Below are 575,584 nucleotides of genomic sequence, written 5' to 3' on the forward strand. Positions count from 1 at the left end.
CAGAGAAATATTTCCCCTCCCTGTTTCTTCCAGAGATGATTCGTTTTTCTTTAACTTTTCTGCCAGTAGTTTCTTTTGCTTTGTCATTTTAGCATTCCTTTTGTTCTCAAAAACAGAAGAAAGGACAGAAAGCATGAATATCCACACGAATAGAAAATCAAAAGTAATGTTCATATCTCAAACGCCGTCTTTTCTTTCCTTGACAGGCTAATAAGCTTTTTTTTAATTTTTTTTAATTTTTTTTTCCTTAATGTGGATGCAGATTAACCAAGTCTATTCTAACAGATGTCTTGAAAAAGCATATGAAAAGCATCTCCTTCATCTTAGTTGACCTTAACTCTTGTCTATTCTCTTGATTAATGTCTGGCATACATGCAGCTCTGCTGACATAGTGTTAGCCAGTGTTATGTGGGAAAGTACAATAATTATGCTGGCAAAATGTCTGTCATGAGTGCTCTATACCCACTAGGAGGAGACATTCAACAACGGGCAGCAAAGGCACTGTGTTGAAGATGGGTTCCCATCAGGAGGTACACCTTGAGATGGTTGGGAGGAACTGTACAGGCACACATCTCCAACTGCAGCCATGCCAGGTGCCCTGGAATATACCCTGCCCTGAACATTGCTAATGGATGAGGGCAGAAAGGATAAAATTAAAGACCTGCTTGAATTCTCTCTGGTCCACATCCTACTCTACTTTCAGCCCTGATAATGGTTTTCAAAGACAACTCTTCCCTGCAACCACATGAAGCATCTACATTTATAGCAGAGTTATCTTATCTTACATTAGATGAGTAAATAGGTCAGACAAATGATTCCCCTGCCCACTGACTATTGAGACCTAGCTCTAAATCATAGCTATCTAATTCTGGGGAAGATAAACCCCACCCCAGCCACATTACAAAGTGCAATGTCAGCCACTGGTAAAAAGGCAATGCTTGACAGGGAATACAAAGACTGCTTATTTCTGATTCCCATGGGGAGAAAGATATAAAAGCATGGAGTCTCCAGAGGAATTCAGACCAGGGGATTGATCTTGCTCGAGCAGCTCCCTGCTAGCAGCCCCTCTGCGGTGCTGGTAGCTGGGACACACTCATGGACACAGTGACTGCCTCGTGTACTAAATGTAACACCTGGGACTGCTCTCCAGCACTGAGCCCATTAGGCTTTGCCTCCTGACTGAGCTGCTTGCACACCCTAACTGGGTCACTACGCTAATGGGACAGTCCAACCTTACGCAGCATGGTACTACCTCAAAGCATTAGGGGGACGTTCGCTGGGCTTGAAGGCATGGCCGTGTGTGACAAGACCTTTGCTGATTCACCTCTTACACCTTGTAACTAAGCCACTGTCATTTGTCTTGTGAGTTCACATTTAGCCAATAATATTAATGAAATCATATATAGCATTCTCTGATGTTTTCATCAGTGTAGGAAGTTTTTGCCATAAAAGCTGAGGCGTATGCTTCTTTCAGACCTCCTCAATGACAGCACTCTGAAGCAATTAATTACAGACCTTAATTTAACTGTACTCTGGCAGAACACTCTAATGTGTAACAGACTCTCTGTGGATTGACCTGTAGCTCAAAGAGCTGTTGAAAAGCAGCACACTCACCACAAAGCTCCTCTCTGCCTGCCCTGCCAGAACACCACACTACCACTGCAGGCCTCCAAGATGTGTGCTAAGGCCAAGATGATGTCTATTCTGGCGCCAAACTCCAAGGCACGTCAGCCAAATTCAGTCTGGTTTGATTTCCAGTGAAGAGTAGGTGAAGGAATGATGCAAAAGGTTATATTTGTAAATGTGAGCCTTGTACAGGTGCATAAACTCATGCACTGGGATTGTAACAGGATCTGACAAATGTGTGCAAAAACACACACACAAACAAACAAACAAAAAAACCCTGCAGCTTTTGTGGCAGATTTTATATGTACAGCTTAAACTTTGTGGTGGCAGAGCCAAGAAAAAGCATGCAAAATTATTCCAATCAGTTCTGCTCAGCAGTTATCTATCATCAACTTACAACACTGACTTTTCTGTGGTGTTGCGGATGTGATGACTTAGAGAGTGGAAGAGGAGAAAAGAGGGGACAATGGGAAGAATCAATAATTCAACCTCTTAAGACTGAGCCAAACATGTGCTAATACAAATGACCTAGAAAACTGCATAGATACTCTCTTTCAGTAACTGTGTTAGCATACAGCACAATAACACTCTCCTTTGGGGGTTACTAATTCCAGGATGTAGAAAAACAGGATTTATTTATAGAAAGAGCATAATTGCTGACTTGGTCTTTTTTTTAGTCAGTAAACTGAGCAAGCTACATGCCTTCTCTGTGATAGGAACATGGGGTCACAAAGGGCATGAACTCAGTTAACACAGTTTATTTCCCTACCTCAGTTGTTCCGGAATATCCTTGCTGGGCTGTGATAACCTCATGGCTCCTGACCAGTGTTCTCTCCTGCACTCACTCCTCAGGCAAAGGCAAACTAAAAAGGGTATTTCCAAGATCAAAAATACTGGGTCTCCTTCCCTTCGTTTCTTTGTCTTTCTTTCTTAGTCTGTCTTCCTTTTTCTCTTTGTTTTTCTCTTCTTCCTCTCTTCCATTTCTCAAAAACAGAACTAGGAAATTTAAGAGTGGTAGTATAAAGTTTTCAGCAAAAAATGCCATCCCCGGTCAAACTATGAAGTGAAACAAAGTCATTTACTAGCTGTGTATTCAAGAGATTTTGCAAAGCACTCAATTTCCCAGAAAGTTCTGACACAAGAATGAGGTAAAAACAGTGTAACTTTTATTTCTGTCAAGCACTACATAGGCTTCTTCCAAGAGCTTTGAATCAGATTTGGAGGATCAAGGATATATTCCAGTGCTTTAAAAAGACTTGGCATCAGAATCATGCCTGTCTTAAAAGATTTGAAACAATGTGCTTTGAAAGTTAAGTAAAAATTTATGTGTTTTGCATTAAGTGGTGACTAACACACAATTTCTCATCAAATTTCATGGTGTAACTGATATATTGCAGGATGCCAGCATTTATTCTGACATACAGCATAGCAAAACAGGGGGAAAATATATAAATCTGGCTTCACATCGGATGACAGGCTATTTCATTCACGAAGGATTTGCTCACCACAGCCAACTTTACTCCTGCCCATCTCAATACCTCCATTACCAATACCATGGGAAACAAGCCAGGCACCCTTCAAAGAGCTGTTCAGCCTTCAAACAGTCTGATCGTGTCCTGCTGATCCCTGTTGCTCTCCCCTGAGAGTGAAGTTCACCTAGCAGAGCTGTATTCCTTTGTGAACCTAGGTAGGATCCATCTGGGCCACTGCTGACCAGATGAGGTCTCCCTAGAGAAGACCATCGCCATCTTCATTGGGAGTGGAGTTATTCTGACATTTACGGAATCCCTCCTTCAGAAGTCTTCATTTCCAACTGTGCAATGACTAGAAAATTGGGTATTTTACAAGGTAACTCCATATTATATGAGTTGCTGATAAAGGTTTTCAAAAAATGAGAAAACTGAACTGGAGATAATGATCACACATATCCCTGTAGGAAAGAATTTCTTTTCCTGTCAGAGCATCTACTCAGAAACTAACTTTAGTGAGCATGTAAGTATTTCATCTGGCAACAGTCACTACTGGGTGCCTGTGCTTGTTACTTGTCATTACACAGTTATCAGGGCTATGCTCTTTCAAACTGAATTAGATGTGAGGATGTGGGTTGGGTGATTCCTACAAATCATGGCCCCATTGAGTGTCTCTACCTCCAGCGAGTACAAAGGGCAGCTGAGGGAGAGCAGCAGCTTAAGAAAGGTGGCCAACATACAGTCTTCTGTGTGAGATTCTGAAATGCTGAAAAACTTAGATTAAACACCAGTAAAATCCTGGGGGATGTCTGCTCAAGAGAAATTGAGTTTGAATCACCCTCACCCAGATGAAACTCAGGGCAACAAAAGTGAAGGAGTTAGTACTGTGAAATATGCCACTGGAGAAATAACAGAGAAGTAGAAAGATTATTTCTAATGATATCATTAAAATCAAAGTGTTGTTGACAGTATTAGCTTCTCAGAAATTAATGAACTAGAACCTACCGTGAGAATAATTGCATATAAAGTACAATAATATTGATGTTATGCCAGAAGCTGTGATGTCTACAGAGAATTCATTTACAAAATCAAAACTCGAAGGAAGTCAACTCCATTTATGACCTCTAAAAAATGCAAGTAAATACAGGATGCAAAAATCTCATGACAAAGTACACTTGTAAAGCTACATGTACAACCTTGAGTCTAGAAGATCTTTTCCTAAAATTACAAATACATGATCAGTACTGAAATCATTTCCTCCTCATGTTTATTTCTGAAAGGTGCTGATAAGGTTTCTGATTTCCATATTCCTGGTCTACTAACTATTAATTTTTCATCAGTCTAGGGTTCTCTGATGATTTCTTGGGATAAATATGAAAAAGAAGTTATCTCTGTGTGTAGCTCTTCCCATGATAGGATTCTCCATGAATACATCAACAAAGGACCAGGAATACATACAAGGACCAGGGCAGCCCCAGCAAGGCTGCAGCAGGGCTGTGCCCCAGCTCCCCACAGCCCTTCTCTGCCCTGCCCACCCATGGGCCCACAAACCAGCCTGGCCACAGCCTGGCTCCATCCCCAGGGAGTTACCCGATGGCCTGCCTGGGGCTGCCCCACTGCTCCCCACTGCCATGCTCCCTGCCTGCCTGGGAAATAGCAGTACTCTGCCTTGTATAACAGTGACACAGCACGGGGGGGTGGAGAAGAGCTCCATAAAAATGAGATCTGTCTGACTGCCTAATGAGTGTGGGTTTTTTTTTTTGTTTTTTTGTTTTTTTTTAATTGTGGATGGATTTAATTGAGCAGGAGACTTTGGAAGAATGACAGGTGGGAAAGAAGAGCGTATCTCAAGATAGCCATCTCTCAGCAAACTCTGTAGACTTGTTCAGAAACGTGCTACTTCTATTTCCTTTGAAGATTTCACCTCTTTTCTTGAGCCAATCTCTACAGGGAAGGATCAAAGGAGAAAATACGGAGTGAGACATTCCCAGTCCAGAAAGGACTTTTCTTTGCAGTGGGCCATAGCTGGTCGGGAAGGGATCCAGGGATCTGCTGAGGCTGTCAAACCAGGCGGTGCACAGTACCCCTGCCCTAGGGCTTGGGGCGAGAGCAGGCAGACAGCCTTGCCATACTAAGCCTTGATAACTGTATGGCTGCTCTTGTGATCATGGGCAAGGAAGAAAGATCTCCAGTACATCATGCCTACTACGTGTTTTCTGCTGGTGATGCTGTGAACAATGTGAGAAAGCAGTAAGTACTTCTGAAAGATTTTATCCCCTTCTGCATCAAAACTAGTGCTATGTATTAAGCTTGCAGAGCTGCAAAAAGTCAGTGGAGAGCAGGCCCTAGCCTAGAATAAGTGGATACAGTGAGAGAGTGTGCCCAGGCTTCATTAATTCACTTGTGAGCTGCAAGCATAGAAGAGGTCACAGAGCAGAGGACTTCAAATGACCAAACCTAAACTATTCATAGGTCTTGGATACAATTGGTAAGTATTAAGATAAATGAAGGTCACAATGCATCTTTCCCAAACAGGGCTGCTGGGTTCAGATCTGTTGATGCAGCCAACGCTGGGCAGCTGGGCAGTCCCTTCAGCTGGCCTGTGTTCAGTGCAATTAGCCATGTATCATAGGGGGTGGGTGGGTGGTAATTATAATTAAGGGGCTATATTAAGCAGATATTTCTGTTGAGCAATAGGTGAATTGCTGGCAGCTGGCACTCTGACCCTCTTCCCCAATATCTAGTTACTTGCATCTAGCTCCTAGTCTCCTATAAGATGTGCTAACAGGATCTGTAAGTTTTATGTAGCAATAAAAGCCATGAAGCAGTCCAAGAATGTCAGCTGAAGAGATCATGACTTTCTGCAGGGAGCGAGCTCAGTTAAGGGGACTCTGCTCCCAGGTGTGTTGCAGAGACCTATAGACCTTGCTCTTCCATGAGCTGTTCATACATGCCCTTCTTAGGATTGCCAACTTTATCGATTGTGTCAAGTTTCAGATCATGAGCCTAAAATGGCTTGTTTGTGTCTGTGTATCCCAAGTCATTGTTTTTAAAAATGCATTTTGTGGGAGCAATTATGAAGAGGTTTAAACAAACAGTAATATTTATGGTCTCAGCTATGGTCTCCTCTTGCTTCTGGTTTTGTAACAGAGAAGGGAATCGTGCTGTCAACGCACATTCTAGGACAACTTCCTGCTGGGTTCATGTCATCATAACGTGGTGGTTTCTAGCAAAAATCATCCAGGCTTTACTTAGTTCTTCATTCAAATACAAAATTATAATATTATCTTCTTTAAGAAAAATGTGATTAGTGTATTGTTGTTGTTATTCAGCTTGGAAACACATTTCTTTATCACAGGCTGAGTTTTATCTATCATTCTTTTCATCAAAATTTTACTCATTGGGTTATTCATTTATTATCTCATTCAATTTCAAACTTACCTGCTCAGGTTCATCAGCATAATATGATGCAGTGGGTGTCTTTTCTCTTAGTGCTTCATAATGCTTCTCTACATTTTCCGTGTGGTGTCCACTTCATCCTTCATCACTTGAAAAAACGAGAATGTATTAGTGGCATTTTTATCACGTTCTAAATATGCCTATTGCTGTTTTGCCATCTTTGTGATTTTGGTTGGTTTGCTTCAATGATTATGTATGTAGTCCATTATCTCCAGGCTACTAGTGTCTCCTTTTGGTCACAGACTTAGAAATGATCTCCTTCAGAGTCTTTAGGCATTTTGAAGATGCGACTGTCCTGTAGCAAACTGCCAAATACATATATATATCTTTGCATCAGAGCAGTTGATGCTATTTCTACCGGTTTTATTAACTACAAAGTGAATTCTTCTGTAGTCTAGAAATGGCGGTTGTCCTTCACTTTATGTACAGTTCAAAAATTAAGAGTTTCTGTGTGTTCAATTTGCTTAAAGAGCTGTGTAAAGGGCTTAAATGGTAGTTATTCCAAGTATTCAATTATTCAGCTTCTCTATGGTATAACTGCAAGCAAAATCTAGATAATGCAAATGTACACATGATTAAGGGCACATGAAAAAAGCATTATGTGGATTTGTGAAGATACCCATTAAAGTATCCATCTGTTAGGTTTTTTGACTTCCTTTGGCTCATAATAGGAAGCCCCCATTAATTTCCTTTATAAAGTGTGTGCTCAACAAGAAATTAAAAATAATTCATGTAAAAAAAACAAAACAAAAAATGCATAAAAAAAAAGTAATATATACAGAATGAAGGTGTTTGAAAAAAAAAAAACAGCCTTCAATTATGGTGCTAATGTTTCAGTCCATTAAGCATCAAAAATTAATTTTCTGGAATGGATGTATTAAAATTACCTCTCATTAGAAGATGATGATTGCCAGATGTTAATAAACTATTCCTAAATGATTATCATTAGGTATAATAATGACTAAGCTCACGAAGTGTTTTGCATGTGCCCGTAAACCACAGCATGGAAAGCAATGTCTGTACCTCCTTTTTTAAATGATAATGCATGATGTAAAAAAAAAGGTTGCTCTCTACTAGTTAGTAAAAGGAAAAAAAAACCACTCACTTCAGTCCAGAATAGTCCAAGAGCTATAATGCTCTTTTTGCTGTGCTTTGTGGTCAGTGTTTCTCCTACAGATAGATTCATTTCATGGCTAAACCTATAGCCACTATTTACTTAATCGATGCCTGTATCCTTGATCAACTGACAAAAAGATGAACCTTTGTGTTCATTTGGCTGAACAACACACGTTTTTTATATTTTTAAATTATATTATCTATGTTAAAAATTCCCCAAGACAACACAAAATCTGATCTTGCCTAAAGGTATTTATTACAGGTGCTGACTATAATGACTAATAATATTACAGACTCAAGCTGAGAAGATTGTTTCTGGAGAATGCCTACCACAGAGGTATTAAAGAATTACTTTCTTCTCTAAAATATTTGTTTTCTAAATGTTGTGATATTTTTGTATATCTCCTGCCTTCTGTTCCTCGTTACAGTAATGTCTCAATTTGTGCATTCAAAGCACTTGCTGGGTAACTTTAAAAGCCACAAAAGAGTTCCTAGGTTTTCATTTATTTTGTAGTAAGTGCTGTACTCCTCAGTAATATGGAAGAGTAGGATACCCTGAACTAGCTTCCCCTCCAGTAATGTGTGTTAGGGGAGCTCATTTGTCAAATCCTTGTCTATCTGAAATTTCATCGAACTCTATAGAGCAGGCCTTCATTCCAGGTGGATTAAATCTAGCCAAGACCCAAGGGAATTGTGATCCCAGTCAAAATCTCACGGAGTCTTCACGGAGAAATCTGCAGGGCTGGGGAAAGCCTTTGCCCTGCCAGGCAGTGCTGAGATTTGCTGTGTAATTCTTCTGCGCCTCCCTGGCTACAATTTAGTAGAAAGCGAAAGGCTAGGACCGCACATCAGGGATTGAGGTAAGAGTGAAAAGTCAAGTTGCTACTGCTAGTGGGGGAGAATAGGGTTGGTTTGTCATCTGTTTGTACAGATAGGGACAAGCACAGCTCTCCTGGTAAAGGTCCATGTCCAATCCTCTTGGGAACTCTTCCTCAAAGGCAGCAGCAGCAACCAGGCTCACTCCATGGGGTTGTGTAGGCAAAGGAGCCTATAAAGTAAGGAATTCTGTATTTTCACAGGAGGAGAGATGAGTTCTAGGTCCTGATTTCACCTCACTGTGGCTACTGTCCCCCAGACACATGCACCAGAGACAGCTCCGCACATCCGCAAGGACACTGACCTCAGGGAATGACTTTCACCAGCTCAAAACCTCCTTATCTTGGCAGTTCAGTGCCTTTGAGTTGTGCTCAGAGATCTTCACTTCTCTTATGCATGATTCATGGGATTTAGCAGCTATACATTGTTATGGTAAGCATTAAAGCATGTATGGAAAAAATAATTTTCTCTACCACTTAGGTTGGTTTGCAGTGTTTTAAATCAGCTAACAGTAAGTATTTAGCTGGACGAACTTCTTAAACCACTAAATTAATTTCAATGCTATATTTTCTGTTTACTTCTCTCTTGCCATGTAAAATTTCTTCCCTTATTCTTTCTTTGGATGAAGTACAACTGGCTGAGCTTAGCACATATGCTAAACACCTGAGCAACTCGACCAACTTGTTTAAATCCAGTCCTCAGAGTCTAAAACTCCGAACAGTCTAAAAGCATCATGCTTCCTCCAGAGAAATCTGGGACAGTAACAGCAAGATGTGGAGGTAGTTCCCTATGCTTGTCCCCTTGGAGGTGGCTTTTCCCCTCCAAGGAGGCTTAGAGGGCGTCCTGCCCTGGTACTGGCTAAAAGAGCTACTTTTCCTGCATGATTCTTTCCCTCCTCTTTGTCCTTTCTCTAAATATTCCCTTCTACTGTAATTCCCTGCTACCTAATTGAATGTACGGGATTGAATTAGTGGTCCAGACAACTGACGAATGGGAAGAAAACTTCCCAGCTGAGAAAGGAGTTGCCAGGAGCCAAAGTTCTTGTGAAAAGACAGTGCTTTCCTCATCCAAAAGTGCTCACTTCCATCTAGCTAGGCAGACAGGTCCTCTGCACCTCAGGGTCCCATTAGCTAAAAGCCAGCTTTCCCTGACGTGACATTTTGGGGACCCAGGAGTTTGAACAAGACCTCCAAGTGGCTCATTAGCTCAAGGGATGATGTCAGCAGCCTTCTTTTCATGCCTACTGACAAAAACTAGACACCTCCTGACTGAAGTAACAGCTGAGCAATGTTTTTTTGAAGGTATCAGTGGCGCCTAACTGGTGGGATCAGGCACCTACATACCTTTGAGGTACATGGCCAAGGAGATTAAGCGACTTGCCCACGGTCACACAGGAAATCTATGGCAGAGCCAGGAACTGAAACCACCTCTCAAATGACTTAACCACAAGATTATCATTCTTCCATGTATAAAATTATTAATTCTGATGCTTGTCAGGAAGCCTGGGGCACAGGATGGGTACTTATTAATTGGAGCCAGACACATAAACATTCACATTGATTTATGTATTCATATATTTAAAACTGGATGAAAGAACTATCTGGTATCTCATTTTGGATCTCACTTTAGTCACTCTCCTCCTGGTTTACATAGAGTTGAGGGTGCGCTGGAAAGTGACCAGATTTCCCCCGTATATGGAACACTTGCCTATGGGTCTATACATGCAGTAGGACTCATTACGAGTTGGGAAGGTTGGTTTCACTATGTATCATCCCAGTCCATCTTTCAGATATAGACATTGTTGTCACACATTCCTGGCCAGGGCTTGTTTCTTCATTAAGCCAATGTGCCAAAAGTGTATTTTTGCTAGTCTGAGTTTAGCTCAATTGCTCGTAATACCTGTGGTTCCTTCATTATTCTTTGTTCCCTTGAGAAATAAAAAAAGAAAATACTCAGGGAAGATGGAGAACACTGACACTGCCAAGGTTTAGATACTGGACTGGGATGCCTATGTTAGGAAATGAGTCTCCCTATCCTCCTTTCAGAGTCGGTGGAAGAGGGTAACTTCTCTGGGGGTGACTCAGAGAGGAGCCTAGTTTATGGGCTCTGACTTGCCCGCTGGGGGAGACGCTCTGTCTGCACTGACTATCAGGAGAGTCCAGGAAGGCTGGCAAATGTAGATGTTTAGGCATTTAAATTCATGTGCTTTGAATACATTCCTCACACCCTGCACACCTCCTACTTATGCCTGAGGTGCAGTGGGGAGGACCACGGAAACTGGATGTTGTACTCTGAGCTGATAAGTTGCCAGAGGAGGGATAAGCGAGCATGATTAAACTCACCTGTAATGATGCTAATGTGAATAACTAAAGGTATATTCTAGTTCTGGTGTCAAGAACAGAAAGATGGCCAAGGCCCTTGTGGCATCTAAGCAGAGTTTTCCCGATCGAGTCCCAGCAAGCAAACCAGATGGGCCCACCGACACACTGGTGAGGGGAAGGTGGTGGTGGTGGTAGGGGCATTGCTGAGTCAGAAAGCTTTGAGGAAAGCAAACTCCAGGAGTGGTGGGACCAGAGCTGAATTTACAGCTTAGGCTACAGGGACTGTAAACCTCTGTCAGCAGCATTTCAGTGTGTTACGTACACCCTCTATACAACTGCTCTGTAGTTGTGCCTAACCACATGGAGAACATCTGACCAGCCACCAGGAGTTTTAAGTGGTCTATATGTAACATCTGTCACTAAAATATCCTGGGGCAAAATATTTTGGTGTTGGGTTATATTCTGGTCAGATTATAATAATCAGGTAAGTAGTCCTTGTAAACCAGGTTGGTGTCTTAACTCATGTAACTTGATAACCAGCTACATATCTGGGTGTTTCTTTTTAGTGTTTTACAGTAGTATGTGGGCACTTCCCCATGTGCAGTGTATTTCACCCTGCAACAATTCAGTGGTGTATGGAAATAGTATTATTACCGTAATATGAGCCTGGAAGACTTAAGCACTGGAAGGCACTGGAACAGGTTTCCCAGAGAAACTGTGGATGCCCTATCCCTGGAAGTGTTCAAGACCAGGCTGGATGGGGCTTTGAGCCATGGTCTGGTGAGAGGTGTCCCTGCCCATGGAGGGGGGGTTGGAACTGGGTGGTTTAAGGTCCCTTCCAACCCAAACCATTCTACGATTCTACAACTTAGATGCAACAAAACAAAAGCATGCAAGATTATTTATTGTTCTTCTTCACTACACAGAAGGCTAAGCTGTGAAAAAATGTCCCCTATATATGTACTGTACCATGCATATAGTACCTCATCTATCTGCAGGTTGCCAAAAAAAATGCAACTGGTTCGTGGTTCAGCATTTGTATTATTTGAATAACACTGTGTGTTTTAGCATGGCAAACACAAGCATGATATGCTGAAGGACTGAATAGTGGGTAGACATGTAACATAAAATAGCAACCAAGGAAAATATATTTAATCAGCTTTTCCAGTCGGAGATAGTGTAATCTTGCTTTGTCTATATTTTTCACTCTTTCTGGAGTTTACATTATATATAGTCACAGTCACATAACAGTGCTGTGGGTCTCACTGGAAATTACTGTCCTTTCTGAAATTTAGGCTACTTACATAACATCCTAGCTTTTGATTTCTGTTATAAACATATTTTCATCTACATGTTTTGTGATACTGCCTGCAAACACCTATATTTTCAGATGACGAAAGTACATCTAGATACCCAATCTTACTTACTGAAACAGATTTTGGTGCTAGCAGTGCAGGTGTCTTAAAAACATTGTTTTTTTTCCCCAGAAACTTTTCCCCATTTCTCAAATAGAGTAAGTCCCACACTTAGGTGGTATGCCCAGATTAGCTGATAATTGGCAGTGTGCACTCTGTGGGGCCTTGTGCTCTGAGGCAGTATCTCTACAACCCTCACTTTTGGAGAAGTTTCTAAATGAGCTGCTCGGAAGGGTGGGGAGGGTAAGGATTTGAATTAGGAAACTATTTCTGAAGTTGAAGAGCCCAGTTGTTAATGGTGAACTCGGAGTCCAGCTTCGGGAATAAGAAGTCCATGAGAGATGGGATGGAGAGAAGCATTAAGTTGTCGTTTAGGGGTTTAGCAGCAACACCATGGGACAGGAAGAAGCTGAAGTACTGGAGAAGTGGACAGTGGCCATTGGGGAAGGGCACAGGCAAAGGTGTCCCGTTCTATTCAGAATAACTTTAACCTTGTTCAGGACATTGAATGTCTAAACACACCTTCTCTCAATCTGATATTGAAATCATTTTATTCTAGGTCTCCTTCTTTAACCAATCTATCCAGCTTGGTGACTGCACACTTTTTTTGAAATACCCTCCTCATTTCCTGATCTATTTGCAAAGTCCTTTGGTTTTTCTCTGTGTGTTTGTGCATGTCCCTTCCCTTCCCTTCCCTTCCCTTCCCTTCCCTTCCCTTCCCTTCCCTTCCCTTCCCTTCCCTTCCCTTCCCTTCCCTTCCCTTCCCTTCCCTTCCCTTCCCTTCCCTTCCCTTCCCTTCCCTTCCCTTCCCTTCCCTTCCCTTCCCTTCCCTTCCCTTCCCTTCCCTTCCCTTCCCTTCCCTTCCCTTCCCTTCCCTTCCCTTCCCTTCCCTTCCCTTCCCTTCCCTCCTCCATTTCTTGTATTTCCCTTATAAGCATCAACACTCTGTGCCTATCCTTGCTTGGCTGCTGCCCAAGATGCTGCCGTCAGAATACATCTGTAGAATAAGTGGTGAGTTTTTTCTTAAAGGAATGTAAACAGCCAATAAGTTGTTATGGGTTTTGCCCACAGAATCCAAACAGCTTATTGTTCATGCTTGTTTTATTTTATTTAATTTGTTGTTGGAAATGTTTTGGGTTTGTTTGTTTTTGCAGATAACTACTGTGAGCCCCAGAGAATGAGTATGACAATGTGAGAAGCAGTTTTGGGTTACTTCAGGCAAAACTCCAGGGCTGCTGAGGAAGTCCTGAAGATGGCAAACAAGTCAAGGCAGGCTGACCACTTCAGTGTAGCTGCCCACAAAGGTGTCACAATAGCCTCAGGCATGTGGATAGACTAAGAAGTCTGGTGTATTCCACAGAGATTTCCATGAACTTGAGTCAGTCTACTACCATGGACTGTATTAATGATGGAAAGAATGGCTTGCCTACCCAAAAGGTGCCAGATAAGGAAAAAGAAAAATCCTTAAACTCTGCTATTAGTGTCTACTACAAAAGGGTGATTGCAGGTTCCCTGTGAGGAGAGGAGCAGAAGGTAGGGAGGGAAGCAGAGGGCACTGTAGGGGCTTTGGCCGCAACCTTATTCTTAATCCAGAGGAATCATTTGTGCAGCTGTTGGTGCTACAGGTTCATTCAGCTTCCAGAAACACAACAAAACAAGTGTGTGATCTCTAGCTGTGATTTTTGAGCTGTAAGGATGGTTCAAGGGCTGTACATCATGGCATGGCAACATGACTGAACCTTTGCATTGTGCCACAGGCTGTCCACACTAAATTATATGATCATTTAGAGCTGCAGCTGTAAATGATATGATCACCTGGCCTGGAGTGTCAAAGAGAAGCAGCTGAAGGCCAGCCATGTCATCCACAGTGTGCCAGTGGCTTCAGAAAATGCCTGGTTAATGACAGTGGTCTGAAGGCTGGACTGGGCTTCGACACTGATACCACAATTGACAGCACACTACTGAGTCCATGCTGAGTCCCCTGCATGCATGCAGAGTAATCCTCCCACCACCTACAGCTGTGAGCCTTCAAGTATTCTCTACAGAATATACTTTCTTGGCTAATTGAAAATACTTTTGCATGAGAACCAAACAAGAAGCACTTCTGTGGGAAACTGCTCTCTTCTGTCTTAACAATGCTGTTTGTAGGGCTTGGATAATTGATAATTATGGAGAGTGGGGTGGTGTTATGTCTTTTGTCAGAGACACTTAGGGTAGGACGGGGAATAAATGCCCACAGAGAACACTCGATTAGAAAACTATGAGAAGAATTTTGCTCTACTCTAGCTATAGCCATACCCTTCTAGGAGAAGAGCCAATTTCTTAAATTTCTGTTGACAAGTTGGGGAAATATAGATGTGTAATTTAGTGCTTTGGGTAATACACTGAAATGCAGGAGACGTGGGGAAGAGAACCCTCCAAAACATGCATGAAGGTCAAACTTGCTACAGGTCTTTCTTCTTCCCTGTTTGTTTCCAACTTGTTGTCGACATAGAACTTGATTATTTTACTTTTGCTGGTGTCTTAGGGCAAGTCAAAGATTGCAACACATCATGTAGACAGCAAAAACAGGCAGTGACTAAACAAGGAGGTATCTAGACCTCTAGACTAAAGAAAGAGGAAAACCTAGACCACCTCAGGAAGACACTTACATTTCCTACTCAAAGAAGGATTTCTGCCTTCAAACATTTATGCTTTATGTCTCAAGTTTTACATTTCAAGTAGGGATTGGGAGGGAGCAAACCTTTAGTACATGGTAGGCATAGAGGTGCACCTGAATCTCTGCCACCTTTTGGCCCTGGAGGGCCTGCTCAGGGCTGCCTTCAACTCCTCTGTCCACCGCGCAGGAAGATTTTCAAGGTCACAACAGGGGCAATGGTCTGCTACAGGGCCAAAAGTGCTGAGGCTGTCTCCATGCTGGTGGTACCAGCTTGTTCCTCAGACGGGATAAAGAGTTGCAGCCTCCCTTAGAAGGTGTGTCTGGGTAATCCTTGTCTCCCAAGGGAACAGTCTAACCACCAGCCAGTAACATATCCCCAACAGGAGGTCAGGGAAGAAGACATGTCTCAGTCCTCCTGTCAAACCCCAGCCCTGTCTGACAGGAACTCAGGAGCTGTAGGGCAGGAAAAGCAAGTGAAATTGTGCCCGGTCCTGTAGCTAGAGACCCTGGTCGAGGGCAGCCCTCCAGCCAGGGTTCAGGCAGTTGTACTCCTCTCACAGGGATCTCCTTCCACTGCAGAGGAGCGGGCAGGCACCCAGCTGGCAGTGGACTCGGTTTTATAGCTCCTTTCTGCAGGAGCTGTACATGAGAGAAACTGGCAGCAAGAGCCCACTTCTCCTGGCCCACAGCACAAAACGGTAATTACAGAGTGGAAGGAGCTGCTCTTCACACGTGGCCAGTGCCAAACCTATTTCCTACTACATCAGGGAGCTCCCCAAGAGAGACCTGTGCTCTCCTCCACACCCAGCCAAGCCCAGATCATTGAGAAATTTTCCATGCAACCAGAGAGCACCTGCAGAGCTGCACGATTCCTCCCGGGAAGGGGATTTGCCTGGATTGGGTCCGATAGCGGGGCCAGGCCAGGCCATCGCACAGGTGAGTAACTCTGTGACAAAGAGAGGGGTCAGAAGGGGTGGCCCCAAGTGCTCTGTCATTTCTGTCCCTAAGGAGCTGTGCTGTCCTGGGATGACCTCTGAACAGTTTCTGATCTCTGCTCGCAGACAGGTTATCAGACATCTTTTTTGGGGGGTGACATAGCTCCTGTGGGATTTGTGGAGTCATGGGCCATCCTGCTTTTCTGCTAGCTGGGGCAGGAGGGGGAGGCAGGTGTGGAGTAGGGGGGCTGGGTGCCCAAGGACATGTTTTTGCAGCTGAGCAGGCAGAAGCTGCAGGTCTGCAATGCTTCCTGAGCAATGAAATGGTGTAATGGTGTCCTCATATGCTTGAGCATCGTGGCGGTATTTGGGCTGCCCTGTGTCTCCTTGGTGCTGTCACAAGCTCTGCTGTCTCTAGGTGGACCTGGGCTGCCCAGCAAGCTTTTATTGGTTAATATCCAGGCACTGGGCCAGCCTGAGCCTCAGTGGGGTGGGCTCATAAGAAGCTAATGGGGACTCAGCAGCACCGCTCTTGTGCTGCTGTCTCTGTGGATACAATCTGAAAGGCAATATTTCATCTTGTAGGATGCAGTTTATCAGAACTACATTTTCCCTGTCCAACATTTGAGTATTCGGAGTTTCAGATTGATGGCTCTCTCAGCTGGATGGTGTGCACGACTGATTGCCTAGGCAGGAAGGAAGGGAGAGCTTAAAAAAGGAGGAAAAGATAAAGATATCAGTGGATTGTATTTAATGCTCTACATTATTTACTAGTGAAAGATGACTGTCTGCATGGAAGGATGTCAGACATTGTACAGGACTTGTAAAGAGATCTGCTTCCCCTGACAGTGCATCGAGTGGTTAAAATCAAAAAATGAAATGCAGTGGATGTGGTACTGAGTTCAAACAGTAGCAGCAACCTAACAACTTCCCCTCCTGGGGTCTAACCTGCCTGGAAATAGAAATAATCTAAAATAATTACTGGTTAATTTAATCTGCACCTGGGTGGTAGGTGCCTCAGCTTCAGATTTGCCTCTGATGCCTTTTGAACTTGCAGGTCACTATTTTTCTCCTTAAACACTTGAGTCCTACCAAAATTTATACTAAAACCTCTACAGAGTTTTTTTTTTTTTTTTTTTTTTTTTAAATTCAGTTCAGGAATATTGTTGTCTTACTTGTCTTGGTAGGGTTGGGCCCACAGGCATTACAGAAATGTAGTTTACTCAGGTAAATGGACTCCTTCAGACGTATTTATGAAGACCATCCATCTTGAAAGAATTTTAAAGTATTTTCAGCACTACGTTTAGTTTCCAGTTGGCAATATGAAAAATGTGATATCCCATAATTTTTCTAAGCCATTCTTCATTTTCATTCTTGTGGTTTCAGGATCTGTGTATAATATGACACTTGTTACTGTGATTTATGGCTTTAGGTGAACAATATGCTGTATGTGGTGTTAATTGCACTGGATGCAATCCAGAGACATTAAAATGCTCATCTTCCCTCCTTTGTGCTAATAAGCTTTGATTTCTAACCTGTCAGCAGGGATTATTTATTAGGGAATGGTGTTTGTGATTCTACACAGTAGCTCAAGTGTCAACACTGTCATCCTAGCACCCTTTATTCCCTCCTCCCCAACAGTTTTGACACAAAAGAAAAGTTGCTGTGTGCTGACTTGGCTTAGGCACCATCTGAATGCATGCTTTGGGCAGTAAGGGTATAATGGAAATAAATGCAAGAGTTTAGGAACAGATATTAAAAAATAAATAAATAAAATAAAATAAAATAAAAACAACTGGTCAACTTTCGGAAATGCATAATAATACTCTTGGTCATGGAGTGAGATATTAAGTATTTTATTTGGAGTAGATGGAGTCGTTTTGACTAAAGGTTTGAGCAGACGTAAGAAATCCAGAGCCCCTGATATCTGATATTAGCTCTAAAAGAGTTTCCTTGTTTTTGCAGTAGCCAATTAATCTCAAAGGTTTCCCATTTCCTAAGTAGGGCTAAATGCTTCTTATTTGGCTCCGATAAGAATTGGCTAATTGGTTAACATCCACACAAGAAAAGTACTATATAAAGCTAAGTACTGCCTTTCATGAGAATTTTGTTGTTGATTATTTATAAAAATAAATAGCTTTGACTTTTTCTGATCAATTTGGCCATTACCTTACAAAACTCTCATGTTTATGAGTACAAAATTCTATCAAATAGCGAAACAAGAAAATACACTCTCTGAGAAGAAACTAAAACTTTATATTAATATGTTAATGTGGTAACATTTAAAAAAACAAGATGATAAGCAGACAGGACATGTAGGAAATGTAACAAATGTAAATTCAGCTGTGAAGTGCTTCATATGACAGGCATTTGGTATCACCAAATGCAGTTATGTTCTACTACAGATTTAACTGGAACAACAAGAATAAAAGTATGAATAATCAGGGCAGCTGCATCAGTGTTACATCTGGATCCTTATATTTTAGCTGGTATATTTTTTTATTTATTTTTAATTATCCAGTTAATCTGGTAAGTCTTCCCATTTTTGGAAACCCTTAATGTTTATGTTTCCTATATGTTTTCATTTTTTTAAACTATGTAGTTATAATGTTGTATTGATACTTTTTTTTTTAATTTAATTGCCATGTTTGTTTTGAATTAAAACTAACCTGTCTGCACTTAATAACACAAACAATTAAATATTCTCAGTAAGATTCTCACTACGCCAGCTGAGCATCCTCAGAAGATTTTTTTTTAATTACTTTATATGTTGCTTTTAATTACATTCCTTTCCCAAGCGATTATAACCTCATATAGGCCCCATTCCTGCAAGCTATCCTGGCACAGAAGCAGAGGGAGAAAAGTGCTGGGAAGGACTGCCGGGAAAAAAAGGCATAGCCTTTCAGTCAAAACAGAGGGATGCCAGGAAAGCTGTAGGTCTTGTAAAGGGTTCTCTTTGGTGAAAAAAACAGAGAAAAAGTCAAATAGTTTTGGAGACATGAGGAAGCAGTAGTCTGTAGCTACAGACCTGGAGAATGCTGGGAGTTGGCAAGAGAATCTCCTGAAGCACCAGAACGAGGTATAAAGTACAGAAATTGTCTTCCTTTTGGAAGAAAAAACATAGTGTGCCTTGGGGCTAGGCCACCTGAATTCCTCTTTTAGCACCAGAGGGTTTGAGCTTGAGTGTTTCTTGAGGAGAGAAGTACAAAGGCTGCATGGTGCCCCCAGGGGAGACTTATCAAAGAGAGGAGCTGTAATCCTCAGGAAGCACTGGTGCACTACGCCAGATGCAAGGCCATGGTCTGGGGAGGAAGAGAAGTTGGTAGGGAAAAGTCCAACACTAGTCACCCAGAAAGAGGTTTCCGTCTTTTAGGAAGGAAGAAGACTGCTGAAGGAATACATTTCCCATCCACAAAGTAAAATGCCTGTTATAGTGGGAAGGGGAGTTTGCACCAAATTTCAGCAACTAAAGAAGCAAGTTGTGAAGAAACCGAGTCCCATTCCATGCCAGGACTACAAGTGCTATGAAACTTTGAAGACTTGGTTTAGCAGAAAGAAGACAGAATTTTGGAGTTCTGGCCTCCAAAGTGCTTATTTTTAATTATCTCCCTCATGCAGGCCTCAAGCACAGTACAGCTGTAGTGTCTTAGTGTGCAACAAAACCTTTTAGGTTACAAGAGTTTGGAGACAACTGTAACTATAGCCAATATCTGCAAATGTTGATTGATTACCAACCAACACAGATGATGAACGTATGTTGTCCTGCTGACTGTAGCTAATAAACTAAACATAGACAGCTTTAAAACTGTAGATTTTCTTTACCAAGTGATAAAATGGCCTCAAGTTGCACCAGGGGTGGTTTAGGTTGGATGTTAGGAGAACTTTCTTTACTGAAAGAGTTGTGTGGCATTGGAGTAGGCTGCCCAGGGAAGCGGTTGAGTTACCATCCCTGGAGGTCTTCAAGAAACATGTAAACTTAGAATTTAGTAGCATGGTTTAGTGATGGACTTTAGTATTAGGTTAAAGGTTGGACTAGATGATCTTAGAGGTCTTTTCCAACCTGAATGATTCTATGATTTCAGAGTTAGGTGGGACTGTCCCAACTTACTGGCTGCCTACATACATACACCATACTACTTCAGCATGCCTTTCCTGCACTTGTCTTCATTTCTCCAGCTAGGACTGAAGATTGAAACACCTTCAGTGGCAAAACTGCGCATCGTACTTCATATCTGAGTGTCTTAATTTTAGTTACTCAATCTTGTTATATATCTACCATCTAAAATGCAAATGCTTCTGTTATCTTTTTTGGTGTATAAGCAGAAATAATGGGTCCAAGCATGAGATTTAATTAAAAATACTTATTTGGATGTCCTTGAATGGACAGTGTTCATGTTTTTTAGGTTTTGTTTGTTTGTTTGTTTTTTGGTTGTTGTTTTATTTTTTCACTAGCAATCAGAACTAGACAGCAATACCTGGTAGAGAGTTGTTTCATTTTAAGGAAAGTTGCATTTCTGACAAGATTGCATGATTCTGTGATGCCAAGCCTTATCAAAATGAATTGTGCAACAAAATCATAAATATAAATGAAATGATACTTGACTATAATTATTGTTTGAAACAATATATTATTTTTAATAATTCCAGTTGGGATTTCTACTAATTTCAGTTAAACATTGGCAACTTAAAGAGTTAATTTCACATTCAGCACAAACACAGTGGTGGAATCAGGATCAGCCTCACATTAGGAATGCATGATTAGTAAGTAATATGGTAATACGACCCTTAAATCCTTGACTTGGTTATTGATTTTCAAAATACAGTCACCCCTTCTATAACAGTAATCTAAATTTTTTATGCCAAGGTTAATGACATTACATTAGCTATACACAAACACATATTGTTCAAATGAACGCAGCTATCATGCAATCCAGATTGCTCCGAAGTGTCACCTCCTTTTTTAACAGTAACAGTCATAACTGATTACTTTTGTAATATTTTTGAAGCAAAGATACCTCACAAGGACTAATGAGCTTAGCTGAATGTATATAGAAAAGAACGTAAAGGAGGAAATTATACATATTTCAATTCTGTGTTTCTTTAATTCTCCCTTTGACTTTTAACCGATGAAAAATTGCTTTTACAAGGTGAGATGGTGTTGCCTTTATGGAAATAAGTCTTGGAGGACCTCTTTGGAGTAATTTGGCCATATTTAATCAAGTTTTTCAAGGTGTGCTGCCAGCATTGTGATCTCCACCTCAGGTCTAGAGTCTAGAAGGTAAAAAGAAACAGAAATGAGCTGTGTTTTCTCCTTCTGCAGCGGCTTTCCCTCTCCAAAGTGTCTCCCACTGCTGTCACTTCAATGAAGAGGCTGATGTTTGGCAGCTTTTGATTTCTTCATGGACTCGGTGCATCTCCTAAAGGAAAGATTAACAAAAGTAAGTGCAGAGCTGCTGTACAATATTAGAAATGGGGAAACTATTTTTATTTCTTATAATTGCTTGCCATGAGAAACAACAGTAGCACATGAACCTAGCTGTGTTCATAGGGCCCTCTATGCAATCTAGCTCTGAAAGTTAAGGCAATTACACCTGATTCCATATCCAAAGGAGAGGGATTGCTTAGGATCCCATCATGGGAGCAGGATGTGAGGGCCAAGGGTCTTGTAGTAAAGATGGGTTGTTTTTCTGGATGAGTGGACACCAATAGACTGAGGAGATAGAGGAGAATTGTCCTTATCACAAGATGTTTCATAGAATGAATATTGAAATCTGTCTTCTCCTTAAGTGTTGCTGTAACATTGATACAAGAATGCACTACTAGTTCTTTCGTATAATATACTAATACATCTTAAAACCAAACTGCTTGAGTGGGCATAGATGAAAAGTGTAGGTATGAACAAAGGTATCTGTATTATGCAATAGCAGCATATGTATATCTACAGAGAAACTCTTTATCTGTTCTCCCCATTCATTTTGCCCTTCACCATTGCTACTAGATATGTGTGCTCTACACAGCAATATGAGGAGGAAAGGTGCTGAGTCATTGCACCCTGCAGGTTTGTGCTGCTGCAAGCTCAAAAATGAAGATAATAAAAGTGCAGTAATATTGCATACAAGCAGCAGAAGCATGAAAGCCAGTATGTGCCAAAAATATGACAGTAGTAACTAATTCAGAGAGCAAGTTAAGCTTCTGTGTCAAATCACGTATTTAGCATATATTAATGCGAAGAGAGCCAAAGCAAAGAAAAGCAAGTCCACCTGCATCCACTTGTGTATGAGTTATTTTTGTGATCTTCTGAATACAAATGTCCTTTACCCACATAAAAAAAAATAAGGATGGGAGATCTTATGTTTATAGCATTTGCTCTGTGCAGTAGTTTAGATTTTTAATTTTCCTCATTTGACTACGATTCCCAGACTGAAAAATTTTCCCCTTGTAAATAATTTACATTCTCTTCCTGTGACTGCAAAACAAGCCTGCTTTTCCACCTGCCAGCACTGATGTGTAAAGCACAGTATGTAAAATAGTGCCCAAATGAAAAGATTTATTAAAATTATTGCTATGAGAAACCTGAAATGCTGTGGGTACCATTTATTTGTTGTAAATGGCCTTCCACAACTTCATTTTGAAGACACTTTTCTTCCAATACAAGTTGTCCTCAAGTTCATTAAAAGAGCACAGAACACATGAAGAATGTGAATAATTTTGACCAGTAATTTAAACTCAATGGGAATGGAGTATTTGCACAAGTTTACGTATTTTTTTTAGATCATTTCTGAGGCCAGTTCTATCCATACCCATGTCGAATGTACTTTGCCCCAGAATACTTTGCCCCAGAATATCATATCTGCCTCTGCCTTGCACAATGCAGAGTGCCCATGGGAACACTGCTACACAGCCCAACGGCACCACGCTCCCAGCCAAGCCCCACTAGTGTCCATCTGTCACACACATCCCATAAGCTACCATGCAGCCTACACAAGAGTTACTCCCTGATGCTCTCTTTCTAGTCATCTAGCATTATTCAGAGAGGAGATCAACAGACTCCAATGGTGGGGGACCCCCAAAAAGGGCACTTGGCAGTGGAGGTGCAGGGAGTGGTGTGTTGCTTTGTGAAGCGGGGCCATTCCCAGCCAGCCCTAGAGAGTCCCATGAAGGCATCTCAGGTTGTGTGTTCACGGCTGCCCTGGCCACCAGCCCTGCTCCAGCTCTTGCTCTCATATGGGGACTGAGGGGATGGAAGATGCTGCAGAGGGGACCTGATGGATGTTATAGATGCAACCTCTGAATCAACATGCAAAAGCATTTGAAATTTCACACTAGAAGTGATCAAAGTCACTTGTAGGAACTCCTTCTGAGGACTTACCAGAGAGAAAGGGGAGATGACTGGACAGATCAAGCCTTGAGTGTGTGTCTTTTTACTGTGTAAAACAAAAAGCAAAACCAATCAAACAAAACAAAACAAACAAACAAAAAACCCACAACGTTTTCACTAAATATTCAGGAAACTAGTGCATTGGTTGGTGTCTGATAACCTGTAAACAAGAGAAATGTCTCCAAGTCTACAAAACACCACATGGTAGTAAAAAAGGGCATCTCCAATGCCAAATTTTAGCACCTTCACCTTGAGGAAGGAGCAAGTCCTACAGCAGGTCAGCAGGCAGAAGTGCTGCAGAGGTGCTGTGAAGGTCGCAGGTTGGTGAGCAAAAGGTTATTGCAGTGGGGATGTAGCAGCAGCAAGCTTTGGAGAAGCAGCGGCAGTAGCACTGCAGGGATGGATGGTAGGTGATGAAGCAGCAACAGAGCATTGGTTTGGTGGTGGCAAAAGGCTAGGTTGAGCTAAAGCCATGGAGAGCAAATTTAGAGCCAGCCTACAGCGTAGGCCCCGTACCAAAGAAACAGAGCTGTAATGGCTTTAGCTGAAATAGATACCATGCGGTTGACACGTTGGAGGGAAGGGATGTCATCCAGAGACACCTGGGCAGGCTTGAGAGGTGAGCCTGTGTGAAAAGCTCACAGTTAAACAAGGCCAAGTGCAAGGTCCTGCACAACATAATCCCAAACATGAATACAGGCTGGATGACTAATGGATTGAGAGCAGCCTTGTGGAAAAGGGCTTGGGGATATTGGTGGATGAAAAACTGTCAATGTGTGCTCATAGCCCAGAAATCCAACTATATCCTGGTCTGCATCGAAAGAAACATGACCAGCAAGTCAAGGGAGGTGATTCTTCCCCTCTTCTCTGCTCTCATGAGACCCCACCTGCAGTACTGTGTTCAGCTCTGGAACCCCCAATATAAGAAGGACATGGACCTGGTGGAGTAAGTCCAAGGAGGGCCATAAGGATGATTGGAGGGCTGGAGCACCTTTCCTATGAAGAAAGGCTGAGAAAGCTGGGGTTATTTAACCTGGAGTAGAGAAGGCTGTAGGGTGACCATACAGTGGTCTTCCAGCAACTAAAGGGGGCCTACAGGAAAACTGGGGAGGGACTCTTTGTCAGGGACTGGAGTGATAGGACAAGGAGTAATGCCTTTAAACTAAAAGAGGGTAGATTTAGATTAGATGTAACAAAGAAATTATTCACTATGAGGGTGGTGAGGTACTGGCACAGGTTGCCCAGAGAAGCTGTGGATGCCCCATCCCTGGAGGTGTTCAAGGCCAGGCTGGATGGGGCTTTGGGCAACTCGGTCTGGTGGGAGGTGTCCCTGCCTATGGCAGGGGGTTGGAACTGGGTGGTCTTACAGTCCCTTCCAATCCAAACCATTCTATGATTCTAAGTGACAGACCTCACATTTTTCATATCCTTAGAAAAAGAGATCTAATTGCTAATCCTCCAGGCCCAGGCAGTTTGCTCTGAGTGGTGTACAGGCAGATAAGATAGCTACCTCCTCAGTCAGCTGGAAGAAGCATTTCAGGACTTTTGCCAACTCATCTTGGGACAGCAGTAGTTTCATCTGGTGCAAATTGTTCACATTTTCTAAGCTGATTTTTAAATTATTATTCTTCCTCAACTCCCGTGGGAAAAAAAAAAAAGGAAGAAAAAAAAGAAAAGACTGCTTAAACATTTCTTTCCAAATCCATTATTTTCCACCCAGAAAATATAGCTTGCTCTTGAGCCCCCTAATTTGATTTGTTTCCTACATTTGAGCAGAGAGAGGAAGCACTTCAGTGTTTTCAATGAGTCTCTAGAAAAATGAACCAGGCACATTTGCTGCCTGCCACTGCCTGCCATATTTTCAGCAGCAAGGATATGAAAGCTTTTATCCTAGTGCTTGCAAAAGTAGACCCCAGCCATACATTTAACTCTGAGTAGACAGGGATTTGCCCACATGCAGTTATTGGGAAAAACTGGGGCATACATTATAACAGATCTCTGACAAGACCTCCAATGCTGATGTTAATTGAATGTTTTTTTTAGGGTATATTTTCAATCTTGTTTCTCTCCACTTGTCCAACTTTCAATACTCCTGAGAACAGGGAGATGACAAGAATTAATGCCTGTTTGCATTAACCCTAACTTCATTGTCACTTAATTAACTATGATTAATGTCAGGAGGCAAAGGAGAAACGTCAAGCTATTTTCAACAGCTCTGTACTGATGAGTTCAGAAAAACAAGTAGTGGCATTACAGTGCTGATTATAATAAAATCCAGCCAAGAGATGCATTGTTTTGATTGCAAGGTTTATTCTTCAGCCACTGACAGCATCCTGGTAAACTGCCAGTGACTGTAACCCCTAGAAACCTCACTTAAGAAGCATGAACCAAAAATACAAATGCTACCCCTGAAAGTTAAAAACAAAGGATAAAATACTATTCTGAATTACTCAATAGTTGTGAATCTGTGTAAACTGTGTTTGGGTAGTATATTCTCAGCTATTTTAGGGAAACAGAACTGCCCAGTTTTATATTTTCACTATTCTTTATTAATCTCCCAAACTGAATACACAGTTCTGATCCACTGCCAAAAGTAAATCCATAGGCTGGTTAGGATTCCTGCTAGGTCTAGCAAAGCAGACCCAACATCAGTAGGCTAGTGGGAAGAGCAATAGATGTGGCAGGCCTGGCATTTTAACTAAGTTACTAGACACAGCTAAGCTCTCTAAGACCTCTTTTTCAGATCATTACAAGGGGAAAAAGTGAAAGAAATGAAAAACAAATTAAGATTGGTATTGTAACTTTCCTGACTTCTTCACTGGGAAATGTAGGATTTGAGACAGCAGTGTGAGTTCGTGGTGGCTGTATGTGCCAGGTGATGATCTAACCCAAAGAATTAGGGTAAGGGAGTGATTTGAAAATAGGCAGAAAAATGATGAATTATTTTCTCCAATGGATGTGACTGTATAATCTTTCTAAAGGTTGAAGTTAAAGCATATACATTTGCTCATTTTTTGCTAGAAGGGAAAGTTTGTTTTATTTTCTTGTTGTCCCTGTGATCTGGGAGCTCCATGAAGCGTCTCTTACTCCCTTCTCCTCACATACCATCGGGGGGGGGGAAAAAAGTAAGAATTTCTAAGAAGTGAGCACATGCAAGTAGCACGAGGCAATGGTTGGGTGGGATTCCTCCCACTTTCCCCTCCTTCCTAAAAGAGACTTTGCCTTTGTATGTGCTCCTCCCTTCCATGGCAGGGAGGAGACCTTAGCTCATAGCTCCTGACTAGCAAAGGAGGAATGGAAAATATGACACAAAATGGAGGAGCTGCCAATGAAAAAGAGGAGGGAAAGTGAGCTAGGGAGAAGAAGAAATTGGCATATTGAAGACTGGAGCAAGGACAGATGGGTACTGGTATAGGGAAAGGCAAAATAATTACAGGGAAAAGCAAATGAAACCATTAAAACCAAGAAATAAGGACAGCAAAATAGAAAAGAAATTGGAAAAGTTTGAGTGAGTAAAGGAAAATAGATTTGTAGGTCTCATTTCTGGATCTGTGCTTCATTTTTGTACTTTGAAAATATATCCTCTTTTTTCTTTTTCTTTTTTTTTTTTCACCTTGCTTTTTGAGGACTCTCTAGGTGCTTGCAGTGTATTGAGAATTGACTTTTTGGAAACAATTTTTGTTTACGGAGAAGACATTTTTACACACACATAGTACAGCTGAATTTTCATTTTATAGATAGTCAAGGCAGCAAAAACAGACAAAATAATCAGGAAGGCTGATCTGGTCTAGCCAGAAAAACCAGCAGTTTGTGCTCTTCTTTTGTTCTTATTTGGTCAAATTATTTCATATACAAAGGGATACTGTCCTGCTGAAGACCTACACTGAGAACAGTATTCCTGCCATGAATATGTCCTTCGAGGAATTTTCTTGTTTACTCAAGAGCTCTAGCTTTCGAAAAGCTTTCCGCTGCCCATTTATTTCAATTGGAGTTTCATGTAAGGAAATAAAACCTTTTATGCCACAGTGGAAGTGATAGGAAACAGCTGAGGAAAGAAAACTGTCATGGGTGACCATTAACTGACGTCACTATCCTGAAGCATTCAGCAGAGCAATCATTTTAGGGAGCAACAATTTGCAAGCAGCATCATGTTTTCACTGGACTCCAACCTTGCCATTTGTAATATCTAGCTATGGTCTTTGGTTGTGAAGTCTAGTGCCCTTGGTGGGTTTCAGTGGAGTCCATTAGGCTAGTTACGTAGGCTTTAAGAGCATTTCAATCTCAGCCACATAATTATAATGTGCTTTGTCATCTGGCCAGCCTGGGTAGACGATTTAGTGTGAGTCATGTGAATTAGAACTTGATATTTCATACTATCATTGGTGGTTTTCAAACAAATTTCTCTCTCTCCCTCTTTCTCTCTTTCTCTTCAAGTACACTGTCAACTGTTTTCTGTTTTTCCGAAGTGAAGGAGATAAAGCAGTCTGTCATCCCCCTCTCAGTCCCCATTCTGGATGTAGAAATAATTGCACAACATGGCAGAGGAGTGAAAAGGTGTCATTGAAGTATGTGATGTGTCTGTGTGCAATGGTTAAATGCAAAAGAATGATATTTTATTGCTTACTTAGCATTTTTAAAACTATTTCTAAAGCTATATCCTGCGTAAAATGATTCCTGATTTAATAACAGGAATGGTATAAAATTTTAAACATAAATTTTAAACAATTATGTTGCTGTAGAAATGTCCTTTCTTTCTTCAGTACGTGACATAAATGAAATATTGTGCATTCAAGAGTCTGAAATAACAAAATGAGATCTAAAATCTAAAATTTAGCTTTAGATAAGAAGTGAAATTATTTCTGTTAGTAATTTTATTCTGCAGAGCAAGTCTCCCTAAGATATTCACAGCCTCATCCTCATCTTTCTTTCCAAAATAAATCAAACCCTGTTCTCAAGAACCCTAGAGCCATATGGTCAGTCACACCACTGACCAACAAAGACAGCAGGCTGGATTTCATTGAGGGGTAATAAACATAGTGGAAGATAAAGTGTAATGCTAGCTCTTCATCATAACAGGTCTGCATCTAAACCCACCCAAAATGTGACATAGTGAAATGGAGAAAAACACTTAAGATTTTCTGTTTCACCTTCCAAACTTACTTCCATATGTGAACCATATTGAAAAAAGTACAGTGCTTCCTCTGGGATCTCTGAATATTTATTTTAGTCTACTGCCAAAGCAGGGCCTGTCATGAGGGTTCTCCAAGTGATTATTATGAGGGGCAGAAACAACAGTTGTGAACAGGCACAGCGTTGACCACTGGTTGAAGACACATAAATACCTAAATATGGAAGATGGGACTACATACCAGTGACTGGGCAAAGCAATCCTTTGATCCAGTGTACTTAATTTTCATTCTGTGGCAATTAAATTTAGATTTTTGTAGCAGTTCAGTGTCCTAGAAGCATGTTAGGCAGATGACCAGGTGTACCAGGAAAGGAGAGAGAAGTTATAAACTGCTGAGGGTTTGCATTTATTGAAATATAAACCGAATTGAAATATAAAGTGTTGGTCAAATGCCAAGCATAATAGATATACTATTGCCTGCAGGGCTCATCTCAGATGTATAACCCTGATCCTGAAGATTTTCTTTTAATTTCTGATTCCTACTTTTTTTTTTTTTTTCCTATCTCAAGCGTCCTTAAATGGAAATCAGTGAACTGGATTTAACGTGAATGAATACAATTACTATACTTGTTCCTTTGTATGAATACTATTTATTTCTGCTTCATGGTCCACTCTACATAGCTCCCCACAAGTTCTTTGTTCCTGATTCAGACTGTGCCTTTATCAAAACTGGCTGCCATATAAAAATGTGGCTTTTTACTGGGCCTCATCCAAAGGCCACTGAAGTCAAAGGGTTCATGAAAGGTTCAGAGCCAATTATCCTTACTGCTATGGCCAGCCATGTTCTTTTCTACACTTATAGTGTACACTTATAGCCGTGTTCTACACTTATAGTGCTGTTTTCTTTTGCCAATATTAAAACAAAAGCTCCATCACAGTGCAGTGAAATATGTTTAATATTCAGACTTTGATTTTCCTTTTTATAAATAACAGTTTTTTAATGGCATTCTTTATCTTGCTGGGATGGTATGTGAATCCAATGAGTCTAATGATAAATTGTGGAGCGTAAATGGAACATTAGTTCTCTATGTCAATGAGCAATGTTTTGCTGCTTAAATAAATATTAGTGAAATGTATCCTTGATTTACTGAGTCTATACTTAAATAGATGACTAGTGTTGTTCTGACAGTGTAAAAAATGGCCAAAGCATTCTCTTGTGTGGCATGTAGGAAACTGGCAGAGAGTGGCATTTAGGGCAAATAGTTAAACATGTTTGGTTCATCCTCACCATTAGATTTCATTTTTTGAAACAGAATTCTAAAAACATTGATTTAAACTTCTTTGAATCAGTAAAGTGAGATCTCCCATGCAAGATTGTTTTTCTTCTCTTTATGCTTTGCATTTAAGCCTAAAAACACAATCTGCTGAATTTTGGGTTGCTGTTGAAGCTCCCTATTCATCTTTGCACTCTTCAGCTCCCATATGTTACAAGCCATCGTTAAAAAAAAAAAAACATATGTCCTTAATAAATTAAATAAACGGACCGTACTTCCCACTGCTGCATTTGAAGGAAGCCCTTCAAACTTCTCCAAATCACTCATATTCCATGCTGGCTTAAAAGTTTATTGGAAATAGCAGGACTAAGAAATAGTAGCTCCAAATGTCACCGCACATATCCAGGGGATACCAGTTCTGCAGCACAGTACCACCAGCTGCTGTGAGCTTGCCAGAAACAGCAAGCAGAGGACATCCCAAAGTCTGATATACCCAGGGACCAGAGATCTCCACATGCTGAACCTGGGTTTGCCTGTATATCCTTGGGCTCCCACTAAACTCTTCCCCTTTTAAACAAACAGAAATACCACCAGTTCAAAGCTTTGACATTTTAAAAACATTTTCATCCTTTTTCTGTAGAATTCTATAAACCCCAAAACAGTTTAATCTGCTTACTAGCCTTTAATTATACTAACTGCCAATATATTCTATTACTAGTCCAAAGAAAATAGTGGCTGTTGTGTATTTTTTAACTGTGATTGATGAAGCATATTTGTGTAACATTAGGTCATATTTGTCAGAGTCTAACTTTTTAGTTGGCAACTACACCATTAATTAGCAATATTGCTGATAACCTCTATTTTGTATAACCAGCAAGTTGTTTTTCCATACAAGCTGGCAGTGGAAAATAAGAAAAGGATATTTCCATGGTGCCACAAGTCTGGAGTCAGAATAATCACAGAAATACACACTACAGCATTCTCTGTGATTGCTATCTGTAAACCAGGCTTTATTTCTTGATAGGCATTATTTTCTTAGGTGTTCTTATTGTGCCTTCCTTCCTCTTCAGTCTTACAGTAATCTACTTTAAATGTTACATCTCTGTTTTGGATGCTGCCCGAGTCCATAGTCAGGCCAGCAGCATATTCCTGAGCTTGCACATTTCCTACTATTTACTGTAATACCCTGTTTTCAGCTTCTTACAAGTCTTCCAAACTTTCTCCATTTGCAATGAAATTCCATTTAATTACTATTTTGCTAAAGATTATTTCAGCTAAAGCTCTACTGCTGTCTTTGAGCATGAGGTATGGGATAAGGAATGTTTTTTACCCCCCTCAAAACTGCATAGCACCTTTTATTTTAAATACTGTAGTGTTTTAACTTCTGGAGCTGGGACATGAAGTTTCACAAAAGTTTCACAAAATCTTCTATCAGGAACATCTCATTTACAGTCACTATGAAAATTCACATTTGGCCATATGACATCCCTTTGAAAAACTGTAGTTCAAAAACTCTTAGTAGAAACTGGTTTGCGTTCACCAATTAAAGTTTCCAGAGATGAGACTTCTTGCCCAAGCTCCCTGAGCACACCCAAGGATCTTGCAGCTCTAAGGGTGCATATACTGTTTGACTTGACATTAGTCATTCTGCGCTGCATTTCCAAACCTGAAATATGGGAAAAATACAAAGTCCATGTCTCAGAGGAGCTGTGCGAAACTAGGTCACGAATACCTGTGAAGCATGTACGTGCTGCAGTGATAGTCACTGAAATACAGCTCTTGAGAATGTGGATAATCCAACCTTTACAATACAGCTTCATCTGTGGAGAAGAAAGACAGCTTGGGCTGTAAAAAGAAAAATGAAGAAAATAAAATAGTGTGTTGTTACTCATTAATTGAGTACAGTCAGTTTTTTACACTGAGAAAGGACCTGTGAGAAGCAATAGAGGACATAAGCATGTAATGAAAGATGGCATCCTTGGGCACATGCACTGCCTTGTTGCCCAAAAGTTGTGTGGACATTAAGTCACACATTTTCTAACTCCTGTGCTGTTAATAATGGCGTTTAACCTAATCTTTGTTGTGTATCCTGCAACTGATAGGTGGGGAAGGATGTCTTTGTAGTTGAGTGCTGACCTGGGACTTGGGGACATCAGACTCATTTCCAGATTCCACCACATATTTTCTGTAGAAACCAAATTGGTAAAATGAGCATAATAAAAAAAAATCAGTTATTTGCCCATTATCTATCACATCTATTTGACATTTTTCTTTTCAAAACATTTGGGGAAGTTTTTGTCTCTTACTCAGTACTTACCAGTCTCAGTTGAGGCCTCTAATGACTCTAACTGTCATTTTAATGACTTGGTAAGAGCTGTACAGAGCTTGCTGAAACTAAACAAATCTTTTCCAGTGGCATTTGTAGCGGCTGTGGGAGTTTCTCTCTGAACAAACTCCTAAGAACCGCTTAGAACTGCTAAAAAACACGTGAATGGGAAAGGCTGGTCTTTTTATCTCAAGATGTATTTAACAGGTTTGAAGTAAATGAGACATGCAGTCATCAGTGGCTTGATAGAATCTTCTGAGAGGCAAAATATGCTCAGGACATTTGCAAGGGGCCGCAAGGTTTGGCTGCAAACCCTTGGGATCCTGCCTTCCCTTCAGTGAGAGACAGGTGAGGTACCAGGTGGGATGTGGTAGGATATGCAAGTGGGTTTAGGCAGCTGAACTGGGCTCTGTGTTTCTAAGATAGGACCAATAGCATTTAATACAGATTTAATATGCAATAGCATTTAATATGGATTGTTTTGTGCATTTCCATTGTGATATTTACCAATGCAGTACTCTAATTGCATTTTACCTACAAATGCAATAAAATGATAAGAAATCATGAAATGAAAGGCAATGTTCAATACTTCTTTTCATTTATTAGGTTTCTTATGTAATATGATGGTAGAAACTAATGGAACTGTCAGTAATTGTCATTGACAGGCAGTTCTTATTAGCTGTAAATGTATCTTTGTATTTTATTCAAGGATTATAGATCATTTTAGTAGCAGAATGGTACATTCAGTTTCTGCATATATTCTTCTCAATGCGAGGTACATTTAAGTGGATTAAAAATATCTAGTCCTTCTAAGCGGTGAGTGAGCTCTGAGTGAGCGCTGCAAACTAATGGACATATTGCTCCAGGTTTAAGGAATTAACACAGTATCATACTAATGTACAATCTGCTGTGGCTTTGCAATATAATAGTAAGCGTAGACTTATATCAGTGGAAATCCTGCAGAAAACTACTGCAGTCCTGGAGAAAAATGGTTTATTAAACCTCTCAGATTTAAAGTTGGAGACCTGGATGAAGCAGAAGTTTCTTCTGGGTTACTAAGTATTTTTCTAATGTTTACCAAAATCCCAACTTCACCATTTCTAGTTGTAAAAGTTAGAGCAGATGGACAACAGAACAAGAGCAGTGTGAACAAGGCAAAAACTGTTATGCAGAGATCCATATTACTCTGTGTGACTTTCAGCAAAATTCCCCAGTAATTTCATCTTGTGCTTGGAAATCAGACTTCTGACAGACACATCAGAAAGGCTTTCTTGTAATTTGCAGCACAACGGTTACTTTGTAGGATACTTTTTTACCTAAAAGCAATTGTATTTGATCACTGAACAAAGAGAGGGAGATACGTTTTGATTAGGTACACAGCATTCCTCTGGCAGATTTCAGGACCTGTAGTCTAACAGATGACACTGTAATGAACACAGTCGTCTTCCTCTTAGGCTGCCTGAGGAACTCTGCATCCTTGTTTTTGGCCACACGACATTTTCATGAACCACTATTTGTTTTCTTTGTCTTAGGGATTTTTTTGCTTAACTCTTCTTACAAGTGTTTCTTTATTTTTCCTCAGGTATGTGGCCAGGAAACCACCATCAGCTCTCCTGGCCAGGCAGAGAGAGAGAAGGTGGTGGCCGGGGTGGCAGGCAGGAGGCTCCGCAGAGGCACTGCCAAGGTGGGTGGCATTGCTCCATCCCAGTTGGAGCTCCTCCAGCCCCAGAGCTCATGCTGGCTCTGCACTGCGGTGCACGACTCCTCGTGGGCATTTCAGTGCGTTCTGGTAGCAGCACCTGCGTGCTTAGCATGGTGGGGAAAATGCCTATAGATGGCTGATTTGTTGGTTTTCTCTGCTTTTTGTCAAATGATCTTTGAACTTTGAGACAAAACTTATTTTAGGCTAATGCAGAGGAGAATACCATCTACATCTCACACTATTTTTATTTTTATTTTTTTACCAAATAAGAAACATATTTAAGATGCAGTTCATGCTCAGAAGGCCTTTGATCAATTCTTATAAATGGTAGATTTAACTGATGTGAGCTCTTTTTAAAAACAGTAGATCCTTTTCAAAATGTTGAGCAGAAGAAAGTGCAGAGGTGTGCCTATAACAAGAAAAGCTAATACACGCAAATTCTCTCTGTGACCTAGAATATAAGCAAAAAGGGAAGTTTAGCCTGAGGTTCTAGTATGGAGGTAGATTCCTTGGAAGTAAATAACATCATACTTTCTACTGCAGAAGTGTGTTTTTTGTTTGTTGGTTGGGGTTTTTTTTATGATTTTATTGTAAACGTTTATTTCAAAAAAAAAATAAATACACTTGAAACAGGACATCCTTTTCAGGAGATAAATAGTACAGTAAAGAGAGTGATCCATAGGAATTGAGAAACAGATAAACTGCTAGTTGTGATGTATCTGTTACATGCACCCCTTGCATGGAAGTCACAGCAATACTTTGGACTACAGGATGAAAAAGTATTAGGCCATATCTTATCCTTGATTTTTAGTATACTGTTCAGCACTGGTGACAGGAGTTCTCTTTCTTTTAACAAAAATATGTGTTCTTTGTTATTCTTAGACTGAATTACAGCAGCAATGCAATGTAACGCATTGATGACAAAACGTCTCTGATGAGAGGGAGGCTATGTGTACAGGCTGGGGGATAAGAGGCTGGAGAGCAGCCCTGCAGAAAGGGATCTGGGGGTTTTGGTCAACAGCAAGCTGAACATGAGCCAGCAGTGTGCCCTGGAAGCCAAAATGGCCAAATGTACCCTTGGGTGCATCAAGCATGGCACAGCTAGCTGGTTGAGGGAGGTGTTTGTCCCACTCTGCGGTGGTGCGGCCTCACCATGAGTAAGTACTGTGTGCAGTTCTGGGCACCACAGTATAAAAAGGACATAAAACTACCAGAGAGTGTCCAAAGGAGGCCTACAAAGATGGTGCAGGGTCTGGAGGGGAAGACCTATGAGGAGTGGCTGAGGCCCCTTGGTTTGTTCAGCCCAGAGCAGAGCAGGCTGAGGGGAGGCCTCATGGCAGCCTGCAGCTCCCTCACGAGGGGAGCGGAGGGGCAGGCGCTGAGCTCTGCTCTCTGGGCACAGCGACAGGACCCGAGGGAACGGCATGGAGCTGGGACAGGGGAGGGTCAGGCTGGGTGTTAGGGAAAGGTTCTGCACCCAGAGGGTGGTCGGGCACTGGGACAGGCTGCCCAGGGGACTGGTCACAGCACTGAGCCTGCTGGAGTTCAAGAAGTGTTTGGACAGTGCTCTCAGACACATGGTCTGATTTTTGGGTGGTCCTGTGTGGAGCCAGGAGTTGGACTCAATGATCCTTCTGGGTCCCTTTGAACTTGGGATATTCTTTGATTCTATGAGAAAAATTCCTCTGGTGCTCCACTTGGGATTGCTCTGGATGCATGGAGTCCTGTTGACTTCAGCAATGAGCAATCTCATACCTCCACATCGGGTGGTTTTCTGCTGGGACTTGGCTGTGCTGAGACACCTCCCGTAAGCCCTTCTGAGGGTTTCTCACGCTGTAAACCTCCAGACATACCTCCTCCTTCTGCATTCACTTTCTGCTTTATGTAAGCTGCTTTTGTAGGAGAAAAAGGGGCAGAAAGGAGGAGTTTTGCCAGCACAAACAGCAGCCCGTCTTTCATCTTTCAGGGCACAGCCCTTGGGGGGAGCAGCGGGGCGGTGTGCCATGCCAACAGAGCCCCAGGAGGGATTACGTTTTGGGGAGAAAGCATGCCTCCATTATTCCCCAGTGCAAAGGAGGGGCACACAGGTTCCCTCTCCCTTGATCTTGGGGACAGCCTGGGCCTGCCTGCTTCCTGCCATAGCTGATTTTCCACTCGCACTGCTCAGCCTGGAGCCACAGGTTCCCCTTTAAAGCCTTCTGCCCCCAGGGCATGCTGAGGAAGCCCTCCCTGATACCTGCAAGTCTGCAAGGGCTCCTGAGCACGGACAGATACGTGTGGGGAGGACACAAAGGGCTCTTTTTCCATCCACCTCCACCCAAAGGGCAGGAGCACGTCAGGCTGACGTTCCTAAATACCTCCTTGAAATTCTACATTAAATCTTCTAGAAACTAAGAAGCCCAGACTTGCTCCCGACAAAATCAAGGGTAAGTCCCTACAGACGATAAAAGGAAAAACAGCAATCCCTAAACAGGTGTCCATTTTGATTTCCCAAATGAATCTAAAGGTGCAAACTACATTTGACAGTTTTTCAACTGAAACTAATATTCACTTCAGCTTATGTCTGAATTATTTAAAATGCAATAACATTCCTTTGCTGCTCTATTGTATTCAGACATTCAAAATCCCTGCAAAATATTTATTTTGGATAGTTCCTATATCCAATTCCTCTTTTTATCAATAGAACAATATTTATGGAGGTCAGGCTGCCAACTTTGCCAGACAGACGCCCTTTGCATTCAAAAGAAAACATGATTCATCAGAGGATCAGGATTTCAGCTGCAAATTAAACTTTTCTTTGATAGGCCGAGAGATACAAGTCAATAAAGGAAAACTTTTGATAGCTGGAAAGGAATGTATACTTTGAGGCTGCCAATGTTCAGTTCTGATCACTAATACCTTACCTGATGGAAGAAATTTTTTCTTTTTCCTTGCTTTATCTAATTATATCCCAGGGGCAATATTTACAAAGAAATGGAAAGAGAATTATAACCAGTTGTGCTGTGTAAAGGTGTCAGCTTATTTTTGTTCTCTTTTTGAGATCACGAACATCTTTTAAAGTACTTGTGCAGCACACAGGACAAAAGTGCTGTGATCAAAAATTAGCATTCTCTAGATAACGCATACAATTAGTATTTAGCATATTAAGAACAATAATAACGATGATGACAAAAGCAGTGATAAACTTATTGTGGCTTGTTAGCTTTCAATGCACAAGCCTATCACATATGAGAAAAGACTCGCTCTAACAGCTGCGGTACCCAGCACAGTAGGAAAAAGGAAGTTCTATGCTGGGAGAAGAAACCGTAAGATCCAATGATCCTTATTTTTCAGAGCTGTTGCCCTTAGTATTTGCTGCAGATATCCCACAAAGTTATTTCTTGTCTCTAAGTAGTACCATTGAAAGTACGTAATGTATTTTTCATCACGTACCCTTTTAGTGGTAATTAAATATCACAACCCTACCTTGCAACTAATTGCAATGGCCTTGTTATTTTTGGTTTTGCCTGACTATGATTTCAAACCAATGATCATTAGTAACAATAATAGTCCTCTACCCTTTTATCATGCCTTACATCTGTGGGACTCCATGTTAAGCATTACTGTGTGCATTACACCAGTGCTTACACTGAGTCACAGAGGTTAATTAACTAATTAAAGTTCTCAAGGCACGTCAGTGGCAGAATCAGGAGTAACGACTGACAGTCCTGAGTGCTGCTTTCCCTGGACTGGATATTCAGACAGTTTTTGCTAAAGGGTTAGCCAGACTTTAAAATGGCATTAATCATTAAAAGCTGGACTTCTTTATCAGAGGATTGTTTGTGTGGGAAGGGAAGGAGGGACTCATTTCATTGCTAAAATGAAGCTGAATGTGAGGCTAATGGAAAGAAAAGCTCCTACTTGTCTGAATCACACTGCTTGAAGGCAGTGGGTGTTGCAGAGGGCTGATAGTATTCGTTAAGGAATCTCAGAATGTTTTGTTTGCAAAACCAGCCTGGACAGTTATGTCCTGAAATTCAAAGTTCCCAAACACTACAAAATCAGGCCCAATGACATTTAACTAATCTCTCGGATGTCCTCTGAAAAGAACTTGGGAATAGAGCAGCTCTTAATAAGCAAGTTGCAAAAAGATCATGTTCATCTAACTTTTGCCTCAGACGAGATTCCACCTTTGGACCTTGCTGTAGTCAGCAGTGAACGGCTGCTTGCTCAAATACACAGCCATGTGAGTTCTGGTGTTGTACAGATCAAGAAAACTTGGAAGTTTTAAAGTACGATTACCACAGAAAAAAGGTATCTTCTGTGTCTCTACTCTTCCCTGCCACCATGCCATTTTATTTTAACATAAGAGCCTTTGACAGGAGCTGTTTATGCTGCTTCGTATTCTCATGGGATGGAGACCAGCATCAGTGAATTTAAATGGGCATTTTATGCTGATGGTATATTAATATGTATGATCTAGCAGGGACTTCAGTTTTTATTACAGCTTGAATCATTATTAATTTTGGTAAATTTTCTGGCTTTAAAATGAACTGTAATAAATTTGAAGCCATGCCTCTGCATAGACCAGATAACACTTGCCATATAGATTTTCCCATTTAAGCTGATAGGCTAAGTTCTCCCAAACCTCAGCATATGTATCCCCTGTTTGTATTTAAAAAGAAAACCCTGATAGTAAAATATCAGATTAATATATAACATTTTGCTGTGTCTTGATCCATTTTAATACATAATCAAGGGCCAAATCCAGTTTATCTCACTTTGGTGGGGAGCCCCTTAGCAGTTAATAACAGACTCGTATACTAAATTATATGTTATTGATCTGATTCTTCTGTGACACAAGCAGAACCTGATGCAGCTATAATGCAACTAGAGGGTGAAGGGAGGTACCATAAGTACATCTGAGTGTGATGAATGGGACTATACCAACAGGCATGAAGAAAGAACATGTTCATCCTTTCTAAAAGCACAGCTGATTCTGAGGACTTTTTTCTGATGTCACTGAAGCATCTGGCTGCTCAGCAGTTCTAAAACTCAGGCTTCTTTCTTGAAAAACAGTGTAGATAAAAAAAGGTAATGATGAGGCAGTACGGCAGGTAGGAGCTATATTAACATTTTGACAAAACACCCTGTAACAAGACTATCAGGCTGTACATGTCAATCCTCAGTGCAGGAGTAGGTAGTCATTAGAAAGTTGGGTTAGTACAGCAGAATTAATGTTCATGAATCCATGATGATAGGCAGCTTAGGAACATGTAGATTTGACTTGTCCAAATAGGCTTTAATGGTGTCATCTCTGATCTTTCAGGTCTGAGTCTCTCACAAAACTAATGAGTAGAAAATGTTGGTCAAATTCAAAATATAACAAAAGTTTCCCAGCATCAGAAAGTTATTCTCTTTTTCTTTCCCATTGTGGCCTCATTAGGACTGGAACTATTAAACCATGAAGTAGCAATCTGCTAATTCAGCACTTTTGGCTCTTCCAGGAACAGAAGAAATCGACATCTCTGAACAGTGTCCCATGAGATGTTAGGCTGGACTGCACTCCCTCAAGTGCTAGGATAAATAGACAAAGGAGCTTCACTGTGCCTTTATCTGTACAGTTTTATCAGGGGTATTAAATCTATCTCTCAGTTTGGTCTTCTGAGGAAAGGAGATGTGGCATCAGTGAATCGCATACACCTACAAGTTGAAAAATCACAAACTGGAGCAGGTTCTGTCTGGTTTTAGTGGGGCTGGTGAATGAGAGGAGCTGACAAAAAGAATAATATACTAAATATGTTTTTAGAATGCCTAGTCAAAGTGGTCCTTCACATTAGACAAGTATAATAAATTTTAATTATAAATAAAATAAAATACAAGCCGTTCAGATGGTTTAAGTTTACTTCTGGAATAAGGAATTGTATTTAGTTTAATTCAGGCCTATTAGTAAGTAATTTGTGAAAGTGTAGCTTTAGGAACATAGGACTGAGGAAAAATAAGGCAAAACAAATCCCAAACTGGAAAAATTACAAAATCCAACAGCATGCTTTCTCACTACTCATAATATTTGCTACTATATTATGTTGGTATTTTTAAAGATTTACTACTGTGAATCGTTATTCCATCTTATTTGTACTGTCAAATACAAACATGAGACATTAATGTTGTAAGTCTCTAATGGAGGAAGTGAAGTATATCTAGGAATTGCATTTGCTAGAGCAGTAAAATATTTTCATTATATGAGGAAATATTATATGAGGAAATATTTCTATTTTAGCAGTTAATTCTTTGTGTTAACATAAATTGAGTCTCAGAGGGACTGGCCTTGAGGTGAATTAAATATTTGGAGTGAGTATCTCAAATTTCGTATGCGAGGAACACTGATAAAGTAAAGAGTTCCTTGGCCATTGTTTAACCTGTTTTGTACATGGGGACAACAGGCAAGGGGGTTGAAGAGGACACTCCAAGCCTGCATTTTCCAAGTACATCAAGGACAGTAAGTGTAACAAAGAAATCGATGAGATGAAAGAAGCATAAGCATACTCTTTTCTTATAAGCTCCTATAAAGCTCCATATGAACACTGAGGTATTAATTGTTCATTTCCCTTCTGTTTCTATTGCTTCCATATTTCCGATCTGCTTTTTGTACTGCATCTGATAGGAAGCTAGTAACACTAAAACAGTGCATGGATTCCTGTCTTCCCATGCACTGATTGTAATTATATTTTAGCTACCATTTAAAATGGTCTCTTTCATTACTTTCTTGTTTTTTTTGAATTACTAATAGCTTTTTCCAGTCTATGTCTTGTTAAAATGCATAAAGTATCGTGAATTCTCTGCACACATTTCTCAGGCTGCTCACCTGGCTTAGACTAAGGCCAGCCACATTCTGGTGGCTATGGTATTTAAATTTAATTTCAAAGGCTTAAATTCATGGATTTACATAAGAGTTCTGAAAATCCTCCCCCAAAAAATCCTACATTTTTTCTCTTCGGATGGTCATATTTCACTCTGAGCTTTTCATATATGCTTTTGAAAATGGTTTACTTTCCTCCTTTACCAGTATAAGTGCAAGCTAATACGACAAAATGTATAGGTAAAAGAAGTTTTCTGTGCAATGTAACACTGACAGAGGACATGCAGATGTCAGAAGGGTGCCAGTACCCTGAGGCATTTCTACTAATTTGAACAGCTATCAAAGCTTTCACTGAAGCTGAGGTTAGGAACTGAGGTTCTGCTTCTTTCTCAGTTTACAACATACCTGATTTTACTGACATTGGGCAAGGTGACTGTTTTTCCATCTTTGATTTGTAAGCTGTTTTCCTGCTTGCAAAGGAAGCCCTAAGGACAGCTATCGTGTGTTTGATTGTTGACCAAGCACTGCTTGTGTGAGGGCAGGAGGACTTAACCCTGCTGTGGAGGTACCAGCACTGAGAAGGCGATTCCCTTCCGAATCAGTTTGCGCTCTGTTGTCTCATCTAAGTTTGACAACCACAACTGAGTGGTTCTGCCTAGTGCCGGTAGCTGCTGCAGTTTTGTAATGTGAAAAGTCATCCAGTTAGATTTTTTTCTTGAGCTAATGGATGCTAAAATAGACGGAAAGTATCTGGTGTCTGCATACCCTTAGGGAGTATCTCTGTGCTGAGAGGAGGTGTCTGCAGCAGGTGAGTGGATTGTGGATTGGCTCTGCAGGGACAAATTTAGAAACTGGGACATTATGGGCTTGCAGCAGTTGGGCTGGTATAGGGAGATTAGGTAGAAATGCCTAAGGCAAGACTCCCATGTTCCTTTACATTTATCCCCACTGATTCCTCCTCCTGCTTAGGCTTCACCCAGGGCTCCTGCTGTGGTTTGAAGGACAGCACGTGCAACACAGAGCCTGGGCTGGGCAGCAAGCAGTCTGCATTAAGCTTTTTACCAGACAGCCGAGCGACAACCCAGCTGGGTGCAGAAATGCATTACAGGACTGACAAATGTGAGGTTAAAACACTGGCAGACCTGTTTTCTCTCAGTCTGGGTCTCACCTCTTCTTGCTCCTTCTTTTCTTCTTTCTTGCCTTATTAAAAAAAATTAAAAAAAAAATGTTTTCCTTTAATACTGAAGAAGGGGTAAAAAGAGAGAGAGAGAGAGTACTAAGGAAAAGCACTGTGACAACCCTAGAGCAAGCATATTGGTCTATTTTGTCCTATAGGTTAAGTGTGGGGTCTTGTCCTGCCTTTGCTAGTGGAGTTTGCAGTTCAAGATTTAAAGAAATACGTATCCCCATGTACTCCAGCAATCTGGACCCTTGATTCCCACTGCCCAACCACCGTGGGGGCAGAATGCTGCTCTCTGCTTCCCCTTTGCTCCCCCAGTTGGAGCAGCTGCCTGCTCTCACTGCTGGATTTCTCTTTAGGAGAAGGCCTTGCCTTGTCAATAGTCTCCTGAAGAGAAGGAGACCCCAATTCCCTGCTCTGACACTTCCTGTTCATGTAAGCCATTTTGACCCAGAACCTAAAGAATTTTAGTTATCTACCTCTTTGTCTGTAAAACAGAGGTAACAACACTTACCTCTCTCACAGAGGCTTAGTGTTTAACTGTCCTGTTAAGAACATGTGGAAAAGCCACATTTCAGTGCCCAAGTAGTCTTTGTAATGCTGGACTCTGAACAAAAATCTGCTCAGAAACAACTGTTCACCTATCGGGGATGTTCCTCCTCCTTAACTCCCTATGGTTAAGTTCTCAAACTGCTTAACGGGCATGGTCAGGAATATTTGGGTTTTATAGCAGTGGGCAGCTTGACTCTCATCACACACAGTCTCACCGCTGCCCGTCTCCCACCCTCTGCAAGGCTCAGTCCTCAGGGGGCGACCTCAGAGCAAATCCGTGGAGTGAAGGATTTCCTTCCAGGCCTTGTGTTGGAAGGTGCAGACTATGCTTTTGCCTACCCTAAGGAGTGGAGCCTTAATACAGTGGCTTTGCTAGAGAACTGCATTATATAGGGGCTTTAATCGAATGCTGTGAATTCTGTGGGGCAGCATCAGCAGCAAGTGAAGTGAAAAGTGAACAGTAGTTACCTGGATTGCTTCAGGCCAGGCAGTGGATAAAAGAGGCACGGCCAACATCCAGACCTCCCACTTCATGCTTTTTAAGTCCTGCTTTCATTTTTCTAGTGGTCGAAGTTGATTGGTGACACATTTGATGTCAAACACAATTAAACATAGACTGTATAGTCTTTCTGCCAATGAACAATTATAGATCACATGTTTTCTGTGTAAAAGCTTCCTTACTGGATGTCTGTAGGGTTGTTTCTTTTTTTTGGAAGTTTCTCTCCTTGGGTGATGAATAACAGGCTTCAGGGAAAAAAATAAATTAAAAAAAAATGTGGGCTTTCAGACTCAATTTTGCCCTTTCATTTTAAGGACACTTCCTCAAACTCTCTTATAATGTGCTGCAGTGATAGACTGTGGTGCAGAAAGATTGCTTGCTAACCTGAAAATAAAGAAAAGCATTACCTTCCAAGATGTTTCTCTGTAATCAAACATGAATATATGAACTAACTAACTATATGCTTATAATCTTTTCTCTAAAGTGCAATGACATTCATTCTTTCCAGACTCCAGATGATAACAGGTTTTAATAGCAAATGGTCAGGTCTAAATCCTGCCCTCAGAGTGATGTTGCTGAGTCCTCCTGGCAATTAATATAGGTACAGGGTGTTTTTTTAGCGTGAATGGGAAAAGAATCTTCCTTTGAAATCCTACAGATGAATAATAGGGCAAAATGATTATGAAAATGATGGGGGGAAAAAAAAGCAAAAACGTATGCCTTATTCCCACATACGTGACTTGAAAGTTTTTCCCCATTGAGTTCAACAGTCAGGAGTCTTCCAGCCTACCTTCAGGATTTCAGAGCAATAATTCTTATCTCGGGATTCTTTCATCAGAAGATTTGGAAGCAGCTGTACACTTTAAACTGCAGATCCTCTTAGGATGAGGCAAGAGCTATGGGCTGAAACAACCCTTGATTTTATACTTGAAATAGCTGTTCCTCCTCTCTCTCTGACGCCCAGGAGCAGCAGGCAATCCGTGCTGATAAAGGGCTCCCTCAGCAGCACTTACCCCCACCAAATCCTTCCTCAAAATGTGCGTGTGTGTGTGCGTGTGCTTGTGTCCAACTATATGCGACAAGGAGAGCAAGTGATTTCATATTTCAGATGGCTTTTGCTGCTTTGCCTGATAGAGCAGAGGGGTGGAAGCTGTTGGAGGAGCATGGAGTTAAAAGAAGCTGAAAGGCTGGTGTATCTGTTATTATTTGTGCATCTTGAAAGCAAACTGTGACTGCCCTGGAGACAAGCCACTGCAGAAGGCTTATTTTATCCAAGCCTGGGTGCAGTCCCAGGGTGAACAGCGGAGCTGTGCAGAGCTGTCGCAGCTGTGGGCAACATCTCTGAAGCATCACTGTTCCCATGGTCCTCGGCCTCCCCCCATCTCAGGAAATCTGCATTTCCCTCTTGGATGGTCACGGCCCAGGCAGGACTGGAACAGCTGTATGAAACCTGGAGTGTTGGGTGCTGAGACCTCGGATGAGCAGACAAGGTTATAATTAAGTGTTCTATTTGAGCGCAGTTTAGGAAAGTATGGGGTTTTGTTTTCATTTCCTGATTAAAGGGGAACTAATAGGACTAATCGTAGCAACAATCCGATGTAAGCGCATCAGTAATGTTTGTACGTATTCACCCGTGTGTACCCATTTCCGTGGAGGTCTGGTATGCAGGCAGCTGTAACCTTTAGATGGGTTTTGTACATTTGTCTGTATTACAGGTTGCTGCAGTGGAAAATTACTTTTGGTATAAACCCAGTCGCCTGTGCTGTCATCTGTGCTGACATCTTGGCAAAGAAAGATAGTTTCTTACTCCAGCACGAACAGAGAAAGGTCATAACCGCTTGGAACTGTTTTACCAGCAGGCTGACATTTCGCCAGTGCCCAATGTGAGCTAGTAAGGATGGGATATTTTAAAAAGCATGGGCTTCCTAAATCTTCATTTATTTAATCACCTAAGTAAAAAGAAATCTCAAGGCTGGGAGGCTCAAACCTGGCTCTGCAGCTTTGGCTGCTTTCGTAATGGTGAAAAAAATGGGCCAGGGACGTGGGAAGGGCTCATGTGCTCACTCCTGAGCTCTCAGCCCCGAAGCAGGGTGGTCACCCCGTAACTATCTGCTGGGCTCAGCCCCCACAATGTCTGAGCCATGTGTGCTTGAGCGCTGAGCATACGTGCTGCTGCCTCTGTACAGACCTGAGCCTCTGGGCCACATGAATGGAAATGAAGAAAATATATTGGGACATTTGGAAAGAAGGGCTGGTATAAACAAATACTGAGTGTAAATATTCAATTGTAAAGACAGATGAAGAAAGGACTATTTTCCAGTCATTTTCTCCAACATTCATAATGAGACTGATTCTGACCCTGTGAGAAATGCAATTAAAATCAATGGAAATACTAGATCATCAAAAGCCAGTATGAATAGCTTAATTAGTTACTCAGAGTGTCTGATTTCCTTCTTTGCGTGAGAGAGGCAATTCTGATCTGCAATGAAATGCTGTATAATGTGTATAAATGTTGTATAATGTGTTAGAGTGCATTTTCCCTGAGCTGAGACTATTTGGTGGTGCAGTTTATTTATTTGACAGCCATGGTAAAAATGCAGTTGGAACTGTGAGTTTGTGTGTGGCAGGTCAGAAACAGTAGGTTGCTGCTCAGAAATGTTTGGGTCTGAAGATGTTCTCTGAGGTATTGCCAGTTGTTGCTGTTTGAAATTGCTGAGAAACTTTTGTTAAGCAAATTACGGGTAAGTATAGCTGAGATCCGTGGTCCCAGGTAGGGTGCTAGGGGCAGGGATGTGCAGGGATTTTCTTCCTTCTTGGGGACAAAGGATGAGTGCTTGCCTCTTGCCTTGCTCCCGTGTTGTCCTCTCAGTCATGGAACAGAGCCATTCATGACTGGTCTGCAGAGCCCCCCAGCTTTGCTGGAGGGATGCTCCCAGGAGCCAGAGCTGGAGGCAGGCATCTCAGAGCTGGTGAGGGCACACCCCGGCTCTGCCTCAGTAGTCCTCAGGTCCAGAAAATACCTGATGGTCTGGGCCTGTGCAGGTGTCTGCAGGCCGAGCCTGCTGTCCTCTCCAAAAGGGACAGTGCCTGACCTGCACGTTAAGGATCCCAGTGAAGAAGCACCCTGAAGACCCCGTCCTGCTCTCTGCTGGGAGGTTTGCCACGGGGCTGGGGGGCAGCAACCCGGCCCTGTGTTTTCAATAGTGGAGTTATGTGGGGAATGCGTTAGGGGTTTCATGTTTCAGTGTATGTTGTGGGCTGTGCGGCAATGAAGGGGTAGGATCCAGCCTGGCTATTGATCCTGACTATGCGTTTCCAGATTTTGCTGTGTTTTAGCTTTTCTTAGGATGAAAGTGTTGTTTACACATATGTTGTTGTTTAAGGGAGCTCCACGAGCAATTTTCTTATCCCGACCATATTTTTTTTTTCGGTGCGGTAACAAAGAGAGCATTCGTACGGGGGGGACTTGTGCTTCCTGTGCCCTCCTGCGTATCCCAAACCAGGAGCACAGCAGAGAAGCGAGCGGGAGCAATGCGGTAGAGACCCGTCCGCACGTACAACGGTAAAAGAGCCGGAGCTCCTCGAGGCTTTGCCAGCCCCCTTCCCGACCCAACCTACAGCGACCCGCGGGGGGATGCGGGTGGGGAGCCGGGTGCGGGTCCGGGTGCGGGTCCCTGCATCCCCTCCCGTGCCCCGCCGGCCGGGATGCCCGGAGGTGGCGGGGCGGCAGCTGCGGGGAGCGGGAGCCGAGGCGGGGGGACGCGGGGGGAGCCTCGGGCGAGGCTCGCTGGGCGCCGCCGCCCGCCGCCCGCCTCCCCCGGCACGGCCCCGCTCCTCCGCCCGCCCCTCGCCGCCGCCGCCCGCCCGCCCGCCGGGAGCGGCTCCAGCGCCGCCGGGGCCGCCCCGGCGAAAGTTGGCGGCGGCCGGGACGCGCCATGGGCTTCGACCCGGAGCGCTTCGCGGCGCCGGTGGCGGCGGAGCTGCAGTGCAAGCTGTGCGGCAGGGTGCTGGAGGAGCCGCTGGCCACGCCGTGCGGCCACGTCTTCTGCGCCGGCTGCCTGCTGCCCTGGGCGGCGCGGCGGGGGCGCTGCCCGCTGCGCTGCCGGCCGCTGGCGCCCGCCGACCTGCGCCCGGTGCTGCCGCTCCGCAGCCTGGTGCAGAAGCTGGAGGTCAAGTGCGACTACAGCCCGCGGGGCTGCCGCCGCGTCCTGCGGCTGCGGGAGCTGCCCGCACACCTCGCGGCGTGCCGCTACGGGCCCCCGGCTGCGCGGCCGCCCGGCCCGGAGGAGGGCGGCTCCCCCGAGAGCCCCCGGCCGGGCGAGGGGCACCGGCGCCCGCGGGCGCTGCGGGGAGGCGGCCCGGAGCCGGGGCCGGGGCAGGAGCCGAGGAGGGAGGCCGTGAGCTGGAGCAGGAGGGAGAAGGCGCTGCTGGCGCAGCTGTGGGCGCTGCAGAGCGAGGTGCGGCTCACGGCGCTGCGCTACCAGGCGAAGTTCGGCCAGTACATGAGCCACATCAGCAGCATCACCCGCGACCTGACGGGCGGCCGGCGCGGCGGGGTGAGTGCCGACCAGACCCTCCCGGACCCCCTCCGGCAGCCGGGCTCGCCCCGTGCTCGGTTTCGCCCAGCCCGACCCCCCCGAGGGGGATGCGGGCGGCCGGGTGCCAGGACGAGCCCTGGGTGTCCCTTGCTGCCCGCGGGGACGGAGCCCCCAGCCCCGAGCCGGCCACGCTTCTGCCCGGTCCCAGCGGGGGCAGCGGCGGGAGCAGCCCCGGAGCGGTGCCGGGCAGCGGCGGCTGTCGCCTGGGGGAAACGGGAGGGAGAGGAGCAGGAGGGGGGTTGGCTCCTCGGCTGGCAGCTCGCAGGCACGGCTCCGGGCTTCACCTGCACTCGCATCGGGCCACGACCCCCCCGCCTCGGGGGATCCGGTGGCCGCTCAGCTGGCTTCGGCTGGGGCGCGGAGCCGGCTTGGGACTTCTGCTGGAGCAGCCGAGAAGTCGCCTAAAGAACTGGAGGATAAATTCCTTGTAAACTTGGGAAAAGACAGGGAAAAGACAGCAAAGCGTGTTTCGCGTGGGGAGAAGCGGATTGCGGGGAAGAGCTCAGTGCCTGGCGCTTTCCATCACTCCGGTGGCTAAAGGTGGGGAGGGGGTGTTTGCGCGACACCTGCGGGCCTAGAAACACGGCTCCTCGTGGCATCGAGACACCTTGTGTCTGAAGACCTCAGCACTTAAATCTTTTTTTTTTCCCTAATTTCCCCGGGGTACAATATCGCAGGTGTGCTTCGTCTCCGGGAGGATGCGCTAAGGTCACACGAAGGGGGCAGCAGGGGCCGCTAAGGAGTGTGCGGAAAAACAGCGAGTGCAGAAAGGCGAGGGGGGGTCATTGGGGTGTCCAGAGGGGGGCTGCCAGGGGGCTGCTCTCTCCGGGTCGCCGCCGAGCATCTGCCATCGCTGGGCACCGCCGGCAGGGGCCGCTGCCCGCACTGCGGCTCGGAGCCCGGCCGGGGGCGAGGGCAGGGGGCGTCGGGGGGGCTGGCAGCGGGGTCCCGGTGTGGGACAGATGCACCCTGCTGCCACAAAACGCCTCGCCGTTAATAAAACTCGGCCTTCAGCGTCAGGTGTTGTGTTGTGATGTTTGGATGGGTATCATCGTTTAGGTGTCACAGCTGTGTCATTTAGGGACCGGCAAACCTGACAGTGCTGGGTGAATATGCCCTCTTCATGGGGAATACGGCTCCTAAAACATAACTATTATCATATATGAACTACATAAAATAAGCTAACTTGCTATGCTGAACCCCCCCCCCCCTTTTTTTTTTTTTGGTTACTCTTTTTAGAAAATAATTTACCCGTTCCACTGAGGGAAAGGGCTTCTTTCTCCTTTTCATTTTGAACTTTGACTCCATCACTTGTTTTGATCACTTTATATTTTACAACTTGTTTACCAAAACAAAACAAAACCCTTTTTTTACAGAAATGTTTCTTGGATTCTTCCTTTTGGGGAGGAAAGTGAGAAGCTAATATAAAAAGTTGGGCTTCGTTTTCTGTGTATATTTTTCCTGAAAGCTGCGACAAAACTGTACTGATATAGCTGGCTTTTGGGTCTGAAAATTGTCATGTTGAGTATTTTAATCTATATGTTATATAAATGCCTATAGGGATTTTGTAGAGATTGCAGGCATTTGGAGCACTGACTTTTTTTCAGTGGTGCAGAGCATTCCTCCCATCCAAAGCCTGCACTTTTTTCTGTTCAGCACTTAAAATAGTCAGGTGCTTTGGCTACCTGTTACACTTCAGTGGTGCATGTCTTCCCTTTGCTTTTTTCCAGTGTCTTTTGTTCTCATTTCAGCCAAATTTGCTTTTGAGACCCGTCTTACATGTTCTCCAACTAAAAATCATTGTACGTTAATGCTTTCATTTTTTTTTGTTTTTTGTTTGTTTTGTTTTGTTTGTTTGTTTGTTTTTTCAAGACAATATGCTTTAACAGTTTTTCACCTTTTTCTTTGTAGGCAGGAGAACCCACACCATTAACAATCATGCTACACAGAGAAAATGATACTTTGGGATTCAATATTATAGGAGGACGACCCAATCAGGTAATGAGAAAAGTAACTGTAGGTTACTTTTTGACCACATTTTCTGTTGTTATGTACACTGTTAGTCATAAAAAAGTCACTTTCAATGACGGTGTGGAATCAGCTCCATAGATATAAGTACTTTGTGTTATCAGGTATAATTAGATTCTTGTGAGAATTGGATTATTCTCACTTTCAGGAAAGGTGTTCCCTTTGTTCTTGTCTTCAAACTTTAGGCTGATCTACACTAAGTTCCCATGTGAGTAATATGTATTCATGGAAACTGTTGAATGGAAATCTCTGGGACTACTTACAAGAGTAATTGTTGCAGGATTAAGCCATTGGAATTTTTGGAAACTGCTAGCTTTTTTTCATTTAAAGGAGAGATGAAGATTTGATTCTGTAGCTCAGATAGTTTAAGCACATGTCCTGCTCTCACATGCCTGCTTTCAATTTTTTTTTTTCTTTGTGAACTGAAATACAGTTTTCATCGATCTCATATCATAAATGAATCTGGTCTCACAAATCATCAGTCTAGTTTTAGAAGGTTCATTAAAAACTGTAAAATATGAACAAGGATCACTACCCCTCCCTTCCCCCCTCCCTCCACGAATATGCATAAGAATATGCAGGGATTTTTTTAACTTCATCCTTCCAAAAGCATTAATCAGGACTGTCATTACATGTGAATGGTATAGAAACCTGTTAAACTGGAAAATTAATAGTTGATTAAAAGGGTTAGGTAATAATTATGCACTGATCAGGTTCTTGTTAAGTGGGAGAACTATAACCTGCTGCTGTTATTGGGGAGGGGAATGGGACCCTGTATATTAGTTTGGCAATCTTTTGCTCTCAGACTATATTTAGTGGTGCCGAAGAGTCTGCTCCCATTAGCTTAAGAAGTTCAGTCTGCACTGCAGAAATGCTGTTCCTTGTGGGTAAATGCACTTATCAAATGTGTGTTACAAAGAAATCCAATGCAAGAGTTTCTTAGATTTTCTAATGGAAGGATGAGACAACAGGCGCTGAAAGATAAAATACACACACTTAGATTATATTCATACTTTCAATATACCAGTAATAAAGTCCATACAATCTTTGTTTGGATAGTTTTGGATTGACTTCTGTTATCTACAGCAGTGGGAAAACTGCAGGGAAAAGGGAGCATGGTGTTCAGCTTTCTTGGGATATCAGCTGAGTTTCTCTGAAGTACTCACGTGCAAACAATGCACACTGGAAATGTTCTTGATATTACAAACTGTTAGGCTTTATGAATGAGTATTATGAATATTCTGAAAGTTTAAGGAGTAAATGATAACTGTATGAGTGTTTCTAGCACTGTTCTGGAGAGTATGGCTGACTGTAGAGAAGAAAGTGGTCATGTTCTACCATTAACTAACACCGATAGTTGAAGACAGAGAAGGTGGTGGAGCTGTGAGGCAGAGCTGGGTATCAGGGTTTGCTGGGTCATCTGATGTTGAATTCAGAAGTTCTGATTTGTTCTCATTGTGGTAAGCGTGAATACTACACACGGTAGATTGGTAGATATCAGTATAAGCTCTGATTCTTCATGGCTGGAGCCAAAGGAAATAACAGGAAGAAAGGGTCGAGTAGGCTCAAATAATGAAAATAAAAAACTCTGCTCAAAACAAACAAACAAACAAACAAACAAAAACCCAAAACCAACCAACCAACCAAAAACCAAACCAAACAAAAAACCCACCTGGATCAGGAACTGTTTAGTAACAAGACAACAAGAGTTTATGAAGGCAATATGTATATTCAATTGTTCAGGGAAAAAGTGCCCGTTGGTGAAACATTGGCTTGTGTAGGGGAAGAGCAGAACACTGGTGTTGTTGCATTAGTCCTGTAGGTGGGAGTTTTCACTACACGTTATTGGTGTTTTATATATACAACGCAGATTTTTCTGTCTGGAAACAGGTGACTCTTGGTGACTTGGTACATACATGCTTATATTTGATGTGTTTAATTTAAAGTCCATTGTAGGTTTCCCCACTGTTCACCTTCTGCCTGAAGGGCAAGAGGAGAGGAAAGGAAAAACTCACCACAAGCTTGTCTTATTTTGTCAGGAAAGGTCTTATTTCACACGTGTATGTGTTTCTGGAAGGTGGTTCATTATTCTGATGGAACAAGGCTACTTTGAAGCCCGCTTTTGTCTTGGGCCTCGCTCTGGCTTGCAGAGGCTGGCCTTCTGAGGACACCTCGACAAAGTCACGCAGGCATGACTGTGGGCTCCTCCAGTAGCCCAGGGACTCAGCTAAAGGGCAAATAAACCGTTAGCCTCCGTATCTTCCCCCAGCCCCTGCCTTGCAGCCTGTGAGCTGTGTGAGGAGGTGCCGAAGTGCTATATGCTTTGTGGTGTATTTTCTCGGTAGGACTTGTAGATAGTAGTGCGTACTACCAATGGGGACCACAAGTAAGACTGAAATATCCTTTTTCTTACCGGGTCATACGCTGATCTCTAAAAGGGCAGTGAAATTTCTTATGAAAAACACACACACACGCAATTTTGTGTGGGTGAAGGTAGTGTAATATGGCCTTCCGTTTTCTTAAGAAAGAAACAGACCCTACCTTTTGTGCGTTTTGACTAATGGCTATTATGCTTCTTTTGTCTCATTGCTTACTTGGGAACTCAGTGGAGGTCTGTTGCTCCACCGTTCCAAAATATTTCTGGAACTGTTAAAAAATTTCCCTTTTGCATCTTACCTAACACCTATGAGTCTCAGTGACCAAGGAAAATAATTAGGAGTTTATGAAATCATAGCCTGACCAGCATCATGTTGAACAAATATCTGTTAACCTGAAATCTACTTGGATTGAGTCTCCACGGGACAGCTGCCATATACTGTAAAGCATATTTTACAGTGGCTCCATATTTTGTAATGGATTTACCAGTTTTCTTAATGGAAAAAATAATTTTTTTCCCCACAAGTGTATAGGACCTAGTCCTAGAAACTTGTACACATATGAGTCATACTGGTGGTCAGGGATTCACTGGTAACAGAAGGAAAATAAGCATCATATCAACTGCTGTCCAAAGCATAAATGATTTGAAAGAAGATTCCTTTATTGCTGACTAGGTTATTATTTGTATGAATACTTTAAAATACTTATAGTAGGTAGCGTCTGCTTTGAATTATTCTTTTATTAATATTGACTTAATACTTTAAAAAATGTTTTAATCTCTCATGTGATGAAATGAAGTAATTTTAGCCTGTGCAACAATATCAGGTATATTTCAGCTGTAGTAAATAATTTGTCTGCTTCAAATTTGACCTTCATGTCAGTTGTACTTAGAAATGTGTAGAGATCAACTGGAAGTGGGTTCTCTTTTTGTCCACAGCTGATCTGTATAGATTTCACAGCTGAGCAAGTTCTCAGTCTCCCATGTGAATAGGATTTATGAGGTTAACCAGTTCCAACCAAATCCTATCACTGTTACATGCCAGCTAACTAATGTCACTTTGTTCCTTGGGGCTTATTTCCAAATGCAGGAAAACATTTACAGGCGGCAGTACTGCAGGATCACTTTCCTTCCTGACAGAAACACTTGGGCATCCTTTTTAATGAATATCTTCCTCTGTGCATTTACATAGTAGTCTCTGTCTGCTGTGAAGTGAAAGGTCTGCTTTAAATATTTTAGCTAGGATCTGATTACTCTTGCACCCTGTGTCTCATTTAGACTAAAATAACCAGAAGTGAATGGATAATCTTATAAAAAATGCTGGAATACTTCATTAATTCTGTCCTTTTGATTAATGACTATTTCTTGTTAAGCAAGTTTAAAAAAAAAATCCCAAGGAGCTTAATTCTCAGCTAGAAAAGCAAGTCGCATATTTCAGGTGGATTTGCATTGTTCATTGCTGCTGGTTGTAGTACATTTCATTTCTTGTACTAATGTGGTCCTTTTTGCAACTTCCGTCTCTCCTGGCACAGAACAATCAGGAGGAATCTGCTGAGGGAATTTATGTGTCAAAAATTTTGGAAAATGGACCTGCAGACAAAGCAGAAGGCCTGCAAATTCACGACAAGATTATCGAGGTAAGAAAAAAAAACCCTGGTGGATTAGTCTGTTATATTATCAGATTAATCAAGGATTTGATGTTTTTTTACACTAAGTATGCTGTAAGTTTGCTCTTTTGCCATGTCTAAATGTGATTCTTATACACTGAACTGCTCAAACGTTTGCCAGAAGTGAAGACTCGTGGGTTATTCTAACAACTAATACACGTATTGGTCTCAAGATTAAGCCGATATAAGCAAGGCAGAGGTGTAGACACTGAAATAGCAAGCAGGAGAGGCAATTTGCATTTATTTTAGGTAACTTGAGAAAAAAGGCTAAATGACGCTGTGTAAATTCACAGTTTTAGTGAAATAGATTTTGCTTTTTTTGGGGGGGGTTTCTGTTGTGATTATGCAACTCGTCACAGAAGCTGCACTGATGAGCAGCATTGTGAAACTTCTTGAGCAATTAGAGAAAGTTCTTCCTGCTATATGATCATAAGTAGATCATCTGTGGTTCTCACACGGACCAATATAGCTGTTTCCCAGCATGTAATATGCCGGCATGGAAATTTGAAAGTCTATTCTTGTGTTGTATGCAGCTTTTCTCATAAAAGAGAAATAATTATCATTTAAAAAAAAAAGAAGAAAAAATTCAGTCTGAAGAAAAGGCTTCTGCCTAGCCTACATCTGTAACCATAATTAGCCTTGTAAAAGGCGTTAAAAGAGCAGTTTGAAGTAGTGACCAAAATAGATTCCTTATAGTGCTGTCAAACCGGCATTTCACATCTCAGCTCTAATACAACTCTCTTAATGACAGCATGTAACAGTAGCTGCTAGGTTTGTTTAGGATACACCACTTTAGCCTTGGGTTTAGAGGAGGCTTAGAAGTGTTGTGTGAATTTGCCAGTTGGACGGGGTTCCAAACAAAGGTACGTGAAACAAGTGGATTGGGAGACAAATGGGGAGTGCTGCTGCTGGCATCTGGCATTATTTCATTATTAAGGCCTAGAAACAGAAGCCAAGATTGTTTGAATGCTCACTGTGCTCTTAATTTTGGGAGCCCAGAGCAGTGTGTGAAACCAAATTATTCCATTTTCTTGGAAAAAGAAAGCTCATGCTCTTCACTGGCAGATACATGCATCTCTAGTAGAAACCAAATTGGCTGAGCATAACTGAACTTGCAACCTAATTCCTTTCTCCCCTAGATACACAAAAAGCTTAGCATAGATGTTTTTGTAACAACAGCCCTATGCTGAAAAAATCTTTCTTCTGACACTACTGTTTCACTTAACCACACTGTAAGATCCAGAAACCAACGTAATACAGCGTTTTATGCATTTCCTCATCATTTCCTGCCTTCATTTATTATTTCTTCGTAGTTCCTTGATTTTTAAAACAAAATTGAGTGGTTTTGGAGGAAGGAAAAATAAATTTACTATTTATTGTTTATTAAACTTAAGGTCATTTCTCAAAATGCCACTACATGCTTGATTTTTATATGTTTGATTTTTGGTTGCATAAAATCATGCTGGTATTTAGATTGCTACTGAGAGCATATTCACACTTCCATGTGAACCTACAGACCCAATGTAACATTTGTATTCATACAATACTGAACTGGTCATAATTTTCACCATATTAATATACAGCATGTTTGTATATACTTTTTTTTTGTATTTAGACAAGCATTTAAAAGTATCCAGGGTTAGGTCAAACATTTTAATAAATGTTTTATTGCTTCAAAATTTGCTAAACTAAAATAAAAAAAAAGGGGGGGGGGGAAGGGCAACATTAAGACTTTATAAATGAAACACAAACAAATAACTATTCCTCCATGCTAGATCTAGGCCAGTGGAAGCAGCTGGAGTCAAAAGGTTGAATTTTACCTGGTCCATACGTAGCTGTTGATGCCTTCTTGCCCCAGGATGCCCTGCCAGCCCTGCTGCGGTTTGTTGGGAAGAATCAATATGAATGCTACTGCTTTGAGGAAATAAGTCAGACAGATGGTGTAACTGTTTCAAAAATGTTGGCAGACACACATAATATGAGTTTTGGTGAGACAAAACGTGTGTCAGCTTGGGTGAAAAGTTGATAGGAAGTGGGACTTATTATTGCTTTCACTTCACTCATTTGGTGATCTGATCTAATGGGTGATATTTCGTGAGACTGTTTCTTGGTAATCAAGAGCAGAAGGAACCGACATTGTTGGAAGAGCCTTTGATAGCTGCAGTCAGCAGTGTGATGCCACGGGTGTTTCTAGTAATGCGTAACTAATGGGATAATGGACAGAACTATCCCATTAGATCGGGAGAAAATCTGTTCTCAAGGCATGTTGCTAAATAAAGAAGATAATTTGTTTCAGTGCTTTATCAGATGTTGAACAAATGTTAACTGCACGTGGTTGACAAGAGCGAGTTGTGTGCATTTAAAATGACCATCTCGTGTGTAACCTACTGCAGCAAATGACTCTGGCAGCTGGATTTGTGAGCGAAGTCTGGCAGATACAAGCATTGTGGTCTTTTACTTCATATATGTCATCACCTACTCTGGCAGCTTTGCCAAATAATTATGATATGCCAAATAATTGTTATTTGAAGGGGTGCCAAGGACAGAAATCAGATTTCTTCTTTAAGGTTGTAAGTGTAAAAATGCATGACCCGAGTCTGTGGAGATTTTTGAGGCCATTGTGCCCAGAATATGGGCAGTACAGTCTCTTTGATGCATTCATTGGAAAAATGTTGGTGTTTGTGTGGGCTTTACTTTCAGGTGAACATATTTTGTGCTTGAGGACCTGAAAACTGGACCAGATGCTTGTGGGACGGCATGTTGGTGGTGGATGAGGGTGACAGAGGTAAAGGGTGACAGCCTTAGCTACCCTGTGTTAAGGGGCTGCAGCTCTTCCCAGGGTACTGTCACAGGACCCTCACTGATCATTTTCACTGTTCTGCTGAGGAACAGAGGATTTCAGGCCTCAGCACAGCTTTTTCCTTTTTGCTCAAGGCTAACTTCTGTGAGAAGAGACTTGTTTACGCTCAGTAAAGTTGGCCTGGGACAGTGACATGAACCAGCAGCACTTGGGAGATGTGTTCTTTCAGGAACCTGCTTACATGTCAAAAATGATCATTATGTGTTCATTGAGGACAAACTTTTCTCACTAATTATTTTCATATAGCACGTTCCTCCAGATGTTAGGGTATTCTGCTGCTTTCATAAGTTTTTATCCAAAAGCTAGCTCCCTAAATTAACAAGGTGCAGCATGTGTTCCAGGACTAAATCCTGATCACACGCTATAAAAAGAATCTCATAAAACACGATGCAGCATTGATATCTGTGACTCCCAACATGAAAGCCTCAATTATGAGCAGTGGTATAATGCCAGCAGACCTCTGTCTTTTAGACCCCTTTGTCTTCTTCCATTCCACCCTGCCTATGAACGCCAAGAGGAGGGGAGAAGCAGCGAGCCATGCACGAGACTGTCTATTAGTCTGTGCTGGTTCAAAGAGTTCTGGTTGCCGCTGGGAGAAAATAAAAAAGCACCCTTCTCTCTCCTGGAATTTTAGGATGGATCACAGTTATACAGCTGTGCATCATTTCATCTCCCCCTCACTTCTTGCAAAGCTTTCCCACTGAATAGGTTCACTGCTCATCTTTGCTAATGCTAGTAGCCACCTCAAGGCAATACAAATATGATCCTTTGCAAAGTTGCTGATACACAGAAGTGTTTTACCTGACGCTTTTATTATATATATTTATAGTTCTGAGCAGTAACGCTGGAACTGGCTCTTTCTGCATGGAGGAAAATTTTGCTCTCTCACTTTGCTTCACGTAAGTTCAGCTTCACATAAGAATGGCACCATTTGGCCAGAGCTCCAAGTACACTGATGTCCTGTGGGTAGTCAGTAGTTAATGCCTTTGGAAGAGCATCAGAAAAGTGCAGGCACTGAGTGATTATTTCCCTGGGGAGCTTACAGTCATGTGAAAGCTTCTATTCAGAACTAGTTCTTTACACTTGGTGTTGCCTTTTTTTTTTAAACTATATATATAATATTACATCTTATAGAAACTGATATGTAGTCTCTGGTTTTGAGCCCAGCTTTAGAAAAAAACAGTGACTGATTTTCTCAAATCCTCTTTCGCTGTGCAAGTCACAGTGTCTTGCAAAATACCATTGTATTACTAAAGTGAGGCATGCTGATATTTTATCTTTTCACATCAGTGTTGCCCAAAAAAATACATGACCAAGACAGAATTTGCAACCCAGATGGAATTCCTGAATTTGCAAATAAAAAAACAACAGGATTTCATGAATCTGGGGGAAAAGAGTGACTCTTAATTCACACTGTGTAGGAGACAAAGCCCTATAGTCATGGCTGAACTTTCTGTTGTAAGTTTGCCAAATAACAAAACAGCAGTGAAAAACCTGTGTGCATGTAAGAGGGGCTTAGGCTGAAGACCAAACTATTTATATGAGGAACTATAAGCACATCATCATCTGGAACACTCAGGATTTTTATTTTTTTGTTCTGTTCCTTGCACTGTAAGGCAAAGGCTTCTGTTATTATACTCTCAAATGAAATGAGAGCATTGGCCCCTTTGCATTTTAGTCAGTTGATTCTTATTAATTCCTTGACTGAGAAACAGGCATGATGGAAAAGAGAGGGAAAAAAAAAAAAAAAGAAACATTTTTAGTCTGGGATTTTTAAGTCTTTTTGAAAAGTGAGATGGATGCATATGTATTATGACTATATTTTGTTTATGCAGCCTGAGCTCCATAAGTGTATAATAAATTAAGCTTCATCTCTTATTCCATGTTTGCCTTTGTTCTTTAACTTTTTTGGAGAGTACACACACAATGGCTTTCAAGCGCATGTCAGCAAAGCCAGTTTCAATAAAGACGAAGTCTTGAGGCTTATCCTGGCAGAAGCAGCTTACATCTGCAAAGCGCCTACACAGAAACTTTTTAACTATTGCCAGACTGCTGACTGTGCTGTGTGTCAGCTGTGTGATGTTTTATCTTCTGCATGTTTCTGTCATTACACTCACTATGTTGCTCAAGCAAAATCTTTGATACCAGCCATGTTTATTTAGCTAGGAATCTCCACTGTCAGATTATGTCTGTAGAAGTAGTGAGTTTAGAAACTGTCTTGCTGGGATCAGAGCTAGTAGATTGGGGATGGCGTTGAACCAAAGATGCACATAATGTGACCAGGAAGATCTGGGTGGTAGCTGAGGAACATTTCACACAGATAATTTTAGCAGAGTGGATTTCAGCATATCTAAATATGCCAACGTGGCCTTAGGTATGTTAAGTTCTCTTAAATCCTTAACAAATTCATGATGTCTGGCACCTACATTCATTAGATGCCTACTAATTAGTCTGAAAGATCCTTGGCATAATAAATCAGTGTATCAAGGCATAGAAATGCCTGTAGCTTCTTTTCACCTCTCCCTCACCTGTTGAAATACAGGTTTTTGGACACCTGAATTCATTCAGCTGTGAGCACTTCTCCAAGAAATGGGAGATCTGGGTTGTGGGCTCTGCCCTGCTTGCAAAGGACTGAACTTCCATACCCAGGTAATTACTCTCATTAATAGGGCAGAGGCTACCCTGTGCAAGGCCAGCCCCCCCCACCCCCCCCCCCACCCCCTTCAAACTGAGCTAGGTGCTGACGGGCATTTGTGAGTTAGGGTTATCCAGTGATAATCTAGTAAGAAATGGCTGCTTGTTTCAGAGAGTTCTATCTGGAATTCCGGCTCTTCCTCTCTCTAGGGGAGTGCTGGTAAATGAGAGTTTGCCTCCGTCTTGTGTGATGCCAGGTTTGTGGCTTATGTGGCATATTCTTGAATGATACTTGCATTTCTGACCTCACAGTGTCTTCTCTTTGAGAAGAGAAAGTAGCAAATGATGTTAACCAGGGTGTTCTTCAAATATTACACTTTCCTAGACATGGAAGATTTGGGTTCCATGACTGAATGAATACCAGACTTTGGGTCTTTGATGCAACCAGTCTCTTTTCAGTTGTGCCCAGTGACAGGATGAGAGGCAACAGGCACAAACTGAAGCACAGGAAGTTCCAGCTGAATATGAGAGGGCACTTCTTTACTATAAGGGTGACAGAGCACTGCAACAGGTTGCCCAGAGAGACTGTGGAGTCTCCTTCTCTGGAAATATTCAAAATCCGCCTGAATGTGATCCCGTGCAACATGCTCTAGGTAACCCTGCTTGACAAGGGGCTGGACTGGATGATCTTCAGAGGTTCTGTCCAGCCTCAACCATTCTGTGATTCTGTTTTGTGTTCAGATATGCATGTTCTCATACATGTTCTCATAGTGCTTTTATCTAAAAAAGAAAAAGTGAAAGTGCCAAACATGGTTGGAATGTGACAACTGTACAAACTCTCCAGAAAGTTATTAGCAGAATTGGTGTATCCAATGTGCCATATCATCATTTTCAGGAAGTCTCTTCAGCCAATGGTTTGTTAGTCATAGCTACTTTGAGATGCAGGTAGCTGGTGTGCTGCACCTTTGTATGTGCTTGGATGCTTCTCTGCAAGGGGCTCCCAGTAAACGAAGAAAAGGAGATACTGGGGTGGCTGGAACATGGCAAGGGGCAGAACAACATGGAGTATTTCTGCAATGTGACTTGGTATGAAAGGGGACGAGAGCAAGCTAAGGGGAAGCTGTGAACATCATGATTTACTTTTTTTTTTTTTGCTACTTCTACCATGTTGGGCCTTGGTCTAGGTGTGATTAAACATGATAGAAAGGCTTTGGGAGTTTGCGTGCACATGAGCATGCCTAACTCGCTGTCTCCAACAAGATATTTCTGTCTTGGGCTGATTGTGGTGGGTCTCTCCAGCAGCTGGACGACCACATGAACAGAAGAAGAAGAATGAAGAAGAGTACACAAGGAAGAAGAAGAACAGCAAAAAGTGAGCATTACAATTAGAGAGGACAAAGCAGCAAACTTACGTTTCCACAGGAGTACTTTTGAGTGCCTCCCATAAATAGGCAGTGTGCAAGAAGTGAAGGGGATATAGAAAAAGTGGTTAACCAAACTGTGGAGTAGGACCATGTATATGTGCACCCACAGTCTGACAGGGAAATAAGGTGGAACAATGCTGGAGCAAAACTGCTAACTGTACTGTGTCTGCAGAGTGAGGCAGTAGCCAAATTGGCAAGTCAGCTGTGCTGTTTAGGTAGGAAGGATTCTGGTTAACCTGTGGAAGAGCTGACTAATATAACACCATCTATGGGATCCTGCTGCCATGCACCATAGATCCCTAGGCATTGTGTGAAAGCCTGTTCACACCCATCTTCTTCATAAAGTGTCTAATCTCACCCCGAGGGATAATGTGTCAGAAACTTGGCAAGTTGAAACTCAGCATTTTCCTAGATGTCCTGTTTGAGCTTGTCTTTGCTACACGTCATCTTTCTCTTCCTTCCCATTGATTTTTTTTAAGCTTTAAGGTAAACGTTCCAAAACAATTGATATGTAACACACTACCTCACCCAGCAGCAGCAGGAATGTAGTTTTATAGTCAGATGGGACAGTAGGTTTAGAGTAAATTTTTGTGTATATGAGGTCTTAGAGGTGTTCATGAACACTTTCAGGAATGCATTAAACAACGTAACTAACACCTGTCACGTGCTGCTGCTTTCATCCTCTTCCCAGGAAGAGAAGGGAATGTGCAGAGGAGTGTTTTGTTTAGAATTTTTTCAAATGATTGCATATACACACATGTTGGTGTCTATTTATGTTAGGGAAGACAAGGTCATAGAAATGTAACTTTACGTTTGTTCCTGAAGGTGGCAAGGTTTTCTGATGAAGACTAGTGCTTTTTTCTCTTTGCTCTGGGCATAATCTCGGACAAGAACTGAAGAAAGTGCTTTCCCTTCCATTGGCAAGCTGTATCTCTGTAACAGGCAGTTCAGCTGGGCTTTAGGTGTGATTGTGTATTGTTGTATTGGTCTTGGACCTTTAGTATGTCTTGTAGATATGGTGTACTTGACTCTTGATGTGGAGCTGAAATGTCATAACCTGATGAACTCCATCCAGAAGGCTTCAGAGAGTGACGGGCATTTTCTGGTAACTTTCTTTGACTGTGTTAATTGTGTGATGAAAACAAAAAGTCAGAAGTTTCAGAGCACTTCAGGATGGATCAGAGGTGGCTAGCCCTTTGACACTTGTATGATGAGGACTAGTTGGAATAACTGATGGTAAGCCAAGCTATGAAAAGCTCTAAAGTTTGGGACCATGCTGAGTTTCTTGCTTAGAACTGAAGGAAGTGTAAGGAAGCTGTGTCTCCCACAGCACATGCTGCTGGCACCCCAGAAGCCCTTGATATTTTTCAGAAAGTGAAAAGAGCTTTCTTTAGCCTTTCATAAAGGTTGTTCTTTATTGTGGTTGAGACAACAGTTAGAGGGGATGACAGCTTACATATGTCATATGAATGCAGTGTTCTATCCTCTTAAGTCACTGAACTGATAGTTGAAATCCAAAGGCTATATGCTCCAAGAGCTTTGATCTCATCTGCCCTTTTTCTTAATCAGCTAATTATATTTGTAGGGAGTTGCTAATCACTGTTCTCTGTAATTGGAGGCTGAGTGAGAAACGCCATTAGTATCTGCTAGCGAAGAAATGTTCAAAATGAAGTCATTATTCATGGCTTCACTTAAAATTAATAACCTAATTTTTAAGGAGCTGTGAAATGGAAGCATGCTGCTCCTTAGAACTTGTGAAAAGGAGTAGTTGGAGGTGTGTACAGCATTGTGCTTTCCAAATGCTTTGAAAATTGGAGTGACAATGTGAAGAAGGCTGTTGTTTGGAAGCTGCTTCTCTCCAAAATGCAAAATTCTGTAGCATTTAAGACAGAAATGGAAAAACTAATTTTCAAGTTGGCAAGAGCAGATGTGGTCTCTTCACCATCAAAGACAATGCTAAGTAAAATCATATATACTAAGCTAAGTACATTTGTTACTAATACACAGACATTTTACTAAATGTTTGTCTTGTCTGGAATTGCAAATCTAATGTAATTTTATGACTTTACATGTAGACCCAACTTGATTGAATCACTGCTGCAGGAAAGGAGCACAGAATGACTCAACACTGCTTCTTCATTCCAAATAATATTGGAAGGCATTTTCTTTATAAAATGTTGTTGACAAAATAAGTCGTGGCTGCTGTGTTTATTTACATAGCAAGTCTACATGTTATTTACAGAATGATATGATTTACGTAATGTCTTCTTTAAGTAATGTTTTTTCCCAATCTTGTTACTTGAAAAGACAAACAGTAGGATGAAGGGGGAAATTGTGGAAAATTTAAAAACAAGAAGAAAATAGCAGGATGTCAAAAGTTAAGAACTAGAGCATGAAAACCAAATTTGAAAATTGCTGTATTCTGCACCTATCAAATAGTTCAGCTTCTCTACAATATGAATTTCTGTCTACACATGGTTATCTAATGTAGGAGAAGATCCAAAATAGGTTGATGCAGAACGTGAGTTTTTCCCCTTATCTATTGCTTTCTGACTATTTGGAGCATCCACAATTTGAGGGATGTGGTAGCTCAGAGCTTGCCCATCTGTTTCTGAGTACAGTCTTTCAATCTTGCATTAGTTTCTTTAAGCATGCTGATCAAGTGGGTTAGTATCTGAAGTCCTTCCAGCAGCTTGCAGGAAGAAGGCATGCTATTTTAAATGGAAGGGATTTGCTGTCTTGCATGAATTAAAACATCTGGATCCCTACATTTCTCTGTTACAGTTAGATTGTGTTGGGCTAGTCTTTGGCACATGGCAAGTATGGAGCCATATGGTCTTCGTGCTGTCAGCAAGCCTTTTCAGCACATACCTTAGCTTACCCCCCAGCCTTCTCTGAATGGTAGCTGCTACTGCAGCTGGAAAGATAAATGTTCTAAGAGCTTTCAGACTGTTGTGCCACTCTTCCTGGAGTGGATTATTTACATTTTTGAGTGGTATAATGTGCAAGTCTAGAGCAGAAAGCTGGCTCCTTCATTTCCCATGCAGTGGTCAGAGCCCTAATCCAAACTGGACACCTAGTGTTACTGCCAGATGTGTAGCAGCCCCTTCTGACTTACACTTTTTGTCCCTTGCATCTTGTTTTCTTGTCTCTGTGAAATCTCTGAGTGTTTGGCACAACTTTTAAATATGCTCTAGATGTGTGCTTAAATGGAAAGCTGTCTGTTTTGAGAATTGTCTTAACTGGAATTTACTTTCTGGTGACCAACAGAATGATGTTACAATCATAATAAACTTGATAGTGGATTTATTTTTTTTAGAGTGTTAAGCAGGAACCTTTTCTTATGAGAGTATGTATGATTTATTCTAAAAATACAAGGATTTTTCCTGTCTACTTCTATTATCAAGTATTTCAAAATACTTAAGGAGTTATGTTTTTTAATGTTTAATATTTTTAATGATTTCTCTCTATTGGTTTCATAAAAGAGTAAGAAGAGCATGAGGGACTCAGAACATCTCTATTTTGGGGTCATAAAAAGAACATTTTAAAAACAAAAATGGTTCATATTATTTATTTATTTTAGAAGAAAGAACTCATTATTGCTGAAGTTTCTCATTGAATGTATTTTGACAATTTTTTTCAGCCTACTTTTCTGAGTGACAATTACTGTATCCTTTTATTAAAAGTGTGGGTGTTTGTTGTTGCTTTTTTTTTTCCCTTCTCACTGTTTTTTTTTCCCTTCTCACTGCTATGAAGTAATGGAAATCTAAAGAATTAGTATTCACCACTTAATGTACAGGTTTTATCTTTTAATTATCACAGACCATGGACAATATGAGAAAGGTTAAAGAAAACATTGACATTTCAAAACAATTCAGAAAATGAAGTATTCAGAAAATGCTATTGGTAACTTAGCAGAGCAAGTTAAGAACAAAGTTTAAATGTGATTGCCTACACTCACTCCTGTCTTACACCTGTTGGAGTCCTGGTGTATGTTCATGGCATCAGCAGAGTGGCAGTAATAAACACTTTAGGGAGTTTCAGTACAAAATGAAGAACTGTATACCTTAAAGTGACTCTTTTCTATTTTTTTTCCCAATCTGCATTTGTCTTTCACCTTTCTGTTGTGCTCGTTGTGATTTTTTTTATATTTTTTTTTAAGTTTTGTAGTTCAAGCATCTACCTCAGTGTATGCTTAGAAGAGCATGTCATATAGGAAACAGTTTATACTAGCCATTGAAGTTATTAATGTGAAAACCATCGAGTTATTACTTGTTAGAATTGTTAGTGTGTATGCTTTGCTTTGAATTCTGAGATTTGGTTGGCTCTAGTGATAGGTTTCCTTCTTAAATGAAAGATTTGGGAAAAACTGTTTGGGCTTAGTCCAGATGACCTCACGTCTACCTGGAGTCCTTGTGCCACTATTTCCTACTGGCTGGCTTTGTGGTGGACTTGTAATCTTTCCTAATGAACTTGTTGAAATAGAAACTTTTAGCCTTTCTTGCAATTGTGATTTGTAGTTACCTTTACAGTATAAGAATTGGGGGTGGGAAGGAATCAGATTGTCAATGTTAGTATTTTCAATTAGATAAATGCCGATGAAACATAAACCATTAGGTTAATAGGAAATTTGTGTGTCTTAACGTAGATCTTTTATCAGAAGAAAAAAATAGTTCAATCCTTTTTCCAGAGGTGTTTGTTTTTCGCAAACAAAAATGTTATGTCTATTCTTCAGATGGTTATCCTAGTCTCTTAATCAATGGGGCAGAGGCACAGGCAGAGGACAATTTGAGTGATTTTTAGCTGCTGTGTACAAGATGCTTTCCTTTCCTCTTCACTTATATACTTCAGAAAAAAAACTATCTCCTTCTGCTTTCTTACCGGAGTTGCTACTCTATGTGCATGCTCCAGCACCTTGCTTCTCTGTCATCTCAAGGTACCTGTTGCCTGGCTGTGCTACATCAAGCTATTATGTATCTGCTCTGAAAGGAGAAACCTAAATTCCATACCCAGCTGCTAAGCTGTTGCTTTGTTTCAGCCACTTAACCTCTAACAGCTCATTTTATCTCTAATGGAGTGGATAGTGAAAATGTGTGCTAGACTCTTACAAAATAGTGGGCTCTAATTATAAATTACATGTACTATCATTGATTTTTTTTTCCTGATTTTAAGTGAGCTGAGTATTCCCCAAGTTCATGTATTATACATTTTTATCGGCAAATGGCCGTCTAAGCCAAACATAGTGCTCAATGTTCTTTTGAGACAGTGTCTTCACAGTATTACACTGCTGCTACAGAGGTTTCTGGTCAGAGCACCCAATGTTGCATAATGATGAATTCATGTTATTAAGTAGGAGAACAACAAAAAGTGATGTAAACATGCCTGTACCAAGCCAGCTGTCTGATATTTACATTTTTTTTTTTTTAAATACTGATCAAGTGTTCAGCAGCATACAGAGCCCAGAAAAAAAAGAAATGCCAATCTGCTATCAGAGGATCTAGAGCCCATGGGAGCATTTAAGATGAGATTCATCTTGCCTAATGCTAAATCTCTAAAAGCTTTCTCATTCTGTAAGTATTAAAGATGAGTTAGCCACATATTTTTAGCAAAGGTGATTAGTTCAGTCTGAGATACTTTACATATAGATAGCTGAGTTAGGATGAAGTTCATCTGACTCTTCAAAGAAGAAAGTGGTAGTGGCACATCTTAATATCTTCAGCAGTTTCCTATGAATCAACTTTTTCCATTTTTGAGTTTGGATCATTGGGATAAAAGGCCACTTTGTGCAGAGTTCTTCACTGTAATGCCAGAACAAAGCTTATTGAATCTTGTGTTATTCAAGAATGAATAGAATTTAAGAAGAAATAAGGTAATATGTCTCATTCACCTTCTTACATTACATTTCACATAGGTCCAATATTCTGTTCTTCTGGAATTACGTATTCCACTAATTCAAGTGGGAGCTGGAATGTACAAGAAATTGGCTTCCATATTCATAATATGTGAAATACCAGCTTAAGTAAAAAAACAGAAAGTTAAGTACAAAACTGTGCTTGGAATCTGTCAGTTGTGCTGTGATACTCCTAGTTGATATGGCCTACTCCAATTCCGTAGTCTTAGTGACTCTCTAGAAGTTGTATTTTTCATCAAAAGAACAAAACAAAATACGCATACAACAACAAGCCTTATTCCGTGTTCCAGGTATTTTGAATGTTCTTCCTTTATCTGCCAGGGATTAGCATGAGAAAAGATTCAACTTGAAATGCCCCAGTAAGCCCTGGCTATATAGAGACTAGCTTTGAAATCATTTAACATATGGTTTCATGTTATGCCCAGTCTCGTTAATCTCTGTATCTTTTGGGTTGGAGTAAAGTAAACTCAAGTGTTAAAAGGCAATCTGTATCCCCAAAGACAGTGGACAGTGTATCACTGGTTTAGTGGAAGAAATAATGCAAACAGCTGTGTCAGCTGAGAGACTTGCCTAGATCTCAATTTCTTTTTAGAGTTCAGTGAACCATGATTTTGGCAGTTTCTGGAGGAATATGAGTAGCTGTTCTTGGAACCTGGGTGATGAGTTTTAGCAAGTGAAGATACAGATGTGTGTTTGAGATGGTGCAGCCATCCATCCATCCAAGCAGTGGAGCACTGCTCCGGTTTTCTTCAGTTTTCAGAGATGTGGAGTGTGTTCAGAGAAACAGACCATACAAAGAGTGAGAAACTGGTGAAACTCTTCTGCCAGGAGAACAACATGAATTATCTCATTGCTCAAAGAAAGAAATTTTAATCTGCACTTCTGTTGCTTCTGGGTGTAGCGTTCTGTGTGGGAAACTATGGTACGTAAGGGAAGGCAGGCAGTATCTTTTATCAGACAAACTAAGATGGTTGTGAAAAATGGGCAAGCTTTTGGGCAAAATGTGCTGTAAATAAATCTGGCATAAGGGGGTTGGAAATAAAAGTTTGTGGGCTGGGTGTTTGTTTGTTTTGTTGATTGTTTATTTGTTAATTTACCACGTCTGTTTCAAAATAAAGAGATGGAGAGATTGTTTCCTGTGAAATGTTCTTTTCCTGTTCTTGGTCATCTTTATTGATATCTGTATGAGTTTATTCTGATTCTTCACGGTTGGGTGTTTCCACTCACAATTTCAACAAGGACATTTGTGCATTGGATGAGCATATCGGGTTTTAGGATGCACACATGTGAGATGCATTGATTCTAAGGCTGCCTCTGTGGGGAGGCATTAAAAGCTGCAGTTGGAAGGATATGTTGGCTGTAGAAATACCTTGAAAGCTTTTACTTTTGAATCTGAGGTGTTTTTAAGTCTCCATTTGGTATTTATTGGTCTATGGCAGGCTTATGTCTGGTTCTGAATTTGGTGGAGTCTGGGAGATGGAGTGCTGTTTAAATGCTAGCAGGGGGATTTTTTTCTAAGATATATATAAAATAGGTGGTTAGCTCTTAGAAAGCTATTGTACTTTTGCCTACATCAAGTGTAGAAAAGTGCTTCTGGAAAAAAACAAAAAAAAAAACCAAAAAACCTTATCCCTATCAAATTATTCTCTTGCATGTATTTATAAAATAAAATAAAAAAAAAAAAGTTCTGTATGGGTGCTATTTAGGACTGTAGTGTACCCATTTCTCTTGCTAGTAGTAATGAACTAGTGCTGAGAGGCTACAATGGAGATAGGGAGCATCATTGCAGCAGATGTACAAATACCAGTTTAAAGCATAATCCTTACTTTGTGAATTAACAATCTAAATAAATGAGTCAGATTAAAGGAAAGTGACAAAAATCTAGTGTTCAAAATGGTGATTTTCAAATGCCATTTGAAATCCTGAATTTCTTACAAAACTTTCCACCAATGAATATTTTATTATTTTATTTGATACAGTGAAAATAATAATACACTAGCAGGTCAGGCACAAAGGAATAGTGTAAAAGAACATCTGAAGTTTTATCTATTCCACAGACTTTTCCAGTCTTTTTTTTTTTTTTTTTTTCTCCCAGGGTTTTTTGAATTATGCATTCTGGATATCACTTACCTTTCCCTTGCAGCCTTTTTCCAACTTCGGATATTATATGACCATAAAGCTGTGCTTTTGGGATGAGATTTTATGTTTTTCTTATAATTTGTGAGCTGTGTCTTCCTGTGTTCAGAAAGCAGTTAGCATAGTTTGAGAAACTATTGCTTTACATTTGAGGATTTGGAACTGATTAAGCAATAAAAGCTGCTGTGAGGAACAAACTAGTCTCTTTTCTCATGGTCTAAAACTGTGATCACTTAGAGGAAATTTTTTCAAATGCAGATTGTTTCTATGACTACTACAACACATCTTTCCATCTCCAGCTAAGGCACTGTAAATTATCCTTGCATTAAAATCATTCATCAAGGTGAAGAAAGTGAAGGATGACTGCTTTTTTCCTCCGTTGCTCTGAACTGCAAGACACAGGATATTGTTAAGGCATGGTAGGAAAAAAAAGCAAAGGCAGGCTTCTGTTTGCATACTCACTCCTTTCTGCAGCAGTGCTTCAAGCAGTTGTGAGCTTTTTAAATTGACTTGTAGGAGTCTGGTAAATCAAAGTTTGAGACCTTATTGCTCAAAACTGAGTGTGATGGTTGATTTAGTATGTGGGGTTTTTTTGTTTGTTTGCTTGTTTTTTTGGCTAATAACTAAGGGACTGATGCTGAAGAGTAGTCATTGTCCACACAAATAGTGAACACTTAGATTTTTATTTTTTTTCATGGAGCTGACTCAACTCACTTGTAAAAGAATAGTAAGCAGTAGGAATCAGTGGTATTAGATTTGAGACACAATTGCAACATTAGATCTCTATCTAGGTTCTGAGGCTGTCCACTGCTTTTGCTTTGGGTGTGGTGGGGCAGATAAGGCTTGGTGTGGCAGGGTGAATACAGCCATGTTGCTGTGGCTGTTGTGTGAGCTCCCAGAAGCTCTTCCAGGAGGGAATGGTGTTTCCTCTCTGTCCTGGTTCCATGTGCTCCCTTCTGCTGTTTGTCCTGCCAAGGAAATGGTAGTGCCTGTGCTGTGACTGCCACATGTCAACAGTGCCTTGATATGTGCTGGGATGCGTGAAGAGGCAAGGTGCAGTGGAGGTTTATGTCCATGATGAACCAAGAACAACTCTGGTCTTCAGAAGCTGTTGACTGACCAGACAAACTTGATATTAAATATGAATACCGTGCTTGTCAGAATACAGGTGGTGTGTAGATCTGTGTGCATGTGTTCTGTGATTGTAAATGGCTTCTTTGAAGAAGCTGCTCTTAATTAGGTTCAGTAATAGTATAGACATCCCTTAAATGTATGCTTGAATGATCTAAACCAAAGCTGTTCTCAATAATGGCTTGTTGAAAGAAAGGGGGAATCCCTGAAGACCTGTCCCAGACTACTTAGCTGGGAACTGCACACAAAAAGCCCAACTGATTTCAGTGCTGTGCGCACCCCACGTACAGAGAGTGCACGCAGTTTCCTAAGGCTACAGGTCAGTACTGATCTTTGGAAAGTTTTGCTAGAGTATCTCTGTAAGTTTTGGTGTTTGGGACTCAGACAGCAAAGCAAACTACAGTAATGTCAGTAGCAAATATGTATCTCGAAGTAAATCATACATATTTTAACTTTTTAAATAATTCATGTATATTCCTTTAATGATCTCTGAATATATGGTAAATAGCTGCTTGTATAGCTTTCCAAAATCACTTCTGAACTGATGAAGTTCAGTCGGGTGTAAATCTTCATATGTAGTTCTAAAGCTTATGAAGAAAAAGCTTCTGAGTCAGATTTGCATAATAGGTCAGTTTAAAAAAAAAAAGTTAGTGCATTATCTCAAGTAATATTATTCAGTTAAACACAGATGTTCAATACTCATTGAATGCCTTGAGCAAATGCAAAGAATGGACTTGTACTGTATACTTGTGTCCTGATTCAGCCATCACTAACTGCATGCACTTTAGTCACAGTTGGGAGACTTATTTTACAACAACTGAAAATACAAGAAAGAAAACAAAAAAAGAAATACTTTCCTACTGGTTTCAACTGTATCCAAGAAACTGAGTTTAGAGTGAGGTTTTCCAGGTTTACTCATCTTTTCAAACAGTTAGGTGTCAAAAGTATATTGGCCCCCCAACAGGTGTATAATCATTGCTCTACACACTGACAGTAGCACTGGTAAATGAGATAAGAATCATGCGGTTCATCTGCATCTGTACTGTGCCAAATGTAGCTCAAGATTATCATTTTGTTTTGTGTGTGGGGAGGCGTTAACAGCTCTTATTCTGTCCTTAGAATTGCATTTTTTTTAGAGGTTATGCTTGTCTCTTCTCTGACAGAGCAGGACCGAGGGTAAGTTCTGGACAGAGGAAACACTCCATGAGCCTCAGCAGCTAATGGAAAGTTGGTGGAAGGACTTGTGGCTTGGGAGAGGATGGGAGGTGAGGTGGGAGCAGGCTGATCTTAAGGAGCTGAAATACTGCAGTAGGTATGGAGTCTTTGCTATGTGGGACCTGCAAGAGAGGAGAAATGATTGGGATAAAAAAGGGGGTTTCAAATGGGAGAACCTGTGGTTTTTGGGAGGGGATGCGTTTTAGGGTTAACAAGACTTGAGTAGAAAAACTGGGGTAGAAGAACTTGGGGCAATGGAGTTTCTTCTGACAACAATTTTGTAATTTTTTTGCATTAAGCATTGTTGAAGTTCAATTTCAGACATGTTTTGATTTCTTCTTCTACACTAGTGAATTTCTGTCTTTCCTAGCTATAAGTTAGTTAATACCTGAGCTAAAGGCATGTCTTCTAGCATTTTGAAGTTGTAGATTTTTATTGAATAAACATGTTACGCTTTTGTAAAAGTAAGTACTTTTAGGCAATAGAACTATTGACTATCACTTTATAGGGTAACATTTGGCTGTCTTCATGGCAAGCAGGCTACATATTTTTGTCCCTTTTCACATACTCACAATTTGCAGGAGAAAACAAAACTTGGGCTTTCCTGTCTCCCTAACAAGGAAAGTATTGCTAAGGAGATAAGACTTTTGGAAGATCTTTCAACTACTGCAATATAAAAGGAAGGCAAAAAAGTGTGCATGTTTTTTTTTCTTCCTTGCCTGTCTGTATTTTAACCCAGGACAGCTAAGCAAGTACACTTTTGCTAATTCAGTATCAAGGGTGCCAGTGATCTCATACATGAGAAAAACCCACGAGTTGTTTCATGGAAGTGACTCAAAGAATTGTAAAGGCTCTGAAGTGTGATATATGGCATAAGGAGTAATTTCAATGGAACGTAACTTTTAAACGAATGTGTCAGGAACTCAGTTCATTGACTACAGTTGTACTGAGAAGGCACAACCGACTGTATTCACTTTGGTTCTGCAGCTCTTCTCAAAATCTGGGTATGTTGGAACAATGGTTGGCAAAACAAATATAAACTGATTAAGTCAGTGAACACTGAATTGAATAAGCTAAATCTCTGGATAGAAAATTTTTCCATCATACCTCACACTTTTATCTCAAATCTTACTCCAGGAAATACTTACTTGATTTTTGAGGATACAGAAAACACTTTCATTATTTCCTTGTAAGATCATGCTGCAAGTATTTAGAGAACTCGATGTTCTTTTTACACATCTGTAATCACTTGCGTTTTTTTCATACAATTCTCAGATCACTGCCTACTAATGGCAGTTAGTTGAACTAAAGAAATAGTGACACTTTAATTGTATCTGCTTTCATCTCCTGGAAGTTAACTGTTCACCACCCTGCTCATGCATCTTGCATCTCTTCTCATGTTCTTGATGCAGAAGCCTTCTACTCTGCACAGCTGTCTGGGGTTGTCTGAAAGCAATCAGTCTTTTCTTTTGATGTTGGGAGTTTTGTGGTTTTTATTTTTTATTATTATTATTATTTTCTACTGCTTGATAATGCTGTTCAAGGAGATACTAAACATTAAAGGAAGAATAAACACAGAAGAACGTCTTCACACATCTTGTGTGAAGACTGGAAAAGGAGAAGGTAGCAGGGACTGTGCTGGGCCTGCAGTAGAGCGAAGGACGCCTGTGGACTGGAGCAGTTGGGCATTCTGCACTTCTGTTATCTGCAGCTTTTATGCAGTGAACTGATGAGTTTAATTCTTGTCATCTGCTTATCTTATGTGAGCTTAATTGCTTGGCAAAGGCTTTTGTTTTACTCCATATTAACTGCTGTCGGGGTTTTGCTTTGCAAACATGACATTCATTAATGTTTTACATTATTAATTTGTTTTGTCCCCAGTCTCATAAGCTACGTTGAAGCATAAGAAGCAAAAAGGGCTTTACAACACTGCCAGGTTGAGGTGTCTTAGTTACTGATAACATTTGAGTATTACTCTTAGCATAAAGGCAAATTGGAGGAAAACATTATAGCCTGTTTCCTGTAAACTAATTTACAGATTATTCCTCTGAAGAAAACCTGACTGAAACAGTTCAATTCCCACACAATTGGAGCTGATAAGTGGTGGTTTTGCTGTTTTTTATACTTTGTGACAGAAACGTCCAGATTATCCAGGAAAATAAATCTAAAATATTTATTAGCATTGCAAACATTTGTCTTCAAAATGACAATCTGTAAGATTTCGCTAATTAGAAGCATAATTTAAAATGTATGAAAAAGACCAGCGTACTATGGTTTAAGCTGTTTTCTTCTTTCTGTAAATTCCCATGCAAAACAATTAAGACAGAATCATGGCCAAGGGCACTTACAAGTGCCTTCATGTCATAATGTCCCTTGGAAATGCAAGAGTTGATGTCTCCCAGTTTATACAGCTGGGAAGTACAATTGAAATACAATAAGCTAGAGCTGAGAAAAGCTATCCAACATGTGAAAGATGGGGAATGTAAAACTGATGTCTGCTGTCTTGTAAGTGGGACTGAACAGCATGTCATCCTTGAAGCCTCGGGGATGTCAGGCCCTCATGGTAGAGGTTTTCATACAGACTCTCCACTGTTAGGAGGTCTGTTAGTTTAATACTGTCGTGTACTTCACAAAGGTGAAAGAATGGGCTTGCTACTGGCCTGTTATGCCCTGGCATGGAGTACAATTCACTTGGTAAACCTACACATGGAAATGCCAAAATGGCATGGGAGGCAACAATGTAACTTAAACTGTCCTGAGACTCTGCTGCTGATTAAGTATTGTTAATGATCATGTCAGATCAGGGCTTTCACTCCATGCATTTTGTCCTTGAAGAACATAGACAGTTTTCTGCAGCAAGATATACACGTTATGATGCACCGCTCTAATTCATCACGATCATGACTTTCCCATAATGCAGACAAGGCCCCTTACCTCCTTTTTTTTTTTTTTTTTTTGGTTTTGTTTGTTCAATAATGCTAGCTGTTGGTGATGTTTAATGATGTTTAATTACTGTTTGTTGATCCTGTCAGGAAGTTTCCTTGGGCTAGTGCAGACATTTCTTATCCAACTATTTAATACTGGCTCATGGCAGCTTAGAATTTTGAAAATACTGGAAGACTGTGGAGAATCCAAGTAATAATACATAATAGTTATAATGCTTAGTCAAGCTGTGCATTTTAACTTACATATGTTACCTGAAAACAAAAGTACGCTGACACTGACTGGCAATGACAAAAATTGGGTTCAGTTCCTAGAGGTCCTTTGAAAATTATTGAACAACCAACTTCTCTGTGTGGGGACATCTGAAATTCTGTGAGGCAAAGCTATGCTATTTAGGTGCTCAGTGAATCATATTTAACCACTGATTAAAAACGTGTTTTAACAAAATAGTTTTTGGAGAGCAGAGCAGGAGAGCTAATGCTGGTGAGGCAAAAGCAATTCCCAGGTGACCTCATCTGCCTCCCCTCCCACTCCTCTGCTGTGTCAGTATTGGGTCTCTTGGGGCAGTACCTCCAGCATCCTATATGGCTTGCCTGAAATTACTTCTCATTCCCAGGCTGTTGTGGAGCACAGGAGTCCCACTGGTTGGCAGGTTGATCTGTTGCCCCTGAAAAGGTCTGTCAGTTCTGGGGACAATGCAGTTTATCCCACCTTTAAAGAGCTGCTCTCAGTCTGCAGAGGAGGCTGGGCAGTTAGCTGTTGCCTGCTGCCGCTTAGTCTTGCCTGTGGTTGAGGCATATACTGCTTTTGGACTTGCGCAAATGCTGTAGCAATTCCCAGGATCCTTACCCACAAACAGAAAATGTCTTGAATGATTCTTTTTAAATTTTATTTAATTATTTTGTGGAAAAACAAACAAACAAACAAAAAACTTGGAGTCAATCTATTTTTGCTACCAGAGTGCTGTAAAATAGCATAAGAATGCTATACGGTACATCCAGGTTGACTTGCTTATCTTAGCCATGATGCTAACAGGTGCATTGCCCACACATTTTACAGTGTAATCAAAACATTTATGTTTATACCAACCTTTAAACTTAGATAACCTTAACAGATATGCTTCCCGAATTTCACAGCTCATTCATGTCAAGAAAACCTGTTTAGGCCTGAGTAATTAATTGTTGCTGTCCAGTTAACTCTTATTCATCTGCAATTACTGACAAAATGACTGTTCCCCTTTGAACTAATTGCTTGGCATTATATTATCAAGGTGAAACAGCTCTGCCTTTGGCTGCAAACAATATATAACTTTTAAAACTTTTTTTTTTACTTTCTTTTTCAGAGAAATTACAAGAACTTTATGGTGTTTTGTAGTTTTGTAGGAAAATATACATTCATATATGAAGTATTACAGACTTATACCCCTCCTCCATGCCCCGTGTTACGTACATATGCATACACATTTTATAGTATATATTCGCATGGATATCTCGTGTAAAATGACTGTGAAAGCTATGCAAGATAAATCATATCACTGTTCATTGCTTATGTTCTGGCCTGATAATGGGGATGAGTTTTAACACTGACTGTGGCTGCTGTGAGGCTTCACGGTGTGTGCTTAGCATCACATTTGGTGGCACACCTCTAATCTTATACACATGTAACTCTTAAAGCCAAGTAAGTGTAGTTACGGTCTTAGGATACGAACAATCTCAGTGTTAAGTACTTCTATGCAGTCATTGGTTTATTTTTTTTTTATCTTCCTTACAAAATTGGAGTCCCAAGTATCAGGAATACAAATGTAATGATGTATTATCTTAAAAATGGAAGAACGAAGGTTAAGAAGAATGAAAGAAAGAAAAAAGTAATAAATCTATGAAAACCAACAAGGACCAAAGTAAAAGCTTTCATTCGAAATCAAATATGAATATCCGTTCTTTCCATTTAGAAACAGAAGCATCTAGTTCTTTCTCCTGTGTATTGGAAAACTGGAAGTGTTATAGACTTCCCTCAATTTTCACTTGAAGTATATGTTTTTATAACCTGTACTACTTCTTGGTCAGTTTATCAAGACTTTGAGTCAAGTAGATATTCATTAAAAATATTTCTGGAAATAAATAATAAAAAACATCCTCTTCAGCAATTAAATCTGAATACGTTATAGTTTCATAGTTGATTGCAAAAGACATTGAGCAAAACCAGCCAGAAAAGGGCTGGTATATTTAAGGTATATAAGAAAATAGCAAACAGAAAAATCTCATCATATAAATCTTCTTTATAGATGAGAAAGAGAGAATAGTAGATCCAACTCTTTAGTTGCGATGCAGTTTTACAAATTTAAGTGATTAAGCTTCTAGCTACTGTGATTAAGCCTTACCTCTCTATATTAATCATTATAACGAGAGAAATGATTTTAATAAAAATCTTTTAAATAGAAATTAGTATCAGTCTTTTGTGGGGGTATCATAACATATTTATTGACTTTCATAATTATAACTTATTTAAATGATTTATAATGTTGTGAATGATTCAGAAGGCTATTAATGGTGCTTTTGTCTTGTAAAATGAGCCAAAAATCATGCATCTGAAATGTGTTTTTTTTTCCCTTTAAAATCTCATGAGAATAGACAGTAGGCTGGACTGAAGCAAAAATACAGCCTGGAGCTAGACAGACGGAATCCTGTGTTTAAGGATAAAACTAAAGGTTATTATCCACCTTATCCTTGCTCTTCCTGTACCAGAGAGCACAGATAAGACATTTTGAAGCCCTCTTCAATCTATCGAATGGTGGCAGCCATTCATCAGGATCTTACCTTTTACTTGTCACAATAATGATCTTGCAATACAGTAAGGAAATTCATAGGTTGATGCTTGTGCTTTTGGGTTGATTTTAATTAACTGTGCCAGATTGCTGGGTCAAAAGTTAGACTGCCTGCATACTTTTCTGTAAACCTAAGATAATGTCATTCTGATCTTTCTTTTTGTGTTATCTGAATAGCGTGATTAATTTTCTGATAATGCAACAAAGGGAAAATGCTGGAATCTTTTACACGAAATGACATCTTGTAGCTGCCTGCAAGTAAGAATGTGGTTTGAGTTAAGTTCCTAATTAACACACAAAAAATCTGTTTTTCTCCTGGAATATCTCTTCTTTCATCTAAATATGTGTGGAGGCTGCCTTTATCTGTTACAAGAAAGTTTCCGTTTCATGACTTATTTGTGAAGATAAGGCCCTTGTTGTCAGCAGGGAAGCCTAAAACTTTGCTTTTATTAAAGCGTTTCTCAAACTCGAGTCCTTCCAAGAAAATATTGTTTCACTGTGCAGCTAATGAACCTCCGGAGTAGTCAGCAACATATTTCAGACTGAAATAATAGCTACTAGAGTTAATATCTCAGAATTTTCTCTGTTTTGGAATCAAAACAGAGACAAAGCATCTACAGACACACTAAAATGTTACTTAAATTTATTTGCTTGAAAAAAAAACACTCAACTTCTAGACAGTTATATTTAAGCTGACGGATACGATTGTAACCCAGCTGAAAGGAGTTGTGAGCTACTCCTGTTTGTCAGTGGTGGTTGAATTAATGTTTTGAAATGCAAAATTTGGTCTGTGGTCCACACCTGTATGTTGAGGACAAATGTCTCCTTGTAGTAAACAATATAAAATACTTCCCAATAATCCCGCAGTTGAGTGAAGCAGGGTGACTGGGTTTTAGTAAGGAAAGTCTGTGGAGATTTTGGATTTTGCAAATTCGAGTCTCTGATTCTTTCCTTATCATTGTCTCATTGCTATCTTTCTCTTGCTGTATTTCTGGAGAAAGGCTATGAACACTTCTGCCTGTCCCCAGACAACTTTGTAATGAATGGACAGAGTGTTTGAAAATCTGCTGTCTAAAAGTCAAATGAGTTATCTCTCTGCCAGAGTTTGCTTGTGTTTGAGATGTATATTCTTGATGGCAGAAGGATTTCCGCTGTTCCTTGATACTGTCTAACTTTGCCTTTTGTCTTTGATCAGTGGTTTTAGGGGAGGTGTCTTTTTTTTTTTTCCAGCCTGGAAAGATAATTTTTCTTCAAGCTCACTATTAATCTGGTGCTTTCAGGGTGGAGGAAGCATAGTCTTTGAAATCACCCTTCATAAATGAAACCTTAATAGCTCATAAATACAAGCATTAGTCACAATTGGATCCAAATTCTAGTTTGGACAGATTATTTTTTATCTGTGTTATTTTTCCCTTGGTGCAGAGTTCTTCCCTGTTTCCCCACACTGCATTGTTTTGTGGAGCCACTTAATCTGTTGAGTGATGAAAATTTTGAATTTCTACACCAAACTATAAAATTTTGTTAGCGTATCACCTAATATAAAAGATTGTTTATACTTTGTCTCCCTCAGTTCTTGACTACTGAAGTGGATTTGTTTAGACGTTTAAATTTCTTACACACATAGCTCTACTCATCCTGTTCCAAATATCTTCCTCAAAGTAACACTTTCTTTTTCAGAACATAAAGGAAAACTGTTTTATTCTCATTTCCTTCATTAAAATACTTCTTACATATTGCAAAGGAAGGTGTGAATTTCAGCTGAAATGAAAATAGTTTATTACTTTTTCTTTAATCTGTAGCACCTTGTTTTGCAAATGGTGACTAATTATATTCACCTCTTTAACACACTTCCCTAATAAGATAGAAAAAGGAGGAAAATAAATCAATTCGTTGACTTGCTTCTCATTTAGTGGCACATTGATCTAAACATATGATTAGTAAAGATTAGTTTTGAGTGAGGATAAAGGAAATTCTCAAGTTAACATGGAACTGAGAGCTCCTTCAAGAAAAGGATTGTTTCATCATGTAATTCCCTGCCCCTTTTTCCCTCCCCTTAATATTCTTGGTAAGTGTTAAGAAACATTCAAACCCTTATTTTCTTGGTAGGCATGCCTGACACTCCTTTCTGAAGAGCACTGTTCAATTATCTTGTTTTATTGTCAGAATTCCGAAGAGCTCGTTTGTGTTTTGGGTTTTAGTTCCTACATAGGTAATGGGGTGTGCTTTTGGGTGGGGGTGTCACTTGACTGTCAAAACAGTGAAGGACTACTATGGACAGGTTACTTTTTTATTTTATTTTATTTGCCATAAACTAGCAAAGACCACATAGGGTTCAATCCTGATTTTTACTGATGCTAATGCCAAAGGCTTTGACTACAATATGACCAAAGTTACATTCCAGCACTGTGTGTAACCATAATCGTGAAAAGACTTGGTATGTTTAATTTTACTTGACGCAAATTAAAAACAACAGATTAATGGATTTAAATTCCTTCAAAGACTGTAAATTCCATGGTGAATCTCTCCCCAGTAGAAGCTGTGAGGGTGTATTGGGGAAAGTAAGTCTTTGCTCTTCTCCTGCCTTCTTCCTTCAGCTCTGGGTACTGATCAGTTGCAACAAGGACGTTGAGCTTGATGGACCTTTGGCTTCTGTCAGCATATTTTTTGTGGGACCATTTTGTGTTTGGTGGGGTCTTGGGCAAATCACAATCTTTAGCAGTCAACCTCCCACTGATGACTAGGGTGTATCTGTGCCTGATATCCAACTGCAGCAGCCTGACTTCCTGCTCCAGCTTTTCCTCAACTGTGTTGGCATATTTAAACCCAAAAATCTGTTTTCATTCTGTAACCCTATGATAACCTTGAAACAAATGGCTTTTCTGTAAGCCACTGTTTCCAGTGCCAAAGGATTAAATTTTCCGTATTAACCTCACAGGATGTCTAGGTGGGTGTGGTTTTTTTCTGTTTTGTTTTCAGTTGGGCTTAAAAAAAATCAATTTTATTTCTTGGGAAAATACTCAAAAGTATTAAAAGTTTTTGTTCTCTTCCTTGCTACCATGTTTGATGTAGACTGCTTTTTAAGGTTCAATAGTGAAGATAACCTATTCTAAGGGTTATTTTTTTCTGGATGAGATTCCTGTTTTGCATAGTGTGTGTTTTGTGTTTGAATAGTGTCTAAAGCCTATTTCAGATAAGATCAGGTACGGTGACTTCCTTTGGTTGGGAAGGCTACGAGCAAATTATCCGTTATGTTCAGCTAAGCCCAATGTGCCTGTACAAAGAGTTTTGAAATGTAAGTGCTCTTACATCTCTACAACTCATCTCTAAAACTTTGACTGCAGCTATTGGTACTGAAGTGTACTGTTTAGTCAACACAAAGGAATTTTGCCTGGCAATAACTGGAGAACGATAAACAGCAACAAAGATTTTATTATATATTAGATTTGTTGTTTAGAAGCCAACTTTGAAAGAATCCTAGTGGATTTTGTTCAGTGTTTGCTAACTTCAGTACTTTCATTAAGGCTGATGTTTCACTGATGTCACTCCCCAAAATTACAGTGGACAAAGATAAGCCAAAGGGACTGTCATCGTACAGCACTAACCATTATGGAAGATGCACCAGAAAAGCTTTTCAATGCCGAGCATCTGTATAAGTAGTGCATTTTACTAGCATAGCTGGCTTCTTGTTAATTCTCTTACAGAGAACGATAGCAAAAAATAATGGCACCGATTAGAGATGAAGCTGATATTACTTAGTGTCTTGTCAATTTATCTTAAAAAAAAAAAAAAAAGTCCTCCAAAGTTGTTTATAAACCATGCTTTTTTATTCATTGAAAACATTCTCTTTGTCCATTCCAAAAAACATGAATGCCTGTTATAGTATTCTCCCGGTTCACATGCTAGGTTAATTCCCATATACAGTACAGTGAAATGTTAATATCAAGATCTAGATGGATGATGGGATGTATGTATTACAGAAGCAGGAGTATTGTTTGTCTGTATTGGGATATCTGAGCTGTCATGTCCTGTTAATTGATGTATGAAAGATGGTCTGATGGGCAAGTACCTAGAGCAGAAACAGTAAAACATAATTAAGAGAGAAGTGGATAGTTTTAGGGGTGTATATCGGAGTTCACTAGACTGTTACTGTGAACAGCTGTTAGAGATTTCAACATTGCCTTCTGTAGGCTTTCAGAATGGCTCAGTAGCCAAATATGTTACCAGATTTATAATATTTTCTGAAGTTTGAAAACAGTATATTGACATATCCTAGGCAATAATGAATAACAGCCTACATAAGCTGAAGGTTCCTCCAGCTTTCTTTTCTTAAAATAACTTGTTGTGCTTAGTTCTCTCTTTTTTTCCTTTTTTTTTTTTTTAAAAAAAAAGATAACACTTACTATATGAAGAGATAGTGAAGATATGGTCTATTTCCATCAAATCTCAGGCTAAACTCTATTTGCCTTCAATTGGAAAAGGGACCAGTTTTTCTTTGGGGGCCTGGGAGAAACCTCTTGAAAATCTTCATTGGTTTAGGGCTGTATTGTTTAGGGCTGTATTTTGCAGTTCATAGAACCTACTGAAATCAGAGATGGTTACTTTAACCCTATGACAGATGGAGCCAGGATGTCTGTGCCATCAAAGAGAGCAAAAATGAAATGTGAGTGAGCACAGAAGTCAGTAAATATGAGAGTAATTGGAATGGGCATGCTGAGAGGGTAAGGAAGGATACATTGCCGTCACTTTTTTCAGCCGTCAGCTTTGAAGCCAGCTACTGGTCTGTGTAAGTGACCTCTCCAGCCTAAGCTGGAAAAGGTTAGAGGGTTATATAAATGCACTGCTCTATATAAACCCTTCAGGGACACCTATCCAGAGTGTTTTTCATGATGACAGGACAGATATGCTCCTTGCAGAGGATGGTCTAGATGATCTGAATTGATCTTTACTTCTGAAGATATTTTTACAGCTTGACCCTGGTTATGAGATGGAGTTTTCAATGTACTTTGAGTGTTTCCTCTCTCTTCTGCTATTAAGTACAGTCAACTGGGTAAAAAAAAAAAAAAAAAAAAAGGCTTGATAAAATACATCATTAAATTCCGCATCTTTGAAAGGCTGAATATTACTCATTGTTAGAAAGATGAGGCAGTTAAGATGGTGATGGACGGGACTAAGGCTGTCAGGTTATAAGATCCTTCTCCAATAGCTAAAAGGATATTAAAACTAATTACCTAGTCTGTGATACTCCCATTACAAAGCTGTTACAGAGATAGTCTTCTGGTTTCCCAGTTAAATTACTTTATAGCCTTTCTGTCAGCATTATCCTTTGGCTTAAATAACTTGTCTTTCTAGGGTTTATTTAAGCTGCAAAGTGTTTTTTTAACCCCCAGAGCTTTTGTTATGTTCAGCACCTCAAACAAGGCAAGTTCTCTCGTGTTGTTTTTTTTCTTGCAAAACTGAGAACTTGGGCCGGGTCTCTCTAGGCAAGGAAATTGGACTAAGATAAAGTAGTGATGGATTAGAAAAATCAGAAACTAGAACAAGCTGAACGAGGTGTACTGGAGACTGTCTTGTAGGTAGCAAGTAAAGGCTGCCATATAATCTACTCCACCTTTCTGCTTTCTGGTGTTTGGAAGAGACAGAATGTTGTGAGTCTTTTCACGGATATTTACTGACATCCATGTAATGTAACCTCCCAGCAGAGTGTGCTTCTTTCCCTCCTGCTGATTCTGTGGAGATCAATAACCTCCAGCTGTCCTCAGCTAGTGCAGAAGATTAGTGAAATGATTGTCATGAATCTAAGAATTGCAATTGTTGATGGTCCCTATGAATTTGTAATACCAGGCGGTAGAACTTGGGGTTGTGTGAGCTAAAGTTTCTTTTCCAAATTTTTATTTTAGATTTTTTTTCTCCTTATTTATGATAATAGAAGAAAGGTTGAAAATTCAAGTGACCAGGGGTTAAGGAAATGTCAGAATTAAGTTTTGTGCATGAACAAGCGGTATAATTTGGCATTCAGTTATAGGAATGGAGCTGTGGGATTTGGGAGGTTGTGTCTCTTTTCTTCCCCCCTCAAACAGTAGTGTTTTTCAGAGTTGGACAGAACGTGCTAGATTTCACTCTCCTTTGAAGAAACAATGATATTGGAGGACTACTGCATGGGAGCTTTTCTTTTTCTTTTTTTTTGAGCAGTTGTTGGTCTGTGTTTGTATCTTTGAGTATTTGCTTGGTAAATTCATACCACAACTCAATATGACATAAAATAGGTTTTGAGAGGCATAAGAGGGTGGTTATTCAAACTACTAAAGCTGGTATTTCATGAATTGTATCTTAACTTGACTGTCCATTTTCTCAGTTTGTCTGCTTCCAGGCACCATCTTCAGTTCACTTGGTGGGGAATTGGTTGCTTGGGGATCTGTGGAGCTTCTTGAGGGGATACTGCATGGCAGTGTAGCACTGAAGGTGGGGTGTATGACAGCCACCATCAACAGGTGTCAGTGCACTGGATCTATGCTTTAGAGTCAGCTGTTCCTTTCCAGTTGCAGCAAATAAGCTGGCTCACCTTCCTGTGTGTTCAGGAGCTGCATGAATATATGGCTATGTTTGTAGAGAATGAAAAGGCAACTTGCTTAGAGAGATCTGGTAAAGGAGGAGGAACGTAACTCTGGCAGCAATCAAGAGGTTAGGCTACCTAGAAGTACTGTCTAAGGAAAATTTTTCTTCCTCCCTGACATCAGATATTAAAGATATGCAGTGAACATATGCTTGTCCCGGTCCACATTCTCTGTCCTTCCCAGCATAAGCATGTGCTTAGCAATATAGGTCGCCTCCCAGGCCTCTCCTCTCCTGCTCTGAGGACTAGAAGTACTAACAGGTCTCATCAGGCAGGCTCTCCATGATGCAGCTGGATTTCAGCTGTCCACTTGCACTTGTTTGGCTGTTGCCAGCAATATCTTGATTAACATACAAGCGCTGGCTAAAATTACAGCTTCCACATTTAATTAAAATTGATTACTGCTTCGAGAGCTAGTTAATAAGAGAAGGAAAGAAAAAATGAGCTAGAAGATTTGGCTAAACTACATGGCTTTCATATAGACAGCCTTGCTCATGATGAGCAGAGACACTGTTCCCTGTAAAGCTGGAGCTTGAGGGTTTTATTTTTCTTTTCAGCCTATCAGTTTTGAACCTTTAAAGTTAGAATGAATGAATGTTGTTTTTTTTTCTTGTGGAACTTCACATCTCTTGTATTAAACAAACATATTAAACTTGAGGCTATTACACATGGTGAACTTCTTGAATTATCAGCAGAGCAGTATGAAAGATCTCCACTCCTGTCCTGATAACAGTGATAGATGTGAGACCCTAATGAAATGCCTATTATCTATCTTCCTCATTTTGTCAAGGAAACAGAGTGCCCCAGGTCAATTCTGAAAGTTAAGAACAAAGCAAAAAGTAATTAACTATTCATTACTTGCGCTTGAAAAAATAATTTGTGATATTTTTTGACAGAAGAAAAATGTATTTAAAAACAATGCTCAGGATACAAGACCAGTTGCCATATATTATATTAATTGTTTTGGGTGAGGAAACTGAAGGGGAATATAAACTTGTTTTTTGTGTGTGTCTGTATGAGTACGATTATTTTACGGAAAGATATATTGCCATGTAATCTTCCATGAATCATCATAGGTTTATAAAAAAAAATAGAAAGTTTGGTTGCCAGAAGAGCAGTGAAGTGAGGAACTGACTACTAAATTCATTTAAGTTTGTACTAGAAGACTTGTTAAGAAACAGCTAGTGTATCTCTTGGTTTTATACCCACAGTAACAGCATGTTGAAAACAGCTAAAAATCCAGTCAAGTAATGCTTAAGGTAACAAAATGTGTTCATGCATAATGACAATAGCACTACCGAACTCTGAGTTTTCCTCTATCCTTTTCATGCCATAATTTGCCTGTTGTTTTTCGGTGGAACTATGAAATTTATTCCGCAAATCCATTTTGTTTCAGTTCCGAATAAGAGATTTTGAAAACTGAAGGATAAGCAGTATCATCTTTCAACCTCCTTCATTAAATAGTTTTCATTTTGTGGATCTCTCAAAGGACCAAATTGACGTGAGAATAAATATATTAAGAGGGACCTATTTAAATAATACATAGCTGTGCTGAACTCTTAAAAAGCTAGAGGTGCTTGTGAAAGAAATGTTCCCCCGAAGTGATTTGCTACGTATACTGTCTGGTGTATGTTTATCTATTTTCCCCTATCAAGATCATTTCTTCATCTCTGAATCCATTTTATCACAGCTAACCATTACAAAACTGGAGTTTTTATGAAAATGTGGTATGATAATCTGGTTCACAAGAAGCAGGTGAGACCACACCTTCTGAATGTAAAGAACTAATAACTTGTGTAGGGATACACTGATAAAAGACAAACATGCCTTTACGTGTTTAGATTTAAGGGTATGGATGGTATTTGAACTCTGAACATTTCCCACCACCTGAGTGGGATGCTACATCTCCTCAGCTGAAATGTGGAAAAGTAAGAGTAAAGATGGCTTGAATTATCTAATTCTACTTCGTGTTGTAACCCAGCAGGCAACTCTTGTGTTTCATCTCTGTGTTAAGCTGTTCTGCAGCAACAGCCAGACTGTACCAGAGTAAGGGCATGAATTTGTCCTATGTAAGCAGTGAGTGATTTTTAGAGGCCTTTAGTTTGCTGTGGACAATAGAAGCTTCAACAGTTACAGGCTTTGTTGTCTATTGTAACGATTTTCCTTACATGTGCTCCCTAAATCATCTTATGCCTGATTGTGAAGACAACTTCAGTTGTCAAACTGGGGAGCTCCAATGGAGCAACTCTGAGACACAGATAAAAACAGCACTGGTATTCCAGTCTTACTGGACTGCGTTTGAGCTTTTCCTTCCAGTGTTGGAAGAAATCTCCTTCGAGAGTCTGATGTGGATTAGTTTTGTGGATGTGCTCCGAAAGAGGAGAGAGGCTTTGTGTCTTGCAGTGTCTGAGGGTGCTTTGCCAAACATTCAGACGGTGTCACTTTGCAGTCTATTATTGTGTTACTTCACATTTGATAACTGTGAGGGCAAAGGGGGAAGAGTCCTGGACTCATAAAGCTTCAATAGCTTTAGCAGCATGAATAAGTCGGAATTTAAATTTTTGAGACACTTCTAACTCTTCTGAAGCTCTGCCCCTGTAATAAAGATCACTCTGTTGGAGAATTCTGCGTATTGCATTCACACATCTTTAAGTCAGTTCGGCAGTGCTGCAGCTGTGTCTGAGGAACTCTCTCTAAAGGTGAAATTAAGTCCTTTTCTGTCTGAAACCTTAGGCGTGTCAGGGATCCGTCATTCTTATTTCCCAGAGATGCAAGAACAACTTTCCCTGGTGACAAAATTCTGACATCCTAGAGCTTTTTTTTTTTTTTTTTGGTGGGATGGTATTTAAAGTAAAACTTTGTGCCTGTGGTACAGTAGTAGTTGTGCTAAAGAGAGGGTTCCCAGGAAGGGAACATAACTTCACTAGGTATGAAGTGCTGTGAAGGACACTTTCACAAAACTTCTCCTGATCAGGGTAGCACACAAACTGTAATTACAACCAACAGATGAATCCCTTGGATACTGTTGTGGCATGTAAAACATTACATAAATACACCACCTAATAAATTGGGTGTGGGAGTAAGATCTGGGGAGAAAAAAAAATCTGAATTCACAGGGGGAGGGGATGTGGAGATATGGGTTATTTGACATACAAGCAATGTGCTAATGAGGAGCTCAAATCTCCATAGGTTCTGCCCCTTCTTTCTACTAGTGAATTCATGCCTGTGGCAATAATTTGAGAGATCCTGGGATGTTAGCCTGAGAGAGAGATGCCTTTTCCTGTTCTCTCATTACTGACTCTATTTGTGTGCCCTTTGCCATACGGGGGGCGAGGTGCCCTGCTGTATCTTGGATCTTTTCACAGATTGGTTTTGTATGTGGATGTTGTCAAAGTGTTCTGCTACTTTGGCAACATCCTTGTAACTCAGTAGCCAATTCTTCAGCTCTGATTGTATGGGTAATCAGTTTATTGGTACACCTATATAAAAGTTTGAATTTATATCTTTTGGAGTTGATCACTGACCACTTTTTTCCTTAGGACTAATCCAGTTCTTTAATCACTTGCCAGAGGATGTTTTAGGCACTCGTCATGCCAATTTTTAATAACACCCTTATTCTTTACTTGCGACAGCAAGTATGTCTATATTAGTCATGAAAAAGTTAGGAACATCCTAGCAATTAATTCTTACTAATATGCATCCTCTCTGAGTGTACATACTCAGCCTAAATACTAAACAAGATGCAAAAAGACATCAGGAAATTGATAATACAGTAGCACAGAGTTGTAACCAAAGCCTATCTAGAAATAAGTGGGTTTGTTGCTTGTTTTTGTAGCACTGCCAGCATAACAGAATCCTGTACCACCACTATCTTTAGTGTTATTTACATCCAGCACAGTCGCCTATGCTGTTGTTCCAATTTAGCATGGACATTCTTCCATGAACAAGATGAGGAGCAAACAAAAGATTTTGTACCAAGAAAACAAACATGTACATCCATATCTTTGCTCAAACTACATGAAGGCTTGGATAAATTCCCTCTCACTATTACAAAATCATGACTCTATCAATTTATTTTCAACTCTTGAAGTAATGAGTTGAAAAATGTCTTTGCTGTTCTTAAATCACTTTTTGTGTGTGTGTGTGCAAACAATTTCTTGTGTTACTTATCAAAAAAAAAGCGGGGGGGGGGGGGGGAGGATGGGAGAATCTAGGTTCATGAAGTGTAGCAGTCAGAAGTGCAGAGTCTCTGCACTATGGCCAAAGAAACTTAAAGCTCGGCTTTTAGGTACCACTGCACAGAGGAGCGATGGTTTGAATACAAAAGGAATTCATAATAAAAGTACTAAAGAGTGTAAAGGAGCACACATAGTCAGCAGTGACATAGCATATTCCTCATACTGAGCCTGTCCTAAAATCAGGAAGTACATTGTTTCTTGTTTACTCTGTACCTTTTGCAGAAATTCCCAATCAAATATTAAATATATATATATGTATTTAACTTCTGCTAGTGGCATTAGCTAAATCTGAAGTGCAACTAGTTCATCTTCCATCATTGCTTTGAATCTTTCTGTGCAAAAAAACTTCCAGGTAAAGACAGTGACATGTTATTCCTCTGTTTTAGCCACAAAAAGTGCTTTCCAACTTGGAATGATGAAAAATGATGTCTATGACTTGCTGTTATTGTTCAAAAATTAGGAGATATCAGCAGGTGCTTGAAGTCTGCTGCGGTTTGTTGGTTTTCTCATTTTCCTAAGCCTAGGAGCTTTAGCAGAGTGTTTGTCCGCCAGGACTTTGACCCTGCCTTGCACCATCCTCCCTCCTGTTGCTTCATTTAATACCTGTTACCTCACTCTCTTCAATAACACCAGTACCATAATGTTATTTTCTGTAGTATTTTCTGACCTCATACTGGAAAAAGTCTATTAATCTCTTAGTTATTATGTCGTACCAGCTGCTAAGTCACTGCAATTTAGGATCTTGCTAAGCCCTGACGCTTTACACTCCCTCTAGACTCTATTGTCTCATTGACCTCTTCTGAAGGTGCTGGCTTCTTTCCCACTCCTCCCTCTTTAAATGGCCCGTCATCAATCCTCCTTGTTCTTCTTACTGCTAGTAACATAGATACATTTTGACATTATTTTCAAAAAGCAATTGCTACATCTACATCAGAAATCTGAAGATCTGCAGAGTGTGATAGCCTGCGTGCTGCATTTGTGCTGATTTTGTTTGGTTTCCACTGTGATATTAGCAGCACCTCCCATGTGATAGGTATCCCACAGCTAGGTGCATGAAGCAGTGTTTCTGCCTGTTCATGAGCAAGGAGTCTTTTTTCCTTTTGTATTTTTTCAAGATGTTCCCGGTAGTTTTTCAACACCCACTAATTAAACAGCCTAGCTTTTACTGACCATTGTAGGGGAGTGATGAAAGAGTACCCCAAGATTTGAGCAAAGAAATAGGAACTCCTGGAGCTGTGGGAACAATTGCATGGTTTTGTCCACTTTAAGGCCTGCAGTCTGACTGTATGTGCTTGTGGGACATAGCGGTAATGCAAGTGATCCTAACTGGAATGTGTCAGCTCATGGTGCCCTCCTTCTGGCATGGAAATGGATGAGATTTTCCATCTCTGGTCTGTTGTTGGGAGCCATTAGTTGCTGCTTCCCCCAGACTGGTGAGTAGGGGGAAAGTTGTACAGTCAGTCCCTGGGCTTAGTTGGGAAAAATGACAGCTGTCAGCTGGCAGACAACTGAAGCCACCTCCTAGATGCAGTTGTGGTCCATACCTGCATATCATTGCTAGAAGAATGTGTTCTTCTCTTATGTGACAGACCTCAAAGTGAGACAGGAACAAGATGAAAAGAGTCCATCCATGAAGCGAAGTTATTTTTAATCTCATCAGTTCATGGTTTGGCTGTGGTGAAAAGAAAATATGTATATATTTGCACAGTAAGGGATTGCCAGAGATGGAACTAGGATGTGCTGAAGACCCATGGTGGTGGTGGGTATTTAAAACAAACAAGACCCCAACCTTTTCATGTACTTGAGTATGGGTAGGCATTGTGTCAGTAGTGTGATAGCCATTCACAGCGATGCTGCTCTTTCCTGTGAGGCCAAGGCTGAGGTGACCATCAGGCAGGCATCACACCAAGGTGGGCACTGTCACTTCTGTGACTGCAGCTGAGAGAGCTGTTCCCCTGGGTGAGTGGGATGGGACGGGCGGGAGCCAGGCTCCTCGCAATGGGTGGTTTGAGAGGAGCCTGGGGGTAGCAGCAGGAAGCGTTGTTGAGGGCAAGGCAGCTCACGTTGCAGAGAATATATGTGTGGCTGCATCTGTCCATATAGCACAGAATTCAGAATATTTTTAGAAGTAACTTTTGTTTGTGGAATTATTCATATGGCCACAAGAACATGACATACTCTCTTTCTCCTGTCCTCTCCACGTGCAACTGGTCCCTGGCCACGACCGCAGTGGTGAGTGTTCCAGGTACTGATGGCTGTTGGATGAGAGAATGGGACATGGCAGGAGTGCGGGGTCAGATCTGACCCCCTCTCCTCACTGGATGACATCTGTATGTGAAAGTGTTCGCTTCCAGTACGTAACCACATGCAGTAGTCTAAATGCTCTTTAGCATTAGAGCCTCTTCTGCTGCTGCTTCCTGCCTGTTCCCCGTTCTGTTTTTCAGACCAGTCCTTTGGAGTAGTACCACTTGGATACTGTAGAAGGAAATACTAAATGGACACAAGAGCTGATGAGAAAGATCAGAGATTTCCGTAGCATTTGTGACCTTTCAGGTTATTCTACCTTGAACCTACCTACCTCTGTCTTCTGAGGGCTTACTTACCCACACCCATTATTGCCCATAGCTCAGTGTTAATCCAACTTCCTATCATTCTTCTCACCCTTTCACAAAAAAGCTTAGTGAATTTTAGGAAACACAAACTATTTTTTTTTCATTCATTTTCTGTCTTAGGACTTTTTATTCTTTTCCCTTTAAAGCCTTTTGAAATTGATAGAGGTGATCACACAAAGAAACACTTTCTACTTGCAGTGACCTGCTTTTTCCCCAAATCTTACTGAACTGCTTAAATGTTATTCCCCAGAACAATATAGCAATAAATCTTCCACTTCTTCAGTATATACCAGGCAAAATTCTGATTGTGCTTGAATGAAATAACAAAAGGTCCCTGCACAACTAGTCAGTATTTTTTCTTCTGGCACGGTTTGGAGACAGAAAACAGGATGCAGGGGGCTTGCTTTCTTCAACAAATGTGCAAAACGAAGCTGCTAGGCTGTTCGTGAGAGTAAAGCCCTTCTCACAAGTTTTACTTCCCAGACAGCCTTCTGAGGGAGGATTGTGGGGTTTAGTCTGGGGACAGCAGGGCCACAGCTCCAGGCTGTGGTTGAGAGGCCTCTCTGTTGAGTCGTGGGCCTCCAACCTAAAATTGCCTTTTCTCTGTGCTGTCTGGCCTGTGAAGGGCTGCTGGTTGGCCAACATGGGAGGTCAGGGCTAGGGGAGGGAGGCAAAATGGTATGCTGTATGCCAGAAAGCCCATGCTTTTAGGGGCCAGACAGGCAAGAGCTGCTCTGCTCAAGCTGCCTTTACTTGGAATGAATGTGGGTGCACGTTAGGCCTTGTGTAACCTAGGTCACGTCATTTGGCAATGAAATAGCTGAGCATTCACGTTTTCTGCAACGCTGTCCTGTGCTTTAATCGTTTTTCATCATCCTTCCTTTCATTACTGGCCAAATCTGGAGCTTAGTTCCCTCTTGCAGTATTTCTAGTTCACTTTTAATAACTTTTTTTTTTTTCCCCTCTGTGTGTGAATCAATGGCCTCGTAGAGGCTTTAAGGCTCTTGCTGCAGTCATCTTAAAGCTTAAATGATTATCCCTGCTACTACATCTATGTATGTTTTTAGTCATACGTTGTGCAATGTTCCCAAGTCCTTCACATACGTGCTAAGTCCTGTATGTGGTATAATGCTCCCCTTATTGACTCCGGAACAGCAGTGGTCTGGGCCCTGGTGAAAGCCTCTGTCAAGCATCAGGTTCAGTAATATGTCTTCATCTTCTCCTCTCCCATACTTGGCTTGCTGGCAGTGCTGTAACTTCTGCCTGGGTTATCTTTTGAACTATTCAAATTTGGTTGCCTTGTGAAAATCTGTTTCTTACTCTTATCACCATGATACTTCACAGAGGTGGATATACAAAAACCACCCAATTAAGAATAAAATAAATGTTTATAAATGCTCTTTCTAATAGAAGTCTTTAAGGATCAATGTCTTTTTTTATTTTTTTTTAAGAAAACAGTATATAATGAGAGTTTTGAAATGGTATTTTTTTAACATAATTAACTTGGAGGCTTGTCTTACTGTAATTATTATTTTTTTAAATCCCAAATCGTTTTGCGGTTAATAGTATTGACTTCTACATACTCATAGGTTGAAAGAAGGGAAGAAGTGCCATAACCTGTATAAATAAATTGAAAAGAAACATGGGCCATTTAGAGGGAGAAATGGTAAATCCTGTGCTCGCAGAAGCTCACCCAGGAACTCCTTGGTTTGAAGCCCACGGAGGAGCACAGGCTGCGGCTCACAAGGCTGCGAGCTCAGGCAGTCTCTGGATATGTCAGCTGCATGAGAAGCTGGCGCTGGTCCATTTGCTGAAAGATTTTACAGATGTGAGCGGCGCAGGACTGTTGTTTTAGGCAGCCAGCGTGAAACAGGAAATGACCTGTGTGGAGCAGGCAGTTAATGAAGAAAGATGCGAGTGAGCTGCGCCTCTCCGGGAGAGCTGAGGGGATGTCCTTCTGAAAGCTGACCTTGTATTGTTCTGTTCTGCCAGATCGTCACATCTGGCGTTTATATACGATACAACTGAATTCTCGCTAAAAGCCTTTGAACATTGTCGTTAAGTGTGACTTCTGGCTGGCTGGGGAAGGCCAGATGATGTCATAGCATTTTGATAAGGGATACAGGAATCTTTCTGCAGACTGCGATGTGATATGTCTGCACGTATTGTGGTTTACTTCTGGTGTAGTGAAAGTTGGACTGTGATACTACTAGCCTTGACTGACTAGTATTGGTACAGCTTTTACAAACTCTGAAAATATTGTTGAGTGTGTATTTAAATCTTCAGGTTGGAACAGAGAAAACTATGTATGTGTAGCAAATGATATAATGTAGATTAAAATTAAATGTAACGACTAATTTAAGATTGGATCTACCACTTTAGACATTGTTATTTGCTATTTTATACTGTCAAGTACATAGGGGTGAGTAAGGTAATTTGTGTTAATGAGTGCAATGTGCCCATTTTTGATGACTGAAGTGGGTTATAACACATTTGATAAGCAATAATTAGCTAAACATGTCAACATATGTATGCTGACAGAAAGCCATGGCATAAACAAAGCAAAGACCACCGTGTTATTGTAGGATAGATGTATATCTCTGCTCAGGGTAAAAGAATTTGGGGAAATTTAGCATAAGTGATTAATATGTCATAAAATGATCTTCTGTAAGGTGATTCATATCGCAGAAGTAACCCTAACCTGGACTTCATACTAACATTCATCGGGAAATGGGCAGGAAGTGTTTATATGTCACAGTTTAAATACAAAACATGTGAGTTTACTTAAGCTCTTTCTATGAATATTTTGAAACATTTGTTTGAAGTTGTATTGAAGTAAAAATGGAGTTTTGCTATAGGCTTTTCCAGTGATCCACATTTTCATCTTGGATGGCAAATCTTCATTTTACTGATTTGACACCAGTAAAAGTGATCTGCTCCAGAAGACCCGATGAGATGAGATTCCATCTTTGTAGCATTTGGAATGCAATGCAGCTAGTTGTTACCTTTGTTCAGCACATTGCATTAATCACTTTTCTCATTAGCATCAAGGCCACAAAAATGATGTCACATGGAGTGTATAAAGCGATGTCAGTTGCTTTAACCTGCAAATTTGCGTTTGCAGGTCTACCAGTCTCTGTTGCCATCCTTTTGATTCTCTTATGTTGCAGTACTTAAGCTGATCTGGTTCTATGATTTGTATATCCATTTTATTGCTTGTCTCCTTTTTGCCTTTTTTTTTTTTTTACAGGAAAAAGGAGTTATCTAAATTAAAAGTTATCTATAATTAAAAGTTATCTAAATTAAAACTTAAAATTCCCATTTAAAATATATTCAGAATAGAAATTCAAAATATTAATTTGCAAAGTATGAAGACTAACTAGATATTTTTCTGTCAACCAGGTAGCAAGTTTTATGCCTTTTTATTCAGGAATGCAAAGTAAACAACGTATGTGCTACTCCACCTGCATAAATTAAATTAAGTTAGCAAATCAAGAGTGATCCACACTCCCCATACCAGCTCTAGGGATGCTTTCAGACTTCACTAACTGCTTTTCTAGAAAACCTCACGTGCTGCTTGCTGCTGCTGCAAGGCTTCACTTGGCTGAAGTGTGTCTACCTCATCATTATCTGTATGCCCCAGTCAGTTTTTTGTTGTTGGGCCTTCATTCCTGAATTAAATTGCTTCCCTAGATACAGGGCTGCACAAGGTCGGGATTTGCACAACATGATGGCAGCTGCCAGCGTTTGGCTTATTATTAGTCCTCTTCCCCATGTTGTGTTTTCAGACTAATGGCAGTCGATTAGTTAAAGTATGCTTGTTAAGTAGCTTGAGGAAATGTATACTGTGTGGCTTTAACTCAGAAGCCATAGTGATAATTCTTCTGGTTTTATGAGGACTGCTATAGAAGTGTACTAGGAAGACAGCAATAAATTAAACACGGTTACCTTACAACTTACATTTTGGTCATTCACTTTTATTAACTTATTTTATGCATTTACTCTAGAAAAAAAAATGTTGTGATCCAAATGTGTTATGAGCAGTTTAAACGGTGTTATTTGTCCAGAATTGTTAAGCAGTCTGAATTCACCAAGGTCCTTAATCCTTTCTTGGCTGGAGTTTTTGATGTGGTATCTCTTTTCACACTTTCTCAGTTGAGAACTGCTCTTAATTATTAAAAGCAATTGGAGTTGCAAATTGGAGTTGTAGCAAACTTCTTCCAACTGTATGAAAGAAATAACGCACTTGAGTCTTGCAGGATCCTATCCACATCAAGGGGCTCTGTTTGTCACCGGAGTTTCGTATCTCTGGTATTCAAAAGAAAATGCAGTTCATCAAATGCTAGATCCCTGACTTAGATCTGCTGTGTTTGATTTCCATCAGTATTCATGGTTATATCATTCCAATGGCACAGTTTCCTACAGCTATTGCATATTTTCCGAATATTCAGTAATCACAATGCCAGTGGAGGTCTGCTGATGAGCTTTTACTTCTGTTCCTTAAGGTTGGGAAACAAATAAGGGAAAGCATTTTTTTTTTCCACTGGAATTAGAACTGCAAGAGTTGAATAAAATTGAGATAATTGCTTTAACTTTTGCAAGAATGCATTAAATGAGTTATGCATAATTTTATAAGCTTAATTATGGGATTTGTCTATTTTTGTATTTTTTTTGAGATATTCATGGCTATGATTTTATAGATCTAGGCAAAATAGTTTAAGAGGGTAGAAGTCAGGGCCTTCTTGGGTAGTCAGCTTTATGGCCCCATGGTTGGGATGCAAGAGCTGGACTTAGCTGCTAGGCTGTATTTAAGTGCTAGGTTCCTGCATATTATTAATTTTTTCCTTAGTATTATACAAGGCTCTCACCATTACAGAGTGGTGCAAAATCCAACATGATTCTTTTTAAAGCGTTGCTGAGGTTCAAATATATAACATTCAAATTACAATACTGAAATGCAGAATGCAAAGAAGCATATTTTTTGATTTTAAAATCTGTTCCATTTGCAATATTATGTACTGCATACACACTCACTGTTTTTTCTCATACTTTTCTTCTCTGAAACCTCTGAAACCAATGGTTTTGTGCTCAGAAGCTTCTTATTGTGTCGTGTGTGTCCCCCCCCCACCCCCTTTCCTTCTGAATTTAATTCTAACATGTCCTTCCACATATGCATCACAGCATGTCTGAAATTCCTGGAGCGATTGGAGGGTTAAGGCATGGTCAACGTAAACAAACTTGCTGTTCAGTCTCACGGCTATAACTCATTTTGCCAGTTTTCTTATCTGCTATCTGAACTCACTCACGCTTTTTTGCATAAGTTGTCAGAGCAAGGGCTCATATTCATGGCCAGGAATTGAAACTGACACAGTTAGTAAAGAAGCAGCAATACAAACCAGGATAAGACTCTGTAATTTGCTGTGTTTGTCAATACTGTATTTGAATGAAATATTTTGCAGCATGATGATATGGATGATAAATGACTTTGTTGCATTGTACTGCATGATCTTGATGAACTGACGCATTACTGGGAATTTGTAGCCTCGAGGCAAGCTGCTAAGGAAAACAAAGCTGTTGAATGAATGTGCTCTAGACAGTCAAGACAGTCAAGTCTTTTCATATGTAATTTGAAGGTGTACTAAAAGTGCTGACAAAAACGTGATAAAGCGACTGCTGTGTCTCAGTATTTGTGTTAAATGGGTGTGTCTAGAAAGAGTTATTTCCAAGAGCGTCTGAAGGTGGGACTAATTACTGGTGTTATGCTAGCTGATTTCATCATGGAAAAGCTAATGATATGAATTCACGGCCAAGTCATCTGAAGTCATTACTGCCAACAGGAGATAACCTATATTAAGAAGCTGCAATGAGTAATGTACAGTCAGAATCCAGCAACAGGGCACCTGATTGTTTGGCAGTGAGACCAGCTTGGTGTAAGTTGGAAGTGACTCTTCAGCAGTGAGACCTTACTTGGTGTAAGGTCACTTTTATTAGAATCTATTAGCAGGCAACTTTTCAGTGCATCATGTCTGTGCGTTAATATTTTTATTAATAATTACAATAATTCTGGTATAGTCAGGGACACCATCATACAAAAAGTGTCTGGGTGAACTTAATCAGCATATGCTAATTGATACTTTTCTACTTTGGGGAAAAAACAGCTTGGTTTATCGAGTGAATCCCTCAATGTTAAACAGAATGGATTTTCTTGAGTTACTGCCATTGGCTTTCAAGATCAGAGGTCCACAGCAACTTCAAATACTGAGAAAATGTTAGTAGACAAATCTTTTGGAGGAGGGTAGGACACGGTCCTCAGGGTATCAGAGGGGAGTAGATCTCTGGCAGTGGCTAAGGTTAAACTGGTAAAGGTAGTTGCTCATATTCAAGTTTGTGTTGTCTGTATGATGCTTTGTTGAGCAAAGAAGTCTTTTCTCTATTGCAAAGAATACTTTCTAAATACATATATATTTTTCTTGGTCAATTCCTTTTATCACAGGGAAGCATTTTTCTGATTTAGTAAAGTTGTGAGAATTTTGACTAGAGTTTTTACAGGTTCTCCCCAAATCTCTAGCTGATCAGCGCTTTGATTCACAGGGTCAAAACCGGCTGGCAGCTTCCTTCTCGCACCCCCCCCTTTGCAATGCCTCCAGCAACACTTCTGAACGTACAGCTCACATCAAAAAACAATCATCTCATTGCTCGTGGCTGGTCAAGTAATCATCAAACCTGTGCTTCTTTGTCTCATGAGAATTCTGAGCACCTTCTCTTCTCAAAAAAATAGGCAGACCCTAAATCTATCATGTCAACTTTAACTATTACCAGAAGAAAACATTAATAGAAAGCTGATGGTTTTTACTGTAGGAAATACTGGAGCATACACACCTTGAATAATGTTGGCACTTTCAGGGGTAATAAATATATTAACACTTCTTCATTGTCGATAACAAAACATACCTGCTCAGGCACATCACAGCTTGTGAGCCCTAAAGCGCCTTTCCTGGGAGGATGAAGTATATTGAGTGTGGAGAGACTTACATTGGTAGCCATGATTTTTCCATCAAATGTGTCTGCTTTCTCTTTGCTTCCTTCATATTTAATTGGGGTAAAGACAAAAAAAAAAAAAAAAAAAAAGTAAGTGAAATATTCAAGAAGCTTTAAGGCTACAAAACCACCACCACCACCAAAACTCACTTGTCATTATTCAGAATGTGGATTTTAAAAGCCTCATCACTGTTGTCATGCCTACCCACTTCATGGGACTGAATCTATTGAAACAAGATTTCCCATGTAGGAAATCTGTGCCTGTCTGGCTTAATTACTGAAATACTTGAACTGTTTGAATGCAAATTTATTGTTGTTTTTTGTTTTTGTTTTTGTTTTTTATAATAGAGTTTAACTTGGTAGAAGTGAATTTACATCTTTCTTTGTATGTTTTTCTCTATACAGCAGTTGTTGAATTTCAGAAAACATGTCACCTACTTGGAAATACAGCAGGCAGGGAAATGAGACTGATGCCATGGCTAGTTATAAACATCTTGTTTGATGCAAAACAAGTCTTTGCAAAAAGATAGATCAGAAAGCTAAAGGAACAAGCTTGAAAGTTGTGTTCAGCCACATTCTGTGTGGATGTGAATGGGGAGATGTTGCAATTACTGCTGTGTCTCTGTTTTTCCTCCTGTCCCCTTTGACAAGCACACTGGGTGTGCTAGCACACTGGCAGAAAGAGGATAGTGTTACGCTGGAGTTTTCATGCAAAATGCATCTGTGAGACTGCAATATCCTTTGCATTTACATTTATATAGTGAAAATTTGGGGGGTGAATGGGCATGGAAGAGAGAAAGGGAGATAGAGGAATGGGAATGGAGAACATGATGGTAAAAAGAGAATAAGATAGGTAAGACGTTTTTTTACCAGAATTAAAAAAAAAAAAAAGAGAATAAGATAGGTAAGACGTTTTTTTACCAGAATTAAAAAAAAAAAAAATTACATGGGAGAAGTAAAGAAAGAGGCAAGGCTCTTAGTGTGCATGTGCTATATATGGAAGGGGCAGAAAACAGGTGGGAGAGTGAGTGCCTTGAGTTCTGGATGAAGAAAGGCAGTGAGGACAGAGTTCCCGTAATTAGAAGAGCAGAGCGCACACTCATTTTGATGTATGCTTGTTGGTGCTTCTAGAGTTCAAAGAGCTTATGCTTTTGCAATCTGGTTTAAAAATAAATAAATAAAAATAAAAAACACTTTTTCACTATACTTCTAAATATTGAAGTCCAGAAGCTGTAATAAGTCTTATGAATAAGTACATATATATTTGATTACCTGGCAACTCTTTACAGGTATATAACTTCTCTTGGCTCTCTTTTCTTTTCCTCTCATTTATCTTTCATCACTCAATGAGGTAGCTTTGCATCTTTGACTGAGACTTGCAAGAATCATTGCCAGAACCAACAGTTGTTCCTTCCTGTTCTGATCCATTTAAACAATTTCCCTTTAGCTCTTTGGAATCACATGACTGAAATATAACTTCCCATGTCTGACATTTACCTGTCCTGTAAAGATTCTCCAACCTTCTCAGCTGATTGACTAGGTATTCCTTTCTCTTCACCCGTCAGAAGACAGTGGCTGAGATTAAAGTCGATTAGAGGCTTGCTCCTAAACAAAGCACCCTAATGACCATATGTCATCGCCAGGTTTACATACAGGGATGCTGAAGCAATCTATGATGTCAGGCTGGTGTTTGTTTTTTTTTTTTTCTTAGTAGGACGATTAGATATGATCTAGAAATGAGGTAAAAGAAGTAGAGGAATGCATTTCTAACAGGAGAAAATGAATGCAACTCGAATGAAGTCTTGGAGATGGTATCTCCCACCTACATGTGATACAATTAGTAGTCTATTTGAACACCTAGTTACTCTGCAGAGTATTTGGTTTTTCTGGTAGAGGTTGGTGAGGAGTGCATATTGCTACTCATGCGATCAGCCTGCGGGTTTTTTTTTTTTTTTTTTTTTTTCTGAGTTACAGTTTACGTCCTTAAGGCATTAGACTACTTGTGATTAAAACATCCAGTCCTTCCATGTCTTGTTAATACTTGGGAATTCCGTTTGCCTTGCTTTAAAGAGGAAATCAACTATATAATTAATTTATATTTTTGTTACTAGTGTCAGCAAGCACTAAACATGCAATAACTTTAGATAAGTATCTGTTGTGCAACAAAATCTTTCAATGGCCTTAATGCTTTTAGATAAACTAGGGGCATTCACAGGTGGCTTGTATGGGCTGTAGCATTGTTGTGGTTTAACCCGGCCGGCAGCTAAACACCACACAGCCGTTCGCTCACCCTCCCCCCTCCCTCTCTGGGATGGGGGAGAGAAATGGGAAAGTGAAGCCGGTGAGTTGAGATAAAGACAGTTTATTAAGACAGGAATATAATAATAACAATAATAATAATAGTGATAATGATAATAGTATTAATAATAATATTAATGTGTAAGAAACAAGTGATGCACAATGCAATTGCTCACCACCCGCTGACCGATGCCCAGCCTATCCCCGAGCAGCCGGCCCCCCACCCCGGCCAGCCACCCCTATATATTGTTTAGCATGACGTCAGATGGTATGGAATACCCCTTTGGCCAGTTTGGGTCAGCTGTCCTGGGTCTGTCCCCTCCCAGCTCCTGCTGCACCCCCAGCCTGCCCGCTGGCAGGACAGAGCGAGAAGCCGAAAAGTCCTTGGCCTGGTGTAAACACTGCTCTGCAACAATTAAAACATCAGCATGTTATCAGCGCTCTTCTCATCCTAATCCAAAACATAGCACCCTACCAGCTACTATGAGGGAAAATTAACTCTGTCCTAACTGGAACCAGGACAAGCATATAGATGTGGTGTCTATAAAACATGTATATGATGATGTAGCAGGGTCTCACCGAAGGTGGCAGATGCTGTTTTAAGGGTACAGGTCATTCAGTTGTGTTGGTTGACTTCATGGAAAAGAGAAAGTCAAGTAGTTCTACTCTTCATCTTTGGTGAGAATTAATGACCCTTTGGGAGTTTCTGGTTCTTCTAGAGCCAGATGTTCAGGTGAACTGTCCCACACACAGGCCTGGGGTCCCTGCTATTATCAGTAAGGGTTGCAGCATGGAGCTTTGTTCCAGTTTTTTCTCAGAATGAGCATGATATGGAATTGACTGGAATTCATTCAGAGATGCTAATGGCTTACATTTTGTATTTCATTGAGCCCTAGCTGTTTATTTGTGTGGAGAAAAATTGTCTGAGGCTTAATTCAACATTTACATAGATAAAATGGATATATGTTTTTTTTTGTCATCTCAAACATGAACCACAATCCACAGTAGTTCATAATGATTTCAAAAGTTCTCTTATTGATTTAAAAGAAACTTAAAGTATTATCAGGAGTAGAATATTCTGTTTGTTAGAAATAAGACAAAAGATGCTATAAACATAAGAGCATAGAGGGGAAAAAAAACTCTCCCTCAATCTGTTTACATTGTTTGCAAGTACTTCTCATGTCATCTGTTTCACGATTTCCCCTGGAGTCAGTTTTCTCTACTGTTTGCAGAATAAACATTTCTGCTTCCTATTGATCTGTTAAAGACCTATGTAATCAAATCTTTTTTTTTTTTTCTAATAACAAGAAGGCTCAGGCAGAAGCATCATGTGAAGCCACTCTTGAAACCAAAGCCCCTGAAGAATCCTTCTTGACTACTAAACCTTTAAAACAAAGACAACATGTCTGAATCTCGTGTCACAGATCAGAACTATATATTTTCCTTCATTGTCTTGAAACTTTATTTTGTCTTATAGTGACTCTTGTCCCAGAGGCCTTTCTACAATCTTTGTAGCAGATCATCTAACCTTCCCTGCTTTGTGGGCTTCTGAGACAAAGCCACAGGATTGTCACATTGGTTACTATTGTAATGCTTCTGCATACTTTTATTGTACTTCCCAACCCTAAATGGTGTTTGTACCAAATAATATTTTTGATATTATTATCACTGTCCTTATACTTCCAGTTGATAGTGAGCAGTCTATTTGGAGGCTGAAGCAGGATATTAAAAGCTGCTAGTGTCTTGCTTCTGTGTGTTCTAGAGTTCCCTCCTTCATACGGAGTTTGCTGTTCTCATTCTCAAATCTTCTTTGAAGATAACTGTATGGAACCGAAAGTCAGCATTTATGATCTTTCCTTTACACAAATTGTTCTTCCGTGCTTGACAACATTTTCTTTCATCCTTTGAATTTCTTTGAAGAGTTTCAGGGAGGAAAAGAAAGTTTTGTTGATTCATTAATTCATTTTCAATTCTTTTCCTTGTTTCTTACAGAGAATAGTATTTTTTTTAGCTCCATTTTCTTTATCAGTGTGAGATTTTCTTATTTTTTTAAATACTTTTTACAATAACCTACTTTGTATTAGTTAGCTGGCTTGTTTAGTTATACCTTAGTCATTTAGAAACTGTTCCATTACTTTTAGTCTAAATTATAACTTCAAGAGAAGGACAAAGGAAGAAATAGCTTTCCTGAAATGTACTTTTGGGGCAGTAATTTGGTTTCACTCTGGTAATTCCACTTTAATGTGGAATTATATATCATCTTTGGTAGTCTTTGTTTCTGTCTTAATCAGACAGCGAGATTCTGGGTGGTCTGGGTGTAAAAACCTCTCCTGAGCACAAGTGCCAAAAGTCATTATATACAGGAGTACAGGCTAGATTTAGTTTTATGGCTGAAAATGTAGCCAGCTTACTGGATTTCTCTTTCATTTTAGTTTGTTTTAAATATAATAGCTCAAATCTCAGTTCAACTGCTAACAGGACAAGAATTGCTACTTGAAACTACATAACTTTTCTGGAAATGTTTTAACCTCTATAAGCTTTAGAGAACAACTCCCGAAGCGAGTCGTTATGGCTTTAGCTAGAAAACTGTTTCATGGTATGCTGGCTGGATGTTATCAGAAAGGATTATTTGTTTTGTTTGTTTGTACATATGAGTTTTCAGACCTAATTAGCTTGCATCTCATTACATGAAGAAAAGAACAAAATGTAATTTTCTTCGATATCATCAAAAGCAAATGACTCTTGCAGCAAATGAAACATGATTACTCAAACATCTTTAATCCGTAGTTTTTGCTACAACTTGTTTTAGCTTCATGATGTAAATCCAAGCTCGTTTCTTGTTCTTCCCCTGCTGGATGATGATACTTGTCTGTATTTTGCTAATACTTAATGAATTTAGCAATCCAGAAATTCCTGTTGTCTTTTTTTCCTTGAAACACCTTCCTTGTCTTCCTCCCAGGAAGAACTTTGATTGTATAGTAATGTATGTTTTCAGAGGTTCAAATCTCCATTTTGTTCATATTCACAGATCTTATTCCTCATACTTTGTAAATAAAACACATTTTATCTTTAAGTGTTGATCATGGTGGTTTTCAGGATAAAGCTACAGGATGATTAATGCAATAATCAAACTTGTGCTCTCTTGCTCTTTTAATATGTTAAATACTGTATTAAGTGGAAATTTGTTCACTGTTTACTGTTTTTAATGAAATATACACACCGGGTGTTTAGCATGTTGAGATCTAAGATAATTTAAAACTGGAGTAGTGTTAAAATGCATTTTAAAACTGCCTTTTTCTTATAGCTGTATACATATATGTTAGAGCTGAGAGGTCTCAGAGCATCTGTGCATTTTTTTTGTTAAAGTAAAGCATGTTGTAGGTGTTGGCAGAGAAGTCCTAGCAGCGTGTGCCAAGAATGGTCAGTGTGGATGCCTCTTTAGAGGCCACACAGCAGTGGCCACAGAGGGCTTACCCTTTACAGACATGGGCTGTATCTCTAACGGTGCCCAAGCAGTGCCCTGGCACACATGTGGACCTACTGAGCTCTAGGGTGGGATGATCTTCACTTGCATGGGCTGCTGGAGGCACTCTACCAACTCCTCTGTGTGCGGGACTGCTGCTCTATCCACATTCACCATCAGGTCTGTGCATAATATAGAGTGAGGAAACTGTATAGTGAAGGGAGAAATTGATTTATTTGTATAATACAAGCTCTTTGTACTCTGTCGGGTGGGATACCTCTGAGGTGGTCAGTTCCTCCTTGCTTCTTACTTAGAAGCTACACAGGAGTGTAGGGGAGTGTACGTTTTCATTAAAATGTTTGAAAAAAAAACTTTTTTTGAGCCACACTAATATTTTAGTTTGTGTATTTTGGCTGGAAGTAGTGAAATCTTCAGTTCAATCACTTTTTAAACCTTAAGAAGAGAATATCTTCAAATAGTTGTGTAGATTGGCAATCCTTTATCCACATATCCTTTGTGTTTACCTAGGATGTCAAATTTATTTTATTCTTTTTTGAAAAACGTAGTTGTTTCCCACTTGGAAAAGAGCACTTCTGCTACAGGGGAGAAAAAAGAAAAGGGGAGAAAGGAAAGTGGATATGCTGGCTGTCATCTTGCTGACAAGAAGGAACAGTGGTGAAGTTGGCAGGTTTAGCTTCCAGTTCTGAGTAGGTGACTGAATGCAAAAGTTGAGTTGGAGTCTCTTGATTTGAGAGAAATCCTTTGCTGGCTCGGCTTCTACTTCAGTATTTTATAAGCAGCTTTCTGACTATTTATAGATTTCAAATTTGGTTTGCGGTCTGAGATGATTTAAAAACTGGAATGTGCAGCATGTTGTCACAGAATACAGTGCAATGAATCACTTGACCTCCATTTAAATCTAGAAAGATGCTTAATGAATAGAAACAAAATAACACTATTTTTTCCATTTTTAGTGCAACCTTGCTTACTTCTTAAACAGGGCTTTTAACAGCAAACATTTTATTGTGCAATTGTCCAGGTAATCCATTAGAGGGCAATATAATATTGCTCTGTACTTCGAAAAGAAGTCATCCATGAGGGAAAAGGAGACAGAGCAATGTATAGACAATAAGTACAACAATTTTGATAATAAGGTTCAATTTGTTCTTCCATTTCTAAGTTAGCTCTTTGAATTCCAGAGTGTATGTTATATCAGTAGTAGAACAAAGAATCATAGAATCAAAGGAAAAAATAACTTTTGTATATAACAGAATTGTTTGTCCTTATTTTTTTTTCTAGTTTAGAGAAATGACAGTGGGATTTGGAAAAGCAAATTCCATCTTCCCCTTCTGGAGTTTATTAACCGTCTAGCTGTGGCCAGGTTTCTTGGGCAAATGTTTTGTAATCTTTTTGAGGAAAAGCTAAGCATGTGAATTCTCTTTAAATAACTAGATTAGTGCAAAAATTACACTGAAATCAAATCACTTATATGCATTTTTAAGAACTCAGACTCTTAGTATCTTTATTCTCTCAGGCTTTAGAAAGGTAGTAAATCATAAAAACCTCAGAATGATGTTTCCAATTTTAACATTTGAACAAAACATTATTTCATAAGGATACTGCTATAAATATAGTGTCACTGTCTAAACTGTAGAAGGAAATGTTTGCTAAACTTCATACATTTTGATCATTCTATGATCTCCTGATAACTGCTGTAAGTGTGAGAAGGTATGCCAGCAAAAACATTACTTTATATTTTCTCCATTTCTTAGGCATGTGTCTTAGCAAATACTGCTGAAAAGAGAATGCTGACTTGGACCTACTTTTGGTCTGACATGATATTGGTGACTCTTTCACAGAGACAGGCAAACAAAATTTGTTTCATATTTTATTAGGAACCTATATTTTTGTTCCTTGACAGAAAGGAAAGGAATTTACTTTGATTAAAGTCAGTGTATTGGGAAGGTTCCTATAAAGGGTTCAGAAGTGCAGATGTGATTACCAGACTTCAAAGACACAGTTCTGGAGAAGTTTTAGGTTGATAAATTTCCTAAGTGTGAATGTGAACATTAAAAGTGATTTGCAAAGCAGCTACTTTGAAGAAGCATGCCATGGAGAAAGTATGGCACTCAGTGGGGTACCAGTCAATGACAATCATATCACTTAACATTTCTTTTTTCTTATTATAAGTTAAGAAGGTTAGCCAATTTATTTGTTATTGCTTAAATGCATCATTTCTAGTTTGGAAACTGAGTAAAAAAATATCTAACTATGCCTGCAAACTTAAGTTTGATAATAAAGAGCCAAGATTCACAATTGTTAATATGAAACAAGCTGGTAGGACTGGTTAGTAGTACTGTAAGATGAAATGCACTATAATATGTCCATTTCTGCAGCAAACAGTGCTTATTCCCCATGGAGTGAGGCTGCGGAGATGCTTTATTTTGCTCTGAAGTACTGAAGTGGAGCTAGGGCATCTATCCAAAACCCATGCTCTAATTATCCAGTCTTTTATTAATTGTATGCAGATGAGGAACTCTGGCTTTGCTTTTTTATTATTATTTATTTTTGTTTTATTTTAGAGCTGCACAAAACCAGCATATATAAATATTCCTAAAGCTATTCACTTTCTCATCAGTGCTATTTTTATCAGTGGACTCTAGTTAGTGCTGGTTCCATTATGAAAATGTTTACATGTGTTTCCCAGAGGGCCTGTACGCTCTGAAAAGGAACATGTGGCTCTAGTGTAGTGCTTCAGAAATATGGCTAAAGATCACAACTAAAAGTACAAGACATTTATTTGCCATCTACCTGAGAACTTCATGCTAGTGATCTTCATTTTTTGGAATATGCTCAACAAATGCTGGCAACATTGTTTATCTAGATGATCTAGTGCTATACAAAATTTGGTTGATAGAAAAGCTGCTGAAGAAAAAAACCTTGCATTGATTTTCTGCTTTGTGAGAGTTCTGAGTTCTGAGCACTTCAGTATGGAAGTGCTCTCTTTTCTTTTTTTTTTTTCCTCCTGTGCTCCAAGCATTTAAAAAAATGCTGAAAAAAAAATAGTTGAACAACAAAAAAAGTGTTGTGTGTATTCATTGACTGTTCAAATAAAGATCCATGTGATACAAAATGTTGCCTTTGATTTTCATGAGTAGTAAGATGATTTTCAACAACAGTGAGTCCAGAGCATTTATTTCCTGACTAGGTTGGTACTTTTTTACATTCTCAGTTTTCATCGTTTATGGACAGCAACATTTTTGCATGGAGTTGATGTTCTACCACACACAATTTCCTTCCGTGATGGTTTCATTTTTTTTCATGCTTCCTGGTCTCCTTCAGGGATGTGATAATGCAGCTGAGCTTCCACCCCAGTACATAGAATCTACCATCAAACCTGTGGTAATTAATTTCATTCATGGGCAAATGTGCTAAAGTGTGTTCTCCCAACTGTGAAAAAGGTCTCCAATTGGAGGCTGGGGATAAGCACTTCAAAAATCAGGAGAGCTTTGAAATCTGTAATTGCTGTATAATTTTCTAATGATGACAGTAGAGCTAAAAACTTTTCACCTTGCTGCAGTTAAATATTACATATGCTGAAATGAAGACATGGTAACAGTTACAGTTAATCATGCCTCAGAAAAAGCACTTGCGTGATTCTTTTCTTCAACAAGAAAAAATTGGTTAAAGTAATGCAACTCCCTTAAGATTGTGTTGGGGGAGGAGGCGAAGACCTCATGGTGACACCTAGAGACTTTTTACAGTGAGTGACGAGAGTGATTTATTTTTTTTTTAATGCAGTACATAGAATCTCTGATTAAAATGTAGCATTAATAAGCTGTTCAGCTTTCACAGAGGCAGATGCTGTTGGTCAGCAGTCAGGGGTTTATAGTGTGATTGATGAGCCATGTTTAAGTAATCAAAAGTAAAAATCTACTTTGTAAAAAATGTCAGTCACTTTTCTACCACCCTTTTTCATTTTCATGGACCTGGTAATGCTGACTTGTATTTAAAAGCTGCTATGAATATTGAGCTTGGAGGACCACCAGGCTGATGCCACCACTCAAGCCTAACTTGCCCAAGGCTCTAGCACTCTTCTGCAACACGAACTGGAGAAGCACATGTAGCGTGAGTAACTCAGAAACTAGACTCAGCTCAGTTGTTTCACAGTAATTCAGCACTTAATGATTACTCTGAGGGTGATGATATCATAAGATATCAAGAAGGAACTATATATTAATTTTGTATCAAGTTACCTGTGCCATGTGTTCTGGTCTGAGATAGTTCAGAGTGGGTGGCCTCCTTGGCGTGCTCCTAGGGCCACCCCTGTGAATGGTTTCCTGAAAAAGTGACTTTCCCAGATGATGAGGGCTGGGGGTGGGTAGGGTGGGAAGGGGAAATCTGTGGGTGAATGACTGGCTGGGGCTCTGATTGGGTTGATTGTACTGGTATAGATGTTTATCATGTTTAATCACTTTAGATAGCTGTGCTGGCAATCCTTGCTTACAAATCTTGGGGAGGAGGAGGGAATTAAATCAAAGGTACATCATACAGGAAACAGAGTTCTCCCAGGGGAACACCCTCAGCTTATTATTTAAAGTAAGAAAAATGTATATTACAGCAGACATTTTTTTCTTTTCAATTATCCTCTTCTTCCCCACCCTTTTTCCTCGAAACAACTAAGGGTGGGGGGAAAAAAAAATATGGGATATGCTCATGCTTGCTAAGTTTAGCATGTCTGACTTTCCCCCCTCTCCTGGGAACTAAGGAGTGGGAAAATGTGAATTTGATAATTGAGTAGCTCCCATAAAGAGCTCCGTGTTTACACCATCACTTTGCTTGGAGGTCTGCACTGAAATCAAAATTGGAAAACACAGAGGGAAAGGGACAGTTTTTCAAATTTCTATGTCCTTGGTCTGCAGTAAGAAAAAACGTGTGCAACAAATGGTTACAATACAACTAAAAGATTAGTCACTACCTATGATGGTCCACTGTCAAGATTTTACATATATTGTAGGAAGCAGAAGAAACTATGGTTCTCTAAATACGGAGACACCGATTTCATATATACACATTTATATTTTATTACTGCTTTTTGATTGAAGGTCATTAAAATGACTTAGGATAATGTTTTCAGCTACTACCTGGTTAATGACTAGATTCCCCTGGATACTGTGTGCAAGTTTACCTCTCTCATCACGTTGGAAATGTGAGTACTTAATCCAAACTTGTGAATGGCTACAACCAATTCACTAACATTTGAAGCTGAGCTACTACATGCTCATTACCTACAACAGTGAAAAGGATGATATTGCTACCAAGTCTTTTTTGCTACACATGCTGCCTTCAGCAAGATGGGCTGCAGCTGCAAGAGCAAGGTTTCCATCTCTTAGAAATAATCTGAAAATTGTATAATTGAAGCCCAAGAGAAGTTAATAATGTTCATGTTGTCCACAGTAGCCATGTGGTCTCCCTTTCAAGTAAGTTTCATTAGTATTTCCTATGTGATTCAAAAACGAACAAAACAAGTCCTTGTTTCTTTTGTGAATGTCTTCATGGAGGGAAGTTCTACCTAATGGGCTCTTTTTTGCAGGACAGCAGAGACTCTGGGTAGGTGGTATTTTACAGTTTGGAGGCACTTGGGCTAAATTGGTTGTCTGGACCATGCTCCCTTTGCTGCGTGTCTTGTTGGATGGGTGTTCATGATACTCTGCGTACCCCCTTGGAAGTCTGGGCTGTGTTGTGTACACCTCCTCCTTCCATGAACCCTCAGAGCTGTGTGAAGCACGTCATAAAACCTTTGGTTAGAAAATGATCTGTACCTTTGCCAACTGAAAGGAGAAAGGGAATTACTTGGATGTTGCCTTGTTTTGAAACTTACTCGATTCAGGCTTTCTGTTGTTTTTATGGGTCTGCCTTGGACCTACTTTCCTGTATATGGGCACATATGTGAATGGAATGAATGCAGCTCATTAGCATTTGGCTTAAACACATCTCTTACGATCACCAAACAACTGGCTTTGTAATGTACTACAGGTGAACAGTAATCAGGACAGAGAAACACATAAAAAGGTATAAATATCTGAACGAGAACTGAATATCAAGGTTCTTCCCTAGATTTTTGTTCTCCATTGAATGGCTTAAGATGCTTCCATTTGTTTTACTGTTTAGAGCTTTTTCTATTTAATTTTTTTTTCAGATATTCATTATTAAAAGCAGAATTAATATAAAAAGAAAGTAAGAATGCCAGACTTTGCATAGCAGGAATGTGTCAAGTCTGCTTGTTAAGATGTAATGGCATAAAAAGACTTAGCTAAACCTGACTTTTTGCTGTTTCTCAAGTCAATATAATTTAGTCATTAGCTTATCTTATAAATAATTCATTCATGTTAACATTCAGCTGTATACAGCAATATGTTAATTTCTATATCATTTGCATTCACATATCCAAGGGATGGCAAGATACAGATTAAAGTGAAGGATTCCAAACATATTACAGTCTGTGTTGACACATGTTATTAACTGCATTATTAAAGGGCAATGCGACAGTGCTGATGGAGGTTACCTAATATTTACTTTCCCATTTCCAGTGAAATTCTAGATAGGTCACTCTATCCTCTAGATGCTGCAGAAAAGTGTACAATATTTAGACAGGTCGAGGCAATAAAACGTAGAGTATGTGGAAAAGAGGGTAAAATATAACTGGTCTGCACTCAGTGATGGTAGGAAAATTGCCAAGCTTCTAGGCAGCTTACACTGTGGCTTGTGTTTTAGTTTTATCTGTTGAATAAATTCATGAGTGCTCAGCATTTTTCTCAAATGTACTTCTATCATCCTGTTTGATCATGTATTTGAAATCTTACAGCAGCAAAAGAATGTTTTTGATGTCTAAGTCTGTAGAAGTTGATAATTACCATTAATGAATAGCCTTAAAGACCTTTTTTTTGAAATATGTTGAATGTCATTCTCCCCTGCTTCCATGGTAACAAACAGTAACTGCACTGAACCTTCTAAGCCTTTACTTCAGCCCGTGGTTACAATTCAATAATAATTCAAATCAAAAAATGAAAACTTTGGCAACCTTTCAGTAGCATTTACTTAATTGGTTCTTGGGTACAGGCAGCAGTAAAATAGCTGGAGTACTGTAAATGACTTTACAGTGTTTTTATATAATTGGTTTATCTTTTCTCAAAACTTAAAGGCTTTCCAACCTGTGTTTTTTGTGTTGTTTTTGTATTTACACTGTGCCAATTAGAGCCCTACCCCTGTGGCCCTATGCTCCTTCTTCTCATTCCAAACCAACATCTGTTTTTCCACATTCCCATATAGTTTGACTCGGAATGCCAATCAGCTATGATTGATCACATTTACAGACTACAGCCTGGAACCCAAATCTGTGCTCACATGCATTTGCTGCTGTGATTAATGAACTCAAATCAGGGGTGACAGCTGACAATTGCAGCTGGAATGCAGATCGTTACTGAAAATGCAGAAGGGTAGGGAAGGTTGGGCTCCACCATCTCCTTTACACTGGAAACAAATGTTCCCGTACTCCAGTGAAACTTTGGGTTATCATTTTGAAAGTATCTAAAATATGGGAGTAAAACACATTACACTCCACCCACTTTTGCAACATAATATGTAAGATGATGTAGTTATGCAAAGTGCTAACTTTCATCAGATGGTATTGCTAAGAAATATAATATTTCAAAGTTTATTTTAAGAACTTGGCTGTTTTTCTGTGTTTACTGGGGACTGTGGAAGGTTGAGGGTGAAATGACTCCCTATCACTGTTCAGATGTTAGTACATAATAGTGGGACAAACCCATGGGATATGGGATATAATCTGATTTCTTTCTAAGGCAGGCTTCACTGGGTTTACTTTTCCTCTCGTGACAAATATTAACATGCATTGATGGAATATCTAAGGCAACGTTGTTCCAGGATTTTGTGGGCTGAAGGTCATCTTAGAATAAAGACTGCATGCTTTACCATTTTTATAGCTGAGCTTTGTCTGTATGGCTCTTAGCTAAGAATTTAAGCTCATTATTTTTGCAGTAGGATTGTTTGCTTCCTGACACTATAACCTGATTTACAATGAATGCTATTAGTAGTCTGCTCTTTCCTAATGAATATAATCAGGCCAAAGATGCATGAAACACAATTGATAAATGCCGTGTATTGATTTTAAGCCTGACCTGATTGACGTACTAGAAGAATAACCAACTTGCCAATAATAGGCTATTTGTCTAGCAAAATAGGTGTTAAATCTCTGCAACTATTTTAAATTGCTTTAAGGGGTCACTGCTCTAAGTGCCTCTTAATGTGGATTACTTACAAAAATCTATGCATCCCCGTACTGCTGATACACACATCTGTAAACATGGAACTGTTACAATACACAGAATGAAAGCAGGTGTAGAAAAAAGTGTGTCCATTTTAAACGGGGAATTATCCTTGAGTTCTGGCACCATTCTCTTGGAATAACTCACTTCAGCACTGCCACTATTCAAAATTAATTTGGTACAAAAACAAAGTGTTGTCCTCATGTTATTTTTTGATGAAGTCTTTCTATAAATTGTCTTGCTTTTAGTGTACTGAAATAATATTTATACAGGAAATTAACCTTATATATTCTTCTTGTTGTTTTTGACCTGTTTTAAGTAGCTATCAGTAATTACATCTAAATATGGAAGTCTGTTGAGAGAGTGGAGGCCCTACTGCAGCTCCTACCTGTAGTGTCGCCTCTCATAAGTTGACTTTTTTTTTTTCCGGTTATTGTTGTGATGATTGTCTGTGCCTTGCTCACTCAAAACACCTGCACTGAGAGGGTTAATTAATTTGGGGTGTTATAAACAGCTGGGGTCAGAGGGTGCTGCCCATAGGGCAGGCTGGAGCTGAGGGCTCAAGGGGCTGAAATGGGGCCCTAGGTCATGGCCAGTAGCTCCGGAAGGCAGCTGCTCTTCCCACGTTTTGTCCCTGTGGACAGGCATTGGGCACTGGAGCTTTCACTGTGTATTAAGAAGTCTCCGTGGGAAGAGTTGTGCACAGTGGTTCTTGTTTTGATTACTTCTGACTTCTTGTATAAGGTCTTGCTTGCAGTTCAAAGGGCAGGAAACTCAATAATTTAACATCAATCATGTAGTGGAAGTGTGATGATCTTTTTAGTTTCAAGAATGAATGGGATCAGTTTATCTTGAGTGGCAGGAAGAAGTCTGGGCCACCCAAGTGAGTAAAGTTAGTTATTTCCTTGGCTTTTGGTCTGTTTTTATACAGAATTTGTTTTCAGACTGCATTTCTTGGTTGCTTTGAGCTTTTTCTGTAAAGTGTTGTTTTTTCCCTGTGATGTGTTTTTGTGCAGGTGCCTTTCTTGTAAGATGTTGTTGCCTACTTGCTGGCGGAGCTTTGAAGTGCAGTTTGAATTAATGCTGACACAAATGCATGAGCTTTGACTTGCACAACTTCGGCATCTTCCTTTTGAAACATCTATGCGGAAATACATCTAAGCTGCTGTCTTGCACTTAGTGTTTTCTGTGATATTTAAGCTTTGCATTTAAGCAATCTGTTTCCTTTCTGCCAACAAGTGAGAGGGAAGCACTTGAGGGTTAACTATGTTGCTTCTCAGATTAAATGTAAAACTATTTGGGATTGCGGTGGTGCTGAGATCAGCAGCGTTCCCTGGACCAGAGGTGTCATCCCCTGTGTTCTGGACAGATTCCAGCTCGAGCAATTTCACTTAGCTCAGCCACTTCCAGGGGCTCCAGTATTTGAGTCTACTTTGCTTTTCAAACTCTCGCGTTTAAACCCCACTGCAATTAACCATTTTTCCCCCCTTTAGTTGGCTGCCTTTATATGTGGATATGAAGTAATCATTATGAATAAATCTGTTTATAGCAGACTTGTTAAGTGACTGGGGTTCTTCAGTGTAAGGCTGTTTATAACATATTACATGTATTTATTCATATTGTTTCCTCCTGTAGGATTGCATAAGAGCACGTATTTACAAGAAGGGCCCATAATATTTAATGGTCTTTTTTTTTTTTTTTAATTGACTCTAGTGTTTTATGAAGTATTAGAAGTAACGGGACTATTTTGACATCATGCCTTTACTGACATAGGCAGAAAGATTAGTGTGCCTTTTGGGAGCTTGTATTAATTTATAAAATACCTAATTATGCTCAACTAGTCAACTCAGGACTCCGGTGTCACCTTGCTCTTTAAATGCCATGTTGCATTCTCCATAGGTAATAAATTGTTGCTGTTGCAATGGGGAAAAGTGTGGTGCTTTTTTATTTTTACACTATTTTTGGTAACAGAGAAAAGTGCAAAGTCAACATTTCTTAAACAGATCAGTGTGCACAGCTAGTGCTTTTTCCACATACTGCAGTTTCAGAAAGACTTTGCCAAACAAAACTGCTTACCTTCCCTTTTCAGTCATGCCTGTCTCACCCAGCCAACTTTGATTGCAAAAGTAGGCCTGGATGAGTGTTTTGTGCACTGCTGTGCCCCCAAGGGACATTTTAGGGCTGGACGGGAGGCCTGCCTGTGGAGAGGTTATCCTGCTAATAAAGGTGATCCACGTTTACACATCTAGACTCAAAGACACAAGGTATTCCCTGATCTTGTTTTCAAGCTATTTTTTTCCTCTTCCCTTTCTCTTCTGTAAACATTTCTCAAACTTGGTTATACAAAATTTCTTCAAAAAGAGTGAAGGCTCAGATTCTTGTGATATCTCCTGAATCCAGCAGATGGGGTTTTAATTGAAACAAAAAACAACCCTCTCCCTCCCCTTTAAATAGTGAATTACCAAAATACGTGGAGTAAGATTACAAAAACAAGGTACCTGTTGAAAGCCATGAAGTGACAGTATATCACCAGATCTTTCCAGATGACCCAATACTGAAATGTTTCTTTATTTGAATTACAAACAAATCCAGTCATGCAAGAATTAATAGGACTGATAGATTCACAGTACTGATATTATTAGAAGAAATTGTTATGGTATTATCTAAAATGGTGCATACACGAGAGGATATACTGGCAAATAAGCCTTCAATGCGTATACAGTAATGTATATTTCAAAAGTGACCTGTGCTATAAATGAAAATATTTGCATGTTTTTTCACAACCTGTATTTGGTGGCCATGAATTTTAAAAATATGTAGTTGTTTTTGTGGTTATAAATAGGTCCCAAAGATTCTTTTTTGGGGTAAAATGTTTTTGACCGTGACCCTTGTGACTGTCCAGGCCCTGCCCCACAGGAGTGTAGGCTCTCCATGCCCTGGCAGCAGCCCCAGCCCTGGGACATCTCCTAGGGAAATTAATTTCTCCCCTTCCAGTTGCATTTCCAGCAGCCCACGTTCTCCCAGCAGATGGCAGGAGACCCTCGTCTATCCGGCCAAGCTGCCTGCTAGGTGCAGCCCTGGCTGCTGTGTGCGTTTTGATGCAATATCTGATTCATGCAGTGCGCTTCCAGGGTGTGCGCGCCCCTTTGGGGCTATGGATTCCTCCTGTATGTTGCAGTTACGAAACTCCTATGCAGATTGACCTTACTTTGGAATATTCAAAAACAGAATATTCAAGAATATTCAAAGTCAGTAGCCTTTGATAAGGGCCCCGTGGGATGTTTGGGAACAGATGGTGACCATGTCCTTTCGGTGGAGGGAGGGTGCTCCACGCAGGCAGGTGGCAATGGGCTTGCCAGGTCGGTCTCTGCTGCGCCAAATTGCAAGGATGGTTTTGGGATGGAAGAGGTCCTGTTGCTAGGGACACTGCTGAGACCCTTGTGGAGGCTGAGGTCATCTTGCAGCTCTGGTCATGGTTCTGGAGGTCACCTGGAAGGGCTGCATCCAGCTCTGCACTGGGCAGGCCAGCTCATTAATGCAAATCAATTTCACCTTTAATGATTTAAACAACTCATTGAGTGCTAGGTCCAAACTCCTCTTCCTGTAGGGAGAGATCACATTATTTTTAGAAAGACCATTGGCTAAAAGGCAGATATTAGTTAGATATTTTAGTCTGCTGCTAGGATTTTAAGGCAAACAACCTTTCATCTGCTCCAGAGCCAATTATGTTAATGGTCTCAGATCTGAAAGCTGTGGCTGCGTGTCAGACACAGGCCTTTCACACAGAATATCTGTGTGCAGATGAAAGGGCTCACCTTACATACGCCGTGTGGGTGCTGCAGATGAAAGTAGAGCATTTTCTGTTGGCCTTGTGCTGCGATCTTTCAGTAAATATTAGTAACACATATACTTTAATGAATAGAAATTAAGTAGCAGGGAACCAAGTTGCACTTCATATTGATAGTAGTTGATTCAAATTAAAAACAAAACAGGACAGTATACAGTGTGGCAAATAGGAAGGTTTTTAAGCCTTCTAAAAGGTGGTGTAGGAGTAGCAGAGTTTCAGGTTTGTGAGTGCTGGTATTTTTTATGGTAATATTTCAGATGATTATGCTCATCTGTTTTGTGTTATAGTGTAAAACAATAGTAATAGAAAGACACTACAACTGTTATGATACTATAGTATGGATAGAGCTTTTCTTGGTACATTATCTGCTGTGGAAGGCACCGAAAGTGCTAACATCAGGTCAAGGCTCATGTAAAAATATTTAATAATACAGATGTAGTCAAGTAGCTAGTTCAGCTCATATTTGTCTATCGATATAGAAGATGCTTATGCGAATAATTGAGCAGGCTTAAAGGAAGGGTGCTGTGTTTTCAGGTTCTGTAATATTTTTAGCAACGTGGTTTTAATCAGGACTGATGAGCTGGGGAGGGGGGGCCCTCTGTAGTACATGCTCATGTTATCTCCAGCTGAAAAAGGAAGAAATAGAGCACTGCCAGATAAAGAAGCTGAATTAACTCTTCTTGTTTCCTTTCAGCCTAGCCTGCATTTGTAGCTGTGTTATTCAGCAGCACCTACATCGGCTCCTTTAGAAATTAATTTCACATTCGTCTAGGAAAAAAAATTAATCTGAGCTAGCCACTCTGTAGCAGACATCTACCTGTGCCTTTGAAGAGAATACTGTGAATGCCTCTTTCCACTTCTGTTTATTTTATTTTTTAATCCTTTGTAATGTTTCATCACTCAGCACTCCCTGATTCTGGTAGCACTGACATTTCTCCATAGCCTTCTCCAACTACCAAACCCAGAAGAATTAAGCGATTAAATTGGAGTGATAGCTGTGAGTGAGAACGATCTCTGCAGCCCTTTTTGCTTTCTCTCTGTATAGGTGAACATGTCAACAGCTGTCAGCAGTAATGCTTGTTCCTCCTGCAGCAACATGATGGATTAATATGTATACCAAAATATGTTAGAAATTGAAATAAAATATGCATTTTTTCATAATTTATCAGCATTATGATGGCACAAAAAAGCCAGTCTTATGAATAATACAGAGCTCTGCAGTGGGCATTATGTACTGTGGGTAATAAATGCAATGTCTCTCCTAGACTACCAGGAGAGTAGTAAAGCAGAATGCATTAGTTCTGCTTTGTGATAATAAATCATTTTAGTTTGTCAGAAGGCTCTGGCTAACTTTTACTCCTGAGGTATGAAAGAATGCCATGCCATACGGCTCTGGATGGCTTCTGAAGTGTTTAGGTTGGCTCTGAATCTCCTGGGTAATATTTTGAGTGAGCGATATGGTTAGATAACAAGTGGCAGTATTTCTCAGGTATCGAAGTTGTGATGCCTCCTGTTGTTTTATTGCCTAGAGTGGCTGACTTCGTCCTAATTGGAACTGCAGCTCCTCTGTGATGCTTTGTGTCTCTATTTGCAATATGGCTCCGTGTCTCTCTGAAGAGCTGAGTGGGAAAGCTGAGAGCGGCAGCCTGTTCTGCTGTTCAGGCCTCCTTTAGAGGGGGCAAAGAAATCAATTATACTTTTTTTTTTTTCATTTTACACACATAAGTGCTGTTTTAGGCAGTCTTTATGAAAGCTATCTCTCCCTAAGCTTCCTTACATATCAGCCCATCACTGCTGCAGACAGTCCAGACGATGGCAACACAGTGTAGGTAGAAGCAGGCCCGGGCTGATTATGCAAGACAAGAGGAAAAACTACTTGTGTAAACTTCACTAAAATATGCAACTTATCGCAAGTTCATTAATTTCAGTTTAATTTTCAGTGTTGTGGTGTTCTCAGGAAATACAGGGGAGTTTTTCTAACCCATACTTTCCTAATTTGCACAGTTCATTATTTAGATTAAAAAAGATGGATTCTTCCCACTTCCTAGCCAAGATTCAAAAACAGAAGGCATGGTGATTAACTCATTAAGTTTTCATCATAGGTGCAAAATATTCTACAATTTATATACAGGATGTTAAGAGGTATCACAAGTTAAACCACATCTATCTAAATAACTGAGTAATATCATGTGGAGTGTTACTGCAGCCTCACTTCTATTTTGTACACTTTCTACTTGAAGAAACATTAATTATTGACCTTTTTTGTATTTATGAAATTTTAATGGACTTTATTATCCCAAGTGATAAGAAGGCCAGTTCTGTATTTCTATTTATTGTAGGGGTTGATGGGAGGAACCTGAGACATCCCAAATGAAGTTCATGTTGTATAGGAGCAGACCACCAGATGGTTTAGATGCTCATTTCTCTTATGGGTACTCTCTGACCACAAGCTTCTTTCCCTTTTGACATCTTAGATGAGATGGAGCCAGCTCTTTCATCTCCAAACTTTACTGTGTTTTGGCAGTGCAGGGCTGGGTTTCCAGAACTGCCTGTTCTGTTTTGCCTTGTCCTTGGATGTGTCCTTTCACAGAATATGATTTTCTATTGCATAGTTTGCAGGGGAGACATTGGTACCAAGCCTACAGAATGGTTTTCTGACATCAGTAACAGTAATCACAGAAAATACAAGGCAGACATTCAGGACTAGTACATTAGCGAATTCCAGCGTTAAGCACCCTCTTTACCCCACTTGCATATTGTTAAGCACCTTTATGGTCAACTTGTGTCGTTTCTCAGGGGTGTTGACAAGTCACTTAGCCAGAGCTTTCAGAGACCTGTTTTTGTCTTGTACAGACGTGCCAGTGAAGCACGCAGCCAAAAAATTCTGTGCTGGCTGAAATGCCCGTTAGCTTCGGTCAGATGGATCTTCAAATTTGGCTGTAGCAATGAAGTGGGAAGTGTGATTTGTATGCAGTATTTCAAAGATATGATACAGGCTGCTGATGTGGTGCAATGCGCTGCCCATCGCACTGACTGGTATTGTCTTGTTTCTGGTACCAACTGTCGCCTCATTCCTTTAGGGTCTAAATCCTGTTTTTCGGGTCAGTGCTCATTTTCTGCCCACTCAAGTCCTGTTTGTGACTGAGGCTTCCAGATGCAATAAATAAAAATATTTTTGAAGAACTGTATAGCATGGCCATAGTTAATTTGGGGCATTTCTCCATAATGCTGCCTTGTAGCCATTTCCTTGCTAACCTGCAAATGCTGGAGGTGACTGCTCAAGTCCCATATCATTGATTTTGTGATCCCTTCCTATCACACCCACATCACTCCATGCCCCTTGTTCAGCAGCCTTGTGCATTGCTCTTTTACAGAGCTATTGGTTACCCTCTCCCTCCACTTTCTATTTTAAAGCCCTGCTTATAAGGTCAGACATCCTGCTGGCAAAAATGTTTGCCCTGCTTAGAGGTGGATCCTGTCTCTCCCAAGCAGATGCTGATCCTCAAACGGTTGTAGAACCCAAAACCCTGTGGCCAACAGCAGTTCTACAGCCAAATAATTATTGATCTGTCCTATCAGTGCCTGCCTTCTCACATCCTTCCTCCTCATCAGCAGGATTGAGTAGAACACCACCTGGACTCCCATGCCGTTGACTACTGCCCTCAGAGCTCTGTAGTCCCTTTTGATACTGTCCTGCTTTCCCCTGGCAGTATCATTTGAACCCACATGCAGTAAGAGCGGGGGTCAATAGTCAGAAAGCTGGACCAGCTTCGTCAGTGCTTCTGCAACAACCCCAATCCTCACCCCTTCAGAATTGCCTGAAGTTTCCCAGTGCTATCCCTATCCAAGCCCAATCTTTGATTCTCTGTCTTTGGATTCAGTGAAGATTAAGGAAGAACAGAGTGCCGTGGTGGCAGTGGCACCTGGTACCTGCATGGTAGTCATTATCATCTCAGGGGGACCCATTTAATTGTTCAGCCTTGTGTCTGGTGCCATACGGGCATCATCACTGATCAGTTGTCAATGGAGATAACAGAGAGCTTCTGTAGAAATGCAGGAATGGAGGGGAGCTCCCTGTGCCTACATGGAGACTCCATGACTCATTTTGCCTTGCTGACAGTACCCAAGATGCTTCCCTCATCTGGGATGCATCTGTGTACTTGGCATGCTCCTCAATGCATGACCTGCATGACCAAGTGTGTAGGTGTAGCCTGGCTCTGTACTACATGAAGAAGAGCATCTTCCTATATTTTTTATTTTTATTTTTTCCTGTGGGTTGGTACAATTGAATGCACTGCTCTGTAAGCTGAAGTTTTCCCCCAGAAGACTTCGTGGCTCTTGAGTTAATCGTTTAGAACAATGGCTCTGCTTTGGAGAGCTCTGGATAATGTTATGAGTCTCATTTTTATGTAAGCTGATCTTTAAACCTTCTAGCTTCAAATAATTCACTGTATTTTACTCTGAAATTGGTAATAGAAAATACTGTGTACTTTAAAGAACAGCAATATTTTTTTAAAAAGATTCTTTTGCAAATTGAAGTCTTAATGTCATTACTTTACATTGTGACTAATGGTCTTTTTCTTGTTTAGAAGTTAAATAATAATAAGCAGTTCCATTAGTGCATTTAACAAACAGCAGTATACTTTGTCTTATAGACAAGCAAACGATTTATTTATTTGTAAAAGCAGTGGTGTGCTGTAACCATTACTTTGCCTTTTGCCCTTTTCAATTTTGGCAGTGTCTTACTCATGCATTTTCCCAATTTACAACATAGTTACTGTCTCTTCACCAGAGTCTTATATTGCAATTTTATTTATTTTTTTTTAGGAGCTATGTACCTAAAATCAAGTTCTTAGTCTTAAATGTTCAGTATGATTTCCAGAGGAATAACTGATGAAGTTAATGAAATGTCCGTCTTACCTGTTAAAGGGAAACGAGCAATGTGCAGAACCAGCTTTCTTAGTTCTTGGTGTGTGGACCTTCCTCTGAAAGTAAAGGGAAGCTGGTGAACAGAAAAATTAAGAAGCATAGCAAAAATTAGTGATTATAATAGATTACCCTCTACTTGGGGAAAATATCCATGAAACCTCAAGGCCCTGAGCTATCTTATATTTTGATTTATCCTCAGTTCAAGAATGAATGTGCCAATTTCCTCACTTCTGGAAATTTTATTTTGTTAAAAAACAAACAAAAAGCTGGTTGTAAGAGGTGCCGGGGCCAAGCCTCTCTCACTGCCGTGAAACAGCCTGGTGTGCTCAGTCCAGTGTGCGAAGGCGCTTGGTGGCAGAGGCAGGACATCTGATGGCAATGTTGAGGTTGTACGTACACCTGCTGGTCCACTGCACAATCGTAACATCACTGGGGTGGCTTTGAAGAGTTAATTTCCTTCCTTAAAAACTTATGCCACAACATTTTGCTTGAAAGTTTCTGACTTTCCTTTTAGGAATAGCTCTTAATGTTTTCTGGATAGTTAACACATCTTAAAGTCTTTGGTTATGGTTGTGGACTTATGGTGAAACAAGAATTGATCTTTTAAATCAGTCTGACTTTATCATAACACATCACAAACTGTAAGAAATGCTTCATCCCTGCTAGAAAGTTGCTTTGGGAGTTAACAGGAGAATGTGACACAGAATATTTGATCTAATAGCAGAATGTGCTTTCAACAAAATGTGATGTAGATTGTGTTCTTTGATCTCATTTGTCCTCTTCTTAAAACTAATTTCTAGAGTGTTTCAGCCTGCCTGTTCATTTTGTGAGTCATACAGAGTAATGCAGCCAGTAAAACAAGTTTTAATGCTGAAAATTGAAACTGCAGAGCATTATCGCATACAAACAGCTTTATCACAGACAAAGCTATTCTTGTAGGTGTTCTGTAAAGCTGTTTTATGTAGAATAAAACACCTGGAATTTTCAGATCAGAGTTTGAAGAATTTGGCAGGCAGACACATTTGGTTTTTCCCTACATCTTTATGCCATTTCAGCTTGCCTTTGTCAGACCATAAATACCCCACTTGCTGGGTTTAGTCTTCACAATAAAATGCAATGCAAGAGGAAAGAATAAGCGCAAATGAAAACAGGGTCTTTCTGTGTCTCTCTGGGACATCAAATACATTTGCTGTCACTGATGAGATTTTTGATTCCAGGAACTGTATTGATGCATTAACCTGAAGAAGAAATGACACTTCCTCCTATTTAAGAATATCATAATCTCAGAATAAGTGCTGCCTGGTGGAAAGTTGAGGAGGGATTCAAAGCCAGCCATCCAGCCAAATACGTTAGGCTTTCATGAATATATGCTCTGATGTAAATTAAAGGAATACCTAAAAATGGTAGACACTGAAGGTTTCTGTTTATGCTTTTCATATCTTAAAGGAAGAGTTCTCAGGCAAAGGGGACTGGAGACAAGGAGCTAGGCTAGACTGAGAAGTGAAAGAGAAGAGCTGGTTTAAGATGAGGAAGAAATAAGAACAGGTGCAGATATACAAAGGCAATAAGTAGTGAGAAATAAGATGAACTGAGCAGGACACAAAGCATACGGGACGAGAGACCTGGGCTGAGCTCTGTTACCTGTGGAGCAGGTGCCTGCTCCTGCTTGGTGTTGCACAAAAGATGTTGACAGGTTCATGCACACTGGTTTAGGTGCAGGATCCATAGTCCATGAGACACCAACTCTTCACAGTAAATATTGCTTTAGGGGAAAGTAAAACAGAAGAAGAGAAAAGGGAAGGTGGCCAACTGGACAGAAAAGTAACAGGTTCCCTAAATACGCATCTTCTTCTTTCTCCACTGACATCAATGAAGGTGGAGATCATAACTTCAGTGTGAAAAAAAAAAAAAAAAGGATGCTTTTACCCTACTACTTAATATTTTTCACCAGGACGTGCCTAAACTTCCTATTAGTTGTTTCTGTTTGACTTTATTAGTATGGGTTGGAGTGCACTTATCAAGAGCAGGTGTTTTACAGTGGCTAATTGCTAAGCTACTGTGCACATATATTACAGAATAATATTTATTGAATGTTTAAATGACTGCTAGCTACGTGTAATGCACTACCTTTTTGATTTTTCTCTAATATAAACGAAATCTATAAAAACAGGAGGTAAGGAAGGGGTGGTGGAGATGGAATGCAAAGGTGATTCTTCTGGCTGGCAGTCACTGCCCTTGAGAACCTGCTGTAACAGCAGTACTGGGGGCTGCAAGTGCCAGGCCATGACAGTAACAGTCTGAGTGCAACACCATAACAAAACCAAGGGAAAAAAGGCCCTTAACAGTACGCTGTTCAATAACAGTGGATAATTTTGACTTTTTCAGAGGTTAACAGCAATTCAAAACAGCCTAAACTTTTTGACTCTAATCAGAAGATTTCTATTAGGAGCTCTATACCTGCTCATCACAGCTGGATTTGGGTTCTCCATTTGCCCTTGGCCTCTATGGCTTGACGCCGCAAGCAGAGCTGTATCCCCCATGATGCAGGGTGGTCTGACATCTTGCCCTAACACTGCCCTATCTGGATTTTTTGAGATAAAAATGCTTCCTATCTTCCTCACTGTGATGTGGCGGCACTGTCAGGGCACCCTCCCTTGCAGGGGTTATAGAAGAATTTTTTCTCCACACGTCTGGAATGTGCTCAGAGAAGAGCAATGAAGCTGGTGAAGGGACTAGAAAATGAGACTTTTGAAGAGTGACAGAGGGAATTAGGGTTGTTTAGCCTGGAGCAGAGGAGGCTGAGGAGAGACCTCACCTCTCCCTACAACTACCTGAGAGAAGTTTGCAGCACAGAGGCTGTCAGCCTCTTTTCTCAGGTGACAAGTGACGGAATGCAAGAAAATGGTCTCAAGTTGCACCAGGGCAGGTTTAGATCAGATACTAGGAAGAATTTCTTCATGGAGAAGGGTGGCCATGTATTGGAACAGGGAAGTGGTAGAGTCACTGTCCCCAGAGGCATGTAGAAGATGTGCGGATGTGGTTCCTAGGGACATGGTTTAATGATAGAGTTGATAGTGTTAGGTTGATGATTGGACTTAATGATCTTGAAGTTTTTTTTCCAGCCTGTATGATTCTATGGCTATAATGTAGTAAATACTATTTAAATTGATTTCAGAGTAACGTTGTGAAAATGAGTCTATTTATACATACATTATTTTAATGGTTTCAGAGTTGTTTTAGAGCGTAACAACAATGGTGAATATAGAACTTGAATGCTACAAAATCTGCCACGCAACTTACCTTTTTTTTTCCTCGGCTTAAATATAAACATGGGCTCTGACAATGACAAAGCTCTGCTTCTGACTTGTTGTTGTTTATTTTCCTTTAGTCAAAACTGTTTGTTTTATGACTTTTTCTTCCAAATTTTTTGCTTAAGATTTCCATGTAAATTACTTGTTGTATTTGCATAAAGAAAAGTATCTACACCTGTAGAACACAAATGTAGAAGCATGCAGCGTAATGTGTCACATCAGTGTTTTTTCATAAACACTTGCTTTGCACTGGAGTAAACAGTGAAAGGAATTACATGAGTAAAAGAAATATTTCCTAATCCCTCTAAATTTCTTAATCTTCAACAGGAGTTTGGGAAAGATTCTGTATAGCAACATAAAATCAGAGATAAACTTTTTAAACTGTTAAGTATTCCATGGACTCTCTAATTACTCATGTGGTTGCAAGACTGCATTTGGGGCTATTCTTTCAATGGCAATTGCAAATAACTATTTAGAGGTTTAACCTCTTTCATGTGCAAATATACCAATATACTAATACTTAAACACTTAGTCTCTTTCATGTGCAAGCTAATTAATAGCAACCGATGAGTGGTGATGGTGATGCAGAAAAATGGCTCTACCAGATCCAAGGTAATTCTTGAAATTCTTGATTTTTATGATATTTTGATCTTTGATTTTTATGGTGTTTTGGATCCAAACTCTGAATATGAACAACAGACAAAAGTCTTTGAAAATGTCTTATTCACTATGCTGTTAGTTTACCACCACCTTCTTTTCTCACTACTGTACCCAGAATATTTATGATGGTGAGTGAATTAAATCATTATATAACTGGAGTATGTATTTTTGGATTTTGGTCTTAAGTGTCTTGCAGTACCTTTCTGACTGATAGTTGAAAAAGATGGCTCTACAAGGAAAATAATATTATAGTCAGTTTTGACTTTGAGTTTTCTTGATTTTCTGGGAAAAAAAACCAGCATCCTTATATTCTCTCTGCTGTAATTGTTTCTTAGCATGTTGGTTAATGGTTTGTGTAAAGAGTCATTAATTGTCCCCAGTCCTCATTCCAAATACAGGAGTTAAAAACCTCTGTTCTTCCGTCTCTTTTGGTAAAGCTATTTTTAAATTTTTAAGAATTATTTCAAGATGTGTATATGTATCATATCACAAAAAGAGCTTACACTGCAGCTTTGTAATTTCTGCAGCCAGTTATGTTGTTCTTTTTTTCTTCTTGTTTCTGACTTCCCTATGTTATCCTACTCTGAATTCTCCAAACATCTACAGCACTAACACAAAAATAACAGCTAGTATTGCCTATATGCTGGGTGTCACAGGAGTTTTTCATGGAGCTGAACATTATATGAGACCATTAATGATGGAGCACTATTGCCTAAGAATGTTTTGGTTTGATAATAGAACTGTCTCTGGCTTTTTTAAAAAAAAAAAAGTGTTCTGAGCTTTTAAATTTATGTACAAAAATACATAAGCAACTCTGTGTCCAAGGTTTCATTCCATGTAGTTGACACAGCATAGAGATTTGGAAATGAAAGACCGTGACATATCACTTAACTATTGCTTATATTAGAGAAATGCACTACTCTATAAAATGCCTTTTCACTTAGGGACTTTAATGCATTTTATATTCTTGTGTGACAGCAGATTTCATACCATGGTGCTTACTGTAGCTGTAGGAACCATTCATTCTAAATCATCTAAATCTCCAACATTGTTGTAGGCTGCTAAAAGGCTTCAGCTGGCTCTTCTGTTTAAACTTCTCTGTCATATTATCCAACCCATTCTTCCGTTAGGATCTCATTTGTGCCCTCATGGTTTTGCAGTATCTGCCAGGTACGCAGATGTTGAAGCTGGACTCAAAATAGCAGGAATTCAAGTTTGGAGAAGTAATTCTATAATGAAAATCTCTTCTAACAGTGCTCAGCATGGATAGAAAGCCTTCATTCAGTGGATTTATTAATAATGTCCACGTGACCAACATGGATGTGTTTGTGCTTAGCTTGGTCCAGCCTAGCAATTCAAATGGGTCAGTTTTGCAAGGTAACCAGAGTCTTAACTGCACACCTCCTCTGTGAAGGCATGGGGCATGTTCTTTGTCTTGATAGGTCTTAGAAGAAGCTCTGCACACCCAGCTTCCAGCTCCAGAGGGCTAAACCAGGTAACTACGTAGATGATTTCTGGGAATGTAACAAATAAAAAAAAAAAAGTGCGTAATTTTGAAGGCCATGGTCTCCTGCCTTTTTTTTCTTTTTTCTTTTTTTTTTTTTAAACTATGCTTATTAGCAAAATTTATCTAATTATATGTTGTGTTGGATTTGAAACTCAGCCATGCATAAGGTCAGCAGTTTATTGTTTAAGACCATTTAGGAGCTCTTATTTATTGATATCTTGCATAATTTATATTTTCCATCTCTAGATAATAATAATACAATGTAATAATACTGGTTTCTGGATGGGGAAGCTGCACAGAACAATGGGTTGATATTATGTTAGTAAGTGTATTGAAAGGATGTGTATCTTCCTTTAATCGTTGAGCTCTTTGTTGTGACCCATAGCTGACCTCTTTAAGAACAATTTCCTTTTCATATACATACAGTTAGCTGGTCTAATACCTTTCTTCGGTAATTATGCTGCATGTAGGCAGTGTCCATGCCAGGAAGATCAATGAACCATGACATGACCTGTTTCACTGTTTTCCAGAAACAGCAATTATTTTCTAGTGATGTTTTACAATTGATATGGTTTTGTAACTGGAATAGGGGCTCTTTAAAAACAAAACAACAAAAAACAACCCAGAAAAAACAAACAAAACCAATCCAACAACAACAACAAAAAACACTATTATATACATGATTACATGCAACATTTGCCCTGGGGAAAATGCTAGTAAGTTTCTAGTTTTTATGGTGATTATTATGATTTCTTTGAAAAGATTCCACAGAAAGATTGCTTTAGCTAGGTGCCGTAGTAAGAATGTGGAGGGGAAAAAGAAAGAAAAAAGTATTCACATGGGCCAATGCTTAACCTGAGAAGATATCTTCTGAAATATCTGTGATTTCCTAGCTAGTGAACATTAAAATGGCTAGACTGAATTATTTTACATCTCAGATATTTTGCCGTATCTTGTCATCCATATTAGTAGTCCCATTGATTTGATTTTGTGGCAATTGATGCCATTTTGAAGTGTTGTTTCTTGCTAAACTTCCGTGACCATTTCTAGAAAGCTTCAAAGACTGTTTTGTCTGGAGAAGATGTTTTCATTAAAAATGGTGAGAGCTGAGTGGTATAGATTGCCAGGCACAGTCCACCTTTCTTTGTTCTGAAGAAACAAAAGCGTGGCTGAAACTTTTAGTATGTTGAAGTTCATGAAAGATTACATTTTATTAGGAATATGCCATTAAGTGTTGGTTTCCTACTTACCCATGAAGTAGGTAAATCTTGAAAACATTTCTTCCCCTCCTATCTCTGATGGAAAGAGGAAATTCAAAAGAAAGTGGCAGTTGTGACATTTCCTCTTCTGAAGCCTCCTGTCAAAGCTGGGAGAGAAAAGCACTCTCATCTGCATTAGCATCCCACTTGAACAAAGATTTGTCTTGCTCATTCATGTCTGCTACTTCAGCATTAGTATTTCTGTAGATCAGGCAAACAGTGATGACAAAGCCACAAAAGGAAGAAGGAAAAAAAGAAAACAAAAAAAACCACTGCAACCACCAGCAAAAGCCACCAGTGCCATAGCTCAGATTGTTACTATTCGCATTTCTTTGTGGGCATTGCAGCATGAACAGGGTACTACATACCTGAACACCTCCCATTTGTTGACATGTTTGTAATTTGTCCTCTCATTGTTTTTTGTTTTCCACGTGTTCATTTGTGTTCAGTGTATAGTCACAATTTGTGATAAAGTATGAGGAATGCCATTTTTTTATACTCTCCCTGGTCTTCCACAGCCAGATGATGTGACCAGTTTTTGTGTTCATGTGGTTCCTGACCATTATCAGGAAACATGAACTCAGTGTGCAGAATGGTGAAAACTGCTCAACTCATTGTCAAAACAGCCAACCAAATTTCCTCCTTTCTCCCCATGGTCCAAGAGGCAATCCATTAATGGTATTAAAATGCAGGCACTTGAGGGTGCTGAACATGGGTGTACAGTGGTGGATCAGGACTAATTTATTTAAATAGGTAAAAAATTGTATGGAGACGAAGCCTTCCTTAAAATGGAACACTTCACTTCATATTTGGAGAAGTTTGTTTTTCTGTCTACTCCAGTTTACTCTGAAAATTGGTCCCTGGATGTACTGAGAAATCATTAAGCTGAAGGCACATAATTATGTACGCTTTCAGTTTTACTGATATTGACATTAGACAGATAAAACTGACACTTTTCTTTTTCCCTTTGCGTGCTGCTGGTTGCGGAGAAGTACATTTTCACTTTTGTGTATAATGCAAATTGTTGGACCTGGAATTCACAACTAACCTAAAGGAAGTTGCTCATTTCTCCTGACAAGTGGGATCTATTTGCAGCTCAGTTGTCCTGTGGGGCCAAACTTATTTTCATAAAGTGAAAAATAGTGCAGCTTCTGTTCTTGCATTCTTCTGTTCTTTATACTCTTATTTCAATTTATTTCTTAGTGTAAAGGAGTTCCTTATTAGTGGTTTTAATAATAATGCAGTTTTAATACTATACTATTAAAATATTATGTATCATCCCAGATCAAACCAAAATATGAACATCTTCCAAATTTTGTCCTTGTTTTTTTTAACTGAACTTAAAACTGCACAATCAAGTCATAGCTTTTGGTTGAATCATTGTAACTTTACATATGGAACAATGTTATTACTCTGTTACAATCTCTTTACAAAATATTAAAATAATCAGTGTAATAAGTGAAAGTGAAAAGAGTGTAGTAGAAAAGGGCAATTATTCTCTTCTGTGAATTTTTTCACAATGTGTATCTGACCTTGTGGATTAACCTATGTCTTCACTTTGTAAATTCTGTTTGATACCCTAGAACAAAGAATGCCAATGAGTATTGGTTGCTTGAAGGAAAATGTCTCAGGATCACAACAGCATTCTGAAGATAGAGTGAAAGGCTTGTCACCTAAACATCAGCTTGATTGACACTGTTTTGTGTGTCACTTTACTTGCATATGCCGCCTGCATTTCTCCAGTTGTGATCACAGTTCAATCTGAAATTTAGAAGTTACTCAAGTCCATGGAAAGGTTGGATACCCTTTCTCTGGAATGAAACTCTAGTTTGTTGTAAACTCAGATTTGTTGAAAATATGCTCTTTTAAGGCTAGGATTAATATTTAAACGTTCTGCTTTGTACATCTGGGATGTACATGTGGGATATTCAAATATTATAAAGCCACTGCATTGCAGAGAATGATTAAATTTACCTGTATAATTATTCCTTCATATCTTAGTTAATGAATTACCTGTATCACTCCTGCCAGTACACTTACAGGAAAACCTTAATTTCTTACTCGGGGCTTGTTTTCTATGTCATTGATGCTGTTTGCCTATTTTTTTTTTCTTATTACTGTCTTTTAGTATTCTCTGCTAAGACAACAGATAGCTGATTGCTGTTTTTGTCAAGTCTCAAGTTCTGATCTCCTCTTGCTGTGGAATGAAAGCTTTCAAACGCTGTATTGATTAAAGCAACTGAAGCTTGAATTGAGTCCAACTTTTGCTAATATCCTGCCAAGTACTTAACCAAGTCAATCTAGAGATTGCTTGATAAGTCAAATTGTATTCTTGAGAATGTGTGGGACTGAAAGTTCATTTCTTTTTGGCTATTATGGTACACAAAGCAAAATCAAAAATCTTTACTATATCCAGATTATCTTTTGGGGGGATTACCAAGTATACTCTTATGCTGGATCAGGTGAAGTCATATTTTGGGTTTAATAAGAAAAAAAAAAAAAGTGAAAATGTCATTTGCACTGTAAGTTCACTTAAGTATATATGTGAGTATGGCAGAGAACTCAAACACCTGGACTTTAAGCTCATGAACTGTCCATCTGTTGAATTATATGCTCATTTTTAAGCTTTATATTTAACTCTTTATGAAGATAATGTTGCTTGATATTGACCTTGGAATGTAATTTTGTAATATTATGGGGCATATTTAAAATAAAAATCTAAAATCTACAAATCTAAAATTTACCTATCCACTTATATTACTAATGCGATTTATGGGACAGTAGAACTGCATAGGTTCACTTTGAGTAATCATATTTAAAATGTCCTGAATAATTCTAGCACATGAAATTGTATGACAAAACCTCTTCAAAACATTGAAAGGGAATGAGCTGCACACATAAACTATAGTATATTTTTCCTTCTTTAGGAAGGGACGTCAGGGGTTTTTGGTATGACCTCTGTTTCAGAATACAAAGTGCTTGGTCTAGCTGATAGAAGCATGTGGATGCTGGGGTCTGCTTGCTTTAAGAAAAAAAAAAAAGTGAAGGCAGGGCCCAGCTGAGAGGCTTGTGATGAACAGCCATTGCTTTCTGTACTGTAATCTCTCCTGTGAAAGTCAGCATGACTTCAAATCTGAAAAGCTAGCCCCAAAATAATAATGATATGGCTTGAAAAGAGAGGCAGCTGAAGACAGGAAGAGAGGCAGGCTGTGTGGATGAAAACTTTCCCAATCTTACGTACAGGTTTGACACGTTTTTCATGGGGAAAAGAAAATAAACCTCAAATGCAAAAGCTCCAGAGAATTACCCCTAAAAATCACCTTTTAAATTACGCTTCATCGTATGCCACTGAAGGTAACAATCAGCTAGAGGTTTATTGATTTATTGTCCAATTTCAACTAAGTCACAAAATAGGGGGATATTGTGGCAGCTGTCATAAATGCATGAAGTCCTTTCCTTCAGTTCTTTGTTCTTCAGTATGTACCAATATTCCATTTTAAAATCATCATGATGGGGAAAATCCCTCTCCCCCTTCCCTGTAAAAGATGTTCCTCTGGCAGGTAAGCTCTCTTCTTGTGTGACTAGTGCCAGGTCCGTCTTCTGAGCTGTTTGTTCAAGTACATTTTTATTCATCATAGAATAGATTAACACCTTAATGTTTGATTATCAACATATTTATTGTTTTAAAACAAGACTTTAACATAGACACTTTCATCTGAGGAAAATAAGCAATGTAATGCACTAACATTTTGCAATAAGCCTTCATGTACATTTTAGAGAAGAGTTCTTTCTAGAAGTTTCAATCTGATATCCATGAAATGAAGGGTTTTTGCTCAAGTGTAAGGTGAATAGGGAAATGCTGCAAGTTTCATTTAATTTCCTTGCCAACTTTATATTTACTTGCTGTTGAAGGATTTTTGTATATTTTCTTTGATTCTGCAGTCAAATCTATTCATTAATTCTTAATGCAGACCAAACCCACAATTTACTATCTTCCAGCTAGATTTAAAAAGTTGCCACTGCCTTCTGGTATGCTCCTGCGCCTGAGCTGTGACCCTTTGCAGCTAAAATGGAATACTGAATTGGTGGTAATTCAAAGATGGATGTACAAATGTGACCTCTATTATCTAGCTTGTTTGAAGTTTTTACTGTCTTTCAGGGGAATTTAAAAAAAAAAGAAAAAAGAGGTATTGTGGGCTTGGGATTAAGGTGAAGGTAACACATATACAAATGAAAGCTCAGTCTGAGAGGAGGCGTAGATAGATGACACTATTCCTACTTTTGTGAGATACTAGAACAAGGAAGTCCAGAAGAAGCCTCAAGAGTTTCCCTTGTTTAGGCCTCTGCTCTGAGACAAGGTAGAGTATATCACTATCTTTGAGAGATAAAAACCAATCTGGAAAAATGTCAGAAATGAGATTTTCCCAATGTTACTGGAGACAAAACTATTGTAAAGACTTTTTACTTTGCTGTGGTGTGGGTTTTTTTGTTTGTTTGTTTTTCCACCCCTCCGGCCCTCTCACAGATTGCAGATTAAGCAGATTGTAATTTGTCCTATGGTCAGAGAACAGAAAACTATCGTCACCTGTCTAACAATTTCACTATTTCAGCTATTATTGTCTCTCTTTTTTTCCTGGTAAAATGCTATCACCTCAGGCTTTTTGCACTTTTTTTTTTTTTGGTGCTAGCCTGTTGTTCCTCATATATCTCTGTGAATGGTTTGTCCAGTTTATCAAGGTAGTTCTGATTTTTAATGCTACCATTAAAATTGCATTGAATAGTCAATATACTGACATCTGTTCTATTTGTACACACATACAAAATGTGTATTGTATACACATACAATCTAATCCATCATCCAAAACATTACTGAAAACAGCAGATTTTTGGGGACTTTAAACAAATCCTTCCAGACCTCCTTGATATCTCTTCTCAGCTTAATGGAGAACAACTGGTAACTATCCTTTAAATTGTGCAAGCAACTTATACTAATTCAATCTTAACTATATTTTGCTGTTCTGCTTCTGAGAATATCATGTGTGACAGCATCAAGAGCTTTAGAGGTAATATAGCCTGACTTCACTACTGCCTGTCCCTTATCCACTAGACCAGTTGGTCTGTCAGAGAAGGAAATTAGATTGGTCTGACTGATTTCTTCTTGGAAAATCCATGCTGTCTGTTCCTTATCACATTATTATCCTTAAGGTCTTTAAAAATTGATTGTTTAATAATTTGTTTCAGTATCTTTCCAGTTATTGAAAGTAGACTGACTGCTTTTCACTCCTTTCCGATTGCTTTTTCCAGCTGCAAGGATGGGTGCTGTTTGCCCTCCTGTCTCACATTTTGTCATTCTCCATAAATTCCATGAATTTCAGTTACTACTTTAAATGCTGTACAGTGACCTTCACCAGGCCTGGCCAACCTAGAACAGCTAACATACTAACATTCTTTAACTTAAACAAAACAAAAACAAACAAACAAAAACCACAAAAACATTCTATTATGGTCTTAAAAATGTTATATTGAAGATGCTTTATTTGGATGCACTGAGAAATGCTAGTGAGATAAAATTGAATTTGAATCAAACTTGCAAACAAGTTTAAGTTCTGTTGAGCCAGGGTACCTTTTGCATAGCTTCATGAACTGAATGAAGGCATTTTTGTTTTGAACTATGTTTAAAATAAGATTCCTTTAGAGTCTCTAAAGCAACCAGCATCTAGGCTAGAGCACTCGAGGTAAACACAGACTAATCTCCAGAGATGCCAATTTATCTCTAGTCTAGTTGTGAAGCCTTAGATGAGTATGTTGCTTACCTAGGCACGTAAATGATAAAGGTTAGACTGGAGGAATGAAATAAGCACAGTGAATGAAGCCACTGTTTTGGGGATGAAGACAATCCAGTTGTTTGGATCTTGGCTGAGCCATGCCCCTTGCACTCAGGACCAGAAATGGCTCTGGTTTTGTTTCTCTGGTCCGGATATAGCCAGTGAAATTGAGGCCTACATCCCTCTTGGTTTTAAGCATCCCTCTGTTGATGCACTTATGTAAATGCTACCCATTGTCACAACTTTTACATCTAGATAAGTACATTTTGTAATATAAATTGTACTGTCATTGTACAACTTGGCTGGTCTGCTGTGTAAAGTAACTCTGTATAAAAATCTTAAGTTCTATAATGTGCTAATAGAATGGAGTGTGGTCATTTACTAATCACTAGCTGTATTGTTATTGTAAAGTAATATGAAGAAGGGTAGTACACTGAAGAATGTTTATTACATTGGGTTTCTCCATGGAAAATCAGTTTACAATTTAATGTTCAATGAGAAGAAAGAAAATGGCAGCGGTGGAAAAAGTGGCATTGGCAATATTTAATGTAGCACAAAAAGATTAGTGGTCAGTGAAACATCTTTGTAACTCCTTTTAAGGGTATATGTTCAGTCTTTACTAGGCCTTCTAGACTTACAGCAAAGCGTTGAGCTGGAAGGAACTGTTGCTCCATTCGAAACAGCTATCTGCAGTGTGTAAGTACATTATAACTGCATTGATAGTTCCATTATCACAGTGTGACTCTATCAGGCTCAGTAAGGTTGCTAAGTAATCAGTCAATTGCTGATCTTTCTTAAGAAGCAGAGTTCTGAGAATAAAAGGAATGCTGTGTGGCAGAGTATTGCTTTTGGTGTTTATTTCCAGTGGTGGAACTTATTTTAGTAAAATACTGGCATGTTTTATTCAGAGATAGAAGTGCATGGTGAATCCACACGTATAATACTGATGTTTTAGTGTGAAGCTCTGCCATACTGAATACTGCTAATGTACAAGGTCACTTTGACTTGCAAAAGAAAAATGGATAAGAAGAAAATAGAGATGCAAATCTGATGGGCATGAGAAAAAGATACGTATCACATTTGAAACAGGTCATCTGGAGCAATAAACTGCTATTTTCAAAACTGATACCCTTACAGATATAATGATGGTTCAGAAAATAGCTGCCATATCAGACGAGTCGGATTGCCTATTACAGCAACAGCTAGATCACCTTTACAATTGCCTGTTGCAAAGTGTCATTAAAAAGATTAGCTGAATCACTGGACAATCTGAACACTGATACCAACATGTGAAAAATACAGTCTAGATACATTTTACTTCCCCTGCTACTACCTTCATGCATACTTCTGGCATTTATGTTTTCTGACATTTGCTGTTTGGAAGCTTGCCTTTCAGATCTGTCTGGTAGATCTTAATTTCAGAAATTTTTAATAGAAATTCTAAAGCTTTGTTTTGTGAAGAACTTCATCATTTAATCTTAAAGCAGCAGAAATACATGCTAAATCTACTAGGCCTACTCCTGCTACCTTACTTCTAGTTTAAATATCTGCACAAGCACAGTGTAGCCTGAAAAACCTTGCCAAGTATCAGAGAAAAGGATTAGAAAATGAAAATGAAATAATTGACAAAGAAAAATCTTAGAGGGATATTAATTAGAATATTGGATATTCTGACTGAGAGAACATCTTTAAAATAATAACTTATCATTTGGTTAGATACAGTCTCCTGGGAAATCTGAAGCTGTTTGCTAGCAGACTACTTATGGAACAAGAGAATGCAGGGGATGAAGATTTCAGTGGGTTTGCCCTGCTCTGGAGCCAACTCATTCCAATGTCTGTCTAGGCTGTAGTAACACCTGTTCATATTTAGAAGATATTTGCATCGAGTATTCACCAAGTGGCATTTGATCATCCTTGTTTCTCTCTACAGTGAGTAAGCAGAGAGGGACTCCCTTAGGAAATTTGTCAGAGCAGAAAAATTTAGCTCCTTCCCATTTACTTTTTTGGGAGTATCAGGAGGCTCATCCTCTAAAAGCAAAATTGTTGAGACGTGTTCCTTCCCCATTAGAGCAGTGAGTGCTTGGTGTCATTTAGGTCTGAGTGAAAGTGAAGCTGTATTCTTTGTTATTTCAGAAGGAATGGTTCTTCCTTGAGTGGGTTATGAAAGTAGTTTTTTTTGGGGGGGGATGGACCCGTTTTTCTGTGTTTCTGTGACATTTGAGTATGGGCTCTAGGGACAGAACTGTTCAAATCCAAATTCAGATTTTGGATTCAGAACTGTAATATTGTCACAACTGGTAACACAGTTGTGAGAGGTTTTGGTGCATCTTCATAAAGACACAGATGTGTGAACAACTTTGCCTTTCCTTTTCTGACTACCCATAGCCTTTTCATAACCCTGTTCCTATATCTTCATGAGGAAAATCGCAGAAGGTATGGTTGTGGGATACTGAGAAGTTTAAGGTATGGTGTAACCTGATGTACACAATGTGTACAAAGAAGTTCCTGGGGAATCCAAGGTACATCTGAGTCTTGAGTGGCTTCCCAAGAAAATGAATATGTGTAGTAAATATACTCATTGGAGTGGATGACATCTGCATCTGTGCATTTAGTAACTCTAACTGTGCATACTATACCATATGCATGAATTTAGATGGAGAACACTGAAGTAATAAAAGCCAATTGTATGATTCCTTCAATTGTGTCTGCAAGGGTATATACAGGGCCTCATATTTTTAGACAAACACCAAATTAATTATAGTTCTAAAGTAAAAGCAAAGCGTGTAGAAAATTTACTATATTTTTGTCCTTTTTAAAAAAAAAAAACATTGGTATGCAGCATTGACAGTATTAGCTTTTGTTTACACTTGAGGACTAAGTTGATTGCATGTATCTACTTTTAATATAGCTGCACAGTAGTGTTAACTCCTTTTTTTTTTTTTAAAAAAAATGAAATTAGAAATTGTTGCTGAAATCTGTAAAGATAAATGCTGCAATATGGTATAATTTCAGGGGAGGTGGGCATAATGATCAACCTTTAAATGTCATTAAGAGTTGGGCAGAAATATGCATATCAGACAACATTGTTATTGCTATATAAAATATGGCTGAGATACTGAATTGTATTTCATGTGTACAAACGGTTAAATACCATGCAGTTAAGGTCATTTGACTGTTGTATACGAAGTGCCTGTAAACTAAGGAAGAGTGCAGATCATTTGCATCCTCTATTTTATTTGTGTCTCTGGTTAGAATCAAGTTGTGCATGTGTGAAAAAATGGCTTGGGGGGGGAGGGTTAGTGTCACTTTAAATTCATTAATAAATAATGATGCAGTGATATTTTATAAATAATCATTCCTAGTAAATTTTCAGTACAGTATAGGGGAAATGCATAATCAAGAGTATTATTTTTTAAGCAAGAGGTTGAGCAGTCCCACTTATAACGTCTTAAAGATTTGTTGTTCTAAGATTTTCTGTAGCAGATGCTGTAAGTTCTAATAGTTTACAGCCATATGGTAAAGAAGTGAACAAAATGTACTACAACTTTATTTTCACGTTCAGCAGCTGTCTCATGGTGTTTTAATATCAAATATGCCTCAAACCTAGAAGAGGTGTTTTCCCTCATTATTGCTCATAGTAAAAATATCCACTGAATGTCAATACTCACCCCTTTTGGACTCTAATATTCTATATGTAAATGTGTATATATTTCCCCACAGAGTGACAATTTGAACTCTCTCTATCCTTGTTCTCACAAATGTTTATTTCATCACAGTGAGAGAATATTCTGCTAGACAACTTAAAATGAATAAATAAAGTTTAAAAAAGTGTTTTTTGTTTGTTTGTTTTTTAAATCTAATTCCATGGCAATAGCAGCAAACTAAGCAAACTGACATTTGCATTTCTAATTTGCGGCATTATAAAGATTTGATCCATCCCAAAGGCATCTGCCCTTTCAGTTGGGCTAAAGACATTTCAAGAATCTGTCATAACAAATAAACTCTTACAATGAAATAGAGGTTTCATTCTTTGTCTGCATGACAAGGGATTTTGCAATTTGTCTTTTTTTCCAACTGTATTGAAAATGCAATTATATGCAATAATATGTAACATTAAAATATAATGCTTATTGCAAAGTCAAATCTTAAAAAATACACGATTCACCTTCATCCATGGCAAAAAGGTGTCTATGCTTGCATTGCCAGTACTGGGTGAGCATTTTGAGGAGTTTTGTGGGAGTAAAAACCCAAGCAAATGAACAAAGTAATGAATGAGTTGGAGAAGATAGGCCATGGAATTGTGGTTTTCCTGTTACACAGTAGAAAAACAAAGAACATCAGGAGGCAGGAAGTTTGAGATGAAGATAGGAAGCCCTTTCAAGCAACATGTACTTTAGTTCTAGAACCTGGAGTCTTCAATGGGAGTTCCAGTTCTTAAAAAGATTTTCTTACCAACTCTGTAGCAAAAATGACCTAGTTATATTCTTTTTTTTTTTTTTAATCATAATAGGAATTGAAATTCTACTGGGGGGTTGGTGGGGGGGATAAAAGGTGTGGTCAGATTTGTAGCTGGAAGGCATTTTTGACACTGCATGGGTTCATTTCCTTTAGTGTTGCTGGCTTGCAGGTATTTAGCATTTACAGACATCATACCCTTGTAATTGAACTTGCATGAATCATTTATTTACTAGGCTGCACTTACGGGTAATATATGTCAAGGGAATTCATTTTTTATTACAGCTGATGTAGCCATTATGATGTCATAATATACACAGGGACAGAGCTGGAGCTTGAACAGAACTCATCTCTTAAATCTGTGAAACCCAGTGCTGCCTATGTTTCTGTTGTGGAAGCAGAAGTGCAAGACATTTTGGTGTAACATTCTGCCAGCCTTTGACGATAGCTTCCTGATCAAGACAAAGAAATACCTGATCCTAAGTACCGCAGTGATAATATCTGCATTTGGTTCTGTATTGAAAAAAAAAGTAAAAGTAAAAAGACAATATGGAAACTTGCAAAGCAATAATAATGTACACTATTTTCCCAAGTTAAAATGACAGCGTGCATTTTGTAAGGTTCAATTCTAAGAATAAAATGTTGGAGTAACTTATCTGAACTTTCTTATCTCAAATCTAATAGTTTTCATGGGGAATATCACAAAATATTTTCTGTGGTTGCTTCCAAGCTTACTTCTTTGCCAGGTTTTGGATAGAGTAAGCAAACTGGTACAGAGTGCCTACTGAAGGCTTCCCCTTTCTCCTCCCTCTGAGAGATTCCTAATTCATGGGGACTTCATGTCTTTGAAAGCCCAGTGTCTGAGTGAAGCTGGTCACTAGTCCACTTGCTTTGTGCTCACAGCAAACCAGTCGCACTTGCTGGTTTACTAAACCATGAAAATGTAAGTAATCGGCAAGATGCCTTATATAGGGCATTCTGACTCCAGAGAATTCCAGCTGAAGCAGAGACATCCCTCTGTTCACTATGGAAATGCTCTGGAATAGGTGAGCTGTAACTATTTAACAGCCTGTGATATCACAACTGTAGCAGGATTGTTTATATAAGGTTTATAATACGAGAACAATGTACTGCAGACCTCCAAGCCCCCTTGATAGCATGGGTGGAAGAAAGTGAGTTCCTCTGCACTGTGATGTGAATGGCAGGTTGTTTGCTGTAGACAAAAACCAGATTGTTGGTCAAGTTTAATGAAGCAGAACATGTTCAGTAGATCACCTCTGTGTTTTCATCTCTTATACTACTATCAGGCAAATAATATGATATGTAATTAGAAAATAGAGAGTGGACACATCAGAAAAGAGTTGTGTCAGCCTCACTACAGCTGGAACAATTGAAACATCATTTTGTAGACATAAAATGTATAGCCATGTATTTCAAACCAAAACGGAGACAGGAGCAACTTGATTTTGGAAGGCAACATACAATGGTTTTTCAGAGATGAAAACTGTCTTTTGAATAGATAGTGACCTCCGATGCTTTTTACAGTCCAAGAGGGATGGGCTCATGCAGGAGGAATGAAAGAGTTGGTTTATAAGAGGAATACATTTGAAGTTAGACAAATCTCCAATGAAGCATTTCTTTAAATACCGAGCATAAATCTCTAAGAATGTCTGCTTTTGAGAAGCTTATTTTTGAGTTGTAATATCTCTGGTCAGAGATGCCCTTTTTCTGAGTAGTCCAATGCTATTTTAATTCTTTGGTCAGATGCATCCCTTCAGCATTCAGAATAAACTGGGAGGAAAAAAAGCTGATTTCCCTTAGTCTTTGTATTGTGGAGAATTGGATTTTCCAGGTTAGGGTTTGCTGACTCACATATGAAAACATTTTTCTAGACAGGCATACAAGAAAATATAAATAGGAACTGTCATAAGTAAAATAATTTGAATAATCCTGGCTTAGAACTGCATCCCTTTTTAAGGAGAAAGCTTGCACTCTGTTTAGTTGTTTATGTGGTAGTCTGTATCTAAGTAAAGCTTAGGAGTCATTCAGAGCAACCCTTCAACTTAAAACAAAGAGAATAGGTCTGTACCTTCTTACTGATCCTCAGTGCTTTTTTTTTTTTTTTTTTAAAGCACTGTCTGGCTCAGTTTCTGTTTCAAAAATTGCTCCTGTTTTTACTAAGTATCTGGAGACAGTGTTATAAGTGTCAGACAACCTTAAAATGGGAAGAAAATCCTAGCCCTTTCATGTATTTATAATCCATTTTGCCAATCCTTAACCCCAATAATTACTTTGAAATTGAAGAAAGATTTGTAGTGCTGTTTTTGAGTGAAAAATCTGAAGAATTTTTCAGCTATGTTTTTTTTTCAATTTGTCAGCTAACCTACTAAGCACAATAGTAATTTATGAGATAGGGATTAATACATCATCTGAGAATCTGAGGTTGAGTTTGATTTCTGTAGAAATCAAGTCAGGTACATGAAAAGATAATTTATAACCATTATTTAGTTCCCAATTCAGTTTTGATGATTTTTTCCTTCTATTTTATGACAGTTAAGAAAACTATGCTGAAGAGGAATTCAGTGTTTCTAGACTGGGGGGGGTGGGGGGGAGTGGAGGAGAAAAACACCAATAAAAAGCAGTTTTTCTCCAGAGGAAGGCTAAATGCCATCTAAAATTGAAAACAGATCAATCAGGTGGTTCGTCAGTAAATATATACCATCTTCTGCAGTGCTACATGTGACCTGAGGTTTTGGGAAGCATGAGCTCACTCTGAGGTAGACAGACAAAGCACAGTTGAGTTATATCCTCTTTTAAAAGCAAGGATTGCCTGCTAATTTATTGAGACAAGAGATAATTAATTCTGAGATTCAGAACTTGGAGCCAAAGAATTAGATTCCATATATCCATCCCAAAAATAAGGCACAAAACTAAAAGTTCAGAAAGCAAGAAAGCGTATAACAAAATTAAACTGAATTCTGGGGATCATCTGACTTGCACTCAAGAGTTCATGGAGAAATCTGTCTGTACATGGGCTCTAACTCTCATGCTACCAAATGAGTGAGAAAAAAAACCAAACTGTTATTCCAATTTTATTCCACACTCTAAGGGAAAATCAGGAACATATTTTTTTTTCTTTTTTTTTTTCTTTCTTCCTTTCACTCTTATTATGGAGAACTGTGATCTTTTAGTTAACATTGCCAAACTGTTTTCCAACATAGCTGAAAATCTTGATTGCAGAACAGTGCAGCTCTTATGGCTGTAAATCTCTCAGTTCTCTTTTCATCATCTTATCTCTTTAAGTGCATCAATGCCATTGCATGCCAGGTTTACGTGATGGTATGCCTTATCACTTTAATGGGATAGATTACAGTGCGGGCCCTCTAAATCTCCAGCCTAAAGGTAATTCTCTTCCTCCTGCTGTCATTCTTTTCTGTAGGTAAGAATATAGAGAGGTTCTCTCTCATTTGTTAGAACTAAGAAGCAGAGGGACAATTGGCAAATCTGTGCTAAACTTGGAGTTCTCTTTTCACTTCTGGATGCTTGAAAAAGGTATACTGTATTATACTAATTCTTTCAGAGCCTTTGGTTGCCAAAAGTGTCCCTGACTAGATTTTCTTTACACAACACTGGCTGCATGTTTTCTCTGTTTTCCATATTTCATTTTGATTCTCCTCTAGCCAAGACTTCAATGCCTGCCTGTATTTTCTTGGGCCTCCAGAGTAGTTATGTAAAATATCTGCGGCTCTAGATGGTATCGGAACTGTGCGTGGGGAGCTCCTGGAAGCAGTGAAGCTAACTGCTGCCATGTACAGCTCACGCCTGCAATTTAACACATTCAGGAAATTGGAGGTGCAGCTGATAAATCTTTCAAAAAGAGGCATTTATCAGTAGCAACTTTGTGAGGGACAAAATAGGACTCAGACTGGATGGGAGAGGCAAGGACTGTAATGTGGGGAAGTCACTTGCAGCACTGCTAGAAAACCCTAGAACAGCAAATTGTCTTCTATGTATGGATCCAGATTAGTTTCCCTTTGTTTCACTGAGGGCACATTCTATCCTTTTTTGGCTGACTTCCTGTTGATGTAAAAGTGTGGGAATAGCAGTGTGCCCACAAGTTGCTCTCTCTCCTAGTGGGCAACTGTCTGGTTGGCAGACAGTTCTGAAGAACCTTGTGCCAAATTTAATCATTTCACTCTAATCTGAAAGGTATCCTCAAATAATAAGCATAGCCCGGATAGCACAATATGATTCTGAATTGAGCTTCCTATGTAGGAATTGAAGTTCCATCAGACATGTGTATGTTCAGTGCATGCAGATTCCCCTCCCTCTCCCCTGTTTTTAATTAAACATCCAATCCTGTTTTCAGCAGTCAATTCTCTGTGTAGTTTATGGTAGTAAATTATATCAGTAGTCATTGTTTTGTTGTGCAATAAGCTATTGCTAATTGGCATTTCCTCTTTAATAGACTCTGTTAAGAATTATGTTAAAATAATTGCTGCCAGAAAGCACAGTACAGAACTCTTAATTACTGGCTAACAGTTCTGTCCTTCAGATCCTTCCTCCAAGCTATGCTTTCATAGAGCATGTGCATTTAATTTGAATTCAGCTCCGTAAAACTCTGGAGAATCTATTGTCTATCAAAGTCAAACTCATAATAACAAAGGATTTGTCACAGCAGATCAGACCTCAGGTCCCTATGGTCTAGTGCCATGCCTCTGGCAGTGGCTATTTCTTGATATTTTAAAAGAAGGTAAATCTCTTCCCAAATTGCTAATGTATATCTTACCCATTTGTGTGACAGTGCACATTTCTTTCTAAACCCTGCAGTTCATTGTCTTACACCCCGAAGCATGAGATTTGATTACCCTTATTATCCTAGCTTGCATAGCTACAAATGTTATTAGCAGTCATAAAATTTTTCAATTCTTTTTAAAATGTAGTTACGGTTTTTATCTCAATGACCTGATCTTTTAGCCAATTCCATTGACAATGTAAAAGAAGTATTTCTTTATAATGTTTCTGCATTTATCGTTCTTTAATTTAAAACTCCCTTTATTTTATGCGATTTGGGGGGGGTGGGAGGGGGGAGGGGGAAGGAACCTGGTCAGATTTTAATATATACTACCTAATTATGGCTATCTCTGTGAAATTCTCTTTAAGCTGTATATCACTTTGGGTGCTATACAGTTTTGAACTTTGCTGGGTTTAATTCCCTTTTTTTACTGGTTCGGCCTTAGAACCAATTACATATATATTTTTTTTGTTATATATATGTAACTGGACACACTAATGAACATTAAAAATAAAACATTATATACTTGTATAATGATAAGGCATGTATTTCTTATTTTGTATCCTTCTACTGGTTTTCAGAGCCAAACTTCTTTTGCCATTTTTCCTCATGGTGCAAAGAAATGTAGTAAGAGAAATGAAATCTTCAGAAGACAGACTATATGTTCTAAGTTAATGACTGTAAAATAATTGCAAATTTGAAGCAACTGAAAATGATGGTCTTCAGTCTTCAGCTGATCTTGTGAGTCCAGCTATCACTATGTGATGTACATAAATCCCACACTATAATGTTTGTGGACTTTTTTTTCCCCTAATTTGGAACAACATGTGTCTGTTTAAGCTAAATTTAATCAGTCATCATGACAAATGCTTTCTCTTACCAGAAAATGAAAAAGGCTAGTTGATATACCTGGTATAGTCAGAGACAAATGGAAGTACTATTCATTATAGCATACCTGCAAATAACTTGCCTCATCTTGGCTTGGTGATGCCATTTTCATTTTCCCCTTTGAAAAAACTATTTTGTGATCTCTTTCCTCGTATTTAACCTAATATTTCCTAATCAAGTTTCATTTTACTACTTGCAGTATTATCATAGATCTTCACTTTTTTTTTCTCTCTTTAAGATAGTTGTTATAAAAGTACCCAGAAGTTACTTACAAAAAACAATAAACTAGTATCACCACAGTTCCTAACTTGCTGTGCAGTTTCATTTCCCAGTCATTAATAAATAGTGTTCATCTCAATAGCAGCCCTGGGAGCATTCACTGTTGCATTTTCTTCATTCTGAGGAGCAGCCATTTGCCATTACTCATTGTTTCCTATCACTTAACAATTTTTGAATCAATTCCAGGACTCTGTCCCTTGCCCCATAGTTATTTATTTTCCTTAATAGTCTCTGATGGAGGGAACTTATCGAAAGCTCATTGAAAAGTCACGTGAATTAATTACGCTGGGTCATTTAAGCTACTATTTCACCAACTCTTTCAGAAAGAGGTTCAGCAAGGCTGTCCTCTTTTTGCTGAAGAAAATAACTCGGGTTATGCTGCACGCTGAAAACCTGACCCTTGGCTCTCCTGGCGCTGTCCACAGTGCTGAATGGTTTTCTTTCAAGTGATGTGCAAATTGGGGTCTTGTTAATTAATCTTGGTTGAGATCCCACAGTCCTGAGAAGTGTTCCCTGCCACCTCACTGAAGTGAGAACGCTTAACATTTGGACGTGCAGAAAGTTACGCTGGTGGGACAGTGCTATGTGAAGTTTGGCAAATGTGCCCGTCAGCAGCGATGAAGTTACAGACAAGGGAGATAGGAGAGGTGAGATTAAGAGGAGGGATGTTAGTCACTCGTGGGAATCTGAATACTGAGTGCAGAATAATTCTGCCTTGAATCAGACTCTGACTCTTAAGAAACTGTGTGTATTTAAGTTCTTCAGTTTAAAAATATGGCGATGGATCTCTTTAAAATAAAAATCAATTTCGTGGGTGTCTTTCTAAATGCAGAAGAGCTGATTATTTGCTGAGATATTTCTTTGTAAAACTCCAGCATCATTGCTGTCTTATCTTTGAATCAGTCTTACTGCTGAAATTGATGGCTGGAACAATAGAGATCACTCTGGAGCAGGAGCTTCTCTCAGAGTCCAGGTCTTATCATGGCTTTAACTGGCAACGACTGCCATTCATGCTGTCACTCAACAATGCTACATAATGGATGGTGTCTGCCTTGCACACCATAGATAACTCGCCGGAGTGGAAGTTGGTTTTAATTCCACGCACTCAGCTGACCCCCAAACCATACTACCTCCCCAAAACAAAACAAAAATCCAACAACAGAAGATAAGCCACAGATAATAGGATGTCTGAATGCATGTGGAAGACTCCTTCCTTCACATCAGTTGTCACTGGGAATTTTAGTGTTCCCACTTTTGATTGTTATGGCTGTCAAATACTGTTTTCCAACAAAAATCATGATAATGTAATCTTAACTATGATTTTCCCATAAGCAAGCAGTGTACAAAACCAATCTGTGTGCACTTTAAATGATTATTTTATTAACATGAAATAATTATTTCTGATTTTATTCCATTTATATGTGTGAAACATATCATAAATTAGCAAAATATATGCATGTATTCACTGCCAGTAGTTGATGTTATTTAATAGTTCGTGATTTTTCATGACTAGTCTTACAGAAATAGTCTGAAGGTGGTGTCAACAGTACTGATGTCAACATACAAACATGCTTTATAAAATACTGAGAAGGAAAATTATACTTACAATAATAGCTGCCATTTAATTGCCATCATAATTTTTGAGTTGTTGTTGCTTAACTGATGAAAGATACACTTAAAATGATGAACAGGCACTTTTTCTTGTTTATACCTTTAAATGATAAATCATATTCCCTTTGAAAATTGTTTATTATCCATAAAAGGATTGAAACTATTGTAGGTCATGTAAGGAGAGTAAGTCTCAATGTGTGATTCAAAGCTTCTCCTCTGAGTCATTCATGTTCATTGAAATAGTTTTTTTCAAGGACCAAATTGCAAAAGAGCTCCAGGGATGCCATTTTGTAAGACCAGGGAAACAGAATCTTTCCAGTCCCTTTTCTTGTCACAAGAATTGAAGTGTGGGTTCAGAGACTCTTGTGTAATTCTCCTTCCAGCTGGGCAGAAGAAGAGGAGCTGTTGTGATATGTGCCTTTATTTCCTGCACCTGCCTCAGTCTACCAGTTAGTAGAAGAAAAGAGAAGTGCATTGCAGTCTCTATTCAGTTGCAGTAAATTACTTCCCTCCTCCGTCACAATAATGGAAAAAAATTCTGTATTTGAATCACAGTTCCTTCCTAGGACTTGTCCTAGATTTGATGCTATGGACTGCTTATTGAGTATCTTGAGGAAAAAGGCTTATGTTCTCCATTGAATTCAGTTTGAGCTATTGGACCTATATCCTCCAGCAGTAAAAACAGTGTATATGTACACTATTTAACTAAAGGCTCAATACTTATACATATATAAAGCAGCCAGAAACGTTTTTGTGTGACCTGAAAATGGCAAAGGGACATTTCAGGTATGTGTCTAATAGTTGCATTCTGATCTTCTCAAGTAAGTAATTATTCCACAGCTAAATAACAGAAATATATATTTTTGATGTGGTCAGTTTAACCAGTATGGTGACGTCCTGCTTGGTCAGAGCATTGTGTGGACATTTCTATTCGTGTGTATATATATATATATATATATATATATATATATATTTCTCATAAACACACATTTTATCTACCAAAATTTAAGTGAAATGACACTAACACTTAGTTCCAGAATCTCTCACTAATGGAAGCACAAAACTGAGCCTTTCGCATGGGTTAAACTGAAGCCTTTTGGAGGAGAATGGCTGCAATTCGTCCCTTTTAAGCAAAGAAAGAAGAACAATACAGGACTGTCTTCTTTGTATGCTGTTTTGGGCAGCTGTGGCTCTCCCTCATCTCCTCTGCTACTTTGGAAAAGGCAGATGGAATTCTGTTTGCTGTTTCTGGCCCCTCTATGTATCATCTCCCAGTAATATATTATAGTAGATTCTCTCCAGATTATTACATCATAATGCTTCCAAAAAGCTCCTGCTCAGATACACCATGCTGTGGTCCACTCTCTTCCATTGTTTCCTGTGGGTTATTAGTTCACTGGCAGGATGGTTGTAATGCAGGGCTTGTCCCTCCAAGAGGATAGCATCGTCTTCAATTTGAACTGAATATACAATTTTTTAATTTATCATCGAATGAATTGGATTGAAAGGGGCCTTAAAAATCATCTAATTCCAAACCCTCTGCCATGGGCAGGGACACCTCCCACCAGACCAGGCTGCTCAAAGCCCTATCCAGCCTGTCCTCGAACACTTCCAAGAAAGGGGTATCCACAGCTTCTGTGGGCAAACTGTTCTAGTGCCTCACCACCCTCTGAGTAAATAATTTTTCTTATACCTAATCTAAATCTCTACCCTCTTTTAGTTTAAAGGTATTATCCCTTGTCCTGTCACTACACCGTTTGACAAAGAGTCCCTCCCCAGCTTTTCTGTAGGCCTCCTTTAGATACAGGAAGGTTGTTAATAATGTCTCCTCGGAGCCTTCTTTTCTCCAGGCTAAACAACCCCAACTCCTTCAGCCTTTTTTCATAGGAGGGGTGCTCCATCTCCTTGATCATCTTCATGGCCCTCCTCAGAGCTCATTCTAATAGGTCCATGTTCTTCCTCTGCTGAACACAGCGCTACAGGTGGGGCTTCACAAGAGCAGAGGGGGAGAATCACCTCCCTCGACCTGCCTCGAGCACACTTCTTTTGATGCAGCCCAGCATAGAGTTGGCTTTCTGGGCTGCAGGTGCACATTGCTGGATCATGCTGTGCTTCTCATCAACCAGCACCCCCAAGTCCTTCTCCTCAGGGCTGCTCCACCCAGCCTGTATTTGTGCTTGGAACTGCTATGACCCAGGTGCGGGACCATGCACTTGGCCTTGTTGAACTTCATGAGTTTCGGATAGGCCCACCTCTCAAGCCTGTCCAGGTCTCTCTGGATGGCATCCCTTCCCTCCAGCGTGTGAAAAAACTTTGTGTGTGTGTGTTATTTGAGACCACTTTCTAACGTGCATTACAGAATGGGTGAAATCCCAAGCCATTCAAACTGAATGCAGCATACCCTTCGCTGTTCAAAGCCTATGATTTGACCTAGGCGGCATCCTAGCAGACCAATATTAGATATCTCTAGTTTAAGGCTATCATAATGCTGCTGAAAGCAGCAAGGGGATTAATAAAGTAATAATGTAAATTGGTTGAGGTGGTGAGAGTGCTTTGGTAATCACCTGCAATTTCTTCTCATTCTTTGTCATGTCTGACTTGAGAAGAGCTGCATATCTCCTCATTATAAATACTGGCTATAACATCCTCATTGCTTCGCTGTGGCTTCCCCATGTTGAGAGCGCTGAAGGAGTAGGCTGGGCGTGTTGTGCTGGAGAATGCAAGTAGTATGCAGCTTTCAGGGAACCATTTTATTTTAAAGGGTATACTCACTTTCATCTTCATAATAAAGGTCTGTCTTCTTCATTTTTTGCATTTTCAGGTTCTTCTTTGGGCTTCTTTAGTACTCCTAGCTTTCACTGAAAAATCTTTCTATACAGAGAACTCCATATTTCTAGTAGTGGTAATGCAGTGAGCCTATTGCACCCATTAATTGTTCCATGTGACCCCAGCCTAGATGCATTTTTGATTGGTAATAACACTTTTTATTTCTTTGATGTCAAAAAAAAAAATCTGTTTTGAAAGCAATGGGAGGTTGTTGCTATACAAGTAGTAAATGTCTTTGTTAAAGAAATGCAAGTGGATGTGTTTTTCAAATTGTGGTTGCATATAAAGGTATAAAATTATAAAACATACATTTTTGTATCTGCCCTTAATGGGATCAGTAAATGAAGTGGAGAAAACACTCTTCTGGATATTAAGCTAGTTTCAAGCATTCTTTATTTTTATACAAACTAAAATTGCAATAAGATGGGCTGACTACATCATTAAAAACATCTACTAGAGAGATTGTAAAACAACTCAGAGTGAATTCAAAGAAAAGGACTGTTCAACCAGGAACCTTATAATCAACTGAACAATTTCCTAAGTATTCAGCACTACTTTTTTTGAAATAAACACTGTATTATTTTAAGTTCTTCTTAAAAGCTCGTGTGTATATATGCACATATATACACCAAAGGTAGTCTCCCTAGGTGTTTTTTTTTTTCTTTGAAGACGGGACTTGCATTAAAATAAAATTCCATTTGGGTTATTATCTTCCCAGCTGTCTGTGCAGACCATAGGATTGGTCTAAGAATATTCTCATTACATGTACTGAAACAGTTAGTCAGTGATTGATGCTATATTAATTCACAGTGCAGACGCTTTGCCTTTGTTACTGAACATTAGACAAATTAGTTCTTACAAATTCATGTCCTACCCCCACTGCATCTCAGCTAGCCACTCTGGCTGGTTAGTATTGCTAATAACCTTCATTCAGGATGAACTGAAGCATTAGGAAGGAGGAGTTTGCTAAAGGAAGGGGCAGAAAGCAGGCAGCAGCCGGTGTTTTTTTAGCAATACATTGCAGGGTTCTACTCATTTGCTGGCACAGCTCAGCACAGTAATGACAAATGATCTTTTCATTCCCAGACCCCCAAATTAATTTTCCCTCCCACTTTTCATGAGGCCACATTCATCACATAGATTGCATTAAATGTACTTTTGACAGGGCAGAAAAAGATGAGTAGTAAAATAATTTGGTTCTAGTAGCTCCTTATCTGCGGAAGTAAACCTGTAAAGGTAAATATTTCTGTGAATGTCCCTGAAATACATCTGCATTAAGATTTTTCACAGCATCTGGGCATAGGGTGAAGCATGAATAAATGAGTGAGAAAGAAGCTGAAGGAAGGCAGGGGAACATCTTTGGTTGTTCCTACTGACCTGGGAGTAGAGCCCTGCTTTATAGAAAGGGCATGGCAGCTGAAATGGAGTGTGTACAATTTATGTTTGCAATATTATATAGAGAATAAAATTGCAATAGTTCGATTATGTGCTTTGAAGTTAATTATTCAGAGATAGTTTTCAAGAATGCTTTTATAACTCCTTATTAAGTTTTTGCTGTGCGTTGTCTCTTTTTGGCTGTTTGGAAATATGTGGAAAATTATGTTGTATGGAAGATAACCAAAAGATTTGTCAAGGTCAGGAGAACCACTAGAGCACAAGGAGGCTGGGAAATCCCAGTACAATCTAGTTGTCTGAAATATTCTGCTTATGGCTGGATTAAGTCACATTAATTGAGCATAAAAGCAGAGTGTTTAGTGCTTGGAGTGCAATTTGAGTTGACACAAGGATTCTTATGCAGCAAAATGCAGTAAGTGTCCTTAATGCAAAATTGTCTCTAACATTTTCAGTGTGATTCGTCCTCTGTTTTACTTATGCCTGTTTAAAATAGCCTTAATGAACTCAAATGAAAACTACAGCTGTCTGGCCACAGATGATGTTCAGCACAGGATGCCTTACTGTGAGCCTAGGTTCTGCACAGCTCCAAGACTCTTTGGGCTCTGTTCCCACCAGCTCTGGCCTTTGCTAAAAACATCCTAAACACCTGCGATATTGCATTAGCACTTCCTTGATTCATGTGGTCAAAACAGTTCTGAATATTTTCACTTTTTTTCAGTTGGCTTCCTCCTGACGTGCTCTGTAATGGAGCTACTTGTTGTGTTCCTAGAATCCCGCTGCTCATTTTCCCTAAGATCTGATGCCAATGGCACATGAGCCACGCAGAAGTTCAGGTGTGTCACAAATGTGAATTAAATATGCAGACGGGTTTTTTTCCAGGGAAGTATCATTCATGGGTTGCACTGTTTCACTCATCTCTCACTGCTTCTGCCCTAATGCCTGAATATATCACTTTGGAATTATTTGTCGTTCAGTATAATGTGTTGGAGATGACATACCTTAGTGAGTGCAATATATATAAATGTTGGCATAATTCATGCTTTACCAATTAACTTTACACTGAATATTATTGATACCTGCAAGCAGGGTTTATATCTCTGATGAATCTTCTGTGCTTCTTTTCAATAATGGCAGTTGTGTTGCAAGGGAGGTAGGAAAAGGTACAGTTACGAAGTTCCCATGATCTGCACAGGTTATCTGTTAATCAATGGAGTGCTTAGAAAAGAAAATCTTTGAATTTTTTTATGTTATAGAAATAATTCCTGTTTTTTGTTCAGGTACATTTAGAAGGTTTATATTTGTTATGAAGACCACTGTATTTAATAACTCATTTAACTGTTTTTGATCTCTGTTGTAAATATGCATTTTAATATGCATACTTTTTTGTTCTCATTTTTTATTTTCAAAGTTACAGGAGGGAAAAAATGTAATATTGTCTTAGACCAACAAGTATTTCAGTATTACTTCTGCACTGCCATTATTCTTTTGCTGGTGACAACTAGATAATGCAGCATGAATGAATGCAAAACATATGTTTACCTTTATGCATAGCCACTATATTAAACAATGAGGCTGCAGAGCCAAGGAAATGGAAATGAAAATAGCTTCCAGGCAATATTAATAAAAGCGTGGCAAAGCAGAGTGAGTTGCTCACTTGCTTTAAAGGTCATTGCCCATCTTCTGGCCAGAAAAGATATAGGGCAGAAGTGATTCCTGAGAAACTTGTCTGTTTTACTTTTCTTTTACTATGTTGTTATTTATTTTTTTATTATTTATGAGGGGGGGAGGAAGCATTCTAGTGCCTTTCTTGGAGTTCTCCTGTTTACCTTTTTATGTAATTAGGCAGACCAGATTGGTATTTAGTCTTGTTCTGACAACAGTAAATTAGGCTTAACTCTTTAATTACAATGAGAAGGAAATCACCTTTCTGATATCCTTCAATTAGCTCAAACAGCTGTTAAGTTATAATTAAAATTTCACATGGATCATTTGAGTTTTTGGAATGTTTCCATTTAGTAAGAAAAACATTTGCATATATGCATTTGCTTTTCAACAACCTTTTCTAATCTGTCAGTGCTATACCAAGAATACTGATACTATATTAAGCAATATCTTTCTGCCTTTATGAATAGGCAGCTGTGTCTAGGAAAATGAAAAATGGAAATAGAAGGTGAACAGAAAATATCAAAGCTCCAAGGTGCACTGAAGCTAGCTCAAAAATAAACTTTTCTTTTTTTTTTCTTTTTTTTTTTTTTTCCATATCTTCTTTGTCTTTTCCCTATGCTCTCTGAGATTTGGATATGATCTTTAAGACAAGGAGCAGTACTGCTTGGAGATCGGCATTAACCTAAGCATGTAAACCCATTCTTCTATCACAGTCTCTTGCACCTTTTAAGGACTTGGTCCTGTAGATACCTTGATTTAAATATTGGAAGAAATATTTCACATCCCAAAGACAATTCTGCTCTGTTCTTAAGCAACAAAACCACTTAAAATGCCACATTTTACTCAATGGAAAGAAGCTTGCTTTTGCTCATGCTGTTGTCCACGTCTAGGTGCTCAGACAGCTACATACAGCTACAGGGTGCAAAAGCAGATTATAAAAACAGGGGCAAGCACTGTTAAAACCTTGAAACAAAACATTTTGGATGTTTGAAAGTGAGTTATCCAGTAAGTGAATTGGACTGCTCAGAATGCTGAGATAAGAAGCCATCTCATACAATTTGTTCCTTCTAAATCACGGGCACAGAGCATCGTAGGTGAAGAGATCTGCTGAGTACGAGAAAAAAAAACAGAAAGAACATTGTATGTGATGGATTTATTTATTTTTTGTGATTCATCTTTTTCCTCCTCTTCAACCTCAGTACTTCACTACTGGTCTTTTTTATCAATTATTTGAAGATACTTTACCATGTTTTGAATTTGGGCTCTATGAGGCGCTCATGGAGTCAGTAATCTCCTCTAGCTTTCTGAAGGGTTGGCTTTGTACTCTTTCATATCTGGTATTGGTTTGTCTGTGTGTCTTTATACATTTTCTGCTGTTTTTTACCAAATATTTCAAGAATTAAGGCTAGGCTTTTTTCTCTTATATATATGAGGGGAGGGGTGGAAGAGTTTAACAAAGTTCTCAAGTTCTTCTGAGTTCTTCAAAGTACTTTTTTTTTCTTTTTTTTTTTCTGGAGAGCAGCAGATTTCATTTTTTTCTCTCATCTTGAGCCTGATCACTTTAAACAGTGGAAGTTCAGGGGTCTGGCAATTTAATGTATGGTAGCTTACAGAATTCACAGTTTTGTTGTGCACATGGTAAAGCTGAAAGCACACACAAGTCTTAAAGGATGGGATTACCATAACGTTTCTTATTTCAGACAATTGCATCTCCTTTTTTCTTCATCTCTTTCTTTTTTTTTTTTTTCCTGTAGATAATGCTGAGATGAGTTCTATCTTAGTTTTTGTTGAAATATTATTGTGCTGTTGAGTGTAATTAAATACTATACACAAAAGGAGGAGTTGGTTGCTGAGGCCAGTGAGGACATCCAGTTTACAAGAGACTAGGCAGTTTTTGGCCTGATTTCTAGAAATTGCTAGGTGTGATTTCAGAATAACATCTTATATCTTATTAGTTTTATTAAGTAGTTGATTCATTATGTCAATGTTTTTTTTAACTGATCTTCAGATTTTTAATTTGGAAGGATTTGGGTCTGTCTTTCTGTGTTGTGTTGCATTTATGTTTGCATTATAACTTTGATGTTTTCTTTAAAGAGCCACATTTAGCCAACATGATTCTCTAGTGCTATTAGAAAGCTCACAGATTTTGTTTTCTAGCTATTTTATTGGGAGGTGTGTCTTAAAAATACAATATCCAACTACTTATTTTTCAAAGTTGTGTATCAAGATTTTAGATTAGTGTATTTGTAAGATATTCTTAAACTCCTGGATTTACGGAACCTCCACAGAGGTAAATGCATAGGTGTGTAACTCTCTCAAGCTGAGCTGAGGTAGCACTAATACTATTTCGGACTGTAGAAGTGTGTGATTACTTTCCAGTGGCATTTTCACCTGACAGAGTGAGGTGGGAGTTTTTGAAATTTGGAGTATATCTGTACAGGTGTCACCTTTAATGATATTATGAATTCTTTTTTTATGTTTTTGTTTGTTTGTTTGCTTGTTTGTTTCCTTTTCTGCAGTTTGACATACTTCAGAGCTATTGAAAGATGTGTGGAAAATGACAACTTGTCTTTTGGAGTGGCTGCTTTTATGAGCTTTTGCAATTCATACTCAAACTTGGACATGGACTAGTCTGTGTCTATCTACTTTGGTAAAAGAGTGAGGCTGAGCTTGAAAATAATTGGAGGTGTCTTATCTTCAAATGTGGGGTTTCTTTGGTATGGAGTTCTGAAGAACATATACTTGAATTATAAATGGGTGCATTGTTATGCTGTTACCAGTAGCTATTATTTTGGCCAAGGCGGGGGAATACAGGAGCAAAGGCTGAGCGAGCAAACACTCATTCAATGAGGCATGAAGCCTTGGCACCCAGTTTTTTGTTTAATTTATCTGTAGCTCAGTGAGTTTAGATATGAGCAGGCGCATAACAGGTGCAGTAAAAAATTTGCTAGAATTTCCTTCTTTCTTTTTTACCCCAGGAGCCATTGTAATGACATTTTATATGAATTGCAAGGATTGCATTGTTGAATTCAGGGAGACATCAATTTTCTGAAGTATTTCTTAGAAACTCTGCATTGATTTAGTTCTTAAATTTAACTTTTGAGGATTGTAATTCTTTAGAATTTTTGCCATATTAAACAGTTGATTTTTTTTATTATTTATTTATGTCACCTGGATGTTTCTGCAAACCTTGTACCATCTAGGCTTTTATGGAAGAGGATGTTGCTGTCATTTTGTCGAAATCAAATTGAACAACATTGCTCAAGATATGCAGGCTGGCTTGTAGGCAAAGCCTTCTGTTATTATTGACTACTTAATAGAAAGCAACAAGGTGCTAATCTTCATAAGGAGAGAGGCTCAGTGTTATGTTCCTGAGTTACATTCTGGTGTTGGTGCATAACATAATACTTCAACGCTTGTATATCATCAATTTTATCATGGTGTAACACCATTATGATAAATGACATTAAGCTAGAGTAACACACTGGAAAGTCAAATGTAATGTGTTTTGTCTGATTTAGTACAAAACATGAGCATTTAAAAATACATTTATCAGCGTAATTAAGGGGCATGCACTGGGGCTTTGACTTCAGTCCTGACCAGAAGGTAGTTGAAAATAGTCTGCACATATATTGTGTGATTAAGGATTTTTAAATAGACTTTGATTACATCTCAAACCCAGTAAAGATCACGAGTGAGTGTAAACCTGCGTATCTTCATTTTCCAGTGCCTACATTGCATTGATTAGCAATACCACTTGCAATGTGCCACACAAACTGATTCAGATAATTGACAGAAAGGAGAAAACAGCATTAGCTAGTGTCTTGCCATGTTCCGCCAGACAAGCTTTTACATTTCTGACATCCAAAGGCTTACAATATTTTAATAGAGCCCTGGCTTGCAATAAAATTTGAGAGCCGGGCATAAGTAATTATGGCTTATATTTATGTTAAGTCATTGAAAATGCTAATAAAACATATTTGTGGGTTTTCCCTTTAATGAATGTAACAATAAAACAAAATCATTGCACAAGTCCCCCACTAGTTTTAAAAGCCTAAAAGAGGATGTTCATTGGTAACTTGATATCAGGCTTGTTTGTTGTGAATTATGGACATTTTTGCGATAAAATTCGGGTTCGTGGAGAAGAAATGGATGTGCAAGCCTGGTTTTATTAGTGTGACTAAATATTGTGGAACTAAAACAAGGAAATTCTTGCATACTGTCACAATTTGGGGCCATATGGATCATAAACTCCTCTATGCATATTTCACTTGCAGACTTCAAATGGCATTATCTCATCACAGAGAGGGGAGCAAGGAATACACTTAACTTAAATTTAGAAATTGTTCTTGTTACTGAATGTCAGATAAAGGTGAAGCTTTTAAATAGGAGTCTCCCTGATTTACTACCTTTAATGTTCACAGGAAGGGATGTGCAAAGCACATCGTTAGTGTGACAGGGTGAAAGGGGCAACATGTTTCTTCTGTTACAATGGGAAGAGGATGAATCTGGCACAGCTCTGATGTCAGAACCTCCATCACCTTTCTCACAGATGATGTAGATTTTAATTGTACTCTGGGCTGATTCTCATCGCACCAGCTCCTACGTGACATTGAGATAGATGAAGCCATTTGTTGGCATTATCAGAGCCAGCTGTGTGCTTGGCTGCAGCTACAGTAGGCATTATATCTCATGCATAATCCTCTCATTGAGAGAGGATCACAAGCATCTGAACCATATGGCAAATAATTTTATTATGATCAAAAAAAGGACTCTTGAAGCTAGTTAAACAGAAGAGTCCTTGAAATTCAATCAGAAGAGGTTTTTATTTTCATGTAGCATTATCATCTTAAATTAATTTTTAGCTCTGCCATCATCTGTGAAATACAGGAATTTTATTTTTCCCCAAAAGTAAGAAATTAATGTTTTAATTACAAGAAACAGCATGCAGAATTGCTTAGCTTGATTTTTTTTGATGGCTGAAGAGTGCCTTGTAGGTGTTAACGTCTTTTTTGCTAATTACGCACTCGTCTCACTCAGAAGCCCGAATAGGAAGTAGGAAGTGCCTGAAATTAAAAAAGCTGAGAAAGGGGAGAGAATCACTCACATTAAGCTGTGGGAGTGCTGTGCTGATGTCTTAATGCCTTGCTTCCTGAGGGCTGGCAACTTGAGGGCTGCTACCATTTCCCAGGGATGAAAACATGTGGCCGTAGTAACAGCTCATGAGCTGTTGTTCTTTATACTGAAAGAAAAAAAAAAAAAAAAAGTGTTTAATTAAGACAATCTACACGGATGGGGCAGAAGAAGAGAGGCTTCAGCTCTGTGCAGAATTACAGCTACTGGGCAGCTGGGAAGGGATGTGAGCTCAGAGATAGCAGCAGGTAACATTTTTAGCCTAAGAATGTGGGATAGCCACTCTCATCTGGATGAAGGTACTGCTCCAAGGCCTGCTCCTGGTTCCTTTTGAGTACACAAGGAGAAGTCTCATGGATAGCACTTGGATGTGTCAGCCATCACGCTGCGAGGCAGGCAGCAGCTCAGGACAGGGTTCCGTGACTGCTAGAGCTTGCTTTGCTAACTGGGAGGCAGCGGCTGCTGTTCCAGAGCTACAAAGGCAGAAAGCGATAACACAACATTGCATGGCAAGTGAATGGGCCGCCTGCCTGCAGGGAAAGATGTGTCTGCTGCAGGCCTGGCCCAGGGGACAGCAGCGGGCCCGTGGGACACCTGCTGATAACACACATGGCCTATCAGCAACTTTCATGCCCCAAACTTATGGAACATAAATAAAGGCTCACCAGAGCCAAATGGCAACAGCTGCCTTATCTGGAGAATACCTTTTTTATTCGGTATTTTATTGACAAATAATAAAGCCTGTAATTGGGCTGTGGGAGGAATATAGCCATGTAATTTACAGGTCCTTTAATTTTCTAGTGCTGCATGCCTGAAGCAGCTTCGGGTTGTTATTGCAGTCTCGATAACAGAGTTAAGCCAGGTCCTGGCTGAACTGCTAAAGTACTGTGAAATGTGCATCTTTATTCTTGCATTTAAAAAGTGGTTGTGTGCATCTTGAGGGAAGAAGAGGAGCAAGGGGAGGAATGCCTGTTTCTTCCGCAACAGCGTGGTGATTAGGAAATTGTGACTTCAGGTCTTAAAATGAAAGTCACAACACCTCCCCTCCCCGGCACAGCATCCACTCTGGAGGCTTCCCCTGCCATCCGCCCATCACTCTCAGCAGGATGCGAAGCAGAGCTGTGCTCGCTGAGCGGGCTAACAGGAAAGGATTGCCTTTGCTGCAGCAGCTGCTGAACTGAGACTTTCTGGATCATGAATGTATGTAAATATGTCCAACTGTTTGCCCTTCACACATCTTTGGCAAGTTTGGAGTAAAAAATATTGCACTGCTCCATTAGTTTGCTTGCCTATTACTGCAGCAGATGCTGTTAAAAGCACTGAGATGTGTTTCTAGGCGAGCCTTCCTGTCTAAAATAGGATAAAGGAATAAAGGCTAGAGCAGCCCCAGATAGCATCTTGAAATGAATATAAAGCAAGCTTTGGCAGCAGGGTACACCATAGTGTCCATTGCAATTGTCAAAGGCACGGGGGTGGGTAGCTCTCCAGTCCATTAAGCAAAGCAGAGAGTGGTTGTGGCCTTTCCCAGCTTCTGCATATTTGTTCCGTCCTGAGCTCTCCCTCCAGCAGAGTAACAGCTATTTTGGAGAGTTTGTATGGGTTTGATTCCTGACTGTATCTGCTGAGTGGCTAAAACGGCTGCATTTGGATGCCATGCTATACTTCACAGGGATTTCACTGGCAATGAAGGTTGCGTATAAATAATGGATGAAGAAGGGTGACAGGACCTGAACACTTGGGGCTTGACAGATTATCTTGTGATGTATTACAATTAGATATGCTTCAGTGTCACTTCATTTATTCAACTAGTAAGGCTGCATAACTCTTAGATCCATTTGGAGGTGGATTTATGAAGAGCCTTAGTCGTGTCCTCTCAAAGTTTGGAAATGATTTTTGAACATCCTTAGCAGCTTTCTAAATCACTTTGCTCTTAACATGTATGTGATATCTTTTTTCTTTTTTAAGCAGTTGGGATTTTATTTACAGACATAATAGATGAGTTTATTTTTTTTTTCAATCTGTGGTTTGCTTACTCTGCTCAAAGCAGATAGTTGCTAGATGAGAGACCACTTTGTCACATAGCTGATCAACAGATCAAACTGGCTGTAGGGAAGGCTTTTTCCAGGTTTGTTTTGCAAGAAGCTGGTAGCTAATAAGCCCCAGCCACCGCATACTAAATGGTATTACCTAGAATCTGGACATCTAACAAAAAGAAAATAAGATTAACAACAATTTTGTATGCCTTCTTGCTTTTTAAGTAGTTATAATGAAAAAGTCTGGCGTGGAAAGAGGCAGAATAAAATGTCATAGGAAATGTGAGAGCTTAGATCTAACTTTCTTACAAATGAAACCTCTCAGACTGTCAGGTTAAAAAAGAAAAGTGATTGTTAGGATCTCTGTAGCTGTGTAGCCTACTTGAGTGCTTTAACACTGTTTTTCTTTCAGATGTGTTTTTTCTGCCATAAATGCAGGTGTAGAACACCTTGCCTCGAATACTTAGGTGTGTCCAGCCATTCCAGGCTGCCTTAGGCAGAACCTTTTCTTCTTTGAAGTCATAATTTACAAAGCAAACTATATTTGTCTGCTTTGAGTATTTCCTGGCAAAGGGAGCATGTGGGACAGCAGGTGGCCGCAGAACCCAGCAGAAGCTGCAGTCCTCCAGATAATCAGCAAAGTCTCCCCGCCACTGCCTCCCACCCCAGCACATGCCAGCCAGCAATCATATTACTCCATAGCAACCTCCTCGATCTTCAGATGGGAACTTAACATGATTTGGGGATAAATTACGCTCATAGCAAAGCTGATCGGAGCCAACAAGGTTTCGGAGAATTTGCTCATTCTTGTAAAAGCTGATGATAATTGATGGACGAGCAGCTTGCAGGACCCTGACAGGCTGGTTGCCTGCCCTTTGCACTCTGCCAGTTCAAGCCTTACAAGTGTGAAATAGCCAATTACTGGAATACCTATTGAAAGTAATAGGCCAATGAGCAAATTGCTACTGTGGGACGCTGTGGCGGTGTAGGTGGACTGAAGCCAAGATAAAGTTCTGCTCTGAGCAGCTGCTCCCTCCACAGCTTGATAATGCTATTGGATGACCAAGTGATGAGAGGAAGGTATTTCCCCATTCGAACTGCAAGTGTCCTGCCTTGTATTGACTTAAAGTTTATGATGCATGATACCGTCTTGTTACCCAGGTCCTAATTTGCAGAAATAAATCCTCCTTTTAAAAGGTAGTTAAATAGGTAATAGGGATAGTCACAGCCATAGATTTTGTGCAAAAGCATTAAATACAATTTTTGCTTGGAATGAAAAGTCATATAGTGTGCAGAGTGTTAATACTTGCCAGCCATTTGCTATTGACAGAACAATTTATCTTGATAAAGGACAGTGAAAAATTCCAATCTATTCACTGACATCACATTATCAGCAGTAATATATGACTGCATCTAAATATAAGGTTCAGATCTGACACAGCTGAGGGGTTTCTGGTAATTTTCCTGTAAATATATTGTGTACTGGACAATGAAAAAATGTCGCTTTTACCATGTAATTGGATGACCTATTTTTATGTGAGATTTCAAGTTTTACTGTGTTTAATGGGATACACCATAATGTTTCCTTTTTGGGTAACCTGTTTCTTTTTACAAGACTTTAGCAATAAAATGGGTATTACCAGGTTTGACAGAGCAGAAATAGCAGACAAAGAAAGAAGCTTAAATATTAGTCTGATGAAAGAAAGATTCTGTGACCACAGAAACTTGCCACAGGGAAAAAAATCTATCTGAAAATATTGTCATGAAAATGTCTGCTGTCGGTAGTTAGTTTAATTTAGGTAGTATGTCTCCTTTTTGCCAAGATAGGAATGTTCATTGGTAACTTTTAGGGATTTGCTTCCTAGCTTTCTTAGCAAAAAGATATGATTCATAATTTAGAAGTTGTAGTAAAAACTTGGGTTATTTAATTCAAAATGTATTAGAAAGAAAGGTGAGAAGTGGCAAGTAGCTTTGGAGGAAGAATTTCAAAAATGGTTAGCAAATTATTTTATATAGTCCATGATTCTGTAATAGGGAAACAACCATTGTGTAAAGGCCAGAAGTGTAAATGAAATAAGTGCCAGTGTCAGTATAATTCATTTTTTTCAGTTGCCAGTCGCTTGTTTGGTGCTGAAAAGAGAAATGACAGATGAGATCGTGCTGTTTGCTTTGAATGTCATATTAACAGTTACCAAGTCCATTTTAGATGGAAAGAATAGAAGGCTGTTTCATATGACATTAAGCGTGAATCAGTCTCAAAAAAAAAAAAAAGTATCACTTCAGTTGTGGCAGAGTATAACAAAAATGTATGGGCTAAAAATACAGACCTTATGATCATGATTGTTTTATTACCTTTAAGTACTTTTTTATTCTTGTTGTTTTTGTTTTTACTTCACACTTAAAACTTCAAGGGAAAACTATTATCCAGTTGTATTTTTCACATTGTGTTTTCTTCTGGACATATCTGATTGCAAAACCGCTTAGTATGGCACTCTCCATGAGGAAGAGAGTCTCTCCGTTTATCTCCTGTAAAGACAGTATATATACCTCCATGAAGATTCCCACCAGATTCGTTTTTACTGTCCCAAGGTTTGAAAAAATTAGCAGGCTTTTGCTAGGCAGAGAAAGTTGTAAGTGACTGAAGCAGTAGAAAGACTTGCTAAGGAAGACAACATCTGAATAGTTCATTTCATTTTCAAGGAATAAGAAGGGTGCAGGGGGTTCTATTAAGTTTTCATTTGAGGGCTTCTCCGTGTAGCTCATGATTTTGTGTAGTTCAGCAGCCTTCTGACAGTTAACCCCACTCTGGTTCCTGAGAAATAGGGAAAATGTTATTTGCTCCATCTTCTTTTCAAGACTTTATTTTGCTTCCCAAATACTTGGCTGCTCTGGGAGGAGAAACAATCTGATACTAAACTGCAAATCATTCGTCCTTCCCCGGTAACTGTGCCTGCTGAATGCTGTTTTATTGAGCAACACTGATATCCCCAAATTAGAGTGATTCTTCTATCATTCCCTGGTTTGTTAACTTCTCTCTGTTGCTTCTCTGAGAAGTTATGAGCAGGAGCAGAGGCATCACGCTTGCCTGACTGCAGATCCAGTTGTGAATAGGGGCTCATACTTGGAAGGTTATCTACCCAAGCATGAGAGTAGGACTTGCTTTCATTGAGGACATATATTCTTCAGAAATTGATGGCGGAGCTCTCAGCAGGAAGAGCTTCCTATTCTCTTCTGTTAAATGGATAGTTTGAGTACTCTGGGGATTTAAGAGGCTTTGCTATATATCCTCCTGCTTCTCCATTTGTTAAAACTGTGTGGCAGTTCAGTGTCAATGACATGACATTCAAGAAAGGAAATAAAGGGTGATCCATGTTAGTAGCCTTGTTCAGTATTAGGGACAGAAAGAAAGGATCTCAGGAATTGTTCCACCTGCTTGAGATCTTTTCTTTTTCCGTTTTCTTTTTCTTTATCTTTTTTTTTTTTGAGGACCATGTAATTTTTTTTTTTATTTATTTTTTTTAGCTTCTTGACACAGGCCAGAAAAATGGGCTGCGTACCCCTTAAACGAATGTCTAGGTATGATAAAGCTGAGGCAGTTACTTTTTTTTCTGGTAAAACTCCATGTCATCTTCAATGAAATGACTTGTATGTCTGTCAGGGCACAAATTCGGCTATAAATCTGTTTGAAGAAATCATGAAGAACAGGCAACATCCTGCAAACAATCCTGCAGGAAAAAAAGTGAGGAATTCCCTGGGCATTTTTGACCTGAGGAGGACAATGAATCCTAAAACTAGTAGACGTGAATAAATGTGGAATGTCCTGAATTGTGCATTTATGTAGTTATAAGAGCTTGGCCTTTAAAGACTTAATCCTGAAGTAGTACTGGTAGTCCACTGCTGGCTTCCCCCGCCATATTATATTATTTTCTCCTTTCCCTTTCCTGGACTTTTATACATTTCATTCCATTGCAAGTTCATTGCATCTATTCAAAAATCACAGGCAAATTTTCAGTGTATGAAACAAGAGGATATTGGATTGGTTTATTAAAAGGAAGTGAAACTTGCTATGACATGAATGTGCACCTATCATCTGCTAATGGTGTCTAACATGATTTTTTTCAGTCATATCATGTTAGAAATATACACAATTTCCTGTTCTAACTCACCATCGCTTCACTTGCAAGGTTCATTTTTAATTGTAAGAAGTCTCACGCATTTCTGTTCATTTGGTTCTTTCAAACACAGTACTTTGAATGTAGCTGCATTTTCTCTCAGTCTTTATTTTACTCATATTTTTAATTTCACTCATTTCTTTTGCATGTTTGTTTGTTTGTTTGCTTTCCTTCATGGTGTTTGGAGCTTTCCCTGGTATAGTACTGCCTGCTTATATACGTCATTAACAGGGAGCTTCATTCCTCTTCTTGATACAAGTAAAAATGTCACTTAAAATAATTATAATAGTATATAATAATATAAAGTCCTATTATATCTACTATAAACATATTTTACTGCTTGTTTTGTTGTATCTTTTTGCCTTTGTGCAGCTCTTTCATTGCTAAGATTTGGTCACATTCAGGCCAGTTTCAAGATACTTTTCAGAGTTGTTTCATACCATTGTCAGAAGTGGAGAAGGTTCCAGCTCCTCCTGCCTCAACACAAGTGGGCTAGGCAGATAATTTCCTCTTATTCCTCCCAGCCTTTATGTCTGCACTTCTCGAATCCTGTGATGAGGCTCCTGTAGATAAGCAAGAATGACAAAATGATTAGGCTTTATGCTGTATATAGAATTAGAGCAGGTGCTCGTCAGCTGTGCCATTGCTGACAGACGGCTATATCTTTGAATAGAAAGTCTGTCTCCACTAACAAATATTTGTTGGTTTTTAATGAAATTAATTGTAAACAGTCACTTGATACAGGATGATATAGCTTCATACTTGTTTGTGTATACATTCAGATATATATCACTCTCTATGTCAGTACTTGGCACCTACCATTGTTTAAGAAGATTGCTCTACTAAGAGGTTTTTTCAATGAAAAAGTAAAACTGATGGAAATTATTTTATTTAATTTTTTTGCTTCAGTTTCACTGTCCCAGTTAAGTAAAGTAGCATTTTCACAAGACTATCTAAATGTGGCAATTAGCTTGGGAAATCTTCTTGCACACACCAAAAGTTTTAATTTGTTAAACATTTCTGGATGAAATAAAGCTGAAGTCTACATTCCATAGCCTGAACCTAAAAGTGGCCTTTTGGAAAAGATAATGCCAACAGCAGCTGACTGTGCCATTAATGGGGTTGACTTGACTGCCTTTAGGACTGAAGTGACCTTTTCAGAAACTTCTAAGCAAGTATGTAAGTGCCTCCTCCAACTCCAACAGTGTGTGCATATATGTTACAGGTACCTTTACCTTTAAAACTTGCTGGAAACTAGCGATCTTGCATATCTTGCCTGAGCAAAAGAAGGAAGTTCAAGAGCTAATATACATATCAGAGGTTTGATTCCTCCTGTAATCAAAGGGAGAAGAGAGGTTCACAGTAAGATTTACACAAGGAGAAGAATTAATCTGTTGAGTGGGTAACCAGACCTTTTCTTTTAACAAAGTCCTTTATTTGGAAGAGCTGGGTGTTATAGATCATTAAAGTACAACAGAAGGTACCAAGTAATAAAGAATTTTAAAAGATTAAAGAAATCCAGTAATTCAGCAGTTTGCACATCAGTTACGAAATAGGGGCAGTAAATGTTGAATAGATAAGTGACATTAAAAGCCCTTTTTATGGTCCAAAGTTAATTTGAATAACATTAATTTGCAGTTGACAAATTGTGTCTTTTTAGCGTTGGTAATCCAACCATTTATTAAACTGTAAAAGCAATGGTAATTAAGTATTACTGCCCAGTGGTGCTACTATAGTTAGTTACAGCAGGGATGAAGTGTGGGACAACTGTCCTTAAAACATCAGAATTCAAATGCTTGCTCTTTTAGGGAGGAAGCCTGGAGATGTATGATGGTGTTCCATGTTTGGTTCCTTTTCTTTTACCTGCTGGATCAGTTTGTGAGGGAGGAAGAGAGGGGCAGGGGCAGATACTCTTGTCTTTTGTCTGCTGCCAAATGGAGCATAACAAAACTGCCATCGCCTGCTGCTTTCCTTCTGCAGACAAAGGGCAAGGGAAGCAGAGAGGCCTCCCTGGTCATCCTACCGTGGGTCTTCGTTCAGCCGTCACTCACAGCAGTGATGCGAAACAAACCCCCAAGGGCCACTCATCACTGCCCCTCTGTGTGCTACAGCCCCAGTTGCGCCCATGGTAGACCCAGCCATGGAGGCGCGGTCTCGCCAAGGCCTCCTGTGCTGCGTTTCATATGCAGGTGGTGATGCGAACTCCTACCTGCACTGCCTTTCATGTGTGCCTCCCTTGCTTTCCATTCGTCCCATGCTGCATTTTCTGCAAATTCAATCAGCCTTGTGAAAATGAAGTATTTCAGGCACAGTCCATGCTTTTAGAGCTGCTGGGGCTGAAGGGAGGAGGAGGTGAAGGGAAGGATGCGCAGACACACGTGAGCCACTGCACCGCATAGCAGCACATGTTGTCTGAGCTGGCAACAGTGCTAATGTGTCTTTTTCTCACCAAAATGTCTGGCTTTCCTATTGTGCTTCTTCACAGTCACAGAAGCACAGAATGGCTGAGGCTGGAAGGGCCCTCTGGAGGCTACCTGGTCCAACTCCCTGCTCAAGCCGGGCCACCTAGGGCAGGTTGCCTAGGGCCATGTGATGAGCGATGAGCATCTTGCTGGGTGTCAGCATTCCAAAGGACCTTCAGATCTTGGTGTGGCTGAACACACAGGGAGTCCTATGCCCCTGCATTTCCCTCTGTACCCCCTGCGTGCGCTGCGTCCGCTGCTTTGGCTAGGGGGAACAAATATTTGTTTCATGGTAAACAAGCATACCAGTGGGAACAACCACCTCCTGTTTATTTACGAGGCGTCTTTGTCACTGAGCTGCTTCATTTGACCCCAAGTGTGATTCCTAGATAGAAATAAGAAGTCTGATGTCAACCTGGGTAGTAAAGTAACTTTCACAACCCGGCATTTATGTCTTCTCCTAATAATTACCCATGGGCTTCATGTGCAGTTTAAAGTGTCAGGGATCAGTATTGTAATTTCCATCCCTTTCATGCTAGTACAGAAGCCCCTGTCTCTCATTAAAATTCACTGCTTGTCTGCTACATATTTCTTGCACCTCCACCTGTTATGTCACCCAGACTTCTGATAGAAACTTATTTGGATAATGTCTGCAAGCAAAGAATTTTCCCCGAAAAGGTTGAAGATGGAGACACTCTGTCAGGACCTGACAGGTGTAAATTTCTTAATGTATGGGGAGTATATGAAAATACAAATCATCACTGAGAGCCAGCCTGAAGCAGACTGAAAAGCTGTCATAAGCAGTTTTCAAAAAGTATGAGTTATTTGGTTCTCTTCCAGGAGGAACAACTCCACAGGCATAAATTTGTGAATGGTACTTGACAATCTTAACAAGTCTTTCTCTCCCAGAGCTGTGCGTGTGACAGACGTGATAGGGACGGCGTGCTCTGCTCTGTTCTCCAGCAGTGAAGGAGCTGACATGATAATCAGGGGGATGGATCCTGCCTTAGCGAACTTGAGGCATGCCTCCACTGAAACAAATTTCAAGGAACTGATTAATCTGACAGAGCGGCCACGTTGGAGCTGATTATTTGCCAAAAGACGTTTTATAGATCCACTTCATTTCCATTTACTGAGAGCAATGATAGGAAAGGAAATAGCAGATTCTTTGTGGCAGGCACCTTGGCTATTTTGTATGCTCCTAGGTTTGTGCGTCTTTACTTTGGGCATGCTGAAAGATCATTGCTAACTGGATGGGCCTATTCACTGGTGTATGGAAATGGACTTTAAGAAGGGTTGTGCTTGATTGGCAAATCAGTCCTAATTGAATAAATGTCAAGGTCAAAACAAACAAGTGATGAAGATGAGAAAGCCCTGGAGTGGTATCTGCTTCAAATCATATTAAAGGCTCTTCAGTAGCAAAGTGCTTCAGGGGGACTATGCAAAATTAAAGAGCAATGGAGTTGCTGCACAGTTTAAAACCAGAAATATCTGTGTCTGTTCCCGCAACTGAAACTGAGCGCTGGTGCTTAGGAAATGTTCTGACTGAGATGGCAAAATTCTTTTCTCTTTGTATGTGAGTGGGCTATAGCACATGAGGTGGCAGGTTTTTGATAGGTATGAGGACAAATGGCACACCTTTGCTCTGGGGACCACAGTGGAGTGCCACAGTGGCACTCTCAAATCTCAGGGAGATGGGTATGATTGAATGCTGAGCATCCTACTGTGGTAGTTTGGGGCATATATTCAATAAGGGAAGCTTGTTACAGCATTTTACATAAACATGATCCTGAATCCTAGAAGGATCCTTTATAACAACCTGTGTTGTTTCTTTTCTTTTCTTTTTTTTTTTTTTTCCCATCAGCATGAAACTTGCACGTTAATAGACTACAAATCTAAACATTTTTCTGATTCTCTTACCTCTTCATTAATTTGCACTGGTGATCGTGGCTCCCATGTAAACTAGAACCATGGTGAATATAAAAATGTATGATGCGGAGGCCAGCAAACTCCCTTTGTCAATACAACTTGCTTTAAATTAGGTATCATGAGCCACAGTCTGTCAATAAGTGCATTGTGTGTATTTTTCAATGTCAAGTCTAAATATTATAAAATATCAATACAGCAGCTGCCTTAAATCATTGCAGAGAGGGGACGAGCAAACACTGTTTATTTTAGGTAGAATATAAATTTGTGGTTTAAAGTAGTATTGAAATATTGTCTACTGATTTACTACTGTATTTCTTTAAGCAACTAATTATTATGGTCTGGCTTCAAAGACATTTATGCACTTAGAGTTATGTTTAAAGTCGAGGAGGAACTGGTCAAGAACTTATGAAAGTTAGGGTATGTTTCTGAACCTTTACCTAAAATTCTTGCAAAAAATAGCTTTCTGGTATACAAAGGGAGATTTTTTTATCATGCTGCTATTCTCCAAGTTTCCATGTTTTGTTGTCGTTGTTAGATTATTAATTTAAAAAAATTATTCTGGAGGAGATCGTCTACTTAAATTCATGATGCCAATATCAAACTGTGTAAGAATGAGATGTCCACTAAGAGATGTCTCATTAGCAGCTCATGTTAATAACAATAATAAGTCTTGGGGACTTTTGTGTAATTTTGTTGCAGTACTGGCAAATATGTGAAGGGGTGCATGTGCTTCATGTGAATGAAGTCAGTCATAAATCTAGGTTCTTGAGATGATGTGATGATCAATTCAACCTTGACTTCTTTGGGTTTTATTTATTTTTGTTTTTTAAAGCTGGTTAATCATTTGGGTACCTTTGTTCATATGAGAAAATGAGATGAGTTTTCAGGTATCCAATGGTCTAGCTTTAGGTTTCTATTTGATATTATTTTTATCTTTACACAAAATGTTGAAAATGAAATGTTATCTTTCAATTTCTGTATTACTGTTAAGACTAGGTAAGGTGCCACAGAAACAGAAGTCAGTTATTAGAAAAATACTCCACATCTTCTGATGTTAAAGCATTGAATACTTCTAAATTATTGCTGATTATTACTGAGCAATGCAAACACCTACACATTTGTATGATTACCTAGAATGTACAAAAAAAACTTACGTAGCTGACATATTTTAAGGTATTTTTGCCATGTGCACTGCACTGTTCTGGTGTACTAAATGCAAACTGCATTGGGGTGCCTCCTGAACCACCTGGGTGGCTCCTTACTGCTTGCATGGGAGTGGTAGAATTTGGTGGTGTTGTGCTGCATTTGCCATTGCATGTGGTAACGAGTTGAGGTTCAAAAACATGCCTGATGACAGGTATAAATTTCATTTTGAAAATCTGCATGGCAGCACTTTTGTGCAACACTGCAGCATGGTGAAAGTTATGGTGTGTTATGCACATTGCTCATGTGCATAACAGTTTTTGTGAGAAACATTTGTCATTGCTTGGTCAGAGTCTACTTCTTGCAAACATGATGTGGAGAGAAGGTGGCCAAGTCTTAATAGTTTAGGTATTATTATTATTTAGAGGAGGTTCTATTTTCCAAGCTACCTGTAAGGTGTTCCTATTTTGTTCCTGTTTTCAGATATTTTCACGCCTAATTTGGTCGCAAAGGCAAATTCTGTTTGTTTATCAAATGTGTGAAAATGACTGCTGATCCTACTGTATCTTTTGAAGGTAATTTCTACCACTGTAACAAGCCAGAATCAAAGTGACTAATCAGTTGTAAGCCAGTACTCATTAACTTGCACTAAATTATTTTCATTTGGCATATAAAATAGCCACTTTTCCACCCTTAATTAGAATTTGGTCTAATAGGATTGACAAGTCAAGCTAGGGGGAAAATGCCCTACTTAATTGCTTTTAGAACAGAGTAATTTTTTGTTAACAGCAGATTGAATTTGCTATTTGTGTTATAAGAAAAATCTGCCTGGTGAGCAAATGTATTCTTTTTGTTTTCCAAGCTTACCGAGATTGCCCATAGCAAAATAAGTTTGACTAGTGTTATCAAGTGTGTTTATACAGTATTGTACTGTACTACGACTCTATTTTCTATTTACTATTTTTCTATTTTCTATTATTTTCTTTGACGTTCTTCAAACTGTTACTCCTAAAAAGTTCATCAAGCAGGGCTAGTTAGTGTGTCTCTGCAAGCCAGCTCCAGTGATGTATTAACTCCAGAACTCTGGTTCATGCTTGCTTTGGCCCGTGAATGGCTGGACCCAGAAGTGCTCATCAAGACATGAACAGCATAATCCCTGCTACATGAACCCAAAGGGCAAATATCACAGAGTTTATAAATATTTGGAAGGGTTTTTTTGTTGTCAGTCAATACCCTGCTGAGCAGCTTGTTGCAGTTCTGTTTATTCTTAGCTAAAAATACTGGAGTTGATCCCCTGCTCTCTAGGACAATGACTGTGATGTGCCAACAGTGACTGTGGTTAGGGCTAGTAGTTAGGTTGTTTCATTTTATTAACTTTTTGTTGTATTATCTTAGACAATTTTTATAGCAATAAAAGTAGTCAATAAAGTAATGTCTGTTTCCCTGGAGATACCACAAATATGAAATTTGTTTATATTCAGTCTTCACAGATTTTGCTCTTCTTTTCCAAACATTTTCTATCTTCTTTATCCACAGTTTGAGTGGTTTCTTTTAAGTAACAGTGTATAAGGACAGTATGAAGAAACAAAACAAAGCTCCCCCCACCAAATTTTGGTCTTGTCAACTCTGTGGAGCCTTGCTTCCACCTTGAAGTCTTTCATATTTTTTTTTGTCACAATATGAGAATTCATATGAAATAAGAAGTTCTTAAAAAAAAAAAAAAGATTTAAGGAATAGTTGGTGGAAGTGTTTATGGTAATGTGGAGAGGTCTTATTTTGTCTCTAGAGCATGTTCAGTAAAGCCAGTGATAGCTTGTGTTTCCCGCTGCTACTCATCACTCTACATCAGTCCTAAAGCAGGCAAAGATCTTTTGATTCTCAGTCAGGAGAAAGAAACCAGACCGTGTGTCTGCTTTGTCCTTGGCCTCTTTGCTGATACTGCCAGCAAGATTACTGAGGTGGTGTGATTTTAATGATGCAAACACCTGCCCAGTAGGAACCAGACTGAGACTACCAGCTTGTTTCACATAGGCCATTGAACAGCTGTCTCATCATAATAGGGTTTGGTCATGACCAACTGGGGTTGAATTCAAACCTGTGACCTACAGGTGAAGGGCTTTGTAGCCATTACCTGTCTCTTCAACCATCAAGCCATTTAAATACCTTCAGAAGGTACATGTCTTGAAAATTTGGTTTGGAAGAGAGAGAAATGGGGAAGATTTTGCCCCTACAAAAATCGTCACCTTTCCTCTCAATTAAAAAAATCCATAGATTTGATACTGGATTTGTACTTGCATGAGAAATTTGAGAAAAGGTAGGTGATATCAATGATGTCTGTGGGCCAGACAGGTACTCACAGTTCTGTTGCAGTAGTACTTGGAGGTTATGTGATATTATACCATTAGATACATCCTTTTCAGCTTGATCTTCACATATTTGAATTTGTCTCAGTGTAAAAAGAAGAGTGTATTGACACAGTGTCTTTGTTTCACATATATCCTGAATCTGCAGTTTTGTAGCAGCTTTCCAGTCCCTATTGTGCATTTAACTTAGATTTGACAGAAACCATAGAATGGTTTTGTAATGGATATTATCTGTGCTCTTGGTCCCTGAAAAGCCTTTTGGATGGGCTAATATCAGCAAAATTTTAGTGGGTAGTCAGGGAATTATATAGAAAACATGTAATTGGACTTCATGAGAAACTGTTGACTAATACCCTTCTGACGATACCTTGGTATCGTCTATGGCTGAGTAATCTGTGTAAAGTGATTTGCATCACAGCCGAGTTAGCGTCAAGGGTATACTTTGGACAGAAGGCACACTTTAGAAATTAGGATCTCCATTTTTTTTTTCCATGTGAAAATACACTACATATGCTCCCTGTTTTTCTCAGGGACTATCACACAGCCCTAAAACATTTACAGCTTTTGCTTATGCTAGAAGGAGGGGATGAGAGAAGAGGAAATATGACAGTGGGGGCTGGTGGCAGCACGAAGCTGCAGCTCTCCATGTGCTTTCAGTGCCTGGTTTGTTGCTTCATGTGGTACAGCCTAGATGAGGCTCATTGAGAGCTAGCTGTAATTGAAGCTGTCCAATAAAAGTGCTGTTAGGAGCAGATGTGGCTGTACCAGGAATATATTTTTTAATGAACTTAAAAATATGTTAAGACCTAAAATATTTCTGGCCAGAAACAAGATTCTTGGCACAGACTGAGCATTTAAGCTTCATCCCAGAAATTTATCTCAGTTTTCTCACTCCATTCTTAGTCCTCAATCTCTCCTGAGGATCTGGTCATTACTTGCCCTCATTAGTACCACTTGTTTTAAAAAGCTTTATTTGATGTCCTTTTCCATCTCAAAATAAAACCTGTATTTAAGGATAGATTTTTATTGGAGAGTGGAGGAAAAAAAGTCTCACTTGTTAAAGAATATCAGGGAATATTTGGCATGCTTTTAAACTTCTATTTTAATAATGGGGCCTTCTTTAGCTTTCCTAGGTATAGTTTTCTGCTTTCAGTTGTGATAACTGGATGCCTGTCAAAAACACAGTTACATTTCAGTAACCTTCTTCCCACCCACGTATTTGTGTGAGAGGCGGCGCGGGTGTGTGGTGCAGAGCAGTTACCAGCCTGGGCACCAAAACCCAGGTGAAATAGCTACAGCTTTGTGGTAGCTCACTGCAGAGCTTCTCAGTCTGTTCTTCCTAGTAAATGCTTCTCTTGTAATTAAGTTTCTGAAAACCTGACCAGTGAATTAAACCATGGGTGAGTTGGTTAAAGTGAAAGAACCTCTCATTACCCCTGGATTCACTTATAATTCTATTTCTGATAGAAGCAGCTTTCCTTGGCAGTCAGAAACTCAAAAAAGAGATGTTTTCTAGAATGATCAGAGCAGTTGGACAAACGTGACAGTGCTTGGAAAAGGTCAGTAGGGGAATTTTATTGTAGGCTATTCAAGCTGTGTCCTTCCAGCAGAAAGAGGGCTTACAAAAAGCAAAAATCATGACTTGAAGGTGAAGAACTGTAAATGAAAGAAAGCTTAAGCAGGTATGCCAGAGGTGTAACTCTTTCCTGTGCTTTGCTTTTTGTTTGATCTGAGCCTTAGCAACATCCCTGCCATGTGGTTTTGATGTGGAGTTGCAGTTCTGCACCCAGGGAGCATTGCTCACGGATTGTCCCCCAGGCATGGGGGATGCTGTGGGGCAGGGGCAGGGGGGATGCTGTGGGGTAAGAGGGAGGGAGGCGTAGCCATGCCTTGGACTATGAAGCTGGCCCTGAATGAAGATAGAAAAAAAAAAGCATTTGATAGAAAAACCTAATTTGTTGTGTTAAAAAAAAAAAAAGAGAGAGAGATGAGAAGTTCGCCATGTCCCTACAACAGAAGTGGCACGTGAGCAAGAAGTGACCCAACCTTTAGCAGTGCAAAGCGATGGCTGATTTGGGAGAGGGGTTCCTCCTCAGCTTAATCAGCGGTGCGTCCTGATGCAGACCTTGAGTTACCCGAGGATTCACACTGCCAGACCTATAGATTTATCTTATGGGGATCAACACGATCTGGGGCAGGGCACTGTCCTGCAGAGCTGCTGGCACCTGCTCTGGAGCGCCCAGCCCTTCGCCTTGCAGCTTCCTCCGCTTTCCACAGGCATGTGGTAGGAAGCGAGGAGCGATTTTGTAGCTGAATTCCGAGCAAAGGCTTCTTTGTCATAAGCGCTGTCAAACAGCCTCGTTGCCACGGCAACCCCGGCTAGATAACCCATTTGGGAAAATACTTGTAGGACCTAACACTCTATCATCTGTCATTCAATAATTTCATGTTCATAATAACTAGGAAATCAATGGCCATCCTCCGAGACAGTTTGTTGAGGGGGTACGCGTGCCACTGGCAGCGCAGCCCACGGTCGCCTCGGCTTGCGGGGATGCTTGTGGCTGTCACGAGCGCGGGGCGCTGCTGGCTTCTTCCGATGGTTGGCTCAAAAGTTGAGGAGAGGCTGAGGTTTGCCATCTAATTAACCTGTGCAGTGGACACACGTGAGAGAGAAAAGCTTATAAAGCAGTTATTACAATATGAGGAAACAAAGGTTTAGGTAGAATTAGCATTTCACATCTTAAAATACCGAGAGAAACTACGTGCTCAAGTTATCGCATGGCCAGCATGAGCAAATTCAGTAACTTAAAGGCATTTTTTTCTTATCTTGGCTTTCTAATTAAACCGCTTATCATCATAAAGGCTGTGTTACCTGCATGTTATGTATTGAATATAAAGCAATCGTGGAACAGTAATTAAAATTCTTAAACATGCACCCGTTGACTTTACATACAATTAGTTTACTGCAGTGTGTCACTTATTAATAGTGCAAGTTTTCAAAATTGAGCCCCCATTTGGCTACGCACGGAGAGCTGTATTTAGTAATTACTTAGGCAATGTTTATCTGTTTTGAAAACAAAATGCATGAATATAATATCTCTAGAAAATAATACTAAAAATAAAAAACATGTTAAATTGAGGCTTCAGGAGAGGGAGGGAGTCCTTGCTGGTCGGGGTATCACAGAAATGAAGAAAAGGTAATTCTTATCACTCTACAAACAGTATTTGAAAGATGCTTATCCTCATAATTTGCTACAGGAGTTTACTTTTTCTTTTAAAAATGATTTTGAAGCACAAAGATAAGGTGGCTGTTTTCCAGCTGGCTCTTTCAACACATTTTGGGTTCAATTAGCACATGGTGCAGGGCGGACACACACAGTGCCATGGGCTGAAGCTTTGAATACAGACTTCTGGTTTGTTCTGGGGATGTGTTGAATAAGTTTTTACGTTTTTCTGTGAAGAGTACATGCATCATGAAAGGAAATATGTGTCCCACTCTGCAAACGTAGTAGTCAGGTGAGGTGATATCTTATGTATTAGCATAGGAAATGGAAAGGCAATGTGATCATTCTTCTTTCATACCAAGAGGTCAAACTGAGAGTTTTCAGGGTGGTGACCTCAAGATCTTCATCATATAATGCTCTGCTGTGGTTTCCTGAGGTAAGCATTTGCTTTAACAGTTTTAAAAACTGTTAAAAAAAGCACATCTGATTACACTCAGTCATAGAATCACAGAATCATTAAGGTTGGAAAAGCCCTCCAAGATCATGTTTTCCAACCATCCCCCTACCACCGTCACCCACTAAACCATGTCCCGAAAAGCCAGGTCCAACCTTTCCTTAAACAACCCCAGGGACATTCTGTGATTTCTGCATTATGGGTTTTCAGTTGTTCAAATCAGCAGAAACACAAGTCCTAATTCCTGTGTCAGAGTTGTGTTAGTGTTGTCTCTGAAACAGGGTGTATTTCATTCATCCATTTGCACTGCAAGTTTTGGATTCATATATCAGGTGTGCAAAAATCAGTTCCAGGGATAGTTTTGTCTGAAAGTGGGTGAAGAAACCTTTTCTTTTTGGTGTTTTTCAACATAGCGTGTTCAGAAGAAGATAACAGAGGTTGCATCTTCATCTGAAGATGTCACAGCCCAGCTATGGAGAAATCCAGAACTCAGCTGAGGCAGAGGAGGAGTAGAGATTTCATTGTGAGAGATCTGATATAGAAGTCCCTGAAAGAAATGGACATTAAAGATATGTATGAATGAGTTACCAGAGGAAGTTTGGTATAGAGGAAATAGAACAATTATCCTAAAATTATAGAGCTTCATCAATAGCAGCAAAGAGGTGCAAGTGGAAGAATTAAGTTGGACATGTAAAGAAAGGGCTGTGGGAGCAGAAGCAATGATAGGAGAGAGTGGCAGATGAGGTTTGAATGTTAGAGTCTCTAGTGGTGAAGATGCCCACCTTGAATGGTAATGGTGTTTTTTTGTTTGTTTGTTTGTTTTTTAAAAAGTGATCTCAGCAAAACTACTCAAAAGGTCAGTATTCAGTCAATAGCAGACAGGACTGATGACAGTCAAGCTGTGATGTGGCTCAACCTTTCAGGGGGATTTTTTGGTTCCATATAGAAAAACAATCTGTATGATGTGGAGAAGGCACCAAAGGAATTAGCAGTGGACCCACCATTGAAGAGAAGTGTGAAACTGTCCTTGGGAAAAGTACATCATGGTAAAAAGCTAAGAGGAAGGAATAGGAGCCGATGGCTGGAGAGGAAACAAGTAGGTGCTTGAAGTGGCACAAGTAACTTTTCATACCACGTCCATGTAGCGATCCTTGAGTTTTGTATAGGAAGTAATCTTCTCTGGTGTGACCAAACAACAAAGACAGCCTTTCTTCTTTCTGTGCAGGGCTGTTAGGGACCTCCTGCAAGGGAAACACTCCCCACAGCTTCTCCATTTACCTCCCGTAGCACTGGGGTGCTTGGCAAGGGAAAGGCTGCCTTGTGTGTGCAAATGAATATATTCTGCTGTGTTCTAAGTTCATAGATTTGTAAAGAAATTAAATGCAGGGAAGAAGTAAAAGTCACTTATTCACCTTTATGAATGGAATTGGCAGCTTCCATTACTTCCTATGGGGATTCTCATATTTACTTTGTGTGGACTTGAAGGAAGGCATTCTAGAGATATGGATGCATTTATTATTTATTGGTTAGGTCTTGTGCTTTCCCCCAGCATTTGTCAGTAACTGCTATTTTCTGTCACCCACTGAAAGATGGAAAGGATGGGAATTTGCAAGAGCGCTGAGGGAGCACGAACTGTGACTGCCTCTTCCATACTTAATGCGGGTGGATAAATACACAACATCAGTTTCCAGTGCTGGCGCTCATTTCAGCCCTATGAGTCCTCCTTTTCTCTCCTCCTTCCCCCCCTTCTCTTAATAGGAGAGCAAAGCAAAGAGGAAGTTGTAACGTGACATTCCCTGTGTGTTGCAGGGGATAAATATTGCCTCCCCTGGTGCTGCTTTGATGAATCTATTTTTAGTCAGGGGTTAGACCAGTAAAGCTTGCGCTGGAGAGTGTGAAATAGCATTGATCAGGCTGACTTCTGAAGCGGGGTGAAAGACAAAAATAAAATAAAATAAAATAAAATAAAAATGATTTAAACCTGCAACCCAGGCATCCTGGTTTGGTTTGCTGTGTGCAGGAGAGTGGGTGTGCAGCTGTTGCTTGCATTAGATCCTGAGCTGGGACTGTCCCAAGGAGCGCTCTTAGCATGTCTCCTCTGTGGCCTCCTGCCCAGCAAGGGGATTTATTTTATAGTTCACCTCCTTGGAGGATGTGTAAGATGGAAAATTTTGAAACTAATGAAGGGAAATCAGGCAGAGAAGACCTGGGAAGGAGCAAGACAAAAGGGCATGGTGAATGGACGAAATTCATGTAGTGAATGTACGAAAGGGGAAACAAATGCAAAGTTACGAAGGGGCACAGAATTTAAGCTGGATAGGATACAAGATAATAAGGAGCAGCATATGCAAAAGTGAAATTTCACTATACAGTAAGGGAAGGAGAGGAGAAAACGAGATAAAACTGCATAGGTTTATGTTGCTAGCAGGAAGTTACTGCCATTTTTGTGTGTATTCCGTGTGGATTATTATAAGAACCACCTGCAAAGATTTTGTTTGTTTGTTCAAAATAGTGTTTAATGTCATACTGTTTTTATTTCTTTGCAAGGCATACAAAGAGATCTTGAAATTGTTTTGTCATCCCAAACAGTTGCTGAAATTCCCTACGTTCCATCCTCCCCTGTGCTATGGCTACACTGTCACCCTGCTTGGTGCTGGGTAGCCCCCCTCACATTAATCTTCTTGGTGCTTTGTACAGTTGTACTAAATTTTGACAATTATTTGTAGTATTTTAATATTACACACTGCTAGATTTCTGCATTATTCACACATCTGTAAAATGATGATAAAATTACCTGGCTTTGTAAAGTACTTTGATACCGTTGTATGAAAAATGTTGTATGAAACTTGAGTTTTGTTGTGATGTAAATAGTTTACTGAAAAGTACATAGAATATTTTTTATAGAAGCTAAGATTTAATAGTTAAAAGAAATTTGTTTTGCTTGCTCAGAACTGTTTGCTGTTCTGCTTGTGCCTAAAGTAATAAAAATATTTTCAAATAGAAATAGACCTTTATATAAATTTTCTCTAACATTAGTGCAGACAGAGCTTAGACAAAGTTGCTGATGATGACAGTTTTTCAAGATCTTTTCTTCCTGTCTTTATTTTATCACTTAACTTGGCATTAGGGTAGCATGTGTTCAGAAAAGCACCTAAATGATTAATTTTATCAGTTGGATTGTGACCTTTTGTGAAGTGTTTATATGATGAACTACATTAGGAAGCAGAAAGATGGCAAAAGCATCCTTCTGCATTCCTAACTAGACGTACAGATACCTGATCATTTCTCACGGTGGGTATGAGGTGGTCATAGCTGTGCCTGCACCCTGCTGTCTTGTGATCAATATGCATGTCTTTCATAACGTAAAAGGAAGAAGACACCCTGTAATCAGAGAAATTAACAGCTAAATGAGAGTTTGTGGTTAGCTGGTATCCCCTTTTCCTTTGAGTTCAACTAGAACACAGGCATGTTTATGAATTTTGCTAAGACAGCCGAGAGAGGCTAATTTAATTTGAATTTCTGACAGGTTTCCAGGAGAAGTAATCAGCAAAGTTGTCAGGATTACCGTATGAGACTTGTGTAATTTCTTACAGCAAATGTGAGCCCATCCTGATTTAGGTTCTGAATGCCTTACATCAGGAATGTACTGACACCTTATAGTCTCTCTTGGTGCTTTAGTCTTGTGCAGGAGAGCTCTTGAGTGCTTGCTTATGACTTGTTGAGAAAAATAGCTCTTAAGGATGCTTTACTAAATTTTCTTTCAGGTTTTCTTCATTTCTTTGAATGTATCACTTAAGTTTCCTGAATTAACTGTTCCAAACGCCATCCTAGATGCAAAGTATGCTGAAATTGACTTTTTCATAATTTTTTTTTTCAAACAGAAAGTAGGAATTTGAATTCCCACTTTAAAAACAACTTTTTGTTGTTGTTTCTTTAAAAACAACAACAAAAACAGCAAGGACAACAACAACAAAAACCCACCTTTTTTCTTACAAGATAACCTAGATCTGAGGAATGAGTAACATCCAAACTTTTGGGTAATATACCTGAATTTGTAGTTCACATTTCTATCTTAAGATAGAAAGACTCTCTCTTGGTTTCCCTGAGATGACACTGTTGTTGCTCAGTGCATGATAAATTATGTTTCCTAATTTATTTGACCATCACTATTTGAATCCCTAAAACATTACCATAAATCCCTAAAAGCTTCTACCGAAGGGAAAGAAAACAACTTTACAGCTTCTGGCTAGTCACTCCAGTGACACAGTGAGGTCACCGTTGAGGCATTAACTTTTGAAGAAGACTACAGAAATATGACTGCTATATGCAGGTAGTGTTTAACCACAGTAAATTTGTTGTCATGTACTAAAATTCAATCACTCTTTCAGAAACTTGTGGTTCAGTAGCTGGTGGAGAAAAAGCATTGTTTGCCATAGCAACCTGAACATCCAGATACAGTGTGTCTGTCAGTTTTGCGAGGGCTAATTTATCATGTAAAGTATATGCTGTATATGTCACATTTTACTGTCTGTTCATTTGTTTTGATAATCAAGATCTTGACAGATTTGTCCCACATGGAAGGATTTATAGTAAGGATTTTCTTATCACCAAATTAGGTTAATACATATAATCCTAGTGTCCTGCACAAGAACTTGATAGAAATGAAAGAGATTCAGCTTAGATGTGAAGGTCTTGCAGAAAAAGAAAAGAAAAAAAACAATCCTCCTCCCTAGTCCATTTTCCTGCTTGATTTTTTGGGGGAGGGGTATTTATTTATTTATTTATTGCTGTGATTTGTTTAATATCTCTGCAGGAACAATCACAGAAAGAGGATAAGCAATGGCTTTGAGAAGGTTAAATATTTCCCCTCCTATTCGAAGATCCTTCTGTTGTGGTTTTGTTTTTGTTGTTGTCATTTTGTTTTGTTTTTAAGGTATAAAGCGAAATTCTGTAGAAATGAAGCATAAGTGAGTTTTGGAAATGAGCAGCTTATCCCTCTCGTGGACATGCTCACATACATGCCTCTTGTAGTTTGAAGCGTGATAAGTAAATTCATTTTTCACAGATGTCACTTTCTCCCCTGTGGTAAATGAGAGAATCTTTCTCTCCTTTCTGAAGACAAAGAGTTGAAAATGTGGGGACTGACTTCTTATGGACTGCAAGAAATGTGGACAGATTTAGCCACAGGAGATGTCTACCTGGCCTGAAGCATGTTGTTTCCCTTTTGAAGTTAAATGATTTGGTAGCACTAAAATTGTCTTTGGAGTACATGAGATCAGATTTATCCATTTTTATATTACAGCAGAGTGCTTTGGTCTGAGTGGGCAAGTGGATGAATAGGTGTGGGGGCACAGGGGAGGTAAGTGTCTGTGTGTGAGCATCATTAAATTCTTACAAACATAAATACATCATCTGGCTTGCTAAAGCTGCTGATAAAAGTTGTGCAAGTGGCCTTGAGCTCTTTGAGATAAAGAACTCCAAAGAATATCTCCTAAAATATCTATCCTGCAAGGATATAATCTTATTATTACTTTTAAGAAAGAACATTGTCTTCTTTTGGTAATGTATAGGGGTACCAAGGGCACACACTGTGCTATTGGACAAAGCAGGGTGGGCATTTCCTAGTAAGTAAATACATTCAATGAAATGTAAGGAGACTCCTTTTCCCAGCCCTAGGACTGGGGAGAACATCAGTGGAGAATTATAAAGCAGAGATTCTTTGAGCAGGAGATTTTTGTTTTATTTCTCATCGTATTTCTCCATTCTAGACTATGCTTTATCTTTATTTATGACTGATATTGACAACCAAAATACACTCAGGGCTCGGGTGTGTATTTCAACAGGAGCATATTTTGAAGTCCAAAACTTCAGGGAGATAGTGTTTTCGTGGTGTGAAAACTTAATTGGAAAGGATTTTCATCCCAGATGACTTGCACTTGTGTTGCTACTTTTCGATCTATTAATACTTAGTGGTGAAGAAGGACACCAAGGAGTCATCTTCAGAATATATTGGTTTTTTTTAGCTGCTTCAATCTTGGTAAAGTGAATGAGACCCAAGCCTCTAAAATTCCTGCTTCACACCTCAAGTTTTCTTTTAAGTGATTTTCATGTTCACAGTTTCCGATCATTGCTGTGCCAAATATTAGTTAAGCAGTTCACTTTAATTGGCACCATTCTTCGACTGTAATGTGACTGAATGCTTTTCCTTGACCGTACATGGGCCTTTGGCTGTTTCCCTCTAGCAGACTTAGTCATTAGGAAGCTATATTCAAAAAAATGCACCCATCCAGGGCTCAGACAGCTGGCAGTACCGGGATGCTGCAGTGAGGCTGAAGGGGAACAGCAGCTGTGCCAGGGGTGTCACCACTGTTGGGAGGCAAGGGCGGGCACCCACCCCCCTAAAACTACCGACCTGTGACAAATCTCCCCTCTGACGCTGACAAGCTCCATGGCTTTGCTCTTTGTTCCAAGAGGAAAGAACAGATTTCAGATTAAGGATCTGAAATTTTGTTCAGAGATAAAGCAGGATTTGCTATGCTAATTTCTGTTCTGCAGGAAATCAAAACACAAGAAAAAGAAGCACTGTTAATCGGATTGCATTTGTTTCCACCCGTGTGCCTCAGCAGGAGTTTCTCCACCCTTCCCACCCCCTTACACCTGAGCTCAGCCCTGACCTTGCTGCTTTACGATGGCCTGGGCGAGGAGCACTGTGTGCAGCGGGGCTGGGGGAGCCTGGCACGGCCGGTGCCCCCACACTGGTGGAGCAGCTGCTGCAGTGTCCCCACGTTGCCAGCTTTGGGTCTGGGACCTGGCCATGCCTGGGGCAGTGTCCAGCAGACCCACGCACCTCCCAGACAGCTGGCATGGTAACCCAACACCAGCAATTTTCAGAGAAAGACGCATCTAATAACATTAATTTTCTTCTGGAGCAGACGGCAAGGTAACTAAAGCCAGGTTGATTGGGCTTCACTGGGATTTTTACCTAATGATCTTCTAGAAAGCAGGTGCGTTGGCAGTGATTTTAAGCTTTAGAAAGCTCAAACAGTGTGTAAAGTAAACCTTCGCTGCTGTGGGGGCTTCATAGGAGGGGGTGCTGCATTAGTTTTAGATCATTACGAAGCATTTGCTGACTACAACAGAATTAATGGTGCTTTTATGGCAGTCAGTTAATGACTGTCAACAAACAGAGCTGATTTCTGTTCAAATTGTAATTTTAAATCAAACTAGCCAGCTGTCAGACACCGGAGCAGTATGAACAGTTCCTCCTGTACCATCACACGGTGCCATCCCTGCATCATGCTATCAGGTGTGTGTTGGGAGCCAGATTGGAGATTCAGTCGCATACATGACCTAATACTGATTTTAGGGTGATGAGATCACAATTAGTTGCATACAAAAACAACCACTTCCGCTCTGCCTTACTCTTCCTTTAGAGACTTAGGACATTTCTATGTTGAAAAATTACTTTTTACTATAGTAACATGAACTTCTGACAGTAGTATTGCAGCATCTTTATGTTTTGGCAAAGGGGGAAGCAGCTGCTTTTATGACCTGATTCAGTACAGGCCTTCTTTTGTACTTCAATACTATGAAAATCCATTCAAGGCCATGAAGACTTCCCCAATCCTGAAGTGTTTTTCTAGAGCAGAGTAGGTCATTTATACTGAGCAAGACAAAATAATCTATTATATTGAACATATCCCTGAATCATTCTTCCAGATTGTCAATTGTATGAGCTTTGCCAGCAAACAGCGAAGTGTCTGTATTGGTAAATATGTCTCTATAATGATAATGCATTATTTATATGACAGGCTACTCTTCCCAGCATTTGTGCTTCACTTTGGAAATAAGTGGATGTGACAAAACTACTGTTGTAGATGAATCCAACTACTAGTTAAACTAGAAGGCAACCTAAAAGGAAATACTTTGATACTGATTAGCACACCATGCTAATAATTATGTAGTTTACTATTTAAAACTTTAAATCAATAAACCACACAAGACATTATAATTACATTTGATTTCTGGAGACTGTGAGGGTGGCCTCAGCAGAAGAACTTGGATGGATGTAACAGCACTAGATAATACATTCTTTGAAAAGCTCTGAAAAAATCTTAAAAGGTTCACTGAATTAATGCTCCTGCAAGATGGGTGTTACTCATATTATAAGTAAGAATGTAAAAAGAAAGAGCTTTTCTAATGATGATATCAGAGGACAGAGCAGAGGCAGGGAGTCCTTGCTGCTGCTCCCATCCTCTGTACCAGTTCCTGCTGCTTCAGCATTTGAATTAGCGTTTTGTGCTGTGGACTCAGTTTCTCATTGAGGTTTTTCATTGATATTTGACTTTGTTTGGTGTGGAACTGAACTTGGTGTGTAGTATCTCAGTTCTAGATGGTCAGTCTTTCCCATAGATGTTAAAAAGCTCAGATGTAATCTTTGGATGTGGGGAAAAAATAATAATAAAAAAAAATTTTTTTTTTTTTGGTGTATGTAACTTGAAAAGCTTTGAAACCAATGAGGACAGTAATAAATCATACTTTCATAAACATGTTTAAAGCCCAAAGTTGTTACACAGCTATTAGCAAAGCCTTGTAATGCAGTTGGGATTATATGCTGTTTTACCTGCTAACGTTAGCTAAGGAACTTTGGGTTTAGTACATATCCTAGTTTGTTGTGCAAGAACTGGTAAATTTGCAGCTTTAGAACTGAATTAGTAAAGGGATCATATTGCCAATATTAGATTTCTGAGGAGGCCAACAGTAAACACACAGGCAGGTGGATGCATAGAGAGCTCTCTCACTGCAGTCGCACAGCTCCCAGGGGTCAGTGAATTACAGGCTTCCTAAGCAGGCAGATGACTGCTGACAGTTCTCTGTTGTAAAGTTGTCTCATAGCTTTCTGAACCCTTTTCTGCTTTTTGCTTCCAATGAGTTTTGGTAATGAGTTCCACACTCGAATTACTTGGAAAAAGTGCAAACTTCCTTTTGTTGCTTTAAATGTTTTGTCTGATTATTTCCTTGCGTAATGTGAGAAGGAACATCTTCCATATGAGAATTGGAGGGGAAAATAAAGGTTAAGATGAAAGTGGTAGGGAAAGTGAATTATTTTACATCTGTGTTTCTCATCTATTCATCATAGCTCTTCCATTTCCATTTAATGATTTGGAGATGGAAAGACCAGAACTGCTGGCTGTGATCGGATGCAGGTATTGCCGTTCCATGATGACAGTTTTTGCTCTGTTGTCAGTCGTTTCCAAAAGATCCTCATATACTGCTCGACTTCTTCCTGTGGCTGAACACTGAATATAGATTTCAAGGGAACTCTCCATAAGTTCAGGTCTATTTTCTGAGTAGAAATAAGTACTTTAGAGCCCCTAACTCTGGATGTTTTAACAATGTTCCTTAAGTGCATTATTTAATATTCATTGACGTGGGACTTCATATTCCAATTTCTTTATAATCAGACTTTTTTTCCATAACTCTGTTCAGGCATTTTAGGTTTGGATATCCTGAATAAAAATTTGTCATTTCCTTTAAGTCATTTTAAGTTTATTTATGAGTAGCTGTATTCTGTACACTCCACAGTGTTGAAACTTTTTAATGCAGTAAAAATCTGGTTTCTTTTAAAATTCGTTAACAGAGTCCTTAGTTTAGAGAAGACTCTGAGGGCCAATGTTGACCAGTTTTATTAATTTAACTGACACCATTTACTTGAAGTGTTTATGTATTCATAAGGCCTTAGGTGCAGTAGAGACACCATTTACTGTCCTGCAATATTTCTGTGTTTGATTATGGCAGCAGTTTAAGAAAAGAGAAGGAAGCCACCCTGAGTGAAAGCCTCAGAAAGTGTATCATAGCTGGAACTTTGAGAAAAGAAAGAGAAGTAAGGTATCTGGGTTGTCTGAAGTTTGGCCAGTAGGCCTGGTAAAGGAATGGTACTTTCCCCCAAAGAAAGTTCACGTAGCAAGCACTTTTGTTTAGCCTGCTGGGTGTATATACGTTATCTTATTTTAAAGTCTTATATTCTCGGATAACTTTTTTCATGCTAATTTATGCCACTTTACCTATGACAAGAAATGTAAAAGCCAGTCCCCTAGACTGATATTTGAAAAGATATAAGGATTAGCCAGGGTGTGAATTCGGCGTCTTTGGATTATGTTTACAGAAGGTTTTAAAGTTTTTCTCTGCAATCATAGGGATAGAAAATGCCTTATTTTTCCAATAGACAAATTGACTGATGCATACAATCACCTGATTCCAGCAGCTGAGGATTTATGGAAAACACTGTCTCAGTGAACAACAAGATCTGTCCAGGCTGAGGTCAGGCCTTTGTTTTGGACAATGTAAACTACATGGTGCAAAGCAAAGGGTCTCCCCAAGTCCCTTTTCTTTTGATGTTCTTGTTTTACAGGTATGCAACCTGTAAATTGCATACTGTAAATTGCATTGTCATCTATTATGTCAGCTGAATTCATGGGGATTATTCAAAAATTCTTGGCTTGGTAAATTTAGGAGTGCATGCATTTGGGAGAGGGCAAAGAAAACCTGGAACTTCATGTTTTCCTCATTGGGTATCACCCCTGAGTTTGGATTGACAACTTCACTGTCTTCACTTGTAGGCCATTATATGTCTTTCAGCTATGTGATAAAGAAGATTGAGGAGTGGATGGCCTTTAATTTGTAGTGTCATTGCTTTATTTTTTTCCCATGTGGAATGATAAACGTTCAAGCATGGCTGCTTACAGTTGGATGCTTCTATACCTCAATGAGGAAACTATATACCGAATGTGTAAGTCATCTCCTAGATTCTTAAAATGAATTAGGAGACCTAAACAAGGGCACCTTATTTGAAAACATTAACAGAAATTTCGCTGTAACTCTCTTGAAATTGAACTCCATCCCTTTGCATTATTGCATTCCTGGTTTGACTGTAAATTATGATTTTAGTCTTTATGGTAACATTAAATTATAGGTGATGAACATGGAGAACTCCACAATCAAGAAAAGCATTGAATTATTCAAATATCTTTGAATTACATGTAGAATAAGAATTACTTGATTATGTTTTAGTACCTTCTTGGTCCCTTTAGCTACAAATCTGATGTGGGAGGGGGATTAAGAGGAGGGAAAGAAGGAAGGAATGAAGAAGATTGCTTTCTTTCCCAACATCAAATTCAGCTTGACAAAAGCACATCATATATTTCAATTTAGTCATTAGTAAATCAAGTTTTGCCTTGAATTTCATTCTGTGTTGAATGAGGTTTAGTATTTTGATCACATGTAAAATCAAAGCAGCATATTTTAGATGGAGCTCAAAAACCTGGAAACATACCTTTCCTTCTCAAATAAATCTATCCAGCCCTGCAGACTGTGCCCATTAGTGGCTGTAGAAGCAGTACATAGATCCTTTTTACTCTATGTATGGGCAAAGGGCAGGCACTTGATAAATGAATGGAGAAGCCTATGTCAGATTCAGAGAAGGAAACAAAAGAACCAGAGGAAGAGCAGTGAAAAAAGAGACTGTCAAGGGAAACTGCTGAAAGATTATCTGCAGTTTTCCATTGCTTATTTCATCTCTTTTGTTTGTTTGTTTGTTTCTTGTATCTGTAAAACCAGTTTCCTGAAGTAATATATCCTTCCTCCCCACCCTTTTTTTTAAAGAACTAATTGTAAGGGACTATCAAAAATATACCAGGGTAAATCATGGCTCTTTTTATGAATGTAGTTTAGCTTTCAGACTGTGTATGTGTTAGAGGAAGTAGTGTCAGTGGTTGGAGAGAACTCTTTCATCGAAAGATGGCATGGTTGTCCTTGCACGACTGTTGTCTAGTTCCTTGATCTGACTTTCTTAAGTTCAGAATTTGCACATCTGAGAATCCTTCTGCACCTCACAATATAGAAACCTTCAAAGGTTGAGCTGATGTTTGCTTCATGGGTTTAAACCTCCCAGCATGAGCAGCATATCATGGTAGTATGGAGGAGAAGAACAGAGGCTGATTCTTTCTAACAGTGATGAACATGCCTCTGCACTTAGGCTTTGAACCCCTTGGACTTTGGGAAAGTTCAGAACCAAATTTGTCTGCTTGGATTCTTTCACCAAATAAAGTAAATCTTAATGTTATATTTCAGAACTGTGCTTGAAGCTGATACATGAAGAGCTTGTTCTGTTAATCATCATTATTAGATTCCTCCTGACTCTGCCCATTTATTAAAGGAGATGAAATTTAATTAAAATTTAGTCCCAATCTATCTGTAATTTACATAGAGGGTCTAGAAAACTTTACTTTTATTCAGAGGTCACAGCAATGGTCCAGTTTTTCATGTAGGTTTCTCTGCTTGGCTTTCATTCTGACTGTTAGGTAAAATTAAGGCCCAGAAAATCAGATTATTACATCCCAAGGGGCAGGACTGATAAGCAGCACATGATTGTTGATCTGCTTGCTACTTGGTGTTGGTGGTGTTTGAGGTGCTGCTGGATGCAAAGCCAATTTGTTAACAATTAGTGCTCATTAGAATCATTTCCTGTTATCGATTTTAAATGTTTGACAAAGCACTTTTAGGAAACTAGACCCAAAAAAAATAAAAATAGTAGCTCTACATCAGTGCTTAGTAATTACAACTCTTTAGGGCCCAGTGTCAATCTCAACTAACTGGTTTCATTGGTTTCTGAGTAATTATTTCTGCTATGGATCCCCCCTGCTATCCCCTCCAGATTAAAGATGCTTTGAAAGAAGAACATAGTTCTTGATTAGCAGAGTTGCTGAGAAAGGAGTGAAGAAACAAAAGCAACTTCTAGTTTTCTGTTCAGGTTTGTTATGTTTTTTGTTGTTGTTGTTTTGTTTATTTATTTATTTATTTATTTACTTTGCAGAACTCTACTAATAGATGACATAATATACAGCATAGGAATTAATGTCAGCCTGGAATTAAATGTAATTTCCATTGGCCCTAGCATTTAACACATAGGTTTAATTTTAAATGCATCCTTGCCTTTATATACACACTGAGAATTGCGGAGCCATTAAAATCTAATTTACAAATAGTAAAATTAGATATAATAGCATGTTGTAATAAAAGCTTTGATATCTCGGAGTCCAAGAGGGTATAGCTGTTAAGTTTCTTGGAAATTGGAGCTATAATTACTATTAATCTGTTTTACATGCCAGAAGTAACTTGTATGTGAGATTTATTTAATAAACAGTACAATATATGCATGCATGTAAAATGCACTAAATTTGCATGCCTGCATTTTCCATATATACTGCATATTTATGACAAGTTGTTACAGACTCATGCTTTTTAAGAGTATGCTGGAATTTTGGTTAAATTTGACTGTGTCAAAGGTGACATTAGCAGTATAGCCATCTGGGTTAGTTTTCTCTCCTTTTTTGCTTTATTTTTTTTTAAACCTGATCAGCCCAGGTTTCAAAAGTACTTTCTTAAAATGCCTGCAAATATTTTAAATGCATTAGATGATCCCTGTTGCACAAGGTGGAGACCTAACATAAGACTTGGCTTGTGCCTTTCCAGTCCCCATTCATGAATTAGTCTCACGATTGCTGTAAAAATTAAGGCAAGTGTGGGTGAAATACACGAGCCTTAGTCCCTCTAACCTTAATAAACAGAGATGGTATTGACACAAGTGAATTTTGTTTAACCACAGTACATTTGCTTCTTAATTAGTGAATATTCATCTGTCATCAGCAGCAGCTATGACACCCCTCCCCGCTAACACGTTCTGTCATAAATAATCAATGAGAGGCTATTAATATTCATGAGTGAGAATCTGTGTAGTCATGTGCACTGATGCAGAGACAGGGGGAGTGTTGCCATGAACTGAGTCGAAACTCTGTGTGTGTATACGTGAGTGTAAGATAGTTAGGGAAAGGGAAGAAGAGCATGCTGCTACACACTGCCCTGGCTGGTGCTTCCAGCTCTCAGTGGTGTGTCTGTGTTTCTGGGCTGGAGTGACTGATGAAAAACAGTAGTCAAGTCTGGAGGGTGATTCCCTGTCAGTGCATTTGCCTTTCAGTGCTGGGGAAATTAGAGGCTTTGCTCTTGTGTTGCTTATTAGAATGGGCTGCAATCTGTGCACTTTTCAGAAGAGAGAGGAACACTACAAACTGCTCTATGAAGTTTCACAGGTGAGTGCAGAGGATATTACCAGCATCTCCAGAGTAAAAATGTGTGTGATTTAAAGACAGTAAGTAGACATGCTTTTGTTTTGGTTTGCCTTTTTTTTTTTTTTTTTTTTCCTTTGCAAATTTGCTGGCTAAGTTGTATTGGGGGGGTTGGTAATTATTAGTATTTTGGGTGCCTGTTGTTTTCTGCTCGTTTGCCACTCCCCCTTCAGATGACTTCCTGTGGGATTCTTTTAACATTTTTGTGCATCTTCTGCCAAGATGTCAGTCATATAGCAGCAGTCTCACTGAACCGTATCGGTGGTGTTTTAAGGGAGCCCTTAGCTTTGGTAATAAGACTGATTTCAGATAAGTTGCACTGCTGCCTCTGAAAGTGTTAGGTCTGTGATCTCAGGTATTTCTAAGTTAAGGAACAAAGTTTTTATGGCATGTCTGTGCTGGCCAAGGAGTGTATTAAATTTTCAGATTAGTTAAAATTGAAATGGTTCTAGAATATGCTTGTTACCTTTAAACAGGTACCAAGTACAACAGGGTCTCCATGGGTGAGGTGTGCTTCTTGTTCATTCCTCGGTGCGCTATTTCTGTTTACTACTAGACAAAGATCTTAATCCCATCTAGTTATTTTGGCGTCTCATTCAGCAGCAGGAGAATAGTATCGTAGCAGCGTGAACAGTAGTGTAGCAGTGCGCTGCTAACGTGTTCCCAGCTCCTTCAGAATAAGACAAGAAAAGACAAAACAAGCACTTACCATAATAGCCCACAATTTTGCTCAGATCCTATTGAATCAGCATTTGATTTGCAGCTTTTTGTTTGTTTTTCCCTTGGCACAGCAGAGCCTCACATACTGAAGTTTAGTGCCTTTCAGCATCTGCTCCCTTCCTCTCTATAATTTGTCCTCGCTCTGACACATTGCTGTTGACGGAGGCTGAACGCTGGCAGTTTTGGACTGCGCTGCTGCTGACAGGCAGCGTGGAGGAGAAAACAGCTCGCAGCGTTGGTGGTCTATTGGCACAGCAGCAGCTAAGTGCCCATTGCCGACTGGTTCCCTGCGAGTTCCTCCTGACGTGATTCATTTTGCAGTGGGCTAATTACAAAGTGGATTCTCTACACATGAAGCAGCCTTCTCAGTTGCAGTGTTAATGCACATTTTCATGGTAATGTGATCAGAGCCTCATTAGCCAGTTTCCAAAATGATCCTCTGCATTAATTAAATACAGAAATGACTCTTTTTTATCACCATAGAGAGGAAGAAGAAGATTAACATTGTTAATTACTTACTGGGGGCAATACCTCTGCATCATTTTTTACCATTGAACTGGCAGACATATTCAGTCCTAAAAGAATGTCCACTTGCAGGTAACTGCCCACTGCTCTGGCGCGTGAAGATGGTCTCTAGGTGGAACACTTCCCTTTAGTTCAACAGTTACTCATAATCCGATCATCACGTTTTCTTATAGCAGCACAGGGAAAAGCACAGCAGCACGTTTCCATCTCCTCCCTTTCCCCCTCCCAGCTCTGGACTGCCAAACTGATCTGAAAGTGTAAAATGGAGAGAGTGGAGTAGGTCGGTGTCTGCTTTTCTGTGCCAGGGAATAAGAAATTCAGGCTGTGCTCTGAAGGAGATTAGACGTTTCTTGAATGGCTGCATGTGTGTAAGGAGAAAAGAGTCTGTTCCTGGGTTAGAGTATGCATTTTCAAAACATTCCTTGCATTAAGGCTCCATGGTAATAAATGCTATTGAAATGATCAGCAAACCAAATGTGGGGCGGGAAGGGGGGGGTGTATTCTAGAGAAATTTTTCCCTTTATGTTATCCTCTGTGCTGTTGAGTTGGAGTGTTTGTGGATGCAAATAACCAAGGTGCAAAATGAACTAATGCTTTCACTTTTTGCTCTGGTGTTTCCAGATAAAGTGTAATCCCTAGAAGAACCTGAGTGAGTTTCCTTGGGGAGTTAAATGCAGTGAACCTGGTGCTGCATCTTGTGCTGTTAGGGAAATGTCACTGATAAGGTGCAGAAGGGGAGCGGAGAAATGACTTAGTATGCTCTCTGCCGGATCCTGTGTTCATCTGTAAACCCACTGCTATCTTTGTTTCAGTGTATGCAGGTCAGAGCCCAAAGGATATGATTTTAACCAGGTGTTGCAGCAGTGATCAGGTAGCATCTCACACCATAGCTGGCTCTGTGTACAGTACTGATTTGCTGCTCTGGGTAGGAGCAGCAGTAGAATATGATAAATTCAATTAAGCCAAGGCAGGCATTACTACTTGATTTGCAAATCCCTTTTTAACTCTCCAGTCCTGTAATTCCTACACCACAGCCTTGGCTCTTTCATCTGCACGATTTCTGGAGAGCTTGGGACAAGTTAGCCTGTCAGGGACATGAACTGACTGAGGATGAGCTGTGGCTCACTAGCATGCATGGATCAGATAGATTAATTTATATTCATATAAGGAAGTGATCCCAGCTTCATCTCTCACCTTTCCAGTGCTAGGCTACCTGATACCATGGGTGGTCGGTGCGCTCGTGTGTTGAAAATACAATAAACAAAGGAAAGCACATCTGCAGAGGAGAACCATGCAAATGCTTACAGCGAGGCTTGTTTTCTGCTCCTGTTTGTAGCGAGGTCAGATTCAGCACGGGAGAGCTTTTTGTTGTAGAGCTGCTGGGAAATGAAGACATCGTTAGAATATGTATAATTCCCCGCTCCTCCCCACCCCCTTCCTCCCGGCTCACTCTGCCTGGTGCCGAGATAGCGGCGCAGAGACCGTGGAGGCCCGCTCAGAAAACAGCATTCGCTTGAACGGTGGAGGCTTTTATTTTGATAACTACGCCTCACACTTGTAGATTGGGATTAAAACAAAAAGTCAAACCCTCACGTTTTAAGAATAAAAGCTTCTGAGGTACCATTATGCATTGGTGAAGCACCCTCCTGCTTCTGAGTGCCTCTTCACCTGTCCTCGGGGCGTGAGGATGCCTCGGCTTTGCTTCTTGACTTCCCCCTGAGAAGGCATCAGGCGTAGTCCCTGGTACCACCGAGAGCCCCACTAAGTCCTCTTCTCCATGAGTCTACAGCTGGTGAAATGGAAGCAGTCTTGGTTTGAGATTTATGACCCCGCATGCTACTTTGTGGGGCACATTATTATTATTTCCTGTGTGCTGCATAAGCAGGATTGAGCTAATGAACGTGTAGCCAGGAAGTCTGCTTCGAGACACTTAGAGAAGGTGGGACCTGGTGGGTGCTCATGTCCATTAGGAACAGACCTCTGCTGCTCTCAGCTAATTTCCTCTTGCACTGCTCTGGTGAAAGAAGTGAGTTCAAGTCGATTCTTAGCTGAATGGTGAGGGATCTTTTCAGTGGAAAGTAAAGAGTAAGATGCTAAGGATTGGAGAGAATGAAACTGGAGCACCATCTGATCGATTGTCAGCAGTTATCTTCAATAGCCTTAGATGAAACTCAAGGAAACATTAATTTTTCAGTCAATTTTGTGGATATCATTTAGAAATACTTCTGCTTGCTGGAATTTTTAAGCTTTGTTTCCAAAATGGGCAATTTAACACAGAGAAAAAGAAGAAAGAGAGAGAACATTACTTTCAGAGGTCAACCAAAGACCTCTGCAAACTTTTATTGAGTTACATGATAAGAAATAGTTCTGGCTCAGGTGAGCTGAGAATTGAAAGGGAGACAAGAAAAAAGCTGCAAGGGAAAGCAGAGGCAGCCTGGGATGGCTCAAAAAGTGAGTGGTAGAGCTCGGATTAAAGCTAAAAGGTTGCACATTTTCGTTTTACATTTGACCTTAAATGATAGTAGAGCCTGCTTGCAGCGTTTCTGAATCCTCTGAAGACTGATTATGCAGTTTGCTTCTCATGTTGGTTTCCATAATTAGCATAAAGCTCATATTTTTACCAGTTTAGAGTTCTGATTTTATGTTCATTTTGACATCCCTTGGGCTACTTGAAGTACTGAGTTGTAGTGGTACATCTCTTTGCACTGAAAGCTGTTCACAGGAGAGACATCAGGCCTGCCAACTAAAGGAGCAGAGGCATTTTTGTATTTTTCATGACATGATACTTACAGTTGGCATTGCAATAATGAAAGAAGACTGCAGGCCAAGAATGGTTTTTTGTCATTAGGACCTACATTCTCTAGTCCCAGTGAAGTTTGAATTTATTCAGAGTTAAATAGTCTAGATGATGTGATCCTTATTTACCTTCTGAACCAGCCTTTAGCCACTAATACTTATTTCTGGTGCTTATGCCATGTGAGACATTACATGACATTACTTTTTTTTTTCTTTATGTCACCAGCAATGGGAAAGTGCTGTCTTGTGATATATCAACACATATGGACATATTTTGTGGCCCATTTATACTTCGTCTCTATTTATAATAGAAATTCTGTGGCAGGATACATTGAGCTCTGGAAAATGTGAAAGGAGAAAATTCTAGATTTAATTTTCTTGAAATTAATTGAATTATTCTACTTGAATTAAATCAGTAGCAAAAGTAGATCTGCTTTGATCTTACTGCATTTCCTAGTTTTTCTTCTAGTTCCTCTCTAAATTTTTAAACAAAGTAGAGACCACCCTGATTCTGAACTCTTCCAAGCAGCTCTTCTGAATACTGATTTCTCTGTTTGAAAAGTTAAAAAAAAAAAAATTGAGGTGCTGACGGATTCAACAAATCTGTGGGAGTACTGTTTCCTCTCAGTTAAACTGAAAAAGTTTAGAGCTCAGCTCTATAGAATTCCCCTAACAGCTGCACTGTCTCATACTAGTAGAGCAATGTATTTATGGTAAAAAGATGATCAAGTAAAGCTTGTCATACATTGCTAGCAAATTGCTACATTTGTAGAAACTTGTTTGGAATTTCCCTAAAGAACTTTTGCTGAAGTAAAAAGACTTTAAAAACTGACTTCATAAAAGCTGACTTTCCTCAGAGAACAGGAGATGGTCTTTGTGGTTAGCAGGCATGGCTTTTCTGGTTCTTCTCTTTTCTTACGTCTTTTCTTTAAACTGATAGTTGAGCAGCATTCATCTAAATAACTAATCCTATCCCCTTAACTTTCTGCAGACTGTTCTCCAGAAGAGGCTCTGGTGTTGTGGCATTGCCAACAGCGGAGCTCGCTGTGCTGTGGTGGATGCCAGTCCACAGCAGCGTTGGCTGCCTGACAGGGAGTGTCCCCTGGAGCCCCTTGTCTGGGCTTGGGATCTCATCACAGAGCCACATTTAGCTTTCGTGAGGAGTCCTGGGGGATGGTGCCATGGGCACCTGGGCCTGGGGACAGACAGGCTGCTTTAAGACAAACAGCCCTGGCCTCCCAGACAGATGGTGGCAGCAGCCAGGACACCAATGCTTACAGCTAGGCACATAAGGAGGTTTTCATCTGCTTTCTTAAAAGCTTAAGGCCAACAGCTGTATTCTGGGGATTGTTCTTTTGAATGTGGTACCTGATTTATACAATAAGAGCCTAAGTGTTATTTTGGATGTCACCCCAACTGCCTTTGATAAGACACTTATTTTTTTTTTTCCCCCTGATAAAATCCAGGAAACTCTGAAGTGTTGCCACCGACTTCACTGAGGCCAGGCTTTTATTTTCTGTGCTTGTTTACTGTCTTGTAAAAGGCATACAGTTCCTGCGCATACCTCGAGAGGAAGGATAAAGAAAAAGTCATGAGATAAGAAAGCAGACAATAGTCTGTGAGATAACAATTCAAGGGACGGGTACAACAGTGGCAGCTATAAAAAGCCATACCAAGATTGTATCAGTAACCTGCAGGGATATGCAATGCCATGGAAAAAAAATAAAAGTGGTTGAGGTACTGAATATCATGATTTTCTCCAGTATTTTGCTATTCCTTGCATCTCAAATTTAGCAATGGGGATTAAGGGTTCTTCTAATGATCAGACTTTTATACATTTTTCAGAGAGCTAGCCTTTCTTAAGGCTTGCTTCCTGATGTGATTTAGTATGGATATAATCCTTGGGCCTAAGGCAAAACATAGCTTTATGTGAGTCTTATACATCAGTGATGTGATGGAATCAATTTTGCTATCTTCAGCGTTGGCAGGACTGATAGCTACCAAAGAACCACATTGTAGAGTTTCAAGTGGGTTGTAGGTGGTGTTTGTTTGTTTTGGTGTTTTTGTTTGTTTTTGTTTTTGTTCTTTTTTTGTGATGTGTTAAAAGGGACATGGGTTAAAATATACAATCTGCCAAATGTATATTAACTGACAGTAAGTCGTTTCACCCAGAGTCGTCCTCTCGAGCTAAGACATTAATGAAGACATGAACAGCAGGGCCTGGTGACAACGAGCAGCTCTTCTACCCGTAGGGATTTTGTGAGGTCTCATAATGAGAAGCTGAAAAATAGCTGGACCTTTGGCTTTAAGGATGTTTAACTTCAGAGTGTGTGACCTGTTTTTTAAAGGAAATGAGTTTTTTATATGCTCATAGTATATGGTTTTCTGTCCACCCCATGACTTTAAATCCACTGGCTAATTTCAACCACAAAGGTTTTTCTGATATTCTAGGTGTATGTGGGCTTTATGAAAATTACTTTGATGATACTGTTAGGTAGATATTTTTTTTTTGAAAGTAAAGGGAGTTACCAGCTTGCAAACATCATCTCAATATCAATAAATTAAATAATTTAAAAACTTAGATACAGATTATTTTTTCTACACTTGCTTTGTGGTTGCAGTGAAAATAGTTACTCGCTGGTCTGTGTGTTATAAGTTTCTTATTTGTTTTCCTTTGCATGATAATTATCAAAACAAAAATCATTCTGTTCAGATAGAATGTGAGATCAGTTACTGTTAACAGGTTATGATTTTGTGTTAAGAAGCAGTGGTTCATAATATTTTCCAAATATTTTTGTGCAATGGACTGAACCTAGAAATGGAATTACAGTATCTTTATATAACACACTGCAAATTGGATTGTATCTTATAGTTCTTTGCATTTTGTATTTAAGTTTAAAGTATAGGCAGGCAAAGGACATCTATTTGGCCATTTCTACAATCTTAATTCTTAATGGGATGCTGTGAACTTGTATGATCCTCGCTGTTGTGGTTTTTATTGTTTCACTTTGAGGAAGTTAGGAAATTCTACATATCCTTCTCTCAGGTGAAAAAATAATTAGTTTCTTTTCCTCCAGAAGGAAGGTTGCTTTTTTTTTTTTTTTTTTTTTCTTTTTTAATCAACAGAAGCAAACCTTAGTAATCAGTGGAATGAAGCAAAGCAAACATTTGTTTTCCTTTCTTTTGCGGTTTCTGTATGGGAACAGTTTATTCCCTGGAGGTTTTAGCCTTGAAGTTTGACCTCTGAAACAACATAAGCAGTGTGGAATGAGTAATCTTCCAAATCACCAAGTCATGTGTAGAGTTCATATGCTTCATATGTATTAGTGTCAGAGTTGAACGTGAGAGGACTCAATCTGCAAAAGTCTATGAGCATCTTTAATTTGCCTAGATGCAACTTAGTTTTCGTGTTCTCCACCTAGATGATTTTTTTGTTATTGTTATTTCATCTCTTTTTTTTACCCCCAACTCTTAGAATTCTACTGTTTCGAGAAACTGCTTTTCATTACAACAGCAGCCTCACTTATGATCAGTGAGAAAAGTTTGCTAGTACCAATCAGATTTAGTTTACAGCTTAAGAAGTTGGAAAGGAATTGGGATGGCCATGAAAGATAACATTTAGAAACAGTCTAAATTCTTGAGGGTGACACTCAGCGTGTCTGATGTAGGCACCACTGCTGGAGAGGTGAGGTTGTGACACTCCCCCTGTGCGTGGCCCTAAGGAGGAGGAAGACAAGCCACATCCCTTGGCTTCCAAGGCTTGTCTTCAGCAATCAGTGTGCTGGCAGGAGCCAGCCGTGGCTGTGTCAGCATGGCAGGAAACCCCGGGTGGTTTCTAGTGAGGATCATAGGTTCTGCGTCTGCACCCTCAGATACACCATCAGGGACTGTTTTGGTTGCAAATATCAGCAAAGCTTTCGTGTCCACATGCAGCAAGCTGGGGAGGCTCCTGGGAAATGTCCACAGACTCATTAGTTGCTCTCTAATGTCAGAGGGAGAATTAACTGCAGTGCCAGTGCCTGTGCCCTGAGGACCAAGGGCAGTGTGGGAAGGGGTGAACTTCGCTAAATCCTTCTGAGGACTGAACAACTGAAATAATCAGAAAAAAAAATTATCTTCAGTTATATGTGGTATAACAGAACAATTGACTGACCTATTTCATAGGTTTGATGGTGTTTGCAATGTGCTTTTTGCATATTATAGTGATGGATTTGCAGCGAAAACTACTTGGGGAATAATCATTATTCAGGCCTTCGACTTTCTCATAGCTAGAATATGAAGTATTCAAGATTCCTCATGATATCCATAGGCATATGACTTGCCAGTTAACAGCATTTTAATAATGGCAGGAGAAGAGGGTAAATTATTTATTAAAGTATTTGGATGCTTTCTCAGACATCAAGGTAACCAAAAGTGGAAGTGGCATCATATCTCGTACTGCAAAGGTTTTATGTATTTGTTGTTGTTGTTGTTTTACTTTTTACTTGTTATGTGTTCTATTGTTACAGTCAGGAAAGACATAGATATCTAAGTGTATAAATGGTAACTCCAGAAAATGTGTGGTGTCTAGATTGTTTTTCACTGATGGATATAATTCCATCAAAATGCTTATATATATATATATATATATATATATATATTTCACCAAAGTCTTGTTGTAGAGGAGAAACGCAGGAAAGAAATTTCAAAAAATGTCTGAATGTTTTTATGTGTCATCACAGGGAAATATTTAGGTTGGTTGACTTTTGAACTGACTTACATTCAGTACTTTTTAAATGGTGTGTTATTGCATATAAAATGAAATATGGAAGCCAAAAGTGAGTCAAGTGCTCTTATGTCTAAAAATGTTTTGCTCTTTCCAGAGTTGTATGTGCTGTTTGTGAGGTCTCAAGCCTTCTCCTGACGTGATATTTCCATCCTCTGGATTTCCCATTGTGAGATATGTGACTTGGTGTTCTGGGAGGGTAGCTGGAAAAATCCTTCCAATGCATAACTGTTTTTACCAACATAAGCTTCTTGTAGAAACGTTTTAGAGAGCAGTCTCATATCTTGTGGGAGAGAAGGAGAGCATACATAGCAAAGCGTGCTTCTGTAAATGGCTTCCAACACAGTATTTGTTAGAAAAGTATACACAGTCATCTTCATAGTGTGTGTTGTGATGCCAGAGAGTGATGTTGCTCTGTTTAGGACTGTGTGCCAGAAGCTGGCATTTTGCCTTCTGGCTACTGCATGCCACTGGCTAGGTGTCTGTGGCATATCGAAGCACAGGGCCTATTCAGCACAGCAGTGGGACTTCAAGTGGGCCTTTAATTCCTTTCCTTGGGGGTATATTTAAATAACTGTTTTCTCTTTTCCCTTTCTGGTATAAAGTTGTGTATTATTTAAAGCTTTAAAGATTAATTGCAGAGATCTCAGTTAATGGCTAATGAAGAAAATGGAGTTGTATTGACTAATAATAATGATGGCGATCACAATAAGCATTGTAAAATGCCAGATCAATCCATTCAGCGATTACCGGCAAAGTTATAACACAGGTGGATCGTTGCAGCAGAATGTAGATCTGACTGGATTTCTCAGCAGTGGTGCAATTACTGCTTTGGATTCCCCTGCTTCCTTAAAATTCAAACAGGGTTGGGTTCGGTTTGTTGGAAGACTGTTTTTCCTTCAGTGTATGCTAAACATCAGCTGTGATAGGAATTTTATGTGCAATTTTCCTTGAATCCTTTCTCAGATAACTAATGGGGATATTGCTTTTTTTATTCGTATATTTTTTTTTATAGTGCAAATTCCTCAGAGGATTTTTAGTATGGTGCAAATTATAAATGTTAATTTATTGTTAATGTTTTCTTCAGGTACTACAAAAATAGGGGGGTTGCTACTTATTCCTTAGTAGTGGGGAGTCCTGTTGCTGTTGATAAGTTCAGCATAAAGTCTCCTCACTCCTATGAGCATAATATATTTCAGATCTTATGTATGAATCTTGCTAAACCATTTTAAAAAATGGTAAAATCTTACAAAACCTTCTTGATGAAATAATTTTAAGTTCTTAATACAGGGGGCTGTTCCCATTTACCTCCAAATGACTTCTTTGTCCCCAGATTTACGTATTTCCTTGAATTAAAAATGTCATTTGGTCATGTTCAGTAGGAGAATGTCTTTGAAAGTCTGACCTGTGGGAACATGATGAATAGTGACAGGGGAAGGATTTTGCCCAGTGAGAATACCAAATCATGTAGCACTGTAGTTTCACTTACTAAATATTGTCCAGGCTCTATTGTTGAACCCTATGCTGCCAGTGTCACTTTGTCAGGATGTTTTCTGTCCTGTGACTAGTAGCTTCAAATGTACTCATCCATCTTCTTGTCCCATTACATTTCATGTGACTGATGTTCTGCACCCATTAAAATTGATGGGAAAGAACAAAGAGAAGAAAAATGTGCCCTTCAACTGATTATGCCTTTGAAAGAGTAAATGAGACTCTACTGCTATATAGGGTGAATTGAACAGTTATGTCTGTTTTAACAATATTAATTATTTTTTATCAATCCTTATTAGCACTTGATCCCTTATTTTGTTCTTTTGTTATTATATTGAGAGTATATTGAGAGCAGTAAATTTATGTCAATGACTTTCTCCTTTAATTTTGTGACAATATATGAACATACAGACTCTTTTAGATGTATCAGCTGCTTGTGGTAATCTTGCCCATGAGATATGGCTAGCATGCCTGAATACCCTCTCAGGAAAGGATAGAGGTAAGTTTGATGAGCCCAGGTCTTTCCTCTGAGGAAGGACCCACAGGTCTTTGCTCAGCCACAGCCCCTGTGAGTGCTTTTGTGGGATTTCACAAAGTTCTCCTAGGTGATAAGAGCTTGTTCACCTTGTGCTAAGATCTTCAGAGCAATTAATGGGAGACTAGAAATACAAGAGTCTTTGTAATGTTGGCTTTATATCATGGATACAGATGGCTTCCCAAAGTGTTAATCCAATGGTTCAGAGTTAGATGAGGGCCATTAGCCAGCTGAATGGAGAGAATAGATGTCATATTTATTGACAACCAAGGACAAAACGCAGAGGAAAAGCAAAAGTGAAGGCTCCTGTGTGATTGGTATGTCTCATGATTTATAGCTTATATGACAGCCTTCTCAATACAGCAGCCAAGCATTCTTTCCTGTTTGTGCATGATAATGAGACTCTTTTCTTATTTTTTTTTCCAAATTTGGGCTTTGACCATGATCTCACTTGTAAGCCCAAGAAATTCAACATTATGTGCCCCATTAGGTTCCCTAATATTCTTGTAGAGACTTCAGCAAGTGCTGAATGCAGCTCTTCACTTCCAAGTGGTACTTGTGTGCATTAGAGTTTATTTCCATGTATGTTTCAGGTATGTAGAACTCTATGGCAGGAATCTGGGCTTCTTTGCCTGGAAATTAGGGCTTTTTCTTGGCAGTTCAAGCTGAGTTGATGCTCCAACTGAAGCTCCCAAAGTGTTTGGCCTGGGGGTTGGGCAATGCCTGCAGAGATCTCCGAGTCTTGAAAGATTGTTTCCTATGCCATTATGTATAGTTATTTGAGACAGCTGATATTCATCAAGACCTTTTGCTTTGATCAACACTTTTCTCAGGGTGCAGATGGTGTATTATAAAGGGGATAATATTTTCATGTTGACAGTGGGTTCACTTGGGTCATTATATTAATTATCCACATATTAAAGACAATTGTTCATGTCTATAATTTGTGAAGAGGAGCTTGACAAAAATTAAAATAGGCAAATGAGACTTTAAGAACCTTAATTTAGTAATTTCTCTATGAGCTCCCCTGTTCTCTTTAGTTGCTTACTTGACTTCCAGCTGAGAGTGGCTTCATTATTTTAAGGGAATGGTCTTACATATGATTAATTCCTGAAATGAGTGGAAGTTAGGCAAAAATGCAATGAAACTTTAGTCAGGTCCTACTTAATGCAGGACAGCTCTGGACTGTTCAAGCACATCGTCACCTTTAACATTAAAGACACTTGATCAAGTTACCCCAGGGTAGGCAGGGGTGTGAACTTTATTCACAGGGACATTTGCCCACTTGCACATTTATTTTTTTCTGTCAAAATGACGTGGGAAAAGGGGACTGGTAGTAGAAGAATGCACCCTGCCTTTTATGAGAGTATGCAACAGATAGCTGATGCTTTGAAATTTGCACTCCAGTAATGATAATTCTTTCCCATGCCTGTATCTTCTATGGGATATGAAAAAGCTGGAAAGTGGGATAGAAAGCTTGGTTTACCCTTCTGAATTGCAAGACTTTTGTCTTCTGAGTTTTGTCTTTGTACCGTTTCCTTCACAGACTCTGTTCTTCTTTTGGTCCATTAAATGCAGTGTCAGTTGAAGAAACGGGGTATGTACAGAAAACAGTATCAAAGATGGAAGAATAGAACAAAGTGAAAGGCTATAAAGAAGTATTCCAATTATTCCAATTACAGTATCTCAGATATTGAATCAGGTTCATCTTCTGAATAATTCTATTAATTTCCCCAATAGTAAATGGATTATTTTTTTTTCTGTGGTTATTTTGCACCTAGAAACCTTAGGACATTTAGTGCTAATATAGAAAGCTTTGCTAATTAAATTTTTCATTTTATTGAAAAAGGAATAAGGAAATGGCTGAGTAGTTTGGCATTAAAAAGATTTAAGTGCCTATGATCATAGTGCTGAATATGTATAGGTTTCAGTTGTTTTTCAGTTTCTCCTGATGTTACATGGCTAAATCCCACTTTCTCCTTTTGTACTAAATGAAAACACTGTGAGCATGAAGTGCGGGAGAGTTGGCTGCTGCAGTGTTCCAATCAATGAGTGCATGGTGACACCCGTATAAACTGCTTTAAAAAACTAAAACTGCTTTATTGCTTTGAAAGTTGGCCAAACACCCCTTCTTTGAGAGGTGTGGGGCTGGGTCATGGTTGCCACAGACATCAGGTCTCCACCTGAGAGATGCCCTGTGAGTGGGAAGGTTTCCTGGCTGTTGCTGGTTGAACTCAGCTGAAATCTCATCTCTGGGTCTTGCTTTTCTGAGGCAGTAACTCATACCACCCACCTCCTGGGTTCTCTTGAGGTTGAAGGCATAAAATAACCCTTCTCTTCTTTGTCTCCTTCTGCTCCCACAAACACACTTCGGACACCACTGAGGATGACTGAATTAATCTTGTCCTTGAAGTGAAGAGGAAGATCAGCATCTGTGGTGTGAGAGTAGGTCCTGATGAATAAATTCTTATGCCAAATAAAACCACCTCTTAGCACCGTGCAAAAAGGTCATCATGCAAATAGTACCGGTGTTAATTTCTAACGTGACTTATGAAGGGATTGGGCTCAGCCTCCCACTTCTCCATGCCTCAGGAGATTTAAGTTGGAAGCTACTCTAAGCTTTGGGATACAGGTTTTCAGAAAAAGCTGGTGTTACCATGTTTTTTGAATTGAAATAAACTGAGAAGTGCTTCGCCTTTTATTGCAGCGAGGAAAATCTGAATGCAAGAGGAGGGCTGAGAAAATCAGATTTTGTTTTATTGTACAGGAACACTGTAGAATATTTATTCCTGTCTCTTTCTCCTAATTTGATTCTCTGACTAGCATATCAATCTTTGTTCACTGTTGAAACAAAATTATAAAGTATCATAGATGCTGCTGCTTGTACCTCAGCAACAACTAAAAAATACAAAAGAATGAAGGATTTGAGCCATTTTAGAAGATTTATTTGCAAATATGTCCACAATTAAATGCTTCAGGTGTATAAAGTGTTATGAGATGGCTTCTCAAGTTATTAGCCAAAAGGTCTTTTACTGTGTCTTTTTTTCTTCCTTTAGTGGGACATTTTATATATATAGTATGGATGTGTTAAATACTAACAAATATTGAATTCTGATTAAATGACTCATCTTCTCTCCACTCCACAACACATGTGTAATCATTTGAATAATGCAAATCGTGCTGGCATTGCTGTTTTAAACAGCAATATGGAGTAAAACTTTACTGTCCACAGTTCAACTATTGTGAAAATTGTTCCAGTGGGTGAAGTGAAGTGAGAAGTGAATACAGTATTGCACCAATGAAATTAGTGTTGCCTCATTGTGTTGGATGGTTTTTGCTCAGCCAGTCTAGAAGTCTTGAAGGATCACCCTAGCTTTTGCCAAGTAGGACATGACGCTAGAGGTAACAACACTTTGCTCTTTTACAGTTTTTCTTATGGGATCTAAGTATGAGCTGTAGATGAGGGCAGTATCAGTCATCCCTTTGCAGGCAGGTCCCTGTAGACAGAGTAAAACTAAAGATGCATGACCAGAGCTTCTGTGAATTCTGAAGTAAAGAACAACAGAGTTCTTGAGCCTTTTCTGTTATCCAGAAGATAAATGGTCTAGAATATGTGTCAAGTCTGTTGGTACCATGCCTCTGAATTTGCTGTTTTGCAGAAGTGAGGGAGGGGTCTCAGGTTTCTCAAGGAGTAGGACTGGTACTTACTATGAACTGTTGTTCAGCATTTTCTGCAATTTGGGGACATAAATGAATTTTAATCACTGAGTAAACATAAATACAGTGGTCTTTCTCTCTGTGGTGATACTGATACTTTCCTTGCTTGCAGCTTCAGGTGATGTAAGATATTTTTCCCTTTGCTATTTCAGGCATCTTTAAAAGTGTGCTCACAGAAGACAATATGCAGAATTAAACTCTTCAGTAGTGTAGGAAGGACACTTATACTACAAGTGTAGTGGAGATTTGTATTTGCAGCAGGAAGAAGTCATGCTTCCTATACATTTTGGCTTTATATTGAGCCCACTTGGAGGGTAGAGTTCATTTTAGGAGAGTATTTTTCTAGCACGCACAAGGTACTGTTGGTTTCCTGTTCATAGAGACAGGTCTGTATGTTTTAATCTATTTAGCATTCATGGAGCACCTGACATGCTAAGAGCTTTGTTAAGTGTGTTGTAGGCTGTGTAAACAAATTAGAAAGAAGCTAATATATTAGGAATAATCCACTGACTAAAATTACAGGGCCACATTTTTGCTAGGATTTCTGCAAAAGTAAATTCATGGGAAGTGTTTCAAACGTCTCTGTAAGAAGAGGGCTAAGTTATATTTAATTCACAAACAGCTTCTAAAAAATACTACATGATGCAGATGAATAAATTCGTCAGAATAAGATGATGCTAAGAATTCATAAATATGTTTACACTTGCAAGTGGCAAATGTTACAGCTTTCAGAACTGAGAGTATATTCAGGAATATTGTCCATATGCCTCTATTGGCTGACAAAGTAATGCAGCTTGCATTACTCTAAATGAACATTCAGAGATTGGAAACTTGCCGTTGTTTGAGAATTTAGACCTTACTCGCACCTGTCTACAGAGTAGAACCTTCTGATTATCCTTTGCAAATGTTTTAGATGTAAGAAGCATTTTCTTAAATTATGCATACTTACCAATTTGCACATTTGCAGCTAAATAGTTTCACTTGTTTGGATGGTATGGAAATAAGAGATTAGATTTTTTAGATTTCTTGTTTGATTTTTTTCATTTTTGTTAAATTTAGAAAAATCTCTTAATGTTGTGTCTTTTATTGCAAGAGTATAAATCATTTTACAGAGGAGGAAACTTCAATTAAATATTACTTTTTTATGCCTTGCTATATGTAAGTGATTGCTACTGGGGAACTGAGAAAGCAAAGTCCTTCATCACCTATACCAGAATTGTGGAGGGAATGCTCATTACATTAACATTAGCTTAAGAAAAATGAAACTTCTCAGCCAATTACAGTTTATTGTTTAGACTGTAACAAAAAAATGACCTTTGTTACAAAATACGTGACTTGAACAGGCAGTTCCTTATAAAATTGAGAAGTTGCAAATGTCCTACACTTGAATGATGGTGTACGTATGATCTTAGTTCTGCTTCATTAGCCCCTAGTGAATGAGTGGTAAATTTTTCCTATTTATACATCTCCTGTCAGGCGATCATAAACATAGCCTGCCTGCTGCATGTTTTCACTGTAGTGGTTTCATTTATGTATTTTTTTTTTCAGCTTTGATGAATAGTTTATATCCCACTTGAATAAATTTTTCTTCTTTTCAGATATTCAGATAGGTATTAGCATTGGTTAATTATGCACTCAGTACCTTTTGTAATAGAACTATCTGTCAATATGGCAAGCTTTTATGTTGTATTTGAGGGCTTCAGTCTTCTCAGTAAAATATTGCTTTTTCAGTGTTCATGGGAACGATCAATTTTATTTTCTGCTGATTTGATGATTTTCTACTCAAATTTAATCTTCTATGCTATGGAGTTTGTGGCCAATTGAAAGATTTTTCCTTCTGCTAATAGAATATCTAATTTTTCAGCTCTTTACTTTCCATTTTTGTAAGCACACTTTTAAGTTTTCTGTAATATCTGATTCTTAAAGGTATGAAGTGTGCGGCTAGATTATGTTTTCTCTGTCACTCACTAATTTAGCATAGCAGGGGTATAAACGATTCCTTTTTCCCAAGCATTTCACCAGAGATGACATTTTGTGTAGAATATACCAGTTGGTAAACCACTGGACATGATGAATATTTTGTAGGTTGATGGGTAGTTTGCTTTACTCGTTCTTTTTTATACAGATGCAAATTATTTTGTTGGTCTTGGGTAGAATAAGTTCCATGTGGTCCTCTACCTCTCTAGTGGTGTTCAATTTCTAGTTTAGGATTTTCAAAGCCCCTATCAAGGGTTAGGTATTTGTTGCAATTGAATTTTAAGCAGTTTCAGTGATTTTCTTAGTATTCTGTTGACCTTTTGGTCTTCAGCCTTCCTAGATGGAGCCAGACAAGACTAAGTGGAAAGCTGTCTTCAGGGTAGACCTGAGCAAGCTTTCCCACACTGCTGCATCAGTCACATCACACCACAGACACCTGTGGGGATGAAGCATGTTACATTTCCAGCTCCTGGCAGCTGACTGAAGGTGCCAGAGGGCATTTGGCACTTTCCTCTGGTAATGGCCTATCAGTTCTGAAGGAAGAGCATGGGAAAATTGTCTGAGCTTTGGATGGCCTTATACTCAGTGATGAATTTTGCATGATTAGAATAAGATGAGGGAGAGAGAAGAAAGAAACTTTGCAAATGACAGTTACTAAAGCTGTGTAGCACAGCTAACAGGCATGACTTAAGGGCTGTCTTCTTTTGTTATTGTTGTAAACACCTGGATTCTCAGCTACATTAGGGCTGTTCTCCTGATCAAAATAAGGTCATAAATGGGAACAAACTTGATAATAACATCAGATATTATCAAAGTCTAGGAGCAGCTTTTGGCAACTGGTTACTAACTCCTTAACATTGACTGCTTAACCCTGGGAAGAATAAGAAAGATGAAGTGCTGAGTTTAAATTTTTCTTTTGATGTAGATTATTTTTTCTTTCTTCATTATCTTTGCCATATGTTTTCTATAGCTTGCTTATCAGTCTGACCACTTTCACAGGATGGGATGAGCAGTGAGTTTTAGGAAATAAGTGGTGAAGTCAGTTGGAAATTCTCATATGCAAGGAGAAATTTCTTTTGACTATTAGCAGTGGTGGTAATAGTAGGAGAGAACAGATGACCATGTATATGGAAGTTTCCAATGAAGATTGTCTGTCTCATGGTATTAAACCTCTGCTGTTTTCTTTGTCATACTGATGGATTCCTGGTATTCTGTTCCTCTTTTTGCATTTGATTTCTACAGATCTTTATTTATTCTCCTTTGTCCAAAGAGGGTTTACAGGAACCTTGCTCTTACTTCATAAGGTATCAATAGATACATATCATATGGTGTGTAATAGTGCTATTCTAGGTCTTAGGATGATTGCCGTAACCATAATATTGAGGCACCTATCAGTCTGATACATAGATTAATCTTGATTTTGGACAAGCAAATACAAGACACTAAGGCATAGAAGAAGGTTTGCCCAAAGTCACAGAGGGTGCAAAGAATCTGAAATTAGGGATTTCACCTTTTATATATATATATATATATAAATACAAAAATAAGAGTAACAGTTCTGCAGAAGATAAACAGAGAATATACAGTTGGAGTTGCTTGGAAATTGTGCTTCATAATGTTACCGGAGTCCTATGGGTAGAGAAAATGTCTCTTGCTTATATTTTCGTGGAAGGGTAAGTATATGTGTAAAAATAATTATGCTTGGATCAGCATATTTACAGGTTAACAATCAACTGCTGATTATCTGCTGATTCTTGCAAAACAGAAAATCTGTTCTTATACAAACATTAATTATGGAATATCTGACAGAATCATTCTAAACTGGTTTAATTATACATGGTTTTTATACCCCGTTTAATTGCATTTTACACCAAAGGAAGATCCAGACCAGTCATTTTAGTAAGGCTGTTTTTTCATCTTTACATTTGCTTTAGAGGTTAAACTGCCTGGGTTGTCCTGGATGCTTCACTGTTCTGGTAGACAATTTTTGAGTAACTCCCCAATCTCTATTAATTACTGTATTGGGATGAACCTCCTGCATTACATCAGATTGATCGTATCTGTTACATCCCGTGAAATTGGTGCATGCTGGTTATTGATAGGGCCTTAACTATCCTGGTTTTATTAAGACCATTTTTACACCTAGGTTACAAGTTAACAGTGCCATTATCTCTCCCCAAAATCCCTTGGCAGTTAGTACTGCCAGCAGCAGTGGAAATTACAGAGGGATTAATCTCTGGCTCCAGCCCCCAAAAGCTTTTCTCCAGAGGTGCAGAATGATATGTTGAACTGCGTTAAGCAGTGAAAGATTTAATGAAAAAAAAGCCCCAAGTGCCTTCCTGCATCAGAGTCGGCGTCCGTCCCTTTCAAAACTTGTCAATATCGTTTTCTGTCTTTGCAGGCCTGCTGGGCTGCTGAGATATGCACGATGGCTTTGACTGTTTTGTTGCAGCAGTTGTTTTTAAAAGCATGTCCCTGCAGAAGGTTGGCCGGAGCAGTCAATTTCAGAGGGAAATGAGGAGCGGGGTAGAAGAAGGAGGGAATTACAGCTCCCTCAAGAGTCCTTTTCATTTCGAATAATTCTTCCAGGTGTGGGAGAGGGTCTTGGGCTGTGAGCAGAGCAGAGGGAGAGGGATCACATGGAGGAGGACAAAGGAGGTTAGGGAGAGGGGAGAGGATGGGGTGCATTGGCAGGTTGCTCCCGCTGCGCCCTGCGCTGCCTGATAAGGGCGCGCTCCTCCGCGGTGACACACAGCTGTGCGCACTGCGGAGCCACCAGGGCCTTGGAAAGGGACGATAAGGAGCACAATGAATAACTAACAAAGCTCATTTGATGAATGCAGTCATTTGCATTACAGTGCCAAATAGCTTTGCTCCTGGTGGCTGACTGTCATGCCCAACTACAAATATTATTAGTATCATTTCAATGACATCTAAGGGTAGCAGGAGGCTCTATGGAGGGGAGGCTATTAGGAAATTTCAAATTTTGCAAAAGAAAAGGAAGCCGAGAGAAGCTGAGTATCCCTCCCTTTATTTGGTTTAGTTATGGCAGGCTATAATAGGTGACTGATTTCTGTAGAGTTTGTACAAGTAAAGAAAAAGTTTGAGATAGCCAGCATCACAGTTGTATATCATGCCTTCTTATTTGCATTTTGAGACTTTCTTCATAAAACATTCCATGATAATTAGGACTAGCTTCAGTGTATAGGTAATGTCTGTAGATGTGGCATCTATACATCATCAGAGTACTCTGTGACATTCTTGAAGATGCTATATACAATGCTATCACCAACCAGATTTTATCATATCTTTTTTTTTTCTTCTATTTGCTCTCATTCACAACATTTTAATGTGAAATATAAATGCATGCAGTGTGTGCTATGTTTTGTTCCTCATACCTCATTCACCAGGAAAAAATACATTATTTTAACAAGAGAGAAATTAGACAAGTAAAGCATGTTTCAGCGTTTAGCTTAGCACAAAGAATATAAAAAATCCATGACCCAAAGACATGGGTTTCAACTCAATAGTTTCAGCTCAAGTTATGATTTACCACCAGATCCCTGACCAGTATCATCCGCTTGTGCAATGCAAAACAGCAGAGGATATATAGGACTTGTATGATATCTCTGAATTTTAGTTGCAGTTTTCACCCATTTACAATGCTCAGTCTTGGTCCTCAGTTAGACATAAAATTGAAGAACACCCTTGATTAATAAATAACCGTTGCCTTCCGTAGTGTTCTTTTTTTCCTTCCTAGTGTTTATTTCCATGGTCAATTTTCCTTGGACACTAAGTGTCTTGAACTCATGGATATATATTTATATATAGTTAATATTCTCTGTATTTCCACTAGCCAATCATAGCTAATGGAAATAGAGAAGATATATGTGCTAAGTGTAAGAAGGTGAGAAGGTGGTAAATATTAACAATGCATCTATGTAACTCTTGTAAGAGGGCGTTAATCTCTTGGTCTGTTTTGGCTATTTCCTGGAATATTTTTGACAAATTAAAAAGTAAGTGAACAGAAGTTGTAAGATAAGTGAGCCACACTTGAAGAGAGCTAAAAACAATTAAGATACTCAGATCTAATAAGTTTGGGGTTATCAGCATATCTAAGAAAGTCAGCATTTGTGGGTGATACCCAGCAGCATATAAAACAGGAGCATGTTTGCACAGCCTGATGAAATGGCAAAGAATTGTGTTAACAAGGGCACCTTCAATGAATGGGCAACCTGTAACAATGTCCTTCAGCGTCTCGGGGATCTGTGTAACTTTACCATTCTCTGCTTCAGGTTTTGTTGTTGTATAATAGTGTGCTGTGTTATTGCTGCTATAAAAGTTAATTTTTTCCACTTCTCTTGCAGTTGTGGAATAAAGATACAGAAGAGCAAGTTCATTTTTTATTTTTTATTTTACCTTGGTGAGCATGTTTTGAATGTTCAGTTAATGTGTGCAAGATGTGATCCAAATCCAAGCTAAATCGGTTTCTAAGTTTGGTAGTTATTTGATCAGCCTGTAGAAATAATTAAAGGTTATTTCTGTAGAATAATAGTATCTTGTAAAGGAAATCAGAAGCTCCTATAAGAAAGCAGGATATGCTTTAAGCTCGTGTTTTATAATACTGTTATATTGTCCGATTTTTGCACGTGGATCTTGTATATCCTTTCATTCTGATGAGTCTTCCAGTCCAGACTGGAAGCATAAGATGGAAATCAAAGCAACCAGAAAAATCTATGCCGACCTACTCCTATAAGAAATCTTTGGATCATATTCCTATAAGAAACCTTTTCGCTTTGACATAGCTCAGCAAAAAGTTTGTTCATTAGTAAGAAACATTTCAGTGGAAAACCTGACTTCATAATTTCTGTTTCCAGACGCAGTAGAAGGGGCTTCTTAATTGACAAAACATTTTGCTCACTGAGATGCTGACTTTCTAATCCATAGCCATGTCAGTGGATTATTGGCTGGAGTCCGAGGAGCCTGACATCCAGTTGCCATTATTCACGTGAGCCGTGACATATCGTGTGCTTTGTGCCTTTAAAAGCCTGGAGTGTGGGTAGATTTGTTTCCAATTAAATAAATACAATCATGCATCATTTCTGAAAGTGTGTTCAAAGGTAGAAGGTTTGCCCTCAAAGAGAAAAGAGTATTTATTTAAATCATTAATGGCTAGAAAAGATCAACTCATTTATCTGAAGAGGCTTAACCTGCTGGTAAACTGGCTGGGGAGGAAATTCCAGCTGAACGCTGGGTTTAGTGAAATGGGGCTGTGGTTCCTAACAGGGTCTCCTGCTGTCACCAAAACGTGAATGATAACCGTAAGAGGGTAACAAAGCTGTGAGATTATATCTGAAGAGCACATCACTTCTTTCTTTCTGTTTGTGAACTTACTTGCTGGCTTCACTGGGGCTCTCCGAGAGCTTAAAATGCTAAATGCACAGAGGCAGTTTTTCATTTTGGAGTTTTGTTGAGGGATACCTGGATTACAGTATTTTTGCAAATAGAACATCATTCTTACTGTTTTCCAAGGTCCTGTATTACTGGAGGCTAATCCATTGTCAGTACCTTCAGCTTTCATTCTCACCTCTGTGTGAATGTCCTTTGTAGTTTAGTCTATTGCCAGTGTCAAACCAAAATTGAGGCATACTCACTTATTAATATATTATGAACACACTACATCTCCAGCAGAGCTTAATCTCTCACGTTGACTCCCAGTCATCTTTCAGAAGTGTACAGAAAGTGAAAATGTGCCACTTGAAACATTTTAACCTGATTGGAAAATCTTTTTTTTTCTCCTTACCGTTGCAGATTCCTGGTTAAAAATGTATAGCCTGCTGCGCTGAGTGTGGAAGCACAAAGCGTTGCTCAGATGACCACCCGTCACTTCTTTCTTATTGATGGGCTTCGAAAAAGTGTGCCTTGTGATTGACAGATGCAAAGCACCAAATGCTCTCGTTTAAATTTGGCATTGTCAAAATAGCAAGGCACTCTTTGAGAAATCATATTATTGCTAAGGATATGCAGCATGGCTCAGTGTGTAAAGCTTCCTAATTTATGTGAGGGGAAAAAACAGTGGAGAGGGAAAGAGAGAATAAATATGTGACTGAGAATTGTATGGCTGGAGTCACATGTAAGGGTTGGCAAGGAAGTGAAGCTCAAGAGGCTTGTTATCCTAGGAGAGAGGAGAGGTCTGTTTTGAAAGTTTTATAATAGGAGTATCTCTTCTCCATGCCTGTGATGGGTGTGACAGTAAGTAACATGATTACACTGGAACAATATAGGTTTGGGTTGGAGCTCAAGAACAACCTTACGAGAGTGAGAATGATGGCTTGGAGTTGCTGGTAGGTGTCTGTTACCAGCAGATATTGAGAACAGATTGAATAGCAAGGATTTACTTCTCAGATAAATCCTTGAGACCAGGTTGGACTTAGATGATGGGCTGAGGTGTGACTGGGCTTACTTTTCTATGATTTTGCTTCATGGTTGTATGGTATGCTCGTGTGTATGTGTGAGGAAGGAGAAAAAGAGGAGTAGAGATGATTTTTACATCTTAGGGAATTTGCAATACATCCCTCCGCTCTCTGATCCCTTTCTGTAATTGTTTATATTATAGGATCAAAGGGAAAAAGAAGGGACCTTTTTGAATTTTTAGTTAAAGCTGTATCTTCATTTCAGATCCTGTAAAGCAGTGTAGAAGGGTGATGAGGAAAACTGCAGTATAGCATCACTTGGAGCTAGAAAGGGAACTGGAAACTAGTAAATACATGGCTTCATTTATATGATTATGCTTATTTAGCCCAAGCAGCAGATTCTCCTGTTAGGGCAGGACTTGAAGGCTGTTTTGTTTGTCTGACCAAACTGCTCATGGCCTAAGGCCAGTGATAAGCAGGGGGGCAACAAAGCCGCAGGCAGCCCCATCCCATGGCTCATGAGAAGCCCTGCGAACTCCTGTCAGAGAAACAGAGGTGGCAGCCAGCTCTTGTGATGGGGACCTCTGCCCTCCCTTGGGTACGTGGGTGCCTTTCTCCCAGCTCACCCAGGAGTCCCCGCCACGTAGGGCAGGGAGAAAAGTCTTAGCATCTACATGGCCTTACAGAAGACTGTGATTTCCCTGTCTGAAACTTGGGTTAGGGTGTATGGCCCTAGGTTTTCTGTTTCAGGATGATCCTACTCATTGAACCATGAACAACATGCTGTTAAAGAGTCCGTTTGTCAGAAAGAAGGTATCTCAGTTAATCATTTTACAGTCGTGTCAATCTGTTGGGGGCTTGCGTTACCTTAGGGATAGAGTCACACATTTAAGCAAGACACTTCTCTGCTGCTGGACTGTGAATGTGAAGTTTCTATGATCACTATGCAGCTATAAAATGCTATTTTTATGTAGCGGCTGACTGAAACTTCTCTTGCAATGGTTTTAAACAAATGATTCTTCTTTTTGCAAAATTTTTCATATATAGTAGTTTTGTCCCCACCTGCTGGGTTTCATTCATTCCCTTGCACAAGTATTTTAATGCCATGGTTTGAAGGGAAGACAACAGTCTAATTGCTTGTCTTATTAGACCACTGGAATTAATGGAAGACTATAGCATTGAATTGCCATTTAGCTACCATAGCCCTGGGTGTACATAGAGCATGGCATAGCAGAATTAAATCATTTATTAACTCCTTAACACCATATATTTAATCAGTTTCTAGTGCTTCAGACCTTGCAATCAATAAATGCCTTTTACTTCCTTGCCCTTAATTAGTGTATGTTTGTCTAGATCGTCTGATTTGTAAGCAACGAATTGTACATGGTGGTGAATTCTTTACATTGTTAAATGGGACAGTTGTGAATTTCTGTCAGGATAACCTTGTAAGAGAAAAGAAATCTTGCTGCTTTACATGAATCCAGCGATGCTGTTTTGCTAAAGCAATGAGTGATTTATTAAGACTAAGACTTGCAAGGGAGAAACATTTTGTAATAAAGTAGGGTTCATAGGTATTATGGTAGTTTTATTTCTTCATGTTTGCAATTAAAAACCTGGTGTATTGATGCAGTCATACAAAAGGCTCTGCATAGGTGTAGAGTTTCTTAAGGTAGCACTCACGTTTGCATCAGAAATGATCTCAAATGATTTGTAGGAGCTGGTGCCTTATTTGGACCAGACAAGAGCGTTTGATAAAACCACACATAAGTAGACATATCTTTTACCGAGATCTAATTATGCAATTTTAGTCAAATCTGAAACAGATGCCCTTCTGCTTACCTATTGTTGAAGCCATTTGGTACCACTCTAATATTACACCGACACCAGACAGGAAGGCCTTTCATATTCCCCGCTGAATCAGGCGCCTTGGGTGCTAATTTAATAACTTTGCAGTCCTGGGAACCAAAGGTGAGTTTTCAGCACACACATGTGCACCTCTCTCTATGAGGTGAGCTCACTGCCACGAGGAATAAGATGCATTTGTTTATGTCAGTAGCATATGAGAGGGGAATTGACAAGCAGGAGCACCTTAATGGCTTCAAACTACCTGTTAATGATCATGGCGCTGGTGCCTGCCTGGCAGCATCAGTCTCCAATTAAGCATCTGCCGGAGCTGGAAGCAGGGCTCTTAATTGGAAAGAAACAGATTCAAAGCAGGTTGCATTTTCTGCCAAGACAGATTTATCAGCGAGGCCATGCTAAGGAGATCCATTGTATCTCCTTTCCCACCCCCACCTGCCTTTTCTCTCCATTTTTCCACGTGGATCCCCAGGGGTGCAGGAGAAGCCTTCGAGCAGCGGCAGGTAGAGGCTCGGCACACTGGGGAGGTTTTGCTCTCCCCTAACCTTTTGCTGACCTGGGACCAGGTGATGGATTCTGTCCTAATTACTGACTTTTCTTCCCCCAGACCCTCCACAGCACGCATGTGCCCATTAAGATATATTGTCTAGTACGCATTTAGGAGATCTGTTTGCAGCTATCTTTTACATAGAACTGATTGTTTAATTGCAGATTAAAGATTAATGCAAGTATAATGATTCCACGAGGACACTTCAGACAAAAGCATCCTGCATCAGGCAGCCTGCATCCATTTTTCAATTTGGCCATAAATTTGGCTGGGAATTAAATAGTAAGTAGCCGTGATTGCAACACTGGTCTCTGAAGGCAATCACGGGAATGAAAATAAATGAACAGGCTCTCACACAAAGCATGTTTCATTATGGTCATTAGTGGACAGATCCTCAGCAGGGACTGAAGGTGAAATTGTCTACAAGAAATGTTGGCACATGTCTTGTGAAATTGAAATTGTAAGGGAGCGAGTATAAAAACATTCAGGTCAGAGTCTACAGATGACAAAGTTTCTGTGCTGAGGGTGTAAGATGCAGGAGGTGCGGACATGCAGAGGTCCCTGGTATGCATTCCAGCTTAGCTGTATGTATCTATGTTTTACAGAGAATGAGCATATTTGGGAAATGTTTACAATGTTGTGAATGCATAATTGTGTATATTATTTATGTACCAGGAGTTGCTACAATTCATTATGCTGGTGATTTTGATGAATTATTAAGGTTTTGCTTTCTGTTATGTTTTTCAGGTAAGCGCCCTTTTATTTTCTTTAAAACACCCAGCTGGCCGGTAAGTTGTTTATTTCTCTTCATTTCTCTTTCCTTTTGTAATTGTTGTGTCCTGGAATCACGGAGCCATAGGCTATTTAGATAGGAGGGGACTGCTGGAGGACTAGCTGTGCCCACTGGAAATTTGGCAAGACCTTTAGTCTTCTTGAGCTCTTATGTTGTCCCCACAACAGAACAGGGAAAGGGAGAAGACAGTGGCGGCATTCTTATTGTGGCCTAGAAGTTAGACCAGGGATGCAATTTACACATCCCTGTGTCACATTCACCAAAGCTTCATCTCTACAAGGACCAGTTTTTCCGTACTGTTACATTGGTTCGGAATTCATTCCATGGAAGTCAAAAGAGCTGCAGTGCTGTAAGAGAATGACAGAACAAAACACTGAACTTACCAATGATTTTAGCTCAGTTTTGTTAAGACAGCTTTTGGGGGACTCCCTGATATCTTGGGTAACTTTGGGAAATCTTAGCAGTGGGTACTACTAATTTTGAGTGATGAAAACCTATTTCTTCTACGTAGATAGAATTTTCAGTGTAACTGAAGTTACTTTGAGGCTGAGTAGAAATTCTGAAGCTACAACTGTTCTTTTTTTTCCTGAGAAATTAGTATAATATGATAAAATATATCCTTTATTTTCAAGCCAGTAAATGAATCCACTTGGGGTTTACTGAAATGTAACTAAAGGAATCCACTTGGGGATTACTGAGATGTGTTTAACTAAGCTTACCAGACTAAGTGTAATTAGAATAAAAGTGGTGACATCTCTAAAGATGTTCAGTGTTTTAGGTATTGTTTGTTTTCCATTAGTTGAGGAGTCAGGATCTTTTGGTTAAAAATAAGGTCCAGTTTGCTGCAGTATTTAGCAGCTTTTTTCTTTCTGTTTTTTTTTCTTCTTTTCTTTTTTTTTTCCTTTTGTTTCATCCTTGAAGTTGTACTTCTTTCTATAATTTTGAAAAGGGACACTAATACTCTCAAGAACAGAAATATCGTTTAACATCAATAGTAAGTTATGGAATGAGATAAGGACATTAATAATATGCTGATTAAGTAAGTTGCAGTCTTATGGTTTATTTTGGTTTGTTTGTTTATATACTGAGATGCAAAGTCTTCTAGGCACAGACTGCTGGTTATGCATTCATCTGAAGATATGACAACAGTATCCTGACCCTTGAGCACTTGTTTTGCTGCATTCCCTGAGAACAGCATAAAAAACAAGGTGGTCCTGGCCCACCCATTGTTATCTTACTATCTGTAGCATGAAGAGAGAAGCTCTCTTAGTCCCTTGCACTCTTGATTCCTCCTTTAAATTGTTTCACAGTTGTAGCAAGGATCTCCTAGCTGAACCCCTGCCTGCCTGCTCAGCCACATGGTTTGTTAGCCGAGACACTCATCCTGCCCTTAGCAGACTGGTCTGCTCCTACCTGCAAGATGCTCTGCTGTACAAATCCTTCCCTTTTGGGAGCCAGAAGGGCCACGTAACCCAAGCTGCATCTTCTTAGCCAGCACATACAGATTAGCTTGGATACAGAAGTGATGATCATGACTAGGATAAGGCAAGACAAATTACTACTGCCCATGTTTCCTCAAAACCCTTCAAAGACCAGATAAAGAAGATGTTATCAGCACACAGGATATCTGCTCAGTGCCGGAGAAAGCTGCTGTTGTGGTTTTATGTGTTCTGGTGGAGGTTTGACTTCATGTCATCTTGTGTTTCAATATTCCCAACAGACTCGGTGTGGTCCTTTCTTGGCACTGGCAGTCCCAGTACTGATAGCTCCAGCTCTGACACCAGTGAGTCTGGCTCTTGCACGTGCACTAGCAAACAAGTAGTGAAAACACTCACATTTGCCTATTTGTTTTCTGGGACTACACCATGCATATTTGTTTGGAGTTGTAAAAAACTTGAAAGTCCTAGAGGAATGTTGTTAAGGGCAAAGCCCCAGAGCATCTGGGAAGACAGAATTTAGAGCAGTTTCTGCGACAGAGATGTGAAGGGACTGATGTTCTGCTGTAAATTGTGGAAACATCCATTACAATGCATGAAACAAGAGGGATTCCATCTCTGTAGTGGGATCCACACTGACACTTACTTGAAAACTCAAAGGTTTTAATAGAAGGTTTTAATAACAGAGGGTAGGGTATCTCGCATTGAAGAGACTGGTGTGCGAGTGAAAGCATGTAAAGTACACAGACCTGGGTTGTGCCCTGAACAAAATAAACACTAAAATGCAAATGGAAGTACTGTGATGAGTTTCTAAGCAATCAACATTGTGCCCTAGAGAAATTTCTGAGATTTCTAGAGATTTCTGACTCCTGCTAGAATGCAGGTGTTCACAAACTGAAACTTGATGTGATTTGGGAGGGAAAAAGAATTACTAGTCCTTGTGCATTAATGTCAAGGTTTATATCTCAGGAATTCACAAACTGGGATCCCTTGTCTACTAGGTTAGAGGTTTGTCTTTATAATTGGAGTTTAGAAAGCCAGCTACCTAGCCTGGGGAATTAGCCTTTTTATTCAATGTCCTACACATTCCCTTTTCTATACTTGGATAACAGTTCTGGTAAAAACTTTGTGACTCTCTAGGTCTTCTCCAAGTTTGGTAGCTTATTTGGTGGTTAGAAGTTAGCTTACTTTTCAGTATACCAAAGTAAGGCAAAGAAAACACTCCTCTAATACATGGAGAAGCTATGCCCTATGGCATGAGCTGTATGGCCCAGATCCAGCAGACTATTTAGGATCTTGAGTCACTTTAAAACTCCTCATTTTCCATTTCTTTTAGAAGTTAGGATCCTTTGAAATCTGAATCCAAGTGTTTTCCTTCTGGGAAAGAAATTAGTCTGTTTGCTAAATAAACTGCAATAAAATATATGAAGTCCCTGTGAAATCTGTATCAGATGAATATTTAAATATAATTTATAAAGCCTATAGTTTCTCAGGTGCTGTGTGATCTACCTTTACCTGATCAATAACATTTATTTCTTATTATTATTCACTTGTCTGTGCTGAATTAGGGCACGGTGTTGTGTATTACTAGATAACATCACTGCAATTTTTCAATAAATCTCTTTGTCCAAGTTGCTGGAGTAAAGGGCTCTAAAAGGAACAAAAAGGCAATCTGTTATCATTGTTGCCAGCTTTTTATGATGAACTTCTTCACATATGTAACTATTTTGGAGGACAAACTTATTAGTCCATATTTTGGCAGCTGAGGTAGTGCATGAGGAGGTACTCCTTTTACTTTAAATGACCACCAGCTCTTTGAATATATTGCTGCTATAGTTTTTGAAGGTAGACTTACTATAAATAAACTAGTGCCACCCTTCTGGTAGTGAATTCAGAAAGAGAAAGAGAAGATTATTCACTCTAGGCATGTTTTATTTGTCTGTGTGATTTATTGTTAGGGTTTAATGATTCATAGTTGTTAGTAATCTGTTTATAATTGATCAATAATTCAAGTAGCACAGGGCACAGACCATTCCAGTAAGTGTCCATGCCTTTACAACAATCACCTTGTATAGATGTGCAAATACGGCTCTGATAAGCGCTGTTTGCATGGAAGTGCTAGTACTTCATGTGCAGTGATACTGCACTTAGTGATAACTCCAGTGATGCATACACTGGGTGAGATGTTAGACTCTCTGTGAACAGGCAGCGGAAGGCATCTATCTTGTTTCGTGCAGAGCAGAGAGTTGCTGAACTAGTTTCATAAATGCTGGTACTCTTTCACCTTTTTTTCTTCAAGAAGCTGGTTTGAATATCCAGTGTGAGCTTTCTATTATTAGTACAATATTTCTTTTGTACTGAGCCAACAGTAAGGTTCTATAGAGAGCACCATCAATCATAGTCCAGCATAGCTTCGAGATAATTCACTTAGGATGGATTATTAAAGAAAGATTAAGGATGTGTTAAAATAGTTTATTTTATATTAATAGCACACCTGAAAGATGTGTGGTCATTCCAAGGTGCTCCCATAGGCTATTTACATGAAATGAATGAACTCTCTGTAGTACATCCATATGATCTGTAGATATGGAGGTCATGGAGGGAGTTCCCTGGGCAAGAAACAGCATGTTAGCTGGGAAGAAGGAAACTAAGATAGAACACAAAGGTGCACAAAAGAAAATGTGAAAAAGGCGTGAAACAGAAACCTGTCCAGCTGTTGGGATTCTTGATTTTGTGTGTGGAAGGGGAAATCTCCATTCAGAGAAGAGAGGAGAGAAATTGCATTTTTGTGGCAGGAGATACAACATTAGCAGTTCTGCTCTGGGTGGACTGTGCTATGTGCCAAGTGGGAGAGAGCAAGAACAGCATGGGCCAGCAACGTATTCACTTTGGCTGTTGATCAAATCTTTTCCAAGCAAGCTATTCTCTCAGCAGCAGCCTTCGTGGTCTATGTGAACTGAACAAAATACTTGCTTTGCCATTGGTGGCATTAAGAATATATTGATGAGTGTAAAGCTATGGAGTAGGTAAGAGTAGCTAAAAGATTAGCAGTCCTAGGAGACCCTGTCAGGCTATCAACACGTAGACATTTAAATGGAATGGTTTGGCTATATAGAAAGTGCTTTAGCAGTGTTTTTCTCCCAGATATATGTCTCCCTTACTGCTCTAAATCAATTCCTTAAGACATAGGAAGCAGAACATGACTCCAGTCTGGAATCAGTACTGCTCAGGGGGCTGTTGAGAGCAAAATCACTCTACAGCATCAATGACAGATGTTTACAGCTGGGCCATGCAAATTAGCTTTCTTTGCATTTCTCGCCATGGAGTGGACTCTTCTGTCTGCTCTGTTACCTCATCCCATCTGTGGCCATCTCCTGTGCTGGAGGCGGGAGTTGCGAACTCCAGGCCCTCTTGTGGTGGCAGCACTTCACTTGTGGCCCCCTTTCCCTACAAAAGCTGTACCCCAAATCAGTCTTGTGGTGCCAGGGGAAGGAAACGGTGGTGAGCATGGGCCCTGTTCTGCTGCTGCCAGGACAGTCCAGCCTGCCTGGTCACCCCACAGCTCCCACGAGCCACCTTGCTGTCACAAACCCATCCCAGCTCTTCCCACAGAAGTTTCCCATGACCTCTTGGTCTATTAAATTAACCTTGTGGTGTATGCGATCACTGGGAGAGAACAGGAAAACAGGTTACCTATTCAGTGAATGTTTTTTGTGAGACTTGTGGCAGTTTTTAATTCCTCTTGTGTGGCGTGTAATCAAAATAGAAATTGCTCAGATGCTGAGAGATTGGTACCTGATGAAATTGTGACAGGAGATACTTGCAGCTCTGATCTGGTGTTTGGAATGTGTGAGGGAGAGAAATCTGTTCTTGTGGGGTCTTTTATTCACCCTGCTTTCGAGAACTGGAACAATCTGTCTCTGTGCTTATTTAATTAATGCGATGTCAACAACGATAATGTGCTAAATAATATAGAATGAGTAGTAAACAAAGCAGGTTCTGAATCTTCCAAATATACCGCAACCAAAATTAATTGGCCAACCTCGGGGGAAATTGTAGCACTGAACCTTTTTCTTGGGCTTTGTTTCCTTTTTTATGAACAGTGAATTAGTTTCAGTTTTGACGCTTGCTGAAATATTACCAGTTTTGCTGTCTCACTTTGAGAAATAGCTCACTTGCTCTCAAGAAAAACAAAAACCCTGTGGCTGCTAGAGGCATAAAACCACATTCTGAGCTCAGTATCCATCTGAACCAAGACTGGAGGTGGTCCTGTATGAACAATGATGGTATTCAAATTAAGCCATTAAAACACTGGAATGTGAGCTAATTTAGAAAATAGCTTATCTAGTTGGCAAAATGTCTGCAAAAGTAAGATCACTCGAATGAAAACTTTTGTAGCTTGTTAGTGAAGCTATTTTTATTTTATTACACTATTGCTGGATTATTTTTTTTTTTTATTACATATTGAATATTTTCTCTCCATGAGGGCTGATGCCCTGTTACCCACTACATGAAATGCTGGCTCATCGTGGTCAGTAGCCAAGCTGCCAAGAAATGAATAAGGCTTGAATAGGATTCATCTGCCCTTATTCAGACCTGTGCCTGGACTTGGGAGAAACAGTAAGAAACAGGCACCATCAGAAGGCCTTAACCTCTTCTGTAACAGAGATAAAATGGATCATATGAATTGGCTTGAAGGCACCCTCTTTCCCCCCTTTGACTTCAAAGGAAGCCAGCAGCCTCTGGCCATGTATCTTCAGATATCTAAAAGGCAGGCGGGGTGGATCCTACCTCATGTTTGTCTGGTAGGAAAAACATATGGTAGAATAAAAGTGCCAGTCCTTCCAGGGAGAGCTCACACAGTGGTCTGAGGGAGCCTCCTTCCCCTCCACGCCTCTCCCGTGCTCGTTTATGTGACCTGAATCCTGCTGCTGCCCTAATTATGAGCACTGAGACCTGGCCTCATGTCTACATGTTCATCTGCATTTATGCCTGCACGGGCACATTCAGCCTCTTTTTATTCTACTGTGTTTCTGTTTTGCTCCTCTGAAGCAAGTGTAGAGGAAGAAGGAGGAATAGGAAAAATTTCCTTTGTATTTTCCATTAATCGGTCTGTTTATCCATCCTGATTTTCACTGGAGGAAAAAATATATCTTACCTCCAGAACTCCTGAAGTTTTCAGAGGAAGAGAGAAGGCAGCCTTTGATTTAATTGTTTTCCTTTTATTTTAAATGAACAGTGACTTGTACGGTGGAACAGCAGGCATTCTGTAAGAATAGTCCAAAAGGTGACACAGACTTCAAACACAGGACATATGAAAGCCCTCTGCTTTTTTTTTTCAGATTCCTCCTGTGCCTTAGGCTTGCAAAAGAGTGCAGAAACCCTAATACCTCACTTTCGTAGATAACAGTAAAGGCAACAAAAAGCCATTTTTTTTCTTTTGAGAGTTTAGGTGCAATACATGGAACTGATGTATGACATGCTGTTCCTTTGTAAAAGTATCAAGAATATTAAAATACGCCCATTATCCGTACTTACCCTCAAGCTTCCTTTAATGATCATACCACATCTTGTAAGAACTAGAACTAAATGGACTATGTGACTTAAGAAGCTAGCTACACAGTGACAATTAATGTTTCTTGTCAAAGTCCTGCACAATCAGTATCCATAAATTATGACATCTAACCACTAGCCCTTTTTATCTCCACTAAAGGTTTTTGGGTTCCTTATTAAAGCATCAATCTGTGCCTCTGATGTGTCCCCTCAAAAGAAAAAATAAACAACTAATCAAGTAGACAGTGTTCTTTGTGGTCTAATTCAAAGGCTGCTGTTGTACATATATTGCATTTATATGCTAATATCAGTTCATCAGACATTTAGACGTGTATTCTTTTCATCTGTATTTTGTGTTCTCGTTGCTATGTCAGTCTGCTGTTGAACTTTCCCCTGTTCTCCATTCAGAGAAAGTGGCTAATACAGTCAGCTAAGCAGATGAAAGAGTTGTGGAGATAGGAGCTGGATCCCGCTGTTCTTGCTTTACTCACCAATAAAAGTCGTGGAACTTAAAAATATATATATATTAATAATAATAATTTTAACAATGGTGTGAGTAGCAAGAAGAACTAGTAAGTAGTCTTAACAAGAATGAACAAGCTTTGCCTTTCTCTACCAGTTTTCTTTTTTAATATACTGTAGCTGATCCTGGTGCCTTGTCTAATTTAAACATAAACTATAGATATGCTTGAAACTTGAAAGAGTTAAGAGCTGAGATGTGTTTTTTCCTGGATTTGAACCCAGGTTTTGTTTGAAGAAGTAAGTCTAACAGTTAGTTGTCACTGTTATCCATCTCTTTTGCCTCATGAGTAACTTGTCTTTTTTCTTTTCCTCCATTTTTAGCTTGTGATGCTGCTATTTCCTAGTAAATGATGTCATCTAGCCCAGGTCACACTGCCCAGCCTTCTGGCTTGCAACACCAAGTCATGATACGCTTACTGATCCAATACAGTATACCAGCTAGGTCATTGCCATCAGGATGGCCAGTGGCATGTGTTAAAAATAGATCTTCCTGTAATGTGTGGTGTGCCCTAATTTTTAAGTATTGCTTTGTCTTGATCCAAAGCACTGGCATGGCAGGTCTGAATTTTGGGATATTTAGAGTGGTTTTCCCCAGTGTGACTCATCCTAATAAAAAGATGCAGCAAATCTCTTGCCTGTTCTCCTTGTCTGAAAAATATGCTGACTGTGGCCCTAAGAGGAGGCAGGTAAAATCTGGTTGAAATCTCTTTCTCTGGTGCACAACTGAGAGGCAGGGCTCTAGCCATGAAGTGGCAGCTCAGGTGCATAAAGGTCTCCACGGCAACTTACGAGCTATTGCAGTTGCATAGTAGATACTCTAAGAAGAGTGACTACAGCAGTTGGGTTGGAAGTGTTACTTTGGCAGTGTCCAGAGCACTGTGCTGTTGAACAAGCAAAAGGTTTAGACCACAGTTAGGCAGTATTTCTGCTTGTTCTGTTGACTCTTTTATCTCGTGTTATCCCTTTCCAGCCTGTATTCTTCTTAAATGCAAGTCATGAAGTCAAAGGAGATACCTTGCTTATTTCAATCCCTTTCCTTTCTGTTTTCTCCTTACTCTCATCCTTCACCATTGACACAACTGTACCGTCTTCCCAAAAACCTTCTAGCCTCAACTTAGATTACTGAATCTACTGGTGACTAATTCTGGAGGCTTTCAAGGCCTGAGTTCATATTTCTTTCCCTTTTTTAAAGAGAGAAAAAGATTGATTTTGCTCAATAGTCTCAGTAGTAAGCTTCTGTCTTCAGCAGAGAACATTAGGGAGTGGGACACAAGCTTCCATGTGTATGATTAGCTGACATTAAAAAACTAACACTTTCTGAGTAGAAAGCCTCAGAAATTTTAAATTCCTTGTGAGTTCAGGAAGCTCAGTTCACTGCTACATCTGGAAGATCCAAAGCACCTTCATGATGTGTCTGCTTGTCTAATCTACCTGAATGGATACGTTCCTAAACTAAGACAGGAAATTTATCTGAAACAGGCTTCCACATATGAATTACATATCCCAATGGAAAAAAAAAAAAAAGCATTAATACCCCAAAATGGAAAAGATCGATAATTTCTAAAAAAAGAAAAGTAGAAGGTGGAAACGTTTTGCATAGGTATGTGCAGATTAAAACACCCTTCCATTCCTGAACTTATTTTATCATCCTAATTTGAGGATAAATTATCTCTGTATATTTCAATCAAGTCTTTCAGTTATTTTTCTTGTTTTTAACTGGTGATATGGTTTGACATTACCTTGTGCCAATGTAGTCAATAATATTTTACAATTAGTTAAGCCCAGCTTTAATTTGTGTTGTTCTGTAGTGACAACAGATTGATTTGTTTTTTCATTTCTCATTCACAGAAACTCATTTTGTAGTCTTAGAGAAAAAAATATCTAATTTTTGATCCATTTTAATGATGGATCCTGTCATCTTCAATCAATAAGAAACATTTAATATAACTTCTTCTGCAAAGGAGATAAAAATTATTGTATAAGTGGACCTGCAAGACAGGAAATTCTGCCTTGGAGACAGACAAATGTCACTTTTCATAGTTCCAATGCATACCCAAAATTACAAACTAGGTAGAGACATTTTGGTATATAAAATTATTTTCTCATAATCTGTTCCTGACTAAGCTAACCCTTCACTATTCCTACCTGCTGATTACTACTTCTTCTCTCTTTCTGAGTTCTTGCTCCTTGTGTATACCAATTCTTGCCCTGCATGTGCTAACTACCCTTTTTGTTAGCTTTTGTGTCATTAATACAGGTTGGTTTAATTCAGAGCATTTTCTGCAGTCCTCATTTCCTTTAAAGTTTCTGTGTCTGCTTTGGATGGGAAGAAAAGCTTGCCTGGCTAAATTCTGTGTATATTCCCCAGCTATCTTGGGCTGTCATTCAGTGATACAGTAAATGCCGCTCAAGAGTTCGTAAATAGAAGACAGCAAATTCTGTGATTAGATTGTACTTGCCATTGAGTAAAAGTTCATATTCCAGCTCAGTTTTGTTGAAAAATGTCGATTGGCTAATTTCTTACCAGCAGGCTTAAGCTTAATACCAAATCAGATATCATCTGTCTGCACCATTCTAACTTTATGCTGGATCAACAATTGTCTGTTCTCCCACAGTTGTCATGTAATTGGCATTGCACCATAAACTTCCTATCATGCACTCTGGTGATACATCAGAAATGTGATTGTAATGCAGGGTACACAACTGTGCATATATCTAGAATCAGCAAATTTTGGACCTACTGCATGACCTTTTCTTCTGGATGATACATTATCTTGTTGTACATACTTTTCTCTGATGTCTTTAGATAATAGTAGCAATAATACCATGACTGACTCTCTGTATTGTGTGTCACTGAAACAGGGAAATGCTCTTCTATTAGACCATTTATTGAAAACAAGGATGAAATTAAGTCCAATTCCATCTCTTAGAGCAGAAAGGGGACACATTGCATATTCTGACGTTTTCAAAGCCACCTGCTTTGTTGTTTTGATTTTTTTTTTTAATGTACAGCTGCTCTTGTACCTTTTTACAGCCAATTCCAAATGTATGCATCAGAAGTAAGACATATAAAGCAGCATTTTGATCTTTTTTGTTCTTCAATCAGATTTTCATTCTTACTGTTTTTGATGCACTTCTGTTTTCACTAAGTATGAGGTAGGGAATCTACTCAAAACAGAATAGATGAATGATTTCTGCTGTGATAATGCCTGTGAAGACAAGAGCAATCCAAACTTTTTAAAGGTTCCATTTATTAACCATACCACTTTTCAGCCTCCTTCTCCATGAAATATGCAGTGGGAAGCAATTGTGTGAAAGAATAGAAAGCAAAGCTTGAGGACATACATAATAAGTGTTATAGATAAGAAGACTTCTACCATTTTAGGATATGTAATGTGAGTGATATGTGGTTACTGATGCTATGTGTAGATGAACACATTGCCTCATCTACTTTTATTACTTTTCTTACATGCATGGTTGTTGATCAATCCTGTTCGTTTTGACTTCTTTAAAATATCATCTTTATCTTCTGATCAGTGCTGCCCTAAGGTATTATACCTTGGCAGCAAATGCCTTGCTGTGGAAGATTCATAGGTGGAAATGAATGGTTTTATGCCTCAAATTCCGTGGTTGCAGTTTGATTGATTCTCTTCCAACATCTGTGTTTACTACAGACCAGTTTCTTTTCTTTACTGCTTATAGAACAAACTGCCTGAGTAAGGCTTAACACATCTATATGCTGACATCTTCTAAAAAGAGGTCTGGGCTGAAAACACTAGGAAATCCTGTTGTCAAGATGTAGCCCAAATGCAAATTGTTCATGCATTTTTCTTCAAAATTCATGCTTTTTTCTTCAATTCTTTGTGCATATAACCAGCATATGCATTTCTGGTTTTATTCCAATAGTATTTACTATCACGTAGTTAGAAAAAGTCTTGAAAAGTAACAATGATACTTTAGGCAATGGAAAGTGTGCCAAATGAAGCGCAGATAGCTGCAATGAATTCCAACAGAATGGAGGGGAATGTGACTAAATATTGAAATTGATTTGCTGTTAGGGAATACTAGTTACGGAGTAAACATGCAGAGTAAGCCCCTTTGCTGCTTCGCTTGTAGTTAGTTTGCAGAATCTTGTTCTAGGGGCATTTTTGCATGGGGAAGAACAAGGCTGAAGGACGAGCTGAGCATCATTAGGACTTGTTAGCTATGTAGAAAGGCCTAACTGTAGCTCTTGGAAGGCAATGTGAGAGTGTGTAGTTAAATGCAGTTCCCAGTTTTTCTGAAAAGAGAAAATCATTTAAATGCTATACCTTTCTCAGGCAAGATAGAGTTAAGAAATAAAGATGACTTTATAGTCAGGTTTCAACCCCAGGTTTTGGGTGCTTACCTTTTGTGGTGTCCTGTTGAAAAAGTGGCCTGTGAAAATGAGGTTCTTGGGGAAGGCTTCCAGAAATCTGCCTGCTGCCAACTCGCACCTTTAAATTTGTACAACACACTGAAAAAAGTAGTATTTGTATGAGTATCAGGAAGAGCAGGTTATGATTCCTAGATGTGAAGAGGATATATGTGTAACAGATGTACAGAAAGTAGAAGAAGAGACAGCAAAAGAGAACTGGAATGGCTGTTAGGTTTTCCTACAGGAAAAGTGCCTGTAATGTTACAAAATCTATGCACATCAGCTGTACCTGTGTGTGTTTGAGTAAAAGCAACGATCTGTAAAAATTTACTGTGGTCCCATCATAATGAGCAGAGGTTGCAGTGTGTGCATATATATATATATATATATATATAAAAAAATATATGTTATAAATGAAGCATCCATTTCTATTTCAACACTAACTCCCAATAAGCTGGTATTCATCAATATGTGTTTGCTAGCAGATCAATATCTAATCTGTTTGCCAATTTAATTATATCAGGAGGGTGCATCAGACTGATAATTTTCTAGTCAGTCTCTTGTGTTAACGGAGAGAAAAGGTGAGAAAGTATTTTTACTGTTAAAATGTAATGCCACATTTCAATGCAGATACAATGTTTTGCATTCTGAACTAACTAAGCAAGCGGAGCATCAAAGTTGTTATTTATATTAGAGCATTAGATATTTTAGGAGCAGAAGATGCATGGCATTAGATTAATATAGCTATTTCATTTAAATTTGCATCTACCCAGTAAAGGAGTGGAGATAATTCAGTGCAGGATCACATGATAAAACATGTTACAGCAGCACATTTGGGAATTTGTGTCATATAAATGAAAGGAAGCCTCTAGTAGAAAAAATGCTGAAGCAGCTTTTGGCTTTCGTTGCACGAGTAGATGGATGAGCGTTTCTGTGACTCTTGAAGCTAGAAGGTTTATGCTGCATTAATGGGAGTGTTTTCATCTGGTTGTGTGGATCAAATCCAGCATTTTGTCTGGTTGGCTGGAGTTGGAAATCTGCCACCTATTATACTCTCTACTGTTTAGAAACAAAGTGAAAAAGGTTTTTCAGGTTCTCTGTGCAACTGACATTTTTAAAAGATGATCTGCAAAATACTTTTAGCTCCTGGGAGAGCACGTGGGAATGGCTTACCAAAAGTGGCTGGTCTCACAAGCTCACTCTTCATAGCATTTCCTGTTGCCATTGCTGGAAGCAGGCTACCTAGATGGAGCATTGCTCTGAGCCAGTGGGACTTCTCTTGCATTCTTTCTACGGTTCACTGGAAAAGTCAGGCTCATTCAAACCTACTGTCATTTCAGATTATTTTTCCTTTTTCAGAGGAATCCATAACACTTTGAGGCATCTTTTTCACAAACTGTTGTTATGACATGACTTCTAAAGCTGATTTCAAAATGGTCTTGCATATTTAATAGGAAAACAACCTGTTCTCTGAAGGTTGGAATTGTAACAATCTCTCTTCAGCATGGATCTTCCATACATACGGCATTCTATGAATTATATATTCAGTTTCACAGAATCACTATATTTATTACCAGAGGAAAATAGATTATTAATTACAGCCAAAGGCTTCTTTGATTAAATATACAATTAATTAGCTATGCTAAGCCCATCCCAAAGCTCCCAATATTTTCAGCTGGATGATTTTTCTAGTACTTTTAATTAAAATTGTTCTAAAAAGCCACAAGTTAGCTGCACGCACACTTAAACTGAAGTTAGCTTTTCAGTGTTTTGCTGGTTTCTCTATGCCATCTGATTAATCTGTAGTGATTAAATGTACATAAAATTATTTGAAACACAAGGTAATTTGTGCAGATGTGGAACAGTGGAGAGCTTTTGCTAGTCCTTGGCATGATTGTTTTATCTTTAGAAAATAATTTCTAAAGGCCACAGGTAATAATTGCTTTGATGAGGCAAATGTGGAAAAGAGCATACCAACCAGCCACAGTAAAAAGAAAAAAAGAAAAAAAAAAAAAAAACATCACCAGAGACTGACTTACAAAGATGGAGACATTTGCTTTTTAGTGTGCAAATTGCCTTGTGCAAGCTCTTTCTAGATTGTCCTCAAAGTTTGGCAGTCTCCCCTAAATTCCTTCATGCTGTGTGGGTGTTTGCATCCCAATCTTGTTTTGATGAACTGACTGTCATGTGGCATCATTTAGAGCTATGTTTTCCTCAGTGATTTATGAATAAAGATAGGGCTAAATTTTCCAAAGTGGCCAAGGGAGCTAAGAGCTCTTGCCAGAATCCCACAGGTTTTGTTTTTCTGCATGCCGTCAGTATTCTTGAAATATCACTCATCACTGCTAAACTATTTTCAATGGAGATCTCTGGGAAATTAGTTTGGCGATAGTGAAACTTTCCTTAAAAGAGGACAGGATGTTTTCTGGAGCTCAAATGCCTGGCGTGAGGATAGCTGACAATTTATGTCACACTAGTCAAAAAATAAAGACTGGGTTTGGGTCAGGGGTGCATTGCCTCTGGCTGGAGCACATTCTAGAGACTGGAAAGGCTCTACTGATGAGCAAGGAGAGTATTAGAGCACAAGCATCCAAATGTACTTTGCTCAGGAAGGAGCCTATTCTTGTGTCCCCCACCAGTCACTTCTGCGTTTGTTTCTTTCCTTTGGTGGCAACAGAGTTACTCAGTGCACACCAGCTCATGGCCCCGTGGTTAGAGCAATGTCTTGTCAAAGTTTGAGCCCTCTAATTTGCAGAGGGCCTTAAATTCAGATCATCTGCTTCTTGGTGGGCCCTCTAGCCATGAGGCTCTAATTTTATCCCATCCATGAGCCTCAAGTGGTGTGGATGAGCAAAATTATATCTACTGTCTCCAGAAGTACTGCCTTACCTCTCATATGGTTTCATACTTTTTTGCTCTTTTTACCCATTGCCAAGGTCTTTTGCTAGGAAGAAAGCACACCTTTGTTTGGATTAATATTAGGGTTCAGAAAGCCCATCCTCAATACGCCACAGGAGAAGCAGAAAGATGGTGTTCAAGTCCCTATCATGCCTCTGCACAGATAGTTTGTCATAGCACAGCCTGTGTCCTAATCTCATGTTTTTAATGCATACGAGCCGACAGCTTTTAATGGAACATTAGCTTAATTTGTACTTGGCAAAAATTACGTTCCAGTTTTGCACATCTTGGTCTATAAATATATTTCTACTTCAGGCAACAATATTCTGGCCTCTCATCAAATATGCCTCTAACTTTTTCAGACCTTTTTTTAATTTAATTAGATTAATTTTGCATGTCACAAACCTTGTTTTACATGTGTTCTTTCCAGTGGGCTAGTTAATGTACACAATAACATATATCCTAGCCTTTTCCCTTTATCCTGAGGACTTCCCCAGCCCATTTTTTTTTGACACAGAAGGGAGTTTCTGAAGGTGTCAAACATCCTATGAAGGGTGGTTTAAGAACCTTTCTCATGCAGTGTGAGGAGCTCCAAAGGGGAGCGCTGATTCCAATTCTCCAACCTGAGCAGTCCCTGGCTCTGTTAACAGGCATGAGTTAGAAGCAAACCGTAGTAGTGTCCTGACCCAGCTGCATCCATGTGTTACAACGTGAAAGTTAAATATGCAGAAACCCCAGTTATGTGGTTAACTGCACGTGTATCCACTATGTTACTGAGGCCGAGAGTCAGAAACCTCTGAGCAGAGCTGTTCCTGGTGCCAGCAGTGTGCCAGGCTGTTTCAGAGGGAACATGCCTGCAGCAGAGCTGGACAGAGCTGTGCACAGTGCTCCCAGCTGGAGATTGTTCTTTGCAGTCTTCCCATTTTCCAGGATCTGTACCTTCAAGCTATTTACATCTGTGGCATCAACTGTGTGCCAGCTGGTGTCCAGAGCTTAATGGAGTCCTTCAGATGTCAGATAGATGGGAAATGCAGATACTCTGGCATGACAATTTGTCCTATTCATGCTAACATGGCTCTGTGATTTCCCATCTCTAACACACCCAGTATCAGTCCTAAACATTGGTGACATTTGGAAGTACATGAACGAGTTGAGGGTCAAATGTCGGTCATAACTTTCACTGTTATTGCTTTGTGCTGCTGCTGTAGCCTTTATCAGACTTGAAGATCTGTACTTATTACAATTTGCTTTGATACTGTGCTCTTATTTGAGATTCAGAATTGCTTTGCAAACGTTAACTCAGCCACGCAGTGTTTCTGAGATGCAGCATAACAGGCATGTGCCGTGCTTGGAGGTGGTGCTCTGCATATATATCAAATAAAAGATCTTACATTCTGTATAAAATATATATATCACTAGGCTGTTGTTTATGTTAGAGGAGAGCTTGTTAGCTGGAAGCTCTTGAACATCTGTTACCTAAGCAGGCTAAGCTGTTTACTGTCAGCATGCCATGTCCAGAGATCTCTGCTGTGCTGTCATCCACCAAACTGCAATGGATCAGGGTAAAACCAGCACAACGATCTGCAAGACTTTATTTTCTCAGTGGATTAGCTATTTGACTCTGATCCTCTCCCTTTTGTAGTTGAGGAGGACTCCCCTCCACCTTGTTCCATAAAGCTAATTTATGCTGTACAAAACGGGCCAGGCTATGACATGGAAAACTCCCTCACCTGCCATACTGCAGAAAGGAGACAGTGGCAGGACAAGAGGCAGTGGGCAGAAACTGAAACACAGGAGGTTCCATCTGAGCATCAAGAAGCACTTATTTACCGTACAGGTGCCTGAGCACTGGCATGGGCTGCCCAGAGAGGCCGTGGGGTCTCCTCCTTGGAGATCTTCAAAAGCCTCCCGGACATAGCCCTGGGCAGCCTGCTCTGGGTGTCCCTGCTGGAGCAGGGTTTGGACCAGGTGGGCTACTGAGGCCCTGCCAGCCTCAGCCATTCTGGGGTTCCACGAAATTGAATGAGGACCCTTTTTCCCTTACTGCATGCATTACCCACCAATGGCCTTTTCAGGTGGGATTGTTCAATCTTTGCAGATTTTACCTTCAGCATTACAGCAGGCAATAAAAACTGAATCAAATTTAAATCAAGTTAAGTGGCTGTGCAAAGACCACCAGGCCAAGCCAGTGATAAAGACAGACCTTGGGCATTCTCAGTCCTGCTTTGTTTATTTCCCATCTCCATTTCCATTTTTCTGTAAGATAACTTTAAAATGAAAACACAAACAAACAAACAAACCCCCTCATTGTCTAAGTGCAAGAGATGACACAATATGCATCTCCAATATAGCTCTTCCAGGCTTCGGGATAAATACCTCATACTTTTATGTCCTCTTTCAAATCCAGCTCATTACAATCTTTGTGTAAGTCCTTCTAAATTCACAGATAATTGACAGGCCGGGCTCTGAGTGATTTACAGTCAACTATGCTAGTGAAAGTAGGAAGTCCAAGTGCTCAGAAGGCTAATACATTATGGGAGGGAAATAAATGATTGCCCATGCACAGCAACAGCTATTCTGAATGAAATACCTCAGTTGTTTTCAATTTTTATTTTTTTTCACAAAATACCTAAAGGCAATAATCCACTTTCTGGATTAACAGCCTGTAAAATATTACTCTAAAGAAAATTAAACGACATTTGAGCTAACTTACAGCACCACAGAAAGCATCACAAGAAGCAGTGGAGTCTCCACTGTGTTGTAGTTGTGCAACTTGCAACCATGCTGAGTGAACACTTTTTTCTGCTTTTATAAGACTTGAGAAGAATAATTTCTGTCCAAGGCTGTATAAATCAGACTTCATCCTGGGAAATATGTTTACAACACTCTTGAATGGTGTTACGTGCTAATGGAGATGTTATCCCTGCCTTACCAAAAGCCATAATAAAGTATATTTATAATTTTCCAGCATTTTTAAGTTTGTTCTCTTCCTGTCTTCATCCATTTTATTTCAATGCCTGATCTTTTCTCTCTTAATTCCTCATCTGTTTATCCGGTTGCTCCCTGATTTGGAGTAGGGGATATCACCTAAGTTACCTAAAGGTTGGTCCTCCATAAAGCTTACAAAAATCACTGTTCAGTTGTTGGAGCTTGTTGCTTTTACCCATTGACAACCAACTGGAGGAAATAATCTCTTCAGATGGATATGCAGAAAAAAAAATGGTTGGGAAGTACAGGCATAGGTCTTATGTGAAAGTTAGATGATGTTTAGGTGAAAATAGTTTTCAGCTTGTGTCAGTTAATTGTAAAGCTGGTGAGCTGCTGAAATATGTTACTGGCAGTATTAGAGATGAAACAGAGATGGAGGTGAATGCTGAAGAATTGCTTCTTATCTCATGTTACCAAAACTGTGTGATACCAAAGGATGTCCAGAGTATAGTCCTTGTTGATTTTATTATGGTGAAACACAAGTCTCTCTATTTTCAAAGTTCAGTGCCAGTGTTGCGAGTTTTAGGTCACTTGAGGTTTCCGAGCTGTCTTCCCCCAGAAAGGTAGGTTTTCTTAAGACTGAAATAAAATATTACACTTTTTTGTGTGTGTTCAGGAATCAGAGCTCAGATTTGATCATGTTCCATACATTTCATCTGCTTGATGCCCCATCTTGTGTATGATATGACTACTACCTGGGGGCAAAACTGGAAACAGCATAATTACTCTTGCAATATACACATGAGCCTCATGTAAGTCTGCATCAGAGAAGTTTAACTGCAAATGCAAGGTGTTAAGTAGTCAAGAGAGATTGCTGTCTTCCTCTTCAACCTGAAGAGCCAGTTGGCTCTCTGTATGCTGACCATGTGTTGTGTCTGGCCAGTTACATGAAGTCCAACCTAATGGAAAATAGTCGTCTAATCACAGTCTGCCCCTTTTGAAGACAACTCTCTTTTGGGGAGATGTAATCATTCAGAGTCAAGCAGAAACATTAAAAGCCTCTCAGAAGGATTTGCAAACGTCCATGTTTGGAGGGGAGGGAAAAGGTATTTGTCTATAGGATAAAGACCCTAACATTGTAATAAGATGATTTATTTTATTTTATTTTATTTTATTTTATTTTATTTTATTTTATTTTATTTTTTTCCCTCCAGTGATTGAGTTTGTTGCACAGCCCCCAGAATTAGCTATACCGGCATAACTGTGAGATGAGGGACATCACTGTAGAGAGCAGTGGTACCCAGGATTAATAAGGAGATTTGTTAAACTAGTTTAGTATGCTGGAGATGGTGGAATAAAACTAAATGGTTTATCTATGCTTAGGATCAGTGTGGGATTTGCAAGCCTTCAAGTTCAACATACACAGTGTAGAAGGTGAAGAACAGGATGATTAGATATAGGGGAGGCAAAGGGTAAGTGGGATGTAATGAATCACGGACTAAGCAGAGGTAGATGGTTACAAAGCCAGGCTAACCTGATAGATTTTTTGATTAGCAAATGTTTTATCTTGAGAAAGAATATATAGTAGGTTTGGCTTATCTGGACTTCTGATAAACAAAAATACCTGAGGTGGCATTTAAAGGGAAAATGCTAGCTAAAGGAACAGAGATGGTTAGGTAGGCAGTTGTAAGCAGGGTATGGAGTTGACTCCCGAGGAATACCTATCTGCATGCAGGGTTAAAAAGGAAAGTGAAAGGATGGAGAGAGGTTACTGCTGGAGCTCCAGAGGGGTTTGTCTTTGCACTGATCTTGGTTAATACTTTTGTTAGTAACCTTTGCAGAAATATCAGCAAACTTCACCTGTCAGTTCCTAATGACATGTCTAATGTCATCTAAAATAGCGGTGGCTTCAGCAGGACTGGGAATCTTACCTGGGTACCTTGGTGGGGGCAGACAGAAGGTGAAGAGAGAGGGGGAAGGCTAAATATTGAGGGAAGAAGGTGGAGAAAAAGAGAAACACTGTAATAAGTCATGATTTAGGGAAGTACAATAATACGAATGTAATGAAGAGAAGAGAGCAAGAGATTGAGACTAGACTTCTTACTTTTGTCATTTGCTCCACTACCTGGAGACTTCTGATCATGGCTGTTGAACCCATTTGACTGGAATGGAGCTCAGGAAGGACGGAGCATTTCAAGAGAGTAATCTTTACCTGCCCGCACTAATTCCTTATCTTCAACCCTACTTGTTAGCTGCCTACGTGATATTTAATTACTGTCAATTATAGCTTTGAAAAGTGGTACATAATTTCTTTTGTTCCAAAATATCTGGTAACCTGATGGATAGACTCTTGCAGAGTGAAAGACGTGATTTCACACTCCCTTATGCTGAGTTCAGGTTTCACTGTTTCTAGGCAAATAGCTTATTTGTTAGGCTACTGTGTCAATTTGCAGCTAATGCTGCCCCTGCTCCCTAATGTCCTTATTTTTTAAGGGAAAGCCTTGTATTTCTTCGGGTTCCTGATTTTTAAAGAAGTCTGTCTGACTAGCCTGGACCTGAAGGAAAAGGGACTACCAGCTGGGGAGAATTGGATGCTTAACTGCAAGGTTTCAACAGCAGCACCAGAAGTGCCTTTTGAGTCTGTTTTCAGCCTGTTGTGTGCAGTGCCTCTTCACTTACCCCACAGACCCTGTGCACCTCCTGCCTGACAGCTGAGGGGCTCTGTGGTTCTTCCTATCCTAGCAATGCAAGGAGGAAATGAGGATGCTCAGTCCCTTTCGGTACTCAGGCACATCATCTAATGATCATGCATGAGGCTGTCAGATGGGACAGTATCTCCCTCTCTGAGATCTCGGTACCACAAGCTGCTCCAAGTAATCCCTCTTTCACTCGACAGAGCTGTGCGATGTGCTGGATGTGATGGCTTGCCTGCAGCTAATTTCTACTGACTGCAGCAGGCTTCAGGGGAAGCTGGAGATGAAGATTCCACGGCTAGGCACCTGACCTCTTCATTTCCCAGGTTTCCTAAAGCTGAGTTTTGGATGGGGCAGCAGGGAAAAAAAAAAAGCGTGTTCTGAATGTGTGTAAGATAGCACTGACTACTTTAACTCTGCTTCAGTGAGACTTCTGTACTGACAGCACATATACAAGAGCGTGATGGTATTTCCATTTGATATTTATTAATGAAAGCACTGGAGGCCAGTATGCAAATTCTTTCCCACAAAAATCTTCTTGTCTGAGAATCTCCATCAAGGGCAGGATTGTTTCTTATGTATGCAAATACTGAATTTTGACAGAATTGGAAATCTGCAGTCCCTTTTCTCAGATGTTTTGCTTGTTGTCTAACACAATATCAATAATTAACAGCAAAGTAGTCACAATGAGAAACAGTGTAATGAATATTAACTTAGTTGTTTTATTTTAAAACTGTCTGCCTGAGAAGTTACCTGTGCTATTTCTGGGTGGAATTTCACCTAGTACTTCCTGTCCCTTAGATGAACCATAATTAAAGAATTTTTTTGATCATGAGATTTTGGAGGCGGACTTGAAACACAGAGGACAAAACGTTTTATGCTGGGAACAAAGAGTGGTGCAAAGAGAGCTGGAGACCTGCAGTCAGGTGGTTGACTCTCAGATGTGGAAGCTGGCCAAATTTCCCCGGTGGCCTGGCCTTTCTGCCACAGTTCCATGTCAACAACTGAGTCCAACAAGTGTCAGGATGAATTCAAATAGCAGAATTGATTGCTGGGCATGATTTACGCCTGTCTGCCTCTCTTCAGGTGGGGACGGTTTGTTTAAATTTTGTCGTGCTGTGTTGAACTGGCTTCAGACATTTCTCAATTTATTGGAGCCCTCTGATTTTCAGCCACAGTTCTTTTCTCCAGTAACTTTATGCTGTGACATTTTACTTTGTTAGCTTGTAGTGCTATCTTACAATGGAAGCTTAAAGGAACCTGGCTTTCTTAAAGAATATACCTATCAGTTGTAACATGAAAGCTGCTTTCAGGTCCTGCATGATATGGGTTTTGAAGTAGGAGCCTGTTTGATTTTGAATTTAAGGGGAAAACATGCTTTTCTACAACTGAGCCTTTCTAAAACATAACCTCTTCTACAAATAAGCCGAGAACAAACCCTTGAATCTAGATACATCTGAGTTATAAGAGCACCCAGAATAAGGACTTGGTTGAAATTTGCACATGGCTGTTGTATATCCATCCAGCTGCAGGCTGCGATGCTCCTTCCTGCCAGCGTCCTGTTCTTCAATGTACAAACAAAGCTTCTACAAGCAGTGACATTGCAACATCATGTTTTGGTTTCTGCAAGTAGAAATTTTATATTTTGGCACATTTCTTGCCACCCACTGAAGAAGGTTACTGAAGTTAGTGTGTATAAGCACTAGAAGGCAGAAGATATGTTATGATGGTAAATACGCTATCCTAAAATCTAGCTGTGAGACTTCATTAGGTAGTTCAGTTGAGGAATGTTACCTTTCAGTGTTGTTGATTTTGGTGAAATTATGTCATTGGTTCAGGAACTTTGGTTTTACAAACACAATACCATATTTAAAGCTTGTTGAAAGCATTTCTAGATAGCTGTTACTTGATCCTGTGTTTATAAGCACATATAGAACTTATATCTGCTTTTATAAAATAATCCTGTGTATAAAATTTGTATGCTACCAGTTTAAGTGCACCTAAGACTTCTCTTATGATATATAACATAAAAAATAGAGCCATATATCCTTCTTTCACTGCTACCTATCTTTTTATTTTATGAAATGCTGTGTAAGTTAAATTTTTTTATTTTTTATTTTTTTAAAACCAGCACTTTTGAAAAGGGACTTTATTCCTGAGAACAAAGCAAAAATGAACATTGCCCTTGTCTTGATACCCCACAGCATGCCATGGTTAAAGTATTTTAATTGTTTAGGACATAAACTTTATTTTCAAGCATGCCTATTTTAATTCATGTCCCCTTGTAATTTGTCATCTAAATTCTCAGCACAGATGTATGATCATTATTTTTACTGCAGCAATGCCCTAGAATGCCCTGCTTGGTCTGAGGCTCTGTAGTGCTTGATGTTATATAACCAAAAAGACACAGTCCTTGCACCTAGGTGATTTTATCTAAATAGATGGGTACAAGAGGTGTAAAATGTGGACTGCAGTGTTTTTTCAGTGTTTTAAGTTGTTCTTGCTGTTTCTACATAAGGTAATGAAAAGCCTGTTAAAGGATAACTCTGTTGCGCAGAATGGAAGGCATTACTCTGTTCCTGATGTTAAGAGCTCTTTTCTGCTCTGTATGCTAAGCTCCCCCATCTGATGTCAGTGCACAGCAATTGAAAGCAGCAAGAACTGCCCACATGCATCCAAAGGCCAGGTTTCCCTCTGAATAGCTAACGTGGAAATTCTTCTAAATCTGCTTGGATTTCAGTGATATTCATAGTATTGCACAGTGATGGTACAAATCTGATCCATGCAGCATATTCAGTGGTCAGCCATCTGCACATCCTTGTCTGTCAGCCATGCGTAAGCTCCCTGACAAATTTTTCAGCCACTTGGACCTTAACTGCCTCAGTGTACCTTGGAGAGCTGGCCTGCAGCTGGAACAGCAGCTCCAACACAGTGCTGCTGTACGCCCAGGACTGCCTGGAAAAGGGAGAGTGATGAGTTTTATGTGAACTTCCTCAGTTAATACCCGTTGCAGATGTTTGGACAGCTCTTTGCAGAAATGATCCAACCTCATTGTCTCCCGAATCCCACATGGAGTGTCTTACACATAGGCTTACCACAGGAGAAGGCTCCCTTTGCAAATGTTAAGCACTGAAATCTTACAGGAGTGGCTGCTGCTGCTAGCGCTGCAGAGTCCAAATGCAAGGCAATAAAGGAAATCAAAGGAGCAAGAGAGAGATAAGGGAGGAAAGCCAAAGAGGAAAATGGAATAAAACAGAGAAAGGAAATGATAAGAGAAGACAGAGATACAGAGAGAGACACTCCAGAAAGAAGAACAGACATAGAAACACTAGGATAGAAATAGCACCTGTAATTTATTTTAAGCCAGGAAGGAGCTGCAACTTTTTCTGCTGAAGCCACGTACACAGCTGTGGTGCTGTATAAATAAGATAGAATTAGGCTGGTCCTCACATTAACATCACTTACTGTTTTTCCTGCAAACAAGAAATATGGAAATTTAACTTCAGAGACTAAAAACTAAAGCTATCTCTGTGATAGTGCAGTAAGCCATCACTCAGTAGAAAAGTAAAGCAATCCTACATGACTAATAATCTTTAAAGGAATATCAAAGTAGAAGAAAGAGAAACAAAAGGGGAGAGACAGATACAAGTATGTTCTATTAAGATATCTCTCTACATATGCATCTATATAGTTTTGTTTATTTTCATGGTGTGTAACTAAACATGTACAAGGATGCTATACTTAATTTTACCTGCTCTCTTGGTGTTCGAATAAAAGTAGCTGCTAAGCTTTCCTAAGAACTGCTGGGAACTTTCTGGCACAAAAACATCCAATTGAGTTTTGAATGGCAGGTAAGGCCCCATTACTGGCTTTGTTTTATCAGATGAAGAGCTCTTCTGAGGTTGTATTTTCTTCTTTTTTTGAAAGAGAGATCAAGGAAGTTGCCGTGTGCTGTGTTCCAGAAGCAGGATGAAATTAAACTTCGTAGTAATCTATTGCTGTGTCAGACCCTGTCGCTAAGCCACTGTAAATGTGTGAGCTTGTGAAAAGTATTTTTAAAACATTTAGTCCTGTAAAAAGTTGGAAGGAATTTTTGCAAGTACTGTTATGCCAGAAAAAATCGCCAATATGCTGCTTCTGGAGTAAAGCCATGCAAACAAATGGAGAACAACAGTGTCAGATTAGTGTCGAGGCAGTGTGAGAGAAGAATAGAAAACGACTGAGAGGAACCCTCAGAGTTTTATTCCAAGGGAGGAGGAGCCTTTTCTGTTCCTTCAAAATGACAGTTAAAACAGATAAACAGTAAGAAACGCATGTTAAAGTAGAGCAAGTCTGTTGCATGTTCATTAAAGAAAGGCAAACGCAGATGCTGGGGGGGAGCTCTCTGCCCTCAGCACTTCGTGTGATTAGAGTCCCAGCAGGACGTGGGGTTTGGTTAGCCTTGGGGCAGCACCCAGGAACTGGCCAGGGTCTCGCTCAGGGAGGGGGCCAGGCTCAACGCTGTGATGCTGGCTTTATTGTCGCTGCTTTTTTGCAGCGTGAAACGCTGGCACGTGGATCATCCTGTTGGCCAAGGCAAAAATCCTGCTTACCAGCTGGACTGGAGGCAGCGTTCTGTCAGCTGTTCGTCGCTGCTGCTTTTAAGAGAAAGCCCATTGTGCTGGTGCTTGCTGGTGGATGTGCGGGCAGGAAACATGCTCCCTGGCTGGGGTGAGGATTGCCAAGCGCCAGGGAGGCCGCAGTTGGGAGCAGAGCCCCAAAACCTGGCCAGCTGTGCAGGCTGCCACCGCCGTCTGTCCTGGTCCTGCACAGCTGGAGCGGGTGGGAGTTAGTCGTTGGCCAAGGAGAGCTAGAGCTCTCACTGTGCTACCTTAAATTGAATTTGAAAATAAAAAATAAAATCTGCCTTATGCTTAACTGCATCCGTTAAATGGGGAATTTTAATAATGTGCCAACAGCAGCAGTTTGGAGTATCTTACTGAGGAAAAGGTCACTGTGCCCATAAGTTATCCTAGCATTTGATCAGTGGACTCTTTTCCAAAGACTTTAAGTCTCATTATTCACTGCTTATAAAGTCACTTGAGATATAAAAAGTCTTTTTATAGTAATGAAAGAACTCCCACAATTAGCCAGAAGGCAGCCATCTATCTTTTTAAACTCCTCGGTTCAGAGGAGACCAGGAGTTTCAGGCATCTGAACGTGGATGAATTGTTATGACAGTGATAAGTGTAACATTCGTGTAGGGATGCCAGCCTTGCCTGAGTTCATGGAGGGCTGGGGATTCTTTTTAAAGGTGAAAGAAAGATTTTTTAATGAAATGTAGGATGTAATTCCCTGAAAGGAGAAAAGTAACTACATGCTGTTTACAGACTCCTGAAATCTGCCGTTCAGCCTCTTCCATTATTCTTGGGGAACTGCAGATGATTAAAGAATATTGTTAATCTGATCTCCTAAAACTTGAATAGCAGCTACCTTTTGAAGTGCCTGTTTTCTGAGAAAAACACATAACCCTGGAAGAGAAATTGGAGAGTGAGCTTGTGGAAGAGCAGAGACACTGTAAAGTTCACAGGAGAATACAGCATTCAGTGCAGGGCCTTGGAGATAAAAATGATTTGTTCTGAGCATGCACGCTGGCCTTTGATTGTATTTTTCCCAACCATCAAAGGGCTGGTGTATGTGGTAGATCTAGTGAGAGATTTATCTAATATCCTATCCACAAATAAAAGTTTGCAATGATTAATGTAATAAATGATGGTCTAATTATATCGAGGAGTAACTTAACGTATTTTATGCATGCCACAGCTAGTTTAGTCTTTATTGCCCTCAGGCAAAATCGTAATATCATCAGAAAAACTGTTTGTCAATATTAAAAGCAATTTGCATAGTAAATACACTCCAGCCTTGTTACATCACCATCTGGGTTAGCCGAGCATTTGGAGTAGTACTGGGGGGTGCTGGTGAAGGCAGACTCGCAAGTGCTCGGACTGTCCAGCTGTCACCGTGGGTTGGTGACAAGAGATGGTGCTCCCAGCCTGCTGGAAGGGGCCAGGGCCAGTGACAGGGCAGAGAAGAGTTTAGGAAAGGAAAGAGGAATTCAGAAGGCACGAGAGAAATTAAACCCTGGGAACAAAACAAGGGTCTGCAGTGAAAGAAAAAGGGTGGAGTATGACTAGAAGAAAGCCTGAGAGAGAAGGGAAGAGTGAGAGATCAGAGGCAGCACAGCAAGGGAATTAAACTGAGAATAACAGCTGGAAGAGGGACAAGAAAGATGTCCATAGCAAGTAGTAACACCTCTACTGGGCATATTGAGGGAGTCAGAGAGAGAGAATAATGTCTGCTCACAAATTCTTGTCTACCAGCTCTGGTCTCAGAGCAGCTCACTATGAAACTAATGCAGTGATTCTTAAATTTAATTTGGCATTTTCATTTCACTCACAAACCAAGAGAACTGCAGATAATAGTCTGCTTGCTCTTTCAAAGCTCAAGTGAACCTTTTCTGAGCTGTTGCTGTGTTCAGCACTAAAGGAGTTGAAAGGATCTTCGTGACATTTGTGTTGCTCTAACACCCAGTGAGCAGATAGAATATTCTTATTCCAGTTGCACAGACTCTCTAGTGTCATGTTATGAAGTACAGGAACTGAGATCACATTTTGGACACAGTTTAGAGCTGTTAACTCAGTAGAGCTTTGAAACTTGTTGGAGTGGTCGTAGTTATCCTGGTGGTGTGAATGCAGCATTGTAGGATCCAAGTGTTTTTCTGAAATATGTCTCAAGGTGTGGGCCCAGATCCACTAAGAGACTTCAGGCATGGAAATGTTGAGTGTCTCTTCTTGGCTGACTTCTCCTAGAGTGGGTATTTTGCCTGATTTTCTACACACCATCAGAAGACAGTTAGGTGCTTGGCAACAGTTATGGTCATGGTCATGCTTAACCCAGACAGCTGGAAGCAGGTTATAGGCATGCATCTAAAACACCATCAATTCCTTATGCTCAGTACCTTAAATGCAAGTATGCATTCAATAAATTTGTGGTTTGAAGCCTCCAACTTCTTCATAAAGGAGGGGAGGGAGAGGAGAAAGGCTTCTGTGATTTCTTTGCTACTTGTGGATTTGACTTTTCATTCACAAAAGGGATTGTGCACCCAAAGTTTTGGGGGACACTTGTTGCAGTGAGCTTTGGTTTGGTTAGAGATGACTGGGTAGAGAAGGTAAAATCATGGAGAAAGAGATTTTGAACTAAAGTTTGTATTTGATGGAGAGGCAGACTTGCTCAAGCACTTTGGTGTTGCTTACCTTGCTCACTAATTTGCTGTGTTTCACTGCAGCTGTGATGGGAGCTTTTTCTCCATGCCTAGCACATCTACCTGAGGCATTGTTTGCAATCCAGTTTAAAAGTCTCTTGAATTTCCTAGCATAGCTCGTTATCCAACATTTTCAGGCAGCATCCAGCTCTTTTCTGGGGTCTTTTGGGGATGTGTCATGTTCTTCACAGAGAGGAGTTGCAGCTGTCAGACCTGCCCACAGGTCACAGTGGACAACTCTGACAAAGTGAAGCACAGTCTTGAGGTCAGTTAAAAGAAGGGTGTTTCTTTATGACAGCTGCTGTTTAGATAATCAAAACTGCTGAGAAGTCCCTGGGAAGTGTCTCTCTAGAAAGAAGCTTTATATGGTGGAAAAAAAAAAAAGCATACTTCTGCTTTTTTGAGCTTCTTGTAGCATTTATGTTTTCTTACTTAGGTTAAAGCTTAGCCACAGGCTTTTCAGCCAAAGTAGTTAGCTGCTAAATATTGGGAAATTGAAGTGGTGCTGGTTACACATAGGGAAACGCACAGAAGGCTGCAGTAATGTTTTTGTTTGTTTGTTTGTTTGTTTTCACTATTGTTGAATCAGCTACACAAACTAGCTAATATGACAAGCTTAAGCTGTACAGGTAATAGAAAAGTAGTTGTTATTGTAAGCCTTTGGTTCAGCTTGAGGAAAGCAGCCAAAGCCTGTGTGTTCAGCAACTTATACAGCTTTTAGAAGGGCTGACAAGGTTTGGCGATCAGGGCAACAAAGGATCAAATGGGAAGAAGCATCACTTAACTCATCTGGCTAAGGAGGAGGAAATGTCATTAACCAGCATAATAAAAGTTGTCCCTTTACTGAACTTGCCTGAACCCTGACTGAGACAGCGGTGTTGGGTAATGGCTGAATTTGATACCTTTCAGATTAACTTGCCCAAGAAATGCAGCTTAGTGCTGAACTGTAACCTAAAAGGTTAGTGTGTCAAATGCCGTTTCTGTAGATGAACTATCACATTTGCGTTAGCAGAAGAGTTGCAGTGTCCTCTCCAACCCATGTGTCACTGGTAGGTCACACGTTCTGTGCCCCCCATCCTGCCCAGAGAGCCTCACTCCTGGCAGCCTTCATCACTGGAAGTTTTCTTAAATGGCTGTATGTGCCAAAACCTTTAAGTTTGAGAAGAAGGTAGTATTGCTTGTTCTTTTTCTTCGGGTTGTCATGTAGTTAGGGAGGGCTCAAATTCTTGTCCTAAAAAAAAAAAAAAAAAACAAAAAAAAGAAGAAAAGCCTGATCAAAGTAAGACACAGTATTCAATCCTTTTTGCCAGTTTTCCATCCAAGGATGCACTCCAGGTTGTGGTTGCCTGGATGTATTTTAGGGGCAGAAATTGGAGGTGAAGAGACTGCTGTGATGAGAGCAGATTTAGCACCTGTCAGGTCAGAGGCATCTTTTGCATGAGTGTTGAAATCTCCCAGGACAGTGAGCCTTGTGAACTCCATCATCACGTCAGACAACATCTCTGTCATGTCTCCAGGAAACCCTTGTGGCTGGACATCTCTGGTCTAGCAAAATGCTCAGGTTATTCTTCCCTTTGCCCTTACTGATTAAACAGGAGGTCTCCAAGGATTTACTTCAGCAGAGCCGATCTTAAATTTGAAGTTGCATATGCCAGGTATTTGCTGAGAGGTGGAGGTTATCTCATGAGTTGCTAATGTGACACCTTTTGTGATGGTTGCATTTGTGTGATTACACATCTTTTTCTCTTTTTTCCTTTCTCTTTTTTCTTTTTCCTTTTCATACATAGTATGAGGAAAGTAAAGACTACAGGAAACATTTCAGTATTTCAACTCTTTATGCAAAAATTCTGACCAGCATTAATAGAAATAACCAACATCTATAATCAGCAGAAAAGTGTTTAAAGACAAGGGTATTTTGTTTCTCAGCTACGAGCACTTAAATCCTGGAAGCAGTCTTCATTGAAGGACTGATATATTATTATTTTTTTAGAACACAAAGTGCAAGAATAATCTAACAACCATCTGTTTATGTTTTTTATAGTCAGTGTTTTGTTATTTAGTCCTGTCCTTCCTTCATTCTCTGCTGTTCACCTCTGCATGTCTGGGAACAAGTCTATGTACAGTAGTGCTGGCGTTAGAAATGGCTGTTGGCCAACGTCGGTTGATTTGTGCATCAAAAACAAAGCCATTTTGCTTGTTTATTTTCTGATGCTGATGAAGTTTTGCATGTGGCTGGATTTAGAGCAAGGGGATGGCCAGGATCCAGCCAGTGGCCACCAGTCACTCAAGGGAAGATGTTGACAAGTGGCCCAGGCTTTGCAGTGTGTCCAAAAGGGGGGAGAGTGTTCATTAAACAGAAGTTTAATCAAACAGGGCAGGAGGATGGTTTACATGAGGAAAGATATATTCTTTAGTTAACATTCACAACTTGCTTGTGGATTAATTAGCCCATCTGCTACAACAAATGTATTCCCATGTCTTTGTGTTGACTGTTAAAAGTGACTGATTTCTCTATCCACTTAAAATAGTACCCTGGATTCCACTGAAAGTAACCTTTCCGAGGCAAGGAATTTATTTAATCATCCACTAAGAACCTGTAAGTGGCTTGCTGTAAATAGGTGCTCAGCTGTCTACAGCTCCCAGGGTAACTATATGTGAGTGTTAAGTTGGGGGATGATGCAGGAGGCAGAAAAACCTTAAAGAAGCTAAGTGAAGAGAGCTTCCAACCCCATCTGTAGTATTGGCTTTGGGTTTTAAAATAAATTCTCTCTTCCCAGCCCCAAGTGGGCAGGACAGCTGCCAGCATCAAGTAATTCAGCTATAGATTGTCTTCCTCAGAAGACAGCGTTCATAAATTAGGTGACCTTTATGCAGATCGACAAAGTGTGTTGATGAACTTCAAGTGACAATTTAAACAAGTATCGGGTGTCTGAAGTGCTTGTATTTCATAAGAAACCAACGTAAAGGATGGAATGCTTTTAAAATCTTTAAATTGAACAGGCATTTAAATGAAAATAGAGGTCATACGTAGCCAGGATAAATGAAAATGTGTATCTTTTGTGATTTTTCACACTCGTGATTTTAAAATATTATTATTCATTAGAAATAGAATTTGCATGTAAATAGCATTATTGTGAATTTATGTCATTTACCTCATGGTATTGGATAAGTGTTGACTGATGTCAATAAACAGAGCTTCTGGTATTCCAAAATAATCTAATCTATATATTTTTACGCTATCCAAATATCTTTTTGCTTCGCTGATAAGAATCTGTGATAAAACTGTAAGCTTGTGCCAGAAATCACCACATGATTCGGGTGGGATGCAGCAGGATTGTGTGCTTTTTACTTGAATAGGAAAAGAAAATGATACACTGCTATGTTGAATGTTTTTTCCCAAATACTTACTCTTAGGAGAAACACCATATCTGTTATCAGAAACTTTTAAAAAGTATTAAAAGGGTTTTGGGAAACAGGAAAGTAATTTTTATGTTCTTTAAGGCCTTAGAAATGAGAGTTATTCAGAAAGCCTGTAGGACAATCTTTTTATAAAACCTGCCGAAATGTGAAAACTGGAAAATTGTTTCCTTGATAGTATCTAAGTTAGAAGCAAGAATGAAGCAGAGGCTGGAACTGAAGAGTGACTAGAAGACCCAGGCTTGAAGCTTTATCTCTAATTGCCTCTATTAGACATGGCTGAATCTGAACACCCTGGCAGCGTAACTTGTGCTATCAGAGAGGGTTTGCAGAAGCTCACTCCTTGGGGAAATTTCTTTGATTTTCTCGTAGCATAACTTGTTTTTCAACTGTTCTGGCCCTTCCTCTTGTATATGACTGATACTTCTCCATGTAACTTAGTTTAACAAAGCCAAAGGTTGTAATTTGATGCATGATAATTTGAGAGAGAAAATCTTAACATTTTCTGGCTTCAGTCATCAGAGAAACACTACATATGGATTAAATTCAGGTGATTAAGCTAGTTGCTGTTCATATTACTTGAACACAGTCTAGGTTGCAGTTTTTCATACTTCTAGGGTTCCTGGGAATTCAGCACAGTGAGTGTTGAGCTTTTTTAGGTATAGAAATCTATTCAGGTCATTTCTAACTTGCTCATCACCACATACAGCGTCAGAGCTAGCTAGAAGGATCAATTGACCTTCTCACTGAAGGCCACACTACAGTGTGGTTATTTCACATGTCCTCATGAGTGATATGGCTACAAGGACACAGCTTCTTTGGAAGCTGCATCAAAGGAAAGCTGGTTCTACATTGTTGTTAAGCATGCGTTCTAGAAGGATTTTGTGTTGGTATATTAAATATGTAATGAATAGGCAACTGTATTATAACCATCCATATGAGTAGACATGGTTACATGTGTTGCCTCAAATGTGACATTTTTAATTGCAAATGCTTCTCCTGGCAGGCTTAAAGCTGCTGAATGTGTCATTTGAGTTTGCTGGCATTGTTCTTTTTTGCATCTTTCTTTTTTTTTTTTTTTGAAGAAAGTTCCAAATATTTCTATAATGAAAGAGTAATGTGACAAAGCAGTTTTGTTTTCAGCAAAAGTCTGTTGCAGGGTTTGTCCCATTTCTTGGGAGGGCTTAGGCTTAGTCCATTAAGCAGAAGATTTAGGGCTTCACAGTCTATACAACAAAGTAAATTTTGGCATTGACTTGTGGTAGAATCCCATTTCTGACTTGCTGTCAGTGTAGAGATTTGCCCAGGGTAAATACTTTACCCTGGGTAAATTTATAAATTTAAATCAGTCTTTGGTACCCTTCAGATATTCACATATCTAACTAGAAAACCATGCATAGGATCATCTCATCTCCGCAGTAGCTCACAATGGCTAGATGTTGTGCAACAGTCAACAGCAGTCCCATGGCTCTGGAAACAGAGCAGAATGGTATTTTCTGTGTAACTTTCTGTGATGTTGCACTGCCCCTTAGGGCTTAGATACTGGCTATTGGTGAATTAGCCCTCACATTTTGCAATGGGCCAATAATTGGCAAGTTTGTCCTAAACACCTGAAGTCATATGAATTTAGCATCACCAAGTCTTGCAGTTGCCTTTTTTAATACTAAGAGCTAACACAGCTTGGAGGAATTTTCTGCTTTGCTTGCAGCAGAAAGAAACCTTGCCACAGTCTTTTAGTTTTGCCAAGCTATGCTGCATTTGCAGAGTAATTTTCTGTTTTATTAGTTGTCTGTTTGTAGCAAATAAATTCTTCAGTTTGTCTGATTTAGATTTCTCTTTTCTTAAAAGAGCAGCAGCTGACTGCGTTAGTTAAATCTCCCTATCTTTGGTCTTAATGATTGTATAATGGCAATAGCAGATAAGTGGCAAAACATTGAAAGCTGGCCTTGTTTCTTTTTAGATATCCGCGACATGTTTATTGACATCTGCATTAATAACAATACTGTGCCAGAAATCCTTTATTACAGTTGCATGCCACAGAAAATGTTGAAATTGAAAATTAAAGGCACCCTCCTTTTTTATTTGTATTTTATGAGGCAAATAAAATGAGAGAGCTGATTTTAAATGTCCTTTTTAAATGCTCTAGTTTCTTTGCTTTGTTGAGATTCCATTGGGGCAATTAAGGAATTGCTCAAACCATTTCTAATTTCTATCATAGATTAAAGAAGTTATTTCTCCTTCCAGCCTTATCTCACCTCTTTCATGAATACCAAAATAAAGTTCAGTCAATGTCAGCACATAGCTTGATATACTACACAAATTATTCCCCCAATATTTTACACCCATGTTTTTATGCTGCCTTTTCTCTTGTGCATACTCTTTGGTGTATTTTTCTGTTTTTCTCTAGGTCAATGGGAAGGACCTCTCCAAGGCCACTCATGAAGAGGCAGTGGAAGCTTTTCGCAATGCCAAGGAGCCAATTGTAGTGCAAGTTTTACGACGAGCTCCAATTAGCAAAGCTCATGGTAGCTCTCAGGATGTACGGCTTGTGGATGCCTGCACTCAGACTGACATCACTTTTGAGCACATTATGGCTCTGGCCAAACTAAGGCCTTCCACACCGCCAGTTCCTGATATCTGCCCTTTTCTACTTTCAGACAGGTATGGCATATATTCTCCTATTGTTTTCTAGTGAGATTGAGGCATTGCAATGGCAGGTTTGTAGCCTTCTCTTGAAAAGGTCTCAGGAACACTTTAAATGAATTACAAATGTTGTAGCAGTTATAACTGCTATGCTGTTCAGGCTTCGATGACAATTTTCATTAACTCTACTCAAGGATTAGACCACAAGAAGTAATATTGCTCTTGCTTTCTTTGTGCTTATGCACAAAGTTCATCTAAAGCTAAGCCCTTATCAAGAAGAAAAACACTTCTGTGTTCCAAAGTACTAAAAAGGCTTCTAAAGCCTAGAAAGAGCTGTCTTGTTGCTTTCTCTTCTTCCAAATTTCTTGCAAAACGCATGGAAAAATTATTTTATTTAACCGTCCCCTTATTAAGGCAAAACAATTCCAAAAATATGGAGATGGAAGTATAATGTCACCTTTCATATGTCAAATAATATGAATTAAGTTATCCCTTGGTTGAATTAATATTCTCTGAAATGGAACTGAATACAGATATTGGCAAAAAATAACAAAAAAAAAAAAGGGATTAGGCTCCTCCCTTTATGGACTGCTACTCCCTTCTTACTTACGAGTATCATCATCTACTGGTTGACCCTTGGTCTCTGTCTGTGGCCAGCAAAACTATGAAAGCCCTGAAGCTTTCCTACTGACTTCCCAGCATGCTGCACATCTCTGCAGAACTGATGTAGAGAACATAGCACTTTTGACCTTGATGTAACTCTGTTTTTAGAAGTTCTAGGTAAGCTGAGTAGATGACCATATCAGAGAGAGAGAACCTGCTGGATAGATCCTACTATTTAATACTAAACAGCTGAACATGTATATTTTTGAGTTATTATGGTAGTACTAAACTGTGTGCTACTGTGATTGAAGTTCCCATACTCTCAGCATGGGGAAGAGTTTCCTACTTCGGCTTGAGGTAGATACACAATGGGTGTTGCATGGTTAGCACCCAAGGAGTCTGAGGAGCTAAGGCCACCTTGGATCCCAGACTGTACCTAAGTGCATGTCATAAAGACCTCATTGTTTGTGCCCCAAGCCTTTGCAACCATACAATTTAATGACATTTTACAGTGTGCAGTTATTCAAATGCACTTCACCACCCCGTTATCCCTTTAACAAAAGAGGATAATGCAAGTTGTTTAATGCAAGCACTTGTACAATTTGCCAGCCTGGTGTGGGTTGTAGATTGAGGATGTTCATGTGTTTGTAACAGGTTAATTGGTAAGCCGCCACTGGCCATGATGTAGCATATGAATGTGGAGTTAGGTAGATTTATGAGCATAAGGAATTCCAAATAGTCATAATTAAGTAGTTTGGCCCCAAACAGACCCTTTTAAGTAATCACCCTGTATAAATCTGACAAAAGATGAACCCAGCAAAATGAACTAAGAATCTGAGCTTTTGAAAACAGCCCTTGCTACATCCTAATGCTGTTTTATTCATGCTCTCAGGCCGTCCAGAGTAATATTCCAAAGATAACACTACAGAGAAGGGTTTGTGTATGTGTTTTTAATCTTTATTTATTTATTTATTTAAAAACAATTGTTTCATATACTTTTGTTGTACCGCTTTGTTCCACATAGCTGCCATTCTCTTCACCCAGCGGAGCATGAATTTTACGAAGGTAATGAGTATCTGTCCAGCCTGCCTGCTGATGCAGATAGAACAGAGGACTTTGAGTATGAGGTAAGATCACTGGCACACTGCAGCCTCTCTGTTATTACAGATATGGTACTTGCACAGATAGGAACAGGATCTTGTGCAAAATAAAGGAAAAAAGAAAGAGAGAGAGAATGGGAATACTCTGTGCCAAAGAGTGTTCAAAGAGTGTTCTTTTTTATACCTGTGTAACGTCACAAGCTTTGGGTTAGGTTATGCATGTGAAATGTGAAAGTGGAATTCTGCACTGGTTGTCTCCATACAAGTTCAGGATACTTAATCCCTCTTTGTTCAGTGGAGATAGTAAATCTGCTACTTTCTTTCTGAAGTTATAACACTTTAAGGAAAACCTTTCCAAAATTAAAAATGGTAACTGGAAGCTTAATTGTCACTTTTTTTTCCCCCTTCTAATTTTAAGAATTAATTGGCCTTTTTTCTCATGCCTTAGGGATAAGTCTTACAGATACTTGGGTGCATACTTGAGTGTTTGTAAGATCAGGCTACATCTCTGAAAATGAATATAATTTCTGTTACTTGCTCTTTCATATTTGACATTGTAAGTGTTGCAATTAGAAGAAGTTGTGCTCTGTACCGCAAATATCCCTTTGCTGTTAATGCATTGTATTCTCTAGTGATGAGGCTGGATGTCTTTCTGAATCACTGGAAAAATTTGTGTAGCTTCCCAAAATGATAACATGTGATTGGTGTTGTTGCTCTTCATTAGATTTTCATTTCAATATCTAAATAGTCTTCTTCTTGTCTGCCAGTCATTAGATTTTTCTTTTCTACTGTTATCTAGCAACAAAATATTTGTAGGGGCAGGCATAAGAAGCAGATGGCTCTTTTTAATATTAAACAGTGCTGAGTCTTTGCATAAGTTCAAGTTACTGTATTTTAAATGAGTGATTATAAATAATTAAATATCTTTAATACAAGATTTAAAATCTTTCTGTTTGCTGTACCTTAAGAAACATTTTTAAAGGTTTCACATAACTGCTTGACATTTGGAAATGAAATGAATGGCAAAAGCTTTGGCAAATATGCTGTGTGTTCGCTTTTATCTTATCTTTAGCAGCTAAGATGCTCTATTGCAAGTTCAGCCCATTGTTCTTTTCTTCTAGCAGCCTGGGGAATCTGAAGTTCTTCCCCCAGGAAGTAGAAAAATCAAATAACATCTACTTAGTGAATCTCAATCAGAACAAGCAAACTTTTATTTGAACTCCTCAAAAAATCATTGCTAGGGATTAGTGAAATCATTATTTCTTCCCAGTTGGGTTTTGATGTGATATGTACAAGAGTATCAGGGCTTAGGTTCTGCTTTGACTCCCCAGGTGTAATGCAATATTAAATTTCTCTGTCAAGTGTGTTTGTTTACAGTGCTTCTTTCTTACCTGTAATAGAAACTTTTTTTTTCTAGTAATATTTAAGTAAATTAGTAATGGAAACATCTAGAAAGAATAGATTAAAAATGGTAGTTAGTTGAAAATATTTTTCATCATTTAATCAGAATATCAGTGACATTAAAATACTAACAGATTTCAAATCTATATAGGGCCTACCTAGTGGAATCAGGTCCTCTTTATGACTGTTATTAATCACTAATAATAGTTGGCATAGTTGGCATAAGTATTATGAGAGTGGCAAATGCTTGGGCAGGTTCTCAGTTGCCTGTAATTGCTACTAATCACACCATCATAGTCATTAATTTGCTATCAGTTGTGATTCAGTTGCCCAAGGCAAACTCACTGAGTGACTGAAATAGCATTTCATATGAAATTCAAATAGGAAAGGAACTGTCTGGCTTCCTTTGAAGAGAAGAATCCATTCTCTAAATATGAAAGTTGTGAAGGAGAAACATCATGGAGCCTCTTACTAGAAGAGCTCTAAATGTGAAAAGCTTTCCCAAAATTTAAGTCTGTGTGGTAATATTATGATTTAGGTCACTCATTGGTTGTATTAACTGTCATTTAAGTTAGTAAGTACGACGTTAGTAAACTCCCCTGTTGTAACCAGATAGCATTAACATTATTCCAGATAGCTGGATCATTGATCCATGAAAGATATATATTATCTCTCTTCAAAACCAAGTCTCATAAAGGACAGAATCAAAAGGGATTTATTAGCTGTTGTGGTGGATTTGGAGGAGAAGCAGAAGGACAGTCAGCAGAACAGAGGCAATGGTTCAGTGCTGTCAAGGTCTCTACAACAATATTGGCTTAGGTGTACCCTCCTGTGACCACTCAAAACTAAAGGGAATGCATAGCAGCATCAGGGAGGGAAAAAATAGTCAAGTGTTCAGGAAGACAACATGTTTTAAAACCAGCACTGTCCGTTCACTGTCTGAGGGTGAAAGCAGCGAGACGGGAGGGCACAGAAGCTCTGCTCATGCCACTCTGTGGGCTGCAGGCTGGGTGGGAGAGCCTACTCTATCTCCCACCATTTATTTCCTCTGTGTTTAGAGGATGGAGTTTTAGTATAATTACTGTGATTTCTGTAGAGCCAGGATTGTATCAGTTCTCCCTTAATTTTATCATTTTTTACTTTGTAAGAACTTTCTGGTGTGAACATCAGCTAATCCCATACAGCAAAAAACTAGCTGGTGTTAGGACTGTGTTTAGCATTGCTGTTGCAGTAAAAGGATACAGGTAAGCAGCTCATAGGTCTCCATGGCAAACCAAAGAATTTTAAAAAATAATTTTAAAGCTAAACCTGGAGATTTCAGAAAGGCTTTGAAACAAGATAGTGAGCAGAAAGAGAACTAGAACAATGCCCGATAATTTCCTAGAAATGTTTTTAGGTAAAGAATGCATCGGTTTTCAGATGACAAATGCAAAGTGCTAAGCCAAATTAGGAAGTAAAGAACTGAGATGACTAGCAACTGAGATGCTCTAAACAAGAATATTTTCCAAGAAAGGGAATGTTCTGCAAAGCTTTGATCAAACTGGAACTTGCTTATAGATATGTACTGGAGTTTAAGCACCTGAATTACCACCATAAAAAGGAAACAAGAGGGTCACTGGGGATATGGACTTGTGCTTGACAGTGGATTTGGTAGGATTAGACACTTGCAAGACTCTTCTACTCTGCAAGACTCTTCTACTCCGTTTGTAAACTAGAAAAACCCAGTGGTTTGTGCTCAGATTGCCACAGCTCAATAAACTCAAGTACAAGCCAATTGTCTTGGAAGGGTGAACTCCCTAGGAGGCTCATTAGGCTCCATTCAGCACCACGCTTTAAACAAATGGCTGGGAAGATGGCAGAGCTGGGGGATTGCTGAGAGCCAGCTCATGTGTCTTTAGGTTGCTCCTGCAAAGCTTGTCCTAAAAGGAATGAGAATTGTTGATATGTATTGAGACAGGGGGCAGAGCCAGCATCAATCTGTGTTGGCAGATACAGATCAAAAGATTTGTGTTTCTGGCATAGCCAGATACTCGTGAGGACTTTTAAGATAAAGTAGGAACCGACCAATCTGTAAAAGCTCAGTTGGACTTAGAGTCAAGATAACAGAAAGAGAGCCAAAGATATTCAGGGTCATACCCAGCTCCTGCCTGGCTATGAGTTGTGCTGCTGGAATTACATGAGGTGATATTAGAGTATGCATCACATTGTCTGCTACCAATGATGCAAAAGGACTAAAACCATCATAGCACCCAGTAACGCTGTGTTAGACACGTCTCTAAAATTTGTACGGCAGATTTGTAAGAAGAACAGAGGATACTGGTGCTGGAGAGGAGTAAATAAGCTAATGGATGTGTGCTGCTTTAATAACATTTCTGAACCTGCTATCAAGGAGAGAGAAGCATCATATACTTAGTTGGGAACATTACCAGTAATACAAAAATAAAGGGAAAAACAACAGTTACATGGTGGAACAGTGAAATAAATTGGTAAAAAAATAAAAAATTAAAAAAAAAATGTAAGGACAATGCTGGACAAAGGAGCACATCACTAATGTCTGGTCCTACATATTCACTCTGAGGAGACTGCCTTCCAAAAAGAGCAAACAGAAGAAAATAAAATGTTACAAGTAGATAGCATGGTTTAGTCAACGGTTCCTTATCCTAGGGCAGAAACCTTCATAACTTCTGTGTTCAGAAGTAGACTTTGAGAAGAGTGAAAATGGGAGATGATTGGTTTCTGCCATGAGACATGATATCTCATCAAAATTACAATTTCTAAAATCTTGTGTATCTAAGATAGGAAAAGACATATATATATATATATATACACACACATGTTTCTTGCTGGATGCCAGGATTAGCATTTTCAGAGTGAAAAATGCAGAATGAACCATTATGTTAGCCTGTCTGTGTCTGATGAATCCTGTTTTAATGTAAGTAAATGCTTGTGCTGACAGGTTGAAGCAGTACCTGGGAGAAGTTGCTAAGGGTTGACTTGACACTATATGAAATTATGGGGGTACTCTTGATGCTTTTTACTTCAGGTGTTTGAACCCATCGAGCTCCTTTGTTTTTCTAGGAAGAATAGATGTTTTTTGCTCAAGAAGTTGGTGTATGTCACTAAACCAACAGACATGCACATGAGATGTGCAGGTAATTTTTTTCCATGGCAAACTTTTGTAAAATCTTTTGTGTCCAAACAATGAAAGGGTCAGAGGTCCTACCAGGAATGGCATCCACGGAAGAGCACGGTTATATTTTCTTGAGAAAAAGCAATCTGAGAACACCTGTCATTTTGATTCCTCCTATGCCCCAGAAAATAGAACTTCTAGAAACTAGAAAATTCATACGAACGATGCTTGATTGCATCATCAATATCTTCTCCTAAGTAGAGCAACCCGTAGCGCTCCAAGGGTTGGTTAATACCTTGTGTCAAAAAGGAGTAGTCTTAAGCTCGTAGTTTGCAGTTTCAAGGGCCAGATTTTTAGTCAGGATAAGGAAATAAATGTGTGTGTCTGCACATTGAATGTAAGTGCTAATTTATGGCTATGCACAGCCGTTCATTTAAATGTGTTGATAAGTATTTGCACTCATAAATCTGCTAACTGTAAATGTAGATTAGCCCTTTAAGTATACCACTGACCTGATCCAAACCCATTGAAATTGCTGAGGTTTCCTATTGACCTAAGCATTTCTGGATCAGATACTGTTGGCTGTTTTAACAAATTACTAAAAATGGAGCTGGCAGAGAGAACAGCTAGAAAATTTGGGGAATTGCCTATGAGTGAGGTTTTGTATATATCTCTTCTCACTGAAACCTATAAAACTCCCATAGGGGAGAATTTTATCCTGTTAATTTCTCTCACCATTTTTGAATATCCTATCAGATGCTATGCAGCAGTAAAGCTTTGGTTTGCTATTCCAATAACACTCATAAGTATTATATCTGTATGAAGGAAGGTTGCTATTTCAGGTGCAAATTTTATTTTCCTTTTTCTGTGACATAACATTTTGGAAGTGGTCAGTTGTATTGGTGTCTTTTCAGAACAAAAGAAGTAGTTTTGTTCAGATTAGTAATCTGAGTGATGCTGTTGATCCAGATAAAGTCACTCGAAGGCAAAAATATTTGTGGAGCAGGCCCTAAGCCCTGCAAAAGCATAGCCACCAGCGCCTTTCTGGAAGGTCTACCCTTGCTGTGATAGGCCAAGACAGACCTGCCTGCATTGTGAATTCATATTTAAGGCCTCTCCAACACAGGGATTTTTTAACCAATAAACCAAATGGATCTGTCTATCTCATAAATACATATTTAGGGCCTTTTTAACATGAGGATTACAGAGCTGATAGTCGGTAACAGCTCCCTTCAGAGCTGTGATAGCCTGCAAACTCCCCTTTGCGAACATTATGGGCGCTTGTGGCAATGCAATTGGAGCTCCTGCTTCAATTGCTAACACCTGAATAAACAGTTTTTATGGAAGCAGCGTCTGTGCACACGCTGCCAGTGCTTCTGGTAGCTAGTCAGGCTCTTTTGTTTTGTTACCTGATGAGTGTTTCTGTATGAAGAAGCTAATCCAAAAGATTCATAAGCAGCAAAATTGAAAACATTTCTGAGATAATAATTTTCCCAAAATCCGTTACATGTAGCATGGATTTTCTCTTTACAGCTATAAAGTCATGTTCTTATTTTATAATATAAAGAGGAGAGAGAGAGAGAGAGAGAGAGAGAAATCCTGTTTTGGTGGGGATCACACAAGGCAAGTTCCAGCCACGTGCAGATACAATGGCAGTGACATGAATGAGCAGAACCACTCTAATACCTTTGTCACTTGCTATCAGATTGCACTTTTTTCTTCTGCATTTTCTGCTGGGATAGGATTCTTTTTTCCTGAGCCTCTCAAAACTTGGGATGAATCAGAAAAGAGCCCTCAGCGAATAAAAGGCAGATTTCAAATTCAGCAACCACCAGATATAATTGAAAAGAGAAGGCTTCAAGAAATACGATGTTATACAGGCAGAATCCTAATAAAGACGTAGGTGTTGCAATGTAGAAGAGCCAAAGTCTTGGACAACGTTGTATCTTTCCATTGCAGTCAGACCTGACTGGTGTGAGAGAGGAAATGTGAAAAGGCTTGCTGGTAAATGTGCTGTAGGTTTTAGGTGACTGAGCAAGTACTGCTTGCTACATGCCTGCTACTAGCGCTTTGCGGGGGCAAGGACTGAACTGACAAGTCAGAGTGGGCTCAGATAAACTGGGAGTTACTGCCCTACATCTGTTTTCTGACCAGCAGTTTGTAACTGCCTAGAAGTTACTGCTCAATACTGGATGCCCCACAGCATACAGACGTTATACCAAAATGGTTATTCAGGTATTTTGTGGTAATTTTTGATATTAACTAACACCTCTTAAGGAGCATGGTGAAGGAAATGAACACGCATATGTGTGCCTGTGATCTGGAAAATCACAGAAATACAAAGAAAAATACAGACTATCTTTTAAAGCTAATAAGTGGAAAGCTTGCAAGGAATTCTTTTTGCCTAGTAAATAGATTATTATAGATGTTTCAGTCGGATCTGTGAAAACACTACAATAGTTAGGGCTTTTTAAAGCATTCCTTGAGATTTTTTCATTTAAACTTGAAAGTAGTTCCGAGCTACTAATACCTAGCCTGTGATCCCTCTGCCTCTCACTGTGGACTATTAAATTGGAAAGGTGACAGTTAAAATGGAGAAACGGCACTGGCATATTTTTTTCTGTAAATCATCGAGTAGCACTGTGTAATAAATAAAATAAGACTCTTTTACAATGCATTTATCATACTGCAGCACTTATATTTTTTCTGGTATTTTCACTAGTATTTTTATTTTTAAAACCCCTGGGGAGTTAAGTCACTGTAATCTACCCATAGCCAATAATAAGTATGGAATTTCTTCCAAACTATGACTAATTGTACTTGTAATTAAGAAAAAACGTGGTAAAAAAAGAAGCATTCCTTTACTTTTTTTTTTTCCACCTGCCTTTTAAGAATTGCAGTCAGTTTTCAAGTATAAATTAATTAGACTTAACATCATTCCACGAGGGTACTTCAGTATTACTATATCCTGCATTGCTACGGGAATTCACAAGCAGGTGAACTAAGGACGGTAGTATTGATTGACTTGCCAAGTCAGTCAGTGACAGAACTGGCAGTAAAACACAAGAGTCTTTACTTCTAATGCTTTTTTTTTTTTTTTTTTTCATTAAATCACTCTTCTTCTTGTTAGTCATTTGATCATTTAGATGGAGGAGGATATCAGGCTAGTTTCTGCCATAGTTTTTTGTTAATTTTGAGTTGTATCTCATCACAAAAATCTGACATTCAAAGCAGACGAAGTTGCTGTTATCTCACCTCCCATAAGTAATGAATATCCCAATTTAATGGCTTGAATTGTGTCCCCAACTATAGAGCATCATGAGAGAACAGCGAGAAAAAGACACAAAACTGACATGGGCAAATTTATCAAAGTTATTACCATTTCCTGTGTTTTAAAACAGGAGGAAAATATATCAAGTCACTGATATTCATTTTGTTTCATGATTTCATAAAACAAACGCAGTGTTACTCCTCACTTCACCTGAAAGCTAATAAAAATTCTTCCTTGTTGTCAGGGCTTGTGTTTTCCCTTGAAAATGAAGAAAAGTGAGCTTAGTTCAGCAGCACTTTATTGTTGGGCAACATTACAACATATGGCATGTGTTTTTCACTCAGTGAAGGAAGAAGAAGGTGCTGGCAGTATTTTCATATTTATGGAAATCTGTGGGTTATAAATCTTTTGTTTTGGATAAGTGTTTTGTGTAGACAGTTTTTATAGCATTATACCACATAGCTCCATATACGCTTTACAGTGAAAACATTTCTAAGACTTTTATTAATGCTATTTTTCATATTCTTCCTGTTTGAAAGTGTGTGTAGTATGTCTTGGAGACATGGAATCTGGCTATACAGACAAAGGACAGGAGAAAACAGTTTCTTTTGTATATTACTTATAATGTCACTTTTAAAGCATAGTATCTTAGGAACTTCAAGAGCACAGGAAGCAAGGACCAAATCCCTCTAGTAAGATGGGAACCTTTTACAGGAAAATGGACTTTAAACAAGGTTTCAATATTATGCATGCTGGGCCTTCTGAGGAGAAATCAAAAAGCAGGCAAGGTCTTTTCTCTGGAAGTTTGCTTTTTTATTTAATGAGGCAGCTCTTCAAAGAGAATGTGATAGTCTTTCCTGGAGGGCATGGTTTGGTGAGCAGGAACACAGGTGAGACTGTACTGTGCATCAAAAAAGCAGATGATGAATTTGCTTTGTATTTCATCTCATGATATTGTCAATCTATGCAAGTACGTGTTTGGGGATGGAGGACATTTCTACGGGTAACAGAAGTTTGAACAGCTGAAACTCAGCATGGATATGGTGCCCATAGACCTTGTTTTGGTGCCAGGAAAATGAAAATGTGTTTTTAAAGTCGGCACATATCACTTCATGTGCTTGATTTATATAAAAATTGCATATTTTAACTATACATATTCTAATATGTATGTAGGTGGAATTTTAGATTTGTGCTTTCTAAGAATTTCTAATTTTATTAGTCCGACTTTAAATTTAGCTTTTTTCATGGTATTTTGTATTTATTGTACTGGAAAAGCATAAACTGAATGACAGGAAAGTATATTTCTCACAGCTGTCTAAAATGGAAAAATAACATTTTCAACTTGTTTTTAATTAATATTTCAAAATAGCCTTCACACAGTTGTAGATCAAGGATGTCCATATGTGTAGCATTGTAACTAGTTTGGAGTTTGAATCTACAGCTATGTGTTCTGCTGTCCAGATAAATGTTTGCTGCAGCAGATGTTGGCACATCTGTTATGCCTCCCCATTTCGATTGGCTGCCTGGATGTTTAGAAAGTGCTGATGAGGCAGATAAATCTTCTGACACGTCTCAGGCCCAAAGCAGGCAGGCAGCAGCAATAACGATGTTTACAGAGCCAAGTGCTGGGCAGTAACATTTTGAAATAAAACAAAAATAAAGGATGACTTTACCTGCAATAAGTGAAATTTATTGTGAAACGTGAAAGCTAATTTTACCAAGTGATTCTCAGCTGATTTGAACTGCAGCTATGTCAATCCATAAACCTCTGCACTTTGTGTATCTAAGGTTTGTCTGTTAGAAAAAGGCACCTGCTACAGCTTAGAAAGAGCTCTGAACTATTAAGGGGCTCTTCAATACACTTACCATTGCTGGGAGTTTGGTTTAGAAACAGCTGCAGCATATCTGTTTTTTTTTTGGAAGGGGAAGAGTTATCTACTGCATGAGTGAAGTTCCTGATCTTATCATAATCCTAACTTTCCAAAGGTTTTCCTCTACCCCTCAAAGCTTATCAGATTTGAATACTTTTATATCACTGGAGTCAGGAAAATTCCAGACATTGGGATCTTCTCCTGAGAAGATCAATCTATGTATCAAAGAGGGCATTCGTGGACAGAGGAGGATATATCTGACCATCTCAAGTGCTGAGACTGGTTTCACAGTACATAGAGCTTTAGTATGTGTTGGATCCCTTCCAGACTTAAATCTTCATGGATGGTAAACAGAAATGTAGAAGTCACTGCAAAGATTTTAGCACTGATGTCATGTGTTCATATGGTTACATTCCCCTCAGGAAACTAAATTTCTAAGTTGCTTTCAAATACCCTTGTATAAGGCAAGACCGGAAATTTCAAAGAGAACCTATCCTAGAGGGGCAAAGATGTGGATGTTGATTATATAGGTGATATTGTTGGTACTATAGTTTATAGTATACACCCAAGAATCTATAGAACTATGGAGTACTTAAACAAGGAGATGATGTAGTCCAAACCCCTGCTGAAACAAGGACCAACTTAGGCCATACTGCTCAGGATGTCATCCAGCTGAAATCAGAATAGCTCTAAAAGTGGACATTCTACGTCTCTGGACAACTCTTTCTAGTGTTTGACTACCCTCATGCTAAGAAGTACTTTTTTGATACCTAACTGAAATTTCATGCGTAGCAACTTGTGTCTGTTGTCCCCTGTGGCTGTCGCTGTGCACTTCCAGGAAGAGTGCTTGTAACTTGCCTGGACCTTTGCATTTGCTACTTGAAGGAAGCAATAAGACCTCCTTATTAAGGAGACCCTTCTTTTTAAAAGCCTAACTGAATGTGGTTCTCCCAGCCTTCCCTCATCAGAGATGTGCTCCATCCACATAATTAGCTAATGGACTTCTATCCAGATGCAGATTTCTATATTCCCATCTGATAACCAAGAGAAGGTCTACTCAAACATTTCATGTCAAAGCCATTTACACTGGAAAACAGATCTGGAAGCAATATCCGGATAGCCCCCAAGCCCCGAATTTGACTGGTAAAGTTTGAATTTGTTAGTTTTCTTAGCTGAAATCTGTCTGATTTCTTAGCTGAGTCTCTTATTTTTCGATATTGAAAGCCAAATAGTTTCAATGTGGAGGTCAGGATAAGAGCTTTAATGAAAAATGAGATTTTTTTTTTCTTCAAATACATTTAATAATAAATCTCCTTCTTTTATTTTCATCAAAATTGTCCAAAAGCAAATGTCTTCTTTGGAATATGGAGGCTGCAAGCCAGTGTGACATTTTAGTATGTTCACACACACTGCACAATGGAATAGCTACTACTCCGGTCTGCTTATCTCATTTTACCATAAGGTTCAGTTTCTATCATCTGTGTTATTCCCACCTACTTTGTTCAAGGAGAAGAAAGTGAGAATGTAGAATCTAAGATCAGTGAAAAGGAAACCCTTAGCTGCATATCATCAGCTAGTTAATTATACTTTAAACTCTTCTCATATCCTTGCAGCTTCACACATTTATTGAGTGAAAGACTGAAAGTGAAGACCAAGGCTGACTACTGAGAAATGCTGTATCTGAGCAGTTCATCATGGATCTCTTTGCTAGGAAGCAAGAATTCATGCTTTTCTCAAGTACAGAACATAGCAGAAGGGCTGTTGGGTCTCAAGCAGGTGAAAACATTTATACAAATATAACATAGGAAAATATATGCATATCATTAAGTATTTCTACTTAGCATTAGTTGAGGTAGCGTTCAAACGGCACCATGAGCAAAGAAAAGAAACAAAGAGAATGAATAGGGAGGTAGAAGATTTAGGTGGAAAAGTAAGATCATGACTTGTTTGAAATAACAAAATAAGCTGAGGACATTTTACCTTTCAGTAAGCATGATCATTCAGATAATAGCTTTTTTTCTTTTTCTTCTTTTTTATTTATTTATTTTTTAGTAGTAGTAGTAGTATATTTCATGTTTAATGCTTCCTATAGGAGTTGATTTTTGGATTTGTCTTTTGACAAGGATCTGAAGGTTCGGTATTTATGCATGCTAGCTGAGGGGGAAAACTGAAGCTCAAGTGGATGTTTGTGACTTACTGGAGGATATACTGACAGCTGTTTTGCCTTTTAGAGGCAGGAAGTCTATAATCTGTAAAGAGTTTGTTTTTTCATGTTTTTTGTTTTTTTTTCCTCTTTGACTTCCGTATGAGATACAGTCACTGTAAAGTCCACCATGTGTCTTTAAGCTCAAGGCTTAAAACATCCTTTAGAAGCAAGTCAGAAAGGCCATACCAAGGCTGGGAGGCCCACAGTTAGACATTGTGTTTATCTCATCCCCATATGCTTATACCCTTCCTCCCACGGCAATGCTAAATTTGTTCACAAAGCAGTGATCAAAGGTTTCTCACGTTCATGGCGCCCTCCAGCTCCATCTTTCATCCAGCCCATGGCCCCATCTGCTCTGCGACTGCTGTCCGCCCCCTGTCCTCACCCATTGGGAGTCTCAGCTGACACTTGGGTGTCTTCCCCCTCCCACTCACGGACATCAGACTACTACTGATCATCTCGCATCAGACATGCTGAGTATGCACCGGCAGGCTTGATGTGCTTTAAGTTACTCCGTTGTTTGGTTTGCTACATAGGAGTGCAGTATGCACCAAAAATTTACCCTCCGGAGATGAAAGGGGAGAAGGAATTGCCATATCCAGTGGAACTTCTTTGTCAAAGGATTCGTCAGCTACAGGGCCAAATTCTGCTTACACAGTTGCAAGATGATATTTTATTATTAGGTACCTATGCGTCAGCATGCTAATTCTGCTTTTTTCTGCTACTACTCTTTTTTCTTTCTTTCTTTCTTTTTTTTCTTTCTTTTTTTTTTTTTTTTTTAAACAATGGTATCATTGTCTACAGCATCCTGCTGTCCCAGAACATTCTTTGTCTGGATACAAAGCAGCATGTGGCTCTAAGTGTAGCTATAAAGCAGGGATCAGCAGGAAAGTAATTTTGTTTTTAAATATTTCTCATTCTATGTTGTATTTGTGTTTGTATTATGCATTTGAGAAATGCTTGCTGATATTTTTCCTTTCTGTTTTGATGTAAACAAATCTTGTATCAGAGATTCTCAAATCTAAAACAGACTTCAAAATATCAGGATTAAATGAGACTTTATCCTAGAAAGTAGAGCCCCCACCCCTTGGACAGAGCATTGTTTCTCCCCACCATGTGGAATGGAGATAACCCTCTGTTTCTTTGTGGTAAGCTACCAACCAAATCCATTCTGGCAAATCTGACACCCAATGTGATTTGTCCTTTTCGATGCTGTTTATGAGAAGTCAGGACGGTCTTCTGTCAAAATTGATAAGTGAGAAGACAGTGGGGAATGCAATTTTATTTGTAACAGCACAGCTGCCAGCAGTTCCAGCTTGTTTACATCTAGGCTGGCTCTGTCTTGCTCCATAGCTTTTCTATTTCCATCCAAATAGCCCCCAAGTACATTGTGGATGTGCCTGTCTATGTAAAATCTGCATAAAAGAACACACTGGGAGTGTTAGAGAAGGAAAAAAGAATAACTTACTTCTTTAAGTTCTTTTCACAAGTCAAGAACATCAGTAGCTTTAAAACCAAAATCTTGATCTTTACCAAATCTCCATTTTCATTTACAAAATAGCTTCTAAAACTGAAATGTAATCTGCTAAAATCATGGGATGCTTATTACCTGCCATGGTGAAGGTGCCTGAGGAGTTAAGAGCCTTTTAAGGGCCTTTTTGATGAAAGCATTCTTTCTCCAGTGGAAGTGGTCAGTGTTTGTAAATCAAATCCACAAACATTTTGATATAAGTTTATTGTTTGTGGAAAAAATGCAAGAGTATCCTGCAGTGACCTGTGAAGTGGAGGGCAGTTTAATCACACACTGCTTCACGCTGAATACTTCGGCTACATATCCTACAATTAGCCTCCGTTACATAGGCATTAACGTATTTCCTGGAAAATCCTTTTGACAAGGGAGCGTAACTCCTGATGGCCTTATGATAGTTCCCAGGTCTATGAAGCCTTTGTTTGCCTGCTGTATAGCTTGCCTTCAGTCTGGCAGTCCCAGAATCCCAGGCATTTTTGAGCTTTTTTTATTAATGTACTTAAGAAAGCTGCAGTCATAGCCATTTCCTTTATGTAATCTCTCCTGTGAGCTGTTTCTTTATCATAGCCCATGCTATACGCACAGGCATCAGGGAGGTGAAGTTAAGGGTTTTTTTGTTTTACTGATGTAGCTTTTGGCAGGTGAACTTTTTCAGCAGACTGAAAATTCTTGTTTCATTTTGCTATTTCTGCTATTGCTGTTATTAATAAATAATTGGTTTCCACATGGTTCACCATTAAAAAGTAGAGTCCCGAGATGGCTGTAAATGTCCCTGCTCTGGTTTTGTGGATTGTGGCATCATCAGACACTTTGCGTTCCCACTATAGGTGAGAAATATATCTCTATGATTTTAGGAGTTGCAATCATGCTCTTAATGATTTAGTGTTTGATGATTACTAAGGGAGACTCTTCTGCAGTGTGACTGACCTGCCTGGCACCTACTTACATAGGTACATATGCACACATGCATAGATACATGTATGCACATAGTATTTAACTATATACATTTATAAATAAACTTAGATGCACTCCCTTCCCTTCCCTCCACACAGACACGTGAAGATACATGTAAACAATTAAATATTTAACGCCTCTCAAATCTGAATACAAAATAGCTAACTTAAAAAGAAATCACTTTGTTAATTGAACTTTGGTAGCACTGCAGACTCTCTTCATCTAAACAGAGATTAGTAGCTCTCGAGGGGGAAAAAAAGATTGTATTTAATATAATTGATGATTTCTAGTGATACTAGGATTTGCACATCTTTTTCTGAATTTCATAAAATTACTTCTGGTCATTGTTAGAGATGTTGCTGCTAAACAAAGGACATGCCTAACATGATTTGGAAACATGATTTGGGGAAGTGTAATGTAACACTTCTTTGAAACACCAAGCTTCTCTTTTAAGTGTGTAGTCTTGCCTGTTATCCATACCCTGATTGTATGTGACAGTCACATTTCTGGTTGCATAGAACAAATTCAGAGGTGAAATAATAGGTGTTTTAAAAGAAACTCTGAAGAACACCATATATTCTACTGCTGGGGCTTTGTTGTTGTTGTTGCAAACCCAGACTGTTTCCTCTGTTTTATACCCACACTCACTTGCAGCGTATACTTTTATGTAACACGTAATACCATTCTCATCGCTTCTGAACTTGAGTTAAATTTTTCTTTGTAGAAGCTCCACTGTTAGCTCTTTACCCTCCTAGGACTTCATTAGATCGAACTGTCAGCCTGTTCCTGTAAGAATGGAGGGATAACTCTGATTCTGTTTGTATTATTTGTTTTTATTTCATGAGCATGATTACTTGCCAGTGATGAAGAGTAGGAGGCATTATGAAGATTAAATACTATAGAAGGTAGCAACCTAAATGACGGGTGATTTGGCAGTCTGGATAAGGCGTATCCTTCTAGCTACATGGAGAATAAAACCAAGAAAGTGAATATGATTGGTGATAGAGTGCTAGGATGCTCTGCCATTTTGAGCTCTGCCTGATAAATGTATGGGTGCTCACCATCATTCCTAGGAATGAAATACGAACTGCTAAAATGGGATTATTAAACAAAATAATGAGACTAGGAGCAGGCTTTTCTTGGTTTCCATAGTTTACGGAAACAACTAGAAAGAAGCTGATAAAATCAATCTGACTTTGCTAGGACGACCTTCTTATAGTAACCCTGACTGAAAGTGTAAAGAGCAGCCACAATTCAACTATGCGTATAAACTGGATGTTGATCTCACCCATAAAGATGTCAGCACAGGAAGATACTGAAGAATGAACTTCAATTTTAAGGTGTCTGTAGTCCCTTTGCACTTCTGTTTGATGCTTCAGAAGAATGACACTAGTTCAGATGAATGACGATTTTTTTTTTAAGTATAAACGATTTATTAAAATAAGTCAGACCTTAATGTACTTTCTCAGTTAATTCTTCATTGATCTGTTCTGTAAGTACTCTGTTCTTGGCCTTTTCTGCTTCATTCACTCAGTTAATCATTCTGTTAATTATGCCATTAACAAAATGAACATTAAAACAGTTACTTGGATATTACTACAGATGAAAAGGAAAAGCAGAGATAGAGATAAGTATTTTCTTATTTTGCTCTATTACATTGGTTTTGTTCTTAAAATTTATGGAAAATATTACCCTCCTTCACCTGGGGTTATCAGATATTGGGCGTATTCATTGCATTCAGTAAGCCTTGATTTCTTCTGAAGGTGAAATCAAGGGTACAATGTAGAATAACTAGCCTGGTACTAAAATACCACTTTACAGATGCTTATGAAAAAAAAAAAAAAAGAGGAAAAAAGATAAACTGTCAGCTAAACCTTGTTAATTTAGCATTTGCAAACTCTTAGGTCATGCCAGCTGTGAGATAAATTGTGTAAACCCTTTGGAGCTCTGCCTGATAATGGTCTGTAAGAGGATAGAACATAAAGGTGTTTCAGTTCACACCTGGAGTTGCTTGAGAATATGCACGTGGCCACTTACTGCAATTTAGAGATGGGCAATAATTCACTAATTGGTAATACCTGTATTGTTCTGGGTGGCTATGACTTTTTTCTTTTTCTCTGATGTTGCAATAATAGCAACTAGTAACAGTTTGTAATCTTATTTTGATCCAAGAGATACTAATAATCATCGTATGGTACAGAAAAATTGCTGACCCCACAGCAATGCACTGCCTGACTCTGAATTCTACTACCTTAGTACATGTTATTTTATTGTGGGCTTGAATTGAGATTTGTGCCAAGACTCAGCTTTTTCATACATTTTAGGATAGAGTATATCTCAGTTCTATCATATGTTTCACCACACAAAGACTTTTTTCAGACTGACAGCTTTTTATCTTTCTTCTGGTGAAGTAGGAATCCTCCCACAGGCTGTAGTGACTTCCCTTTCTAAAAGCTATATATGTAGTGTTGAGTTGGCTCCTAATTTAAAACCTGGAGATTTCATTCTTGTAAATACCAAAACTTCCTTTTTTTTTTTTCATTCAGAAATAGTTGTTCAAAGGAGAGAAGGAATAGAGCACAGGAGCACAGTGTTTTGGTTTTGCAGGCTAGACTACACAGAACATATAACGAGCATTAAAAACTGGCATTCTTTTCAACTAAAGGTAATAGAGTTCAGTGGAACAGGGTAGATGGTAGTTAATGCTAAGAGATGAAATATTCAACTGTATCATGAACAGAATGTGTTTAGGATCCTCCAACTTACCATGTCAGAAAAATACAATCCCTGAATTATGAATAACAGGTTTTAAAATATCATATTTCCATTACTGTAAAGCATAACACTGATTAAAATTAATTTCATATTTGACTACATCTTGTCAGTGAGGTAATTTCCTCATTGTAACGAGGACTTAAATATTAACTGAAATGATCACAAGCATTTCGCGGGGGGGTAGATGTGTTGTATTTTGATTCTATGCTGCCCCCTCTAATGGTGTTAGCAGCGTTCAAGGGACATACTACTCAGTTATACTGTACAGGTGAGGGGAACACAATAGCTAATACAATTCTGATAGTCTTTTGGTCCTTATAGTAGTGTGCAACAATTGCTATACAGCCAGAGAATAATGGAATGACATAGAATATTTATAATATTTCTACAGTGCTTCTCAAACACTCTATAATAATTTATTTCTTTATGTTATGCTATTCTTGTGCTGTTTGCATTGCAGTCCTTTTTCACAGATGAAGAAAATAAGTCACAAAAAGTTATGTGAAGTGCCCACATCAAAGCAGTTGCAAGTGAACAGGGAATAGATTCCAAATTAGTCTCTAAGATTTATATTTAAGTTGTTGAACTTTATTAATATTTAATGCTATGTTCCATACATTATTGATTTTTGAACTTATATCAGGAAATGCTAATGTTGTGAGAATTTCTAATTGGTCAAAGCTTTTGTTTAAGACTTAGAGGCAGAAAATTTTTGGAAACCAATGAAAAGACCATCCTACAAGGAAAGACCATTAAATATTTTTCAAAATGATGGTGAATTTGAGAAAGTAGGGAAAATTCTCTTCCCCAGTATCTTCCAGGTATCATCTTCCAGGTAAGAATTTCAAATGTGTGCCCAGTAATCTAAAATGCATACAATTTTTCGGGGCTGGGGGGGAGGGGGGAGTTTAAATTCTGGAAATGGGTCTGCATGTTTCCTTATACAAAGTAATTGTAAAGGGGATCTTCAAGGGTTTTTTTTGTTTGTTTGTTTTATTTTGTCTGCATAGTATCTGGAATCTTCCATTCTAGGACACCATGTTTGGATATGAGGTAGCTAAATGTAGTGTTTCCATTTACGATACTATAGGATAATGTTGAATTATTGATTAACTCTTCTGAGTTAAAATAGTCTACAGTAAATACAGTAAACTGGTCTTAATGCATTTCACAGTTAGTAAGTCATGAGTGGATGGAAATGAAAAATGGACAAAAAAGGATACAAGACAATATTATAGTGTCCATCAACTGGACACTAAATCCGTTACAGTTAGGTCAGTCAGTGTTATTCTCCTTAAACCTCCTTTGCACTAGAGCAGCCCAAGAACTGCTCTATGTAAAGTTCTATGTAAAGAACTCAATGTCTTTACTCATTCTATGGATGCAGTAGGTCAAATTTAACACAAATAATACTATCACAAAATGTGTCAGAGATTCCCCAAATCCACTCATTCTTCTTCAGTTCTTGGCGGGGGACATGTCAGATCTCAAGTTTATTCTGAGCTTCAAGACCACCCAGTTGCTTCCAAACACTGGAAGTACTTGTTTGGGTTTTGAGAAGCTCCAACCATGGAAAAAAGAATAGCTTGCCATCCATTGTAACTAGTTTATATTAAGCTCTAATTTCTTGTTTGACTCATTTCCCACCTGTACAAAAATTTCTTTGCAGCACACAGAAGTGTAAGAAGACAGACATATGAAGGATTGGAGGCTGAGAGGGAGGAAAGAGAACAAAGTGGCTGTAATAATAAGTTGCTTCATAGAATCATAGAACATCCCCAGTTAGGGATAAGAAGTGACCCACAATGATCATCAAGTCCAGCTCCTGATTTCAGCAGTGCTGAGCTGTATTCGTGATTTATACATAGTGAAGCAGTCACTTTAGTAGATGGGATTTCTTGCTTACCAGTCAGTAATTACTTTACAGATTTTTATAGGCATGATAACAGGATGGTTTATAATGTGACAGTAAAAATAAGGTGATGCAGGGGCTATGTGAATATCGGCATTTACTGAGATTGGATGTGCCTGGGAGGAATGGGAGAAAAGGGTGAGTGAAGCTGCTGCCTGTGCAAATACAGGTGAGGGATCACTTTGGAAAAGAGTGAACTGAGAAGGGCTTTGAGGGTGAGGACAGAGGGTTGTGTCTGTGGCGAGGAGTGCCATGATGGGATGGAACAGGATGAAGGGTGATGAGAGGGGCTGACAGGCACTGGTGAGGCAGGAGCAGAGCTCTGCCACAGTATAAATGGGTTTAACAGGGAGTAACCAATCCTGACAGGAAGTCAAGGGAGGATTCACAGATGTGCATGGCCTCCCAGAGGCCACTGTCAGAGGGATCAGCAAGTTAAAATGGCGCAAAGTAAGCTTTCCATGTGTGCAATTATTCCAGCATAGGGTCATTGGATAGATAACTTGTCAACATCTTGACAAGTGCGGCGAGAAGAAACTTCACCAACCTCCCTCTTAGGTTGTAATCTGTTTACCAGTGTGTGGCAGAAAAATGTGAGGAGTTCAGAGCTCTTTTTACCTCCAAAGGGTTCTTCAAGAAAAGCCACTGAAGGGTTCATGCTCTGCTTTCTAACAGGCTGTCAGCTTTATTCATTGTAATCTAGCTTTTAGTAGAAAGACCTACGGTAACTGCAAACTGATGCAAACATTTACCAAGGTCTCCTTTAATGTTCCTTACCCATTTTCAGCAATTCTAGGAAGCCACCAGGTCATTAGATGACATTTATAACCTACTTCTCTACCACTCGAGAGAAATGACAGTATTAACCTAGCCTTCCCACCCCAAAGAGGTGACAGCTCCCTGTTTGGCCTTATGTCTCCTGGGGCTGACAGCCTGTAAACTGGTTTTCCCATGACTGAAGCAAAAGATGGCCTTTAACTGTGAGCCAGAGGTTGCAGCCACTAACCACTCCATCGCTTTAGAGAACAACCAACATAACTAGTTTTCAGTCCTTCAAGAGCACGACCTCTACCCTTTTGCTGTCTTTTCCATGTCTGAAGAAATGGTCTACCTTCTAAATTTAAATTCTAGTCTTTCTTATTTTAATTTCCAAGCCTATCTTTAAAGGGTTTTGCTATAAATTATTTTCCTAAAAGTATTGTCTTCACCATTGCAAAGCACTGAGTTATTGTTCTGCCCACACAGAGGAAAGAAGCAGCAAGTCAAAGATTTAGCAATTTGGCATTGCTTTCTGTCACTTGGCAGCAGATACCTTCATGTTGAGAGGCGGCTGCCCCCAGAGTGCCCAAAAGAGGGGGAGGCTGTCATCTCCTGAGCGCCCTCCTCAGTCCCTCTCCTTCCACCATCTGTCTGACAGCACACTTCATGAATCCCCAAATATTATTTCTCACAGATTTTTAAAATGCTGAAATCTGAAGACAGTTCAGTTCCTACATGCTCACACACAAAACCCCAAAAGGTAGAAGAAAGCAACTATATGCATGTGTGTATCTAAAGGGATTTAAAAGGAGATCACATCCTTACAATATCATTACTGCTGCCAAACTTACTGTTTCTTTTGTTTAAGACCAGTAGGGAGAAAAAAAGAGAAAAAAAAAAATTTAAAGTATCTGTCACAAAATGAAATGTCAAATGCTTCTGACCATGAGGGTCCAGGTTCTCTCGTGTCTCTGTTGCTGCTGTTCTCTTGAAGTTGTTTCAGATGTGCATGTTAGTCACCAGCTAGACTGAGCTTGTGGACTTTAGATCTTAGAGATGATTTAATGTTTTATAAAAATAAGTTTTTAGCCCTGAAAGTGATCAGAATGTGTTGTGTTTGCTATAAAAAGATGTCGTGAGGTTAACACTGCAGATGCACAATGGAGAAAGCGTACTTATTTGGAATGGCTTTTGTGCAAAGCAAGAGACCTCATCCAACTTCATCCTTAGTCTGAATGAAATATTACTTGAGTGTGTTCTTGAGTCTAGACTGAAAAACCTGAAATGTTTATCAGGCAATCAGCTTTTGTCCCTGAGTACTACTGTGGGTATCTACTGCTTGTAAGCGGCCACAGCCACACACACTGTCATCAAACTACACCTTGCACAGTCATTTAGGAAAGGAGTAGTCCCAAGACTTCTGAGTACAGATCTCAGCTCTGAGGTCTGTTACAGGGAAAAGAAACGAAGGCTGTGGCAATGCAAGCACTGTGCACAGCCAGGCGTGCTGTATCCCAGTCGGTGGATATTTGTCAATGGTGTTTGTCAGCAGCCAGTTCCCAGAGAAGGTTTTAGCAAACCTCCTGCATTCCCAGGATGGAGCCTCTAGAGTTGCCCTCATTTTCCTTCACTTTCATGCCCTAAATGGTTAAATTATGCTGCTCATTGACCCAGTGCACGCTGAAAGGATTCAGCTCATTTGTGGCCTGAAACATTTGTACAACTTTATAATAACAAACATTTTGAGACAAATCATCCACAAGAGCATCAAGGTCATTCCTGGCTGAAGAAATTACGCTCGGAGCGGTCCTCGGGGTCCCTGACCAGCCTCATCATGGGGAGAGGGGGGGTGGTGCCGGCAGGACAATGAAAGTCAATGGATTTCAGCTCGTGTACAGCTCCTCATTTGCCTTGATTTAAAGGTCCCAGACTCAGCCCTTTATGGTGTATTTAGGCTTCCTTATAGGCCTCTAAGGGACTGCAAGCTTCTTTATTCCTTAAAAGTATACCTTGTTGCTGTAATTGAAGCTGTTTTGTTACTGTAATTCCTCCCTAATATTACAGTTCTAGTCAAGTGTTCTTTCCCTCCGGAGGCATCAATTATTATGGGTTTTGAATAGGCCTCCCTTCAGTATACATATTTTCACTCCCAATGCCAAAATCAGGTCACTGTAATTCTCTTCCTTAATAAAATACGGTCTCATGTTTCTTCTTTCAAACTTCTTTCATGTATAAAGCATGTACTGGCGACTAATTCGATTTCTTACCACATGATAAGCTATTTAAAGTGACTGTCATACTTATGAAAAGCTAAAGAATACTACAAGTTTCATGGTATTTTTGACACTTTCTTACTAAGACGTTGAATGTTCAAAGTCCAGCAATAAGTTTACATAGTTTATGCAGGTTCTGAGCCTGTGTAGATTTGTGCATTGGTGAGGGAGCAAGGGATCAAGCCCAGCAGTGCACTCTGTGAAATGCAAAGTGTGCAGTGTTCGGTGGCTAACCTAAGTATGTGACCGGGGGGGGGTTTCAGTAAGTTGTGGCGTTTTGATGCTTGGTCCCCACACGTCCATTGGGCACAGTAGTAAGCCCTCCCTGCTGCGTGCCCATTTGTGGGTTGATCTCTGCGACTTCTCAGAGGATGGGGAGAGACAAACTCCTTATCACAGACAGAGAACCAAAGTCTAAGTCTGAGGAAAGTACTGGACCTGTGGCACAGCCAAGTCACTGTCACTGACCTACAAGTTCAATACCTGAGTGGCAGTACTTTCTGGTATTTCCTCGGGTATTTCCTCTTCCCTGCCAGCCAAAGGGGGAAGTATGCGCTTGTGGTGCATGGCTGTTTCAGGCAGCAAGGGATGCAGCTTCCCTCCCCACAGCCTGGCACTGGGCTCTGTTTGCTGCTGCAGGAGAACTGGAGAGAACAGACACAGCGGTGTCCATGTGCCCTGGGAGAGACTTGTGCTCTAGAGGTTGTCCTAATGCTTGCTGAATGTGTGACTCTGCACTGTATCAAGTCTGAAAAGTGTATTATGAAGGATTCTCTTGTCTCTTTCTCTCTCCTTTTTTTTTTCCATTTTTTTTTATGTTTATAAGAAGCAGAAGCTGTTAAGCTCCAAATGTCATCTACAAACTCCTTTTAAATACCCATATCAGCTGAAGTTTTCCATTTGCAACCAAGCTAATACTCTGTGTTATAGGATTCATCGTGCTTTATTGCAATTATTTGCTTCACAGTGTTGAAACCAAGTACAGCCTTGCATTTTTGTGAATGATTCCCCTGTGAAACCCTAAAGGATGCTTAACTCAAATGTGTGTGTGTAGTAGTTATCACTGCACCATCTGCCCTAAAACTTGCACTTTTCATGAGACGCCACTGCTGGGACATCTGGCACTAAAAATATGTTTTCTGCATCATCTCACAATTGAGGAGGATGCCATGGCTGTTCAGCTCCACAGGAAATTCCTTGAAGCATCCTTCTATTACCTAACAACTTCTGCAAGGAAAGTATGGCACTAAGCTGGCTGGGGAATGAATAGTGATATTAATGGAAGGCTGTGGTTTTGCTTTATGTTTTGGATTGCTGTTGGAAGGGAGTGTTGATGGTGTGACGGATTGATTGACATGTAGCCAGCCTGTCCTCTATCCTATAAGTCAATAATTGGCATGGTAGGACTGAAATGACTATGAAATGACTATGAAATGACTAAATTACTATACTGTAAGTCAGCTCCTATTATCCAAAGGCAAAAAAAGACCTGCAAAATCAATGCACATCCATATTTTTCAATTAGACATATCTTCCTGAATGATTTCTGCATAGCTTGAACCTGTGATCTGTTGGAATTTCCTTAATTCACAGAGTATTTTTCTCCCTAAAAGAAGCACACAAAATGAAGTGTCTTGAGACTGGGCGGTTGCAACTTCTGCAGTTTCTCTGATACATCTTGACATGTAGGCATGAGATTTACCATACTGAGGAAGGACTGTCACTTCTCCATGGCTGGGCAGGAGGGATTTGGTGACTCAGCGCTCCTTTGTGTCACGTAATTTTTTCCAACTTTGGCAAAAGCCATCATGTGAGGCCATGTGCTTTCTTGTAGGAGGTGGAGCTGTGCCGCATTAGCAGCCAGGAGAAGCTGGGGCTGACTGTCTGCTACAGAACTGACGACGAGGAAGACACAGGGATCTACGTCAGCGAGGTAAAGACGTGGCACTGAGGTGGGGGGAGCACATCGGGGAATGTGAGAGCAAGTGCTCTGAGACCAGGCTGCGGAAATGTCGGCCGTCAGCCAGCACATGTCACTTCCAATTCATTTAGATTATCAGTTTAAATTATGTTGCCCAAGTACTGTAATTATTACTAGCTCACTTCTCTAATCTGAGTGCTTTTAACTAAAACATCATAGTTAGGGAAGTGTAAAGCAGCCTGAGCACGGATGGAATTTTGAAAGAAAATTGCCCTTATGTGGGAAAGTAGGCAGAGTTTTTAAGGTGAAAGCCTGCTGCACACCCTGCTTGCATTTCCCCCATCACAGCCTCAGTAATCGTAGCAGTGGACAATCCTTATTCTATTATTTGTGGTTTTGGTACAGTTATGGTATCACAGACATGCCACAGGTGGATAAAGGGAGTAGCCTGGGAGGGGAATGCATCAAAAAGACTGATCTCTCCTAATATTTATGTATGTATGTATGTATGTATTTATTTATTTATTTATTTATTTATTTTTGGTCAAACAAAAGATAGAGTACTGGATATTGAGATGGGTGGATCCCTCAGTTTTCATTGATGTACCAGTAAAACATGGCATGCAGCACATATCACAAGGTGTTAGTGTTTCACAGTGTCAGTCCAGAAGGCTTCCAGTTAATTTCCTTTGACTCCCACCTTTGGGACTCATAGAGGGTTGTTTCCCTGAATAAAGCAGAACTCTTGTGAGTCCAAACTCACTGGTGGTTGTCCTGGATGAAGTGGATTCCCAATAATTTGAATTCTGAATTCCCATAAACTTTGTCGCTTTTGTGACATGTTGTACCAAATTCTGAGTGAAGCTCATGGACAAAGTGAATCCGTAGAGAGTTTTCTCCTACTTATCAATAAACAGGGATGAAGAAAGTCATTCATTTGCAGGTCAGCAGCAATGTCAAGCTGAAAAGCACAGCCCTGGAACTAGAATGAGGAATTAGTGTAAAACCACCCAAGAATAAGTCTTTCAACAGTTATGTAGGTGTGGCTGTTAAAGTTTATTTGACCTTGTAAGGAGAAAGAAAATGCAGGAACCTCCTAATACAATCCAGAATTATATCTGAAATGTGGTGTTTTTCCTGCATGGTAGGAATTTCTCAGACCTTTTAAAGTGAATGTAATTATGTCGTCTTTTGTACTTGATTAAACATTTAGGAATCATTTTTTTTCTATGACAGTTCACAAGAAGAAAATAATATCTAACAGCTGTAGAGGATGTAACCTGCAAACCAGATGCTAAACTCAAACGCTTGGTTTGAAAAAATAGCTTATGGCATGATGAAGCAAAATAAATGATTTAAGATAACCATCAAGTGAAAGGTGATAGATTGTATTGCCCTGCAATGAACAGTAGGTCATTGCTCAAAGATGAGCTATAGTGACTTTGATAAACTGTTAATGGAGCCCTAAACATCTATTTAGGTTAAACAAACTTAAAATTAACTAGCTTAGAGCAGAAGCTTTATACAGAACCTGTGAATGATCTATACAAAATAGATCCCTTTTTTTCTTCCTGTCTCCTTGAGAACTGCAAAATTCCAGAGGAAATAACAGATTGAACACTGAAGCAATCATTTCACAGTAAATATTTTCATGCAAGAAAAATAAGCCTGCATCTTTCCCAAATACAGGCCCATTTTTATGGAGGTATCAGCTGCTGCAGAATCACCTCAGTCCATAGCGAACTTCCAAAGCACAGGGACTCTGTTGTTAATTCTTAGTGCTCTGACAGCTGAAGGTTAATGCCTGATGGTGGCATAGAAGAGTATTAATCTGAAAATCATATGCTTCTGACCCCTTCTGTCTTTAGGCTTTTATCTGAAACAAGATTATACAATTATTTAAAAAATGGTTGAGTTCACAGGACTGTAAAGGAAGGTTTAAATTACCTCTGTACAGAGTAAAAATGGCAGTTTATTAAATTCAGCAGCACTGATTGGTTTCTGGTAAAAATATTTTCATCTGCTGTTATTGAATATTGTCCTATGCAGGTTGATCCAAACAGCATTGCTGCCAGAGACGGCCGGATCCGTGAAGGAGACCGTATTTTGCAAGTATGTGACAATAGACCCTTTCCTAAACTCTTTCTTCAGACAAACGTGCAGTGCTGTCTTCTCTGTGGACTGTTAATGAGGGAAGGTAGTTCTCTTTGTTACTGTGATCGATGAGAAAATCCATGTCTGTCTGTTTTTTAACACAATAGCTGGGAGCTAGAGCGTGCGTATTGAAAAATGAGAATGACAAACTTGTTCTGGCTCATGCCCTTATATCCTGTGTCTTTCTTTGCCGTATTTATTAGCAAATCTCATTTTCTCTGTGTTCATCTCAGTTCATGTCAAATTCTAAATAGGGATCCTGCAAACATAAATACAGGTGTCAGAAACTTGCTGATCATTCACCGATTGCATAAATTTGTGTAAGCCTAACTCACGCTGAGCATTGATGGCAAGAGTTTTTATACAAAAGACATGCTGTTCATAAAGGATGATCTTGAATGTACTTGAGCAGGGGGTTTACTAGACTTTTGTTAATATTTTCTTTCCTCCACCAAAAATACATTGCTTTTCTGAGTTCTTGGCTGATCCACCATCTTGGCTTTTTTCTTCCCCCTTGGTTTCTATTGATCTTCTCATTTAGAGAGCTGCCCCTGCAGCTGTCCTGCAGATAGGTTTGTGCAATAAAGCACGGTGCCCGTAGGCGAGGTCTGGAAGAGGGAGGGAGGGCAATGTCACAGCACAGAGAGGAAAATAGCTGGAATGGCAGTAGGTTTGTGTTCTGAACTGGCAGTGAATACTATGTTTTGAAGTAATGACAAAACAGATACCAAAAATCAGTAAATTGGAAACTGCTATATTATATCATTTTAGTTCTGGTTTCCAGTCAATTTCCCTTTTATTTTGACTTTTTTATTTGTTTGTTTGTTTTGTTTTGTTTTTCACTGAAGTCCCAGAAGTAGCTCCTGGTAACGACAGGTTGTTTTTCTATAAACAGTTCCGTAATGGCCTTTCATTAATACTTGCACATGTGCTTTCTGGTTGTCGCAAGCTTAGCCTGTTCCTTCCCATCAGTCTTCTCATTTCTGCAGGAAACCTCTTTGCTGAAACCTGTAGCTGTATTTCTTACCCTGGTATCAGGTTTGGGATTGTAGCTAATCTCCTGAGCACAACAGGATCTAGAAGCTGGTTTACCAAAGTAGCCCATCTTTCAGAGAGGAAATAATAAGCTACATTTTAACGCCAGGGCTCACTCAGGGCTGCTGGTTTATTCTCTGTGCAGCTGAGGATGTGAAAATGTTGTCAGGGTGCCCACCAGAAGACACAAATGCCATGGTGCGAGGGGTGATGGGGCTGTGGGACCACGTTACAGACTGAGAGTAGGACTGGAAAAGTCAGTGCGCTGTCTTCTGCGTCTTGCTATAGAATATCCATTGAAGGAAGCAAACAGAATATAGTGGTATTTTTAACTTTCAGAAATCATTAAAAAAAATATTAACCTTGTTTATTCAACCAAGTAGAAACCACTTTCATTCTTCCTCTATGCACTTTAAAGTAAGTAAATAGAGGGTAGATTAATTTCCTGCTATTTTCCTTTCTTTCCAAAATTTCTGTGTGAAGTGGGGAGCCAAGAGCAATTCAGGCAAACATTCTCAAATTCCTAATGAAATTCATTTCAGTTGTGAGTAAAGAGTCCAGGGGTGAGAGAAAGCATAGGTAATTCTGCCGTCTTTTTGTAGGCTGGAGCATTACTTTAATGTCAGTGCTGATATATAGCTATGAGTTTGATCATTAAAGTTAACACCCAGAGAGTTATGTGGGGTTTACTTTCATATCTGAAAACACATTGACCCTCTATCTACTCTTATTGATGAGATAACTCAGAGAAATAGAAGCTGACAGTGTCATTACAGGGGATTACACTGAGGCTGGGAGAAAGAAGACTCTGTGAGCATGGGGGCATTTTCTGTGGGCAGCAGATGGCATTGGTTAAGGCTGTGGGGGGATAGTGTTTTGTGTATTTCTCAGAAAATTACAGCAGATTTCCTCACAAGACTGGAACTGTCCCCTTCTCATTCTCAAAAACCTCACACCTCTCCCGTCACCTTCGCAGCCCTCTTAAGCATCTGAGAAAAGTCTGGGTATTTCACATCAAATATTATGAAGTCAAGGGAAAGGTTTTATGAGGACAGTCCTAGTGAGGCTTGCCTAAATTTCTGCTATTTTTAGCTTTGAACCTCCAGGCTAATAAATGGTGTCTCCAGGGGCGAGCTGTCCATGGGACAGGCTGACATCCTGCTCATTCCCCAGTGATGTGCTGCTAGTGTGGGGACAGCAGGGCTGTGGTCTCTGGGGTGGGACAAGGGGCAGTTGCCCAGATGATAGGACTTGCTGGAGCAGCCACTGTGGCTTGGGGCATTTGGACAAGCTGGAGATCTGCTCCTGGCTTTCTGTGGCTGTGGTGCCGCTTTTTGGGTTAGGGCAGCTCTGTGTCACCAAATAATTGACCGGTCTCCTACAGACCACAGTTATCCCTTTGTGAAGCCAGTGTAGTGTCTCAGACATTTATTCATTGCCAGTTGGATGTCCAGGGTACACAGGGTTTTCTTTAATCTCAATTAAAGCTGTGATTTTGTGTCAGAGTTTTCAGGCCAAATATGCATGCAGAAATAGGACTTGCTCTTTCCAGCCAAAAAGTTCCTGCTACTTTGAAACTGAACCCTTGCAAGAGATTAAATATTGGGCAAGGTTTTATTTCCCTGTAATCAAAGAATATCCTGAGTTTGTTCTGCTTTCCAGTTTTGTTTTCACCCAATTTCAAATAGACCAGTTTTTTGTTTGTTTGGTTTGGTTTGTTTTTTTTTGCTGCCACAATGAGAATAATCCACTTCTTCTGATATCGGTTGGACAAAAGTAAATACATACGGAAAATACAGTTCGTATTTGATTCCCCCTAGAAGGGGTTTTGGACAATGTAAAACGTGTTTGTTATGATGTAGTCATGGATGTGGCTGTTCCGATGAGGTGACGGAACAGCAGAGAGATAGCACAAAAAACACAAACTGCTTTTATTTTGATTATCCCCTTGTAAGGGGGATACATATGTTTTGTGTGGCTCTGGATACTAAGCTGTCCACACAAATATAAAATGATTAAATGGAGCAGCAATAAGCAGTGGCCTGTAAGTATTGCCTGGTGAGAGATAATGCTGCAGCTCTCTAATTGGCTCTGTACAAGCACACAGTGTGACTGATTTCAGCTGTGGTATTACCAGTCTTGCTTCCACCAGCACTATTATCTCAGAGTGACACTTCCATTACTCTGAACGGAGAAAGATGAACGTCACCTGTCAGGGGCTGGTTAATTGTGTTGCTAGATGTATGTTACCAGGGCGCAGGTTGGACATTTATGAACATAACTGCTTCCTCTGATGTCCGCCATCCTTCAACGATCGATATGGCTCTTACAGTAAGCGCATAATTGAGTGAAGGCACTTACCACTGAGGGGCTGAAGATGAGCCCGTTGTGCAAGTTTCATTGTCCATACATTCACCACAAATGAGCTGATATTTGCCCTTTATTGTGTGTTGCTTTGTGGAAATAGAAACTAATGTGCCACTTTCATTTGTTTTCTAGATTAATGGCCAAGATGTCCAGAATCGGGAAGAGGCAGTAGCATTGCTCTCCAGCGATGAATGCAAGAAAATTGTGTTGCTGGTAGCAAGACCAGAGTTGCAGGTTAGAGTAAATAGATGCACTGAGCCAAGACCTGGGTTATACTGTACATTCACTATCACCGTAAGTAATGAACTGCTGAGAAATAGGAATGCCAAGGTTCCTGACAAAAGGAGGCAAAAGATAATTGCAGAACTTTGCCCCTTTTTTAGCCAACAAAGAAAATAATATGTTATTACCAGGGCTTGTTAGCCCAAAGCTAGGCAATTCCTTTCCAGCAGACAAAGTAAGCAGATATACAAATAAAGCTGAGAGCACTAATATGATATTAGTAAAATATGAAGTAGAACTTGAAAACTATGCATTACTTGTTTGATGATTCTTTTTTGTTCTGGGAATAAACTTCCCATGCTTACCTCAGTCATTTATATGAGCTTACACAAAGCTGTAGTTTTTCACTGCTGATGGCCCTTTTTATCCCATGCACTTGTAAGCAAGAATGTAAACTTGTAAACTGTTCATTTATGTGCCAGTTATGGGAATTTCACTACAACACCATTCATGAGCTCTGGGTCTAATTGTTTTCAAAGGGCCCTGGTCACAAAAAAAAAAAAAAAAAAAAAAGGTTGTACATTACAAATCATATCTCAGGAAGTACATTTTCAAAAGCTTTTAGGAATATTTCAATGGTGTTAAAAATAAAATTATGCCATGACAAGAATGTTTTATGTCATTGTAGCGGAAGGTGTTAGGTTGATCATCAAACTAAGGAGAGGTAGACTGGAAGAAAAGTACTTTTTGTACTTCCCCTTATATTCTGTTTATAAGCCATTGCAAAACAAAAGAGACATTATATTGTCACTGTTCTCTCCATCTGTCAGCAATTCAAGCAAAGTTGGTTATGTTGCCATTTGTCTCTCATGCTATTGATCTGATATTTCTCGGTCTCGCTAGCTGCATACTCTGTATAAATTAAATTGAGTAAGTGTAATTCAGTGCCGCTTGGAATCTCTACTTCAATCCAGTACTTACATAAGATTCACAATTTCAGCATTTATTTCCTTTATGTTTTTCATCAATCTAAACAGCTCCCATAAAAATGATGACAAAAAGTATAGCAAAAAAAAAAAAAAAGCTGTGCATCAGTTTATATTGCAAAATCGTAGCATGCATTGGAAGTTGCAGAAGTTTTGAAAGGCTTTTTCAATATTATTCTTAATGATTTTTCCCTAAGATATTTTTTTTTTCTGTAGGGATAAGAAACCCACTGACTGAGAAAATGCTTGCACAAGGAAAGTTAGTTGTCTGTATTTATTTAGATTGGTGAACATGAAAAAAATATATCAATATAAGATAAGGAATTACTTATGCATATCAGTATAGCTTCCCATGTAGATGCTACTTTCATATCACACAAAATAGTGTGTTTTCGTTCGTGATGTTTTTGTTGTTGCTTAGTTTAATTTAGTTTAAATTGTGTTCTGAGAACATAATTAGGCAAAACTGAAGAAGTAGCCGTAGTATATCAGAAATCATGCTGTCCACAAACTGATATCAGGTAGCTGTTTTGCTTTGACTCTGGTAAAAGAGAAAAGGATTAAGCAGGCTTTTATTTTTAGATAGAAAATGGTAATGGCAGTATTGCATTCTCAAAGGCTGACTGCTGAGCACATTCATTCAGAAACAGGGAAAAAAAACTTCTTTGACCATTTATTTGTGCAGTGAATACTGATGGATAATTAAGTTCTGAAGCAGAGTACCAGAGGAGCACATAACCTGTTTAATATGGAAACAAATGGCACAGGCATGTGCATTCACATGTGTATGTGCGCGGAATGTATGTAGTGCATGTGTATGCTAAGGCATATATTATTGTTATTCTAAAAACTATAACATAAGGATTCACATTAAGTTAGGCACAGGGTCTACCATGATCAAAGCAGCAGATTTACCCAAGTGAGATTCATCTTTCATCCTCCCAATTTGGTTATCTCTGCAATTTCATCAAATGTGAGAAATTAAATTGCATCCTTTATGGTAGAGAAAGACTGTGTTCATGCTTTCCCTGGGAAAAAAAAAGGCAAGCAAGAACAATAAAGCTCCAAAGGTTGTTTGGTCTTGCGACGTAAACCCAATGCAGGGTTGTGGAGAAGAGAGAGGATATACTAACTTGACAGAAAAGTGTCCCTTCTTGTCCTTTTGCAACACTACCTTCACCAAATGTCAAAGTATTATTTTACACTTAGGGAAAAACACAAACAAACAGTTGAGGCTTGTTTCCAGGCAAGCTGAAAGAACAAAAATAACCGCCCTTCAAGTCACTGCATCTGTCTGTCACCTTCCTCTGTTTGTTTGTTTACCTGGAAGATCAATGGGAAAACTGTAGTAGAAATGCAACACAAGGCATCTATCAAGGATGCAGCGCTAGGGCACAGCACTGGGGCGGAGGTTGTTAAAGGAAAGAGCCCAGTTGTCTCATGGCCCTATTAGTAACATTGCCACTCTTTTGGCGCTGTGGCTCTTGGCGGTAATGAACATGACAGCTTCAGGATTATGCGCTCTGCCTTTCATACCTTTTGAAAAGAAATAATGTCTGTGCTGTGCAGTCTCCTTCATTATGAGAGAAAATCAGTCATACTGTTTCAAGAAAGGATAAAAGGCATAAGAGTCCCATTTTTTATCCTTCTTTTTCTTCCTCCTTTTTTGAGAAGCGGACTCCTACCGCCTGGCTTTCTGAAGTGAATCATTATGATAAAAAGAACTAGTCAAGCATTGCCATTTGGGTTTACCCTATTTTAGCGTGCATCCTTGCTGACATAATATAATGTACTAATGTATTCTTTGCAGCTGGAGGAAGGGTGGCTGGATGATGAAAGGAATGAATTCTTGGAGGAGTTGAACTTAGAAATGTTGGAAGAGCAGCATAATGAAGCGATGCAGTACACAGCCAATGAGGTGGAGCAGGTAGGACTGCCACTAAATGTGTTATTTGAAATTTTGCTAGGCATACCTTGTTACTAATAGAGAATGAAATGGCATGCTGTAAAGTGGAGTCAAAAGCTTTGATAGAATTTTTTCTCTCGGATGCTCTGAACTCCAGTGTGCTGTAGGTCAAAGCAGAACAATAGATGTTTGGGCCAAGTTAGCAAACAATTTAGAAAACTGTGATAAGTGCAGATTTCTCATTTTCTCTGAGCTCTCAGAATATTATTTCTTACTTTCTTTAATTCTGAAGTGTTTGGGGTTTATGTTGTTATATTTTATGTCTTTTTTTAATGGATTGTATTAATGTGACATGTAGAGCTCTGAACAGGGACAGGTGCTCCTCTTGTACATTTGCAAGGTATGAGCTGGCCTGTGCAGTGTGTAATCTAACTTTTAGATTACGGTGTTTAAAAGAAACAACAGGTGTTTTGGTAATACAAGAGTATTTTTCTTACACCAACAGTGCACAGTTCATCATTTGTTTTGTTAATGGAGGCAAAGAAGCATACTGTTAATATAGTCTCAGCTTGCTGTTATCCTAACTTTTACATGCCCATATGTGCTGTTAGTCATGGGGCTGCGGCGACGATACATGTGCACTCTCAGCAGTACAGTTTCATCAGGGAATCTTCTCAGTTCGTTTTTTTTTTTTTTTTTTTTTTTGTGGAAGGCGTAAGTGACCTTATCCACACCTGAACCAGATGATCTGTCAGCATGCACACCCATGTGGAGCCGAGCACATAACATCCCACCTCATCTCCTGGCTTCTGTATATGTGTCACTGGGGAGAAACTCTTTTTCTACCCACAGAAATCTGTAACTTGATTTTTTTCCCCATTCTGAATTGTTCGAAAGCAAAGCCTGAGGCATTTTTCTTTGAAGTGAAGAGAGGGAGAGAGGCTGAAAGCCTTCCTTCTTCTGGAAACCAGGGAACTTATTTGGCTAAGGGGAGACCTGGCTTCAAATCCTGCACTGCCAAGTCCTCGCTGGGGGCCTCAACTTGCTTCTAGCCTGTTCTATCCCCACCTCCCTTCTTGCTTTGGTGCTGATGATAACTCCCATTAAAGCCATTCACTTTACACAAATTAAATATTCATTGGGACAGAGACACTGACAGAATAGCTCAGCAATTAAGTCTATTATCTGGAATATGATAGATCAGATTACAAATCCTTGATCTTATAAGCATTTAATTAATCGCACAAAGCGGAATAACTCTGGTATCAGAGGTGAAGGGAGACTTGCAATGGAATGTATAATGGCCTTTTAGTTATGATCCTCTTTTCCAGGCAGTGATACAAGCCTTGCTTTCCCAGGTCAAATGTGCTAAATACTGCACTGCTAGCTAATTTGAACTGAGATCTGGCATCTTTTTATTTTTTTAACCAGAAATTTTATCTTAGATACCCAAAGATTTCCTGTCACAAAGAACACTTGTTCTTTGCAAAGCATTTTACTTTGTGCAGTGCTATCTTCACCCACTTCTGGAGGAAATTCTTGAGCAGGTCTGCCTACAGACCCCTTTTAAACCCTGACACAACATTTTCGGACCTCCGAAATCACTTCACAGTTGTGATTTTCCACTCCCAGTATCCTGTCAAACCTTGACTTTTTCACTGGATTTGGGTTGCGGTTAGTGTTAATTACTGAACAGTGATGTTCTATGAGGTTGTTTCATCAAACCAGTTGAGTTTTTTTTGTGTGTGTGTTTTTTTTTTTTCCATTGAGATCTTATACTGAGTATTTTTTCCCCTGTTGAGATTTTATATTAAGGTAGAAGAGAGCTACACTTGAAAAGATTATGGTCAGTTGTACTCTATAGGTGTCTGACATTGCATTGCTTGAAGTAATTCTAGGACAGCCAGCCAGTTCTTTGCCCTTCTGATGAGTAATTGAATCAACCAAATGCAGCTGGATGTGTAATGGGGCATCAGTAATTTGTGACAGCTGCTGTTTCTAGACTCTATGTAGTGACTCGGCAAGTCAGAAAACTAGTTCTTTACTCCTTGTTAGGCTAGAAAACCTAGCGGTTTCCTGGAGTGAATCACATAATACATTGGTGTAATGAAACTGCTCTTGTTGCAGCTGCAAGTAGCCAAGCAGAGTAGCTTCAAGCTCCCTGGTTGGCCATGGAGATTTTGCTCCAACACCAGGCTTAATTTTTGTGAACCAGGACACAGTCCTCTGGCTTCATAATTGTTTGTCATCATGAATATTGTGAGCTGCAGGAAAGAATGCACATCATAGCAGACTGTCCTTACAAATATGAGTGTTTTTTACCGAATGCCATTTTAACGTGTAGTACAAGCTGTCACAGAAAAACATGGTACAGTTTATAATGAAGAATAGTATAGAATTAAGTAGACGGTCATGTCTTCTTTGTGTTTTTGAGCCACTCTATGGAATTTAATCAAGAATTGTATCTTCTCTGTATAGGATAGTCCAATAAACCTAGAGGAAAGATGTAATTCTCTATTTCTTATAACTCATTGTATTCCTTCCCCATCAGAACATCGTGGCCCATTGTGCAGCACTGATAACTTTTACAAGAATACCATAGATTTGCCATACAGAAATTCTTATCAGTATCATGGAATATATCAAAACCTATTAAGAAAAGAAAGAATTGTGTAGAGTAATTCATTGTAGTTCATTCAAAGCTGTAATGCAGTAAAAATATCTGGGGGAAATTCCTTTTTGAGGCCTGTTTCAAAAGAACAGCATTGTTTGCAGAAGAGCATTTTCCCTTCTAATGCGCCACTGAAATCAATCCCAGCCTTCCCCAGTGACAGGGGTGTCTCACAGCCTGCCACTGGCAATTCCCCTCATTGTGGTCAGCCTTCCTTTCACTGTCAGAGGCTGACCGGGGAGCCCAGCAGCTAGATTTATTAAAACCCTTGACTGAATCTCACTGCTTTCAAACTTTAGTAGCAGCCTGGGTTTTGAGTCCCAGTATACATCCTAAGTTGAAAATGAGAATAGAACAGTGCTTGAATTCCTGCAAGATTAGCCATTTTATAGGCATGAATGCTTGCTGGAGCTGAAATGCAGAATCTTTTGAGGTTCATTTATTGCTTGATTGTACGCACCGCCAGGTTCGCGTTCTCATTATCTGAGTTCTCACTGCAAAGATGAGGCCTAAGGAGCCCTTTGGTATTTCAAACAGAAATAATTGTAGCAGAGATTGACAATGTACATTTAAAAACAAACACTTTGTTTGGAATAGATAATAGATAACACTGACAAAAGCAGTGCATTGGTAATTGGAGACCATCTCTTGTTTTTCAAAAGGGACGTAACCTGATATTAAGCTTGCTAGTTTTCAAAATAAAATTAAAATAATTTCATGGTGTAAAAGACTGCTCAGTCTGAACATGTTCAGGGGCCCTGGAAAAGATGACAAGTCCAGAATACAAAAGCAAGGCACTATCTTACTTGAGTCAGAGTGGATTTTTTTAGATGTATCTCAAAAACATACAGACAATAAATATCTGTATTACTTGCAGTTTTCTTAATTGAACTATTTGCACATATCCACATCCTGGGAAAGTATTTAACTTACTTTGGATGTCTGCTTTAGATTGAGAAGAATATGACTGTACAGACATTTGTTTCTTCATGACAGAGTGGAGAACCCCAGATGACTACCTGACATTCAGGTGTCTGTACTATAGACACTTTTGATCAGCTCAGTCCCACCCATTTGATTTCTTTGAGACTGGAAAGATGGATTTTGCTTTGATTACATCGTGTGTGTGCATTAATTATGGATAGTAGATGGCAGTGTCTTATGTTCACTCTGTCTAGAGCATGTGGAAGTTGAAGAAGCAAAATTTAAATTGTTGATAAGTGGTGAGGAGAACAAAAGACACTAATTCTCAAAGTGTTGATTCTGTGGGCCCAAACTGTAAAGTCTCTTTCAAACACTGTGCAAATAGATACATTAGGATTTTTACAGATACAAAGGATTTTTATAGATACAAAGGATTTTTCAGATGTGCCCAGACATGCTTTGCTGGTGTGGTGCCACGATGGAGACAGCAGAGGAAGCTCTAGTAGCATCATGTGGCTCAGCTTTTGGAAGCTATGTAACTGTGCACACACAGTATGTATAAGCCACCCTGTTTAGGGGGTAACATTTGTTTAGTCAATTGAATGCAAGTTGTTCTATGTTGCTTCCCCTCAGGGTCAGCAAGTGGATAATAGCCCTCCTCCTTCACAAGGGTAGATGGAGCCCTACATTTGGGGCAGGCACCCAAATTGCTAGCCGTTCTGCAGCAAGGCTGTCCCGGGGTCTGAAGGAGCTGTTGTCCCTCGTGTCAGTTGTTAAACATTTTCCAGATCAGTGAGAATCATGGATGACACTGTGCTGTCTCCAGAGTGCAGTGTAGATGACCCAGACTGGAGTCACTTCTCTGCTGAAAAATCTGGGGACAGCAGAGGTGAATACAAACTGGAGCAGTTCCAAAACAGGTGAGAGAAGGGACCAGAATAGCTTATGTAGCAGCACTCACCTGGAAGAGGTAAATGAGAAAAATATGAAATTAAACCCAAATCTCTGGCATTCCTGGTGAATGCACTTACCTGGTTGGGTTGCTCTTCTTCTGGTTACCCTTGGTTTTCTTGAAGAATTCTGTAGACATTGAATTTTTTTCTCCCTGCAAAATATGAAATTTTGTCGCTCTAAAAAAAAAAAACAGCTAATGCATGAAGACAGTATGTTCCCACCACTTCTCCAGATACTCATAAAAATGAAACCAAATTGTTGCAGCCACTTTGGAAAAATATACAAGCCTTAATAAAACAAAACAAAAATAAAATAAAATAAAATAATAAAATAAAATAAAATAAAATAACAAACCCTTCCAGTATACTTTATGCTATCTCACAGCAATGCATAAGTTGAAGAAATAAGGAGTAGGTAAATGATAGTTATAGAACAATTCTGCCATAGTTAGTTATTTAGAGTGTTATTGGTACTACTCTTCATATTCCTTCCTCCTGTAACAACAAGATACCTTTGCTTTTTAGTGGCTAAATAGAAAGATCTAAGAGAATCTCAGATAGGAAAAATATGTACCAGTGAATTTTACAAACTTGCAGAATTTTCATGACATTTTGTCCCTTAGAGTTTCAAACTCTAGTTTCCAGAAATTTCTGACCCTACAACATCAAGAAACGTTGAACCTTTATACAATCCCTTGAATAACTCTGAACACATTCCGTCCCATGATGTTTAAAATTCAAGGGGGAAATTTCTCCCCCATTTGCGAAGAGACAATAATTGACACATTGCAGGTGTGGCTACCAAAGGTGCATGAGAATTAAACAGTTATCATACATTTTGTGCATGATGAGTGCATGAGCTGTGTGTGCAAAAGGATGAGTACAAAATGTGTGCTACTATTCTAAAGAGAAGTTTTCCTTTGCAAGTCTTGTCTGAGAAAACACTGTTAAAACATCCTTTCAGAGATTTTTAACTGGTCTGTCACAAACACTGGAGTCTCTGGATACTGTGTTTCTTTCAAGATTTATTTTATTCCACTATTACTTTGTATTTGAGGGCGGGGGTTATCTTTGTTTTTCTGAGACTAGGCCATTATTTTTTCTTGCATTTGAAGAAAGGAAACCAGCTGAAGGGTGTGTGATCATGGAGTGCACATGAAGAGGGGAAAAGGAGGAGATAGGAGACACATTTCATCCTGTTTTACTGTCTGTCAAAGAAGAGAAAAAGGGAATTATGACAGTGGCCTCTTTGAGTTTGTTCCCTTTCATTGGGTGCACTATACCTTTTTTCTCCTGATTATTACTACCATTATACATAATTATGCAATTATACCTCCTAAAAGAGAAAAAGCATTTGGTTGATACTATGTGCACTTAGATATTTGGCAAACAGGCCATATAAATTGCACTCTGTATGATTGCGCTGTAAGGGGAGTAGGTGGAAATTCTTTTCACATCCAGTTTGAAAAATAAAAAGCATGTGTCTCTTCAGAGAGACATTATCTCACATTCTTTGAATATAAAAGAATATAAATAGGTTAGGTACAAAGAGTGGGGTGTGAATTAAAAAACAACAGCCTAAAAGCTTGACATTAGGCCCATGGCAAGCACTCAGTGTTGTTCTACACTTAATGGTAAAAGGCTGTTTTTATTTCTGTGGAATATAAACTCCAACTAGGGAATAGAAATGGTCTCCAGGGATGTGAGGGAGGTCTACTTGAGCAAAATCCTGGAATTCAAAATGAATAGTCTTACAGAAAAATATTACTGAAAGCAAGAAATGTGAGAGAGGGCCATGGAGGGTGTAGCAGAACAGGCTGGCCCTCTGCAGGCTTCATATCCCCCCCCGCCCCCACCCCCCCCCCCGCCCCATCTCCATGGAGCACACAGAGTCCACTAGTTTAAAAAAAAAAAAAAAAGTCCCATTGATGAAAGTAGTCTTTTTATACCCTCTTAGATTGCACCAGTCATTGTTTGATTGGTTTGATACTCTATTTTTTCTGAAGTGATAGCAGCACTGAAGCTTTTTCCCCAAGTTTGAGAAGATTTCAACTCCACCAGTCTCTGGCCATAATCCAGAATCAAAAACAGTGCACCATCTGGTGATCATTATCTTTAAGCACTGAGAAGAGATGGCTTAGCTAGAGAGGGAAATATTTCTTTCCAGACTTTAGAAGATATGTGACTAGTGCTGTAATTCATCTGCTTCACTCAGTATGGCCACCACAGCATGACTCTCAGAAATGTTTAAAAGCCATGAGCAGTAGGACTGCTGTTTAGTGATCTGTTTTAATTCAGCTTAAATCAGATCCCAGCTGTTTAAGCAAAACAGAGCTGGAAAATATTCTCAAGTAATGTGATCTGTGTTTGATAATCCCTTTGGTTTGCTCCTTTGTTTAGCCAAAGAAACATGAGGAAGAGGATGGAACTACAGACACTGCAACCTCATCATCCAACAATCATGAAAAGGACAGTGGGGTGGGACCTACAGATGAAAGTTTGCGTAATGATGAGAGCTCGGAGCAAGAAAATGCACCTGAGGAGCAGAACAGCGCTACCCTGCAGTGCAAACAGGAGCTGGGTCACAGCCAGGATACGTTAGGAAGTGTTGAGCTCCAGTGCAATGAAAGCTTTTTGTCGGGGGAATACGTTGAGTCTGATTTCATAGGGAACCCGGAGGAGGAATGTGAAAGGTTTCGACAGCTGCTGGAACTGAAGTGCAAGATTCGAAACCATGGGGAGTACGACCTGTATTACTCGAGCAGCACAATAGAGTGCAACAGAAGAGAGCAAGACGGGGTGGAGCATGAGCTACAACTGCTCAATGAGGAACTGAGGAACATTGAACTCGAATGTCAGAATATTATGCAAGCTCACCGACTCCAAAAGGTGAGGGATCAGTACGGAGACATTTGGGCTTTACATGATGAAGGGTTCAGGAATTACAACACCAGCATAGATGTGCAAAGAGGCAAACTGGATGACATCATGGAGCACCCTGAGAAGTCCGACAAGGACAGCTCCAGTGCCTACAACACGGCAGAAAGTTGCAGGAGCACTCCCTTGACCGTGGAGCGATCCCCTGACAACTCTCTCCAGCGGATGATCAGCATCACCAACAGGAAGAACCTGAGGAGCACAATTGTGGCTAATCAGTCATCCTCAGGACAAAGCAACAAGGAGACAACCTCAGCCAAAACCAAAACTACTGAACAAAACAGTGCTGCTGAAGACACCGTGCTGGCATCAGAAAGTGGCAAATTCACAGACCAAGAAAAGCAGAGCAGCGAGCACATTCCCTACCTGTCCCCATATCACAGCTCTTCTTACAGGTATGGGAATATACCTGCTCATGCAAAGCATTATCAAAGCTACATGCAGCTGATCCAGCAGAAGTCAGCTGTGGAGTACGCCCAAAGCCAACTCAGCCTGGTGAGCATGTGCAAAGACTCACAGAAGTGTGCAGAGCCTAAGATGGAATGGAAAGTGAAAATAAGGAGCGATGGGACGAGATATATCACAAAGAGACCAGTTCGAGACAGAATCCTGAAGGAACGTGCCTTAAAAATTAAAGAGGAGCGCAGTGGAATGACGACAGATGATGATACAATGAGTGAGATGAAGATGGGTCGCTACTGGAGCAAAGAAGAGCGGAAGCAGCATTTGGTGCGAGCTAAGGAGCAGAGGAGGCGACGGGAGTTCATGATGCGTAGCAGGCTGGAGTGTCTCAAGGAAAGTCCGCAGAGTGGCAGCGAGGGCAAAAAGGAAATTAACATTATTGAACTGAGTCACAAAAAGATGATGAAAAAGAGAAACAAGAAAATCTTGGACAACTGGATGACAATCCAAGAACTGATGACACATGGTGCTAAATCTCCAGACGGCACAAGAGTGCACAATGCCTTTTTATCAGTTACTACTGTATGAACGCAACTTCTTTCAGAGAGTATACTACCAGTTTAGGTAGAGTACGATTGCCTCGTTCAATGTGGCATTTTTATATATTTTGTGACTGTTTATAGTTTGACCTTTTTTGTAAGCAAAATTACCTGGTAATTTTTCATTTGTTTTTCATATAACGGTACCTTCTTTATCTGGCAGTCTTTCCTTATCCTGCAATATATTCATATTACTCATTTGTAGAAAAAAAAAATGAAAAAGAAAAGCAAAACAAACAAAAAAAAGTGGAGAAACCAATTAATTTCTTAACCTAATACATATTCTGTAAGTTCAGATCTGGGTTTATTTCTCTAGTTTTCTTTTTTCTACTTTAGTAACAATACAATACCAAAACAAAATGCTTTATACTGTATTCTTGGCTTAACAAATTGTTGAAGTTTTACATTGTAGATTGCATCTGTTTATAAATCATATGTCACATCTCGTCATATAGATTAGAATGACCTTTTCCAACAACACATTGTACAGTACATTTAATCTGTAAATTGCAATTGTATTTGTCCAAGTAAAGTGTAGGTGGGCAATTCTCCTGTGTTCTGTAGTGGCATTGGTCATGTAGCTAGGCAGTCTGTGATAATTGTGAAGATGAAAGAGAAATAAATTATTGCTTATCTTTAAGAAAAAAAAGGTCAAGAGTTTGATTTCAATTGACCATCTGCCTTTAAAGGATGATTTGTTTCACCATGCATGATTTTTACAGCATATAGAGATTTCAAAAACACAAGACATGATTCCATCATTCCATTGGCTAGTTCTTATGAATTAGCTTTTTTTTTTTTTTCCAGAATACACATCAGTGTGTGGCTCTTTCCTTTCCTTTCCTTTCCTTTCCTTTCCTTTCCTTTCCTTTCCTTTCCTTTCCTTTCCTTTCCTTTCCTTTCCTTTCCTTTCCTTTCCTTTCCTTTCCTTTCCTTTCCTTTCCTTTCCTTTCCTTTCCTTTCCTTTCCTTTCCTTTCCTTTCCTTTCCTTTCCTTTCCTTTCCTTTCCTTTCCTTTCCTTTCCTTTCCTTTCCTTTCCTTTCCTTTCCTTTCCTTTCCTTTCCTTTCCTTTCCTTTCCTTTCCTTTCCTTTCCTCTTTCCTCTCTTTCCTCCCTTTCCTCCCTTTCCTCCCTTTCCTCCCTTTCCTCCCTTTCCTCCCTTTCCTCCCTTTCCTCCCTTTCCTCCCTTTCCTCCCTTTCCTCCCTTTCCTCCCTTTCCTCCCTTTCCTCCCTTTCCTCCCTTTCCTCCCTTTCCTCCCTTTCCTCCCTTTCCTCCCTTTCCTCCCTTTCCTCCCTTTCCTCCCTTTCCTCCCTTTCCTCCCTTTCCTCCCTTTCCTCCCTTTCCTCCCTTTCCTCCCTTTCCTCCCTTTCCTCCCTTTCCTCCCTTTCCTCCCTTTCCTCCCTTTCCTCCCTTTCCTCTCTTTCCTCTCTTTCCTCTCTTTCCTCTCTTTCCTCTCTTTCCTCTCTTTCCTCTCTTCTCTTCTCTTCTCTTCTCTTCTCTTTTATTTCTTTTTCTTTTTTTTCTTTTTTTTTCTTTTTCTTTTTCTTTTTCTTACCTGCTATTATTAGTTGATTGAATGATTGATTGATACATTGCTGTGCTTTGTGCTGTCAGGTCATTACTGTGGGTCCTTTTTCTGACAAAGCTTGCTATTCATTCTACACATAGAAAACATAACCAGAGCACATGACTAACTTTGAGCCAAATCTCATGCATGAAAACTAGTGGTGGTTGTCACTGACGTTTTCATAGATGATAAGTTAAGAAAAAATAGAGAATGAAAAACATCTAAATTAGTTCAGGTTTTAATTTTGCTGTTGAGGAGCATCCAGGTAGTTTGAAAGAGCCCCACGGGGAGCTAACTGGTGCTCAGGAGCAAGGGCAACTTGCTGTCTGAGTGCCCAATGGAGTCCTTGTCTCTTTTTGTGGCAGAGGCACCTAGGTTACCACTGGGGCATCTTCTTAGCTGCTGCTGCTGGCAGCCCAGTGAGTCATGGCAAACTGAAGTGGCTAGTCCTGGGCAGCCACTAGGGTTTTGAAGCCATTGTTCAATATCCCCATTTTTTTTAATCCCTGCCCATGAGTCACAGGGGTTCTTAACTGATGGAAATGTTTTTGGTAACAGTATTAGGTGCTGAAGTCACTTGGCATCAGGTTTTAAAAGACATGCTTAAATATGCAGAAAGACAGATTATTTCAAAGTCTCTAATTCTGGAAAACAGTCATTTGTTTTTTAGCCACTTTTGGCACCAGTAAGCAGTGGCAGCGCTCTCTGCATCTCTAGGCACGTAAATACAATAAGAATGCTGCTCCCTGAGTGCTTAGGAAAATTATGCCACTCACAGTTCACAATTTGATAATCAGAATATTTTCCATATCAGACTCAGGGAAGCACCATCCTACATCCTCTGCTAAACATATAGCTGTTTGTACATAAAGAAGAATACTTCAATTTTTTCTTATTAACTTAGGAAAAGGGTGGAATCCAACACCAGAAAGGATCATAGGGTGATAGAATATAGCGTCAAGGGCCTTTCACCAGATTGTCCCTCCAACAAATCCAGTAAACTGTCTTTGACAAACCTAAGTCATCTAGAAAGATACACATCCTTCTGTTGGAGACATCAATGCATGGAGATTTCACTCTTGTTGTATTTCAGTGAACACAATTCTAAAAACAGGTCTCATTCCTAATCAGAATTCAACTGCTATCAGTTCTGGATAATAGCTATTGCTATGCCTTTCTTTTAAATACAGGATTTCTTTTCTCCCCATTATTAAATCATGACTCAGAACTCCTCTCATACTAAATATTGTGTTGCCCAAATTCAGAGAAAAATGAGAATCTTCAGAAAATTTAAAGTCATTATTTTGATCATCGAGAAATAAAATCAGGAAAATCCATGTCTAATTAGAGAAAAGACCTAGCTGGATGGGGATTTTAAGTAATAGAGAATAACTAGGGAAACAAACAATATTTGTAGAGATGATATATTAAGATGCTGTAAATGGAAATGCAAATCTGAGGAGATCTATTGAAAATTAGTAAGAGACAAAGTGAAGATTGAGAGATGATACAGCAATATTTTATTCTGGGAGAAAAAAAAAAGGCAGTAAAATCATAGGGATTAAACTGACAGTTTAGATAACTGTATACAAGAGCAGCAAAACCGAAAGGATCTATATTGATATTAACTAATAAAACCATTAAAATAATAATATAAACAACAACACACACACACACCTTCCACCCCAAAAAAAAGTCTTTGCCAGGCCATTGTCAGGGCTGGCCCAGTGCCCACCATAAAGCCAAGGTCCTGCTGTGCCCGTCCCTCCTGGTGGCATGCTGTGACACAGTTTCTAGCTCAGCACGCTGCCACTGCCTGCCAGAGCTGCCCATCTTTTCCCTCCTTCTTCACCTGCTGAAATCAGCATTTCCCTGCCAAATCCTTCATCCGGCATTTTTCCATGTTTTTCTCTTCTCTGCTAGCCTGTAGCTATGGTTATTAAGTGACATTTCCTTTCTCCCCTAAGCAGTCTTTGGGAGAAGTGTTGAGTTTTGCCCTGATGAAATGCCTCGATCCTTTCTGCTAAGGTGGAAAATAACCACGCGGCCCTAGAGCCGGGCTGGGCTGGTGATGCAGAGGGGCTGAGAGGTAGCCGAGGGTTTTGCTGCTTACAGCTGGTTCTCTGTGGGGCAGGACTCGGTGTTGCACTCCCTCATCCCAGCAGTTCTGTATCAGTGAAATCCAAGGCTGACATCCCACATGCTGTTTATCCCCACTATACTTTTTTCCAAGTGTCATCCCTTCTTAATGAGGAAAATAACATTTTAGCACTGAGGCATGTTTAAAGAGAAGAAACAAAATACTTTTCATGTTGTCATAAATCTTTAAAGAAAAGTGGCTTATCTGTTATGAGAACAGATAAGCCACTGTTTTTTATTTTTATTTTTTTATGAAGGAACATAAGAAATAAAAACGCTTTCCAACTGGAATAAGACCAGCTCTTGCCTGATTGTTGCTTGCAGCTCTGGGATGAGGAGCAAAAGGCAGAAATAGGTGTGTTATCACGGCCACATCACAGCTGGAGAAGGAGTTAATAGCCCACTTATCCCTCCCCCAATGCTAGGACCCAGCTGGGACCAGCGGGAGGTAATTCTTCCTATGAAGCCAGCAAGATGGCCATGTAAAAATAGTTATCGTGTCACTTGAAAACTGTACTGCCACCATAGGTAAGGTTAGAATTTGTGGATTCACTGGATCTTCCTCTCCAATGTAAGTATCCCTAAAGGGAAAATGATATTTTTAGACAATGAACTAAACCACCTAAGTCAGGCTATTATGCTTTTTAAAAGAAAGAGACCACCAACACTATCTGAATTGAATGGGAAGAGAGATGGAAACTAGTCTATGTTTGATGCATTGCCCTGCTACGTGGATCTCAGAAGAGATGATGCAGCAACGTTAGCATTATGCTTTCTAAACTTGTGGGGATTGAATTACTCATTAATATCATGATGTCTGACTTTCCTAAAAAAAAAAAAAAAAGTTTTATATCCAAAACACATTTCTACAAATTATAGAACAGCATCCTTGGTGTGTGACATGTCTGGTTTGCTAAAATACCTCCTGGCTCAAGACTGGAGCTGTTTTTGTTTTATTTGGGCCCTTAACCTTTAAGCTGCTAATCACAAACATGTATGTGTTAAGTGCTCTATTAATATCCATTTTATGGGCCTACTGCTTTTTTTCAGGGCATTAAATGCTCTTGAGGAGCCAGGATAAAATGAACATGCTGAGGAGTAGTGTTTGGCTAAAGCAAAACAGAGCAGCTGTCACAAACCTGGTGGTGGTGTGCTGTGAGAGAGGCAGGTTGGGTAACGCCTGCTGGTGGAGAAAATACATTTACAGAGGGATCATGAGCAGGCTTTTTCTTTAAATGCCTTTGCTCTGAAGCACGTTTCTTTGTTTAAAGAGGAGCATTCCTCTTGGATGCCTACTGCTGCATTTGTGAGGCTAAACACTTCACTTTTATTTACAGATAGCTGCAGCATGTGTAAGTTTTGCCCGGGTTTTCAGACGTCATTAATCTCTCCCAAATGTGAATTCCTACGTGGACAGCTGACTGGCGTTGGATGGCACCTCTGAGACTAGGCACAACCTGGGAATTTGGGGTGTGGGTGGCAGGGCAGCCAGCCCAAGTATAGACCCTGGGCCCTCCCTGGGAGCCAGCAGGTTTCTGTCCTCCTGGGGAAAGGCTCTTTCTGTGAGAACCTTCAGCTACATGCAGCTTTGCCTCCTCCTGGAGATTAAGGAGCTTGACTTCCCTCACCCACATCATCGGGCTCTGAGACAGGGAAAAAGGGCATTTGGATGGCTGCGTGAAACACTGATACCAGTGAGATTAAGAAGTGGAATTACCCTGTTGTAAAGAGTGCTTAGATGGTGAAGACTACTTGAGAGTTTAAAAGTTACCCGTTCCTGAGATTCCCAAAGACCATGTGTAAGGATTCTTCTTGTGCCTTGATAACAAAAGCTGTTTCGCCAGTGACACACATTAGACAGATATTTAGAAATATATGTTTTTATTTATTTAATTAATTATTTTACCAAGGAGATGAAGTAGCTGCAAAGAAGGGATTGTCTCATATACCATTTGTGCGGTAGCTGTGGGTTGAGCTACCAGGATGATATTAACTACCAATACAAACTGTAAAGTAAGACTGATGGTTGAGTTACATCCAGATAGATGTGCTGCTTTTCACACTCACTAGACCATGGGAAGGGGCAGAGCATGGGACTGAGTCTTTACTAACTAATTAGTCTCACACTGATGTTCCCTGCTGAAAGTTCTTTTCTACAGCAACGAAACAAAGATGTCCCATGAAACAGTCATCCCAATAGCCAGAAGCGACAGTGCCATCCAGGATGTTTGGGGTGTCTCAGCGCAACTTATTCTGGGATATACTCAGGAAAGAGGGAATGGGGGGGTGTCAGCAGTATTTCACAGAGAAAAGATGTACGGTTCAAGAACGGCATTCAAATCTGATGGATGCTCCCTCCCACTACAGACCACTACATGGTGTAGGTATGAACTTCTAACTTTATGTGTGTGTGTGCATTTGGATTTAAAATTTGTCTAAAATTTTAATTTCCTGGCACTGTAAACTCATGTTGCATTTTTAAGTCTTGTTCCTTTGCTCCTCTTTCCATCATTCCTTCTTACTTTCTTTCCTCTTTCTTCTAGAAACAGGACTTTTTTGAACTCGAAAGATAAATATTGGGGGCTTTCACTAAACAAAGGTGTTTTGTGTTGTTTTTTTGTTTGTTTGTTTGTTTTTTCTCATAGATCATCTTATCAGCACAAATGGAACCATTTGCCTTACTGTAATTGTCGGTTTCCATCTTTAGTCAGTTTTAGATTATTTGGTTCTGTACCCTTCCTATGCCACTTGAAGCTCATTCTGCTGAAGTGATGCAAATGTCTTTGCGGACATTTCTGTACAGAATGCATTTTTTAAGCCTTGGAGGAAAGGAAGACCTTTTAAAATATATGCTCCCTTGTTTGTGAGACATACGGTAACATGCATAATGCATACTAATCCAAATGCTTTGATAATGGAGAGACTACAAAAGGTACATTGCATTAACCTATAGATGTGTAAAGAAAGGAACATTTCACTTCCTTTTGAATTTTAAGGACCTCCATTGCCCCAGTCTCAATTTTAGAAGCCAGACATCAGTTGTATTCTTTTATATACTTTTAAACAATTCAGTCCCTGATTTTTCTGCTCTTAGACTGATGCTAAAACATGTCATTAGTAAGTCTGCTTTGGCATAGGAACAAAACAGTAGGCTTCAAATATTGCAACAATGTCCTGTGTTGGTCACTTACTGAGACAGATAGGGTATTGGTCATCAAACCTCATAGCTTTATTTCTTTGTCTTACTTCATTTGAAAACAGCTATACTGCAATAAGCATTGGACAAGCTGTGGCATTTGTTCTCGCAATACATTCCTCAAAGTGTTTAACTTATTGCTGAGTGCTAGGAGCAATCAAAGCCGATGTCTGGCTCCAGTGACAAAAAAAATTGAAAGCACAGGGAATTTTAAGTGTGAAGTGAATATAGGAAACTCTCATCTTGACAGTGGATAAGAAGCCAAAAAAAAAAATTAAAATTGCATGATGAAAGATGAAAAGGTTGAAGTCACTGTTTTGACTACTGGACCTTGCAGGAAAGATATTTGAAGAATGAATGAAATAGAAAGTTAAGCGGGTGAATATCACATAAAATTTACTACTGATTAAAATATTACTTCTTTGCACTTCAAAGGCAACCCTCTTATTTTCATAGGTTATTTAACCCCACTGGCAATCTCTGCAATGCATAAATATTTTTGATGGCATGCAAAGTGTCTTCTCAATGGTGTATAGATACTATATAGTGAGCAGGTTGAACAGTATAAATATTCATGTCAGCAAAGATGCTGTCAAACTCCTGACTTGACATGATATCAAAAATTAAAATATAAAAAGGATATTCTGCTTTGTTGCCTCCTTTTTCTCTCCAGGTTTGGTACCTTGCTGCACGGTCAGGGTAAAGAAATGCCCCTGGAAGATTGTGTTTTGGTTCAGGTACAGGGAATTCAAATGAAAGCTCCTCAAACTAGACAGTTTAATTTACTTCTCTTAAGCTCTTTAATACCAAACTTATCAGTTCTCTCTGTTAGGCATTAACTTGTTAAATGAGTCTTAATTATACATAAGCAGATGGAGATTTGAATTAAAATTACCTTACACTCGAGTGGCTTTAGTTCATTATAACATATCTTCCTCTTAATCATTTAGGCAGTCTCATCATCTTTCATATAGAAAGTTATTAAAGTATTCCAATTTCCATATTTCTTCAAATACATCCACTATTAAATGGCACGTAATACACATTAGTTGGTGACTTATACCATGCAATAGTTAGTGAATTATTCATGTCAGTAACAGTTTTTATACTTTTATGTCATCTGTATCATTTTATTTTAAAGAGTTTATATTTACAGAATATCTTATATTTTACCTCATCTCAGTTCTCAAGTGCAAGCTTGAATGCCTCACCATTTCTGCTGGTATGAAAATGAGTAAAATCCCCTCTAGTTTTTGTGGTCATGTTAACTGAGAAATGGAAGCAGATCTGAAATGGCTCCCACTCCCAAATGTGTGGATGTTTACTGGGAATTTTGGAGAGGTTTGGGAAGGAAATAAATTTTCTAAAGGAAAACACAGTTATTCTTGTTTTCTTTTATATTGTTTTAGCACTATCATCACCTCTGGATTCTCTAGCACCAAGAAGATGCTCCTCAGGATTTGCCTGTCCTCCAAAATTAAAAGAAGGTTTTGCCTAAAAGAAAAAAAAATATATGTAAATATTTTGCAGGCTTCATTGGGCATTACCTCACCTAGCTTTACTTAAGTGACCTCAAAGTTGAGATACTAATTAAAGTAGTCATCTAGATTAGGAATTTAAATTAGCTCCAGGAGTAGAGAAGAGACACCTTTAAAAGATGAACTCCCTCTTTAGGATGGCTGTCCTGTGGAGACAGCTGGTTCAGACTGAGCCTCTAACATTTGCATAGCCTTAACTGAAAAAAAACGTCTGTCTTAAAATATGTAAATGCCCTTCAAAAATGGGGTGGACAACAGGTAACTGGGAATGCAAAACTTTTTGTCTTCTTTTATGGACTCTAGAATGCATATGCTGAGATCCGTGTGTCTCTTTTAGACAGAGAGCAACACCAAGTGATTTAATCAACCTCTGCTATGTACCTCTTGGGTAAAATCAAGAAAGAATTGGACAAAAAGTGGCATTTTTGTTCCAGTAAGCAATTTACAGCCATTCACAAAGGAAAGACCAGTGGGACTTTTCAAAGACAAAAGCATCCAATATTCCTTGCTAAAGGCAACGGACTATTCTCAGCATCCCTTTAGCTAATATATTAACCAGGTATCTTCAGTGTAAAATAATGGGCCTATAATACAGAAATAACTGCATTAGCTGGATGATGGAGAATGACAACTGAGCCAAAAGGCTGAGTCTGCACTGGCAAGAGCTACAGCCATAATTGAGCAAAGGGACAGATTTATCAGAAGCTTTTGCCAAAATATGGTACTGCCATTGGCATGTGCATTATTTAGGATGAAAGGGGAATCACTGAGTCCTGGGAGCTTCAGCAAGACACTTAGGCCATATGACCATTTCAGTCCCCAGCTTCTCAGGAAGCCTTAGTATACTTTAGGCAGTGGATTTTACATGGGTAGTTTCCATGAACTCTAGTTTTGCTTCCTTGAGAAAGGAAGCTGCTTGACTTGCGAGGTGGGTTTGAGAAAAAACACCAAAGCTTGTGAAACCCCATGGAGCTGGAGATCTTATCTAAGAGCAATCTGTGAATTTGGTGTGAGGAGTCCCCTGCACTCGTCATTAAAAACCACCAAACCTTGCTTCAGTATACATCTTACTTGAATTTTCTGTTGTTCACACCCCTGAAAGAACTCTGAGGATTAGCAGCATAAAAGTGAGCAAAAAACCTCAAATAATTTATTAAATTAAATGTTCCTCCAGTGAAATGTAAGTGCTCTAGATAACACGGCAAAAGTTTCCTGCAGTCCTCATTACGAAATCATCTGGTAGAGGCGTTATCTCCTCCTGAGGCTTTTTCAGACATTTTATGACAATGGGAAATGGAAAGTTGCAAAAGGGATGGGTTTCACCCTACCCTCTTCACCCCTGAAGAGAGGTGTGTGTGTGTGCGACCAAAACCCAGGCCAAAGATGTGCCCAAGCTTAGTGCACCATGTTCTGCACGTCCACATTTTCAAGTAAAAAGCTATAAAACTATAAAACCCCTCTACAACCCCCTTACCCAATATCTGTGTGTCTGGTTGCTGACACTCACTACATAACCCTGAATACTTCATTGCATTGTAGAGACCAGCTGTACAGCTGAAGATCTGGAAGCAGGTGTGTTTAAAATAGGCTATACGTTTGAAATCATTCATGTTTCTGGTGGCTGGTGCCACAGTGCCCTGTTTTCTTGAAAGCTACTTCTGTCCAAACATAAAAGCTTGTGTTCAGATATCATGACAGACAAGCAAGAGGAGTAATCTCTGATGTGGCCAACTTGGGAAGCTCAAGGTAGGTCTTCTGACCCTTATTTTATAACCTGTATTATTTATCTGCCCCAAAAGTAGTTTCCCATGTTGTTTTGTATAGTGTATATAGTCTTGAATATCTGTGTCTAAGCTGTACGTAGAAATATGCGTGTAGGTTACTGGGTCTGGGGACATCCCCTCAGTGAACAACAGCCACGGAAGGGCCTTGCAAGGAGCTGGTCTGTGGTAGGACACAGATTTTTGACAGCTGTGAGGCAGAAGTAATTTCCTCCTGCCTTCAGCAGGATGCTGCAGCACTGAGCTATTCAGTTGTGAACATGACAGTGAAACAAAATTGAAACACAAAAATGTATGAATGTGACCTAAGAGTTTTGATGTGTGACAGCCATGCAAAGAGACAGGAAAAGCCCTCCTTGAACTGCTAAGGTCAGGGCACGAGGAGTAAGAAAGAAATACATGGGGAACATGTAGCAGATTCTGTAATTACTCCATTCCTTTGCAGTCTTGCTAAAGCACAAGCATGGTACAGTGTCTTCCAACTGGAGGACAGAAGAAGTAGTTCCAGCACTTATGCAGCAAGAAAGTGATTTCTTGTATCCTTTGCGAGAATTTATCCTCCACAGTCTGGTATCAAACTACCGTGTTACAGGAGGTCATACCTGTACAGAAACAGTGCTGTTGTCTGTATGAGGAACCTGACTGCTCTACATCCCTGGTCAAATCAGTGAGGCAGCTGCTTGGTGATGGTAAGAGAAGTCTGTGATACTGTTAAAAAATTTTGCTTTTCCACATATGAAAGAATATTTTGTGCTTGAAATAATTAGCATTTAGACCTTGGATCCTGATGTTTTTACCTAATCCACATAACCTGTACTCCACACATAGACCCATAACCCCATAAGCTCCTCACCATCTGTGGTGATTTTACTCAGTTAGGCAGCTGAGCTCCACCACAGCTGCTCTCTCACTCCCCCTCCTCAAAGGAAAAGGGGGAGCAAATACAATGGAAAGGACTCAAGTGTTGAGATAAGGACAGGGAGATCACTCAGCTGCCCATCATGTTTTGCCCATGCCCAGTCATGGGCAAAACAAACTCAGCATAGGGAGATTAATGAAATTTGGTACCTATTACTAACAGGCTAGACCAGTGAGAAACAAACAAACAAAAACCTAAAAACACCTTCCCCCCATCCACCCTATTCTACCTCCTGCCCCTGAGCAGTGCAGGGGAACGGGAAATGGGGGCTGCAGTCAGTCCCTGACGCTTCGTCTCCTCCGCTCCTTCACGGTCCCTCCCTGCCCCTGCTCCCCGTGGGGTCCCTCCCACGGGATGCCGTCCTTCCCCAACTGAGCCTGCGGGGGCTGCCCACAGGCAGCAGCTCTTCGAGAACTGCTCCCACACGGCTCCGTACCACGGGGCCCATCCCCCAGGAGCAAACTGCTCCAGCACGGGTCCCCCCACGGGCGGCAGCTCCCCCCAGACCCCCTGCTCCTGCGTGGGCTCCTCTCCACGGGCTGCAGCTCCGGCCCGGGGCCTGCTCCTGCGGGGGCTCTCCATGGGCCGCAGCCTCCTCCAGGCCACATCCACCTGCTCCACCGGGGGCTCCTCCACGGGCTGCAGCGTGGAGATCTGCTCCGTGTGGGACCCATGGGCTGCAGGGGGACAGCCTGCTCCACCAGGGGCCTCTCCACAGGCCGCAGGGGAACTTGTGCTGCGTGCCTGGAGCACCTCCTGCCCTCCTGCTGCACTGACCTGGGGGCCTGCTGGGCTGCTTCTCTCACATTTTCTCACCTCTCTCTCCCAGCTGCTATTGTGCAGCAATTTTTCCCCCTTTCTTAATTCTGCTCTTCCAGATGCACAAACAACATTGCTTATTGACTTGGCTCTGGCCTGCAGTGGGTCCTTTTGGAGCTGTCTGAAACTGTCTCTTATCTAACATGGGGCAGCTTCCATATTCTTCTCACAGAGGCCACCCCTGCAGCCCCCTGCTACCAAAACCTTGCCATGTAAACCCAATGCACCATCCTATGGTGGAACCTACTGCAACTGCAGTACAGTTTTCTGCTGGCAAGAAAACTGTTTTGGTAATGGCAAAATGCTGTGGAATACAACAGTATGCTGAAATCCCCATAACACTCTCACTGAGGAGGCTGTTAATTCATATAGGGCATTCTGTGTCTGGCTAATGTCTTAGACTTTGTTAGGCATAGTAACAGACTGATAAATTTGATTCAGTTCAAATCCAACAGTCTGGGACCTGATAGTTTTAGGTTGTCAGCTGTCATTCCCTTGGGCTGTTCAAACAGCTTTTTTTCTCTGACAAAACAGCTGCCTGCTGCATAGACCCAAACCAGTGCTTTAGCAAGTACAGAATTGTGTTAATACATTAATTGTGGTAATATGTGCTTAAATACATGCAAGGAAAAACAACAACAACAACAAAACTTAAAAGTAGTGTAATCTGACTTTTCAACCAATAATAGAAATGGAAAATGTCATTTTCCTTATCACATATGGTCTGCAAAATGTTGGTTTCTAGGCTAATATGTGGTCTAGAATATCAAAGGTAAACAAAACTTCTTCAGTAAGTACACTGCCTTTATAGCCCTTGGCTAAAATATTACCCAAAGCAAAATGTATAATGCAAGTTTCAGGGGAGACTTAGAGCTTATTTAGCCCAAATACCTGTACAAAATGGGGAAGGTAGTTGTGGTATTTATTTATTTTCACCTTGACTGTTGAATCATCAAGAACACTGTCCCTCCTGGATAGAGGAGAGAAGTGGCATCCCAGGTCAGCGTGAGGCTGCCCTCACAGCAGGAGGGGCTTTTTATTGCCCATTGATGGCACAGCAGAGTGATGGAAGAAAGATCCCCTCTGCTTGTAGATGAAGGCTAGTGAAGTTGGTTGACACACCAGTTGGTTTTGTTGCCATTCAAGGGGTCCTCAGCAGTCTGGAGAAATGGGGCAATGGGAATCTCTTGAAGGTCAACGAGGGGAAATGCCAAGTCCTGCACCTGGGCAGGAACAACCCCAGGTACCAGCACAAGCAGAGGGGTGACCAGCTGGAAAGCAGATTGGCAGAAAAACACCTAGCGGGTCCTGGTGGACACCAAGTTGAACATGAGTCAGCAGTGTGCTCTGACCACACTGAGAGAACTGTGTCCAGTCCTGGACTCCCCCCCACAAGACAGACAAAAACATACAGGAATGAGTCTAGTGAAGGGCCACAAACATGATTAAGGAACTGGAGCATCTTTCATAAAAGGAGAGGCTGAGAGAGCTGGGACAATTCAGCCTGGAGAGGAGACAGCTTAGGAGGATCTGCTCAGTGTGTATAAATACCTGATGGGCAATAATAAAGGCGGCAGACTCAGGTGACCAGAAACAGAATAAGAGACAGCAGGCACAAATTTTAAAATGGGAAAAGCTGTTTAAACATAAGAATAACCTTTTTTTTCTTTTTTTTTCTTTTTTTTTTTTTTTTTTATGATGATGAGGGTGATCAAACACTGACACAGGTAGCCCAAAAAGGTTGTGTAGTCTCCACCCTTGGAGACAGTCAAAAACTAGCTGGGCACATCCATGAACAATTTTCTCTAACTGACCTGCTGTGAGCAGGGTGATCTCCAGAGGTGTCTTCCAGCCTCTGCAATTCCGTGATCAGTGCTAACTTTGCTAATGCTAAACAATGCTAAACACAAAGCTTGTGAGTGCAGGGGAAGCCAATGAGAGAAATCAATCCAGTTGGCTGTATGTCATACAGTGCTTTGGCTTCTGACTGCAGCTCACAAGCACAGAGCTTTTGGCACATTTTATGTAGGATATGCAGTCCGTTCCTTTCAAAAGATGAAATTTAGCAATACCCTAATGGATATGAGCACAGCTACCCTATGAGCAGTGAGTGCCATTCCAGACCATGCAAGCTAACCAACAGGCCAAGTCCATCTTCTACCAATCCACATCTCCATGAGGCAGTTGGATTAAGTGTCCAAACCCACAGCCCTGGAATTTCTGGAACAAAACAGCGTATTTTCAGCTGTTGTTTTTTCCCCACAGGCAACCTGCAACCAGTATGTGAAAGTAATGTTAGCTTCTAATTGCATCATATTAGTGGTTTGACATTGCATTTTACAAATGCTTGTTTTTTCCAGCATATAATGTAGAAATATAATCATATTAACACTCTGAAAGCAAACAGAGAGGTGGTATAAATTGTTAATGCAATCTTCTTTTAAGCAGCTTGTTTGAACAGTGCATTGGTGTGTGAGAAAACGCCAGCCTCTCAGTCTTTCCAAATAGTGCAATGCTTGCAGTCTGCTGCGGAATAAACGTATACATTCTGTCTAAGGTAACAGATGTTCATTTGCTGCGCGTTCCCATGAGCACCCGATCTTTTGCCTGCGTTCAGCTACCATTTGTCTGAGACCCACCTGTGAGCCAGCACAGCAGTTTCTGAGACACAAAGTTGCCTCGCTGACATGTCTCGCACAGAAGCGGTGTATTTTGTTGACGTATATCCCTGTAAGTCTTCCTCTGTTTTTCTTTCCTATGAGTAGGACCATTAATTCTTCTGACTTACAACGTCAGATTTAAAATGGCAGCCTCAGTACAGAAATGCTGCAAAGCTGTTTGGATTCCTCAAACTTTGAAGATCAGCCTTTAAACCAACTAATTAAGTTTTCTGCTTGCTGCCATTGAAAGCTTCAGTCAGATATAATTAAAAATGAACAGCAGATGACAGCGGTGGCATTTGTCAGAATCATCCAGTGGTTCAAATACCAGTTCTGACAGAAATGTCAGGCTGATAACACTCCCATCTTCCCAATGCATGCCAGGAAAAGCAGGAAGAACTTTTATTATAAATGCCTGCCTGATAACCTTTATGAATCCCAGAACACCAAATGCTATACACAAGATTTCATTATCCTAAGAGAGGATGCTCATTTTCCGTGGAGTAAACCCTGCAGTTCCTTGGGCTTCCTTGTAGTGTCTGCACCTTCCAGGACACCCTTCCAGACTTTCAATAAGAAAGAAAAGCCTTGATCCTGAATTATGGGCAATTCCAGTCTTGCAGACTGCTAAGCTGGAAGAGATTCCTTAGAGAGTTAATGGGCTGAAACCAAATCAACATATCCCTCATCTAGAAAGGACAAAGCCACAACACAGGCTGTGTAACCTATCCTTGAGGTGTACGGAAAGGTGAGAAGACAGAGCCCTTCCTGAAAAGAGTTTAAATTGAACTGTTACTTCTAAAGATCACAGAACAGGAGAGTAAACGAGACAGCAGAACAAATGAATACAGAAAGATCATATTTGCTGCAGCTCCATATTGCAATTTCTTCTTGTTTTGTCTCATCCTTTTTGCTAGCCAGTTTATAATACACTCTTCCCGCCTCTCTTTGTTGCTTGGGAGTTCAGGGGGATCTTCCTTTTTCTTTTCCTTTTAACTGAATGGAGAGCAAAGAAGAGAACACGTCAGGAAGAGAAACAGTAGCCCTTTGAAACAGCAGTGCTGTCATTGTCATCTCAAAGACCCTCAGCTCTACTCTTGCCTGTAGCAATTTTGTTTCTGTGTGCTGGCCAGAAAGCAGCCCTCATCACAGCAAACCAAAGGGGAGGGTACATGTTGGTTGTGCCATTTTGGCAGAGAATTCCCAGCACCTTGTGTGAGGCCCCTTAATCCCTACAGACGCATGCTAAAATCCCTTGGCGCTGCTGAAAGCTGCTGGGTGGCCCCGCTGGGGGTAGAAATGAGAAATCAGAAAGTCCTGCTTTTAGACTGAGTGGGCTGAGTTGGTAATGCTCCCAAAGTCTCCCTGTGCTCCCAGGCAAACAGAGAATTTCTCCTGCAGTTCCCCGGGGGAAGACGTGTGGTGGCTTGGTGAATTGTCATGAGGAATGTGGGATGTGCTTTCAGGATGCTCAGGGCTCGGCTCTGGTGGATGGGGTCAACTGGGTGTGGTTTGCAGCACTGCTGCTTGCAGTTCAGCTGGACTGAGGCAGGTCCTCACAACCCAAGCCGACTGCAGTGTAGGAATAGCTTCAGAGCAGAGCTGCGCATTGCAAAAGCCTGAGTGAGCAACTGAAGACTTTGACTTGCTGTCACTGAGCTGCAAAGACATGACAAACCAATCTAAAGTGAGCCACCAAATAAACCACCAGCTCTAACATACTTTTATAATGTTGTATTTGGAGAGCGGAAGCTGTTCCTTTCCCCTCCCACATCATTACTCCCTGTCCTATCAAGAAAAAAATTCTCCTGGCCATAGTCAGACCTGGGGCCATGTTTTGTCCTAACTCCTGAGAGATTTCCTGTTGCTGATATGCAAATACTGCTATTATATTGCTTTTTTGTATGATTGGTGAGCAGGTTCCTCTTCCATCTGACTGCAGGGAGATGCGTATTGAGTTACTGACTTAGCTCTGTAGTAGGTGAGGTTTGCAGATGATGGTCAGTAGTCAGTTTAGGATCAGCATTTGCCTTTTGCTCTCTGTCTTAGCAGAGCATGTCACCCTGTGCCATGCACTGAATGCAAAGGTACCATCTTCTGTCTCAGTGCTTTCCTTTGTAGTAAATAATCAAAGAACACTGACACTTTCCGTTCTTTTGACCTTTATTAGAAAAGTAGGCACCTTAATCGGGATGTTTTGAGATGAGAGCGAAGTCTGGAAGGATTTTATTGTGCAACGTAAAGGTCTCAGAGATCACCCTTAGTATTTTTGGCAGAACTGCATCGAAATTAACATATTACAACAGATTGTGTCAGGCTGGATTGCAAACTTTTCTGAAGCAGAGTGAGCAGAAAGGTCACGTTCCTCATCAGCTCATGTATCAGGCTGCATGTGGGTATCTGAAGAGGTTAAATTCTTCTTCCAGGAAATAAAATCACTGTTTCCCATTTTCAGGTCCCAGCTGTGCCACTGAATTTCCATTTACTTTGAGCAAGGCAGCTAGCTTCATTACATAGTCATATTATTTTGGTTTCAGAAAGGATCCTTGTTTAAATTATAACATGCCATTAGCAAAGGTCCTTTTATGGTGACTGCAGTTAATGCAGAGTCCTTTCTGTCTTGCTTACCTACATGCAAGTGCACATAGTGCCCTTTGTATTCTGTCAACAGGAGGATCTGTGGAATGATCTTCTGCCCACACAACTGATTTAACACATTCCACTATTATGCTAATAAAATGAGAAAATAGTTTCCCTATTCCTTGCAGCGGGCTGAAGCCTGTGGCTCAGCACTGCTTACTCAGATCCGAGCACTTAATGGGAGATGCTGAGCTCCGTCCGCCTGTCCGTCATGCTGCACAATAGGGCATCCCCAAGCACGGTGGCACCTGTTCCCATTCAAAGCCTGGATAATGGCCTGGCAGCTCAAGTGGAAGGTTGAGTTTGCCCCAGCTTCATGCTTCAGCGTGCTATCGAAGTGACAGGTTATTGGTGGTTTGAAAGTCTTTTTATTTTATTAATCCTCTTGTCGAGGAACACAAATGGAGTTTTCTCTGCTGTTAAACACTGCTACAAAATGTCATGGCTCCCAGCGGCTTTGTAGGCCCCCACGCTGCCTCAGAGCAAGCAAGGTAAATACATGAGTCTTCACTGCCGCGTGCCTGGGCTAGTGAGCAGCGTGAGCATGCTGGAAATGTCAGGCCACGCTTTCGGAGACACAGCCAGCTCTTGTGGAAAGAGAGGCAGCTGCCTTGACTTGTGGGGGGAGAGAAGGACACGCATGAACATCCACCACGCTTCACGGCACGGTGAACAATGCCAGGTTATCACCCCAAAGCCAATGAGTTCTTTTCAGAAGACATCTTCTCCCTAGGACATGTCCTGCAGAACTACAGCCCAATCCTAGATAAAATACTGCATTTTAATATTTTTCCTTTTCATTTCATTTTGTGTCTAACCCTTTTTTTTTTTTTCTCAAAATCATGCTGTCTTTCAATTAACATAGTAATGACCTATTGTCACCTGTTACCATGCTAATCCTGAGCTGGTGTGAAATTACTTTATAATAAACACTATGGAGTTCTGACTTTCAATTAATTTTTCACATGCTGTGCTAAATCAGATTAACTGTACCCCACCCTTTTGACCACAGACATAATTCCTTCCTTATAATGAAATAGAGGATTAATTTATATGAAGCATATCTATACACATTTGCAAATAAATGTAAAGATAGACTTTGTACCATATTTGCATCGCTTGCTGTGTCAGGTTGAATACAAACTCTCTGAGATTATTAATTTCTGTGTTCACTGGGGTGGTGAAGGATATTGCTGTGTTTTTATTATTATTATTTTCACTAAATGTCTATGACTACAAATGGGTAAAGAAATGGAATACTAAGAGATTGGTACCTTCCTCAGGGAATTATGCTGTACAGCATTATGATGAACTGAAGAAAATGTAAACACTGCAAAATTAAATCCAATCACCATTAATTTACTAAATTGCCTGTCATCCTTCTTGGATGTACATATTTATAGCTTGACCAAATATAATAAATGCAGCTGTTTGGTCTTTTTAATAGTCATTAGTGTTATAAAGATAGTCAGTAGCTAGAGCAAAGTTTTATGGTAGACCAGTATGGGGAAGATGTTTAAGGCAAGTTTTTTAAAACATCTCCATCTTCAGTGTAAAAAAGATCTTCCAAAAACTCTTTCTCATTTTGGTAGCTTCAAAGGTGCAGTAGAAGTTCCACTATGCACTGTGTCAGTTCTGTAATCAAAATGATACATCCAGAATTGACTCATGCTCTTTCGCCACACAGTCTTTATCTCTTCATCAATTACTTTGGAAACCCAAAGGTATAGAGTCATTGCATATACTAATTTTCTCCTTTGAAAAGTAATAAAGATGAAAGAAAGATGAAAGTGTGCTCTTTCTACAAACTCATGGATGCCTAACTATCAGTGCTAGTTGCCCCTTTGATTCAATTGAGCATGCTTATCTGGTCCAAAAAACTGGTCCAAAATCTGAAGATTTTCACTCAATTAGTTGGAACAATTTAGATCCTTGAGAACAGTAAGCACAAACTCTCTCATCAAACCTAATTCTAACCTAGGGATTTTTGTTTGCTTTTTTTTTTTTTTTTCTTCATTTCTGGAGCAACCTGTAGATCACTTTTTGTTTATCCAGCAGCTAGTCCAAGGGAAAAGCAGGTGAACCCTGTGCTTTAGCAAGGGTGAATTTACTGGCTACTGGTGTCCCTTTGAGATGACAAGTGATTGACTTCAGAAATGCAAGTCCATCTCAAAAAGCCCCAACCTCACTCACTGCAGGAGCAAATCAACTTTGCAGATCGCTCAAACCATGTTTGAAAAAGGTGGTCACCGGGAAAAAGAACAGCAGTGGCAATTACCCTCTGCAAAGGGCTTGGCAGCTACAACTCCTGCCCACGGAGTGGGAACCTTGGCTGTTTGGCTATTCCTGGATCATTCAGGTCCTAAGAAATGTAGGAAAGACATGCCCAACCCTTCTTTAGAACAGGAAATAAATAAAATGTGCACATTGTTGGTTTTTTTTTTTCAGTATTTTTTACACTTAAAGAACAGGGCTAGCTGAGATAAAAGACATTTTTCATTTGTGTTTACTATTACTTCTTTGAAATAGTAGCACCATTGTAGACAAGGAACATCACCACATTCAGTGTTTATTGGGTTAATATTGAAATTTCAGTACATTCTTTTTTATTGCTTTTATCATACTATTTGTGCAGTCCAAATGTATAATCATGTGACAGAAAAAAAAATAAATAAAAATAGGCCTACCTAGAAGGATAAGAGATAGAAAAATTATCTGCAGGATGAGAGAGGTGTGTGTTTTTGTCACTGTGGTGCAGGTCGTACCAATACAGTGAATGTACCATTCACTTTTAGCATATTCAGTAATATTCTCTAGGAACAACAAAGTGAGCTAAACCTAGTTAGATTAGGTCAAACAAGGAGATTAAGGTGGGTGGAAGAGACAACAAATTATTTTTTCATTTTTCCTTATGACTTCCTATTGCACATCTGTGATGAAAGGTCTTATCTCTTCCTTTTATTACGTAGCTTTTAACTGTATGTATGATCTGCCTTGGACTGAGTCCATCTTTGTTATTGAAAATCTGCTTTCAAATGCAAAAATAAAAACACAGAATAGCTATTGCTTTGTGTGAAAGTATAAAAACAGAGTCATTACTAGATTTTTTCATTTTAATATTTCAGAACATTTTACCAAATGTCCTGAACAAAATTCATCATTACCACCACTTCCACCCAACTGCAACCAACATGTCAGTGCATATATAAACTGACTACAATCCTTAGTCACATTACTATAATCTGTCACACACACGTATTTCTTTCAACCATGTTCTTTGCTTTGAAAGTAGTAAAGAGAAAGGAGATCACATAAAATGTTCCTGTCATTGTTGCCTGGAGAGGAGAAATGCCTTCAGCTACCCAATTATGGTATTCCAGCCAGCTAAGCTCACTCCAGTTTCCCCATCAGGTGTTAAAGTATTGACAGCTCCCATCTATTTATGCACTGCAAATCAGCAAGTCCAAAAAGTAAACTGAGATGTATCACTAGTCCCCCCACCATGTAAAAGAGGTCAGCAGCTCTCTTCTGTCTTTGCCTTGCCCTTCTGCTTCAGTAGAAATAGGAAATTAGGGAAGGCGTGCTGGGGGAAGTGAAAGTAACAGACTACATTCCAGTTTGAAGGGGCTGGTGAGCACTGTTGGTCTCCATTCCTACATCTGCCTACTTTCTCTAGATTTGACCATGCGATAGAACAGGATAGAGAGCAGTGGCCCAGGAGCTGCAGTGGTCAGCGCCAGGTAGAGGTGATGGTGGACAGAGAGTTCTGCTTTCCACTGTCCCAGATTCATTTGCCAAAAGGGGGAGTGTTACCTAATACACGCGTGGAAACGCAGTCCAGGCAGAGGACAAGGACGTGTTACAGATTCCTTGTCTTCCAGACATGTGGCACTGAGAGCAGAAGGTAGAAAAGCTCAGCCTCTGTAGATAAAGGAGAGAAGTTGCTGGGGAAAAAACCCTGAGGCTGAGTAAAAGAGGTTAGAGAGATACAGGGACATGAGTAATTTAGCCTGAGCTCTGGGGGGTTGGGGAGGGGAAGAGAAAGAAATGCACTTTTAGAAAGGATGGGGTCATGAGTTTTGCTGATGCTGGTTAAAGACAAGTTCTTGAGTTTCAAATGTCATGCAGAGTTGCTCTGAGCAACAGGGTAATGTGAAGCAGCACTGCAGCTCACACGGAAATGTCCAAAGTAACCTGAAAATAACCTTCAAGTAGTAGGAGGGGAGGAAACATCCTCTGAATAGTCCTCGACTGCAGTTTGTAAAATCCTTGAAAAGGGAGGAAGAAGCAGGTGAATAGTGTCCTGGTGGGTGTTGCATTGTTGGAACAAATCAAATTTTGCTGAGAATAAGCAAATGAAGCAAGAACTGGCTGAACGTGGGATCCTTCCCCAGAAATCCAAAGATAAGTGTGTCATTAATGACATGCCAATGAATATAAAAATATCCTTCCAAACCAAGAGTAGCTGTTGGATGATGTGCCTCAACAACCGGAGAATCAGTTCATTACAAGCTGTAGAAAATGAATGTGTTTTTCCTCTCCAGCTCAACACCCAGGACAGACATAATTCAACTGGCAATTTTCGTGCTCGGGAGGTTTGAATACAAAGGCAGCTATTTCATTGACACCACCAATGAAGAAGAGTGTGAGAGGAACAGGTATCTTTAATGAGTTCAAGAAGTAGGTCATTAACAAGAAAGTAACAATGACAGAATTGGTTTCTGTAACAGCAGATGGAAGCGCAGGTATAACTGGATCCAAAGCTTCATTGCTCATAATCATCAGTGAGCACTCTGTGGAAACGTGAATGACTTTAAACATTATGGGAGCTATGGTAAAAAATAATTCTGTTAACTCCGTTTGAGTCAGAAGTCTTTGTGTTTCAAAGGCTGCTCGATTAAGCTGCTGCAGCTTCTAATGAAATAACTTTGCACACTGAGATGAATGAGAGCTATAAGCAAAGGAATGGTTTTGCTAGGGTTTTTCCTCTGTTTAAGATCAGAAGTCTTCAAATCAGGAAATGAGAACTGTCTTATGATCCTTCTGAAAGGATGAGTTTACTCTTCATTTCTCATTTCTGAGTGACTTATCTACAAGGCAAATGAACATAAAAGATACTAAAAAATAGGAGAATATTACTGTGCAGTGAGTTCATTCAATGCTGGCTGAGTGAATAACTGATCATATTACAACCTATCATGGCCGTGTGAGGAACCTTGGAGAAATGTGAAGGTAAAACATAAAGAGAAGCACCAAGAGGAATCCTGACTACTTCACACAGACTGGTAGGGTAGCCCTGCCTCTGGCTTGTGTGGAGGCTGGCCATGGTGTGGGTGGTAATGCAAGAGCAGAAGTTCTGGAGAAGCAGCAAGCAAGGAGCCTCACTCAGTCTCACAGACAAGGACTTGTGCTTCGTAACACCAGAGTTGCTCTGTTTTGTGGCATCAGAGGATGCAAAACTCTGTCACAGCTATCTAACTCGGGTCTGCAGGACAGCATCAGTGTTTCAGGAGGGGCAGGATGTGCAGAAAGGCTGCCTTTGCAGCATTTTCCAGTGATGTGCTGAGTGCCACCTAGCCACCACAAAATATGTAATCATCTAATTCACCCCATTCAAAGGAGAGTGGGGCTAACGTGTGTGACCCATCCCTGATGTTTCAGATGGTGCTAAGCCTTGGGTTTTGTGTTCTGTACATCTCATTGCTGAGATACCTGAGACATTTCGCTGGTGAGCCTGCCCTGAGAGCAAGGACCTTCAGTGCTTTAGGAGACACACTAATGACACTAGTGCTGGAGCCTTCCTGAGGGCCACGAGCATGTCAGACATCCTGCTACACAGTGTTAGCCACAGGCCGTAATCTCAGTGGGTTCTCTGATTAATTGCAATAATTAATTGCAACTCCAAGTGCAGCTTTGCCAGGACAAGATCAGAAAGCAGATGCCCTCCTGGCCCTTCAGAGGCCAAAGCAGTCTAGGTAATCAGCTCAGGTGGCTCACGGTGCAAAATTATCACCTGAGGTATCAACAGGTTTTGAGCTTCTATCCTGTGGAAAGTTAAGCTCAAAGACTCTGATGTAGGTTTAATAGAGAGGCTGGGATGGAGGTTTAGGAAGGGCGTCCTAGGGGCAATAGTGGTGCAGAGAACAGACCTGTATAACTCAGGGCCTTCTTGTATTTTGTCTTCCCATAGTCTTCTAGTTACAGTGGTGGAGGCTTTCGGGAGCAGAGGGCTTTGGGAGGTCATTTTGCCTGAGGTGTAGCTTTGCTACAAACAAATCTCCTTGCCTTCACAGTGAGGTAATCTATCGTGGATGGAGGCACAGCAATAAGCCCTTCCTGCTTCGGCACTACCTGCCACATTGATTTCCTGACTCCTGCTTTGCCCTCCTGTGCTGGAGGGCTGCCTTTCTACAGGAATGTCTCTCCCTGGGAAATTCTTTTGGGGAATAAGCATATTTGAACCAAGTTGAGGTTACTCATTTTGCGTTGCTGCTCTTCTACTGTAAATACCCTTTCAACTATTCAGCTTTTCATTTTCTCCCTTCCAGGAGATGGTGAATTCTTAAAATATGGATGCTATCTGTGGAAGTAATATTTGAATCAGTCTGCAAAATACATCTAATATGAATTAGAATTTTAGACATTGAAATATTTTTTTCTGGGAAAGACCTGTGCTATTTAAAAGAACCTTTCCTATATCTGCTGCCTTCATGTGTTGTATTGCATGCTCTGGTCCAGTATTCCCTAGCGTAAAAACTACATTTGTCCACATCGAAAAACGCACATGTATAAAGGAAAAGTGAGATCAGTTCTTCTCTCTGTGCTGTTGAAAACCAGAATACTACAGAATTACTGAAAAAAAAAAAAAAAGTAATCTAACAAGCAAACTAGCCAACTTTAATTTGATGGAAACATTTACATCTGCTAATGTGCCATTTAATGTGCTGTATAACACAATTCTCCATTCCTAATTGAAGCAAACTTTACTTACACTATATCAAATGTCTCATTGGTTGCATTTCAAATGTCTCCCTGAGTCCTTAATTACATTCCTGTTCCAGTAAAATAAAATAATAAATAAAATAAAATAAAATAAAAATAAAACAAACAAAACAAAACAAAACAAAACAAAATAAAATAATAAAATAAAATAAAATTAAAATAAAATAAAATAAAATAAAATAAAATAAAATAAAATAAAATAAAATAAAATAAAATAAAATAAATAAAGGAAAATAAAGGAAAAGAAAGGGAGGTGGTGGTGGAGAAATTAGAACTAATTCCTGTTAAGTTTTCTAAAGTGAAGTTGCCATGACTGTAGGCAAGATATGAAATTCCCAGAACTTGAAAGAAAAACTCCTGCTGAGTTCAGTGGGCATTGGTTCAGATCTTGTGTAAACACTGTTGCAACCATACCTGCACTCAACAAGCATTGTAAAAACAGGTGGAGGGAGTCCAACTTATTTTGGAATGCATTGGCCTGAGGGCAATATTACAAAAGCCACAGACATCTGATATTCCCTTCATGGATGTCCCTGGCCTCATGACAAATGAACTCAGCTTTTGTGCAAGCAGGGAGAAGAAACACAGACAGCATGCTTGCAAAATATATTAAGCTTATTTAGATGAAAAACTCAAGTAACTGAGCTGTTCAGAGCTCTGAGCAAGATGATTAGATACTGTCAGTTTTAGCAGGATTTTTTTCCTCACCATTTCCTAGCATATAGCATTCTCAGTAAAACTGCTTTCAAGCAATAGGACTTTCAGAAGGCTTATGCTGAAGGCAGTGTGATACATTTTGGCTTTGAAACAGGTTGTATTCGTTTATATAGATTTACCATTTGTGCCACGAGATATTACAGTTGCCAGCAGAAGTGAGTAGGAATTCTCTGTCTGTTCATATTGCATTAGTACCAGCACCTGACGAGTACCTCTGATGCTGGATATCGAAATAGGTGGCTAAGACAGTAAGTGTACTATCAAAACATAGGTCAGTTTACCTATATTAAGAAGTATCCAAACAGGTAAGAAAAGTCTGTGGAGACATTTATTTCCCCCAAAAAAGAGGGTCATGCCCATGTTAGCCTTAATTTTATACACATTCTTTTACAGGAACTCTAACCTCAACGAAGAATTCCTGTCCTTGTGGAGAGTTTTACTGAAATAGAAATCCTACACTATGTCCTGCAATCTGCAGCCCCTTCTCTTCCTTTGACCTTCAATGGCTGGGAATTTATCAGCTGTAGAAGAAGCTGTGTTCTTATTTATCTCCCCAAACGGTGATTTTAAAGCAGCTTTTTTCCCAAACCATGTTCTTGTTTTCCCAAACAATTCTTTCTGAATCCCGGCTTCTACATAACTTGAAAAAAATGCGTTGTGGCAGGAGCAATATGGAACATTTTATACATGATCTTGATACATTCTTGGTAAAATAGGGAGTCCCAGTCTTCTGCTGAAAAATGAGTCCCACTGTCCTTAAACAAGAACTCATTCCAAGGAAAGAATGGAAATTAACAGTGGTTAAAATCTGAGGGAGAAGTTGTAACCTTCACAGAGGCTCTCTTTCCAGCTGTGTTCAAAGGCACTGTAATGACTTCAGAGAACTGCAGTGACTCATTTCAGATGATGACTACATAACTATTCATTTACACTTAATGAGTTTATTCCACCAGGTATAGGACAAATTCTAAACAAATAATGCCACTGAATCATACACGTCAATAAATTTCAACACTAAACTGATTCTGGGTAACAAAGGTAATGATAAAGAGAGAGGAAGAAAAGCTGCCTCCAATTAATGAAAATGCCCTTTGTATTTTCTAATAGCTCAAACATTAATTTGAAAATGGCTTTCTCTGCAATAATTTACAGACAAGCACTTCATAATGGGGGAACAATTCAAATTTATGTGCACTGGAACGGTGATGATCTGATTAACTTATTAAATTCTTGTTGATTCTACAGTCCAGGCAAAGTGTTCCATTCTTCATGGGTTTCATACCTTGCAGTTTTAAGTTTTCACATTATCAGACTTCAGGCTTCAGTTGCTACTGAAGGTCTTTTCTCTGGGATGTCCTCTAGTACAGAGTGGACAGAACCAAGATCCTAGGGATTGATTTCATTTGTCTCTTTCCATTAATTCTGAAGATACGTTCTCTTCCACCTTGGAAGAGCACTTGATTAAATTTAGCACTAGAATTCACATAGTTCTCAGCTGCTGTGGAGTGTAATTGAAACGGTGTGAAATATTAGAGAGACAAAATTCAAGTTAAAGCTGATTCAGTCAGGGGATAGCCATGCTGGGTTTAAGTTCAAGAAGCTTGGCTTGTCAAGCTTACTGTCCTTCAAAGGAAGCGAGTTAGCTTTTGAAGCAAGGGGAGATAAAAATTATCCATGGGAAAAGACAAAAGAACACAGTCAAATCAGTCTGCCAAACATCGTGCCCAGTGGCTTTAAGCAATGGGCAGCAATACCAATTTCTCTCTAACATATTTGCCAGCTAGAGCTACCCCGGCTTTAACCACAATCTCCTTGTATATTTTGTACACCCTAGATAATTTCTAGGGACAGTAAGAAATTATTCAAACCCTCAGATGTTGTGTAGAAAAGACTGCTGAGACACCACAGAGTAGCATAAATTACCATACTTGTAAGTGTAGTTGTCTCCAGCATCCCTTCCACAATAAAAGGGAGGCTCCCTGTGGTTACACAGAGTGTCACGTTAAATAGCACAACCTGGTACAACTGGTATTGAGTAAACATGAACCATAAACCAACTAGCTCTTCATTTACCACTCTGCTTCATGGCCAACTTTATAACTCTTCCTTCTCTCCTGATTTGCCCCTTAGCCCCTTCAGGCTGTTAGGGTGGTTTCAATGGATTCCACCCTCCTTTGGTCAGGAGATACGCCAGAGGCAGTAAATCTTTTTTTTTTTTTTTTTTTTGGGGGGGGGGTTTGTGCTCAGGCATTGTGACATTGCAACTTTCTCCTGCACATCCCCCGGAGCTGTAGTTGCTAGCTAGTTCTGGGTTTGGTCTTTGTTTGAGAAAGAAAGAGTTCTTTAGAAATGTCCAACTGTTTCAGCCTGCTGTAGTTAAAAATTAAACTTCTTCCTTTGAAACAGCCCCAAGTCTTGTCCAGTATCTGCAAATTCCCAACAAGCCTAATTTGTTTACTGAAGGGGAAAATAAATCTTTCCTTCTTTGAATACTTACCTTTCTTTATTTTTGTCTTCAGTGCAACATTCCAACATTTTTATTGATTTTACTTACCGGTTTGCACCCCATTAATTATATCTGTCATCTAATTTCCTACTTCTAATCATTCCTACAGACACTGGCCAAGAGACTCTAGGACTCCTCCCTACAAAAAACCCTCTCGTTCTGAAGACCAGGATCTGAAGTCAGGATCAGTCCTTCCTTAAAATTCAGTGGAAACTTTTCCTGGGTACAAAGTTTGCCCCTTTATCCAAGTATGGTTGAAAGAACAAATATCAGTTTGTGGCACAAGCACCTGCAGAGATCTGGATTAATTTACATAGTCATTAGGTGTGTTCACTAGGGCTCGTCTGCACAGGGACATAGAGAAGGTTATGTTCATGAATTAAATTTGTAAAGTCAGCATGCGTACACTGAATCTCTTCTAGACTTAAGGCACAAGTTAAGGGCATTTTATTTCTGAGTGAAACCAGCCACATGGTGGTTTATTGTGCTGTATCTTACTCTTGTTGACCTCGCGCCTTTCATTGATTCACTTCAGCTTTCTGGACTGCTTGTCTCTTGTCCGCTTGCACACATTTTCTTTGAAAAATAAGACCTTTGTGGATGAGGCAGAAGAACATTTCAGCTTACTTCATTAAAACTCTTGTCATATCAATACAATACTGCATAATATGGAGAATAATACAGAAATAAATAATACAGAGATTTGCTACATGCTTCAAACAGGGAGGTTCGCCTAAGTACACCCTGCAAAGTAAAGCTGGGAACTGTCTGCACTGAAGGAATGAAGCAAAGCCAAGTCAGATGTCATGGGCATAGAACATCTCTCTGATGTCTCATAAAACCCACATATAGCAAGACCGCAATACTACCCATTTAAACATCAACACCATAAATGTTCTTCCAGTCATTGTTGGACCGGGGCATGGTGGTTCAGCTTTTTAGTGCTCAGTGACACGATGTTGTCAGCCAGCTGCTGGGAAGCCAGGGGATGCAAAACAAAGGAACAACATTTCAAATGGATTACATTGCTTCACACAGGGAGCCTCACAGCATACAGATCTGATTGCAGAGCTGGAATAGGGATTTTAGCTTGGTGTGTCAACCTTTTTCCACTCTCCAGCAAGCTTGTTGTTATTGAAAGGTGGGTTTTTACCTCTATTTTCCTGGCAGTAAAGAAAGGCAGACATTTTTCTTCAGTGAATGCGTACATGCTCCCTGCACTATTGTGAACTCTTGCTCAGGGCTAGTCCAGTTAAATTTCATCCCAGTCAGTGAAATGTATTCATGAACTTCAAAAAAACAAACAAACAAACAAAAAACTGTTTGGGATGGGGAGGCTTAATTTGGTGAAATGAGTCTGCTTTTTGTCTCAATTCTCATAGTACAGGTTGCAGCTCAAAGCACATTTTTATGGCCACATTGCAGTGTTAAAAAAAGATCCCATGGCCTCTGGAAAATGCAGTAGGTATGACAGAAGTGCTGTCACAGTCTTAACTAAAGCAGTATAAATGCATAAATAGAAGGGACAAGGTAGAGGCCTTCAGGGCATTCCCCTAAAATAGTAACAGGTCTCTAACTAGATATTTAAAGAGAACTTTTCCCTATTGGGAAACCATATCAGCAAAACTAGTTCTCATTCCAGCCACGAGACAAAAGGGTAATATCACCTCATCAGCTGATCAAAAATATCCCACAGAAGCCTTTTTTTTTTAAAAAAAAAAAAAAAAACAAAACAAAACATATTGTGAGCATAAATCTCTGTTTTCCCAGAAAACTTTCCATACGACTGTTCACTTCTTTGTTTGGTAGTTCCTGCTGATTTTTCTCTCTGTTGGCCAGCACAGTGCACATACCATACTTTCACTGAACTCAGCACAGCAGCCACTGGGACAGGCATCAGCAGTCAATAAAGCAATATAACACTATTGCATGGCTAGGTGCAGACCACTAATCTTGTCCTGGTAAGTGCAACAGTTAATTATTGGAAGAATTGCTGTAAATATGATGGGAAAAATTGGATGGTGCTGCAGATCCCTAATTATCATTACAACACTCCACTCTCACATTCATTTTAATGCTCCGATCAGAATTTGATTAGACAGATTGCTAAGCCTCTATTATCCAGCAGTGCTGAGGGCGGCGAAACTGCCTCTCGCACAAGGCAGTGTCACCTGCACACAGCCCGGGCGTCAGCAGGAGCTAAGGTTGTGTCTGCAGGGTATAAATTAACTGTTGCAGCAGCCTGAATCACTTATTTAGTACTTCAGGAGCCATATGTCAGTGTACATCAAAATAGCAATATATCAACAACTGTCTGAGGCGAAGGACATGAGATAAAAAAGAAAATAGAATCATTTTTTACAAAAATAAGGCGGCTATCAGGTTGCTGATGAGCAGCTTGAGAGGCTGTTCTTTGTGAGCCAATGTTTGCTAAAATCAACCCTGGTGGACGAGTGGGCAGTGGGAGGGAAGGGACGGGGCTTTGGACCTGGGTGCAGCACAGAGACCCCCGCTGGTGCCAGCCCCGTGCCATGTCACTGGGAGGTTCCTGGCTCAGGGTCACTGAGATCATGTTCATTTGACCAAACGCAGCTCGTACCTGAGGGGGATTTACATCAGCCTTATGCTGGTATTGAGGTTGACTCCAGCTGTAATGGGAGCTCTGTATTTATAGCCACCCCCAAAAAGGTTGGCTCTGTCATGTACTGCCTGATAAACAACTGAATGAGATTTTGATACCGCATGAAAAGAAGAAAGAGGGAAAAGAGATGAGGAATGTCACTTGATGGACACTGATAGGTATTTATTCACCGTGACCTAATTCACTGCTCGTTTCTGGAGCCCAAGGCAATGAATAACATATTAAGTGATATTAATGTGAAATATGGTTTCTGCTCCAACAGCAATCTTAGGATATAAACTACCACTGTATGTAAAAAAATACATCCACAACTCTTCCTTTATTTTCTTCACACACACACACCCCCCAAACCTTTCCACAGTTGCAGATGATAGCGATACTGTTAGTTACATTTATCCCAGTATTATTACCAACTCCAAAGCTCAGGACTTTTCTAGTTACGCTGCCAAACAACCTTATTCCTTTAACTCCACTTCCTTCTGTTCCTGAGCACTCCTCATTCCTGTTTTAATGTATAAAGGAAGCAGAGATGCAGCTCACATTTTTATATCTATCAGCACTAAAAAGATATTAACCAAAGCTGTTCATCCCCTCTCTCTGTAGCACAGGAAAAGGTTGGAAACATCTCTTTGTTTCCTAAAATCCAGGAAACAGGAGCACATGTTCATAGGGGTATTTGATGTAATATTTTATACCAATATGCTCATTTCTTTCATGAGGAAAACAGCAGGCATATGAAATTGGGAAGCACTAGTAAGAAGCAGAAAAAAAAATGCATGAAATCTGATACAAAATTGCAGTAATAGTATTTATGTTCTTTTATGTACATACCCATAAAGTATAAATCAAGATAAGGCTGAGATTATACTCCTGCTCCTCTTTAGCAGCAGAAGAAATGCAAATTTTCTGTACATTAAAATTCATTTGGGGGCACTCTTGGAAACATATACATCATACAGAGGATTTTTTAATGATATGACTGACTTTCATCTTGTAGCAGAAAATAAGAACATTTGTACTAAAATAAGGGAAAATGTGTGCATTTACAAAGGAAAACCTGATGTGTACAAATAAATAAATAAATACTAATGGTTCAATGCCTGGTAAACAAGAAGGCAATATTCACTGTGCTTTTTTGTTAAGTGCAAGGTCTGTTCTTGAGCTGTAAAAATGTTACAAAACCCCTTCATTTTAAGGAAAATCTCACTATGTTTCTTTTAATGCATATCTGATTCTTTAAACAGGCTTTGTTAACCTGACAGGCTGAGTTAAACCTGGTTGTATTCTGTATCAGCCCCACCAAAGGGTGCTGTGCAGAAAAGGCTGTCTGAATTCATCCCTCCTAACTGCGAGGTTTTAGGAGAGGAGCCCCCTTACCCAAAGGTCACTGAACTCCCAGGGGAGACTAGCTCTTCCCAAGGGTGAATCAGGTCCTCTTCATCAACTGCATGGTCTGTGCTAGGATCCTATGCTAGATCCCCACGGGCAGCTGGGAGGAGATCTGGATGAAGGAGTACAGTCTCCCCTGTGTCCTGGCTTTCTCTAGAGGAAATCTTGCCTGCCTGTCAAGGAAGAGAGCTCCACCAAAGTCCCAGAGAGACTGTGTGAATTATGGTATGCACTACAAAGCTCATGCCACGTAGATCCAGGCTGCAGAGATGGTTCATAGAAGTCAGCATAAGGGTTCCTAAGAACTGTTTTAGCTCCAGACTTATGCCTGACCAATCTACATGTCCCTACCAGCAGCTGCAGTTGCAAAGCTTGTCCCTGTTCAGCACCAGAACATCCCTGGGACAAGGAGCTCCAAGCACCTTGCACTGATGCCTGCACAGGAGAGGGGTGCTGTTGCTGTTCAGGCAAAGTGCAGTGGTGATGGCATTTGTCCTTTGCACTGAATGTGTGGCTGAATGAGTAGAAAGACAAACTTGGGTGTTGACCTAGACATAAAGACACTAGGTATGGCTGTGATGTTGTTTTAACCCAGGCCAATCATGCCCAAAAATCATGCCCAAAACTGTGAGATATGGGGAAAGGTAACAGAAATGTTCAATACCACATAAAATTAGAAAACATGAAAAGATATAATTTTGAGGTTTGAAAAAAAAAATGCTAAAATGAAATCAATTTAGAATAGAATTTTTTTACAGAGACAGAAAATACAAAGAACCTTTGCAAATAATTAAGCACTGCAATTGTACATTATCTTTACTTAATAAAGAGAAAGGTTAGGCATCTCCAGAGATTTGGAAAACTGTTCTGTCATTATGTCACTATTGATCAGTATTTAATTGTTCCACTTGAGGACTTTTTGCCTCTTCTCTACATGATGATATCCTTTTGGTTCACAAATCAAAACTAGTTATCAGCAAAGTTACTAATTCTCTCAGAGAGCTTTCTTCTGAGTTTTCATGTTGAGATGCTGGCCTTGATTTATTTTCTTCTATAATTTATAGAGTTGCTGGTGGATGCTTTAAGTCTCAAATTCATCCAGTTTACGTATTGCTTACTGCAGACTAAAGGTTTAATCCCTTTCAAAGGCATAAAAATCTTTCATTTTTCAGGAAAGGTAACTCAGTTCTAAGAATACACAAGGTCTCTGTTTAGCTAAAATCTGAAAGCTGGAAGTGAGATAGATGCCCCTAGATAGCTCTAAAAATCTTCAACTTGATGTCCAGATTTGGAATCAGCTGCAATCCAAATGCCACCACAGCCTGGGGCATTGATATTCATCATTCTTGTTCCAATAAGCACAAAGGGAGAAGGGAGTCAGCTGTATTGCATCCTGATCCAAATTCTCCTGGCATGGCTTGTGAATTTTAGGGGGGAAGAACTGGAAAGGATGGTGATAAAATGATAGTAAAATAGTAAGTAGATAAAAGTAAGTAAAAGATTAAGATAGTAATATATAGTGATAAAGTAAAGTGGTGTGGAAATAGTTTTCATTTTTGATATCTTCCTGATAAAACATATTTTTTCTAGTATATTATCTACTTTTCTAGTGCATTGTCTACTTTTCATCAATAACTTAATACACATCATCTGGTTACAGAAATACATAAACTAATTGGAATTACCAGATTTGTTCCCTTTGACGTATGTGACATGGACAAAAGTATCCATGAGGTCTTCCCAGGAGATTCAGAAGCCTTCACAGTAATGAAAGTCTGCCTTCCGAAGACTGCAGCAGAACTGGAAGGCCTTCTGCAATGCTGTGCCAAGTGCAATAGAAATTATTGTACTACCACCAACCAGGTTGGACTTAGTAGCCTAAAACGCCAGTTTAGCAGCCAACTGAAAAGACATTTAGGTATGTAACAGCAGGACACCCCTTGCACTCTGAGTTGCTCAGGTTTCCAGCTCTGGTCTAGGAGATGTTTTGAACAGCAAGCAAAGGATTGCATTTGAAATAATGAATCTTGGAGTGGAGACTGTCCTGGCTGTGCAATTGTTTTAATCTGGCCATACAACAGTATCCTTGCAAAAATATGTGTTCAGCTTTGCAGAAGTTTTAAGCTAAAAAAACCCTGATGCTTCTCAAAGATAGATATCTGACTCCCAAATCAATGAAACATAGCTTTATAAAAAGTTTCAAAATGTTAAAACAGCAAAGGACATAAATTCAATGTGTAGTTTTCCCAGAGTCAGGATTCCAAAACATGTAAATATCAATAGCTTTTCCTGCGTTCCAGTATTTTAGCTAAAAGTCTGTGTACATATGTGTATAGTATGTTTTCATTTACATTGTCTTTAAAATGTGTCACCCCATGTCAGATTTTGATGGGAAATACAAAACCACACAGAAACCAAATACCTCTGTATTTGCTTGAGAAGAAATAAGGTTACCTTTGTTATCATGCATTTCATTTCACCCCATTGCTATTATACTTCTTAGCATAATGCAAACCTAGAATTGCTCCTGTGCTTGCCAACTGGTGGCCAGCCATGAGAGCCGATTTAAGCAGTTAGCAAAGTCCCCCATCTGGTATCTGGACTTCCAATGTATGGCCTGCACATTAGCACAGCTGAGGCTCCAGCTGAGACCCTCATGGCATTTCCACCAGGTGAGCCAAAATACTAAGCCAGTAGGAGCTTTACTAAACTTGTCTCAGCTGGAAGCTGGTTTCTGCAATATTTTTCAGTGTTATTAAATTAGTTCATTCCATTCATAGATTCGGATGCTATTTTAGAACAGTTTTACTCTTTTCCCCAGGCAACCTGCTTTTTATTATGAACTATTTTTATATAAATCTTATTCTGCAGATTCCTTGGAAGGAGAAAAAATAGTCTTTGAGCTTAAGGGGTACTCCCTGCCATTCACTGATTTATCACGTATTCCTGATTTGGCACAACACTTCTTTTCTTTTGCTCAAATTCTGTGTTGCTCTCTGAAAGCTTAGTTAAAAAGTACAACTCCCAGGAACTGTATTCTTTATGGAATACATTGCATTGTTAAAGATTTTTGGAGCATGCTCTTTTATTTTTATTTATTTATTTATTTTAGAGCTTATGTTATTATTGATTCTGAAGTATTGTCCATGGCTGAGGAGAGGTGGTGATAATACCTGTCTTGAGTGCATGAAATGTCCCTTTGGGTCACCAGACCATCTCCAGCCTCATATTTTTACTCTCACTGCAGCCTGTATCTGTCTGCTTACATTACATGTAGGCCTAATTCTTCCCACCTGATTTTAGAAACATAAAAGAAGCTTTAGAGACTAATTTAAAAATATTGTCAATGGGAAGGGATAAACCCTCTCATTTAAGCTTGGGCATTTTTTGTTAAAACTTCTAAAAGCTTTTGAACCCATGCCAGTTTAAGCCAAGTCAAAGCACAGTTACATGTCTGAGACATCTGAGTTGATGGCTGTGTAGAAGAAAGGACCTTATTAAGCCAGGAACCAAGGGAAGGTACTGGGAGTTCACCCATTGATGGTTGTATTTGGTCTACTTAGCAGCTAAAAGGCTGCCAGCTGTCCATGCATGTGACCAGTCAGACCCTGGACCAGGGCACAGCACTTTCCAGCCTCTGCGTAGCCCTCAGGTGGAGCACATTTAGTAGAAAACATAGATTTCGGCCTCTGTGGCTAGATTATTTTATAGTTGATTCCACTTAAAAATATGATTATTTTTTTTTCCTATGACCATGGTCAAGCACTGGACATGTTGCCCAGAGGCTGTGCAGTCTCCACCCCCAGAGGTGTTCAAAACCCAGATGGGGTTTCAATATGGTGCTGAGCAACCTGATCTACTTGACCCTGCCTGGACAGGGAGGTTGGGCTAGATGTCCTTCTGATCTCAACTAGTCTGTGACTCTGTGAAGCACAAGAAACATGGGACTGAAAAGGACTTCTTCAAATGGGGATGCCAGGAATGTGGGACATGCTGGAGGGTATCACTGAAGGGTGCAGGTGACAAGGAAGGTAGCTGGGGAGAAGTGTGAGGGTGTTGTCAGGGAGTTGTTACTGTACTGTGGGACTGTAAGAGGGGTGGAAGGACAATGAGAATACCAAGTGATTGCTGTGTGGATGGGACTTCAAATGCTGCAAAGGGAATGGTGGCAGTGGGATTTGTAGGAACCTGAGAAACAAGTTTTATTACCAGAGAAGGTAAGGAACATAGAGAATCCCTAGGAAACCTGGCTTGATTAGTTCCATAGATCATGGGAGCCTTCCTATGCTTCATCATGTTTTGAGTTCTTCAAATGTTTTCAACACTTTTATGCAGAATATTGGCTGCTGGTTTTTATATATATATAAATTTTACTTTAATGTCATGCATCTCAGTGAGACCATTTTTCACTTTCTTGAGTTAATTGTAGGCAAGAGGTGGAACCTGCTTACCATGTGTTACTTTATTATGTATTCTTTCTTTCTGCATGCTACTCTTTGATACAAATTACTTTGTTGGGCTCTTTATTGTGGTTATAGGGTGCTAATGCACTTCTAGCATGCCGTAGGAGTCATTCATATCAGAATAGCTTAGCTTTGATCATGCTTTTCCTGTTATCCTTGTTGATTACCACTATTTGCATATTACTTGATTCCCCAGGTTTGTGATCTGTCGTTTGGTCTGGTTCCATCTTCTCACGTCTCTCCAGGTTCCTTGTTTGCTTTGCTTTCCTGTTTTGCTCTGCTTTGGTGTAAGAGATGTTTTGAAACTAGTTAATTTCAAAGACAAAGGTTTGTTTTACACACACATACTCTTTTTTTTTTTTTTAACTTTTGGCACATTTAATTCATTTCATTACAAATGAGACTCTGATATTCACTGGAGATCATGTGGTGAATTGTTTACTATGAATTCCCTGGCTGAAATAAGAAGTGTAATAAAATGCCAGTGCTTCAAAGAATCAGTCCTGAGAAAATAATAAAATCAGTTACTTCAGCTTCAAGTTTTGGGCAGGGCCAAGTATGCTCCCACATGTTTATTGCAGACAGGTATCTGTATGAAAGTTTGCAGTCAGCTTTCTATGTTCATCCAGTGAGAATGGCCTAGTTTTCAAGGACAATGGAAGGTCATTTCAGCAAACTGTCTGTATCTCCTGGGTAATGACATAGTCATTTCTTTGTGCTTTCTCAGTTATGACCATGACTATTCAGTGGGGTGAAGAGTAAGGTGGGCACAGCACCTCCCATAACTTGCAGCCTTTTTCTTTGCTTTGCAAAATATTATTTCAGCCAAAGCTCCAACTCAGCTCATCCCTACAGAGATTAGGATGAGCCAGAAAAATAGATAGAGTATATGCCTGAGAAATCCATGCGTGTTCAGGCTCTCTCCTTCCAGAAAGTCAGAGACTGGAGTACAAATATCCCACTACAGATTTGCCTATAATCTGTGCAGGTGATGAGTAAGTTAGGGTCACGTTACAACTCCTCCTCTCTATTTTCCTCCACATCATTCATTCTTGTGGGATCTTTAGAGAATTGCTTTCTCAGACCTTCACATTCATCCTACTCAGAATGTTTCTAAAAGTTTATATCCAGAGCAACAAATACTGAAGGTATGTATGTTTAACTGAAAACACATTTAAGCTACTGTACTACTTGCTGGTTTAAACTCAACCATTGTGTAATGCACGTTTTCCATCTCCCATCTTGTGCATCTTCCTATGTTCTGTGAGTTCTGCAGATTTACATGGTCTTCCCAAGCCATCAATGCGGAGGTGCCTATCATTTCTCTGCATGGCTGATCAAAAGATTTTACACAATGGTCCTATGTTATCAAACATCTTGAATTGGTCTTCACAATGTCAGGCCACAAACATTACTGCCTACTGAATATCACTGATGGAGATAATGAGGGCAGTGAATCTGTTGTAATTTGCCAGACGTTCTTTGTGTGTGCACAAACTCTCCTCCTTTTTGTGACTGATCAGCATTTTACATATGATGTTGTATGTGAAAGCTGGACTTGGGCATAGCTTTCTAGCTCCTTGTGACTTTATAAAAAAGAGAGAATGAGGGAGAGGATACTCAGTGCACTCCACAAAACTAGGGCTGGGAAAAAAAATATGTATGGATGTATATACATAAAAAATATTTATATATATTTGTATGTATGCACAGACACAGACACACACTCAAACACACAGGCCAAGAGTATATGCAAAAATCTTTAAATAATCCTTTATTACGGATGCAAAGTGGCACTTTGAGGCACAAATGCCAGTTTGTGTTCATACTTATAAAGTACTCACATCAAATAAAACATACAGAGTAGAGTAGTGGTGAATGCAGTGAAATCCAGCTGGTGACTGGTCACCAGTGGTGTTCCCCAGTGGTCAGTGTTGGGGCCCATCCTCTTTAATAACTTTATTGATGATTTGGATGAGGGAATTGAGTGCACCCTCAGTAAGTCTGCAGATGATACCAAGTTGGGGGAAGTGCTGATCTGCCGGAGGGTAGGAAGGCTCTGTAGAGGGACCTGGACAGGATGGGTCAATGGACAAAGGCCAATGGGATGAGGTTCAACAAGGCTAAGTGCCAGGTCCTGCACTTGGGGCACAGCAACCCCATGCAGCTCTACAGGCTTGGGGCAGAGTAGCTGGAAAGCTGTGCAGAGGAAAAGGATCTGAGGGTGTTGGCCAATGCTCAACTGAACATGAGCCGGCAGTGTGTCCAGGTGGCCAAGAAGGCCAACAGCATCCTGGCTTGTATCAGAAATATCATAGCCAGCAGGACCAGGGAGGTGATCATCCCCCTGTACTCTGCTCTGGTGAGGCCGCACCTTGAGTTCTGTGTTCAGTTTTGGGCCCCTCACTACAGGAAGGACATCGAGGTGCTCGAGCATGTCCAGGGAAGGGCTACAAAGCTGGTGAAGGGCCTGGAACACAAGTCCTGTGAGGAGAGGCTGAGGGAACTGGGGTTGTTTAGTCTGGAGAAGAGGAGGCTCAGGGGAGGCCTTACTGCTCTCTGCAACTGCCTGAAAGGAAGGTATGGGGAGCTGGGGGTCAGCCTCTTCTCACAGGTAACTAATGATAGGACTAGAGGGAATAGTCTCAAGTTGTGCCAGGGGAGGTTCGGATTGGAAATTAGGAGACATTTCTTCTCAAAAAGTAGTCAGGCATTGGAACACCCGTTCAGGGAGGTGGTAGAGTCACCATCCCTGGGGGTGTTCAAGGAAAGGTTGGACCTGGTGCTTAGGGCATGGTTTAGTGGGTGATATTGGTGGTAGGGTGATGGTTGGACCAAATGATCTGGAAGGTCTTTTCCAACCTTAATGATTCTATGATTCTATAATTCTTATTATTTGAGAGTTTTGCTCTGCTTTTTTTTTAGTTCTGTAATTTTGGAGTGTTTTTATTTATTTATTTATTTTTCTCTGAGCTACCAGGATATCATTTCTTAATGAGGTAATAATATCTTTCCTCAAGCATGAAGTACCCTGTGTTCATTTTTGTAGTTTTATTTCTGCTGTAATCAGGTAGAATAAGGAACCTGGTGCTTTTCTCTTTAGGAAATACAGTGCGCACAGTGTATTAATTTAACACTTTTGGAAGCAATGAAAAATCCTTCAAGTAATCTATGTGGGCCTTATCTTTCCTGGTGTGACAGTAAAACATTTTTGTGGGAAAGAAACAAAGATAGTCTTTTTCTGGAGCCAGAGACTAGGCTTGCAAGTATAATCTCAGTATCAAGCAGAGCTAAAAATGTGATTTACAACTTTTGGCTCACTTATGTTACTAACACCTGAATACAACATGCTTAATTACTTCTGGAATGGCAGATTTCTATTCACATTTTTCACAACTTGGATAACTCCTACGTATCATCAAATGTTTGAAAAATCAATGTAGTATTTTTAAATTTATTAAAGATTTTATATAGGTAGTTATACCTAAGACGGGGTCATAAGGCTGAAACAAAATGATCAAAATCGTTTGCTCATTTGCAAAAAGTGTTCACTAGTAAAATGAGCTGAGAAATTTCCATGCATAATAAATAGTATTCCATTTCTGAGCAGTCTTACAACATAAATTTTGAAGTTACACATATCAAACATGCTACCATGAGCCTACATCCTTCCAAAGATAATTGAATGTAATGTATCTTTGAGAACCTGGTGTCTCTATCCTCTCTTTTGGAGAACAGATTTTTAACAAATAAGTCCCTAGAGCAATGGAATCATTTGAACATTTTGGAGGAATCATGAGAAAATGGGGAAAAAAAAAGGAGAGAGAGAGAGAGTAGACAGAAAAGGAAATTGGTATGGGGAGGCAGGCTAAAGAGATTCTGTTGATTAAGGGCTTAAATTTGCTATAAAACATCTGTATTTCCCCAGGAAACTTATTATATTTTGGCAGATAAGACTGAAAATTGCTGCTTTTTGGTCCTGAGTGCTTCCCATAACATGGTATTGTGCAATGTAAACTGCCACCATCTTCTTGCTTATCATCCCACGTTCTTTTTGGAAATTGCAACAGCAACACTTCACAAGATTGGGTCATGAGATGTGAAAATTTGTGCCTCATTTCAACAATTTCACTACTTTTTTACATAATGTAATAGTCTGTTACAATCATAGCATTCCCTGTTGAGTAAGCACAAAAGTTTGTCATTTACCTCTTTCTGTATTTTTCTGTACCTGGCAAGCAAGCAAAATCCATGAATTTTACTGGTTCTCAATAAATACTCGGTGGTGATATGAAGCAGCAGGGGAGATGCAAATGGAATAATAATTCTATTCGATGAAAAAGAGCAGGATTAAACCAGTTCATTTATGTTCAGGAAAGGAGAAGGAATATGCTTACATATGATAAAAATAAACTGATGAAATTTCTAACATCTATAGAATGTTTCTCCAAAGTCATTTTGATGTGAATAGCAAATTGCATTTAATCTTCCCATCTGAGTGAGGCTTACCTCAAGTCTGCAGTGTCACCCCATTTGTCTTGTGTGCCCTTCTCCCAGTTTCTGCAGGAGGGGGCAGGCAGGGAATTAGGGGCTCTCCTACCGTAGTGGCTGGTAAGGAGTCAGTACAAACAACCTACTCCCCAGTCTAATTGAGTATATATCTAGAGCTACAATAGGGAAGCATTTCTCGTAAGAATTCTGCTTTAAAAGAAATCGGCATGTGGCCAGCCCTGCTGAGCGTAAGGAATGTAGCATTGCTGAACAGTCTTAGGGGTGAAACACCAAATGCCACACTCAGGCTGCTGTTCCCATGAGGACCACCGCCCAACTGGACCAAAGAACCACTGGAGGTAGTGAAAGAGGTTCCCTTTTCATCCATGGTTTAACCATAAGGAATAATATCCCACTCCATGTCAAGCAGAACCTGTCACCAGTTGTTCCAATACAAACATGGCAGATGTTGGATTATTTTTAGGAAGCCAGAAGCTTTTCCCTGTGAAATAATCCAGTCGAAAGTTACTGTTATGGCTAGTGGAGGGCCACAGCAAACCTATAAGGTGAGGCTGGATATTCTGGATCCTTAGCTCATGTAGTAGCCATTCCCCTCATTTTTGACATAATTTCAGATGTTAATGGTTGGATGATTGCTACCCTCTCTGTAGCAACAATGAAAATTTGCCATTTTGCACCAAGCTTTCCTTCCAGCTGTTCCTCTACTGTCCCACTCACAAACATTCAGCTGTAATTTCAGCAGAAGAATAGACATTTGGCTGAATTTTAGCTCCAATTTTGGCATTTGGTTTTGACTGAAATGCATTTCAGTGCTGACTGGAAGTCAAATGCTCAGGAGGAGCCACTTTCTGCCCTGGTACCAGCTGTCCTGGCCATACCTCTCCTCTCCTCACTATGCCCAGCTCATGCCTCTTCAGCACTGTTGGCCTTGCAAACCCACCTCTTTGTCTCGCCAAGTTTCCTTTGTGACGTCTTTTCCCTAGTAACAGCCTGGACAATGCAAAACCTGGTCTTGCTGTGTTGTCTGGCAAATTAGAAGACTGCCTAATCCCTGTTTTCACACTTTTTATTGTTGACACTGCCAAGAGTATGAAGCAACTGTTGTCATCATAGGCCTCCTGTGAATCTCATGGGCTGTTAACCTGGTGATCAGAGTCATGATTTCCTCACCAATGCCACACACAAAGCTGGGCTGGGTAGGAGACAAACCTATCTAGAGGAGTAGGTGCAGGGAGGAGAAAAAAATGAGAGGGAAGAGTTGGAGACAGGAATAGATGGGGAGGAAAAGAAGGTGGAGAAGAATAATAAAAAGCAATGTCAGCAGAGGGTTACAGTTGGGCTTGGTACAGCTTATAAAGCAGCTGGGAGGCTGTAAGGTGTCACAGCCACTCCTCCCATTGCACCACAACTCTGCAGGTGGTGACAGAGCACTCTACCTCAGGTAAACCTGGTCCATGGAGTCACACAGAGGTCACCTTCCAGCCTCTGTCTTTGCAAAAATTCTCCAAAGACACATACGAAATCTGTCATGCCCCAGAGGACAATGTTTGGTAGGATTATGCTGTAGTGTATAAACCAAAAGTGTTGTCTGATTCCCAGAAAATCATACCAGTGCATTGCTTTGAAACAGGTGACAGTCTGACACAGCTTGCTACCTGAACAAATCTGCACCATCCTTACAGGAGTGGTATCACCCTATTCAGGCGTGTGGAAGCTAAGGCCGCTGTAAATTGAGGCAATAACTTAAACTGGTCTTTCAATATCCGGTGAATACACTCGTGAGCAGCGTGGTCACTAACACATCCCTGTTCTCCAGCTGCTTCGATGCACTCAGCTCGTTTTGTTTTTTGGTATCACAGTGAGCATCCCTTTGTGTCTTGGTGTGTGGAGATGTAATGTGCCTCGCTTTAGCTTCCCTAGCGTTGCATCACTGTTGGTCTTTCCAAGGTACAAAAGGATGCGAATCACTCATTTTTCTGTTTAATTACTTGAAGATAATGAGAGAAATAACTGTGCTGAAACCTGAGTATTGTCCGTTCAGATATAATTACTTTCAAGAGTTATCACTGGCTATTTTTAGATGGCGGTTTGTATCTCTCTTCTAATTTCATTTTTTTAACTGCTTTACCCTCTGCCATTAGTCCCCCGTGGCTCCCCATTTGCACGCTCCCCTTCTGCAAACCACCAGCCAGACTGCGGGGGTGTGCGCCCAGCACCCTGCTGGGCCCTTCCTGTGCCCACCCATCAAGATGCTCAGGGGCTGTGCAACTGCTCACCTGCTTCCCCGTCAGGCGGGCAGGAATCCCACAGGACTCACAGGGCTTTCCCCAGGCCCACCTGCTTTGCTGGCTTACATCAGGGAGCAAGGCATGGGAATAGATGGGGGAGACCCGTGACAAGGGCACTCCGCTCTTGCATTCAGGGAGGGGGAAAGGCAAAATGCAGAGCACAGCATGCTGCATATTTACACTGCTGGGACACATAATTTGTTGAAAGCATGTTCTTTTTAATACCTGATTAGGCTTCCTTGCCAGCCTGAGGCACCAGTACTTCTTATGGTAATTGGGACGCCTGGTGTGGGGATGGCTACTGCTGTCCAGCAGCCCCACACTTCTGCTTAAATGCGGAAAGAAAAATACAGCCTAATTTTAACTCAATTATTTTTACAGGAAACTCCCACTACCTTCTAGAAGAAAAGTGTGAAATAATGAGTGTGGGTGTGTTGTGCTGTGATTCCAGAGATTATTCAAACATTGTATTGAGAAGTCTTTCAGTAACTAAGTACATTATTTATAAGGAGCAGATATAAATTTGGGTAAGAGTATGAGGAAAGAAGTGTTGGAAAAGAGGGTGAAGCAATGCAAAACTCTGGTTCACTTTTCTGCAGTCAGACAAAAACATAATTTTAGATCCAAATTTGGAAATGTAAATCTGCTGACATTTAATTCTCACTTTGAGTCTATAAAACAATGTGAAATACATATTCCAGGTAAATATGCGACCTTGAGACAGCATCAACTTGGTAAGCTGGAGACTGAGAGGATGTGGCAAGGGATAGTCTATTAAATAAAGGTATGGTATGAGGGACTTTCCCTTTAATACAAATATTTCACCTCTTGATATTTACTGTACAGGCTGTGGCTGTGAAATCCTTCCCTTTGTGCATGGACTTTTTTGCTGTTCACATTTTCATTTTTCTGTGTGCTCCTATTAAAATTCACATCACACTGTAGTTCAGTTCTATTGAAAAGAAAAAAAAAAAGAAAAAAAAAAAAAAGATGATATTCTTTATCTGATACATTCCTGTGCACAGTTTTGGTAGCACTTATCTCACCTCCATTGATATTGTTAAAGTTTCATACCAAGCCTTCACACTGTTCTGCTTTTGTGTAATCTTTATAGTAATAGGGCTAATTCAATAATATTCACACTGCCAAGTGAAGAAGCCCATAAGGTAAAACTCAATTACCTTTTCTATTCCTTTTCTCGGTTGCTCTTCTGCTGCGCTTAGTCTTTTATCTCTTTTCACTGTAAACAGGTAGCTTATTTAAATTTAATAGACACCGCTGCCTTCCTCGTTTCCTTTCTTCCCTTGAACCTTCCAGACACTCTCATGAGATGTTCATTCACCTTTGTGTAATACCATAGTAATAGTAATACAGGAAAAAAATGTAATGATTGCATGCAAGTTACAGTAAAGGCCTAATGAACACTGTGGTTATGAAGAATGTTGCTTGGATTCCTAACTGCGCTTTGGTAAATTATACAAATTAAATATTCATTACTTTGTACTTCATTAGTTCACATTTGGAACACTTTTTCTTCATTATAATAGCCTGGGGTAAAGGGTTTTTTAATATGGTTTATTCTGTTATTTTTCAGAAACTGTTTAGTTACAATGTTAGAGCAAAGTTGTATTTATTCCACAGCAGCCCAGAACACCCATATATTCCACAGACTGAGTATTTCCCCCACAAGACTACTACAAAGGTTCACTAATTGTTCAGAGTTCTTATTTCAATAACCAAAGTGACTAAATATTTAAACTGATTTCCACAGTAAGTTTGCTTGCTGATCCTATCCCTGCTCAGAATGAATTGCAATTTCATTAGCACAAGCAGTATCTGACGAATAGAAAAGCAAAAAGCATGTATTCTGCACTGTCATCTTGCTTTGAGCATTGCTGGCATTGGGTGAGATACCCTCAAGCAGGTTTCCTTGGTGCAGAAGGATGCTGCTCACTGACCTTGAGAAGGTGGAAAAAGTTACAATGGTGGTGGTGGCTGGGGGCTCAGCAGCTGGTTTTCCTCCCAGGAAAGGTGGCCAAGGGGTTGCCTCTGCCTCTCAGAGCCCTGGCTGGGTCACAGGAATTTTTCTTGCTGCTATTGGAAGGACATTAACTGAATGAAATCCCTTGGAAGATTTAGTGTCTCTGATTTACTTTCCTCACATGTTCCCTCATCCTCAAACACAGCATCTGCGGATGCAGTCCTTCCCCAGACAGATATTGAAAGTCTCCTCAAAAAAGCCATGCAACACTTAAAAGCAGAAAAGTGTTTTCTGATTGTGTAAGAAGGATAAGCCATGCCAAACCTTGTTATTCATACTTGAAACTAGGGAAGCTGGCAGCTTCAGCTGAATTTCAGTCACACTGCGGGGAGGGAGGGTCCTTAAAAGATAATCTCAAAAGAGTTCATTTTGGCTTGTTGGTTTCCAGCAAGCTCACAGTGGATAGATGTAAAAGAGAGGTCCCTGAGCTGATGATTAGTAACTGCACAAAGAAAAAAAAATTGCTTTGGCAGTCAGCTGTTGTACTGCTCCTTGCCAGAAGAAGTGTCTTTTAATTCTCTTTCCAAGCAGCTCTCAGCAGTAGGATGTGTATGGGTGATGGGTGTCGGGGGGGATGTGCTAGCCTATCTGTACAAAATCAACAAGGCTGGGGAGTGCTGGGCTGCACGTGTAGGATGCTTAAGACTCAGTGTAGGTTCAAGTAGGTGTCAAGCAGAACTGGTGGTGGTTTGGAGAGATCTTCATGAGGCCAGGGTTGAAAACCGTGGTCCATGCAACTTCTCTGAGCTTACACAGAAGCCCATGACAGAACCATGAAGAAATAGTGTCCTTTGATTTCTTGTTCTCTGCCTCAATACCAAAACATCTTATCCACTCTTCAGTCTAAACATTAATGGTGACATAAAATGCAATGATTTTATAGCTTCACAGTTACAGAGTGCAGGAATACATCTGTGTTTAAACAAGGTTATGACTGCTTTAGGTCCTAATCCTTCCCCAGCCATTGTGCACTGTGTACACTTTGGCAAGCCAGCTATTCACTTTGTGCCTCTGGCAGCGCAAGTGGAAAACTGGGGAGAGAATAGGACTTTGCTGAAAAGAAACAGGTGCATCTGTACTGGATTAATAAATTAGAAACAGAGAAACATTAAATCTGAACAGTGTCCAGCTCTCTGTGTGCCTGTGCTTTGCTGCATACTAATTCTCTCTTTTGTGAGAACCACATCAAACACAGATCAAGCTCTACCTCAGAGACTGCGTGAAAATCAGATCACATGTGGATATTGTCTGTTTGCTGAGGCCAGTCATCTCCAGACCATGTTTGGAGCTTCAGGGTGTTGTGACAGAAAGAAGTACAAATCAGCATAAAGAACCTTCCTACCAGTCTCAGTTTCTTATACAGGTAGATGTGTTAGAAGCAATCAATAAGCACCACTTGACCAGTTTAAGACAATAGCCCAATATGGATCAGGAGAACATCAGGCTTGGCCCTGACATATTTTATTAAGCAATTAGGTGGGTTAACAAATGGTTTCGTACAGTTTAGCTCTCCAGATTGTTTTGTTAGGACCCAGCCCAATAGATCCATGTAGTCCAAAGCTTTGGCTTTAGCAAAAGGCTCTTCTTAGAAGAAATGCAGAAGATGCACATTGCTGGTACCCTTTCACGTTGCACGCACACATGTAGACCTGTAGCCTGGGCAGAGCTCCCTCACCAGTCAGAAAATTCAGCTCTTCATATATCTTAATGCTATATCTTAATGGACTGTAACATTGTTTCATTCCTGGTTGCCTCTTTCTAGACCTTTCACCCCCAGGACCAATGCCCATTGTCTCATTCACCAAGTGACTTCAGTGCAACTCTCTCCAAACTGTCCATACTGTCCTTATGGAAGTCCTGGTCCCCAGTTATGTGGTGTGCATTAGTTCACATCTGCACACGTCTGCGTGTCCTCACTGGGGTGAGGTGTCTGGCACACATTATCCTCTGATCTGTGTCCAAGTTTGCCTCCCAACAGACCTATCTAGTTTGTTGTGATTCAGAGGCTGTGGATTAATTTCCAGGCATTCAGTGTAATAACCAAGGGCCTCTGGGGAGTGAACAAGCTTGACCATATGGACATATTCTGGGTTCATGGTTTTTTTACTTCAGTAAGATATGACAAAGGCAACGTGCACAAGCACACACATGCACAGAGTATTTGCACAGGCTTCCAAAACACACTGCTTCTCAAAGTGAGCTCATCTCATAGTGACTGCAGAGCACTATTTCTCTCTTACTTCAGCCACCCCTTCCACCCAAGCACTCTCATCTTAGGCGTCCTGCAGTGTCCTGGCTGTGTTCTCTTGAGGCTCTTTGGGGAGGACACTTTACTGCAGTGAGCAGGTGGCTCACGCTTCCTCCACGGGTGCCGCAGGACAGATCGATATAATGCTGTGTTAAACACAGACAAAGTTCATGGGGAAAAAATATAAGTAAATCAAAGAAAAGCAGTAGTTCTGAACTTCGAATAAATGTGACCAAACAGCGCTTATGAAGATGGCTTCACTAATGGTAGCAAGAAGTTACATGTTTAATGCTATAAACTCATAGAAACTATGCTTCTAAGCACAGTGTGAAAATTAGCAGGGTCCCAATGTGTAAATAAGAACATCTGATGACACAAACATTAACACATGAAATTAATATCTTCCACAAGGCACTTACACAGCTTGAGGCAAAACTCGGGATGGTTAACGAACCCCCTTGTGTGTATTATCCAACAAGAAGACCTGTGTCATCAAATATTTTTATTATTAGCTGAGATTGCCTACAATTTAGAATTCAGCTGTAATTGAGAGCTATAGTTATGATTCCTATAGCAAGATCTCCAAATAATAGCCTAAAACAAAATAACATTTTTGATAGAGTAAATCATAAGCCTGACAGATCTAGTACTATAGTTATAGCTCATCCCAGTCATGCACAGCAATATGAATTCTGTGCTTACTTCAGTATGCTTTTAGCATGCTTGAAAATGATGTGGCATAGGACAGATTTTGTACTTCATCACGAGCATTCAGGGGAGATGGGAATCATTTGTATGTAGCAGGCACGATGCTAAAAAGAGGGCATGGCATTGTAAACTGGAAGGGGTTTTATTTAATGTCTATGCACTGCTAATCATCAAATAAATAAATAAATAAAATTAATACTGCATTTCAGGATGCAACAGCTTAAAAAATAGTGCTATAGTTTATAGCCCTCTCATTGGTGACAGCACTTCTTTTTACTGACACACAGCAGAGCATCCTGGCTTCCTGCATACAATTTGTCCTTGAAGAATGTTAATGGTTTCTTGTTCTGTTTTGGGTGGCTTTGAGACCCTAAATAGGAGCAAGATAGGAGACAAGAAATTCACCTGCACAAACAGACAGGGCAGATGTTATTCAGGAAAGTTGTAACTTGGGGGCAATAAGGCTATAAAAAACACAGCATATGATTAAATAGTAAACAATGAAACATGGTATTTGATGTTCGGTGATGCAGGAAGGGTTAGAAATTGGAGACAAAAGGCTACAGGCACAAAAGGAGTTAGGAGTGGCAGCAGGCTGAGTGCAGCCTCCAGTGTGTGTTCATATGTACTGCTGCCAGGTCTCCTTGCTGATGGAACCCACCTCTCTGCAGATGACCAGGCACATCCAGGTGAGCCTTACCAGCATTCATGACATCTAAAGCTCCGCATGGGGACTTGGAAAACTTAGCTGATAGGCATGGAAAAGAAAGGGTGACTGTTAACCCTGACCTTCTCTGAGGTGCGGGTGCTTCAGAGTGGACATCAGGGAAATGCCTCTGAGCTCTTCTGAGCCTTTTCCTTGCACATGCACCCACATGTCGCATGTCCTACATCTTTGTCCTACAAAACCCAGGTGAAAGATGTGATCTCCATTCCTTATGCAGTATCTCAGCTCTTGGACACACAATCATGAGATAAGATTTAAAGATCTCAGCTGCCCAGGTTTTCCCACCTCCCAAGCCATGTGCTAATCCCCTGCTGTAGGAGATGTTGCCAGATTGCTGTATCTAAGAGAGAAGGCATCCTTACAAGACATCATATTCTCTGGCTCAAGAAGAGCCCACTGGAGGTGGGAGACCCAGCTGCCGTTCCATGTCTGCACCCTGTGCACATCAAAACATGACATACCAACAGAACATCCCTGAGGACAAACCTGAGCACTTCCACCCAAAGACTAGGGAAAACTTGCAACATTTGCACAGGTGTGAGAGGTTCAGCACATGCAAATTGCAGGAATCATTTATAAAGGAAAATTTTAAGGAACTGGGTGCAGAATTACTGCTGTCTTGCTGTATTATACAGCTCTATAGCAATTGCAAAATGGAAATGCATCTTATGGATTTACAAAGTTGTAAATACTGTATTGCAGTTACTATGTCTTTCTGCACTCATAGATCTCATGAAAAAATCCCAGTGCCTTTAGGCTGATTTTTTCTTTTCTGAGTCTCTGACACCCAGTTATAATACTAAGTAAAATAACACTTCCATTATACTATTTCAAGCCCAGAACAAATAAAGCACAATGCTTATTCTTCTGTTTTTGCAAGCAACTCTGACTTGAATTCTAGTAACATAGTGACGGATCTCTCTCTCTCTCTTTTTTTTTTTTTTTTAATTTCTCTTCACTCCTGAAAAAAAAGATTTCAAAGGCATAAATTAGATGAGGCCAGGGACAGATTTGTGGTATCTCATCTTTACTGGAAAGACTAAGAAATCAGGTAAGTCCCTCAAGCAGAGTGCATTAAAGGTGACAGAACAGAGATCTTGCAGAGACCTCATCAAACACAGACAATATTCAGCATTAATTCAGTGTCCATTTTGATTCTTTGCAGTCGTGTGGGAAACGAGGCTTGAGTGACAACTTTATTTAGTAAGTCATAGGCTACTGAAAATTTTATGAAATGATGCAATCTACATGAGGAACAGAGGGGCTTTTTATTAGCAATGCTTGATAAGATACAGTGGAAATGTGAGTAATTCTCATTAGCTATTTGTCAATAAAAGGCATGAAAAATAAATTGGATGAATACCCTGCTCTGCATAATACTCTCTTTGTGTATGCAGAAGAAACCTTATCACAATACCTTTTAATAATATGGAGCACCTATTGCACTGTTTGTTGTTGTACTCCATTATGCCAGGAATACTAATCGTTCACTTCATTTTGTCTTCAGCCAAAGCTCCTATTTGTGATTTAGAGCACTACCCTTTCCAATAGTCTTACATCAGTGGTGCTTACGAAACAGCTGGCACTTTCATTGCTGTGGACGCTACCTTGGCCAAAGGTGCTTTTTCAGACTCTTAACTTCTTTCAGAAAAGTCAGTGTGTGTGCAATGGCTTGTATCCTGTGCAAGGACAATCACATTGCACCTAATGCTAAATTAAAACCAGACAAGAGAGTCAGAGATAAAGCAGGTGAGGAGAGTGCACAGCCCCAGGGCACTATAATGAATATCATTCTCTTGGACGGTGTCATTATTGCTGGCATTTGAGATTGAAAATAGGAAAAGTTATGTTAAACCTCTCTCATAATAATAGCAATAAAAATGCTTTAGAATAATTTTAAAATTAACATTATTTGTAAACTCATCTAGGTTTAGTTCTTTCTATGATTTCCAGCAGAGGAATCCTTCAGAGGATCAATGCCAGCTATGTGCTTCCTCCTCTTCTGACAGCTTTCCTTGAACTCTATATGGAAATCAATTTACCTCCTCATTCTTCATACAGGCAGCAGCTTCCACATAAAAATATTCCTTTAAACAGGAGCCAATTAAAGGGCTAGCAAACTGTTTTCAGAAATGAGAGCTGCCTGTTCCAAAGCACAGAGAACGAGAGCCAAATGCAGAGAAAAAAACACTTATATCCTTTTCCAATTTAAAAGCAAACCTACCCTGGTGCAAGATAATTCCAAGTACCATGGGGCAATTGGAAAGCACGTAGGTAAATATAGAATAATAATAATTTTCCTTGGCTTTCTGTAGTAGCACCCAAATATGTGTGAGTAATGCCCCACTGCTACCAATGAGCAGGGCACTTAATAAAACCTAAACAACTGTCACACATAGGTTATAAGGTCATTTCTCACACATAAGATAAACTAGGAATCCATCCAAAGGACGAAATCTGAAGAAAGTGTTATGAAGTATACTGGAAAATAAAAAATGAGTTTCACATGTTATTTTATTTCTCAAGGGCATTTTAATATACATATGCATATATCATCAATGCATAGCTTACCCTAGAAAAAGGAAAGATAGCAGTATAATAAGAATTTACAGTGTCCTGTAATGGCATGTTATATTGTTGTTGAATATACAAACAATAAAAATGTGCAATTATGCAATGAAGTGCATTGCAGAGCTGTTTCCTTATTATATTTGAAACACCATAGGTGTTATTACTACTTCATGGAAGGTGAAACTGAAACACAGAGTTCAAGGTTAAAGGTCATATTAATTTAACTCTGGTTGCCTAAATGAAGCATCAAAATCCAAGCCCAGTGCAATAACTAGGTGGCTGGGTTTCAAGGCTGATGTACTCCTGCATCTCCTCAGTGGCAACCACCCTTCGAGGGCCAGTGAAGCTGCAGCTGCTCAACATCTCTGAAAATAAAAATTTCCTGAATCACCTTTTAGGCAACGAAATTCAAGCCTCTTGCTTTAAATCAGACTCTTTATATTTACTGGGGATACAGCTGAAGGAGTCAGGAGCAGGAAGCCTGCTTCTTTAACCACTGACCACAGGGCAGATACAGCAGTCTCCATCCTGAAGCCCCTCTCAGTATGCATTTTCCCGGGGGCTACCTTAGACTTCCAGTGACCTTGATCGTAATGGCACTGTCCTGCTGGTAATGGCTAGCATCCAGCTGCTTAAATTAAGTCAGTTTTTCACCAAACACTTTTGCTTCCTATTTGCTTTTGGATGCAATAGGAAATGCTGCCCCTACTCGTGACAAATACAGCTTGGGACCTGGCTGCCTGGGATCCCACCTTCCACCCCATGATCTTTCATGGCAGCTGGGGTCAAGAGAAATGCTGGCATTACCAGTCCCTGTATTTCACTGGCAGCAGAGCCCTTCTGCAGAGAGAGGCCGTGGTGTGTTTGGGGAGCCACCAGACTTCAGCCGCCTTTCCAGCATGGTGCAGGATGTTACCTTTCTCCAAGAAGGGGAAGGAGAGTTGTTGGGAATCTCCATTCCAATCATCTCTCTGTCTTTTGCATTTGAAAAGAGGCAGATCTGTGTGCATTTTATTAAATTGCACTGAGATAAGTCAATAGGGCACCTTTTGTGAAGCTAAAAATAAATAAAACAAAAATTGCTTTTGTGAAGGCTATCACAACTCCAGCTGTGCATGTGTAGGTCCTAAGTAATATTCAGTGTGATGGATCTGAATTCTCTCAGAGTTGAGAGAGAAAAACTCCCTCAACACACCCCACTCGTTCTGCAGTGGTGTGCAGCACAGCTGCTCCACCACGGGCCTGCTGGGCTCTCCCCATCTCCCCACTCTCCTGACTGAAGGCCACTGCAAGCTCTGCTGCTGAAGCACCTCACCTTAGCATGCACTCCCTGGCCCAGCTTTCCCCCATGGAGCAACAGAGTACTTAATGATTACACAGCATAAGGCAAAGGGTGCTGGTAGAGGAAGACTGGCAGGGCCACAAACCACCAGAAAAGTTGGCTCTGCCCATGAGATGCAGGAAGGGAGAGAGGAGCCCTCAGCTCCACCACCTGCATGCTCCTGTTTGTCCAGCTGCAAATGAAAGCAGGTGTCCACAGGGAAGGTGATTTCCTTGTGGGATGAGAAAGCACAATGTGATAAAACTTCCCAAGCATTATCTCAGTGTGGCATATATGTCTTCAGGAGTGCAAACAATAGGGAGACAGAGCCAGGGGTTGTACATTGATACCTGTGAATCCCTGGGGTGGAAGTCAAAGAATGAGCAATTAAGATTTTTTCAGCACTCTATCATTTCTGAGGCTCGCATAAAATGCATATTGTGAATCTTCACCTGGATGTATAAAAAGACCTCGTTGTGGCCTCCACCGCCAGCAGGGCAGAACAGGAACTTCCTGCGCCCTTGGGAGCTCCTGTTTTGATTAAACATCTGAGAAATTTCCCAAAAGACTATTACGCTCAATCAATATGACATTGCTTCAGCTAACAAAATTCTTTTAACATCCAACATCCTTTGAATCACGGATTAGAGAGGGCAGGTTAGTTCAGATTCTGAACTACATTTTAAATTACATAATTATCTAGGAACATCACTGTATATATTAGAACATCTACTTTCAATGGAAAACCCCAGTGTTCCTGAATTTCTATTTTAAAAAAAGCTGTAAGAAATGAGTATTTAATATTGTGAAATACTTTGAAAGCTTGAACAAGGTTTCAGGCTTGTTAATGTCATTCAAAGTCAACTGCATATTCTGTAACACAGAAAAATAAATGAATATACCATATAATTATTGCTGACATCTTAAAATCCTGAAGTTGAGATAGTCAAAACACAACTACTTACATGACTGTTGCTGGATTGTGGATATTTCATTATCAGTAAACATGTGAACAGACAATGGCAACGTATTTTCCTATCATACAGAACATGTATATTTCATTATATAGAACATACTTCTAAAGGAAATTTGATTAAGGCAATTATCCTTCTTGTTCTGCTAATTAATATATGATCCAGTCTTGATTTTCCTTGTTTATATTACCAAAAATGCTTACCCAGGGTTTTATTATTATACTAACTGTTCACTTATTTAATACTTTTATTCTTTGTGTGACAATTGAAATATCATGGCATACTGTGATGTGCTAGATGTTGTATTATTAAAACACTGACAAAATTTCCACAGAATGTCTCAAGCAAAACTCTGATACATGAAATACTTTACATGTTGTAGCCTATTGTAGCTATATTGAAAAACGCACTTCATTCCAGACCCCCACAAATAATCTTAGCTTCAAAACTGGTGGGTTATGTCATTGACTGAGGTACTGTTTTTATACCGATCTGAAACTTTTGGGACTAGCCTTGTTTTGGAATAAAAACCCGAAAGGTCTCAGGGTTATGGGATTGGGTTTCTTTTTGCGGGTGTTGCTTGGAAAAATGGAAAACAAAGAGAAAGAAGACAATGAAGCTGCTTCCATTTTTGAAGGTGCAGTGGGTTTGGGCATAGGAAACCCATTTCTCATCATGTTGATTATGTTGTGTCACCATTTCCTCGCGATCCCTTTCCATCCGTCAGTCACCTGCCTGGTGGGCTGCTCCTGATCAGAGAAGATTCAGGACTTTGGCCCAAGACTGTACAGAGACTGGCCTGGGAGAAGGCTGCGACTGTGCACTGCTCACTGCTTCTTTCAAGCATGTGTTATTATTCCCATTTCTTATAAAAACACCTTCACTAAACTTCTATGAATGCAACCAAGATTAATTGGATTGTCAAATGAAAAACATATAGGTGTTTATTTTTAGTTGCCTATTGTTTTAGATCCAGACAACAAATGGTATGCTGATAGCTAATGAGAATGCCACAGGAAAAAAAAAAAATATGTATATATATATATACATTTTATGCCAAAATCACAATACCTGCATTTAAATTTCAGAAACATTTCAGATGAGATTCAGAAACAAAATTATTTGGTGCTTTTCAGTTGTGTGCATTCAGTAATTAAGTTTTACCTTTTTTTTCTTTCTTTCTGCTTTTTTTGGTTGGTTGGTTGGTTGGTTGTTTTTTTTGTTTGTTTGTTTGTTTGCTTGTTGTATATTGTATTTTTTTATGTATATTTTAAAATGTAACAAAAAAAAATCTTCTCTAGATCTATATTGTTCAGTGCAACTCATGGACTCCCAGCATTTTGTGTTACGGCTCACTCTCTAAACATGATCTGAAATGAAATATAAAACATAAGTCAGATCAGGATCCAGGTCTACTTTACATATTTGGAAGAACTGTAGAGAAAATGAAAGGAGTTGAAGGGCTGATCTGACAACCCTTTTGGGGAAGCTCCCTGAAGAAGTGGAGGAAAAGGAAGGAGAAAAGTCTTAGATGTTTAAATCAAAGGAATTTTGCTGCCTGAAAAAAAAATGATAATAATAATAAAAAAAAGGTAAATGTGAGCATACAGATTATTTTTATGAGTTAAAATGACTAGAATAATCAATGTAAGTAGACCCGACTAGATCATGAGATCACTGAATTCAAACTTTTTGGCCCTTATATCAAGTGAACCACGGACAAGAAGTAGCCTCTTTTCCCCAAAACAGAAGATAATTATAACTACATCACAATTTGATCCCTATTTTTTGTAAGACAGTGTCAGTTGTAACTTACCAGAAAAAGGGTTTCTCTGAAGAAATAATGCAAGTCTGTATGAGGGAATTTTACAGATCACAACTTGGCTGCCTGCCTAGACAGAACCTATAGATCTATCCAATGCTTCTCGTGGGAAAGCATTTTATGTCATGTCAGATTTTGGCTGGCCTTGTACAAGGATGAAAGTACAATGCAGGAAGCTGTACACAATCTCATTTTTTTCACTGAGCTAGGGCAAGGGCTGGTTCCCCAATAAACAACACTTCCCGGGTGGCTTGGACCCTACAGGACCGTTGCTTATCTAACAACCTCAGTGTTGTTTTACTCCAGATTCTCACTGGAATTTCAGCCAGAACAGTGTCTCTCAGACGCCTTGGAAAGTGTAGTGAGCATGAATCATGAGTGTTTATTTTGACAAGTAAAAATCCTGGGGCAAGGGAGGTAGAGGAAGAAAAGACAAAGAAATTATTAGAACAATAAGCTGATGAAGACATGATAAAATATATAAAATATATTTAAATATATATATATAAAAACATGCGAGTATATAACAGGCAAATTCTCACCTTTAACTTTTTCAGCTTAATCAGTAGCAGGACGATCTCATCACCAGAGCAGCGATGAAGCCTTCATAGGACACTTACCCATCTGAAATTCAATAGGAATATCCTTGTTGGTTCAGCTCAGCAAGGTGGATTTTGCTGGCGTCATGTAAGGCACCTGCAAGGTGGTCACCGCACATACACATGCACACATGTACACCACCTCTTTTCCTCCAGCCAAACTGCCAGTTTCCAAGGCAGGAGTTGTTTGTCTGTTAGACCACGACCAAGGGGAGTTTGAGGAATCTTTTCTGCAGGGTAGAACTGGCACAGCAGAAACATAACATCTAATGGGTTTCAGAGCTCTACCTTTTAAAAAACTGTAGTGCCTTAATTCTGATTTTTCTCTTTCTTATATATGTTCCTTTTCAAATGCCTCTAATCAATGCCTTTTCTTCTGACAGTGGAGGCAGAATTCCTTGGGACTAGGAAAATTGTTGGGATACTAAGCATGACCGTGGATATCTATTGCTCACTGTTGACTTTGTTGGGATGCAGATGTTTGAGGTTTCTAGGCATGAGCCTGAGACATACCTAAATGAAGATGGTAATAGGCATGGAGGAAACCACACAAGAACATGAGGTATAAATATTCTGCTTTGCTGCATAGCTGAGGAAACAGTCTCCTGATGAAAATAAATTTCTTCTTAAAAGAGTGCAGTTTTCTATTATGAAACAAATTCCTCAGTGACTCAGTTTCCCTATATGCTGTATCAAGACTTTCAGTTTGTATGTGAAACATGGGTAATAAATACACCTGAGGGAAAAACATATCTGGAGCACTAAATAGGCTATCAGGTCACGGTTGTGTTTAATTCTCTTTGTTTCTTCTCCTTTTCAAAATTTCACTTTAGAAGTTTCTAACAGCTGACTAGCTTTTTTTTTTTTTTTCCTCAATATAATCACTTAATTTATTTAATGTTTATAGTCATTAAGGCTTTTAGTGGAATCATTTTAAAATATGCTTCTGGGGTCACTTCAGCTCTATTAAGCTTTTTAAATAGATTAAATCCAGGGTCTTTGCTCTCTGAATACAAAAGCAGACCTTGCCTGTGAAGCCAAAAACAATTTAAAACATATGAAATGCTGTAGAATTAATCTGTCCAGAACCAAAAGGAAGACTATATTTATAGCAGCTGATTTATTTGTTTGATATACAGTATGTGCTCTGGTTTATAATTTTTAAGGTGTGTGAATAGGGTCACATTATATATTACAAAAATAGCAAGGCAATGATTTACAAGACTTCATATCGTGCCTATTGACCTTCTCAATAAGAAAGGTTGGTGGTTGTAACAGCACTGAAAAATTAAACCCATGGGAGTCAATTTAATGTAGGATAAACTCTTTAACAACCAGCAAAATAGCCATATCAGCTGTTCCATCTGCAGATTATGTTTCAGTTGTAAAACGCAGTTTTTAATAAAAAGTGCACAAGCTTTCTTTATTCTACAAAGCATGTGTTTCCTCCTCCATGGAAGCAGCTGCTTTCTACCTTTCGTGTGGTAAGAATGGAAGCATTGTGCTGTAACTGGTCCCTTCGTTAAGAGAAGAAAGAAAAGGAAGAAAGAAACTGCTTAGCAGTAGTACAAGTTATTTTGTCCAGTTTCCTTCTGAAAATTAATCTCTGAGCTCTGAAGAAGAAATGTACATCTGTTTGTCCTTTGTTGAGGACAAAAACATTAGTCTGTCCACAAGGAAAACAATATTAGCCCATATACAGCTTGAAATAATCAATATCTAGACTTAACAATTGGGTAATGCTTCATTTTAACACGCTCACTGTGAAAATGAGAGGTTAAGGGCAAGATATCTCTTTTAATTATCAGAGCTGTGTGTCATGGACATTCCAGAAATAATGGTATCTGAACACATCTAACACATTGTCAGATAAATGAAAGACAAAAATGTTCAAACTGTGATCTTCTTTATGATTTACTGCCTTTTTTTTATTTTATTTTATTTTTTTTTTCCTCTCAGCATTATCTGGCTACCCCAGTACCTCACAGAGATGGAAGTTGGAAGCTTGCAAGCAAGATAGAAACCTTTTGTATCTCAGGTTTATCATCCCTAGGATGCTCACCTCATCCACTCTTTGCAAGGAATCAGACAAAAAACAGCCTAGAGATACACACTGATTGCTAAAGCTAAGTATTAATAGCCACCATCCTCTAAAACAAAACAAAACCAAACACCAAAATAAAGCAGCTAACACCTCAAGAATTCTGATTTTGGCTTATAGCTTAGCCTTCTCCAGAGAAAGTTAATGGCAGGTATCATTTTCCTCTTATAGACAGACAACACTGGAGATACAACCAGAATTTTCTGGCTGTCAGAAAAGTGTTTTGGTGTATTTTGGTTTTCTTGACACAAGAGGAATTTTATATATCTGCCAATGTAATGATCTGGGGAGATGCAGAAACTCACTGAAGGCTTATCCTTCAGACTAGAATTTATTTTCCAGACTAAGGAAGCAAATGTTAAGACAGTTGAGGGCAAGAAGATTGGTGTTTTTGCAGAAGCATAAGTGAGATGTGAAAAAGGAGATTAGCATAATGCATTTTGGTGGGAGTTCTTTTCCAATTTAGCTCATCTATGTGGTAAGTTCATTATGGTATTTCCATTATAACTTATGTGTCTTCCAGGATAAAACAATTGCCGGTGCAGCAACGGCTGTCCTTTTTTACATCTTCCTGTCTCACTGTGAAAGATTGCTCGCTAAACACTCCATCTCTAACTCTCATTCCAGTTACTTATTACATATTTAAAGGATGGGTCTCTTCAGAGCTTGTTTTATGTCACTGGTTGGTGTGCTACATATTGTATCTGTCTCCACACGTACATTTTAAGTCCTTCTCAATTTGTTGATGATAATGCCCTGGAGAGACAAAATGGGTTAATATTTCAACACCATGCATATTAATGGTTAACAATTTCATAAGAACATGATATTCCCATATTGAAAGTAGGTGAGTTGAAAGAATGTGGCTGATTGTGTGAGCTTGCCAAAAAGATACAGACACAGTTACTGAAGCTTTGATAACAGTTAAAATTAAGGAGGCACCATAAAATAGTAGATGTCTTTTGTGCTTTTCCTGATTCTAAGATATTTGTCATATCTGAGAAGACCCCATGAAATACTGTTGAAATCATCTGCTATAGCCAGTGATAGCAGCAGGAGAGTAGGTTGTGCTATTGCTGGGATATGAGGAAAGCAAATCTAATTATAAAAAATTCCCATTTACTAATGCTGTTTATCAAAATCACACATACACTTGTTCTCCAAGGCTCCTGCATTGTTCTATTATGGAAGCCCACACAAAACAAACATAATTTAAAATGCTATCAAGGTGGACAATGTGTTCAACACCCTCTTTCCATAGATGTATATGGCCATCTCAGAGAAAAGCAGAGGGGAAGCAGATTCTCAAATTCTTCACCACCATATTAAATAGTGTTTTAAGACACAATTATCAAAGAAACATTGTCCTTCTCCTTTCCCCGCTGTTTGCTCAGAAATTTCAAAGAATTGTTAAAGGGATTTAATATATAGTCGGAATCCTTGAAAAGTAGAGTCAACCTGTAAATTGGCAACATTGTTCAGAGTCGAGTGGGCCATGAAAGAGACCTTATTTCTCAGATCTGAAAGGAGTATCTGAATATATATAGTGCCTCCAAAGGTAAGCATACAACCTTTGACACCTGAGTCACTCAGGTTGCAAGCACCTAAACTCCCTGAAAACTATCAGAAAGGCATCCCAAGCATTCAGTCTGAGCTGCTCAGGTCAAAGATTAGAGAGGAAAACGAGGGGGAAAGCAACTCCAGAATGGAGTCGTATTAATGGTCCTTGTGCAGCCTACCATATGGTTTGCAGAGATAGAGAATTTCTAATCATTTACTGTCCCTTCACCACAGGAAGTTCATGCTGAACCCTCTGAAGTATCACAGACAACTGCAGACTAGTAATCTAGTGGAAGGTCACACAAGAGAAGTGCAATAATAAAGCAACTGGGACAGTAACTTGACATTTGTGATAATAAATATTATCAACATCAGCAAGACTTCAGAGAAACTCCTGAATTTCACTTGTCAAACTTGTTAGTAAGAAGTATTGAAAAACCTTTTAGATGAACGTTTTCCTGGGAGAGGTGATCAGTTCCAGGAATCCTTGTGCCTTGAGCATAATTCAGTACCATATACATCCCTCCTCTTCTTGATCACAAAAATTAGAGCTTGCAGAGAGGACTCCCAGGTCACCAGACTACTATACATTTTCAAGTCTTTCCCAGTGCTGATTTAAAGAGAGAAAGTCCAGGCAATGACACTTGTACTGTTTCTTTCAGAAGACCATTTCTCCTTTATAAGGAAAAAAAAATCTTCTGGTATGATTCTTCAATAGCCCCTTACAGCAGTGTCTGGTATTGTAAAGTAAAGTGCTGTTGTAATGAGCAGGAAGCAAATTACATCTCCTTTACAATTTCCACTGGTGTAACTAAGTGCATACAACGCAGAGTGATGTAGAATCTGACCCCTAAGATTACTCTTAAGAAATGTACTCTAACAGTTAAATGTCTCCATTTCTTTACTTCTCCTTTTACTTCTATTATGGATCATGGCCATCTGTGAAGTCTAAAATCCTTGCAGGAGATGTAGTCATACACCACATTGGCCATTGTGCAAAGGGAGAAAGAACTTGAACCTGAGTAGACTCAGATATTTCCAAAGAGCATAGCACCAGTTTCTTCATGTGTTTTGCTAACCAATATATAAAAGCTATAAGCATGCAGGAGTGGAAAATCAAATAGAAAAGCCATGTTAGTTCCACTAATAGCCTCCTCCTATCCTAGAACTGCAAACCTCTGACTATGGCCAAGATAAAGAACTCAACAACAGCAGCAGCAAAAGGTTGATGCTTGGTATTATAGCCCACTAAGTGCATTGAGCTTGAATAAACAATGTCATGCTTGTGTTCTCCAGCCTCTGCTACATTGCCCATATTTCTTAATCCATACACTATTCAGGGTAAGGATATGGGAATCCCATTTAAACTTACCAAAAGCTTCTGTTCTCCTAATTTCAAAGCCTACCCATTTCCTGTTTTTTGTTTGTTTCTTTCTTTCTTTCTTTGTTTTGTTTTTTTGGTTCGTTGGTTTTTTGTTTGTTGTTGTTTTTTGTTTGTTTGCTTGTTTGTTTTTTCGACACAAGGTAAAACAAATATCAGGTATGAGCAGATGACCATAAACAAATGAGTTTGCACAGCTTAGTAGATTGCCATTTGTCACTGAGCTGCAGTGGCTGGCTATGTGTGGATATGTCACCTAAACATGGGACAAAAAAGCATTAGCTTAAATCACTGCAAGGGTCACTTTAGCCATTTTGTGTAAGTAACATTAGGATGAGGCTAAGTGAAACAAAATATTTATTTCTAATACAAACTGCCTTCATAATTTCAGCTAGCACATTTCACTCCTCACTTGTAACAGACAAAGAGCATCTGTGCAATTAGGTAGCATAGCATATCTTGCCAACTGGTAACTCCTTATGCCTCAGTACCTTGGTTGCTATCAATTGTCCTGTTATATTCGTAGTTCGGAAGAAGCAGAAAATAGGCTTCCCACAGACTGAATGCTATGAAACCTTACCGAAAAGAGATCATGGATGATTTCTTACCTCTCTTTACTCTGACAAATCCTCCCAGCATAGTACTCTCAGGTAGGGGCTTGAATCATATCCTGAGCAGGAGGGATCAGCCAACACCTGTACAGCATTCTCTCACCTAGCTCTGCACCATGAAAACTAAGGCATGTCTGTTTTATTTATACCTCACTGAAGGTGTGTTAGGTAAGTAACTGGAGCCAAATCCAACCTGCTGGTTTTACAAATTGGGATTACTGGCTGAAGATTTCTCACATCACCTCTAAACATTGAGACAGGCCTCAGGATAGCTTCAGTGATGATTACTGAGCCAGAATACAATCTGTCAAATCTGTTATAATGAGGGGTTAAAATAATATACACTTTGTATTGAATAATTGCTATAAATGCCCTGAGGCATAAAAATATTGTGTGAGATGTTGTAAATAATGTGGCTGGATTTAACTGCAATTTGATATGTCTGTTCTTTTTTTTTTTTTTAATTTATTATTTTTTTTTCCCGTGTAGCCTGGCCCCAAGTGACTTTTCTGGTCTGCTCTTCAGTCAATGCTAGCCACAAAAGTAACAGTACCTCAGTGTACAGTATGTGCATATCTGGGTCAATCTGAGGTCAAAGCTCAACTAAAGGAGGCAGCACGCAATAAATATAAATGAAGGATATCACTATGATAAACAAAAGTGGTCTACATTAATGTGAACAAGCTTGACTGATAGTGAATACATTTCTAAGACCCAGGGTCAAGTTTGGTGCATCAGCAAGGCTAACGGGCTGAATGAGATGCATCGCTGCAAGCAACTCTTAGGCAAAAATCCTCATATAGGCTATGATCTCATGGAACAGATTTATTACTTATGGTAATAAGTCATCCTGAGAGTAGATTTTCTGTTACCATTTTCAAATCTTTTCTATCACTGTCAGAAGAAGTGCTATTTCTTGCCTTGTTATAACTTTTTCCCCCCACAGGAGTCTCTAATCAGTAATACTTCAGTTTGCTTTCTTCACTGAGACTTGCTCTCTTATTTTATTTTTTCCCCTCTGTAGTTTTCACTGTTAAGCAAAAGTTGCTTAACAGGATGTGCGAGTTTCTTTATCTATAGTATACCAGTAGTTGAAGTTGGTATTTAGAAGATACATCCTTGGGAAAAATACAACAGGAGGCATTCCTGATGTGAACTCAACTTTTTATTAAGTTTTGTGTGTAGATTTCCTTTCAGTTTTAAACACAGTGGTGGGCCAGGATGGTAGAGAGTTCTGACAAGGACTAACTCTATGCAGACAGGGAACTGTTGCTTCATGAGCCTATGTGCTAGACAGGTTTTCAGTTAGGCTCCCTGGAGTGCTTTGAAAATAGAGCCACTGAACAAAATGTGGGCATTGTTTGTATCTGAGTAGTCAGGATCTTGCTACAGGACTCAGCACTAATCTGAGAAGCCAGACTTGCTGTCTGGAGGATTACAGTACAGAGAATTACACTGGGAAAAAAAAAAAAAAAAAAAAAAACTCATAATTGGACAAAGACTATAAAATTTAAAAAAAAATAAAAATAAATAAATTGGGCAGTCAAAAGAATCTGGATAAAGAACCACAGAAAGGAGTGGGAAGCCCAAATTGTACCACATCTGATTTCATTTCCCATCATTTAATAGAGGTTTGGAGAATGAGGAAAGTGCAATGAAATCTTAAAGAGCAACACACAAGTCTTCCATAGTTGTAGTGCAAATGACTAGTGACACAGGACATTCCATTAAATGATGTCCATGAAAAGCAAGCGCATAGTGAATCATCCATCCACACAGGCTTGCCATAAGAATGTTGCAGAACTCATCTCTGGACTGATATTGCTGCTATTTAATGTAGTTTCTAGCAAGCCATTTATCATATTTATGGCTACAACTAACCCTTTTTACTATGTTCTTTTTTTCATGAGTTCTCCTAGAGAAAGGCTATTCCACAGCTTTATGAAGCCATGAACTGGAGAATAATGCATGACCTAAAGCAAATGGAGGTGAATAATGCCCACATTATACTGTCTTTCCAGACCTGTCAGAGAACTGCCAATACATCAAGCAGTGTTGACCAACATTGCCATACCTATGGTCTCCAGAATAGGTAACTAAATGAAATCAAAAGTATGTTTAAAAAGCTCCTATTACATTATCCTGCATCATGATCTACAGTAAATCTGAATACTTGCATCACTCTTCAAGTGTGGAAGTGTTATCCTCATCTCTGTGCTACAAATTCCTGGCTTTTCAAGAACAGAATGGGAGCACTACCTAACCCTTCTGAATTGTTATTTCTTCCAAGACTGCCCTTAAAAGATATACAGATTTTTTTTACAAATATATCTGGCTTTCAAGCTAACTTAGTGGCTTCCAAAAATTTGAACTGTTGAAAAAATAGAAACACAGAGCAGCATCTGCTGGACCACACACCATGTGAAAGAAAAACATGTTACTGTTGAGAGGCTTCTCAGGATCTTCGTGCCATGCAAATCCTTCTGCTTCAGCTAAATCCCTGGAGTAAGTAATCCTGATATAGTTAAAATGTTCTTGGATCATTTATTTCCCTAGAAGCTTACTTTGCTGCATGCTTGGTGTGCAATAATTTATAGAGAAAGCCTTTTGCAAGGCAACAACCCCAGGTAACTCAGTTGACACTTGATGTACTTTTTTTTTTTTTTTTTCAGAACTGAAATCCATTGAAACTTTGCATAGATTCTCTGAGGAGGTACAGATCATAACAAGAACATATGAATGATTATACTGGGTCTGACAAAAGCGTTCATATTCCCCAATATCTTGGATGAGCACGAAAATATAAGACAAGAGGAAGAATACTGTGCTGCTTCCTCATATTCTTAAATTTCCTGAGCCTGAACCACATCTCCATTGTTAATTGACAGTCTCTATTTCAGTAATGTTTTCAATTGCTTTTTGAACCCATTAATATTTTGGCACCGACAATGTTTTGTGGCAGCAATTAATTTCAGCAAAGAAATGAGCATCTTCAATTCTCTTTAATGGCTGCAAACTTGGAGAAAACTGGAACTTTTCTGGATTGGATCCTTAGGCTTCCTTTGATTCTATTTTTCTCTTCTTCAAAATTTGGATAATGATATTTTGTCATCTGTCTCACTGGCATGAGTCATTCTACCAGATATTTTACTAACATTTGTTAGTGAGACCTGTTGAGTCAAAAAAAAAAAAAAGTGTCATTTTGCACTTAAGACATTTAGGAAAGGAGTCACTAGTTTCTTGATTTTCATTTTAATTAGAGCTTCGTCATGACAGCTAAAGTTTTGCAAACATCTCATACTTGTAACTGCATGCAAACATTTTTTCATGCTGGCCAGTTTCCAAACTTTAATTGAATTGATGAGTCCCATGTACTAGTAGAGAGAGTGAGTTAGTGGAAGATAATTTCTTTAAAAGTTATTGTTGCACATTAGTTTTTTTATTATTAAAAGTAATCTCATTGAAACACTATTCTACAACCTATATTCTGAGTACTGCTTCAGCCTGTGCCTGTACCTGGACATCTGAGAAGATATAACTTCAAGATAGGCATGTGAGAAAACCAAAGAGTTGTTAAATCCAAAAATAAAGCCACAGTGTTGAGGTACCTCTAACTCTCTTTAAATCTGCCCTGCATATTTTGTTCATAACTTCATATTTTTTTATATTACACCGCAATTTGTTTCAAGAGGGGTCAGCTTGGCAGGTCATTTACATTCCTCTCTACAAGTACCCTCCCACCAAATTGCATGCAGTTCTGACAATTGTTATGCTAGTGAACATTTTTTAGTGGTAGTATTGTGTTTACTTCTATAACATTGACTACCACAGGATTCTGTAATGATCTTGTAAAACACCTCAAAAAAAGTACACTTCCAGAGATGATTATTGACAGCAACTTTCACAGACATCTACTAGCCAAATCTTAATCCATTTACTGTTACATACACTGATTTTTTGTGGTGCTACCTTTAAGCAGAAAGCCTGGCAGTAACAAGGCAAATGCCTTACAAAAGTCTGTTTCACCAGAATGGATGTTATCAACCAAACGGGCAATTCCCACACATGTAATTGAGGTTATTACAAAGACATGTTTATTGTCACAATTACCTGAATCTCATTTAGTATTATTCTGTCTGGGACTGATTGTCCTAGAGATTTTTTGTGCCTCAGTAAATTCACAACTCTTTTAAGATCAGCTTGTTTCCAACCTACCAGTTTTTTGCTTGTGCTCTGGGCAGAAATCTCTTCAAGTAATTCTTTGGTAGTTTTAGGTATATTATCCAGGCCTGATGATTTTAAATGATTTAAACACTGTACAAAGTTTTGTTTGTTTGTTTGTTTGTTTTTTGTCTCCAATATATTTCTTAGTTCCTTACTGAGTACTCCATCATCTTCATGTGAAAGAAGCACTTCTTCTTGCTTCATTTTGAATACAGAATAGGGATTTATTTATTGTACACTCCTGCATTTCCTCTGCTTATTAATGGTTCTATCATCTATACCTTGTACTGGGCTTATGTTATTTCTCAGATTTCATTTGCTCCTTATATACTTTTTAAAATCTCCTTTTTAGGTAGTCCAGAGACAAATCCATGATGTCATTCACCTCTCTTATCAGTTACGTACACTTCATAAATTATATGAAGTATTGTCCATTTCTTTCTTTTCTCATGTGCTACATTTTGTTGGATTTCCCCCATTTGTGAAAGCCTCTTTCATTTTATCCCTACAGTAGAAGGGTATAGAGACAAAGTTACTTTTTCTTTTGATTGTGGAATCACAGCTTTCTTGTGATATAACACACCTTCTGGAAGATATCTAAATTAATGTTTACAAGCAAAGGTTTTTCTTCCAGTTAGTGCTCTTCCAGTTAGTGCTACTCCCATTGAAAATTTGACTCCTTCAAAAACACCAGCTGTGTGTGTTCCAGATTGGATCTGCCTTACTTTTTGAACACAATAAAAATAATCATGCCATAATTTTGGTCTCTCTGCAACAATAATCTTCCATTTCAGTGACTAATTAGTCTTCACCTACCACAATAAAGCTGAAAATAAATTCAATTTTCAACAACTTCTGAGTTAGAATATTTTCATTTTTGATTTGTTTTAGAAACTTTAATGACCTTGTACTAACTGTTGAAGGAAACCCTTAGAGCACACACAATCATACTAAGAATCTCTACTACTTGCCAGCCTTCCTTATTATTCTACCTTAGTTTAATACTTTCCCGACTACTCCAGCTAGTCTTTATTCAGAAAAAAAAAAAAAAAGTCCCCTGCAGATGTAAGATTCAGACTGCTACATCAATCTCAGGCAGTGATGGTAAGCCTATGGTGCTGATGGCAGAAGGAGCAACGCCTCCATCCAGTGTCACGTTGCTGTGGCAGCAATGTGGTGCCCTTTCCTCTGCCCGCTCTCCCTACCCAGCCCTGCTCCCTGAAGGGCAATGGGGTGTGAAGCCACCTGTGTCAGGGAAGGAAGAGTGGAGCATCATTATTCTCCATGTTTCTGTGCACACACAGAGTGATGATCTCTGTAAATATCAGGCTCTTCTAATTAGTAAATAATGCAATTAGCATAAAAGCATTAAATAATTAAGAGGTCTTATTTATTGCAAGACCCATGGACTCAATTATCTATGGTTGGTCCACCTTTAGCTTGAGGTCACATTGTGTAAGCACACTTGAATGCTTTAGAGGGCTTTCTAATGTCAATATAATAATAATTTTTGTTTTAAAAAGGTGAAGGTTTATTTGCTGCATATAATCAGGAAATAAATGCCAGTCTGGTGTATTTATTTGTTTTATACCAGACCTTTGAGCAAAAGCTATTAGTGATTTGGAACCAAACATTCTTCTTTGTCTTTGGCCTGAAGGAGGGGAAAAAGATGATCTTGAAATCCAAAATTACATTATTGTCATCAAGATCAGAATTGGGATGACGTTGAACAGCAAATTATACCATGTAAATTTGAATCAGCATGTGACAGTATTGGCACTGTCATGGGAACATAGCCCAACCATTTTTCTGTATAGCTCTGGTTGCTTAAATAAAACTATTCCACACTGTCATTCATCTGGCTATAGGACTGGATAACTGCTTTAACATTTAATACTGCCTTCCATTTTGTAAGTCCTGCTTGCTGTTAGAAATATCTTAATTTCAATTGGAAGCACGGAGATCAGGATCCCATCCCTGTAGGAACAGAAAAAAAATAACAATTCAGCCTTTGTTGTTCTAGCATCTGTTCATGGATACTGGGCCCTGATGACAACAAGCTGAGAGCAGGCATGCTTTTTCTATGCCTTGAACTAGTTGCTGATCCAGATACTACAGAATTAATGAAAATATTTCTGTAAATCTCAGTAGCTTTAGGTCAATCATATGGTCAAACTGTTTGAGTTAAACCTTTCATCCCTTTTCTACCTGTGGCAAAATGTCAGAAGATTATTGTCTTAAACTGAGCAATAGTCTATAATTGTTACCCCAGCTAAATCTATCTCACATAACGATATTATACCAAAGCAAATAAAAGATGATATTTTGTAGTAGCCATGAGCAAAGACAGAAGAGATCCAGGGCTCTACTGCTGATTCTTGCAGGATTTTTTTTCTGCCCTTTCTTCACATTGCAACCTGAAAAGTCCTCTCATCTGTACCAGTAACATTCAGCTTTGTAATCCTTGGTTATGGCACTAATTACCATGTTGCATTAATTACCGCCTTAACCAAGAGCCTTCTCCTATATCCACATATGGATAAAATGGAATTGTCTGCTGGCTTCTGGAAATTGACAGCAGTGAAAAAAACTGATCCATTAATTCATCAGAATTTTAGTCCCCAAACCAGACTTGTGGGATGCAGATTAGTTCAGGAGATATTCACTAATACTGAAAGATGCATGTACAATTAAGTGTCTTCTTTATTCAAAGGCTGTCTTCTTTTGTGCAGAATATAGCCCATTATCATTTATATGGTTATTTTATGTAGCTATATAGTTAGGCGGAAGTGTAACTATCTCCCCTTTTTGCCCAGACTGTGACATCCCTTGTTTAAAGTATTTTTGAATGCTAATTAGGTTTTCACTGCCCCTGTCTTTAGTGTCTGCTAGAAGGCAGCTCCCATCCAGTAACCACCTTGAAGTTACCATAGATCTTGTTAATTATCTGTTTCCCCATAACTCCAATGGGTAAGACCCTGTGCAATCTGTGACAAACGGGACCTAAATTATGCAGTAAGTGTCCCTGGATTCTCTGACTTCTAACACAGCAAACTGGAAATGCTGCAGCTTCAGGTAAATTTTAAAAAATGAGATTATTATTGCATTAAATATAAAATGAATAATCCATGAAAGAAATTCCATGTGTTATTTGTCACACTAAATTAAACTTGTTTTACCCTACACCTGCATTTCTCCTCTGCTTCCGTTACACACATGAAGAACTGAAGGGCAAAAACTTATCATGGGCAACTGACCACAGCTTCACTAGCCACAAGATAATTTGGGATATGGAGCACTAAGGAAGCTATGGAAAATGATTTGATGCTTAGGATTCAGAACTCAGCATGCATGTTTCTGCTTAACAGACCAGCTTGTAAAAAAACTCACTGGTTAATGTGTTAAATCGCATGAGAGAAGTGCAATTTCAGTATTCATGGGAAAACAGTGCTGAGCTGTGTGTAGCTGTTCTAACAGGTATTTGGCAGAAAATCTCAGGCCAGAAAGCAGCAGCCCTATGGCTAAATCTACGCACAAACATTAAATGTTGCACTGCCTAAATTTTTAGGATGGAAAGGTGTGTAATCTAAGGCAATGCTCTTGCATTCTCTGCTTGTTTTGGAGAGCTCACTATGTGAGAGATGCTGTCCTTCACACGTGGCTATTTTGTGAATCTAGGTGGGCAGAGCCATGAGATGAGGCCCTGGCTGGTGGGCACCTCCTGGCAGCTTGTGGGTGAAAACTTCCAGCAGTTGGCACGTAGCCAGGGATTTCTGAGGACTGAAACTTAAAAAGCCTTCAGGGAACCCCTTTGTGTGTCTGCCTCTTAGACCTTGCCTCCAGTCCTGACCTGTGCCTCTACAGAGCCTGTGTGGAGTCATTGTTAGTAATGCGTAAACCTATGGAGATGAATCCACTTTTAATTGGGAGGGGGAATGCATTCCTTTGTTTCTCGAATGAAAACATTTTCAGCCTCTGGAGTTTGATTCTACAGCACAGACTACCAGGGGTACAGACAGTAAACTGTTGATTTATTTGGTGAAATGCACATTATTCTGGTGCAACTGGTAAGAGTTTTTGATACAAGAGCTGCAGTTCTGACATCACCTCTGTGAGTGGTGTCTGCAGGCGAGCTGTTCCCAACCATTGTTCTGGTTAGTCCTTTACTCCAGCGGCTCTGTGTGGGACTGGGACATGCAGTCCTGGGATATGCAGTCCTTGCTCAGCCTAAGGACAGGTGAGCAGAGTCTTTAGCTAGGAATTTATTGCCTTTTTTGTACCACTGTGAAGATCCAGAGCAATGACAAGGTTCTAGCTTGAAAGTGGGAGTTTTAGAGATCTGTTTCTAAAACTGTCAGGCATCCCTCAAATGACATGTCAGACATATCATCCAGAAGCTGGAAGAGCATTTCACAACTTCCAGACATGAATATGGCACAGCTCCCTAAATACTTTGCAATTTAAAGCAGGTCAGACAATTTCAAGTTTATTTTTTCCCCTGAGTGGGGAGCACCACCCAAATTTCACCCATTTTCACTTCACCAGCTTCTCAGCTGTCATCTAAAAAGACAAACAAAGATAGCAGTGAGTCTATTTCCACTCACTGCCTCAACAAGTGTATTAGCAGGCTGCTCTGAAAGCTGTCCTCAGACCCTGGAGGGCTCTAGAGTTGGCCAGGTAGGCTGGTGGACTCCCAGATTCCTGGGATGCTGTATTCCCAGCAAAAAGACTGGTGGGCAATAAGAAGCCTTGGGAAACAGCTACTCCTGGCTGGCTGTCGCCCCCATTTCACAGACGGCTGGCTCCTTGCTGGCCCCCATCCTGGCAGCAAGCTGGCTGCGTGGACCACTTGGCTCTGTGTCCATCTGCCTGGCAGATTGCAAAAGAGCATGTTGCATTTTGGAGATACTGCAATGCCCCTGCTTGAAAAACATTCCTCTGTTTCCAAAATAAAAGCACTGAAGATTTTTTGTTTCTGCAAAGAATGTTAAATATTTGCTTTTTTTTTTTTCTTGATTATTCAAAATACTCTGACCATTTCTATTCTGTGTCTGGCCAACCCTCCAGGACCCACTGGGGAGTTGTTTAGAGCCTAGCTACATCCATAGCTTAATTAAACTCTACTGGCATTAAGTACATCTAAGGGAAAAAGGATTGTTTTGTTTCAAATTTTCCTTTAATGCTCTTACACTATTGGAGTATTAGCTGATAGGGGAGCAGATGTATAAATCACCTGGGCTGTGTACTGGGGGCTTTTCCAAAGGGATGCATTATGATTCGGCACCACTCGCAGTCAGTGAGGATTAAGACTCTAAATGTCTTTTGTTCTTCTCCTCGGTTCTGCCCTACATTAATTATTCGAGCTGAGTATGACTTACTCTTCTGTTTAAATGATATATAAAATGGAGGACTACAGCTCCTCTCCAAGTGAATAAGGAGAGATGGTGAAAGTGTCTGAAGTAATAATCATGGTGAGAAGATTCACTTTTGCCATTTTAGTGATTCAGAGTATTATTAGCTTGTTCCTTTGTATTAAATCTCACCCCCTCCTTTTTTTTTTTTCTTTTCTTTTTTTTTTTTTTTCAATACAATTGTAATTTGCATCATGTCTTTCCCAGGAGAGAGATACTAGAGACCCCTCAGGATTTGATTAAGATTTTTCTCACTGAGTTCACATTTGTCTTGTAATGATTTGTGAGTAGCCTGACTTGTTTGAAACACTAATGCTAGAAGTTTGGTATAATTGACTCAGCCCTGGATCTTCTATAAACTTCACAAATTCTTTCCTAATTTCTTTCATTACAATGGTCTGCATAAGAAAAGGATCAGCAATCATCATTAAAATGTCATTTATATTCCGCATGACATTATTCTCCAAGCCGTCTACAATTTATACCTGCAAGATGTGATTTTTGTGATAATTTCTGCAAGGGTTACAGGGCCACTATAAAAAGGAAGTATATGCTGAAAATATAAAGAGCTGTGGTTAACCTTGACTCCAACCTAAGGGGTTTTGTAATGGAACTGTAGCTATTGATCTAAAACATGATGTTTTCCCATTATCCACACAAACCAGTACTCCTCTTTAAATTACTTAATTCAGCTCCTTTTAAGACTTGCTTTGCATCACAGGACAGTGGCATACCTTTTATACCCTTACACCTCTTCCTGCATTATGTGTTAACTAACGCCCTTGAAAAAAGTTCCTCTGGTCTCCACTGACTAATCACACAGCAGAGTCCAACCTATTAGCCAACACATTGGTGAATATCTCAACATCAATATTGAACGAGCAGACAGGCCTCTGAAAGGGAAAATCAAATTTGTCTTTTTTAAGTTTCAAGTCAATTAAAGATGGGCTTCTATTGATTTAGAAATTTGCTGGGATTCCAGGAAACCAACTTAACAGGGTTGTGAGCCAAAGCCTTACTTTATTTAATGCCTCAGTAAGGCTTTTTTTTTTTTTCTGCTTTTTTTGTCTTCTACCGTTTCCTCACATATTCCTTCATATTTATTTCTGTTAAGCTTTCCTAGCTGTTTTTCACCCAGGATTTGAATTACTGTGATGTCAGCTCTTAACCTTGCCTATAGCTTTATCTTTTAAAACTTCTTTGTCCATCCTATCAGTTTTGCCTAAATGGGAATAACCCCTTGCAAATGAAACATGGTATGCCTGTTTAACACCCCTCACAATATCCCTCTAAGTGTTGGGAATGGCAATTCTTTTTGTTTTGCTGAAGACAAACGGTGGTAATGGGCCAATTAGGGTCAAGGAAGGATTTTAAGCACCTAAGGGAGATTTAGGAAGAAATTATTCAAAACTATGTAAAACTGCAATCCTAACAGTCTCCGTGTAAATGTTCCTTGCGTCAACTAAACCTTGGCTGGCACATTCTTGCAGGAGAAGGGAAACCTGCTCAAGTCCTTCTCCTACCTGAAAGGATTCAGATTTCTCTGTTCTATGCTGGTGCTGTAAGAGTAGCTAGTTTTCTAGGGAGGAGGTCTTAGTCCTGACTTCTTTGCCTTTGAAGGTTGTGCCAGTGCCCAGGGGAAAAAAAAATATATATATATATATATATATATAATATATATTATATATATATATTATATATTATTATATATATATATTATAGAGCTAGGAATGCACCTTCCTTTCATAACTGTATGGGTAATTCTTCATGAGAGAAGGGGCCAACATTTTAATCACTGCTCCTGGGACCATTTCCTGGTTTTAAAGCAAGACTTTGGAGTAGAAAATTGAAAAAAAAAAATTATGAAAATCCATCAAAAACTGTGCTGGATGCAGGCTTCCTAAGGTCAGAAAAGTGGTTTAGAAACCCCTCAGGTCTCTTGATTTTGTGGGCAAGTGATCTCAGTGCTGGCAGATGTGTTTGGACGTGGTCATCTCCTCTTCCTCTATTCTAAGCTGTTGCATTTTTACAGGGGTAAATGAGCCATGTTTGGTGCTACTGAAAAAATTGTGTGGCTATCTGTCATGAAGAGCTGGCTATGGGCTCCACGGTAGTACAGAGGTAAGGAACTCATGTCCCAGTACAACAGCATGGCACTCAGCTCCCTTACCTTCAGCAGGTACTTCTGTATCACTCCAGAAAGCTTCTAGTTCAGTGTCTTGGCTGCTTGGGCTTGTCGTTTTGGGGCACCTCTGTCCCCAAATGCTGAGTAGCAAGCTAGGTTTATTTAAGCTTCTCCCTTCGTTTCTGGGTATCTTTTCTCTCTGATCAGTGCTTCCTCTCATGTTCTGCTGAACTCATTGCTCGTTTCTCATAGGAACTGAATAGGTTATGTTCTTTTTCAGTTTAATGATTCCTGTTAAGTGCTCATTGTCTTTTAACTAGTACAGTGTAGCATGTGGTATAGTGGCAAAAACATGGCACTAGAGTGAAAACACATAGAACACACAGCTGTCTGCAATGTGTATGACATTCCCCACCTACGTATACCCAGGAAATTCTCTCTCCCTCTCTTCCCTCTCTCAGGGGTTCCTTTTGCAGAAGTTTAACTTTTTTTTTCTTTTTTTTTTTTAAATTTTAAGAGTTCCACATTCTTTATGTCAGCCTGGTCTGGGATTTCTTTCAATCCAGTGTTATTTCTTCTCCCTCAACTCTCCAAATTATCTAGTTTTTAGGTCCTTGCTTTCAAGCTCCTGAAGGCTCTTATCTGTATCTGTAACTGTATCTGAATGCTTGTTTAAGCCTGCCTCAACCTCAGTCACTCTACCTTTTATTGTAATTCCCTGAAAGAGGCTTGCATCAAAGCTTCCATTGATGTTAGCTCAGACAGTAATTCTCTAATGTCTGCCAATCTTCCTCTGTTGTACTTTGTTTGCAGAACAATGTTAGGCCTCTGGGACCTCCTGGAGTCCCAGTGCTTCTCTCTGGCCACTTGCAAAGGCATTGGTAATATCAGAAGCACACCTATGTACAAGAACACTGGCATCAGGGATCACTAGACATATTTAGGCGGGGCTTTGGGATGTCCTGCATTCTCAAAAAATCATTAAAATTGGCATACTGATGGTTGCTTCAGAAAACTACTACAGCCTTCAAGGCATACCTCCTGCTCTGCACAGCTTCTCCTATTTATTTTTTTTTCTTTTACATTTCTGAACTTTTCAGGCTGTAATAGGGTGAGTTCAGCCTCTCTGGTCCAGTTTGGGACACATCATTTGTGGCTGCATCCTCATGGGTCTCCTACATGCAAATAACACAGAAGTTCTAAGAAAGAGGCATCTTCAGTCCCAATCCCCTTTACCTTCTTAAAGCTGGTCACTCAGACACAGGTCTAAGAGCTCACGCTTCTCCTTTTGCCAACATACAAAATCCCATAGTTGAGCTTATTTCTCATTTATGCCTCTCCTGCCATATGAATATGAAAAAATGACTAACCTTGCATTCTGCTTTTCTTTGAAGTTTGTCTGTGTCTTCATCCATCCTTCTAGTTCCCATGCTTCCAGTACAGAATAGAAGAAATGCCTTCTTTTTCCTTCCCTGCCCTTTCTTCCCAGCCTTCTACTAGCACTGCAGAAAGTTATTCATTAGGCTCTTGCACTCAGTCTCAGATTGCTCAGCTTCTTTTCTTTCTCCTCAGCCTCATCTTCCTGTGATGAGGCTGCCCGACATGCTTTCCCTGGCTGTTGTGAAGATGTATATAGAGAGTTAAGCAGTGTCACAGGGATCAGAAAGACATTATATAAATATGTATTTAGGAAATTCTGAGGAGACAGGTGAATCTTAAATCCAATCTTTCTTTGGGTTTTGCATATCTCTGTCCAATCTACACAAAGCTCACAAGGGCTTAGTCTCCCAAAACAGTCATCTGGAGACAGATATCCACAGCCTCCAAGAGTCAGCCACTGAGCCTGCTTTGAAAACTGTGAAAAAAACATCACTGTTATCATCTACTATAAATTTGCCCTTTGCTGTATGTTACCCATTGGACTAAAGCAATGCTGACACTAAGGGCAAAAAAGCTGAGGGAGGGCTCCCATGGAGGGCGGAGAAGCTCATAACATAAGGAACACCCCACTCTGTGCTTTGACTGAGAGCCCAGACTCACACTCACGTTGCTTTTCGGATGACTTGGTAACCCAGCCGTGCACTTCAGATACACAAAAAGGCAGACTGTGGGATATCCAAGCACCTATCTAAACAGCATTGGCTGTAGCAACCCATTTTGGCCTGGTGGAAATACGACGTGCTTCATGGCAGCCCTGATGTTTACTGCTGCAAAGGCCCTGGCTTTTCCCCGAGCTGGGGTTTGTAACAGTATTGCAGTGAATCCTACAGGTCCCTAGCTCCCCATCACAGGAACTGCAGAGACAGCCTAAAAAAGTGAGTTCATCGCCAGTGATATTTTTCCTGTTTAAATTAAAACATCGAAACCTCTGTCACTTTATCTGGAGATGCAGAAATCAGTCAGCAATCCTTGCCCTCCAAGAACAGAAATCTTTCAAATTGTTTCCCCCGCTTTAATCCGTAGGGATATCTGTACATTCTGCTCTTGCTTTTTGTTCAGTTCGCTCCTTGCCCAGGATTTCATAACCCTGATTTAGGTGCTAATATGCTGCAGTGAGTTCCCATCCCCAGGCAGCTTCATCATCTCAAAGCTGTGCAGGTTTAAGCTCTTAACCTGTCATAACACTGTGATTAAGACCCATCATACATTTGAGCAGTTCGAAAACCCATCTCTGCTTCGCCACTGGACACTCACTCTCACGCAGTAAAAGGCAAAATCAATTGCCCCTTGCATGAAGCAGAGGGAAGCCAAGTGGGCAGTTTCCATGGCATTTTACAACACTATAGAAGAGTTCCCTTGCCATATTTATGCTGTACTTCCAGGTCTGCTCTTTGCAGGTTTGCTGGTCTTTGTGGATGAAATGGAACAATCTCCTTTTATTCCCTTTCATACAGCTGATAATTGGAAGTGACTTTCAATGGCTATAAGCTTATTTTGCAATATTACACGTGTCCTTATGAATTCTAGCTCACATTGCACCACTTTACATCACTTGTGTTAAAATCCGTAAGTCCCAGGTGTTCTCTATACCTTATGTGTCATTGGGATGTTGCTAAGATAGCCCTGTTTCTAAATGTAATCACAAAGGTTGAGTCATTACATGGTGTCTGAAGGTAAATGACAGTGAGCATGAGCCCAGGAAAGCTTACTCCAATGTTGCAGGTAGCACAGGGCCTGCCTGCAGAAAGGGTTTCTTGCTTTGTGCTGTGCAGTCTCAGAGGGTGTGTGTGTGTGTTAGTTATCTCCTACTTCCCCGTGCAGTAGAATAAAAGCAGTTGAACAGTAGTAAGCCTGGATGCTTACTGCCAGACAACAGCTTAAATCAAAACAAAAGAGGAAAGCCATGGCTCTGCACTAAGCACAGACAGCGGATATTCTAAAACAGAATATTTGCAGGAGTCAAACAAAAATAACTGCATATGTAAAAAGCCTCCTTTTTATGCAGTTCATATCAGCCTGATTCCTATCTTGCCTTCAGTGATCAGGAAGAAAAGAGCTCCTATTGTTTAGTGACATTTCCGAATATTTATAGTTCTCTAGTAGTAACCTTTTGTTTGGTAGACAACGGAGTTTGCACAGCATGCTGAGTATGTCATTAAACATTTGCCTGAAGATCTGAGTGTTAGCATCAATGACAGAGTTTCCTACACATGTCACATTTTCTTTGGCTGTCATGAAAAATTATAGCTACTGTGACTCACACTTTAATAGCAGCTATTTGTGATATTTTAACCTAATGTACAGCCCCAGAGGAGAAACAACAGACACAATAAAGCATCTGCCAGTGACTTGCTCGAACGAAGGGACTCCAAGTATTATTAGGATGCCAAATTAAAGAGAAAAGGCTCTTGTGTCAAATGTCAAAGGGTTTTGGTGTTTGTTAACTTCACTGTAATTTATGTCTCAACTCTGAAAGCATATAAAGAGAAAGAAAATAAGTATTCCTTTCCTCTCTATTGTCTCTTTCTCTGTACTAAGCAGCATAGTTCTTGTGATAGAAAGGGTTAAATACTTTTTAAAAGGGAAAGGGAAAAAAAATGATGCATCATTAAGCTGTTTATTTTTAACAACTAAAATACCTCATGGGCAAGATTACCTACCAGCACATTGTAATAATATTTGGGGGATTTTTTGAGTGTAAATTTTAAAAAGTAGTACAAACATGGAATGATACAGGCATTTTGGATGTCATACATATATATGTATACATACATATATATAAAGACATTTATATTACATTTCCCCATCTATCCTCTTAATCACCTAGATCTTTTCTATAAGAGATCATCAAGAAATGAATATTTCGTGTGCTTGTAACAGGAAGACTGTTCCTTTCCTGTTCATCTGGATTCCTTCCCTGTTTTTGCCAAAACCTCATAAGTCACCATTACACAGATCAGGAAACTCATTCATGCCTTCATTTGTCCATCTGTAATATGAGAATAGGAATATTTGCATCCTTTCTAATTAAATCCAGCCTTGCTTGGAAGTATTTTAAGAACGTGGTGGGAAGACAAAAAAAGTTGTATAAATTGTACATTTTTGATTTATACAAATTTTGAAATTTATCCCATATGATTAGGAAGACAATCCCAAAAGCTGAGCTCCAAAGGAAGCACAAAAAACTGCCACTGACAGCAATCAGTGATGGAGCTCCTAAGTCTATTTTAAAAGCATGGATGAATACATCATTCTGGAGCAATATCATCTTCCACCTAGACCTGTTCACCTTGGAGTAAGGGAACCACTGTAGGATTTATAACAAAGGACCAAGCTCTGCAGTCTCATGTGTGACTTCACTATATATTATTTTCTTTAAAGTATTTGTTTCCCCACAGGAAAAAAAAATCCATGAAATGTGATGTTGCTTTTGCTTGTCCTCATGGATGTTCTGTAAATCAGGCCATATTACAGCAGCTATGTTCATGTTTCGACATAAAACTGTGATATCACCTAAGCAGCATTGTGAAATATGTTCTCAATAAACAGGGCTGAAAAGTAAAGTTGCTCTCTGAATTAAGGAATGAAACAATCTTAACTTATATTTCCCATTTAGACCTTATTGTCCTATGGATAGTATCTGTCAGTTTGAGGCCCACAAATTTAAAAGTTTTTATTGAAAATCTGTTGATTGCACTCTTTAAGCATGCCACCTAAGCAAGATTTGCAGGAAAAGAAGACAAGCTGAGATCATCTTTGTCATTACCCACAGATTGTTTTCTATTTTCATTGACTATATTCACCCCTCTGAAATATATATTGTGTATCTAGCAGATGTGTTAGCACAAGTACATACATCATTATGTACCTTAACTTAGCATTGTAACGCAGCTCTTGATTCTTCCTCTCAGAAACACCAACATGTATTTGTGCCTGATAATGGTATATCCAGATGAGCACTATCATACTTCTCCTAAGAGGATTATAAAGACAGAGCTGAAGTTTCTTATTTCAGTTTCATCACAAGGAACATGTATGAATTTTGCAATTTCTCCACAAAATTTAAATGGAATTGGTAAGACTGCAGCTGTCATGCATTGTCATAAAATCACTCAGAGACAGAGCCTAACAGTTGGGATCCCACTAAAATTATCCTTTCAAATAGAGATTGTAGAAAAGAAAGGTATACAATCTCAGTGGCAGGTCTCTTCAAAACAGGTGTTTCAACACATGATAAAAAAATGAAGAACAGCAATTTGACACTGGAAACTAATGGGCAGAAAAAGAAACATGCAGTCGAGAAAAGCAGAATCTGTCCTGGCATAGGACCCTACTTTTTGTCTCAGTCCCAAGACAAGTCATATTAGCAGTTACATAAGCAAGATGGTCTCTTCCTGGTAATGCCTTGGGCTGGGATGATGTCCATGTCGAGGACTGCAAATATTCTTCAGAAGGCATCATCAGTGTGGCCTTGCACTCACATGGTGCAGAGTCACTGGGATTTGGACGTTTTAGAAACAAAGTCCAGCAAGCTCTAGTACACAGCTCAGTAGCAAAGTGCAAATTCAATGTGAGTTGTTATTGTTTCAAAACTTTCTGTGACATTGCCCTGTCAAGACAGAAATGAAAAGAGAAGTAACACAACACTCAACCCATCCTATAAACTATGCTTTTACTTTTGTAAGGTGTTCAAATGATGTGAGAAGGTATGTGCAGATGTAAGCTGAGTTACTAATGAAGGACAGGGGAAGGGGGAGAAGGAGGGAGGGAGGTTACAGAAGGAAAAGCAATCAACAACAGGGTGGAATAAAGCATAAAACATCCTGATTTATATTTTTTCTCCACCCCTTCTGTTGATTGCTTTTCCTTCTAGAGACACATCTTTTCTCTTCTTCTACAAGGTGTGATGTGAGCTGATTTACACTGCCTTTCCAACAGATAGTTAACCCACCCTCCTATTCAGGAAAAAAAAAACATTAAAAAATTAATAAACTTTACCTTGTTCAACTAGCCTTATTTGTCTTCACCGGCTGTTTTTATTTCATGCCAATCAGCTGTGTTGGCAATACATAAAACATCACTGAATTTGTTGCCATAACAAGCAATAATAATAAGTATGCTTGTATTGGCTTAAAGGAACCACACAGCAGTAGGTGCTTGGAGAAAATGTCAGACATAAATGATCCCTGGGCTGTTCTGCAGTTAGCAGTGTTGGTTGTGACTGCATACCAGTTGTACAATAGGTAGAGCTGTATATCAGATACAGCCCAATATTTTCCCTCTTTATCAACTCTGATATCAACTACTGCTTTTTGTGGGAGCTGCTTAGTGAGTGGAGGAGTCTAGAAGAGGTAAATGGGTCAGACAGGGCTGCCCAGCTGTATTCCCTACATGGTGATGGGCAAGAGTGTGAAGGGCTCTACATGGTCAAAACCATGTCCTTGCAGACAATGCCTCCATGTCCCCTCCTTAAAGAAATGAAACCATCTCAGTGATCCACCATACAGACAGGTGGGCAGAGCAGTGAGAAAGAGTGTGGGTGGCCATGGCCTGGGTCTAGAACCAGCTGAATCCTGTAGGATCTCGTTTTTGGAAACGTGAGATTGATTCGCTTGCACATGTGAAACACCGTGTTTCTTTGTAACAGACAGTTTACATAACACTGAATATAAACTCTTCAGAGATTTAAGGAGGAGTGACTACTTGTGACATATGTGAAAAGCAAATTTCTAAAATTAAAGACAAAACATCAGATCCAGTGCCAAATAATTCCACGAGGATCACATCAGGAATATGTTGCAAAGTAAAAGGGGGAAAAAAAAAAAAAAACATTCTTATATTTTCAATCAAATATTTCTGAGAAATTCTTCAGTTGTATCATAACTTTTTAATATAGCATAAACATTTGAGAAGCCCAGATGTTATGACATGCAGGCAACAGTGAATCAGTGTTTCCTGTGATGAATTCCAATCAGGATTAGTTTCTACCAGAAAATGGTACACTTCCACAGCAATCTCCATTGCAATTGCAGGAAAGCTCAGTGCCTTCAGCTTGCTGTACATGTGCAGACCAACTGCATTAGATCTTGCCTCTTTCGGACCCGCTGAGAACTCGTGTCTCTGTATCAGAGCCTCTGCTTGTTGCCAGTGCTGGAAGAAAGGACCTGGATGGCTTTTGCTTCAGTCTCGTTAAGTACAGTGGCATTTCCCACATCATCTCCAGTGTCCTGTTGCCCTTTTAATGTGAGGTCCCTTGGGGTAGTAACTCTCTGTTACAAGGATTTAATAGAGTGCCCAGTTGACAGAGCTGCACTGTCTGCTAGGGGCCTCCAGGATTACAACTGAAGAGCTAATATCAGCGGCTAAGAGCTTAAGAGCAAGAATAGGATTTTGTATCTGATGCGTGTGTGGAAACAAAGACAGCTTTTCAAAGGTCTCTTTCTACAGCCCACACCAAAGTGACCTGTCAGGGTTTCATCTCAACTTGACATTTTGGCAGTGCTCTTCAGGTGAGAACTCTGAAGGTTGGATTTTGTCAGGATTTGACTTGAAATGATTTTCAAAGTCCTGTTTCTTATTCCCTCCTGGTAAAAGAAAAAAAAAAAAGGAAAAAAAAAAAAAAAAAGGTTTACATGTGGGAATCTCATGAAGCAGAAAATCCAGCTCTTATATTGCACTCCCTCTTTGCGACACAAGGCACAAGAGTGTTTTAGTGACTGGTCTATATAATGGCCTCAACAGCGTTCACATTTAGAAGAGGAGCTGCTCCCTGTCCCTGCAAAATATTGCATCATTTCTCAGACTGTCTTTACCTGCCTGCTATATTAAACAAGTGCTCATTTCTGAGTCTGCCTAAAACTCCTACCCCCACCTCCACACAAAGATAACAGACCATTTTTAATATGAAAAAAACCCTCATCTTTGCCCTTGGGTAAGTGATAGAGTATGAAGTAAGTAGGTAATAAAAAATTTCTTTTGTATTTTATATTTTAGCATGAGCTATCAGAAACAATGACTGGCACAATAGTACTGACACCTTTGAGAATGGTTTTGTGCTGGCTCACCCACAGAAGAAAAATACTGTGAAGCCACTTAGGAGGAAATGAGTTCTGGAGGTAGTTAATCATTCGTGTAAGTGCAAGGTGTGGGATGGGAGATAGGATTCATAGGCAGCAAACAGCAGCAAGACACTGAGAGAATGTGTATTCTGAGTGCCATTAATTTGCATTGAGTACAGGGGGCTAGGGGAAGTGGCCTAGTTAATTAAACCATCTCACTGAAATGGATTCAAAGTGTGTTTAGTTTAGCATTAAAATTAGCTTTAGCCTACATTCCACATGGGCTATATTGAGATATTTAACTTTATATCTGAAGAAGTTCAGATAAAGATTATGCAGTATTGCTGGATTTTACAGAGCAGGTTGTGTAAATGTTTCACAGCATCTGTATGCTGTTCCCCTCACCTCACTGGTTTGAAAATGTCAGTAGAGACAAAAAATTAACTTCTGAGATTTTTGGAAGACTGACTGACAAAGGTGAGTGACCCATTGGAGCTGTGTATAGTTTTTCACCTCCAGAAATCTGCAACAAAAAACACCCGAGTGTGGTAACCTCTATTTATTCCTTTGTGTTCACCCAGTAAATCACAATGCAAACCAGTATGGTTAGCTCAGGCTTAGAATGTTGGGAGTGATGTATGTCTGTGTTGAAGCACGCTGATGAACCAGGTAGAAGTCAGACTAAAATAACATCTGTTTGATCAGCACCTGGCTCTATTCACTTTTATTATCTTCATCACATTCCCCATACAATAAAATGGGTGTTATTTGCGTAGATAATACATAAGGGAGAGGAGTCCACTATGTACACAGATGGTAGACCTTCATCTCAAATTAAAATTATCATCTTTTGGTAGCCCAAAATTTGTTTAAATGAAAGCAATAATGCCCACAGGAGTGCAAGGAACAACCACACTGTTGTATGGCTACCCTATTTTCTTAGACAATGAAAGATTATCTTTAATTTAAATACTTTTTTAATTTTAATTTCATCTGAGCTTTTACCATCTGTGTGTGCACTGAACTCCTCCCTGTGTTCTTTGTGAAGCTCTTAGTCTCTCAGCTGAGGGGTCTAGAAATAAGACAGGCTAGAGAGATGTTCAGAAGAACAGATCAAAATTGACTTTAAAGGAAAATTTTACTAAGTGGAAAGTTAAAGTGCTATTCAGTGTGAAGTTGTATAAACTCGAGTTTTGCATTTTCTGAAGTATTCTACTGAAGAAGAATGAATACCAGAAATACACTAGAATATTTTTTTCAAGAATTCCATGAGATGCTACATTTAAAATAAATGAATAAATAAATAAATCTCCTTCAAAGAAATTATTACCTAAAAGCTTGAGCTCAGTCAGATTTATGGTCAAAGGAATAATAATCTTTACAGTCCCCAGAACTGCTCTACTACTGAGAAGTGGAAGCACTTGAGTGAATAAGATTACTTTTGAAAGGGTATGTGAGACTGACCCCTGAGAATCCTTAGTCATAGGAGGACTGAAGATGTCAAAGCCACAAAATGCCAACATGGTTAGTTTGGTACACCCTGAGAGTCTGTGCATGAAAGAGTTTTCCCAGTTTTGTTGTTCAGGGTATGACGCAGTACAGCAGCAAACAGGAATGAGACTGCTGATACGCTTGTTACAAAGGATTTGCACTATGTCTTATTCCTAAGCATAACATCTACAGGCACAGGGAAGAGTGGACCCCCCAGCAACCCACAGGAAATCAAAGTTTGTGACTTTTTAATAAGTATACCAAAATGTTATCACTCCCTTCACAGCTTGTAGTCATCCTGTGACCCAGGATGAGACATCCAGTGACCCTATTTCAGCTTACTTCATGTCACCAGTTGTATTTCTCAAACTTATCCTTTTAAATTAACATGAATTGTAAATTGCAAACAAATGTGATCATGGTATCAAGACATCAAACAAGGCTTCTAAATAGGACATGACAAACCAAAGCATGAAATTGGGGTATTGTGAAAGAAATTGTCATTCAGATCAAGGAGGGGGAAAAACAGGTGATCTATAAAACAATGATTGAAAATATATATTTTAAATTTCCATCAACCAGCCTCTCCCAAAAGCAGGCATTGCTTTTCATTATACAGTTTCAACATGCAATTTCACTGCACATAAAATTCCTAATAAGAAGCTGTATTTTAATAGGAGACAAGAAAATTCCGATGCAAGTTAGGTTACAGGCCACAAAATGCAAAACAACCAGAAAATAAGTATCTCCTCTGTCTCTTTTTGTGATGTTTCCTTCACATGTAATAACTGGTTTTAGCATCCTGAAATATACAGTAAAATGGGTACTTACAAAGCTGACTGCAGGTAGGTGAAGTATCATTAATTAAGCAATAATACCCTTTGAAATCATTCATTACCAGCAGATTTTGGTTATGGGTTGTTAATATTCTAACTGGAAAGTCATTAATAGTGGTAATAACCAATTCTAAGGGGATTATTGCTAGAATAAACTATTTTTTTATGATTTTAAACCTTCAGAAAAGTGTGGTCTATTTTGATTTAAATTTTGTTCCCTTGGAATGCCTTTGCATAAAGAGGTGTTTCTATTCACATAGAAATACAAGCATTGCTGCAAGTGCACAACACAACCTGAATGGAATTTGTTCACAAAGCGTATGGCAAAAGGTCTTCCCTGCCTATAACATTATATCTGTGATGTTGATTCTTAGTCATAGTCGCTCTCATCTGCTTTCTTTCTTTTCTGATGGCTACACTATAGCTTGCCTTGATCAGGGAGACCTGAGATACTTCAGTCATAGCCTCTAATCCCATCTCTTGCAACAAGCTCTCACTCTGTTTTGATTTAGCTAGGCAGGTACAATTAGTCTCAGATGGGCTTTTGAAGGGCAGAGATATAGTTTAGGCCAGGCAATATTATTTTTGTGCCTGTACACAGAGAAAGCCTAATATTTAGACTCATTCTCTCTATATCTGTTAAAATGTGGGAATTTATTTTACAGATATACCCCCAACAAGGTTAAATCATACAACTCAGGAGAAATAAGTTGACACAAAAATGTATATTTCATGAGAGTAGTCCCAGGCCTGTATCACATTCACATGAATATAGCTGGATATAGGAAAGACAGATAAGAAAGATAAGGCATAGAGAACATCTTACCTCTCTGGAAAGCAGAGATCACTTTCTCTCAGGAGACACAGTATTTCCTAACTTTGATACTGTCAGGCTGGTCAGGAAGGAGGCCGTATCTCTTTTATAACACTCCAGGATCCCCATCTCTAAGGCCCTGATGGAAATCTATCTTCTAAAGCAGTTAATCCTTTATTTTACTCAACAAATATATCAAAAAGGCAGCAGACAAAATCCTGGCCTCACTACTTTTATTGTATGAGTAGGCTAGAGAAGCAGGGGCCAACACTATCCAGAAAGAAGAACCTGAAGAAGGTAGATAGCGTCATGGCAAATTGTATCAGATTTGTTCATATTTTCCTTCTGGCCTTCATTAAATGATATTCTGTCTCTTTAAATAACCATTTTCCCAAATATATTTACAGAATTTAACTCATAGCAACAGTCTTCCTTTTCCAGAGACATACAACAATGCTACCTTCAGATGTGACAATTACTCTAAATGTTCAAGAACAATAAGCCTTCTGGTGGACAGGTTTTCTACCATGGCCCCATCCCACAATATTTCAGTACAAGAGGTGTCTTGTGTTTTGCCTGACAATTTCTGAGGGTGGAATTGCTGCCAAATGCAACCCAACAGCACCATGGGTGAGACTTTGCTGAAAAATCAGCCAAGTAATCTCAGTCACTTCAGCATCTCAGAGTGGATAGTTTCACACAAAAACAGGATGCATTACCACCTTCATCGTTGCATCATATCTCACCCTGCCAGACTGAGAATGCATGTGGTCTCTTTCACAAACACCCTCTGTACAAAAAATTGGCATAATCTTTCCTCCAAAGCTCTGCTTGTGTGCATTTTGAAGGATTTTTCCAAGTTAAAAAAAAAAAAAAATCTATTAACTGGTATATTGGATCTTTTAAAATTTAAATTGAACACAAACAATGCTTCCTCAGAAATCCAGGTAATATGAATGTTTGGCAGGAAATTCACAACACTTTTCACTGTCTCCAGTCTTCAATGCTTCACTTCTTCCTAAAGATAATGCAGTCACCTAGAACTTAAAAGAGGGGCCTGCTCCCAACTGTCTCCCCATTTGTTCCTTATTTCCAAAGATAACTGTCTCTTTCTGATTCTTTCTCTGGCTGTCCTTTTTTTTTTAAAAAAAAAAAAAAAAAAGATAATAGCTGTGTTTTCATACAGAAACAAATCAGCAAATTCAAAGATAACAGATGATGAGAGATTTATAAATTAACAGGTAACTATCAGTATAGCTATCCACTAATTATTACAATGGGGAAAAGGGTGATTTAAGACACAGCTAATTAAACAAGGAATTTCACTTTTAGATTATTAGTTACAGGTCTGCCAAGTCAATAGTGACATTACCTTTGGACAAGCTGGTGGCATGTGTTAAAGTGTTGATGGACATATTTAGTTAGACTTACACATTTTTAGAAGCGGAAAAAAATATAAAAGATTATCTTCATTCTTTGCTTTTCTGCTAGGAAATGCTAAAGCTCTTCCCATTCCTGTGAATGAGTTTCTCTGCTTTATAAAAGCAGACTTTTTTGAAGAAAGACTTTGCTTTCAGGTATAGAAACATAATAGCTGAAAAGGAGTAATGGGTTCTGGATTAATCAGTAGGAGGATGGTCTTTGCATTTCCCAGAGGACTGGCCATGGTTTCACTTCACTGTTCTCTATATGTCTCACTGATATTTTAATTTGAGAAAGCCATCATCATAAAGAGTAAATACAGGTGGGCAATTTCAGCAAATATAACAAAACAAGGAACCTCACTGCTGAAGTTCATCCCTCCAGGTTATGGTTAGGGAAAAATCTGAAGGAGATTGTACAAAACCTAGAGGTGGGGGAACAGAAATGCACATGGAGAGGCAGGGTAACAGAAAAGTTTAGCTTCTCTTTATTCACCTTTTGTGGGGTAGATGAGGATCTTAGTTGCCATGGCCACCAAAAACCTATGAGTGTAACTTGCTAGAAATAATTCTTACTGTTCAGAAAGGTACAGATCTCATAGATCAGGCAAAAATGAAGTCATTCCTTCTATTACTTACCTTCTTTTAGGCCCAATCTTCCAGAAATACTCCCAAAATGGAAGCAGTACTTTAAAGCAGCAGACATTTTCATGGTGATTTACACCTGAGTTCCACTGAACACATGCTTAGATTTGCTTCCTCCCATGCACAGATCCCTGGAAATAGGACATAACTCCACTACAGATATTTGCAACAAATTCTAAGTCTAGCCTCAGGAAGTCTTTTTCACCTCACCATATACATTAAGTTTAGTCAGAAAAAGCATTACACATTTGATGGAAAAGGATCTGGATTTACCTCAAGAATAAAAAGGGTGATAAGTAGAGATAAATAAGAAATAAGATTTGAAATGCATACATGATATAGTAACACCAATGAATCTTGTCCTGTGCTCTCAATCTCTTCAAGGCCACCTTTGTGCAGCAACACAACAGCAATGCTAAACATCCCTGCAAGACATGTTGAGATCTGCAGAGAAAAGACATGTCTGTTGGTGCAGGGTATTCTCATTATAAGCGTCTCTGTTAGACTCCATAGGTGGAGCCTTCAGTGCACAGTAGTGAAGTAAACAGAATTTCCAATTTTCTTTTTAGTTCACATTTACAATGATGCTGTCAACTAGAAATGAAAAAGGAAGGAGGCAATGAAGCAAGAATACTCAACCACAGCTAAGAAAGGAAAAAGTGAGAGTAAATTCCAGCTGCAGGTATAGATGAAAAGAGAAGCACAGTTATAAATATATCAATGAGAAAAAAAAAATGGGGAAGAAAGCAAGAAAGAAAAAGATGTTTTAAAAATAACCAGGCACAAAAATGTTTGAGAGACTGAAATATACTCTTGTTTTTTAATCTATTTTTTGACAACAGAATAACAGAGAGGAAAGGTGAAGTGCTGCACAGGCATAAGAGTATGCAGACTTGTTATACTTTCCAAAAGTCTTGTGCATTTGGTTGATGGAGCAATCAACACCATAGTTGGAATGTACGATAGAATATTTTGGAAATAATACCTAGAGGCCTATGTTTGCCACTGCATTGCTTTTGTAAAAATTTCACTTACTTAAAGAAGGGAAGAGATTACTTATTAGAAACATGAACTACGTCTGCGATGCAAGAGTTAGAAGATAACTTTCAGTTAAAATTAGCCTGTCCATGCTACCATCTCTGTGCCTCAAAATATTCTACACATTCAATGACATAGATCCATTTTATAGAGAGATGCAATTTGCCAAGGGCATGTGAGCAGTCTGGGGCTGAACAGAAAATTGGTTGCATTTTGCTGAAGGTGATGCTGCTAATGATTCACCTACCAGATCACCTTGCCTTCTTTTGTGTCCAGAGAATAAACTATACCTGTAAAAATATATATATAATTAAAAAAAAAAAAAAATGTATGCTTGGAGTCTGTGCTGCTCATGTGCTGCCATGCTAGCAAAACCTGTAAATCCAAAGATGTGGATTTTGGTAAACCAGCAATATAGCATGTGAAAATTTAAACTACATTTATGTAGATGAAAGCAAAGCATGGAAGTAGAGCTGCTGAAAGGAAAGAGTACTGCCAGACAGTGCAATGAAGACTGCTTGGGGTGCAGGGAAAAGGGGTGCAGACGTGAAGGGGGGTGTGCAATGCCACAGAGCCGTATTGTTAGACCAATATTTACTTAATACCTTTATTAATAATCATGAAGACAGAAGAATAAAACCACATTCATTAAATTTGCAGATGATGTTAAATTGGGAAATATTATACAAGTCAGGATCAAGAAATGTAATATAAAGCAGCTCAGAGAAATACAGGCTGAGAATAGCAAAATGAGATTCAGCTTGTAAAAATGCAAGCTAATGCATGCCACAGGGGAAGAATAACTTGGGCTGGGGGAAGCCACAAATTCAATAGAAGGGAAAAACCTCAAGGCGACAGTGGGCAACAAATTACACATGAGCATTCCCTGCAGGATGGGTGCAAAAGGGTAACGCAATTGTGGGCTGCATAGGCAGAGGCACTGGCTCATGGAACAGAAAGGAAATGGACAGAGAGATTCAGGCTGTGGGATTTTATTCAGGATAACAATTAACTTCAAGACAAATACACGTGACATTCCCTTAACTCAGATGTATTCTTGAGGGGAAATTTCTACAGATATCTTGTGGTGTGTAAAATGTCTCCGGTGTGCAGAATACAGAATCTGAAGACTGACAAGGTAGAGTGAGCTTGAGAAGAACAACAACAGTAATTCAAGATGGTAGAAAGTGACCAACAAAGGATAGTTACATGAGCTAACAGTGTGTGACGGTGAGGGAAGGATCTACATGTGACTGGAAAAGGAGCAACCACATTCTGCAAAGGGACTCAGGGATAGTCCTACTGTCATCTTGATTAAGGCACAAGACCAAAAATAGCCATTTAATACAGTAGAGTAGTTGTAGCCTCTGAAGGAGTTGAAGGTCTTACTTGTGGGACATTTTTAAGTAGGGATGGCTAGCAAAATCACTCAAGAGAAGTCCTGCATTGACAGGAAGGTGATGATGCAAAAAGCCTTTTCCTCCTTTGATATGTCTTACAGTAAGTTTGGGAGATCAGTTTTACAGCTGTTCTCTGATGTTTATTTCTCTGAAGTGGATGGGGATTCAGGGAAATAAAACCAAAAAGTAGCAAAAGAAGAAATTTGTAAAGGATAGGCACCCAAACACAGGAACAAAGTAAAACAAGACAAAACAAAACAAAACCAACTACACAAACAAATAACAAACACAAAAATTAACAGAGCAGGTGCTGATAACTAAAACTAAAGTGAACTGATCAAACTGATCACGAGTAAAAATGAAGATGTTGAATTGCTTCAGAGTTGATTTTGGAAGAAAATCAGAAAGCTGTGGGGAATGATACACAGGGGAATGTGATCAAAGGTGAATTAATATTCTACATGCCCAAAGGTTACATATGTCATCTCACAATAGATACAGCAAGAGTGAAAATGGCCACCAGGGATGAAAGGAAAATTACCAAAACAGGAGGATTTTTGTAAAGTATAATTTACCCTATGCGAAGAACTACATGACAAAATCTAAAGGATACTCAACAAAAGTTCAGGTCAAGAAAGTGGATTAATGCAGAATGTTGAATGCAAAAATAAGAAAGAATGTTTAAGAACATCCTTTGGTCTCTAACCAAGCTGATCGGGTACATTAGAATAGGATAAAAATAGATTGTTTTTTCCTGGTCTTTCAAGTTTACTAATATTAAGAGCTGCAGGGAAGCTGGACAACAGTGTGAAAAGAAAAATCATATCTATGGTAAAGCATGTTCTTTATTTGTCTAAGGGTAGTTGTGCCTTGTATGACTATTTCTGCATTCAGAAGTGTTATAGGAAAGAATTCCATAAGCATATCTCAGCTGGAAAATTTTACCATAAGCATTTTTACTCAAATATTCTTGGCTTGTAGATTTGAAATTTTAATTTGAAAATCCAAATGATTAGCATTTCTGCACTCAGTAGTATACATATGTGAACCCTGAGGTTGATTCTGCATTGTGCTTATGCTTTATACCCTGTAAGTCCTCTCACTGCCTTCAGCTCCAAAAGCAACTCACCAGAGCTCCTGGCAGAGTGCTGAGAAATGCATCTTTGTGGAAACAGGGTATGTCCCAGCCTGGCCCTGAGGCCGTGCTGCCTCACTCTTCTTTCAGATTTCACTGTAGGATAAGGCCCCTCCAAATGCAGCTCACCATCAAAAGCCAGCCCAGGGGAAAACAAATCAAGCTGTTATGTATTTTTCAGATAGTCAGAAGCAATTCAGGCCCATTAAACAATGGAAGGAATTTCTGTAGAATTCTTCCAATATGAATACAACACATGATGAAGATATAACTGATTTTTAGAGCTTGTTTCTTTTTTTTTTCTTTTTTCCCTACTGCTGTCTCTGAACAGTAAGGTAGCAAAGAGCCAGTAGCTATAGGGCCTTGTACTTCATTAATGAAATATTCGTAAGCTCTGTTGGCTTTACCTGTGGAAAACCACTGACGTTAAGGGAGCTGCAGAGGTGTCACTGACAACACAGTTTGAAAGAAGTGTGCTACATTCATCTCAAGGAGGGCTCATGGAGCCTGCTGCTACTTATAGGTGGAATGGAGGGAAGCTATGGCTGGCAGTAAAAACCTAGAGTGAGTTTGCAGGACTGGCAGATACAATATACGTCTTTTTATTTGCAAGCTAGATGTATTTGATAAATATATACATATATATATATATCATGGAGTTATTTTTACAAAGTCAGTTTTTCAGAACAGAGCTGAATTTAACTATATTTCTTATAAAACCCACAGCCTCCTGCCAAAATCGTCTTGTGGTTTTCAGCTCTTGCAGAGGATCTTTCTGGAGCCAGATTGTAACTTTGATCCTCTTGGTCATAGCTACGAGTCAGGGTCAATAATGCCTGTGCGAGCTTTGGAGACCCCAGTAAGTACTCTCTGCACTGGGATGTAATTTAAAATAGATCAGTAGTGAAAAGACAACTGGGAGTTACAATTCAATAGTTTGATCAAAGGGTCATCCAAAACTTTTGTTTAGAGGTCAAACATGATGAGGCAATGGGGCAGGGTGGAGAGCATGTAGGAGAATGTACTGCTAGAGGGGGTTACTGTGGGAAAGGGAAGAAGGAACAGAAGCCAGCTGATGTTCCCTTCCACACAAGTGGTATGTGCTCACGTACATATCCTTAGTAGATAAAGAATGCTATCATCCTGATTTTGCATCTAGGAATTTATGGCATAGGAACTTTAAATCCAAATCCTACAATTCTGAAACCCAGAAGGTTCCCATACTCAGCTGTGTGAAAACCTGGGCTCAGGCTCAGCACTGACCTCCTTCCTACACATCACCCTTACTTTGCCCATGATGTCAGGACTCCCCTAGGAAAGACGCTGGACAGTTTGCTTTGCCTGACATCAGTCACAAGTGCTTTACTGCAAGAGCTTATACAGTATTTGGAAGTGGGGAGAAAAGTACATGGTCCCAGGACCAGTCCACTTGGCAAGTAGGTTTTACCTTGTGTATCGTATGAAATGCATCATTCAGACAGTTCTAGGGGTTTCAGCACAGTAGCTGTAGTCAGTCCCAGAGGTACATCAGCTGGAAAGTCACTAGGTTTGAAATTCAGCCTTAGGATTCTTGGTATATACATGTAAACATATTAAGTGCTAGCCCAGAGTTATGCTCTGGCTCAGAAGGCCACAATTTCCTTGATCTCCCTTAAAAGACTGGAGGACCAGAAGGTTAAAACTTCGTGGACTCCTTGTCTAAATATGTCTTCATTTCTGTGGTAAGAAATGGGAGAAAGTATTGTAGGATCATAGAACCCCACAGGCGAGTACAATTCAGCATCATCCACAGCAGAAAGACAGGTTCATATTATCTCTAAGAAGATCAAGTGCTTTGAGACAGACTGAGATTACCAAGAGTTCTCTTTATCATTCTAATCTTACGGGTAAATCTATGCAGAAAGCACCAGTTCAGGTGCAATTATGTATGCAGTGAAAATATGACCTCTGCACATTAACATAATTCAGTGAGGGGCAAGTCCTAAGGAGGAAGGATGTAATACTGGTTTTACAATTATTAAAATTGCTGTTATTTTTACTATCATTGTTATAATTATGATGATGATCATTATTTTTTTATTGATATTCCTTATTCTATGTATTTGGAAATGGAAAAAAACTACTGCCATGTTCTTCATGTAAAAATGCTGGGGGAGCCATTGGAAATAACAATGAAAAAGACATTCTGTTTCTTTTGTGTTTTTTTTTCTTACAACAGCACAAGAGCACGTTGGATAACACTTAGATCTATAAAGGTAGAGTATGGCTTATGCAATAAAGTAATCCATTAAAACAGAGGTTAGGGGCGGGGAGGAGGAGGGGGAGAGAGAAAATCCTATTCATTCAAATCTGAAAATTACTTCTTTCTCTTTACAGTATGACACACCAGAGTGAATATCAATCACAGCCTTCCTTCTTCCCATGTAGGTTTCAACCTTAATGAAGAGGGTTCATCATGACTTGCTATGACAATACCTCATTTTTACCCACTGTTCTACTGCTTTTTTGACTTCTTTGATTAAAAGGATCATGCTCCAGTGTCCCACATGATAACTATATTAGTTGGGGTAAGGAACTGATCTATTACCACAGGATAATATAGTTTGAAGGCATTTTAATAGGGGCTGGCAGATTTCAATATTATCTGAGGGTCATGGAGTGTCTGACATTTCAATTTGTTATCAGGCCACTCATATCACTAGGGCAATCATTAAACATAGACTCTAATAAGGTTTCTGCTATGTAGGGTCATTCATTATTGACAAGGAGGAAAGAAATAAATACCTTCCTAGGGACTGCCAAAGCAAGTAATACAGTAAAATTCATACAGAGTCTGGAACCATATTTTTTAGATTTGCTATCAAATCAAGCATTACATTTTCAAATCAAAACAAATGAATGACTACAAATGAAAACATGAATAGCTAAACTCTCTTTTTATATACCATCAGAACACTCACTGTAATCACATACATAAAATAATATAATAATTGATAATTAACTCACAAGTTGGCTTATTTTACCATTATGATGGGAGCTAATAACCCACTAGTGTCATCTTTGGCTTTATGAGGTCTGGACACCTGGGGCTGACTTTGCATATTACAATTAATCATCATATATCATCAAGCTTCAGTAGCTATTTAACAGATGAGCCATCTTTACCTTTCAACAAGGTAGACCTATGATTTAGTTTGGAATCAAAAGAACTAAATTCTTAATAAAAGTTTATTAATGTTTTGCTCCTTAGATTAATATCTGGTTTGGGGGGGGGGGGGGGGGGGTAATGCTTTAACGGTAGTGATTTTTTATTTATTTCAGATTTTTCTCAAATAACCTGAAGCTCTTATATATTTCACACAGCTAATAAAACTAAACTGTTAAATTTTAAACCAAACTTTAAAACCAAACTGAGACAGAGAAAAAGGAAAAATTAGGTTGAAAAAAGGCAAAAGGCTTTTGTTAAAACAATGACTAAAAGGATTTAGACAGAACTATTTATTTCTGGAAATTTCATTTGGAGAAAAATGTAGTTTTTTTTTTATTTAACCTTTTTCTCAGTTTCTTGGGAATACAAACAAAGTACACAGCAAATAGGGGCATTAAGATGTACTTCAGCATTTGTTGAAAAAGCAGTGTTGCCCTAATGGGTCCAAACAAGAAAGGGCCTAATCCTGCAACTACATATTCTCTCAAGTAGTCCTGAAGGCCTGGTCCAGATCTCACTCAGAACAATAGAACTTTTGCCCTGATTTCTGTGTGAAATGGAATAGGCCCAAAAGGGTAGTTCAAGAGAGATTTGGACTCATGAAAAATGATATATATTTTTTTTAATTTACTGCTAAATATGATGAACTGCAACATGGGGATAGTGAATTAGCTTACAGAATTTCTTCCAGGTTTAATAATATGAGGTGTTATTAATAACTCAGGTAAACAACATGTTTCCCACAATCCAATAAGGTGATTCTGCCTTTTTAATTCATGAAAAGAGTTTTAATTGAATCAGAACAGCAACCAGCAGACAAGTAAATTGACAATATAAATTAATTCAGTTAGTGTAGTGAAAAGGAGTCTTTATTAACAGTTATTTATTCTACCTTGATTTATTCTTGGGTACCAACCTAGTCAGCTCCAACTAATCTTTGGGAGTGCCCCACAAATAACCATTCGTATCTTAATGGTACGGTAATTTGGTTCAGTGGAGCAAGTTGCTTTCATCCTGTTCCAGAGCTCCCTGATCAGGGAGAGTAACTTTCAGTAAGTCAAGCAAGAGATGCTGAACAGTTCTTCCTCCAAGATGCTGCAGGATATTCCAGGAGACGCAGGAAAATATGACTTCTGATATGTAAAGGTACATGTGTAAATAATACTGGTAAATACATTGCTTTCTTTTATGATCAGCTTGCCTAATATTCATCTCATATTTCCATATAACTTTCTGCACTGTATCAGAGGCTCATGCAGTACTGGCAAATGGAGCTTTCTGGTGTTGCTCATGATGTAAATTAAGTAACTGGTAGCATGATTCAGATGTTCATTTTGTCACTGTTTAATTCAGAATAACTCACCATGTCAAATAACTAGACAATGACGGCTATATTGTTGTCTTAAAATACATAATAATTTAATATATATATTGTACTTTGATTATCATTGGCAATTTAGGAATTTCAGACCTGGGCAGCATGGAAATTTGTATAGGAGATTCTTGTTAATGTGAAATATACTGAAGATAGATGCAGAAATTTCCATTTTGACAGAAACATAATCACAGAGTAGTGGAGGTTGGAAGAGATCTCTGGAGATTGTCTAATCCAAACCCTCTGCTTAAAGCAGGGTCAGCTAAAGCAGGTTGCTCAAAGCAAATTTCAAGGCAGGTTTTGTATATCGCCAAAGATGAATGCTCCACACTCTCTCTGGGCAACCTGTTCCAATGTTTAAACACCCTCACTGTAAAAATGCTTTTTCTTATGTTTAAATGGAATCTCTTGTATTTCAGTTTGTGTTCATTGATCTTTGTCCATTAACTGGGCATCACTGGGAAGAGTCTAGCTCCATCTATTAACATGCTCCCATCACACAAGTTACTCACTAAATAAGTTCCCCCCTGAGTCTTCTCTTCTTTAGTCTGAAGAGACCCATCTTCCTGTTTTTTATCATGGGAGAGATGCTTTGGCCCTTAAGCACTTTTGTGGTCCTTCATTGGACTGTCTCCAGGAGCTCCATGTCTCTTGGCCTCCAGGTGGATATGTGCAGCTGATCACAACTCCTTGAGCCTGACAGTTCAGCTAGTTTTCAATCCACCTCGCTGTCCAATTGTCTTGCCTGTACTGATTCATCAAACTGGTGATTCATCAGTCTGTCTATGAGGGTGTTATGGGAGACAGTGTTGAAAGCCTTACCAAAGTCAAGACAAGCAAAATCCACTGCTCTTCCCTCATCCACCAAGCCAGTCATCTCATCACAGAAGACTATCAGGTTGGTCAGACATGATTTCCTCTTCCTAAATTCATGCTGATTATTCCCAGTCACCTTCTTGTCCATTATACATTAGGAAAAGTTTTCCAGGATTCTTTGCTCCACCAGCTTAGTACAGAAGGTGTGAAAGAGAAAACATGCACACTCACTTGAAAATGACTTGGAAAATGGCACAATGTGGCTTAGCTATAGTTAAGTGAGTTCTCAAATCTCCAAGTGGCACAGAGAGAAAGGAAAGATGAGGCAAAAATTTGGGGGTTGAGTCAATTTACATTCAAAATCATCAAGAACTCTATACTGATTTCTGATTGAGGCAGTATCAGGCCCATGATCTTTAAAATTCTTACATTCAGTTAAGGGAATATTGTATGAAATGTGCAACTGTTTTTGCAGCCATTAGATTATCTCCCATTTTGTATTTAGTTAGCTAAGAAATTGTGATTATATAGAATGTACTCTGTTGAAGTGTGAATGCAATTTCTATTAACATGGACAATCTAATGGCAGCACCCCGCACTCGTTGAGGAAAATATATTTGTCTCCATGAAACATTAATCCAAAGCCACTATGCAAGGGGCAGCTGTCAGATCCCAGTAATAAAAATGAGTGCAGCCTCTGCATTTTAGGCAGAGAAAAGAGTTCTGCAGAAATATTAATCTAAGTCTATGTGCCTAATTTAATTTACACAAATCAGAAGAAGAAGGAACAAGTGGTTAACATCTTGGCACTAGCTGTCATCTGCAGCACAATTATTGTTACAAAACATAAAAAGGATTGGAGATGTAAGAATTCTTACATTAGCAGCTACTAATTTATCAGTAAAAGCAACTTGCTTCAGAGCTGTTAGTTATAGTTGAAAATACATCACCTCTTCATGCTTGTTGGAGACATATTTATTTTGTTTAGATATTTATTTCAGAAAGAGAGAAAATAAGTTTTTTGATCCATAGGGTTATACAGAATTTCCATGGTAGCAGCTTTCTGAACCTCCACAGTCCCAAACAGTATCTGAACTAATAGACTTCAATATAATTGCAACATCAAAACTATTAGTTTTATGCCCCATTATACATTATTTTCTGTAACTTAGCCTATCCCACTCCACTACCCTTGGCCTTGCTGTACTCATGTCCTTGCCTCTATTCTACCCCAGAAACCCTTCAAATAGCAGGGATGCTGCTACTTGCATGTTTCTGCTGTCCATCACTGGCAAAAAGAAGGGACTGAAAGTAGAGTGTGCCTAATTTCCTGGGGCTATCTACTCCAGCTAAAGGAGCTCATTTTCCTTTCTAAGAACATGTGGGAGAAGAGCAGCACTACCACCCAAACGGAATCCTCATGATCTATGGGACTAGGAAAAACTGATGAGAAAAATCAGCACTAGAATGAATGGCGATTCCAGGATGTGTGATATGAATGTCCTAGCATAAGCTGGCACAGTGCCCTCCACCATGAGATGAACTCTGTAACAGTGTATTTTGCCCAAGGAGTAGAGAGCTTAAAGGGATAAAAATACACCACATCAGTGCAAAGTGGCTTAATACAGTCAAGTCAAGGTGTTTGAGGGCTTCATGATCCTTTTGATGTCTGTCTTGTGAAATACACAGCATCATTTATGGACACATACGACAAATATTTTCTCAGTTATTTTAAGGAGAACAATATTATTTTAAGTGTCTGTGCTAAAATGAATAAGAAGCATACAGATGATGTTGACAAAATTTAAGAAACCAGACAGTGATGCAAAATGCAGTGTATAAAAGAAATAACATAGCTGCATCATTGCAAAAATTAATCTTTTCTGGTGTAAACAGGCAATCATCAAAGATGTTCTCAGGTAAAATCTCAGTAGACATGCCAAATATATGAATGGCCCAAGTGAATTTAAGGGATATTCAGCCTGGGACAGGTATTGAGATCCGTGCAGGTATGGGCTAAGAGATGTGCACAGTGCCTGAATTCGGCAGGTGCTCAGCACTTGACTAGTGCAAGTCAGTTCTCTTTACTTCACTGCCAGAACGAGTTAAGCTGAATAGAATTAGGGTTGTTTTAACGCTACATAAGAATGTCTATAACGGGGGTTAATGCAGTTTAACAGACCCATCTTAACTAATACTTTTAGTTCATTCGGATGTACTTTTCTAGCTCTTCCCACATAGTGGAGCTCCCAGGAAACCCAGTGTCGTGGAACTGAGGTATGGACTCCACGCCATCACTGCAGGGTTACAGAGAGTGGCTTAGGACAATATTATTCCACATGAGTGGTGCACATTAAGGGCTTCTGCTCCAGCATTACTCATGTCTATAACACCTACTTCATTGGGTCTCCAAAGCAGTGTTTTAGCATTTGGGAAGAATAAATTGTTGCAGGATATTACTATGTGGTAAAAATCTGCCGTCACACTCATTGCAGTGCGACAGCAAGCTGTGTTTGTTGGAGCTGATATGAAAACCAAACCAATCCAATCACTCTCTCTCTCTCTCTCTTTTTTTTTTTTTTTTAATCAATTCCCTCCTTCTACTCCATCCAAAGGCAGCTTTTGGTTGTGCAAAGTCCTTCACATCTGAGACAATGTGCAATTTGTTGCTGTAGCAGAGCAGCAGCTGTTGACAAGGACATGAATCTGGCTCATGAATTATGCCTCTTTACCCTTTCAAAGCTTTACCTTCTAGCTGAGACATTCAGTTGCTGGTTCTTGGCCAAAAATGTGAACATGAAGAACTCAGAAGTGTGAGAGAATTTGGAAAGCTCTTGTACTGAAATATAATATAATTAATGTAATTAATATAATACATAAATAAAAGCACATAAAAGGCTCTGCAAATAAAAGTCAGTACAAGTTTCTTATTCGCAAGTGGGAGAGTCATTTTAGAGGTAAAAATATACAAATAACATGGAGTTGGTTTAGTTTGCTTAAACAGCATTGACACTTCTTGATTCTCCAAGTTACTTCAGAAGTTAAATATCTCAAAGAAAAATTATCAGATAAAGACTCTTAAAGCAAATTTCCTTGGAGGTCAAGTCAGAGATCTGAATGCATGGAAGAAAAATATCTTCAGTGGCATGCAGAAACTGCTTTGACAACAGAAAAGACCTTTCAGTGAACTACGTCTATTCAATATCTTCTAACAAAAAGACAGCTCCCTTTCTGCATGGCGTTCACCTGCACATCCCACCCACTGGGAGCACTAACACACCCATCTATTTACCAGTCTTCTGATGGTTGAAACAAATGTGTTTCTTCACTCATGTAATCACCAGCCATCTTCGCATAACTAACTCTTTACTTATGAGCATGCTAACTAGGGCTGATCAGAGCCGTGAGTAGGAAATGTAATTTTGTTCTCCAATTGCCCTATTCATTATCCTCCTCAGCATTTACATTCTGCACAACATTAGGATGCTGCATATAATGTGATCATTTACTATGTGGCTGTGACTGCCAAATGCAATGAATAAAATAGAGTCTTCTGAGAGAGTCATTCTACATACAGGGAAAACACAGTTTGTTTTAATGGGGTTTAAAAGTGATCAAGTATAGTGCAATGTTTGTATAATACACAGTCTTTGTTATAAGTCTTCTTTTATATATAGAATAAAGTTGGTTAATATTTACATAAGTCAAATGATTCCTAAAGCAACAAACAGCTTCTCACATCAGTGTGGGTCAGAGTGTAATATTATACCAGAGGACTCTGTTCTTTATGAATCAATGGATAGGCAGAAAGAAGAGAGTTTTTGTTCCTTCCCTATTCAGCTAATTTTAGATATTAAAAATGTTATCAGGCTTTAGAAACTGGGAAAATACAAAACTTACGTTTTTCCCAAAAGCCATCTGCTTCGATCCAGCCTAGGCAGAAGAGTGAAGGAGAAATTGTCTGAAGCAGGAAACAAGATTTCAGAGGAACTTGGGCTTTTCAGAAGGGTCCTTCTACCTTTCCTTCCTTCCCTTCTCCTCTTCTCTTCCTCCATCCCTGCTTCCCTTTGTGCATAGATTGGTGTCAAGTTTTAGAAACTTTATAACCCAGAACTGATTAATACAATATATTTTTGCAAAAATGTCATGTATCTGAAGAGATCCTTTCATGTGATAAGACTGTGAGCACTGGGACAAAGACACACGACCACAGAGATAAAGCTTGGGTCAAAAAAGGTATTTCAAAATGGTCTGTAATATTTCCCTGAACAGCCACAGTTTTTCTGCAGTGCTCACCTGCATAACTGAAAGTATACAGAGGAATGAATTATTCTATTCTGGAAAAATGCACAATTAATTTGCTTTTTATGTAAGTGGCTTTTCTTCTAAAAATTAGATACAGAATTACTACTGTCATATAAATGGTATAAGACAGAAGAAATGTAGCTTTCACAGCCTAGTCAGAAATGCTCAACTCTGTACATCATGTACACCTGAATTATTCATCCATTACTCAGCCTTTTATCAGAGGAGTTTTATGCTCTGGGAGCAGCTTCTGTACAGCTTGCCTGAACGCCTTCCTTACATGTAGGAGAGGTTACATCCAGTGCCCACAGCTCCAAAGCAAGTAGAGGCGGTTTTGACACAGACGCTGCTCTTTTCTCTTTTCCAGTGAAGCTCTGGCTTCTTACCTGAATACAAAAGTCATGTAGGAATCTTTAAATTGTACATGTTTTAATGAAAAACTATTCAGTATTTTCTGGAAAAGAACAACTGCGCTGTCAGGGACTAATCTGCTAACTTTGCCTTAATCATTTTTTTAAGTCCTTTGGCTACCTATGAATTACTGCAAAGCACATGTTGTTGTATTGCCTGTTTAGTCACTGCATTGGTGGTATTACCATGTTGAAGCCCTTCAGATTATCATGGGTATAAAATGTTCTTGTGGTGAACATAATATGCAAATCCTCTTCTGTGCCAGAATACCAGATTAGTCAATACTATCCAATACGTACGAATTACATTGACACTGCTAGCTGAGTTTCTGGGCACTAATGTAATATGCATATTTTATGAGAAATCAAAAAAAAAAATTTCCATGTTTATCTTTTTTTTTTTCAATATGGAGGAAAAGATAATCTTATGAAAGGGAAACTCTTGTTTCTGTGAAGATATATAATGGAATATGCTAATAAAAATGGAATTTTATATGTAATAAAAATATGCTGTGCCAGACCAGTAACCAAGGTCTTATGTATGTGGAATTTTTTTTTCCATACATTCCGGGATAAAAGCCTAAGGTGATATTGTTGTGTTGATTGAACATATCCTCCCCTAGTTCTTCTGGACATGTTGGCAGTCTCTAAGTTTCCATGTCTGCTGTTTGGGAGGGGGATTGAATCTCTTGCACTTCTGCAATGATAGGAGATGTTTAAAAGTTTTAAAGATTTTTTTTTTCTTCATATGACTATCAAATTAAAATTGAGGCCACAGACCAATACATCCTTTTCCAGATGTAGCAAATGTGGGAAAGAGCTCCACTATCACATCTTCTCACTGCCTCCCCATCTATATACATACCTTTGGCGGCAGAGCAGAGCATTTCTGTACCTGCCCAAGAACAGCCAGCAAGGCTCGCTGAACCACCAGCCCACCACAGTAATGTGGCCATCTTTGAAACAGATGAGGAAGCCAAACTCATCCTTGAGTTTGCAAACATCAGTCGGCCTGAGTTTGAACAGAATGAATACGGAACTGAAGTTATCTCAGTGGGACTTCTTTTAGTACTAAGTTCCCCCGCAGAGAATCCCGGCTTATGAATTTGAAGCACTGGTATAGCATGTCATCATATGCTGGCCAGATTTGACTTTGAACATAGTGGGGTAATGCTTTCCTCCACAGTGGAAGCTCTAGAAACATGTGCTATGTATAACACTGCATTTGATATAGGAAAAGGCTGGATTTTAAAAAGTGTTAATGTTCAGTCTCTGACTCTAACATGGCAGGTTTAGTTAGATTCTGTGGAGGACTCCAGGGCTGGGGAAGGAGATGTTGATCTTGGTGATATTTTTTTCCATGTTTCTACATGTAATGCCCCAGTCACACTCCAGCTTTCCAGAACAGCAACTTGATTTATGAAAAGGACAGAACAGTCCTGGATGATTAAACTTGAAGAGCTGCTGTCTTCTGGACCCTCCCTGACACAAGTGTGCATGTAGAAGTGACTGCGGCTTCAGAACTGGTGTCATCCTCCAGAGTTTAAGCCAAAACACACTCAGATATAGGGGAGGGAAACACAGTGCATGATTTTAAGGCACAGTGAACTGAACACCCGTGCCTGCTCTGTTGTTGCACCCCGTGGAAATGCTTTTGAACCCTGCCTGTCCCAGCTCAGGAGGGGCTGGAGAGGAGCTGTCACAGTGGGACTCAACCCTCCGGGGTGGCTGCTGCCAGCTCCCTGGCACACAAACACCCTCTCTGTGACTGGTGGCACAGCGACGGGGAAGGCTGCATTGCCAGAGGCAAAAAAAATTGTCTCTTTCTCACAGACACTTTCTCACAAACATTTCTGTTCCTGTGTTCCTGTGTTGACACACATGAAAAAATCATTTGCAGTGACAGTACTCTGGCTTCGTTAACCCTGCTGGTAATAGCAGATGAGTATTTGTTTCTCCAAAGAGAGTTTGGAGCAGTGCTATAATTCTCACTCCTAAAAAACAACTTGTGTTTGCAGTGGGGTGGATTATTCAGCCTGCTGGTCATAACACTGACCCTGTTTAAGAAAGCTCACTCGACTCATTGTTCATCCTCTGAGTAGGTTCGATAAATCATTGCCTGCCTTTGGCCAACGTGTCAGCCTGAGGAGCTCACCACTTCTGCAGCAAGGATGTCTGTTCCCAGCCCCAGGAAAGAGCTACTGCACCTGACACATGCCGCTCAAAATGTGGAGATAAATTGAAGCCCCTAAACCTTGCCTCCTCACAATTTGCTCCTTGCTCCTAATGAATATGGTCCTGGAAAATCATTCCACGTTATTCTCTGCAACTAGAAAGGAATTTTCAAAACTTACTTTATGGGGTGTTCGGTAGATTTGGGGGATGTGAACAAGCAACCATACCTACTCCAGGTTCTCCTAAGCAGTTTTTGGTATGGACTCCCCGCCTGTGATTTTACAGACCCCACCACTCTTTTGCACAGAAAGCAGGGATATTTCTGCAAAGCAATTTGTCAGCTTCTGTTATCTTAAATAATAAATATCCCTTAAGTCTCATATACATGAATGTAAAGAAATGGGCATTTCTAAGTTAAACCGTAAGAAGCCAACGGTCTTTACACAGTGACGAAGAGTGGTAACTCAGTCAGCCAAATAACATTTGAGAGAGAAGACAAGCAAAGTGGGTATCCACTGCCAAAAGCCTTCTTTGTATAGACATCCAAGTCTAAACTGGGTGTATCACCAGGCAACATGTTGTAATTCCAGACAGATGATTTATTATGAGAAAACTGACCCCATGTGCCTCAAGTTGTGCCAGGGGAAGTTCAGGCTGGAAATTAGGAGAAATTTATTGTCAGAAGGGGTAGTTAGGCATTGGAATGGGTTGCCCAGGGAGGTGGTGCAGTCACCATGCCTTGGGGTGTTTAAGAAAAGGTTGGAAATTGTGTACTTTGGGACATGGTTTATTGGGTGACATTGGTGGTAGGGGAATGGTTGGACCAGATGATCTTTGAGGTCTTTTTGAGCCTTGATTCTGTGATTCTATGGCAAAATCAGGAAGGGGTCACTCAGTTCACCCCCTGCTTTGACATGACAGCCAGGAAGGAAGAATTAAATGGGAAGTCGCTTTAATGAATTGTGGCCATATCAGTGGGATCAGCAGAACAAGAAGGTGGGAGTGGTGTAGGGGATGATAACTAAGGGAGGCAGGGATGGGAGAGGATGCAAAGCAATTAATTTGTGTGTCACGAAAGGGAATGAGTCTAATTAGTTCCATACTGGTGCCACACTCAGGAAAGAACTGAGCCTGAGTTAGAAAAGCTGTAGTGTGTGCAGGACCTGTGTCAGGGACAGAGAATGGAAAGAGGGAGAATGGAAAGTAGTCTGCTTCACAGGCGATCAAAGGATCCTGCCTTGATCATTTGTTCTCTGCATTGACTAGCAAACCTCTTTTCTTTTGTTCTGCTTACAGGCAGGGCTGATCTGATTAGATATACATTTGATATAGATATGGATAGATGTAGATAGATATAAAGATATAGAAGATATAGATATAGATTAGATATAGAAACAGACACGCCTTCAGCCAGTGTAGCCTTCTGAGAGCAATAAAAGGGAAAATAAAGTAAAAACTGGTTAAACACCACAGATAAATTGGGGTTAGGCCTGTTTGAGGTAGGGGGAGGATGAGCAAACAATAGAGGATCAGAAAGAGACAGGAAAATACAGTTGTTGTGTTCTCAGTTCATCCCTCCCATGTTTTCTTCCCAAGTTTTCACCTTTTTTTTTTTTTTTTCTCTGTAATAGTGGGATTTCACATTCTGCCTTGGGAGATGCAACACGGAGATTTTTTCCAGAACAAAAGAAAAAACATTAAGTTCGCTGAAGTACTGGGGAAGAAATGTCACTCCTGTTTTTTCTCATGTGTAAACACACAAGTTTGGCTGCAGCCCATTCTGTTATCAACCTTGTGTTCTTTCTCCAGTTCCTCTGCATCTTTTTTTCTCTCCCATACATCTTGTACCTCCTGGAAAAGATTTACTGGCAGTCAAACTTTCATTATAAATATATTTGAAAAATTAAATGATTATCAGTGTCAAAGGTTAGGAGTTCTTTAAATATTAAATGAATTTATGTGTGGTTAGAACTAGAAAAAGAGATAGCAAGACTCTTTAACATTGCATGCAAGTAGCACCGTAGCTGATTCTAATTGCTTTCTTTTATCATGCTCACTCTGATTCCCCTCCAAACACGCACATGCAGGAGACAGAACAGATTGCAAAGTCTGCTTTTGGGGAGAAAACAGTCTAGTTAGAGGCCCCGTGGCCTTGATAGGGATTTAGGGACTTATGCTCAGGGCCATGCCTACCCACAAAAGCCCCTCAGCCTATTGCAGCTAGTGACAGAAGCGTCCTGATGGCTCTCTGGAGTCCTACACGCAGCATCACTTCAGGCCCACTTGTTCACAGCTATTCCAACAGCCTCCCTCTGCCACCATGCTGCTGCTCAGGACAGCTTGCCAACATCACTCTCCCACCTCCTTCACTGCAGGAAGGACGTTCAGGGCTACTAGAACTAGTTCAGAAATAGCTTTTGCCCGTCCCCTTCAAACAGTGGGACTTAGTAAATTTTTGCTTATGTGGAAATCATAGATTCAGAGAATGGTTTGGGCTGGAAGGGACCTTAAAGATCATCTAATTCCAACCCCCCTGACATGGGCAGGAACACCTGCCACTAGACCAGATTACCCAAAGCCCCATCCAGCCTGGCCTTGAACACCTCCAGGGATGGGGCACCCACAGCTTCTCTGGGCAACCTGTGCCAGTGAAGTTGTGGATGCCCTTAATATGGATGGAAATAAATCCAAATTTTCCAGATCCTCATCTAAATGCAGTCTCATGTTAGGGAACCTTTTCACTTATTGATGGTGGGAAACTTTAACTGAAGACATGGGATTAGCCAGTATGTAACTACCTGACAGGGATAGAGCAGCACATTCTCAATTTCCTCCTGGTAATTTCACCTAAAACTGAATGACACACATTGCTAAGACTTACCTGAAAGAGGCGAACAGAATGGCTGAGGCTGGCAGGCCCTCAGGAGCCCACCTGCTCCAGTCCCTGTCCAAACAGGGACACCCAGAGCAGGCTGCCCAGGGCCACGTCCAGGGGGCTTTGGAAGATCCCCGAGGAGGAGACCCCACAGCCTCTCTGGGCAGCCTGTGCCAGTGCTCAGGCACCTCCCAGCACAGAAGTGCTGCCTGGTGTCCAGACAGAACCTGTCATGTTTTAGTTTGTGCCTGTTGACTCTTGTTCTGCCACCAAAACAATAAAAAAAAGCCATGCCTCTCTCCCAAGCAAGCAACTCCTGCCTTTGTCATCTCTCTGAAATGAGAACATTTCATGTCTTGAACACTGATGTATAATCAGTCCTGGCTAGCTCTGAAGACATCCGTTTGAGTCCTTTTCTCCCCAAAAGCACAGACACAGTCTCTGAGCTCATTGTATGTAGCCAAGTTCCAATGTTACCTGTCCACCGTGCAATGATATATGACTAGATGTATACTCTTCAGCTACTTCAGCTACAAAGTAAAATGTACTAACTTAAAATCATCACAAAATAAAATGGGAAAGTCAAACCTCATTTCAAAATTTTCCCATTAAAAAAAAAAATGCTAGAAATGGATGTGATGTCACAAACTGTTTCAGTAGAATGAAACTGGTCTCTGACAGAGGACTGTTCATCAAACGGTTTTAGGCCAGTTCTGTCAAAACAGACTTCAACAGAAAATGTTCTGTGTTTTTTTACCCAAAGGCAAATGAAAGAGATAAATCTATGGCTCTCTGACACTGGTGTCTGCTGGATAACTTCTAATGATTTGTCTGCTCCATCTGGCAAGAACTTAAAAGGCTTATTGTGTGAGCATAACTAATATCTAGTGATAATCTTAAGTTGTCATTTAAAATTAGGCCATTAGAGCTGTGCTTACTGCAGTATGACCAAATACAAAGAAATATACCAGATATGGAATAAGCAGCTTGAAAAAAATAAACAGGTGGCAAGAAAATTACAACTTAAGAAAGCACAGAACAGGAAGAAAGCTCTGAATACTTAGTCAGTTATTTAATTAGAGCTTCAAAACTTCCTAAATTAGAAAAAAAAATGGCATCTGCGTTTAATTTTTACTTTTACCTTTCAAAGAGTAAGAACATATCATTTCAGAAGAATATTTCCCAGTACAATATAACTTTTATTTTTCAATGTAAGTAATAACAACAATGTGTTTATTTTTCTAAAGAACACAAGCCAATGAAAAAGGCATTGTAGCACCGTATCGAGTAAAGTCTCAAAAGGGCAACTTGGCTTAATAATCAGATACCAAAATGATCTTGAAAAATCTAATAATCTACCATATCCCAGCAATAAATAATACATCCAGCAAACACAAATTTAAAAGGAAAATAAGCCTTCAATCACAGTAATAGTTCTCCTGTTGCTCAGTATATCAAATTACCTTTTCCTTTTCAAAACAATATATTTTCCCAATCCCATTTATTCCTATAGCCTCTGGGCCGGGTTCTGGTCTCAGATACACTGTTCAAATCCAGAGTAACTAAACTGAAATCACTCCTTTCAAGTGGGACATTTTCTTTGGGTTAAATAGGAATTATCGACCAATGGAGCTGCACAAATAGATTATACAAAGGTAATTTTTGTGTTTCAAAGCATGAACTCTGTACTGGATGCACCCTATATAACATTGGCTTAGCTGAATATTTGCCCAGCCAGACGTACTGCAACACTTTTTCAGTGCTGCCTTTCTTCATGTAGCATGTGATTTTTTCCCCTTTCTTTGTATTTTAATGCTATTTAAATACAGAGAAGAAAGATGGGAAAGAAGAGTCCTATGAACTCAAAACTCTGCGCTAGAGGTCCAGTCCTTCCCAGACAAGTACGTCTGCATCATCGAGTAGCTACCTTTGATTTAGTTTCACTGAGAGTAGCTGATCAAAGCAGAGGGAGCCCTGGGCTGCTGGGGCAGGCTGCATCTCACAATTTCCATGCAGTGTGTGGAGCAGGACAGATGTCCTACTTGGAGGACACGAGGGCACCCTTGTCAGCTCCTACCTACATCACAAGTATCACAGGGCCATTTCCCCTTCCAAAGACTAACCTTTCTAGTCCTGTGGGTTTTGGAGAACCCAGAGATACAAGATACTCTAGACATAACTGGGAACTAAGAGTAACGCATCTCTTATCACAACACATGATAAGATCACTGGATAAGATCCAGTAGTCTGACTAGAGCTAACAATACCAACAACTATTCAGGCTCACTGACGTGAGCTCTCCTCCTAAACCTGAGGAGGCAACAATGATGCAGTGATCTCCAGCAGCCTGAGGACCAAGCATGTACCAGCCAACACAATAATGGCATGCTGTGAGCTTTCCTGGATCTTACAGGAAGACAAAATCCTCTACCAGCCCTGCTCCTAGCTCCAATGTTAACTTTAATGACAATGTTCACAGTGGAATTAATCAATGCCATTCAACAAGGGGTTATCCTATTTTAGCCCTAATGATCTTACATGGCCCAGAAATACTTCTTCAGCTTTTGTTTTTCAGATGTCTAACCCTAAACCTAAATTTAGTCTCAACAAGAAAATGTCACTTGCCCAAACGTTTGTTAATATTTTCCTTCTGCTGTTGCCTTATCCTACCTCTGCAGGATCTACGGTCTGCAACTTTAGCTCTTACTATCACTGATCTTAACCCTGGCTTTACTGGCTCCCACTCTTACACTACCTTGCTAACCTTATGAGATTCGGAAAGAAAAAAAAAATCCAGTTCTTCAAATCCTTATGTCCCTGCTCTATCCTTAACACAAAAATCCAACAAGCATTTTCTACACCAGAAACAGAGAGAATTCATCTCTGTTGGCCCCAGCCAACAGTCTAGGATTTCACTGATAGCTGGAGGGCAAGGCCAACTTCTGGGCTCTGTGGAAGTTGCACGACTAAGATGACAGTAGGAATGCTAGTCCTGTGTTTAATTTGATAGTCAGGAGCTGTCACTGATTATAGCTAAGGTTCTGTTTAGGGTCTGGAGTTCACAACATATAGGGATGATAACCTCTGCTTATTGTACAGTCCTGTAATCCAGACAGGTATAGAGCCACTGACATGTTGGCTGGAAGGTTTCTCCGGGGGTTATCTAGTCCACCCTCCCATGTACAGCAGACTTATGCCACCACTACTTCTGGTCAACGATGGTTTTGTTGTGTCCAGTCTTGAAAACCTCCTGGGATGGAAATTTCAGAGCCTCTCTGGGTAACGTGTTCAGTGCTGCACTGTCCTCCTGATGAAGAAGTTTTTCTTAATGTCCTGACTAAAAATCATGAGCCATAATTTGTGGCCACTACCCCATACTATATCACTAGCTATTTCAGCAAGAATGCTTGCATCTGTCATCTTTGAAAATGCATATAAGTATTTGCAAGCAGTTGTTAGATTGCCCCCAGGCCTCTTCCCACCAGACTTGGTAAGCCCAGCAAAGCCTCCCCAGGACAGAGCTAAGAAGGCGTGCGAGATGGCAGCATCTGGAAAGATGGAATAAGAGCCTCTCACAGGGTTTAGAGAGGGGAAGCTCTGAGGAGTGCAAAATGTGCAATGTTCATTACAGCACAAGTACATTAAATATATTAAATCAGCGCGCTTTCAGTGTAGAAGAAAATAACTGATGTTTTGACTAGCAGTGCAGCTCCTACTACTGCCAGTCCTCTTCCTCAAGCAGCTTCAAACGAGTTCCCCTCTCCTTGCTACTTTCAGGCTTAAAAATGATCCAAAGAGGAAAAAGGTAATGGCTGGGGGGTGAAAGGGCAGTTATTGAATGAATTGAAGGCAGCATCCAGACCTATTTCTGATTACAAGCGTCAAGCCTTTTCTGAAATATCTCAGAAGAGTGGAAGTCTAGACAGATTTATGAGTGTGCATACTCCACTGATTTTTATTTTGGAGGTGTATATATATGAGCAAAGATTAAAAGCCAAAACAAATGTCTAAATCATCATATATTGGTGGTACAGTGGGATAAATACAGCACAGTCCTCAAGACTCTGAGTAATGCTGATTGTAAAAGGTAATTTCAGCATTGCATTCATATCACTGAGATTCAGAAAGAAAAAATGTCTTAAGAACTGCAAGAACAATTTCAACTGTACTGTTATCTCCTCTCGATCCTTACAGAGTTCATTTCCCATTTTGATGTAGATCACATTAGAAATATTATGCATTATAGAACTGAAAGTGTTTTCATTTAATACAATAAACCAACAGAAGGTGGTCATACCACATGCCAAAAATCAGAATTTCCTGAAGCGGTAATACCATCCCCTAAACAGCAAGACCAGTACTAAAAATACTGCCTGCTGTTATCAGAGTGACAAGTCCCAAACTGATATATATATGGGAATTTTTTCACCACTATTAAAATAGTTGTGATTGCATATTAGCAAAATATTGCCATGGAGTCTTTTTAAGGAAAATGTTGGGCATTCATTTAGAAAATTGTGATTAAAGATAATGTTAGGACAGGCCACTTGCAAACCTAAGGAGAAACATCAGCAAATTTGTTAGAAGTAGTTCTTCAGTGACTACAAATAATGGGGATTATATTTTATATCTCCTCCAGTTAACATAGATTGGATTTATGCATGTACAGAATATTGTTTGAAGCATCCTTTGCACGAATTAAAGGCATAAATAAAATCAGTTGATAGCATCCTTCTATCCAGAGAACTAATTTCTATAAAATCCAACTTTTTAATCTATTCCTTGCAGACACATTTATATTTAGTGAGTGCATGTGTATTTTTTAAGCAACTCCATGGATCAACCAATATGTGTAGCAACATATGCTGAGAGTACCAGCAAAAGTTTGGCTGGAATTTTTTCAGTTTCATCATACAACAAAAGCACAAAAAAGGTGAGTCTTCAGCTAATCAATATCTGGAGGGGATGACAGTGATTATACTTGCGATTGCACTAGGATCTCAACAAATATTCGTGAACTTTTCCCCAATCCCAGAGGAAATACCAGGCATTGATAACATCCAATTTATGACTTAAGCAATTGCCATCAGTGTTTGTTTCCTGCAATCTGGCAGGCACCGTATAGCCTTTACAAATAACAGTTGTATCTGACTAATCTCCACATGCCTGTACTGAAGTCGTTCTGACCTGATCACATGCCTGTCCATGCATAGATGATTTTTTTTTAAGATCTGACTGAACAATTAGACCTTTTTCTCTATATAACTTAAGTACAAGATTTGTAAAGCTCCTAGAGAGCTTCCTCAGGATGTGCTTAGAAGAGCTACTGGTTAAGCATGCTCCCTTGTTTCCTACAACAATATCTCCATAAAATTGGTGGAGTTATATTAGCAAATGCTTGATGTGAGGGGATTGAAAAGTATGTACAAAGAAAGTCTGGGTTTGGTTCTGATAATCTCCCTTCAGACTGGGAAGCCTGAGAACAAGTAATGTGCTCCATTTTTAAGAGTTAGCAGCATTTTCTATATCTAATGTATTTCTGACCTCTCTGAAATGTCCAGGCTATTGCATCAACACAAGCAGACATCAGTGGAGTCCATTCCTATGTGAATTTATTTGGATTCTTTATTATTTAAAATTGATCTCAATCAAGGAAAATGACACTTCATTTTTTTGATCAAGAGTTTTATGCAAGCAGAAATGGTTAGCGGGAAGTTTCTTCTTTACAAGTCTAATGGTCTTCTAGTGTTGATTATGGAACATGAAAGACACACTCTGCCTACCTTGTGCAGGATAATAAATCACTAAATTGGAAGCTTCAGTTACTTTACAGATTTTGATAGCAACATTAATAGAATTAGCAGCTTATCTGCCTCACCAGGAGATTGTTAAAAACAGATGCTGCAGCAACTAGGAAAAAAAAAAAGTCAAAAAAAAAAAAAAAAAGATGAAGAGACCTATTTTTATGGCCAAACATGACTGTGTTTTTTACGTTTGACATTAAAGCAGCAATTGTGATTTCTCTTGGTCTTCCACAAAATTACACAACCCTATTTTAAAACAATGGAATAAATTCTATCCATTATTGTCTGCTTGTTCAGGTTTCATGCGTAATTAAAGCTGGACAAAGGCAGCATCTGATCACACACTAACACTCAGAATCAAAAGAGTCCAGCAGCAACCTGGTGCTGATAAACAGAAAATTTAACAGGCTGATAAACAGAGAGCCATCATTATCCAGGAGAGGATTTACTAGCCTGTGTTTGGTTTGTTTGCCTGGCTTCAAGGCAGGACCATCTTCTGTGAAAAACAGTGAGTTTTAATTGCTCTTCAGTAAGCCCAAATTCAACGACTCTTGAAGCCATATTTCCATCAGTTTCAGTGGGATTGGATTGCTACATCTTTTTCCATCACCATCTTTGTGCAGCATTCAAGTGAATTTGAAGTCTGCTCCAAACTGATCTTTGCCTTGTGTTTTTTACCCCACCCTAAAAAAAAAAAAAAAAAAAGTCTGAATTTTACCACTTCTATACAAAAAGTAGAAGTTGTATGCAGTAAGAAAGATGTCTCCGAAGCTGTTGAGAAGTGTGAGTAAAATGAGAACGGGTCCTACTCTCAGTCTGGCTGTGTGAAACCAAAGCAAAATTTAGAAGTTCCTACAAAAATAACTCGTGCTGGCTCTGTATGTTGAAGTGTGAGGAAGCTGGTGAGAAAGGTGACATTTTCCCCCAGGCTGTACAGAAGCAGCAGCTATTACGGGAGCAGTGCAATATCTCTCATAGCTGATGTGCATCTCCTGACAGCACAAAGAACAGTTAGATCAGCTTTGCCAAGGATGCCACTAGTGTGCTGCCCACCCCCACTCTTAGACACTTTTCTCTTAGTAAACAATAGCATAATTGTGAGAAGAACCTGCATATTCCATGTGCATATTACTAGCTCCTTCATCTTCCACAGTAGCACTCTTCTCCATTTGAGGCAAACTTCACCTTCTGGGGCCCTGGAGCAAGGATGAGATCAGGATTAGGTAATTCAGGTAATTGTAAGGTTACTGCTGATGTTGATGCTAATAAAAATGGTTTATGTTGCTGACATGCTTGACTGTATGTGGAAGAACTGAACCCATGAGATGGGACAAATTACCTTTTAGGACACTGACACTTAAAACTAGATGTTGATGGGCTGATGTGTATGCCTGAATGGAATGCAGAAATAATTTTCTGAAGATATGTTTCTGAAGGAGCACTGTGCCTTCTTGAGTATCTCCAAAAAAGTACCCTAGAAGCTGTTAGATAAAGAAAGAGTAAGTTTTGAGAAAAGGTGCAGGGAGAGCCAAGGCAGAGTTTGGGTGTGCACTGGGTAGGTCAGCTCCCTTTGCAGTCTTTGGAGCTTACCTACCTCCTGTGCAGCCTGGAGAGCCTCAGAGCCACGAGACCAATTCAGCCTGCCCCAAGGCAGACACCCGAGGCTTGGTTCAGGACCGTGTAAAGGAAACCCAACCTAAGAGCCTGTCTAAATTCCCTTCCTTGTGCTGACCAGGACTCCAGGCAGCAGGTTGGGAAGCACTGAAGAAGCAATTTGGTAAGGAGCTTTATTCACTGATGGTCTTGGGTACACACCGGGAAAGACACTTGTGCAGCTAACTTTGTCTTTGCAGGGGTAACAGTATTAAGAGCATAAACCCAGCATATTTACAGAAAATGATTTAGTAAAATCCCTTGGGATTTCACCTCGGAGTTGGATGGAGAAAACCTGAAAAACAGACATCTTCCAGACCCAGGAGGCCTCAAGATCTTGACCACAATTCCCTACCATGAGTGCTATCTGTCTTCCAGTCAAACATCTGAAAGACAGGAAAGAAAGACCTCTGAACATTAGTTCCATAGAAACCAAATCAGGACAAGGCTGACTTATCATAGGTTCCTTTGGAGATGGGAGGGTGGGGGTTTGCCAAGATTGAAATGAATCATCTCTTCAGTTATTGTATTTAAATGTCTTTGTTTGGGGGTTCTAGCTCTCTAGAAGACTCGTAAAAAAAACTGATTTATTACTCCTGTCATCTCTGATTACAAAGTTTCCCCCTCAGCTTGAAATCAACCTCTGCTAACAAAGGCTCAGAAGTTTACGAGAAAACAGTAAAATATTCTTTTATATATATATTTTGCAAAGACATGAATAAACCTAATAGAACTATGACAGCTCATAAACCTAATTCATTAAATATTGTTAACTATTAACATTTGTAACTGCAGAATGTAACATATATGCGTATGTAATCTCCGGTGATCAACATATGGTGTGTGAGTAGTCACAATGCAAGCTCAAATTATGCAGCAGGCTCCCCCTTGGTGTGATAAGAGATTTATCCAAAAAAATATCTCTAAATAGGCTTCTACTTCTCTTTAACTTTATAGTCACTGAACATTAATGGTTGGAAGGTAGAATTAAAATATAAAAAACCAAATATGTTTCAAAGGTTTTAGATCTGTGTGCTGAAACATTTTCTCTTTTTCATGATCATTAAAAATACTTCCTGGAGCTCATTTCACACAGCTCACAGTTCTGTAGACTCTCTTCTGGTTTTGTTAAAATATAAATTCCCAGTCTATGGAGTGAAATCTTACAATCTGTCTTAGTAGAATCTTGTTTAGTTTGAGTACTTATCAGTAAATCAAGAAGGATTTGGTAATTCTTTATTTTAAGGTAAATCTACTTGTAGGAAATTTGTTTCTAATATATCTTTATTTCTGAGATCTCTACTATCCAATAGGGGTTTCTTAAATGGGATTTATTATTTTCTATTATTGTATACTTTTATTATATTAATGCCTGCAGACCTTTACAAGGTTTATGATCCCATTGTCATAGAGGATGAATAAATAAGCAAATAAATAAATAAGATAACGTTTGCCCTGGAAGCCTTACAGTTGATAAACATTTGTTTAGTTGCTGAGAGAAATAATTTTCTGCATGTGACTTGCTTGAAGCTATTCATTCAGCTGTCCATTGCAAGAGTTGCTCTGTGTCCCATATCACAGGCTACTTATTTTGTTCTCTAACTGGATGGCAAACTATTTACACAATAGGAAGATGAATGATGAACAACAAATAGTACTTTTCCTAGAGGGACATTTTTGGTCAAATGACCACCTGTGCTAAAAGCGGTGAAACACAGAGAACTCATAAATATTCACACAAACATTTGACAGTTCTCCAAATGTTTGCAAATTAGTAACATGTCTCTACAAATAACAATGACACCATACATTTAGAGTAACTGAGCATGCTTCCAGGTGCTTTCTGTTTACAAGGCCATCTCCCTTCTCTCTTTTGAATGATTTTTTTTCATCTTCCTTCTTAGAATAAAGAAATATAGTCATGTATACCACTGTCAAGCAGTTTTCCGAAGCCAGCAGAAGCACACTTGGCTCAAGATAGTTTTCCAGTGACACCACACATTTCAAATGGAGTACCAAGGAGAAGAGATATGGCAGGGTAACATCTTTATAGAGATCTCCCATAGAGATGGTCTGGAATGGAAATACTTCTCAGGAGGGTAATAATTCCACGAATGTTATCATAAACCTGCTGACAGCCGTTACCATTAAGGAGAAATGTGCAGTAAAATTCCTGCCCCTTCTAGAGACATCTGTACACAGATACCCATTTTTTCTGAACATGTCCAGAAAACAACAGTAGTCAACACAGACCCTTGTGTATCCAAGCAATTAAACACACTGCAATTAGAAATAGGCCATTTAAGATAATAGCATTTTTCAGAGATGAAGAAAAGCCACAGGTGGTAAATTGTACACTGAAAAGATTTGCTAAGTACACCAGAAGACCAAAGATTTGTAATTGCATACTTTGTTGATTGAACAATGGTGCCATAAACACATCTTCTTCAAAAGAACTCAACAACAAAAAAGGCAAAGAATAATTTGAGATGCCAGTGTAACACAGTCTCATCTCTGAATAGAATGAATCAGCTGGTTATAAACAGTACAAGTAAAAGGGGAAATAACTTCTGAGCCTACAACAATACATTACTAATTATAACAAAACAGAATTAGTTTTGTGAAAAAAATAATCTCCTAAAAAGTTTCTAAAAGCAGAGGAAAATTTTGAAAAGGAAAATGTTAGCCCTTCCTAATTTTACTTCCAGCTCAGAAGCAGAATGACTGCCTACTATTTATATGATACCACAAATGCGTATGGCTTCTTTTCTGTGATATATAAGCAATTTCCCACCTTAAAGAGTTTACAATCTAAGCATCAGATCTGTCAACTGCTGCCATCAGTCAGAGTTTAGTATCCTGAGTACTCTCTTTTTCAAACTCACCCTTAAGTCACCCACCACTCTTGTCCTGACAGTGTTGATGGCAAAATGATATGCAGAGCGTTCTCAGATTGGTGCTGTGATTTCATGATGGACACCACTCTGTGCTGAAAATTAAGTAATTAATACTATTCCCAAAGATGGAAGCTATTTTGTCCCATTGGGCTGTTGAAACATGCAGTAATAATATAGATGAACATACTGTTTATTTAATGAGCCTTTCAATAATTTTTAAATGCACTAGGAGAGCCTTTTTCTCCCCTTACATGTTGGGAGCTTTCACTTTGTAAACCCAGTGTTACCAGAGTGACAAAACCTCTGGTGTATTTCTGAAACAAAACCCTAATGAAATGTTCTCCTGTGCATTACATGAAAGGAAAATGGGATTTTCCAGTGAACTAACAACATGGTAGATGCAGGTTCAGCCCATTAGCTGCATCAGCAGATGCTGGAAGCTTGTAAAGTGTGGACAATAGATGAACTGAGAAATGAGTAGAAATATTTAAAAGTGAAAAAAAAATCAAAAGAAATGAATGTTGCTGTCAATCAGATTATTTAAATTTTATAAATGAACATGACACTGGAAGATAATTTACTGCATAGACGGGTAGAGTCACATCCGCAGGCTTTGACTGATTGTTATCACTCCCTCTCTTCCCCGTGCTCTTTGGAGTTTTATCCAATGCTATTCATTCCTATTTTATCTGCATTTTTTTTCTTTTTTTCTTTTTTTCTTTTTTTCTTTTTTTCTCTTTTTTATTTTCATTTCAAATGAAGTTTCAGATAATTTTGTCTCTGAGAAAGCCAGTAACTGACATCTTGAAGACGGACCTTTCATGGACATGTGGACATGTACCCCAGGGGAGCTGAAAAACAAGCCACCTGAAACAGGTTTTAAATTCAGTTCACTTATGAAGAGATGCTGATATTATCTACTCCTTTAAAAGAGTTTTCTGTGCAAATCAGAAAGTGGAGGAAGTAGAAAGCCTTCTGACTACTAAATGTTTCCCGTTTATCGTGGTTTCTGTGATATTCTGGCAGAGATTGATTTATAAAGCCAGTGGTCCTTAGTAGTTGCTAGGAAACAGTGCTCTGCACACGGAGGGATGTTCAGCCAGAAAGTGCTGTTTCTGAAGGAGCAATTCTTCTGATTTCAAACCTTTACAGAGAAATTTCAGTGTGTGGCTTCCCCAAAAGAACACAAGTCTTATTCTTTTTTGCAAATATTTTTACTTAAACTAAGCTCAGCTCAACTGAGATAATAACTTTTTTCTAGGTCCAATGACCATATTCCAAGTATGACATTTTCTTATTTCAGAAATTTTAAAAAGTCACAGACAAGCTGGGAGGACTTCTTGGGTCATATATCCAGTCCTTTGATATTTCTGGTAATGTGTATAATCCCCTTCACCTTTTATCAAGGTCCATCTTAAAAGCAGACAGGGTTTTGACCATAGCAAACTGCATAAGTAAATAGTAGCCTCTTTTTAATTTCTAGAGTATATTTATTCCTGGGCTTTTGTGTGTGTGTGTCAGCATTGCCCTTTCAACTAAAGTGCTTTCTCTTCCTTGGTTTTAACACCTCAGTGCATTTATAGGCAGTAATCCTATCTATGTCTGGTTTTTGTTTGGCTAACAACACCCAACAGACCCCACCTTAGTCCTGTATGATAAGCTTTCTTTTCCTGTCATATAGTGATGCAGCACTTCTCTGCACCTCTTTGTTTGATTTTTTCTTTCTTGAATGTAGGCAACCAAAACCATGCATAGGGGTTCCAGGTAACATATTACAGTGCAGCAGTGCTTCCCTCTCTCTACTGGAATTACTTCTCTTGTCGCTGCCTATAATCTTCCTCTCTCCTTTTTTTTTTTTCTCATGAGATGCATCATATCTCACCAATGGCTCAGAAACATCCAGGGCCTGACAAATACAAATCCACCTTTTTTTTTTTTCTCCCTTTTTCTTCCCATTTTCAATGGGTAGCAAGCATTCTTGCTATTGTGTTTTAAATGTATCACCTTGGATTTTGTCCTAGTTCAGCCAACCCCACCCTTTTACTGTGAGCTGCAAGTTAACCAGAGTCCTACTGGGATGCTTCCCACCTGTGTGCCTTCAATACATTTAATTAGTGTACACCCACTTCTTGGCCATTAATGAAAGTATTTAAGGCACTTCATTTGGAATCTTACTCTTGAGTGTTAATTTCCTGTTCGGCACAATCTGCCACTGTCTGCTCTTTGGATGGTTCCTTGCACTAATTTTCATCTCACAGAACATGAATCAATTCCATGAAATATCTTATAGAAGAAAGGTAGGTTACTGTGTTACTGTGCTTCCCTTAGCAAAATAAATCAATGACTGAGGTAACTTGAAATTTGGTCCTCTTAGTAAATCAGTGTTTTATTTTAAGGCATCTGTTATTTCTCTTCTTGTCTTTCGTTCTTCCTAAAATCTTGCGTTTCAAAATAGTTGGTCTATAGTTGATAGGTTGCCCTTTCTTAGCACCCTTTTTTAACTGAAGTTGCCACACTTACTTGTCTTCATTCAGGTAGACGTACCAGCTTGATGTGTCTTGATCCAAACTCCATAGGGCCTTTCCATAAACCTATTTCCCATAAGCAATCCTCTTATTGCATCTGTGTTCTACTTACTCATCTTCAGAGGCAGACAAAAAGTATTAATTGTTTTGGGGGGCCATCCCTAAAATAGCTTTAAATAACACCCTTACATTTGTCTAGTTCTTTATTCACTATAACTAGAGGATCTATAAGCCTTGCTTCTGATTTCACAATGACTAAATTATCCTGAGTTTTCACAGATTGTATTCTGATCTTTTACTTTCAATCCTCCAACTTCTGGCTTCTTTTTCTGAGCAAATCCTTTTTGATTTTTGAAGATTATTTGGCAAATCTCAGTAGCCTATTTAATAGAATTATTTGGCCATCAAGATCTGGTGTCCTTATGCCTGGCAATATGAATCACAAACCTGCATTCTACCCCATTTCAGTGCCATTGCTCTTCAGACTGCTTTGCTATAATGTAGTCTGCCTTTTTACAGTTAAAAGCCCTAGATACCAGCTTACCTTTGGATATACTGCTGTTTCATTTAAAGTGAAACGCGGTCAGTGCTGTCATCACTTGATAGCATATTATTTTCTCTACTAGTTTTTCTATAAGATTTTCACTACTTGTCCATCACCAACTTAAAATACTATAATCTCTCAGGGGTTCAACTTCTACTTTCAAAATTACTAGATTCTACAGTGGTTATACCGTCTCTTCTCCAGTCACTAGCTGTGAAATTTAGAGTCTCCCACAATGATACAATACCCTAGTAGCTTATCTCTCTCATGATACTGATGCAATCTCAGGTCTGATGTTCACTGTAGAACCCCATGCCTTTCCTTCTACAATCTCTTTCAGAATTTTTTCCTAACATATATTTTGACACAGACTAATCCTCTAATATCCATATTACTAATTAAGATTTCTTCACTGCCAGCCATACTCTTAATACATAATGCTACCACATCTGAACAATTCCTTCTACATTTCTTTGACGGAGGGCACCCTGCAGTACCTGCACTCCAGTTGCAATTAGTATTCTATCATTTTTTTGCTACCTCTAATATCCTGTTTCATGTCATGCTCCAATAATATAAATTCTTCCATCTTCATGCGCAGGTTGCTTTTTTGCATTTGTTATCACTGCCTCACTTCACCTGGTTTCCTAGGTAGGTTAAGTACAGTATTGGCACTGATTCATTTTCTATCCAGTCACTGGGATTTGGGGGCATTTCTCCTCCTGTATTCCTCCTTCTATCTGATATTCCTTTGTCTTTGGATATCCTCACTTGATTTTACTTTCTTTATATCATAAGAAGGTGATGGTAGTATAGGTATCTCCCCAGTTTCCCTTCTTTTTCCTATGCATTGTCTTGCAGTTTGGAGCTCTTCCTTTATATTACAGCAGATTTTGTCTTAGGAAAGTCATGGTTAAAACATTCAGGGGGAGCCCCTTCCTAGAAAAGATTCTTCTTCCTAGGAAGGCCCTTTCTGTAACATTCATCTCTGCCCACTGGTGGTAGATTACTACTACTACTGCTATTACTTTTTAAATTGTATTTTTTTCTTTAAAACTTTAGTTGATAATTCATTAAAAATTCTATATTCCTTTCTGCCCTTTCTAAGTGTTTATATGATGCTCATAACCTTGGGATCAGCCTCTATTTAGGCAAAGATTGTTTTATCAGAGAATTAACATCACAAAATGCTATTTCACATGGCCCATGTCTCAGACAAAAATAGAGCGCATTTTCTGGCTGCTCCTTGTTTCTTAGTGTAAGTGTCTGTATTTCCCCTAGTAAGTACCTATTTCAGTTACACTACAGGCACTTTGCTGTAGTAAAGGAGGTATAAGGATACAAGCAGGAAGGGTTTGCACATTCAGATAATATTTTTATTAGGTCAACTGGTACAGCTAGAAAAATTAATCAAACATGAAGGCACGTCTTAGGGTCACTTCGTATCTGAACTGTTAAAAATGTTAATAGATCTTAATGTCTAAATGGCCTAAACGTTAGCAAAATGCTGTTATCCTTTTATATTTAGTGGTTACGTAACTTGGCTGAGTCATAAGGAAGCATCTGTAGTAGAGTCAGAACCGGAATCAAGAGATCTGTGTCGAAAACATATGCCAGTCTTGATGACACTACTAATGATATCTGTAAAGAAGAAAATGGAGAAGAAATATGACTCATTACAGAAAACTCATTAAAAAGTACAAAATTACTACAAGAAAACATTCTGGAATATCTATCCATTGCAATATAGTCATCCATGACTTTAAAATAAATATGTAAATGGGGGGGGGGGGGGGGGAAGATTACAGAATGCAAAGAGATCCCAGAACAAAAAGAAAAGAATGAAGGAATACAGAAACACACCCAGATGTCATTTCCAAACATGGTGTGTAACCATGGCTCTGGATGGTTCATTGTGGAAGCAAAATGTCAAACCAAAAGCCCTACAACCAGCAGAGGGGATATACAGCATAACACCAGCAGCAAGGTCCTGACCTAAATGGGTGCCAGTTAAAAACTCTTTCCTGTGGAGGAGGAGCTTTTCATGTGTTGTCAGGAGGACAGTCAGTAGCTCCCATCCCACCTGTAGTAAGCAGTCTAATGCCTTCGTCTAAGAATAAAACAACCTCACAGGGTAATGGAAATGGGAAGATGCCCCATAGCATAAAGAAGGCTTATAGTCCACAAAGCAGTGAGGTTCACAAAACAGCCATTGAGATGGTTGGTGGGATTAGAACCCCCGAAGCTGAGCCAAGTCAGTTCATTAACAATGATCTGACACTGGTGTTAAACCTCTTCTGCTCAAGAGAACTGAAAGTTGACTCAGTGCTCCACAAGGCCAGTCCAATGTTCCTTACTAAATACAGAAGTATTAAACAACATTGTCTTTTCAAAAACTGTCTGCTTAAGTAACCTGTTGGCCTCTACAATGATGTCTTCTTGGAAAAGGACATGCTGTGGCAGGGAGCTTGAGCAGCCCAGTCCTGCATCTCATCTCACTGAAAGCATTAAACATAAGGTGTTATGATGAATATATTTTGTAAGCAATATCAGCTTAAATTTAGAAGTATCTGTATAACAGCAATCAAATGCATGTTACCACCTGCAACTATTCTAAATAAAGATGAACTTAAGCATATATTTAAAAGGTTTTTGTAATTAGGACTTCAGGCAGTAAGGTCCTCAGGGCAGGGAATCTGCCTCTACATTCATTATTTTTAAAGCAATATGCACAACTATACAACAAACCACAATTTTAGATAACTACTCAGTGTAGTATCTTGAAGTTGCTTATTGGATCGCTTGTGGAAGCGATTGCTACCAGGTACTGAGGCCTTTTTGAACAGTGAGGCATCTGAAATACTGTGCACAGGTCCTATTTCTTGCATCCACAGCAGGGGTGTAAATATTCACAGGCATTTGAGCATCACTTAAGCAACAGCAATAAAGGCCCTGAGTGTTTTGTGAGAATTAATGACTGCCTGAGAGTGTTAATAGCCTGAGGTGGAACTTTGGGCCATTAACCCCAACTGGTCATTAAACTTCAGGAAAGGTCCAAGGCTGAGGTCATAAGGACAGTTATGAATTCTGGGGGGAAGGTATATTTATATATGTTGATTTAACACTTTTTCATCTGTGCTGTTGTAGATCAAAGCTCCAGATAGGCTAAAGAAACTACAGAGCTCTAGATGCTGGTGACAACTGCCAACCCTTCATCTTAATGGACTGCAAATACCAACACGTCAGAAAATTCCCAGCCAAGCCGGAAATATTTTCAGCATTTGTAAAATGTTCACAAATGCCAGTAGGCAGTTCTAAAAATCAGAATCAATCCATCCTGCTCCCTCGTATGCATAACCCCAGATACATGGCAGGGGAAGGAAGGTGAGTTGAATATAAACAGCAAATGGGGTGAAATTCATCCAAATTCACCCAGATCTAGGTTCTGGCTCCTCTTGAAGTCCCAGCTGAACACCAATGTTTTTTAATGCACTGGCCTCCTCTTGATCTCTGCCCAGATGTCTGGTTTACACAGGCTGTGCATTTCTGGCGGTGCACAGCTTTGCCACTCACCTCAGAGCAAGGCAAAGACTTGGTGCACCACTGAGGGGCAGAAGCGATGTCCATCCATAGGCTGCCCCTGTTCAGAGGAGACCCAAGAGGAATGGGGAGGAGGTGAGGCCATGGGGTATCTCCACGGCAAAGGTCAGGGCTGTAAAAAGGACACACAGAGAAGGGCATCCAGATACTCCTCACTGAAGAGATGCAAGAATGCCTTGACTTGTAGGAAACATCCAAGGGTGCTGTTTCATGTGGCAATGGAGCTGCTGTAAGAGCTCAAGGGCTCCCAGAGAATCTCCCTGCTCCCCCACTTGCTTTTCCTCCATCTGCCTCCATGCCTCTGCCCCTCCTTGACATCTTGAGGAGCCCATTTCAACTCACTAACCCAGCAGAAATCTGGAGGGATTGGGTGGAAGGGAGGTAGGATGGGTTGTTTCACCTCTTGTCTTTATTTTTGTGAGCTTATTTGGTTTTGTTTTATTTTTTGTTGTGTTTAGTTGTTGTTGGTTTTGGTTAATTGGTTTGGTTGGTTGTTTTTGTTTTGTTTTGTTTTGTTTTGTTTTACTGCATGAGGAGATCAGTAGGAGAACACAGCCTGCAATCAGGAGGGTGTTGGGACACCAGACATTTAGACTGGCTCATCCTAGCTGACAAGCAGTTTTCCACAGCCAGAAAAAAGTACTGAGCTACAGTTATTTGAAAAGCTTATCAATCAGGGCTGAAAATTCCCACAGATAAGTTTGGCACTATGAAAGACAGTGACAAAATTCCCACCAATTTCAATCGAGAGAGGAGCTCACATACATTCTTCGCAACATCTTGCAAAAGACTTTCTGCTAATTTCTGAAGGAGAACTGAAGAGGATAAAGATGCTTTTAGAAAAGCGAAAAAAAAAAAATAGAAAAGTAAACATATTATTCTCAGCTCTTTGGAACAATTAAAATGTAAAGAGAAGTACCATTTTAGTTACACATATAGGTGTTTAACAGAGAAAACTGCTCCCAATATATCTAAATCCCCAACTGTTTTTGCCACAGCAGGATTAGATACCAGGCATAAAGTAGTGTTCTGGCAAGGAGCCAGCGCATTCCTGGATTGCACATATGTTAGATATGCCTGGTGTTTATTACAACAGTGCAAGAGCACCTCTATAGTCAAGGGTCAGTGAGCATTTCCATTATAAACAAAGAAGTTAAGGCTCTAATAGCTTACTTGTTTCAAAGTCTCAGTGAAGAATTGCAAAAAAAATGTGTATTGAAAAGCCTGACGAAAAAATGTTATCAGAGAATTTTAGTTCAGAGATCTTCCAACCCCAATTTTTCCAGAGCCTGTAAAAAATAAAATGAAATAGTCTGTAATATTGTTTTTTTTTTTTTTGAGCTTTTAGTTTGCAGGCAGTTCTGGAGGTAGCACATGGTTTTCTTCATCTGTGGATTTGACCCATGCACAGCTGGGGCATCATTACGATCTCTGCCCTTGGAGTTCTCTTCTTAGACAAGAATCACGGAGCACAGCAGCACATTTAGAGCAGGAGGTTATGGCTCACACTTTCTGCAGAGGGACTGCCAGAGGTTAATACACCTGCTAGACACAGCCTGCTAGACAAACATTATTTTGCCTTCACAGGTCAGCAAGCTACCTCCCTATCAACCGCATTTTAAACTGAGATTGTACGATGCCATGGCAAGACCACCCAGCCATGGGCAAATGCATATTAATGTCCTTGGCCGCTTCTAACAAAATCAACACGCCCTGCATGAGCCGCCATAGCCTCAGGCCCACCCCAGCATGTCAGACCAGCATGTCAGGCCAGGGTCAGCAAGAGGAGCTCTTTATGGGAGTGAGGAGCAATGTCAGTTCCTTGTTAGATAGCCTCCGTGTGCTATGCCAAAGGCTTGGTCAAAGTGAGGTTTGCATGCTGTAACTATTTGCTTGTGGTAAAAGAATGATTTTTTGGTCCGTGCTACCTGCACAAAACGTAGCAGGTACCTGAGGTTATACTTGCGTCTTGATAGAAATTGGAGTAGTTTGTTATTTCCAGCTAAAAACAGGACACAGAAGAGCCTCAAAATGTACCGCAGACACACAGGACTGTGGTGATGTCTTGAAACTGCTGTTGCACCAGTGTGCTTAAAGGAATTAATCAGGGTTTTACCACTTGCCTACCTGCTAAAATGTTAACCCAAATTATTACAAGAAATAGAAACATTACTATAATTCTGCTAATAATATAGTCATTTGTAAGACAGACTTTCTTGCCTTTGAAGTAGAACCAGATGCACTGTTCTTGTAGATCCAGTATCATGCCACTCAAAAGTCATGCTTTCTGGAATATTTATGATGAGATCTAAAATACTTGCACATCCAGTTAAGTTATGAAAATCTGTATTTTAAAGAATGAGCCAAATACTAAATGTTCACATCTTTCAAGATAAGGAGAGGATGGGAACAGCTACTGTGCAGCCTCTTCCATTAGGAAGAGTCATGCACCAGTTCCATGTGTGCTAAGGGACCTATCCTTCTCAAGGGCAGACTTTTAGAACATGTTAGGTAGATGTTGTTAGCAAGAGCAATAGCATACCATAAACCCTAGCTGAGACAGGGCGAGAGCATGCTCCCTGGGGACTTGTCATGACCAGAAGAGGAGGAATGGGTTTGAAAGTCCCCATCTGCCCAGCGGAGTTTCATCGTGAAGAAAAACTATAGATAATGGCCTGTGGTTTGTAGTTATCTACTCCTAGACCTTTACAATCAGGGGGATGCCACATATACCACAAGCTGAGTGCAAGATGAAGCAATTAAACCAGGTCCTTAAAAGCAGTCTGAGAATACTTTGCTTGGAGCCATCCATTACAGCAAACAATATATCAGACACCCTTCATTATCAGGAATCTGTCCTGCAGGTACTGGAATTTCTCCCGCTTGCTTTATATTGGGCAAGAAGCTGAATTTTTCCCTGTGGTCCCATACAAAGAATCTTACACCACTTCCCACTGAGAGTCATAAGCAAATGCTGAGAGACCAGGACCTGAACTTTGAGCAAGATTTATTAATAGGTTCAGGCACTCCAGCTAAGTGTAACCATGAGTGACCTCATGGGGATAGCTAACTACTGCTTACAGCAAATCACCCATTTGTATCAGCTAGTATCAACTTCTGGTTGCCTTTTACCTACACGATATTGCTAACAGCATATCTTTGGGTTGATAATGGTGTAAGAAGCCACTAGAGTGGCTGAAGAGATACTTGATTTGTACCACATTTCCTTGACTTTAGTCTCCTTCACTGCATTCAACCCCCTTTATGGTGGAGTCTCTGATCAAAATCAGGTGGCAGAGTCGGAGGCTGTGGCAATCTGCCTGGATAGCCAGTTTGATTTTCTTCTCTGTGACCTCTCTGTGTTGTAATAAATCTAAGAATTCAGAATCCAAATCAGAAGAAATACTGTTTTACCAGGACTAAAGCTGGAAAGGTTCAAGGCATTGAGTGACCTGTATATGGGGACTTTTTCAGTGGACTCTTCAAGAAGAAAAACTTTTTTTTGTCATGAAAACACTACTTCTTACCCCAGGTTTTGTGTTTTGTGGTTAGGACTTAATTCTCTTCTGAAGACATCTACATTTATGTACTGAGAAAAAAGCTGCTTTCCTCAGCAAATGTAAATTTCTTAATAACCCTCCTGCTAACAGCCATGATTTAAAGATCCTGTTCAGTCCATTTCCCATTGAATGGGCCTTGGTTTCCTTTATTTTAGCTGTGTGCTACTGGAAGTAAAGCACTCGTGCACTCCAAGTAACACGCCTTTACTTTCATGCAGCAGCCTTTACTTTCCTCTCTTCCCTGGTTTTCATAACTACTCTTTCCACGACAGTTCTCATCCTTAGATGAAGATCGTTGTGGTTCTTTGGGCATGGCTCTGGCCCTTCGCATGCCCTCCTCACTTGTGTGTGGGTGGCAGTGTGAGTGCCTGGCTAAGGACTGCTTCCTCAAGAGTGCACTATTACAGAGCTGACACGCTGTGCATGTGAGCTCATCTGCTTCAGGAGCAGGTCCTCAGAGCATCAGCTTCAGCCACACTGAGTGAAAGATGCTGCGTTTTAGGGGTGGAAGTGAGAAACGGGTACGTGGTGCCTGGGCTGTGCACTGCTGATTGTTGCTTAGCAATGAAATGTGCAGCACATGATGAGAGTGCAAAGATACCAGAGCATTTTTTTTATTTTTTATTTTTTTTAAGAAAAAGAAAATGAATAAGAAGGTCACACTAATGATCACCAGGGAAATGGGAACATTATCAGATGCAGCAGCTAGAGAGGAGGTTGTACTCCCCCAGCCTGTCTGCAAAATCTTCTTTCCTTGTTTAATTTCAGCGCTGAAGGACAGAAGAGGAGGCAAATTCAAAGTGCTTTGTCCCCACTCTTGCCTTATTGTTAGCAATCCCATTCCATTTTAACACACTGGAATAAGTTTTTTCTTTTTTATATGAGGCCTGCTCTTGGGTTAAAAGCAAAAAGGCAGAGAATCTGCTACGTTACACTGAAATAATGGATTTAGAAAGGAAAGCATTTTTTTAGAGCAGATGAAAACACAAATATTATTTTCAGGCTAGAGCAAGGCATCCCATTAATAATGATTTAGCGAGGATCCCAGAGGCAGCTAAATAAACCAGGAAGGCTACGCTGAGCTAGGCAAACTGCTTATGATTACAGTTACAGTCCAGCCTCATTGGAAAAAAAAAAAATGAAGAAAGAGAACTAAAATCCTTCACAAAGCAGAGTGAAGAAGAAATGTGACTTGTGGCCTTTTGTTAATACAGTATCAACTTTAATTGAACCTCCAGGCTCTGATTCAAGTCAATATATCTGGAGCTTCCTGGAACAATAAATCTTAATGTTAACCACAGTAGAGGTCAATCTCTGTCTAATATATGCTTTGTAATGCATTTAAAGTAGAGATATAGTATGTAGATAGTGAATTATTCATACATACAAACTACTAATGAATAAGTCAATATACCGACAAGATTTGGGACCTTTAATATTAAAGAGAGGAGTTACCTCTGTGGGAGCACAGGTCCCCAGCAGCAGTCTAACACAGTGACTCACCTGTGCACACATCGTGCTTATTCCTACCAGACTCATCTGAGACCATTTCTAGGCTGAAAACTTGCATTCAGAGACTTGCAGTTTGGGAACATGCCTTACTTGTGTCACACACAACCTCCCAGGGATAGACTGAGATCTATGGGCAGCTCGGAGCCAGCTTGCCTTGCCAGAGCTGCCCTGCCTGGGGGTGCTGGGGACGCTCCCATCTCCAGCAGCAGCTCCCTCCCACACCTTTCCCATGCTTCTCTCCCCTGCCTGTGTGGCACCAGCAGTTTTTGGCAAGGCTCCTCACATCCCAACCCCAGCCCAGGAGGTGTGGATGAAGGTCTGGAGCTGAAGCTGCGGATGCTGGACTGGAGCTGAAGCTACGGATGCTCTCCTCCTGCCCGCCAGCTGTGGCAGACCACAAGCACCGAAGCTGTCAGTGGGAAGGCTCATCTCAGATCCTGCCACTTACCTGGGCAGACTCAGCTCACAGATCAAATAACCACAAACTGTGGTTTCCGTGGACATAGCTATTTGGCTCAGCAGATCTGAGAGTGGGAGAGAGATCACAGGCTGTCTCAACATGGGAGACAAGGTCTGTGTGATGGTGAGCAAGGATGGACCTCCCATGAACACGTTGCAGGCTTGGCCGGTGAGCTATCTCTGTGCTCAGGCAGTCTAAGGTTCCTTTTATCACTTTAAGAAAAGAATATTTTCCCTCACACCGGAAGAGCCCCATTGTGCATCCATTCATTATAGGTTTTCTTAGCAAGCCTGTCACATGAGGGCCACACTGTACATTCATAAATGCTAGCATACCTCCCGCCCCCCCCCAAAAAAAAAAAAAGAAAAAAAAGATTTCATCTCATTGAGGGAATAGACATGAAACAAAAATTAGTATCGACACCATGCAGTCTTTTCTTTCTTTTTCTTCCTTTTTTTCAAGTCTCCAAGCAGGCTGCTCTTTACTAGAATGTATCGCAAAGAATGACTTAATTCTTTTGATCTATGGAAAAGAATACCCAATTAAACCGGTGGCATTTAAACAATTGCCATTCTATAATGTAGCCTGCTTCTTCAGCAGTGCAAACCATTAGCTGCAAAATTAAGCTAAATGTAAAAGAGTATTGTGACAATTAAACATTTTGAAAACAACAACAAAAGTCTCTCCAGTTCCTTTCCAATCCCTCCGCGATACACAGCCAACCCCTGTTCATGCATGTTGCTAGAGAATATTACACAATCTCTGTCCTCCTTCATGAATGTTTCACTGAAGGCATTTTTTTCTGAAAATAAAAGTTATAATGATTAAACTATGGTGCAGGAAAAGAAAAAGCAAAGGAAAACATTAAAATACATTTTTGAGCAACACATTACTCAAGAAACCCAGTCACAGTTGACGAGTACAGAAGACATGAACAAGCCTGTGGCTCTCAGCTGCGAGAAGAAATGTGCTAGAACATGCGCAGCAAGAATCTGTTTTAAATGAGCTATGTCTTTTTTCATTCCTCAGTGAGCATGTATCTTTTCCAATAACATTCAAGGAAGTTAGTAAGCACATCAATAAGAGAATGTGGCTGTATTTGCCAAATGTCAGTCAGCCACGGGAGAGGTTTAACCATTTAGCACGGCTCCCCTGCCCCATTCAATCATTGGGCTTGCTTGTTACAGCTGCCAGATCTTAAACAAATGTCTTGACGTAGCTGGTATTGCTCTGCAATCAGTTAGAGTGCCTTATCAAAGGAGGAACAAAATTAAGAATGCAAACTTTACCTCTCAAATGGCAAGAACTTGCCTTGGTGACTAGCAGGTGCAAAACTTCAATTCTTGGGTCTTTAGTAGATTTAAGAAATCTTTCTGAATACAGACCCTAACTATGGATTTAGTCAGCCTTGATTTTTGTAAGGTAGTCTGCTGGTTTTTTTTTCTGTAATGCATGTTGAAGCACTGCAAAAACTTAGTAGTGGAGAACAACTACAGAGTTCAAATAGAAGAGGCATTTATGCTTTGATTTCTTGGGAAATGTGTGTTGCCATACCCTAACATTTCCTTGGCCTGATTGCTCTTTTTGTGTTGGGCCACTGAATTGACACCAGAGTGCTGCTTACAGATTTCTGCAAATGTGTAGTCCTTGGGTCACCTAAAGCAGCTTTCAAACAGAGTTGCTTTGCTTTTCTCCTGTTCCCCCTTCTATAAGGTATCTATCCACCACCTCCAGCTTGAGAGTTAAGGGATTCAAGAGAGTAGAGTTCATGACAGCCTCTTATTTGTTTCTGTGTAAAAGTCACATAATCACAGCTGTCTATATATAAAAATGTAAGAAAATAAAAGTAAAATACATAGAAATTGTTGGGAAACTTCTGAAAGGCATAGATCTGAGCCTGTTGCCTATTCTGCTCCCTTTAGCTGCAGTCCAGACACAGCCTTTATATTCTGAGCCTTTCTGGGCTACTTGTTCTTCCTTAAATTGCTAGGAAGTAAAACCACTGCTGTACATCAGCAGCCGGGCTTATCTGGGTGTCAGCATAGACTTTCTCCAGTAACACAGCTTCTCAATATTTGTAGCCAGAATGAAAAGAAGCATAACCCTTCAAGCAATTTAACACATTTAATATTGAACTTCTAATTCCAAGCATTTGTTGTACTTATTTCCATCTTTAAAAAAAAAAAAAAGAGAGAGAGAAAGAGAGAGAGAGTGGATACAGATTGTGTAGTTCCTGTTCTGACACAGCACAGACCTCCTTCCAACCAGATTACACACCAGCTGCCCGACCCAGCATCTTGAAACTGAACAATTCTCAATGTCAGCTTCCCATTTCATAAAAATTGTCCGTATCATCTCCAATGATCCTGAAAGCTCTGAGAGGAAGTAAAATAATAATAATAATAATAATTAAAAAAAAAACTCTTCTTTCACTTGAGTGATTTTCTTATTCTTTAAAAATCCTTTTATCGATAATTCTTGATAAAGCAGTTGTTATCAGCAGTATAGTGTTTTTTCTCAAGGTATTTATAGCTAACAAGATTTGCTACAGCTATTTAATGCTCTCACTAGCCAGCCATTATCCAGACCAACTACCAGCTTCAAGTTAATGTTGTTACTGAAATGCAGAACTTGAAAGTTTAGCCATTTGACTTATGGTACTGGTATATTCGATAAGCTCATAATTAGTAAGTTAAGATAAGACAGACAGGAAGCACTTGCCATTTTAGGCATGAAGCAGCTGTTTAAAAGCATCATGCATTTCTGGGAACACAGGTCTGCAAGAGACTGCATGGATCACCTAGTCCCCAGTGATCACAGACAATATGGAAAAACTCTTTAGTCTACCAAAAAAAAAAAAAATCTAGAACTACAAAAAGCTTGGGTCTTTGTAGGTCTGCTGTTCCTGGGACATCTGGCTCACAAAGCCCTGCTTACCAGTGACAACAAAGTATTTCTCAGCACTCTGTAGTAAACTAAAGACCAAAAGACCAAAGGTGTCTGAATGTACTACAGGTAAATGAAAGGAAAGATTACAGATACTAGAAATACACAAAGTCCCAAATGAAAATCCCTAACCACATGATGAATTACCCTGTGGCTGATGTGTAGAAGTGTGTGCAATATGCAAACAAGACAAAATGCTCGCTACCTCAGTCAAGATTTATATTTTTTTTCCTAAATACTCTTAATATAATACCAACTCCACCTCAAAATACTCACTCAAAGATTTTCAGGAGTGAAATATAAAGGGATTTTTCTTTGAAGATTAGCAACACTATTAATCTTGAGGGATTCAGAAGTCAAGTCATATTAAAATTATGAGGAATTAGGCAACCTAACCTCTGGGAGGTTTTGAAAGTCCCATATTGAGAATCCTCAGGTCCTGTTTTAATCTATGGACAGAGGTAGTTGCTGTTCCTAAACAGAGCACCTACTCTCACAGTCTGACCTCCACGTCCCTCCTTTGGTTGAATAGGGTCTGGCAGCCTTGGACAGCAGAGCCTGATGTTATTCCTAAGACATCATGCTAACTGCCACAGTCATCCTGCCTGCCACAGTCAGATGCGTGAGTACAACACTTTTTCTTTTGGTCCTAGCTCCAGGTTTCTCTTCAGAAATGTTGTGGTTTCTCTGTATTTCGTTCTGATCCTATCTCTCAGAAGTGGCAGATAGTATTGCAGCCACAACTTTAACTGATCTTTGTTTTTTCCTGTCTTATGCTACATCTTCTATTTTTTTTATTTATTTATTTTCAGAAATAACCCAGCATAATCATTCAGGCACTTTGGAGATTGCCACCCTCAATTTTGCCTTGTCAAGAGTTTTAAACTAAAAGAGGGGAGATTTAGATTAGATGTTAGGAGGAAATTCTTGGTTCTGTGGGTGGCGAGGCACTGGCACAGCCTGTCCAGAGAAGCTGTGGGTGCCCCATCCCTGGAGATGTTCAAGGCCAGGTTGGACAAGGCCCTGGGCAACCTGCTCTAGTGGGTGGCATCTCTGCCCATGGCAGGGGAGATGGAACTAGACGATCTTTAAGGTCCCTTCCAACCCAAGCCGTTCCACGGTTCTATGAAAACCATGATTTTCTAAACAATAAATAAATAATAAAAAAGTAAAATATACACTTCATATTCTTTCAGAAGTTCTCCATATCTGACTGGGTGTGTTGGACTTTTCATTTCCATTTATCCAATATTTCTAAACTAAAAGGTCATGTTGTTTTTGGAATAATCTTTTATTTGAAGTTACGAAGCCCCAGTGGACAATAACAGACTCTGTTTGAGCTCCACAGGTACTGGAGACCTACCTCTGGCTTTCTGTGTTGCACTGGTGGGCTAACCGAGCACATCTTGCCCCCTAGGGCTGAAGCAGGATACTGACTCTTTACTTTTATATCTTGATTTATTTGTGCATGCATATCCATGTGAGAATATGCTAATGTACACAGTCTTCATTGGAGTAACAAGACCACGGGTCCTCTTGAGGAGTGCTACAGCCTTTCAACTTTAGGTCACTGGTTGGAACTTAATCCAATCTAGCAGCTATTGAAAATCGTTATTGTCTAATGGCTTTACTATGGCCTGCTGGTGTCTGAAATGAGCTGATGGTTTCCCAGGCTAGATCTTGTGGGTGAGGCTTGTGGAGCCCAGGAAGCAGCCTCACCACTAGCAATCTGAGCAGACCAGCTAAAAAGATAGAGATTTGAAATTGCTGAACTTCTCCCTCTCCAGCTCAGTCTGGAAAATAGACCTGTAGACTGTCTCTTACAAGGAAATTTAGCCTTCTTTAAAAACATTCTTTTGTGGGTGGGTTTGCAGAACAATTTAGCAACACTTCCAAAAGCAAATGATGCTTGTGAAAACACGGCTGCATGCTAGTGACAGCTTGGGTCTTGGAAAGGAGATTGTAAGCTGCCAAACTCAGTTTTGTTTCACTGAGAGGCAAGTAGGGTGGCAGGGGTTTTACTGGCACCCCAGAAGCACACTCCACACCACAGCCCGCCAGTGCCCTCCTCCGTGTCTCCTGCCCTTCACTGGGCAGCTTCTGTTGGTTGCTGCCCTCCAGCTGAGCTTACAGAGCTCAGACTGTTTGTCCTCAGCTGGATGCAAGGACTGAAGAAACCAGTGAAGCTTTTTCCAGGCGTTGCAGGCAGGCTCTTAGCTCTGCTCGTACATTTATTTGATTGTGTCATAGCACTTCCAGCTCTCCCATTGCAGAGAAGAATTAGTTTCCCGACTGCCTGTGCTGAGCAGCCTGCTGACAGACACAGGTCAGTGGGTGAGATAACTAGCTGCCTCTTGCTGAGATGGAGGAAAAGGGAGAGGTCTGATGAGTAGCTATACATATGTATCTCCATGCCAGACATATTATGCCACTCAGTAGGTTTCCTACTCTAGCCTCTAAGCCTCTCTTTTCAGTTTTGCTGGCACCCCCCTCTGTTTTTTTCCATACATCTTGCCTTTTGCACTACTGGAGGTTTCCTGCGTAAATGTCTCTCTTCAGAGTGGCTGTTTTTACAAATGGGTTGTTAGAAGTGCTGTGATTGCTAGTCCGACACCACAAAGCTGCAATGGGCATTTTGCTGGAAGCGTGGCATTTTCCACCTCTTGTCCAGAGAGAAGACCCCTGGGTTCCCACATTGCTGAAGAACAATGCACGTTCTCCTTTGGCTCACCTCCACAGAGCTCCTTCAGTCAAATTCCTGCCAGTAACTCCCATCTCTACTTTTAAGAATTTCCTATTGTTCTGAACTTTCCTTCCTTGGATACATGGTAACTGTAATGGTACTCCTGTCACCATTGGTATGACAAAAGCTTGTGCCAGTCTCAGAAAGAAGGTACCAGTCCAGTTCCACTGGCCTCACAGGTCCAATTACCTCATGGATTATGAGGGCTTCACTCTGCTTCTTGTTTCTATCTTCTAGCTCAGGGGTCTGGGTACTCAGAGAACTGGTCCTACTACTAAAGGCAACGAAGGCATTAAGTACATCAACTCTTTCCTCATCTCCTGTCACTATCTTTCCCCATCCTAATAAAGGATGGAGATTCTGCTTAGTCCTCATTTTCTGGTTTATGTATTTATAAAAATATTTGGTTTTGTAATGGCATTAGCCAGATTGAGCTCCAGCTGGGCTTTGGCCCTTCTAATTTTCTCCCTGCACAGCCTCACATCTTTGTAGTTCTCCTGAGTGTCCTGCCCCTTCTTCCAAAAGTCATAAACCCTCTTTTTCTTCCTGAGCTCTAGCCATTATTTCTAGCGTTGAGGATTAATTTCCAATCATATCATAGTCCATCCAGGATTTAGTAACAAAAATAAATTAGTCAGTGCCATCTCACAAACTCTCACCTAGGGTTTAATTCCTTCTTAAACAAGAGTGCAAAGACCCAAGCAGAAAATCTCCAGAGCCCTCCTGCAGCCACCATCCTCAGACGTTTCTCAAGCTATGATGTAAAGGTCTTGTGCTTGGGGTGGATAAACCCCTGCCTCTACAAGGTTCATACAGCCATATTCCTCCTGCAGGAGAATTGAAGCTCTTCATGCTACTCATCTACCATTCAGTCTGTTTCAATATGAAAGAATACACTCGAGGGGTCATTGTCATCTTCTCATATCCAGTAACTTTTAAGGGCCATTATAAGGAAACATCCTTTTACCCAAGTCAGTCATCTATTCTCAACAAATACACACAGCTAACTCTTCTTTTGAAGGCAAAACCTTTCTGCTGGTGGTAAATTGTCTGTGAAGACAATTGTCACAGAATTGCCTGTGAATTGTCTGTTACCTTCAAATAGCCAACAGTTCAGTCCTTTAGCAATCAAGCAATAGTTGCTGACCTGTTGGTTTGTTTTCCTGCTGTACAGAACTCTGCAGATTCCTAAGTTATGTGCCATAGCGCAACTCTGGACCTTGGAAGAAGTGTTACACCTTTGATGTAACCAGGGTGAGTTTAATATAAAAAACAATGCTATGTATTTTTTTTTTTTAATTTCATGATAATAAGACATTTAGAAATATCTTTGATAACTAAACCACTAAACCAAAAACTGGAAAAACATGTCTAATCTGAAAAAAATAAGGAATGTGGAATGAAGAGAAGTTTATTCACCATCTCTCTCATTCTCAGGCCAGGCTACTCAAGAGGTGCTTCTAATTTTTCGTGCCTCCAGATTCTTCAAATTTTCTGGATACCCAAAGTATTTCAGTGGTAAAATGTCCACCACTGCCTGTGATTAATTGGAAGATGCGTGGCTAGAGTTGTTGACCCATTCATGCACCTCGGGTTTCCATATGATGCTTCACAGTAGAAATAAAATGCATACACTGAAAATAGTTAAACTTGCTAATATCATCTGCTTAGCAGTTTACATATTAAACTCTTAGATATTGTATGTTATTTTCTATACAAATTAAACACAGTACAGACATCAAGGGTCTACAGTGAAGTATAAGCTAAATGTCAAATGGGAAATTATTAAAGAAGAAAAGATGGGCATTAATAACAGAATTCAATATTGCATAACTAACTAGCTGAAGGAGAGGTGACACAGCTTTTAATGAAATATGCACTACTGGGCTGGAGGGAATTTCATTCATAATCAAGGCACAGGAAGAACCAGGACTCTGCCAAAATTTGCTGAGGCATTCTTTGCCGAAAAGTTCCAGAGTGCAGTGCCATAGTGCAGGGACTGTGTAACCTTGAAGATTTGATTAATAGAGGGAATTTAATAATAGGAATGAAAGGCCATGCCTGTAAAGATATTCTATTACCAAAAAAAAAAAAAAAGTTTCTGTTAAAAGCTTGGAGCACTCCTATTAGAATAAGACAGAAAAAGAATGACCTGGGTATACTAGGTAAACACATGTTCACTGTGATGTGCTAATATACTATGGCCATGAAGAGACACAAAAGGAATCTAAGGATACATCAACATTTCCAGCACAGCCAAGCTCCAGGAAGGGAGGTACATCCCACAGGGCTCACCAGTGTGGTAGGGACTGCAAAGGTGAGCGAGATACAGAAAGTCCACCTTCAGATAGGTTGTGAAGAAGTCTGGCCATGGCAATCCACTGTTGAAAGGCTGAGAGATGACATGACTTCTTTGTAAATCCTTCTGAGAAAAACAAGAATTATTTACATACATCATTGAATAAAAGCAGCAGTGGTAATAAACATCTCAGCTATTTTTAAGATGCAATGATCAGCTCCACAGTAGGAATATTCAGAATTTTGGAAGGTCAGTGATGACAGGGTCTTATGCTCAACACCAAATGCTCATCTGACTCCTCTGCCCCTTGTTCTGTACATCATAGTACATCCTTATGATTGCCGTCTCTTTTTGCCTTCACTCTTGTTGTTCTCGGAGCACTGTGAAGAACAAATCCTGTCCTCAAATTCAGTGCTGAGATAGTTTTTAGGATTGGATCAGGAGCATGGAACTCACTTGGTGCATCTCCATTAATATTTAGCTGAGATCAGGAACATATTTTTGAAGTGAATCTCACAATTGCCCTCACTTAAGTATGCTTAATTTTGTGGTGCTAACACACACAAACGTGGACAGGATTTATTTGAGATGAAACGAGATCTGAGGATGCACTTCAGAAATACACCTACTGTTCTCCAACCGTTAATCAGCATTCAGTCCTCCAGACTTGAAGAATCTGATCCAAACAACTCTTCAGTAAAAACACAAAACGTGGATGCACGGTCTGCAGCACCAACTGATTTGCTTTGTAGATCTATTCCTATTGTGCCACTGTACTTTTTTATGTAAAGAAGGCTGTTATATTCTTATGAGACAAAATTGACTATGTCCCTCGGAACATGAAATCAATGTAAAACAAATTTCTTTGGGGTTTTTCTTAGTGGTTCTTTGCTATGCCTGCTCTAACTGTCCAGCAAAGTATTAATCAAAGTACCTACTATCAACCCAACTGAAAATTGTTCTTTTCATTTTCTTCCCTGGGAAGAGTTTAGATAAGAAAGCCTGATGCAGCATGTAAACATGGACTCCATGGGAACAGACTTTTCTCAAATGCTTTTCAAAATCCTTCTCTGGAAACCTCAAGGTCATATGTGAATTTCAGGTCAGTTTGCAGTCTAGCCTGAGTTCATGTTCACAGATCTGCTGGTTTGATCTACAAAGCTCTTACCAGACAATGTTGTCTGCTTTCTGTCGTTTCCCACTTCTGTTCTAACAGTCCTCCTCTTGGAAGAAGAAGAAGGAAAAAAAAAAGAAAAAGACCATTTTGTTTTATATTTTATTGGCTTTGAAATTTCAGAGATCTCCCCAGCATCAGATGGTTTCTGACTGCAGGCTCTGATCCTCCAACTGATACAGTCTAAAATTAGGCTGAATTCTATAAAACACAAAATGGGCAAATGTATTTACCCTGGGTCATTTGCTATTTCTGCCTGATGCTGTGGAATCTCCAACAGATGACTGCACAGTATGTATTGCTGAATTATGCTGATAACAGATGAATTTTAGGGTAGTGGCTGCCTTAAGCAAACTATATCTTGCTATTGTGAGTTTAATATTACAACTATTTTGTCACCTTTCTGCGTTTCATCTGCTTATTTTAAAAACAGCAGTATTTGTTTGCAATGGCACTGTAATGCCCTCATAATCTTAAACCACAATGCCAATAAACCACCACTGACATTGTAATGGCTCACATTACCATATCATTATAGATGTAAAAGTCAGTCCCATACACTTCCTACAACATCAGTATTGGTGAGGAAGCCATTAAGATGTCAGTGGTAGAGCAGAGAATCACCATTATGAGCTTAGTCAAGATAATAAAACATTGCTAAAGGTAGCTACAGGGCCATGATCAGCAGCTGTTTCCAAATATAAACCTCTCAGCAGTTTAAAAATAAATTTTAAATTAGCCAAATGCTGGAATCTACATTAAGAACTGATGTTAATGTCAGCAAAAACAGTCCTATTTACGACTGTCAGAGGTTGGAGTTTTCTTTAATGCTTATTGTGAAAACACATCTTTTAAAAAGGTATTTCAGTATACTTAAATTTTAAATCACTGGAAAATTATGGGGCAGAAATTTTACCCTTACTTTAGCTGTGTAAGTCTTGTTCTTTGTTGACAACAATGGAAATGCCCTGCTTAAACTGCAAACACACCCCGGGTGTATACATCATGATTTCATCTACTGTAACTAAATCCAATGGTGAAATACTCTGCACATAGGAATTTATATTCCAGAGCATATACAATTGGTATTATTCAAGCCTTTCATTGCCATTAGTATAATTCATAGTAATATCAGATTAATCTTTCGCATCTGATTTTTTAAAGCAATACAATACAAAGGAGATTAATGAAAAGCAGTTAATTGAGATTCTAGCAAAGGGAGAATTTACTTTAATTTGGAAAGTATAGAGGATTGCAATTGGAAAGCACAAATGGGAGTAAGAGAACATAATGCACAGCAGCCCAAGTACAATAAAATAAGAGCATTCACTGCAATAGCAGCTTACATTTATTGACATAGCATTCATGAATGTGTTAAGATTGTGTTATATGATCATCATCATCATCCTTTTGTAATTCTTAATATCTTGTGAATAAAAATCAGAGGTGACTCTTAAGTGAATTTTAACCATCGTAAAATTCAGATAATACATTAAAAAGCATTACTGGAGGCTTTATTAACTAGTCTTTGGGAACAGGCAGTGGAGCCCTCACCTGTATTGTTAAGCCTGTATTGAAGCAGGAGACCTTGATTTCACTGATATCTCCTAGATGGGTATTTGACAGGGCAAGGGGGTTCTTGAAATTGAGAGTATGCAAAAGAACATGTGTGGAGTATGATTAATAAAAAACGATCACAGCCAAACCAAGGTACATTCAGAAAAGGTTACGTTGTTAAATGGGGAATTTGATGAGTTAAATTTTTAGCCTCTGTGAAAATTCTGAAAAAAAAAAAAAAAAAAAAAATGGAAACTGTGTTGAAAATACTTTTTTTTTTTTCCAAAAGATTTCTCCTAAGATCATGGTGAAACTAATGTTACCAGTTTTCAAATTTGCTTTTTCAAAATTGTCTAATGGGATTGGTCAGTTCTTCAGTGATAAGGCAAGTCTGGGAGGAAGGTGAAAGTAACAGAGGTAGTTTTGACTCAGGTAATGTGATTTTTATGTTTTATTGAAGCATGTCTTAACTATTGTTTTCAACATAATTTATACTCTATGCAGATAAATATAGTCCTCTTCAGATTCATGAAAGTTATGACTCTAACTTGGGATATTAGAATAGAATATGATGGTCTTTGATTATGCCTATATATATATGCCCATATAACCTGTGCATATATATAGTCATATGTTTTGCTGGATGTACATTCAGAAAAAAAGGCAAAACAGAGATCAGGAATAATTATTTGGCTGTAAGAAGAGCAAGAGTTCTATTGGTCTGGACATTTAAATGCACTACTTTATTTTTATTTTCTTGGAAATAAAAATAAAATAAGAGTTAACATAAGATGCTCAAAGTAGTTTCCACATACATTATTCTCTCTTAACACCAAGCATGTAAAACATTAACACTACTGAATTAAGAAGTTTCTTATTCCAAGCAGTCCCATCACTGGAGATATTTCAGTATATGTTATTCCTCCTTCAGTCAGAGATCTTCTTTATGAACATAGTCCTTTACATACTGGAATGTGATGGGAATTTAGCAAAAGAAAGTCAAACAGATCCAAATACAGGGTCTGACTCTTCCATGTCATCCACCAAAAGATAAAATATTTTGAGACTTTCCATCATTACCTGTTTTGCAAATAGCATAAGACTTAACGACAGGAAGACCAGCTTTCTGCATATAACAGGCATTAAATATATATATATATATATTTAAAAATTGCCTTCTCTGATGGATAGTCTTAGGAAATACAGGTATTATTTTAAGAGTTCATTAAATCTGAGACAATTCCAAAAATATGAAGAACATTTTTTACTTCTTTGACAGGCGGAAGCCTCTTTGTAAAGAGGCTGTTTTCTAAAGTATACTAAATTTTATGTACGGTTATAATAGCCTACCTGGTATCTCTTAGAAAGTTCTGGCATAATTTTTCACCCATCTTTCATTGGATGCTTGAATGCTCAGGAAATATGCCCACAAAGCTCCAGCACTTGGATAACTGTGGTCATTTCCCAAACTAATTAAAACCATTTAGGACTTTCCAGGAGACATGATAAAGTTTGGAGAATGTGTTTGTTAACTTACCCAGCTTTGCTAATTCAGGAGCAGTACAGCAGTACAGCATCCTTCTGTTTATGATGTCTTGGGATGAAGGTTTCTGGGGGTCAGTAACAGGCTTAGTTCAGAAGAGAGAACTGAAACAAATCTTGGAAGAAAAATTAGTATAGCCAAGTAAGGTTACAACAACAGTACAGAGCACCAAACACATCTCTGATTCTGTTGCTAGCATCCATCCTGTAATGTCACCCCTCCCCTCCTAAAATGTCTTTATAGCTTTTTTTCTTTTTTTAACTATGTAGAATTTCCCAGCTCTTTCACTCTTCAAATATTGTCAGCTAGTGCTAGCCAGACTTCACAGTTAATTGTATTCTAATTTACCCAATTAGTCCCCTATTCCCACAAAGACTTACACATGTGGTTAATTTAAAGTTTAGCACAAGTGTGAAACTCATCTGTGCCTGAGCTTGTCTGCTTCTAATGAGTGAAAAACCAAATGCTTTTCTTCCTCAAATCCCTCCTCGAGAGCCACAGCTTTCTCTTAGTCTTTCATCATTAATCTCAGCTCTAGCGTTATGCACTATCTCACCCATGCCCGATTATTAAACATAATAAAACAAAGTGAAAAATAAATCCAAAATAAAAGCCAAAGGGAGTCAAATTACCTGATGACCGTGCTTTGTAAACAATGTCTCTTTCAAGAAACAAATTCACTTTCTTTTGCTTTCTGTCATTTCCTTTCCTCTTTCACCTTCTATCTGACCCTTCTTAGCCTGTGTCATAATTCATTGTGTTACCTGTCTTGTAAGCATCTTAGGACAGGGACCTTGTTGACTCAGTAGTCTGCACAGCACCATGCACCTCCAGAGGAGTGTATAAATATTAATAGACACATATTCACATTCAATGAAATCAAAAGCTGTATTTTTCTGAATCAATAACTCGCTCTCTCTGGGTATGAAACAGTACTAATCCATGGCCATGGGCTTTAATCCTTTTGAAAAGTGCTTTCAGATGGGACTTTCATGAGTAGTATGAAAAATACATGCAAACAAATGAATGCACAGCACAGCTAGTAAAGCACGGGTTTCTGCATGAGTGTTGTTTATTGACTTCCACCCACAAGTAAAAATGCTGTCTCCTGCCACCCATCAGCCCGCTCCCAACAATGTTAAACTCTGTTTGGGAAAGAATTTTTTCTAATTTACTTTTCCAAACCTTTGAATTCTCCTAGCCTATCTTTTCTGCCTTTTTCCCCCTCCTTGATGGTGTTGAAGCATTACTGAAATTATAATAAAACATTTGTAAAAATTAGGAAATACAAGATTTATGGTATTTTTGTGCAACCTCAGTTTCTCCTCTCTCCTGTCTGTGCCTCATGCCCCAAGCTTTACTTGCAAGACTTGCACATTGATTAAAAAAAAAAAAAAAAAAATCTATCTTCTGAGAGCCAAGGGGTTTTACAAACTGATACCCCGGTGAGCGCAGACAAGGTGTTGAAGCTGATGGTGAGGATCCAGCCTGCATCAAAAGATGTTTCGCATGCCTAGACTAATAAATGAACTACAGTACAGCCCTTTTAGAGAAGCTCTAGATTCCTTCTTGCCTTGATTCACTATTCTCTGCACTGCACAAACTCCAGATTCTCTGGAAAAAAAAAAAAACTGCTTCTGACTGTGTCATTGTTACTCCAAGCAGGTAGCCGGTTTTCAAGGGCTTGATGGATTATTTCTGTTAGAAACAGAAGAAGTTAGAGGGAAACATATATTTGTGTGATCTGAGTTTCTTTGGCAGAAAAAAAAAATAATAAAAATAAAAATTGTCCTATTTCTGTGAGTACACACAGGATTAAATATCTGTTCCAGCCTTCTTTATACTCTGCAATGTGTCCTAGAAATATTACCTGATATTTTATACCAGGGTCATGTAGTGTTTTACCTGCTGGCTCTATCTTGTCTTTTTTCCTGTGCAAGGCATTTCTTACGCCGGCTATACTGCCCTGCTGCAGCCTTACAACCTTTGGGCATAGCATCACTGCCACAGCCTTACAGCCACTGACAAACTTTCTGTGCCTCACTTCCCTCTTATGCTGAGAGGAGAAAGCCACCACTGCAGCACATGGGAGCTGGAAGTACACAGTGTCCTTACAGCCCTCCTCAGCAGGACTTCCCTCCTGTCCCCAAAGCAACTTAGACATAAAGAAACACAGGCTGGAAAAGCAATGCACAAGAGAATGTAAGTCCCAGCACTGGCTGTCCTGTGCTTTCTTTGCCCAAGTGAATGGTGGGAATTTATGGTGCAATTGTGTGCCCCCACCCTCATCCATGCTGAAACTCAACAAAGTAGATCTTTCATATCGATCAAAAAGTTAAGTAAATGTGCTACAGAGCTGCTGTGCACTTGCATGTCTGGGCAGAAGTCTCCAGGGCAGGTTTTACTAGCTACCTAAGCTCACAGGGATCAGCACAGAGTGTCTGCAAAGCAGCACATGAGAAAATTAGGCTTTTCACAACATAATGACCATTGGTTTTGAGAGTCTCATCTTCTTAGTATTATCTTTGGAATGAATGATCTGTACAATTCCTATGTTGTATTATCTTGTTCTTTCAAACCTCCACTATAAGCACACACCCATTCACAAAAATCCACTATAAATTTTTCTGTTGAGAAATCTGGGTACATCGACTAAAAAGCACTAGAGTAACCACTGCTTCTATGTATAAAGCAAACAGGTTGCTTCCCTTCTGTCATACACCCACGTCCCTGAACCATTAAACTGTAAAACTGAAAATGCTCTTGAAAGCACAGCTACTATAGATCAGTCTGCCTGCTGTAAATGGTGTTTTTTTGATATTTTTTTTTTCTGGAAAATTTTAACGGAGAAGAATTTGTGGGAGGAAAGAGATTGTTGCATTTAGTGGACTTCCAGCCATGTGGCAATTTATGGGAACACCTACACAGTAGCTTCGTCTGACTAGCCAGAAATCTGGCAGCCCCAGGGTCTGGCTGATTAACTACATGTGCGGCACACAGATGGCTTATGCACACTCAGTGTGATGTGAACTGGAAGTGTCAGAGTCACTGTGCATAGATTTAGTCCATGAAATCCCACAGAAGCCTCACCTGAGATCCCCTGGCTCAATATCAGTACCAGGTTTGAAGGTATCACTGGGCTCTGGGAGACAACAACATTGTCTCCTCTCCTTATTCCATAAAGAACAAGATCAATTTTGTTAGTTATGTCAAATTAATGAGGGCTTCAGTGAGGCTTTTGCTTACTCCCAGCATAACGCTATTAGACACCACGTCATACTGCAGTAGGTCTGGCCAAGATGAAGTTATCTTCCTTCGTAACATCCTGTATTGTGCTGTGTTTGGGATTTGTGCTTAAAGCAGTGTTGATAACACACCACTCGTTTGGCTATTGCCGAGCAGTGCTCAGATTGTGTCAAGGCTGTCTCTCTTTCCCACTCTGCTCCCACCCTCCCAGAGCCAGTAAGTGGAAGGTGGGCAAGAATTTTGGAAGAGACACAATTTGGGAGAGTGGAGTGAGTGAGCAGTTGTGTGGGTTCTTGGCTGTAGGGTCAACCCCCAACATGTACCAATGCATGTACACACAGTGCATTGACTGGGGCAACATAGCTTGTGTCAATAACCTTATTTTGGGACTTTCAGGTGGGTTTGAATAGGCAACCTCCAGCCCAAACTTGTACTTGCTGATTTTAAAATAGGTTTTTCTTTTTTTATATCTCTCAGAATTTTTAAGCCCATCTCATTTTTATTTATTTGTTTGTTTGTTTGTGATTAGAATTAGTTTGTTTGTGATTAGAATCATGAAATTAGTTTTTATTTGAGGTGCTGTCCAGGAGCAGTCAAAATGTGGTTTACTAGTCCCACTGAAACTTTTCATTTCAGCAACATTAAATATACCCACTCCTTTTAGAATGAAATTCAACCTCTCTTGGAGCAGCAGGAGTTTTGTCATTGATTTCAATGGAATAGCTTCCTGCCTTTTTATATAAAAGAATCACTTATTGTGGAGAGGAACTGAGGAGCTGAGGCTTGGGTTTGGGTCCTGATTGATCTCCAAATCCCCTGTGCAATCACCCAGGCAGCTGAGCTCTACTGCAAGTCCAGGAACAAGGACGAATTCCACTCAGCCCCCAAAAGAGAACAAGGATAAAGCAAATGTTTGGGGGATTTAAAGTCTTTAGGGACCAGGATGGTTCATTCCTGTCATTTCCCTTAGCTGTTATTGTAACAGTTCCTCTAACTGTGAGGCTGACCCAATTGCCATTGAATGTCGCTAGCAAAACTGCCAATGACTTGTAAGTTGGAATGAGTTGGAAGGTTATTATTTTGTTATTATACTATATAGAAACAAATTCTGAAGATTTTTTTGGAAAAAAAAAATGTGTTCTCTCTGCACTGTCACCCAACCTGAAGAAGGTCCAGCTTTCAGCAAAACACAAAAAAATGGCTTCAGAAGTGTTTTACAAACTGCCATTTTAAGGGACATCATTTTTGCCTTCAGTGTGTCTGTGACTGCTCTCTGACTTCAAAGGGATTTGCCCATAACTATCTAGGAATCAATGTGGTCCTGCATCAATGAAATGCCACAAAGACAGCTTAGTGACAGCACGTAGAAGTTCACCCCAGAAGTTCACTAATTAAACCAATATGTTCAATGTTAAGGTCTTAGTCCAGCATTAAGTACTTCATAGGACTGTCTGGGGAAAAAAAAATAATAATAACAATAATAAATTATTTGGAACTAGCCAAAAGAAAAAAAATCAACATTAAGGTTTTTCATGGAATCACACAAAACCAACAAATTCCTGAAGGCTTGAAGGGCGTGCATGCTCTCAGGCTATGGTGCCAGCACACTGGCAGTCAGTGTGTTAGGACGTTTGTTTTATAACTGTCTCCACCCCGAGTCAGTTCAGTGTAAATGATGAAAGAGATTTTTGAAGAGTGTTTTTAAAGTTGCTGCTGCTCGGAGGTTCCAGAATAGGAAACTAGCATTGCAAATAGAAACCACACTGCTGGAGACCCTTTCCATCATGCATTCCAGCATGACGTTCCCCCATCCTATACATATAGTTGGTGCTTTCTCTTCTGATAATTTGCCTGCCAGCCTGAGAGTCACAAGCATTTCTTTTACACTTTAGACACATTTGCGTACTCAGATTTCTTCAGTACTTCATGCCGGACACTGAACTTCTCTTAAGCTAAGTAAACACAAGCCTTTTCCCTCTCAATAAGTGGCCTCGTGTGACAAACAGGTCAGAAATCGTATTGCTCAACCTTCTAACTCTTGCATTGCATTGAAAGGAAGCTCAGCAATATTTTTCACAACAGATTAAGAGATTAGAAGCTTAACTAGAGGGTCTCAGAACATACTTTTGCTTTGAAAAGAGCCATGCTTTGAAATGTAACTCAATGTATATTTTCATTTATGGATTTTTAAAAGATTCAATACACATGGAGTGATCCGTTTGCCCTTTCCTTACACAAACACGTTTACCTTCTGCTAACGGGAGTAGCAGAGCCATGAATAACATCTGGGTTGTGGGCACTGGGAATCTTCAGAGTCCTCAGCACTCCCCGCTGTGTTACTCACAGTTTTAGCACACTGCCAACAAAAACTCAGAGAATATCTCCGCTTCATCCTGCACTTCTGCTTTAGAGGTGTGACAAATCTTCCTTCAGTCAAAGCCACAGTCATTTTACTGTGGATGCAAATTTTTGCTAATGAATGAATAACAGACATACATTTTTCATTTGATAAAGATATGCACTTAACGTTGTCATTTAAAAAATGTATATTCATATAGCCATTTAAAAATAACTGGCACCATTGTCATAATTATCTTTTCATATGTTCAGCAGTGTCGGGAATTAACTATGAATGTAAATGTAATCAAGCACGCTACCACACTTTTAATAAATAAGGCAGTTTCCATATCTCTATTGTACTGCAAATGATCTGTGTTTTGCTCTTAAAGAAGCTAAGGGGAGTCCTTTCCCAGCTAACAAGTGTGTTGGTTCTAGAGTGTACCACTCAGTACTTAGTCTGGTGAAACTCGTGAGGTAGATTACCTGCAAAACAGTGCACCCAGCTCCAGCCATCAGAAGATAAAACAGTATTTGAGTGTGTCCTCTCTTGCAGAGGTAGGGAGTGGAGGAGTGTCTGGAAATAGTCTGCAAGAATGGATTTCTTTGGGGAGCTGTTAAGCAAGTTCTCAGACTGCCCTGTCAGCACGAATGCTCCATATGCTTCTACCTTACATAATGTACTTTCTGCCTTTTATCCATATATCTCTTCCTTATCTCCATGCTTAAACCTCCACCTCTCAGATGAGCGACAGGTTTTTTTAATGGTCTATGGTGTTTTGGTTGAAATAATAATAATAACAATAATAATACAGAAAATTGCAAAGTCTGTGCACAATAGAGAAACATGATATAATATAAAAACATGAATCACCATGACTTGATTATTTCACACTGGTCTTGCCCAAGCTTCCCTCTCCGTTCATCTTTTTCATGGCGCCTTTTGCATCTCTCAGATTCTCACCTCCTTGGAGGATCCACGGGCTTTAGTAAACAAACATGACCATAGGTACTTTCCAAAACCTAAAGACTACTTATGAGAAAAAAGGATATCGAAGATATAATAGGTGAATTGCATAAGGCTAGTAAGATATTATTTTCTTAGTATGTGTTGGAAAAATGTAAATATTTTCGTTCAAAACATATTCAGTGCTCTTGGAAAAAGTCTGGTAGAGAATCCTGTTATCCTTCAGTAAAGGTGTAAGACCAAGGTTTGGCAAATAAGCCTGTGCCTTAAAGAAAACATGCTATGGAAGGACTTGTTTTGGGTTTAAAACAACGTTTTACTCTCCAGAGGCATTTAAGCACTGTGTATTTCTGCAGTAGAAAGGTATCAGTTAGGAGGCATTTCAGCACCTTTCCACTCAAATAGGGCTGGTACAGCTTCCTCATTAAGCCCAGGCCACCAGACACCCGTCACTTAGTTACAGCCTTCGGAACTGAGCAGGACTGGATGCTGAGCTGGATTTGGACCAGTGGCCTGAGGGTAGAGGCACCTGTGTATCCAGCATTCGGCGTGATTTCTCGTTGATTTGACAGGGAGACTGCTCTCTGTTTCAGCATACTGAAAAGCAAAACACCGTGCTAAAAATTTAACCCTTGAATACATCCCACTGTAGCCTAAACACCCAAGGCACTTGCTTAGGAATGGCTTGCAAGCCAGTGCAAATAATACAAATCTTGTCAAGGAGAAACTTATGTAGACTAGTAAATCCCTTATTATGAAAATACCAATCTCTGCCAGCATTCCAAATCATCATCACTCATCAGATTATTCTGGTTTTGTCAGCAGTTTTTGCTTCTTTAGGTATATTCACTAAACCTCCCACAGCTGACAGGGATCATCCACAACGTAACCAGCAAGTGATGGGAAAGACTTCTCAGCTAGGAAGAAGGCAGCTGGAGACAGATCCCAGAGTTCCTCATAAGCCTCTTCCTCCAAATTCAGGCACTGAATTTCTCATAAGGAAGGAGGAAAACTGCACCATACCAGCACCATCTGGATCAAGGACTTCCACTTGGAGGTTTTCTTCCTTGTGACCGTAACAGGTAGGCTGCTTCCACACACCTCTGCACCTCCTGCTTTCAATCAGCGCTGAACAGAGATATTAATATAACAAACAAAACTCCTCCATAGCCGCACCTGTGTACAGGGAAGAGAAGGAAAGCTTTGCATAATGACAACCAAAATGAATACGAACAGATTTTCAAACTGAATCCTGTGCTGTTGAAATTAAGGCACCAGTAACAAAGAACCTCTTTTCATATTGCCATCCACAAAAATGGCACACAAATAGTACCTGTCTCTTAAGAAAAAATTAATAAGCAAGTATGCTAGAAATACTGACTCCACAATAGGGTCTCTTTTTTGAAAAAAAAATGCCATGGGTAATGGTGAGGAGTACAGTATCTTCTTTCCTTTAGACTTAGTACAGGTGCAGTGACATGATAAAATATCATTAATATTATTTCCTTTTAATGGTTTTGTATCATTAGTTGTTATCATAGTTGATTACAGTAACTAGCTATGCACTTAAATGTATGTGACTAGAAGCATGATCAGTAAATTTAACTTCCTGATTCCCTAATGGGTTCATTTATGCCTTCAGCTTTGTGAAATCAGTAGTAGCAGTCAGGACACCATTCAAAGCCCAACCAAGTCAGCTCAGGATTGTTTCCTTGGTCTGCAGAAAATTTCAGTCAGATCCATGCAGGATTTCCTCTCACCGATGTAAAAACATTTTACTAAAAATGCAAACTCATTTTTCAGAGATGTCTTGGTGGAAATGTATGTGCACACATGTCTTGGCATATATACAAGAATTATATTTTGTATATATCAGCCATTAATTTTACTTTCTTAAAGAGACTTGAAGATAAAAGGTAGTTTCAATGGCTGAGTTCATGTGTGCACACAAAACAAATCAGTGTCAGTGTAATAGAAGTTATGCTAAGGTGCATTTCCACATGTAATGGGGTATAGTTTAAATTTTATGATTATGGTCTCTGGAACATAAATAATACAAATTCTCCAAAGAGCCCTTGCAAATATCAGTTGATTCTTCTGTGGTTTTGTTGTTTGCAGACTGCTACAGGTTTTTATTTCTGTAAAAACAGAAAATACTACATGAGATGCTTTATGCCTTTGGATGTTTTGACTTTTGTTCTAAACAGACTGGTAACACTGAGTATTTGTGGGAACATTCTGTGTCTTGCTCTATAGAATGAACAAAATGCATTATATTTGGTTTTGTCACTTTTTTCAGTGATAACACTCTTAGAACTGCTCTTTGTCTAGAAATATAACATTAAAAATGTAGCGATTCCTTAAATAAAAAGTTTTCCAGAAATTATCACTACTGAAGAACTGTAATGCTGCTTGATATTCAGTATATATTTTCTTCTGACAGTTTTATAGTACAATTAAATTTCATACTTTCTTTTCTAGCACTCTGAATATGCATTAGAAAAGCAACCATCATAATTCTAAGCGAATTGGCTTGATTTCCTTGTTTAAATTCAGATATTGCTTTGTTCTGTGTATTTCAAAGAAAGGCCATGGGCCAGTGCATTTAGAATCAGCACAGCACTTGGTCACCCAAGGTCTGGCTTGCAAGAGAATTGTTTTTCTAAACTCAATTTACACGTTTTAGGTGAAAAATGAAATAATATAATTCTAAAATGCTTTATTGGAATAACAAACTGAAGAGAAACAATAGACCTAATGGAGGGGTAAGGAGACAGGGAGATTATGAAACTTGTAGCTTATTAGCTGAGAATTATACCGATATTTAGATGGCCTTAATAACTTAATAAAAGTCATTTGAATGCAAAAGAGTGAACATTGAGTTGATATTAACTTTTAATGCTTGTCATTTTATGTTAATTTATATTTTTAAATTACAGTTGATTTTTTGTAATCAGACTGCCTAATTATACCTCAAACATGTAAATTTGACATGATGCCAACACCAAATTAAAAAAAAAATCAACAAAGTACTTGGTTATAAAGACCTATAATTCACTGAAACCGGATTCTGGCTGAGTTCCTCTAACCACACAAAGCATTATGCTTTGCAATAGTAAAATCATTCAATTTCTCTGAGATAATTTCTTGAGTTTGTTTTACCAAGGAGACAATGCTAATGCATTCTATTTGTGTAACCTTTTCCTGACCATTGATTTGATCATCTTTGGAGAAACCCTTCATATTGTAGATACAGTTTTCAAAGATTTCCTCATGCTAAAAGCATTACAAACAAAGAAATATTTTTCTAGCACCAAAATGGTCTCAAATTGGGATCATGAGCACAGTTCCTAAACAGTACACACTAAGTTATTTTTGTAAATCCTAAAGGTCTACTAACCTTCTAAAATCAAAACGTAAAACTAGCACCTTACATTTTGTGTATCTGATTCCCTTCAGGGTAATTATTTCCCAACACATATTAAATAAAGTTACTATTTTTGAGCATGCCAAATAGGGGTTTATATTCTACTGGAAGATGAGCACTTTCTTTTCTTAATTTTCACTTTAGAATTAGACTTTCTTTTCTTTGATCATGTTTCCAGAATTGAAATCATAAATTCCTTCTGCTAACTCTGTACAGAGTTGGTTTTTTAAGTGCTCATAATTCAGATGTCTTTTAAAAAAAAAAAAAAAAAAACATGCCACCAAAAAAAAAAGTCTTCTAGCTTGAATGACCTTGATGACTTTGGCCTTCACCAAACTGGGAAATACTAAATGCAAAGCTTTATATACAGTAAAGACAGTAAAGATATGTTGGGCTGATAACCTTGTTGTACCAGAACTCTGCCCATTTGAAGGAATTTACATTTTTAGTATTTCTTTAATGGAACTCAACTATCTTACAAAAATATTTTGTTTGAGTGAGCAGAAAATATATAATTTGTTAACATATATAACAAATTGAAATGTCCTTACTCTTTCAATAGGCCATTCTTTCTCCTCTTTCCACTTTCCCCTAGGGTCAGTGCTTTATTCACGTTGTCTTTCAGGACATAGACTGTTATGAAATTGGTAATCTAATTTTCAACATGACAAACTTTCACTCAAGTGAAATTGATTTTACAGAAAAATTAAGAGTCTGTAGCTTGGTCTCCCTTACTTCTCTAACCTTTCTGTGCACGTAGGTGGCCAAGCTCACAATTACACCCATGGTTAATTAATAATTACTGAACATCAGTCTATATACCTACCAGCTGAATGTGGTTTCCCTTTCCGTTTGATAATATGTTCAGGCACGTGTTATCAAACTGCTGCTTATTTACATTAAGGCTTTCAATTTCTAGCACCATCCTTATTGTTATTTTACATCCGAAATGTTCATTTTTTTTTGTTGTTGTTTTGTTTTTTAACAGATTGTATCTTTTTTAATGCTAAAATCACAGCAATCTTCCTTTGCTTTTTATGGCAGGGATGGGGTGGGGACATTGGATGGACTCTGATTTTACTGACTGACTTACACTTACATTTTACTTACATCATTCAACAGATGTTATCCAAGCAGCTGTATAAGTAGCTCTGCTCTAGCTTCTTCATCTGCTCTCCAGAAGGACCCTGTAGAAATGCACATAGTACTAGTTACAGGGCACCAAGAAGAGGGTTTACTTCCCCTTGATGCAGAGCAGTGAATATAGAAGAATTGTGAAATTTACAGACAATCCTTATGATAACGAACACATCTTTTCAGTGGCTCAGAACTGATTTTCTTTTATTAAAGCATCTTCCATAATAGCTAGTGCATACTTACAATGCTAGTTACTTTCTTGCAATTATGTTATTCAGAAATAATTGGATTTCTGGGTTTAATTGGGCTCTAAATTAGCCAGAGCTTTCATAAAAGCTATTACAGAGATTTCTAATAGCAGCTTTTCCTGCTATTTAAGCACAGAGTATTTCAATGAGAGTGATTCGCCAGTGTAAAAAGTCTTGGCTGCTGTGAACTCTAGCACAGGTTCAGATTAATTATGACAATTTAGACACCATCCTTTTGTAATTAAACATTTGCTCAAAACATTACCCAGAGTGCTCAACTGTGTCGGACAACTGGTTGCCCCTTATTTATAAAGATATGGTTTTGTTTTCCAGCCCTCAGGAAGATCAAGAAGCTTTCTGGTAAGTGGGTTCCTGATGGCTGTGTTCAGAGGCAGGGTCAGCACCTGTTTGTTCCCACCACTCATTTAACTAGCGCAAGCAGGAGGAGACTACGTGAGGTGTCCTCCTGATGTCCCCTCCCATCCGACGGATCCTACGCTCCCTTCATCAACCACCCCCGCACATTTGTGCTTGTGTGCAAACATCCCACTATTGGGGAAAAAATAGAGAGGTAAAAATGCAGTCAGGAGTTTCACAGAATATCCAGTGGCAGTTCCCCGACAGCTGCAGATGATTCAGGGGTGATGATGAGATGGTTCAGGGTTAAGAGGAACAGATCTGGCCTTTGTGAGGATTACAGATACTGCTGCGCTGAAGTAGTAGGGTCACCAACACTAAAGGCAAAACTGTGAGAGCTTCTGAATTCATCATTTGAATTGTGCTTTCTTGAGTTTCAGGAAGATGCTTTGTCTTTTTTAACATTCTTAGGACCAAGAACTCTGTTACTGGGACCTTTTTGCATGCAAAATGTATATGAATTACACACAGTTTTTGCCTTCCATTCTAACTCAGCACATGAGAGGGAAGGTAGGTTTGATCACCAGCCTTTTTTCACCCCCCTCAAAGGGTCTTCAGGGCCTTTGCAACATTCTTCTATGGTGCTTCAGGAAGGATAATGACATAAAATCAATCTTTGCCAAATTTAAATATGAAGGTTGAAACAATTTGGTTAAGCATTTTATTATTGATATTTTTGCCACAATGTTTCTTTTCCCTGCAAAATGCTAGAGACTGAGATGGTGGTGTATCTTCTGGCAGAAAACTCTTCTACTGTTAGGCAGGCCCCTTCACAGGTATACTTCATACAAACAGTATAAAACACTATAACTATTCAGTGTCTTGCAGCAGATGCTTTTTGGTTTTGTTTTAACCTTGGAGGATTCTTTGAATTTTACTTCAAAGCTCAAAAAAAAATTTTGGAAATTCATTTGTTAAAGCACATTTTTTTTTCTACTACCTGAGAAAATTCAAGATTCTTTTGCATAAACACTGAAAAACAGCAGCAAGAAATTGTATGGGTCATTTCTTGATCTTTTTCTAGTCAACAGGAATTTTACAATTGACTTCAACAGAAACAAACCTAAGCCCTCTAAATCAATATTACAGCTTGCCATGGACTAAAGACAAATGAAACCTTACTAAATTGTAGAAGGAATTTGGTGAATTCAGTCAATTCACTAAGTTAAACTTCAAAAAAAAAAAAAGTCATTAGAATACATATATCGTGAAAGAGAAATTATTTAAGTATGCAAACTTATTTTGGGGCCTGTTTCATATAAACAAAGATTTATCGATAATCATCAATAATATATTCACATATGATGACTGTGAATAATGTGATATTTAATATTCTCTAAATTTTTTAGATAACCTTAGTGGAAAGTCATTAATTATAATATTTATCTGTTACTTGAAAAGAACATGATATAGAATGACAACTCAATTTTCCTCTTTGACATTTCAAATACAACAAGGTCACATTAATCAATCGATAATGTGTTTATCATACACAGTGGTCAATTATACCCCAACTATCAGTGACAGTTTTCTGGCTGGCAATCTGGACACACATACTCTCATGACAACTACATCCATTTAGCCCTTTTGTATTTTACAACCAAGGCTGTTGCTTAAAGCACATCATAAATGTGAGAAAAGGGCATCAGATACTTTCCATAATCCCAATTCCATTTCCATGCTATTAGTTTATTTCCAAAGAATCAACTGAAAGTCAAGAAAAATAGGATAAGCTCTCCTCCTCTGAAGAGAAAGTTGCCTGTAAAATAAAGGTAGCAGTATTGTAAATAGAGCATTTGCATTTGCTGATTGCAAGGTTACAATTATAGTTCACAGTTTTAATGAAGTCATAAACTAGTTGAGCTTCCTTCTCTGGTTTATTGCACCGTAAGAACCTTTTCTTGGAGTCATAGACATATAAACTGTAATTATTAATGATATCTCTGTGGAACACATTATTAATACTGTTTGCCAGGACATTATTTATATTCTGGGCTATCTCTAAAGATGAGTCAGTATCTCCCAAATGAACTTTGACACAGTTTTAAAATAGAACTTCTCACCTTCAGATGAATCATATAAGCTGTAACCTTCCTATTTTTATTTAAATTATTCTGAATGAATGATACAGTCATAAATCTTATGATAAAGCTTTTCTCTGTTGGAAAATGCTGTTTTGCCAATGGTTAAATTGTTTCTTTTTTTTTTTTTTTTTTAACAAAATATCAGCCTAATTTTCATTGAAAATTATTTTCAGATAAGGAACAAAAAAAACATTTCAAATATTTTTTTTTGAAGAGGAATATTTAATTTTTCTTTAAAAAGAAAAAAAAACAAACCTTTTTATTTCCACATATTCAGAGTGAATTATTAGCACAATATGAAGGAAAATGAGCGGGGGGGGGGGACAATCTCAGAATATATTTTCCAGAATTTTGATTTCATCTTCATTTCACATTCTTGAAATCTGAAAACACTTTTTGATGTATTAGCTCATAATGGGAATTTGATCAAACTTGCAGTGTTTCCCATGAAATAGATAGGCAGGTTTTATGAGGCCACAGGATCAGCAGGCTAGGGACACAAGCACTGACTGATGAAACTTCTTCCTCCTTCAGAGGTGATGGCTTCTACAGTGCTGTGCTCTATGACTTCCCAAAAACATGAAAGAATATGAAAGCATCCTCCCCATCCTCCTTATATTTTTGTCATCTTTCTTGGGCAAAGTTTTCTTCACTCCAACTGGCTCATAGATGGAGTGCTGAGAAGGAGATGTGTGAGTTCTCAGACCTTCCACAGGCTTGATGAGATGTATTTCTCATCTTTTGTTAGTGCCAGCAGCAGAATATGGAGACAAGATGAGAGCAAATTTGAATATCAAAAGTCATTCTCCAGTTTACCCACTCTTAAAACCTGTCACATCACATTCCTACCACTAATTAGCTACCCTGTTCCAATTCAGAAGTAATGACATCTCAGAGGTGGTTGAATGACCCTATCAGTTGCAAACTGTTTATTTATTCAAGACAGAAATAAGGAAAAAGGAATAAAAAAAGTTGTATGCATCTAACTGTTCGGTAATTGCTGTTTGCACAGTTTTATTGTTTTTACATCATATTTTTGTGCTGTTATGCTCATTGGGACATTTAGAGGGTAATACAGTAATAATTTATGAAATAATAGTCTGATATTTGACAGTATTCCTAGTGGTGCATTTCGTATCATATTAGCAATACAAAAATCGTAAAAAGCTGATGGAGGCAGTGGGTTCCTACTGAGACATACCCTATTACAATGGTATCCATGTCAGCTTTTTGCTCTTTAATCACAGCTTTGACATTCAGAGACTACAGTGTTTTTTCTTTTAAAAATTGTCTAAGTCTTCACTCAGGAGCCCAAATCGTTTAGACGACACTCCTCCTACATTAAAGACAGTTCATGAAAGAAGTATCCTAAGTGCAGCTAACTTCCATTGGTGAAGACTGATGTACCAACATAATTTGTGTGTGCAATCCATAAGGAAAAAGTCCTTTCTTAATCCATGGTCTGAGTCCTAATAAGTGCTGGGATGGGAGATAAGAGAAAACAACAAGCGTTGCTAAGGCAATTTAAATGTACATTTCTTTCACTCTCACAAACATTACATTACGTTCCCTCTTCAGAAATATGCACAAAAAATGGTAACTAATAAAATCTGGCCTTTTTTTGGTTTAGCATACTTGAAAGAAAGCCAAACAAGCCAGAGGAATTTTGAGCTAGTCTTATTAAGCTAAGGTGAAAATGTTGATGGGAAAGTTATGCAGTTATGTTGGTCAGCTCATATAAATGGACTAGGTCTGCCATCCACTGCTCTGCTCTGGAGGGCGCAAAGCTTCCAGTATAAAGCCCTGATTTGATTTTAGCAGTGCTTTGGAAGAAAATCATCCCAAACCCATAGGAGCCAAGCAGGGCTTTGACAAGTAGGCAGCACACAGTGTTTTTGTTGTCACGGCAGATCCATTGGCTCTGCCTTACAGTCGTCCTCTCTCTCTCTCTCTCTCTCTCTCTCTCTCTCTCTGCCCCCCTTTCTTTCCCAAACTATGTCCTTAAAATTTAATTAACCTGGATCTACAAAATTATTGACTGTACTGTTGAATCTTCATTTTATTTTTTTACACCATTCCTAGGTTTTCATTATATTATCATCCCCCATCAGAGAGATCATCTTTATTAGAGTAAACTGAAAATCACTGGTTATGACAAAAAAGAATTCCCATTAACAAGTCATCATCTAATCATATTAGGATCTTTGTATCCTATTATCAGCTTTCTTATGAAATACCATTTCTTAATGACAGGGATTTGACTAATACTGTGTGAACTTGGCTAACATAATCTGAAAGTTACTACCAAGTGTGTATTTATAGAATAAGGTGTCATCTTTTTCATGCTTGCACATAATTCTATCTCATGATTTGATAAGATGTGAATGTTGAAAGCTAATTTTCATCAAATCAACCAAGAAGGGAGGAATAGAGTTATCAACATTTTGCACTGGATTAAAACCTATCCACATTGAATTCAGTGGGGCCTCAAAGGGAGTTGGATTGCTGTTCTCTACATCTACAAGCATTTCTTTCTGGGGGAAGAGAAGCAAGCCACTCACTTACCATTTTCATTCTGTGAAGGCAGCAGTACAGCTCATATATGCAATATATATACAGTAACATTGTACTGGCCTGAAGGCCAGGCAGGGGTGAGATCCGGAGCTCCTTCAGTCCCAGATTCAAACCCTTTCCGGTGAACACAATGCACGATTCACTTCTGCCATCTCCCTCATTCTTTTCCCATATTCCCTCTGCTAACAATCCAGATTGATCCTACCTTAACCAGAGTTGTCCAAGGTAACTGTCCCGATTCCCAGCTCTATGGAAATTATACACAGAGGTAATACTTCATTATTATAAATCTACACATGAAAACATGTGAGTATGGGGAAGAAATTTATCACCCACTTTTTTCTTGTTCCTTATGGTTTGCTCCTTCTAGTTCTAATACAGAGGTAAAGCACATGGTTCAATATATGTATATTTAATATTTTACTTTCAGCAATCAGAAGATACATGCCTTAGATGATAGCTTGGGAAAAAAATTTCCAAGACAGAAAATCATATTTATTTCATTATTTGAAAAGATAAAAATAGATTTTTTCACTCTCTTACTGATGATATTTATACTGCCATTACCTCCCACCTCAAAAGAAAAATAAAAGCATACATATATTTTTAAATAGAAAATATAGTGTGGGACATATTTGCTTTGGATATATTTAAAAAAAAATGGTATGCTGAGAGAAATAGAATTTTGCTTTACCTTTTCATAGTTAACTGACTCTATGATTCTGAATGAAGAAAACTATTGTTATAGTTTTGTTGGTGGTGGTGTTTTTTTTTCTTTTTGAATTACAAATGCAGATATTCCTATCAGAAATACCATACATAGACTATCATCACCTCAGAAAAATTTAATATCAACAGATTGCTCATAAGACAGCCTCACACTGGCAAGATGTCGAGCACTGAGGTCAAGGAATGTCCTTTTGGTGTGTGCCTGTACAGTATCTGGGCTCAGATCAATGCTTGATATTCTTAAATCTGCTATCACACAAATAGCAATACATTTTTATCAAGTACAGTACTGCACAGTGAAATAGGTAGCATCATAAATGACAGCAAGTGAAGTAAAATTGTCAAAATAAATGTTACCTATTGTGCTTCAATTTCCTTGATATCTTTGTTATGGAAATTCATGTAAGGGGATAATGCAAACAAAGTAATTTCAATGGAAGTTTTTACTTTGATTTCCATGAGCTTTGCATCATGCTTTTACTTCCTAATTTGCAACATCCGATAATCCACAATACAGCCCACAGAGTTATTAGTTTGAATTAGTGAAGTTGTACTCCCTGATTGGTTTTAAGCCAATTTATATAGGCTTGCCTGTTTAAGCTGTTAATACTGTTGAAGATTACTATGGTATTACTGCAGTCTGCAATATTTCAAAGCTTACGGCAGTGTTTCTCACCAAATCCTTGAAATGGATTTGACTTTTTCAACACCACTTCTAGTTGTCTAAGAGCTTACTTGTGAAACAGCCCGCAGAATGTCTGGGCTAACTGCACTAAGCATCAGAAAATAACGTTCTGTCTGCTGAAAGAGCTAAAGCAGGAATTCAACTATTCAGCGTAAAACCAGTGAACACTTCTTTATTGTATCCAACTTCAGGTAGCTGGATAAACATTTTGGTTAATTAAGCTGTGAAAATCCTTGCTTTAGAGGTTCTGCTGGTTTCACTGAATTAATAACTTAAATTCAACCAGTATTTTCTTTTCAATTCATTCATTTTAGTAAAGGATCATTCATTTGAAACGGGTACTGTTTTTGCATATGTGAAATGTATCCCTTAATAAATAAGTCAGTGTTTTTCTCTAAATGTGCAGGGAAAATGGATTAGTATTGTAAATTAACCCACAGACTTTATGCTTTCATGCACCTTTAAAAAAAATCAGTACATGGCTAAGTAAACCATCTCTGAAAATATGTAACTCCAATTGCTCAGCCAATGCAGAAAAAAATACTAATAATCCTCAACCTTCTTTTGAAAAGTTTAGCCAATGACGGTAGTCTGTGCAAGAAGAAAGGGAAGCAGAGCACCATCTGCTGTACAGCCATGCAAATGTTTCAGAACACACAGCAGGAACAAAAACTGCAAACCAAACCCTGCTTTAAGCTTTCCAAACAGCTAGGACGTACAAAGGGCTGTTGTCATACAGCATTGTGTGACTGCAAGCTTGAGATAGACGCAGACTATAATTAGAAAGAGACACGAAGAGACAGGATTCAGTTAGCCATCAAAAGCTACAGAAAGGAAATAAAGTGAGGAATATTGTTTCTTTGGAGAGGTAGGCATGGCTGTGGTTTTTAGCACTACAGAATCTGACTGCCTCAACTTTACAGGCAAAATCAAACCCCAGAGGTGATGTTGCCCTTATTTCTGCTCACAGAGCCTGCAGATCTTTCTCCAAAGAAGAAAGATTTAGTGGCAGAAAGGCCACTGTCAACATCTTTGTGTAATTCCTCATCACTTATGAGGGACTGGTAGTCATTCAAAGATGAGCATTTTGGGAGGCTTTTATTTGGGATAGTTTAAGTTTTCATTGGAGTCTCAAAAGCAAATCAGGCTTGGGCATACCCCTTGCATTCTGCAGAGACTGAGAGAGTCAGGACAAGGGGTGCTGGTGACTCCACAGAGGCCCAGCAAGCCTGGGGGTAACCTGCCATCTGACACGGCCTCGTGAGCCACTGCTGAGTACATGGGTGACGGAGAGTTTCTGTCCAAAGTAGAAAAAAAAAAAAAAAAAAAAAACTTTTCAGATTACCAGCTGTCCAAATCAAAATCAAGACCATCACCCCAGTAGGTATGGAAAAGCTGCTTCTTCTAAGGACTGTGCAGTTCGAAGCCACCAACTCAGATCTAACAAGGAGTGGGGTGGCCCTTTCTCAGTCCTGAAGAGGATGAGGGACAGTCCCTAAACCTGACATCCCAAGACATGCACCATCTTCCTTTATCTGTCACTCAGAAAAGGAGCTCATCCACTAAATACTGGGCTATCCAGATGAGCACTAATGATGCCATCAACAACAGCTCCGAGACCAACAGGTAGTGGATGTGAGTCACGAGCCTAGCAGGTGGTGCAGCCTGCTACGAAAATTTTCGTTTGCAAGAAAAAGTTATAATGGGATGAAGAGCCTCTTGAAGATTAGCACATGTCCACAGTGTTACTGAGAAGGCTTTGGCTTCTTTGTTGTGTGAGAAGACTGCTATAAAAATGAGGCTTCTATGAATGAAGGCTTGCTTAGGGAACAGGATTGGAATTACTGGCGCTGTTGCAAAGATCTGCATAAAAATACCAACCTGGCAGAGTGGTACAAATAAAGAGGGAGTAACTGTTCATTATAGCATCACAGGACGGGCAAGAATGAAGGCAAGAGGACAATCTGGCATGCCTCTCAGGCAGACGGATGGTAATGAATTAAATAAGAAATGCAAGCAGAAGCTGGAAGCAAGACAACCACATAGCCCAGTGTCCCCACACATTCTTCTTTCTGCCCTGGACACTCTCTCCAGGGGGAAAGGATATTTTTCTCCACTGTTCTATGTCAGGCAGCCCAGAATGAAGTAAAAACAATGAACTCTGAGAAAGAACCAAAAAAAAAAAAAAAAACCTCAGTAACTGATCAGGGAGGTTTCTTAGGAAATAAATTGCAAAAGAAGGTCAGGATATTACACGCAAGCACAAATTATCCTAATGTAAAGTAAAGGCACAAAGCATAGTCATAAGGGTCAGTTTGGTCAATTCATGTCTTCTTCAGGGATCTCAAACATGAGTAAGTGTACAGACAGAGGAAACCAGGTTAAATTATTACCAATAAAAGAATGTAAAAGAAAACAACAAAAATGGAACAACTAAATCAGAAAATGATAAAGTCACAGACAAGAAGGATTACAAGTAACATGAAAGTTTTCTATGGAAATACCTCAGCCAGAAGTGAAGAAGAAAACCTACTGACAGGTGGTGCTGAAAAAAGATTAAATATCTACACTTCTTTTTTGTTCCAGTCTTTGTTTAAAAGGTCACACAGGCAACACAACTAATGCAAGTGCCAGAGAGCTTGCAGGTCAGCTTCAAGTACGGCATGAAGGGCTGAGCACACTTGGGTATGCAAGATGTGTTCATACACCTGGATCTGACATGGCACAGCCTGGGGTTCACAGGGATCTTTCTGGATCCCTGTGGCAGTGGCACTGGCGATGTGCACCTGCAGTGGCATGGGCAGCTTCTGCTCTGCACGCAGTGGCATCCCACCCAGTGTGTGCGCCGCGGGTGGTACCTGTGCCCACCTGCAGTACTGAAACCCTTTGATTAGAGGAAATATCTGAAAGAAACAAGGGGAAACATCCACTGGGAAAAATTCCTGTGCTAAATCATTCTCTCAGTAAACTACCTTGGGAACTGGGTGACTAACCTACTACCTGAAATATCTAAGCTACCAAAACAGGATTCCCTGATGTTTGGAAGAAGAAAAAAAATTTAAAAAAATTAAAAAAAAAATATAAAAAAAAAATAAAATTAAATAGAATAAAATAAAGAAGTTTCACCTTTGTATTTTAACAAGACTCCTCTAAGAGATATGCTTTGAGGTGTGCTTTTCCCTCCCGTCAGATGACACTTGCTAGCAGCAGCTCAGGACCTTCAGGCTAAAAGAGCAACACTGCACTAGTGGCACTCAGAGCTTGTGGCTGGTCCAGGCAGTCACGCCTTCAAAAAATGAGGCAGAAGAGTGTTACATGTTTAGAGAGCTTAAGAAGAACTAAGACCAAAAGCTACATGTCCTTTATCAGCAGATGAACCCTGATATAAATCATAAATGAAGAGACTATTCAAACATGCATCTAGAGCATTAGCTCTGAGCAGCCAGTAACCCATCAGTCTGAGGGAGGAAAGCAGCAGAACCACAACTGCAGACCTGACCATGAAATGTCATTTGTCCACCCACCCTGCACATGAAGCCGATATCCAGCACATCTGGACTGATGGCCATCACTGCTGACCTCGTCCGGCTCTGCACTTGCCTGACCTCATCTTCTGGCAGAACAGAAAATGCAAGTCCAAGGGCAGATTCAGAAACCCCCTTAAAAGACAGACTACATGGAGACAGTTTGCTTAACTATTAACTATTGCTGTTGCTATTAAGAAAAAGAAATTGCCCATGAAAAGCTGAAAAACCCATTGCATACATTCTGCCTTGTACTTAATTTCGCAGCAGGGGGGATTTCCAGCCCCCCGCCTCCCAAAGCTGTGCAGACCACGCAGCCTTGCAGCCAGCACCAGGCAGCCAGACGCGCTGCCCATCTCCACCCCACCATCACTCGTGATGCAGAACCAGTGAACATGAGAGGTTTGACATACAAACCAAGATACGAGCCCATATATGAGTTCCACAACAACACTGCTCTGCTTCTTTCACATCTCTGTGGAGAAGGCAGGCGATACTCTGCTCACTTCAGTCCTGCAGCTCATTTAGCTTGGTTTCAGCAATCCTCGGGGAAAGGCTGATTCAAACTCTCCCTTCTCTTAAGAGCAGTAGAAATGTTTTTATTGTTCTCACTGAGCACTAAATCAAGGCCTTGATGGCTAAGGATAGTTTATTGCATTGACCAGCCAGAAGAAATACAAGGCATTTCTGACTCCTACTCTCAGAGGAAAAAGCTGTACTTTGTCACTGTCTGTCCTTCTACAAGCCTCTGACAAGAAATTAGAGTTCTTTGCATAACTTATTTCATATCAATCATTACCAAGACAGGTAGCTCTAATAGAAGGCCAAAGAGATCTACAACTCACTGTTCAATCCACTTTACAAAAGTGCCTGGATAAACCCCAAAATCAAAAGGCAGTCCCAGTCTGGTTCAGAGAGAAGCCTTCAGAGGCTGCTGCTAACACCAGCCTACTTTGGATGGAGCGGCCTCTGAATCTTTACCATTTCTTGTGGACTGTGTGGGTGCTGCCATCTCAAGATACTATTTACACGACAGTTGTACTCACTCTGAGTTAAGGCACAGAAGCCTTTACTGTGAAGAACTGGCAGCCTGCAGTAGCAGCAATGCACGAGGAGAGGCTGAAACAACTGAGGAGCACCAACCATGTGTGTACTGGTGGGGAAGGGCTGGCAGAGAGCACTGAGTACAGGTGGACACTTCTGGAAGTCCCAGGAGGAACTGCCTGCCCTGGAAGTGGCTCTGTCAGCAACACCCCAAGATGATCATCAGAGGCAAGGAAAGAGGCAGCTAAATCCAGAGAGGAGATCAAATGGAAGAGCAGCCTAAGATACATAGTCCAGAGGAGACTAACAGCTGGGTTTTACTTTAACAGCTAAACCCTAAGTGGTTGTAGCAAAGACTTAACTAGGAAACTAGGAAAATATTAATAATAATTAAAAAAAAAAAAAAGCAGGCAGACCTCACCGTAAAACTGAGAGCCAAACCATAAGAAGGAAGCAGAACACTGCAGTACCCTTCCAACTCTCCATCTTCATAGTGTGCCTTCACGGGGTTCATTAAGTCACAGGAGAAATACAGAAATGTGATTTCTCTTCCTAGTATTCAAGATATGTGGCCTAATTTTGTATTAATGCAAAGCTAAAGATGTATTATTGTTTTATGTACTGACATTTGGAGCTGTTTTCCTTGCTGTTGGATTTTGCATGGGAATTGTTTTCCACCTTTTAAATTATACAAGAACATCCTTTCCAGCCCAAGACATAGATAAAGTCAGTATCTAATTCAAAAGATACAGGCACAAAATATTAACACCTGAGGTGTTTTTCATTCATTACTTTATCTCAAAATAAATTTCATTTAGAGGGCTAGAGACTTGCTACTTCTTACAGATGCTGAATTGTCATTGTTTTCATTTTTCTTAGTTTGTATCACTTTATTGCAGTGGCTGAGCAGCTTAAATTGTACACCATTTTATCAAACATTTTCAAGGGGAAAAAAAATAATAAAACAATGTGAAAGTCTTCTTTAACAAAATGAAGGCTTTGAGCATCAAAAACCTGCTCATGTTCCTTCTGTTTTACTCCAAACCACAGGAATGTGTTAATTTCATGAAATAAAAGAAAGTAATATTATGTAAAATTAATATGTGTTTTCTTAGAAAACTCAGTTTCAGGCCAAATAACATCTCTTAAAAAGTATAGATGAAATGGAGTTCAAAGAACACAGCTCGTAGTAATACTCTTAATATAACAAATTTAGGAAGCAAAACAAAAAGCCTGAGACAAAAACACATCTGATGCTATTAAAGTTGCACTGTTGCTCTCTCCTTCCCCTGAGATTCTGCTGAATCTAGGACTCCTAGATTACTGTAAGCAGTAATGGTCTCTTAAAATTAAGACTGAATGTGAAAGAAATGCAAAGCAGTTTGTGAACTCTCCCTGTCCTCAGAACCAATTACATTATTAAAGACCACCCAAATATTCTGTCTTTTAATTGGTGTTCGAGACTTCATTGCGTCCTGAAAAATAAAATGCTGTTTCCTATTCAATTAGTGCCCAAGAGATATTTAAGAACAAAACTGTATGAAAATGGGGATAGTTACTTGAGGTTTTATTGAGAAGAGTGCCACTTAATTCCCTTTGTGCATTTCCCAAAAGGGCATAACGTATAATCTCTGCCTATCCAATGTTCTGTAAAATTCACAAATGTACCCCATCGATTTCCAGTCCACAGTGTGTAGGGTGAAGAAAAACAATAACTTTATATAGAAAATATTGATTTAAGGCCATCGATTCAAAGCCCCAGGGTATCAAGAGATTAGTTACTTTAAGGAAAGTACTAAAGGTGACTTTTGGCTACTTCATTATCGACAAATGCAAAGCAAATAAACTGTTATTCAAAGCAGCAAAGCACCAAACCAGGATCTGTTACAAAGAGAACCAGTTTGACACAAAATGGACTCATAGAAAGAGGCCCAAACAGGCATTCCTGGCAACTGTTGTAGTTATTAAATATAATTGCTGCATTCTCCAGAGAAAATAAACAAACAAACAAATGGTGATTTATTGTAGTCGCCAGATGAGAAAGGAATGGCACGGAATAAAACCATCGCAACCTGATATCCCACAAGGACGCCTTCAAGTGTATGACGGACCATATAAATAGGACCATGGGACTGCAATCCATCAGGCACCGTTGACTCCTCCCAAAGACAGGGGACCCTCAGTGCCCGTGCCCATGATGTGCCGGGGCAGCTTTCCACACCAAGCCACTAAAGCCAGGGCTGGTGTGGCAGCAGGAGGCAGCAGCTCTGCTGGTGGTGGGAGCAGGCGCGTGGCTCTGTGCTGGCAGGAGCCAGTCCTGTGCAAAATGAAGCATCTGGTTGTACCAAAGGAAAAAACAACACTTAATCTACCCACAAACTACTTCCACAATCTTAGGAAATTTAGGAGTGGAAATAGTGAAGAAGGGCTACTGTAACTAGACTTTGTGTTAGCCTCTAAGATAGGCATATGCTTGCTTGGTTTTAATGAGACTTGCTTGTTAGACACATTCTGATGTCAGAAAGTTCTCGATTTCAGCTGCCAGTCAAAGGAATCTGCAATGGGAAGAAAAATGATGAAAGGAGAAGCAGCACTCTGGTAGAGTGGCGATCTCCTGTCAAAAAAGCACCTTTCATTTAAGTATGGCAACCTCACAAACATTTCAGTCATTTCTGACAGAGTCCTTCAAATGATGGAAAGGGAAGACAGCTTATTCCTAAGTGAATATTCTTCACAATGCATTTGGTTTTTATATTCACGTGCATATTGTAGTAAGAGTACACCCATGCTTAAACACAGAGACCTTTCAACATCTTATCCTCCCTGCACAAGGTGTAATCCTTTTCATATTTAGTGACTTTTCCTGAAACCATTTCCTAGAAAAATCTGGCACAAGAGATTAGCCACAAGAGTCCCGTTAACCTTCTTAACCTTAACCCCACATTCAGATTTTATGGTACTGGATTTTCAGCTTCACCTTGTGTGTTGGTGAAGATGCCTTGAAGCAAATGTATTACAAAATCATGGAAGAAAACAAAAAACATTTCTACAAGCAGATGTAAAGACAAAAATGACTGCCAAAATAATTTTTACTGAGTTAATGGAAAAGTTCTTATTTTTTTTAGTTTTTCCATATATCCTAAATTGATATGGTGGTTTCCCTGAGGAAAACAGGTCTCTGCCCACATGCTAACCCCAAAACTTAGACCACTTTTTGTATATGTGCACCACATAGTGTCTTTTTGGTTGTTGACACAGCCATTTCTCACTATGCACGAACAAAACCGCTCTAATTACCGGGAATATCCACAACAGCTTTCCACAACATGAAGATGCTTAAGTTTCAGGGACAGAAGTCTTAAAGACTGCTATCAAAAGGTAGAAATTGTGGTAACTCTATAGAAGAATGAAGGAGGCAGAGGAAAGAGAATTCTGTGGGAGCACAGGGTAATTAGGATGCTTAATTACTCACCTACGGTAATACTCTCTGGCTGAGAGGGACTGGGAGAGGCCAGTCCAGAAAGTTGTCTGAGAGGCCTCAAGAATGAGACAGCTCAGGCAAAAAGATTTTGGCCTCCCAGGCTGCAGAGGAATCAATGTGAGGCTATCCCCATGTGGAGAATCAGATGTTGTTACCCATTCGTGACCTGGTGATCTAAAACTTATGGTTACGCAGTAGTGGATGACTGATTAGAAGTTTGGCTCCACACACTCCAGAGATTTGCTGCCTAAGGGAAATTACCACAGAATTTCTGTGTTGAGTTGACTTTGCCATAAGCATTAGGAAGAGCCTTCCACTCTGTTTGTAGTTTGAGGATATTTACATGCAAATATTGATGTTTGATCAACTAAATGTGTTGAATGTCTAGGCAACTGAAGGGGGCTACCTGGAGATGTCTGTCATGGTGGGAAGGGTAACCTGGCCAACTCCCCTGTGACCATCCTCTGGGTTGAAGAACCCCTGGAAGGAACCTCTGACTACACCCACACTGACACTGACATTATCACATGTTACTTCAAAGTGTAAGGAAACAGAATAAAAACAAATCTGGGTGCTATGGTTGGCACAAAGAGCAAACTGCATATAGAAAGTCATATAATGTTACTACATGAAGCCTAAGTGCTTTTAAGAGCCTTGAAATGACCTTTGGGGAGATTGACGCTGGTCAATACACATCCAGATTTGCAAAACTAAACTCTGAAGATGGAAATGGGACAAGATAAAGATGTGGAAGAACTTCAAAAGCTACCTGAATGAAAAAAAATTATTTTCCTGACTGGTCATCCAATGCAGAAAGAGATGGTGATGGTGCTGTCACGTCCCTGGCAAACATGCTCCATGTTGAACCTGCAAAGGCTTTCTGTGAGGTAGGTGTAATTCACTGTGGTCTTTTGACCTGAATTTGACAAGCCTTTTGATGCTTTTGTCAGTAAATCCATCTCTAATTTTAAGCAACTCCGTTGACCAGAAGCACATGATTTTTAAGTCAAATAGGCACTATCTTTACTGATTTTTATATCATCAAGATTTTTTCAGGATAAGGATGACTTGATGTCATTAACCACATAGTTGTCTTTTTTTTTTCTTTTAAAGTTCTTTCAACTACTTAATAAATCCCCTCCATGTCCTTGAGATTTACTCTTTCAACAAGATGAAAAGGAGATTTATTTCCACAGCTTTTTTGATACAAGCTTCTACTAAGGCCTGGGTAACGAGATAGTAGGTGGGAAGCAGTGAATACTGTTAGTTTCCACAATGCTGAAAATGAATGCAGATCTCGAATATGACAATTTGGCATTTCTTTTTCAAGCTGATGTCCACCAGTATTTATGAGCTCACTCAGAGCAGAAGTGAAAAAATAAACTTACTAACCAATTTTGTTGGGCTAGATGGATTCCTTCCCAGAAATTAAAGATAGAAAGGCCTCATACAAGACTCTGAAGTTCAAACTTCTAATTTTATTAATGCAATAGCTACATAATGGCCTTCTTTTCTGATCAAGAGTATATTAGGAAACTGAAACTGTGAGCCAGAATTAGAAATTCTGAGGAATAGGTGTAGAGGTAATCATAATTCACATATCAACAACAAATATCAAACTGGTGATATCTTCCTACATGCAGTGTGTGGATACTATAACAGTCAGTTGGCTGAAGTTAATTTGGTTTGATTAGTCTTAGTTCACTGTTGAGTTCGCTAACAAGAATATTCACAAGAACACAAAGTGGATTTTAAAAATATACTAGTTGGGGAAAAAATAATTTGAAATCGTATTTCTATTTGCACCTGATTACAGGATGCAATCCTGCTCAGTTAGGAAACAGAAACATATCACACTATCTAGTGATCCTGTTAACCACAGACCAACACTTACTAATTAAATTATTCCAACATTATCAAAGAAACATATTTCAAAAAGCTAATATTCTTTCCTGAACACATTCAAAAATAGTTGGAATGGCAAGGAATTAATCTTAAATGCATGCAGTTTTGTCTGGGATTCACCTTAGCTCACATGAGGAGTTCACATTTTGACACTTGTTTTTGAGTGAGCTTCCTAGACTCTTTCTATCAATGGGGAAAAACAAGCACTTTAAGACTGCAATTTATTTGATTTACTTTAGATGTCTACCTTAGGATGAGATTAATTATATTGCACAAGTCTGGAAATCCCTATTTTCCTCCTTCATTTAAATGGTGGTCTACCACTGTCAGTCCAGAGAAGCTTGATGATATGAATCCAGCTTGATGTCTTCAATAAAGGAACTGTACTACTTGCACATGCACATTCTCCTTCATAATGTGGCACCAAAGAATATCTGAACAGCAGTATCTGGCATATTGTAGAAATAAAAGCCAAAAAATCCTCTTCCGCCACAAAATGATGAGTATCATCTTAATATTATTGAAGTGAGAAAACAGAATTAAGTGGTAGCTTAATTTTACATGGAAAGAACGGAAATAACTCTACATAACTGCAGAACACAATATCCAATATAACTATACATAGACCATCAGGAATAATTGCATACTTCTATGTTAATACAAGGCTGCAACTTAGAGGATTGCCATTTGAGAAATAATCTTCTACTGGCCAGTAAGGGCAATGCAGGCAAAAGCTAGAGCACTCCAATGGAAATAATTCTGACTGTACCATTATAAGGATAGTTTCTTCACTGCAGGAGAATCATTTGCAAAGAAATAGGATGTCTCTTCTTCCCAAGTTAATCATCTGTATATTTCCTACTAATTTGCTGAGATATAATTACACAGTTAACTTTAAGCAGGAAAAAACCTGCAAGACAAACTCTGTTCTGAAACAGGTACTAGACTGGTCAGCAAAATTTTTCCTTGTTGCAGTCTGAAGGCAATGGGCATCATGCTGAGGTGGTTTTACTCAGCTGGGCAGCTGAGCTCCACCACAACCACTCTCTCACTCCCCCTCCTCAAAGGGAAAGGGGGAGAAAATACGATGCAAAGGGCTCAGGGGTTGAGATAAGGACAGGGAGATCACTCAACAGTTATCGTGACAGGCAACACAGATTCAGCATAGTGAGATTAATGAAATTTATTACCTATTACTAACAAGCTAGAGCAGTGAGAAACAAACAAACAAAACTAAAAACACCTTTTCCCCATCCGCCCTCTTCCAACCCCTCCCCAAGTGCAGCACAGGGGAATAGCGAATGGTGAATGGGGGCTGCAGTCAGTCCCTGAAGCTTCGTCTCCGCCGCTCCGTGTCACTCTCTGCCCCTGCTCCCCGCGGGGTCCCTCCCACGGGATGCCGTCCTTCCCCAACTGAGCCTGCGGGGGCTGCCCACAGGCAGCAGCTCTTCAAGAACTGCTCCCACACGGCTCCGTACCACGGGGTCCATCCCCCAGGAGCAAACTGCTCCAGCACGGGTCCCCCACGGGCGGCAGCTCCCCCCAGGCCCCCTGCTCCTGCGTGGGCTCCTCTCCACGGGCTGCAGCTCCGGCCCGGGGCCTGCTCCTGCGGGGGCTCTCCATGGGCCGCAGCCTCCTCCAGGCCACATCCACCTGCTCCACCGGGGGCTCCTCCACGGGCTGCAGCGTGGAGATCTGCTCCGTGTGGGACCCATGGGCTGCAGGGGGACAGCCTGCTCCACCAGGGGCCTCTCCACAGGCCGCAGGGGAACTGCTGCGGCGTGCCTGGAGCACCTCCTGCCGTCATTCTGCGCTGACTTTGGGGGCTGCAGGGCTGGTTCTCACTCCTCTCTCTCCCAGCTGCTGCTGTACAGCAATTCTTCCCCATTTCTTAAAACTGGTCCCCCAGATGCACAAACCACTTATTGGCTTGTCTCTTGCCTGCAGTGGGTCCCTTTGGAGCCAGTTGAAACTGGCCCTTATCTAACACAGGGCAGCTGCTGGCTTCTTCTCACAGAGGCCACCCCTGAAGCCCCAAAGCTTGCCACGTAAACCCAGTACACACGCACACTCTCTGAAAGGTCTGGTTTTCAACAGTATTAACAATTTCTAACAGGAAGCAATGCACATTGACTGAAACACAGGAGGTTCCCTCTGAGCATCAAAAAGCACTTCAGGTGATGGAGCAAAGGAACATTGAGGTAGTGAAATCTCCCTCCTCGGTGATCTTCAAGAGCTGCCTGGATGTGGTCCTGGGTGTCTCCACTTGAGCAAGGGGCTGAACCACGTGGCCTGCAGAGGTCCCTTCCAACTTGAACCCTTCCAGGATTCTGTGTGTTTTAGAAATTCTAGGAGCTACTTTGATACTCTTCCTACCTTGCATTTGATCTCTGCTGCTAAGGCTCTGAAATACTTTTCTTGCTATTCAGCTGACCACCTATTTTACATCTTTCAAAAATGCGTGGTATTTGCTAGCGTCAGGCATTCAAGTTTCAGAAGTTACTTTTTCTCTGTTACACCTACATTCAATCAGGATATTACAACAAATACTGGGGTGTACATGTAGCTTTTTTTTGCACAAAATTAAGAGGATGGGGGAAGAAGGCATTTATTTTTTGTTTGATTTAATACCATATCACAGCGTTTCTGAACCTCACAGCATGATCCCAAAGGGAATAAAGGAGTGGGGTATCCCCTCTTTTCAACAACAAGATGTCACTCCAACACATCTGCAAGACATCATCTCTATGATATTATGGCATCTGTGCTTACCAACATGAACTCACTTGAAATGGCCATTTATCAGGCAACAGTTCTCTCCCCAATCACATCTCCCTCCCTCCTGTGCACTGACTATAATAGACTTGAAAACTGCTGATTGTCCTGCAGGAAATCTGCTATAGCAAGTTGGTTGGTCTGTTGCTTATTCTCTGTGTGAACACACAAGTTCAAGACTTGAAAGTTAAGGGTTAATGAAAGTTTCACCAGACCTGGAGGTGAAAAGGCACAGAGTAACTGCAGATAATCCAGCTTTGCCCAGTAACTCCGGCTAGCAGACAAGCATCTTACAGAGCGGCACAAAGAAGATTCTTCCAAGTGGAGTTTCAGCAAGATAAAAGTAACAAAAGGAAAAAGTACAAATGACTAAATGATGTAGGAGTTACCATAATGTTCATATTGCAAAACTGGTAAGTAGTACATCAGCAGGGAAGAAAAAAAAAGAAAAAAAAAAAAGAAAAGGAAAAAAAAGGATATAATCAACAGTATCAAGGACTAAGAATACAATGCTGATTTTTTTGGGATATATAAAGAGCAAAAGAAATAAAATTGGTTTTATTGCTAATGATAACGTTGTTGATAATGAAAAAGCATTCAGTTAAGTATTCTGTATTCAGAGATAAAATATATTTGCATCACATGAGGATGTTGAAATTACTTTCTAGTCCCTTAACAAACCACAAGAAAGTTAAACAAACATTGAAATATATAAATATTTCATAATCAGTAGATTCAGACAATTTACAGTAAGAAACCATAAAAGAATACCCTGAAGAATGCTGTTGTTAATAGTTCCAATAAATCTTTGCATTTCCAGAAAATTCTGAAAGATAAATTAAATAACTTTAATATTATTCAAACTGGGAGATAAAATGACTGTGTTACTCGTAGCCAGACTACCATGAGATTATTCTGACATAAAAGTTATTATAAAAGTTGCAAAATAATTAACTATAATTTAACTGGAAACTAGAAATACTACAAGCAGAAGTAATTAATGTGGTTCCCGGGAAAATAAATCAGATTTTTATTCCTCAGTATATTTCTTTATTCCCTGGAGTTGAAATTTTGCCAGGCAGAGAAAAAACAGAGACAACAAAATCTTGCAAGATTAACTGACCACTCTGAAGCAATAAGCTTTGAAGGAAAGCATTATCAAAGAGTTGTTTCCAGTGATGTTGTAAAGGACATAACACTATTAAAATCTTCTATTGGTGATTTGGATTTAAATATAAAATCTCTGCTGATAAGCTTGCAGATGACAACATCTTGCAAGATGATAAACTGGGATAACAACATCAGTCATACAGATGAGTCTGCATTGCTGTTGTGAAATGGCACCACAGTTTATTTTAACAAAGACAAATGACACCACATCTAGAAATGTAGATCTTATCCCAGGAATAAAAAGTAAGCTAACATGAGCACTTAATGTACAAATTCAGGAAGGTTTTACCTCTGTATTAAAATTACCAAGTCCTCTATACTGAAATCCTGTATACCATCCCTTTGCCCCTGTTTTAAGGAGGACTCTGGAAAATTGGGGAAGGTAGAAATAAGAGCCACGAAAATTGAATGACACATTTTAGTGAGACGGAGTTCATGATCTCAATTTGTTTGACTTATCCAAAAGGAAACTGGGAAGTGATTTGATTACGATGTCTAAGTACCTCCATGAGGAAAAGCTGCAGGGTATTAAGGAGCTCTTTAACACAGGGGAGAGAGACATAAAGAGAATCAATGGCTGGAAGCTAATGCCAGAGAAATTCAAATGAGAAGTGAGACACATTCATAACCATGAGAAAAATGAAACATTGCAACAAACTGGTGAAGGAAAGTATTTTGCCTCTTCATGCTTTCAAACCAATACTGGACATTTTTCTGAAAGGTATGATTTAGCTGAACACAACTTATGCTTTAGTCAAACAAATTATTGGGTTCAGTATAGAGGCAACAGGGTGAAATTTAATGGCTTGTGATATATGAGAGATCAGACTAGATGAACTAATACACACCCCAAGGCTAAGCTCTATTAATCGATTTATCAGTGCTTTATGCTGCCATCCATTGCTACAGTATCTGAGCACTTCCATATTAAATCAATAACAATAGTGAAATCCCTGGCGGACTTCAAGGAGCTTCTGGAACTTTTGCTTTTAGGAGTAAAACTAATTAGGGAAGGATTTTTGAGATTTTCTACATGAGGTCAGAAGGCCTGCATTCATCCGTCTTGTTAAAGGCTGTACATCACCACACGTCCTTTGTGCTTATGTAGTATTTTAAGGCAGTGTCCTAGTGATTTCAACCAGGCACAGTTCTGCCAAATGCTTCCATTTAAGAGACGCAGTTATGTTCGTGTCCTTTAATGCTCACAGACATGCTAGTGAATACCATGAAAGAACTATTTCAAAACTCCTCTTTTCAGTGTTGTTTTGGATAATGGAGTCTTGATTTGCTGACACAAAAATAAATGTTTGGATCCTCAAAGAGTCGTAATTTACACAAAAAGGAAATGTGGTAGTAGGTCCAATGCACCATATAATCTATTCCTTAAAAATTATGTATTTTCAGAGACTAAGTGGATAATGTGTCTAGTCTACAAAAACATTACTTCCAAAGCAATTGGATTTTTTTATAACATGTACAAAATACATCTATTTTGCAAGAAGGTAAAACTCAACCTTAGACTCTGAAAATGGTAAAAATACAAAAGCATTTTTAATGGAAGTTCTTCCCAGTGTACTCTCAGACAAATGTACATTAACAAAGCAACCTCTAATTAACTTAGACACGGCTTAGGTCTCTAAGACAGCAAAAATGGAGGAAGTTCTCTCTCTTTATATATATATTTAAATAGCTGTGAACTGTTAAACCTTTATCTTTTCAAGTTAAATCAGTTTTTATTAATTACATCCCATTATTCTGGCCAAGGGCAGATCAAAGTAGGCCAACAGGATTATTACAAAAATTAGTTACTGATCTAGTTTTTGAGCAATATCCCACCATCACATATTTTTTCTCAGTTATACTCATTGTTTATTTGGACCAGTGAAGAAGGTACTTCTCAAAAACCTACACGTTTCAATGGGCTATTTGCAGCTGTTACATTTTCAGCTAGAACAGTTTTACGCACTGTGTACTCTCAATTGTATCCTGTAATCCTAAAATTTTGTTTGGGCTTTTTGAAGTCATAAGCCACTTTTCTGTCTTTGTACATGTGCGAAAAGTGAAAGAGTCTACTGAAGACTTTTCCCTCAGAGGCTGCCCAGCACCTACAGGAGCAGAACAGAGACCAAGCACCCCAGTGCACACTCTTTGCCCCAGCACTTCTCTTTTGTTCCTGCTGTTCTCCAAAGCCCTGCTGAGCCTGTCTGCCTCAGGCAAGCAGAAAGGTTCAGATCATCTCTGTTTAACTGTACCGCTCCATGGGCCAAGCTTTCTTCCTAAGGCATGCTTCTAGTAAAAAGCCTTTGTCCATAGAGAAAAACAAGTATCAAATTTTGTAGTAGTCTACATAAAGTTGAAGGGAAAACTAAGTTTTCTCCCCAAGCTACAGACAAGAAATATACGACACTGCTTAGGAGCTACTTTGAGTCAATAGCATACTTCTGTGCCCAGATGTGTGCTCATTGATTCGCACTGTGGAGAAAGCGGCGTGCCCACCCCAGGTACCCGTCTGGCTTGAAATAGTTTGCTTGTTAACCGGAAAGGCCCATTTCTGAAAACATATACCTGGTGGCAAAAGCAATGTTAGCTAATGGCGTACCAGCAACCAAGATCCAGAAATATCATTGTGAGACGAACACATGGAGTGACAGCAATTCGTCAATCAGATGGGCAGCAATGGTAGTAGAGGGGTAGTAGAGAAAGGAGGCAGCAAACAGCAAAGCTGATCACTCATGACAGGCAGTAAACTCCCAAAATATCTAGGTTACTTACTAAACTGGTACAAAGAACAACTAATCAAGAGACAAATACAGTGCATAACACTCATACCCTGAATAGCAAAGTGGATTTTATTTCTTGGTTTTAGATTCGCAGTCCTGACTCATCTTGGGTAGCATTAACCATGGCATAAAAATGTAAAATGAAACCATAAAATGAAACATAAGGGAATACTTTTAGATGACAAAATATGAGTACCAATGGCTGGTCAGAAACTGCATTAGTTCTGAAATTCACAATATCTAAGCGGCAAGCAGTGCCCCCTATGCATCACCTGCTCAGTGAGAAACAGTAGGTTAGCATTATTATCAGCTACACTAAAAATTACAGATTTTTAATACTAAAAATATCAGCTTTGACTAAAAATTAATTTTCTAATTGTAAATTAGGAGTTAAAACTGATAATATTGCTTTCATTTTCTTTAAAACCTGAAAAAAATATGCCCTAAATACTCATTAACTCAATGACAAAAATTTTCAGTTTACGATAACTTCTACATCTACTTTTGTATTTTAAAGCAATTCATATGAACATTACAAATTGATTTAATGTGAACTGCTGTAGTGAAATATGTCTGCATGTGACTGGCAGAACATTAAGATTCATAAGATACGGACATAAAAGAAAAAATTGAAAGCATTCAAATGAAAGAAGAGCATAGCGATTATCTTTTAAAAGCTGTGCAGGGAGGAGAGAGAAGGAAAAAGAAAAAACGTGGAAATTTCCTATCAAATATTCAGGAAGATGCACATTCATAAGTTTAAATGAGGATTCTCTAAAGAATTGACTGCTGCTCTGCAGAAAGTAACAGTAAAACTGAAGAAACAAAATATAACTTCTTTAATTCAATAATTCCTGGTTGCTTGATATTACTTCCAGAAACTTAAAATTTTAATAGGCCCACAAGGGCTTAAAAAAAGCATTGGAGAACCACAAATCTGAAATTTCCTGAATATCTCGGAGCACAAGCTGTTCTAATATAGATCCACTAAGTGGCTAGCTAAGTGGATATTTTGAGAACTACTTCACAATGAAAATTTCTCCTCACTTCCTCAAGTGAAAATTTCAGTATAATCTCTGCAAATATCTTCTGTTTTTAAAGCTGAGTAATAATCTCCATTAATCTACTAGGATTACAACTAGGCAACTGTGAGGTAACCTACATTTCTACTGAAAATTACCCGTCATTGTTAAAGCTTGGGCAATTAATTGAAATACAGAATCATCGAATCATCAAATCATTTACATTGGAAAAGACCTCTAAGATCATGAATCCAACCTTTAACCTAGCACTGCCAGATCTACCACTAAACCATGTCCCTAAACACCACATCTACATGTCTTTTGAATACCTCCAGTGATGGTGACTCAACCACTTCCCTGGGCAGCCTGTTCCAATGCTTCACAAGCCCTTAAGTGAAGAAATTTTTCCTAATACCCAACCCAAACCTCCCCTGGTGCAACTTGAAGCCATTTCCTCTTGTCTTATCACTTGGTGCTTGGGAGAAGAGACCAATCCCCACCCCACCACAAACCTCCTTTGAGGCAGTTGTAGAGAATGATCAGGTCTCCTCTAAGCCTCATTTTCTCTAGGCTAAACAACCCCAGTTCCCTCAGCCGCTCCTCGTAAGACTTGTTCTCTAGACCCCTCACCAGCTTCGTTGCCATTCTCTGGACACACTCCAGCACCTTGACGTCCTTCTTGTACTGAGGGTCCCAAAACTGAACACAGTACTCGAGGTGCAGCCTTACCAGAGACGAGTACAGGGGGATGATCACCTCCCTGGTCCTGCTGGTCACACTGTTTCTGACACAAGCTAGGATGCCGTTGGCCTTCTTGGCCACCTGGGCACACTGCTTGCTCACATTCCCCAACTATAGACCAACACACCCAGGTCCCTTTCCACCGGGCAGCTTTCCAACCACCCTTCTCACAGACTGTAGCGCCACATGCGGTTGTTGTGCCCCAAGTGCAGGACCCAGCACTTAGCCTTGTTGAACCTCATACAGTTGGCCTTGGCCTCCAGACTATCCAGATCCCTCTCCAGAGCCTTCCTACCCTCAAGCAGATCAACACTCCCACCTAACTTGGTGCCGTCAGCGAACATACTGAGGGTGCACTCGATCCCCTCATCCAGATCGTCGATGAAGATATTGAAGAGAACTGGCCCCAGTACTGAGCCCTGAGGGACACCATTAGTGATCAGCCTCCAGCTGGATTTAACTCCACTACTTTTCACTATTTCACCACTACTCTTTGGGTCTGGCCACCCAGCCAGTTTTTAACCCAGCAAAGCGTACATCTGTCCAAGCCACGAGCAGTTTCCCCAGAAAAATGCTGTGGGATTCAAAGGCCTTGCTGAAGTGTAGGTAGACCACATCCACAGCCTTTCCCTCATCCACTACGCGGGTCACCCTGTCGTAGAGGGAAATCAGGTTTGTCAAGCAGGACCTGCCTTTGATAAATCCATGCTGACTGGGCCTGACCATCTGGTTGTCCTATAAGTGCTGTGTGATCACACTCAAGATAAGCTGCTCTATAAGCTTCCCCAGCACAGAGGTCCAACTGACAGGGCTGTAGTCCCCTGGATCCTCCTTCCAGCCCTTCTTGTAGATGCGCATCATATTTGCTAGCTGACAGTCAACTGGGAATTCTCCTGATAGCTAAGACTACTGATAAATGATGGAAAGTGGCTTGATGAGCACTTCCACCAGCTCCTTCACTGCCCTTGGGTGGATCCCATCTGGACCCACAGACTTGCATACATCTAAGTGGTGTAGCAGGTCATTAACCATTACCTCATGGGTTGGTTATGACGGCTTCATTCTTCTTCCTGTTCCTATCTTCTAGCTCAGGAGGCTGGGTACCCAGAGAACAACTGGTCCTACTATTACAGACTGAGGCAAAGAAGACATTAAGTACCTCAGCCCTTTCCTCATCTCTTGTCACTGTTCCCCCCCACGTCCAATAAAGTAGGGAGATTCTGCTTAATCCTCCTTTTCTTATGTATGTATATAAACGTTTGTTTTTGTCCTTAATGGCATTAGCCAGATTGAGCTCCAGCTGGGCTTTGGCCCTTCTAATTTTCTCCCTGCACAGCTTCATGATGTCTTTGAAGCCCTACTGAGTGGCCTGCTCCTTCTTCCAAAGGTCATAAACCCTCTTTTCCTTCCTAAGCTCTAGGCACAGCTCTGCGTTCAGACAGGCCGGTCTTCTCCCCTGCTGGCTTGTCTTTTAACACACAGGGATAGCCTGCTCCTTTGCCTCCATAGAAAGTAAGTAAGTTATAAATGTAAACTTGAACTTCTATTTTTCTTTTTTTTTTTTTTTCTTTTTAGAGGGAACCTAACGTATGTACACTATTGTTTAATTTATTTGTTTTAAATTTGACTTATGGGTTCATGCTTTGCTCACCTGGGCAGCTTGAGCAAATAACCTAGCTGTTATTTGTGCAAAATTTCTTCTCTAACTTGTATAAATTCAACTTGACAGAGCTGAAGTTAAAAAAAAAATCAGAAGAGAACGGATATATCTTTAGAAGATCCAAAGAGATTAGAAACATATATAAGGTTCCTTTTGAAAAATATGAGTTATGACATTCCTTCTGAGTGTTTCTGTGCACAGGAAGAAGTGCTAAAGCTGATAGCGACAGAGCATCAGACATCTGAGATCTAAGATCTGTTCCAAGATCCGTGGTGAAAAGAACTATCTTCCCCTTTCTTCATACTTGTACTGTGCTACAAAAGAATCCACTTCCTACTAATAAAGAAAAAGCCATACCCTCACATTATAGTTCTCTGCAACTTATTTTAATACACAAAATGACTGGAGCTATTCTAAGTTCCATCCTTTTAGAAAGCAGAAAAGTGGGCAGGAAAGCTAGAATTATGATGACATCAGATATGACAGCAGACAAAGTGAAAATACTAGTTACTCAAAATAAAAATTTATTAAAAAAATAATTGGAGACAAGTAGCTTATACATTAGTTAACATTATATAGGAATACATCACTTAAATGGGTGAAAAATAGTTTTATTTAGTTAATAAAACAGATACTGTTAAAACTGCTTGATAGTTGTAGATATTTTAATTTGAAACAGAAAGAAGGCAATGTAAAACAGCTTAAGACTACTAAATAATGGATGTTCTAGACATTCTCATGTGTTTGGAGACCCCCTTATAAACAAGGCAGGAAAAAAACAGAAGTCATTTCATTATACCATCTTTGCCTCACATATTCTGTTTCTAAATCCATGTAGACCCTTCTCTCCTTCTACCATTACACTGCATTTATTTCTTCTTCCATGCCGTCTAGATGGGAAGTTTAATTTGGAGGAGGAGAAGAAAGGTGACTGACTTCTCAGTCATCTGTTATGGAAATTTCCCAGACTAAAGTGTGGAAACCTGGTGTGGGTGGAATATGTTTAGTATAGACAGAAACCTGGTATAAATTGAAAAAGGCTGACACCTGTGTTTTCCAAACAGCAATTTGCTAGAGGTTTATAGATCGACAAAATTTAGATCAAAAACATCAAAAGGCAGTTCCTTATTACTTTAAAGTCTGTTTTGAATTTTTTTCCTTCTAAACCTCTTTTCTTAACTTTTCTAAATTCAAATCAAAAGCTTAAAAACAATTTAAAACATTTTTAAACAATTAAAAACAATTTAAAAAATTAAAAACAATGTTATTTGTAATTTTTCCAAAATTCAGAAAAAGTAAGTGGAAAGACTTTCATAAGGCTTATACAGTCTTATTAAAAGGCATAGGTACAAGTTCCATATATAAGGATGTTTCGGTATCATTAATGGATAGCTGGCATTTCATGCCACCTACAAAGATAGATAGGATTTCATATAAATGAGAACACATCTTCAAACAGAACTCTTCTACCATGAGACTGTGACCCCTTCTAAATATAGATTTAATAATGGTAACAAGTCAAAAGAGAAATCAAACACTATGAAGATAGATCTATCTTAATTTAACCTGAATGTGCATGTTTACATTTTTCAATAAAACCTATCAGCATTAAATATTATAATAGAATAAAAATGGGATTTCTAAAATTCTATAATTCATATGGCCCTATTCAGTTATTTACCATGTCTGCAAAAAAAAAAAAAAGTTTCTAGAACTAGGCAGCAACATAGATTTACAGACTAAATTTAAGTTTATACATTTATATGTATATAACTTTAGAAACCAAGCATTGAAATGCTTCAGAGTACAGCTAGTTTCCTACCATAGTACTTGGTTTTTTTTTTTTGTCTTCATTATTACTGTCTCCAATGGCTTTCTCTGTAAATCAGATTTGTGTTTCAAGGTAGATCATTTTTCTAAACTTAATAGTGATTATAGAATTACAAAGATATTCATATTCAAAAACAAATACTCTGGAGAGGTACTTATGGAAGCTACTCAGCACTTTGGTGTATGGTTTTTTTTGTTTGTTTGTTTTGTTTTAAAGTTTTCTAAACTGTTTGTGTGAGTTACTTGGGAATGAAGAGTTGAGGGTGAGAAGCTTAAATTTATATATGTACACAAAGTCAATGGTATATGCCAGTATTTTCTTGCTATTTATAAAATGCTAAGTAAATGTGTCTTGAAATAAGAACCAAGTAAGATTTTTTATTCTATGATAAATTCCAATATTAACCTTTTTACTCTAATCCCATGAACTGAAATTTAACTGGAAAGGTTGCTGCTAATGTTCACATTACACTTTTTTTTTTCTAAAATAGTTCACTGGGTTTTAAGCAGTGTCTTCACATGCATACACCATACTAAAAATCAACTCCAAACTGAAAGTTTCTGAAAAAATGCAGAAAAAAACAGGCCAAAGGAAAGAATTTGTAAACACAAACACAGTACAAGTGAAAAAACGAAACTGAAGACAGCTTGATATAAAATCAGTATTTATGTAAAAAAATAATGTATTGCATGCTGTAAAATCAGACAATAACAGTATTCACCTTCACATGGATTTCTAGAGTTTCAGACTTCGAAAGATTACATATAACAAGGAAAAGAAACAGTAACTACATGCGCAGCAGACTTTCTGTTTACCATCACACAAATTTACACCCTGAGCCAGCAGGGAGATTAGGAGCAGAATACAAACTCTGCTTACAATGGAGTGTGCTTCTGTACTGCTAAAGCATTCATCCAGCTCAGCTCACATGGATCTGAGATTCAGAGCCAGTCTGCCTTTGGCAAAGAAACAGCCACAAAAATTAAACTTCTCAAATGTAGTTGGGATGAAGGTGCAAGTCAGTGAGTGGATCCTCCAAGGTTCACCACGCAGGAATCTGAATCTTCTGGAATCTGAAAACTTACTTTATGAAGACTTCATCTCAGTTCATCCAAGTTCAGTTCAAATATACTTTACAAATACATTTCATACCATGCATGTTTAAATATTTTACTGTAACATTACAAGTCAGCCTTTTTCTTCATGCTTCTCTCTAAAAAGGAATTTGATTACATAAACAGAACATGTTTTTTTCACTAATATATCTAAAGAAAGCCTAATCCTTATCTGTTGTAAATCAGTATCACCTTATTGACATTAATGCATACAGTCAAGGGTCTGGCCCAAAACTATTTTAAAGCCATGTTATTAAAAAATATGCAGGATATATCTCAAAAAAAAAAAAACTATCTAATATACAATCTGATGAAATATCAGAACTTTTACTACAGTTCTTCAATTTTAGGTACTAAATACTCTGTAACAATCATCAAGTAATGATTCTTAGTATAAAAATACAACAGAGGCAGCTTTCCACCATTTTTTCTACTTCCAAAACATCCTATAAAGCTGCAAAACCATTTAAGTTTTAGAAAGTGTTGTAAGAAAAATAACTTCATATTGAATTGTTGCTAAAATATAAACCCCCTCAACTGGGATATATCATTTGGGATAGATGGCTCAACAATACTAAAACAAATGCTGTTATATTTTTAAAAGTCTCAATATCTACAGATAGAGAAAACTAGTATCACATACTATCCATGTCTCAGAAAATCCTATTTATAGTGTGCAGTTTACATCTACAATAAGCAAAACAAGATTGTCAAAACAGGATTCCAACATGTAAGAGATGAACATAAAGGCACACAGATTGTCAATGATTAATATCACATTTCTTTGAAAACAGAGTATTTTCTGCACTTGTAAACAACTTTGTGCTCACACCTTTAAAGTGAAGTTAGTGCTGCTGACTTGGTTATTGCTACATTCACAGTTTAACAGGATTTTAGACAATGAGGTACACTTCCAAATTGAGCCATCTTCACCTCTCCCTTGTTTGTTTGATCATTAGAGATAACTGAATTAAGCAGACTAAAACTACTGACCTTAGAAGTCAGTATCACCCAAATCATCAGATCCAAGATAAACACTAGCAGTGATTAAACTTCAAAAGAGCCAAAAATCACCTTTGCAGAAAAAGTCACGGTTCTTCATTACATGAATATTTTCTTCATTTTTACGTATTCTAGTAAACTCTTATCTGGGCACATTAAGAGCCGATTCAAGCCACATTAGAACTGTTGCACCTTTTGACCAGTATGTTAATTCAGTCTCTTGATTTAAGAGCTTGCAGTTAGAATCACCTTCCCTTTGATCTTCTGACAGACAAGTCCCTTATGCTTTTCTTTAGCTGCTTTATGAACACTTTGTATACTCTTCCACAGTATGTATGCATTGTTTTCTGTAACTCCAGTTCTAGGGGCCGCAACAGGGAATGAACTAGATCATCTCCAAACGTATACTGTAAAGATAAGAAAACATTTAAGTTAATAATAGAACACTGTCATTTTTCAGAGCTACTAAACGATTTTATTAAAAGGCCTTTAAAACATTTAATAACCAATAAAAAAAGATCTTCAAAGAACTCTTCTGAGAACTATTTGAAAAATGATATCTGAGGTATATAAATATTCTCAAATGATTTCAATAGCATGCCTAACAAGCGAACTTTTGTTTTAAAATAAGCAAATGAATTCCATAAGCATGGAGGACGTCTAAAATTACCTTTTAAAATTAAAAAATTTCAAATCTAAAATGATTTCTAGTTATTTCTTTGTTGACCAGCAACTTTCCTGAACGACTTAAAATTTAAGGAGTACAACTTATCAAATTATCATGAAACAACAGTATGACAAGCAAGTAGTACTACTGAAAGCAGAAAGTTTCATTAAATTGAATGATGGTTAAACACATACTATGTTTAACACGGACATGAAATAAAGAAGTCATTAATACTATAGTGCCATATTTTTTAAATAAAAAAATGAAAAGCTAAACAGCATTTCAAAGTAACAATTTTGTTCACCTTATTACCACTGGATCAGCAGTGTTCTATACACTTTCTCTGACATATACATAAAGCAAATGGCATTATAAATAAAAACAAATATTTTTTTCTTCTGTTTTTGACAATGCTCAAAGGAAACAAAGAAATCTTATTTTTATGGAGACACATTCACTTTCCCTGCGATGTATTCTCAGACCCCCATAAGTACTTTTTCTCATTTTTATATCCATATGACAACACGTGATAAAGCACCATTAAAATATACTATTGATTTCTGAAGGTTATATGCACACAATAGCCTGCTACATTAAAATGTGCATCAGTACTAAATTTTACAGCTCTTCAGTGAGTATACCAATGTAGTGATAAATAGTTTATTAGATGACTTATTTGCAGAATGAAAAGAAGTTGTTGCATTTACTATTTAAAGGAACAGCAACATATTAATACACTGAAATCTCTAGAAAAGGTGAAAAAAATCATTAAAAAAAAAGTATTTTCTACCATGCAAATTAAATGTTAAAACGTTGCAGCAAGCGTATAAAAACTTTGGGAGGAAAAAGGGTTCTTTCTGTTTTCTAAAATCTCCAGAAAAATAAAGCTTAGGGCAATCTCCACATGCCTGTACAAACAGTTCACTAAACATACTTAGTAAATGAACGGGAAAAAAAGTTTTTCAAACATTACAGTTACAGGTAACATTTTAGAATCCTAACCTAGATATAGCCCACACTATTTCAGATGATGTTAGTCACAAGATGAATAAACTGGAATTCTATCCAAACAGTAAACCACAAACTGGTGAAATGCTTAAAAAAATACTTCAAAGAGGAAAAACATTACTTTGTTGCAAGGAAGGTATCAACCAAACCAATAAAGTACATGCAGCATTGTAGATAAAATACATACAAAATAACTTCGTACAAAGTAAAATGCTGGACACACTTACATTTTTTATTGCTTCATAGACAGCCCTAAATGTTGGTTGTTTATCATCATGGTAAACACCTCTGTTTCCATGAAGAATAAATATACCTTCTTCTTCAGCTTCCTTACAATTGCTTCCATAAATGCAGTGGTCAGGCCGATAATTCCATTGGCAAGGAAAGACATACAGACTTTCTGTAAAAAAAAAAAAAAAAAAAAAAAAAAAAAAAAAAAAAAAAAAGCAAGCTCTGGATTAAGTATCAACATTTTTTCAGGAGATGCATTCATTTTTCTGTTTTTTTTATTATTTTTTTTGTTAATAGTACTTCATGAATTTCTGTACAGTTGTTTTAAAACAACAAGTCAAACTCTAGCAAGCTTCAATTTTATTTCTCAACTTAAAAAAACGTTTTTAGAAAAGGAAAAAAAAAGAAAAGTCTCTTGCACATTTCCACTGAAAAGTCTGCTAAAACTATTTTTCTCATTTTTTAAATGTCAAACAAAAAATCAACTTTGTTATGCTAGACTTAAAATTAATGTGGATTTACCTGGATTGTGAAAAAACATAATGTTCAGTAGATCCTGATCACCCCATGTTATGTTTAATTTGTACTTCTTTAGCAGAGGCATAAGAATTTCTCCCCACTGTAACCGGACTGTTGTCATGTCGTTCTGTTAAACAAAGAACAACATTTATGCATTCAAGATAACTATACCTATGAAGAAAGAAATGCCCAATAGAATTTGTAATTTGCTTTCCAAAGCTACAAGTCTCAAACGTTTTATACATGTTTATACATTTATTTATTTTTTAAATGACCACATTTAGGGAAAACACAGTTATGGACATTTCCAATATACTTTATTTCTCGTTTAATTAACTTACCATAAGCAAAACTATACACATTTCCTACTATTCCATATTAAATTGTCTTAAAATCTTCCTCTAAAACATCTTAAACTATTACTTCTAAGAAACAGCAAGGTTTTTTTGTGTTGTTGTTTTGTTGTTTTATACAGCAGTAGAATCTAACACAAAACCAGATTTTAATAGATGTGTGCCAAGTAGATGGGCACTGTTTAAATCTCCACACTTCAGATTTCACGCTTTCTCCATCTTTATCACAAACTGATAGCATACACAGGTTTTAAAGCTGCCTTTAAAAGTTTCAAAATGATCAATATAAAAGTTATTAAATAATTCCAAACACAGCTAAAAAGACTAGCTATAAAGCAAGGTATAAAACCACATACATCCTTCAAAGGTTTTGAAAGAATTTTCATTGAGTTTTTTTTAGTTACTGAACTTCAACTTCCACAGCAAAGGCACAACTTTTCTCTTGCAAAAGGCAGCATGACTCTAAACCAACAGCTGTTGCTAATTTCCCAAATTGTTGATTAAGCAAAATCACAGCCCAAAGGAAAAGAAAAAGTTCTTCTAATGCTTAGCTCAGGAGGTGCTACTTGGAGTGACCTGGCCTACGCTGAGCTCCAGATTACCACAAGAAGTTATTATTTGCGGTATAAAAAGTTACATATTCTAAAGCTAATTTCATATCTTTACACCACCTTTAAGCTCAACTACAACAAAAAAGGAACAAGGCTGCTCACTCTGTACTTTCTACGTGAGTTTGGAGATTGAGGATAGAGTAACAATAGGTCTCAAAGGGAGAAGAATCCTGAATGACTACAGGATTATAGTCATGATTCTTTCTAATCAAGTCATTAAAAAAAAAAAAAAAAGAAAACTCCAGTATTGTTTGGAATTTGAATACAAACCCACCACATTACGAAACAGAAAAGACTACCTGGGATACAACATTCAGTTTTAGAATTATACCAAAGACCTTCCCCTACAAGCTTTCCACTGACAGACTAGAAAGGAGAAACATTAGCAGTTCAGCTTTTAGCCTTTCCTCAAATCATTTCAGCCATCAACTATGAAGGGCTTTCAGAAATGTATACTAAAACAGAAATGCTATCAGATTTCAGACAGGAATTAATACAAAAAAAGATCTATAGGTTATATTATGTAAGAAGCCAAACAGAATGATATTGCGGTCCCTTCTGCCCTTAAAAAATGACTATGATTGCTTGCAGGTATTTGACAATAGCAGGCATAAGAAATGCACAAGATAATTTGTCTCTATCAAGAATTATCATTAGGCTCAGTGCAATGTGATTAAACAAAAGAAAACTCAGACCAAATACCAGGCTGAAACCCTTCAAAAGCAAATCTATTAGACTGAAGCACAGAGATTAGTCCCTCACATGGACTTTGCCATCCACGGAATATTGACCTAAGGTTTGAACTTGTACTCAATGCTAAGAATCAACAACCGTGAGCTAATTTAATTCCATTACCAGAATAACTATGATAAGAGTATAAAGAAGCAAAAAAAAAAAAGTTTTAGAGCAACCCATAATATTACTTAATATTGTTAAAACCATTAATTCATATGATTTTCATTTAGCTTGTATAGTTTTAATAGCAGTGAAATGCAGAGTATATCCCAAGGAGATAAAAAGCAGGTAAGAGAATATATCACCTCGCCAGACGTCTAGAAGCAATACTACTAGACAGATAGTGTTATTAGATATAAGAATTGGAAATTCTAATGTTTCGGTAACCTTTGCATAAATAGAAAATAATTAAATATTAATTTATTAACCCTGATGTGTAATGAAACCAGTGTAGGAATCACTGAGGAGGAGAAATTACTTGAACAGTTACATAACCTCCTTCTGTAAAAAGTGAGGTCAGAGTGAGAAGCAGAATGCTCGAGCTTGATCAGAACTGATAATAGAATTTACTCAAGTAAAAGTTACTCAAGTAAATATGAAATTAATAACTAAGTTTATCCTTAAAGGATTTGAGAATATAAACCATATCTCCAATATCCAACAAATTAGAAACAAGGTTAGAGAGGTTTACCAAAAAAATAAAATTCTGTGGTACTCTGTGATACCATCAATCTGATACAGACAAGCTCTATGAACCCTCCAAATGGCAGCTTTTTTGAGTGGAACAAAATGTGTAAGATCAGAAGTACAAGCAAAATATCCATAAGAATGTTAAGATGGTATCTTAAGTGGAATCTTAAGATAGTATCTTAAGTGTTTTTGGATAATATACTTTGCTTTAATTAGTTTGATCATTACTGAATTCTGTCCCAAAAGACTTCTGTCTGGCTAAGCCTGAAGTCAGAAGAGCTATCACATTTTGTCTGGAACAACGTTTGGTCATCTTCCTCTTAATACTTGTAGGAGGATATAAAGTTGAGGAAACATACTCAATCGTAAAGTAATATCTAAAGAAACTGTAAGTGTAGTTCCACAAACCATTGACCAATTTATAATTTCATTAATGCTATATGAGAGCGAGTTCTCTTCCTTATGGTTACATGACTCCATCCTGTTCTTGTGTTAGCACTGTAGTGCCTAACACTTGGTTATTTTACTATTTAATTTTTTTATTATTTTTTTTTGGTGACAGCAGTGATTTACTTAACTAAACCAGCAGAAGGATTTCTTTTCTCACCTGTTACCAAATTTAGTTGGATCATGGAAGGGTCCAACAAACAACAGAGGCAAGGACAAAGCAAGCAAGAAAAGCAGTGAAAAGCTGCTGAAAAGAGATGGTAACCTTCCTTCAAGAAGGAATTAGCTTCTGCACTGGCTTACCACATTTCTCAGAACTACAGCCTTAAGCAATACTGAGTGGTCACAAAAATTGTATATAATGACTTAGGTCTTATTGACTCTCTGTTTTTGTCTAAACACAAACCTCTCCTTTGTACACACTATCTGGAGTTATCACCCCGTGTAGCATGAACCTGTTCATCTCACAGTTCATCAGTTTGTCCAGAAGGATGCTGCGAGGGACAATATCAAAGCCCTGACTGAAATCCAGAAAGATTACATCCACCAAACGTATATAAATCCACTATATGCATACAAATATAAAAAGTCACATGACATTACCTCTTCCATCTCCTAAATATTCTTGCATATTCTACATCCTATCTCCTAACTGCTGCATTGCAAAGATGACACCAGGCAGGCACAAAACACCTGAAGCTTCTTTATCCAGTTTTAGTCTTATCTCCAGCTATGCACTGTGCAATGATCACACTATATTCACATGTGCTTGTACAAGTATGTGTACACATGAGTATGTATGCAGTGCCTCTATTTATAGCATATACCTGCACGCAGTTTCATAAAACACAGAAAAGATAAAGATATTAGGACCAGGAACCATTAGGACCATTAGGCCAAGCAGACCTGGTAGACATCTTTTTATTTTTTATTTTTTATTTTTTTACTTCTGTATCAAGCAAGACAGGTATCTGCTTAGTTACAGTTAGAGCTGGGAAAGTTACAGCTACAGTAACTTTATACTTTAACTACAGCCGAGGCAGTCTATTCCTTATTTTTCTCAAGTTCCCTGTATTTCCATAACAAGGCATTGCAAGCATGTTAAGATGGAAGCCAAACACTTCTTAAATTGGAAATGGGTGAAAAAGGTAACAGGTACTGCAAATTTATATTGCCACTCTTAAGGCTGTACCTTCCCATAGTTTTTGGCTGTAGGCTTATTTTTCCTAACCAAACGCTTTATTTCAATGCAGATTTAATAAAAATAAAGTAGAACAGAGAGAAGTACTTTTTCCCCTAGCATAATCACACAATACTGCTTCTGTATTTGTATTTGAAGCATATCGGAAAAATCTGTGAAGCAACAACCGCTTCTGTTGCTGCACATGCTGCGTTAGGACTTAAATGAAGTTATTTCTCTATAGAAATTAAGACTGCAAAGTAAACCAAAAGGTACTTAAGTTGATCATCACCTGGTTACAATTTCAAAGATCAAAATTTACAAATAGTACAGTTAAAATAAGTTACTAAATGCTTTAGCACCACCTCCTGGTCATATTACTTCATACACACATTTTTAAAGTTAGTTTACTGTATACATAAACTGTTTTCTGAGGATCTCTGCAGTGACGAAAGAATAGTAGACTATCTACTGAGAAATGTAATTTATAGCAACAGACTGTATCCAGTCACATGATATTGCAGAACTAAAGAAAAATAAAACAAACGGACTTACAATGCAAGAATTTCAAGCCTTGCAGTGAATGACATTTAAAAAAAATAGAAGTTAGATACCATTTTAGACACAGCTTATTTTTAGATCATCTTTCCAGTTACAAGAAAAATGTTTTGAAAAATACTGTCCCAGGTGGATTTCAAACAGGATTGGAATTAAAAGTTGTAGAAGAACAAAAATTGCAACAAAGACAACATACATACCTTGAAATACTTTCTTCTGATACGTGTCATATTCATTAACATGACTCCAGAATTTATTCCAGTTACTCCATAATAGGGATGCCGAGCAAAGCGATTGTACCACCCGATACGAGGTTCTTCGTGTTCTGGTGCCATTGCAGCAATCTGGGTGGAGTTGAACTTTCTCAGAAAAGACCAAATATCATCAACAGGTCTCAAGAACAGGATGTCAGTATCAACATACAGTAATGAATCCACGTTTTTGAGGATTAACTGTGAGAAAAAAAAAAGAAAACAGTTTTATTGAACTTCTCTTCATAAAACAGAAGTTACTGCAGTTTACACATTTTAATACATTTTGGTCACATGCAAATTCGTTCATGCTAGACTGATGGCTCACAGTCAGGAATTTGATATTATTTCCCTTTGTCCCATTTTGAAGAAGTTTTTTAGGGTGAAACAGGTTTTACATAGGAAAGTAAAGCAAAGTCTGTATTTTATATCCTGGGGTTCTCAGGAGTAGCTTGTGGGCCAGGTGAAATATTGGAATAAAAAAAGCTCCTACCTTCCTGCGTCTTTCTCTTGCTTTGCTATACATCTATTCAAACAATGGGAGAAATGTAAGGATCCCCAAGAAGTGACAGTATTTGGGAGATAGCTGCCACTGCTACAATTCATCTAGCCTGAAGTATGATTTCTGAAGAATCTTAGATTAGCAAAGAAAAGGCTATACAAAACATGCTGGTAACAATAGGCTATTTCTTGATTTATTCTCCTGACATTTCTCAGACCTTGGAAAGCAAGAAACTTTCCAAATAAATGAAGAGACATGTGATAAATCCTTCATACCTCTAAGAGGATGACATAACCTACAGCGCTAAGTATATAGTGCCATAATGCAGGAAGTGAGAAAAGGAATTTTATTCCAAAGTGCCACAGAAAAAATGGTAATTTCAGAGGATTTTTTTTCTTAAGAAGGTCACAAGAGTGACTTTTATGAGTAGTAGTCCTTTATTTAAAACTAAGCAGAAATTAGATTAACAAAGATAGCTTGATACACAGACTTCTGTGCTGTCCAATAACAGAAGAAACTTACTGGCAAGAACAGCCTTTGTGAAGCACATGGTTTAAACAATTTCTTCCATTCTGTCGCACTCTCAGTTGGAAATGTTATTGGATATAATGTGTAATTAATTTTTCCTTCATATGGTAAGTCATCAAGCTAGATGAAAAGATCACAGAAAAAATTACTTGCATTCAATTTTATTATGAAAAAGAAATCACTTCCCATTTAAATTAATAATTGAATACCACTGCAACACCTCTCTTCCAAAGCAGAAATGCTCCCTGAACTACAAAAATCCGTCAACTACTTAAAATACTTGAATAAAAAGTGGCATCTGCAGGACAGTATGAATAAAACACGTCATATCAGAGCACATACACAAGTGCAAGTAAAGTAATTATTATTTACAAAAAGTAAATACATCAAACATTTTTTCCCCATTAGTTTCCACAGGAGAAACATCAATGAAGTCTTTCTCAATTCAAAATAGCCTTACCCAATTTTGCCGTAATTACTCAAAGTATGACATTTTAAGCACTAAAATAGGAAAATCTTCCACAGCTATATACCAGTCAGCTTCTAATGCTGTCACTCCCGTCAACATTATATTAATAAACTGGAAGTCGCTAAGATTAGACAACCACATCTAACATCTTCACAAACCAAGGTTTCCTTTTGTTCAAACAATGTAAGGCTGATTCAGAAGGAAAAAAATACCCATTGAACATTGTGAAGGACCTCAATGTTTTCTTAGAACCCTGTATTTCTGCCACTATGTTCAACAACTACTACCCAAGTAGTAGAGAAACCGTTAGGCATTACTCCAATTGTACTAAAAATTGATTAAATAAATGTCATGGGTACTTACTATATCTTTGAAACTCTCATGCAATTGGTCCTCAGCAAAAATATGAAACTGGAGAGGTTTGATGCTGAAGATAATGGCTGATCTCAACATAGTAACGGTCTCCTCCAGTCTCTCACCACAGGCAACCACTGCTAGATGCATTTTCTCAGAAGGATGTGCTTTCATATAATCATATCTGATACAAAAATAAGTTTTTCATTTGACATTATTCCTAGTACAGGCTTAAGAAAAAGCTCTACCATTTTCTGCAGAATGTAATTTAACAAAATAGTCTGTATCTTATTAAGTGAGCAATGGATAACTTAAACAGAACATACTAAACAATTGCATTATACCCCATACATAGATTTAAGTTTAATCTGAACTACTCTCATATCCACTCCCGCCATCCCACCCCACGAGGAAGAAACAAGAGATGGAAGACCTATACAGAAACTAGACACACAAGAAAACAAATGAAAACAAAAAGCATATTTATTTTCTTAGCAATCTTACTATTTATTACCAGCAAAGAATTCCATCAAAATCACTACATTAAAATAAAGGCTGTGTGAGGTTACATTAAAATGTGAAAGGCTGACAGCACTTTAAGTCCGTGCATGAGTTACTAGCTCATTTTCTCCCTTTTCCCTGGACATATCACAGATATGTAAACACGATGTGTGTTATATTTATATATATATATATATAAATAAGAGTTTAATTCTAACAAAAGTGAAATATCACTGCTTTTAAAAAGTTGCGTTCAATAATGTTTTTGCATGATCTAGGTATATTTTGTCCATCTTCTGCTCCAGTAAATCCTTACATCATAACCATGTTTCAGAGTTTCTCCAAAGCACTTGCAAAATGCAAAAAGATTTCTCCTCTCCTTTCATCCTGCAGGCACACAACTTGGTTTGGAAAGTGGTGAAGCTAACAGCTCAAATGGCTGTGCAGGATGTCCTGGTGCTCCCAGTGGTGCCAACAAATTCCACAGGTACCCTGATCATCTGCATCGCCCACATCTTTGGGCCAAACCACTGCAAGGTGCGAGAGCTGGGGAGTCGTTTCTCCCTTGGCCACCAGTTACAGTGAAAAGCGCCTGCTACATATTATACAAGGTATGTTTTAAAGCTATTATTTTAACACAACAGGCTAAAATTATCATCAGGTAAATACTAGTGTTTGCTTGCTAGTAAACACTGTGGGCATATTAAAGCTAAAACTGTTCTTTTGTGTTTTTTATTTTTCATATACTTAACTATTATGAAAAGCTTTCAAATGTTTTATACACGTCAGCTCAAAGCCAACCTTTAAAACAATATTCTACACTTGAGCTATTCACATGCAACTAAGGGAGGAGATGGCCTAATAGAACTAAGAGCATCTGGAGATTTAAATTACAGCTTTCCAAGTTCTGAAAACACAGAATTCTTCAAAGTTAGAAAAGACATTCCCAAACTAGTAACAGTAGAGAAATGCTTGGCAAACATACCACCCATTCGTAGAAATTTGCCATAGATGCACTCCAAAATACAAATTAAGAGATCTGATTTTTAGCACAATCTCTACCTAATTTACACAACTAAAATATATTTAAATGCATACATGTTATATTTTATATCAACAAAAGATATAATGCATATTTTCTTTTTTTTAAAGGCATGGAAGATCAACACACATTATTTTGAGTTCTTTGAAGCAAAATACAAGCAATGATATTGTTGTAAAACTGCTGAAGTTTGGTACCGTAAATAACAGTTGAGTTACTGAGCTGAAATAGTTCAAAGGCCCTAAAACTAAAAGAAATCCAACAACTCGGGGATGTAAGATTAACAAAACCTCAATTAGAGCATACAGTCAATCTTAAGGTTTGAGGTGTTACTAAACATCACATGGATGAAAGACCTCACTGGTAGGATTCAGATCCAAAACTGGGTATCTAAATGACGCTGGCATATAAAATTGTGTCCAATCTCTCATAAAAGCTAATGGAGATCTGGTGAGCAGGCAATGAACCCTAGACAGCAATTCATTTTACTTCAAAATAAATAGCTAGGCCTTGATTCAATTGTTTAACATAGGTACAGTGCCATTTAATATGCTCTAGAATATCCCACCTGACCTCCAGGGGCCAGCCCAAAAGGACAGGGTATCTCAAAGACCATGTTCTATTAGACTTACGCAGATGTCTGGGATAGCCTAGCACTTTGCTTTTAACACCAGACCTTTACTTCTTAGCCACTTACTGGCTAGTTACCTGGGTCACGCTCTATGCTCTTTCAGTTTTAACAACAGTTTAAGACCTACTTGACACAGATACATAAATGCAGACATCTATATTCAGAAGATTTAATCCACAGACTGAAGAAGTCCTGCAGCAAAACCTCAAAAAAATAGTTCAATTTAACAGAAAAAATGTATAAAATATAACTTTTAAATGTCACAGAGGCATGCCCATTCAGACCTGTATACCTAAAGCTAATCTAAACCTTACACCATGTAGCAAGCAGCTGAAGCAAAGCAAGCTGAATGTGATGAGTAGCTGAAATCCACAAATAAATGCACTGCTGCAGCCTGAACAAGCTGCAAGCACCAGATTAGCCTCATCACTAATCCACCGAAAAGGGAATTACAATAATTAAGCCCTGCAGTCATGAGAGCCTGCATTGATATTGCAAGGTCGTGTGATAAATAATGGCACCAACTACACACACTGCAGAGCTGAAAGCCAAGTTCCTGAACCACTTGTAACACATGGCTTTCTATCAATAAGGTATGATGAACATTATGCCAAAGCAGCTCTAAAACACATGGAGACTCAAAGAATATTATTTCTACATCTAGTGACATCTGCAAATAAAAGAACATTTCAAGCCACACAAGAAAAAACTTGTTATAATGCTTTCACACTCACTTTGCCCACATCTAATCTGTTTTGTGTGTACGACTCCATGAGTTCAATTTTCTCAAATCTCTGCTTGAAAGTATTTTTTTGAAAAGGCGAAAAACTAGAAAAAGCTAAAAAAATGAATTTCCATTTGTACAATATGGGGAACAGCTGGACTGAGATCTGTAAGGGCCCAATGCAAAGCTTTATCCCCGAAGCAGATGGAGCAAGAAGCCATTTCAAAGAGCGGGCCATCATGCTCCGTGGAGATCATCAGCTAAGAAGGGTATGAGACATAGTAGGTGTCAGACACACTACAGCAGGAGTTACAAAACTCCAGAGCTGTGGCTCTCACTCCAGACTCTGTGAAGAGACATCCTCTAGCGATTAGAAGCTGCATTCGACTTCCCTGCGCACAGGCCATTGGCAGTCACATCCTCTTTATTTTTTTTTTTTTTAAGCAATCTGGCCTCAGGCTGTTCCTCAGCCTCCACAAACACCCCTGTCCGCTCCCAGAGGACAATCACTGTTCCACCTTCACCCCGGGACACTAACTCCTTACACCTCATTTCTAATCCTCCACTGCCTGCACCTTTAGCCACTTTTTGCCCCTCCTCCTGCCATTAGCAGTCGCATAAACTTTATGTTGCCCAGAAGCATTTATCAGCCCGAGCCCTTCAGTCTCACCTTCATCATTAATATAACCCACCAGCAGAGCCAGTTATCAGTGCCACGACTCGCCTCATTCCCTTCTTCAATATTACGTCTACACGACTTTAGTCTTCCCCCTAATTCCTTTCAAAATCTTCTGCCTTCACTTGCTCCCTTCTCTACTTCTCCTTCCTGACTTTTCCAGCCTCCATAACCCTCTTCCCCTTCTTCACTCCATCGCTCTCTGCTGCAGTCAGTTAGGTAGTTACCTCACCAGAAGACAGCAAAAGCAAAACCTTGTTCATTTAGACAGCAACTTCTCATCACTGTGGGTTGCGTGTTGTCTAATGACACCAGCTTCCTCAGGCAGTACAGATTTTGCAGCAGTGCAGTAGCTGAGCTGCCCACGAGCAAAATAAATTTACTTTAGAAGAACGGTAACTTCTCTGAACCTGTGCAAGTTTTCAGAGATGGGAAACCTCAGAGCAGAACTTCTTACTGAACTTCAAAAAAAAAAAAAAAAGGTTCTGAAAGTGTTTGACACTTCCAAAAAAAATGGTTTCAGATTTTTTTTTTTTTTTTTTTTTTTTTTACTTTTAACAAAATGTTCAGAGGCACCATGTGAAACAAAAATACAAATGCGGATCTTCATACGCATATTGCTAATTACCAGTAGCTGGATGTTTTGGTGTGAGAAAACTTAGTGCAGAAGCTGGAGAAAACAACAACAGAGCGTATTTCAGTAAGGCTTTCTGATAGACTAACAAGAAAAATTTGAGAATTCTAGCTTGTAAAGAAAAAAGTCTCCCAAAATTGATGTGGGAGTCCTAGCTCGTGTGTGTGTGGAGCTCTGGTAATTGAAATGGAAGAGCAAAGAATGCACCCATAGTCCAACAGAGGATACTGAGCAGAAAGCAGTGACAAGATTTGGGTGTTTAGGGACAAATAAGAGTATCCTCAGAAAAAAAAAATCTAATTACATGTCAGTGTCAGTAAAAATAAAAGGAAATAAATCACCTGAGAGCACCACACATACTTGAATGAGTTTAGAAAATATGAAGAAAAACCAATCCACTTAAACACTATGAGAGCAAAACCACATACTTTGAAACACGCTGCTCAGCAGCAGCAAAAGCTAGGGTGCAAGGCATGCCCTGACGTACCTGTGTTGAAGTGCAGACCTGCATTCTGTCCTGATGAATTCTGCTGTGGCATTAGCAACCTAGGAGGAATGTAGCTGGTTATGCTCAATGAATCTGCTACAACAAGGTTTTCCAGAGCCCGTCCGTCAAGATGTTGCCTTTTATTTAAAAGAGGTATAACATGACAGACTGTATATTAAATGAGCGTTTCTAGGTCAATTAAAATTACAAAGTAATAGTTTGCTCTTCTCAAACCCTCAGTGCACCTCAGCTGAACTTCTTGGGAAAAAAGGTGTATCTTTTTTTTTAAATCAATCTTATTTTTCACCACCACTTTTTTTTTTTTTGGCACATACAAATATGGTGGCACTGGATTACAAAAAGTCATTAAGGAACCTTAAATTGTGTTTAAAAAAAAAAAACACTGGTGCATAAGAATTCCTTTTACCATCCACTGATCTGCTACTAAGAACATGCCTAGAGATTATCAGGAAGCTCCCAGAACAACTTCGCTGGCTGTCAGGCTGTCTTCCCTGACTCCTTTAACGTGGCTGGGGAAGCCAAGGAAGGAAAGGTTAGCATCCAGCTACTGAGAATAGAGTGATATGAATAGCTGAAGCATTAAATCAACTGAGTAGCTGTTGTCCTTTCAGATTTTGACTCATCAAAGAGGACAATTAAAAATATTTGTAATTTTCTGAGAAAAGGGCAGTCAACTTGCACAACTAGTTTTCATGTACAAGCGCCACTGCATTACACGATGCTAATACTAGACTGTAAGGATTGTTTTGTAGGTTACAGGTGAACATTCACGTAGAATGTTCTTGTAGAATGTGTAGAATGCAAAATAACAAGAGTTATTCTACCTCCAAACAAGTTTTCCCTATGTTTTTTCTGGGAGAGTGTTTCTTTGATCGTTTTCCCATATGCTCTGTACCACACACATCATGCCTGCTATATGTGGCTCCCTAAACAAGGTGGCTTAATTAAGTCTCAGTCCTTCCTCAACATCACTAACCTAACTTCCCATTTGGTTGTTCAATCAAGGATTAGATTGCCAGGTTCACAGCTGTGTTGAAAGTTGCTTTACTCATACAAAAAAAAAAATCCTACTGCAAACGGGTTTTCTCTTTTGGTATAAAAAGCTAGCCACATTATCACTGCAAATATTTTCCCCATACAAATCTTCTGGTAATTGGCATGTAAAATACAAATCAAATTGGATAGAACATGCAGGACAAATTTTCATATAACCAACCTGTATTATTTCAAATCTGGCACCACAGCACATCTCAAAAGAACAAATGGTAGATATGTAAATACAATATGGATGGCTTACTTATCACATCCTCTTTTCTTGTAATGCTTTGTGCTTGATCTAAATCAATTGAGCATTAAAGAGCGTGACCCAGCAGCCTTTACTCACCAGAAAAAGAAAAATAAATAGGCAGAGCGAAAAGGCAGCAAAGCCTGCACTGATCAAAATGCAACTGTGAAATCATTCCCACATTTACAGAAAGTATGATCAAGGAAACCACAGAAATTATCTGGATTTGAAAGTGATGAAAACTCTAGTTTTTACTGAGCTTAACTTTCTACCACAGCACTGAATTAAAAATAAGCCCTAATCAAAGCTTATTTTGTGTAAGTACGCTAATGATACCGCTGCATATGATGTCTAAATGTCATCTACTCAATTACAAACTCAATTAGTAGATTAGGTATGAAGTTACAATTAGCCATTTAAAAATCTACTAGAGAAGTTGAAAGTCCCATCCTCCAACGAGCTGGATATTTTCAGGACTTTCACAATTCATTTTAATTTATCCATATCACCAGGACCTCGATGCACTCAAGAAACGTGAAATGCCTTTTTAATTAGGCAATGCAAGTTAAAACCCACTTAGAAACAACATCCAACAACTGAAAGCAGACAGACCAGATAACCAAAGTAATGACCTCTCAGATTTTTTTTTTTTACTCAGTCTACTGCACAGATGAGCAGCCACACCTGCCAGGTCACATTGGGCACCATGAGAGGTGCACCAAAAAGGACATGAATCATCTAGGTAGGTCATGCAAAAGCCAAGCCTCATTTTATCTTTATCAGCATTGTTTAAATTTTGGATAAAATCTAACCATTATATGTTAAAAAAAAAAAAACAAAAAAACAAAAACTGACCTCATCCTTCTTCTATTAAAATAAAGGCTAACAAGAAATATTCTGTACATAAGACGTTCTGTCTGAATAGTGTTGTTAATCACAATGTTGATATAAAACATGGGTGCAGAATGGCTCAAAAATCCATCCCATGTACAGCATGGACAATAGATCTCAGACTAACTTAAAGGGACAAGATCCATATAAACCATCATTAGAAACATCAACTGCTCAGAGCTCACTGATCGCAAGTGAGGTTGAATTAGCTCTACCATGAATCAGACCGAAGTGTCTAAGAACACCTCTCCTACGAACTTCCAGACCTCTACGGGTCTCCAACACTTCTGTTGTACAAACCTGAATCTTACAAATCCACACATTTGTTGTCACTTCATGCATTAAACATATACAGTTACTCAGACAAAAACGATGCAGCAATCTGCATTTCAAAAATGTCTATGCCAAGTTCTCTCTCATGGATAAATGCATTACCTGCAGTTCCAATGTCCAGAAGAAAAAAAGCTGACAACAGTTGCAAGTTATAAACACAGAAAAAAAAATGAAGGTTTTCAAAAGAAAGATTTAAAAATCTAGAGGATAAAGGACAACCTTCAATGTCTGAATAACTTGACTGATAAAGGGAGAAGAGATACTCCATCTCATACTACATTGAGATAAAATTTATGAATATACTATTAGCAAAGAAACTCTGTCTATGTGGTCTGCTCATCTGGACAAACTCATTTGGGTCCGTTTATTGAAATGGCATGCATAGAACACCAGAAGCTCTATTCACAAACTGATTTATGATTTGGATAAATACCGTTCTCTTTTTATGGATTAAATCAGACCAAACAGAATACTCAAGATAAGTGGTGGTGTGGTTCAATGACCAGACTATGCCATCTCTATTAAAAACATACTCATTGGAACTCCCATTATTTTGTTGCCAAGTCTATAGGCAGTGGAGTTAGCTACCCTAAGATTTCAATAAGATACATAACTGTTAGGTTTTTCTCATATCCCAGTCTCTTCAAAATGCTGCTTTATTTTGCACATCACTACAACAATCATACTTAGTTGTATAACACAAAGGTTCAGTGAACTGAGGATCAAATTGTAATAGGTAGAGGTTATAAGGTAGAAGTTTCAGTCCTTTATTGCAAAAGATATCCAAATCAATCAGTGTTGCCTCTTTACAGAAAGAGTTTATCTTCTTGAAGAGTCAATCTTGAAGTGGCTTTACACATATGATGTCAGGAAACAAGAATGCTAGATTTCATTTGCAGCAATTAATAAACTTGCATGGAATTAAGTTCATTCCTCTTCCTCCAAAATCTTCCTGCAAACTTGAGAATGACTCAATATCACTTGAGAAGCATAAAATGGTACAAACGGCCTGAATTCTTCAACTTATCAATGCACTTAGTGCAATACACCTATTTTCTCTGAGAGAAAAGCAAAATTACAGCTCATATCCGAAGCTGAATCCAAATGGCAACTCTCTTCTGTTATTCCAGCACATGCGAGGAAATGAGGCTTATGCAACAGGCTGAATGCTGAGACACTGAATTGCTTGCTGCCGTCCAAAGAGGGAGCACTTTCTCCTCCTTTCTGCCATCTTCCCCACTCTTCTTACACAAACCCAAATTCTGGCACTCACTGCACCTCTCTGAAACTAACTGAACTCATTAAATATAACAAGAGTTAAAGTCTGAGGGAGACAGGTGGACCCCTCTGAAGTTAAGACAGGTCAGTAAGGAAATAAGCACTAGAGCCAGCACAACATTCACAGAACCACAGAACAGCTGAGGCTGCTCCAACCCCTGCTCCAGTAGGGATAGCCAGAGCAGGCTGCCCAGGACTACGTCCAGGTGGCTTTGGAAAAGCTCCAAGGAGAGAGACTCCTCAGCCTCTCTGGGCAGGTGCAGCATTCTCAATAGAACAGAACGTGTTACAGCTTAATGTATGTGCAAAGGAACTGCGTGGTGTTTCTCCAATTCTGGTTCCAAGATCCCACCACTTACCTTGAGCCTGGCATAAAATCTGGAAGGGAAGTTTTCTGCTGGTTTAACGCGTTCCATTGTATCGTGGAGAGTTTGGGGACATCATCACAGGCAATGGGGTCAGAAGACAACACCACCCTCTCCTCTTTCAGCACTGCACAACTGCTACACTGGCTCAGACGTCCATGAACGAACAAAGCATACAATCTCATTCTGTCTCTCCAAAAAGGAGAGACTAAGCCCCTAACACCCCCCACCGCAGCAGCACTGACACTCCGTTTACCCCCACATCACTAAACTTCATGACGCTAAACTCCCAAAAGCTAACCTTAAGGGAAAAGGATGTGAACCGAGTCCATTCAGACAGTTAAATAAACCAAAGGGAAACTCAGATGAATTCCTCTGCCAAAGGAGGGTGACACACTGGCTACTAAGTGCAGGGAGAAAGACTCAGCAGTCCCAGTTTAACTGGGTACTTCACTAACAGCCTAAAAATCAATCTAAGCCATACCTTCAAGTAACTTCTTGGCAACTGATAAGTTTAAAAAGCACTGAAAGCACACAAACAAAGAGGAATAGGGGACAGATCTAAAATCTTTCCCATGATTATCATTTTCAGTAACATTTTAAGTTTTGTGAAGCTAAAGCTTCACAAAATGGATGATCATTTCAATTTTAGATATAAGAAAAAATAACTTTAAACTTTAGTTATATACTGAGGGGAACTATACAGGTTAGAGAAGATACCTCAAGAAGATTAAGGCTTCCTCCATTTCTTTACAAGTTACTTTCCTAACCTGACAGCCTAAAGCAAGTGAACAACCACATCAAAGCATTTAAACTTCTTGTTAAAGATAAAACTAAGGACACAGTATACGCTTTAACATACTGTATCTTAAAATGCATTCTACAGTAGTCATTTCAGTGGTTTGGGTTGAAGTACCCTCCTCGTATTCTATATAATATGGAATTTTAACAAAAACCCCAAGACTTAACTACTAAGCTTACCTGTCATGATTACAAGTCACATCATGGGTATTACTGTGCTACAAGTTTTATTTATCAAAAAAAATCATCAGTAACTTTTAAAAATATATTCAGATTGACTTTTTACCAATGTTAACAAATATTTATTTAAGGAAGCAACATAACTGAAAAAAATATTCTTTGTAATAACACTTCTTGTACAACGTCTCAAAACATAATAGAACAAAAAGAGAAAGCCTATCTAAAGGCAACCACAATACAAGCATGTGAAATATATGTCAAGCAATCAAAAGATTTTGCTTTGTCACCTTGTTAAATAGCGAGAAATGTTGTTATAGTAGCTGCACCTGTCTGTAACCAAATAATAAAGTACTATTTAATAATAGATCCTACCTAAAAGCAGCTTCCCAAAAGCAGTTCATTCCACAAACATCAGAGGGCAGCATCCAATAGGAATTCCAGAAAGATACAGACAAATTCTTACACCTAACAGGATAAGACAAAAATAACCTATATGAATGTTACCGAATTTATGGCAAAGTTAAATGGATTATTTTGTAGCTCAAACATAACTTGAATAGGTAATTACTTGGCAGAAGACTCCCTATGTAATGCAGCTTGGATAACACAAAAGAGGAGGTGTCAACCAGGAGGGGTTCTTTTAAGGAAGAGCAGTCCCAATCCTTTCACCTTTCCTCTCCACGTATTTTTAGAGTGAAAGAAACAAAAGGGCTGTATTTTTTTTAAGGTTGTTCTACATTCTCTGCTTAGTGCAAGTCCAAGGCAACACAAAGCTGCAAAGAACTCCCTCACCTTTGCAGTACCTTTGTCTAACCTAAGCAGAGGAGTAGAACATCTCAATTCCAAACTTACACTGTCCATTTAAACACAATCCCTATTCATCCATGACTATTTAGAGCATACCTGCAAAACTCATTTAAAACTGGACTTTCAGCACCAATTGATTCCATTATTTCAAAGGTTATTACAAAACAGAAATAATCACCACATCTGAAAAGTTTTCCTTCCCCATGCTAATGACAAGACTACTAATTTGTTGACTTCTGCTACACTAACAACTGAAAAATAAGGTTTGCTAGACCACCGCTAAATTTTATGAAATAGCAATACGGGAAATATTTTAAAAGAGCATTAGAAGTGCGTGGTTCAAAGTTTCAGTTGAGGGAATTAACATCACAATTTAAAATCTTAAATGAGCATGGGGAATACTGCAAAGCAAGAGGTATGCACTGTTCAGTGACTTCCTATGCTTCATCTTTATGCCCTGGTGACATGACGCCAACGGTGTTTACCCTTGTCTGAAAATTAGTATCTGTGAATCAAAAATGTGCAAGAAGGAAAACCACACAAAAAAATGACGATGGAAAGATTAAAGGACTACAGCTCAAAACCGTACTGGAAGTTTGTTTTGCAAGATTTAAATCAATCAGCACTATCTCGGCAGGGTAACCTGACACCTGCAAAGGCCAATTCTTTGTGAAAAATCACATTTAGTATTTACTGTAGTATCAAAAATGGCAAGCTGTAGAATTTCTTGACACTTGAAAAAAAATGATAAACATACAAAATATTATACTAAGCCTCATTAATTGTTGGTGGGGCTGAGTTCTTCGGTAGGGATCACCGGAAATCCTCATATCCTGTAGATACATGTGTTTGCAAGAATTAGAGAAATCTAATCCACAAATAAATATCCAGGTACGAAAAACGGTAACGGATTCGGGTAAGTGCATATTTGCGTTTCTCTGGGGAAAGTTAATGGTATAAAACTGCAAGTTGTCTGTGCCAGATTCTCTCTTACCTTAATCTTTGTTACTTCTGAAGTTTCAAAAAAAAAAAAGAAAAAAAAAAACCTTCAAGGCACATTAAGACCTTGTGCTTATCTGAAGAACAATCTTTACAATCTCCAGTACATTTTTGTACTGACTCTCATTATTTTGAGGTCAAATTAATAGATTCTCAAAAAATTAAAAGACTCTCAAAAAAACAGTCTCTGGTTTGGAAGATTATCGTATTATTATTACAGGGGATTCTTCTTCCAGCTGTCACAAGAGCAGTGTTTTTCTCAGCTGCCTTGAGCTACTGTCTTATCCAGCCTACTATGGCAAGAGGCAAGCTTGAATTAATGCCAAAGTGCTTTCTCTGCCACATTAGGCCTCTTCAATACCCCATTTAGCACTATGACAAGGTTGTCAGCCATGGATTTGATTCATAAACTCCATTGGAAAGAGAGGTGTTACCAAGATGCAGGTGTATGTACTTTGCCTAATGTTAGACTTTTTCCTGCAAACAGACCCATCTCTCAACGGACCGTACGCTACCGTATTCCATACGGCTTTCACACAGAACTGATTAAGAGACTGAAACTGACGGGTAGCATTTTCTTATTGCTATTCGCAATAAGCTCATTCAAAAAAGACATTCACGAAGACTGTATTTTTTTTACTTGAAAACTAGAATAATATTTGAGAAAAGCTTGGAAGACAAACAAAGTGTCAGAAGTGATTCACAAAGCCAAGGAGGTGCGTTTTGTCCAACAAACAGGTTACCTGAGAGAACACTAGTCGGGCAGGAATAGTCACCTTCAGCATTAGGATATTTTGCCCCGCCTGATACAGGCTGTGTGGTTGAAGGCTAATCTCCATAAACACAGAGGAGAAAAGAAAGGCTGGAGGAAACCCAGCAAACCAAGCAGCCCTGCCCCAGCTCCTCCCAGCCGTGAGGCAGAAGGTACGGGGCCCGCCTCACTCCCTCACCCCACAGCTGAGGGGGCTGCCAGCAGGGGCAGGGGGCCTGCTGGGGAAGGGCGTTCGGGGGAATGACCTTTTAGGTTTTACCTTAATCCTAAACGAATGACCTTTAGGTTTAGGGGAATGACCAAAGACAGGGAAAGCTATGGATTGAGGTGAACTGTGGAGAAGGGAGAAAGGGAGAACAGAGAGAAGGCCCAGTGAGATGTATACAGGCTGCCAGGCGTACCGCCGGCCACGTGTGCCTGATGGGCAGCCTCCTGAACACACTCAATTTCTATACTCCTGGGTGAAGGGGTGCTCTGTTCTCTGTGTGTGTGCATGCATGGAGGCCAGCAGCTGAAAAGGCAGCCTCGTCACAGGGCCTCAGGAGCCTGTGGTGCCAGAAACCAGAGACCTGTGTGCACCCGGTGAGTGGGTAAGCACGGTGGTACACACGGACACTAGCAAGAAGCAAGCCAGACTAGCCCACAGGTGGGGTAGATGACTTGGGAGTCGGGTAACAGAGAGGCCCCAAGTCTGGGCCAGACTGCAGAGATCAAATCCTGAGACAGCTACTGAAAGAGTCAGGGGTTTAAGCCAGCCCCAGAAGTCTCAGTGCCTGAGCGGTGGCCCCTGGGGGGACCAGAGGGTCCCAGTCAGCCAGCAGAGGGGCCTGGCGAGTTGCATTTAGACATTAAGGCCACAGGTCTGGACCAGCTCTGCGAAAGATCCATTTGCATGAAGCAACTGGGAGACCAGGCAATCTGCCTGCCAGACAGACTGAGTGTCTAAGGGCGGTTAGTGGAGGGATCCACAGATCCGCATCAGTGCCTGGGTGTGTATATTTAGGGAGTCTGAGTACCAGCGACCACAGCGGGGCCGCAAGCCTGGTGGTTTGCGTGCCCAGGGCAGAGACAGGGGAGACCAGCCTGTCCAGCAGCTGGCTCCTGCCCCTCTGAGTGCCTAAGGCCAGTTACTGCAAGGATCCACGCTGTGTACATTTACATACTTTTCACTAAGAGGCTTCCACCCTGATTAGCCAGAGGAGGGAACAGGATCAGGCCACCTGTGCTGTCTGTGGTTGTGCAAGAGCTATTTTCTCTGTGTTGATGTCTGTGGCCAGCCGTATGCATACGCATGTAGTGTGGGCATGGGCGCCTGTCGGGAATTAATGCTCAGCTTTGCCATCATCAGCCTCGCCACCGGACTACTGGGCTGGACAACTCCTAACACCAACCACTGCCAAAAAAAATAAAAAACCACCAAAGAAATACAAAGCTTTAAGAACACTGTTAGCACAGACAAGCATTCTCAACATTCCGTTTAATAGTTCTACGTATCTCTCCCCTAGACAATTATCCATTTAATTCCTCTATCAGGTAATTTAGTTTCAACACAGATAGTAAGAAAAATTTAGTTTTATAGTTATAGCAAAAATGTATATATTTTGACCTGAAAAGAAGGATTTGGAGCAATGTTTAATTTATGTGCAAAATACCTACCAATGCATGCCTCACACTGACTGAGGCCCTCTGCTCAAGCGAGGCCAGTTCTCACCATAAGGATCTCCCAGCAACCAGTGGTAAAAAAATCCTTTTGTTAAGCACGCTGGTGGGCTTCCTACTAATGGAGATCATAGCTTTCAAGCATACTTCTCAGTCCAGATGGCATCTCTTACACCACTGTAACTTCCTAACGATTTAGCAGCATGTCCAAATAGTCAGGGTTGCAGCCAACTAACTTGAGTCATGGCTGCTGCATCCCTTCAGTACTGCACTAACAGCCCAACACCAAACTGCAAGCATCGAGTAACCGAGAAAGACTGGCGCAGCAAAACAGGAAGGCTGCAGTTTTATTTCCTTCCTGCTCATACATGCGGGAGTAAAAAGTTAGGAAATAAGAGTTGTTCAGTTCCACTCCCAAACACACTGAGAAGCCCTGATTCTTCTGAATAGCTTTTCCTGAACGATATCCCAAATTTGTTTTGATTTATTTTAATCTGAAAAGTAATAGCTTTATTAGACAGGAGGCAGCAGATCCCAAGTTTTATGTTAAAACATCTGACAGGACAAACTTTTTTACTAGAAGAGTCTTGACATTGTTTCATCAACTAATAACATGTTTATTTAAAACAGCATTTGTTAGTCAACTTAGCTACTTGACACACTCAGATGATTTTTTTAAATGAAGTTTCAACTTCAAATTATTCCATGCTTCATCCTTTTAAAAGTTTTACTCACATTTTGAAATGTTTAGACAGTTCCTAGACCAATTCCTTAACGTACAATAGCTGAGAAACACTCTGGTGAGACTGCTGGTTACATTCTGACACAGGAAAACAGCTGCCTACAGTGCAAGGGAAGAAAGATCTATCACAACCATCCCACTCTGCTGCCTAAACTGCTGGGTTATACACTGCTTGCACTTTTCCAGGCACTATAATCCACTTAACTCTCCCTTCGCCAGTCTAGTTAGAGAGCAAGAGAGTCAGACAGCAGTTACACGTCACAAAACAGTGTGCCTGGCTGCATGAAAATGCTAAACTAGAGCATAACAAAAAAATGTCTAATTTTAATAGGGTCAAATTCGTTGACCTCACTGAGTTCATGGAGCTGACTACAGACCGATCCCTGCTCTGTTTCACAAACTTGCCATTAGATTAGCACTCCTTTTGGATCCAAATAGAAAGAGGAAGATTATCTGCTTAATTGAAGTGGCAATATTGATAAAATTAACTGAAGACTCACTGCTCATAAGCACAGTTACAGCCTGCTAATTAGCTGATCTGAAAGCATGTGGAGGAGTACTGCCTTGAAAGGATACTCCACAGACAGCAGATTATAATATTATTGAATGATACACGTGAAAAAAAAAAGGGTGGATAAATGCACATTTGGTACATTTTTTCCACAGCCACCTTCCTCATCCATAAATCATACCAGCAAAGAAAAAAACAGCTGACTATACACAGTGAATTTTGACTGACTTTGTCTCTTCTGGAGGTAGACACTTAAGCATTCTCTATTTTCAAGTTCAGATCTGTTGTTCATTTAGCTATTATATATGACTACTTACTATTCATTACTGCTTTTCTCACTGGAATAATCATAAGGACAATCTGGGGATTTAACTGAAATTCTTGAAATGCTCTACAGCTATTTATACCAAGTTTCAAGACACAAGCTTTTAGTTTCTAGTCATCTTGTTCCTCAGGCTACTGTAGCCTTTGAAACAAACAACTCATTACCAAAGTGATTACCCAACAAGCTCCTCTGAATTGTTATGGTTATTGGAGGATCTTGCCTCAACCTGTAATTCTAGTTTCAACATGGTACTTCCCTTTTAATTAAAGATTTTCTACTTAAAAGCATCATCACTATTGCAAAATTCTTCCAGGTGTGGTATTCTGAAGCTTTATTCAAAGCTCGCAGTTTTCAGTTCACATGCTTCTGAAAACAACCAGAAATCTTGACGTTTCTTCCCCATCACAGAATATGGCTAAGCTCCTTCTGCTCTTATGTCATATACTAAATGAGCTTATTTGGGAAAAAGAGTTTCCTTTTCAGCTGAGAAGAGAAAAGCACTGCTGAGTGCATAAATGCTTTCAATGGCAGTTGAATTTGCTTTGCTAAACTGTATTTTAAAGCTAACAGTGAAAACAGCTGAAGGAGCCCACCGCTGAGAGCTACTATTAACGCATATGAAACACTGAACTTCAGGAAGGATGAAAAGGTTATCTGAACACAATTTACTCTACAGGGGTACCAATCCCTTGCTGTCGTACACAAGAAGCAGGCATAAACCAGCTTTGTAGCTATCAGGCTCCGGCTCCACTAAAGAAAGAGCTGAAGTATGAAACCTGAAATACACCCATACATTCATCAAGATGCTTATATCAATCACACAAGAGAGCATAACATGATCTAATGCCTGAGAATAACCAAAATAAGTATCTTAAGGAATATTTGGTGTGGCATTTCTCAACTGCCATAGGATACATTTTTTCCTGTGAAAAGTCCCTTAAATGTTTTCCTTAAAAGCCTTTAATGGGCTAAGTTCTAAGGGACCCAGCTTCTTGCACCCAAGTTTTGCAAATGCTGTTTGTACAAGCAGCATACAAACTTCAACAGTTTACAGTGGGAAGATGTTCATCCTGAGCCTTTACTTTGACAGCAGTTTATAGGTAAAGAACTCCCACAGAGATGTCAAACAGACACTGATTTTGCAAAAAGGTATGTCTTCACGAAACTATATGCGTACGAATCATTTATGGCACTTAGACCTTTGGAAGGTAACTTTCTCAGTCTGTAAGGCTTTTCAAAATTGCAACACAGTGCAGATTTGTATCTCATCCCACTGTAATGCAGCAAGAAGCTGCTTGAACCTTGTTGGGGTTCTCCCCCCCGGTATTCAAGTTAAAGTAACTTAAATGTTACATGTTAGTACAAATATTAAAATAATAACAAGTATAACTTTTTAAATAGATTTGGTTCTTCTGCTAAGGACCACAATCCACCTGAAAGTAACATCATTGTTTGCTAATGCAAAATTATTTAATTATCATCTTTTGCCCACCAAAAGCTTTCTTCAGGTAGATTAAATATTTTCTTTATCAAAACAAACATCATACATAGGATTTTTTCTCACATTTCTGTTTAAAACTGATTTATTATTCCAATGAAATGTTACAAAAAACTTTTTTCTAGTTACCATGTTCTTTAGAACTAGCGCATTTCAACTCCTCACAAATTTTAATGCTGAACTAGAAGCGAGGAACAAACATCCCCACGTTTTTCCAAGTCGTAATCTGCATTCATCTGAACTAAAGCAAAGGCATGGAAAGAAAAAAAAAAAAGCCAACGCATCCTCTCAAGTAGTTACACCAGTCAACAGTTGGGTTTCACATTTCAGCCAACTCCACCCCTAGCAACTCAGAATGCTGTTTCAAGATATTTTAAGATGATTAAGTCAGAGTTTGTCATCCTGCCACCCTCCATAACTCCTTGGCACCAGCGCTGTCACTTTCATAATTGCACGGTGAGCCGTTTCAGAGAGCTGAGCTGCCCAAAAATCAGGTGGTTTCGGGCAGGCCAGCACGCCCGGAGAGCTCACCTGTGCGACCCCAGGAGCACAAGTGGTGTCGGAGAGGGAAGGAGAGGCAGTCACCAAACTTGTGTGGTCTGGAAATGGTGGAGATTTACACTGCTGGACTTCAGCTGGCCCACGAAGGCCTGGTCCTGCTCTCTCTGCAGCTTGAGCAGCAGATCCCATCGCAGAGTTTTCGCTGGCACCACTGCTCCGGCAAACCCCAGGAGCACAGGACCAGGAAACTAACCTGCAAACTAACTCAGGCCCACTCCCCACTTGAGCACATGAAATTTTCTGCTGAAGGGAGACCGGCAGCAGCAGCGCAGGGCCAGAGCAGCCCAGCCTTACACCTCTCCGACCATGCTCGCTTCATAAGTGACCTTATTAATTATCTCATCATAAACATTACCGATTAAAGTTGAAGGCGAGAGCTCAAAGTCGCCAACCCCAGCCTCAGAGCCGAGCACTTTGCCGGGGGGGGGGGGGGAAGCAAACCCAAGCGCCCTCCCCCCGCCAGGCCTCGCCCCCCGGGCCCCTTCCCTTTGTCTGCCCGCTGCGGGGCTCGGCCCCACCAGCCCCGGTAACCGGCCCGGGAGGCGCCGAGCAGCCGGGGGCGCCCGCGGCACGGTGCCCCGCAGGACCGCGGGGGGGGGGAGCCGCCCCCCGTCCCCGTCCCGTACCTGCCGGCCCCGCCGCTCCTCCCCGCCGGTCCCGGGTCCCGCTGCCGGCCGCCGGGCTCCTGCTCGAGGGAGAGGGCCAGCTGGCTGAAGCCGTAGAGCAGCGAGCAGACGCCGCAGCCCAGGCACAGCAGCGCCACCCGCCCCAGCCGCCGCATCATCCTCCTCCTCCTCCTCCTCCTCCTCCTCCTCCTCCCGCCGCCACGGCCCCGGCAGCGGCGCCCGGCAGCAGCCGGGGCCCTCCGGGCAGCGCGAGGCCCAACGGGCGCGGCGGCGCCAGCCCCGGCGTGCGAGGGGAGGGCCGGGGGGAGGAGCGGGGCCTGGTGCCCTGCCTCCTGCCCGGCCTCCTGCTCTCCTCCCCTCCCTTCCTCCCTCCTTGCCCAGGCGTCCGGGAAACATGTCGGTGACAAGAGGCCGAGTAAAGAAATGGCCCAGGCAGGTGCCTGGCTTGTCAAGCTGCAAGCACATTGACATCTCACCTGCATTATACCACAGAATCATTAAGGTTGGAAAAGACCTCCGAGATCATCTGGGCCAACCATCCCCCTGCCACCAACGTCACCCACTGAACCATGACCCTAAGCACCACATCCAACCTTTCCTTGAGCACCCCCAGGGACGGTGACGCCACCACGTTCCTAAGAGCAAAAGAGTCTAAGGGGCAGTGAAGGCGATGCTTTTCCCCACAGCCATCAGTCAGGGTTTCTGCAGTGTCATCTTCGACTTGCGCACAGCCACCTTTTGCAATGACACTGCTTCGTGGATACTGCCACAACACTGCCTCGTGCTCACTGGGCAGCTCGGTTACAAACCATACAATCACAGAATATCCGAGTGGGAAGGGACCCTCAAGGATCATCGAGTCCAATACCCCCTTTCTCCTCCTGAAGATGCAATCTGAGCGTGCAGTGAATTTCAAGAAAAAAAAAAAAAAAAAGGCAATCTGATTTACACTAAAGCTTAAAAAATCAGTTATACTGCAGATCACAGATTGCGGGGCCTGAGGGTATATGTTGAAGTAAATGTCTGTGAAACCTCAGCTATAGCTTACTGCTTTTTTTTTTTTTTTTGGCTCCGTTTAAGAGGTGGGGAAGCAGAATGCCAAATGGCAACGCTAGTAGCTGGAAGAGGTGCAATCCCAAAATGTCCTGCCTATCCTCATCCCCAGGAACAAAGAAATGAGGAAAAAAGGCAGCTCTTGTGAAGTATTGGGTACTCAGCTATGTTTGGGGTATAGGTATCAGGATGATCACTAGGAAATAAGAGTAGGGAAATTGAAACTGAGAAAAGAAGCAGAATCTAAGAAAGGAACGGAACCAAGGAGGATGAGGAGCAATGATGAGAATTGCACAATCCCAGACTGGCTGAGGCTGGCAGGCCCTGAGGAGCCCACCTGCCCCAGCCCCTGCCCAAGCAGGGACACCCAGAGCGGGCTGCCCAGGGCCACGTCCAGGGGGCTTTGGAAGATCCCCCAGGAGGAGACCCCACGGCCTCTCTGGGCAGCCTGTGCCAGGGCTCAGGCACCTCCCAGCACAGAAGTGCTGCCTGGTGCCCAGGGGGAGCCGCCTGTGCTCCAGTTTGTGTCCATTGCCTCTTGTCCTGCCACTGGGCACAACTGAAAGAAGCCTGGCTCCATGTTCTTTGCACCCTCCCTTTAGGTATTTATGGACATTGATGAGATCCCCCTGAGCCTCCTCTCCTCCAGGCTGAACAGCTCCAGCTCTCTCAGCCCCTCCTCACAGGAGAGGTGCTCCACTCCCTCAGAGATCTTCCTGGCCCTACGTAGGACCCTCCTCACTATGTCCATGTCTCTTGTGCTGTGGGGGGCAGAACTGGACCCAGCTCTCCGGGTGCAGCCTCACCAGTGCTGAGCAGAGGGGAAGGATCCTCCCTCTCAGTGACACTTTGCCTAACGCAGCCACGAATACCATCGGCCTTCTTAGTGACAAGGGCACAAGGGCAAAATTCATGGCCAAAGATGGCAGGGTGATGGAGGGACCTCATGAGGGATGGACTCACTGCGAGAGTCATAGATGAAATAAGGAAAAAATTTGAAAAAAAAGACTCTAAAAAGAATTTGCTTAATGAACTAAGGGAAATTTATGTTAGTGAGGCCATGTGCTACCAGACGTGACAGAAAAAAGGAAAAAAAAAAAAAAAACAGTTCTGGAAGTGCCACTTAGTGTTGCAGCTGGGCTTTCTGCTCCTCCTGCTTTCTGTTCCTCCATGCTTTGATCCCCCTTATCAGTGGATGAACTCCGCCACTCTGCCAGCTTTCCTGTGTTTGTGCTCACAATCAAAACCTGGCGTCTTGTTCTCCTTGTATATCTGCACCCTGACCTGTGTCACTCACTGTCCCATTTCACAGCCCCCTGACATATACTACCAAGTCCCCGTGGCAGGTAATAAATAATACTTTTCATGGATAAATGAAGCCCTGACTTCTTGCCCTTACTGCTCAGGAGAGCTTTCTGTTTAATCCAGGAGATCTCAGTACAGATAAGAAACAAAAAGCCAAGAGGCTGATACTATATTGTACAGACTGATGCATAAAAATAGTTGAAGAAAATAATCGGAAGTCTGAGATATGTGGTGAGAGGTGGGCAATTTTAAAGGCAAATTCATAGCAATGTGTGAGTTGGAGAGGAGAGAGACAAAGGAGCGTTTACTGACAGTGGCCTCAAAAGAGAAGTCCGGTTAGTCCCCACTGCAGCGTGACACTTGCCTTCTGAGCTGAGGAGTGTTCAAGTCGAGGAAAATGAAGCCTATAGGGTGTTACACAGGGACCAAGAATGAGTGTGGCAGCTGGCCAGCAGCAATACTTTCATGTGTCAGAAGAAGAAAGTGTATTTTTAGACAAGAAAAGAAGAAATAAAGAGTGATAAGGGGAGATGAGATAAGGGGGGAAAAAAATCCTTTCGGATTATCAATCATACCATTTCCCTGCTAGGAATTTATAGGATTCTCTCCGTTCCGTGCTGTCCAGGAATGCCTGAATAATGAATGAGTGAGAATGTATCTGCAGTGGTCTAAAAATATAACCGAAGCAAGGTCAAAGAGAAAGTTAGTATCTTTTCTTAAGGTATCTGATGCAACTGGGGAGAAAGAAAAAATCCAAGAAAAGATCAGATTAATTTATGCACACACAAGCCTTTTTTTACACTGCAAAATCTGTGCATTTAATCCAACTGGCAGTTGGTCTGATAAGAGGCAAAAAGCTTCTTACTACAAACTCTGCTGTGTGAATAACAAAGATAAAGAAAAATGACTGAAATGTCATGCCTAAGTTTCTTCTCTGAGAAAAAAAGCAATATCAATAGTTATCCAATTATCTAATACAGCTTTTAAAATTCTTTAAAGAGAAATGATTATATACCTTTATTACTCACCATAATTAATGAGAAATATATAACATTTTATGCTGTAACGTTTGCTAGTCTTTAAAAAAACTGTTAAAACATGAAGAAGCACAATCACATACAAGGTTCTCCCCATTTATTTCCAATTTTAAATCTTTAAATCCTTTTCCTGAATGGAATTAAAAGCTACTTAGCCATGGTAGCTTTTGTAACTCTTAAAGGGATTCAGTTCTATTTGCTATGTCCAGAAAATACCTTAAATCCAGAAAACAGTAAGCTTAGAAAAACTACAGGCGTTAAATATTTAGGACAACTCATTTTATAAAAGAATAAATACCCTATACTTCTGTAAATGAGTTCAAAGGCCATAAAAGCAGTTCATGCATGCCAGAAAATTAAACCAAAATTCTAACTACTCATTAGATCGAGAGATAAATTAGATCAACTTAAATTAAAATATATACATACTCACAATTATGGAAGGGGATTATCAGATGCAACCAAGAGAACAAAGAGAGAAATCAAATTCCACTCAAACTTTCTGCTAATGAAAAAGCCCAGTCCTAATCAGATGCGTTTCCATCATTTCTTCTGGGTTTGTTCTTTCAGGAAGTTAAACCATTAGTTAAGTTGGCAAAGCAATAAGATTCTGCGCTGACAGATTTGTGTCAAGGCTGCCAAGCGTGCAGACCAGTTAAGGGTTTTTCAAAGGCAAAGACACTTTCTTTGATGTTCACATGCCCTTTCGTACAACCTGCAGTGTCAACACTTTGCTATGATAGATTGTAAGGTTGGGTAAGGGAGGGGGAACTGCTTTGCTGCCATGTGCTGTGCATATGGTATCATCAGACTTCTTGGTGTAATGTCCCTTTTCTGTTTGTACCAGACATCATTTTTCTTTCCTTCAAATTTATTCTTAAGATGAGGATTTAGTTTAGTACAGCTGCCTTCCACTCCTACCATATCTACTCTTCAAATTTCCTCACATCAGCCCCAACATTAAAAAAAGTTCGTCAAAATTCTCAAAATCAATTTTGATTACCAAAGTACTATCATATTCACTCATTCCTTCTCTTTTTAGTTCACGTTTGTTTGCATTGTAGTGTCTGTTTAACCTACTTAGCCTATAAACAGCAGCTTACCATATTTTGCAGTTACTCTTCATATTAGGAATATACGTACCTGAGGGCAGTAGTACACAAATTTAAACAAATTGCAGTTTGTTTAAAATCAGTTTGGGAACTGATGTGATACTTTACAATATTCCCTGGTTTCTTTCAATTTGAATAAATTATTTTATCAGTAGTACAATTTACTTTAAAATCCTCAGTGAACAACCATAAGCTATTAAACTATTAAGAGTTAAAATACTTGTTCATCTTAAGGAAGTTCAATTTCCTTGTCTTCAATAAATAAGCATGCATCTATATATCCACCCTAGTACAATTTTTAATGCCTTCCTCCATTAAAAAAAAAAAAGGCAGAAATACTTTCTAAGAGTGTAAAGATAATTTTCTTTTTACATATTTTTCTGTATTTGTGTGTCAAAGATTTTCTTTTCCTGTAGTTTTCTAACTAGGGAGCTCCAAAACATCAGTCCAAGGGGGATTCTCCGTGTCAGGCTTTGGCTTCATCTAAAATTCTCCAGGGAGCGTCTGGCACAGCTGTTTGTGTTTAAAATACTCCTGGAAGGAGTCAAAGCAAACTTACCTACTTATGCTAATGTGTACCATGTACGAAAACAGAAATAAGTCAAGCAGGCTGGGCTTTATGGTTGTTTTTATTTGGTTTGGGTTTTTTGTTTGTTTGTTTTTGTATATATAAATACTCCAGTTAAAAGACCTTAACTTGTCCTGCTATGGTTTGCTACAGCATCAAGTGCTTTCAGTGCCCTGACACCCTAATCAGGGTCTTTAAGTTTCTACAATCTACTGTTATGTTTTTCTTGTAATAGAAAAAATATTTACTAACTAAACCTACACAATAACAACTTGGCTTTATGGCTTAATTTTTACAATGAAGCATATCAACTAATCTGGAATTAATCCTGCACGGTACTTTCCACTTTACAGCAACAGTGCAGACTCCACCCAGCAAATCAGTGCTGCTTGTAATAAGTAGCTCATCCTACACTCTTTTTTGAAGACCCTTTTTTAGAAGCAACACATTAACTCGTGAGATCCTCAGACCACAGACTGGAAACCACTGCTTTTTTATCTATTATTTTTTGTTACATTTGATATGAAAACATTTTATATGTTTTACTTATTTATTCACAAAGTGAAAAAAGCCTGCATGGCTAGGAGAGTGAAATCACATCTAGCAAACGGCTAACATGAAAAAAATGTTAGATGACAACCACCAGCTGCTCTGAAAAGAGGAAGCACAGGTTTAGGAGAGTTGCCAGGGACTCTGAAAGCCATTCAGCAGTGCAAGCCAGATACACTAGAGGCAGTGAGGCAGGTAGCCAGTTGCCCCTATTTCCAAAAGTAAAAAAGTCAGCATAACCTGGACTGGGAAAGACGACAGGCGTTCACTCAGTAAGGAGAGGCTTTGGAAAGCAGTCAGTTAGTCAACCAGGTGAAGATTTGATTCACTTTGCCAATTTCTGGCCAAGCCAACTTGTTATTTTGTCTTTTTATTTCGCTTAACTCCCTGCTCCTCAGCAAGCAGGATTTAACCCTGAAACCAACGGAGGGGACATGTCAAGGATATAGAAGTAAAGTCCTAATGCTTGTCTCTCCACATCTTATTCTCTAGGGATTGCTTTGTTGCTGAAATTACTAATTCAAAGAACAGATTAGATCAGCCAAAAGTACTAGCTGTATAAAGCACTTAGTGCTTGAAATACCAGGAAGAGGCTAATACTTCCTTTTGTACTGACTGCCCCTTTCATAACTGCACAGCGCAGCCATGTAACAGACAAATGCCTACAGTACACAACAGGCTTAGCCACCACATATCCTCATACTTTGTCAATAATTTGTCATGTCTGAAGGAGTGACGGTGAGCAGCCAGCTTGCCTTTCACAGCCCTGTGCCACTCCACCGCAGAGCACAGACACAACCCTGATTGTCCCTGGTGTCCTCGGAATTGCATTCGCCAACTGTTCCATGCCACGGGGCAGAAGAGATGCTCTGCTGCCCACGACTTCCACCCAAAACATCCGAGACACCTCCAAGCATTGCTCACTCATGATGGCACTAAGAAATTACTCAGCTTTCACCCTTCCTTTCCCTGTAATTTTAGAAAGATGCATTTCTTTTACTCCTTTATTTTCTTTCAGGTCAAGAAAGGGTAAAAAATAACTGGACACTGTACCAAGCTCTCTCCAGGCACCAGGCACAAACGGAATGCTGTGATCTCCCATGGCTGCCAAAACATGGGTGTGGAATTTAAGAAATTTGTTTTGATCTTCAGACCCATAATTGTGTAGTGGACTTACTGAACAGTCAACAGAGGGAAAAAAATGAATAGAAGGGTGACAGAAGGGCTTTACAACTTGGTCTCCTCTTTTCAATTCTGTTCTCCTAAAACAGAGAAGGAAGTGGAATAAATTAGAGTCCTTTAATTAGTGACAATAGCCCCATTCTAGTATCTGATGCCAATTTCATCTCAAATGCATTGAAGATCGCCTTCCTTTGTAGAAGTCAGTATTTCTGCTAATACTGAGCTTGGCGTTTATGTAAACAGTTTGCTACCGCACGCTGCCTGCGCTTCAGGATTATACCCAGCACTCACAAGATGACGTTACATTCTGCACCCGAGGATGCACCAGCCTCACATACTGCCTGCACGGAGCGAGGATGAGCGCGTGTACTCATGGCCAGCACGTCAGTCACCTGCTACACAAATGGGAAACGCTGCCTGGCGTTATGAGGGAACCTGCTCCTTTCAACAATGGCTTGGAGGATCTCAGCCTCGTGCTGCAAAGCAAAAGAAACATCAAACAATTCAGAATTGAACACTGGAACTGTACATAGCTTGAAACTAACTCGAGACAGACCACTTTTTGTAGAATCTGTTTTAGGAAAAACAAACAAACAAAAAAAACCAGCTATGTACACAATGTGATGAAATCTGCTTAGACTAAGCCTTCTCAAGCTTCTCACCTCAGTTGTTACTTTCTTTGCAAGAATGGATGTTTTCTTAGTTTCTTGCTGCCTTGGAAGCTGCACTTGAGTATCTCAACTTGCACCACAGCTCAGAGGCGAAGTGAATAACCCACGCCAGTAAGCTAGCAGAGCACACCTGGCATTTTGAGAGTAGGTTCCCTGGCTGACAATCTGCTACAATTTATCCCCAAGTTGTCCACTTACATTTCTTGCGCTTTTGCCTAGCTAGTACAAGTAACACATTCAGAGAAGGGTTCTGAGCAATTTAATTATTTTATTTACCATTTATCATGATGCACCCTAAGCATCACCACTGCCAGTCAAGACCGAATACAGTGCACCTGCAAAAATTTTCACTGAAAATACTTGCCTGTCAGGTTCTTCACAGGCAAGAAGTATTACTTTATTCCTGGGGAAGACATTTAAATGTGTGTCACTACTCTGGGCTCCAAACACATCTACTTAATGCTCATCTGAAACTAATTGTATGTTCATCAAAATTGCGAAATAACTATAGAATCGTTCATTTTTAAACAACTCCATTGCCACTGATTGGGCAGCATTTATTCTGGAAAACTATCCTGCTGTTTCTTTCTTTCTATCCTCTTCCCCTCAGCTTTCAGAATTTCAGCTCATTTAATAATGTCTTTGAACTGGAGTCAGGAAGAGGTCAGTTTGAGGCAGTGTCTCAATGGGTTACTATATGTGCACTTTGGCTGAATGCATTGTATTGCCATCTTTATTTAAATGAGCGTTTAACTGGAATTGAACATAGTTTACCAGACAGGAAATTGTAGCATCTCATGATGAAGGCTGTATTTTCTGTCTGCTGCATAGAGACCTTTTAAGTGTAAACCAATATAATGGTTACATATGGCTTAGAGTACCTGTAGCATTGTTGTAACAAAATTATATATATTAAAAAAATTACAAGCACACACAACCTTTTGTTCACAGAGATGTTTATTTTTGTCTTCAATGTTCGTAGGGAATACGATTTCACTACAAAAGTGTCTCAGAGAAACTCCATTCAAAATCTAGGCTTAAGAATGAAGGGAAAATATACTTTCAGCTGTACCAGTCCTGAGCAAAGTTTAAATTAAAAAAAAAAAAAAGAAGTCCTCTAGAGATAGGAAGCAGCACCAATAAAACCAGAGGTCCTCTTACTGATATCTGCTCATGCCTTCTTTCCTGTTTGAGAATTGGCAAAAACTTAGGTGGGAAGAATTACTTTATTAGAACGTGGACCTAAGATTCACAGTCCCAATCTCTCACCAAATGCATTCTGTTACAGTCAGAGCTCAGGGCCTCAATTTTACTTTCCATTAAGTAGTCAGGACTGCTAACAGCAAGACTGTTGCCCCCATGGTGTAACATTCTACCTTACTTAAACTGGTAAATAAATATTTATTTAATATACTTATTTTAATAAATATTTATTTCCTAATCAAGTTCCTGAAAAGTTACATTGTTCTTAGAAGTATACTATTCATATGCAGTTATAAAACTTCCGATAACATCAGGTCTCAAAAGAATTCAAGTGGCTTACATTCTGTCTTGTTCTTTCAGTGAAAGGATTTCAAGCCATTGGTAACACTCAGTACTCTGTTGGTTTATCCAGGACATTCAAATTCAATCTGACAAAGTAAAATACTTCTAAGAGTCAGAACAGAAAAGGCACTTACTCGTTTTGGGGAAGACACCTGGCAGGTAAAATTTTTATTTTCAAAATAACAAGCCCTTTTTCTGACAATGAAACCCTTAAAAATTATTGTTAGATAAACCCAATGAATAAAAGCAACTTCTGTATCCCTTCCCAAGAAAGGTAGCGCTACCCTTGACTGGGATATTGAGAAGTGTGAAAGCATCCAAAAATACTCAGAAGTTTGATTCACTTCTGTGATATTCCAGCAGGCTATCACAGCTGACATTAAAAAAAAATATATATCCTCCAAAGATTTTATGTTTTACAAATTGAAAGCCTCAGAAATTTCTGGACTGCTTCTTACTAGGTACTTGTATGAGCAAGAAAATGTAGGATTCTAGTGTTATAACCAGGAACATTGCCTTAGTTACAACCGATAACCTGTGACTCCAACCAGAGGAGTAAATCTCTTATCAAACATCCTTTCAATTGAATCATTGCCTCATTGATGCTCTGTATAAGGCACTTAGTAAATTTTAAGAGCATCTGATGGTGCTGTTGGTAATTTTGATTTGTCTGTGAGGGTGCCCTATTAACACTTGAAGATTAACTGGATAAGGTGTGGAATAATCACTGAAAACAGCCATATGAACTACAGGCCACAAAACTCTTTCCAGAAGCTACAGCTATTCTCATCTGGGTTCTTACTCCCTTTTCAGCATAAAGTTACCCTTTTTCTAGTTGTCCAGGAATCAGAGCCTCTAAAACTGGATTGTATCTAAACATACAAGAGGAAGCTCTTTTGTTCCAGATCAACTCTTTAACCAGAACTACTGCCCTTTCAATACACGACCTGTACCCAAGAGGGAAATGTTCATAGTATTTAATACGAAATTTACCAAAAAAAAAAAAAACCCTACATCTGTCTTTTGGCCAAAAGTCACTGAACCAACGGTTATCAAGAACTATACAGCAAAACGCACCTATAAGAAGTGTGAGATACTGCCCATTTCCAACACGGTACACAGAGAAGGGAACGCTACTCAAGAAAAAGCCATCGTGCAGTGGGTCTTCTAGATATTATTCTGAAAATAAATTTTCTTTGTTCTTTTTTCCTCTTATCCTCTTTTGTTGGACTGAGGATTTTTGAAGTTGGTTTACATATGAGAAACAGAAGCTCCCTACTCAGAATTTTTGCAGGAAATGTAGTCCTCAGCATCTGTGCATGCTCTTCCTTCGATCTCTTTCTCCAGCCAGCACCAAGCATATTTTCTTGTACCTCGTAAAAAAAGACCCTTCAGATGTAGTTACCTGGCAGTGTTACATCTCCACCAGCTGGAAAGCATTTTACTTATTCTTCTGCATTTGGAAGCCTTACAACAGTAGAATCAGACCCTTCGCAGGATTACGGGCGTGAAGACCAGTAATTGGCATCCCAGAATGCAGCTACCTCAGCCAGAATACTTGAATGGTACAGGACTCGTATAAGTAAGTCTGTTCAGCAAGAATCTCTCCGGTAATTCAATTATGCAAAAACACAGACAACTGAAAAAATTGATAGATGACCTCCAAGCTCCACGTATCGCTGGTCTTACAAACACCAAGATACAGCGGGAGAACTCGGAATAGCACTCACATTCCTACTTACAAAAGCAGGCATAATACAGTATTGCAAACTTACTGCAGCCACTTACACTATAGATGTACTTCAAAAACATCTATAGGAGGAATCAAAATTCTGTTTCCTTTAGAGGTGGGACTAGAGAGACTCAAATACATGTAGCCTTAAGAGATTTCCCTCGCTTAGATTAACTCACAGCTGAAGGCTGTTACAGTAAGAGATGATCAGTCAGATGGCAGATTTTTTTGCTTAGAGATCTGTGCCATCAAGAACTGGACTTGGCATTGAAGCATTTCGATTTACTCTCTGAAAAGAAGTATCAGCTTGAAATAGAATATTTCATGCTCAGGCATGGTAGTTATGTATTAGATGCATATAAATCCCAAATTAGACCTCTGTATTCCCAAAGTGGGTATTCAGAAAGTAGAATCTTGCTTAACTAACTGATGCTAAGTGGCTGAACAACTCCATCCTTTCCTAGTGCCCGTGACTGCCTTTGAACCAAAAGAATTTGCCACCTGTAGAACCTAGTGAGCTTGGGAAAGGGGTAGAAAGCCAGACTCCTTTAGCACTGGGTATGGGTATTTTGTTCGTGAGTACACTTTTGCTCCTCCACACAAGAGGAATATTAAGATCATATGCTTAACAGGTTATGCAAAAAATAGATTAGTATGCTCTTTTCCTCAGTCATCTTCTCAGTATCTCCAATGTAAATTAGAGCCTTATTGGTCTACAGCAACATTTCTTAAGATTTTAAGTTTACGGGAGCGTGTTCAGTTTGCATGCACTTTGACTAAGATCAATACTTATATGAAGAGAACAGTGTAATTAAAGATGTATCAGGCAACTTTTCCAAGTGGTCTAGATCTTGACAACATATTCCTGAAGGATGTCTTGCTCAGATACTTCTACCTCCATCAAGATACGCTCTTGACAGAATAAATAGCATCTTGGAACTATTCTTTAAATTATTATTACCAGAACAGTATCTTTTCTGGTGGTCATTTTCTTCTTAAACATAGGCAAAAATGAGTGATTATTGTCTTTTACAAACCCTAAATGACACAGCAATCTATTGTGACTATTCTTAGTAATACTCACTCGAGCTATCAAATACACATCTGCCCTTCATCTTCCATGCTTAACACCTTAAAAGTAAAACTCAAGCTTCCTGTGCACAGTAAACTGTCTGCTCTTACAGTTCTGAGTCAATGAACAGAGCAAGTTATTTCAGATGGCTTTTATCAGTATCTCATAATAAAAGGGGCAAGATTAAGATGGAAAACATCTTCTGAGGGATTAAGTATTATCCAACGGTGGTTCGTTTGAATTATTTTTCACCTACACAGTTAAACAGAAACTGTAAACAGCTCCTGCATTAATAAGACTCTAGGATCTGTAGCTAATCTGTTTGGTGCATTTTCTTTCATTGTTTGAAACCAATGGCATACTTTATGTAGAGAGGAGTACGCCTGAACTCCTAGGCTTTGTACATCGGCGTATCACAATCTTCCTGCACCATGTCTTCAGAAAGTCACTTTCTGTTGGATAGTACCATTTACTAGCAGGAGTACAGCCAAGCTTTGATGTTGCACTATTTACTCCATTCATTTCCATCTAGACAGGACATTGCAGTAATTTCTGAAAAATATTGATATGTGATGAACTTGTGGAGTATATTTTAATAGTTAAATCCTGTAAATTCTTATTAAAACACTGATTTTTCTTTAGATGTCAAAACTAAGCTCAATATCCGATTGTTGTCTCAGACAAATCTCTTAAATCTCTTTCTCCTCTGGTTAGAATTTTGACAGTACAAAAGAAAGCCAGCTGACCTCTCCTCAGTTCGACTGATTTTATGGTACAACTTTTTGCTCATTTGTGAGGTTACACCCCTTCAAACCGAGCCTGCTTTGACATAAATCGGGGAAGAATTTCAGGTAAGAAAAATCTTCAAAACTCAAACAGTATTCCAGCACACCCATATCTTAACATTAAGATAGAAGAACATGTTTGCAAAATATCATATTTGACTGGTCCACTAGCCAAAAACAGCATTAACTTTTTATCTTATCTATCTTATTCCTGAGTTAGCACAGGACAAATTTACAAGCATAGCACTTGCTACTGCTGGAGGAGAAACTCAATTAAGTTGCACCTCCTCTTCCGTATTGTTTCTGACATTTGAAGGGAAGTATAACCAGACTCTGCGTAATAGGCAGCAGAGTCAACTTAAAGGCATGTGACAGAGAAAAACATGCAGATACAGTTAAAGAACCCTGGATATACAAAGAAGTACATAATAGATAGTTCCATGCCAAATTCCTCCTGTATAACAAAAGAATCGTCAATCAGCATAATGTGGGAAACTGTCAGGCTTTGGAGACAGGAGAGAGAAAAATTAAAGAACCAAAGATGCAGATTCATACAGGTGTCAAGTCTACAAGACTTGCACGACCACTCTAAAGAACTGCTGGAAATAAATTATAAGCATTCTGTCCTACATGGCTACCTAAAAATGTGCTATCCATAATATTAAAAAATTAAAGTGCTCAAATTACAAAGCCCAAACATTTTCTGCAATTTTACAATCTGCCACAAAACATGAGCTATCTAGAGAAATATGTATTAGTTTAAAACCTTAAGTCATAGCTCTGATTTTGAGACTTCTAAGATCAAGAAATTTAAGTTTTAGAGGTTTTGTTTGTTTGTTTTTACTATCACTGCTGTTAGAATCAAGATTTTATATGGCATACTTTAACTTGCTACTAAGTAGAACAACTTTTGCTTATTTCCAATATGCAAAATTAATTGCAGAAGAAATCAAAAGATCACAGTCTACAACTGTGCATCTTTTCTATATACCACCTACAGTTAGTGGTAAAGTTAGGAAGGTAAAAGACTGAATTGTCACATACTTTATCAGTGAATTAGTTATAGGTCATTTTCCCCATTTCCTTCCCCTTTTCCTTTCTGAAGCTAGATGATCAGCACATAAGGGAACTAATTTACATGGAACACTATCACGCTTGCCTTTGTTGGGTCACCATTTCATGAGCAACCCAAAATGTATGGCTATTCTAGACTGGTGCATATATAGAATTTGACAAATAACAATTCTTATGGAGAGAACAGTCACAGATTAAAATAGCTAATCAAAACACATTACAACATTAAATTTTCACTTTTTATAAATGGAGTAAAGATGCTTTTAAATATATTTACAGTTAGAAAAAGGACTTAGGATTACTACTACACGTTGAAATTATTTAGAAATTATGACAGTGAAGTTCATTTAAATTAGAACATTATGAACAGAGTCAAATTGCCATATTCTGCTTAGAATTTGTCCACTCTGCTGTCGCTATTGTCACATCCCTTTAATCACAAACAGACAAAAATTATCTTCACTTTGTTTAATGCCAAAGTAGGCACCACTGCAATGTAAACACTAGCTATGTAGTATTTCAGTTAGAACCACCACAGCTCAAATTTTAGATCCTAGCTGTCTTGCATTGCATCTATTATATCTGTGGTTAGGAATTGCTTTTCTACATCTTATTCCATAAAGAACAGTGGTTTCCATAAGACTTTTTTTTTTGCATTCTTTTTGACAATAACTATACTTGTACCATATTTTTGAGATAATTCTCTAGAGACAGCTGAATCATAGTAAAATCCCCTCCATCCTCCTTCCCTTCCAAACCAAATGGCTACTTATTTCTGAAGATACAAAGAGACCTCTTGTTGGCAGTGCTGGGTGGTTTATTCACATAAAGTTAAATGAAAATAAGTTTCCCATTTAGTGAACTACTGGTAATAGATTATTATTTGTCTGCAAGGAATACTGAAATGTGTTAGCATTCATTACATTTTAAATTAGAAACACATTTCATGAAACATCTTGCAATGAGATTCTATCATTAAACTGCTTACTTTAAACAGTTTCAGCTCTCTTGTAATCCATTACATCAGTATATTCTGCAAATAGTCCCACCTAAAAATAAAACATAAAAAAATAAAGTTGAGAAGCATGTACTTTTCTTCTAAAAACTAGTGTATGTTATTCAGAACACCAGCCCAGTCCCCAAAACATTTAAGAACCTTAAAATGCATTGTTTTTACAGATACTAAGATTTGGCCAAGTAATTGCAATGAACAGACATCCTATTTAGTAAGATAAAGCAGAATACATAATAAACAGGTCAGTAGTTATCCATCTGAAATAGCCTATAATTAACATTCGATGTCTAAAAAGTTTAAACAGCAACACCAAGGAATGAGGTATGTATGTTCTCAGATATCACATCAGACTTTCATTTTATGCAACTAACTGTATTTCACAACTAGCATCTTACAAAATAGAACAGTACTGTTGTGCCTGTAGAAGTACTGCATTAAAAACAGAAAAATACATTACTACAAGAAACCACCAAACACCACAACTGTCAGGGGCTACAAAAATCCATTGCTTTAGCTGTTACAAAGATGTGCCACATGTTGGTAATAATTTAGGGCTGGATTCAAGAAGGTCCATCCAATTTTTACATGGGCTTAAAAATATATATTTTGAAATAAAAAGAAAAGAATCACGGGAGTGTAAGTGGACTACCTCACTAGAAGGAGCTAAATGCTAAATGGACTTCTGTACTGAACCTGAATCTATAATTTAAATCTATAGATGGATTGGATGCGTGTGTATCAAAACACTTATTGGCTGTAAACAAAAATGCAAAAATCTGTATTCACAAAAATATTTTATTGGTAATTTTACATAATACCAGATGGGATTGTAGATAGTTCTGCCCTGCATCAGTATATTGCTAAGTGCGTAAATGTTGACAGTTAATGCCATAAAGTAGGATACTGAGGCTTTTTTATATGATTTATGACATAATATTCTCTAATAGGCCAAATCAAAAGAAGTTGATTCAAAATAAAAAAAATAAAAAGTATTATTTCCTTATTCTTGTGCAACATCTGATATTTCTGTAATGAAATGGTAACTGACTGTATGACACTAGGTAAATTTGGGGCAAGGAAACAGCACTAAGCAGAAATGAAAACTGCACTTCAGTTATTTTTAAAGCTTTTCCAAACTTTCATGCTTCCAAATGTTAGTTTTTGCCAAATGCTTAGTTATCTGAGGTTCAATATTTGTTACACAACATAGAAAACCAGTGTACAATGACAATGTAGTACTTCACCTGAATTGTAAAGTTAACCAATTGATGTTTAGAATGTGTTTTCTATTTTGCTTGTAAACATTACAATAAGTGTTTTAAGTGTGAAAAAATATTGGTAAAACCATCAACATAATTCATTAACAGTAATCTAGTAAAATGTGTCAAACATTGGCAAAAATTCATACAAATGTTTTATTTAATAACATTTTTCCTATTTAACCACACCAAGTACCAGCAGGTGTTTTTTAAGAAGATAATTATTATGAAAATTCTGTTGCAGCAATAGTTGATTAAGTTGATCTTTGACTTGCATACATATAACTATGTTTCACAATTCTCAAATAATACATATTTAGGCAGCTTGAACTATGTTATAAAAATTTAAATTCAGTACATGCCAATAGTAGAGACTCCAAGAGTTGTTAGAATTCACTAAACTAAAAGTGAAAATGGACTTACCAATAACACTGCATATGAACATTCAAACCACATTTTCATGGCACCTTTACACATGAAGATTAAAAAGTTGGTCTGAAAATGCTTCGTAAGCATTTTTAGATTGCATTTAAATGATTTCTACCACTGCACTTTTTTTCTTCTTTTTAAACTGCATAAATTATGTTCCAGTAAACATACCAATTGTGCATGGATAATCTGTCATGAAAATGTGGTAACAGGTGGCAGAAGTTATGTATTTGCATGTTTTAAAGAGAAGAGACTAAAGAAACTGGAGGAAATAAACTTTAATGAGATTCTCCATTCAGCGATGAAGCTTCTCCTCTGGGTGAAGATGACCTGGACATTCCCCTCTCTGTGTTGTCAGAGCTAGAACCACTCTGACTGTGTTGATCTGCAGAAGCAGCGCTAGAAGCAGGTGGTGACTTAGTTTTCTCCTTAAAGTCTGTAATTATGACCGTCAAATCTCCAACAGTAACTTCCAAATGCTGAGCACTACTTCGATCCACATTTTTCAATCGTGGCCTAAATAAAGCAAATAACGATATTAAAAAAACACATACCATCTCATTATCTTGTCTATCTCACACTTTTTCAGAGCTTTGGAGAATATGCATGTAACATCAGCATAATACTGCTTTGTGGGACAGGTAATACACAAGATGACAAAGTGCCACAAGTGTTTATGCTAGAGCATTTCCTGGTTTTACTTTAAAATAGGTGAAAATAACACATTACCTTTGCCACCTTCTGCTAAGATTATAAAATATTCATAAGGTAATTGTTTATAACTGCACAATAACACAAATGTGTTACACGTGGAGTTTTGTGTTTTTTTGTTTTTTTTTTGTTTTTTTTTTTTTTAATTACATGTTTCACTATTTTGGCTATAAAAAGTTATAAATCTTATCTAGAGAAGGATGCATCTCTGCAGCAGCTTTAAGCAACGATTCTAGGTAGAGAATGGTGTTCAGTAATGAAGATGTCAGCGTACAAAAACCTTATCTGTGCCTTTTGAATTCAACAACAGTTTCAGCTACAAAATTCTGCATTCCAGAAGTGTTAACGTGCAGCAGGTATATTTCATTTAAAAATCTCACTGAGACTGCCAGTATATTATTTGAACTGGCCTTTGTGTTCACAGAATAATTCTGATATCCCTGGCACATGCTGTGATTTAAAATATGCACAGAGCTCAGAAATCACACAGCATTGATAGGTTAAGTCTCTTCATCTATTCTTTCAATTGTGTGATTTTTCACAACATAAAGAACCATAAAAGAACAGTTTGACTTATGTTCTGACATCATATTTTTGCTAGTGATGAGCATGAAGTACTTTCAATTTACTATTTTCCTTTGACAACCCTGGGAAACTGTCACGAGGCAGCTGAATTTATACAAGTGGTTATGAACAGCAGAGCTATATGCATTTAACTGACTCCACAGCTTTCACCAGCTCAAGCTGCAATAAAATAAATTAATATGACATCACGTTAGCAGGTGTGCTAACAGCAAAGTCCTAACCTTTACCCTATCATCTAACTTTGTTTGAAGTAGAATTGGTTCCCAGTCACTTCAACTGAAACACCTCGTGCCTTTCCTCCACTAGACAGAGGATTTGACATCTTGTTCCCCTGAGGCTGAAGTAGTGTGATGGAAGAATCTAAAAGAACTGAAAAATCTGCTGCTCTCTAACATGGGAACAGTGCGAAAAAATTCAGCATTACCAACCTGCATATGTGACATGCCTGAAGCTTATTAATCATATTTAGTGTGTATTCAGATTTTACGATAGTTTCCAGCAAATTTTCAAGCAAAGAGAAAGGGATATCACTTTCCCAAAAGGATATTGAAGAAATATGCTTAGACTAATCAAGCATTCTTAATTTGTTATCCTATCTAGTGAATTAATTGTGAAAAACAGAACCGCGTGAAGTGTTCAAGTATTATTTCCAGTAGCCATTCTTAATGCGAATCTCAATACTGATATTTCATTCCAAGACTTTTATTTTAGTTATTTTTTTTAAATGTTCTCTCTTTTTCCCTACCTTCCTTTTGTGTTCTAATGTACTATTGCAATTCAAGCATCTGTATTTCAATTTATAATATTTAATTAGCTTCATTAAAAATTACTATTTTAACTTCAGATACTTCATAATCAAAGTACTTCAGCTGTAAGTGGTAAGCTAATAAATTTAAGTATTGGGAAAAGAAAAAAAAATAAAAGAAATGCATTCTTCCTGTTGGAACGTCTTAAGCCTCCTTAATCCTAACCATAACTATCCTAAAGACTGTTCTCTCTCGACTCACAATCTCTCCCTGCTTCTCATCCTGATGATCCTATTTCAGGCACAAGAGAAGCATCTGCTACTTCTCTGCATAACTAATCCCAAAGGATCTTTCTTGGCTGGACTACTTTGGAATGCTTCCAAAAAAATAAAAAATAAAAATCAATAGTTCCTCCCACTTTTGATTAGACTACATGTCTTGTATACTGCCAAGCTTTCTGGCACCACATTCTTGCTGCAGTAACATTATGCTTAGGCTGTGATGATTTGGGGGCTAAATTTACTGCTTTTGTTTTCCACTTTGCACCTTTCTCCTGCTCTTACAGGAAAAGCAATGATTTTTACAACTGCTTGTCTGTACTGTAATGTTTCATGTTCTCCGTTCCAAGAGTCCATCTTCAGCATCATGTAGCATAGGGATTTTTATCACTAGGTAGCATACGCACCTTACTCTGTCACATTAATTTATACCCCAGTTGAGTCTTTCTTTGAGTCTTTAAGTGTGGGAGACAGTGAGATTTGGCCAACCTCTTTTCAGTGGTTTGTGGGGACAGGACAAGGGGCAATGGCCACAAAATGGAGCACAGGAAGTTCCGCACCAACATGCAAAAAGAACTTCTTCACAGTGAGGGTGACGGAGCACTGGAACAGGCTGCCCAGGGAGGTTGTGGAGTCTCCTTCTCTGGAGATATTTAAGGCCCGTCTGGATGCCTACCTGGGCAGCCTGCTCTAGGAAACCTGCTTTGGCAGGGGTGTTGGACCCGATGATCTCTTGAGGTCCCTTCCAACCCCTACAATTCTTTCAAAAATTTCTTCCAATTCTGTAAGGAAGCAATAACAATGTTCCCTTCCCACTTTTCTGCAATCTGGTACTGGTTCTTTCTATCCCTCCCTCCCTTCCCACTTAATTTTTCTGCATGAAATCTAGTCACTCTGGTCCCCTCTTTTTTCCAGATCCTAGGATCATGTTTTGCATACCTAGTTTTGTATGGTGTGAAAAAGACACCTGAAACCCTTAATACCCAACTCTTTCTCTCTACATTCAACTGGTCTCCATCTTCTGGTTAAAATTACTAACTGCAAGTTTTCTTTGCATTTAATAGGCATCCTAAAACAATGAAACTTCAATGTAAATATTTAGCCTTATTGTCCAAAAGAGTTTGCCACAGCACTTATAAAGCAGTAAAATCACAGATCATGTTTGTATTTTCTTTTTTAATTATGTTTTACCAACACTGCAAAAAGTTTCTTAAATTTTTACCTGGTTTTCTTATGACTGTTCTTTTTGCTAGTTGTTTCCTTTTCACTTTTTTCCTTTTCTACTTTGTCTTTCTTCTCTTTCTTTGATTGCGCAGGGGGCATGAATTGCTGAGGAACCTGTTGTGCAACCAGCTGAGAGACTGGTCGAGGTTTCCTGTGTGCACAGATATATAAATGTATATAAACATAACGCTTGGAATTTACAACAACTGTCTCAAACTTTCTACACTGCAGTTATTAACATTAATATTCACTATAAAAAGAAATACTGCTAAAACTTATGTAGCTGCTAATACTTCATTTACATAGCACATCAAAATTAAACCCATTATAGCCTTTTGATTCACTTATTTGCATTGTCGACAAAGGAGATGATCATTTTAAAGTATTCAGAGACAAGACTTCGCAGTGTGCCCTCTTCTCCTTACTGTTATATCCAGACAGAGACTCCAAAGCATGAAGCTTTCAGAGGGAATACTTCATCATCCTCTCCCAGTCCCCTTGAGTGATGAAGGGGTCTGTTTCGAGCCTACTGCGAACAAGATGACCTTTCAGGTATGAGAGCTAAAGCCACTGTTGGCATTACAGAGTAAAACTTGAGTGTTTCGGCTCAAACAAATTCACCGAAGGCAATGACAAATCTTGTTAAGTTGTATATTGTTTTTATCGAGTTCTTCACAAAAGAAAGTATATATACTTCAGTTAACAGCAGTACGATGTAGCTGTCAGAACATATATACCCTGAAAGCTGGCAACAGAAGCTTCCAACCACATTCCATCACAATGCACAGCACAGGTTTCTTTTCCAAATTCTGATGCAAACCAAAAACCAAGGGAGAAAAGGAGCAGCAGTATGATGCTCCTGGAAGCTTAATAATGCTGCAAGTAATTTTGAAATTCTCTCATTTTTACTGTATTTTCTAATAGAATAGGAGAACTCTAACGTGAAATGAAACACTTTTACTCTGTCCAATACTAATGTATTTCTTTATTTTGAGGTTTTGTAATTAAGAAATTTCCAGTCATGACACACAAAAATAAAGGTTCTGTAATTCTATGAAGATTTTAAAGATGCAAATTTCTACTCCAAAATAAATGTTTACCCTGCAAAGCTCTTGGATTTTGTTAGTTGTGTTGTGGCTTTGTTTGTTTGTTTTTAAATAGAAAAAGCACTAATTATATACACTGTCATACTCTAAAAATACAAAGCAGTTACTAAATCTACAGAAGCTATCAGCTGTTACGCACATGTATTGACCCCAACCCACAAGATCACCTTACTGGCACTTCTTGCTTAGGCGAAGTACTGAGTGAAATAGCAAAAGCAAAAAAATCAAGGGAGCTGCCATTAGCAATTTATATTTTCAGTAATGATTGCAGTAGTTCGAGTTAGAGAGAAAGCCAAGTTACAAGAGTGCACAAAGTGCAGGAAAGGCAGTTGATACAAGACATTTGAGATTTCATGAGTCTTCACAGCAAGTTCTTAATGAATCAAGGCAAAAATAAAACCTACGAGAAATGTAAGCACGTAAGAATTTTGGGGTAAAAACTAAATGACCAAATACCCACTCATGAACTGAGCCCACGCTAACTCACAGACAGAAAAAGATCAACAACGGATTAGTGAAAACTACCCAGTTTATATCAGCTAGCAAATGTATGAGCACGTGCTTTTCGGGTGAGCACAGCAAGTAGTACCTCGGAAAACACACAAAAGATTGAGTGCAAAATCACTGAAATGACTCAATGGACTATAAAAATTGTTTACATGAACAGAATACACAGAACGTTGTTTAGAAAACTTGCCGCAGAACTGTTTCAAGCGCTTGTCATAGCAGTTCTTAACAAGACAGGAAGAAACCAAGGTGTAATTGATGCACAAGCTTATCATTTTGGGTAGAAAATATTTCTGATATATAAACAAAACTCATCACCTATCTCGAATGGAAGACTGCTCCAGGAGACAGGGTTATGTGAGTTAATATTTCTAGTGACAGCCAGGTGACAATCCCACCATTGCTACACAGTGACCTGACAGAATAATCTGATGTATTACTTATGAAGTAAGGCAGCAGTGAATTTCTACACACAGAATTAATTATTGCGCTGGGTTGTGGACAACACCATAATCATGGAAATTTAGTAAGGAGGTAGAAAAAAAAAATCAAACAACTATTTTACAAATTCTCACTTTGCAACAATTTCAATTCCAGAGGGCAAACTAGAATATTTCTGTTAGAGCACAGCTGGGAAATTAAGCTTAGAACTAAGTCCTAGGTTTATAACACTGTTTATCTAGTGTCTAATACCATAAAATGAAATAGGAGAAAAAAGGAAAAAAAGAAAAAAAAAAGAAAAAAAAAGGATCTTTGCCACAAGGAACAGAAGTTGGTTAAGACAAAAAGACCACAAGAAAAAAGCCTGGAGAATAATGTTTGGAAAGATGCACTAAAAATAAATCAAAAGGTTCTACGTGGTTCTGCTGTGACAACGAATTCCACTGAGTTATTATACTCATCCTGATTAAACATCCATCTTCCCTCTGTTTACTTGAGACATAGTTTTGGCCCAACTCTTTGCATCTCTCTCTCGCAGAAGCACATCCATATTGAGGGTATTACTTTGCCCTAAGAATGTTAAAGTTCCTCACCTGTCAAATGTACATTTAATTTGATGTCAGTTATCTCCGAAGTTGTGTATCAGTTACGTCTGTGTTCTATAATTTGTTAACTACTTTGTTACTTCCAGATTTCTTAAATAAGGTGTTCAACATTTTTGTTTAAAACATAAAATAAAATAAAATAAAATAAAATAAAAAATAGAAACAACAACAAAATCAAATTCACATCTCAGCAATGATTTAGTCATTTACATGTCCCTTTTTTTCCCCTCAGGGACTCAACAAGGGGCTACTGAACTGCAAGCCAGCAGTTGGCAAGGCACACAGGCTTCAGAAGATAACTTCACTCATGAAGTTTTAAACCGATGGAATTGTTTGTGATTTAGTGGTAGCTGGAGCATGTCATTCAAACATGAGGGAACTTATACAGAGAAAGGGTTTCTTGCAGAAAGATAAACATAAGAAAAACTATTCCTGTAACAGGAAATTGATTTTGATAATTTGCCAAAATACGTCTATTTAAACTACCGGATTTCAAAAACTGTTAAGAGTCCTTGTAAAAGGCTGCTACAGAGTAAATACAGATAACGTTAACGTTGACTATTAAACTACCAATATACTTATGGTAGTTTGCTTTTTGAGCATATGCAAGAGCACCTGAGCTAACAGGTGAAGCAGCTCTGTAAACTTCTGCATTACGATTACAATGGTTGTTGCCTCCCACTAGGAGTGGCTTTACAACTGAACAAGCCAGAGCTACAGGGAGAAATGTTCATAAATACAATATGTATCGCCTGTTCACATACATGGTCGGCCGCTCGAAACTTTGCATTTTTATTCACTGGTTTCACTTCAGTTGTCTTAACAGGAACACCATACAGAAGAAGCATACAAAATGCTATCATTTCTTTCCAACAGGGAAAGAACTTTAAGGTTTATGTGCTGAACGCTGCAACAAAAACTGATTTACTGAGCTTCCAAGAAGCTGCTAAACATCACAGCTTCAAATACTCTGCATCTCTTCCTCCAACCCTTAGTTCTCCTTTTCAGCCAGTGCCACCTTTCTAAATTACCATCACAAGCTTCCACACTTCTACAGATGCTTCTGTTCTAATCGCATCTATCATGGTTTTATTATCCCATTCCAATGTTACTTTGAAGGTGCTGCATACAAACACACACTTTATAATCTCCTTTAAAAAAAAAATATATATATATATAGGTTTTTAAAATCCCGGTAGACAGAAATGCAAACATTCAAATACACTTTTTCTTTCTTCCCAACAATTCCCTTAATTCTAACTGACAAGGATGTCATTATTTTAACTCTATTCTTGTTGCAGGATGTGACTCCATTTAATTTTACAGGATTTGATCTTGCTGCTGTTTTAGAAGATGTATTTGCAGAGGCTGCAGAGGACTGTCTATTTACGATTTGTGTGCGGAAATGCATTTAACACTGATGCTCCCAAAGGCAGCAGATATTTAATACTGGGAAGGATAGGCTAGTTCTTTTTGTTGGTATTCTTAAAATAAATAAACCTATTTTCCAATTCAAGAATATAAGCAGTGCACTAGACACAAATGATATCTGGAACTCATGCCCCAAGCCATTTCCATTTCCCAGAGCTCAACACAATACCTTGCTGCTCATAAGTCATTTGGGACATAATATCCCACACCTGGCAGTCATCAATAATCTACATAAATAAAATTTTGACCCATTTGAAATAGCAGGTAACTTGGTCTCATTACAAGAAAGCAGGTCAGACTTGAAAGCAAGCTGAAAAATAGCGAAGTACAATATAATAACCAACACAGGCAGCACAAGTACAGCAAACTCTCAGCCACCTGGGCCGTGCACCACGCATGCAGTGGGCCAACAACACTGGCCTAATGCTGAAGCATCTTGGCGTCTGGATGAATTTATTTCAGATGGGCCACAGCTACATTTGCACAGTGCTGTTCAACAGCCATGGGGAGTCCATAAAACACTTCTGCACTGCTATGTGTACGAGCTCAAATTCTGACAGTACAGCAGCTCTAGGGCCCATCTGCTACGGTCTGGAAACAAAGAGCACGATGTGGACAGACCGTGACAGGTTTTCCAGGAACCAGCCCCAAATCTACCTACCTAGGGCTGTGTGGGACTCATTGGGGACCCATGTCAGCAGGATGCTCCCCTGCGTGCAGGGTTCAGTGAGGACTCACCCATTTGGAGCCCCATATCCTGCACTAACCGAGCCCACCAAATCGAATGGCCATGCAGCAGAGTGTGGAGACATCAACAGCCCTGCCTTACAGCAGCCAACACCTTCGCTTTGATTCAGTGAGAGCCACGCTGGACTTGAACTGGCCCACGCAGAACCGGTACTCTATCCTGCCAGTATCACAGAGCTCAGAACTTAGGCTTTTCCACCTGGAGAAGCTAGATGGTATCATTAATTCTCAGTGCTGATCACAGATACCTCTTCAACTCGCTGTGGGAAAAGCGTACTGTCATATATAATACTCAGTTTACAGAGTCCATATATTCTGAAGAATCTATCATATAGGACACACTATTCAAAGGCACGCTCTTTCCCGAAGCTAAATGTCCTGTGCTTTGTATCTTTTACCACTACAAAGGTATTACTACTTTCCAATCTTAACAAAATGGCTCCAAACCGAGGAAATGCTGCCAACCTCAGCTCTCAATCAAGACGAAAGATGGTGTTCAACAGATGACCTCGATCCATTCTAATATGACCTGTTCCTTCCCTTCCCTCTTTTCAAATCCATCTACCTCCTGGCTTCAATTCAGACAAAAAGCCCTTGCTGGAGGCTTATCCTGCCCCACATGGAAAATTATCTGTTTCGTAAAGCAAGCTCCACATGTGCAACATATCTAAAGGCTTTTAGGATACCACATGTTAAGACAGACATTTAAGCCTGCTATTGAGCCCTGGCCAGTTTACTTGCCACATTTTCCTCCAATAACTACAGCAATATTCTACAACAGTTTTATTTACCTGCCCTGTCAATGAGCTGATACAATTTTGTTTTCAAATTCATCTTACTCCTCGGTTTCCTATAAAGCCATACGCATCTTGCCCCATCCTAGGTAGCAGGAAGAAGTTGCCTGTGAAGCGTTGTTCCTGCAGAAGGATGTTATGTTGTAACTGCCCTACCAACCACCAATACTGCAGTATTGTACTGTATTTGGTTCGTGGACAGGAGATATACTGTCATACAGAACAGGTAACTATACACCTGGAATCGTTCATTCATTGGTTCGATTTGTCAGGTTTATACCTTATCTCCAAACATATGTTTATTCCTAGAATGTGTTTGGCTCCTGAGCAAAACAAAGCCTGTGATGTTTCTTCAAAACTCTCACCTGTTTTAAATGTGGAATCTCTACATGGTATTCCTCACTTTCCATAATTTTAACTTTGTGCATGAATCTTTTTTCTTTCCTCCACTGTAAAAGAGCTTTACTTCTTAAAAAGAAAAAAGAGAGAGAGAGATTTCAAAGACTTAAAGAGGTTTTATTTAAAGGTACCCCTGGTCCCTAAGCACTACCATTTATCTAAACTTCTCTTCCCTGCAGGGAGACACTGACCTTTTGTTCAAGACAGCAGACTCATCCCTCAAGAAAGAGAGGCTAGAAATATCTGGAACAGAGTCCTTACTGATTTTGCCTTGCCCTTGGTCACAGAATCCTGTCCTCAAGAATTAAAAATCCACATTATTCTTCAAAATATTCCCTTTCGGGTGATTCAGGAGGACTGGATAAAGGCTCCCAAGTTAAAGACAATTTCCAAATCATCTGCTCCTTGTTCACAGGCTACCCTTAAGGCCTGCATCGCATAGGACTCAAGTAATGAGCCCGGCATATTTTTGAACATCATCTTCCTTCACAGGTCTCAAATCTGTTCTGTCCCACCAGCAAGGCATGGCAGAATTGGATTGGAAACCAGTAATCTAGTCAGTCAGTGCCCTGAATTTCACTCTCCAGGGTTTTTAAGAATTAATTATCAAAATGACTATTGCCAAAAGGCCTTACAAGCAGTAACTAATCCACTTCGACAAGTCAGCTTTGGTCAAACTCTCGCGATGCTGATTGGTAACAGAACAGGATCAGTACAGTAAAGGTCTTTGGCCTTTACAAACACTACACACACACAGCTTTCTTTATATCTTCTTGGGAAAATCTTGGAGTTTGTTCCAAAATCTGCATTATAAACACAGGTATGCTGCTGCACTATGGATTAAGCCCAGAAAACTTGTCACGGTTCTGATAAGGGTAGTAGGAACTCTGAAAGCAAAGTCAGGGGTTCCCCATAAAGTGTCTTCAGTCAAAGCATGAGGAGACAAGCTCTGTCAGTTTCTAAGAAAAAAATACCTAAAATTAATCACTAGGCATAAGGGGAAGCCAATTAGCTCCTCTAACCACTGCAAGCTTTCCCATATCCCATCTTCTTTGCTTACTGCTTGCGAAGGAAGACCGTTTAAACAACAACCTTCCCCAAACTACACACTACAAACAATTGCAAAGAAATATGGCTATAACACTACCATTATGGCAAGGCCTCCATTTTCTGATTAATACCCGTTTGATTTTTCCCTTCCAGGTTATCCTGCGTATATAAGCTTATGCAACTTCTCCTTTAAGTCACATCTAAATTCAGTGGATTTGTATTTGGATACCTAGAAATTTCTGTTCATTCATTCATCCTTACTTTAGTCACAGGAGCTTTTCTTCCCTTTGCCTACAACTACACTGCTTGTTTCCTCCTCTGACAGATCTGCTGTCCGCTGAATTCCGTATAAAACGTGTCCCATGTGTCTACCTCATCCTTTAAGGTGAGCTTCCTACCCTCACGGCCCATCCATCTCAGGGGGCATTCGCTGCAATCAGAGTCACAATCTTCAGTATATCATTCCTGATGATATTCCATCACGGCAGAGCTAACTACTACTCCTACAGCTATTTATTAGCAGAGGCACGAAGAAATGAAGGATTCCGACATCCTAACGAAGTCTGGTGGGTGAGCTGATGTGCAGTAACCAGCCACACGCGTTCCCAAGCCAGTGCAAACGCTCAGTAGCCTCGGGGAGGAAAACCTCCTGCCGATGGTTCCAGCAACAAGGCGATGCGTAGGGCCACGCTATATTATGCTAACAATTCAAACAGCATTAAAACTCTAAGGCACGTCTCAAAATGACTGCCAAATGCAAAAGAAGCATTCCAACCCTTCTCCAATTCAAAACTAGCACCTTCAACACAGGTTGACCTTCTACTTGAGTAATTAAACAATAATTTCGAGATTAATCATTTTTCCTACATTTTTCAATCTACCATTCTCCCTTGGATTCAGACATAAATTCTTGTTTTTCCCCCAAATGATACACTCTTCTGTACTATCCCCAGTACACTAAACATATGATTGTTAAGGTATCCAACCATGCTAGAAGGTTCAGTCACATCAAACATATGTCAACAGGGCAGTGATAAAATTGCTTGATACCTGAGAATAGCATACCACCTACAGTACCATGTTATAAAAACAGTTACCACGACACAACTAATTCCTACTTTAATCGTATCTTGTTGTCCTCCCTCCCCTTTTCAGGGGTCTGTTTCCTTTTTGAAGTGCAAGCTTTTTGAAGCCACTGCCAAACTCTTCTAAGCTTACTCTGCACTGAATTTAAAATTCCTCACTTCCTATCAAGCCCACAAGAGTTGTGTGTATGTTGTTCACCTGGATGTTTCTGTAGAATTGCATCATTATGAAAAAATGTATTGCAAAAATTGTACCTCCAGCACCCTGAAGACTTGAGAATCTCCCTTCCATCTGCTACTGTGAGACTTCTGTGTGCTTCTGAAGCTGACTGAGTTCAGATACTCAACATTTTTTCAAATGTAATTCGAATTTCTATCATGTTACTAATACTCCCCCTCCACCAGGCTTTGCTGTTCCCTCAGCTGGCCAGGCTTTCAGAAGCGCCCTGTTACCATGCCTGAGCTTTTCTAACCTTCAGTTCTCTTAGATTTTAAAAGCAAATTTAATTCTTGTGACGGGACGTAGACTGAAAATCTTTACTCGTCTGTGTTTTGTACTGCATTGCTGTTGAAAACAGGAATAATCCCTGATAAAGAACAGGCCTTTGAATGGGCTAAGTTTGGTCACCTCCTTCCTATAGCTTCAGCCTTTATTAAGGAAATAAAGTGGGGGGCATTTCCAATGATCATTTTTTAAGCGTACAACCCATTTGCTAACAGCAAGCATATTTTACTTCACACAAGTCAATATACTCTTATACTCTTTTACTCAACATTTCATATAGTTTAGCATGATTTCATATGCTAAAAAGAGCACATTACATACCTTTTCTGGTACTGGATCTGGAACACATTTCAGATATTTGTACTGAGAACTGCACATTGTTGTTGCAGTCAATATTCTGTATCACTTTGTATCTTTATCCTCTATTGTATTTTCCTCGCCTTCCGGCAAAACAAACAAACAAAAAAGCCAGCCTAGTGATGCTTATGGCAGTCTCTTCAGTCTCTAAACCATTATAGGACATCAAACCTTATCATTAGATACCTAATCAAATAGTTTCATAAAAATCCATTCCTAAATATCATTTGCATGAACAACTTCACAAAGGTTTAGCTGGTAATATACCAGCTAAAACTAAAATTCTAAACCAAAAATACATTAAAATACAACAATTGAAACAGATAGCTTAGAACACTTCCATAAGTGTTTTTAGAATGCATTTGCAAGACAGTGCAAGAGCTGTGGGATCAGCTCACCGAGAACCATACGTTTTCTTTCTTCTCAGCCGTGCACCTAAGGGCTACAGACTGCCCGCTCAGCACTTCTCGGAACGGTCACCAAAAATAAAAGACAAACTCCTGCAAAGCTACTGTTTAAAGTACTTGTTCATTTTTTCTTAAATAATTAATCTCCTTGAACAAGAAAGCAACCATTAACCTTATAGTGTTCATTGCATTTTCAGTAACTCAGCTAGCAATATGCTGCTGTGAGCTAAACAAAACTAGTGGAAGCAACAAGGTTAGCTTTAACCAGAGCCTACGAGAAGTCTTGTTTTGCTGATGTTTGCATCATACATGCCTTTCAAAAGTCTAAGTAGAATTCATTTAAGTGCATTAAAATCTTGTTGAGAACAAAGTCAAATTATTCAGCCCTTACTCTGTTCTTTCATTAACAGGCTGAATCATTTCCCAATACAAATGTATAGGCTTTAAATATCTTATCATTTATTTGAAGATAGTTTTCCACTCACATCTATCCTAAATATTAATGTCTCGAGAAGCTAATAGAAATCTGATATCCACAGTAATACTCTAATCTCCATTTTTCTAGTTCACAGTCATTACTGAAATCTCAAGAAAAGCTTATCTTTGCACACTTCCTACTTAATCATCACATTCTTGCTAGTCTCTACTCAAACCTCCCTCTCTGCATGTCCTCGTTTCTCTAACAACTAAGGTCCACATTCTCAAATATGCCTGAACATAGTAATTAGAGTAATTAATGTAAAAATAAAAAGTTATTCCTAATCTCTGAAGCAAGCAGATGCACACAGGGAGTCAGCTGGAAGATGCCTGTAGAGTTATTTTACACTAAACAACTAGACAAAAATAAGGATATGAAAAAGCGGTGTTAGGTAGATTTTCTAAGGGAAAAACTACTCGTAATGAATATTATTAGGAGAACTTCTTCACGTAGGTACGAACATTTTGAGCATTTCTTAAGGACTCTATTTAAGCAATTTTTACAGGGTATTGCTATGGTTAAATATTGTAGTATGATACACTTCCTGCCTGTCTTCGAAAAGACATCAATTATGCAATGTTCTATCTGTAACTTTGTAATAGAGCTTAGAAAGCTTTTTACTCTGAAGATCACAGGACAGGTTACAACCAGCAGCTCTGGAATGTGACTTTTCCATGAGGGACTGATGATCTGGAGTCAGGCGCCTGAAGGTCTGAATGGCTCCAAAAGGAAATAGAGATATTTCAGAATTCTTTAACAAGTAATAAGGTACCTTGAAGTAGAAGCTCCTAAGAAATAACTAACCTTTCCTCCCACCAGTTAGTGAATCCTTTGTAATTCAATCATACACCTCCTCCCACCCTCATACAATGATAAGCAGTTACTTTACACGTATCAGGTAATTAGCTTTCCCACTTCCTCAGGCATGTTTTCTCTCTTTTGCCGAAGAGTTTCCGCAAAACATGTTAAAATATGGCTAGCGATTTTTGCGTCTATACTCCTTCCGCTCCCTTTTGCCTCCCACTTTAATATGCTTGCCTTTAACAACAGCAAACGTGAGCAACTTCACTTAAAGTTTAAAAACATCCACAGCTACTCCAATCTTCCCTGTTTTGAGCCAACTTCAGCCTGCAAAGACTGTAACTTCAAAGAGATTTTTTTTTAAAGACTAGGAATCCATGCAAAATGTTGGAAGACCGAGGCCCATATTTATACAGATGTTGTAATGGCTTTGACAGCTTTACATGGAATGAATGGGCCTAAATTAAATTTAGCATGTTTCTTGTTACTTAGGTTCCTTATAATATAGAAAGAAATCAACAGAACTGAAACATACATACAGTTCTGCAGAGTCATTACAGTAATTGTCCTCGTGTAATAATGCAGACAATCAACAGTCATTAAACTGTATTTCACACATAGTGAATGGTAGAATCTAAATAAACTCCAAGTGAGAAGGCAAAAGTTTAAGCCATTTCTTCTAGCTTAGGCACAAACCCCTATCATTAAGGAATAAATACAGGCAATCTGGCAGAACAGAAGAAAAAAGTGTCCCTATCTTTACAGTTTTACTGATTTTCTTGCCTCAAGAAGATGATGAATTTTTCAAGGACTAGCTTGACAATAAGCATTTAAAGCAAAATGTCTGAAGTATTTTTCAAACTTCAATAGTAGAGGACTACTCACTTGTTTTTGTCAAATGCAAAATACTAATTCTCAAATAATTAGAGAACTGTTACACACTTCCACACACACAACACAGGCCAACTTATAATACATTATTTCACATACTTGCAAATTAGTAGCTACAAAATTTTGAGACTATTTTCTACCACCAAGCAATTTTTCAACTAACATTTTAATTTTTCTAGGTTGGATAAACAAGCAAAACTTACTTTTAAAATCACATTTATCTTTTAATCAACTATCACGTCCACTCTGCAAGCTCTTTGTACAGCACCTTGTGCTACAAGAGCTTCTAGGTACTCCCAAAACATTGAGTATAAAATATTCCAGAACTAAGGAAACTGCTTTTTCAACTTCACTAAAAAAACAGAACAAATTTTTGTCACATTACCATTGGAGGTTTTGTGATCAAGTGCAACCAGATGACAACTTACCTCCTAATAACAAAAAGGAGATAGAGCAAGGGGAGGAAGAAAAAAAAAAGACTCCTTTCTGCATAAGCACATCAGTGATAGTACTCAAAGCAAAATAAAAAGATTCAGTAACACTGTGTATACTAAGTAGCCCTGTGAACACTACAGCCAATTAGATATTGCAACCTGTGGTCTACACAGAAGCTAGCAGTGCATGTAATGATGCCACTCTACATTTTCAGCAGTTAAAATCACATTATGAAAAGCAAAAAAAAATATTTCCCATTACTGTTTCTTGTAATGCAAATACAATAGTTGCTAGAAATTAAATTACATCACTAGCACGAGAAGCACTCTGTGGATTCTGACACAGATCAGCTCACCCTCTCTCAGTCATCAGTTCTCTATTAAGCTATTCATAGAATAAAAACTACCAGATTAAACTACGTTTAGCTTGCCGTGTCACATGAATATGCTCATGCTAATCACCACACAAAGCCATCTTGTGAGAAACTAGTCTTTATTTCCACACTGAAGCAGCTCATGATTAAATGCATCTTCAAGATCGATAATTTACTCTGTTACCCCAAGTTATTTTTTCTCATTACCATCACTTCTGTCATATTCTGGAGTGTTAACAGCACGTTAAGCTCCCTCTGCAAAGAAAGACAACTGAATAATTATGACAGTGCAAACAATGGCGCTAGCGGTCTGTATGGGAGCACATAACGTACATCCATCTGCATATTGCAGAGCAACAATGCCATTTCTACACATACTATATATATTTGAATCCTAACTTTCAGCCAGCTCCGATTTCCAGGGCTTTTAAATTCCTAGCTGTTTTACACTGTGAATCATTTACTTGGAATTCATCCATTCGGTGCATTTCTAGCAATTCTGTCTTTCAATAAAAGCTGATTCAATTAGAATAGACTTACAAGACCCATATGGTTTTATCAGTCACTGTATAAATGTGCAGAAAACTACCCCTTGAGGCAGCGTCCCTATTTAATCATTCCCTTAAAGGGAATGCCCTATTTTCCAGATGACATTTAACAGATGAGGCCAGCAAGCCTCCTGAAGACTACGGGTACGCTGCACAACTGTCTGCCCTAAGAAGAAATATTTGTATCGGGACCTTTAGAAGGCCCAAATTCATCTTCACGGATACTTTTTAAAGCAGCCATCAAACGTTATTTTCCAACAACCAGTTTTAAAGCTTCAGCCTCTCGCATGCTGTTATTAGAAATTCTTCTCCATATGCCACAAACTGTGGCTCACTGATGCTCAGCACAAGTGATAGCTATACTGAAAATATCCTGTTTGAGAAACATATGGGCACCAACCAATCTGTGCTTCCCAGTTGACAACGTGCTATATATGAGCAGGGGTCAGGAAACTCAATTTCCTTAACAACATCCCCCGAGGAGGCGATATTTGGGAGTCTGCACAGAAGGCAGTGGGCACAGTCTTTTTAGACCCCTAGATCCTTGGGATTTATGGGGAAGTGACCTCTCCCAACTTCCAATCCCACAAAGGACTGGATCCTCCAGGCTGCTTCTCTGTCCCCTTCCTGTAGAAACTGTGATGCTTCTTGCACCTAGGCAAAAAAACGCATGCAAAACATGAGGTTCATGCTGCAGAAGCACGGTTATTGTTGCACAAAACAGGGTCAACACTTGGCACAACTAATTATGTGACCAGACAGGAAGGAGCTTTTTTGGGACCCTTCCTACCTGTTCTGCAGAGTGTCTGTGCTTGGTCTCCCCAGAAGGTTGTAGCATACTAGACGCTTCCTCCACTTCTAGACAGAGCCATCCCCACGAAGATGCCCGTCTTAAGGAGGGGAAGAGACTACACGCTCCCTCTAAAACCAAGTCTCCATAAGGTTCTTCAGGAAAGATGTACAGTAATAGAAAAAGATGCCATCATCATCAGACTTCACCTTTTCCTCCTCCCTTCTCATTGAATTACAGAACTTCTAGCTCATGACACCAATCACAGAATTCAATGATATTTGTACAAAACAACTGTCCTTTCTCTGAACGTGTCAAACCAACCTTTTCCCAGCTTTTAGAGTCAGGAACTATATTTTTAAAATAAACTTTAAAGCCCCCACTGATATACTTTTTTTCTCCAATCGAGCACTGTCATTTGAACTGTGCAGCTCAGATCCAGCATATTCAAGCATTATGGAAAAGCTTAAAGATGAGTTCTGGACTTTCAGTAAGTTAGAATAGGAAAACTTTCCATTATTCTGTTTTTTCTTTTTTTTCCCCTTAGCTCCTAAGAAAACAAGAAAAAACTTGTAGCAGACCTCAAGGTCACATCTTGTAGTCTTCAACTTGACTTCTGATGGGAAGTTTGGCAGACAAAATCCTACCGACAACATTCTGCAGCTCAACTCTCCAAGTTGAAGCCTGCTCTACATCAACGTACCACATACCAGTGGAACGCACTTCAGAGAAAACAGACAATCCTCAGGATCTCTCTGTCCTACTTAAACCAGGGTAAGCTACTGTATGAAAGCAGACAAAATGAACACTTAATATTTGGTCCCACTAGCCTACATTTTAAGGATTTTGTAGCCAGCTGTACCAGCCAAGAAGAGAACACATCATCCGACACCACGTGAAAAATTTCTGCAGAGCATACTGTCCTAACCTGACTTTCACGATGAGGTACAGATACTTGAATCGAGCTTTATTAAACAGGACTAGGCACAGTGGGCAGTCATAACAGTAAAGGATAAACTGTTACAAAAAGTCATGGGGCAGAAAAATGCAACTTCTGATCACTCTAAGTGATACAAGACCTTCCTTCTTACCAGCAAGACTTTTCTTTTAAGGGATTTAGTCTTTAGTCTTCTTGTAGGTTTTTATTCAAATGCCACTACATTTCAGGCCGTGACAGCTGATTAATTTCTCTAGAAAAGACACAATAAGCAAGAATACCACTGATGGCCCTGAAAACAAAGATGACATTTCCACTAACAAAAAAATAGTTAAAAAAGCTAAACATATCGAAGCACATACCACTCATGCCCAAAAGAAAAGTACTTCATCATGGAAATAGAAAGGAAGACGTATATCCATTATCAAACAAAGCAAGCAAGCAAATACCAGAAGGCATAAAGGCTTCTTTGCTTCAGTCTCCACATGAAAGTTTAATTTCATATAACCAAATTAAACGAGGGGTTAGGAGTACAAATTCAAATGAGAAACAGACCGGACTACTGAATGCTGTAAGTGGCAGTCAACGGCATATAATGAAATGCACTCTTGGAAACAAATTGAACCAAAAAAGGAAAAGAGAAGTCACAAGATTGGCAAATAAAAATGCAGGAAATAACAAATGACTCAGCCTAACTCAAATTTCATAACGATACTAGAAGAAAATTATTTAACAACTAGGAGGATATAAAGGATAAAGCCAATTGGCTTGAAACACTCAAGATTTTCTAAGGGACTAATTGTCCTAGTGACTAGGAGAAAAGCAATACACAAACCCGAGCCTTGACTTGCAGCACCATCAAAAATACATTCTTTCACTCAAGCTAGATTATGATGAGGATGAAGTTGTCCAGAATGAAGCTCAAAATCAGATTTGTTTGTTTTTAATAGCTCTCTACAACCAACTGAAGGTGCAGGATAGCATTTATAGTGACATTCTACAGCTAAACTATTTAATATACTTGATCATGATTCGGAATAAAGAACAGAACAAGCGAACAGCACCAAGCTGAAAGGTGCTAAGAACTAACAGCCAAGATCATCCTGAGTTAAGACAACTCAAAAAAATCACGGGAAAGACAGCACAAAGCCCCAAACTGCATAAAAAACAAAACTACCTGAGTAACAATGTGACATGAAAGGACAGGAGACTGTAGTGGATCTAGTAGATCACACAGCACAGAGAAGCCAACACCACGATATTGTTGAACAAAAGGAAAATCCTCGTTCAGGGAAGTACCAACATCAGACACCATCATTTACCAGGAACGTTGAAAGGAATAATCCAACTAAGCATTACACTAGGAATTACTCAGCTGAAGGTATGTCCTCAATCTAAGCTTCCATAGTAAGAAACAGGCGTGCAAACTGAAGAGTCAAGAATAAACAATCATGATATAAACTGAAAAGAAAACATTGCTTATCTGAAAGGGTTGCTGCAATCTTCTTTTTCTGAGAAAGACTTATCAAGAACAAGTGAGTGAACATGGAGACCATAACCCAAATAACCAAAGAACTACAAATACATTGGAAAATTGATTGGGACTAGGGGGAGTACAAATCAACTTATCTTACTGAGCAGAGAGGTTAGGTATCTGGAAAAACATCAAGGATAAAAAGTACTAGAAACAAGCTGTAGGTTAGTCTCCTCCACTGGAGACTTGTTAGGACAAAGATAATGTTAGACATTGCCCAAGTTTACTGATCCTCTTTCAATACAGGGAGAAGGCCTAGCTCACAGCAAGACTTTATCTATCCGGCATTCCTATAACAACATAGAAGAATCAAAATGATCACAGAGAGACTTGCTAGCCTTCTTAGAACCATCCCTAAAATGAACCCAATCCTATTCAAAGCTTGTATTACTTTAGTACGTGTGGAAGACAAATGCTAATCTATTATTCTTGGCCTTGGTACAATTCAGCTGAGCAAGCCATTCTTAACTGTGGCCCTGCAGTGCCCATTAACAAAGACGGTTTTCCAGAGGGCACATCTGCTAACTCCACTGTGAGGTTCGAGATCCTGGATACATCTAAGACATTTTTCTTCCTGTTCAACAGTTCTGACATTGTTAGCTATCATAGGAGGGCAAGAGAGAAAGTTTATATAACAGCATAGGTTTTCTCCTACTACATGTTTCTTTCTTTAATTACGTAAGGCATATAAACATAGAAGGCCAAGTCACAATGACAGTTACCTAAATTTCTGACCTAAGGTGACTACTGATACAACTATTATATTCAATACGATACAGAAAGAAACAACTAACCTAGGTTTAAATCAACTGTCAAAGTTACATAAAACAGGCCCTACTGGGTCTTAGCCTAATATCAAGTGAAATCCTGTTTGTTTCATTCTGAGGAGAATGTATTAAAAATAGAAAAGTGAAAAAAAAAAAAAGCCAAGGTATATCAGACACCAACTAAGAGTTATAAGAAAAAGGAAAAGGAAGAAGAGATACCTAAAAATACCAAACTCATGATTAAAAACAAAAACACATTTTTCATGAGCTGTTTAGAGTAATTGATTAAAGTATCTCTCGGGTTCATAACTACAAAGATTAACAATAGAATTGGTATTAAAAAAGAAGCTTATGTAGTCTTTCAAAACCGTGGCTGCTCATTTTGACTGGCTGCCCATTACGTTCTGTATTCCTCCAACAAGCCATGCCCATCAACTGCATCAAAAAGAGCCACCGCAATCAATAAAAATTACTTCATTGTTTCATATGGAGAAACAAAACACCATTAATGTGCAAAATGCTGAAATTTCACTGCACTTTTCAGGGAAAATAATTTCTAAATAAGTTGTTCAATAATTCCAAAGGTTACTTGTAAAAAAACCCTTTTAAATTTAAGTACTGACGTCCGGAATGACTAGATTATCTGATGGCTACCTACAAAATAAACGCAAACTATTTATGCATGCTCTTCCTTAAAATTTCATATTCAAACCAAAACACAAAACTTGTAATACGGAGCATGGCAAAGTACGGATTACATATGACTTTTCCACTCTCTTCATTCCTGCAAATATTTCCTCCTCCAAACTACCCAAGTAATGAACAGCTCTTCAGTTTAAGCTCCATTCAGCCATGTATTTGTAAAATCAGCATGACAGGCGGTTCTTCCTCTTTTTCTCCTTTACAACCTTCCCCTGACACGCGCATGCGTGTACACCCAGAAGCTGCGTACTGGAAGGCAGAAGAGAGTTCTCAGCAAGCTGTTGTAAAACAGACATGTTAAACCAGATATACCAGATAAGCACCAACTCTGTCCTCAGCAGCACAGCATTTCGACAGAAATACAAATACCAGATTTGGTTAAATGTAACTGATTTGTGCTTATAAACATCCAGATGGTACATGACTAAACAAATTGCACATATTTTCTGAAGAAAAATGACCTTGATATCCAAGTTAAAAAATTAAGCGCTTTATTTATGCTTCTCAAAGCACAAAACAAACTCATGACAGCTTCAAGCAGAGACCTGTATCTCATATTTAGGAGACTGTCAGACACATAAAATACTCGCGCGCATCGAACGGCCACACTCCAAGGAGCACACCCCAAATCTCAAGAAAACGCACAAAGATGGCGTCCTGGTTGCTTTTATCTCAGATTAACTCTTTTGTCTGGTATGATTTAAAGTTGCCTTTTCGTATCTTAGGCTGAGAGAAAATGATTCAGTAATGGAGATCAATAGAGCCCAGGACGTGGAAGCCATGCCCTGTTCAGCTGGTTATACGTGTCTCTATTTCAGCGGTACAAGAGGTTAAACGTGGGCATCCCAACTCCACAGAAATTCGCCTTGACCTGAGATGACCTCCTCACTCTGGCCTACAAATTTCAGGGGCTACTTTATGTATGTGATATTGCACACAGCAGCTGGACCAAGATATGTGTCAGAGAGGAATACCTAAAGAAAATAAAAAATAATAACTTCAGAGAAGTCACTTGTACCTGTTCTGTCTCATTCTCCCTGCCAAAAGAAAAATACATGGGGTTTGAACAATGTACACATAGCCTCACAGATTCATAGTCAAGTCTTTATTGAATTCAAAGAAAGCAAAAAAATAGTTCTAAAAATAAAATGAAATAAAAGAATAAGAAGCATTAAGTAGTTTGTACAACAAACCTCCTATTAGTAGCGTAGGGAGTATATTAGTGAAAAAATACCCTGGAAGTCCGCCTTTTATTCTGAACTGAAAAATCACAAAATCCTATCAAGCCCTAAAACTGATTGTGTATCCTACTCCCCTCTTTTTCTTCACAGCAAGTACTGCAAAGTTTAAAAAGCCAGATTTGCAGTTCTTCCCTCATTATACTCCCCTGGATGCCCGTCCTTTCCACTGGATGAACGAGCAGCTTGTCATAGCACAGAAAAAGGGAATATGATCACGCAAGCAGAGACCAAACCACAGTACACACGCATAAGAACCAAATTAAGAAAAGCAAAGTGACAGGTAATTTTAGATCCGGATGCTGTCACTGAGTAACAAGAGCATTAAGATGAGATGAGGAAGACGGTGCAGAGATGTGATGGAGAAGACGGGAGAGAGCAGTAAGATACATCCCCTTAGAGAGAACGCCAGTCCTCTTCCATGCTTCTTCCCAGCACGACTGGAACTCTGAACCTTCAGCCTTGCAACGTGCCCAAACCACAATGCCTAGCCATATTAGCTGGCAAGAAAAAAAAAACTAAAAACCTTACTGAGGAACAGACCGACCGGGAGCAAACGCTGCAGTAAGGTCAGTCCAAGGATCCAGCGCAGTTCGTGAAGTTCCACCAGTACTGGTATACTTCTGACTCAGAGAGTGCCGTGAAGAGCCAGAAGTTAAGAAACAAACAGAATGGTAAAGTTGCTGAGGCAGCCTTCTCTTGGGAAAGCGGTAACTGCAAGGGTTGGACCAAATTCGGCAATCACACTGTAACCTCTTCGGGAGCCAAATAATTCATTTCCAGGTTTTCAACATAATATCATTGCCACTGTTGCTTTTACAGGGGTCTGGACTTTCTCGGTGTTCTAGCAATTACTCTTCTGTACAACACGAGTGACAGAGGGGAAATGATGATTTTCAAATGTTTACATCTCGGGAAAACTTAAACAATTTCATGGGGCAAAGCAATCAAAACACTTATTTAGCCTAAGGACTCTTTCTCTTGCCAAACTTCAATGGCTTTTGCAAACAATAGGGCTTCTCAAAGAGATCATACAAATTCTTTATAATGGAAACTATTAGGCAACCTAAATATAGAGTTCGTTACCAGAGCCCTCTATAACACAGGACGTTAAGGTTCTATTCAGCTTTCCTTACTCATACATCTAATGAACTTCAGCAGGAGATTTGTCCAAGTAAGGAATGATTATTACAGCCCTAGGTTCCTTACATTTGTACAACATCTTTCATCTAGAAAGACTTCAAAATGTTTTAAAGGTCACATATAGAAAATTACTATATTCAGCACAGTCTCCTATCAAGAGGAACATAGTAATTTATCAGTACCCAAGCAACAATACAGAACAATTTTAGGTTAGAAAGTAAATAAGAAAGCCATGTCTACAGGGAAAATTTAGATCCTCGGTGACGTTACCGAATTAAAGTCTGGCAGCAGTTCTACAGGAGAAGGTACAGGGATTTCCAGCTGGCAGACAGGACCTCGGTTCTACGTCTGACTCATAGCACATCTAACTGGCACCACGCTGGGGCACTGGTTTGGTCCTAACCCAAAGAAAAGGGTGCCACCTTGGGAGCCAGTTACACCACCTCCTGCAGCATCCAGGATTTCTCTCAGATGTCCCCTATCCAAGCATACCCAGATTTAACCATTCAAGGTGACACTACCAAAGAAAAAGCTACGTCAAGTCCATGACAAAATCTGCTTCAAACGCTCAGTCTAAGAGTATATTAAAATATGATCCAGAAGTCGTAAGAATTAATTCCACTAATCTTAAGAATACCACCAGTTTTAAAGATTGTAATCCATATCTAGCCCTTAGCATAAAAAGTAATTCTTTTGGAGACAAGAAATTATTCAAGAGTGAAAACACATTCAAACCTTACCTAAAAATGTTTCTGTAAAGTTATTTGTACATGATTAATATGCAAAATACAACTGTTTCAATCAACCTAATTTCCAGTGGCCTTCGAAAACATTACACTTCACTATGATTGCCTGTTTTTCCACCTACAAATCTGTTTATATTTAGTGAGTTTTAACACTCATGAGCAGACCTTAAACCGTCTATCACAAAGAAACAGATTTCTCTGAACTAAAAACCACTGATTTACGATGTCTTGTACACATAAGTCTCATTAACTAAAAACCAAAACAAATAAACAAAAAAACCCTACCAAACTAAGAACTCAGCACACTAAGAATTGTGCTAAAGCATCAGCTTAATATGTATAGATATTAAGATTCAAAATGGAAGACTGAAAAAAAAAAAAAAAGCATTCAGTGCATCACCCAAACTCCATAGTACTGTTATTCTGAACAACACTGTGAAAAACATTTTGTTGCATAGGTGGCACGAGCAAATGTTTTAACAAGGCCCTGCTTTGGTGTACTTCAGCTCCTTCAAAAAAAAAAAAAATCCACCCAAATGGCCTTTTGTGTCTCTTTGGCACCCTAATGACTCTCTCCATAGACACAAAGGTCTACTTACTAGCTCAAATCTAATTTCAGAATCGTGGCCTAAAATTGCCTGGTCTGAAAGCTCAACCCGTATTTATCTCACGCCATGTATAAACCCTGGGCTTCACATGCATGTGTAAGTGCGACCCATTTAAACTGTACAGGAAAGAAATCCATAAACCTAGTCAGCTATACATTGTTTCAGAGTTTAAGGAGATACATTGATTTTTGTTTCTCAACTCAAACTCTACAGACCAGAATACTATGGGGGAGCAAGTGGTAACCAGAAAAAAAAAAAAAAAGCTCTTAAAACAGTCGAAAACTGTGAAATATTCAAAGGAGGAAAACAAACAAACTCACTCAGTGCTAAGCAGTCCTGAGAAACCAGTATTATTTTTTACACACTTTTTTTTGTTTAGTTTCAGTGCTTTTATCCAACTGAGTTTCTAGTGCAACAAAACATCATTTTAAATTGACTTCACCTATCAAGCTGCCTAGAGGTTAAGACAGGCTGTAACGTTCATTTGTGCTGTTTCAAACAGTTTACGTTCATTCTCTCAGCAATATTATTTTGCTGAATATTACCAATCTGAACACATTTATCTGTGACACGAGCACAACACCATTCTTGTCACAGGAAGCCACGCTATACGTGACAGATGCAATTTCTCTCAGCACGTTCACCTCACCGATTTCTTTATTTAAAAATAGCTATATTAAAACCTGAAGTTACGGGAAGTACTTCCAATATTCATTCGAGTTTGCAGAAGTCCAGGAAATCAACTTCACAAATAAAGACGAATATTTCTGTCAAGTAATCTGACCCAGTCTTGCACTTAGGATTTCCAACACGTAACATTTCAAACACGTAACGTTTGCAGCAAGTCACATTCAGTATTGCTTTGAATGATATCTGGAATGTAATTGCTGCTTATGATAGGATTGCAACTTTTATTGCCACTTAAACTTCCCTCGCTGACGGGGTTAGCTAATAGGTATGATAATGGTAACAAAGGATTCTTTAATAATATTCTCTCTGGTTAGCGCACTACGGCTACAAGTGCAGTCCTGTTGGTTTTATGAAAGCCTCCATTCCCCAGGCGTGCATGTTTAGGCCGTAACACGGAACGACACATCAGAGAGATGCAGGAACCAGGTAATTCACCGCAAGCTTTCTGACGGGTTCCCAGAGAAAAGGTCCTCCTGGGACGTCACTGCCTCGCGGGGTGCCACCTCCATATGGTGCAAGGCAGCTAATTCCTCCCGGATCGGAGGACAGGAGGACAGCCATCGCCTGCCCCTACGGATGCTCTGGGGCAACACGGCTCTGCGACGGAGAGCGAGTTCAAACAATAAAATAAAAAGGGGGGGGGGGGGGGGTATTGGTGAGGAGAAGTTAAACTCACGGAAAAAGGAGCCTGCAAGGCAAAGGCTGAGGGCGAGCATCTTCGTGGACAGGCTGCGGGGAGGGCTGCTCTTCCCCGGCCAGGGCACGGCCTCTGCGGGGTCAGCCTCGCCCGGGGCTCGCCCTGCGGTCCCCGCAGAGGCAGGCAGGTAGCGGGGGGCTGCGGGGCCGGCCGGGGGCCCCCTCTCCCGGTGTCCCCCCCCCCTCGATTACAGCCCCCCGCAGCCCTCCACGGCCCCGCTGCCCCCGGCGGGGCCTTCCCCCGGCACTCACCGTGTGGAGGTGCCCTTCCTCACGTCGCACATCATGCACTTGAAGGCCTCGGCGCTGTTGCGGAAGGTGCAGACGCTGCAGTCCCAGTAGCCCTCGTCCGAGGAGGGTTTCGGCTGCCGCTTCGGCCTGCGGGGGGGACACGGGCGGGCAGGGGGGGGCACGGCGGGGGGGGGGGGCAGGCGGGCGGGGGGGGCACCGGGGGGGACACCGGGCTCGCCGCCCTCACGCCGCCGCCCCCCTTCTCCCCCCCAGCCCTCCCCGGGCGCCATCGCCGCCGGGCCCCGGCGAGGAGGAGGAGGAGGAGGAGGAGGAAGAGGAGGAGGAGGAGGCGGAGGAAGGCAGTGCCGCTGCCCCTACCCCTACCCCTGCCCCTACCCCTACCTGGTCGGGCTCTTCTTGTCTCCCATGCCGGCTCCAGACGCGTGCCCAGCCCGGCCCCGGCGCGGCCCTTTGTGTATTTGTCAACAAGGAGCAGCGCGGGCGGGGGGCTCGCAGCCTCTAACGGGGACCCGGGGAGGAGGAGCCGCCGCCGCAACCCCCAGCTGTCGGGGAAACTCCTGCCGCCGCCGCGCTGCCCCCTCCTCCCTCACGTGTCCCCCCGCCGCCAACCAGCGGCCGCCCGCAGGCCGCGGAGCCCGGCGGGCCCCGCTCCGCCGCCGCTTCGCCGCCGCCGCCACCGGCAGCGGTGGAGGCTCGGGGCGGCGCGGGGCGGGCGGCGGAGGGGGAAGGAGCAGGGGAAGGGGAAGGAAGGGAGGGAGGGAGGAGCGCGGCGGCGCGGGGACCCGCGGCCATTGTCCCGCCGGGAGCCGGCCCCCGAGGCCGAGCCTGAGCCCTGCCGAAGGGCTCCGTGGGGAGGTCGGGCGGTGGGCGCGGGCCTGCCCGGCTGTGCCCTGGAAGGAGGCTGCTGGGTGTCGGCGGAAACGCCTGGGTTGGCCCCGAGCGGCTTCCCAGACGGTGCAGGCCGTCCTTTGCGGAAACCGAGCGCTTCGCGGGGTGCTGCTGAGAAGCCTCGGTGCGAAGCAGCCGGCAGATGGGTGCTGGTGTACAAGGGGAGCGCTGCCACCCGTCATCCACGTGCACCGCTCCGCTTTTGCGCGTAAAACCGTACACCGACTTGGTTCTCGTTTCACCATGTCAGCATGACACAAACCAGTTGTTACCTGCGTTAGCTCCGTGCACAGGAGCCCCAGTCACAGACTAGGATGCCATTTTGCAAGATGCTGTGCAAACGGAACAAAGAGCACATGTCCTGAGTATGTAACAACAGCCAGCGGCTAGGCACAGGTAGATGGCAGAGTGCAAGCAGACAATAAGATGGTGTTGGTCAGCATCGTGCTGGTCAAAACCGTCTTTGCTGCATTGCCTTTGTCAAGAGACGATGGGATTTGGAGAACAAAATATGCCCAAGGGGAGCTTCACCCAAGTGCGTGGATGAGCATAACTGAAGATGTTGACATTCCTGAAAATTTAGCAAGTGAACAATGGATAAACTTTCCATTCCTGAATGCCAACTTGTCAAAGAATTTCAGCTAGAAATATTGGGATATGATGAAGAAAAGAAAAATGTAGGTAAAGTGTTTGACATCTTCTTACAGAAGCAAGGAAAGATCTATTACTTGGAGCATTTACATTTATGTGAAACTACTAACACTTTTGCAGGATTCACTGTTTTCTGCGCCTTTCTAGTAATCCTGTACACCAGCAGTTTGAAGTCTCTGTAGTATTTCACACTTGAATTTGGTCATTTATCCTAATTTACTTCTGCATTTGCATGCTGTTACTAGTATTGTCATTTTCCCCACTTTCTGATCTTTTCTTTCTTTAGCTGCCTTGCCTTTCCCTTTCTTCCTCTATTGCAATTTCTTCTATTTTTATGCTACTCACAGAGGCTAGCATAAATTACAAATAAAATGTGTGGGTTGCACATCTGGGGATGGTCCAAGCCTGGCACAGACAGCTGGCCTGGATTAATTTGCATGTAGTTAGACCTTGCGGTGGATTTACCCAGCTGGGCAGCTGAACACCACCGCAACTGCTCTCTCACTCCCCCTCCTCAAAGGGAAAGGGGGAGAAAATACAACGGAAAGGGCTCAAGGGTTGAGATAAGCACAGGGTGATCACTCAACAATTATTGTCATGGGCAAAATAGACTCAACATAGGGAGGTTAATATAAATTATTGCCTATCACAAACAACAGTGAGAAACAAAGCAAACTGAGAACACCTCCCCCCATCCACCATCTTCTACCTCCTTCCCCCCTGAGCAGTGCAGGGGAACAGGACAGGAGGACAAGGAACAGGGGCTGTGGTCAGACCCTAACACTTCATCTCCGCCACTCCTTCACGGTCCCTCTCTGCCCCTGCTCCCCGCGGGGTCCCTCCCACGGGATGCCGTCCTTCCCGAAATGAGCCTGCGGGGGCTGCCCACAGGCAGCAGCTCTTCAAGAACTGCTCCCACATGGCTCCGTACCACGGGGTCCATCCCCCAGGAGCAAACTGCTCCAGCACGGGTCCCCCACGGGCGGCAGCTCCCCCCAGACCCCCTGCTCCTGCGTGGGCTCCTCTCCACGGGCTGCAGCTCCGGCCCGGGGCCTGCTCCTGCGGGGGCTCTCCATGGGCCGCAGCCTCCTCCAGGCCACATCCACCTGCTCCACCGGGGGCTCCTCCACGGGCTGCAGCGTGGAGATCTGCTCCGTGTGGGACCCATGGGCTGCAGGGGGACAGCCTGCTCCACCAGGGGCCTCTCCACAGGCCGCAGGGGAACTTGTGCTGCGTGCCTGGAGCACCTCCTGCCCTCCTGCTGCACTGGCCTTGGGGGCTGCAGGGCTGGCTCTCTCACATTTTCTCACTCCTCTTTCTTCAATCTGCTCTCCCAGAGGCCCAACCAGCGTCGCTCACTGGCTCAGCTCTGGCCAGTGGCACGTCCCTTTTGGAGCCATCTGGAGCTGGCTCTGATCTGAGATGGGGCAGCTGCTGGGCTCTGCTCACAGAGGCCACCCCTGCAACCCCCTGATACCAAAACCTTGCCACGTAAACCCAATTCAGATGTCTACATGAACTAGACACCCAGACCCAAACCCCTGCAGGGAGAAACAAGCTCCTCCAGAAGGTGATTCATCTGATGCTAAGACAGGATTTCCATGCCTATGGGGTCCATTTTTCTGCGTTGACTATAAAGAGAGCTTTGCATGAATAGTCCAGAATGGGACATCTACCCTATACAATCATACAAGTACATGAGAGAACTCTCATTCCTGGTTGAATCTCTCCCCAGATAGATATCTCTTGACAGGAAGCAGTAGAGAAACCTGTCTCTTTGTGTCCTTTTACACAGTGCATTCTCCCCACCATACAAAAATAAATAAATAAATAAATAAATAAATAAATAAATAAATAAATAAATAAATATTTCCCCACTTTCGGAAAGCAGTGATTTTGAAACAAGCTCTTTCTCTTGACCTTTCCTCTGTCACAGCATACTGTTTCCATACCGATTATGAGAAACAATACAGAACTGCCACTGATGGTTACAAAACACTGGGATGTGTTGTAATCCCACAGGAGCTATTCTTGGAGAGAAGCGTTCCTAGCCAGCAGGGAGAATCACAACTGCCAGCCACAAATGTTATTCCTAACAGCCGAGTAATCTTTCCAGTTGTCGTGTTCCAGACCTTCTGCTGCATGGACATCACCCAAACCACTGTGCTTAAAGATCGTGATGTTTTCCCAGCAGCAGTTGGCCTCTTTCCCACTGAACTCCCAACTAATGCCTGTTTTCGGAGCTCCAAGGTGATTCAGGTTGGGGCGTTCAAAAGTTCAAGTGGTTGGGTCATGGTGCCCTCTCTGTGCAAGGATGAGTCTTATTCTTGGAAAGTACTTAAGAGGAAAGAAAGGCCATTTTTCTCATAACTTCTTCTCTCTACAAATAGGAGCATGAGAAAACACCAGTGAAAGCTCCAAGCTGTCCCAAATCATTTCTACAACTGAAATGGTGGTGGTTTGTCGTAGGACTAAGGGGGAGGGGTAGTTGCTGCATGTAGTGTTCTTCAGTTCACAAGAAAGTCCGACTAAACAACTCCAAGCAAATCCTGAACTTAGTAACAGAATTTTGCCCTAGGATGGACAAAAATGTACCACATTACCAGCAAGTCTGGGTGGGAGTACTTCTGAGTACTGAGAACTCAGAGAACTGTATTTCTTTCTTCTCTCAAAATACTGACCTTTGTCCACTTATGGAATCACATTTCATTTCTGAGAGAGCCTATTTGAACCAATGATTCCATTTTCAGGAATACCTGTTCCAGCAATAATGGAGAAAACCACATGGCAGAGGTGTGTATAATAGTCAAATGCTTAACCAAGAGAGTATTTCACAGAGACATTGATGTTAGAAGGACTTTGCTACAAACTGACAAAGCTGAGAATTCCTTAACCAGACAGTACGTCATTCAGTCATAGCTATATGAACCCAGAAAACTTATCTGTCTTCTGTTATATATTTGTGCAGCACATTGCTGCACCGATAGGTGGTTTGGATGACAGAACTGATGGAGTCAGTACTACCAGTCTTCAGAAATGTTCCAGGGAAAGAAAGAGTATGAGTGAATCTTAAGTTCCCTTAGTTTTAAGATAGGTATTGTCTATAAATAGGGTTGTTCCAGAATAGTCATTTCCACTCTATCTTAATTCAGCTCACCTAAATAAACTCATCTTTAAGACAGAAGGCATGTGCAATATATTTGACATCTTTGTACATAAGGCTCTCTTGCTCTCCAGCTAGGGATAGGTCTCTTAAAACTGACTTACTTATAGGACTGTATTAGGGAAACTCTTATGGTGTGATTATGATATTGAATATGATATTATGCTGATTGCTTTGGGGAAGTTAAAGATCTAATAATATTTTCAATATTTTGTAGTATACATGTTCTGGCACGCGTGACTTCTCGGTTTAAAGTTTATTCATATAAAGAGGCTGTGAAAGGGGATAGCAGCTATTTTAAAGTATCTTTTTTTGTGTGAAAATTCTTGCTGCAGAAAGAATTGCTGTTGCTCCTAAGCAAAATGTTCACATGTGGGGTTATTTAACAACAGGCTATTGCTGTATATATCTGTATGAAGACTTGCCATTCAGTCAATACTTAACCAGTGCAGACCACATTACACCTATGCCAGTTGCTGCTTTTCCAGTATCTTGATCAATTATATAATCACTTCATCACTCCTTGAGTTTAAAAATAAAAATAATTTAAAAAAAAGAAAACCTCTCCATAAAGGTTATTATTATTATATTATGGTTAAGCCACCTTTTAATTACTATTTATACTGAGAAAAATTACCTAAATATAACATTGCACTGGAGCAAATGCCACTTTGTTCCAGAGCAGTATCTCTGTTTTGCTCGGGTTGTACTGATATAATAACATCAACACGATTCATTCATGGGACTTTGCCTGGTGAGTTTTTTTAACCTGCTTGGTATAATGAGATCTGAATCCTGTCTGGGCTTCTATGTGCTCCTGCACTGCAAGACAAGTATTTCAGAGCTTTTGAAACGTGGAAGGTAAGTAGCTCTTGTAACTGCAGCGTTCTCTCAATGCCTGTAACAGAGACGGTACGATTGGTGGCAGTGAGAACTGCCCCTCCGTGTTAACCTGGAGTGTGTGTGCTCAGCCTTTGGGTCAATCCAGGCTGTCAGAAGAATATCAGTGGCTCCGAGCACTTCTCTTATTCATATGCGGAGGCAACAGAGTGAAATTCTTCTTTAGAAAGGGCCAGGGCCACATCTGGATTACCTCACAACACCAGGGAGCCTAAAACAAGTCTTACAGAATTCTGCACTTAGTTGTATGTACAAGCCTGAACTACAGACATGCTATCACTTTTGGGAAGCGTTGCAGTCATGAGGCTTGGTTCAGCCCCACGTTCTTCAGTTTTCACACAACTAGAATGGCCCTGAAAGCAGGGATACTCTGTCATGGACCTGGAGTAACGCAGTGGTAAGTCCAGGAGTTTTTCTAGGGCCAGAACTGAACTGTATAACATGGTTGTGAGAATTTGGCTCCAAACATATACACCAAAGAGCGCTGTACACAAAACACTTTAAGGCTATACCTTGGCAGCATATAGTTGTCTGTGTAGGCGATCATTAGAAGATCAATAAGAATTTCACCATAGAGGTAATTTTTTATATCTGTCCTCTATGGGCTGGAATGAAACTATCAAACCACTTAATTTTGGGTACATGGTAATTATCCAGCAGTTATTTCAGTTACTGCCTACTTCTCATTTACACTACTGGTTTGGTCCCAGCTTTTATCTTTGCAGATTTTGTAGTGAATTTAAAAGACGACAAATGTTCAGCTTCATAGTGTTTGTCATCCCTCTACCTCATCACAGGCAGGAGTCAGAGTAGAAGTTTCCCTGTTTTTTCCATTCAGCCTTTCCCAGAGGTAATCCAAGGAGTAAAGGATCACCTCTAGGAATTAAAGAACATTCGTAACACTCATTAAATGCTTCTGGTCCTTTTGCTGAGATTTCTGGCATGGTGGTGCAACGAACAGTCTTTTAGACTGAAGATGATAATTCATTTCAGATAGGTCACTAGTGACTGCTAATAAATAATAACGATATCTAAATCTTCTATTGTACCTGTCATAGGAGAGGTGGGCTAAAATCTGCCTGTGAATGCTGGGTTGAAAGTTTTCCAGGCTGCGGCTTCAGACACTGGAAAGGTGTTCATGCAACCTACACGGGGACTTGAGAAGCCAGTGGAAGTTTCTCTTCTAACAAAAAGCTAATGATTGGCTTCTCCAGGGCAAATGGTTCAAATCATAGCATCACAGAACAGCTTGGGTTGGAAGGGACCTTAAAGATTATCCAGTTCCAACCCCCCTGCCATGGGTGGGGATGCCACCCACCAGATCAGGTTGCCCAGGTCCTCATCCAACCTGGCCTTGAACACCTCCACAGATGGGGCATCCACAATGCTCTTGGCAACCTGTTCCTGAGACAAGGCTCACTAGCCCTGGTGAGAAATTTGTGAATTTGGACCTCTGGGATTAAAGGGACTGGACTGAAGCTACCATTATCAATGATTTAAGCTTGGGGCTAAATCCTTCCCTGGTGGCTCCCACCAGGATGCATTGAGGTAGTGTCCACTATGTCCTCTGCTAAGGGGGAGTCATTGAGGCCAAGCCAGTCTGCAGAGGAGGAATGGGTATGCATTGCGGAGGCTTCTTTAAACAAAAACAACCTCTACCTTCAGCTGACAGTTCTTGCTGATATCAGCATAAGATCAGGCTTGTTACAGGGGTGAATACATACCTCGATTAGCAAGCCAAGATCCCTTGGGGCTATGGGAGAGAAAAAAATAACTTGATCTCAGTCTATCTGCTCAGCTCTGCTCCTCGATTTCATCATCTGCCTGTATCCCTTTACTTTGCTCCCTCTTTCCCTCTGCTATTTGTCATCTTCCTATTTTTTTCCCTTTTCCTTTCCCTCTTTATGCGTTCCTTCATTTCACTTCCTATTTTCTTTTCCTCCTTCATCCAAGGTTTATCTTTCTTGCTGGTCTTGTACCGCTCATTCTGCCTGCTCCATCCTCCAATTTCCCTTTCTGTCATCTGTTTCACTCTTCTCTGGCTTGCTTTTCACCTTCACGGATGCACTCTCTTTTAGTAGATTTTTTTTAAAGTGTTGAAATCTGCCCAGAGGTTGAGTTTCCTATTTTTGTGTCGTGCAGGTGGCAGCCTTCCAGTAGAAATAGTGCCAAAGGAAGAACAGCAGCCCAGAGGAGATTTCACACTTTACAGCAATATTTAAAGCATTCTGAGTCTGATTAGGGGATATGGCTGAAAGTCACAGAGCTTCCTGAACCTACGCAGCATTTTTTAAAAGCTGTCAGAGCAAGAAGGAAATACTGGAACTAAAGCCCCTAAGCGAGTTCCAGCTCCAGCTCAGTCCTCCAGTGCAATGTCAGTCAGCACACAAACGCCTTCTGCAACGGCTGCGCTCAGAAGTGCCATAAGCCACCTTTGGATCAAAGGTGCCATTCACTTCTCCTCCCTGTAAATCTCTTTTAGAAATTCCTGCAGATTTACTTTGAGATCGGAATTTGACTTACAGGCATTACATGTGACAAAGTAAGAGGAAAGGGTGAATGTGTAGCACAGAGGCATCAGGAGGAAGAAAAAGGATACTGCGAGCGTACTGCTTTTTTTAGATGTAATGGAATGTAGCGAATGAACAAACCAACCTTCTGTCAGAAGGAAAAACACACAAAGATGATGACTTCTTCAGCAGAATGCCTTCTCTGCGTATAGTAAAAAGCACATTTCACTGCTCATAGATGTATATACACACACAGAGACAGAGACATGAGTGTATATATAAATATTCAAAAGAACTGCAAATTTATCTTAAAAGATACTCAAAATCAGGCCATTACGTTTTCATTATAATATGTAAGAGATCTCCGTGAGAGCTCTCTCGAGTCCCCTTTTCCCAAATCCCACACTGTTCTAGGTAAGGAAGGGAAAGATGGGTTTAATATAGATGCACCAATGCTGGTAAGAGATCTCACTTTTTTTTTTTTTTTTTTTTGGCTTGGAATCACTGGCTTTGTCTCAGTTTGGCAAAAAAAAAAATGTATCTTTCATAACATAATCCATGTCAGTATCCTCTGCCTCCAGCCCCAGTGTTACACTTTCCATTTTTCCTTTTTTTTTTTTTATCCTTTTAATTAAATGAGCATAAAATATAGCATCTGAACAACAGAAAGGAACAAAACCAGCACAGGGATTAGATGCGATTGATAGAACACATCACCATGTGGGTTCAGAGTCAAGGTCAGGCGAGGAAACATCTCCCCTGAGGAAAAGACAATTCCTTGTCACTATCCTAAAGGATGTCACCAAAAGGCCAGCATCTCTAAATATCCATGCACTGCATCTTACCACCCCTTCCTTCGTCTTTCTCTCTCCATCGTTTTTGCTGGACTTGTGCTGCTGCCAAGAGCAGGGCTGGACCATGCAGAGACCCAGTATTGGGTAGAAGCTCTTTAAAGTGGTTCTTTTTCAAAATAAATAAATATATAAACGAGCGAGAGAAGCAGTAATGAAGTTCTTTAATTAACATGAAGCGTACCCTCAGGCTTCGCCTGCAGGTTGAGAGTGCTGTCTGCAGTGAACCCATTGCACTGACAGGTGGTCTGGGGCTGGGAGAAGAAGAAATCTCCCCGAGGAACCTGTCAGTCAGCACGGATCCGTGTTGATTCCTCCCGTTAGATGAGTGCACAAGGAGAAGACTCCAAGTTGTTCGGGATTCGAGAATAATTGTTGAAATAAAAGACCATCTAATCCTGCAGCACTGCTATTTTTAAAATGAGTTAAACCTAAAAAAAAAAAAAAATGCAGCTATCAAGACGATCTTCACAGATCACCATCACTGGAAGCTGAAAACTGAGGTCAGGCTTCTTTACGAAGCAGCTGCACTGCACGGTCTCCTTCGTGTTGTTGAGCCTGCAAATGACCGGGGAGGCTGTACGGCTGGCACTGCAGAGGCACACCGCTGATGCAAAAGCTCTCGAGCTAAACTGCTACCCTCTGGCTGCTAAAAAGGAAAAAGAAATGGAGTTACACAAAAGGGAGTTTGAAAAAAATGATAAATTTTGCTACTTCATTCTGAATTGGAGCTACCATCATCTGTAGCCATTACATGCATCTGAGTAACCCCCAGAATGCTCTGTTATGGCACTACAAAGAAATCTTCAAAGAAACATTAGGATCAAGGCAGTGTAAGCACAAGCTTTAAGTCAGCTTTGCGTGACAGCTTCTGATTTATGCCTTGAAACGTACCCACAGATCTCTGCCTCAGTTTGTTAGTCACCACTAGCAAAATACATAAGGACATGTAGTGCCTTAACATACCTCTCCCAGAAGAATAAAATCCTTATACTTATTCTATTAAATTACATGGTGTGGAGAAGAATTACATTTTCTTGAGGAGTGGATTTATGAAAAGACTATCTAGAAGCTTCTGGTTTTAATTAATTGCAAATTCTGTAGCGTTCTAGTCAACTTTAATGTCCAAATTTGTCCTCAGTAAGTCTATTTAACTACTACCATTTTCATATAAACATTGATAAATACTGCTAAGAATGAAGTGTTAAATATCTTTTTTATTATACTAGTAGAACATACAGTAAAGGCTTCTTACAATTCCCCTTATCCTTGGGGAGGTACTTAAGCAGATAAAGTAATTAATAATGTGAGTTCCTGGCTTACATAGTAACAACAGAATATTTGTTAGCTGCACATGTAAGAAGATTTCCAATAAATTCAGTAGTTCTATCTGTAGTTCAATTCTTTGAAAGAAAAAAAAAATCCTGTAATTGGATTTATTTGTTGAAAAAAAGGCTATTTCACAGTTAAGAAGGAAGAAATGTAGCAGAAACTCTTTAGCCATGTGTGTCATTAACGTGCAGTGAAATGAGCTAGATGCTCTGCTTGGGTTAGGTAGCACAGCTTTATGCAAACTGTTTGAACTGTACAATTAATTCCAGATGAGAATCTGTCCCTGTGTAACTAAAAGAAGATAACAAAATATATAGTAGACATAACAAAAAAGTACCTCACAAGACAGTGGCAGGAAATGATTGATCGACTTGGGTTCTGTTAGTAACCTCAGGAGGTCAAATACAAGAGAGGTTGTAGTGCTTAGAAGTCTAAAAAGTGTACACGTTCGAAGAGCTGTGTTCTATCTTCTTAAGAATTTGCCTGGGATGCTAGCCAGAATAGCTTTGCAATAGCACCTGACAGATAAAATTAAAGCATGAATCATAATCTCCCTGGTCTGCCAAACTGAGGTTTATTCAAGTTGTAGCTTTTAGATCACAGTTTCTAATTTGATGGCATGTCCAAAAGCCAACTATCCCTTGACTTCAAACAGTGTTGTGGGAAGGTCGTGTTTGAGTTAGGCTGTGGGCTTGGGGTTGTGTGATGAGAATTAAGAGAAGGGAGTTCAAAATCGTAATAGTTTCTATTGTTTAAAAATAAATGAAATACCAGCTGGAGATTTGCCAGGATAAGGTATCATTCTGACAGACCAGAACGCTCAAGGATATAGAGCTCTTTGGATTAGTCTTAAAGAATAAAGGGCATCGTAAGATCCTTACAAAGCAGGGAAAATGCGGAATGCTACAAAAGCAAGCATTTGAAACAGCATCGATAATAAATTATTTAAATGGAATTTGGAATATGGAATTCTTGATGTTTGAAAACTTTTTCTTAGATATGAGGAAAAAGGCAGGCAGACTAGTTCTGGAAGAAAGTTAGAAGGGTATTATTTTCATTAATACTGGCATTATTGATAGGCTAATCTTCCAAAGCAAATCTACTTAATCTGTAATCTTTGAAGCTATACAATTAGTTGGGTACCACAGTGTCATCCTCCCAGTTTTCATTTTACACACTGTAGCAGTCAAAGGAAGATATGGCTTCAAAGAGCAATATGACATAGTTTAAAGTTCAGTGTATCATGCTGGTAATGGACCAACCACTGGGAGTTTTTAGTTGGTTTGACTGGGACAAGGGATCGACACACAGAAGTCTTCAATCATCAGATTACCTTGATATGCATGACTAATTGGTAGTCTGAATACAAGGTTCTGTAAACTAAACACTTTGTAATGGAAAGCAAACAGCCCGCTTTCATCAACATTAATGGAAAAGACTAACACCTTCTAAGAGTTTCTCTCTCTGTGCCTATATGTGCAGCAGATTTGTATCTCTTAAGAAGCGTTGTAATCCATAGATCAAAGTATAAGATAGTACAGAAATAAAACAGACTATCCCATTTATAATTCAAAGCAACCTGACATTTGAGTTATCAACCTGCAATAGCTAGCAGACTTCAGTGTGAGAATACTTATTTACGCTTAGTCCCTTGGGTATTGTCCATTCAAGATGTGACATTCAGTTCACCAGTTGCAGATATGATAAAATCGGTGAAAATGGGAATCTAGACTTCGGGGCTGGTAGCCATTACTGGGTGCACTTCATATCTGCTCTGGGGGTACTTTCAGTGAAATCAGTGATCAGGAACATAAACTCCAATTTAACATTGATGTTTGTCGGAGAGTTTATTTAAAAGGTTTTTACATACAAACATTTAACAAGAAAACCAGAGATGAAACCCAGTAAGAAGATACATGAACGGTGGCACAATATCTGTCATAAACTAAAGATACATATGAAGAATCTTGGCTCAATTGAAATAGTATTTGGTGGTTTAAGACATGTTTATCAGCATATGCTTGCTGTTTTATGCTGCTACGCGGCAATGGAAAGCAAACACAACATAGCCATAAACTAGGCCGGGCCTACAGCTGCTTTGCATTACTGGGGGAAGTATCACTGGCCAAAGAGACATGACAAACCTGATCATTAATTGACTGGCAGCCAGGCACAGGGGTCCTTTAGAAGAGTGACACTGGGGACCGGGTGATAATTGTGTGTGCTGCCAGAGAGAACTATTGCCAGATGAGGCCAGTGTCCCCGACTGATTTTGCCCAATTAAGCTGTACCATGCAAATCAGGGAGTGAGGAAGGGTGGCACTTGGCTTTGTTATCTCTGATGTTGTACATCCAGATATAGATGTGCATCTGCTTATTGCTTACAGAAATTACTATGCCAGTTGTTAATAACATACTGTCAATGTATGTCCTCCAGCTGCAGCCTATACGTGGGATTTCAGGAGCTTGAACCCTACAGCAAATCTGAACGGTCCTACATTTTTGCATTACTGCACAGAGAAGTGAGATAAAAGACTGGCAAATGGCACATTTCTAAAGTAACTGAATTTTAAAATTTGTTTTACATTTCTTGTAAAAATTATTTTAAATGTTGTACCTGTAAGTTGTCTCAAAAAGTGCTGTACTCAAAGCGTAGGTGATGTAACGCAATCCATAAGAATGGGTCTTGAACCTTTGATGTGTGTGAAGCAGAGAAGTGTTAAGTATTGAAGCGTTCACTCAGATCTCCGTAAGAAGACACGCACTAGAAACGCACCAGTACTCTGTGTTCCTCGCAGCACATTCAAGGTCTGGAAATGTGACTAAAATCACCTCTGGTGGAGATAACACCGATTATATAAGCTTTTCCCGATGTTCAGAAGGTGTAGAAAGGATTGGCAGAGCAGGCCCAGGCAGGATGATCTCTCACAGCGTGCTGCCACTTCGGTTTGAAGTCCTCAGCGAAGAGCTTGGAACAATGATTTCTGGCCAGGCCGATCACGATGTCTTAGATGTGCTGGTGAATGGTGCTGCTACACAAAACCTCTGAGTTCACAAGCAACCCCGAAATGTCTGGTTCCAGTGCTATCAAAGGTGGGAAGTGTTGTAAAGCCAATGTTACCCGCATAAAGATGAACAGCAGGAGCATCAGTGATAATACGAGTGTGCTGCAGCTGTACCTGGACAGCGGGAAAGCCGGGGAGTTAAAAGAAAGAGACACTCAGCTCCAGAAGATGATGTGGGTGAAATTTTCCTTTTGTTGTCTGCCGTTTTATTTCATTTTTAATTGGCGAGGAAGAGGGGTCATATTCTGATTCCAGGAGCCTTCCAAAAGTCAACAAATGTCAGACACACATTGTAATATACAAAGTAAGTCAGCACAAACATATGTATGTATACATATATATGTTGGAAAAGCTATCAGATATGAAGTTACTTTATTAGATATACGTTTTAAAACCTTTTTTTTTTTTTCTTTTTTAAAGAAGCAACCAAATGTTATATGTAGGGTAGCAAACTACGTATTAGCTGTTGGTTATTTTTTCTATTGCACGTAAAGTAGTTTGAACATTCAAATAGGGGTGCTCATTCACTTTCTTTTTGTTTGAAATCAAACCAAGCCAGAGCAGTCGGAAAAGCCAGTCATACACCGCACGTTTCGGCTGCGTTGGGGTGATTGCTTATTGCTGTACTAGGGAAAAAAGCGGTCTTCAGCTGGGATGCCCAGATACGTTACTCCAGAACACCAGTAACATCTGCTAGCTTTTATATTGAAGTCCCCTTAGAAAGATTAAATTATGTTTTCAGAAAAAATCAATGTTATTAGCTGTTATGTGTCGAGTAACTTGCAGTTGTTGTCATCTTTTGGTGCTTTCAGCAAACGACCTAAGTTAGAGAAGCTGTTATGGCTTTTTTTTGTTATTATTATTATTATTATTATTATTATTATTATTATTATTATTATTATTATTGCAGGCTGCCCTTTTAACACCTAAATCCTCAGAATCCTGGCAATACTCTCCTTTTCTCCAGCCTGCCTTCCTGCCTAACTAGCAACTGAGCACTGGGGCGTAGTATTCAATACTCCCCCAGTGTCCCAGCTGAAGAACCTTTTCTTGGTAGTTAACAGAGTCAAATTTACTGCCTGAATGGATTGACAGACTTAATTTCAAGTTAGTATTATGTGTTTGCACTGGAATAAGCAGTGGGCCCAAGCTCTTTCTTGCTTAGCCCAGCTTCCAGGCTGCTTGAATGTGATCCTAACTCAGCCTTTGGCCAAGATTTTGAGTTCTTGTCTGTCTGTCATTGTAAATCTTCAGTGACTCTGCTTAAACCAAAGCATTCCCTCTGGGTTTTGAAGAGGTTTAAATGGATACAGACTTTTCAGTTTTATATTGTTTGTGTGTGTGTAGTTTTGTGTTTTTTTTTTTTCTTTTCCGCCTGGAAAATAAAACAAGCAGATGGAATCTCAAGTCTTCTGAGAACAACTGCAGGGAAGAAGTTTTCTGTGGGTGTGCAAAAACAAGATAGAGGACAGTTTGTCATTTATTGCTGCACTGCTGAGTCTGAAGTAATTGTGTCACTTCTGAACAGTCTGAGAAGGTTGGGTGAAAGCACATATTAGCATGGCATATTAACAGAAAATAGTGTCAGATGGGTGAGTTCCCACAAAAAATACTGACGTGTAAATAATAGGAAAAAATGTTATTTTTCTTGATGATGTTAAAGTATGTATGGATTAAGTTGTATTATAAATAGATAAATTTACAGTTTTTCTGGTTAGAAACCTCCATTAATGGATGTGAAAAAAAACATTAAAATGATTTGTTTATTGCCAGCCAAAATATTCTGACACAATTATAGGACTCCATGGTCTTTCTTAATGGATAGTGTTAATTTTGGAGCCTATCTAGGTTTGCAGAAATTACTCACTGTATTAATAGGTGCCAGCTGTGAGATAAGCCACTGACAGCTTCTTAAAAATACTGTTGTTCTTTCACACTGATTTCATATGAAGCTAATCATTGCACAGTTCTGCATGTGCTGCTGAAAGCCAAAAGGAAAACCACCGCTTCACTTTACTATTGTAAATGTTTAACTGATGAAGTACAAAATATTCTCCAGCTTGCTCTTCTTCTATGCCAGGAGAAATAATAAATTTTAAATAATCGTTCTTTTCTGTTACGTTTGAGGGAAAAGATATAATAAGGTAGCCCTAGCAATAAGGCACTAAAAATCACTCCAGAAAATTATCAACGTAATCAGAAAGGACACAAATCTGACCCACAATCAGAAGATGGAGAGGCCTCCAGACACGCAGCACGCTGGCCAGCAGAGGAGCTGCTTTTGGCTTACCGTATAGTTAATAGCAGACATGTACGCAGTATCTCGCAGTTACAGGACTCGATCCCTGCCACGTACAGGCTGAACGCTTGCCCTGCACATTGCAAGATGGAGGCACAGAGACCAGTCTGCATCAGGGGGTTGCAGTGCTGAAGGATCAGACCCTATATTAAATCATTAGAGGTGATAGCGGGAGAACTGACACAGACGGTGACTCGACACATCTGCATTAGCCTACGATCATAAAGCGGTACTGGTCCCACAGCTGGCTGACATGAGAAGCTAAGGCACTGCTCTCCTGGGGCCAGCCCTGGCCTTTTCCCACGTTATTGCCTTTGGCGCTGTCTGCCCCAGCGGTGAGCCAGGTGGGCTCTCTAACCCGGCTTTCCACAGCTCAGCCAGTGGACCTGACACAGCGTGGGGACAGGTGAGCAGTGACGAGAAAGCAGAAAGGGTGACAGAGCAGAGGGCATCCCTCCACGGCCGCCAGGCACCTGATTGCCTCAGCCCTAACGGGAGCCCTCCCGACCATTCTCCAGTTCTCCAAGGTGCTAATGGTTTGCATCTGCTTTATAGCGCTAGTGACTGCAAACCTATACCCGGCTATTTTTGACTTTAAAAAAATCACAGGATCACAGGATAATTCAAGTTGGAAGGGACCTCAGGAGATCTCTAGCCCAACCTCCTGCTCAAAGCAGAGCCAGCTTTGAAGCCAGACTGGGTGGCTCAGGGCTTTATCCATCCTTGCCTTGAAAAATCGTTATCTTTTAGTTGAGAAGTTGCACAGTTACTTGGAGTCTGTGATATTTTCCAAGCAAAATGCCTTTCCTTTGTCACAAGAGCACCTACATAGCTTTAGAAGTGAAAAATAAAAATAAAATAAATAAATAAAAAATGACCACTGTTCTTCTGTTGTTTGGGTTCCTCAGGCATAGCAGGAGTGCTCGCCCTGTTTAAGCTGGAGGGGTATCTCTCTGACCAGCCAGCGGGTCAGCTGGTGGGTGCTGGGACATGGGAAGTTTTCCTGGGATAGGGGTGGTGACCAGGAACCTGTGGGGAGGATAACTCTGCACCCGAACACAGCTGGCTCTGGAAAAAGTATCTGTCCATAGCCTGGGATACACATGAAATGGTTGTTTCCTACCTTAAAATAAACTTGAAGTTTGTGTAAAAAAGAAATGAAGCTACATAAGAAGGGTAGTACATGGGTAGCAAAGTCATCTACCCAAAAGTTAGGCAATGCCAGTGGTACGACCTTGACTTGGTCCCCTATGCAAAGCACATTATGCAGTATCAGCACGCACTGCTCCTCCATGGGATCTCTCTCTTGCTGTGCACAGAATACAGATGAAAAGGAGCAATGAGGGGATCTTAAACTTGCCACTTTCTAGCGTTCAAAACCTTCACCTTGGCCCTTATATCCCAATTAATATTCCTGTAATGTAGAGGGTTGCATGCAGTAGGTGTGATGTGTGTAGACACACCTGTATATGCTTTGCACCAGGTTCTGACGTGAAAGAAGAGTAAAAAATGCTTTTGAAATAACTGAAAAATAAAATGATTGATGGTGAGTTTTGATTTTATCTCCTTTTACAATTCATGTTAACTTTGGACTTACAAGGTCATGTTTAACAATTCATATAGGAAATAATAAATCTGCTTATCATAGCAAATGTAAAACAAATATGACTGAGTTTGGATGAGACTGTGTGAACGGTCACATGGGGAGAAAATCCAGGCAGCTGGCTCCAAATAACTATTAATCCTCCCAAAGGCAGCAGGCAAGAGAATGGCCTAGGGCCTCTGAGAGCCAGACCCAGCGCATTTCAGGAGCAGCAACAATGAAGAATCTGGGAGGAGGTAGGATGCAGAGAGAAGAGCTCACATAGAGTGATACCATTTGGCACTACAAATGCTGACTTTTTTCCATCTCTTTTATTTTCTCCAGATTCATTTTTGCTTCCAGAGTCTGAAGTAAATTCCAGAAGACAATACGTGCATAACATCAGACATTAAAATTTTGGGGCGTTTAGGTATTAGAGCAATTTTCAGGTAAAATGTATTACATTCCTGTGATTCTTGTGAAGGGCTAAGAAATCTGTAGAGTGGGCTTAAAGGTGGGAAATCTCTGCTCTTTGCTCCCAGCGGAGTTCAATATCCCTCCTACCCTTTACCGCTTCATGTTGCCTTTGTGGGTGAGATGCAGGGCACTGATACATTGGCTTTTATTTGGTACCCTAATTCCTATTAAGAAAATGTGGGAGCTCTAACACGTTGGTGGCAACACACACTGGATGAAAAAGCACAGCAGGAAGGTGAGCGGGAGCTTTCCCATTGATTTAGTGCGATCAAGATTTACACCACTGTTTTTAAAAAAGACACCCATTTCTCAATGTCATAGAATAAAAGGGCCTAAGGGTGCCTGCATTTAATCAGAAAAATGCACAAGAAAACTTGCAAAATATGAAAACCCTTCTGACATAAATAAGATGTCTTTAAACATACAATTTTAATTCAGATCAAGTGTTTGTCAATTAAGAGCATTAACTGGGGACACAGTCATCCTAACTGGCATATGCATTCATCCATGGACATAGCCTGGAGGGCTGGTGATCAATTATTCAGCAAGGCATTTTATGCTGCCTCCACCTTTCACAGCACATCATCTGCTAGATTGTGATCAACAGCAAATATGAGAACAGCAGCAAAGGAGAAAACAATTAATGTTTCTTGGTCGAAGCTAAGTGAGATTTTAATTTTCTCAGTAAAAACTCTCCTCGGTCACCAGGTTACAGAAGATGCATGAGTCCTGCTCCTCCTGCTCTCCAAAGAGATCCGAGGCAGTGGTTTCCCATGCTCCAAATACCCATATGCTTTAGCATTACAAGCCCTCAGAACTCCGTGTCTCGTTACATTTTATTGTCACTTCCTCCTCCCCCAGACTTTTGCTGTTGGTCCAGCAGCATATTGGTGGAGTACAGCATTCCTTGTGTGCTTTTCCAGTTTTGAGACTAAGACAGCCAGACAGCAATGTTGCTGGCAGAAGTAAACGGGTCACTGCCCACACACTCACCAGTTTCCTCCCCCTTCCTCCACATCTACCTCCAGGTCAGTTCTCTTGGGTCAGCCCAGAGAAAACTCCCACCAAAAACACACTCATTTTCTGTTGGATCAGTGCAGCTGATTCACCCTGAAGCTGCATAATCCCTCTATGCGATGCAAGGAGAACAGGAACAGACGTGGGAGGGGGGACATGAAGGGAGGAAGGCTGCCATCTCTGGTGGCAGCCCACAGCTCTGACAGATTACGTGCAGCATGAACAACTCTTGGAGAAGAACATGTTGACCACAATCTCTATACTGGGAAAAATACAATATTATAAGATAACTTATGCTACTTACAACTTCTTCTGCCCTTTTTAGCTTAGTATTTTTAGTCTGTCTTCCATTGGCTTGCCCCTCTATAGAGTTGGAATCTGTTTTCTTTAATATTTAAAACAATACATATGCTTCAGAAACGATAGATATTTAAAAATCGCTTCAAACTCAGCTTTTTTTTTTTTTTTCCTTAGTGTATTGTTAAAGCATGCCTAGGTAAATCCATGCAGAACTCTTTCCCTACTCATCCTCTCAATTTCAGACCTATTTATGCTCCACTCTTTACCTTTTAGCACAGATAGATTCTACATTTTTTTTTATGTGAAGCAAACAGCTCCTTTTTGCCTCATAACAGGAAAAACATACCAGAGGTCATTATAAAACAATCAAGATTGTTAATCCTATTCTTCTCCTGTGGGAGCTGCTTTGTGTTTCTCTTGCTCCGGGGCATCTGTCTCTTAGAAGTGCACATTCAGCGTTTTTCCCCTTGCAGTTTCTCTTGTCACGAGTAATAACAGGTATGGAGTAGGATACGTGGATGAAACTACATCTCTCTTCATCTCTCTCTCTCCTCGGAGGTTAGGGATAAGCACAACACGACTTGGGAGACAGCATTTCAGTCAATCTTCCTGTGGGCAACTATTGTGTCTGCATTGTCTAAATACATTTACTCAGTATCTTGAGAAGGCCTGGCTGATTCTAAGCTGAGGTCAATGTTTGGAAAATGTTTTCTACTGAGACATTAAAAGGACCTGGGGGTGCTGGGGTAACTTTTTTAAAAGTCAGCTGTGCAGTTCTTACTTTTGTGTAAATAATCGGACATAAGGTACCTAAACTATGTTTCAGGTGGAATTAAACACATAATAAAAGAAGTTATTAACAAGAACACATCATGGTCACAAAGGTGCCTCAGTAGGTTTAGTGTTCACCAGAAAACCATCACCTTAGTTCCAGTATCACTTGAGTTAAATATATGTGATCATTGAAAACTGACAAAGGATGGGCAGCAAGGTTGGTTCTGTGTCCATCCTCTGCCAAAACATTTTTCGATGGTAATAAACAGCTCCAGGCGTGTGTGAGATGTGTGAACGTGTCTGCCATCACTTTAGAAACTATTCAGTGGGAAAGGTTTTGAGAGAAGAAACAAGCAAAACCAAAGTGCTTAGAAGTAGTCTTTCAGCCACCAAAGGGATGGGGATGGGACATGGTCATGATCAAAGCTGCTGAGGTGGGATGGACCAGGGAGCTCCCAGAAGGGAGCATCTCTGCTGTGGAAAGGTCAGGGTGCAGGAGCTGAGGAGACTGGACAGCCCTTCCAGAAACCCCTGGTGCTTGGCAGCGTGCCCCAGAAATACCACTTGCCATGAAAAGGAAGCAAAGCACCATGGCAGACGGATGCCCTTCTCCAGAGGAGGGGAAGGGAGGCTTGGGGCTGTACCACCAGGCCCCTGCTGTACTCAGGAGCTACATCCCCACTCTCACACTGGCTGCAGCCAAGCTCACTCTGGTACAACCAGGGCATCCCCCAGCACTGCACAATATATTAATATTTTTTGTTTTTTTATAGGCTCTCTTCAAAGCCTCGGTGAGATGCTCCACTAACCCAAGTCCTTCTGATTCCTCTCCTTAAGCAAGCACGAGGCAATGGTGCTATATTCCTTATCTGTGACCATTTTGGCAGTCAGGGACTGCTGCCCAGCCTTTTCTCCCCAGAGCCTTAGCAGATGTCTTCTGGGACCTGCTTAGGATCACAGCTAATAGGACTGAACACAAATGACATTTCTATGGCCTTCGATGGGGTCTGTATGGGTGGCAGTGCTGCTGCTGGCTACCGCGGCAGCGGAGACCTCTGGTGTAAGGCAAGGCCCAAGGTGACGGCTGCAGGGACCCAGTGGCAGTAACTGCAGGAAGTGGAGCGACAAGGCCAAATGTCTACGTTTTGAGGAGCCACCTTTTCTCTTGGGCAAAGCAGCTATAAGCAGGCAAAGAACTGACCAAAAAAAAAGATGCATGGACAGATGTGAGAGGTATAATAAAACCCATGTGGAAAGAAAATACATAGGCCAGTCAGCAAAAGCATAACCTCATTTTGGAGGAGTTAACCTTCTGGAGTGACTTTATACTGGATCAGTGTTTTTCATTATGTTTCTGCAATATTTTGATCTGGTGCAAGGGGTTCAAAAGTCTGGTTTAGTGCTTTGTCAGACTGTGACCCACAGCCCTTTAGTCCATGGTGCTGCCACCCCTGATGAGCAAGACCCAGAGATGGCAGGTCAACCCCCAGCACTACTTCACCACTCCTTGAAACACTGCTTGATTTTTGCTCCCATAATTTCCACAGTAAACTGCAAGCCTGAGAGGGGGTTATTAAATAAATGCATGCTGGTGATGAACAGCCTCCTCTTAAGCAGGAAACTGTGTGTCATCGAGCTTCTCGCTCGTGTCAGGGAAGAGAGGAGTGAAGGAGAGGTGATAATGACAGGGGCTGCCTCCAGGGAGGGAGGTGGAGACAGCACTGGAGGGGGTGGAGAGCTCGGGCTGGTGAGGGAAGAAAAGGAGTATCGTGCAGTCAAACAAATGCGGTGGAAATAGATAAGGGTCAAACAAAAGAGAAATTTATTAAAAGTGAAACAAAGCAAAACGACTAAAACCTTCAGAGCTATAAAAGTGAGGAGATGAGAAAAAGTATGACGACATTCTCATCAACATTCCTAAAATAGGCACGTTAGCACACTCAAGAGAGGAAAAAAAATAACAGGGAGGTTTCGATCTTGTCTGTCTCTTTCTCTAATCTAGCCAGCAGTGTGCCCACGTTCCCATGCAACGTGACTATAATTATAAGCTGTGATCTATCAGAGTAGGACCTGGAAATTTTCATCTTACTGCCCTGCAAACATAAGGGGAAGGCTGCAAAATTGTTAAAACGTTGGCTCTTCTAATCTAACCACATTGTTATTTAGCACCACGATTCCATACATAATGAGAGTGGCTGGTTTTCCAGTGAGTAGGGCTTGATAGCATCACACAATTAGATAAGAAATGTAATGAACATGACCAACATCTCACCCAGGTTTACTCTCTCTTGGTGTCTAATGGAAATTGCTTGCCATAACCTCCTCATTAAATGATGGTCCCATAGCCTAGTCTCTCTTCCAATTAACAAGAAATCTTACAGTGTAAGAACACATTTTAGGACCCTTTTTTCCAATTTTGTCACTCATTTGTGCTTAAGAGTCCGTTTCTCATTCTTTTCCCCACATGCTGCTAAACTCCATGCCATCAGGCTGAAGAGGTTGGACTCGGCCAAGCCCTAGGAATTTGTATTTCAGCTTTGGCATTCACTACGTTGGCAAGGGATGCCTCCCCCACCACTTCACCAGAGCACCAGGCTGTTGCTGGAATGGAGTATAAACGCAGATTAACGTAGGATTGCCCTCGATCTAAGAAGACTGAAGTATTTTATAAATTCAGTATTTGACCTTGTTAGTGATGGGAGGTTATTGATACTTGCACCACAGTTAAAGGCGTAATGGAGCTTGTTGGGAGCTGTGGGAAATACCAGCAGGAAGAAGTCTATGGCCCCAGGCTTCAACATAACCTTGAAAGACAGAGGACGATTATTAGCTTTAAAGATCTTATAACATGCCTCCAAGGACAAGAGAGTCTTGTTTTGCCAGACAGGGACTCCAGAGATCAAATAATGATTATTGTTAATGTAATTATCATTAATAATAATTATTACTATTAATAATAATTATTATTAATAATAAGTAAACTCACTAATAATAATAATCCCAAACAAAAAAAAATTACACACACACACAAAAGAAACCAAAACAACAACAAAAACAAACAAACAAAAAACCAGCCAGCTTTAAAGGATCTCTTCCTGAAACAAAGAGTTATTGGCCCAAACATTACCAGACCCATCATTCTCTGGGAAAGAAATACATAATCTACTAAAAATGTAGATCAGCCAGGAAAATATAGTCAGGTATGTAAATGTAGATCAGCCAAGAAAAAATAGTCAGGTATATAAAACCAGATTTAGGGGGTTAGTCACATTTTTTATCTGAAAAGCCTTTATTAAAATATTCTGCTTTGGAGATGCTGCTTAGTTACTGATCATCTTGCTGATGTCCCCGCAGGACAAAGACACAAAGCCCTGGGCACAGGTCACTTCGGTTCATGCAGTCACAGTGACAAGAGGAGGGCAGAAACCTCTGCCAGGCTGGCAGAACCACGGGGAGAAGCAAGGGCTGAGCAGAAGGTACTCGCAGAGGTCATCAGAGGTAACTGATTAGATCAGGCACAGCCAGGGAAGGAAGAGCTATTCTTATGTCCATTCAATATTCAGCAGTATCAGATGAAAAGCCAAGACAGCTGGTGTCCTACGTGATGCTCACTATTCATAAGTTTTACAAGCAGATTCCCCATTCTGCCATCCACGGTTTTAAAGAGAGCACTGAACAGTACTGCATTTATGACAGACCTCTGCAGAACCCTGCTCCATACGTCTCATCAGTTTGTCTGTGAGCTCCTGAGACTGGTTTGCCAAAATAAATTTTACTCAGATTATAGCAGTAGCGTTTGGACCATGCTGTCAGTATGTCACAATATCACACATCTTAATGAAGTCAAACAATATCTAGCAGCTCTCTTTCACTTGTAAAATCTATACCCTTGTATAGACAGACATCAGACTCATTACAGTCTGTATTGATTTTTTTACTTTTCACCTCCTTACTCAATAACTTTATTCCAGGATTGTTTTTAACCACAGGTCTAAAATTCCCCAGCTCCATTACTTTTTAAAACAGAATTTGAGTGTAAGTTTGCAAGCACAAATTCTCAAAGACAACTGCTAAAATTGCCCCGGGTCTCTGTGTACTCTGGGAGGCCCAGCCATGTTAAAAACATCTACCTAACATCTACCTAAGTATTCCCTAACCCCTTCTTTCCCAGATGCAGCTTCCATACTCTGTTGCTCGTGCTGCAGTTGACTTTACTCGTGGAGATGGATTCCACCAGGAGTCAGACATCTCTGTCGCATGGACCGAGCGACTCCCTGGTTTTAAACTTCCCATGAATATACTCCCGCTTCCTTGTCACTCACACAAAACTCATTACTATTTCCCATTTGATTGGCTGACCTTTTGATTTTGCCTCTATCCCTCTGTGCTAACCACACTTAGCAAGCTGACCTAGGTTCCTTTTTTCTTTTTCTGTTTTAACACAGTTGACGAATTCATGGTTTGGTTAACTTGGGCTCTTATTCCACTCTTCATTTTACCCCTCTTTGTGGTAGTCCGTGATAATGCCTTTATCACAGCTTCTTTAAGGAACTGTTTTTTTTTTGTTTGTTTTTGTTTTTGCTTTTGACTACTTTCCATGAGCTGTGAGTTCTCATCTCCTACTGCTTCCATTCTGTTGTGACACTATTTGAAAATTAATAGGATCAGCAGTACTTTTACTAAGTGAAACCTGACCCACAGTCTCTGGATGAGAAAAATAGGCTGGGGAACTGGTAAGAATGAATGATCAGTCGTGTGGGATTTCTCCTCAGCAAGGTGGCTGGTTTGCTTCATATGACTTGCCTGTTTCTTGACAAACCATTCATGCCAAGTAAATGATAGCAGTCTACTGAGGCTCCTCTGAGTCTCTCGGTTCCCTCCTGTGATTCTTTTCTTTGAGTTGAAATGCAGTTTCCTGAAATCAGTATTCAGATGCAGTGGTACTAGTAAGAAATATGAACACTTGGGAACAGCCTGAGTAAGGAACTCCAGAAATATGAATCAAAATATGGAATAACCATCTGCTGGTTTTCTTATTCTTGTTAAAAGGGACAATCAGTTAATGTTTATTTCTAAACAAAGTAAAATATATTAAATGATACTGAAATTCCCCACCATGTTGTTTTCTATTTTAGAAATAAAGCTCTGATTCTAAAATGAGAATTTTCTGCCAAACATCAGCTGATTTCCATCGTGAACTCTTATACCCTTGAAAAGCAGGGGGGAAAGAAGAAAGAAAGAAAGAAGAAAATAATGGGATAGCTAATAAACCTTTTAAGAGAGAAACATCAAAAAATACTGCGTATCATAACACTATGGCATGAAATGCATCTTTTTAAAAAATCAATGAACAACATTCATCACTTGGACTGGAGGCAAGGATAAAACTGGTGCTTGAGTATTCTCACAAAGGAATACATCTGGGCATTTGAAATGTAGTTTGTTGGCCTCTCTCACCAGCAGAAGCCTAAGTATGATACATCTGTCATCAAACATGGCAGCAAACATTAGCCTATGTGATTCATTGCTTGTTTTTTGCTATAATTCAGTTAATGATGACCATATATATTTTAATCATCTTAGTGAATTCGATTTAACTTGTTCATATTATGACAAGGAACTGAAACAATTATATTGCAAGAAGAGAGAGAAACAGAGACGGCAGAGGAAGATTTCCAGGCCGCAAATTTTAGAATGGATTTCTTGTTCCTTATTCATTATTAATACAAGAAATTTTAGAACAAAACATAGGATGAACTTTTATTATTAGTTGCTCACCTCAGCTGCCAGACTTGTGTCCATTTTTTTTGAACATTTTATATGTTTCTGGTTAATTAAAAATTTAAAAATAGATGGGCTAAATGTGACAGAAGATAATTGAACCTCTCACGTTTTTAGCAGCTGACTGAAGGGAAAAGAACCCGAATGAATAAAATCTCCTTTAGTTGTAAACCTAGTCCCTTATTTAGATATTAAATGAAGTTAATGAAGAGAAAAGTGGAAAATCAATTGGACAGAATAAGTAAATAAATGGCATAGCTGGAAAGCAATTTCTTTAAAAAAAAAAAAAGCATCTTGTGGGTAGAGTGTAGTTACAGTGAGACACCCTGAAGCCAGCCTGAAGACTGGATGTCAGCATATTAAAATAAAAGAAAAAAATATAAAACAAACAAACAACATCAACAAACCAGAACAGAAATTTGTTCATTTGAGAGAGTTGGAAACCTAAGGAGGAAACCTCCATCACAGACAGAAGAACAAACAGGAAGTGATGAATGAAGAAGAAGCCCTCAGCAGAAATCTTATCCACGGTCAAGTGAATAGAGATAAGAATCATTCAGGCAGGTGGAAAAAACAGAGAAAGTCCTGAGAAGTAAAAATCCCATGGGGGAAGGATTGGCAGGAGTGCAAGGATATAAGTTTAAGAGATATTGGTTTTCGGGAGCATCATTAGGTCTGGAAGACGTTAATTGGCCAAAGAGCTCTTAGAACAATAATTGATAAAATAATTGGTGAAGTGAAGGATGGACTGGGAAGTCATTCTTGGCTTTATTAAAAAAAAACAAAAACAAAAACAAAAAAACACCCTGAGCCTTGCATCCACCTTTTCCATGTTACTGTGAAGTTCAGCACCTGAGAAAATCATATAACTGAGTTCAGAGTTGAATGTGAAAAGCAAACCTTCCCTGCGATACATAAAATCACTCACTTCCTATACAAGCCTTCTTTAAATGGGGAGGGGAACTGATGTTAAAGACGATTGTGGTTGTTGGTTTTTGGTTGACCTTGTTTTGCTCCCTTTTATCTCTTATTCTGAAGCTGATTTCTCTTCTACCAATATTCCCAATCTCATCTGCCAAATCTTTTTTTTTTTTTTAATCTTCTGAAGTTCTCTATCCTTTCCTCCCATCCATAACATACCCTCTTTATTTCCAAAAAGCCACTGTCTTGTCTGCATTTAAGTCTCTTTTGTCAGAATCTATTTAAATGTAACATCTATGTAAAACACATTGCTACTAACAGACAGGTGTCATTGCTCCCCAGCAAAAGCCAGTTAAAGCATGAAGAAAGTGTGAAAATGTAGCCAGTCCCATTTGCATTAATATAATCCGTGTGGTGCTTTTGTTGTACTTCTGGAACAGCCACGCAACTGAAATCAAATCTTTGCAGTCAGTATTTACACCTAGTATTTACACCTTGACTGCCACATACATTTAACCATCATAAATCCTGATCTAAAGTACTGCTGAGAGTGCAATCTGCAGAAAGGCAGCTGAAAATATTTACCATAGTTGATACACACTCCTTGTGGATGGACATTTGGCCTATTCATTTCTCTCCCTGCCTGCCCCCCAGTCCCCGTTGCTTAATAATTACTGCTTGCCCCTTCCTTGGAGGAGCAGTCATCTGCGTGCAGTGCTCCTGCTGCACTCAGACAGGGGAGCTCAGTGCCTTCCCGACCAGTCTGCTGTCAAAGGTTTAAGTAACGGTTGTACTCATACAAAATCCCAAGCCAAACCACCACACCATATTTGCCAGCATTATGTTGGAAGGAGTAGCAACAACATATTGTAGCTTGCACTTTTTAAATATTTAGCGTGCACCCAATGTGGGTGCAATGGAGTTAAAAAATCTGCCAAGCTAGCACAAAGAACAGAAGGGTGAAAAAAAGGTTAAAAAGTTTTGCCAGGGCTACTTTGTCCTGAACTCACGCACTCTGTAGTGGGCTTGACCTAAATTGTGCAGCACATGGACAGGATCCTGGACATTCTCCAGCACCTTCAGCTAAATTAAAGATGAACATGAATAATGCCCTGGGGCCCTGCACTCCCTGGGATGCTGCAGGCATGGGACTCGCAGAGAACCCACCCTTGCTGCAGAACCGTGCTCCAGATTTTAATTAACTGAGTTTCCTCATTTAAGCTTTTCCTGTGAAAGCCTCCCACAGTAAAAACACTTCTCAGAAACGCTATGCTGCGGCAGATGAAAATAAATCGAGCTGTTGTACTTCCAAAAACTTTCTTCGAAAGAACATAATTTCAAGGACTATAATCACTCATTCCAGATACATGGTTCATGAACTCAAAGCCATCGCATCCACGTACTGCATGTTCTCATCTTTCCGAACTGCCATATGCTACTAAGTCATTTCATTTTTTATGCACCCTCATGGCTCCAGGCTTCATGGGCAGATGGCTCTTTGCCATCTAATCAAATTCACACATCAAGGGCATCCCAAGTGTGGTCCTTTGTAGAACTGCATCATCCTTTAGTTCCTCTCCCTTCCCTGAGCACTTGCACATCACTACGGATTTGTACCTCCAGAAAGGTTCCCAATTTTCAGATGTAACGCGCTCATTCCTCAATTAAGCACAAAATAATACACTCGATTCTAGTCCATTCACTCTAAAAACAACATTCAGTTCTTTGGAAATTCACAGCGTACCCACACAGTCCTTCGGATCCATTTTGGTTGTATTTTGGGTCCTTCCTTCCCCTGTTCACTGGGCAGAATGTGTATATGCCCTCAGCCATCACGCCCACAGCTACAATAATGCAGCTTCACTTCGGCAGCCAAGTGACAGCTTTGCTGTACTGCACCAAGCTTGATGCAGTATCTAAATTTAGATGCCTTCTAATTTTCTTTAGCTGCATATTGATAAAATTGAATTTTCATGGATCGGCTCCTCTGAAAAAGAGGCTTGTGGCTGTTGCCTTTGATGGACTCGTCATCTCAGAGTTGCATCTGATTGTCTGGAGAATCCTTTTAATCAGACAGGAAAAGTCCTTGTAATAGTAGCTGTGGTACTTCTTCAAGCCACTGTGACCTACGTTGCCTCATTGGGTCAGTTAGGGGTTTCGCACACATTTTTATCACATTTTATTACCATAATTTCTGTAACTCTCTATTTGCTGGATTACCTACTGCATTTGTTAAATACATATATAAGCACACATCTCATCTGTCTGAGTGCACAGCAGGGTCAAGGTTACCCTGGCACTGAAAAAGATGTTATTTCACAAACCTGTGCAATACTTCAGCTTCAGAAATACTCCTTTCTTCTACATACAGAATCTCCTCAGCTTATCCCTTCTAGGCTGCTTTTTGTAGGCACCAAGGTAGATACAAGAAACAAGGTCATCTACCCTGACAGCAGCTAAACCCTTCAGTTTACACCTTTTTCTCTAAAGGAGGAACAATGTAGAATTTTTTAATATTGGCTTCAACAGCTACAAAAAAAAAAAAAATCCTCACCCTGTTATGATCTGCAAGATAAACAAAGCTGTTTAGTGAAGAACATTTTAAGAAAAACACCTAAAAACAGTTTTGCAATCTACGCAAAATAAAAAGGCAATCAGCTTTCTAATACAAGTTATTTTAAGATAACACATCTGGAAGAGTGTATCTGCAATATTTTTATAGAAGAGCAATGGTGGAACTGCGATTTCAATATTATCATATTGACACTGCAAATGCCAAATAGAAACCGGAATCTAAGAAGTCTCTATACCAGTACTTCTAATTTTTCATAGAAGCACTTCATAAAACCTGTTTTTAAATAGCACGTAAGCTTTACATCTAGCTTTTCTAAGCAGTTCAATATTTTGTGCATGAGAAGACTAAAGCCAAAAGAGCACGCACAGCTCACCTTCCCGTGCTACAGTAAGTCATCCCTGCAGATTAACAAAAGGCTATCCTAGAGAACACGGTGACCCAGAAGCCAAAGATAAACTGTTTACAATTTGTTCCAGACATCACCTATTTAGCTAGACATAGTTCTTTATATTTACAGTCCCATCTATTGCTCTGCTGAGAGTAGTAACCTGAATATGCCAAGCACATAGCGGGAGCCTGCTGAACATGGACTACATTACTCCAGTGCCTCATAGCTGCAGTGGTTTAACAAGTGCTGCATAGGCACAAACTGAGCAATGCCATTTATAATCAGTTAAGCCAGTCATCCTTATCCCCCTTCCATAGCCCCTTCTTCACCAAGGACAGATAAAAGTCATCTTCCAGTGGCTTTCCAGACACTAGGCTGTTAGCCCATTCGATAGACAAGAAGAGGTCCTGTGACCCAGAAAGCATTATTTCAACAATTTTCAAGCTGTTTCGAAAATATGAAAGATAATGTAATAAGTGGGTGTTTGCAGAAAGACCAGAGTTTTTGACATTATTTAAAAAAAAAAAAAGTCTGCCACTTTTTGTCATTCTCTTTATAATTATAGCCATATTACATATACTCTAAAACCAGCACTCAGCTTGCTAGCCTAAGCTATGCCCTCAAAGTACTTAAAAAAGGAAAAGAAAAAAACCAACCCACCCCCAAAACCCTGTGTTTTTTCTAACAGTGACAAGAAGGTGTGCTACGAGGCAGCTTTTATTCTTCACTTAATAATATGCCTACATAGCCTCATCCGTCTGGCCCAGAGCCATGCTAACTGTTTTCTGCTTCCTGAGATGCTGCTTTAAGATACAAAACTATGACCAAAGAACCACTCTATCGCTCAGGGTTTGAAAAATATTTTTATTCTATTGGCCTGACCTAAGTTAGGAGCCTAGTTAATGCTCTGCCTAGCTTCTCACCTCTGATCAGGCTCCGATGGAAACCTGCTGCTTGAGGTAGGTGAGCTTCAGTACGAACAGGAGCAAGTGCCGGGGTGTTCAAAGATCAAAAAGGGACTAAGCTGACAAACGTTGGGCTTTTTCCAGAGTGAGGCAGCTGCATCATGTGTTGCTCCAGAAAACAATTTTGGACTTAAGCAAGCAGAACTGGTACTCATGCTATCTAACTTAATGGTTATCGAATGTCAGCATTCTGAATTTCTCACATAGACATGCTTCATCATCTTGTCAAAAAAGTATAAAACTTAAAATAATTTGGGAGACCACAGAGAAAAAATCCCACTCCTCCATAGTCCCTCTAGGTCCTGTTTTAGGCACTAGAAGATTTCTTCCACACTCCAACTCCAAGCCAAAAGCTGTAAGAACTGCTAATCAATAAAGGTTCAAATGGAGTTAAGAAAACTGTTTAAGAAAGATGATTTAAGGTAAGGAATTCTAGATACCAATTCTGCACAGAAGCAGGCTCATTTTTATCTGTTTCTTTTCCGATGGCACCTGACTCTTCAGGTGACTTTATGCCTGGAACAAAAGAGCATGGAGGAATGACACCGGGTCAGTTATAATAGCCTGGACTGAGCTACTGCTTCATGCTGACAAAAGCAAATCCTTTGGGGAAAGTAGTGAGGCCAAAGCTGCAGAGTAGAAAGATATATTAATGTGCTTCAGCCACTGGAACTCCTGAAAAAGTACTGTATTAGGTCAGAACAAGGGTCAGTTTTGTTTTATTCTTTCTGACAAGAGACCGGTAGCAAATAGGAAACAACAGAAAAGTACGTAAGAATAAAGCGCTCCTAGGCTGTTAATCTCTCTTGATATTTTATAGTGACAGGTAGTCAGTCATTTAGGATATTTCTGAGTGGAGACTGCAGTTAAGCTAACATATTTGAATAACTATCACCTTCTGCATATAAGACTAATCCTTTTAAGCTTATGACCCTGAAAAAGTCCCACAGCAATGAAATCCATTACTAGATTGCAGAGCGTAATGAAATAAGTTTGTTGGAACTCGCTGCCTGATCACTTCATTGAATGCATAACTCTTACAAGCCATCAAACATCCCCAAATCAAAGTTACGGACAACGTCAGCCTGGTCCTTTGCCATGCTCTGGTTTTCTGTTTTTTGAAAAACAGCATTGAACATAGTATCGGAGAAGTACACACACCCTGATTTTCAGTAGTAGCATATTACGTTTTTTGGCTTGTTTTGCTCTCCATTTCTTACTTTCTTTTTTCCCCAGATTCAGATTTCATCTGCTTATTTGCCTACAGTTTGGCTGTAGACTACCATTTAAAAAGCAGCAAGCTAGCAGCAAGATTTTTTTCCTTAGCAGAGCTTAGAACTCCACAATCTTAACTATTATAATTTTCATTATTAGACACAATGAGCAGCTATTTGCATTTGTTAACGCAAAGTTGCACCTGGCACTTTAGCACCACTTCAGTACTTGGCATCCAGAGATCTAAAATTCTGTAAAGGAAGCTTTACAGAATTTAACCATCCTGAATATTTTGTGCTTTCAGCAGAAAGTCACAAAGTCTTAAAAGCATTCCTTGGACTGCCAAGTCTAAGACCTTCCTACGTAAAAAGCCCTGTATGTCTCCCACCTCTGTGGACTGTGCAGCTTGCGCAGAAAAATTTCATTTGATTACCTTATTCTCATTTCTGAACTTCTCTGAAAGTAGCAGCAGAAGACCCTAGAATGACCTTCTGAATGTAGCTGCTTTATATTTGCTTAAAGGGTGTATGCATGTGTGGCTTGTTTGTTTGCACATACTAAAATAGTCGGCTATATATCTGAATGTAAATTGGCATTAACTAAAAATATGTAATGGTATATTTGGATTTACATTTTCTATATTTGGAAGAAAACCAAGTCCTGATGAGCAACAAGAAGAGCTGAAAATAGAAACAGGGGCCAGATGGTCTCTTCTTCCAAGTGTGAAAGTGTGAATGTGTTTTATATTGTGTCTCCTAAAAATGAAAAGTTTGACTACACAAAGTGGCGAATCTAAAAAGGTTATTGCCATCACCATGTGTCTGCGTTTTTGGGAGTGATCGCTCGTGCAGGGCTCTGGACTGATCCTGATGCATCTGTGTGGCTTTTTGGAG

The 575,584-nt window shown here is 39.6% G+C and overlaps 3 protein-coding genes and 3 long non-coding RNA genes across 14 annotated transcripts; 2 read left to right on the forward strand and 4 right to left on the reverse strand.

Moving 5' to 3' along the window:
- Positions 1-21,260: 21,260 nt before the first annotated feature.
- On the forward strand, positions 21,261-290,878 carry PDZRN4 (PDZ domain containing ring finger 4). 3 transcript variants are annotated; one of them, XM_083838889.1, is made up of 11 exons: positions 21,261-21,314; positions 33,565-33,666; positions 49,263-49,349; positions 53,286-53,390; positions 247,134-247,387; positions 248,997-249,099; positions 272,987-273,085; positions 275,123-275,185; positions 278,762-278,863; positions 281,648-281,764; positions 288,692-290,878. In XM_083838889.1, exons 1-11 carry the CDS (start codon positions 21,276-21,278, stop codon positions 290,216-290,218), a joined length of 2,598 nt encoding a protein of 865 aa, XP_083695015.1. In that variant the 5' UTR covers positions 21,261-21,275; the 3' UTR covers positions 290,219-290,878. The 3 variants fall into 3 exon arrangements, with proteins under 3 accessions (XP_083695015.1, XP_083695014.1, XP_083695016.1); XM_083838888.1 differs by lacking the exons at positions 21,261-21,314; positions 33,565-33,666 and adding an exon at positions 46,608-47,309; XM_083838890.1 differs by lacking the exons at positions 21,261-21,314; positions 33,565-33,666; positions 49,263-49,349; positions 53,286-53,390 and adding an exon at positions 187,055-187,408.
- Positions 290,879-425,375: 134,497 nt separating this feature from the next.
- LOC310896903 lies at positions 425,376-430,714 on the reverse strand. The gene is made up of 3 exons (XR_014581909.1): positions 430,684-430,714; positions 427,584-427,638; positions 425,376-426,541 (listed from the first exon to the last, which is right to left on the reverse strand). It is a non-coding gene; the product is annotated as an uncharacterized lncRNA (long non-coding RNA).
- A 2,414-nt stretch (positions 430,715-433,128) lies between these two features.
- LOC310883667 lies at positions 433,129-452,939 on the forward strand. Its single transcript, XR_014573640.1, has 3 exons — positions 433,129-438,321; positions 442,385-442,411; positions 449,113-452,939. It is a non-coding gene; the product is annotated as an uncharacterized lncRNA (long non-coding RNA).
- Positions 438,277-443,630, reverse strand: LOC310883662. 3 transcript variants are annotated; one of them, XR_014573637.1, is made up of 3 exons: positions 442,317-443,630; positions 441,777-441,853; positions 438,277-438,415 (listed from the first exon to the last, which is right to left on the reverse strand). It is a non-coding gene; the product is annotated as an uncharacterized lncRNA (long non-coding RNA). The 3 variants fall into 3 exon arrangements; XR_014573638.1 differs by lacking the exon at positions 442,317-443,630 and adding an exon at positions 442,047-442,295; XR_014573639.1 differs by lacking the exon at positions 442,317-443,630 and adding an exon at positions 441,952-442,034.
- Positions 452,940-471,120: 18,181 nt separating the features above from the next.
- GXYLT1 (glucoside xylosyltransferase 1) lies at positions 471,121-507,237 on the reverse strand. 5 transcript variants are annotated; one of them, XM_083801473.1, is made up of 8 exons: positions 507,187-507,237; positions 486,389-486,447; positions 481,703-481,877; positions 480,865-480,990; positions 479,790-480,041; positions 475,019-475,142; positions 474,493-474,665; positions 471,121-472,997 (listed from the first exon to the last, which is right to left on the reverse strand). In XM_083801473.1, exons 1-8 carry the CDS (start codon positions 507,220-507,222, stop codon positions 472,836-472,838), a joined length of 1,107 nt encoding a protein of 368 aa, XP_083657599.1. In that variant the 5' UTR covers positions 507,223-507,237; the 3' UTR covers positions 471,121-472,835. The 5 variants fall into 5 exon arrangements, with proteins under 5 accessions (XP_083657599.1, XP_083657596.1, XP_083657600.1 ...); XM_083801470.1 differs by lacking the exons at positions 486,389-486,447; positions 507,187-507,237 and adding exons at positions 491,915-492,007; positions 500,043-500,318; XM_083801474.1 differs by lacking the exons at positions 486,389-486,447; positions 507,187-507,237 and adding exons at positions 491,915-492,007; positions 495,284-499,747.
- Positions 507,238-508,458: 1,221 nt separating this feature from the next.
- Positions 508,459-543,759, reverse strand: YAF2 (YY1 associated factor 2). The gene is made up of 4 exons (XM_083801520.1): positions 543,419-543,759; positions 543,038-543,163; positions 519,973-520,125; positions 508,459-516,946 (listed from the first exon to the last, which is right to left on the reverse strand). The coding sequence occupies exons 1-4, from the start codon at positions 543,442-543,444 to the stop codon at positions 516,709-516,711; spliced, it is 543 nt and encodes a 180-aa protein (XP_083657646.1). The 5' UTR covers positions 543,445-543,759; the 3' UTR covers positions 508,459-516,708.
- Between the last annotated feature and the right edge of the window lie 31,825 nt (positions 543,760-575,584).

Source organism: Anser anser (genome assembly GCF_964211835.1).
Source record: "Anser anser genome assembly, chromosome: 1".
NCBI lineage: Eukaryota > Metazoa > Chordata > Aves > Anseriformes > Anatidae > Anser > Anser anser.

Coding starts and splice junctions, on each gene's coding strand:
- PDZRN4 (XM_083838888.1), top strand. CDS start 46,689: ATGGGCTTCGACCCGGAGCGCTTCGCGGCGCCGGTGGCGGCGGAGCTG. Junction 249,100..272,986: donor CAGAGGACTTTGAGTATGAG/GTAAGATCACTG, acceptor GCTTTCTTGTAG/GAGGTGGAGCTGTGCCGCAT. Junction 278,864..281,647: donor TAGCAAGACCAGAGTTGCAG/GTTAGAGTAAAT, acceptor TATTCTTTGCAG/CTGGAGGAAGGGTGGCTGGA.
- GXYLT1 (XM_083801470.1), bottom strand. CDS start 500,200: ATGATGCGGCGGCTGGGGCGGGTGGCGCTGCTGTGCCTGGGCTGCGGC. Junction 481,878..491,914: donor TTTTGGGAAGCTGCTTTTAG/GTAGGATCTATT, acceptor TTTTTGTATCAG/ATATGATTATATGAAAGCAC. Junction 474,666..475,018: donor TATGTTTTTTCACAATCCAG/GTAAATCCACAT, acceptor TTTTTTTTACAG/AAAGTCTGTATGTCTTTCCT.
- YAF2 (XM_083801520.1), bottom strand. CDS start 543,444: ATGGGAGACAAGAAGAGCCCGACCAG. Junction 520,126..543,037: donor AGGAAGGGCACCTCCACACG/GTGAGTGCCGGG, acceptor CTGTGCACACAG/GAAACCTCGACCAGTCTCTC. Junction 516,947..519,972: donor AACAGTCATAAGAAAACCAG/GTAAAAATTTAA, acceptor TGCTTTATTTAG/GCCACGATTGAAAAATGTGG.